We start from the raw sequence: 576716 nt of genomic DNA, 5'->3' as shown, positions 1-576716 counted from the left end.
TAATTCCCACAACCACCTTGTGAGAGTGGTTCGGCTGAGAGGTAATGACCAGGCAAAGGTCACCTAGTGGGCTTCATCACTGAGTGGGGATTTGAACCCTGGTCTCCCAGGCCCTAGTCTAACGTTCTAGTCTTTGGTGCCCTCCTAAACCTCAAGAGAAAGAAGGTGTGAACTGCCAAGTAGAGTCGTGTAAAAGATTTGTAAAGGTACCCCTGACCGTTAGGTCCAGTCGTGGACGACTCTGGGGTTGTGCCCTCATCTTGCTCTATAGGCCAAGGGAGCCGGCATTTGTCCGCAGACAGCTTCCGGGTCATGTGGCCAGCATGACTAAGCTGCTTCTGTCGAACCAGAGCAGCGCACGGAAACGCCGTTTACCTTCCCACCGGAGCGGTACCTATTTATCTACTTGCACTTTGACATGCTTTCGAATTGCTAGGTGGTCAGGAGCTGGGACCAAACAATGGGAGCTCATGCTGGCGCGGGAATTTGAACTGCTGACCTTCCAATCAGCAAGTCCTAGGCTCTGTGGTTTAGACCACAGCACCACCTGCATCCAAAGATTCATACAAAGAACAAAAAGCCCCACATTCTTCACAAAACAAAAAATCACTGGTTTCTATCAGTGTTGCAGCTGGGGCTAACCTTGGTACCAACATGTAATCCAGCTCTTCAATGATCACTCAGAGTGCAACTGATGATAAGGACAATGGAAAACAGGCCTGGTGGCAGCATCTAAACCAGCTTGACCAAGCCAGAGCCCATCCAAGCTGATGTTGGTTGCCCAAACATCCACCCATCAATCAATCCATCTTCTTCTTAAATTATGGTCAGGGCATGTGTGGCTAGGAATGCACATGGTTGCAGATGCTCATTTCATTATATTTTACTTTAAATATATATTATCCTTTCCCACAACAAAATGGAAGTCGTTCCCAAGTCAATGTGTTTAACACTGGAACAACAGAAGCAAGCCCACTTTTATTCCTCTAGTCACAACGGTGCTATGATTTAACAACATGTGCTCAAAGTATTTATCTATTTACTTCCTTCGGGGCTGGCAAACTGTTTTTTGTTTGGTGTATCTGGAATGGAGAAACAGTGGAATGGAGGAGAGGCGAGAAAAGAAGTGTCAGTTGTGTGCTTAACTAAAGTAATGCTCGAGTCTGTCTAAAACATCTCCTAAAAGCTATTAAGTTCAGGGTCTAAAATCACCTTGCCACACTAGTGGTTATTATGAGGTATAAGAGAAGAACAATCCCTTCTTACCTGTAAAAGAAGCTTCGGAGAAGTCATGGGGATGTGCATTAAATCTTTCCATACCAACCCATTCCTGGCTCCAAATCACACACCCAAGTGATTTTTCTTCTAGCTAACTCTTGTGATTCCCTATCCCTAGAAGATATCCTGCACTTGTGAGATGCAAAGGATATAACAGACCTTGCCCAACAACCTGCATGGAAGGTAACTGTGCTGTTCGGAAAGGAGGAACATTTATGGAGGACCATTTTTTGCCTCATCTAAATGGTTCCAGGCATTTCTAGTCAGCAGAGAAAGCATAAGAGAAGGCCAAGCTGTTTAAAGCAAACTGTTTTGTTTTGCACTGGAAAAAAACAAAAAATAAAGACTGCCTTTAGCTTATTCAGTCCAAAAGGAGCAGAACATAAAAGGTGGGTTTCACAAGAAATATCTAGACTAGAGGACCCCTGAGAAGCTCCAAATGTCCGACTGAAATCCTCTACGTTCCCTAGATATTTCCACCTATGCAAGAATCTCCAAATCTGCCTTGAAATTGCACTTTTTGGCGAAATTTGGTGGCAACTCTCATGTGTGCGTTACACAGCTTTGGCCCAACACAATTCGATAGTCATGGAATATCACAGCTCCTACCAGTTGCCATGGTTGCCATCTGCAGCTTTAATAAATTTCTTTAAGTGTTTGGAAAAATGCTCTAAACCGTTGTCCTGGGCACACAGCCAGCTGGAAGGATATTGTAATATACTCAACTCGCTCAGCAGGGGTTTCCCACTATATCCATTCAGCTGGCAACTTGCCCTGCTAAACAAGTCCCACTCCCCTATAGGGGCAATGTAGGTACCTCTTGCTAACAGATATAATCTCACCCCAGAGGCATAAGGTCCCTGTAGGGGGAAATGTTTAAACACTTTCTGAAAGCTGAAAGCTCTGCATCCTGGACACTGTACAAAGAAAACCTCAGCATATTTTCTTCAAAGTTAATAGCAATTGTTTGTCACAAATCAGGTCCTCCCTTAAACAGGGCACGTATTGCAGTGAGACCTGGAAAGCCGACACTCTGTGTTGTGGATGGGTATGATTGGTCAGCCACAACACCCAATTGGTAGGTCCCTCAAAGTTGGGTGCAATCTGGCTAATGGGATGCAGTCCAAACGGTTCGAGGGACCTATTTATGCCCATGCACGTGACCTACAGCTTCCTCTTTTGGCGCGTGCATTCGGAACACCCGCCCACTTCTCCCTACTTTTAGGGCTTTGCGCTTGACCTTGCTATGCCGTCGTGTTTCATTGGGACAGGGGCACAGCAGGAATTTTCCCCACTTGGCTGATTGGCCGTTGCCATTTGGCTTTCGCCTGCTGCGTAGCAAATCGTCACAACTTGTAAGGTTGCGGATAGGCTCTGGTTCAGGTGATAGGGATGGGAGAACGCTCTCGCCATCCTTATGTGAAGGGTATTCTGTTAAAGGAATCCAGGGACTCGATGGTTTGGTCAACACCTGGGAGGGGGTTGTGCCCATGCCTGAGTCCAGGGGGACATTTGGGTGGTGGAGATAGCCTGTTCCCGGCTTTCTGCTTAGTCAGGTGTTCACCCTTGGCTGACCTATGCTGGAACCCTGGGTCAGCGCTACCTGTATGGCAGGGAGCTAGTTCAACCAGAGCCTATGCAACCAGTCACTTTCTGTAATCAATAAAGTTGTGGCTTAAATTCTGCCAAAAACCAAAAATTTGAGTCAAGTGTGAATTTATTTAGGGGGGAGGTTTCTGGGTCTGAACACACAATTAAGCCCTTTGTGAAAATGTTGCAATGGACGAAATGGCAGACACGAAGGACCCACTGACGGGCCCTGCTCTCAGTGGGCCCTGATGACAGGATAAATTAGTTTGCAGTGACAGTGTACCCAACATTGTACTCAGGTCTAGCTGATCTCTTAATTTCCCATAATGCCCCAGAACGATGCTAGGTTACGGGCATTATAGGAAATGTGATGGAGGGCTCAAAGTGCTTGGACTGACTGGAGAAAAAATGAAGGTGGGCCCAGGCCAGGAACCACTAGTGGTCCCTACAGAGGCTCTGGTCCCCTAGTAGCTGCCCATGGATGCAATGAACTGATGCTGATGTCGAAATCCAGTAGCAGGAAGTCAGGTGAGGGGAAGAAAATAAGGTGAGGCTAACCTTTGAAATATTATTGTGCTGGATATTTTCTCCCAAGAATTCTGTATTAGAATTTCTCTTTTTAAGGAATGAAATATTCCCTGCATCTTAATAAAAACAGTGATAGGTGCAAGTTTTTACTTAATTGTACTCATTTGTTTTCCACTTGGTTGCAGTGGGATGGCTGGATATTTGAATGTGTCTGTGCACATTTACACACACCCTTCATGCAGAAAGAAAACTAAGACCTCAGGGAGGAATCTAGGCTGGACACTTCTCCTTGATATTCTACCATATTTTTTGCTCCATAAGACATACTTTTTTAATTGATTTGGCAACTTCCAATCACATGACGGCTGATGCTAATTCCCCCCCCCCCAAGAGTTAAATGAGATTCAGGTGAGGGTCATATGCGCAATGGCACAAAAACATGGTTACAAAGCATGGATCCACATGGATCCTCAGGATTTTTGCTCTGGGTCACCCCAAATTCACCAGCAGATCACATAGCATGTCCATGGCTACAGCCTGCACGAAAAAATCACACATCCATTGTTTCGTGGGGCCACAATGGTGCCAAAACATGGTTGCAAAGCACGGATCCACGTGGATTCTCAGGATTTTTGCATTGGGCTACCCCAAATTCACCATCAAATCACATACCATGTCTGTGGCTGCAGCATGAACCGCAAAAATCATACACCCACTGTTTCATTCAGAATATTTTTTTCTCTTGATTTCCTCCTCTAAAAACTAGATGTGCCTTATGATCAGGTGTGTCTTATGAACCCCCTGCCACTATTGCACACACAAAAGATAGTACAGTCACCTCTTTCATGGAGTCAGAAATGGTAGAGTCCAGGAAAAGCCTTACCATTTGGTCCCACCAATTCTACGTGAACAGGACGAGAGATTCTGTTTTTGTTGTTTTCTTGGTGGGGTGAAGCTTTGTGTCTTGCTTAAAAGTATGAAAGAATCTGCCGAAATGAACAAGTAAAAATTAATCATTTTATACAGATAAAGATAGAGACAAAAATAGATATGTATTTACAACAGAAAAACATGGACAATAGCTAATCACAAAGCAATTAGTTCATGCCACTCATCAGTCAGATGGCTGAAAACTTCTGTCTTGGTGTCAGAAATTCATTTCTGTAATAATAGAGCTTATTAACATGATTGGTCTGGGAACTCTTTTGTCATGCTTTGACTGCATAGTTTTACATTAATTACAGGCACATTAACTTAAAAGGAGCCAGTTAAAGTTTCAATTATTAATGATTATGCTCTCATTCATTGCCTTTGACTATCACATTGCCCCCTATGTTTCTATTTACTTAGGCAATGAAGTAATTCATTCAATTTACTTTGATGGTTTCTGTTCAGTAACCATCACATATAAACCTCTAAGCGTCATTCATGTGGTGTCTGAATTATTCATCTTGGGGGATGGAGATCTGTGGAGCTCGGTTGCCATAAGTTCAGTAGAACAAAGCAAATTGACCTTTTTGACAAAACCAAATGTAGGAAGTCCCATATCCAGCAGAAACTCCTTGTCCTTTCTTTTAAAACTCTCCATAGTTCTCCAGCATCCCATCTTATTGGTCACTATTATATCCCTGCTTGTTCAGCTCAGTTTATAAGTTTATTGTTCAAGCCAAAGACCATGACAAACTTGTAACGATAACATTAATAAACTAATACAGAACATACATCCCTAATTAAACCAACATCTATGATGTAAGAAAGAGAAGATGCCAGAGACACTAACACATCTTAAATATTGCTTGATTTCAGATTAAACCTCCAAATTACCACAACAATTTATAGCAATTTTATCTAACACATTTTCCTGGTCATTTTGTTTTGTTTTAGCCAGTGCAAGCTACCTGAGGCTGACCACAAATACAAAGTCAAATACAAAATACAAATACAAAATACAGTTGGGACGTTGTTGTAGTGACCATGCAAGACTGCAGTGGGCATCACTTGGAAATGAAGCTCAATAAAGACATTTCTTAAAGAAGCTGGTGAGTCTGGTCAGATAACCAGCTCTAAATGTTCTGTTCTCAAGAGTGGATAAGAAGGGGAAATTTTCTAGTTGGTTGCAGGTCCCTTCAGGATTGTATCCAGAACACATGATCCCTTAGGTGACACTTATTCAAGGTCAGCTTGAAATAGTTTCAGAAAATAATAATAGTCTAAAACATTTTGACAATCTGCTTTCCAGAGTTGGTTATCACCCAATTCCAAACAGCACAGCCTAGGAAAATGGTCGATTGGCATAGCAAGCAGCAATTATTTTAATATACTTTAACTGAGTGCAGTCCACTTCTACCTTAATTGTTGCCTATCCAGACTCTGTATGAATAAGAGCTGCTGGTTTTCATGAAGGCAGAGAGTTTAGTTTCCCCAAAATATTATTGTGCATGGTTTCCAAAACTTTAATGGAGTTTTAATCAGAGGCCCAGATTTCAATGCCATAGAGCAGGCTTCCTCAACCTCGGTCCTCCAGATGTTTTGAGACTACAGTTCTCAGCATCCCTGACCACTGGTCCTGCTAGCTAGGGATCATGGGAGTTGTAGGCCAAAAACATCTGGAGGGCTGAGGTTGAGGAAGCCTGCCATAGAGCAACTGAGTTAGTGGGTCTACAGCCATAATTCATCTCTTCACTAACATGTAAAGGGTCAGAGCTGCCCATATAATGTATTAATTACATCTTGACATCATTGTTTTGCAGTACCCCTGCCTGCCTTACTCCAGCTGCTGAGTCACAACAGTCCAGCATCGATTTCTAGACTAAATCTGGCAACGGACCTTCTGGATAATTTATCTGAAGCATTGTGAGTCTGTGCTCATGGGGCAATCATGTTAAAACTGTCGAAAAGTTCAGAGTATCCTTCAGTTTAGATGGGCATCTATGCGTTCCTTATCAGTTAAAAGCACTGAGCCAAAACAGCTGCTCTCCAGCACTCTCCAATCATAATATTTGGCTTTTAAGTGCACATAAAAGTAAAACAAATAAAACACTTGCGTGTTCAGACCCAGAGATCTCCCCCCTAAATAAACACACATTTGATTCAAATTTTAGTTTGGGTTTTTGGCAGAATTTAGGCCACAACTTTATTACCGGTAATTACAGAAAAGTGAGTGGTTGCATAGGCTCTGGCTCGACTAGTCACTGCAACCTTGCAGGTAGCGCTGACCCAGAGCTCTATCATAGGTCAGCCAAGGGTGAACCCCTGAGGTAGGTGAAAAGCCTGGGAACAGACTCTGTTCACTCTCCAAATGCTCCCCTGGACTCAGGCACGGGAACAACCCCCTCTCAGGGCTTGACCAAACCAAGTTGAGTCCCTGGATTCCTTTAACGGAAGACCCTTCACATAGGGATGGCGAGACCGTTCTCCCATCCCTATCACATGAACCAGTGCCAATCCGCAGCCTTACAAATTGTGACGATTTGCTACGCGGCAGGCGAAACCCAGCAACAAGGGACCTACCAGTTGGGTGTTGTGGCTGTCCAATATACCCACCCACAACTGGAAGGTCAGTCTCCAGGTATCACCGCAACACGTGCCGTCTTTTAGGGAGGACACAACATATGTTACTTGCCTGCATGTTGCAATTAACATTAACTGTCTCTAAAACTATTCAAAATTAAAAACTAATTAAAACTTAAGCAGACTGTGGAGCTCAAGGACAATCAGCCTTACTTGTCACCATCTATACATGGAAGTCTATATATTCCTGCTTGTGGCCTTTGTTTCAAAGCATCTTTAGCTCTCCAACAAAATTCCACCCAGTGTTTCTTGCTGCACAAAGTCTGTAATGTTTTCTCTCTATAGATGTCCATGTCTTTCTGTTCCTTCAAATCCCCATCAAAATCAATATTTTCAATGATGTAGGGAATCTTAAGTACATGTAACTGCACTTGCTCACATTTTCCCCTTGCTACCCTTGTCTTCCCCTTCCCTCTCTCTTTTCTCTCTCCCCAATTGTTCTACTTTAAATTGTGGTGGGCAGGAAACTGTTTACTTTTTGGGTGGTATTCACCTAAGTTTTACTCAGAACGAATCCATTGGCACTGTATTAAGTAGATAGTTTATTTATGCATAAAACAACATAGAATCCTGTATTCACATACAAAAGGCCAGACCAGACAGATCTAACAACTAGGTTCCTCAAAGGCAAATGAAGCTAATTCAAACAAAGTACAACGCTTCATTGATCACTCCAAAGGGATAAATGCTTTCAATCCCTATTTATACAATCCAAAATATCAACAAAGTAGAGAAGGTACTTTTCATCACGGCCAGATATGAATAGTGCTGAAGAGTACTAATAACAATTTAATTTCTCCCTCCTCTTTTTGAAACCTCTCTCAGCTTCCACTTTTACACCCACTTTTACTCCAAAGGGATTTATGAGCAGAAGGGACAGCTTTAAGAAGATTTGCTCACCCATTATTCAGTTATACAAGGAGTATAAAATAAACAGATATCTCTACTGAAACTGAAAAATGACTAAGATGGCAGCCATCAACTGCAAAGTAGACAGATTTGTAGTTCATCCTGGAAAAGAAAGCTGATTTAGGTTTTTTTATATTTTAATAAATGCTGAGATAAAGATTGAATCTTGGCAGTCTGCATTAAAATTATAACCTTTCTTGTCATTTCAGATTATGGCAACCTCAGTGTGCTTATAGCACCAAGGAGCAAGGTGCAAATCATTTGTTGTGTCCTGCTTACCATAAAAGTACTGTAATAGGGCAACCCAGCTAATGAGACCTTCATTTGAGAAGATACAGAAGTGGGTGAGGCATTGGTGATTCCACAGCAAGGCATCTAGAGTATGAAGAGACCTGAGTTTCCCCATATAAAAAGGAGCTCCACTAGATAGTCTTATGGCAGGGTTGAGAAATCTTAGGCCCAGGGGATACTGGCTTCCAGGTCAGAAATATTCAAAAATAGAGTCCGCAATGGATAGGATTTTTTAAAGTGTGAAATATTGAAGACACACTCAGGAACAATTCCAGCAAGAAATAAAATAGATTATTTGTTTGCAAGGTGGCTATATGCCCTATATACCTGAAGGAGCATGTCCACTCCATTAAGCTCAGACACTGAGATCCAGCAATGAGGGCCTTCTGATGGTTGCCTCACTGTGAGAAGTGAAGCTACCGAGAACCTGGCAGAGGGCCTTCTCAGTAGTGGCACCCACCCTGTGGAATGCCCTCCCATCAGATGCCAATGAGATGAGAAACTATGTAACCTTTAGAAGACATCTGAAGGCAGCCCTGTATTTTATAAAGGTAAAGGTACCCCTGACCATTAGGTCCAGTCGCGGACGACTCTGGGGTTGCGCTCTCATCTCACTCTATAGGCCAAGGGAGCTGGCGTTTGTCCGCAGACAGCTTCCGGGTTATGTGGCCAGAATGACTAAGCCGCTTCTGGCAAACCAAAGCAGAGCATGGAAACACTGATTACCTAGCCGCCGGAGTGGTACCTATTTGCGTGTTCAGACCCAGAGACCTCCCCCCTAAATAAAGTCACACTTCACTCAAATTTTAGTTTTGCTTTTTGGCAGAATTTAGGCCACAACTTTATTGATTACAGAAGGTGAGTGGTTGCATAGGTTCTGGTTCGACTAGCTCCCTGCACCCTTGCAGGCAGTGCTGACCCAGGGCACCAGCATAGGTCAGCCAAGGGTGAACACCTGGCTAGGCGAACAGCCAGGAACAGACTGTGTTCACCACCCAGATGCCCCCCTGGACTCAGGCACAGGCACAACCCCCTCTCAGGGGTTGACCAAACCATCGAGTCCCTGGATTCCTGTAACGGAATACCCTTCACATAGGGATGGCGAGACCATTCTCCCATCCCTATCACCTGAACCAATGCCTATCTGCAACCTTACAAGTTGTAACAATTTGCTACGCGGCAGGCGAAAACCCAAATGGCAACAGCCTATCAGCCAAGTGGGGAAAATTCCTGCTGTGCCCCTGTCCCAACGACAGACAACACACGGCGGCATAGCAAGGTCAATTGCAAAATGCCCTAAAAGCAGGGAGAGGTGGGTGGGTGTTCTGAATGCACAAGCTGAAAGAGGAAGCTCTAGGCATGTGCATGGGTATATATAGGTCCCTCGATCTGTTTGGACTGTGCCCCATTGGTGAGATTGAACCCAACATTGAGAGACCTACCAATCGGGTGTTGTGGCTTGTCCAATATATGCACCCACAACACAGGAGTTCAGTCTCCAGGTCTCACCACAACACGTGCCCTCTTTTAGGGAGGACACGATTTATCTACTTGCACTTTGACGTGCTTTCGAACTGCTAGGTGGGCAGGAGCTGGGACTGAACAACGGAAGCTCACCCTGCTGCGGGGATTCAAACCGCAACCTTCCGATTGGCAAGCCCAAGAGGCTCAGTGGTTTAGACCACAGTGCCACCCGCATCCCTTCTGTATTGTATAGGGAAGCTTTTTAATGTGTAATGTTTTATTATGTTTTTATTTATCTTGGAAGCTGCCCAGAGTGGCTGGGACAATCCCGTCAGATGGGTGGGGTAAAAATAATAAAATTATTATTATTAACATCCCTCGTAATTTGCCACCATTAATCATCCAGTAGATCTCTTGTTATGTTCTTATGGGGAAATAGGAAGTTACCTTATATCAAGTCAGGTCATTGGTCCATCCAGCTCAGCATTGCCTACACTGATTGGCAGTGGCTCTCTATGGTTTCTGGTGAGCGACATTCCCAGTCCTCCCTGGGGATGCCAAGGATTGAATCTGGAATCTTCTGCATTCCAAGCAAATGGCTCTACCACAAAGCCATCTTTAACACCATGTAAGTCCTACTCTGCTTCATCCAGTCTTCTAAGTATTCAAAGGCCTCCCTGCCCTTCACAGCAAGTGGAAAAATAAAAGTAAACTTTGTTTTCCTGGGGAAAACACCTCAGCATGCTTAATGGGAAAGCACAATTTAAGTGAATAGCCTATAAATGAGTGAAGCAGTTTGAGAATGACTCATACGAATGAGATGTAGGTCTTTTGTTGTAGGGACAATTAGATCATGATGTAGCACGATAACATAATGGGAAATTAATATCCGAATTTTGTGCATCCCCAAGCATTCATAGATCTTTTTATGGTTTCTTTCAACCAAACCTCTCAATATTGCCAGCAGCATACAGACAAATGAAGGCAACAGCTTCAAGGTACATAAAAAGCAAACACAGCCATGTACCACACATTTTTGGCAATGCCAACCATGTTTATTTTAAAGATTTTCAGACTATGAGTGAGAGAGGGATATTTCTTTATATTGACAAAAGATCTCCTCTCATGCTGTATCAATAAGCAAGCGCTTCCGGTAATGCTCTAAAATGATGCACCAGTACCACATATTTATTGGCTGTAAAAGTGCGTTCAAGGGATTAACTTTACAACCTTAATGGAACAATAATTCAGAAGCTTCTCCGGAGATAGAGAGAATTTGTAGCTTGAGCCAGATTAAAGGAACAGTTGATATTGAGAGCCTCTGGCAAAGTCTCAGAACAATTACAGATTGCTGAAATCTAAAAGCGTTCTTCCTGATGTTTGGAGGAAGAAATACCCCCAAAGAGCTAATTATTCATTTATGCATTAACTAATATTTCAACTATTGATAAAACCATGTAACTCTTTCTGATGGTTTTCATGTTTTAGCTCACATCAAGTTGGAGCAGATGAGAATAAGATGAGGACAAGGAATGGCAAGGCAGAGATGAGGAGGAGGTGAAAGCAAAATGTTAGACAAACTGCCTTAAAGGTAAAGGTAAAGGTATCCCTGACTGTTAGGTCCAATTGTGGACGACTCTGGGGTTGTGGCGCTCATCTCGCTCTATACGCCAAGGGAACCAGCGTTTGTCCACAGACAGCTTCCGGATCATGTGGCCAGGATGACTAAACCGCTTCTGGCGAACCAGAGCAGCGCACGGAAACGCCGTTTACCTTCCCGCTGGAGTGGTACCTATTTATCTACTTGTACTTTGTCGTGCTTTTGAACTGCTAGGCTGGCAGGAGCTGGGACCGAATAACAGGAGGTCACCCCGTCGTGGAGATTCGAACCACTGACCTTCTGATCGGGAAGCCCTAGGCTCTGTTGTTTAGACTCTATGAGTGCCCCCGATAAACAGGCAAAGATCTCATCCCTGTCCTCTTATCCCAATATCCTTTTCCCTTGGAACATCCTGCATGCAAATCGTTTGCTTTACAAAGAAGCCATGGTTCGGCCCCATCTCCTAACTATAATATTTACAGTTCCAACAAGAAAGAAAAGTGGTAGGCATCTAAGGAAACTCAAGAAGGCAGGTTACAGGGACCCACAGATTGAGATAGTCTGACATCTGGAAGTCACCTTTCATCATATGTGGTGGAAATTTAAGGTAGTAAAAGAAATTTGGGAAATTATATAAAATGAGTTGGGGGAAAAAATGTTTAAAACAACCTTTTTTTAACCCGCCCCCCAGGCCTTTCTTTTAGCAATTCTAGCTGCTGAAATCCCAATGGAGCAAATCACAATGTATGCAACCATGACTGAACAGATGCTATTGGCCCAGAGACGGAAAGAAGATAAAGTCCCTACCAGAGAAAAATGGCAGATCAAGTTGATGGATTATGCCAAAATGGCAAAAATGACTGGAAGAATCAGAAATCAGGAAGACCAAAATTTTAATAAGGAATGGGACAAATTTATAACTTATCTTAAAAACTATTGTAAACAGTTAAAATTGTTACTAGGATTGGAATAACACTTGTAGTTTAATGGTGAATTTTGGTCACAATGGAGAGGTAAAAGATTTGGATTATTGTAAAAGATGCAAGAGGAAATGTTTAACAATAGGACCCACAAAGGGGAGGAGGGAAGTCCAAGAGATTCCTTGGACTCTCTTGTTTTTATGTTGTAAATTGGATATGTGGCTGTAAAATTTTAATCTGAAATACCAAATAAATTAATATATATATATTGTTGTTTAGTCCTTTAGTCATGTCCAACTCTTCATTACCCCATGGACCAGAGCACTCCAGGCCCTCCTGTCTTCCACTGTCTTCCACTGCCTTCCACAGTTTGGTCAAACTCATGTTAGTAGCTTCGAGAACACTGTCCAACCATCTCGTCCTCTGCCATCCCCTTCTCCTTATGCCCTCCATCTGTCCCAACATCAGGGTCTTTTCCAGGGAGCCTTCTCTTTTCATGAGGTGGCCAAAGTATTGGAGCCTCAGCCTGAGCATCTGTCCTTCCAGTGAGCACTCAGGGCTGATTTCCTTCAGAATGGATAGGTTTGATCTTCTTGCAGTCCATGGGACTCTCAAGAGTCTCCTCCAGCACCATAATTCAAAAGCATAAATTCTTCAGCGATCAGCCTTCTTTATGGTCCAACTCTCACTTCCATACATCACTACTGGGAAAACCATAGCTTTAATTATACAGACTTTTTTAGGCAAGGTGGTGTCTCTGCTTTTTAAAATGCGTCTAGGTTTGTCATTGCTTTTCTACCAAGAAGCAGGCATCTTTTAATTTTGTGACTGCTGTCACTATCTGCAGTGATCATGGAACAAGAAAGTAAAATCTCTTCCTGCCTCCATTTCTTCCCCTTCTATTTGCCAGGAGGTGATGGGCCCAGTGGCCATGATCTTAGTTTTTCTGATGTTGTGCTTCAGACCATATTTTGCACTCTCCTCTTTCACCCTCATTAAAAGGTTCTTTAATTGCTCCTCACTTTCTGCCATCAAGGGTGTGTCATCTGCATATCTGAGGTTGTTGATATATATATTAATAAAAAGATATTGTCTGGCATCTGTGACTCATCATGCCTGATGCAGTATATCATGGGGAACACAGACAAACTCAGACAAGTGACCTGGAAATGTATATGGGGGTTGAGGGAAACAAAGCACAAACTGTAGTCTAGACTGTGTGAGGAAAAGTGGAGTAGGGTAAGCAAGCACCATATTGTAAAATACAGTACAGTGGTATTTCAGGTTACATATGCTTCAGGCTACATACACTTCAGGTTACAGACTCCGCTAATCCAGAAATATTGCTTCAGTTTAAGAGCTTTGATTCAGGATGAGAACAGAAATCGTGCTCTGGCGGTGGGCGGCTGCGGGAGGCCCCATTAACTAAAGTGGTGCTTCAGGTTAAGAACAGTTTCAGGTTAAGTACGGACCTCCAGAACAAATTAAGTACTTAACCCAAGGTACCACTGTATTAATAATACTGCATAAATAACACATTTAGCAGATGATTCAAGAAGAAAAATCTGAGTGGATCCAAACCTCAGCTTCTCCCAAAAGCCTGGGCAAAGAGATAAATCTTCAGCTGCAAGAATGTCAGTTCTTGACACAGCTTAGAGGGGAGCCTGTTTCGAAGGTGGGGAACAACCTCAGAGAAGGCCCCCGCACACCCACCACTGCCCATGACTGCTCCAGATGTGTCTCCTCGCGGAATGGTGGCATCTCAACTGCCACCTTAATTCACAGGAATCAACTTAATTCACAGGTAGGCTGGTACTTGAAACTGCAGCATATTGAATCACATACTGATTTGAATAAACATGTTGAATCTTGAAATATTCAGTACACTACTAATATGTTGTTGGTACACTACTAATAGGTTGGGGTTGGGGAGGATGACAGCTATCTTAGGATTGATGGCCATAGCAGAAACATAGCATGCGGCAGATGGTTGCAATGAATTTGCATATTTGTGCATACAATTAACGTAACTTATGTGAGTGAAGTTGATGAATCCCATCAAATCAACTGTTTACATTCCACCCCCTGGAAGCCGTTACATCAACTCAGGTTTGCAAATAAATTTGTGTTCTGATAATCAGATACCGAGCCTTTTCTTCCCATAGCTCAATGTTGTGAGAAGTCAGATCAAACTGAGACTGACCAAATATCCAGGCTGAAAATTGTACTTATGTATTCATATGCATTTTGAATAATTTAACTGTGATGACTAAGAATTTGAAACCAGCTTTGTATAATCTTGTAGGTCACTTACGGAAGAAAAGCAGTGGTTTTGCAAACATACTTCTGGTCACAACAAATAACAGTTTGCTGACAGATTTCTGTCACCACTGGCTGTAAGAAATCTGGTCTTCATTGATTGTAGATTACTATAAGATGTTGGGTGGAATCAATGCACCCTTAATCTGAACCCACAGGGCTCTTACATTTTTCCCTGGTTCCCAGCTCTCTCATGTGGGTGACTGAATCGGTATTATGAGTACAACTGAAGTGGGAAATATGCAGGAAATTCACATTGTAAATTATTTTTCCACTTGGATTTAGAAATGACCCTTGGTTACTTGCCGTAGTGTGTTGAAACACGTATTTGATTACACAACTTTGTATTTTGCTGAGGTAGCTTTGAAAACTTCACATCCGAACACTTTATTTCCATCTCTGTGTATTGAAAGCATCCTTTTTTCAGCTTCACCACACCAAAGTCACAAGCTTCATTAGGTTATAACAATTTTCATACAGAAATTTTCCTCCTCACAGCTGCCTGTCAATTATGTTGCAAGCGAAGCAAGAGTCACCTGAATTAGATTGTGTATGTGATTAGTATTCAGATGCTGTCTTCCACACACAAGAGAATGAATGAAAATATTGAGATTGTGTGATATTGCTGCTGCCCTTTTTTTAGAGAGAGGGAGGCGGTCAGTGTTTAAAGCAGTGGGTTTTCTTTGAGATGTGGAAATAGGTTTATTTCTTCTCAGAAGAAAAACTGATGATGGGGAAATATCATTTTAATGTAATTTTGTACAATGTAAATGCTCTGCTTATCCCACAAGAGTAGCCCAAACATGACAATAAGATAATTACTCTTCCTCAGATTGTAGCAAACTGGGTTGCATTGCAAAGTATCTGTATATTTATGTTCATTGTTCCCTCTATTTAAAAAAAACAACAACAACATTACATCATGCAGCTAGAGTTCACCTTTTCCAGGTCCAAACACTGGTTTTTAATGGTCCCCTCAAAGAAGAACAGTGTGTTATGAGTCTCTGAAATTATTATGCAGCTTGGATTTAAATACAACCCAGAGGGAAAGAAACATGCCTTATACCCCTTAGTTCCAATCCCCAACCCCCTTTTCCAACACAGGAGCAACTCAGCTGGTGGGACTTAGCTGTAACAGTAAAAAAGGTAAAAAGGTAAAGGACCCCTGGATGGTTAAGTCCAGTCAAAGGCAGCTATGGGGCTGTGGCACTCATCTTGCTTCAGGCCGAGGGAGCCGGCGTTTGTCCACAGACAGCTTTCTGGGTCATGTGGCCAGCATGACTAAACCACTTCTGGCACAACAGAACACCGTGATGGAAACCCGAGCACATGGAAATGCTGTTTACCTTCCCGCCACAGCGGTATCTATTTATCTACTTGTAATAGTGTGCTTTCAAACTGCTAGGTTGGCAGGAGCAGGGACTGAGCAACGGGAGCTCACTCTGTCATGGGGATTCGAACCGCCAACCTTCTGATTGGCAAGCTCAAGAGGCTCAGTGGTTTAGACCACAGTGCCACAGCCTCCCAGCAGGAGCATTGACCCTGTTGAGGTTGTGTGCCAGATTGGAGTGCTAAATTGACTCTGGCAGGACTTCCGGGGGCGGCGCGAAACGGCAATGGCGGTCCTCTTCAGTCTCTGAAGAGGGGCTCCGCAGAAAAGGATCGTGCGCTACGGCACAGCGACGATCCATTAAGAAAAACCACGAGCAGAGTGAGCTCGTGGCCGTGGGACTCGGCGGGCACCTGGAGCGACCCCCGAAACGAAGAAGGGACCCCGTAAGGGGCTCTGGAAGCGTAGAGGGGAAGTGGTGCTGTGGGTTCATCGCTCTTTCTGCGGGAGTGAAGCCGCACGGCTGCTGCTGATAAGCGCCAACCTTTCTTCCGTTGAATTGGATTTTAAACCACCTACTCGTGAGTAAGGATTACTCTCTTTTGGATTACAAATTCTGGAATTTGGCTGAAAGCGGGAGACGAAAAAAGGAAGTCCGTCTCTCCACATTGCTTTAAGATCAAAGGCAAAGAAACTGACAGCTGGAGCGATTTAAAGGGATTTAAAAACTGAAACCATCGTGCGCAAACGGAATTGGCAACTGAAAGGGTAAAGGCAAGTTTCTCTTATTCTTTATGGCATTGATTTAAACTGGGAACTTTCTCCTCCTTGTTGGATTACAAAAATTAAAAATACCAAGTGCCGGGCTGACAGGGGGAAACAGAATTGCTGCTGGCGGAACTGTATCTAAAGTGAAATTCGATACATTTGGGCGCTTATGGAGGATACTTTTAAAGAACTGTAGCAGGCACCTTTTGGAGAGACTTTGTGGCAACTTGTGAACGCTCTGTAAGTTTCAGAGGGAAAAGGTTTATTTCTTCCTTTCTTTAAAAAAAAGAAGAAAAGGACGGTGTTAAACTTCTTGGGACTGCAGGGACTTTAATGGTGGAGAAATTTCTCTTTCTCTTTCCTGAATTGCAATAATACTCCCTCTAGTGGAGTTCTGGACTTACAAACTGCCTGGGAACAAACTTTATTTTGACTCTCTGCGGTTTTCTTTGGTATACTGTGGGACTGTCTTTCCCATGGGAAGACTGATAATTTGACCTTGAGCCTTAGACAGGTGTGGAATGAGTGGCCCACCGAAAACAAGGGCTGCAAAAGCGAAAGCAGGGAAAGGACAATTTGTGCAAACAACTTTGACAACTCAAACACGCAGATCATCTGTTCCTGCTGTATTAGAGGAAGCTGGTCAGACTACAAAAGAGGATATGGCTGCAGGAGGAACTGAGTCTACCATACTAAAAGAGATGCTAGATCAATTTGCAATTTTAAATAAGAAAGTGGACGAGCAGACGGCAAAAATTGATTTAGCCACATCCTCCATTACAAAACTTACTGAACAAGTGACACAACACTCACAAGCAATTGGAAATCTTAAAGACACAGCATCTGAGAATCGGAAATTGGCCGAAGCTGCAAATTTGAAAGCTGACCAAGCAAATCAAAAAATTGAAGAAATAAAAGGAGAAGTAAGGCCACTTCACAAACATATTAGTGACCAGCAAGCCTATCTGTCTATGGTCGAACTGAGAAATCGGGAAAATAATTTGAGACTCCGCCTCATCCCAGAACTCGAGAAAGAAGATTTGATTGGCTATTTGACAGTGGAGTTCTCAAAATTCTGGGGTATAAAAGTTGATCAAGACTTTAAAATAACAACCGCATTTAGACTGGGAAGAGCAACAAGGAAGGACAGACCCAGGGACTGCTTGATCATTTTGAGATCTAAACAGGAGAGAGACAAGATATTAGACCTTCACTTTAAGAAATCACTTGAGATCCAAGACAAGAGAGTGGAAATTTACAAGGATATACCAAAACAACTCTTGGACCTCAGAGCTATATATACGGATCTAGCAAGACTACTGAGAGGCAACGGGATACCTTACAGGTGGGAGTATCCTCAAGGATTATCTTTTACCTATAAAGGAAAGAAAATTAAAATTAAAACAATAGAAGATAGCCAGAAGTTCCTGCACGACCACGGAGAGGATCTACAGAAGGGAATAGCAGTTCCTTGGCCACAACCACTGTCTGGAGTAGAACCATCACCTTCTGCCTCGGGTACGGAAGAAAAAGAGGACACCCCATTATAGAGCAACAACAGATTGACCCAGAATGTCTCTGCAGCTATATAGTTGGAACATCAATGGCGCAAATTCCCCGGAGAAAAGGAGAAGGATTATTCATATTTTGAAAAAAGAACATTTGGATATAATTTGTCTGCAGGAAACACATGTGACAAGACTCCAAAGGAAAGTGTTAATTAATAAAAGATTGGGCCAAGAATTTATTTCATCAGACAGAGTCAAGAAAAGAGGCGTGGTGATCTATGCAAAGGAGAATCTGTCACCAAAATTTTTGTTTAAAGATGAACACGGACGAACTTTGGCAATTGAAATACAAATTCAAGGAGAAAAAGCTTTGATATTAGGAATCTATGCACCAAATGAGGGGAAATCGGAATTTTACAAGAAACTGCATGAGACATTGCTGGACTATCTGGACTATACTAACATCATTATGATGGGAGATATGAATGGGGTGGTCTCTACCCTAATGGATAAGTCCCAGAACCAAAATTTGACTAAGGACGGCAGACTACCTAAAACTTTTTTTTGAATTGACTGACAATATGGATTTGATTGACACTTGGAGGACAAGGAACCCCCTAGGTAAGGAGGGAACATTCTTCTCTGAGGCCCACCTGTCATGGACAAGAATCGACCAGATTTGGGTAACTAGAGGGCTGGCACCTAAGATTGTAAGAGTGGAAATCTGCCCAAAGACTTGCTCCGACCATAACGCTCTGAAAATGGAATTAAGACCTACTTCAGCTGGTTCCTTCAGATGGAGAATGAATGACAACCTGTTAAGAGATCAAGAGATTGTAAAGAAGGGCCAAAAAGTTTTAAAGGACTATTTCGAGATTAACTTGAACACCTCGGTGGAAAAGAGAACAATCTGGGACGCAAGCAAAGCTGTAATGAGAGGGTTTCTGATACAGCAGAATACAATTAAGAAAAAACTCTGGAATGGAAAAAAGGACAAGATATTAGAGAAGATAAAAGATGGAGAGAAAAAATTGAGATTAGACCCAAAATCAAAAGAGACTTTGAGAGAAATTAAATTCCACCAATCAAAATATACGAAATTGATAAACCAAGAAGTGGAATGGAAAATTAAACAAATGAAACAAAGATCTTTTGAATCAGCGAATAAATGTGGAAAACTGCTAGCATGGCAGTTGAAGAAAAGACAAAAATTGAACTATGTAACCAATCTAGAGGTTGAAGGGAAAAACATTCAGAAACCAGGTAAAATTAGAAAGTGTTTCCAGAAATATTTTAAAAAACTGTATACTAAAGGGCCCGAGGAAGTGTTCGAGATGGACCAATTTTTGAAAATCAATGGCCTACCAGAACTTTCTCAGGAAAAGAGATCAACCTTGAATCATAGAATAACACCACAGGAAATTGAGGCTGCCATTCAGAACATGCAGTTGGGCAAATCTCCAGGCCCAGATGGACTTACCTCCAAGTATTATAAGACATTAAGAGACTATTTGACACAACCACTAATGGAGGTTTGTAACCAGATTATGGACGGAGGGAGAGCACCAGAAACGTGGAAAGAAGCTTTCATTACATTGATACCCAAAGTGCAAAAAAATCTAACCCGGAAGATCTGAATGACTTTCGTCCAGTAGCACTCACACCTATAATCATGAAGTGCTTTGAAAAGCTGGTACGAAATTACGTCATTGCCTGCCTACCAGAGGGACTGGACACATTCCAATTTGCTTATAAAACGAAAAGATTGACAGAGGACACTGTGGCGATTGCCCTCCATGCCGTTCTTGCACATTTGGAGCAGCGGGGGGGTTATGCCAGACTGCTTTTTTTAGATTTCAGCTCGGCATTTAATACCATTCTACCACAACGTCTGATGTCTAAACTGGAAGATCTGGGGCTTCCGTTATCACTTTGTGGGTGGATATTGGACTTTTTGTCAGACCGCCCCCAGAGGGTTCGGTTGGGCCCTTATACCTCTAGTATGCTTAGGACTAACACAGGAACACCACAAGGATGCGTACTCAGTCCGCTCCTTTATATTCTCTACACATACGATTGTGTCGCTGCTCACCCTAGTAATAGGGTTGTCAAATTTGCTGATGACACAACCGTGATTGGGCTCATCTCTGAAAGGGAGGGTGAAACGGACTATAGAGATGAGGTGGAGCGGCTGACAGAGTGGTGCAGAGCTAACAACTTGCTCATAAATACAAGGAAGACAAAGGAGCTTGTGGTGGACTTCAGGAGACAGAAGAGCAATGTCCAGCCACTTTTGATTGATGGGGTCTGTGTGGAGAGGGTAACAACGTTCAGATTTCTGGGCATTGAATTACAAGAGGATCTGTCCTGGAGTGTCAACACAAGGGGGCTTGTGAAGAAGGCGCAGCAGAGACTGTACTTTTTGAGAATTCTAAGGAAAAATCATCTTCCGCAGAAACTGCTGCTTGCCTTCTATCACTGTGCCATTGAGAGCGTGCTCACTTATGGCTTATGTGTGTGGTATGGAAGCTGTACTACCCGGGACAGGTTGGGGTTGTGCAGAGTTGTTAAGGCAGCAGAGAGCATTGTTGGCTGCCCACTCTCCACCTTAGAGCAGATTTATGCCACAAGGTGCCATAGGAAGGCATTGGACATAGTAAAAGATCCATCGCATCCTGGTCACTGTCTCTTCGAGCTCCTGCCGTCGGGACGGAGATACAGGACGGTGAAGACAAGAACGAGCCGTCTTAAGAACAGCTTCTTCCCCAGAGCGATCTCGGCCCTGAATGGGAAGCCTGGACTTTGAAAGTCATCTAATCTTCCTTGCTGTTTTATACTGTATTGTTTTAATTAGTGTTTTTATAGTTGTTTTGATTTTGTGTGGAGTGCCCTACCTGGGTGGATGGAGCAGCCAAGTAATTTCGTTGTCCCCGAGAGGGGGCAATGACAATAAAGATATTATTATTATTATTATTATTATTAAGTGGAAACTGAAAAGACTCAGCTAAAGAACTACCGTCCCATCTCACTCCTTAATGTGGATTACAAAATATTTGCAGACATTTTGGCAAATAGATTTAAAAAGGTATTGAATGAAGTAATTCATAAGGACCAGGCAGGCTTTCTCCCGGGTAGACATTTGTCTGATAATACCAGGAACATCATTGATATTTTGGAATTCTTGCAAGCTAATATTAACACTAAAGCAGTGTTAATCTTTATTGATACGGAGAAGGCCTTTGATAATATCTCCTGGAAGTTTATGAAGAAGAACTTGGAAGGGATGGGAGTGGGACGGGGGTTTGAAAATGGTTTAGAGGCAATATACTCAGAACAGAAAGCTAAGTTGATAGTGAACAATGTGGTGACAGAAGAGTTCCAAATTGAAAAAGGGACACGTCAAGGGTGCCCTCTCTCCCCCTTATTATTTATTTCTGTCCTGGAGGTGCTCTTGAATATGATCAGGAAGGACTGGCAGGTACAAGGAGTACAGGTCGGAGCGAAACAATATAAACTGAAAGCCTTTGCAGATGACTTGGTCTTGACTTTACAGGAGCCAGAATCTAGTACAAAAAGAGTTTTAGAACTGATTCAGGAATTTGGTCGGGTGGCGGGTTTTAAGTTGAACAAACAAAAAACTAAGGTATTGGGGAAAAACTTGACACCTTTAGAATCAGATGGGTTTCAGAGGGAAACGGAGTTAAATGTGGTCAAAAAAGTGAAATACCTGGGGGTTAACTTGTCTTCCAAAAATTTGAATTTATTCAAAGATAATTATGAAAAATGTTGGTCTGAAGTCAAAAAAGATTTAGAAATTTGGTCAAGACTGAAACTTTCCTTGTTGGGCCGAATAGCAGCTATAAAAATGAACGTTTTGCCTAAGATGTTGTTTCTATTTCAAACCTTACAGATCGTGGACAGAGTGGAATGTTTTGGAAAGTGGCAGAAGGATATTTCAAAGTTTGTTTGGCAGGGCAAAAAGCCCCAAATAAAGTTTAAAATACTAACTGACGCAAAAGAAAGAGGGGGGTTTGCCCTGCCAGACTTAAGGTTATATTATGAAGCTGCAGCCTTCTACTGGATGAAAGATTGGTTGTTGCTTAAGAACACTGATGTCCTAGATCTGGAAGGGTTTAACAATTCTTTAGGATGGCATGCGTATTTGTGGTATGACAAGGTTAAGACACATAAAATGTTTAAAAACCATATTGTCAGGAAAGCAATCTTTATAGCCTGGACAAAATACAAGGACTTATTAGAAAGTAAGACCCCGAGGTGGTTATCACCAGTGGAGGCCAAGGCTCGGAAAAGACCCAATATGGAGGCCGGTTGGCTGACATATGGGGAAATAATAGAAAAAAATGGAGATAACTGGAGATTACAGAGTTATGAAAAACTAAAGGATAAGGTGCAAGATTGGTTTCATTATGCCCAAATTCAGGAGGTGTTTAAGATGGATAAAAAAAAACAGGTTTCCAGGTGGAAAAATCGAAACTAGAGACAGAATTGTTAGAACCAAAGACTAGGTTATTATCAAGAATGTATAACTTGCTGCTTAAATGGAACACTCAGGATGAGACAGTTAAATCGGCCATGATAAAGTAGGCTCAAGATATTGGGTACAACATCATGTTTGAAGACTGGGAAAGGTTATGGACCACCGGTATAAAATTTACGGCATGTAATGCCCTGAAAGAAAACATTATGAAAATGATATACAGGTGGTACATGACCCCAGTCAAGCTAGCAAAGATATATCACTTGACTGACAACAGATGTTGGAAGTGTAAAGAGGCTGAAGGGACATTCTTTCACCTATGGTGGACGTGCCCTAAAGTGAAGGCCTTCTGGGAAATGATATATAATGAGTTAAAAAAGGTGTTTAAGTACACCTTCCCTAAGAAACCGGAGGCCTTCCTCTTGGGCATTGTCGGACAAAAGGTGTTAAAGAAGGATAGAACGTTTTTTATGTATGCAACCACTGCAGCAAGGATTCTCATCGCAAAATACTGGAAGACTCAAGATTTGCCCACACTGGAAGAGTGGCAAACGCAGCTGATGGACTATATGGAACTGGCCGAGATGACTGCCAGGATCCGAGACCTGGGTGAAGAAGCAATGGAGGAGGACTGGAAAAAATTCAAAGATTATTTGCAAAAGTTTTATAAATTATATGAACTATAAGAATTCGCACGAATTGGAAAGATTAGCTCCAGGAAAGAGGGCACAAGATATTGAAATTAAATAAATAAATTAATGAAAGGATTAATGTTTAAAGGTTGGAAATGTTATTATATTGGCTGTTTAAAGTAAATTGGCAATAAGTAATTTAAACTAAAATGTAAGTTTTGAAGGTTTAAAAAAAAATGCATGAAACAAGGTTATAATTTGCTGAAATTTTATTTTGTTAAGAATGCACTGCGAGGGAGATATGGGGAAGTCCGATAAATAAGCTGGAACAAGCTTGAAATAACCATTTTCTCTTTTCTTTTCTTCTTTCTTTCTGTAACTGATATTTCTTTGTATAATTTGATGAAAAATTTCTTATCTGGAAAAAAACAACAATAAAAATATTTATTAAAAAAAAATTGACTCTGGCAGTGCATCCACCACTTCCGCACCTATTCCCTTACACCTTCCAGGATGTGGCAGCAATGCTGGTGCCATGAGGCTATTCCTGCAGCTCCACCACCACCAGGCAAGCTGCTCCTGGAAAGATGGAGGGAAAGAGGGAAGTCTCTCATACACTCCAAATCTCCAGTGTGAGGCCAGTGAAACATCTGATGCCTGGGACAGAGGCCACAGTGAGCCTCCCTACGAGTGCATAAGGTGTGGGCTTGTGGTGACCTGATTGCTCACTGCATAGAGGATCAGAGATGCATAGGGTAAAAATGTAATTAAGCATAGATAAATCAGGTGATTTATATACATACCAGTCCTGAATAAGAGTGGTAGAGGTAACACCTATCTCTGTCGAATTCAAGTCATATTCTACTCGCTTTATTTTTGGCTTTTTCAAAAGGTAAAACATCCAGGAGCTATAATGGCATATTTTTCTGAAATATTGGCTCTCTTCTCTTTGTAAATTTTGTAGCACTTAATTCTGCCTGAGATACACATTTCACAGGCTACTACATCTCTCTGTCAGTGTTGTCCTTCTCTTAACACTAGTCCATAACTCTTAATTATATCTTCTTTTATTGCGCTATATAATTCCTCCTCTTCCTTGGTGTTTACACCTTCAAATATTTGCAGAATGTTATATATCCCCCTAGCTGCTGTTTAGTCATGCTATGCTTATTTAACACATGTTGCCTTTTATTGTTAATTCAGATTTTCTCCCAGCTACTTAATCATTTGTAGTTCTCTTCTGAGCAACTCCCAATTTGTCAGTATTCCTCCCAAAGTATACTGTTTAGAAACCAGCACATTTTTGGCAAAGTACTCACCTCAGACTGATATTCCTTTTATATGCAGGCTAAAGGGACGCGGGTGGTGCTGTGGGTTAAACCACAAAGCCTAGGACTTGCTGATCGGAAGGTTGGTGGTTCGAATCCCCGCGGTGGGGTGAGCTCCCATCATTCGGTCCCAGCTCCTGCCCACCTAGCATTTCGAAAGCACCCTTAAGTGCAAGTAGATAAATAGGTACTGCTTTAGAGCGGGAAGGTAAACGGCATTCCATGTGCTGCTGTGGTGCCGGTTCGCCAGAGCAGCTTTGTCACGCTGGCCACGTGACCCGGAAGTTTCTGTGGACAGCGCTGGCTCCCGGCCTCTAGAGTGAGATGAGCGCACAACCCTAGAGTCTGTCAAGACTGGCCCGTACGGGCAGGGGTACCTTTACCTTTACCTTAAAAGCAAAATAGTCCTCCTTTCTAATAGTGTACTATGAACGATTCCACATAGGTGGAGATTTGGGAAGGTCCTAATGGAGACCTCATGAATCCTCCTTAGCAGGAGCCCAAGAGCAGAGGCATACCTAGGGGCTGGTTAGGTTGGCCCCTGCCAAGGGTGCAGGCCCAGCAGGAAATGAAAATTGTGCCTCTCCACTTTGGCTCAGAATGACTAGGAGGGAAAGCAGTGAGGAGAGAGAGGGAGGGAGGCAGACAGAAGGACCAACAGTGGAGGAGGAGGAGAGGCAGAGCAGACCGAACTCTGATAAGCCACAGAGGAAGTCACTGGCAGAGCATGAAAGGAGACAAAAAACAACCTTTTGAGTGTCTGGTCCATGTTTTCTTTGGGCTTTGGGGGTACTGAGGTCCAGCTCTGAGGGCCTTCTGGCAGTTCCCTCGCTGTGAGAAGTGACGTTACAAGGAACCAGGCAGAGGGCCTTCTCAGTAGTGGCTCCCTTCCTGTGGAACATCCATCAGATGTCAAGGAGATAAAGTACTACAGTCGTACCTTAGTTGTCGAACGCTCTGGAACTCGGATGTTTTGGCTCCCGAACGCCACAAACCTGGAAGTGATTGTTCCTGTTTGCAAACGTTATTTTGGAAGAGGCTTCCACGGCTTCTGATTAGCTGCAAGAGCTTCCTGCAGCCAATCAGAAGCCACAATTTGGTTTTTGAATGTTTTGGAAGTCGAACGGACTTCCGGAATGGATTCTGTTTGACTTCCAAGGTACGACTGTACACAACTTTTAGAAGACATCTGAAGGCAGCCCTGTGTTGGGAAGTTGTTAATGTTTGACGTTTTATTATGTTTTTATATGTGTTGGAAACTGCCCAGAGTGGCTGGGACAACCCAGCCAGATGTGTGTGATATCATCATCATCATCTCCATGCTAAAGTGACTAGAAATGGGCGTGACAATGCATCTTGTTGCCAAGGCTGCAAGGGATAGGTAGGGCCTATTGCTAAGGGTACAATGGAGCCTAGGTACATCTCTGCCCAAGAAGAGAAAGAGAAGAAGCCACACACACACACACACACACACACACACACACACACACTGCCACCCCATTCCATGAACACAAGCCTACTGAGTTTTCAGCAAGCCTACCCAGACATATCAGTTAGTTAAGCACATTAGTTTTTAAAGCGTTTGGCTATTTTACCTGTGCTTTATTGATCAGATCGTATAAATACCTTAAATAAACAAACAATGCTGATTTCTTATTGCTCTACCTAGTGCCTACTCACTCAAACGGAGGCTGCACTATGGCAGTATAGAGTAACAGAATTGTAGAGTTGGGAGGAACCACGAGCATCATCTAGTCTAACCCCCTGCAATTCAGGAATCCTTTGCCCAATGCAGGACTCGAACCCATGAACTTCATCTGCTTTCTCAAGGACACTGATGGTGATCAGAATGCAATCAGTGAAATGTTGCACCTCTTTCTTTGCTTTTTCTTCTTTAGCCATATGCACTATTAAACTGCATAATTCCCAAGTACTTGAGCTCCAGTCTCCTTCTTTGTAATGATTTTGTCAAGTGTGGGAGCATTTGTTAATGTACTGATCATTGAAAATAATGTAGGCATGTTATCTTCATCTCCTGCGGTGCACTCATGAGCTCATGGCCTTGGCAGAAATGGAAAACCCATCACCAGAGCCACAAACGATGTCAAGGACAGTATAGATAAGAGTGGAAACCAGCTTTCATCATTACAACGCTCTTTTGCAATTTTTATTGTGTTTTACTGCCACTCATTCCCTGAGGGATGTGTTGGGGGTTGGGGAGAGAGAGAGAGAGAGAGAGAGAGAGAGAGAGAGAGAGAGGTGTGTAGAAAACAGTTCTATGCTCTGTAGGAAAGAAACTGAGACCTTGTAGAATGCAGCTCCCAGGTGCTTTACTACCATCACTGACCTGTCAACAATGTTCTGTAGGTGGTGCTGTGGTCTAAACCACTGAGCCTCTTGGGCTTGCCAATTAGAAGGTCGGCAGTTTGAATCCGTGCAATGGTGTGAGCTCCCATTGCTCTGTCCTAGCTCCTGCCAACCTAGCAGTTTGAAAGCATGCCAGTGCAAGTAGATAAATAGGTACCATTGCGGTGGGAAGGTAAACAGCATTTCCATGCACTCTGGCTTCCGTCATGGCGTTCTGTTGTGCCAGAAGTGGTTTAGTCATGCTGGCCACGTGACCTGGAAAGCTGTCTGTGGACAAACACCGGCTCCCTTGGCCTGAAAACAAAATGAGTGCTGCAACCCCATAGTCACCTTTGACTGGACTTAACCATCCAGGGGTCTATTACTTTTACCTTTTAGTAAAAGCCCCTTTAGCTGCCATAAAATTTGGATGGTGTTGTTTTGGATTTTAAAGATTCGTTGTGGATTGTTACTGTATTGTTGTTCTGTTATTAATTAATTTTGTATGATGCCAAGATAGCCTGTTTTCTGAGGCATCCAGCAACTATAACTAAGTAGAAAGTAACATGTTAATCTGTCATCATCTGTATGAAATCATACAATAAAGGGTCTGAGTCTACTTGTATACATAGCTCTAAATCAAACACAGAGTCAGGCATACTTATCCAATTGATAGTAATGGGCTTAATCAACATTAAGGGACGTGGGTGGTGCTGTGGTCTAAACTACTGAGCCTAGCACTTGCCGATCGGAAGGTTGGTGGTTCGAATCCCTGCGACGGGGTGAGCTCGGTCCCTGCTCCTGCCAACCTAGCAGTTCGAAAGCATGTCAAAGTGCAAGTAGATAAATAGGTACCACTCCAGCGGGAAGGTAAATGGCGTTTCTGTATGCTGCTCTGGTTCGCCAAAAGTGGCTTAGTCATGCTGACCACATGACCCGGAAGCTGTCTGTGGACAAACGCCGGCTCCCTTGGCCAGTAAAGCGAGATGAGCACCGCAACCCGAGTCATCCATGACTGGACTTAATGGTCAGGGGTCCCTTTACCTTTACCTTTACCTAAGCAATATTAACTGTTCACTTTTAATAGGGAGGAAAAGCAGCATAAGCAGGTTTTATAGCAACAAAAGTGAAAAGTTATACAAATTAAAGTTGGCTTAGGTTGCTAATGGCTGAACCCAAACCACTCGCTCGGCTTGGTCAGCTTGCAACTGTGTTGGAATCCAGTCAAGGCAATAAAGTTACAGGCACCAATTCTTATTCTTCCGGAGGAGTTAAAGGTAGAGATCCCTAAAGAAGCAATTTGAAAAGGGCATGATTTTATAATAAGTGTTCTCAAGTAACTGATTTGACTGCAAGAAAGGTTGCTCAGCAGTTCATCTGCTATAATGCAAACTTCCTCTTTCACAAGTGCCATAGCTTTGCTTTCATACAGCCTGCTTCAAAATATCTACGATTCTGATCAGCAATATCCCAACTCTTCACATTTAAAATAAATTATGGTTGTACTTGAAGCCTCGAAGGTCAAATTCCTTAATTCTGGTAAAATTTTATATTTATTATCAACCTAACATTTCTGCTGGATTTCAGGTTGTGGTTTTTTTTTACTGTGTGAGTACCGGTATGTGTTCATAGCTACACTTAGATAAATGGTTTCTGGCTTTCAGGGCTGCTCCCTGAACATGTGCTATGCAATATGTACATTCCTGCTGGACATACAGAGCACTAAACCTGGGTATTAGAAACTGCAATATGAGTCCCTGCTACATCCCCCCCCCCAGCATTTCACAATGCTATTTTTGCATATTTGTAACATATCTGTTGCGTGCTGAGGTTCCCAAAAACACCCCTACCCCAATAACTCACACATCACACAGAAATTTTGTTTAAGGTTTTTGGCATAATTTTGGCCACCGCCTTGGGGACAGAACTGACTCCCGGATTCCAGCAAAAGTCAGTGAGGGGAAACAATATTGGGGATAACTGGAGCTGTGACACAGGCCCTCAGCTTCTCCCCGCATGCTCCCAGGGGCTTACGCGGCCCAAACCCGATTCCAGGGGTTTGGACGAAAGGATGGCAAGCCCCTGAATTCCTTTAACAGAATTCCCTTGCAGCAGCAGCATTGGAGGGGCAGGCACAGCCAATCCATACCCCTCCTGCAACCAATTTTAACCAATGCCTAACCGCCAACCTTACAAGTTGTGACGATTTGCTATGCAGTAGGCAAAAACCAAATGGCACCAGCCAATCAGCCAGATGGACAAAATTCCTACCAGTCCCCTGCCCCAATGGCAGACGACCCCATGACAGGCATAGCAAGGTCAAAGCATAAGCCCAAAACAAAGGAGGGCGGGCAGGTGATCCGGTGCCCACAGCGAAAGAGAAAGCAAATCGCTGTGAGCACTGCTTAAATAATCTCTGTTCCCACCCCCAAATTGGCAACATCAATTTTACCCCAGCAACACGTGCAACCAATCCTTGCCAGACCCCAACCATCCTAAACTGCCTGGCAACTGTGGGGTGTCTTGCCTGACCCCAACCACAACACGTGCTCTCTTTTAATGAGAACACGCTTTCTCACACCTGGATCTGATCCTCTCCACTGAGCAATTCCATTTATTTGCTGCCAGTAAACCCCCCTCCCTACTTTAGATGCTTAACTTCTGGATACTGGGAGAGGGAGCATGAACCAGCATAACTCTTTGGCATGTGTGCATTGCACACAATTATTTCAAAAGGCTTCCCTTGGCAAGGTATGCCCATACCTTGGGGCAACAGCAGCTAATGGGTGGCATCAGCAAACAGGTAGGATTTCCAGAACCAGCCCAACATGGGCATCACCAAAATCATTGAGGCTGACACCACTAACCATGGCATTCATTCTTTCTTTATCAACAACAACAACAACAATAATAATAATTTATTATTTGTACCCCACCTCTGGGGAGCTGGGAAGACTGAAACCTTGGAATTGTGTTCATTCTTTTTTTTTAAAAAAAAGCACACACATTTTGATGAAAATGAAGAAGCAGACCCATAATCCAGAATGTGCTGCCAATCCAAATTAAGGTACCTTGTTGAAAGTCATCCAACTGCAATTTGCCTCTAAGAATGTTGGTTTCTCTGGGAATTAGCAACAGATGAAGGGAGTAGTTTTGGACAGGAGACTGGTACAAGCCCTTCAACACAGATCAAGAGCACATTCCAGACTGGGGATTCATGGTTTTGACTGCAAGCACCCTTAAAAAAAAAAGTGTGAGCAGGTTATTGGAACATGTGCTTATTATATTGAGTAAACTCTACCAGCAGGGTGGGGTCTGTGGGCCTCCAGATATTCCTGGACTCCTTCTTTCTTTCAACTTTAAATGAAAAGTAGAAAAACAAGCACTATAAATAAACTATAAACAATCAGATTTTTATCTCAGCGAAAGTGGAATGTATTCGTTAAAGTGAATTACTTTTGCAGCTGAAAGTAAAGATTTACAGCTATGTGACTGGGGTTAAATTATTAGTTCAAAAACTAAAAGAAATCAGACCAATTAAAGCTGTGTAACTCATAGCATTTGGCTTTAAAATATTCACAAATACAGTACAGTGTTCCTTTTTGTGTGTGAATGTTATATATAACCCAACACAAACACATGTTATCCATATTTATTTATTTGTTTGTTTGTTTGTTTGTTTGTTCGTTCGTTCATTCCTGACAAGGCCTCTATGGCCTTACCCTGCTCAGTTTCAGGTTTTTTTGGTCTACAGGCCATAAATACTAAAGGCAAAGTTATCAAGGAAACCATAGCGGGAGTGGGGGAAGAGAATATACATGCACAGAAATTATTCTTCTTCAGCGATCACTCGTAGTCGAGTAAGATTGTCTTCCATAAACATGGTTTTAACAATGAGTCTGTAAGTGACTGTGGAGGCCAATTCTGGATCCACATGTCCTTCTACAGTGGGGACATGGGTTTCCGGGTGAGAGATGATCATGGTGTGGATTTGCAAAGCGTGCCTGCCTCTTAGCATGTTTCTCCCTTGAGTCCTGAGTTCCAGTGTCTTCAAAGCCCATGACACCTTTGGTAAAGGCTGTTCTCCAATTGGAGCGCTCGCAGGCAAGTGTTTCCCAATTGTTGGTGTTTATACTACATTTTTTAAGATTTGCCTCGAGAGAGTCTTTAAACCTCCTTTGTTGACCACCAGCATTATGCTTTCACTTTTCAAGTTCAGAATAGAGTAGTTGCTTTGGGAGACGATAATCAGGCATCCACACAACATGACCAGTCCAACAAAGTTGATGTTGAAGAATCATTGCTTCGACACTGGTGATCTGTGCTTCTTCCAGTACACTGGTATTAGTTCACCTATCTTCCCAAGTGATGCACACAAATTATGTATTTTAAAATAAGAGTATAACAAAACTCATCAACAAACATAATATTTAAAAATACATACAAGTTTGTCTCAGAACTCCTCTTCCTTTTAGTAATGGTGTGCTCCTAGTTTTGCTGACTATAGCCAATGAATTTGGCTATGTTTTATCTGACAGAAAGATTGCAATCCGCCAGTAAAATTCAGACAGAATTCATCTGAGTTCCTCAATCATACAGAAAGTACTAGGGAGATGATATGGGATCTCATATCCCTGCAAAAATTATGGTATGGGAGAACACGGGCTAATGTGTCAAATGAGCTCCTTTCGTAAGGGCAACTCTTAAGTGCCAAGACAGCCTGGTAAATTAACCTTCCATAACTCCTGATAGCAAAGCATTGAACCTAGCCACTGAAAATGCTGTCCTGTATCTAGGGATATTTAACCGTGGAAAACAAAAACCATTTTCAAGAGCAGATGAATTTGGCAAGTTAAGATCTAGAGGTCTTTGTTTAATACCGACAGTTGTTTTTGCGAACCCAGGTGGAGGCACAAGATAGGGTAGTGAATAGCCAACAGTATCTATCTATAAGTCTTCCAACTTGAAACAACATTTGTTCTCTGGAAACAATAGTGTAGATTGAGCTAGACAGCCAGATCTTTATATTCACACACATCCCCAACGGCCAAGTTGGACATATGAGTGAGAGCCATCCAACTGGTAATCACCTGGCATTGCAATGCCACCACAAGACCCATATTTGATTGCATGGCTTGAATTCAAATTTTGCAGGCAAAAAAGCTGTGTGTCTCACTTTTCAAGCACCTACAATCAGTTGACTGGTGGCACTTGGGGAACACAGCCCATTGATTCTGCAGACATCACTCGTCAGCTGATTTGTAGTGCATGCAATTCCCATTCCCTCCAAGTCCCACCTTACCTGCCCCACAGCCAAAATCATATTACATTTTATCTGGGACAGATGGTCTGGGCTTGGCCTCACGGGCCAAATAGAGGGCCTGGGGTGGGGCTAATTAATTCTACGGAGCAGAACTTCCCTACTCCTAAATTAGTGGATTCACTGATATTTTTCTTATATTTATTTAGGCTATCTGTCTCCTGAGAAATTTCTGTGTGGGACAAGAAGCTACAGTTAGAACTGGATGCGGAACAACTGACTGGTTCAAAATTGGGAAATGAGTGCGACAAGGCTGTATATTGTCTCCCTGCTTATTTAACTTATATGCAGAATTCATCATGCGAAAGGCTGGGCTGGATGAATCCCAAGCCGGAATTAAGATTGCTGGAAGAAATATCAACAATCTCACATGTGCAGATGACACAACATTGATGGCAGAAAGTGAAGAAGAATTAAAGAACCTCTTAATGAGGGTGAAAGAGGAGAGCACAAAATATGGTCTGAAGCTCAACATCAAAAAAACTAAGATCATGGCCACTGGGCCCATCATCTCCTGGCAAATAGAATGGGATGAAATGGAGGCAGTGAGAGATTTTACTTTCTTGGGCTCCATGATCACTGCAGATGGTGAGAGCAGTCATGAAATTAAAAGATGCCTGCTCCTTGGGAGAAAGGCGATGGCAAACCTAGATAGCATCTTAAAAAGCAGAGACATCACCTTGCCAACAAATGTCTGTATAGTTAAAGCTATGGTTTTCCCTGTAGTGATGTATGGAAGTGAGAGCTGGACCATAAAAAAGGCTGATTGCCGAAGAACTGATGATTTTGAATTATGGTGCTGGAGGAGACTCTTGAGAGTCCCATGGAATGCAAGAAGATCAAACCTATCCATTCTGAAGGAAACCAGCCCTGAGTGTTCACTGGAAGGACAGATCCTCAGGCTGAGACTCCAATATTTTGGCCACCTCATGAGAAGAGAAGACTCCCTGGAAAAGACCCTGATGTTGGGAAAGATTGAGAGCACCAAGGAGAAGGGGACAACAGAGGACGAGATGGTTGGACAGTGTTCTCGAAGCTACTAACATGAGTTTGACCAAACTGTGGGAGGCAGTGGAAGACAGGAGGGCCTGGGTAAAATTTACCAGTCTTTACCAGGACTGTAATGTATTTGCAGGACTGACAGAAATGTAACATCTGAAACTTTCCCCCCAACTTCTTGACATGGAGCATATGTATTGATTTCCTTCTACAGAAATGCACCCAGTCTCTGAACCTGGAAAAGCTTCACTTGCTACATTTCTTCCTCTTACAAACATCATCAGCATAGGAGCCCTGCCAGTAAAAGAAGTTGGCAATGTTGTTCATAAACCGGAGCTCATTGTTAATCTGATGTTTTGCATGGCTAAATTGAAAGAGGAACAAACAATGTAAGGAGAAACAATAAACTAGAGGATTTTGAATGGATAAAAAAATGCAGCAAATGCCTTCAGGAAATGGCTTCCCAGTAAGTAGAGTGTGGAAGATTTTTGCCATTGCCAGTCTGTAAATCAGATTTTGCAATTAAAAATGTGATCTGTATAGCATAATTTGTCTTTTATCCCCCATTTCTCTAAAGCGTGTTCTCCATTTTCATTGTTATACAAATGAAGCAATGTCCCCGCAGGCAGAGCCTTTTAATTTCTAATTGTCTCTTTCTTGTTCTAACATTTTCATTTTATTGCTATGACTGGGCAATTCTCAGTAATGGAGAAAGTGAAGCAACTTTTTATATATATATTTTTTTTTTAAAAAAAAAAACTTTAACTGTCCAAACAATTTAGAAAGCTAAGGGAAATACCTCAAACAGATCGGGCATTGAACTGCTCCTAGTATGAATTCAGGGATAGCTTTCATATTCATGGAGGGTATGTGAATACCCAGGACAAAGGAAGGGACATATCACATAAAATTTGGATATATATTTAGGTGCAACTGTAGAATTATTTACTGTGATTTAAGCATAAATACAAAACACCTCATCATAGTAGGGAAGACTGTGACTAGGTGACTTACGGGTATGTTTAACCTACTGTCCGGTGCTAAATACTGATAAGTTCACCATCTGCTCTCCCTTCTTACAGTTCTGTATTTTTAAACTTGACTTGGACAAGACAGCCCTACAAACATAGGCGTGTTCTCAGCAAAATGGGACACATGGCCACCCTATACTGTGGTTAGTTGGCATGCAGGGATGTTCAGGAGAAATGCAGGTACAACATAGTTTTTTTCTAGTCTTAGATAGATAGATATGCTTTATTCAAGGTCATTCAAATGTTTCTCTTAATCAGGAAACTTGCATCAAGTTTGCTTCAAAACTTCACCTTAAGAGAAAATTTCTTCATCCCAGGTATCACTAACCATGCCCACTGTCAAAAAGTTTTCCTACTATCCCTGGAACAATTTGCAACTGAATGTGTGAGTAGCCTCCATTGAAGAGTACTGTGTATGGTGTCCTATTGTGTGATAGGATCTCCCTCCTCATGTCAGACATAGGTCTTCATTCATAAATGGAAGTCATCACCTGATGCTGCAATGATCAGGTGACAAAGGGAATGAATGAGTTGAACCTGTGTTGTTCCTTAATCATAGCCGTGGTTCAGATTTGATTTGATTCACAGCAATTATTGTAGGCCTCATGAGAATTTTTGCAGAAAATTACATTCTTAATCATCCTAATGGAACATTACAAGCCCAGAAGTCAGAATTATATCTGTATTATTCTATGGTTGTTGATTTTTTAAAGCAGGTATAGGTGGCAAATATTTTACAAAAAATAGGTAATTGATGAAACAATGTGAAACCACAGAGAGAAAATGTGGGGATTAGAATTAATTTGCATTAGAGATTGTTTACAAGACAATAAAACAAACAATAGCACCAATGAACTTCAGGTCTCCAGTTTCTGCAGTTAATTACAATTAACACTTTAGAATAAACCCATTTCAGAGTGAAGACTGTTCTTATTAGAGAACATTATTGCATCACTCCAAAATGACCATTGGGAAAATGGAGAACATGTCTCCCCTCTGTAGCAGTTAGCATAACCATCAAAAAAGGGCAGCCACACTTCCAGAAACTTATCTTGATGAATGTTTCCTCAAGCTATTCCACATTTTTGAGTTAATTTTTATGTGAGGGCTGCCTCTCATATTCTGTTATACCATCACCAAACTGAGAAACCCTCTTCACTTTTCCAAAAGTGTTCTATCGCCTCAACTGTTGGACCACCAAATCTTTGTGCATAGATGTTGCCAGAGTGGGGCCCTCCAAAACAAGAAGCTCCCCCCACTCACTGTTGGACTCCTGTCATTAGAATATACTGTCAATTTTCTTTCAAAGAAAAACTTGCCCACCAAGGAATATACTTAGCCCCTTCTGTGCTCCCCCCCCCCATTTTTTCTGTTGCCACCACTGTCTTTGTGGATTGCCCTTCTGCTCTCTAAAGCTAGTGAGCAAAGCCAAGGTTGGATCCCAGTGCAGTGATTGTTCTGCAGTGTCATCAATGGTAAGAAATACCATATAGCAGAAAGCGCCGCAGCCCCACCGGAGATAAACTATCAATCCCTGTCACTGGGATAGCTCATTCAGTAGCATATGGGACCCTTAATCTCAGGTTTAATGCCCATGCCGGGCAAAAGATTCCCATTACAGGGGGTTGCAGGACACCTTTGGCCCATTCCAGCTCTAAGATTCTCTGATTCTATGACATCCCCTCCACCACAGAGGCAAGATGATCTTATTTCTGTAGTGCAACCTCAGTTTAGATGCCACCTGTGAGTTAATTTCAGGTCATTTTTAAATCTTGTAACAAAACAAAACAAGTTCACAAATAGAATATTTTTTTAAAAAATGCATTGCATATCATACTAGGATATAACCTACCTCCGTACAAAAAGCATTCCTACCAATGTTAAGGAAGCATGCGTACTTTAATGATGTATTAACAAAATGAGATTAGAATACATTTCACTCTTTATCAGAAGAGTAACATGCACTCAAGCTGTCAAAAGCATAATTCAATTTCCCCCTCCTAAAATAGTTTCTGTTTTTAGGATTGCTTTATCACGGCATATACTTTGTGTATCTCTATAGATCTTGGTAGCCTCTGTCTGAATGACCGGATGAGTAACTCATACTCAAATGCTTATGATCATATTTTCCTCTGATAAATTTCACTTTGGAGTGGGAAGGATGAACTCCAGGGGTTTAACTCAATATTCAAATATAACTTATCTTTTTTGGATTCGTACACACACACACACACACACACGGGTGCTCCTCTGCCACACTTGAGAGCCAGTGTGATGTAGTGGTTAAGAGCGGTAGTTTCGTGTCTCCGCTCCTCCACATGCAGCTGCTGGGTGACCTTGGGCCAGTCACACTTCTGTGAAGTCTCTCAGCCCCACTCACCTCACAGAGTGTTTGTTGTGGGGGAGGAAGGGAAAGGAGAATGTTAGCCGCTTTGAGACTCCTGAAGGGGAGTGAAAGGCGGGATATCAAATCCAAACTCCTCCTCCTCTTCTCTTCTTCTTCTTCTTCTTCTTCTTCTTCTTCTTCTTCTTCTTCTTCTTCTGCCTGCATTCCTTGCCAAACCACCTACCTTCCAACCCTCGCAAAACACCCCCCCCTCAAAAAGAAGAATGGGAAGTGGGGAACCTTTCAGCAGGGGGACAATCCACTGTCCCTCAGACCTTGAATAGGGTGGGACTATATTTTGGGGGGAAATGAACAAATTCCTATGCCCCACAAATAACCCAGAGATGCATTTTTAAATAAAAGCACACATTCTGCTCATGTAAAAACACCAGGAAGGCCACACAAATATCCCAGAGATGCATTTTAAATAAAAGGACACATTCTACTCATGTAAAAACACGCTGATTCCTGGACCATCCACGGGCCGGATTTAGAAGGTGATTGGGCCGGATCCAGCCCCCGGGCCTTAGTTTGCCTACCCATGCCATAGGCCAACTTTGACAGGTACATGGTGTACCAGGTACCAACTATCAAAATCTAAACATTAGAGGTTGAATGTGGGACTACAGGAAGGTTTGCAAAAGCCCAGCCTGCACTGATCCTTTCAACCTTTGTGCAATCCTGCCCCCACTTCTCTTTTGCACCTTTGTAGTTGCAAAGGGAAAGCTGGGGGAGGGCTGCAAATGTCTTTGACCTTCTCATTTCCATCTCATGTCGCTATCACCACCAGAAGACGGAGCATGGGAAGGAGGGCACTAGTGGTTGCAGCAACAGATCATCAGGTCATCTGGCCACCATTTCTGGCCACCTTCCTCCTTCTTATGCTTCTCCTCCTGCCGGACTGGCTCTTCATCCTGGCTGGCCAACCAGCAGCAAAAGTGGTGGATCCTCAAGCTAGCTGGGGAGGAAGGAGGAACCAGTAGCAGAACCAGCTGGCTTGAGAATCTGGATCACAGAGCTAGGGGCATCCCAGGGCTGGCAGGCAAAGAAGCCAGAAAAGCTAGTGAGATACTGCAGCATGTTCTGACTGTCCTTCATGGCTCATCTGGGCACCTGTCTCTGGCCAAGCGAATTTCAGCATGATGACATTATTACATATATAGGCATGTGTAGTGGCAGATGGTATGGAGCTGTGGTGCTTACCTGACTTCCCAAGAGCTGAGTGACTGCTGCTTGCTGGGAGGTAGAGGGGAAGGAGAAAAGTGGCAGGACAGTTGATGTGGTCCAAATACACTGGCTGAGCCAATATGGCACTCCTGACGGGGCATTTTCACCACACCAACCTCCTTGCCTCTTTCCCACCTCGCCCTCTTCTGGTAAACAACTTAGCCTCAACTATTGGGAGACAGTGGCGGAGAAAGATGGGGGTGGTGGGGGCAGTTCGCCTCGGGTGTCATCCTTGGGGATGACAAAATTCCCCCTAGGCAGATCGCCGCCACAAGGATCGCCCCTGTGGGCGGATCGCCGCCGGGCCTATAAGGATGCCCATAGGGACAGGATGTGCGGTGCCCATAGGGGCGGGTGTGCCAGAGGGCCTCAGCTGCCCTACAGCTGGGGGGGGAGGCAGCAGACAGGATGGGGCCTGCGGTCCCATTGGGACAGGCAGCGTCCCTATGGGCACCACGTCACATCCCTATGGGCCTGAGAGGCTTCCTCTGCCACTGTTGGGAGGTCAGGTGAGCTCCTCCTATTCCACAGGTCTTCAGCTGCTGGACTTGTGTGTGGACTTGCCTGGTCTGAAGAAACGCTCTGTTTACAGCCGATTCAATTGTCATTTTTGTTATTTCCCTTGTGTGGAACCTTGTGGAAAGTTTCTTTTTTATCAAACTTGGCCGAGGACAGGGAAGGACTGTGCATTTTGGGCCTGCAGGGTGGCAGAACTTCCTTGATACTGATGGATGAAGTCATTGCTTACCATCTGTCCTTCTGATTAATCAGGGAACAAATTTTAAATATGAGATTAAAGCTCTATCAATTACATACACTGATTAGTGAATCAAAGCTTGTAGTCTTAAACCCATACAGCTCTACATTTTACATGTGGAAAAACAGGAAGTCTCCCTGTAATGATCAAATGAACCAGCAAATTATGATGTCTAATTAGAGACATTAGGGGATATAACAGGCTTCAAGCAATCTTATGTTTGCAAAACTGAGAAAATAATTGCTTTTTCATGGATTAACTAAGGGGGGAACCTTAAATATCCTTTCAACCAATCCGCAGGAGTTTGAATAACTTCTTCGTTTTTCACAAAGTTGTCTTGAACAAATGTGAATAGGGGACTTTAATACTTATCATATGAATTCACTTTTTCTGCGTAATACAATCGCATGCATATGTGAATTGTTCTATGAGTAAACATGATGCTTTGGGCTGCCATACATCTGGGAATTCCTGGACATGTCTACTTTTGAGGGTCCTACATGCTCATTTACAGGAAATTTGAATTTTAAAGCAAATGTCCTGGATTTGGGGTTTAAAAAAAAATTAAATGTGTGCAGTTGACTCAGGCTCATTCTGTCTCTGGCATGGGTGGTTCAAGCTCAGTGGTGGTGGCGGAGCTATTGGGCGTTTGCCCTAGAAAAGCCCAACAACTTTTTGTGTCCGCATTTTTACCATGACATTTCTCAAGCCTAAGGTTGCTAAGGATAACAGTGTGTCTTTACTGACTGGATCACAGGTTTATGAGAACTACCGTACTTTTCCGTGTATAACACCCTCCCCATGTATAAGATGCTCCCTATTTTTGGGGACTCCAATTTAAGAAAATGACCCAGAGTTGCTGAGCTTTTTTTGGGGGGTGCAGTAAATCACTAACCCAACAGTTACAATCTGCCCAATTGCAAACAATGGCAGGAAATAGCAAGCACAATTGCTGCAGCGGCAGCCAATTCCCACCATTCCTTGATGCAGCAACCAATCACACACCCATTTAACGCAGCGTCAGCCAATACAAAGCAACCCTTGCCGCAACTACCAATCACACACAACATCACCAATGACAATCTGCAGCTCATGGCTGCAACTAATCGCCCGTCACCCCTACCCACTACCTGTGTATAAGACCCGCCCTGGCCCCCCAGTTTTTAAACCTTATTTTAGAGGTTTTTTAAAAGGTCATCTTATACACGGAAAAATATGGTACTTTTTGGTCATAAATACCTTCCTTTCGGAGGAGGTGCTCAAGAGGATGAGGAGCACCACTCCAAGCACTTTGGGAAGCAACCGATTATCTAGCTCAGGCATAGGCAAACTCGGCCCTCCAGATGTTTTGGGACTACAACTCCCATCATCCCTAGCTAACAGGACCAGTGGTCAGGGATGATGGGGATTGTAATCCCAAAGGATCTGGAGGGCCGAGTTTGCCTATGCCTGATCTAGGCCCATTCCACTCTTGGTTAAGTTATGGTTATGGGACTGAATTTGCCCTCAACCTCCCATTTACTGTTCGTTTGTGTTCATCCCAATGATCCATGACAATTCCCCAGCATTCTCAGAATGTCACAAGCTGCTGTGTGGAAGTGTAAAATACACTTAACAAGAAAACATTGAAACATGCACAGTGGGATGGGAACTGTTTGTTTCCCCCAGCAATTTATTATATTTAAGTTTATATTCCCAAATAACATAAAGAATAAAAAATGAACTAGAAATAATTAAAAATTCTTGCCCAAAATAAGCTTAACACACGTTCCAATACACCTGACAATTATGGAAGCTATGCCATATTCAGAGATTTCTGAACTAATTCAGTGAACTTCACTAAACTGAACTAGTCCATTTCAAGCACAGTTGTCATTTTTAATGATGCTGTCTGAGATTTCCAAGTGAGACACTCCTTGTTATACCAGTGCATATAGATGTCCATTCTGCAGTGATCAGGGGAAACATATTTTCTGTTCTAACTCTATGCAACCACAGATGATGAAGTGTTTTAGCACTTTTTGAAAATCTGCTCCTTTTACTCAGGCCTTGGGGCCTATTAGTTTGACTTGCGCATTTCAGTCGATTTATGGATACTGCTGTATTAATTTGTTATTGTTTATGATATTGATTTTAATGGAATCATGTTTTAGCTAGCTGGGAACTGCCTTAATATAAATTTATTTATTTATTTATTTATTTATTTATTTATTGAATGGTAGGTCATATATAAATAGTTTTGGATAAATATAAATAAATAATGAACATCTCTTCATTATTGATTACTAAAGAAATCTATATCAATGGTTTAATCATAGGTCATAGCCCCAAGCTCAAAATCAAAGAGGAAAAGGCATAACTAATAGTTATGATCAATAGCAGTGCAAAGATGGAAAGCCAAAGTTTGATGGCTCCAAATGGATCTTCTCAAATATGAGTCTTCTCAATTTTGTGTCCCCTAGGCTCGGCACACTGTGTAGGGGAACCACACACACCTCCCTCAATCCGGTGCTGATTTTAGCTATTTCCTGCCTTTCGTCTGCCACAGAATCCAAGCTGACATACATGGGACTTTCAGGAAACCAGTCATCCAGGTATTTACAAGATCCAGATATTTTTATTTTCATCAAGGTGTTGGTCTCATGCTTCCAGACCATACCATGAGAAAATATTATTATATTAAAAAGGTAAGGACTCCTGACAGTTAAGTCCAGTCGTGAGTGACTCTGGGGTTGCGGCACTCATCTCGCTTTACTGGCCGAGGGAGCCAGCGTTTGTCCACAGACAGTTTTTCCGGGTCATGTGGGCAGCATGACTAAGCCACTTCTGGCAAAACCTGAGCAGCACATGGAAACACTGTTTACCTTCCCACCGGAGCGATACCTATTTATCTACTTGCACTTTGACATGCTTTTGAACTGCTAGGTTGGCAGGAGCTGGGACCGAGCAACAGGAGCTCACCCCATCACGGGGATTTGAACCGCCAACCTTCTGATTAGCAAGCCCAAGAGGCTCAGAGGTTTAAACCACAGTGCTACCTGTGTCCTATTATTATATTATATTATATTATAATTATAAATTTACAATTTATTACCTGCCCTCCTCACCAAGTTCCAGGGCAGGTTACAAGCAATATTATTATAATTGTATTATAATGCTTGTAAAAGTTTATTATTATTATTATTATTATTATTATTATTATTATTATTATTTGTTAGCTGCCCTGAGCCCAGCCTTGGCTGGGGAGGGTGGAGCATAAATAATATTATCATTATCATTATTTTAAAACAATTAAAAACAACTCTATAATTTTGAGATAAAGTGAGACCTAAAAACATACATCTCAAATGCCAAAAGCCAGGGCAAAGAAGTGTGTCTTCCACATTTTATAATGCATCAAGTCAGATGACTGCATTTTGGAGTCTCCTTGGAGGCATAACTATGGAAGCTGCTGTAATTAGCTCCCCCATTTCCAAATTTACCGTTATCCACTGTCTGAATCAAAGTCTCCCACAGCTGCTATTAACACTGTCTCCATTAAGTCTTAGAGAAATCTGGCTGGTGTCAGTGGAGGCAAAATGCAAGACACGGCTTGGACAGGATGCAGGAAGACAGTTCTTACACTTTCTGGGGAGCAGACACACGGTAAATTTTAATAACTAGAAATATTGGGCACCTCAGCTTCATATTATGGGGTCCCCCCATATGTATTTCCACAATCACCTACTTGTGCACTGAAACTTGTAAAAGGAACAAGAAGCTGGCCGTTTAATAATAATGCTGGCCATACAAGAAAGAAGATTCCACCTTACAAGAAAGAAGATTCCACCTAAACATTAGGAAGAACTTCCTGACAGTAAGAGCTGTTCAACAGTGGAATTTGCTGCCAAGGAGTGTGGTGGAGTCTCCTTCTTTGGAGGTCTTTAAGCAGAGGCTTGACAACCATATGTCAGGAGTGCTCTGATGGTGTTTCCTGCCTGGCAGGGGGTTGGACTCGATGGCCCTTGTGGTCTCTTCCAACTCTATGATTCTATGATTCTAAGTTGGAAGCAAATTTTCCCTCTTTATTAAATGCACACAACTCAGCCGGGTTTACTGTCTGTGTAGGTGCAATCACCAGCTGAACTGTAACTGTTAAACTTAGCAAAAGTTTCAAATGGACATTTCCACACTTTTGACATAAAGGTAAAAAAGGTAAAAAAAGGTATAGGTAAAGGAGCCCTGGACAGTTAAGTCCAGTCAAAGGCCACTATGGGGTTGCAGCACTCATCTCACTTCCAGGCCGAGGAAGCCACCGTTTGTCCACAGACAGCTTTCCAGGTCATGTGGCCAGCATGACTAAACCACTTCTGATGCAACGGGACACCGTGACAGAAACCAGAGTGCATAGAAATTCTGTTTACCTTCCCGCCGCAGCGGTACCCATTTATCTACTTGCACTGGCATGCTTTCGAACTGCTAGGTTGGCAGAAGCTGGGACAGAGCAATGGGAGCTCACTCCATCGTGCGGATTCAAACTGCTGACCTTCTGATTGGCAAGCCCAAGTGGCTCAGCAGTTTAGACCACAGCACCACCCACTCCCCTTGACAGTCCCAGCTACAGGCTCCTCTCAATTAAATCCCTCCCAGACTCCCAGCCACATAAGACACGCTGTAACAGCCAGGGGAGGAACTGATTTTATTGTTCTTAGAACCTGTGCTTATGTGTTCTGCTTTTACTGCAAATGCCACTTCAATGGCTTTATGCTGTGAAGAGGTCTCTAAATTTGTTTAAAAACAGCAACAACAAATTTCACCACACAGCCCGTTTTGTGAAGTGGTGGATGTGAAGATTCAAACAGTGATTGGATGAACTGCCCTGTTGTCACAGAGAGGAAGTTCAGGGCTCAAGGTTCTCTGGCTGCTATTGGTTGATCTGCACAGTTCCTAAAAAGGTAGAAGAACCTTAAGGAGGAGGAGATTGAAGAAACAGAAATTCTAGAAAGCAAAAACCAGGAACCTAAAGAGGCAAGAGTCAACGGGAAAACAGAGAAAAAGGAGTTGGATATGGGAGGCTAGGGAGGGAGAAGCACATAAATAGCTTGTATAAGCATATACAGTGGTACCTCGGGTTACATACGCTTCAGGTTACATATGCTTCAGGTTACAGACTCCGCTAACCCAGAAATAGTGCTTCAGGTTAAGAACTTTGCTTCAGGATGAGAACAGAAATCATGCTCCGGCAGTGCAGCAGCAGCAGGAGGCCCCATTAGCTAAAGTGGTGCTTCAGGTTAAGAACAATTTCAGGTTAAGTACGGACCTCCGGAATGAATTAAGTACTTAACTCGAGGTACCGCTGTATGCTGGAAACAAAACTGGCAAAAAAGCTACATCTAAATGTTTCCAGCAGTCTAGCAAAGTCGCCAATCGCCTGGTTAATTTTTTAGTAGACACTTTTTTTCTCTGGCAACACTTCAGATTACAAAACAGAATTTCTGCTTGGCTTCACAAGCTGCTAAGCAGTACAGCGTTCTGCCAGGCTTTTGAGAATAGTATATCACATCAGATAACAAATCCCAAGGTCCTGAGTTTAAATAACATCTTTCTTCCAGGCCAAATAGGTGCTTTGAAAATGATGAAAATGCCTCTCGTGTCTGTTTCCCCAGAAAGCGTTCTGCTTGTGTTCACAGACTAAGGGACATTTCACAGAGTGTAGTGGTTAGGAGCAATTTTTCTGTGGAAAGTGAAGTTTCACAAGGAACAATGAGCAGTCTAAGCCCTATTCAAGCATTCAAAGGGTTGCATGAGAGCTTGAACTGGGATGGGGAAACCGAGTGCCCATACAGTGGATGCTCCTGCTTCCCCTCCCCCACCCCAAACTTCACATGTTTTGTGAGACGGTATGAAGGGGGCTTTTAAGCACAGCCAACTGAAGTCACTTACAAGTCTCTCCATGACTGGAAACACTGTTTGGTGGTGGGTAGTCCATACCCTACAACATTTATCTGATAAAAATAGGGATGTCTAATAATAATAATAATAATAATAATAATAATAATAATAATAATTTATTATTTGTACCCCGCCCATCTGGCTGGGTTTCCCCAGCCACTCTGGGCAGCTTCCATAGAAACCAAAAAACACTAAAATATCATACATTAAAAACTTCCCTGAACAGGGCTGCCTTAAGATGTCTTCTGAATGTCAGGTAGTTGTTTATCGTTTTGACATCTGATGGGAGGGCGTTCCACAGGGTGGGCGCCACTACCGAAAAGGCCCTCTGCCTGGTTCCCTGTGGCTTTGCTTCTCACAATGAGGGAACCGCCAGAAGGCCCTCGGTGCTGGACCTCAGCGTCCGGGCAGAACGATGGGGGTGGAGACGCTCCTTCAGGTATACTGGGCTGAGGCCGTTTAGGGCTTTAAAGGTCAACACCAGCACTTTGAATTGTGCTCGGAAACATACTGGGAGCCAATGTAGGTCTTTCAAGACCGGTGTTATGTGGTTTCGGCGGCTGCCCCCAGTCACCAGTCTAGCTGCCGCATTCTGGATTAGCTGTAGTTTCCGAGTCACCTTCAAAGGTAGCCCCACGTAGAGCGCATTGCAGTAGTCCAAGCGGGAGATAACTAGAGCATGCACCACTCTGGCGAGACAGTCTGCAGGCAGGTAGGGTGTCAGCCTGCGTACCAGGTGGAGTTGGTAGACAGCTGCCCTGGATACAGAATTGACCTGTACCTCCATGGACAGCTGTGAGTCCAAAATGACTCCCAGGCTACGCACTGTTATTATTTATACCCTGTCCATCTGACTAGGTTGGCCCCGCCACTCTGGGAAGCTTTCAACATATAACAAACATAATAAAGCCACTTCCGACATCAGGAGGAGGTGGGATTGCGGGCTCATGCCCCCAGCACGCGCGCGGAGGCTGGTTTCCAGCCCCGTGCGATCAGGGGAATCCTCGGGCCGCGTCATCCCCTGAGCCAGCCAATCAGCTGGCTCAGGGGGTGTGGCTTGCCTCATTTAAGGCAACCGCGGCCCCGGGATTGCCCTCTTTGGACCACGCAGCTCTTCTGGTTTCCCACCCACCCGCCCTTTAAGGTTTTCCTTCCGACCTTGCTATGGACTTCGGTTGATCGCCGTTAAGGGGCCTGGTAGGAATTTTTTCCACTTGGCAAATTGGCGCCTACCTCGTAGCAAATCATCACAACTCCTCGGTTTGGGCAGTTAGGCATTGGTATGGGTATTGTTATGTAGATGTGCTGGGGGGGGGAGGAGTGTCATCACCTCCCCCAAATATTGAAGGGTAGCCCGGTAAAGGATTCCAGGGGGCGTTGCCTGGTCCGAAGCCTATGGAGGCCAGGGCCTAAAGCGCGCCCCCGAGCGGTGACCCCGGGGGAGTCCCTAGTTGATGTGCATCAGCAGGACTCCCCCTGCTGGTGTTAACCCTTCCCGGTTTTCAAGCAAACAGGCTGAAGCAAGATAGTCTGATAGGACCAATGCCTAAGCCAATACCACTCTTACTTGTAACCAATAAAGTTGTGGCCAGTTTTAGCCCATTAACCTTAAAAAATGTGTCCTGTGTCTTTATTCCTTCCGGGGGGAGGCGGGAACTCACCACGCAAAACATTAAACTTTTAAAACAAAGCCTTTCCTATAAAGGGCTGCATTCTGAAGGTTTTATAGCTACTTATTTCCTTGGCTCAAGGGTTGCATAACTCCATACCCCTCAACATATCTCAGATGAAAATAGGGGTGTCCTAAGGAAAAGCGGGACATTCCGGGATCAAATCAGAAACTGGAACGGCACCTGTAAATCTTGGACTGTTCCTGGGAAATAGGGACACTTGGAGGGTCTGCTAGTCTCTTAGGGCAAGTGGGGCAGAGCCACACCAAGCTCAGTCTGTCCTCAGACAGCCCCATCTACCTATCTTCTTAGATAGTCCAGGGGGGTGGCCCTGACTGTCAGCTTCTTTCTTCTTATTCTCTCTGCAGCTTTTGCAGAAATCGGCAGGCAAGAGGATGGAAACAAAACCAGTGAGTTTTCTCCATCTATCATTGGCTCCATCTACTACTCACATCCTTGCCTTCTGCCCCACCATTCTCAATGGGCAGCAACCACCACACCCTGCCTTATTATTATTATTATTATAGTGCAGGAAGAGGCGGGGTCTCTTCACCATTCCTCCTCAGTCCATTCCCTGACACCTGTGCATGCAAGGATGTTAGGAGTGCCTGCTCTTCTCTTCAGCTGAGTGCATAGGTAGGAAATTTGAATTTATCTGTACCCATAGTCAAGGAAGCCACAGAAGGTAAGAAGGGTGAAAACTGGAAGTCTTGCCAAAACAAAGAAACATACAAACAAAAAGGTGCACAGATTCTGACAAAAAATGTAAGTCAAAAAGAATGTAAGCAAAACTCTGCCACAGTATTTGGAGAGCAAAAGAACTTCAAGGCCTTCAGTTTCAAGCCAAAGGCTCACCTAGTTCAGTATTCTGTTCTCAGAATGGCCAACCACTCTGAAAGAGCAGCAGCGCTTTCCCTACTTGTTTTCCCCCATTGCTAAAAATGAACAGTACAAATGCCTTTAGATAGGTCAGAAACAGGAAACTGGTTGGATTTTCAGATTGCAGGACATTGTATGGCAGATATCTGCAGCCATGGGATAAGAGGGCTGGTCTTCTTAGTAACTGGTTGAACAACAAGGAGGAGGAACTAAACAGGCAATTCTTTCAAAGAAGAGAAATAAGAAGTGGGCCTTGTGGCATGGCTAAGTTTGTGAATTATACAAAAGTATTCATGGCATTGCTTTAAAGCGTCTGGATCTCTCCAGAGTGAGCTGGCCACAAAGTGGCAAATATGAGTCAATGTAAGGAAATGTAGTAACGCCTATTAGGGCAAAATGGACATCGAAAGAAGAGCTACACTGCTGCTGTTTTCTGCACTAGGCAAACATCTCTAGAATGGAGCAGTTCTAAAAAGAACAAATTTGATCCCCATAACTTATAATAAAGTCATTTTGTTTGTGCTGAATAATTAAACACTGCTGATGACATACTTGGTACCCAAACTCTATTGTTATTTGATGTGTCCTGTCAATATGGTATTCACCTACATTTTATAAAATACTTACTGCTGGTGCTGGTCTGCATGTGCCCATTTACCTGCTCTGTTTAATTGGTTTGTCTATAGCTGTGAGGGAATTGAACTATAAAACTGACTGCTGGTTGCCTTTGTGTGAAGGCAAATTTCCTTAAGAGGAGACACTAAAATGAAATTAATTATAACCTTTCATGTTTTACAGATATTTCTGCAATTGGTCATCCATAAAGTGTCCATTCAATCCATCCAATAATATATATTTATTTATTTATCATACTGTTCTAAATTGTTGCTTTGCTGCTCTTTACATTTCTCATTGGAAATGTTTTCCATGCTCATTGTGTAAGTTAAATTACTCTTGTTGTAAAGTAGGTTAGATATTAAATTGTCCCTCTAATGAAGTTGAGTCATGCTCCTTTGAAAGATGTGCAATACTATGAGTAACTGGCCATGCAAACTTTCTTAGTTTATTGTACACAACTGATCTGCCCAAGCCAAGATGATTAATTGGGGGCACATGAGAAAGTGTCAGTTGATTGAACAAAGTGGAAAGAGAAAAATTTTAGGTATGCCCAATGAAATTGGCTACAAATAGGTTCTGTGAAGAGACCCAAGGAGAAAGAATTCACTTTCACACAGTTCATACAGCTGTGGAATATAAAGTTATTTAGAGATGGAATTCAAAAGGAACACACAAATTCTTGGAAGATCCATTAGGTGGCCTGAAACTGCCATGTTCTGTTGCAGTACAGTTCTGTGTATGAGATGCTGGGAGCAAACTTTGAAGGATGGCCATCAATTGACAAAACCCTCTGTTTGTAGGAAGCAATCCACCAGCAGTGGGGAGATGATGCAGATGCACCCCATTAATCTTCACCCATTCTGAGCTGACAGCTCACCTCTCAGCCACTACAGCAGGTTGGGGAATGACTATGACCCTGCTGACTGCTGCAAATGCCTGCACAGACACTGCAAGGCAGTGCTACAAGCCACTGTGGCAAAAAATGAGGTAGCAAGGTGGGATGCTGCACAGGAAATAAAGACTTTGGAAGCCGTTAGAAGGGGGAGAGACTAAACATTGAATTGCCTGAGTAAAGAAAGAAGCAAGATGAAAAGTAATATGGGACTTTGTAGTGCAAGCAAGGAGAATGTGGCAAGTCAAGGAAAGAAATCATCTTGAGTCTTTATATATGGCGGATATAAATCCAAATAATTACAACCTTATCGGGAAACATACAAAATTATTGTTGAAAATACAAGTTACCCTAAGTAAAAGTGGCGAACCTAATAACAAAGTGAACTATTCAATCAAGACTAATTAATGAATTTTCAAGTGATCTGACAATATAATGAATTGGAATACAAATTGATTAATCAGAACATGGACTGAAATGAGAAATTGTAGCAATCAAATATATGAATTGACTCACTGAAGATTAAGTGAATGATATACTTGAGCTAATTAACTATCTATGAGACATGCAATGAATTATAATCTAATCAAGAAATCAACAAATTGAAATTAATCCTTCATTGCCAGTTTAGAGAAAATAGGAAAAATCTTATATATAGTGAGCATTAATGTGAATGGGGTGTCATGGAAGCCAGGTCAAGATAATGGGAGACTTAGGAAACATGGGTTCTAGAACAGCTAGATGGCAAGAAAAAGAAAATAATGAAAACTCGCATGATTACAATGGGAAAAAATAGAGATGTTTACCAGAGACATAAAATCAACGAAGGAAATGTTTCAATATGGACTCAATATAAAATAAGTTTTTTAAAAGAGTTGTGCATTATAGGAAAGATAAATTTCTGAAAGAATTCATGGTGGAGTTGAACGAAAAGAAAAGAAAACCAAAATATTCAGTGACAAATAACTGAAATGGGTAAAGGAATAGAAATAGGAGTAGAAGCACATGAAAGCTGGAGGAAAAATCAAATGGGATAAGAAAAATTCTCAGAGAAAAAAGCAAAAATGACAGAATGATTGATCAAGTTGCAACTGAACAAAGAAAGGCTTGAGGAAGCAACCAGCGGATTAAGAAAGAAAAATATGAATTTAAGAGGATTACCAAAAGAAATAGAAGGAGGTAATTTGATGGCATTACAAATAATATTCAGCTAAATTGTACTCACTGGGAAATGCTAATGTTAGTCTGTGTATATGGTCTACAGAGAGGAGTGGTGCAATGGGTCAGTGTGTTTGGCTTTTAACCAGAAGGTTGGTGGTTTGAACCCACCCAGGGATGACTGTGAGCAGGATTCATGCATTGCAGGAGGTTGTACTAGATGACCCTAGAGGTCCTTTCCAGCTGTACAGTTCAGTGATTCTACAACTATTATAAGGTATTGGCAGAAAAAAATAGACATTTTTTGGAAGGATATTTAATAATACAAGGACACTTTAGTGGAGCTGAAAATTCAAAAGGAAACAAAAGGAGTTTAAAGAGTGTTCCTCAGTGATACAGAAAACCCTTTGCTTTAAATTATAAAGAAAGCTATTTGTATAAGAATATTGCCTAAATCATGGAATGAAGTTAAGGTCATATTGATTCCTGAACCAAATAAATAGTTATCACTTTCAAGCTCATATAGACCAATATCTCCTTTCAACATATACGTTAAGATATGGTCCTCAATAATGGCCAATAGATTAAACAATAGCATAGCAAAATATGTCAATATAGATCAAATGGCTTAATAAAAAGAAGAAAGTTAGCAACAAATCTTAGAAGATTAATAATTATCACACATTTAAAAGTAAAAAGTAAACAGAAAATGCATTTGATAGAGTAGAGTTGGTAATACATGTTTGAAATATTTCTATATGAGCATAGAATTTAGCAGTTAGATAAAACTGGCAACACAGCAAATTGATCAATGTCAGAAATATATTGTTTGTCTTGGGAAACCAGGCAAGGATATCATTTACCTCCTCTACTATTTGCTCTAGCTATCAAACCATTGGCAATAGCTATGAAGGAGAATATAAATATGAAAGTGGAACAGTTACAAGAAATATTGCTGTATGCAGACAGCATAGTACTGGCAATGCCCTGTTCTGAAAAATCTAACAGGGAAGTTATAAAGAGGTTATCACACTATAGTGAGGTATCAGGCAAAAATTAAACTGATAGATCAGAATGCCTTGAGATAAATGTGAGAAATGAAATTAGCATAGCAAAATATGTCAATATAGATCAAATGGGCTTAATAAAAAGAAGAAAGATATTTGAACAAGATCTATAAAAGCAAGTAGTGGCGTAGGCATACAGAAGTAACAGCTATTGCTAATACTGTGTTTCACAAAAGTTGTATGTGAGATATAGTTGCATTATTTACTTATAAATCTATTAAGTTTTTCTATTAAAGATTACCACCCCTGTCCAGAGACTCCTAATGGCCACTTATCCCGCTCGGAGGTGGGTGGCAGTTGCAGCCCATCACGGGCTCCCCACCCTCCCATCCCAGGAGGCAAAATTCCTTTTGGCATGGCCAGTCGTTGGATCCTCCATGGCTGGCTGCACTGGATGGTGGGATAGTCCACCAAGTCTTAAAAGCCAGTTGTGCATTTTACACAGTTGACTGAAGAGCAAGGAGGAGAATAGGATGCTCTCTGAACCTAAGAATCTAAGATGAACCTGCTGTATCATGCCAATGGTCTGTCAGGTCCAACATTCTGTTCTCCCAATGGCCAATCAGATACCATGGGAAGCTTGAAAGCAGGATGCAAGCACTTTCACTATCATAAAAGAAGAAAAACCATGGGAAAGCAACTTAATTGAAGCACAAATTATTGAAGTTTCAAATGAAAAAGTACCATATTTTGGGAGGGGGATCTAAAAAGCTGAAAAAAATGCTGAAAGAAAATGAGCTTTAGAAAGTGGGTAGAAAATACCTCAAAATGACTCATGTTGAAAACAGAGTTCACACTATGGCCGCTGCATACAAACCTCTGGAAATATTATCTGTGGCAACCGTAATGTATGTTCCAGTTTCTGCACTCTAGAATCCTCTATGTGCTATGGCTCAATGGATCCAGTCATACAGAAGAAATAGCATATGAGCCAGACAGTCTTGTAGACAAGCACCTCTTCCCAATTGCAGTGTGTTTGACAACACCAACAAAAGAGTGTGGCGGTGAAGTTTTTCACCACATGCCTTGGCTTGATAGGCTCCCAGTTCTCAGCAAACACACATCCCTGCACCCTATGATACATTGTTGAAGTGTTGTAGGTAGGCTATTCCCACTGCTGCCAAAGTGTGGAAGGGAATATCAAGGGCTTGGGGAAAGGACACTGCAATCACAGTTAAAGGCACATTCACATGCAGGCACCATGATCAACACCTTATCACAGCCTATGTGTTATCACACGCCTGTCAAGCCAGCTCTCTGTGCAGTTAAGGTGGCACACATGACCTCTTGTAACAGCTGCCATAAAGGACCTCTTGTGCTTTCCCAACACAGTCTGCAAACTGAGCTGGCCGTATCAATGTTGTCCCAAACCCATTTCCTTCTTTTGAATATTCTTTGCCGACAGATATGCACATTGTTCCCCTTTTTATCTTCTTCTTCTTTGTTGATCACTCCTAGCCAAGTAAGATTGTCTTCCATATACACAGTTATAACTGTGAATCCATAAGTGACTATGGATCCACACATCCTTCCACAGAGGGGACATAGGTTTCCGTGTGGGAGTTGATCATGGTGAGGGTTTGCCAATTGTGCCTTCCTCTTAGCATGTTTCTCCCTTTGGTTCTGAGTTCAAGCGTCTTCAAAGCCCATGCCAGCTTTGGTAAAGGCTGTTCTCCAATTGGAGCACTCGCCGGCCAGTGTTTCCCAGTTGTTAGTGTTTATACTAGGAGAGAGAGAGAGAGAGAGAGAGAGAGAGAGAGAGAGAGAGATTTGCCTTGAGAGAGTCTTTAAACCTCTTTTGTTGACCACCAGCATTACACGTTCCATTTTTAAGTTCGGAATAGAGTAGTTGCTTTAGAAGACGATAATCAGGTATCCACACAATATGATCAGTCCAACAAAGTTGATCTTGAAGAATCATTACTTTGACACTGGTGATCTTTGCTTCTTCCAGTACACTGGCATTAGTTCGCCTGTTTTCCCAAGGGAAGTGTAAAAATTTTCAGAGACACCTTGGATGGAATCTTTCGAGAAGTTGGAGATGGCCTTTATAAGTGGTCCATGTTTCACAAGCATACAGTAAGGTTGGTAGTACAATGGCTTTTTATAGAGCAGTCACTACAGTGGCAATTTGGAGCTGCTAGCCTACATCCTCCAGGGAATATGGATATCCTCTGGATGGCAGTATTTTGCCTTAAAATACATTCTGCTGATTGCACTATAGGCTGTGTTAAATGGACAGAAGACAGGAAACGACACTGGTTATCAGTTTCTAATGAATAATTAATGCTGCTTGTACAGCTGCCATACAGCTGAACTTAGGATTCCTTATTCCTATAGGCAGAGTTCCAGTAGTCCAGACCTTTTTTATGGATTAGCATCTTGAATTTCTTCTTTCCCCCCTGCTGCCAGTGCAACAGTATATTCATAATCATATCTAGCCTTACAGCCATTTGGGTAAGAGGCAGGCAAGTCGCTGATAATGAACAAGCTCCAGCAATTTATGAAGCTTGATATACTTGGGCTGTGCTACCAAGAGTCATCTCATCTCACAGATCTTTCCATTTGTACAGCAGGTGCTTTGCTCTTGTTTCAGCTCCACTTTGCTCTTGGCACAGCCTTTCTAGCCTTGTTTCTTAATCCCCTTTCATAATAGGCATCAAATGATACTCGCACGCTGCACTTGTGCTAAAAACCTATTCCTAGAGGAGAAGCTTTGAGACACATAGAGGCTCGACAAAAAACACCTGCCTCCATACCTGCAGGCGGAAGCAATATCAGTTCATATCTCACTTCAGGAACCTGGGAGGCTGCTATAGATTCTGAGCAAAGTGGGAGCACAATTGGAGCTCCTGTTGCTTTAGAGAGTGTTGTTTGCTTTGCTGTTGCTCTCACAGCTGTTGATGTTGCTGCAGTACCCATATTGAATCAATTTAGCTTTGCTTTTTTCCATTTGTTTGTATGATCTGAATAGGAAAATGTAAAATGCAAAATCAGAGCATCAGAGTTTGCAAGGATCTTTCCTAAAAGTTATATAACGTTCAACCCCCTCTCCCCAAATTGTGCAAAATGGTACAGTTGGGATTCTGTGTTATATGGTTTATATTCCTTTGTAAACTAGCTCTCTAAGAAAATCTTTGAAAGATCTACAATAGGATACAGAATCTGTATAGTTTAAAAAAATACTTTGTGGAGTAATTAGAAAAGGACTACCTAACTGGGAGATTGAGAAGGCAGGGGGTGGAAACTTACTCCGTGATGGGCGGGATTCTGACACAGTATATAAACACTGCTTCTTAAGCTACCCAGCTACAATTAAAAGTTCAAGCTAAAAGCCCCGTAGGCTGTGACTGCGAGCAGGAAGAAGAATGGCCTCATCAGCATCTTGAAAGAGATGTGTTAGCATACTGACAACTGAATATACCTCCAAGAGGGGACAGGCATTTTCCTACTCCCCCCTCTTGGCTGTATACCACATTATCCAAGGAGAAAAACAATAGGCCTGGGCAGGGGAGAGCTGTGAGTGGGTGGATTTGGATGGGCTGGAGAAGCTGGAGAGAGGTTTCACTCTGTCAACTGTGTTGAGTCTAAAGCTATACCTGGGTGCAGGGGTGGTCAGGAACCTTATGGGAGGCAAGATTTGTTGCTATGAGTCCTTCCATTCTATGCTAAGGTTGTATATAACAAAACCATCTAACCTAAGGGCACCACTGTCTGGTGAATTGAAACCTGACAAAGCCCTGTGATGTCTGGAGTCTGCCAGGGTGCTGGAGTGGGCAGAGGAGGAATGGTGGAGACTGCCTCCCCATCCTGACCCTTCCAGGGAGGAGGAAGAGCAAGACAGTATATATTTACAACAGGGGGTTGAGGGAAGTAGCAGCTCAGAGGCAGATGAAGGAAAAAGCTGGGAAATCATGGGTGAGCTGGGACAACATTCAGCTGACACGTTGTCATTAGAAAGCATTCCAGACCACCATCTCCCAGAACCCAGCGAGCCTTAAAAGTAGGAGAGCAAAGAGCTCAAAGACAGAGGGCACATAGAAGAGATGATGAGCATGTCGAATAAGGAAGTGGGAGAGACAGTGGGTTGAGATTCACTCAGGACAACCCAAGAGGCTGGGTTCTATAGCCTCTCTCTGTAAAGACTGAAATAAAAAAGGACTGTAAGAAACTTTCCCTTCTCTTTATACTTTCCTGGGCAACCAGCTGGAGCGTTGACAGCATCTTGACACTGGGGTGCAACACTTGTGTCAGAAGTGGGATTGCGTTTTCCTGAGGGAGAACCGTGAGCAAGGCGTGCCTCGTTTAAAGTGAGAAATAGCAACACGTCTGGAGCAAATGAAGTTGATGTTTCTGCAGCCGAGACAGCAGGTTGAAAATGGAGCAGTTGCAAAGGAAGATTGATGGCAAGATGGATACCATGTACCAGGAACACCAGGAGCAAATGAGCAGCTCACAAGCATCTTTGAAGAGAAAAGGGAGAGTCCATTCAATGAGAAGCCCTGCCTGGTTAGATGCTACAAGGAGTGGAGATTTACCCAGAAGCAAAGCACCCAGACTGAAGGGGTGGTTGAAGAGTTCCAGGCCGGCTGGTCCAATGAAGAAACTATGGGGGGGTTTTGGGGGGGGTTAATTAATTGCCTTGGTATTTAAAGGGGAGTGCAGTATATGTAACACAAAGTACTTTATTTGTGACCACTGTTACAGTTTGCATGAAAAAGTTCCACCTGTAGCATAAGAAATATCACTACCATTACCATTAACCTCTTCAATACATTTTTTAGTTGTGTAAAAATGCCAGGAGAATGCTATACTTTGGATTACAGGATGTCCTGTCCTGAAGTAACTCTTCCTGTTTCTATCTTTAGCCTTTGGGTATTTCTTCCTCATCGATCTCTCCTTGCATCAGGTATTGAAGCTCCTAGCCTTTTAATTAAATTACTTACATCAAAATTTGCTCACTAAACTTTTGTTATTAATAAGGGAATTTGAGGAGCCAACGTCTTGCTGGGATGCTTTCACGACATTTGTATTTTTGATATACTGCCACATATCAAGATACAGCTTGCTATAGATCACACAGTGCTATATTCCTGCTGACCTGCTATGTTTTGGGCTGAAATCTGTTCTTCTGCCCAGGTAATATTAAGCTTTCCAAGTATAATTCAGGGGGGAAAGCTTCTTCACATGCTAGTGAAAATGATCGCCCTTTGGCTTGGCTTGGTTGGCATCCATCAAATTAATTGGTTTTGACTGTAGGTTTGCCAGGTCAATGATGATGTAAGTTTTTGCTGAGTTCAAGCATTAATTGCAGTTCCTTTCAGAAACTTTTCCACTGGGGTGGAAAGAAAGTACACAGGAAAGGTTGTTAGGACAAAGGTTCATTTGAAAACAACTCATCCTTTCACCGGACAAGGTCCTAATATCACTTCACTGGCATCTATGATCAGCGACTCAAGATTTAATCTCAGCAATGAACTGGGAAATTGCGCTCAGTGGGAATTGCATAATGCATTTAAATTTAAAATAACACAGAGAGTGATAGATTGCCTGTGAAGAAACCGAAAACATAAGGGTGGGTGCCAGTCTGGTGTAAATATTTTGTGATAAGGCATTTTGTTTAGAGTACAGTAGGCCTGTTCAGGATTTTTGCTCACTTGTGGATCCTCCACACAAATCCAAGCAAGCAGGCTATGGCCTGTTCTCCCCTACCCCACCATTACTAACTGCACTGCCATTTATGAGTTGGAGGACCAAGTCTAAAATGAGAAACCTCTATTCATGGGCATTTCTCATGTGATTTATAGCTCTGTGGAACTGGCAAACCCCAAGCCCAGCAAGCCAGGGCTGAGGGTGGCATATGAGGTGGGGGAGATGGAGAGGAAAGAAGAATACCAGCTTCAGGGCTGGCTTACTTTGCCTCTGAACCAGGCAGAGGAAATAGGAACACTTTGGATTTCAATAATGCCCCTGATATACCCCTGTTCAGATTTACTAGGGCTGCCTTTCAAATAATGGAGTGGAAGGGAACATTGGAACCTTGACCCTTGTTTTTTCAAAACTGATGATCAGTTGTGAACCCAATGGATAGGAAAATGGAGCCCCTGCCTCAGTGAGTGGTAATTATTTCTGTTCACACTACCTCCACAAATCCTGAATAAAAATGTCCACAACTGCATCCCTGTACTAGGAGGATGCTGTTGCCTGGTTATAGTTTCTTCTCTCCACCTGCCCCCCCTAGGAATTAGCACACTGAATAGGATGAAAGGGGGGGGAGACCTTGCTGATGCAGCTGAATGCATGTTTTCATCAAAACATCATTTTCTTTTAACATGAAATGAAAGCAGAATGGAAGATGCTATTAGCAATGCTTGGCTACCCTGCTTGTCTGTCAGTTACAGGATGCTCTATTTTATGAGAGAATCCAAGTGCCCTATTTTTTTTTTAATGCCCTTGTAATTTTCCATGTGAATTGCCTTGTTCCCCTCCCCACTCCCCTTGTGTCAGTTCTGTTGTTGTTACACACCTACACCTACACACACACACACACCATAATGCCAAAACAGGCTTCTAAGTGGTAGGGATGTACAAATGTATCACTCTCCATCCTGCACTGTGTCCATTACATGCAGCGCTGTTTCCATTCTGCTGCAGTTCAGATTCTGCAAAAAAGTTATTCAGCTCATTGTTCATAGTGTAATTAATGATGTGCTTGTTACATGATTCCACACCAATGTGGTGATGGTGGGGATATCATCAATAACATATCGTTTGTGTCCTGGGGAAAACATTATGACAGTGAATTGTTGTCAGTAAATACCCATCTTATTCTCTTGCCTGGTTTCCATTCCTGCTTGCAGAGATACACATCAACTGATGCAATTTCTAGTAGCATTTTAATTCTGACAGAATTCTCCAACATGCCTACTGAGTGGATGCTTTTTGTTTATTCAGATGTATTTAAATTGATAATTGGGGAGGGTGAGTGAGAATTAATGTTATGGGTAGGCAAAAATTGGTCACAAACCACCAAAATTTGCCCAAAGAACTGGCAATATCTCTCGTGGTTCCTTCCAATACTACAATTCTATGATCCATTCCTAAACGATTTCTCAGTTTATATTTTAACGTTTTGGTTAGATATTTTTATTGCATATTTTAAAATATTCTCTATCTAACAATGTTATACAGTTGGTTTTCATGTTTGTAAAACACTTAGAAGTCATCTGGGCATTAAGCAGTATAGAAACAGCCAAACCAACACCAGCCACACAACAGCAGTGGGAAGGCAAGTTCGTAAGGGTTCTAGCATATGTAAGGTTGCGAGCAACAAACTGCTTCTTGTGGAATGAGCCTAGAAAACCCATTAACATTATTTCTAAACAGGAATCAAAACAGAATACCACAGGGAGATGTGATTCTGTCTGTAACAGGCAGGAAATGGCATTGCCTCCACATGGGGAACACCTAAAAATATCCTGGGCAAACACTGCCTTGGTTGTGAAGATAACTGATGTGGTGTTATTGAAGCGAACGACTGTATCCAGCAAATATATGTAGAAAATAGTACTATAACTACTACTACTACCATTGCTAATACTGCTGCGTTGTTATTATTCAATTTATGAGTCGAGTAATAACAGAATATCTTTAGGTGAACTTTTTACTAGCTGGTGTTCCATTTCATATTAATATATATCTGAAAGACCATCTCATTCCCTACAGACCCTCTCAATCAGCAGAAAGAGCCTTCTTGGTAGTTCTGCCACCTTCAGAAGCTGGGTGGTGGGTGGCCTAGGAGAATGCATTGTGAAACTTCATCCCCTTACTATATAGCTTTTGTTCTTGGCTGAAGACTCTCCTCTTTACCCTGGATTTCAGTACATTTATGGGACCCACCCTATTCTTGTGATTTCAGTTTAGCTTAAACTGTTTTTAGCATTATATTTTTAAATTGTTCTGGCCCACCCTTGGATGCTAGCATGAATGGCAGGTAGGAAATATAATAATAATAATAATAATAATAATAATAATAATAATAATAATAATAATAATAATATTGTCATGGAGGGGGTCGCTTTCCTGAGTCCTCCATCCAAGCTGCTAATAACTCATACGTTGGCACTGAATGGGTTATCAGGCTTTATTAGTGTCTTCTCTGGCACCAGCTACAGACATCAAATGGCAGTCTAATTTATGGCATATTCTCTCCCCTCCTTCGGCAGGTTAGCTCAATAATTCACCTGCTCCCACTTTGGGGACTAACTGTTAACACCTGCCGGAGGGGCCCCACCCAGCAAAACTTGCTTACAGAATCACTCCTTCATGTTAATATTAATATTAATATTAATATTAATATTAATATTAATATTAATATTAATAATATAGCTAGTTTCACAGCATTCAATACACCAATGCAGGGGCACTCTAGTTACAGGGGTGAAAAACCTGCTTTTCCTCCAGATGTTGTTGACTCCTGCTATCCCCAGCTATCACAGCCACTGTTTTGTCCTCTCATAATCTAGCCAGTGTGAGTATAGAGCAGGCATAGGCAAACTCCAGCCCTCCAGATGTTTTGAGACTACAGTTCCCATCATCCCTGACCACTGGTCCTGTTAACTATGGATGATGGGAATTGTAGTTCCAAACCAACTGGAGGGTCGGAGTTTCCCAAGCCTGGTATAGAGCAAGGATGGAAACCTGTGGTCCTCCAGATACTGATGGATTGCAGCATGTTGGCTGGGGTTGGTGGAAGTTGCATTTCCCCAACCATACCCCTAGGGGATGTTGTCGACTGCCATATCCGGGGCCAGGCAGTAATTTTTACACATAGTAAATTGGCACTGGCCACTTGGTTTCTGCCTACAACATAGCAATCATCACAACTTTGTAAGGTTAGGCATTAGGTAAGCCTTAGTCTCAGCTGAAGGGGAGGTTGTAGCCTCTGCCTGCCTCTCTCTGGTTGAGGGTATCCTGTTAAAGGGACTACAAGGAGTTGCTTCTGTCTGATGCCCAGATCAGGGATATGGCCATAGAATTCCTCCAGCAGGGAGCCTTAGGGGGTACCCCTATTTGATGGGCTTCCCTGGTGTGGTTTACCCTTAGATACACTCCCAGCAGGCGGGCTGAAGTTAAATAAATGGCTTCACCCAATACCTATGCCAAAACCTCACATCTGCAACCAATAAAGTTGTGGCCAATTTGAACCGAAAACTCTATATGCTGCTGTCTGGACTGGTTATTTCATTATGTAGGAAGCGACTGGGTCATGGGGCCTTGGCATGCAAGTTGTAATTCCCCAACTCTGGCCCTGGGGGAAAGGTTTCTTCACAAACATAAGCCAGCCATCTTTCGGGGGGGGGGGGACCAACACTCCAAAGACCACCATCATGGGTGGCACATGATGCCTTTAGCATCCAAGCTATTTCATGCCCCCGCTTCAAAGTCTATGTTTTAAACCAGTCCTCATTCTCATAAACATGCTGATTTCAAAGAAAGCACCAGTTTCCTATCAGTAAATGGTTCTCTTGGAAACCTTCCAGCCATCCCTAATTCCCAGCCAAGACCTCCAGAAGATAGCTTTAAAGACTTCCCCTTTGAGCTCTCACCCTCACCCTTTAACTGCCATTAATAAAAATATTAATAGAGGGGGGGAAGCACACTAATGTCATTTTAATGGTTTGACTTTTAACTTAAGAAAGTTAGGAAATTCAAAAATAAGGCTTTCAATTAATGTTTAACTCCTAACATAAAAGCATTGATCTCTATCCTTGCAATTACAGAGGCACAGGGGGAATGGTCTGTGGACAGAGCAAAATATTAATACGAAACTTGTTTGGCTTTTGGTGGGTTTATCACAGCCTTCAAATTTAACATAATGTTTGCGCATGTTGTAAATATATGTGTTCTTGACCCAATTCTGAAAACAACCACCAGTGAAATCCTGACTGCATGAATCATTTAAAAGCTCTGCAAAATTGCTTCTCCAGAGAACTGGTTTCTATTGAAGTCTAACCACCACTCTGCTTAGTGTCTGCCTTACTTTTCGACAATATGTTGCATCATATCTGCTTGATATTTGCTCTGATTATTAACTTTATAACTCACTGTCAAGCTTCATGTTGATCTAATCCAACACTTTACTGAACAAAATATAGCCTTAAATAGATCCAAAAACATTATTAACTGTGCAAAGCTTAGACTGCAAAGAGAATTGTTGTGCAGCGCTCCAAAGTTGAGGGAGGCTAAAATGATTCGGCTTTTGGTTACCACACTTGCCTCTAAATACACCAGCAAACTCGTTTCCCATGTTCAGAGAATGACCGCTCCCCACTTAAAACGGGGGGCGCCCTTTGCGTGGACGCGCGCAGCCCTAGATCTGGAGCGGCCCCATCAGCATAAGCTTGGCTTTGCCTTCCCTCAGGTGGGATACCTGGAGGTCTCCGCCTACCTCAGTCAGTTGTCCAATCCCGCCTGGGGGAAGCGTTGCCAAGGAGACCAGGCCAGGTAGGGGAGGGATTACCTGCCCACACAATAGAGGGAGGATCTTACCTGGGAATCCTCACTTGGCTCCAGAGCTTCTCCCACCCTACCCACCCTCAGTTAATGTCTTCTTTTGCAGGTTAACTTTTCTTCATAGGTTTTGCAGGTTAACTTTTCTTCACAGGTATGCGGGCGCTGCTACATTAAAGTCGCTGTTAAAGGGCCGGAAAGGAATTTCCCTGCATTGGCAGGTTTCGCCTTTCCCATAGCAAAACGTCACAACTTTGGCGGTATCAGGCCTTGGGCGGAATCCTTTAGTCCATCTTCCTCTTTGCGGCGGTGATACCAGGGTTCCCCGTTAAAGGGGTTTCTGAAGGGAGGCTTTGACCGTACGCCGAAAGGTCGTCATTGCTCTCCCCTGCGGCGGTGGCGGCGGTGTAATGGGGGCGGCTATCTCTGCTTTAACATATGTTCTCCAGAGCCGGCCCATCCCCCACACACACACACTGGATAACCCTGATGCTCCCTAGGTCCCCGGCTGGGGACTGGGGAGGGAGAACGCCCAATGCCTGAGCCAAGGTCTACCCACATTTGAAATTTAATAAAGTTGTGGCCAATTTAATCCCATAGCACGTTGTCTTGAGTCGTTATTCCACATGACCGCTCGGGATCTGGGGACTCCGCCTGTCCACGCAATAAGCTCTACCAGTATACAAATGGTAGTGGAGTTTAGATCAAACGTTGTGCTCTGCAACTCTGATGCAGTGTCTGTCCAGTAGAACTGACCCAATACTAGCACACAAACCAAACACACGGAAGATAAGTGTGGATAACGTTAGTATTGTTTATTAGAGGAGTGACCTTGTAGAGTATTTGTACAGCATTGGAGAAAAATCAGAGTTGTTTGTACAATACCTGTTGAAGTAAGAGTAGTGAAAATGCAGCTAAGAAGCTTCAAATCCTATATCTGACTGATTTCACTGTTTAATTCTTGAATCATCCATCTTCAGGTGGATAATTAGCCATAGTTTGCCTAACTTAGTACCTATGTTTTCACAGTATCTTTTTAGCTGATTCCAGCATGGTCCAATGGGAACCAGCATTTGACACCATGACATGGAGCATAAGAGCAAAACATTCAGTCTCATCTGTGTGCTTGTTATTCCTGTGCTGCTTCTGCCTTTTGAATCATAGAATCATAGAATCATAGAATTGGAATAGACCACAAGGGTCATCGAGTCCAACCCCCTGCCAAGCAGGAAACACCATCAGAGCACTCCTCACATATGGTTGTCAAGCCTCTGCTTAAAGACCTCCAAAAAAGGAGACTCCACCACACTCCTTGGCAGCAAATTCCACTGTCGAACAGCTCTTGCTGTCAGGAAGTTCTTCCTAATGTTTAGGTGGAATCTTCTTTCTTGTAGTTTGGATCCATTGCTCCGTGTCCGCTTCTCTGGAGCAGCAGAAAACAACCTTTCTCCCTCCTCTATATGACATCCTTTTATATATTTGAACATGGCTATCATATCACCCCTTAACCTCCTCTTCTCCAGGCTAAACATGCCCAGCTCCCTTAGCCGTTCCTCATAAGGTATCGTTTCCAGGCCTTTGACCATTTTGGTTGCCCTCCTCTGGACACGTTCCAGTTTGTCAGTGTCCTTCTTGAACTGTGGTGCCCAGAACTGGACACAGTACTCCAGGTGAGGTCTGACCAGAGCAGAATACAGTGGCGCTATTACTTCCCTTGATCTAGATGCTATACTCCTATTGATGCAGCCCAGAATTGCATTGGCTTTTTTAGCTGCCGCGTCACACTGTTGGCTCATGTCAAGTTTGTGGTCAACCAAGACTCCTAGATCCTTTTCACATGTACAGCCAGGTGTCACCCATCTTGTATCTGTGCCTCTCATTTTTTTTGCCCAAGTGCAATACTTTACATTTCTCCCTGTTAATGTTCATCTTGTTTGTTTTTGCCCAGTTCTCTAATCTGTCAAGGTCGTTTTGAAGTGTGATCCTGTCCTCTGGGGTGCTAGCCACCCCTCCCAGTTTGGTGTCATCTGCAAATTTGATCAGGATGCCCTTGAGTCCATCATCCAAGTCGTTGATAAAGATGTTGAATAAGACTGGGCCCAAGACAGAACCCTGTGGCACCCCACTAGTCACTCTTCTCCAGGATGAAGAGGAACCATTGATGAGCACCCTTTGGGTTCGGTCAGTCAGCCAGTTACAAAGCCACTGAGTGGTAGCATAGTCAAGTCCACATTTTACCAGCTTCTTTACAAGAATATCATGGGGCACCTTGTGTTTTGAGATCACCTGTGTGCATAAACATAATTTTAGTTATTTGAACAACTGTTTTAAGGTTCCCATAACTTTGCTTCTATCTGCAAACAAACACCATTCGTGAAATGCATTTTCTCAGGATCCAGTAATGGTCAATAGGAAGCATCCATTATCCCACATAGTTATGGTAGCCATTTTTTTATTATGAAAATGCCCCCATCAGTGCCCAGCATGGTACCCTCTATATGTTTTGGACTACAACTCCCATCATCCCCAGCCAGCAAGGTCAATGGACAAGAATTCTGGGAGCTGAGGTCCATAACACCTAGAAGGAGCCGTGATGGAAGCCCCTGCCATAGACTATCAGACTTCGAAAATGAATTACAGGGAATAGGCTATACTGTAATTTTCTGGTCTGATACACTTAGAAGCATTAGGCATTAAACCCGCAAGAGAGGAAAAGAGTCAGAGGTTCCCCAGTGCTGCAAGTTTTCTAGGTCTTGTTCTCTGGAGCAACAGAAAACAAGTGTGTATTCCAAGAATGGATCATCTTTTTGGCTCCACAAGCCAGAATTTTATCTCATGGACCAAATCTGGCAGGGTGAGGGACACCCCCTGTGAACCATATGATGTCACAATGACTGCAACATCTATTTACTTTTTTTAAAAAAAGAAAGAAATAAGACCACACAGCTGGTACTTGCATGATTATCATCACAGCTGGTTTGCCCCTCCAACTTGCTATGGGTAGTTTGCACACACAACGAAGGTTAGCTTTATTGCTGGCACATATAAAAGAATCCTCAGCTCTTTAGAAAATCCCTCGCTTTCAGTAGTATATGTGTACGGCACAGCATGTCACAATGTTTGTACATAACCGTTGCTTCTGAGAAGTGCATGATGCCGTCCTCATTGGTTATGAATACAGAAAATGCCTGCTTTTTATTTTAATGTAGGGTGATCAAATGTCTAAACCAGCAGGAAGAGATGGTACAGAAAAATATGCAAATTAAAGATGCAAGATGAAAAATGTCAAGCATGGGACTTCACTATTATACTTGATTTAATGAAAAGCTGTGCTTGGTGAGGGCTTATAACATGCGGTAGCTCTTTCAGTATTTGCTAAACATTCCACACATAAATTGCTGTTTCCCCAAACTTTTGATTTATGATATAGGGGAGAAATCCAACATTCAGCGACACCACATTATTTAGAATAATAGCATATTTCCAAAAGAGGTAACATGGGAAATGGAGGTTCAGGAATATACACCATGGATGGGGACACCATCGTACAGAATTTGGACAATCACCTTTTTTGAAACCATGAAGATCATGGTGTTTATGTATGGCTATGTATGATCTGGTTCCATGGCAGTCAATTTCGTCTTGCAAATGGGAAGAAGCAGAAGCCTGACGATAGCCACACAGAAAAATAGGGAGTGGTTCTTAGACAGCAGCATTATTTGAGCACTTACCTTTTGAACAAAATTGACGTGAAAATAGGGAGAGCAGAGATGTGCACACTGGAAGGGCCCCTCTGCTTGACAATGTCCCCGTTGCCTTCCGCAACGTAGACAATGACTGCCTGCAGTGGGGAACCTGTTCTTTTTGTGTAGGCCAGGCATAGGCAAACTCGGCCCTCCAGATGTTTTTGGGACTACAACTCCCATCATCCCTGACCACTGGTCCTGTTAGCTAGGGATGATGGGAGTTGTAGTCCCAAAACATCTGGAGGGTCAAGTTTGCCTATGCCTGGTGTAGGCTTATCATGCCACATGGAACGCTCATTTCTTTAGGGTTCAGAGCAGAGCAAGCTCCTTGCTGCAGACACTCATCCTCCAATTCATGGAAGGAGATTAGGAAGGCAACAGGTAGGGCAAGTGCTGAGCATGCAGAAGGTCTTAGATTCAATCCCTGGCATCTCCAGGTTAGGTGGAGAAAGGCCCGCCATCTGAAACCCTGGAGAGCTACTGTCAGGGTGGACAATGTTGAGATGTAGCAAAGGTCTCACTCAGCATAAGACAGCTATCTATGTTCCTCTATTGTGTAAGCTAAGAAGTGTGAATGATCAGCTGATTATGTAGGCATTCGCTCTGCTTGTGTGCCAATGTGTTTGGGGTGATACAAAGTGGTATGAGAGTTATGCCTGTGGTATTAGGTCTAGGAAGGTGGACTGGCCCATAAAAGTAATCACTCAATGTTGCAGTGATCAAGAGATAAGCGTTCATTTCTGATATGATACAGACCTTGGACAAGGCAGTGAATAAAGAGATAGGGAAGAAGCTGGAACACTTTTCTTACATAATTTTACAGCTAGGCACCCCTAGGTGGCTCCCTAGGGCAGCACACTTGGAAACAAGCAGAACATCACATCTGCAACAGCAGCAAATGGAAGAGAAGCTCTTCTCTCAAGAATGCCTCCTCGGTGCACATACGAAGTGGAAATTAAGGCTGCCAAAACAAACCAAGGTAGCCTCTTTGTCTCCTTTTCTCTCTCACGTACAAAAAACAACCGTGCCCTTTGCAACTACCAATTAAAATCAATGGAGCCACATTATAGTTGTTGTTTAAAAGCTGGAGATTTCAGCCTGATGCTATATGGAAACAAGGAAGAATCAAGTAACAGAAAAGAATAAAACATTTGAATTGTAGGCTTCCAGTTAATGAACCATGGTACAGAGGCTAGTCATTTTTAGGCACTTCACAAACAAGTATGGTACAGGTGAGTAATCGAGCAGACAGGCACCAAGACACAAAGGATAGATTGTCAGGAATGAGAGCTTATCTGAATAATGCAGCTGCCTATGACTATGGGATGAGTGCATGAAGGTAGACTCAGGGTAGATTAATGAAGCTAAAAGATTGGAAGCCTGTTCATTCATACACATATCAACCTGTGGGTTGTTCCCAGCTAGAAGAAGCACACTCTCTCCTCTCTACTGTGTAAATAAGGGATAGCTACCCCATGCTACCCTGAACACTTGTATGGACATTAATGCAGGGGGGAGAATCATGCGGCTCATAGTTCTCTTCATCAAAAGCGAATATAAGGTCCCTTCTTGGGTGCTAGGTGGGTGGCACTGAGGTCTAAACCATTGAGCATCTTGGGCCTACAGATCAGAAGGTTAGTGGTTCGAATCCCTGCAATGGGGTAAGTTCCTGCTGCTCTGTCCCAGTTCCTGCCAACCTAGCAGTTTGAAAGCAGGCCAGTGCAAGTAGATAAATAGGTACCACTGTGGCAGGAAAGTAAACTGTGTTTCCATGCAGTCTGGTTTCCATCACAGTGTTCCATTACACCAGAAGTGGTTTAGTCATGCTGGCCACATGACCCAGAAAGCTGTCTGTGGACAAACGCCGGCTCCCTTGGCCTGAAAGTGAGATGAGTGCCGCAACCCCATAGTCACCTTTGACTAGACTGAACCAGGGGTCCTTTACCTTTTTTTTTTTACCTGCTACACCTGTGTACCTGTGATTACCTGTGATTTTCAGGGGAAAGTTTTCATCAGACTAACAGCATTTCTTAGGAGATGTTGTATGTAGATTCCCTTGGTCAGGAGTCACCAACCTTTCCTGGACCAAATTTGGAGGAAGCACTGTGGCTGCCAGTCACAAAACAACTGCCATTGTTGGCATGGCATAACACAACATGGCTTCTGGTGTGTGTGGCAAAATGCTAAATTAGAGGCAGTTCAGTCCTTGCTGCTTCTCCACTCCACCCGCCCCAGACAAATTGATACTTGCTGTGGGAAGTCAGCTATGTCCTGCTAGTTCTGATTGCAGAGGTTGCACAATATTGATACAAGCACATACATATGCAATGATCATGTTGCTATCCAATAACAATATATTATTCCCCAATACTGGAAATAATATATCAGGAATCATAGAGTTGGAAGACACCACAAGGGTCATCGAGTCCAACCCCCTGCCAAGCAGGAAACACATTCAGAGCACTCCTGACATATGGTTGCCAAGCCTCTGCTTAAAGACCGCCAAAGAAGGAGACTCCACCACACTCCTTGGCAGCAAATTCCACTGTCGAACAGCTCTTGCTGTCAGGAAGTTCTTCCTAATGTTTAGGTGGAAACTACAAGAAAGAAGATTCCACCTAAACATTAGGAAGAACTTCCTGACAGCAAGAGCTGTTCGACAGTGGAATTTGCTGCCAAGGAGTGTGGTGGAGTCTCCTTCTTTGGCGGTCTTTAAGCAGAGGCTTGGCAACCATATGTCAGGAGTGCTCTGATGGTGTTTCCTGCTTGGCAGGGGGTTGGACTCGATGGCCCTTGTGGTCTCTTCCAACTCTATGATTCTATGATTCTACTCTAGGTGGGCACACCACACTCTTTCTTGCTCCTGTTCATACACACTTCACATGTGCACAGCCACACATACATTTCTCCCTCCATCTCTGCCCAAATCACACACACACACACACACACACACACACACACACATCATAGAGTGAACCAAGTGCTTGCTGCCAGCTCCACATGGCTGGTGGGCAAGAAGCAAACCAAGAGGCCGGACCACTAAGCAAAGGGGGAAACCATCCTTGACACTTCTCCCCCACCAAACAGCCTTCAAAACCATCCAGAATGCAAGGGGTGGACTTTTTTTGCTCCAGAAAACTGCTCTGCCATTTTAAAAATAAAATCAAAAGATATCAAATTTCACCAACCTGGTGCCCATGGGCACTAGGGTGCCTATGGGAGCCATGTTAGTGATCCCTGCTCTAGGGTTTTATTGCCAGTTTGTGTCTTTTTTCCTCCTAACATGAAACTTGCAGTAAATTTGGAGATTGCGCCTCATATGAAAGACCTGACCAATATTTCAAATGCAGCCTAAAGACCTTCATTAGGGCTTGTGAAGTAGCTCAGGTGGACCGACACCCATCCTTACAAAAAACCCCAAGGTATCTCACCGAAACTCATATTAAAAACCCATTGCAGACATAATTTGAAAGGCTTATCCCCGCCTCCCCCAATCCACACACCATTAAAAAGAACAATGGCTTGATTGGCAAGAATCAGTGGCATGGCCAAAAATTCATTTTTCCTTGATGGTATCACTGATGTCTCTAAGCAAGCCTTAGCAGCACACTTGAAAAAAGAAGAAGAAAAGTCCTGCAGTGATAAAATAGCACAGCTCTTGCCCAAGATAATGACCCAGAAGAAACAGATAACGTTGCAGCAAAAGCAGACAGTGCTATTCGTTTGTCTGCTCTGCCAGTTGTAATGAAATGTGCTATTATTACCTGATTTAGGATTATGAAGAAAACTGTTCAGGTAGTTGTGCTCCACTTCTTTTGGCAAGCTTCTCAGGTACAGAAGCAGACAAGATATTTATCTTCTGCGGCTGCAGCAACCCTCTGCCCCACAAAACAAATCCCGTTTTTGTCTCGCTTCCTTCCCCCCTCCCCTTTCAAAGTCGCGCACAAAAGGAAATAGTATCTTTCCAGCGCCATTAGAGTGCAAGCATATGATTCAAGTGCCAAAGCAGAGGCCATAAATTCAAGATTCATTTAGTGTTGAAAGGACTCCTGGGGGCGGGGGAAGGGAGTGGGTGTGTTGCCTAGGATTGCCAAATTGAAGGCTGCAGAAGATAGAGGGACAAATTCACTGTTCACATAGAGCCGTTTGTACGTTGGCAAATTGAAATATGGCAGCCACATTGTAAGGGCACATGCAGAAGGTCCCAGGATCATTTCCCAGCATCCCAGAAAAGGGGTGTTAGTTGGCAGGGACTGGACCTCTGAGCTATCGAGAGAGCTGCTGCCAGTATATATAAGCTTTATATGTTCTGGCACATGGGGATCTCATTTTTTAAAATGTGTGTGTGCGCGCACACGCGCATGTGTGTAATAGTCGCTGGTATAGTATTGGTAAGCAGTCAGTTCTGCAGAAAGGGTACTGGGGGGGGAAGGGTTAAGGCAGGTGGGTGCTACCCTCTCTATCAAAACTAACAAGCAAAAAGACTGCTAGTCAATTATCTTACAACTATGCCTCTCACACACTTCTCTGGCCTTTGGAATGCTAGCCCACAGCACTGGAAGTAAAAGCTAGCTGTTATAGTGTGGGATTGAGGCTGTGTTACTGAATTGCGTAAGCTATCATCCTCTGTATACTCATCTGGAAGCAAGTCCTACGGAGACCAAGTAAAGATGGTTGGATGTAGAATCGGGTCGTAACAATGAAGAAATTTCTGCCCAGTTGTTTACAAGTTCTATGGGCTGTATATAATAATAATAATAATAATAATAATAATAATAATAATAATAATAATAATTTATTTATAGCCCACCCATCTGGCTGGGTTTCCCAGCCACTCTGGGCAGCTCCCAACAGAATATTAAACAGAATTAAACTTCAAACATAAAACACTTCCCTAAACAGGGCTACCTTCAGATGTATTCTAAAAGTCAGGTAGTTGTTTATTTCCAATTCCAAAGAACTGTAGAGTTGAAGGGACGCCAAAATCCAGGAATCTTTTTGCCCAATGTGGGGCTCAAACCTATGAACCTGAGCTTAATAGTCTCATGCTCTGCTGACAACTAAGTAGCTGTGTGCCCAGAACAAGGCTCACTCATGCAACAGCATTCCCCCCTCCCAGCCCACTCTCCTCCCCTTGCATGCCTCTTTGCGGGAATATTCAGGGATGCAGGAGAAGATATGTTGTTTAATTATATCCTTTCCAACTTGTGTTAACAAGTTCTACAATTTAGCAGAGTAACATTCCCCTTTTTAAACTTGCATAGCGGATGCGTTTGCTCAGCCTCGCTAAAGCCTCTAAAATAAGTTACCTGGTAATGTCCCCTTTAGTCCCTCATAAAAGAAATTGACACGACACAGTCTTCTATAAAAGTATAAAAGCGTTTACTCACTCACATTCTGTTCACAGATGGATCCCAGAAGGCAGACTTAAGTTACAAAAGTAATATACACCTGGAAACTATCCCATAAGGAGATAGCCCCTTTGAGAGCATCTTAGGCTAAGCAGATGTTGCTTCTTCGACAAATGTAGTCAGAGAGAGATGACTGACCAGTCCTGCTCTTTTGTTACCGGGGCAGGTGAGGTCACGCCCACCTCTAGTCACACGCAGAGGAAGTCTGTCCCAACCTAGGAGAAACAGGAAGTTCTGACTGGCTGGTCCAGACATCCCCTTTTATGTCCACTCTAGGGATGTTGTACTTGACTGCTCTTGTGTTTCACATCCCACACTCTTGCACCCACTAAATATGCTCTGGAAGTCTGGGGGAACCCCTAAAACATGTTTAGGGGATGCATGGGGAGGAGTACTGTGTTGAATTCCACACTATGTGTTTACCACGTGTCAGTGTGACCATTCTTAATACTAGTTGTTGTTGCAGTGTTCAAAACATTACCCCTCCCCCTCTCTTTCCCCCCAACCGCATGATGTCTATGACAACAGAGTCATACCAAACGTAAACTGTGAAAAAGACCCTATGAATCGAAAATAAAGCTGCCATATGTACATTTCCTGGTTTGTTTGTTTTGCCAAACAATAAAATCTATAATTAAAACATATATTTATTAAAAACAGCATTGCAGATATTTGCACTACCTTGCACAGTTAACAGAAACATGAAGCAAGACCATAAGGGTTGCTTCCAAATTATATGAATTGGGTCACTCATCATAAGATGAGCATTATGTAGTCTCTCATTCCCTGTAGCAAAAAGCCTGTGGCCTTCTAGTGGCAGACGTTTAGCACCTGTATATTTCAGAATTAAGAGAATATAAGCTTTTATCTTGGAGTTCCTTGTACAAGACTAACAAGTGATGCCGTTAAAACTCCACTAAATAATTGTTATGATTTACCAATTTTTAAATTTCTCCCTTTCTAAATAAAATAAAACATATATTTTGCTCTTCTCTTTCTGAATTGTTGTCCATATTTCTAATGACTACATTGTATCTTTTTGTATGCCCTACATCGGTCTTTAATCAAGATAACGTATGGCTAACAATGGGATTTTGATTAGCAATTAGTAAGAGCTACGCACCAAAATTCTGTTTCCCCTCTTAAGAATACTGTTTTTGATGTTCCCTTCTGTTTGCTTTCATGCATGGAAGAAGTGCATACTGTACTTTGCAATCAAGAGAACAAAAGAGAAATCAGAGAAATGTCCACCTCTGGGAGCGTGGAGATTTTATTTCTTCTTGCGCTACATATATCTCTCACTGAGGTTCTGATTGATCGTTTTTTGAACCTGAGATTGACAGTACGTAGGATGGTGGTAATCACTGGGGAGAGGAACAGAGTGTTGTTACCAGAAAGTAGCTAACCTGCACAAAAGAACTAAGCCTGTCATCATGGTTTGGTTATTGCTGCACTTAAAGGCGAAAAGAAAAATTCAGAAGTAGAGAATTGCATAAAATGATCTTCTCTATGTGCTGCCTTTTTAAATTGTGGTTTGCAGGGTCAGTTCTTCCCTGCATATGAATGGATACTCAGTTTCAGTGTTGCACTAATGCATTACTTTTGCTTCTGTAATGGAAAGATAGATTGTGGATAGGGGAGGATATTTTTTTCTCTTGCACCTGACGGCTATCCTGTTTGAGCTAGTCTACCTTATAGGTTTCCATGCCTCAGCCTCCTCCTCATGACAGGTTTAGCATCACTTAGCGAGTTTCTCTGCCACAGTGAGCAGCCACCACTGACAAGCATTTAGTTGGAGATGATATTCTGGAGAAATGGAACCTTGTTGCAAGGATGTGGCTGAGACACAGAAATTTGTGCAATCTGCTCTAACAGAAGTTAGTTTATGCAAGGAAGGACTGTGAGGACTGGTGTGCAGTAAGGACACCATTGGTCATTGATTTGGACCATGTCATCCATTAGGGTAGAAACTGATGTATGGACAGCTAGTTCTCTGGGTCTCGGTTGTTCTGCGATAAATAAATCACCTTCATTATCACTCCCTCTAATATCACACTCAGGTGGTGACTGCCAATAGCAGAAGTGCTATATACCTTGAGATTCGCAAAAATACTTACAAAAAATAACTTATGCATGCACACACACAAATTGAGCTCAATGAAGACCGAGCAATGCTCAGCATCCATGGAATGGTGGATGTCAGGTGGAAAAGTAAACCAGAAAACTGTGTGTGTGTGTGTGTGTGTGTGTGTGTGTGTGTGTGTGTGCAATGCCCCACTTGGAGGTAAGATAAGATAAAACTTTATTCACATTAGCCAATGGCTAATGGAGGTAACAGCTGGCTGGAACTCTGAAAAGAGTACTCTTATTAAGAGGGGAGGATAATGCTGTTCCAATCTGACAAAGGAGAATGTGAAGCTGTGGGTGTTACTGGAATCTGACTTTGTAAAGGTAAAGGTAAAGGGACCCCTAACCATTAGGTCCAGTCATGACCAACTCTGGGGTTGCGGCGCTCATCTCGCTTTATTGGCTGAGGGAGCCGGCGTACAGCTTCCGGGTCATGTGGCCAGCATGACTAAGCCGCTTCTGGCGAACCAGAGCAGCGCACGGAAACGCCGTTTACCTTCCCGCCGGAGCAGTACCTATTTATCTACTTGCACTTTGACGTGCTTTCGAACTGCTAGGTTGGCAGGAGCAGGGACTGAGCAATGGGAGTTCACCCCGTGGCAGGGATTCAAACCTCAAACCTTCTGATCGGCAAGTCCTAGGCTCTGTGGTTTAACCCACAGTGTGTAGTATATGAAATTTATTTATTGGTGTGCGGGGGGGGGGGGGTATCACACAAAAGTTCCAGTGTGGTTTGGGACAGGGACAGGCATCAGCTTTTAAAATTGCCCAAGAAGGGTATAACAGTGGCACCATAGCTTGACCCAAAAACATAAAGCCCAAAATTTAATTAACCCCTCTTCTTCCAATCTTTTGTCCTGCTGTCATTTTTTTTCAGTTTTGGTAGTGTTTTGAAGCACTACAAGAGAAAGATGGCCAATAAGAAGAAGGGCAAATCTACAGAATTGGCTACAAGCCTTAATGGCTAAATTATATCTGGTTTCAGAAATACAGTGGTACCTCGGATTACATGCGCTTCAGGTTACATACGCTTCAGGTTACAGACTCCGCTAACCCAGAAATATTACCTTGGGTTAAGAGCTTTGCTTCAGGATGAGAACAGAAATCGTGCTCCGGCGGCATGGCAGCAGCAGGAGGCCCCATTAGCTAAAGTGGTGCTTCAGGTTAAGAACAGTTTCAGGTTAAGAATGGACCTCCGGAACAAATTAAGTACTTAACCCAAGGTACCAGTTCTGAATGCTAGTTCCTGAAGAGCATGAGCAAAAGAGGACAGTTGTGCTCATGGCTTGCTAGTGGGCAACCCCTGGGCATCAGATAGGTCACCGTGAGAACAGTATATAGATACTGTTAGATCCACCAGAGCTCTTATGTTCTTATGGTAACTTTAGCTCAACCATTGAATATTCTAAAGTTAAAAATAATCTACAATATACATGTTGGTGTGCTGTTGCTAGCTGAGATTCTAATATTGTTCAGTCTGGGAAAGCTTGTAGACTGCTACCGTAAACCATTTTCCAACTGCTAGCAACTGCTGTAACTATAAAATTTGTGCAATTATTACTAGTTACACAAATCAATTGTCATCTACTAAGCAAAACAATCCCTGCTCAGATAAATTTATTTACTGGAAAAGTTAATTTCACCCATTGTTCACTGCCAGAAAATTATTTCCACTTTATTTAAATGGGCAGTCTTATCAGTATTATACTCATTTTGCCATGCTATAACATCACAAGTACAGAGTTGTATTTCCCTTGATTTCCTACTTATTTGACTACTATTAAACGCTGCTTCTAAAAACAAGAACAAAAAAGCTGAAGGATCTGTAATCTACTGTGCCCTTAAGCCTTAACTTTAATTGATTACTTGTGAGTGTAACAAAGAAAAGTGGTTATCTAAAGCCACTTCCGAGCTTGGGAGGAGGTAGGGTTGCGGGCTTCACGCCCATCCCACGTGCGCGGGGGCCGTTCCCAGCCCCCGTGAAATCAGGGGAATCCTCGGCCACGTCATCCTCCCAGCCAGCCAATTGGCTTCCGGGGGGGGGGGGGCATGGCCTGCTCTATTTAGGGCCGGTGCGGCCGAGGTTCCTCCTCTTTTCGCCGCACCAGCCAGCTGTGGCGGCGAGCTATTGCTCGAGTAGCGGTTAGGCATTGGTGAGGGAGGGTTAAGTGTATGTGGGGGGGGGGAGGGAGCGCCATCACCTCCCCCCACAGCAAAGGGTAGTCCGATAAAGGACTCCGGGGGGCGTTGCCCTGTCCGAAGCCTATGGAGGTGTGGGCCTAAGGCACGCCCCCAAGCGGTGACCCCGGGGGAACTCCTAGTTGACGTGCCTCAGCAGGACTCCCTCTATTGGTGGTTAACCCTTGCCGGGCTTCATGCAATTGGGCTAAAGCCAGCTAGTCGATAGGACCAATGCCTAAGCCAATACCGCTCATTTCTGTAATCAATAAAGTTGTGGCCTATTACGCCCATTAACCTTAATACCTGGTGTCCTGTGTTTTTATTTCTTCCTGGGGGGAGGCGGGAACTCGCCACGCAACTCACTCTTTCTCCATCGGTCCATCTACAGCTAGACAAATGGCACCCAATTCAGACCAAAAGTTGCACCCCACCAGTTAAACTGGATCCAGATGAACATTGCAGTGTGCAAATGGGCATTTGCAACCAGGAGTGTATCTTCACCAGCAAGACTTGTAGATCATTTTTGCTGGACTGGAGCAACTGTCAATATTGACAAGAAAACTCTGTATTATCATCTCAAATATGTGGCAGCTCACAGCATATGCAAGCTTTGCAGACAGCTCTATTCACCTCTATGAGAGACTGGTTTCCCACAGAACAGAAACTGTATTGCATCCCTGTTATCTGAGTCTCAGTTACCCACAGCTCTCATTTATCATTTCACATTAGTCTTGTCATGTCAACAGAACCTTATGTAAATAGTATTTCTTTTCATCCAAATGTATATCTTGATATACCCCAGGCAATGCAGAGAAATGAGATTGCATTGCATATTTGGATTTTATTTCTCACAACAGAGAAAACACGAGCTGCAACTGAGGAATCTGAAGCAGTAAATTTAATCACCCACTTTATTCAACATAATATTTTATATCGGGGTAAGTTATGCTAAACAGGAAAGGTGATATCTTTTATTACATCATTCCAGTAGATGAAAAGTTTTCTTTAAAAAACACACACACCCTGAAATGTTTTATGAGGCTTTGGTCCAATAGAATAAAGTGGCTTTTCCCCTGATTTTGTATAGCTCCTTGAAGAGACTGGGTCGGGGAAAACATCCTTCTTTATCCTTCCGTAAAGCTAGATTTTGGACTTGAAAAAGATAAAGACATGCAGGCCAGCATGTGGAATAAACAACTTGCTGGGGTAATAGTGGCCTGGACTCTCCCTAACCAAAATTCAAATGGGAAGACAGTCAAACTACTGGAAGAAGCAAAGATCACCACTGTCAAAGCAATGGTTCTTCAACATCAACTTTGTTGGACTGGTCATATTGCTCGGATGCCTGATTATCGTCTTCCAAAGCAACTACTCTATTCCAAACTTAAAAATGGAAAGCGTAATGCTGGTGGTCAACAAAAGAGGTTCAAAGACTCTCTCAAGGCAAATCTAAAAAAATGTAGTATAAACACGAACAATTGAGAAACACTTGCCTGCGAGCGCTCCAGTTGGAAAACAGCCTTGACCAAAGGTGTCATGAGCTTTGAAGACGCTCAAACTCAGGATTCAAGGGGAAAATGTGCTAAGAGGAAGGCACGCTTGGCAAACCCTCACCGTGATCAACTCCCACTCGGAAACCTATGTCCCCACTGTGGAAGGATGTGTGGATCCAGAATTGGCCTCCATAGTCACTTATGGACTCATTGTTAAAACTGTGTTTATGGAAGACAATCTTACTTGGCTACGAGTGATTGCCAAAGAAAAAAAAAGCAAAATGCATATTCCAGATGTGACTGTAATCTAGCCTGTATGGAAAAGGTTTGTTGCTTGCAATAGCTGCCTTTCTGGAATGCCATGTCTACAGCTGTGCAGACCAGGATCTCTGTCCTATGACAAAGGTCTCTCTGACTCTTTGTTGAACCATGGAGGTTGAGTTTTGGAGCAAATTTAAAGCAAAGTATCCCTCCCTTGTGGTGCTTTTCTTCTAGAAAAAAAGGGTGCCGGTACTGCATACCTTTGAGTGCCCACAGAAAAAAAGGACTGAAAGAAAGTATACAAATATCCATTGCATCTGTGATTTCTTTCCACATTTTAAATTCTTGGGGCATGTGCAGGTTTGCATCAAGCACAAACTAAATCTTTCATTTTGACAGACTGAAGCATTGAAGACTCCTGCCCAGCAAAGGTTGAAAGCTTATTTGTTTTTGTTTTTTGTTTGCATATTTTATATTCTGAACCTTCGAAATTTTTTTTTTTGGAATGATCTTTATTGGTTTTACAACTTTTACAAGTTTCACAGTGATAATACATATCTTATTTCTTTTAACCTTTATGCTTTTACTCTATCGAGCTTGCACTTCCCTCCCTCCTCCTTCTGGTTTCTCTCTGTTTCCTTTTATCTTTATGCACTTGTTATATTTACATTCTGTGTAAACTTAATACTATAGAATAAAAACTTCAAAATAAATTCATGTCCCCATGATGGCTAACACGCAGTGCAGTTTTTCAGGGGGTTCTCAGGGATACGCAGTACTGGCACTTTTTTTTTCCTAGAAGAAAAGCACTGCTAACATGTATGAGTAAAATACAGTGGTGCCCCGCAAGACGAATGCCTCGCAAGACAAAAAACTCGCTAGACGAAAGAGTTTTCCGTTTTTTGAGTCGTTCCGCAAGACGACTTTCCCTATGGGCTTGCTTTGCAAGACGAAACGTCTTGCGAGTTCCTGCGAGTTTGTTTCCTTTTTCTTAAAGCCGCTAAGCTGCTAAGCCGTTAATAGCCGCTAAGCCGCTAATAGCCGTGCTTTGCAAGACGAAAAAACCACAAGACGAAGAGACTCATGGAATGGATTAATTTCGTCTTGCGAGGCACCACTGTAGTTATTATTTTGTAAAAGCAAACTTAGTACAAGAAATTATAAAAAATAACACATTTGTTAAATAGACAGTACAATCAAACTGCTCTAAGTTGAAAATCCAACATTTAGCACGTTCTTACAAACAAACAAACAACCTGGGAAAACAGGATCTGGTGTCTTGTTGTTGTTGTTTAGTCTTTTAGTCATGTCCGACAATTCGTGACCCCATGGACCAGAGCACGCCAGGCACTCCTGTCTTCCACTGCCTCCCGCAGTTTGGTCAAACTCATGCTGGTAGCTTCAAGAACACTGTCCAACCATCTCGTCCTCTGTCGCCCCCTTCTCCTTGTGCCCTCTATCTTTCCCAACATCAGGGTCTTTTCCAGGGAGTCTTCTCTTCTCATGAGCTGCCAAAGTATTGGAGCTTCACGATCTTTCCTTCCAGTGAGCACTCAGGGCTGATTTCCTTCAGAATGGATAGGTTTGATCTTCGTGCAATCCATGGGACTCTCAAAAGTCTCCTCCACCACCATAATTCAAAGGCATCAATTCTCCAGCCATCAGTCCTCTTTATGGTCCAGCTCTCACTTCCATACATCACTACTGGCAAAACCATAGCTTTAACTATATGGACCTTTCTTGGCAAGGTCATGTCTCTGCTTTTTAAGATGCTGTCTAGGTTTGTCATTGCTTTTCTCCCAAGAAGCAGGTGTCTTTTAATTTCACAACTGCTGTCACCATCTGCAGTTATCATCTGGTGCCTAAAAGACAGTCAAAAGGGCAGACATACCAAGGAGGGCATTCCAAGGGCAACAAACCACCACCAAGTTTTTCATCCCAGCCACAACCTTTAGCTGGAAGGGACTTCACAGTGGAATGAGTGATGATTGCATCTAGAAGAATATATCTAGTGATTATCTCAGTGGATTGAGTAGATTAATACAGCAGAAGGCGGTCCAACAAATATTACGGGTCCTACACTGTGTAGAAGTTTAAAGGTTGATATCAGTACCTTGAATAGAGTTTATAAACTTACTGTGAGCCAGGAGAGCTGTTTTAGCACAAACAAACCTTACTCACAATTCCCCCCCCCATGTAGTTAATTCATACACATGCAGCCCAGTCCTCTGCAGGTTTACATAGAAGTAAGTCCTGTGACTTAAGTGAGCCTTGTTCCCAAATACAACTGCATACAACTGCAGCCTTAATTGTCATTCATCAAGGACTGGTTGACCCATGATTGTCACCATTTGATGTCTGAAACATCCACTGAAATCTCTGTGTGAATGGGCCATCACATTCATCCAACAGTTATCTGTGTAAGGTAACTGAATGTAGTGAAACCAAGCGATGTGAATATATGTTTGAACTAGCAATCTGACTACAGCTCTGATCCACAAACTTCTATGCTAAGCCAAAACACCCATTTATTTCATTAGGGCTTGTGCATGCAAGCAGGATTTTGAAGCCCATGATGTCTCTGTACTCTTGCATGTCAGTGAAATTGCAGTTTTTGAGTGCTCAGGAAACAGTCTTGAATACACATAACTTTACCACATTCTAACTTCTATGTCTCACTGTATTTAAACTTGCTTGCTTAAAAAGGTATTGGCAGAGTGTATACAAAATAAATAGATGTAAAAGCAATTCAGGAACTGTATCACATTTTGTTTTTCTTCCATTTTCCTTTATTACCCACTATGTGCTCCCAAATGAAATCTGCTGGTAGCCCAAAGAAATCCACCAACCGATCCTCCCTAAAATGAGTTATTTGCTTCCCTTCTGCCAGCCCCTTTTTCCTGTAGGCTTCTCTCTCCCATACCCAGTTGATTTAGAACCTGTCTGACTGAACAGACTGCAGTGTCTTGCGGAGTGCAACTATGCATTGCCGGAGTAACTTATTCTTGCAGTGATTCAATCCACCCTAAAGAGTTTGAGTTTCATAAACGACTCAACAGGCTCATTGACATCATTCTATTCAATTCACACTCTCTCTCTCTCTTAGAGTATATCTAATTGGTGCTTTGTGCTTGCATTTTGCAGACAGAACTCTTACCAGACCTGTTTCAAAACATCAGCAGATGTTTTGACCCACTTTAATGCCTTCTGAAGTGCAGTAACAAAGGTAGGTTCACCACCAAAATGAGGTGCCTGCTTAGAACAGCATTTTGTGGCTGCCTGCATCTTCTCTCATCTTATTGTTATTGTGCAGACACAAGTGTTGCTTAGGAACCCAGGGAAGTAAACAGCTAGGGGACTGGTGCTGTGCAGTGGGGGGGGGGGGAATGTTCCAAGCTATGGGTTTCAGGGTAGAGTCTGATGTGACTGAGAAAAAGGCAGTCGGTAGAGCATGAGATTCTTAATCTCAGGGGTTCAAGGCCCACATGAAGCAAAAGATTTCTGCATTGCATGGGAATGGACTAGAGGACTCCTCTAGTCCCTTCCATCTCTATAATTCCATGATCCTCTCTGGACATTCACATTTCCCTCAACCTAGTTGGCAATATGGCTATATTGAAGATAGCAGCGAAGATGATTAACTGCTTATTCACATCTTCCACCCACCAAATCACTCCACATCTAGAAAACTAGATATCAGGAAGAAGGGTCAAGGCTGGACTTTTCCTTGATTGGCTAGTTTTCTGATAGCAGAGTCACCATTACTGTCTGTATGGGGAATCCAGTAATATGAACGTCTGCATGCAATCAGAAGTGGTACAGCCCAACACAGGCTTACCATCTCAATGAAATATAGAATTGTGAAATGTTGAGGAAGAGGAGCAGCCAGTGAGGTGGGTGTTGTTGTTTACCAATGCCACATGTTGCTGCCAATCCCCAAATGCTGGTGGGTAGCTTGGCCCAGCACTGAGACCATCGGATTGGCTGCACCACTGGACCCACACCACCCTCCCCACTTCCTCATCCCTCTGCCTCTTGGTAACTGGCAGTGACATACAGGAAGTCTGGTGATTAACTCAACTCAGGGAGCAAAAAGACAAAGAAGTCAAGCAAACACGGTAAGTCACAGGACCAGGTATGTTTGTCAAGAGTACAGCAATACATTATATGTAGGGCTGCCTTTGGAGATGGTTCAGAAACTCCAGGTGGTGCAGAATTTGGTGACCAGGGCAACACAGTTTGAGCATGTAATGACTCAACTGCACCAGCAGCCAATTCTGGGCCCAATTCAAAGTGCTGGTTTTGACCTATAAAACAACTTAGGACTGCAACGTCCTTAAGTCTGCCTCTCCCCATATGAACTGACCTGGACCCTACAATCATTATCTGAGGCTGTTCTTCAGGTGCCTTCCTCAGAAGTGGTCCAACCGTGACAACACAGTTACGAGCCTTTTCTGTGGTGGCTCCCCAGTTGCGGAATGCTCTCCCCAAGAAGCCTTCCTTTCATATCTTTAGGCACCTAGTGAATACCTTTCACTTCAACCAGGCGTTTGATCCCTTTAGTGCTTATAGGACTAAGGTGTGAAACTTCCTTGCTATTTTTGCGATTGGATGCTGCAAGTTGTTTATGTATTCTTGCTATATTTATAATGTTGAAATGTGGTTTCTTGTATGTTATTATATTGTTGTTTTGCTATATTATTATGAAATTGTTACAGTGTTGTTATCTTTCTATGCAATCATAAAATTGTTTTTGTAGTGTTTGTTTTAAATGCATCCCTGTTTTTTGTTGCAAGCCACTTTGAGCATGATTCTTTGTGTGGGGAAGTGACCTGCAAATAAATGACTCTCAATCTAGATGCTGTTACATATGCCTATTTATTTCCTTACACGTTTGCTTGTCCAAACGGCATGAGGTAGCATGTCATTGCTTTCACCGCTGCCTTCAAAATAGCATTAAATCTTCTTATTTCTTGTGTGGCAAATGATGAAACAATCTAGCAATTAATGATCTAATATGTCTGCTCCCATGTGGTTAGGGAAACCAAATACAGAATCGTATTATACACAGTAGTTTTGATCAGTGCAGAACAGAACGAATGACACTGTCGGATAAGCTATTAACAAATCTGCTTTATTTTAGATTCAGGTAGGTAGCCATGTTGGTCTGACACAGTCGAAATAAAAAAAAAAAAAGTCCAGTAACACCTTATAGACCAATTAAGTTTGTTCTGGTATACGTTTTTGTGTAAATGCACACTTCTTCAGATACACTGAAGTAGAAGTCACCAGACCCTTATATATATGCTTTATTCTAATTTGCTTTCCTCTGTTGCCATGTTTACTTTCTTAATTTTCAATAAGGTATGTAGGCTTACATTTTGCTTTTTTGCTCTTTTGTTTTCATTTTACAAAAGAGCAGCAATTATTCCTGAAAAGGGAGATCATATAATATTTGTAAAGAGCAAAGGCAAGAGAAGACAGTTGAAAACTTTCTAATAAATAATTTTGTATGCAGGCTCTCTCTACGCTCAATCCATTATAGCTTGGAGCACAACAATATTGCTATCAGGTGCATCCACAGGTAATAGATGGTGCAATGACCTCCATTGGAAGCAACCTGTTAGTTAAGAGGTAGCATAAATAACTTTGCCCCAATGCTTTCTTCCCAAAAACAAAGGCATTTTGGCAGAGAGGGGATTTAGAGCAGAGAAACTGAACTCTTTCCCTACTCACTGTTACTCTGTTCCAATGACCCCCTAAGTAACTTTAGGAGTACCATATATTGAGGATCCATGTCACTGCTCAAGGTTTTCCAGTAAATCACAGAGAAGCAATAGAAGGCGTCCAATTTGAGCTCTGTGAAGTCCATTGGGCACACAGTTAATGTGGATGCAGATGCAAGATCATTTGTTTTTAAGTAAGAGAAGAAATAAATTATTTAACTGGAGACATATTTATATGTAGACTTCATTTAGTCGACTGCATTGTGAACTGCTCGTCCCTTAGCCAGAAATATATTAAATATGGTATGTACTGACTTTAAATGGATTTAAGAAATCCAGGTTCACATATTTCCTTAGTCAGGAAATTCAAAGGAAGGATATGGTCAAGCAAAGGAAGGATATGGGCTTTCTCTCTTGGACTAACCAACCTCAAAAGGTTGTTATGAGTAAAGCTGCCATTTCAAAATTGAAAGTGAAGCCAAAAACTCCTCGGGAGGTAAGTTCAGATGTGCAAATCCAGCTCATGCTGTGGAACCAGCAAGTCGCCATTATGGGAAGCTATTCTCTCCAAATGCAGTCTACTTGCACAACCCTCATATACAGAATCAATTTCCATATACAATCATGGCTGAATCAAAACAGGGTATCTTTGTGTGGTAGCTGGGGATGATGTGCCTGTTTCATGCCAACAGGCCTCATATTATCCCAATGAATGAATCAGGAATCTCTGCAGGAATTCTGAATGAAAGCAAAGGGGGGCTACTGGTTTGTTGCTTTTATTTTTATTGTGTGTTTTGTGGTTTTATATCTTTATTCTGTGAACTGCCCTGAGATCCCCGGGTATAGGGCGGTATATAAATTCAATAAATAATAATAATAATTTACAAGGCAAAAATGATTTCTCTCTATCTTTCAAACTATAGAGGAACCGTCAGCAAAAGCAGAATCAAGTCAGGGACAGGTGACATTAAACAGAGAGCCTCCAACCACCTGCAAAATGAAATGGGAACAGAAGTCAAACACAGTTTGCTTAAAACAGTGTCTGGTTTTCCTTCTTATTGGCTTTATGGGAGTTTGGGAAGGGTGACTCTTGTGTGCTATGTTTGTTACTGGTTATGCATGTATATGAACAGAAACAAGCTAAAAGCATTGGAATACAACAAGAGAAACTGGAAATTTCTCCTAAAGCTTTGGACAACATGAAGGAGGGGGGGGGGGAATCACAGTTGGCTAATAGGTAAGAAGAGTCTCCTCCATAATTTATATAAACCTAGGCTTTGAAGCTCTCCAAGGTTCAAATTAAGACATGGTGCAAATCTTCCTCTATCACTCATTGGTGCTTCAAATATTGCCACTCCAACACCCTGAACATTGTGATCCCTGGGAGATTATGTGAACTCCATCACCTTGGAGAACTTTGTTTTCCAGGCTCCCTAATACCTGAGGAAGGTCCATTACCACAACCTGGGATAGCAGGGAGGAAAGGAGTCAAGGATGACAGCTAGCTCAGATTTCATTCTGAGATGGAGAAAAATGTTTGGGGGCGGGATGCAAGCAAGTGCTATCCACGCCTGGACAAATGTGCACACCAAAAAATAAAATTACAAATTATGGTGTGCTTGTCCACGCCCATTCATTTTACACAAATACATGCACTAAACACGTGTGAACAGCATGCAGAAAACCTTTGTTCTTGTACTTTTCTGGAGCTTCCCACAGGAGAGAAGGGAGAAGCAAAAACAACAAGCAGATGCTCTCAGGAAAAGATGAAGTTGTAATCTAGCCCATGTAGCTTACAGAGTTCCATAGGCAGAACAAAACAGCACAGCCCAAAGGAACATTCCATTTAAAATATATACTGAGAAAAACATTGGAGAAAAATGAAGGAGAAGGGAGGGTGAGGAAATCTGGTTTAATTATAACTGTACAGGCAACTGAGAGGAGGAAGAAAGAGGAGAGGGGTGGGGAGGTACAGAAAAGAATATATGTCCTATGGGGTTTAGGCTTTGTGTCTGTTGGAAATACAAAGTAAGGGGTTCACTCAATAAGGTATATAGAAATAAATGAGACAGAATAAGTGTTGAAGGGAAAAACGTGACACCAAGCAGGCATTTGGGGATGGGGTGGGGCACAAGTTCTCAGCATACTGTTATTACTGAAGTGACTAAGCCACCATGCACTGTACAAAAATAGAACTCTTTGATCCTGGACCACATTTCTGGAAAGTAATTCCTGTACACAAAACAGGATTGGAGGATGCATCTTTTAAAATTAATACTGAAAGAGGGGTCTACAAAGCAAGGTGGGTTTATGGCTTTCCTTAGGAAATCAAAAGCTTATTTAACACTTTGGTATGACAACGTTTCAACAGAAATGGAGGTTTGGCATCTTAAGAGTTTCTCTGAACCGTTTAACAGATAGACACACTGTCTGTATTAGGTTATTATATGGTGATTACCCAGATCCTGGATGTACATAGCTGCTGTCAGAACTATCCCTTTTCAGAAATGTAACTTGCTGATTAAAAGCTGTTTGCCCCACATTTTATATATGTGATTAATATAACAATAGGGTACATTTATCCTAAAGGGGAAAAAAATTCAAATTTGTACAGACCCAAAATATTTTTGTTTGCAAAATATTGCAACAGAAACTCTCACAAGGCCGCTGAGAATAATGCACAGCTTAGTCTTATAAACGCTGTGTGTGTTCAGTTGAACTTATTCCCAAGTGTGTGCACTACAGGATGCCAGCCTCAGATCTATATGCCCATGTCTTTCGTTTTGCTCTGGGTGCCTGAGAACTCTCCATCAACTGAAGAATTGGAAAGGGCAATCAGATCATCTGTAGATGCAACATCCACTTTATTCCTTTTAATGAGACAAGTTCAAATGTTGCCCTACAGATGTAAAACCTTAATTAACCATGTACATAGTCTAACTGTGATACTCAGTTCTGACAATCAAGCAGCAACTTTTATTTATTTATTTATCAATCAATTTATTCATCTTAAAAAAAAAAAGCTTGAGGAGGAAAACCTATCTAATTTTAAACAAGGCCTCTGCTTTCTAAATTGGGCTGTTTCACTTTTTTTCTTTGATCTGCTGTATTATTACTTAAAGCAGGAGCCTGCCACACAAAAACAGAGAATATGAAGACACTTTTTAGCATGGAATTCAGTACGGGGGCATTTCTTTCTGTATATTGCTTAAAGTACAACAGCATTAGTTTTACAGAGGGGGGGCAACATTTTTGAAAGGAAGGTATAAATTCATTTCTGGGCTGAACCCGACCTACAAATCACACCCTATTATGTGAAGAAAGCCCTTGTACCAATTGTGTGGGACCATCTTATGCAACAGGAAGGGGGAAAGGTGCACTTTCCTACTTCACAAATCCTGGGCACTGAAAAGAGGCTCTAAGAATATCCTTCAAATTTTAAGCTGACCTGCTCTGCTCAAACTCAGCCGAATCACCACCAAAGTGAGAGGCTCTTAGTGATTAAAAGCAAGTCTGTCATTTCCTTATTTAGACTCTTCAGATGAAGTAATGTGTCTGTGGCCCCATTAGCGAAAGCACGCCCCTAGTTAAGAACAGTTTCAGGTTAAGAACGGAGCTCTGGAATGAATTAAGTTCGTAACTAGAGGTACCACTGTACCGCTATGGGATGAATACTTCTCCCCACCTTGCCTTAATAATTGTGACTGTATATCAAGCCTTGTTCCAATGAATTGTGTGTGTGTGCATGGAGGGCAGACTTCTCCTAAGCCCTTTGCTGTAATTACACAGTGGTTAATCTATTTCGTCTAAAACTTAAAGTGGAGGGGGGTTTTGCGGGGGGGGGGATGAACAGTCTAAGAGAGAGAGAGCAGCCAGGGAGATCAAGCCACACAAGCGCAAAAACCCAGCAGGATGCTTTTAACGGATGAAAAGGTCATCAGATCTGGTGCTGCTTCTGGTGTCATTTCCCGCGTTTGTCCCTTGGTGGAGTTGTCGAGTTAGATTTCTCCATGCCGTCAAAACGCTTAAACTATTCGCTACTTCTTCCCACCGCCCCGCAACACACACACACACACACACACACACACACAAGCAAATGATCGACTACCGTGTTCACACTGCATTTAACCTTTTCCTTACAGTATTATCGTAATCCACGTGACCCCTTCCGAAATCCTGCTTGGAGAATCTGATCTACCTGTGTATGTCGCCGCGGGAATGGTGGCTTTAAAAATGTCCCCCTCACCCTCCCTCCCCTCGCCGGAAAAAAAGCCCCAAACCTCGACATCTTTGCAGGTGTAAGGATGTGTGTGTGCGCGCGCGTATCCCCCCGGATCTTCTCAAATTTTAGAGCCTAATATGACTATAGTATATATATTTTTAAAAAACCTTGGGGACTCTTGTGGAGACGTCTCGCTCCATCTAGTGTAGGAGGAGAAGATGGGAAATTGCATCAGTTAGGCTGCTTACCTTGCACGCTTACTTGGGAGTATATACCATTGACTGCACCGGGGCTTACCTCTGAGTAGACATGCAGAGGCCTGGCACTGTAAATAAATCAGCCTACCATTTCCACCATCTCCGACGGAAAGGTATGTCGGCTGCAAAACTCAGGAACTACCCGATGAGGAAATATTGCCGAGGGTTGCCAGGAAGTTAAAGGAGAGGAAGAGACGAGGACACATGAACATGAGACCCATCACCTCGCCGTGGGAATCCCGCACTTAGCGTAAAATCTGGGGGCCTCAGCGAGCCCCATTGATATTCTTGGGCGTGCGAGATAGTCGCTATTCTCTGCGCTCCCCCGTTTGGATTCCTAAAGCGCCCAAGGAACAGGGACTCACACCGAGCACTGCAATGAGCGCGGAGAGCCTTTCCCAACTCAACAGGGAGGCGATCACCGCACGATCCGGAGAGAGATCGCGCGTACCCGGGTCTCCTGCCTCTCCTTTCCCCCTCCTCCCGAGATACGTAAGCCCAGGCACGTGGCGCAAAAGCAGCGCGTCCGCGGTGCCCGTTTCCCACGCCGCCTTCCCGCAATCTTGCCTGGCAGGGGAAGGAGAGGAGCGGGTGACCCGCTCTCCGACAGATGCGTCAACAACCCCGCGAGGAGCTTGCTGCGCTCCTGCGCAAGGAAGGCATTGCAGAGCGGACGGAGAGAGAGGGACAGCACGCGAAGAGCGGTCCCAGAGAAGAGAATTGGGGACAAGGAGAGAGAGAGAGAGAGAGAGAGAGAGAAAGAAAGAAAGAGAGAATATGAATGTGTGCGAAACAGATATTTGCCAAGGGGAGGAGGAGAGCGAGGTGGATGCACTGCAAGAGAGGAATTGTGGGAATCGTTCTGGGGAAGACTGGAGGCAGGGAGGGAGAGTGGAGAGGTTTCCTGGAAATAGTCTGCAAAAACGGGGATGCGCTGAAAGACTAGGAGAGGGGGGGGGTAGTGGGAATACTTGAAAGGATGGGGGAGGGGGAGCCTGCAAACGCTGGGGAGATCGCGTGCAGGGGAGGCAGTCGGCCGAAGAAAGGATGCGGAAGCTGACAAAGCTGTAGGAAAGAGCAGACGAGAGAGCCGGCGGCGGGGTGGAGAGCAGAGACAGAGAGAGAGAGAGAAAACCGTTGCAAAGCGAGCGAGGCTGCAGTTGGAAATGGAGACTCTGTTCCTTTGGACAGGGATGGAGCGCGTTCCCCGCCCATGAGACCGCAGTGTGCACCAAGCAGCGCGCCTGGCCGAAGAAAGAACCGATCCCGGTTCGCCATCGATTTCGAGGGAACTCGCGTCGCCAGCTAGCCAGCCTTCTTGCAAGCCCAGTTCCAGGGCATGTTCCAATTGCGCTTGTTCTCCCGCGTTAAGCGCCTTGCAAGTTTCTTTTAAAAAAGGGGAAAAAGAAACATAATTAAAATGCAACGCAGAATGGCTTCATTTCTACGGGTCGACTTATTTACCTGTCTGTTTTCTAAAGGAAGCCCAGGGGGGAAACGCAATGCAATGGTTTGCAATGCAATGCAATGGATTGCAATGCAACACAATGCAATGCAATGTAATTGTAGCGCACTCTCTGGCAGGGCTGCCTAGTTCTTGGGGATCGCTGCTGGCACGCCTGGAGCTCCCGCAGGGGCAAGAGTCGTCGCCGCCTCCCAAGACGGCGCGGGCGCGCCCCAGCACCGAGGAGGGGCGGAGGGGAAGGCGGAGGCAGAGAGAGAGGTTTTTGACAAAGTCAAGTTGCTTGGCAAATAAAGCGGAGATTTGGTATTAATCCCACTTAACCCGCTGAGAAGCTGCCGGAGCTGCCCGCCTCCCTCTTTCCTCCCCCTCCCTCCTCCCCCCACCCCCCTAGCACCGGGACTGCGGCGATGCGCACTGAGTCTGCGCCAAGTCGCCTCTTTTCTCGCTGATGCTGCAGATCTGACAAACCCAGGGTCTCCGGCGGGGTCCACGGAGGCGGGGCTTAGGAGGCTCGCCGGCCAACCAGCGAGGGCGCGAGCGAGCTCGAGCGCCCGCAGCTGTTGCCGCCGCGCCAGTCGCGCGCCAAAAGGAGGGGAGCCCCCTCTCGCCTCAGAGGAAGCGCGGAATCATGTCTGAGTCAGACATAGCGGCGGCGGCGGGAGCCTCCAGCCCGCCGCTGTCTCTCTTTCCAAAGCGGCTCTCCCGTTCCCCGCTCTCGCGCGCCGCACGTTCCTTCCCAGAAAACCGCCTTCATTTTGTGAGGGAGCTGAGTCACCCGCAGAAAGGAAGCCTCTTGCCGCCCTCGCCGCGCGGCGTCAAAAAGACGTGCGCGGCGGCTCCCCTCAGAAACAAGCGAGGAACAGGTTTCTCTCCTCCTGCTGCTGCCGTTGCCATTCCGCCCCCCGCGTGCCCTGGGCCCAGCCCAGATGCCTCAGGGTCTCCTCCCGCCGGAGTGGAGAGGAGGAGGAGGAGGCCGAGTAACTGAGGAAGAAAAGGCGGGAGGAGGCGCGCGAGCGGGCGGGCGGCGCCGGTCGCCCCTCCGAAAAGAGCGGAGGCCAGCAAATGCCGCGGGCGATTAAGCACGCCAAAGTCGAGAGAAGGAGAAAGGAGGCGAGGCGGCGGGTCGCCGCCAGGAGCCGAGGGGACGGAGTTGGCGCGAAAGTTGGCTCCCCTCACGACGCGGCCACATTCTGCGGTGTGTCAGAAACGAGCGCTCTCCTCACGTGGCCAACTCCGAGCTCTCTCTCTCACACACACACACGTCCCCCCCCACCGCCACTTCCACCGCAGTCTCGGCGCCTCACAGAGAAGGGAGAGATTCAATGTTCTAAATGTGAGGCTCCTAATCTCGGGAGGATCTCTGTGGGGAGAGAGGCTCGAGATCCCTCTCCCGGATCCCACCCTATTAGCCGCAGCCTTGTCATCTGCTTGCCTCTGTAATACCCCCCCCCCGCAAAAAAACACAACAACACAAATCCACACAGCGAAAAGTTTAAAGAAAAGCACCCGAAGCCGACTACTCTCAGATCCACGTGATCTCACCACGCCGCTCCTTGCCCGACCCCAAGAGCTTTCCCTTTCCACCCCCCAAGTTAGGAACGTGGGGGAGTGAAGAGCGACGCTGACAACCCAAAGAGCGAGGAGGATGCTTTTCAAGCTCCTTTAAGCACCCATGAAAGGACTGTTCTCCTAAATATGTGTCGGGAGGTGGCACGGCAAGGTCCGGTCGGGCCAGCTCGGGGGATCGAGGGATCTCGCTGCGGGAGGCCGCTTGCCCACTTGCCAGCAGCAGCAGCAACGGCAGAGGGTAAATGCTGGGCTTTTCTGGAGTGCAGCGCTCGGCGGCGGCTCCCAACTCCTCCCCATTCTCTCTCCCTCGCTCTCTCTTTCTCTGCCTGCCTCTCGCTCTCAGCCTACAGTGCACGGGCGGCTCTGCAGCAGCAGCAGCAGCAGCAGCAGAGCAGAGTCACCGAGAGAGGCTTCCCAGCAGCTTCCCAGCCACTTCGGGCAAAACTTGATGCTCCGCTGCTTTTTTTTTTTCCCCTCTCCTCCTTCCTCCCTTTCCTGGGAAGCGTCACGCTCGCCGTGTGTGTGTGTGTGTGTGTGTGTGTGTCTGTCAGAGGGAGGAAAAAGCCGAGCGAGCTTCCCTGCACCAAGCAGCCGCACTTGAGCGAGACGAGCCAGGAAAAGGGGGCTTTACAAACAAGCACAATTGCAGATCTCGCCCGGAGTGGCGGTCCAGGGAAACTACTGACTCGGATCGTCTCTCGTTTGCAACCCGGACTCTGCTTCGATTAAAATCAACCCTCCTCCAGCGCTGCATTTGGACATTTATTTTGGGATTGGTGCTTTTTTATTTTTAAGAGATCTCTCTTCTCCCCCCCCCCACCATTCCGCAGCTATGGATGTAATTCCGAATCGGCGGTGGTAATTCACGTGGGAAGAAGATCCAGTTACATCTCTTCCCTTTTCCCACCCCCTTCTGCCTCGGGTATATATCCGTGAGGGGGGAGCCTTAGAATAATCGCCTTCGGGGACACACACACACACACACAGCCAGCAGCCAACCTTTGTGCTCACCTTTGAACTGGGGAGGAAAAGGGGGATGAAGTTCAGCGCTGCTTTCGCTGCATTGGGACGGCAAGGAAGAAGCAAGGGAGCGAGCGAGAGACTGCAATCTCATTTGTGAATCGCTCTCCCTAGTGCTGCAGCCTCCGATTGCTCTAACACATGCAGTGTAAATGCAGGTAAGACGCACACGCACACCAACTGCGGATGCAAAAAAACAAACTTGGGACTGTTGTATCGTGTGTGTGTGTGTGCGTGCGCGCTCGCGAGACGGGGGGGGGGGGGAAGAGATCTATCTATGTGCATTCCCCTCCATCCTTGTTGCATTCCGGACGAACATCTCCTGCAGATTTTGTACCATGTTGCTTTGTGACCAATGACCTTGCGCAGAGTTTTGTTTTTTTAAATATACAGTATATTGAAGAAGAACTCTCCTCTCTCTAGAAGGACCTGAACATTGGAGGCGATCTCTTAAAGATGGATTTAGGCGCTATCCTGACAACCAAAGGGGATTTCTTGAGAACTGATCTGTAATACAAGGCAGAGGAAGCAATCCTCCCAAATATCTATACAGCTGTCGCATCACTGGAGACTGGGCATATTTTTTCCCCCTCTCTTTATTTTGGGGCTATTTTTACTCTTCCCCCATTCCATCTTTAGCTAAGAGGATTTGGAGGCTGCCTTGTCTTTTTCCTTTCCGCCGGACACCAGCGCTCTCTGAATGAAGCAATTTACATTCCACCCGCCCTCCCACCCCTTCGTCGGCGTGTGTATGCGGAGTGGAGGGGGGAGAGAGAAACAGAAGAGCTAATTCCACGGCGGTGGCAAACGGCTAGGAAGAGGCAGGCAGGCAAGCAGGCAGAGAGGAAAGAGTGCGAATTGAACTGGACTGGAGTAAAAAAGAAGGCGGCGGGGGAGGAGTTGGTTGCATCAAATCCCTCGCTGCTGCTGCTGCTGCTCTTGCTTTTCTTGCAAACCTTGCAAAGTGATTACAGTGCCATCGGAGGGGGTGGAGGAGAAGGAGGAGGAGGAAGAGGCGGAACTCCCCCCCTCCTTCATCCTATCTGCCGAGATGAATCTTTAAAAAAGCAAAATACACTTGCCCGGTGAACTGTGAGTACAGAGCAACTGCAAAAGGAAGGGGGGAACGAGAGGTGGGGAAGAGCCACCAGCCAACCCCAGATCCCCTCCCTCCTCCTCCCCTTCACCCTTTTTTGCGCCAGATGGGATGAGACCCGAAGTTTTCTGCAGAAGCAGGAGGATTTTATAATTGATCACCACCCTCATCACCTCCATCCTTCCCTCCACCCCCCCCACCCCCCGCCAAACGCCGAGGCATCTTCTTGTTGGCTTGCCAAGGGGGGCGTTTATTGGCACGGGTGGGCAGAGGAAGGTGGTGGTGGTGGGGTCTTTCATTGGGTGCTCAAGAAGATGTGGAAGATGCGGACGCTCCTGGGCTTTGTGCAGTGCTGCTACTGCTGCTGCTGCTTCTTGCTCTTGCTGCCGCCTCCGCTTTGGGTCAGCCTGGCGGCGGCTAAGCAAGTGCTGAGATACCGGCTGGCCGAGGAAGGACCTGCCGACATCCGCATCGGCAACGTGGCTTCGGACCTGGGCATCGTGACGGGCTCGGGCGAGGTGACGTTCAGCCTGGAGTCCGGCTCCGACTACCTGAAGATCGACAACATGACGGGCGAGTTGAGCACCACCGAGAGGCGCATCGACCGCGAGAAGCTGCCGCAGTGCCAGATGATCTTCGACGAGAACGAGTGCTTCTTGGACTTCGAGGTGTCCGTGATCGGCCCGTCGCAGAGCTGGGTGGACCTCTTCGAAGGCCGGGTCATCATCCTGGACATCAACGACAACACCCCTACCTTCCCCTCCCCCGTGCTCACCCTTACCGTCGAGGAGAACCGCCCCGTGGGCACCCTCTACCTGCTGCCCACTGCCACCGACAGGGACTTCGGGCGCAACGGCATCGAGCGCTACGAGCTGATCCAAGAGCCCGATGGGGGCCGACGGGGCGGGGGGAGTTCGGCTTCTGCCACCTCCGACAGCGCCCTCTACCCCGGGGGCGGCAAGAGGAGGCAAGAGGCCGACGGCGGGGCCCGGAGCAGCGTGTTTGAGCTGCAGGTGGCGGACACCCCCGATGGCGAGAAGCAGCCCCAGCTGATCGTCAAAGGGGCGCTGGATCGGGAGCAGCGGGACTCGTACGAGCTGACTCTGCGGGTGCGCGACGGCGGAGATCCGGCGCGCTCCTCGCAGGCCATCTTGAGAGTGCTTATCACCGACGTGAACGACAACAGCCCCCGCTTCGAGAAGAGCGTCTACGAGGCCGACCTGGCTGAGAACAGCAGCCCCGGCACCCCGATCCTGCAGCTGAGGGCGGCGGACTCCGACGTCGGGGTGAACGGCCAGATCGAGTACGTCTTCGGGGCAGCCACCGAGTCCGTGCGCCGCCTGCTGCGCCTCGACGAGTCGTCGGGCTGGCTCAGCGTGCTGCACCGCATCGACCGCGAGGAAGTGAACCAGCTCCGCTTCACCGTCATGGCCAGGGACCGCGGGCAGCCCCCCAAGACGGACAAGGCCACGGTGGTGCTCAACATCCGCGACGAGAACGACAACGTGCCCACCATCGACATCCGTAAGATCGGGCGCATCCCGCTGCGCGACGGCGTGGCCAGCGTGGCCGAAGACGTCCTGGTGGACACCCCCATCGCCCTGGTGCAAGTGTCCGACCGGGATCAGGGCGAGAACGGCGTGGTGACCTGCACCGTGGTGGGCGACGTGCCTTTCCAGCTCAAGCCGGCCAGCGAGGGTGAAGGGGAGCCCCAGAACAAGCGCAAGTATTTCCTGCACACCTCGGCGCCTCTGGACTATGAGGCCGTGCGAGACTACAACGTGGTCATCGTGGCCGTGGACTCGGGCAGCCCCAGCCTGTCCAGCAACAACTCCCTGCTGGTGCGCGTCGGGGACACCAACGACAACCCGCCCGTTTTCAGCCAGGCCGTGCTGGAGGTATCCTTCCCGGAGAACAACGCTCCCGGAGAGCGCGTGGCCACGGTGATAGCCACGGACGCCGACAGTGGCAAGAACGCCGAGATTGCCTATTCCCTGGAGCCTTCCCCGCTCTCTGCCGAGTCTCCCGGAGGCCTCTTCACCATCGACCCCGATTCCGGGGACGTGCGCGTCCAGGCCGTTTTGGATCGCGAGCAGAGGGACACCTACGAGTTCCAGGTGACGGCCCGGGACAAAGGGGTCCCGTCGCTGCAGGGCTCCACCACAGTGGTGGTGCGCGTGGCCGACCGCAACGACAACGAGCCGCGCTTCATGCAGGACGTGTTCACCTTCTATGTCAAGGAGAACCTGCAGCCCAACAGCCCAGTGGGCATGGTGACAGTGATGGACGCCGACAAGGGGCGCAACGCGCAGCTCAGCCTCTCCATACAGCCCGGGGACCAAGGGCAAGGCGCGCCGGGCATCTTCTCCATCGAGAACGACACGGGCACCATCTATTCGACGGTCTCGTTCGACCGCGAGCTGCAGACCAGCTACACCTTCAAGGTAAAGGCTGTGGACGGAGGAGAGCCGGCCCGCTCGGCCACGGCCACCGTGTCGCTCTTCGTCATGGATGAGAACGACAACGCGCCCGTGGTCACGTCTCCGGCCAACAGCTCCTACAAGGTGCTGCCGCCGTCCAGCAACGTGCGCTCCGTGGTGACCACGGTGCAGGCCAAAGACGCGGACGCTGGCCAGAACGCGGAGCTGAGCTATAGCATCGTGGGCGGCAACCCGTTCAAGCTGTTCGAGATCGACCCGTCGAGCGGCGTCGTGTCTCTGGTGGGCAAGCTGGCGCCCAAGCACTACGGCCTGCACCGCCTGGTGGTGCAGGTCAACGACAGCGGGCAGCCTCCGCAGTCCACCACGGCGCTGTTGCACGTCTTCGTCAACGAGAGCCTGGCCAACGCCACCGTCGTGGAGAGCCAAGTGGCGCGCAGCCTGCACACGCCGCTGGCGCACGACATCGCCGGCGACCCCAGCTACGAGTTAAGCAAGCAGCGCCTCAGCATCGTCGTGGGCGTGGTGGCCGGCATCATGACCGTGGTCCTGCTCATCCTGGTGGTCGTCATGGCGCGCTACTGCCGCTCCAAGGGCAAGCACGGCGGCTACGAGGCCGGCAAGAAGGACCACGAGGACTTCTTCACGCCGCAGCAGCACGACAAGGCCAAGAAGCCCAAGAAGGACAAGAAAGGCAAGAAGCAAGGCAAGCAGCCCCTCTACAGCAGCATCGTCACGGTCGAGGCTTCCAAGCCCAATGGGCAGCGCTACGACGGCGTCAACGAGAAGCTGTCCGGGGACAGCCCCAGCATGAGCCGCTACCGCTCCGTCAACGGCGGGCCCGGCAGCCCGGATCTGGCCAGGCATTACAAATCCAGCTCACCTTTGCCCACGGTGCAGCTGCACCCGCAGTCCCCCACCGCCGGGAAAAAACACCAGGCCGTCCAGGAACTGCCCCCGGCCAACACCTTCGTAGGCGCTGGGGACAACATCTCCATCGGCTCGGACCACTGCTCCGAGTACAGCTGTCAAGCCAGCAGCAAGTACAGCAAGCAGGTAAGGCGGATGGAGGCATGCAGTGGTGGGAGGGGGTGGGTGGGTGGGTGGGGAGAAGGGTGGAGGGAGCTCACCCCCTTTACACCCTTCATAGCCGTTCACAGGCACAGGCTCGCCTGCTGCTCCTCTCCCACAGGCAGTCAAGCCCCAGCCCACACCTGTTTTACAACCACTCACCGCCAGAATCTGCCTTTAGGATCAGGTGTATATTTTATGAATTAACATTTCCTCAACTAAGAATCACAGGAGCACCAATGCAAACAGAATTCCTGTTCCCAGTGTTAAGGTGCCTTTTAGTATGACGATCCACCCTGGTTGAGAGGATGACAGACAGCCTGTTTGAAAAGCCTTAAGACTAAACTGTTAATCTAGATGAAAGGGATACTTGCACTCAGACACACCTGCTATTACTCCTCCTACACTTACACACACATGCAGCCACTTCTCTAATTTACACCTGTTCTTCCCCTCCCTTTTACAGTCACGCTCACACCTACACACAACAAGCTTCCCAGTGCCTTCCCAGTACCATTAGTCTGAAATAATTAGAACTCTAAAGAACCAAAGTCACTAACACTAATGCTGATTGGAAGAATGGGCATGCATTTATGGTCAAAAATCAACTTCCTTTCTCAACTTTTACATACACCAGCCTTGAGTGGATGGGATAGTTAAAGTCAAGTGTGTTAATAGTAAACGATAATTTCAGCTAAATGATTTTCAGAGGCATAGTCAGACCTGCCATAGCCCTCCCATATTTCACAGCTGTTGAAGGCTCACCACCCATCACACAACTATCTGTCCTAAGAAAGTTTTCCCACAGCCACTATAGTGGCTCTTTCTTTCTTTCCAACACACACACACAGCCAGAAACTTAAATTTCTGCACGCACAATCCCATCTCTTGCATCTAATCCAACATACTCTTATTAAGGAATAGGAATATATGATATATATATATATATATATATATATATATATATATATATCCCAAAATATTCTGGTTCAATGATTTGGAGAGTCATTTTGGAAAATATAGTAAGGATCACTTCATACAGAACAGAGCAATTAACATGCACTGCTGAGCAAAAAAACCCACCTCCTTTTGCTATTCCTGAAATACCCTGCTTATTAGTAGGCCAAGATAATTGAAGTATGAAGAGGAAACTATTAATTTCAGTTAAATGATCATCGGACTGTGCCTTCACACTGTTTGGCAGCACACACACACTGACACACATAATGGAACGAAAGAATTAGCAATGTAGGAAGTCAGAGATGTCTCCAGCCTTCAGTTCCACTCCACCCCCTTTCCCCCTTCTCCCATTTAGTCACACATCCAACTGGCAGAGAGCCATAAATGGACACAGACACACAATTGTGCCTACCTACAATTGCATGTGCACATGTGAGCGCACACAAGGGGGATGGGGCGACACCACACAAGCACACAGAAACACATTCAAAGGCTGCAAAGCAGACAGGGCCAGCTGGAGTGCAAAGCAGCCCATCTACTTGCTGGGTCCATTAGATGCTTTTGAGAGGAATCCCTGAATGAGCATGCAGATCTGAGAATTCCACTGTAGCATCCTCTGCAAGAATGCAATGGATGCTGGAGTGTGCTTCTCAATCTGTGAAATTTAGAGTGGGAGTGGGGATCTATTGGGCTGGTGCTGCAAGTAGCTAAAAGCTCATCAACAAACACAAGAAGCCTCCACTCTGTGGCTCCCCATCCCCACCCCAAGCACCAGTTAAATAGATCAGGTACAGCCACTTGGCCTACCAACAGTGAGAAAATAATGGTATGGATGCCTCTCCGCCTTCACAAGCCGGGAGTTGCAGTCAGGTGAAGGCATTAGGCTCACTAAAATTTCCAAGTCCAGATCCTGAGAATGCTTCCATACCTTTTGTGGATGAAACCTTCTACTTTCCATGAGGAAAGCAGCACCTGTTGATACCACCCCCTTCATACAGGAATACAGGAAGCATGCCAAGATCTTGGCACTAGGAACCCTCTTTCACATATCACTACAGAGGAAGCTACTGCCCGAAAGCAAATGAGCTCTCATCATATGCAGCCCTGCATACAAGTAGATAGTAGCAAGTATCCTGTAGAAGCGAAAGTGAACCCCGTTTCCCAGCTATATTGTCACTCGATCCTCACTCACATGGGCTTGGTTAATCCCAAACAGCTTTTTTTGTTACAAGGTTTTGTTCGCACTGTGGTTACTCTTGGAGAGGAAACTGTTGCAAGCCACTAGAGGTAGACACCCAGCCAAAAACAGGCCCATTGAAGTCTGCTGTACTCTGACACTTTTAACATTGTCAAGGGCTAGGCAGTGAGAAAGAGAACAGTTTACCATTACATGATTTTCTACATAACCAGGGTGTTTTAATCTAATGGCCTCTGTAGTTGTGAGGTTGGAAAGCAACTGACACTAAACACAAATGTTAAGCACACCAATTCTAATAGGACTAATGTAATACATGCATTAAAAAGATGCAAGGAAAGAGAGAATTAACTCTTGCCGAAACACTTTTTTCATTTGTTTGGGAGGGATGCTAAAAACGATCAGGATTAAGATCTATCCCTTCTATCTCTTCCTTACAAATCCATAAGACGCTACTCTACATACAGCCCTACGTGTTCTGTGATACCTTCTAGCAAGTGGAGTTTTGAAATAGGTTACTACAAATGTGCGGCACCTGTACTTTAAGCTTAAAACTTAGATGTGATGCAAGGGACTGATTCTGAATCTGCACCCCTAAAAGAGAAGCACTGTTGAATTTCTCACACTGTGAACCATTCATAGGTATTTGAAAAACAAATTTCCGTGCCTTTGGTTGTGACCTACTGTTATAGCACTATCTATTTTGTTTTGAATTAAGGTGGTTTCTCTCTGCTTTTAGCTTGTTGGGAGGTTGTATGCAAAGCAAACCGTTTAACAGTTAGCGCTGTTAGAGCCAAGCTAGGGTAAATATTGTGTTATCTCAAGCTGCATAGCATCTTGTGTGGAATTCCATTATAGAGAAATGCATGCTGATGAATGCAAATACAGTGCTCGGTCACGAATGCAGACACCCTGGTTAGTGTGACAAAAAGAGTGTGTGTGTTTGCTATCTCATTCTTAAATGTGAAAACTTGGTTCAAAAACCAATTTGATATTGTGGGGTTTGTTAGCTTGCTTCGCTTGGACCTTTTTAATACGCAACCTGGTTTTTTGCATTATGTTGGAGACAATATGATGTATTTTGGTGGAAGCATCTTGCATGAGCTATTTGTAATTTGTGCCAAACAAAAGCAGTTTATGTGAAGAATTTTGTGTTTTCCTCCCCACCAAATACTGAGGAGTGTATAGAAAGATGTAATTCAAAAATGTACGCAGTTTTGCTTCCTACACAGAGCATTTGACCTTTATTTTGTTTTGCCACACTTCAATGTTAGTTTCTCTTAGAACATTTAACTGCAATTTGGAAATCATTGCCTGAACTTATGTTTTTCCTTACACACACACACACACACACACACACACACACTTCTACCAATGTTGAATTATGATGTAAAAGGCAATAGCCTCCCACTCTTTTAGTAGCAATGATAGTAAGATATGGAGTGGTCACTAAATTAATCAGATAGTGATTGCTAAATGGTCATCTTAAAATTATTTAAAAATTGTGAGTAACAGTATTGCTAGCTGTTAATCAGATCAGATTGTGCCAATCATTTAGTGTGTAGAAGAGTACATTGACATGCATTTTTGTGCCAAAACAATTTTGAATTGGATTTTGTTTACTCAAAACATTTTGCCAGAATATGTTTAAGATGCAGGATACTAGAGAAGGCCATTAGAGGAAAGTACGCATTTCACCTCTGAAAGCCAGAAATGGGATGGAACGCCCTTTTGAGTTCTACTTTTGCTTTCTTCTGTTGACTTTAAGAGAACCCAAAAGGGAGCTCTTTATCCAGACAGTACCGGGTGGATAGTTATTTACAGACTTTGCATATATATATATATATATATATATATATATATATATACATATATATATATCCTATTTCAAAGATTGCTTTAAAAGACAACAAGATGTTGGTACTATTGTACGCAATATTCTTGTTCCAATAACATTATTCACATTGTAGCTGTAGTTTTCATTGGGCAGATTCATAAAGGTATGTGCAACTCTTCAGCACACAGATAACTAGCTCTAAAATGCTCTGTTCTCAAGAGTGGATACCAAGGCGAAAGTATGGTGGTTCTAGTTAGTTGCAGTTCCTTCTGAATTCTATCCAGAAGAGCCTATCCCTTAGTTGACGCATTCAAAGTCAAAGTCAAAGCAGAGCTCAGTTCTGGAAAATCATAATAGTCTAAAACATCTTGACAATTAGTGCTTTCCAGAATTGGTTATCACCCAATTCTATATAACACAGAGCAGGAAAATGCCCGATTTGCATAGTAGCAATTTTGGAAATATACTTTACTGAGCGCAGTCCAATCTTGCCTTAATTGTTGGCCACCCAAATTCCATATGAAGAACAACTGCTGATATTCCTGATACAGAGTACAGCTTATGAAAAAGAAACCCATTGTTTTTAAGTTTCCAAAACTTTAATGGAGTTTCAATCAGAGCCCCAGATTTCAATGTCATAGAGCATTTGAGTCAGCAGTTTACTACCAAATATCTTGAGGGCAGGTTCGATCAGCTGCCCTCCCTTATTGTAGTAAAAGTTCTTCAATGCCCCTATAGTTTTCTGTGCTTTGACTTTCCCTGCCTCCATATGACACTTTCAATAAAAGGTTTAATTAAAGAGTACACTCAGGTATCTAAATGAACAAGTTTGTTCTATAGTCTTCGGATCCAAGCACCATCTATACCGAGGGCTGAGGCTGCTAAAAATCGCAATCTTGACCTTAGAGTAATTTATAGATTTTTTTTGTTTACTGAACAAGTGCTGAACACCTCCAAGAGATTTTTGAAGCCCAATAGGAAAGGAGAGGAGCACCAAACAATATAATAATAATAATAATAATAATAATAATAATAATAATAATAATAATAATAATAAGCCACCCATCTGACTGGGTTGCCCCAGCCACTCTGTGTGGCTTCCAGCAAATTATAAAACCACAGTAACACATCACACATTAAATAACATTGCAGTTCTGCAATATTGAGGCATAGGGGGTGAAGTAGAACACACACACACACACACACACAGTGTTGTGAAGTGCAATGCAGAATAAAAACAGCCATTGAAAGCTGACTTGATTCTCAATGACATTTTCTTATCCCCCCCCCATTTTGCATAATGAGCCTAACAGGTGGGGAGTTATATAAATAGTATGTGAACTTTGCAGTCCTCAAAGAATGCCATTTGAGCACTGGTTGATTTATCAGTCACAGCTTTTACATCTTCACAAATACTTAACCAGATGGCATTAATGTTCATCACCTTGTTGAAAAAGAATGTGTGTGTGTATGTGTTTCTAATACATCATCTATTGTCTAGGTGTATTAATCATCTCCTAAGTATGGACTTGAAGTATGGAAAAGAAAGAGACTCCTGGTTTTTTTAGCTGACACTTGTATGCTTTACTCGGCCCACAAAGTAACATTTGTTTCATATGGGTGATTATAACACTTCTTTGACTGTAGATCAAAGGGCAATCCAAGCAGTGCTTATGTTGAAGTACCATGAATGAGATACATTAATGTAATTAGAATCAGTAATTGATACTATTCAGTGACTGCAACATTGTTGTCAGGAAGTCCAGTCTCAGGTTACAGGACTGTATTACTTGGTGAAGAGAGATGACTGCATCTGTGAGATCTTTGAGTGACATCTCTCCTCCTCCTCCTCCTCCTTCAACAAACCAGCCTATAATTTGAGTAGCCCAACATACGCATCCTTCATGATCCTAAAGGCATTGTCCTCAATCCAGAGAAAGTTATTTGCACTCAAATTTTGTTTTGAAATCCGTGGGACTTTGGGATTAAACCCAGAGGAAATATCCATACCCACTGCCTTGTGGAACATCTTCAGGAGAAGAAAGGGCTAAGGATTAAACCCTACACAAATTGGTATGGAGTCTCTAAGAAAGTTGCATGCTGTCTTTTCTATGCCTCCTTTGAGCAACTCATGTAGCCAAGCTGGTGCTAAATGCTGAATGGACCACATCAGCCAGGGCAAGAGGGGAGTCTTGTCATCCGGGCAGCCCAGGACTTCCATATACAATGCCCAGGTTTGCACCCTGGAAACGTCACTAGGCAGTTTATCTTCACTCCCAGAGGTGCAGTCCATTGTCTCTCGAGACAGATGGGTGCCAACAACTGCATAAAACATTTCATCCTTCTAGGAGCAGCCAGAAGAGAGGGTGGCTGCCACATACCATGCTATATACTATATATTTGGATGCTGATGGGATAGGGCAGGATCGTGGTGTGGCGGGGGCTGTTTAAATACATTGTCAAAGTCAATTCAGCCTTCCCACCAGTTTGCCCCAACCTCACAGACCTCACCTCTCTACTACTCCCTCAGTGTCCTGATGTGCAGGAGTGCTGGTGCTCCTGAGAGGTCAGGTTTGCAACAATGCTCCTTTCAATTGGTCACCTGCATTTACACACACACACACACACACACACACACACCCCAAGCCTGTACACAGTTATAAATGATGCTTTAGAATGATTTTGCGTTTAGTAGACTTTTCTACAACAAAATGGTGCAATCCCTATGCAAATGTGTTTGATACCAGGATACCAGGCACAAACTTCATCTTATTCTCAAGGGTGCTATTATTTAAATAAGTTTAGAATGCAAAATTGCACATGCTGAGGTTTGTTTGCTTGTTTGTTTTTAAGTCAGGATTGGCAAACTTCTGCTTTTTCGCTGTAACTTCTCAGTAACGCAGAAGCCATTGTAATGCATGGAATTGCAGTGGAGGAAGTAGACAAATGTTTATGGTGTGCTTCATGAGTGAAATCATACACCTGGCTATCAAAAGGAGGTCCCTGGAAGACCATTAAGTTCAGGCTCTGAAATTACCTAGCTGTACCACTGAGAGTGTTGCCCCCTTCTCAGAGAAAAGAATCCCAGTGAGGACTTGGTTGGAGGTGATTGGCATTGTTGCTTTTTCATTTTGGTCCTTGTAAAATGCTCAACCATGTAGACTATTTGGACTCCCAAGGATCAATATAAACAGGAATTATTAAAATGTCTGACATGTAGCAGTGGTTGCAAATTTATGCAGTGTTCTTTGTATTCCCCTTTGCTTTCATAATTCAATAGGGTAATGAAATATACAAGGTGGCATTTTTTGTATAGTTCTTTCACTGCATTTATCACAAGGATTTGCAGGTGGTAACCTCCACTACTTTTGTCTGGAGAATTGACTCATTGGTTTTTTTATTTGCTTATCATCCTCACCCAATTTTCTTGCCACTATACATGCAACCAGGCTATGGTCTTAATGGTTCTTTCCCCCGCTTTCTCCCCCAAAACAGATGCCACCTTCCATTTCCTTAAAAAAGGCACAGTAAGCCTTTATGAACTGTATCATCTCTGCTTGGAGTGCATTGTTGCCTAGCTGTTTATTATCTTTTATGACTGACTCAGACACTTTTGCTATTTGGAAAACATCCTTCGTATGGAAGGAGAATGTTATCGTGTCTGTAGGGCTGCAAAGCTTCACTTCTGTAAGAATGCAATTTGCCAAAAAGAAGAAGAAGAAATAAATAGAAAATTCTTTTTAGAATCTGCTTGGTATGTTGTTTGGTTAGTTTATTCGGTTTATCATATACCAAGCTAACTCTTGCATGGCGAGGATACGGCTATCCTACATTCAAACAATGTTATTGTTTATTAAGAAAGGAAAAGAGGTCTATTCCTCCATCAATATGCATTTGGAATCTCCACTGATGTGAATAGGAGCTAATCTCAGCATTAGAAGGAGAATCAGAGTTCAAAAACAGAGCTAAACTTTCCAGGCATAGTTTTCCTTCATGCAACATATATACATATAGCTGTGTACCAAGAATAAGAACAAAAGCAATAATTGCAAGACGTTTCAAAAAATTGGTCATGGCATCTGCCTTGAATAATCTTCTCAAAAGCATTTAAAGTACTAGATTTAATTTACAATGGGACTAAAGAAGGCTTACTTTAAGGACGCAAACTTTAAGAGATTTTATGGGTGACATTGTTTGCAGAGTCACCAAAACTGAAGCCTAAGCCACTCTGGCTAGCGATGCCATTTCACATTTCGGTAGGAAGAACAATGAAGTTTGCATGTGAATTTGCAGGTTTAAAGGTGCGCTCAGTAAATATTAAATTGCAAAACAAGCCGAGTATTTAATTAGCATTTTTGAGGAGTGGCATGTTTATAACTCAATTGCAACTATAGCTTTGCTGCTAACTATGTCTTTGCCTTGCTGCTCTAAGGGACAACCCAGTCCATGCTCCATGCAGCCCTTCCGTGTGTGTGTGTGGGGGGGGATATACAAAGAGAGGAGGTTGGAAGGAGTTGTGCATACACCAGCAGCATGTGAGGGATGGAGAGGGACGGTGTTTGTTTTTATTAGTTCAGGGAAAACATGTTTAAATGGATTATTCAGAAAGATATCTAACCAGTGTACATAATAATATAATTATAAAAAATAAGCAAAACTTTAAAAATACACAAAATAATTATCAGTGAAAGAGATTATATATATAATACGTCTGGGTAAAGGTAAAGGTAAAGGTAAAGGGACCCCTGACCATTAGGTCCAGTCGTGACCGACTCTGGGGTTGTGGTGCTCATCTCGCTTTATTGGCCAAGGGAGCCGGTGTACAGCTTCCGGGTCATGTGGACAGCATGACTAAGCCACTTCTGGTGAACCAGAGCAGCACACGGAACATCGTTTACCTTCCTGCTGGAGCGGTACCTATTTATCTATTTGTACTTCATCTGGGTAGGCTTACTGAAATTAAAAATAAATAAATCATGAGGCTCCTAATCTCAGGGTCATGGGTTAGTGCCCCAGGTTGGGCACTAACCCTGCAATACAGGGAGTTGAACTAAATGACCTTCACGGTCCCTTCCAACTGTACAAATCTAGGATTCTAGGATTAGTGATGCCACACTAAAACATATCTCAATTCCCAGCAAACATGGAGTGCATGTTATCTGGCATATGTACTAACAGTGCAAGTTCCACCGACTGAAGCTGTCAAATGGGGCAAGACAATGCCTCAAATAATGTGGTGTGTAGACCAAGTGAGTTGTTAAGAAATATAGATGCTCACCTAAGGTTAACAGATTTTTTTCAGTGAATCCGGGGACACTTTTCAACTTCCTACTAAATAGATGGATTTTGTCAGGGGACTGATTTGTAAATCCAGGGACTGTCCCCGGGAAACAGGGACGTCTGGTAACCTGATGCTCACTGGGAGTCAGCCTGTGGTGAACCTTTGATGTCATCCAGTAAGACCTAACTCCATCCCACTGAAATCAATGGGGCTTAAAATAGGATAGCTTAACATTGCCTGATTTGTGCTCAAAGTCTGGGAACCGTTTTACTATACAACTATAATGAAGTTTATGTAAATTATCCATTACTAAAAATTATGCTTGACCTGAATGCTTTTTTGTAAGACTTGGTGTGCCGCCTTACTCTGCTCTCAGTACTCCTGCTGTCTGTTGACAGTTTGGCTAGTTAATTTTATGGCAGGCAGTTCTGTGACCTGAAATAAAATCTTGGCTGCTTTAAAGTTTATCTCATAAAATGTAGTGGGGTGTTATCTCACCATACAGGTTTTTTTTTTTTTTCCAAAACGAAAACAACACGTGGCTCTTTTGCATGTGATAGGTGTAAACCAGTAAAACCAAAGGACAGGGGTTTATGCTGGTATGGAATGTATACCTATGCATGTCTACCCAGACGTAAGTTCTATTGAGTTCAGTGGAACTTACACCCAGGTAACTGAGTACATAGGAATGCCATTGCAATCCACTATACATGCTTGATTGGGCGTCAGTCCCATTTAAGCAAATGGGACTTATATCTCAATAGATATGTATAGAGAATCTAATTTAGATTGAACACTTGAATTTAGTATGCACTGATGTAAGTGCCCAGTCCTTCCAGCTATACATGGCCTGCCCTGATCCATGTCCTGATCTTTTTAATCAACAACAAAAGCCTGGGGAGGGCAAGTGGAGAGGATTGCAGGGGCAGCATTGAGTAGCAACCACTCATTTTTTTACATAAAATTAAAACTTCACTGTTTTAAATGGTGTACTTGACATGCTATATTCCAGGTGATTGATTTCAGGACATTGGGTGCATGTGTACAAGCACATTAATGACTTATGTCTATTGTTTTTACACCCCCCCTTTTCTTCTTTTTAAACATATAATACTAGTGTTTTGTACTGGATTGAAGTTTCCCTGAATTCTTGAATTTATTTGCAATTTCTTCAAGGCATTCTGCTTTTTTTTGTCTGTGTTATTTTTGTGTGGGTAGCTGGATTCTAATATTCATCAGTTCCCCCCCCCATGAGCTTGAGCTTGTGATACCATCAATAGTTTCTTAGATTTTCAAATGTGTCCTGAGCCCCAGAGGTGTGGAGACTCCTGGAATAGTCTTGCACTTTAATTTCTATCAGTAGGTTTGATGGTAGTCTGCTGGTTCATTTAATAAAAATTGCATTCTTATTATGGAGCATTTTACATATTTGATGCTCCTTAGGTGTGATATTCTCTTTTCTTCTGGAGATGTATTTTATGTTTCTTTTTTATACAAGTGATATAATAATAATAATAATAATAATAATAATAATAATAATAATATATCAGTTATATAACACTCCTGAAATGTTTGAGGTGTTTTTCATGCACCATCTCAGTAATCTTTGCAAGAACCTGTGAGGTAGTTCAGAACTATAATCCTCAAATGGTAGACTTCAGGTTCAGGCTGAAGGAATCAAATATTGCTCATCCCATATAAGATGTGGTTTCAACCAGGGGGCTTTTCAGAACATACTGTTAGCAATTACATTGCACTTGCTTTCCAAAAGTTATGGGCATGGATGTCAAAATTTGACTTTGAAAGTGATGTATTGCAGAACTGTATTATGACTGCATATACCAGCCTTTCTTCTGATACCCTAATTAGCAAGCCATATATTGAATTGTGATGTGTTTTGCATTTTTCTCCCGCGTTTGGAAAACCGAATGCTGTGATGATGCAGGTGAAATTTGTGGTGAATTATACCATAAATGGATGTACTATGTTTCAATAGGGCTGTATTTATTATGAGTTTCTGCGAAACCTAGCCATAATTTGATATGTAGTGTCTATCATCAGGCTGATATATCCTTTCACATTCTTTAATAGCTGGGTGTGTAACCGTCCTAAGCCAAATTATTTAGATTTAAGAAGCACGAGGCTGTTGTTGTTGCTTATTCGTATAGTCGTGTCTGACTCTTCGTGGACCAGAGCATGCCAGGCACTCCTGACCCCATGGACCAGAGCATGCCAGGCACTCCTGTCTTCCACTGCCTCCCGCAATTTGGTCAAACTCATGCTGGTAGCTTCGAGAACACTATCCAACCATCTCACCCTCTGTTGTCCCCTTCTCCTTGTGCCCTCCATCTTTCCCAGCATCAGGTTCTTTTCCAGGGAGTCTTCTCTTCTCATGAGGTGGCCAAAGTACTGGAGTCTCAGCTTCACGATCTGTCCTTCCAGTGAGCACTCAGGGCTGATTTCCTTCAGAATGGATAGGTTTGATCTTCTTGCAGTCCATGGGACTCTCAAGAGTCTCCTCAAACACCATAATTCAAAAGCATCCAGTCTTTGGCGATCAGCCTTCTTTATGGTCCAGCTCTCACTTCCATCCATCACTACTGGGAAAAACATAGCTTTAACTATACGGACCTTTGTTGGCAAGGTGATGTCTCTGCTTTTTAAGATGCTTTTAAGCACGAGGCTACCATCCCTCATTTGATGTTTGCCTCTTACAGCACCTATTTATTATGGTTGTTGTATCCATACTGCCTGATCCCAGTAGCTATCTGGTGTGGTGATTTCCAAGGTCTACTGCTGGCCTCCGGGGACACATGTCTTTTCTATGTAGTTCTGTAATTCCGAAGATTGTGGTTTGGCATGGGACTTGATCTTGTAGCAATATAATAGCTAATGCACTGCATAATTAATGTAAGAATTGTCCCTTACTTGGAAGTAAGTTCCTGAAAAAATCAATTAGCCTTTCTTCCAAAGAACATGAAGTTTGAACTGGAATGTTCTAATACTTCCAGCTGATTTCAGTGGGAGTGAAATGCTTTGGCTTAACTGAGTTGTGCATCAATTTATAACAATGGGCCTTTCTTTTCTATGTAAAGTTAGCTTAATCCCCCCCCTCATCTTTTTTGTTATATTTCTCTCTCTTTCTCTTTTGGAAATGGGAAAATGAAAAAAAAAAAGAGAGAGAGAGAGGACAAAGCCTTTTGGAAAGTGAATATTGTCCCCTTATGATACCACATTTCAGAGAATGGAAGCATTGCATTAGAACTTGCATTTTGTAAAGATCTGAAGTGGTATCACTAAAACTAGTCTTAATTATAATCTGTTCTAGTAAAGTAATACCTAGAAAGAATAATAAAGGCTTACTATTGTATGAAATAGCACGATGTCTCTGTTCAACTGTAGGGTTACAAGAATGACTCTGATTTTAATACAAGAGTCTGAGTGGCAGCTTAATTTCTATTGACCATATAATTTCCTTAAAGGTGACTTGCAAACTCAAAATTACACAGTTCAGGTTAGTTCACTAATATGCACTGAGTGCCCCCCCCAATAAATAGCATATAAAGGACAATCAGCATTACTGTCTAGAGTCTTTATTACCTTCATCCATCTAGTCACTGTTTGTTCCTATCTTCTTCTGCCAGATTGTACTCAGATGTGCACTGCAAATCCTTGCTGTTTTCCTCAACAGAATTGTATTGTTATTCTGCATTATATTATTAGGGCACAATATTTCCTATTACCATTGACAGCTGGCAAATCTCAGATGATGCCAGCTAGAATCCAGTTCATAGCTAGAAGCCTTTGAAACCACCTATCCACCCCTAACTCCAGATAAGGCGCATAAGAACTTCCTTGCAGGTGTAAACCAAAGCCCACCATCATGTTTTCAACAGTAGCCAACTAGGCGCTTCTATATAGTTAACAGCTGTTAATCTCTGATCTAGTAACATCCTCCATTAATCTTCGTCCGTTAATGTATTTCAGTTTTTTTTAAAAGAAAACTTCAGATCTGAGGTTGTTAATATGGAAAGTATCAAATTCCACCTGAAGTTGCAAAATACATTCCAACCAATCAATCCAATGTTTTCCTCTCCAGCACACCTGTGGAGACAAATATCCAGATTCAAGATGCATTACGTTGCCTGTTTGGGAAACATGTGACTAAGCAGAATTTTATGACTAGGTTCAAGTCTCCTGGCTTGCTGTTACTGCATTTGGCAATGTCAAAGATGACTTCCCATAGTTGAAAGTGAGCATATATCCTTCAGAACCGCCCCCCCACTCCTGAAATATTCCCACCTAAATGACAATCCTATTAAGTTAGAGTGTGTGGACTTTATTACTGACTTCATGGACACAATCAGCAGAAATATTGTTGCTCAGAATCTCATTGCTTGATGTAAATCACCATGAGCACACAGACTGACCCTATTATGCTACCATGGATGTTGAAGTTAATTACTGACATGGGAACAGTGTAAATCATCTGCTATATTTATGCCCCCCCCATTTATTTGTTGCTGCTTTAAACACAAACAGAATAATTTTTGTTTCTTGCCATCTCTCTACCTTCATCCGTGGTAAGTGACACACATCTAGATTTGTGCAAAAATGTTTCTAATGCACCTAATTGGTTAAAATGACATGAGCTTTGTGTGTCTTAACAGTGAGAAATGATCCCCATCCCTCTCCTTTCTTAATCTGAGGGGGGGGGGAGGACTTGAACACTCAATTACTTTCTAATTACGTTAGAACTGCCTTACCAGGGAGAGGAAGAGAGAGAGAACTCGAATGGATTCCTTTGAAAGTATTTATTTCATTCTGAAATCATTTGTGGAAGCACGTTTGCAGGGAATAATTGCATTGGAAACTGAAAGACCTCTCTTTAACCACAGGCCACTAGATGCTCAGCCAGTGAACCTCAGCCCTGATCTTAGGTGATAACTGTCTGATAGATTTAGCCAGCTCATTCATAAGGCTTCTCTGAGGGCAGTTCACACAGCTTTGCTCCTCTTGACGGCCACTTGAAGAAAGGCTAAAGTTTGCATTGTCGCTTATGTTTACCAATAACCTGCTGCATACTAATTTCCTTTCCTTTCCACATCCCCCTCTTCCAGAGGTCTCCTAGTAGGTTAGATTTTATTCTAAACACACACACACACACACACACACACACACACACACAATATACAATAATAAAAAACCCAACCCAACCCAATGAACCAATTAATTACAATTAATAAAGAACCAGAAGTCTAATCCAACTAAATGTCAGCCCTCAATCATCTCCTAAAAAGGCATATGCCTTTATCACTTGGAAGGTGTTGACTGTCTTTCTACAGGCCTGGAGTGAGTTAGCCATGCAAGTCTTTCTTACCAAAGAGTTCCACAAGGAACATGATACAGTGGTATCTCAGTTTATGAACAGTCCTGTTTATGAGCTACAGTATTCAGTTTACGAACTCCGCAAAACCAGAAGTAGTGTTACGGTTTGTGAACTTTACCTTGGTCTATGAACGGAAGCCGGACGGTGGAAGGGCACTGGCGGTGGGAGGCCTCAGGGAAAGCACGCCTCGGTTTAAGAAAGGATTTGGTTTAAGAACGGACTTCAGGAACAGATTAAGTTCGTAAACCGAGGTACCACTGTACTACTGAAACCTACATTTACTCCTGCTGCCTATAGCGACAATGGCCTCATTATTTTCATTATTAAAATATTATTGTGCAGAGCTACAGCATCACAAAGCAACATAAAACCAAGAGCAGGGCAAAATACAAAGGTATAAATCCTGCATTAGCAAGCATGCAGAACACCTTAAGAAGCAGTTCTGTAACATCCATTGCAATTAGGATCTCTGTTAAAGGCAGCATTGAAGAATAAGGGCTTCAATGCTCACCTAAACAGCTGTACGGATGGGGAAAGGTGGAAAAAAAATAACTCCACAGTTCTGGAACCAGCAGGAAGCCTCGATGCCTTGTTCCCATCATCTAACTGGTAGGGACTTGTGATTCTTAGTATACAGGCAAGATTATAGGGCTGAAAGCAGCAGAAGTGGACCTTGCTGCCATGAGGCTACTGTTGCAGCTCTAACCTACTGGTGTGTCAAGGAGAAAGCGAGGTTAGAACTTTTGATGCTGTGCTTGCTCTGTGCATGGCATTCTTCATATGGCTGCAGATTCATTTGTGGGACTGCCCACACAAAATGGTAGTGCGCAAACACCCAAATGAGAACTGGACCCCAAAGTGGGGGCTCTGATACTTCCATCTGGTCTTGGGAAATAACCTGGTCATCTGAGCCACTGACTCAAAATTGTTGCCTTCACTTTTCAGAGCATATTTTGCTGCATGAATAATGACTCAGGTTGAACATTTAACACAGAAATCCAGCATATTTTTATAGGAACACTGTGTGCTAAATTTAGAGCATAATCTTTACTCGCCTCACATCAACCATATAGAACAACCGACCTCCTAAAATATGCCAGTAACCTTCCTCGTGAATTAATGCTTCAGAAATATAAAAGGATGGGCTAAAGATTCACTCCATCAAATGTTTCTAAATGGCTTTATGTATTTGTAAGACTTTATGATCTACTATTGATGCAAATTACCAAGGATAAAAGAAAATCCATCTGTTATCAAAGAAAAAAATAAATGAAATAAGTCCTAGGATTTGAAAGACTTAGCATTAGGAACTAGGAATTTGTACGTTGTGATGGGTTTATAGTAATTGACAGGATAAAAGACTTCTTTTTGTCATTCACAAAGTTATTTTTATTCAACCTAAATGGAAAATGACGACACTGCAATAGCCTCTCATGTAATATATATTATTTCAGTTACATTTTTTATTTTCCTTTAGAATTACTTGATTCCTAATTTGACCTGCAACATAACTGGCTTTATTAGTTTTGCTATTATTACACTTACATGTTAATAAAATTGTCTGCAGCTAAATAAACAGCATTTCATTGAAAGACATATGTATCCAATCTACAGGGTATCAGATTACTGGCACAAGAACAGATCTAAGTCTGGTGCCTTCAATCTGAAATTAATTGGACCCTGATAATGGGTTGCCTGCAGGCAATTTGTTCTCAGTATCTTGATAGAATTTCTACCCCCCCTTCTGTTAATGATAAATCAGATGGGGCTATACTATTGTGCGGTTACTACAGTGGACCTTTCTTTTTTCCAAGTGTGTGTGAAATTTCCCCCCGGGCAGCTTTAACTTCTTTCTTTAGTAACCACAGGACACACCACACTTGGCATTTTTTAAAGAAAGAAATATTATTTTCAGCAATTGTACTATATAAATATAAAGCTTGGATCCAGAGTTCCCATAAGTGGAAGAAGAAGAAGAAGAAGAAGAAGAAGAAGAAGAAGAAGAAGAGAAGTAAAAATTCTTGAACCCTGCCCATCTGAATGGGTTGCCCCTGCCACTTTGGGCAGCTTCCAACAGAATATAAAAGGACACAACAAAATATATAGCAATCCTTCTACAAGACATTCCCATGGGGGTGGGGGTGTCATTATTTTTTACTGATTCCTCCTGCCCCTGCAGCACCCTATGAACCCTGAAAATATGCTGCAAAAGGTTGGGGGACGTTTTGGAACACCGTGGGACCTCAAGGGGCCACATGGGAAAAGCGTATTGGTTCAAATGGACTCCCTCTACCTTCTCCAAGTGAATGCTCTTTTGGATTGCCGTCGTTTCTACAAGCAGAAAGATCCCTTCTGTTCCTCCAAGACCAGGACTGAACTCGACCCATAATCTTTTGCACCGATAAACAGCTGCTGAACATTTTTATGGCACTTTAAGAATACACATTGAAGCACAACCTTGTTCAACTTCAGCATAAATCTGTGAGATTTCATAGAACATGAAACCACCACATGGATGTGAGTTTAGACCATAGGTCAAAGTTAAAGTGGAGCTTACATGCAGATCTGATCAGTCTCATACACCTAAAGAAGCTATCAGTGGAATCTTCTCCTTGATTAGCATTTGCCTTTCTTTTATACTCCCTAAAGTGTTTGCAGGACATTTTCAGTCTCTTCTTTTATGGTGTCCAGCAGCCATTGCCTCTAGCACCCATTCACAAAAGCCAACATAGACTGAGTTAGTAATGAGGTTGGGTGGGGGATATTTTGCTGATATCAACCCATGCCAGGCTAGTTGTTGCTTAATCCACCTAGTTTGGCTTTTCGATTGCCACTGCTTGAGCTAGAACGCTAAAAGTCATTGGCCAAAACCCCAATCTGGGCCAAATTCAGCGTGTGGTGTTGGCACAGGACAAGCTTGGCCTGGACCGACACAGTTGTAAGTTAATAGATAATTCCACTCCACCAGCTCAACATGATGATTATATGAAAAGGCCCTTAAGATGTCCACAGTGAAACACAGCCATCTTTCAAAAGTCACACTTCTCTGAATTTTGCAGTGCAGTCATCCAACCACTGTTTACTAAAATGCACATATGGGGGGATGCATTCAAAAGAACATGCTACTGATAATAACACACAGTAATGTATTATACTGGAAATTGCCTGCAAAAACATCTACATTAATTAAAACTGCGTACAAATATAGGCCTATTAGGAAACACTTGCACTAAAATACTGAAGAATGTTCATGAAGATTTTGAAAAAGAGTAATTGCAAATTGATGCAGAAATGTGGAGAACTGAGTTTAAGAATGGGGAAAAAATGAGAAATTGAGAGTATTTAAACTGATGGATCTTTCCATCTTCAGTCCACAGTGAACTCTTGTGACTTCTTGTTCAGCTCAGCAACAGAAGTCACAGCTGTAGAAAACAAAATTCACACACACACACACACACACACTTATTTCTATTCCTCTTTTTCTTTTGCTCTTGGCCTTTTTAACGTTCTTTTACTGTGTTTTGTTTTAAATTAGATAGCAAGGCCTTTGAGGCAGGGGCCATAAATAATGTTTTCCATTCCAAGATTTTTAAAGCAAGATCTTAAAGATCTTTTTAGCAAGGAAGGCCTGTATAGTTCCTAGTAAAATCAGCTCCTGTTGCTGCCTGGGGACTGCAACTGCTATTGCAATAATTAGAATAATTCCCCAAATGAGATGCTTACACAAGTACGCATTGCCAAGTGTGTGGCATAGGTGGTTTTATACGAGATCACAGGAGGCAGAAATAAATGGCAGTAGAAGAACTAGGGGAGAACGGAAGCAATAAATCTTCAAATTCTTATGTGTTCCATGTAATATTGGGTTTGCAATCCATTATCCTTCAGTTTGATTTCAAATGTACTACAGGCCTGCAGGCAAAATTTGACAGGTTCCACTCACAAAATAAATAAACAAGCATAATGTGAAAACACGTTTTCTTATCTCTCTAGCACCTACCTCTTTAGACCTTTCTCCCAACTTATCTTCCCCTTTGGCTCTTCCATTTGCCCTCATGCCTCTTCTCTGCTTCCTTTTCTAACCCTTCTTTCCCAACCTGCCTTCATTTGGTCTACTGCCTTTTCATCTTCCTGCCTTCTGGTTTCCTAGACTCAGTAACCCTCTGTTTTGCACACTCCTCTGTCTGTCCCCTAAATCCCTAGCATCTGACCAGCACAACTAATGACAGCCAGAAAAGATCTAGAGGCCCATCTCTTGCCCTCCATCTGTGACTTTAGGGTAACCTAGCCAGCCAATCACTTCATAATACCAGGTTAGAAGAGGATCTGCATCTTCCCAGCTCCATGTAAGCAACACTTCACTTTTCCACTCAAGTGGGTGGGAAGTATTCACTGTCACAAATAATGAATAGCAAGAGCACCCAATCTACACTGCGAGGAAGTGATAAAAACACATGCTTATGAGTGTTTGAGATTTCACAGCTATTAATTTTGAACTTTTTGATTGCAGTCGTGTTCTACAAGAGTTGGTGCTGTGAGGGCACCAGGGCTCTGTAAGAAGCGAGAGATTATGACAACATGCATTTATCATTGTGCAGCTGGCTGCGCTTGGCCTAAGAGGTGCCCAAATGTATTTCCACTTCTCTTCGTTTGTAAAACCCTTAAACAATCCAAAGAATTATTAAAATGTTGTCAGACAGTGGCTCATATACTGCGCACGGACTGCTTCCTGAAGGATTCTTGCATGCATTATTAATATGAGAAATTCCATTTTATGCTCTCGAGAGCAGTACATATGTACTTTGGAGACGTGCAAATCGACAGTATATTTTGGGATGTAGCATTACATAATTTTGTTTTCATTATATGAGAGGGAAACACACATACACACTCCATAAAGTGTCTTTGTAGAAGGGGAGGCAGGTTGAATTGTCAGGGCTTTCTGCACGGTTGTTAGAGAATAACACCCTGAAGATCCCAGGCCCCTGGGAGATTAGACTGGCCTCGACCAGAGCCAGGGCCTTTTCGGCCGTGGCCCCGGCCTGGTGGAACGCTCTCTCACAAGAAACCAGGACCCTGTGGGATTTGGCATCTCTCCGCAGGGCCTGCAAGATGGAGCTGTTCCACCAGGTCTTTGGTCGGGGTTCAGTCTGATTCTTTTCTTTCTGTATAAGAACAAGCATTAAAGAGGCCTCCTAGCCCGCTCACAGGTCCTTTATAAGACCAGTGGTAGCAGTTGTCCCTGGAGGATATTAACCACTCTCAATTTTACCCATGGACTGCCATCTGTCCAGATTTTAATTTGCTCTGAACTAATTTTAAGATGTATTTTAATTAATTGATTGCCTGTTTTATGTTCTAATGTTCTTTCTATACTGTGTTAGTTTTATGATGTTAGCTGCCCTGAGCGCGGCTCCGGCTGGGGAGGGCAGGGTACAAATAATAATAATAATAATAATAATAATAATAATAATAATAATAATAATAAAAGGTACCTCTGTGGGATGTGGGTGGTGCTGTGGTCCAAACCACTGAGCCTAGGGCTTGCCGTTTGGTAGGTCAGCTGTTCGAATCCCCGAGACGAGGTGAGCTCCCGATGCTCAGTCCCTGCTCCTGTCAACCTAGCAGTTCGAAACCACATCAAAGTGCAAGTAGATTAATAGGTACCACTCTGGTGGGAAGGTAAACAGTGTTCTCGTGTGCTGCTCTGCTTTTGCTAGAAGCGGCTTAGTCATGCTGGCCACATGACCCGGAAAAACTGTGGACAAACATCGGCTCCCTCGGCCAGTAAAGCGAGATGAGCGCCGCGCCGCAAACCCCAGAGTTGTTTGTGAATGGACTTAACTGTCAGGGGTCATTTACCTTTACCTTTACCTTTACCTCTGTATGAGGCTTCAGACATGGAACTTGCCACATTTCCCTACAGTTTAAGCATGAGGATGAGATAAAGTCAAATCTCTTCATATGCAACATAATGATTTGTGGACTGTGCTGTATGGATATATATATGGAATCATACTGCTTTGCTTTCATACATAAATTAGGGACAGCACAGCACAGATTGCTTTAGTGTTTTGAGTAACCATTTAACATTTGGGAACTGAAAAGGGGTATGGAGAGAATAGGCCACACATCTAGGGTAGCAACAGATGTTGCCACAGCTGCATCACTAGCCTGCGTCGTTTGAGCAATACATCACCTTGGGTTGTGGGCTGGGTTTTCCACCCATAGCGGAATCTGGGTGGTGCACCACCTGGGTGGCAATGCCATTGTGTTATATAACATGGGTGTTGTTTATGCCACTCGGCAAGGGAGAGGAGGAAACACATTTGAAAGCTTGAAGCCACTGTTGAATAAGACCTGAATTCTGAAATCCTGACTTCCATATGTTTATGATAATCATGCAGCTGGCTGAATTCTATGTGTATTTGCAGCTAATACTCAATCCTACTTTAATACAGTAACACACAATGAAGTAAAGTGCTATTTGCTTTACTCAACGTATATACAGAACCATCTTTCCCTGCATGATGGAAAAACACTTGGACGTAGTGTTGTCTCTGTAGGGCTCAACAAAGCCTGTTTTCTCCCCAGCTTTCATTTAGCGGCTGAATGAGTAGCTTAGCCAAGAATGGAGGAAGAGATAGATTGGGGAATATGAGAGAAACACACATATCTCTCATTCCCATTCATGGTCACTGTACACTGAGCAGGAGATCAAAAAGGGGGCTCCTAACATGAACTCCGTACACAGGGAAGGATTGTGTACATACATTATAAAATTCCTTGATGGAGGAAGGTTTAAGAATCCATCCCATCAAACAATAGGAGAAATGGAACTGCATCACCTCTTCATCTCCTGTACTGAAGGACTTGTAACTTCTGGCTTCTCCTGTCCTTGGCACCTTTCCTTTCCAGATCATCATTATAAGAATCCCATGAACAAGAGCTAGTGCCTGTGTTTACTCCCCATCTCCTCTCTCCTCTCTCCCTATCCCTTTTCTTTTTGTTTCATGCTTCTTATACTGTAAGGCAGAGGATAAGAACTGTCTCACCACGAAGTGCTTCAGAAGCCTTTGTTTGGATGGAAAGTGGGCCAAGAATGCTTTAAATAAATATCATTTATTATTATTATTTATTAAATTTGTATAACACCCTTTACCTGAAGATTACAGGGAGGTTCACAATATGAGAACACAAAATACATATAAATAAGTTGCCACTCTGATCCTAAGACTTCTCTCTACCGTAGAAAACTGAACTACTTTTTTCCTTCCCTCTGGAAAACTTTACTGTTTGAGTTCTAATGTTTGTATCTATAAAAGAGAAGGGAGGAAAAAAAACACAGTTCAGCGAATTACAGATATTAAACTGTTTCATCCCCTCCCCGCCAAATTGCTAGAAGCAGAGAAGGATTTTTAATCATCCCAGTATGGTAGTTTCTAGTTATTATTTTTTTACTATCATTCTTAAATAACCAAATACTGTAATACTTGCGGAGAATTTGTGAAGGAAGAAAAATGTTTTCCTTTATCCTCTTTCCCTTTGTACCTAAAGCGATGTACACTAAAGAAAAAAAGAGAACACAGAGAGGAAAACTTTACCTGTATGATGCCTTTATTTATTTATTTATTTATTTATTTATTTATTTAAATGTATTTTCATTAAAGATTTTCTTGATTCACAAAGGTATGCACAATGTCTCCCTCGTATTTCCCCCCCATGTAATTTTTTTTTTTTTTTACAAATCGGTTTCATTTGTTGAGACATTAGGAAGACACATGCATTCAGAAAAAATGATGGTGTGTGTGTGTGTTTGTGTATAGTCACATGGATCACCGTCTAAGAAAATTTTATAAAGGCTTACAGTCCAACCTGATGCATTTTAATCCAGGAATAAGTCCTCTGAGTTTAATAATAATAATAATAATAATAATAATAATAATAATAATAATAATTTATACCCCACCATCCCCAGCCAAGACCGGGCTCAGGGCGGCCAACACCAGGTATAAAAACAATTGATTAAAATATAACTTAAAAATAAGATTAAAATACAACATTAAAATGCAGCTTCATTTCTGAGAAACTCAAACAAAAACATTTTGAGGGATGAAAACGTCAAACCTTAATTTTCTTTCAAGCAAAAATGTCAGGAGATTGTATTTATTATCATGTCTAGGCTGGTCTTGGGGTACTGGGGCTCCCAAGTCTGCCAAGGGTCCATTGGGCCTGTTTCTTTGTTTTGAGGGAGACTTAGAGGTGAACGTCCACCCTCTTTTTCTTTCACAAGTTCATGGCCACCCTACTTTCTGCATACCTCCCCCAGAACCACAAACTTCATTTTACAAAACTGGACCTCAGTATAGTTTTTCAGCATAGAGCTGTGTCGGAGCATTTAGGGAATCCAGATACCTGACTACCAAGCTGTACAGCTGTGGAGGTTATTATCAGGTCAGTTCCTGCTGGGATTTTCAGAGACTGAATTTAGTATGTATTTATTAAAAGCATTTGTGGTGTGTTTGTGTGGGAGGGGTGTAAATACCAAAATGGTTCAAAACTCATCCCATACGATAAAAACATAAAACAAGAATATAAGTCATAGCAGTACAGCATCCATAGTAATAGGCAGTCTGTGTCAATTTAATGGTCAGAAAGTCCTGGAATTCTTCAAGCCTCTCTAGCTCTAATAAATATAGTAAAGTTTGGTTACTTCTATCTAAATGTAGCTGTCTCATATTTTCTTCTCCCCAAATATAGGTTTGTCGTTTCAGAAGCAAATGGTGCAATTCCAAAAATAGTAAGCAAAGGTGTTTGTATCGACCCACTGTCTGAACACCTGTGCAATTCTCACTTTTTATGAAACACAAAAGAAGCATTGTGATGAAACTCCTGCTTCCCATGCCACAATTCTCCACAGTTTTTTTGAGTGTATACAAAGAGTCTAGGGGACACACACACACACACACACACACACTATGTCGTTTAAGGCCTCGATGAGGAGATGTAATGATTTCAGTATGTATTTTGCCTTGATTGATGTGGTTTAGAGTGCATGTGCCAAGCAACATGCTAATAGAGGCTTAATTTCATTTCTGCAGCTACCTTTTTACAGGAAAGGGTTTATTAGCCTTGGAAAATATTTTTGCAAGGCAATTTACATTCTCAGTTGTGTCACTCCGCAGCCAGTCAATCATTGGCTTAACTCTAACCATATGCACCTTAACAATACGGAGTTTTTCCATGTTGTGGTCTGGCACTAGAGAACGCATGGACTGTATGCTGAAACCAGATACATTTTTTTTAAAGACAAAAAGGCTCATATAAGTGTGCTGTAACTGTATGTTTTTGTTTGTTTTTTAAAATTACACTCTCCAATCTTGTGAGCGAGAAGAGACAGAGATACACCAATTGGATCAGGCTTGTTCAGTGAACTTTATAGCAGTGTGGGAACTTGAACCAAACTCTCCCCAGTCCATGTCCAATACTCCACAGAGTCTCCTTGTACAGTGGTACCTTGGGTTATATACGCTTCAGGTTACATACACTTCAGGTTATAGACTCCACTAGCCTAGAAATAGTACCTCAGGTTAAGAACTTTGCTTCAGGATGAGAACAGAAATCATGCTCCGGTGGCAGCAGCGGGAGGCCCCATTAGCTAAAGTGGTGATTCAGGTTAAGAACAGTTTCAGGATAAGAACGGACCTCTGGAACGTTGGTAGTGCAGCAGTGGTTGGTTGCAATCTGTTTTAACAGAGATGTCAGTAGTGTGGGTGATAGTGGCTTCAAAAGCACTGTGAACCTGCTCCAGTCTTCTCTGTGATGTGTCATCTGCCATGTTTGCTATGCTCCATGAGACTTCTCTGTATGGGTTGTATGTATGTTGGGTTTTTTCTTGGCCCTGCTCTGCTGGTGCACTCCCTACTGAATCAGCCTTTGCAACAATGTATGTTCTGTGCTGCCTTGGCTTTGGGGTTTGGTTGTGCTGGCCATGGAACCACTGCATTCTCTATCTGAAAAAAAGGCAACTGTTTTCTTTATGTTTGCTTATTCTATTAACACTAGAACTATAATTTGTGGCTTGCCTCACATTCTTTATCTATTCATTCTGCATGCATTTTACATTACCGGCCATGAATTCATGGAGACAGCTCTCAGTCTTTCTATTTCCCATCTGTAAAATGGGTACATGTCATTCAGGATGGCATGAGGCTCTTAATCTAAGTGATTGTTTTTTAAAACATGCAGTGTGTGTATGTGTGTTTGCAACTGGGCCCATTCTCTACCACTACCTGCTGTGCAAGTGCTTTCAGATATTGGTATGTGCTTGCAATCCAGTTATATGGGTTTTATGATGGGTTATATGGTGAAAACAATGCACACATTCAGTGAACTTACAGGCAGGTGTGGAAAAGAGAATTAGATGGTGCCTGTCAGCCCTGCCCTGATTCTGATGCATAGGATTCTTTCAGACTAGTGTTGTACCTGAGGTGGAGCTTGTAGGGGTAGAGAAAACATGAGCAGACGCTTGTCAGAACAGCCCCGTGACCTGGATTGTTTTAGGATGATCTGATTGTTTTAGGCCTGACATATCATGTATGGGTGGCATTGCTTGATGATGGGATGTGTGTAAGCACACACTGGACCTGTAAAGCAATCAACAAAGCATTCCCCATGGACACACTGCCCACATTCTGTTGGTCTCTGCCTAAAAGGTAAAGGTAAAGGGACCCCTGACCATTAGGTCCAGTTGTGACTGACTCTGGGGCTGCGGCGCTCATCTCGCTTTATTGGCCGAGGGAGCCGGCGTACAGCTTCCGGGTCATGTGGCCAGCATGACCAAGCCGCTTCTGGTTAACCAGAGCAACACACAGAAACACCGTTTACCTTCCCGCCAGAGCGGTACCTATTTATCTACTTGCACTTTGACGTGCTTTCGAGCTGCTAGGTTGGCAGGAGCAGGGACCGAGCAATGGGAGCTCACCCCATTGCGGTATTTGAACCACCAACCTGCTGATTGGCAAGTCCTAGGCTCTGTGGCTTAACCCACAGCGCCACCCATGTCCCTTGGTCTCTGCCTACTGAACAACTAATTTTTGACTGGCTATTGCTGACGGACTCTGGGACTCAAACCTGCCCCACAGTCCTGAGGACTGCCTGGTGCACACAGTTACTATCTGAAGAGAGTCCCAATGAGAAGTATTAGACGGTGTGCATATTCCATGCCCTCTTTCTCAGGTTACACTTACTCCCCTGCAGCTTTGATTACAACACAGTTAGCACCATTCCCCTAATATACAGTTATTGAGCAAATACCCATGGGGAGATGGAGACTAATTTCCACAACCTGTTATCTTAATTGGTATTTAGATATGCTCATGCAAGCAGGTTCTGAGGGAGGTTATGCAGCGACATTACTGTCGGGACACTTAGCCAGATTCCAGTCGGCCTAGTATCCCATGCAAAATGTTCTCATGTGCTGGCTCCTTTACGTGCACCATTAGCCCACCAATGATCTATGGCCTAGAATGGGAAGGCAAGGAGTTGTGCAAATACTGTACATGAAAGGGCAAGTGCATGGATCAGGACTCCTTGAGATGAGATGTTGAACCCTGTGGCAAGATCTGCATAGGCAAGGAATATTAATATGTTCCACATTTTATATTAAGTGACCCTAAAATCTATGATTTAGTGCTAAGCTGGACATATAGGAACGTGGTGCCCATAAAAAACAAACAAAAGAGATATCATCATGTAAGATGTTGGGCGGCATTATTTCATTCTGCCAGCTGAAGCTGACTCCACTGATGTCCCCAAACATCCATTTGGACACATTGGCATAACTCGGGGTAGGAATCAACTTGCAGGCCTTGAGCTAAATGAATTTATATAGTATTTGTGCAAGAGAGTGAGTGTGGGATCTTATTCCTCTTGGGCGACCACTTATACCTGAGTAAGATTGTCTTCCATAAACACGGTTTTAACAATAAGTCCGTAAGAGGCCAATTCTAGATCCACACGTCCTTCCACAGTGGGGACATTGGTTTCTGGGTGGGAGTTGATCACAGTGTGGATTTGCCAAGTGTACCTTCTTCTTAGCACGTTTCTCCCTTGCGTCCTGAGTTTGAGCGTCTTCAAAGCCCATGACACCTTTGGTAAAGGCTGTTCTCCAACTGGAGCGCTCGCAGGCCAGTGTTTCCCAGTTGTCCGTGTTTATACTACATTTTTAAAGATTTGCCTTGAGAGAGTCTTTAAACCTCTTTTGTTGACCACTGGTATTACGATTTCCATTTTTAAGTTTGGAATAGAGTAGTTGCTTTGGAAGACAGTCATCAGGCATCCGCACAACATGACCAGTCCAACGAAGTTGATGTTGAAGAATCATTGCTTCAACACTGGTGATCTGTATGGAAAATGAAACCCTGGACACCCACTTTTGTGGCAACCAATTTTGATCTGGCTGCAGCTGTTCTAAATGGAAGCACCCTCAGTTGCACACATGCACCCGTTGTGATATGAAGAGATAGCCCATGACTACACTGAAAGTAGGGTTCATGCTATTAAGCTGCTTCAATACATCACTGAGAAGACTGAGAACTCAAGGGTTCTATTTAAACTTTGAAACTATGTCTCTTCACTTCAGTTGTTGGAAGGTTCAGCTTGGCTCAAGATGCCATTTGGTCCCGCCAATTGCCTAAAGTTGTTACTAAATAAAGCATTGCTCACTAGCTATCAGCAGGCACAGTCTGTGTTGGGTGAAGTTCAGGAAAAAAGCTGGCATTATTAAACAAAACAAAAAAAACCCCTGAAAGTTTCTTGTTCACATCTTGAGGCTAGGGTAGAAATTCCCCCTTGCAGTAATCTAATAAAAATGCATTAAGTTTAGCGGTGGGAACTTTGGAAAGGTTTTTCTTAACCTCTTGATGTTAGGAATCCTCATTAAAATGTGCTAATGTAGATATGAAAGCTCGGAGGAGGCCCGTGTCAAGGGATAAAATACCACAGCTGTGAATAACACAGCTTGGTGCTTGTTCAAATCACAGAGAAAGTGGAGGTACTGTACATTCTTATATCTTTATAAGATATGAAAATTGTCTGAAGGCTAGCTTGTGCAATGCTTGAATACCTCAGGTACAGCTGAAGGCAACAGGCTTAATGCTTCTTCTTCTTTAATGGCCAGTATATTTGGTCCAGTGAAGAAGATGATTATGGTGTGAAGGAAACCAAGGCTTGAAATTGGAAGCTTCATTTTATTTTTGGTGGGTGGGCTTTATCCTCAGTGGCTACCCAGAACTGTCCTCGCTCAGATCCTTCTTCACATGCAGATGGGGGAAAGAGGCAGGTAATGTCAACTGTTGTGATTGACAGGCAGTTGAAGGTCACTGGATTGGCCAGGAATGGTGTAAAATCTAGGAGCTTGGCCTATACCAAACTAAACTATACTATACTATACTATACTATACTATACTATACTATACTATACTATACTATACTATACTAGTATAAACTATTTGTAATAAAGCAAGCAAATATGTCTATTTCCAGTATTAACATTAATAATATTAATTCACTTTATTTGTTGCCTAAAAGAAAATGTCTCTGGGCAACTTACTGTACATACACAACTGAAAACAACCATCAAGTTTAATAATAAAATAACAATAACCCTAAAAATATATAGCACAGAAACGATGATAACCGTAGTGGCCATAATGCCATAATTCCCTCAAGCACCTGGGAGAGAATGTGCATTCAGGACGCTTCCTGTTATCTCCACCTGACCTTGATATAACATTGACAGCAGTGCTGTTGAATATCTAACTCTATAACTATTAGCTAGACCTATCTGAATGCTTAGAACTGATTCAAGAAGCTAGGATTGGGGTTTTTTGTTGGGGTGGGGACTCTTTTCAAGTATGCATTATGACATGTTCCATAAGAGAACGTACCCCAAAGAGTTCAGCTCCATGAAAGCTTTTGTGCATTCCTAAGCTGTCCATCAAGACTCTGAAGACAGCTCTAGTGGCCTGGCAATGGCAGTGATGTGTGTGGAAATGTATTACTTCATTTTGTTACCTGCATAGAAAACATGATGTATTGATTCATTCTAAATTGTTTTGGGTCCAAGGTGTTTGGAGCCTGTAAAAGTTATGAATTAAGGTCCTTAAAATATAAGCGCTTAATATGAAAGAAATTCTCAGACAATGTAGGGACTATTAGTCGGGAACAATAAATCTTGTCAAGCCCAAGGTATTTCCATGGCTGTAAAAAATGAAGGTCACATGATAGCGCTGTTCAGGGAAAGATGTAAGACATTCACAAAGATTGATTAGGGTGTGAATTTTACACCAGTATCGTTTTGAGAATCTTATGTACTTAGGGAGCTTCCAGCCCTAACTCCATTTTGTCTTTAATGACACTAAATTACTTTGGTGCCATTTGATAATTACATTAATCTCTTCCTTTCTAAGGCTGTTTCCAATTAGATAAATTCTCCATATAGTTTGTGTATGTGCACATGTGTGCGTGAGTAGGTGTTTGTATGAAAAATGCTTTCTAAACATGAAGGTGCTCCATAAAACACTTACATTGCAATGTTTTGATTTCAGCTGATTTGTGGACTGATTTTGGATTTCCCCGTGTTAGTTAATACATTCTTGGGACATGCTGATCACATATCTAGTGCAATTTTACAAAACATCACAGAAAAATTGAGAGTATAAAGATTTTTAAAAACTGCTTTTGTAGGCAACAAAACTTTGATTAAGTTGGTCAACCAGCAGAACCTATTACTCAATTTAATTGATTAATGAAATAAAGTTTTATCAGGTTAACTGGTTGAAATGAACTGAAAGGGCACACTTATTTATACCTGAAGGAGCGTCTCCACCCCCGGTGTTCTGCCCGGACGCTGAGGTCCAGCGCCGAGGGCCTTCTGGCGGTTCCCTCATTGCCAGAAGTAAAGCTACAGGGTACCAGGCAGAGGGCCTTCTCGGTAGTGGTGCCCGCCCTGTGGAACGCCCTCCCATCAGATGTCAAAGCGATAAACAACTACCTGACATTCAGAAGACATCTTAAGGCAGCCCTGTTCAGGGAAGTTTTTAACGTTTGATATTTTAGTGTATTTTTGGTTTCTATGGAAGCCGCCCAGAGTGGCTGGGGAAACCCAGCCAGATGGGCAGGGTACAAATAAATTATTATTATTATTATTATTATTATTATTATTATTATTATTATTATTATTTTGAATCTATTCTGGGCGTGGCATTAACTGTGTATTCAATGAAGTGCTTGCTAGGCAAACCCATTGGTGGCTGGCCATAGAATCATAGAGTTGAAAGGACCCATGTGGGTTATCCAGTCCAACCCCTTGCAGTGCAAGGGGGATTCCTGTCCTAACCTTTAGGCGGTGGGAGGCATGGCCGTTTAGTACTGGGGTAGCCAAAGAAGTGGCAGACGTTATAGGCTCCAAATCCCATCAACTCCAGCCAGCATTGTCAATGGTCAAGGATGATGGGAGCTGTAGTCAGGGCCAGCCTGAAACATTTTGCCAGCAGAGGCGGACCACAAAATGATGCCCTCTCCCCACCAGGGAAGAAAAGGTAAGTGAAGATCTACAGTAGGATCTGCTGCCGCTGTGGATCCTGTCTCCTGAGGTGGTCACCTCACCTTGTGTCATGAGTGGGCTGGCCCTAGCTGTAGTCCAGTAATATTTGGAGGGCCCCATATTGGCTACCGTATCTTTGGTTTAGTGGACAATTGCTCCTGCTGACATCAGCAGCCCGTATGTCTGGCAGCACAAATATGAATTTGCCAGATTCTGGCTGGAGCAACCACAATCTCAGCTCAACCAATTATCCACCTAAACCATTTCTTTAGTCAGCCTACTAATAGTTGCTGACTGGAGCCTCATGGCATCCAAAAGTGAAGGTAGGCATTCCCTTTCCACCTTTATTGTCATTCAGCTGATGGCAGTGGTTTTGCCTGGCAAAGCTACTGCTGGCTGTTAGTAGAACACAATAATTAAACTTTTTGCCTTTTGAAACTCTGTAGATACTGATTTGTCTGGTGAGGAACCATTATTCACCTGCTGCAGAAAACCTCTATGTTTTGGATGTTTTCGTGGTATATTGCAGTGTCCATTGGGCCTCTGTTGGGACTCACTATTAGGTCCTCTTTATTGAGTAAGCTCTAGAAAAAAAATCCAGGCTCATGATCTTTCGAAATCAGGGATTATTTTATGCAAAGAAATGTGATTTTCTTAGAAGTTTGTATCGTTATAAGAATTCTTCTGCTAAAGCCAATGCAGATAAAGTCTATTATTATTATTATTATTATTATTATTATTATTATTATTATTATTATTATTATTATTACTACTACTATTACTACTATTATTATACTACCCACATTGCCGAAAGCAAGTCTGTGGCTGAGACAGTATGGGCTACACTACTGTACAACAACCTTGAAGTGTAGTTCAGTGTTGCTAACTTAGCATTAGATGGTTGGCATTGATTTTTAGGGTAATGCGGTGAAGTTGATTGCAGACACACTGCAATTAATTAAGGGCTCGGGGAGCTGAAGGGAAAGAAGTGAGGCTTTCATCACGGGGTACAAAGATGCTAGTTCCACCTGTAGATTTGGATTTGACTCATTATATTTCTGTGCTACTTTTCATTCAAATGAAGTGACTTACAAACATAAATAGCAATAGCATGGTGGAACACAACAGAACATCACAAATACAGCATAAAACAAATAGAATAAGTAAGAAATCATCAGTAAAACAATTGCAATCTATAGAACAGTGTTAACAAATCAGCAGCTAGAAAATAAGCTGTACATCACAATAAAAGCAAAAATGGTATTGTACGATGAACAAGTCAATACAGCATTTATAATCTATAAGACAGTATGAATGATATTAACAAAATAGCAAACGAAAGATAAACTAAGTGCTGTTAAGTTCACACACACTCTCTCTACTCCCTCAGGACTCCTAAGCTTTCCTTGTTCAGATAAACAGCAGGTCTACCCACTGAGACCTATAGACTTGAAATGCAAGTTTCTCAAGACTCTACCCAGGCCTCATCACTGTTCAGTCACCAGATCTACCAGAAATAGTAGACTTGTTATCTGATGCCATTTATGTTTGTTTATTTGGAGTATTTACTTTGCCCTTCCACCCCAGAGAAATTCCAGGGAACGCCCATGAATACCAGTACATACTGCTTTGCTGACAGGATCAAAACCATAACGAAGGTGGGTCTGTAGAATAATTACAACCCAAAGACTCCACCAGTGTGTGTTAATCTTAAATAATAACATTCCAGATCGCTGTGTGTAAGTGAGTCTGTTAGCTTGAATCACTTCCCTGGGGAGAGCCATCAAAAAGCTGAGAGGTACATGAAGGTTTTGGGGAACCTATGACTTTCTCACCTAGGGCAGAGCCTTCTGAATGCCCCACCCACATGACAGCAGCAGTAAGGACAAAGATGCTTGAGATGTATAAATGCACTTATGGATCTTCACCCTTCCTAAAAGCGGCTGCAGGGAGCTCTGGTTCAGATCACTCCTGCAAGGTGCTATTAACTATACAGGGGAAAGCATGCAGGCACTTTCGGTAACTGTATGTTTTCCTCGCTTTGATGATAGTAGCTGATCAGGAAGGCGTTTGTACTGGAGATATGGGATGGGGAGGAGCAGCAGTTTAACACCCCAGTGCTTCGGAGCTGAAGCTAACCTCCTTCCACTGCAGAAGAAGAAGAGATGCTTTTGTGCTTCTCTGATGTCACATCTAGTTTGGCCCTTAATGGAGAATGAAAGGCAGCTGTGACAATGAGCGTCCAGCAGACTAATCCTCTCGCTCTTCCCAGTGCCATGTTTGAAGATGCTGAGCACCGACTGCCAAAGTGGCCCATGCTGCAAATCTCCAAACAGCTACAGCTGCTCCCTTGAAGGCTGACGGACAGCTGGAAAAGACCTTGGGCGCTCACAAGAAAGAAAAGTGAGAACGCAGAACACTGGGGGCAAGGAAGACAGATGAGAGGGGAAGAACACACCTAGTATCAACCCACATGCATAACATCTTTGTAGCCACATTTCCAAAGACACCTTGTGGGCATCTTGCTAGCAGTTAACTATTTACTGCTTTGTACCTTTGAGAATTTATGTAAATATAGATTAAAGTCAACCTAGCAGTTTGAAAGCAGGTAAAAAAAAAAGCCAACCTAGCAGTTCAAAAGCACATCAAAGTGCAAGTAGATAGATAGGTACCGCTCCAGCGGGAAGGTAAACGGCATTTCCGTGCACTGCTCTGGTTCGCCAGAAGCGGCTTAGTCATGCTGGCCACATGACCCGGAAGCTGTATGTTGGCTCCCTTGGCCAATAAAGCGAGATGAGCACCGCAACCCCAGAGTCGGTCACGACTGGACCTAATGGTCAGGGGTCCCTTTACCTTTAGATAGAGTCAACCAACACAGTCCTTCTATAGCAGCAAGTAAAGTCTCTTGGTAGATATGTGAAAAATGGACTATTAATAAAATTACCAGGCATTTTAGCACTGAAAATAAAACCAAGCCCCATTCAGCAATTGATTGACACATCTGCTTGCAATTCTGTGCTGTTCACTTCCTGTATAGTTAATATTAGATTCAGTACCATCAGCCTCTGGAAAAACCTGAAGCTAGATAGAGCATGCCTGTTGATTTCTAACAATAACAGAGATTTTAGTAGATTATCTGCAGAAATAATGGGGAGTATTTTTGTGTGCAAGAAAACAAAATCTTTGTTGTTTCTTCAGGGAAAAATTGCTTGCAGCAGCAACTTATTTTCCTGAATCATTCTCATTATCAAACGTTATTTATACTTTTTGCCTTGCTGTGTGAGCTCATGATAGGACTATTTATATCGACCACATTTACTTTTATTCAAATTGATTGCACAGCCTTTTTCACTGTCTCACTTTCTTTTATTATAATAGAATATCTGCAAATCAATGGGAAGCTGTTAAATTAAAACGCTGTACCCCTAGAGGACATTTAGAGACCAAAGAAAATATTGCATTCAAAGGAAAATATTAGTCTTTGCTGTATTGCTAACGCTTGCAATCTTTAGTCTTCTGTTGGAGAGACAGCCTGAATAGTACCACTTGCTTCTGGAAATAAAAGCCACATGATGACATTAAACATCACAGAAAGCCTGGGTTTTCTCATTTGCAAAACTCTATTTTTGCATGTTTGAACTCCTGGCAAATATAATATTAATCCACAAAAATGTGGGAGTTCATTGGCATCAATAATTTCGAATGACAAACTAGGTATTGATGACAAATTGGGTTCCTTGTTATAGTTTAGGCCTCTGCAGAATATAATGAACAAATCTGAAAGAAGTCCATTAGCTGTGAATGGCACCTTGCCAGGGATTCATTGAACTCTCTGGTTTTACTGCTTGGCTGGGAGTGCAAAAATGAGCAATGGGAGTGAAGCAACTGGTAAAACAACATTGCCACAACCCAGTTAAGGCTGTAACCCTGTGCACACTTACTTGAGAGGCAGCTGGTTGAATCCAATAGGACTTACTTTAGAATGGCCATAGAATCATAGAATTGTTAGATTTGGAAGGGACCCTGAAGATCATCAAATCCAACCCCTGCAATGCAAGAATCTGCAGCTGCCCCATATGGGGATCTAACCTGCAACCTTGTCATTATCAGCACCATGCTCTAACCAACTTCGCTATTGGTGGCCATGTATAGGATTGTGCTCTAACATGAATTGGTTGGATTTAAGGAAATTCATCCCTGTTGCAGGTGGTGGTGATTCATCTGCCCGAACATTGTAATATGAATAGCTTATGTTGTAATGGGTGGAATGGCTCTCACCTAGAGGACTGTAAAATCTCACAATTGTTCCAAGAAATCCACACAGTTATGCCACACCTAGGGCTATCTTGGACTTGGTTTTGTAAATGGTTTAACACAGGGGAAGCCAGCTGGTGTATTCTTGTGGGGAGCACCTTGTTCTCCATATTAGGAAAGTATTTTGCCACACTCAGGAGTGGCTGGTGGAGAACTGCTGCAGTATTCACCTTGCCTTCTGGCAGAGATTCCACTGGAAGTAACTAGGTAAGAGATGGGCGAGGTGGCAGGCAGGTATGAGCTTTGAAGATGCACCAATGGAGCCCAATCTATTGCTTCCGCTACCTACGCTGGCTCCCAGTATGTTTCCGAGCACAATTCAAAGTGTTGGTGCTGACCTTTAAAGCCCTAAACGGCCTCAGTCCAGTATATCTGAAGGAGCGTCTCCACCCCCATCGTTCTGCCCGGACACTGAGGTCCAGCTCCGAGGGCCTTCTGGCGGTTCCCTCACTGCGAGAGGCCAAGTTACAGGGAACCAGGCAGAGGGCCTTCTTGGTAGTGGCGCCCGCCCTGTGGAACACCCTCCCATCAGATGTCAAAGCGATAAACAACTACCTGACATTCAGAAGACATCTGAAGGCAGCCCTGTTCAGGGAAGTTTTTAATATATGACATTTTAGTGTATTTTTCATCTTTGTTGGAAGCCGCCCAGAGTAATTATTACCAATGGAGCCCAATCTATTGCTTCCGCTAATGCATCTACACAGTGACAAGCACCTCCCGTCTCCCTTCTGGTAAGCCGGTGTCAGTGCACCAGATATGTGCTGTTGCCCCTCCCTACTGGTTTCTTAATAAGTAATCATAAATTAAACCAGTGCACTCTAAACGGATGGACTTCTCCGTGACAGAGCATGCGTTCTCAGGTCTAGCTGTGCCATTTCATGCGAAATTAAAACAGAGGTGTGAATGAATCAAAAGAGAGAAAGGGTGAAGGACAATTTCGGAACGCACATTCAAGCAAACTTTTCACCACCCGCTCTTCAATTCAAATCTGATAGGGCCTATAATGGAATATTTTGCAGGCTGACAGACCACTGGTTGTGGCTTACCCCTTCTTTGGCAGAAAAAACTCTCGTTGACTTCAGGTTAAAGCATTAGCTGGGAACAGAATGTTAATTAAAAACGTTGTATAATTCTAATTGGCAATAAAAGTCATAAGTCTCACGAGTCTTAGATCAGAGACAAACTACGTCTGCTAGGAGACACTGGTGGTTTGGGAAGATACGTCATAGGAAATGTTGGAAGGTCTTGAGGGAAAGAACAGTAACCAATACCACATGAGCTGAATGTTGTTGAGGGGGGTAAAAGACGTGGGTCCCTGCATTCTCAGGAGCCCTTATGTATTATGTACGTAGTAATGATCCCATTTCCTTAATTTTGTTACTAAACATTTGGCTCATCTATAGCTTTGTTTTTTTTAAAAGAAAACATTTCTTCTTTTAAATGTTTTTACGGGTAGCCTTGATGCGATGGAAAAGAGAGTTGACACATGAAAAGTACATGGAGAGCTCTATAGCATTCTTGTTCCTTTAGATGACTTTGAGGTAATCACTGTCTCTCTCAAACCTAAATTACTTCACAGAATAGATAGGCTAAGCCTATGTTTATTTCACAATTCCACTAAGTTCCTTGGAGGAAGGTTGGGGCACCATAAGTAAATCTGAAGTGTCTGGGAATACATTTAAATTACTGAGATTTCCGTTTTTGTCACCCCTCTAGAAAATGAATTCCGCTTTGGAGAATTATCTCCAAGTACAGTAAAGGTAAGTGGGACGCGGGTGGCGCTGTGGGTAAAAGCCTCAGCGCCTAGGGCTTGCCGATCGAAAGGTCGGCGGTTCGAATCCCCGCGGCGGGGTGTGCTCCCGTTGTTCGGTCCCAGCGCCTGCCAACCTAGCAGTTCGAAAGCACCCTCGGGTGCAAGTAGATAAATAGGGACCACTTACTAGCGGGAAGGTAAACGGCGTTTCCGTGTGCGGCTCTGGCTCGCCAGAGCAGCGATGTCACGCTGGCCACGTGACCCGGATGTGTCTCCGGACAGCGCTGGCCCCCGGCCTCTTGAGTGAGATGGGCGCACAACCCTAGAGTCTGTCAAGACTGGCCCGTACGGGCAGGGGTACCTTTACCTTTACCTTTACAGTAAAGGTAAAGGGACCCCTGACCATTGGGTCCAGTCATGACCGACTCTGGAGTTGCGGCACTCATCTCGCTTTATTGGCCGAGGGAGCCAGTGTACAGCTTCCGGGTTATGCAGCCAGCATGACTAAGCCGCTTCTGGCGAACCAGAGCAGTGCACGGAAACACTGTTTACCATCCCGCTGGAGTGGTACCTATTTATCTACTTGCACTTTGACGTGCTTTCGAACTGCTAGGTTGGCAGGAGCAGGGACCAAGCAACGGGAGCTCACCCCATCACGGGGATTCGAACCACCGACCTTCTGATTGGCAATTTCTAGGCTCTGTGGTTTAACCCACAGCGCCCCCCACGTCCCCCAAGTACAGTATTCTCCACTATTTCTGTGGGCATGTGGTGACCCTGGAATAATGCTAGGTCCTGGGTGTTGTGGAATATGCAAAATGGTGACCTGGCTGCTCCCATAGTTGCTGCTGCTGCTACTTTCAGCAAAACCAACAAACATTAGAAACTCAGGAATAAACTGCACTATTGCCACTATTAATGGTTAGCCCCACTTCTGATAAATTGTTGGTGAACTTCTCATGCCTCTGGAGAAATTCAGTAAAATGGTCTCCTCCCATCGCACCCCATATCTTGGCTCACAAATAGGACAGAGGATTTTGACAGGCTACCTGCTCACTGCTCTACACAAACTCCTTTTTGAGAAGGATACATTAATTTTGTTCAGCAATCAAACCACTGTGTCACTTATCTGTTTTGCTATTGCTATTCCTGAATGTTTTAATGGAAATCCACTCAATTTAGGAAGTGATGACAGAAACAAAGCTAATGTTTCATTGCTGCTACTGCTCGTATCAGGATATGGTAATATAATATATTAATGGATTCCATTAAATTCAGGTATAGAGTTGGCACAGAAGAATTGAAAACATGGCAAAGTCTTTTGCATGCGTATTTAAATAATGATTTATAAAGATTTATGTTGGTTCAGAAGCAAATTGTATAGCAGCACCTATTATATGGCGTTATGTGTTTCTGTCTGATAAATTTTGTTCATTCACACTGCTTGTTTGGGGAGCAGGAAGTCCTTGGGCGAAAGCCAGTGTTACTCATACCAAGAGAAGACCAAATGAAATCAATAAATTTAAGTAATATAAGTTCATTGATTTTAATGGGTCTACTCTGAGTATGACTAATGGTGGCTATCACCCTTAGAGTGCAAAAATGCATCTCAGCATTCTTGAATTGATTTTTAAATGGAATATTAGAAAGCTCGTTGAAGAAATTGCTTACAGAAAATACAAAATTATACTGGGGAAATTACTCTTTTGGCATTAGCTTTTTTATTAATAAGAGTAATGGATATTCTCAATTGCTCAGTTTCAGGATGTTTGGTTGGTTATGATTCCATTTTAACTGAATTAATTTGGATACCATTAACCAGGTATTGAAAAGTTCACACTGTCCATACCTTGCCTATGGCCCTTGCAAGTATAGCCTAAGAGAGGGCTGTGAACCAGGAAATCCCTAAACCAAATGGCTTTGAACAAATAATAATGGTAATCTCAGCTTCACATATAATCAGTGCTCAGAATGAAACAGTTTGGTTTGATGAAGTTCACTGAATTAGTTCGAAAATCGCTGAACTGCACCTGAAAGTAGTTCCCAAAATTGCCAAGTTCATTTTTGATAGAACAGGGGTTTCCAAACTGAGCTTCATTCAGCTAATGGGCTTTTTCAAGCATGTGGCTGGCCGTGGTGGAGCTTCAGGGGGCGGAGAGCAGGCGGGGGTGGGGCTGGCATGCGTCCCGGGGGTGTAGGCACACTGCCTATGGGGGCATGGCACCCAGTGCGGGCGGGGAGGCAGCCGCCATGGCACTGTTAGTATCTCAGCTCGCAGTCAGAGGTAACTGCCCCCCCCCGGGCAACCGACTGAAATACTTGTTGACCTTCCGATCTGCGTCTCCCGGCAGGATACAGGCAAGGTCATAAATTGGCGATCCTCCTCAGATGTGAGAAGAACACACCCTCCTCATTCTCTCCCTCCCTGCATTCCCCAGGGAGAGGAAAAGAGACAGACAGGAGTCCTATTTACATGTCTTTTATTCCTGTCATTCAGCAGTACAGAGAAACGTGTCTGTACCCTCCAGACTCCGGCAGTAGAGTCACAACTCCGCCCCTGTACTTCCAGTACAGGTCAGATGACACTCTGAGCTAACATCCGGTGCTCAGTACAGAGAATAGACTCCCCCTTTTTCCCAACAGTACAGTTCCAGACATCAACATCCTGTTTTGCATTCCAGCCACCTGCAGCTGGCTTTTGCATTGCTGCTTTTTCCTGACAGGCACCCCACTGGGATTGTGCTGCTGGGGGCAGTGCACTCCCCCCCCCACTCCTCTTCCTCCGCCAGGGGTGACTGGCCCTGTTGGAAATGGGATACTAGAAGACATGAAGCTTTCGGTCTCATCCATCTCTTTTTATCTTTGCCTTAGCCTCAGCCTGCCGTATGCAACATGGAGACAATAATAACTTGTGTGGGGAATACTGAGCTAATGCATGCAAAATGCTATACAAATGTTAAGTATCATTGTTCATTAACATTGTTCATTAGTTAGACTTGATGGAAATAAGTTGGACTTCTGCCTAACGTTTCAACATCTAATCTTATAATGTTTGTGTGCCCTCAAGGTATGCTGGAACAAAGGGGGGGGGGACGACAAGTAGCGAAAGCTGAAGTCTCTAAATGTCCCCTCATCTAAGGGGAGATTTTAAATCAGCTTTCATGTCAGCCTTATAAATAAATATATATATTTAAAAATGAGGCAAAATCCAACACAGAGTTAGCTGTTCTTAAATTATATTGAGGAAATGTTTACAAATACACACACACAAATACACACACACACACAGAGAGAGAGAGATTAGTACCATGACATGAAGAAATAAAACGAAATTGAAAGGAAATGTGATGGAGACCTGATCCAAAGTCCCATGTGTTCAAATGTCCACAGCAATAATTAAATGGCTTACAAATGGCGTGTGTTTGTTTCTTACTTCGGAAGCCTATAGGGTAGAGTCCCAAGGCTGCCAAACGGGGGATAAATGAGGTGCTACTGTACTAAGCCCAGAAGCAACAAAGGTGTTGGGAGGGGGGCAGACTGTGATATTTATTTTTTTATAGTAAGTTTCTTAACAAAAAATGCAGGCTCCATTTGAAACCATTGCTTTGTGCGTTATAAGCCTGCTCCCACCTTCCAGGGCCAATCCAAACGATTGTTCTGCAGGTGTATTCTGCAACAGGTAAAGTTGCTACCCTTGGTCAGGCAAAATAAAGGACAGGTTGGGGAAAATATTGGACAGGTGGTGTGGGAATTGTGGGGCTAAAAATTACTTTACCTGGTGCACTCTTGGTTCGCCTCCTCATGGACCCACCCTCTGCCTACACAGTTTTTAGGAGGAGGAGGATGAGCTCAAATATATGAAGAAAGGCGTCCAGTTTGAAGTTCAAACAGGGCAGGCGACACTTTCCACAAAAATAAATAAATTATTTCCCCCCAGGGACAGGTGGCAAGCCTAGCAACAGGTCACTGATGCAGTAATAGTGCATTAGCAGTGGATAGAAGGATATCTTGAGGGGCCCTCATAATTGTGATTGATGAGTATTAGAGAGATATTCAGAGTCTTAGAAGGATAATGCACTTGGTGGTGTGTGTGTGTTGTGTTGGTGGAGAAGTGATAGTGTCCCAGAGAAAATGGAAAAAATCAAGTTTTTAGTGTAGCTGTGACTGGGCAGCAGCTTGTTGTTGTTTTTAGTTGTTTAGTCGTGTCTGACTCTTCGTGACCCCATGGACCAGAGCACGCCAGGCACTCCTGTCTTCCACTGCCTCCCGCAGTTTGGTCAAACTCATGTTGGTAGCTTCGAGAACACTGTCCAACCATCTCGTCCTCTGTCATCCCCTTCTCCTTGTGCCCTCAATCTTTCCTAACATCAGGGAATTTTCCAGGGAGTCTTCTCTTCTCATGAGGTGGCCAAAGTATTGGAGCCTCAGCTTCACAATCTGTCCTTCCAGTGAGCACTCAGGGCTGATTTCCTTCAGAATGGAGAGGTTTGATCTTCTTGCAGTCCATGGGACTCTCAAGAGTCTCCTCCAGCACCATAATTCAAAAGCATCAATTCTTTGGCGATCAGCCTTCTTTATGGTCCAGCTCTCACTTCCATATATCACTACTGGGAAAACCACAGCTTTAACTAAATGGACCTTCGTTGGCAATGTGATGTCTCTGCTTTTTAAGATGCTGTCTAGGTTTGTCATTGTCCACTACCAAAGGATAAGATAGCAGCAAAGACAAGAGTTAATGCTCTTTCTAGATTACTTTCATATAAATATTTGTTGTTGTTGTTGTTGTTGTTGTTGTTGTTGTTTGTATGCAAAAATTAAAAATCAGTTACCCTAATACCCTGCTGATGCAAATGCAAATAAAACCCATTATTAGTATATCAATACTGCAGTCCAAGGAAATGAGTATTTTGATTGAGAAAGCATGGATTTCATCAGTTTTGCAAAGTGGTCCAGTACTAACATTGCTGGTGTGTGGGGGTGGACTGAGATAAAGTAGTTTTGCAGCATAGTCCAGCAGTTGTCCAGGCCTTTGGTGTGCTGAGGGATTTTTTTTGATGGGAGCAATGCATTTGGGAGTTGTTAAATTAATTGCAGCAGTGACATGGGGGTGATTAACTGCTTTCCTAGCCATGGGTGTGTGTGTGGCGGAAATAGGAGTGAGTCGATGCTTGTATAAACACTTGAATGCATATAGTCATGTCAAAATCACAAATTCCTTTTTGCTCGAGAGAGAAAGAGAGAGAGAGGGGGGGGGAGAGGTATGGTCATTTGGCCTGTGCTGATAACATTGCTGTAGTTATAATGAGTTATAAATAAGAAATAACCACAACAAATGCTCTTAGAATACACTGCTTGCTTTTAAACAATTTAATCTTGAAATTCATCCGGCTGTCTGAACCTTGGTTCCTGTAAATCTAAATCTCTTGATTCCAGCGGCACTATCTGAAATACCATGTCTGATTTTGCACCGAATATAGTATTGTCAGCCTAAGATTGGTCGATGAAAGCCCTACAATAACGTAATTGATTTACAACTCATGAAACCTGAGCACCCCCCTCCCCAGTTTAGTCTTGGCATCGGCTTTTGCAATTTTAACAGCTTATGGGACTAGCAGAAACACAAAAAGGTGAAGCCTTTTTTAGTATGGAAATACAACTACAGTATTGGAAAGCTTTACCTTTATGTGTGTCAGACATCTTATTGCATGTGTGTGGCCCCTGATTTATGTTTTATTTCTACCCCACTTGCAAAAGAAGATAGAAATTTGTGCATAACACAAACATACAAAAATTTATGCATTTTTTGGTGAGATTGGACCATGAAAGTCCTGTAGAGAATGCTGATGATCAGTTTATATGTTTTTGTATGTTGATCTGGTTGAAAGGCAGTAGATTATGCTACAGTCAAATACTCCAGTTTTCAAAAACCTTGAATTGCTGGAAACGTGTTGCACAATTTCTTTATGAGAGTTGTTTTTCCTCACATTTCTGGTATTTCCCAACTAATTATACTATGGGGAGTCTACCAATTGTCATTCCCAAAAGAATGAGCCTTACGTAGATGGACTTAATTTCTCGGTGTTTCTCTTTATTTGCTTTTAAAAAGTATAAACATATAACAAACAACAATTCAAAATCCAAATATTGAGATTACTCTGAATCTCCTGACTTTCCCCCATCGCTTCCATGGGTCCTAATGATAATATTTACAACTGCATATCAATACTTATCCAAATTTTTATCCTTTTAAATTATCCATACTTTCTGTAACTTTACAAGTGTGGTTAAAATCCCGCCAATGTTTTAACCTGCTTGCAGTGGTCTCGTAAATAAATAATAAACTTTCCCCATTCTTTTATAAAGTTCTTGTCTTCCTGATTTCTGAGCTTCCCGGTTAATTTTGCCATGCCAAATTTCCTGTTGTTTCTAATAATCAGTGCAGAACCCTGCAAAATAAGGTTTCTAAACCACATGGGGAGTCTTCACAGGTAGAGGATATTTCACATTTCAAACATCACCCTCCAAGTCTGGGAGAGCGACAGGCATAGTGAAATGACAGTGGAGCTTGACACCCTTCTCCCCACTTGTGTGTAATGTTTGCAGAAGAGCATGCCTGAAAAGGTATTTAATCAGCATAGAATCAGTTAGAAGATACTGCTTATTTTTGAATGCAGCCTGTTATTTATCTCATTCGGCTAGAGAAGGCTTCCTACTTCAGACTTCACCTTCCAACTCATGAAGAATGGCACACATAGCAATGCAGAGAGGTGGAGTTCAGTGTGCTTATTCCACCAATGCTGTATTTACATGAAATAAGAACACCTGAATAAAGACTGAGTAGCATAGAGGCAGAATCCCATTAGCTCTTGTGTACCTGGCATGGGACTCCAACACAGACTCAGAGCAAGTCGAGATGATCAAAATCCAAAGCCACCCTGTTTTTATGTTGTATTCAAGTGTGGAGACATGCACAATCAAAAGGCAGTAAAAGCGTGTGTGCACTGTCTGCAAGGATGCTTAGGATTTCACAGGAAAGGGAAGACAGGCCTAGAATCCAGGTGTAGAGTCTCTTTTCCAGAGCTAGACAACTTTAGCACCTCTGCTTCCTCTTGCGTACTAAGCCAAAGTATATGTATGCTTCACTCCTTTCTACCGAATGGAGGAAAAAACCTGAAGGGTGAGAGATTTGGGGCTTTGGAGTTCATTGCAGTGACATTGGATGACAGCAGTCCTCATGAATGTCCACAACCATTTTAAGTTGTCCTACTGTGCTGCTCCTCAAGGTGGGTGAGAAGGTAGAATTAGGAACCTGATTGCTCAGAGAAAGGACAATTTAAGGCACTGGCAAATCTGGGGTGTCTTACTTTTTTCCTCCCCCCCCCCCACATATAAAGAATTCAAGCAACTTTTAACCTCCTTTGTATTGGTCCTTATATTGGTTGCCAACTTGAATGGAGCCTTGCTATTTTTCCAGGGCGATTTCCTGCCTAGGAAATGACTTGGAATTGATTTTTCTTTTTTTTATCTTGATACGCTCCGACTCTGAAGTAATATAAAATCTTTGTCTAATAAATGTGTAGCAAGGCTTTTGTGAGCCATCAGAGTGCCGTGACATTCTAGTGTATTGATTTTTGCACAGCCGAGGTGTGACGGAGTTAGGGGTAATGGGACAGCAGAGAATTGGGATCTGAATTGTGCACCAGGACTAGCAACTGGCTTGACAGGCATTTCAAAGCAACAGTGGTAACTGTATTCTCTTGTTTCTTCTGCATAAGCTTGAGAGGAATAGATGAAATTCTTTATTACACTTCTTGATACAGGTCCACACCAAACCCTTTTGTAGCCCTAAGGGAGAATTAACTTTACTGTCCTACTGCATTTTCTCACAAGCTAACAGAGATGTATGGGACCAATTGTGAATAGTCCTCAAAGCCTTCATTATTTTCAGCCTCTACTTTCCCACTTGAAGTATGTTATCTTGCATGGAGGGAGGGAAAAGGGGCTGCATTCAGTTCCTGCTTGTGGACTTCCCAAAGGAATCTGATTGGCCACTGTAAGAACAGGGTGATGGACTAGATAGGCCATTGGCTTAGTCCAATAGGATGTTCTTATGTTTGTGTGTGTGCATGAAAAAATTGGGAGACGATTGGTCACCATTTGTTCCATCTACTTTTTCAGCTGAACCAGTCTTACGGTTCATGGTTTCCCACACAAAATAAAATCTTGATTATATGATTATTATGTGAGCAGTGGGGGGACCCGTTGGATTTCAGCCAAACTATACCTTTGCAAACTAATCATAGGTGTAGAGGATTTATGGACGTGAACCAATCTGTCTTTGTCAGCTTTCAATTTATTGTAGTATGTTCCTGACATTTTGCATGCTTGGATGCTACCCTGACCTACAAATGAAAAAAAGAAGAAAAAAAGAAATGCTTTCTATAATATAGGGTTTTCCTCCCTGTTTTCTAACAGCATAAGTATTTTGCTTAAGCAGATTTGCTACGAAATGACAGTTTTGAAAAATTGGACACAGTGGTTGCTGGAAGCATTTCAGTTCCAGGCAATCTAAATAGTGTAGAGGGGATGAAATATCACTGTGTTTTAAAGATGACAGTTTTGTCAAAGATTCTTTTTCACTCTTTGGCTTAAAACAAATTGAGTGAATCAAGTACATCTATTTAAACCATGTGTTCACTCATCGAGGAAAGCACCACCTTGCATAAGCCTTTCTGCTCAGCGCCCCAGTGATGAAGCTGACTTAATAATTGTAAGACAGAAGACCAAAGAATATACTTTTTTTTTTTGTAATTGCTAGTTCAACACAGCCTCAAATCACAACAAACTTCTGAGGGACATAGTTATGCCCTGCCTACTTGTGTAGAATATACTAAGTTTAGACTGTGTCTGCACTCCAGACTTATAAATGGAACCTGGAAAAATAAAATTTGCAGCGCATCCTTATAGCCAGCCATGCTGTTTTCTAGAATGTGATGAGCTGTAAGGTATTCAAACAGGAAGACACTCCAGTTCTCTGAGTGCCCATTCTCTCAGGCACCCCAGATTCAGCTACTAAGCATGTTTGGAGACGGGGTACTTGGTTAAAAAAAATCACCAAACACTCCTTCAAACCTCAAGAGTTGCCCTCTGTTCATATTTCCGTCTTGTTTCTCAGTGCCTTATTGCTGTCAGTACTCACTGCCTGTGCTTGCAATTAGAAGTGAAACTAGTTTTACAATCATCCCATCTCCCACAGGGAACCTGAAAGACAGTATAACTTTGTGGATTTCTAATGGAGAGATCTCAACACCCAAAGCACAGTTCCCAGGATCTGAAGGTGGAGTAAACCATGACAGTCTAATTCAAAAGTGGCTCACCATGTGGGAAGGAGCTCCTGCGCTACCTTCCTGGCAGGTGGGTTGCAGTTGCTTACCTGGAAGGTGGTGATGCTCAAGGTAGCAGGGAGGTTGGTGCGGTACAAATGAGCCAGCAAGAGTGCCATATTGGCTCTGCTGGTGCACTTGCTGCTGCCATGCCTTCCCAGTAAGCAACAGTGACCTGCAAGGAAGCTGGCAGCTCCACCCCACCTAGTGAGCTGCTCCTAGATTAATTCAGGGATGCTCAAGAGCCCAGCAACATATGGAGAGACACAGGTTCCCTACTCCTTGTTTAACTCAGTGTTTTTCAACCACTGTTCCGTGGCACACTAGTATGCCGCGAGATGTTGCCTGGTGTGCCGTGGGGAAAGTTGAAAAATCCGAAAGTTTTTTTTTAAAAAAAAAATGTCAAATTTTCGCCCACTAGGCGGGCACCGGACTGTGTCCACCCTATTTTCCATCCGTCCTGGGTGGGGATCAGATCGGATGGGATCAGATGAGAGCGGACAGGTGGTCCGCTCTCATCCGATTCCCCATAGAGAGCAGCGGGGCTCTGACATCTCCCTCTCTGCACACAGTGCGGAGACAGAGCTGTCATCTGCCGGCTCAGCAGGGATCAGCGGATCAATCCCCGCTGAGCAGAGAACGGTCCGCAACGTTCGATTCCAGCCAGAATATCAGCTTTGTGTTCAGCCAAACAGGCCCAGGTTGCGCACTGAATAAAGTATTTTATAATTTTTCATATTTCTGTTTACTTACTATTTCATAATAAAGTAATTATAAAATACTTTCTTTGTGTTTATTTGATTCCTATTCAAGAGAATTACTTTATATATAGTCAATATAGGCACAGAGTTATTTTTTTTAACATTTTCTAATGGTGGTGTGCCTCGTGATTTTTTTCATGAAACAAGTGTGCCTTTGCCCAAAAAAGGTTGAAAAACACTGGTTTAACTGACCTGGATAAGTCTGCAGTGTAGATTGAACACTCAGGACCTTTTGCCCACAGGTTTGTTTTTGCCACCATTTGAAAACAGTGGGCATGATCACACAATAGTGCTCATTAGCAGAGGCCAGGCTGCAATAATAATAATAATAATAATAATAATAATAATAATAATAATAATAATAATAGCCCACCCATCTGGCTGGGTTTCCCCAGCCACTCTGGGCGGCTCCCAACAGAATATTAAACAGAATAAAACTTCAAACATAAGCAACTTCCCTAAACAGGGCTGCCTTTAGATGTCTTCTAGGCCAACATTTGTTTGTTCACATTAGGGATGGGTAATCTATTCCAGCCTGAGGACCAGGAGCAGTGGTGGGTGAGTGGGGCTGGAAACAGGAGTGGGAAGAGCAATGGATTTGAATGGAATGGAAGAGAGCCAGTGTGGTGTAGTGGTTAAGAGCGGTGGACTTGTAATCTGGTGAACCGGGTTGGATTCCCCGCTCCTCCACATGCAGCTGCTGGGTGACCTTGGGCTAGTCACACTTCTTTGAAGTCTCTCAGCCCCACTCACCTCACAGAGTGTTTGTTGTGGGGGAGGAAGGGAAAGGAGAATGTTAGCTGCTTTGAGACTCCTTCGGGTAGTGATAAAGTGGGATATCAAATCCAAACTCTTCTTCTTTACTTTTGTGCAGTACACAAGTTTCGACACACGTTCACATATCCCTTCTGTAGCTTCCATCAATGGAAGCAAGAAGCTTCACCAGAGTTCAAAACCACATTCCAGGCAGGCAAAAACACCCTAAGAAGGGTTAAAAGAGGACATGTGATGGATGTGGCTTGGGGGGAGAGAAAGTCCTGAGGGCCAGATACAGCAGCCTGGAAGACTGCATTTGGCCTCTGAGCCAGAAGTTACCCACCCCTGGTTTGCATGCTGCCTCTCTGCTAGTTTACAATTTTAAAATGCTAAAAGCAAACACACAACACAAAATATAGAATAGCAGAGTCCTCCCAGGTTTGTGTCTATAGTAGCTATTTACATGACCTCGCTGGCACAGGATTATCTTTTGCTTTCCCTTGGGGCACTGACATATATTCAGGTTGTTTGGGAGAAAGTATGGGAAGCACAAGGAGAAGGGGACGACAGAGGATGAGATGGTTGGACAGTGTTCTCGAAGGTACTAACATGAGTTTGACCAAACTGCGGGAGGCAGTGGAAGACAGGAGTGCCTGGCGTGCTCTGGTCCATGGGGTCACAAAGAGTCGGACACGACTAAATGACTAAACAACAATGGGAAGGACTGCCAGTTAGTGGTGCATTATCACCCCCAACAAAGTGGCATGCTCTTGACAAACGTTAGGACTTCTCCATAGGTGCACTCACTCAACATTTGTAGTGGTCCTCACCAATGGTTTTTGACTCAGTTATTAATTGAGAATTGATAACAGTGTGAGATGTGGTGATGAGTTGAAAGCTGTGGTCCTACACACAATGACACTTAAATGAAATGACACTTAAATGAAATCAATTGGACTGAGAAACCATTTTAATAAAATGCTCTAGGACTTGTGCCACTGACTTCAGTAGGGGATGGATTGTGTTCCATATTGTATCAAGCTCCCTTGTGATTTTGACTCTAAAATAAGCAAGGATCCCGTAACTACATCCATATATTTTCCCTGCCTCGGTGTATTTCAACATTTAAAATAAATTGACATTTATAGGCATGCAATTAAAGCACTATACACAGTTTGGCCCAGTGCCATCATTTCAGAGTGAACAATGTCTGTTGAAAACATGGCATTTCTGTAATCATTCTTAGAATTAATTTAAAAGTAATTCTAGGTATCCAAAGTTAAAATAATTAAGACTTCTCTTTTCCTTTCTTTTTTAAATCTCACATTAAGGATCATAAAATCCATTTCCATAAACAAAATGTTTGTAGAGAATAAAAAGGCAATTATTTGCCTGCACATAAAATTCATATGATAATTCAGCAGAGTTTAATTAAACCAGTACATCACGCTATATTTATAAGACAAAGGAATATCAAATAAGTTTTTTTTCCCCTTGTTAGGGACCGTTGCATTTCTCTTTGATTAAAGACCTGAAAATGTGTGGAAGAAACTTCAGCATACTTTTCCTTCCAAGGGGGAAAAAAAGCCACCACTAAAATTGTACATCTTTATTCTTTAAATAATATATTCTGTGCTACTCTTATTCTACGGTCTCCCACAAGTCATTTCCCTTGTCCGCCTTAATGGAGTACAACTGCTCCACTGGATTCTATAAAAATAGGGGGGGGGGAGGAAATCCTTCATTCACCCAAACCACTGTTTTCCATGTTCTACACATAATAGTCACCGACTGGATTGTATGGTGTGCTGCACTGCCAACTTGGTGCTCTCAAGATATTGCTTGACTCCAACTCCCATAAGTCCCCACCAGCATGACCAGTAGTGAGGAATTATGGGAATTGTCACCCAACCACTTCTGGAGGGCTCGAGCCATGCCCACAAAGGGGCATTACACAGCAATCAAATATTGCAGTGGGAATTCAACTCTAGAGGGATTTCAAATCTAGAGGGAGACACCTTTTCTTCCTTAGGACCTGTCCAAGCACAGAGGCAAGTTTTTTTTTTTACCAGGTGCCTCTCTCTGAAAGTGGGAGTGTCGAAAATAAGCACTCAAAGCTGAGGAGCCAGGCTAAGTCAGTCCTCTTTTATCACAGCAATACCCTTGTCTGGAATCTCCTGAAGTTCCAGTTTCTCTGCGGTACAAGAACGGGCACGTAGCCAGGAGTGCCAAACACATAATTAGGCCAAGTCTCTGCCAGTGAAGCTAAGGGCAATTGTACAGAGGAAGCTCAGGAACAGAGAATTGTGGAGGATACTGGTTGAGCTCAGGGGTTCCTAGACCAGCTTCACTCTCTGATTACAAAGGTTTACAAAAGAATAGGGCATGCTTAGATGATGATTTCCAGGTTCCTTCTAAAAACAACAACTGTGGATGGGGTGTGTCTAGGTTTAGGTGGCATTCAAAAGCATGTCCTATAAAAGACCCTCAGAATCTCTCAGTGCTCTCCATACCCAATCAATAGATGATAAGTGTTGCTTTTAGATTAGGAATCAGAGGATGTTTGGACATTAACAATTTCAGCAGGCCCCATCCAAGTGAATAGAATATGATACGAGTGAGATAAGCACCCATCAGGAAAAAAAATTCTATGCCCATGAGGTGGTAGGTAATACTTTACAGTGTCTGGAAGCAATAAATGCATCATCCCCGTCTTCTTTCTGCTGCTGCTTCCTAGCGTGTTTTTAAATACATTTACAAATCATTTAGTTCCATGAATAATGCACTTCTCTGAAAAATCACTTCCCTGGCAATCTCCTGTGACCTTGAGTGTGTGCAATGAAGACCTTACATAGCAACAAATTACAGTGGCAGATACAATTCCGGGCTGGTTATAAGTTAGCCACTTAGGCTCCTTGATAAAATAGGTAAGAAAATTGACACAGCACTTCTTTATGCAATTGCATTTCAAAAAATATATACATTTGTGTCACTTTCCATTTGGCAATCTTGGCCTGTAACATCAGCTTTCTTGTTTTCACTTCAGTGGGGGCTAGGTGACGGCTTTGTATAAATCACTGTCATTTTAAGGAAACACTTAGAGTTCCAGATCATAGCAGAAAAGCAGCCGGGAATGTTTTCCGAGCACAGAAAATAGCTAGCTAGCATGCTTTTAAAGGGAGCATTGTGGATGATGTTGGCTGCAATGGCATTTAAGGACACTGTGGCTTACTGTGGACTCCCAGCTTCTCATTAGTATGGAGCAAATGTAGTTGTGCTTGCCTCCAGCACCTCATTTTCCTTTGGGATATGGTGGCAAAGTTTCATTTCCAAGCAATCCAGAGAATGCTTACAGCGCAGTCCTCTGTTGGGCTGTGCCTTGAAGACAGTTTGGAAGCTGCAGCTTTGACAGAATGTAGCATTCCCTAAAGAGAAACTGGGAGGAGGTAGCATACGGCTTCAATGTGTGGGCCAGCTGCACTGGCTACCAGCTGAGTGGTAGGCCTATTTTGTAGTGTTGGTGCTCACCTCAGAGGCCTCTGTCAAGCATGGAGAACCCTTTCTAGACTGAGACCCACAATAACTTCTGGGCAACATTCTAGGAGCCATGTTGATTGATTGATTGATTGATTGATTGATTGATATATTGCCCTACATCATAAGTTCTCTTAGGGTGGTTCACAGAATAAAATGCAGGATAAAAACAAGTAAATAAGTAAAACCAAAAAGCAAAGCAATAATCCCCCTTCCCACAGACACATTTAAAGGGCTGTGGAATATTAATCAGTCAAAGGTGTGGTTGAAGAGGAATATTTCCACCTGGTGCCTAATATACAGTGGTACCTTTGTTTAAGTACTTACGGTAATTCATTCCGGAGGTCCATACTTAACTTGGAAATGTTCTTAACCTGAAGCACCACTTTAGCTAATGGGGCCTCCTGCTGCTGCCGCACCACCGGAGCACGATTTCTGTTCTCATCCTGAACCAAAGTTCTTAACCCGAGGTACTATTTCTGGGTTAGCGGAGTCTGTAACCTGAAGCGTCTGTAACCTGAAGCGTCTGTAACCCGAGGTACCACTGTATATACAATGAAGGCACAAGGCAAACCTCCCTGGGGAGAGCATTCCACAAATGGGGAGCCACTGCAGAAGAGGCCCATTTTTTTGTTGGTGCCCTCCAGACGTCATAAGGCACATGAAAAAGGGCCCCAGGTGATAAACGCAGGACAGGACAGTTTATATGGGGAGTTTATATGGGTCCTTCAAGTATTGCAGCTCTGAGCCATTTAAGGCTTTATAGGTCAAAACCAGCACTTACAGGTCAAAACCAACCAATTGTGGGTGGGGGCAGGGCAAAGTGGGTGGAGATATGCAAAGTAGGCTGGTTTCTATGCACACTCACCACCTGCTATCCTCAATCTTGGCAACCAGTAGTCATTATCTGAGTTCAATTACCGTATTTTTCGCTCTATAACACGCACCCGACCATAACACGCACGTAGTTTTTAGAGGAGGAAAATCCGTAGGCATGCCACCCATAGGCATTGCCTCCATAACATGCACAGACATTTCCCCTTACTTTCGAGGAGGAAAAAAGTGAGTGTTATGGTGCAAAAAATACGGTATATATATATATATATTTTCTAGGCAGGCAAAGGCATTCAAGGTGTGTGTGAAACAAAGCCATGGAGGGGCATAGCCTATAGAGAGGGTGGATGGCTGAGGAGGAACTTCTAGACTGAGGAGAGCTCTGAAGACAAAACAGAGAGGCTTGGCCCCTGGGCCCGAGGTTCCCCACACCAGCCTAGGCCATTTAACCACTAGTGAAAGTAAGAGATATAAATTTCCTTACATAGAAAGATGATTGGTTCTCTAGACCATATGGGATGTTTTCTTCAAAATATACCTCACCATGTGCTGAGATCTTCTAGAGACACCTTGCTGTGTGTTTGTTCTTTCGCTGTGACATTGAATTGTTGAATCATTGACTTGTAGAGTGGCAAGGGACCCTGAGGCTCATCTAGTCCAGCCCCCTGCAGTGCAGGAATATGTGGCTGTCCCATAAAGGGATCAAACCTGCAACCTTGGTGGTCTCAGCATCCACTCAAACCAACTGAGCTATCCATGAACCACAGAGGTGTGCCATTTTAGTTGTGGCAGCTTTCCATCTGCTCTCTGTCTCTCTTCTGACATTTACCTTTCCTTGGCAGCTTAACAGTGCAATTCTATGTGTGTTTACTCAAAAGTAGGCCCTGTTTAGGACAATGACACTTTCTCCCATATAGGTGCATATAGCGTTGCAGCCTTTTAAAAAAAAATATGTTCACAAAAGTGACAGCTAATTATCATGATCCGTTTTATGCTGCTTTATTGATTTTTTTTTAATTCCTTCCTTCTGTCTTTGATATGTTTTTGCATGCGCTCGTTTTATACATGCGTAACTTTGAGCACTGCAGGTTGTAAAGAAAGCAACTGATGCAGAAATGTCATCAAATAAATAGCTAACTAGCTACAGAGCTAGCAATAAATGAAACAGAACTAGTTGGAAACATGAAATGTGTGCCCTTTACTACTGTAGTATGTGATCCTAAGCATATTGAACATGTAAGAAGTCCCACAAAATTCAGAGCAGCATTAAGAGCTAGTGTAATATTGATGAAAGTTGCTGATTCAAATCCAGTTTCACTGTAAACTCTTTGAATTGCCTTAAGCAAGCTGCTCCCTTCATCAACTTTCTCCTCCCACCCAGTAATATGAATGATAATAAGGAAACAATAATTTTAGGCTGCCACACAGAGTGGTTATTGTAAACATGTACTTTATAAGCTGAACACTTGAACACTGAGCACTTGAAACGTACCATATAAATGCTCAGCATTGTGTCTAGCAATGCCATTAAGAACCTGCAGCGTAGCAGACTAAGTTTGTGACCTTGAACTGTAAATAATAGTGCTAGAGTGGGCTGGTTCGTGCATCCTAATAATTCTCCATGTGAAGCTACTCCATGGAAGAAGCGGTGCATAAGGTGGCACAGCAACTTGGATCAGGCCTGGCTTGCTTGTGTGAAATCTCACCTTTCAAGGATGAGACAAAGCAGCTGATACGTTGCTTCCTCAATGCAGCTGCATCTGTTTGCGTTTGTTGTTTTTTTCCTGAGAATGGGCTGGAGAGGAGGATTTTAGAATGTAGGGACTAGTAATACAGTGGTACCTCGGGTTAAGTACTTAATTCGTTCCGGAGGTCCGTTCTTAACCTGAAACTGTTCTTAACCTGAAGCATCACTTTAGCTAATGGGGCCTCCCACTGCTGCCACCGCGCCACCGGAGCACGATTTCTGTTCTTATCCTGAAGCAAAGTTCTTAACCTGAAGCACTATTTCTGGGTTACCGGAGTCTGTAACCTGAAGTGTATGTAACCTGAGGTACCACTGTACTCCTGTATTACTTTTCTTGCTTATGCATGACTTTATGGACACTCTATATGAAGGATTTTAGAGAGGTTGGTGGGGACAACACACAGAGGGTGTGTGTGTGTGTGTGTGTGTGTGTGTGTGTGTGTATAGAATGAGGGGGCATTACTGGCAAGCCAAATGTCATTTCAGCTGAAGCAACACAAGCAACCTCTGCCACTGCCATTTTAGGAGGCCCTTGGGAAAACTGACTTGGCATTCTATGGTGTCAAGGTCTGACTCCTAAGTATGTCCAGAGAAGATGGGTATGGTGCATGGAAATCTCCCCTCCCCATGGACAATTCCTGACCTCTAGCCACTCTTCTCTTTGAATGCAAAACTGGCGGACTAAAATTCGAGCTGTTCCTGGCATAATCCGAAGCAGTGGAAAAGCGCATCAAAACACAAGCAGCAATCCTGTTTCACAGCATACAGAAAATGCCCTTAAAACGTTTGTCATATTATCTGCATTAAGTAATGTGGAAGGTCCGGAGAGCATGGATGAGATCATAGCACTGCTACCCACACAGGAAGGTAACATTCGAGATAGATGCATTCCAGAATTAAAAGCAAGCACATAGATTTAGACTTGAGGGAGGAAATGTGGCTCAGAACATGTTCCACCTTCCACATAGGCCAAGCTGTGAAGCATTCTTAAATAGACACAAAGGCATCGTTTAGCTGGAAACAAGAGCTCACTGCACCTGTGAAATAACTGTGCTGAATGCCAGGGCATCAGATTTATATATATATGGAGTTCTGCTATGGCCACCATAGCGATAGAGAAGGGCAGATTCTCTCCCTCCACCCTTACACACCTGTGTGTCAGAGCCCATATGCTTATAGCTCAATAGTGCCTAACCAACTCACTGATTCACCATTAAACAAAATCTCTTGTTTGCAAGGTTTATGATCTAACTGCAAAAGTATTTATGGAAATGTATTGCCAAATATCATGTGATATAAAATCTGTTGGAGGCAGGCGGAGCCTGTGGCCCGCCAGATGCTGTTTCACTATCCCCTGCCAGCATGGTCAGTGGCCAAGAATGATGGGATCTGAAGTCCAACAACATCTGGAATGCTACTGGGTCTCCATCCCTGGTATAAATATTCAGTTCTGTGGTCATCTCTTTTCACAAGGTCAGACTTGAAAGCCTGGATTTGCTATAGCCATTTCCATCTATTGGATTGAGAAGACACCCTACTGAACTGTTTCCCCTTAGGAATGTGTTCTTTAAGCCTGTTCCCATGTTGAATGTCTGGGCCTAAGAGATCTGCTGTTCCTGCAAATATTGATTCTTTCCCTCCCTTTCCTTACGTTTTGCTGACTGCAAGAATTTTAGCATGGTGTATTGCCTTCTCTCACACTCACACACACACACCTTTATATGCATTGTGTCATCATTCTGCAGTCAAAATTTTGAGCATTTTTAATAACCTGAATGAACAAAAAAGTCAATGACATTGTCATCAATTGCTCATTGACTACATACAAGGGCATCTATCATTACTACATGGCGAAATAAACCTTTGCTTTCCAGCATAGCTTCAGCCTAGATTAATTAACATTCAGTCATTATACCACCATTACCTTGCAGCTGATTGTTGTATTAATTAAAGTATTTGCTTTGAAACCTTTATGGCTGGTTCATACGCACGGGGTTACTCGAAACTTGATGAGTATATGAATTGACTGTTGAAAAGCATTGGGTCACAGGATGGACTGTCAACAGATTAAATAATGTTTAGTTGATTAAACATATGCATTTTGGTGCATGAAGCATGCTTTCAAGATGGTAGATGAAAGCCCAGCTGTCAGCTTGTTCAGAGACTTAGTAAGGGCAACAGGTCAGGCACCAGTGCAGCTTTCCATGAGTTCTGTGCCTGAAGCCTAACACAGGAAAGTGCATTTAGTCATTGATTACTGATGTGGTAGAGATGATTTTTGGCACAACAGCTGTGCAGAAGCAGTCTATATGAACAATAGAATTTTTGAATTTGATCATGCCATTGAAAGTCCACAAACATTAGCTTATTTTCTGCCAGTGTGAGGAGGGAGTGGTGCACTCTTTTGTATCTTCCTGAACGTTAGAGATATTATTTATGCCAAAATTGTATGGGAATATTTTGTATCTGGTTTTTTTCCTTGCCCCTAGAGAATCAAAATTTGTTGATGACTTTGCTGATGAAAGTTCCTATAAGCCAGCTGAACTTGCTATTTTCAAAATTCATTTATTTTAATCAGTTGATTCACATTTATCGATGGCTGTTGGTTCCTGGTTTCAGTTTGGGTCCATCATTGCCTTATTCATGGGTTTGTTTCTTCGTTGGTCACTGTCTGCCCTCAATTTAGCATTTGGCTAGTAGATTTCTAATAAGCCCTTCAAAGTTCCCCCTTTTAATCTCATGCTAAATTATAATTGGATGATTTTCCAACTGAAAATCATGGTTGTAATAAAATCCATCTGTTGCCCGTTAACAAGAAACCCTCTTTGTGGAGGAGTCTAGCTCATTTATTTTATGGCTTTCCAGTTCTCTTGAGAATGTTAAAAAATATGCACGTTGCTCAGGTTTATTGCCTTTGATATAACCAAATGATGCTTAACACCACAAGTGTGCAAACAGATTGATCTATTCTTGTTGCTGAACACATGAACTTATGAAACACCTTCAGATGCATTACAGAAATCTAGCCTATGGAGGTCTATTCCTGAAACTCTCCAAAGCTTCAGATGAAGGCAAAGCCCTACTGCTGTCCATTTCCACTACCGTGAGAGGTGGACGAATTTGCAAAAAGTACCAGCACATTGTCTTAGACCTAGGGTCAGGACTTTCAAGAGAGTTTGATCTGTATCCATAAGGGACAACCTTATGAGCTGTTGTACCTGCACTGCGTAGGTAGAGACAGGTGGACTTTATTGAGTCCCTTGATGGCCCTTTCCTCTTACATGACCCAGCTCTGGAGCACCTCTGGGAGTTACCTTCTTATTCTGGGTAGGCCATAATGCATGGGAGGCCTTGAACTGCTTAAAGAGCCCTGTGTTGCGAGATGTGAGCTTCAACCCAACCCTGGGTCACTAACCAGTGCCCCTGGTTACTGTTGCTCTTGAGGACCTGGGGGTGATGTGGGATGGTCCAGAGCTCTAATGGCATTCTGACAAGGCACTGAGGACCCTAGGAGTGGAGCCCTGCTCCACTCAAGAAGGATCTCATCCTGGAGAACATTTTCTGGCTGTGCTTCAAGGGCTGTTGATGCCTGAGGTACCCATCTGTGCTAGGAACCACCATTGGATTCTACTCCTATTCCTCTTTAGGGAAAGTTTCATTTGGTCTGACTGTTTTAACTAGAAACTTTAGGAACTGAACCACGGGCCTACATGCAAATCGTGGTCTCAGCTGCTGTGCTTCTCCTCTCGTTATGCCTTACTCACACAGTAACAGGCAGATATTCTGTGCACCTGAACATCATTTCACAGAGACGTCATACAAGCAATGTGATGCTTATGTCCAAGCAAGCATCCATAGGATCAGGTTGTATGTATCTTTTCTCATCAGCTATGGTGCTGCGATCTCAAGTACATATATGTTTGTGGTTTGTTTGGGGTGGAAATTTCTATTTTTGTAGGCACTCTTAATATTTTATTTTCTAGAGGAGATTAGCATGCATTAGCATGAATGTGTACTGTGGGGTTGGAATCAGAGCTGTCATCCTGCTCCCCATGCATTCAATTGCTTGCCAGAATAGGACTTGGTAGGCATGTCTCTCTCTTCTCAAGGTTGGAAATTATGGGAAAGTGAAGAAGAAAGACCTCCTACACATAAAGAGCTATCTGCACAGGTTCTTTTGTGTGGTCAGTTGAATGCAGGGAAAGAAAGAAAGTATTAGGCATAGATTCATGCCTGCCATCTCGCTCCCCTCCTCCAGGTTTGATAAAACACATGAAATAGGCTATAGTTATATTACCGGATGGGCTGTGTGGGTAGAGCAAATCTCAGATTACTTGATGCAGAGTGTAATCAATGCACAAGGAAGTGAGATTGCAGCAGAATGTCCCGCCCCCTGACTACTTTGCATGCAACGAACCTTGTATGCATGTGCAAACTGTACATCTGTGCAACCCGTTTTTGTTGTTGTTGTTGTTTGCAAATTCATGGAGACAAATGCAGTAAAATTGAGCCCCCAGTTTCAGAAATAGCATGCCACTTGGTGCAGCCAAGACCCTCCCTCAGAACCCTTAGTAGCATCTGGCAGAGTGGCTGTGTTCCACAACTAAAGTAGCACAGTGTGTAGGCTTCCAGATGGCTTTCCTCTGAGAACATTGCATTTCGATTAGGGAACAGGCACGACTTATTTGAGGACATTTGGACATTTTATTGAAGACCTTTGGAAAACTTTTATTGATGATTCTCTCTCTCTCCCCCATCCCTCTCTCACTCATATATACTATCACACAGGTTGCTTCTTCTTAGGGATTATTTACACCTTAAATACACTTTTAACATAATTCATAGATCACTTCCTGGACTGAATCTTTCAGGAGGGATTCAAGCACATACTGGAAATCTAGGCATGCACAGTTACAATGAATTAACATTGCACCATTGGGGGGGGGGGAGAGAATCCAGTTGTTGTTCTGCAGTTAGAAAAGTGACAGGGAAATGCATCAAAGGATGTGGGATGCATGAATGATTAATGGGAAGACATATAAACACCACACAAGCAAATCAGAATGAATTTTCATTGTTGTTTAGCCTCTAAGCAAGCAAATCAGAATGAATAATCAGTATGACTGGGCATCATCTAACCACCGCACGAGCTTTGTGGAAGCAAATCATGATGGATGTTCAATAAACAAGGTTGTCTGGAGAAGCCCATAGTTATTTCCTCAGAACTGCTGCTCTGTGAAGAGGCTGGGAGTGTATCCAACTGAGGAGTCCCCACACTTCACCTAGCTACAATTCACAGGATTCTTTGGGGAGCACATGGCACTTAAGTGGGCATAAAGCCCATCTTAGTGTAGATAAGTGAGCTGCTTTACAGTTTCTCTTGGGATGTGAGTAAATTGTGTGGATATTTTAAGGATTAGAGAACTCTACGGCATGATTGTGGACAACCTGGGAGTTGCAGCCATTTGCACGGAACAAGTGCTAGCAATTAGTAAAATACACATTCGGAAACTCTGTAACAAAACCCAGCTGTGTATCTTGCTTGCAGGAGGCAACCTGTAATGTTCATGTTTCCAAGGGGTTGAATTGTTGTTTTGCATTTTAAGCCATGCGATCAGGCAAAATAGGAAGAATCTGCAGTTCTGGTCAAGGTCAATAGATAATGGAGAGGTGCCTCTCAAGGACCCAGCTTCTCAAGGACAGCTGTGGTCCTTGGCTTGATATGCTTTGTGGGGCAGAATTTAGCTGTGGTATTATGAGACCCTTGGGGGCAAACCACATCCATTGGGTCCCCTTAGCTTCGAAGGGGGGGGAGGCATGCAAACTGAAAATTCTCATTCCTTTGGAGCTCTGACCTTGTTGGTATTCTTTGCAAAGCAAGAACAGTGGCACTATTGAAACGGGGACCCTTTGATAATTTGCTCCCAGCAATGCCTGATCCTCCTCCTCCTCCTCCTCTTCTGAAAATAAGTTTATTATTTTACATTGATTTGCATTAAGATCATATAACATACGATTTACATTAAAATCTATTCAATTCACTGACCTTTCCTTTCAACCCGACCTTGATATTGAGAACGGTATTTAAGAACACATTATCTTTCACTATGATGCAAAACTTTCTCTTTGCTTTCCATTTGTATTTTTGTAACATTTTAAAATGAACCATTAGAGATGTTTAAAGGGAATATTCTTCTTGGTCCAGCTTCCTCTTGTTGCATGAAAAAGGCTGCTTCATATGTTGTGCCAAGGTGGAACCCTACAGCATGCCTTTGCTCAGCCAATCCAGGGTCAATTGGGCTCTTGAGAAGTTATATCTAGCATTTCACTGTTCAGCTCTGTGATGCTTTAAGTAGGGACTGTGTTTGCTTCCCTAAGGGCACCCCACCCCATGCCACGTAGCAAAATGCTTTTGAATCTCCCTGGTGTATAAAACCCATTTTATTATGATGCAGGATGTGTGGGCAGGAAGAGAGGAGTTGCTGTCAGGAAGAGAAAAAATCAAAGCCCTTCTGCATCCCTGGCGCTAACCATGCACATCTCCAGATAGAGGCCAGTATACTAGAAGCATTCTATTCTCTTTTGCTGAGCTTTGGCTCATCGTGTCTTTTCTATGAGGGATCAGTAATTCCATGATAAGGTTTGTGTGCACACGGATCACATTTGCTCTGGCACAGGGTTTCCCAAACTTGGGTCTCCAGCTCTTTTCGGACTACAATTCCCATCATCCCTGACCACTGGTCTTGCTAGGGATGATGGGAGTTGTAGTCCAAAAGCAGCTGGAGACCCAAGTTTGGGAAACGCTGCTCTAGCAGCTCCATGCATTCACTTCGGGGATCACTGGCACTAATAATAATAATAATAATAATAATAATAATAATAATAATAATAATTTATTATTTATACCCCACCCACCCATGTGGCTGGGTTTCCCCAACCACTCTGGGTGGCTTTCAACAGAACACTAAAATACAATAACCTATTAAACATTAAAAGCTTCCCTAAACAGGGCTGCCTTCAGATGTCTTCTAAAAGTTTGGTAGTTATTTTTCTCTTGGACATGGGAGGGCGTTCCACAGGGTGGGTGCCACTACCAAGAAGGCCCTCTGCCTGGTTCCCTTTAACTTGGCTTCTCTCAGTGAGGGAATTGCCAGAAGGCCCTCGGCCCTGGACCTCAGTCCAGGGCAGAACAATGGAAGTAGACGTTCCTTCAGAAGCAACACCCAACCAGATTTCAAAACCCAAAGCAACTTGCCACTCCTGGGATGTAAGTAGAGACTTGGAGTGAGCGCTCACATTGTGGACTGGAGCCAGCCACAGGCCAGATGTTGAGATTGGAAACTGGTGCTACAGAGGACACATGCAGAGGCTGAAAGCAGCTGCCTCATGTCTCCTCTTCCACACCCCTCCCCACAGTGCCAAGGCTATACATGTCTACTCAGAAGCAAAACCCATTGAATTCAATGGGATTTACAGCTTAGCATGTATAAAACTGTAGCCTCTGGAACAGCGAGTAAAGCAAATTCGATATGATTGCAGTGCGAGTTTTTTAGGCGCCCAAACACTTCAGTTGTTGAAAACTTGCACGGCGGGTGGGAGAGCACTGCAACACAAGTCTTTCATATTTCACATTTTGATTTGTCAGGGACAACATATGGGTTCTTGGCTTTGCCTTACATCATCCGTAGTGTCTAGTTCTACCATAAAATGCATTGATACTTACGATGAATTTCATTTGGCCTCTTTATTCCCATGCTAGATCTCACTTACTTAGACAACTAATAATTTAGTAATCTACTGCAACATGATTCTTTTTCCCTTTCAGGACAAAAATGCTACATTTTTAAGGACTAGCTGGAAAACAAAAAAAAACCAGACGAAACCCAAGTAATGTTAAAACAGCCCAAGGAAAAAAAGAGAGACAAAACTTAGTATGTTTTTAATTAAATAAACCTGGACCAGAATTCTGTTTTCTGTTTTAAAGTGGCATCCTCAAGAAGAATTCCATGCAATGTTATGGCTATGTACAATCTAAATCTAATGGAATCTAATGATTGGATTTAAGGGGGTGGAGATGTGAATCTCTCCTAAGAAGTGAAATCCATTGTGGTAGGAATAGGTTAGCTAAACCCTGCTCACATCCCGGTAAGCAGACATATATTTTTGTATTTTTTATAGGTGGATACAGTGCAGACTACGCAATCCCCTGGCCACATTGAGGAATCGTGTAAAATGAATGTATGTGCTCGTAAGTGAAATATTTATGAATGGAGCTCCAACTCTTAGTGTATGTTGGATCATAAAAAAGACACATGACCCCTGTTCGACAATATCACCCTAAATTCGATTCCCAAGAGGCGGGGTCGCTGCAGAGCTCAAAAGACATTTAAAGCAAAAAACTCATTATTTTTTAAACTGACTTCTGATTCATTCTTATTTTTTAAAATAATAATAATAATAAAATATATATGTGCAAATGATAAAATAAATTACCTCTTGGGATTGTGGTGTTTTGGGAAGAACATTCAACCGATTCAAGAGCTCCAAAGGGATGTGAGAAAGGTTTTTGTAAGATGGAGTGACCAGCCGTGGACAAACTGCATCCCATGCCATCTTATGTAGAACTGTGAATTGGAGAGCGAGGCATCTCTCCCCCTTCATTCTGCCTCCAAGAAGACTGGAATGCTGTCAAAGAATCTCATACAATTAGTGCTTTAGTTAGTAACTGGGGAGGTGAGTTTGAAATGTGTGAAAGTAAGAAACAGCTGTGCTACATAGGTAAACAAAAAAATCCCTTAAGCATGTGCTAGATCAACAAAGAAAATGGTGTCTATACCTCAGAACAGATTCTGAGAAATCAGAATAAAGCCCATCATTTAGAAACGTTGGTTGAGAAAGTATGGACTGGACCCTCTGGGTTTGCTGAGGAAGATATTCAAAGGCAATGTATTGGGGGGGAGAAAAGACAAAACAATAACCCTGTTAATTTCCCTGTCAGTAAAATGGAAAATCAAGTATTTGTCTGCCAAAATATATGTATTTAAAAATGTGTGATTGAGAAGTCATGACTTATTTATGAAGTTAGGAAGGTTATAGCTATTGAATAATAAAAAGGCCTTTCCCCAATTGCAAAAGGAGAGGGTTTCGGTTTAATTAAAAGGGGATATGCATGATGTGGGCACCCTCTTTGCATTCCTGGTCCTTGTTAAGCTTAATATGTCATAAAATTCAAAGACTATATATATATATATATATATATTTTGTAGCCAAAAGATTAAAGATTATATTTGAGCATATATGAAAGTTAGAACTATTGGTTTGTGAGATGATGGGGGGGGGAGGCTGATTATCCTGTATTCTAATTGGCTCATTCAAATCAAACATTTCCATCATCCATGGGAGAAGCAGAGGTATTTTAAAGTATTAACTACCGTTTTGGGGGTTTTATTTTCTGGCCTTTACTCGTTGGTTACCCATAAGTCGTAAATTTACCTTATTCTGATTGCTGGTTTATATCTGATATATTTATCTGAGGTTATTACATTGCATTCATTTTTTAAAAAAATTGTATATGTATACAGTTACTTGACTTCACAATATGCCTTTTCTGATATTCAAAACCCAGTGTTAAAAATCACTCTTTTGGAGAAACTATCTTGCCAAAGTTAAGGACTTTTAAGTCCTCTTGATTTCAGTGAGAATAATTAAAAACATGCACTTAACTTTCCCACTGAAAGCTGTGAAACTTAAACATACTTAACTTTGACTTGATTGTACCTGATTGATAGATATGCATTTTTCTTCCTTTTGTATTAAGTCACACATGTTCATTGCTATTTTTTTAAAAAAGCTGGTGGTCTGTCCACTTATGGTAATCATTCTCAGGTGGTGGAATCTATGATACGGTAGAAGTTTTGACCTCTTTATTGTATTGAGAATATATTATCAAACTTCAAAGTCTGTATACTTCTACTGTATTGATTTTTCTGTCAGCAAAATCAATAAGTAAAATTAAAATTTTTGAAAATCTATTTCTTCCTTATTATTTTTTGATTTGCTTCACAGTCCTATGTACATATTTGGGTTGCTTAACCTTGAAGTCTAATTTGAGGATGCACTGATACGGAAACACATCAGGAGCTTCAGTAGTGCTGAATAAAATATACCACAGAATGTTTATACAATACAGAAGGAAAGAGAAGTGAAAGAAAAAGTCAGCTTTCTACTTCAGTGTCACATTTTGAGATCATTTCAGAATGGAGCTCCCATTAGGGATGTATATTTATTTTGGAACAAAGTGAAAAATCGAACCTAAAAATGTACATTCATTTTATTTTGCTCTAAATTAACAAATAGTAGCAATGGGTTGTGAATGATACTCCTACTTGTGACTCCCATTCATACCAATTAGGTAAAGGTAAAGGAACCGCTGACCATTAGGTCCAGTCGTGACCGACTCTGGGGTTGTGGCGCTCATCTCACTTTATTGGCCGAGGGAGCCGGCATAGAGCTTCCGGGTCATGTGGCCAACATGACTAAGCCGCTTCTGGCGAAGCAGAGCAGCACACGGAAACAGCGTTTACCTTCCCACCGGAGCGGTCCCTATTTATCTACTTGCACTTTGACGTGCTTTCAAACTGCTAGGTTGGCAGGAGCAGAGACCGAGCAATGGGAGCTCACCCCGTCACGGGGATTCAAACCGCCAACCTTCTGATCAGCAAGTCCTAGGCTCTGTGGTTTAACCCACAGCGCCACCCGCGTTCCTTCATACCAATTAGTTACCCATTTAATTACCACATGAAGTTGGTGCAGCAGCCAGAGGCGGAGCAGTGCACATGCTGTGCACCTGGTGGCAGGGCCATGGGGCAGGGCGAGCATCCCAGGGGGCAAGACGCCCATGGGGGCAGAGCGAGCTGCCCATGGGTGGTGGAGCTGTCAAAACAACGGGGGAAGGGGGGAAGGCTGCCGGCAAGGTGGTGCAGCTCCTTCCCTTCCCCCGATGGCTCGGGGTAGGCTTGGGAGTCATGGACAGGTGGTGCGCTGAATGTCACCCCCTCAGTGATGACACCTGGGGCGGACTGCCTCCTTCCTCTGCCCTGGGTAGCAACAGGAGTTGAGTTTCAGGGTTTCTCCCTCCAATGACATATATTGCACTTGATGTGCCGTTGGCTGACTTGAATGTTCTCTTTGAACATCCATTGGCTGATTGGAAGGCATTAGAACTATGATGACACATTCACACATTGCTCAGTAGTAGAGCACACGGTTTGCTTGTTGAAGGTGTCAGGTTCAGTCCCTAGGATCTGCAGTTAAATAGATGTCAGGTACCCAAGCTGGGGTGTGTGTGTGTGTGTGTGTGTGTGTGTGTGTGTGTGGCATATAAGACTGCCAAGACTGCTAATACCACATGGACCAATGCTTTGACATTCATGGGTGAACCAGCCCTTAACCTCATAAAAAAATCCAGAACTGCAGTATTAATCCAAGGTGAACATTCATGCTTCTAATCATCCTTTGGTTAATGCAGTGCTACTTTCTTTTCTGTTATCAATTATCTGTGCAGAAACAATTTCCAGCAATGGAATCTCGAGGAACCCATTGAGTGAGTGTGACTCCGCACATTCTCAGTGTTTAGCAGCTAAGTGTCTTACGAGGAATAAAACAACTTCCTTTTTGCCTCCTGCTACCACTCTAATATGGAAAGGTCAGAGAAACAGTGGGGAACCAAATGAGGGAAGATATATTTTCCACACTGTAAGACATCAACTTTCAGGCCACTGTGATTTTTACAATTTACAACAGAGAGTTCCCTTTCCCTTTAAACTGAGCTCCTTTCCTTCATGTCTCCTGCTGTTGGCTGATTGTTGGATAATGTCTGTCATCCCCCCTGTCTGATGTGAACAAGGAAAAGCTTGTTTGTAGCTTAGAATATTCTATTTTGCTTTGATTTTGTTGGCCAGAAAAAGATCATAGGTTGAGCATTCTGTTCCTTACTTATCTCAGATTCTGCCAGTTGGTGCAAGACACTTGATTCAACACACAAGCACTTCTGACTGTCTCCAGAAATCCATTTGTTTGGATAATATCACTTGAACCAAATGTTCCCAGAACCATGCAGGTAACCCAAGCAACCCTCTCACTCCAGGGTGGACTGTCATCTGTATCCTATTTGCAAGAGGCAAGGAAAATGGGGGGGGGGGGGATAGTATAAAGTGAGAAGCTTTTCATGTACCGATGTTTAATATTGTTTGAATTAATATTAAGCCAACTTGGAAAGATATGTATCTCTAAAGAAAGACAATAAATGATAATATGTTAAAACAAGATTGAAATAACTAAAATGGCACCACTGGAAAGAGGGTGCCATAAACGAGTGAGGACTGCAGCCCCAAATCCCTTTGCCTACTGTTTTAACTTCAGAATGAGGTGGTACGTAAATAGGCAAATACATGTGGGCAAAGGCACCCAGGCCCTAAGTTGTAAAGGACCTAAGAGGAAGGCACTAGCATAGAGATGGCTTACTTCTGGCACTTGGGTGTGGCTGGACTCCACTCCCATCAGCCCCTGCTGACATTATCAATAGGGGTGATGGGAGTTGTAATCTGCAATATCTAGAAGGCCATAGGATAGCCACCCCCTGCGCTATCACTTTGAACTAGAAACAGACAGGGGCGTGTCACCCCAGGTGCCATCATGGAGGGGGGTGACAAATTATCAAGGAACAATTACTGCCATACTAGGGCGGTTCATAAAAAAAAAACATTTTTTGCCTGCTCCGAAGGTCTTATCTTACTACACTAGGGATTAAATAGCTATATATGAAAATTTATGCATATCAGTTAATATCTTGACCCTCCTCCATGAAAATAGCTGCTTACTTGGCTGTCTTCCTATGTCATGAAGGCTGAAATTTCAATTCAGTGGTGCAGGGTCAAGATATTAACTGATATGCATGATATTTCAGATATAGTTATATAATCCGTAGTTTAGTAAGATAAGACCTTTGGACCAGGCATTATTATTTTTTTTAAAAAAGGTTTTTATGAACCACCCTACTGCCCTACCCTCCGCTGGGCTTCCAGAGTCCTGGAAAGTCAGCCTATGTGAAGAAAATGAGACTAGGCCAATTAGATTAGGCCTTGCCTTGCCTTCGCCCCACCCCCTGCACAGCCAGTTTTCTTGATTTTACTGCTGTTGTGTTTTTTTGTTTTTTTGCTTTGGTAAACCACTTTGCAGGTTTTTGAAAATAAATTTTATTAAATAAATAAATATAAATAAAATAACACAAGCCGAAACACAATCCATCCTGTAGATTTAAGTATCTGTCCATAGTCGCCTACTTGTTATCAGAGGCCCAGAATCCACACTCCTTTGTAAGAAAATATGAAATAACAGAAAACCATTTTTGCAGGCAAAAAATAAAAATAAAAATTCAATTGGGGTGACAAGAAATCTTCCGCACCGGGCACCACCTGACATTCCTATGCCTCTGGAAACAGAGCAGTAGTGAAACGGTTTCAGAACTCATACCAAATGTTCTTTAGAGCTGTTCCCACTTAGCAACCTAGGCAGCAGCTCTGTTCTGAACTAAATGAAGTTTAGTTGAGCTTTCAAAGACAGCCTCATGTGAAAGGCACTGCAGTACTTAAGAACTCAAAGTCAGAAGAACTTAAGTCACTGTTACCAAGCTATCACTGCCCAGCAATGGCTGAAGTTGGTGTACCAGGCCCAAACAGATGAAGACATCTAGGTACCATGGATGACACCTCTCCAGAGATAGAGATGGATGAAGTAGGACCTCCCACCCCAGGCTGTGGCTTGATCCTTTAGAGAGACTGCAGTTCCTCCCGAGAAAGGTGAACACCACATCCATTTGCCCTTCTTCAGCCCATCATCAATCCCAGGCACTTCACTGATGGAAGCAAGACACAGAGCTGGGTGTCATCAGCATGAACTTTTGCACTAGTTTCATGTAGAAGCAGGTGAAATAAGATGGAAGTACACCAGGGCCCCATAGGGTTAAATAGTGGTCTCCACATGCACATACAATTCTTCTTATGCATGTTGACTTGGAAGTAAGTCCCTCATAAGTATGTGTGTGATTGAAATAAATAAAGAGGCAGCACCATAAATGTAGGCTGGTCCATCTCCAACCCCATCATACCCAAAAAGACCCTGTTACAGGTTTTATGATTCCCACTGCCAATAGAAACGATTGTGATAGTGTGCTGTCTACCACACATTGGGTGGGCACAGTGGAAGTCTCCATGTTGGCAGAGTTCCCTGGGTGGTGGAATGCAGCAGAGTCAATTGGAGGAGGACCTCTGCCAAACCCTAACCCATGCCAACAGAACAGATACAGGATCAAGATTCTTCTGACTTTATTTATTAATTTTAAAATCACTAACTCACAATAGTTTACATCAACTTGAGATTGGGGCCACCTGCTGATTTATTTTCTGAGATAACGAAAAGGATTTTTTAATGTCTCAACTTGCTTTGTGAATCTTTAGATACACAATTGTGAAACTTCTTCCTTTGCAGGAAATAAATGTAAACTAGCTTGCTGCAGACGCGGACATAATTTTATGATATAACATTCAAATGTCTCCCTTCTATTTCTTAGGGGATAATTATTTCCAAGGTCTATGAAAAGCTGAATGCCAAAGATAGCCTGGAAAATATTAAAAAGCCCGTAAACATGACTACACTCATACTACAGGATATGATGAATGAATCAAATAAGCGTATGACATTTGCAGCTTGCCTGTGCTATTCCAGGGCTTAAAATTAAGTCATTTATTTTTGTTAGAACATATCAGAAAACATCTGAAAACCTTAATCATATTACTCCTTGACTTGCCATAGAGAGAGAGCCATAGCTCACTGGCTGAGGACATGCTTTGCATGCAAAAGGAAGCAGGTTTGGTCCTTGGTCTTTTGGGTAGCAGGGCTTAGCCTAAAACCTCGGAGCATCATCACCAGCCAAAGTAGACAATACAAGTTAGCCTCAGTAAAAGGCAACTTTGTATGTCCATGTGGCCTGCCAGAGTCAGTGTAGTGTATAGGGTTAGGAACAGCTTTATATCAAGTCATGTGTTTTATCCATCTAGCTCCCTATTGTCCAGACTGACCAGCACGCTTCCCAGGATTTCAGAAAGCTGGCTTTCCCAGTTCTACTTGGACCTGCCAGGTACACCTGGGAGCATGCAAAACAGACCAGAGGTTGCCAAAACTTTGGAGCCCATGGGCACATTTGCAAATGCGGGACACTGTTGTGAGCACTACACACAACCAAGCACACTCCACAACCTATCCCATTGACTACAATGGAATGCTTCTTTCAAGCTTAATTACAAGCTTAATTACAGAGGTGACTCTGGGTACCAGGCAGGACCTTGGTGGGTAAATGTAGGAATTAGAGCCTGGAAAACTGGTTTTAAAATCCTAACTTGGCTATGAAACTCACTGGTTGAGCTCAGCTCTTGGAATGATCTAATTCAGTTTAACACAGCATTAGTTCAAAAATATCCAATTGACATTTGAAAGTAGTTCCTATAATTGCCAGGAGAACTGTGAATTAAGTTCATTTGGAGGTAGAACTTTAAACAATTTCTAGTTCATCTTCACATTTAACCTCTTACTTAAAAAAAACCCTCTTTAGACTCTTTTGTTCTTTAATCTTAAATAGCATAATTATCAGGGGAAAATAAACAATTCACATTCCTGTGTGTTTTTATGTATTAGTCCTCTTAAATTTATATATTACTTCTGTACAGCAACTTACAACATTCTGAATGCTTACAAAAAATAATTGCCCAAGGATCATTTGGATTAAGTTGAACTGAACTGTTAGCTGAATGCAAGCCAAACTAGTTCATTTTGTAATGGAACAAACCTGAACTGCAATTAATCTCTTTTTGGACATATTGAACTAGAATCATTGCCTTTTTAAAGCTGCAGGTGACCTTGGTCCAGTTATGAAGTGTGGGATGGTACCATAAATTCTAGCCTGAACACTAGGAGTAAACACTGAAATCAAAACATAATGTTGGTAATAGTAGTGAGCAACCAGTGACACATGCCAATGGATGGCCATCAGAAGATGTGACGAAGTGGTCAGTAAGACTTGAATGAACATTGATTTGGTTGTGCATATAGATGATTTATCATGTGCATGTAGCTTTTCTGCTGCAATAGGGTGGTGTGTGTTTGTACGTATGTGTCCGTGTCCTAGAAGGAACTAACATTGAGAAACAGAGGAACCAGTAGGAGAACACTTCAATCTCCCAGGACATTCTATACAAGATCTCAAAGTAGCTGTTTTACTACAAAGGAATTTCAGAAATAGACTGGAAAGAGAAGCTGCTGAATTGCAACTCATTACCAAACTTAAAACCATGGAGAGACCTGGTCTGAACAAAGACATTGGATTCTTATCTCATTATACATGACTAAGCCATTTCTCACCTTCTCACCCCTTGCCTTTTCCTGTAAGACCTATTACAGTCGTTAAGAGTCGTCAACAGGCTCATCTCAGCTATCTGCCAATCTCCCATTCCCACCACCCTTCTGAGTAATACCCCTCCCCACCTTCTCACTATATAGAAGGATCTGGCAACTTCTGTTTCAGTGTATCTGAAGAAGTGTGCATGCACACGAAAGCTCATACCAAGAACTAACTTAGTTGGTCTTTAAGTTGCTACTGGAAGGAATTTTTTTATTTTGACTATGGCAGACCAACACGGCTGCCTATCTGTAATTGAGAAACAATTCTGTCTTCTCTCTTCCTTGGCCCTCAGATGTTGTTTTGACTACAAACCCCATGACTAATGATAGGGGCTGTCATTCAAGAACATATGGGGACCTGAGGATGAGGAATGCTGAATCAAACAAATGAAACTGATCCTTCCCTTACAGCTGTAAATATGTTCCATGAAGCTCATGAGTTGGGCTAGAGCCAAAAAATGCTGCTAAAGCTGCCCCTACTTTTTTCTGCTGCCACACAAAGGCATGGGTCTTCCCAGTCCCTTGGTAGCCATTCAATAGCAGTGGTGGTCTCTCACTGCCTTCTGCCTCCCCCCACTCATGTGTCCTGCCCCTATAATTCAGTTCAACCATGCACAAGCTTCACACCAGTGTATGTCATGGTTTGCACTGTGTATAACACCAGTCTATGTTCTGCGAGAGCTAGCATGCTCATGGATTGTCTTTGAAAAGCTTAACATTAAAAAAACCACAGTGTATATGATCCAATGATTTGGTTGTCAGTTCATTTCCACATGATAACATAATGCATGATATTCCAACATAATACATTTAAACAGTTCAACAGCCTGTGTTAAGTTACACCTCAGACATTATGAAAGAGAAGAAATATAGCATAAGTTGAAACCTAACAGTTCCAGCTTTTCAGAACACTTCTGTTTGGCATACTTAGCATATAGCATATTCTAATTTAGTATAACACATTTTAGGCTTCTTTTTCTTCTTCAGGTAGGGTATGATGGCACTGTGGGGGAAATGAAGCTTTATTTAGCATGAAGCTGCACAAGAGCTGTTGAGAGTTTGACAGAGAGCAAACTTCCCCACCGGAATACTCTGTGGACAACTTAGACTAGATTTTTGCATTAGTCACTTATCTGAGCGAGAAATGTGTGCCGTTTATTTGTACAAGACAAAACCCTTTCCCCCTGCCCTAAGGTGCCTTCTGAAGACATGTTTTGTTTACTTCAGGGTAAATTTCCCCTCTATGGATCAATGGTAAACTCTGACTATAAAGGAGATATAAGATTATATTGGCGTGAAAGAGCCCTGTGGGTTACTCATGCAAACATGTGTCATTTGCCATCTTCCCCAATGGGTTTCTCTTTACTAGGGGAAGCCAATGAATATAAACTGTAACTCATAAATCACCAAACTAAGCACACTTCACCAGCCATATATTATGGCATATATAGGACCTATGCACTATGCATTTAAATCAGCATTGTACCTCTTTAAAACACTCTTGGCTTCCCCCAAAGGATCCTGGAAACTGTAGTCCGTTAAGGGTGGGGAAAGTTGTTAGGATACCCCTTATTCCTTTCTCAGAGCTACAATTCCCAGAGTTTCCTGAGAAGAGAGATTGACTGTTAAACATCTCTGGGAATAGAGGTCTCCTAACAACTCTCAGCATACTTAAGAAACTAGAGCTCCCAGGATTCTGTGGGTGGGAAGCCATGACTGTTTAAAGTGAGATGATACTGCTTTAAAAGTATAATGAAAATAGATAATAAACATCTTCTTGGTTTTCCCACCTGGGACTACAAACACACAGGCAATCTTGGGCCTTCTGTATCACAAGACATGGCTAGTGGACCATGTTGAAGCTATTGCTGGTACAGCCCAAGAAGTGTCTCTTTCTGTGTGTAAACTGATAAAAGGGGTTAGTTTGTAAGTTGGTTTACAAAACACTTATGAACATCAACTGGTGTCTTGTTTCCCACTCCCTGTATTATTAATGGAGAAAGAATCCTTAGAATGCGCCTCAGAAACTATTGCAACGAGCAAAGACCACATGGATAGCAAGTCTGGACACAGACTAATCACAGTCAGAAAAAAAGTAACACCTTAGGGAACCTGGTACATCTGCCATATTTAACAAGCTGGTCTACTTTGCATGTGCTTGTAATAATGTGCTTGAATTCAGTCTCATTCTGAGGCCAACGTTTAACAAATACTTCCATGTCCTGTTGCCGTCAGTTCATGCTTCCATGTGCTTTTTCAAAACCATTTCACAAGAGCTGCAATCCAAACTCTTCAGATGAAAGAACAACTACTTCTTCTTTAAAAAAACCTTTATTGATGTATGTGTGTATAGAGTAGAAGTAGATGGCGGGGTGTCAGTGCTCATGTGACACCCCCCCAAAAAAAAGCAGCTGAGTTGCTGGGAAGGAAAGAGGAGGGATGAGGCAGTTGGGACCTCTGTGCAGTGTAAATGCACTGGCATTGCAACTCTGCCACTCCTTCCAGTGCACTGGCAATGTACTGATCTCCCCACTGCCTCCCATTCTCCTTTCTGGTATGCAGTGGTGACTGGGCTTTTCACCATGGTTTGAATGCAGCCATGGTAAATGCTCACCGCAGATTGCCTGATTTTGGATGTCACAGCAAGCACTGGTTGTGCGCAGCAGCAAACGGAGGAGAGGAACCTATACACAAAGGGAGAGAAGGAAGGAGTAAGGAGGGAGCACGGAAGCTTTCTGCAGGCATCTAACCTTCCAAACCAAGAAGAAAGGGAGGAGGAGGAAGCTCCCGAGCCTTTGCACTTTCCTAGCAGAGGTGATGTTTGAACTGAGCTACTGAAATAGAACAAAGATAGGTTAATTTTGAACACACGAGGCTGCTCTCTGCTGAGTCAGTTCACTGAATGCTCTATTGTCTGTTCCGGTGGCAGCAGGTTTTCCAACTTTGCTACCTGAAATCTCTTTTTTAAACCAGAGCTGCTGTGCACTGAGCCTTTCTGCATGCAAGGCAGATGCTGTACCGCTGAGCTCTGGCTCTCTCTTATAGCAAACCAGGACAACAGTTACAAATCAAGATGAGAAACACTTCTGAAGTTTAATTTATTTGATGACACAGCAAGGCACACACTGGTAGCTTCCAGGAAATCTGAAATTATTAATTAGTCATCAGATTTGAATATCGATTGCTGCTATGTTTCTGTATGCCAAATGAACTTGTAGTACTAAGGACTGAATGAATCGGTTTAGGATGTAGCTGAATATTTTATTTATGGAGTTATGCATCATGCATTGAAATCTGCAATGCGTCCCTTTGTTTACTTCATTCTTGTACAGCTATTGATGTATAGAAATATCCGGCCTACTGATTTGCAAAGCTGAGCCTGGGCTGCGATACTTCAGATAAGTTTGCCTGGTTTCTATATGGCTGACTGTTGCAATTATCACATGAAATGGCTCCTGAGTGTTCGTGACATTGAATGTTTCTCTGCAATTACAACATTGACATCTTTGGTAAGAAGACATTGCTCTCCAAAAATAGGACTTCCAAGTCTGAGAGGTTAAGCATTAATGTCCAGTTTTATGGAATGCATTACCTTAAGTGGTGCATTAGTAAGGTTGAAAATAAAATTGATAACTTTTTAAAATTGACAGAGAGTCTTATAATTGCCAACAGCTTCTTCAGCTGCTGCAAAATTGTAGCCTGGAAACATCTTCAAGTGTTACAGCAGGCTTGGCTGAATTCTGCCACTAAGCTGAATGAGACCCACCAAAACACAGAAAGATATTCTGTTTTGCTTCCTGCTAAAGGTAGCAAATGTGGAAGCAGGTCACAGGCTGGCGGGCTGCATTTGGCCTGGGACGTCACAAGCTATTCAAACCAGGAATTCAGCAATCACAACAGTAAGAATGTGGTCCTACCCTGAGATTGTGGGGCCACTGAGGATGACCATCTCCTGTATTTGTGCAGGAAATCAGCAATCCGCAAGACCCGGCCCTACCATTGGGCAGGTTCCTTAATTCAGCAGACATGGAATAGTATAGAGTGGACAGTGGTGGCAACTGAATGGTCATTCCCCCTCTGCTAGAGGTCAAAGCTGAGTTCCCTCACTTCCTAAGGTAGCTTGTTCTTCTCAGGTGAGGTTGAGAACACTGTCCTGTCACCAGGGTCGAGATTTTTTTTGGTGGGGGAGGGGGTTGATTCAGTTCACATTTAAAGGCAAGTGTGCTGTAGTCACACTTTCTGAAACAAAGCGGAAGTGAAACACAGCCATACTTTGAAATTTGCGCTTTTCCAGATTTTGTGACACAGGTCTCTAATTGACCATCATTTACAAAAAAAAAATGCATATTTTATGGAAGAGCGTGCATAAAAAATGAATATATCGGTGGAAAATAACCTACAAAATGCATTACAATAGAGGATTCCTTCCTAAATCTGCATGCCAGTCATAACAACACACAAAAATGTGTTTATTCGGAGAATTTTGCGCTAAAACGCCGATGAGTTTTCAAGAGGTTTTCCCCTTGCTCCATTTTGAAAAGTTGCTAATGAATGCAGAAATGGGGAGAACTGAATTGAAGATGGGAAAAATGAGAAGGTGAGAGAACCAAAACAGACAAATCCTTACACCAGAATTGAAGCAAGGTTGAACTGGGAGTCCAATCACTTTCTGTGGGGAATGGGGGGGGGCAATATGTTTTTTACCTTATGTCTCCTGATGGAAGGAGGAAAGCCAAAATCACTATCATTATCATTTAAAGACATAACAGGTTCCCATCCTGCTGTTTGAAGGCACTGGGACTGATTGACTGAATCAATTGTGTGCGATGCATCAGAATGACCGGGGGGCGGGCACAAACCCTAGGACAGTGAATCAGGCACAGGTGAATGGACAGCCTTTTCTGTGGGCTGGGCTCATAGGACCTTCAATTATTTGATTCATGTATTTCTTACGGAATGCTTTCTAAGGATTTTTATGATGATTAATGGAAATAGTAAAGGACAGGAAAATCCACTTCACTTCAGTTGTTGACCCGCTTGGCTGTTCTTTAAAAGCAAATTCTTCTTTTGTTGACTCTTTCTTTTTATCAAAAAGGAAAGAAAAGAATGCTTTTTAGAGTGTCGTTATTAGAACATCTATACATCTCATGTCTAAAATATGTACCTTAAAACAATGGGATAAAGAAACTGAATATTGATATTATGGGCCTCATGCTTTGAACAGCAGATCAATTTATAATGTTTTTTTTTTTTCTATAGGCAATCACTTTGAGACTCAGTTATAGCATTTGGAATTCTTTCAAGCAGATTTGGAACTGATGCAACTGGGCTTATTGCCAGTTCCTTCACTCAGCTATGATTTTATTCAAATGAGTTGTGTTGAGCTTGCAATATCCTAAGTAACTTTAGCCTATCATAATCTATTCTTAATAGGAGAAAGAAATGCCGTCCCTATGGTAACCTTCACCATCGGTCTTGGGATGTTATTACGAGACCAAGATGAAACACATACCTGAGGTTTAGCCACTGCCTCATTCATGATCTGTTTTGATCTTGGCTTAATAATACCTGATTGTTTGCAGCCATCTGTTGGCATTGCAAATCCCGTACAACCTGTGACTGTGCTAAGCCAGTTCAACAGTGGGCACCTGAATGAAGGCTGTTTTATTCCATTTTGTGCCCTTGAAAAAAGGGATTAGGCAATCTGATCTCTGTGCGGATTAGAGCAAAGGGATGAAAGTATGTCCAACTTTTGAGAGAATTGTCATAGATTATGATATAAAAGAGATCAGAGCGCTAGTGAAACGCAGGACATGGAATGCTGGAGCAAAGGTTCATCATATTTCACTGTGAAGTATCAGATCCAATTTATACATCATTGTAGGGCATGTGTGAGCTAGCTGTGTCCTGGTTCTGGGTTATGTATATTTGGGGTAATGTATATATAATGTATGGGACGTGGGTGGCGCTGTGGGTTAAACCACAGAGCCTAGGACTTGCCAATCAGAAGGTCGGAGGTTCGAATCCCCGTGACGGGGTGAACTCCCGTTGCTCGGTCCCTGCTCCTGCCCACCTAGCAGTTCAAAAGCACGTCAAAGTGCAAGTAGATAAATAGGTACCGCTCCGGTGGGAAGGTAAACGACATTTCCATGCACTGCTTTGGTTTACCAGAAGCAGCTTAGTCATGCTGGCCACATGACCCAGAATCTGTACGCTGGCTCCCTCAGCCAATAAAGCGAGATGAGTGCTGCAACCCCAGAGTCGGTCGCGACTGGACCTAATGGTCAGGGGTCCCCTTTACCCTTTTTATATATAATGTATATCACATGGCAAGATATCAAATTAGTGTTTCTTCACACCTTGCATCTTTGATTATCATTTATGGCGGCATGGACAATAAAACACTGAAATGATGATGCCGCCTCATGCTATTCAGCTACACAATACTGGGAAGGTTGAAGAGAGAACGTGGGTCAGAAATACCCATGTCTATCCTGAATCATAGACATTAGGACTTACACCAGGAACACAAGTGGCTGAGCTGGAATCTAATCTTGTGTAATGCCTCCAAATGAAGCAGCAGATAGGTCTCCAACACTGAAAGAAGCCATCTGAATCAAGAGGACCGGCAGTGGAAGCTGCAGAGATGCTGAATCTAGACTAAGTCCCTCAGGCTGACCATAAATTCTTTAAATTGGTTCCACAGAGTCAACACCCTCTGAGCCAGATTTTCCCAACGGACTGTCTAGCTGTCCCATTCCCTACTGCCTGCTCACCAATAACCTACATGACAGGGCCTGAGAGATTCCAGACCAGAGAACTGCCTTTTCAAGGCTCTCCTTTTGATGAAGGATTGATGACCCCGAGAAGAGCAGTTTGGCCCAACAAGAATATTGAAAGGTTTCTAGATCTTATCAGAGCAGCTGTCTGCTTGGAGCTACCCAAGGTCCTGCAACTCCACCCTGACTTTATTTGCTATTGACTGAGTCACTCTCAGCCAAAGCTTAGCAGGAGAATTCATAGGAGCTGAACCTCATAAGAGCACCAGTAAACCTCAGACTGAGCTTTAAAAAACAAGCCACAGCTCTCACTGAGTAGTTATCTCCACTGTCAGTGAGAGGACTCTCCTTATTTAAAGGAGAGAAGCTTGCTTTAGTCAGAATGGTGGAGAGTGCGGTGACAGTAGGGCTTTGAAGCTGTAACTCATGGTATCAGAAGAGGTCAACACAGCCCTCAGGCCAGAATGCTACTGCCACAAAGGTACTGTGAAGTACCTTTGCTAGATGACACCAACTTTATTTTGAAGCCTCACTTGTTTTAAGGCAGTCCTTTTCTGTGATAAAGTAAGATTGTTCTCCACTGTCTAGAGGGCAGAGTGAACCCTGAGAAGGAAGAAGCTGATCATTCATGTTCTAAATTAGCTGATGTGTTTAAACAGCAACAACAAAAAACCCCCAAACTTGTAATTACATTATTTTTGCTCTGAATATTAGCAGGAGAGTACTAGTCAATAGTTTGTTCTCAAACTGTGAGGCATCCCCTCTTGGGACATGGTAAGATTTAAAGGTGTGTGTGAGAGAGGAGACAGAGACAGACATACAGATGGACAGAGGGAGGGAGATCCAGGAAAAGATAAGATCTTGAAGGCGATGGCGTATTTCTTCCCCAGCATCAGCTGAGATGTTGTTTGGCTAAATGCTTCTTATCAATGAGCCCATAATGAGTTCCTACTTTTGTTTAATTGTCTTTGTATGTGGATTTAGGAGGGTGTCAAAATATCATGTTCTATTTATTGTCTAAAGCCCACATTGGGTATATACCCAACATACAGATGATCATATTCAGCAGCTGGCTATATGGAACTGCCTAGTTTAATCTGATACATAGACCCCATTTATGATGTTGGGTTGGGTGGCAGAAGGTAGTCCGTTTAGAAGAATGGAAAAGTTCACAAAAACCGTGAAATACCAAAACATACAGTTATTCTGATGACTGTTCACATCCACTGTGGAAAATTTCAGTTATAGGCCTGATCCATTATCGTTAGGAAGCATGTTGTTAACACTGAAACCAGCCACAATGATACCAACAGGTAGTACAAGAAAAGAAAATTCTTAAAATTTGCCTACCTGCCAAAGAGTTAACCAGTCTTGACATCAAGCCTTTTATTTCAAGTATTATCTTCCAGTCTTGGGACCACGCCATTAGTCTTTAGATGCTGACACCAGGTGTGAAATAGTGTATGTGCCTGTGAACCACTTTGGCATTTTCTTTATGAATTAACATTTTTTAAGTACATTAATTAATTAATTAATTAAAACTGCTTGACGGCCTTGATTGAATTACTGGGGTTTTCTGCTAATTAAATTGGAGCTGGTTTTGGAGAGCAAAATAAAACACAGAAGATGATTTAAAAGGTTGGGGACTTCAGGGTGACACACACACACAAATCTTCTACTATCACTGAACTACTCATAAGGGTAATGTGAATTAGGGTAATCAAAATTCTGAATTCACTTTATGGCTATTGATCTGTCACTATATTACACTGTCGAGGGACTGCAGTAGCTGCTTGCAAAGGACTGTCTCTTAAGCTGCAACAAAAGGAGAAAGAATTACTGGCAGGACTAATGACAGCAATGCAGATTTTCTAATCATTTATTGTCAAGGCCAACTGATGGGGTCTTCTGTAGCACAGAATCCAAATGAGGCAGCATTCAGCTCTTCTTATTATCAAGAGTAGATGGCATTGCTTGTTAGAAACTGTTGCCTGCCAGTAAGTTGACTCTACTCTTAACTTACTGTCAAGAAATAGTGACATGGCCATGAAAATATGGGACAGGAGTAATATAACATCTGCTGCTACATTCCCCCCCCCCCAAATAAAAATGAAGGAGGAAAAAATGTTTTGTTTTTTACTCCCAATGAAGGTGAATTTTCCCTGTTTCCCCTACAGCAGATTTAGGTCCCTCACAGGAAACAAGAAGAGATACAAGCTATGTCATTAATTTCAGACTCAGAATATGCATTCCGGCAGCTCGTATCATTCAGTGATAGGTGAAGAGATCTCTGCTTGCCCTGGAAATAAATCGGACCCTTTGAAGCTTCCCTTTGAATACTCAAATCTCCTCAAGGGGGAGAGGGGTTGACCATTTAGGGAGAGGGAAACCACTCCAGGAACCTGCTTCTCCCAGGGTAAACACACTTCAGGGCCAAGTCAGGAGAGCAGAACATCCCCCTCAAAGAAAGAAGAGGCCTTCAAGGCTCCCTGTTCCCCCTCCCCAGCTGTGTGAGAGGTGAAGATACATCTCTTTCTGTAGAAGATCCTGTATCCATGATCTGCAGTAGCTGCTGGCATTTTCCAGTGAAAATCACAGGGGCTATAGTTCAATTTCTGTGGTTCCTGATGGGGGCAAAAAGAATCTACCAGTACAACTTTGCTTTGCAATCAGTCAGCCAGTGGAAGGAAGAGAAACCCAGGGGACCTGTCCCAGGGACTCCTCCATGAACTGCTGACCTACCTAGTCTCCAAGGCCAGTTTGCTGTTTGCAGGAGAGGGATGGGCTAGCTCATGGGTAGGCAAACCAAGGCCCGGGGGCCAGATCTGGCCCAATCACCTTCTAAATCCAGCCTGTGGATGGTCCGGGAATCAGCGTGTTTTTACATGAGTAGAATGTGCCCTTTTATTTAAATGCATCTCTGGGTTATTTGTGGGGCCTGCCTGGTGTTTTTACATGAGTAGAATGTGTGCTTTTATTTAAAATGCACCTGTGGGATATTTGTGGGGCATAGGAATTCCTTCTTCTTCTTTTTTCTTCTTCAAAATATAGTCGTCGTCCCCCCAGGTCTGAGGGACAGTGGACTGGCCCCCTGCTGAAAAAGTTTGCTGACAAATGGGCTAGCTGGCAAGAACAGAAGTATGAAGGGCTTGAACGAACAAAATCAAGGAAGCCTCCTGCTTCTTGTGGGATGTGCTCATCATGTTTCTGTTCTTTTTGATTAAAATGGGCACTTGCAGTATGAGCACCAGTAACATTTATGATGCTCACTCCATACAAAGTGAGGGTAAGCATCATGGCGCCCGAGTTTCTCTTCAGCTCAGATCTTTAACACCTCCTTCTACCCACGCTGCTGCTATTCACATGGTGACTCCAATTGACTATCTTTTTTTTTTTTAAATTGATTTTTATTGATTTTCCAAAAAAGAAACAAAAAGAAAAAGAAAAAAGAAAAAAAAGCATATCAAAGAAAAAAAAATCCAAACACCCCGCGCGCAATATACATACATTAAAGATATTTTTCACTTAAAACTTTACATTGTCATTTCTTTGTAGACTTCCTTCAACTTGTCCGTAAATCTTTCGTAGCCATACCCCTAATCCCACATTTCTTAGTTTGTATTGTCATTGGTCTTCTTTGTTAACTTCTGTTTGCTTAAAACAATAACTCTTAATCTTTTCACAGTGCTTCTCTAAATCCCTTTAACGTCGTTTTTCCCTCACTGATACTTTCCAGGTACTCCACATACTTTCCCCAGTCCTTGATAAACTTTTGGTCTCTTTGGTATCTGATCTTTCCTGTCAGTCTGTCTAACTCTGCGTAATCTAGTAACTTTGATCTCCACTCCTCTATCGTTGGCATCTCCTGTTTTTTCCACTTCTGGGCAAGAATTATCCTTGCTGCCGTAATCGCATAGTATACAAATTTACAATCTTTCTTTTCGATGTCCTCCCCTAATAACCCTAACAGAAAGATTTCAGGCCTCTTGTTGAGCATTCATTTTGATTCATTGGTGAGGAAGTTGTTGCTTCCAGCAACTGCTATCCCATCCTTTCCAGTGCATTTTCCTGCCACTTTCCCTTTCCCCAAAAATTTCCATGGGAGGAGGCAGGGTAGTTGCAAAGGAGACCACAACTTTAGTTGTGCAATCTGAAATTTGCTGGTGTGTGATTGAATCCCATCTGAAAATAGCAACAGTTGCTCCTACTGCCCACTTAGAGATGTCTTTTAATAGGATTCAGACATTGGCCTTGTTAACAGTGTAAGTGATCCCACCTTTCACAGTGGATATACTGATTGCATACAATCTCTTCACTTAATGGGTTAATTTGTGTTCATTTTTTATAATGTCATATTGAAGCAACCGTTGAATGGAATTGCTTCATAGCCGTTGTTAGAAAGCATAATGAACTTCCAGAGACCTCTCAGAACAACCATTATTAATCACAACAGTATCATTATCATCTTCTACTTGTATTCAATAAGTACCAGTCTGTTTATGGAGGTTAAAGTATGCATACATTTTAAAACTTACTTAAGTGTCATTATGTCATTCACAGATATTTTATTGTTCTTGGCATTGTGCATTCATAGCTCTCTGCAGTCACTATTGTGAAAGATTGGGGGAGGGGATGTAAAAGGCACAGAATCTGTGTAGGACTTTCAGTAAACCTAAGTGATGAACATGGAATATGTTTGCTGAATATTTCATTTTTTGACAGGCGAAGGGAAGGGGGAAGAGAAAAACCAATTTCAACAAACATATCATTAGAGTATAATTGGATACATTATGCTGCTTCTCAGTAGTCAATGAACTACAACAAATTTTGATTTTTCCAGAGCTTGTTAAGGGCTCCTCCACCCCAGAATATAGCCTAGCAGATAGAATGTTCATTTAAATTTCCATGTGTGAATTTTATGTCTATTATAAATCCACCGAGAAACCGCTAAGTTAAAAATGAAATTTTATTTTATTTAGGGGCTTTCCATGACCCTCCTCATATACTGAAAGTGTATGTGATGGGGGGTCACAGAGCTGGTGTTGCCTCTCTGTGTGCTGCCTGCCATAATTTTGGTGACCATGTTGAAGGGTCAAAGTATGTGCCATCATTTGTGTGTAAAATTCTTCCTGCATGCAAGAATCCTTACCCTCACAGATTGATTCGTGTGTAAAGCCTCTTCAGACATCTCACCAGACAAGCATGCATGATATTGTCAGGAAGAATGATGATGTATATCAATATTTATTAAAGTCTAGGACTGCTTGTCAAACAGCACTTTTGGATGTGTGAGCCTGCTAAAGCAGGGCCATGAGGAGGTAATGTCTGAAGTTGTTGTTTAAGCAATACAAAAGCACTCCTGAATTTTGTGTTTTCGCACCTCAGCTAGAAGCGTTACTCTCTTTCATTTGTTTATACCACCATCTGTAATATGTTTTGAATTATCTGTCTTGATTTAAAGCACATACACCTCAGAGTTAAAAATGAGATAAGAACATAATGTGTGCACCTGAACTACGCAGTTGGAACCAGGAATATAGACAATGCAGCCAACTGAACAGTGCAAGACTGAATAAAATTAGGATATAGAACAAAGAAATATCTAAATATGTCTTTGCTGAGACTGAATTATATTCATGTAAACAAGTGTAAATTCGTTTGGGGAAAATGGGGGGAAATGCATATACAGTATATTGCCATAAACATAGTCTCCACCTCCTTTCCCCTAATATTCACCTTATTCCAATTGCGACATTACAGTTTGCATAGGTAGATCAGAACAAAGCTCACATGAATTTAGCATTCTGTTTCCATTGGCAAACTGCAGGCAAGAAACAACAGTGATGGTCTTCAATGCTTGCCCTCTGCTTTTTAAATATGGAGAAAATGTCCCTTTCTCCTTCATAGAGGTTTATCTGCCACCAGGGATAGCAAGGAACGCAATCAACGCATCTCCAAAGTCTTTTTCTAAAGCCATCTTAGTGACCGTCACCTTGCTGCATCCTAATGCATGTGAAAAAGCACTTCCTTTCCTGCCAATCCTCTTCTTTGGGGAACTATCAAACAAGTAAAGGTAAAGGGACCCCTGACCATTAGGTCCAGTCGTGGCCTAGGGTTGCGGCGCTCATCTCGTTTTATTGGCCGAGGGAGCCGGCATACAGCTTTCGGGTCATGTGGCCGGCATGACTAAGCCACTTCTGGCGAACCAGAGCAGCGCACGGAAACGCCGTTTACCTTCCCGCCGGAGTGGTACCTATTTATCTACTTGCACTTTGACTTCCTTTTGAACTGCTATGTTGGCAGGAATCAAACAAGTACCGGAGAGCAAGACCATGCTTATTGTGTCCCTCAAAACATCCACACATTGGCAGTTCTTTCTAATAGGTGGGCATCTAGAGTCAAGGCCAGGCAGCTTCTCATGGACCTGCTCCCCAGTCCTCACATCATTTCCAGTTCACGGGAGGAGGGTGTAGAAGTGAATGAGGCTCCTGGGTCCTTTCAAGAGAGGAAGGGAAACTTGCCTCTCTCCACACCTTTTGTAATTTTATAAACTTTCACCATGCCCCCTCCTCAAATAGTCTACAATGATAGAGCATTTGAATTATGAATAACTCAAAACCGAGGAATGTGATACTTTTAGAGTTGTTTTCCCCCCCATGGTGTCCTTTAAAAGAAGAATAAACAGAACATCCTTACACTCCTTATGATGAAGAAACATTTCTCGCTTGCAACCAACATGACAGCTCTGGCAACATAATAAATCTTTCTAACCTTCTCCTCCCCATTTAGCTATACTTGTGAGGATATTTATTTGTTCAGGGCATCTTAAGTGTAAAGTATAAACAAAAATACCAAGCAATAAAACAAGTCTGGCACTTTGTACTTTAAAATACGTGGATGTGGAAAGGATTTATGTTCTGTATCAAAGGGCTGGCCCCCTATGCCACTCTGCTTTTCCAAGAGGTCATCTTGCTCTTTCTTTCTTCAGAAGGCCAGAAATATTCACCCATTTCTAACAAAGAAGGTTGTCTGGAAAGGTGCACAGTGTGGATCTTGAATAGGAATGAGATGAGTGCCCACAATTTCCTACACTCCAAGCAGAAATCCCATTGTCAGTGGTCTGTGTTTAGCTTGCAGGCCCCAACTGCTCTGTACATATAAAGCAGTATCACAACTCTTTAAATAGTCATGGTCCAGTCCCCACCCCCAAAAGTCCTGGGAGCTGTAGTTTGCTAATGGTGCTGCGAGTTATTAACAGACCCAGTGCTATTTTTATAGAAGAAAAATAGGTGCCTGAACTCACCATGAATGCCTCCGTTGCTCTGTTATAATGGCAACAGTGCCCACCTGAGAAGTGCCAGAACTGAGTTCCGGCAAGTTCCGGCTGAGAAAAAGCCCTGACTCCTATTCCCATCAGAGAACTACAAGTTCTAGTTCCCTGGTAAACCACTCTGAGAATTGTAGCTCTCTGAGGGAAATTGTTGTTGTTTAGTTGTGTCCGATTCTTCGTGACCCCATGGACCAGAGCACGCCAGGCACTCCTGTCTTCCACTGCCTCCCACAGTTTAGTCAAACTCATGCTGGTAGATTTGAGAACACTGTCCAACCATCTTGTACTCTGTCGTCCCCTTCTCCTTGTGCCCTCCATCTTTCCCAACATCAGGGTCTTTTCCAGAGAGTCTTCTCTTCTCATGAGGTGGCCAACGTATTTGAGCCTCAGCTTCAGATCTGTCCTTCCAGTGAGCACTCAGGGCTGATTTCCTGGAGAGGTTTGATCTTCTTGCAGTCCATGGGACTCTCAAGAGTCTCCTGCAGCACCATAATTCAAAAGCATCAATTCTTCAGCGACCAGCCTTCTTTATGGTCCAGCTCTCACTTCCATACATCACTAGGGCTCCCCTAACAATTCACAGCACACATAGCAAAATGTACTTTTAATGGTTTTTGGGAAGAAACCATGGGTGTTTCAATTTATGTGAAGGCACAGCGCAGATGGGACCTATCACAGATGCTGAGGGGTATTTTTCTAACTTTCTGTAAGTAGGAACAGTAGTGGTTGGCTTGGTACGGTGGGGGTGCTCACCTGATCTCCCAACAGCTGACCTGCTGCTGCTCACTGGGGAAGGGGGGCAGGACAGCATGGTGCCAGCGTGTTTCCACTGTGCCAACCTCCCTGCTGCTTCGCCCCCCTCCTTCACAGTAAGTAGCAGCAAATCAACTGTCAGGGGGTCAGGTGAGTGCTGTTGCTCCACCATGCAGCCAGGTAGGAAGACAAGTGTCTAATATGTGCTAGTGTGGTGTAGTGGTTAAGAGCGCTAGACTCATAATCTGGTGAACCGGGTTCGCGTCTCCACTCCTCCACATGCAGCTGCTGGGTGACCTTGGGCCAGTCACACTTCTTTGAAGTCTCTCAGCCCCACTCACCTCACAGAGTGTTTGTTGTGGGGGAGGAAGGGAAAGGAGATTGTTAGCCTCTTTGAGACTCCTTAAGGTAAAGGTAAAGGGACCCTTGACCATTAGGTCCAGTCGTGGCTGACTCTGGGGTTGCAGCGCTCATCTCGCTCTATAGGCCGAGGGAACCAGTGTACAGCTTCTGGGTCATGTGGCCAGCATGACTAAGCCGCTTCTGGTGAACCAGAGAAGTGCACGGAAATGCCGTTTATCTTCCCGCCGGAGCGGTACCTATTTATCTACTTGCACTTTGATGTGCTTTCAAACTGCTAGGTTGGCAGGAGCAGGGACCAAACAATGGGAGCTCACCCCGGTGCGGGGATTCGAACCGCTGACCTTCTGATCGGCAAGCCCTAGACTCTGTGGTTTAACCCACAGCGCTACCCATGTCCCTTAGGGTAGTGAGACTCCTTAGGGTAGTGATAAAGCGGGATATCAAATCCAAACTCCTCCTCCATGGCTGCCCATCCCTTTCTACAAATCCCCACACCCAAGGCTGCATTGAATTCATTTCCCTACAGTCAGACAGGAAGTATACTTGGCAGAGGTGGGAAATGGCGTCTGGGAGAGGAGAAAAAAATGTTGAAGAAAATTGATGGTCTGGCAAAGTTTTATGTACTATTTCTCCCCACCTGCCATTTCCCCCCCACCACACATCTATGTTATCTCAGGAAATACAAGTTTGGAAATAAGTGTTTAGTCTAGTTCTGCCCCTGGTGTTTGAGGGCAGAGGAAGAGAAAATGAAGCTTGTGTGATTTTTGAGTAGCAATGGTTGGAAGAAGGAAACAAAAATGCAGAGATGAAAGGAGAATTTCCTTCTACTACAGCCATAAAAAAAGAGAGAAGTGTTCATGAATGGGAATAGAAGACTGAGAAGATGAGGAGTTTGTTTCTCACTCTTTACACTGTCATTCCCTGCCTTTGCACCATGAAAGAAAGAAAAAAGTCTCATTAACATCTAAATTGATGGTGAATGGAAGGAACCAGCTTTCTTCTTTTCACATTTCATTCTCCCCCACCTTTGTTGTTGTTGTTTCGTAATGGGGTGGGTGGGAGCATAGCATTGCTATTCATCTCTTTGTTTATCTTGAAAGGTAAAGAAAGACCCCAGGCCTTTAAAAGATATTTAAAAAATAATTAAATGGGCATTCATGTACGGTCTGCAAGCAAGCAAACCCAAAGCAGATTGTCATCTCTTGGCATGGCAGGGAGAGAAGAGAAACTGGCTTCGAAGGCTCCCTTCCCTTGGATGAGGCAAAGTGGCAGGTTTTTTTGTGTGACATGTGTCTCTGAGGTTTACAGTGGCCCCTCTGTTTGAACACCTTACAATCAAACTCCATGTGCCCGGGAGGAGAGTGTTCAGCGCGAGAGAGCAACTCTCTGTACAGTGCGCTACCCTGGCAACCTGATAGATTTCCAGCAGACATCTGTGTGGGAGCTAATACTGTTCTTATGCAGCACTAACTCCTTTCTGGAGAGAGTGGATTGTGTTGAGCTATTTGACAATAGACTTGCGGCTTGCAGCTGGCTCCACGGCAGCAGGAGGAAGATGGGGACTGAGACTCTTCCGGCAAGATTCTTTTCTTCTTCTTTTTTTCTGATGTAGAGGTCTGCAGGCGCAGATATGGTTGGTTAGGTTCAAATTCTCATGTGAAATCCAGTGGCCTCACCCTTAGGGATAGCCCAACATATTTCACTGCCCAAGGCAGAAAATCCTCGTGCTCCCTGCTGCATATATATATATATAGAGAGAGAGAGAGAGAGAGTGTGTAAAACTGCTAATTGCTCTCAATTTGTTGCCTTTTCATTGTGCCCACATCTGTCACCCTAACAGCAGGACTGGCCTTGCTTGCACCACCCGCTATGACTTCTGTTTCACAGTTTTTCTGAACTTTAAATTGTTGCGGAATACTCTGGGACCTGTTGGTGAAGGGTGGGTCATTAATAATAATAACAATTAATAATGCCAAAATATGAAACACAAAATGATTCAGCAAATGCAACCATAAAATAAACACCCTATTGCTGCAGTAAATTTAAGATTCCTGTAGGCTGTTCTTTACCAAATACCACAATTTAATAACTGGCAACATGCTGTCTGTCTGCGTGGGGTTTTTTTTCCCAGTTGTTTGTTTTCTTTTTGTGAATCAAGGAAGGCGTTCCTTGTTACATTATAGGTTAGGAACAGTGTCGCAACCATATTGTTCCTTCACTTTTTTTTTTTTAAGGGGACAGGGAGAAACAAATATTGTAGAACTGCAATTTCGATCCCATTCCATCATTGTTCAGTGCCATAGCTGCTGAAGAGAATTCTTAGCAACAAGCTATAAATAGATTATTATTATTTTTTAAATGTGAGAGTCATGTGTATATGAAAGCAGATCAAGCGAGCCAGCTTGAGGGTGCAAAAGGGACAAAGTCTTGTCCTGTTGTCTGAGGTGTTCCAAAAATTGGCTTGCCAACCTTTAAGCCAGCCTCTGTAGCTTCTCCTTGGGCAGTGGCAATTGCTCTGTAGTAAACAGCAAGTGATAATGTTTAATGTAGGCTTCTTCAATATGATGCCCTCTATATGTTGTTGGTCGTCAGGTCCTATCATCCCTGACCATTGGCCATGTTTTCTGGAGCTGGTGGGAGTTTTAGTCCAACAATATCTGAAGGGCACCGGATTGGGGAAGGCTGATTTAGCTCTATAGCATGAAATTTGTTGTTGACTCGTTTCTGCAGATCAAATGCCTAATACATGCTTGGGACTGGCTGGCCTCTTCTTATGTTTTCCTGGCCTTTTGGGAACTACATATATGGTTTTCCTATCAGCTGTGACATTAAACCAGACTCTTTAGCAATTGAAAAAAGATGAGACTATTTCTCTGTATGTCCCTAAGTGATTGCAGAGTACTGGCCCTGCAATATTCAGTGGGCCTATATGACACACTGCTGGGAAGTTGCTATAGAAACTGATAAGCCCACTTCACATTAGACAAGGACTATAGCAGGAGCAGAAGATGTGTTTAATGGAGTTTCTGTGGGAATAATGAGTGTCAGAATAGCAACTGGTTATGTGTGAAGTTGGAGCACTGGATCTTACCGGAGAACTTGGCTAAACTGAGACTTCAAAGAAAACTTGAAGCTGTTGCTGGTCATAGGAGGCTTTTGGGGGGAAAGAGATTGAATTATGATTCCCCTTCTCCAATTTTAGCCAAATTGTGGCCTGTAGGCTTTCTAGAAGCAGAAGCAGAAATCTAAGGTGGAATCTAAACAAATAACTTATTCTTCTTCGTCTGCTTCTTCTGTGATCACTTGTAGTCAAGTAAGATTGTCTTCCATGAATATAGCCTTAACAGTGTGTCCCTAGGTGACTGTGGAGGCCAATTCTGGATCCTCACGTCCTTCCACAGTGGAAACATGGAATTCTGGGTGGGAGTTGATCACAGTGAGGATTTGCCAAATGTAGTCCCTTGTAATTCCAACTCTGATGGGTGCTTTAAGGCAATGGGAACTTCTTTGGAGTGTACAAGATGGAATCTGTTGGGATGATTCATGGATTTTTTGCCAACTGCCCCCCCCCCCCGCCCCGGGCAGGGATCTTGTATCTTTTGCCAACTGCATGAATAATTTAGCTACTGAATATCTTCCTTACCATTCCTTGATTCGTCAAATTGTGATTGGGGGAGAAGTTACATGCAAGAAAAGGATACATTCCTTCAGCACAGTCTTAATCCAACCATTTCTCTGTACTGCAGCTGATTTTTACTTTGAGGGAGGGAGAGAGGGGAAATCTATATTAGCACTGCCAACACTGATTGGCAGCTGCTCTCCAGGATTTCAGGTAGGTGTCTCTTCCAACCCTACTTGGAGATGCTGAGTTTTGAAACTGGGCCTTCTGATTTTCAGGCAGACACATTACCACTGAGTTATGGCCTGTCCCACAGAGCGGCCGGCAAAACTGGCACCTGGTTAGCATTGTGAATACACTTTAAAAGTAAGTTTGGAGGATGGGAGAAGAGAAAGAGTAGTGGGAAACAGGGGGAAGGAGAAGCAACAGCAGTGGCAACAGAGCCACCCACCTCAGGTGGTGAAATGTCCAGCGTTGGACTCAACACAGTTTGCTTATCAAAAAGGTTTGCCATTTTTAACGAGAGAGGGTGCTTGTCCCTGTTTCTGTGGGAACATGGAAGCAATTGGATCTTCTTCCCAAAAAGGACATCTTAAGCTGGAACAGGCTTTCTCAAATTTGGGTCATGAGGTTTTTATCAGACTACAACTTCCAGAATCCCTAGCTAGTAGGACCAGTGGTCAGGGATGATGGGAACTGTAGTCTGATGGCCTTCTGGCTGTTCCCTCACTGCGAAAACTGAAACTACAGGGAACCAGGCAGAGGGCTTTCTTGGTCATGGCACCCACCCTGTGGAACGCTCTCCCATCAGATGTCAAGGAAATGAACAACTATCTGACTTTTAGAAGACATCTGAAGGCAGCCCCTAGGGAAGTTTCTAATGTTTGATGTTTTAGCACTTTTGGTATTTTTTTATTAATATTCTGTTGGGAGCTGCTCAGAGTGGTTGGGGAAATGAGATGGGCGATGAGAATCATCTAGTCCATGCTTCCTCAAACTTGGCCCCCCAGATGTTTTGAGACTATAATTCCCATCATCCCTGACCACTGGTCCTGCTAGCCAGGGATCATGGGAGTTGTAGGCCAAAAACATCTGGAGGGCCGAGTTTGAGGAAGCCTGATCTAGTCCAACGTCCTACAATGCAGGAAGATGCAGCTGTCCCAAATTGAACCTGTGACCTTGGTGTTTTCAGCACCCGCTCTAACCAACTGATCTATCCAGGAATGAAGCTTATGATATACCTAATACACGTGTGTGAGTTGGCGAGCCATAACTCAACCAAAACAACTCATTCAAAAACCCCAAGGCAGTACAACAGAATCATAGGAAGAGTTTATCCCATTCTTTTCTACTTTGTGACCATCTTGCATAATCCCAAGCAGAGAGCAGCTTCTGTTAGCGGAAGAATCCCCAACGCGATGTTCCTGTACTTGAAATTAACTTTGTAAGTGGGAAAGGTGCCGGCATCTGTCCGAGAAGCGTTATCTCTTTCTTTGTGGAGCCAGTGGAGCTTTGACAGTGTGCCCAGTCAGAACCTCTTTTCAGAGAGCTCTCTCCCCTGGCTTCACCAAGGGACAGATCTTTAAAGGAATCTGGCTGGCTTCCACTTGGCTCATCTCCTCTGTTATTTTCAATGAATGGAAAGTGCAGAACCCAGTCTTCAGCGGTACTTGCTGCATAAATTAAGCTTGTTTAGAGTTCGTCCCCCTTCCTCCCTTTTCAGACAATGGCTGAGCACAGGGAATAATTACCAGGCTTGAAGGGGATTGCCTCAATTGAGCAATAGAAAAGGCAGGGTCAGTGGTGGGGTGGAGGTTTGCGGGTTTTGGGGGGAAAGGCAGGGTCAATGGTAAGGTTCTGGCTCGCAGGTTTGGGAGCACTGTACGGATACAAAGAAGCAGAGGAGGGGATCCAAAAAGATCTGAATGTTTCTCTTGTCGCTGCTGCACTCTCCTGCTACTCTGCCGGGAAGAAAATGTTGAAAGGCAGGACTTGGGACTCTCATGGCTCCTCTCCCGGGGCAGGCCTTGGAGTCCAATTGCTCCCAAATGAATCAAGAGGCTTTTGCTTGGCTAAGAGAGTCTCCCAAGCTACAGATTCCGATCCCAAGGGTGTTTTTTTAAAACAAACAAACAAACAAACAAACAAACCTGCATTGCCTGAATGTTGAAAATAAGAATATATGGAGGCTTCCATCTGCTTCGCTAATGATACATTTTTAAAAACAGGATGGTTTACAGCAGGGCTGGGGAACTTGCTTTCCGCCTGAGGGCTACAATCCCTTCTGGGCAATTATCTAAGGGTTACGCGCTCGAGGCAAAAGTGGATGAAACAACAAATGTAAATTTTGCCTTTGAACAGGGGGCTGGTTTCTTACAACACACACACACGAGAGAGAGCGTGTGCGAGCGAGAGAGCGCTCTGCATCTGTCATGCAGGCAAGCTTTATCAGAGTTCAAGGGCACATTCAAGCCATCGGAAAATGCATGTGGCGTAAATTGGGGGCAGTGAGGGGTGTGGCCTTGGGGCAGTTGTGAGGGGCAGGCAGAGAAGACTGGATGGGCACATTTGGGGCCTGTGCCTGAGGTTCTCTGTGCCTGACTTAGAGGGTGTCTGGATGACTAAGAATTCATTTTCAAACGTTCTTCCAAGAGTTTTAGATGCACAGACTGGGATACCTCAGTTGGTGGAGCATGAGACTCTTAATCTAAGTGGCTCAAGATTTTGCATCGCAGGGGGCTGCATTGTAGTGGTCCCTTCCAACTCTTCAATTCTGTGATTCTGTGTCACCTCAGTAATCGTTACAACAGCTTTGTATCAGTTATACTGTATTTTTCCCTCTATAACATGCACCTGACCATAACACGCACATCGTTTTTAGAGGAGGAAAACAAGGGAAAAAACATTCTGAATGAAACAGTGGATGTATCATTTTTGTGCTTCATGCTGTGGCCACAGACATGTGATCTGGTGGTGAATTTGGGGTGACCCAATGCAAAGATCCTGAGGATCCATGTGGATCCATGCTTTGTAACCACGTTTTTGCACCATTGCAGCCCCAGGCAACAGTGGGTGCGTGATTTGGGGGGGGGGGCAGGCTGTAGCCATGGACATGCTATGTGCTCTGATGGTGAATTTGGGGTGACCCAATGCAAAGATCCTGAGGATCCATGTGGATCCATGCTTTGTAACCACATTTTAAGTGGGGAGGGCAGGAAAAACACAGAAGGGACAAGGAGCACGAGAGGGGTGTGCAGAGAAGCAGCTGGCTAAGAATGCAGGAGAGGGGTATAACGGGGGGAGGGAGGAAAGGAAGGCAAAAGTTTTCCCCCACCCAAGCCAGCCAGCTCGCATGCTCTCTCTCTCTCTCCCACCTGCATGTTTTCAGCAGCACCGGAGCACAGAGAGGAAGGAACGACACTCTGCTTTCCCCTCTGCTTGCCTGGAGGGGAGGGGCTTTCCTTGCTCTTTGTTCTGTTTGAGCAAACACAGCAACGAAACAGAAAAGGGTGGGCAGTAAGACCTTGAGGCAGAATGCAGGAAAGCAGCAGCTTCCTCTTTTCAGGTTTCTCTTCTCCGTGACTGCGCAATTTGATTTTTGCCTGATTTTTTGGCTCCAGGGACCACACATTCGCTCAATAACATGCACAGACATTTCCCCTTCCTTTTTAGGAGAAAAAATTTGCGTGTTATAGAGAGAAAAATACGGTAATAACAAAGTTTTCACTACTTTTTGCTGTGGTATGTACTGGTGACTAAGCTACAATTTGATGTACACTTTCCTGGGAGTAAGCCTGACAATACTTAATTTGACTTCCTTCTGAATAGATGTCAGGGATCGTGCTGAGGAGGGCTGCACTGAGGAGAAATGGTGGGAGCCTCCCCCTCCCTGTGCTCCTGAGCAGGAGCCTGAACCTTCCCAGGAGCAAGAGGACAGTATAGATTTGGAACAGTGGTTCACAGAGGGACATAGTTCAGAAGACAAAAGTTGGGAAGAACTGGGTGGTGAACAGCTAGGAGAAGAAGAACTGGGAGAGGGAGAGTTAACAGACTCACTTTTGCTGGAAAGTGTACATCCGCTTAGCCCAAGGTCAAGAAGAGCAGATAAGGTGGCAGCACAGAAAGCACAGTGGTTGCGAGATCAGGTTGCAAGACGCGGAAGTGACGTGGGTGACTGCGGGGGAGAGTGGGTGTAAACCTTAATAGGGAGCACCTTCATTCCTAGGAATGGCTTCTTTGTTCTCTCGCTGTGATCATTAAAATCTCTAACTGGTAAGAGACTCTTTTTGCTTTGTTCTGTTTATCTACTACAAAGGGGTGGTGGTGGAGGAAGCCAAGTCCCTGAAGCCTGACAGCAGACATGTATATAGGGTTGTTCTATAAGGAGCCCAAGAACCAGTTGATCAATGATTAATGTAATACATGGAAAGAAGAAACATGTGAACCAGCAGCTAATCATCATCATCAACTGACATAAATACATACAATCTTTTGTTGCTTGTTCATGTAATGGAGACATCAGGGAAATGGATGTAGGGAAATTGACAAGTGTGACGCAATCACAATTATATATTCTCAAAAGAACTGAATGCTAATCAGATAGTGTTTGTGTGAGAGAGTTATCTGACTGAAACAAACAAACCAAAGTATTATTTAATGTTCTTTCTGGGAATTCAGTGTCTAAATCAGGGCTTGTCAACCTGGTCCCTACCACCCACTAGTGGGCGTTTCAGGATTCTAAGTGGGCGGTAGGGGGTTCTACGGCAAAAGCTGAATCCTCCTTCCATCGAGCACTGGTAAGGAAGTTTTACCATCAAGAAAGATGCATTAGTGGGCGGTAGGTATAAAAAGTTGACTACCCCTGGTCTAAATTAATGAGCAAAGGACATGAGCAAAGTATTTTCTCTTGTTGCCCCCCTCTTACAGCACTACAAAAGAGTTATATTCATAAAAGTTATGCAGCAAAATATTTTGCGGTGTTTGCTTCAGAGATAAATGCAGCCACTCAATAGCAAATGAAAGGCTGCTACATTTTTAAGTCAGAAAATCAACTCGTTCATCATGGGTGCAGTTCACTGTGATAAACCAATTTCATCATTTTGCTTTCATATTCTCTTCTGGTTTTTAATGATGCCTTACAGCTTTTCTGCTTTGATATACAATGCTAATATTCTGTACCCCAAAACACAAAAACACGTCCTACTGAAAACAATGGATTTATTTCCAAGGGAATTTGATTAACTTGGCCCTGGCAGAGTTAAGCATATTATAGTTACTATTTTATCTATTTACCAAATTTTATATACTATTTGATTGCAGTAAAACTTCCAAGTAGTTTTCCAGGAATGTTAAAATTATTAATGGGAAAAAGCTGAAACAATTGAAAGCATGCAAAGGAAATTAAAATTAACAATAAAGGAAAGCATTTGTTAAAAATAGGGCTATTGTCACTTTTTTAGCCCAACTTGGGCCATTTTAAGGATAGAACAGGGTCGTTTATGCTCTTCTGAGCTGTTTGAAGGAAGGATAGGATATGCATACGAAAAAAATATTTCTTCTGAGTTATGCTTAGCATCGGAATGAAATAAATAGACATAAAAAGAGCTTAACTTGGTAGGGGCATCAGCACTCACGGGGCACAGGAACTATTAACTTTTATGAATAACTAAAATACATGAGAGCCTGGATAGCTCCGTTGGTTGGCGCGTGGTGCTGATAACACCAAGGTTGCAGGTTTGATCCCTGAATGGGACAGCTGCATATTCTTGCATTTCAGGGGGTTGGACTAGATGACCCTCAGGGCCCCTTCCAACTATGCTAGCGTTTTAGTGGGAAAATGCATTTAGGTTGGATATGGAGGGTGTGCATTGGTTGCTGTAGATGCCAATCCTACGTCTTGATTTTTCTCCCTCCCCCTGCACCCATCCCTGGTGATTTCTAGTAGTACATAGTGTGTGGTGTGGCAGGATCATGCTCATTGTGCTTCCATCCTTGTAGCAGGTAAAGAGGAGCAGGATGGATAAACTTGGAGGGAGATAACCATTGCATATACGGCTCATGTAAGCCTGACTGAAGATAATGTATGCTAAGCACTTGCGACACTCTATGCAAGTCAATTGTTGCATGACCTCTTCAATCTGTACCAAGGACTTGCATAAGATAGTTTTTTGCTCATTTGCTTGCCACTCTGCCCTTTCTGTGTTTTCCCATAGATCTTCCACTTAACGTGTAACAATTCAGCTTTTTCTGTGAATCAGCTGCCTTTCCCAATCTCTTAATCAAAACAACCCTTTTAGAAACTGGAAGCAAATAGTACCTCTTTCTTTATGGATTTCCAGTTGACGTTCTTATTTCTCTACACTCTGGTCTCCGGAAGCTTAACTTGTCCCAACTGTTTCATTCATTTCATACCATATCATATCATATCCAAAACCATCTGAAATTTGCCTTGTTTCTTAGTTCACTTTGTCCCTGCACACCGTGGTCTCACACTGCTGATCTGCAGTTTGCCTTGAAATAGCTAGGTAAAGGTAAAGGTAAAGGGACCCCTGACCATTAGGTCCAGTCGTGACCGACTCTGGGGTTGCAGCGCTCATCTTGCTTTATTGGCTGAGGGAGCCGGCATACAGCTTCCGGGTCATGTGGCCAGCATGACTAAGCCGCTTCTGGCGAACCAGAGCAGCACACAGAAATGCCATTTACCTTCCCGCTGGAGCGGTACCTATTTATCTACTTGCACTTTGACATGCTTTCAAACTGTTAGGTTGGCAGGAGCAGGGACTGAGCAACGGGAGCTCACCCCGTCGCAGGTATTTGAACCGCCAACCTTCTGATCAGCAAGTCCTATGCTCTGTGGTTTGACCCACAGTGCCACATTTGGGATCACAAAAGGGGGAAATTTGGGATATTTGGCAGTATGAATTTCATACTGAGAAGGGCGTAAATCTCACTCCCCCAGATCTTCCTCTCTTTTTTTGCTGATTGCCACCTACAATTTCCCACAATGCTTCTGGAACAATGCTGCACCATGCTGCCACGCTCTTCCAAGGGAAACCCTGGGGTAGAAGTGTGATGGAGAATCAGTGCTTACAGGGTTAACAACTCAGAATCCATCGCCCTGCCTGCTAGGTGGACTCCATCACAAGAAGTGGCAGTGGAGAGTTGCTGGGGGGAACGACAGTGAATTTTGCACCCAATCCTTGAAACATATTTCAACGCCCTCTCAGAAGAGTGAAAACGGGAGGGGGGCACTTTCCCCGTCATCTTTTGTTGCAGGCCTCCTATAGAAATCTGGACTGAACTTTTGTGTTTCTCTGAATTTTGCAACCAGGTCTCCCCACAAGTAATGGCTACAGATCTGGAAGCTCTAGGTGGCACAGAATGCAGTGGCTAGATGGTTGATGGGGTAGGTAGCCCACAACACATAATGTGTTTGCTAAAACATCTGCACTAGCCAGGTTCCATGTCCTTGTATGAATATACAAAGCCTTGAACAACTTGGGTCCAAGGGACTATCTGAGTCATACTCTAGCTTGATTACTGGGATCACCCAGAGGAGCACTGCTAGTTGTTCTGAGTGCTACAGAGGCCCAACTCTGCTCCCCTAAGAGTCAGGCATTTAGTGCTGCTACTCCCATGTTGTGGAGCAATGATCAGAAAGCACCCTCACTTCTGATTTCCAGGCATCTCTTGAAGATCTTTTATGTTGGAGAGCCTATGTAACTAGGCATAATTTGCCAGTGGTGTGATTGTATACATATGTGCGGGGGTGGGGGTGGGAAAGCAAGTCACATACTTCTAGGGGCAGGTAATTTTCTTTGTGCACTTGTATTGCATTTGTATCTTATGCCAACAGGCTGTGTATAAAAGGCTGCCAATACAGTGCTCTCCAGATGTTAATGGACTTCAGCTCACATCAGGCCCAGCTAGCATACGTAATGATCAGGGAGGATGGGAGTTGTAGTCCGTCCTATCTGAAGGACACAAGTGCTTCATATACAGTCCGTGAGGAAGTAGGCACCCTACTTAGAGATACAGAACCTACTAACGTTAAAGAGGCATATAGCATAATAGTACAGGCCGATGGCATCAAGGAATGAAATTTTGGGGGAGAGAAGAGACAAGCTCAGAAAAGCTTCAATCGCAGCGCTGCCAATGCACAGACTCTGAAAGAAGAAAAAAGGGAGAAGCATTGCACTGATTCTTATCTGTTGCACAGCTCACATTGGCAGGGACTCTTTAATGGATCTATATTTGCACCAGATGCCTGCCTGCGGAGCTGATTAATGGTCAGGTTTGTTTCCATTGTCTGACTCTTTAGACTAAAGTCCTTTTATGGCAAGAACATGCAAGGCAGAAGCCTGTTAAAATAGCACCGGTTGGGCTAATATTATTAGAAGTCTGACTACATGTGTTTCGCTGCCGTAAAAGAATGAGGCTGGTTTTGGTGAGAGCTTCTTGGCAGGTCTGAACAGAGAATGCCTCATTCTTTTTGCAACCAAAGATAGCAAAGTCTTAAATGACTTAGTGGCGCTAGATCCTATCTTAGACTCTGCCTTCCTTGTGCTTATTTTATTCCAGTCCCTAACTTCTCCCCTGCACTGAATAAAGGACAAAGAGGATAGCAGCCCCTGTGTGTGGATATTGTAGGTTTTATTATTAGGAGTTAGGAGGCATATGGAGTCAAAGAGCAATAGGGTGTTTAACTCTTTCCCTGACTATCATTTCCTCACATCAAATACCCCCTAAGAGAAAGGGTGCTGCTGGCTGCATAAGGAGCTTACAGATGAGCTGAGATTTAAGAAAGGTATATATAAGAAATGGAAGAAATGGGAAATCAGAAGGGAAGAGTATACACGAGAAGACAACAGTTGCAGGGAGAAGGTCAGGTGGTGGGCCAGAGCTCAGAATGCAGCTTGCAAGACAGGTTAAAAAAATGATTCTTTGGATATGTTTGAAGCAAGAGAAAGAAGAAGCAAGTAGTAGGTCCTTTGCATGGAAAAGACGGAAGAATGCTATTGGGTGACAGAGAGACGGCAAAACTGCTCAGCACCTGCTTGGCCTCTGTCTTCACCCAAAAGTAAAGCAGTACTTAACCTGGTGATAACAGAATAAACAATATAAGGATGGAGCTGCCACCCAAGATAGGGAAAGAGGTGGTAAGGAAACACTTAGCTACATTAAATGAACAAATCTGCACCCAAGACCGCTAAAGGAGCATGTGGATGTAATCTCAGAGCCCTGTTTATAATCTTTGAGAAATCTTGGAGAACAGGTGATGCCCCTGCAGACTGGAGGTGGGCAAATGTTGTCCCTATCTTCCAAAGTGTGTGTGTGTGGGGGGGAGAAGACCCAGCTACCTACCAGCTGGTTAGCTTGACATCAATACCAGGAAATGTCCTAGAACTGTGGCCAGTTCTGGGCTTCACAGTTTAAGAAGGTTATTGATGAGCTGGAAGGTGTGCAGAGGAGAGCCATGATAAAGGAGACATCAGGAAGAACTTTCTTGTAGTAAGAGCTGTTTAACAGGAGAATGGACTCCCTCAAAACATTGTAGGCTCTCCTTCCTTGGAGGTTTTTAAGCAGAGGTTGGATGGCCATGAGTCATGGATACGTTAGTTGAGATACCTGTATTCCAGGTGGTTGGATGAGAATGCCCTAGAGCAGTGTTTCCCAACCAGTGTTCCGCGGCACACGAGTGTGCCGTGAGACGTTGCCTCGTGTGCCGCGAGATGCCTGGAGGGAGGCGGGCGAGTCGGGCGAGGAGAGGCTGCGCCTCCTGCTGCTGCCTGGCGCTCCTCCTCGCAGCCGGCAGCGCTGCCTGGGCGCCTCCGCGCGACTCTGCCTCGCTGGGTTTGGTCTCCCAGCAGAGACGGGTCACACGCGCCCCTCCCTCCCTCCCTCAGCCTGCGCGGAGGGAGAGCCAGAGAGAGGCATCGCTCCTGCGCGGCGGGAGAGGGAGCAGCCGGAGCGATGCCCCAAACGAAGGCATGGGACCGGAGGGGAAATCCTCTCCGAGGAGGATTGAGCGCAGCTGAGAGAAGCCTTTCGAGGAGCTGCCGTGTCCCCTGGAAACCCCCTTCCCAGCTCTGCCTGCCTGCCTGCCTGCCCAAAGCTTGGAGGTTCCCCGGCAAGGGGGAGGGAAAAAACTTTCACTTTTGTGCGTCCCTCCCGGCGTGACGCTGCGCACTGACGTCACGGGGCGGGGCTTTAATGGTGGTGTGCCGCGAGATTTTTTTTCAGTAAACAGGTGTGCCGTTGCCCAAAAACGTTTGGGAAACACTGCCCTAGAGATCCCTTTCAACTCTGCAATTACACAATTCTCTGATTGTATAAGTCGGTTGATGATGCTGGACCAGAACATCCAGAGGCAGTGCTAGATCATGGAATATGCCCAAGATATTACCTGAGCTTCACTACAATTTATTTCCCTTGGTTGTTAACTGACAGTAAGTCAGAGTCCCCTGGTTCAGATGTCAGGGGGATCAGAGGTTTGATACAAGCTAGATTCTTCATGCCAAAGTTTGTATGCAACAGGAGGGAGGAGATGAATGGTTCAAAGGATAAGTGCTCAGTTCTGACACTCAAGACCTTTCTGCACTTACCACTATGCCACTAGTTTCTGTATTGTTTTTCAGTTTTTGTGTGTCAAGCTGACACATGGTGTCGTTATTCAGCTAACAATCTGAAATATTGTACAAAAAAAACCAAACTGATTTTTATTCTACTGCCAAAAAAAGAATCCAACTTTATGAGAAAAAACAACAACTGGAATGGATCCTCAATATTTTTATTTGTGCGGCATGTGTACAAACGTTATCCTGGTTTCTGTGTGAAGGTGGTTGGGGTTAAGGGGCTTGGTTTGGGAGATGATTCTTTCATACCACTTCTGTCTGATTTGTGCACGCTGTCAATGTGTGAGCTCCGTTCAGAGGAGAAATATGGCAGAATAGAGGAAATGGCACCGAGTCAAAGCACTGCCCATGGCAGTGATCATTAGCTGCAGACAAAAATTCATCGCAATAGCCAGGTTTGCCATAGCTCAGGCAGATGAATAGTTCTAATCTCCTACACTCAAACAAGATTAGAATTCCAAAATACTAGGAATTAAATACCAAAAAGAAAAGAATGAAAGAAAGAAACCCATGAAAGACTACCACTCTGTGCATGCTCATATTTATTGGCTGGAGTCAAGCACGACTCTCACTCTCTGCTTCTGCCTGCTTCCATCCCAGCTCTCACACACTCCACTAGGCCTTTGTCTTGCCCATCCATTTCCCCTCTGGCACAACCCACTTCCTTTGTTATACTAAGGTAGAGGTAAAAGGTAAAGGACCCCTAGACTGTTAAGTCTAGTTAAAGTTGACTATGGGGTTGCAGTGGTCATATCGCTTTCAGGCTGAGGAAGCTGGCGTTTGTCCACAGACAGTTTCCAGGTCATGTGGCCAGCATGACTAAACTACTTCTGGTGCAACGGGACACCGTGATGGAAACCAAAGCATATGGAAACACTGTTTACCTTCCCAACGCAGTGGTACCTATTTATCTACTTGCACTGGCATGCTTTCATACTGCTAGGTTGGCAGGAGCTGTGGTCTAAACCACTAAGCCTCTTGGGCTTGCCGATCAGAATGTCGGTAATTTGAATCTCCCGTTATACTAAGGACTATGCTTAGGTCCATGTAACTTAGCAAGAAGCTGGCCTGGCTCCTTCAAGCAACTGAATCATCCACTGGATTTTAACCATTGCTGGATCCAGGACCGCAAGAATTACAAGGGACTTGAACACCATGTAGGCTAACCCACCACACTCAAGACGTTGTAATAGGAATGGATGAAAACCATGTATATGGGTGAAAGGAAAGGGGTATATTTAGGGACACCAGCAAAATCTATACCTACACTTAGCCGGTGTGTTACATCCTCCATTGTGATCCTGGATAGCATTTCATGATGAAGCTAAATCTAGAGTGAAGTGTGATGTACAAAGAAAGAATGGCAGTGATTAAAGCATGGTTAGAAGCTGATTTATATAGAGGGAGAGCCTATCCCATTATGCAGGAACTTTTTGGGGACTTTAGTGCTGCATTTTAATAAACTCTAGCACCAGCTTAATAGCAAGAACATTTTCTAATGTCTTAAGCAGAGAAAATGCACATAATAATTCTCTAATTGTCCTAAGTTTAAGTAAACCTTTGGAAGAAAAGAAAAAAACAAGCCCCCACAGAAAATGCATTAATGAAACATAAAGGTTAATACAGCGCAAATGGTGCAGGCAAGCTGTAAGTGTTGTGAAAAACCACTTGGCATTCATAAATCTCCCCTCCATTTCAAGTAACGAAAAGTAAACATTTAAAATGGCTGGGGTGGGATTACTTTCTGGTTTGCCCTCGGGGTGCAGAGCGCTGAAGTGTGAACAGGGAAAGGCACCCCATAGCAAAGTCCTTGGTCTATTAAACGGAATTTGATAACGAAAGATAAAGAAGGAATCTTTGACCCAGATGAGGAATATAAAATGCTTCATGTTTAAGGAAGGAGAGGAACTTCGAATATGATTTTGAGGATTTGTGAACTGCAATAATGGATATGCAGATTGAGAACAAAAGAGCCATAAGCTACAATGCTAATGGGGTAGTTCTTGGTTTTGAGGAAATCATGATCCAGTCGAATTACCAAGAGGGATTCAGCAAGGAGAAAATGGAATACTTAATTTTAACATGTGCAGGGAGAGGAAAAAATACCCAGTACTTTGTCAAGCCTACATTAATTTTCCAGTGGTTTTGCTTGCCTATGAATATGAGAGGGGGGCAATCTTCCTACTGCACAGATTCCTCTTTGCTCTTCATTCAGTTACCATCTTCTGTGGTTCATTTTACCCTGCACCGCATGTGGGATCACGCACACGTGTGAGACTGGGACACAATGAAACACAATGGCCTTTTATCTGCTCTACATTTCTCCTAAAAGGAAATAGAAAAGATGCTGTTTTCCGATTTATTGTATCCTTCGGCTGATCAAGTAACACTTACAAGATTGTCACCTGAGTACAGAAACCTTCCCCCCCACCCCCGCCATCTTCATAACAGTAGAGTTGATTTGTCCCTCAGTTTTGAGTATAAGAAACCATGTGAAGGTGGATTCGTAATCTCCAACAAGCACAGATGAGGCATTTTCTTGTTATAGTGTGCAACAAAGGGGCAAACTACACATTCTGAAGAGTTCCATATAATTTCCTCCCTTTGTTCATGTGTGGGGATGAAAAACAGATGCTGGCGGCTGCAAGTGAGAATGACGTTTTCCCTCTCTCTAAATTACCTGCTTTAAACAGCTTTCCTCTCTCATACATGGGAGGCATGCAGACCTCTATAGGTTTTATGCCAGCAAAGGCTTCCAACAAAGAATCTCGAGAACTGTGGTTTTCTGGTCACAGAGCTACAACTCTCATCACTCTTAACAAACTACTGTACAGTTCCCAGGTTTGTTTGAGGGAAGTTACGTACTTTGAATGTGCTCTAAATGCATGATGTGAATGGGACCAGAGAGAGAGAATTAGAGAGAGCTTTGTGTTTAACCTGTTTCCTTGTGAATTTGTGTATTTTCTTTACGGATACTGAATAGCCTCAGACACGAGTTTATTCACCCCTGTTTGCAGGAACAAAAGCACTCCTGTTGTAGGAACAGAATAGTAAACTGTGGTTTTTCTTTCCCTTAGTCCATGGCTAAATGCCATTGGGTCATGTTTAAGAGGGAGACGGAACATTTCAGTCATGGCTTTGCTTCTGCTGCATTGTGCAGGAACTAAGAAGACAAATGACACAAGCACATGAATTGGAAACAAAGCAAACACTTACCTGAATGAATCTACTCTTAGCTTCTTTCTTGGCCTTCTATTGTGACTCCTTTTGAACCTCCAATTGTATGCCACCCAACACTTGTACCCAGAGCATTGTGGTGGCGGACAGCCCTCACCCCATAGCAAACAAAGAAGGAACAGGGTCAGAGACCTGTCCTGTTCTTTCAGAGGGCTTTCTTGAGATACAAAGAAAAAAATTGAGTTTCATATTTTTAAACCATATTCCATGTTGCTTCCCAAGATGACAGATACTGAATTGCAGCTGGAAGAATCTTCTGTAACTCTAACCCTATTAACAAGGTCTACGAGTAATATTTGTTAATATTGTCAGGTGAATCTAAGCTGTCTTGAATTTGAAGTAAGTCTCATTGATTTCATTTGCAACTGTGACAGCACAATCCTATCATTCCTATGCATGTTTACACCCATGTAAAGCCTATTTTGTTCAGTGGGGTTTTCTGCTAGGTAGTTGCAACTAGGATTGCAGCTAAGTAAGCTTAGGGTTGTACACTGTATCTCTCTTAATGGCTTCCTGCTTCTTTGTTCTGAAAAATTCCAGGCATAGATAGGAAAACACTAGCTTTAGAGCGTCATTTTTTGCACGCCACTAAGATCTAAGTGCGAAGGGTAGGAGAAGAATTGTGCATAGACACAAAGCATTCGAAACCCTACTTGGTTCAAATGAAGCTTTTTCTTCTTTTGAAGAATCTCTGCATTCTGTGTCCTCTGGGATCAATGTGACAGCTTCTTCATTCCAACGTACAAATTCTGTAAAGCAGCTTGCGGATGCTGCTTGATTGCTTCTTTACCTCTCAATGTGTGGAAAGCTAATAATATTAAAAAGCTATTAATATTGTCATATTTGGGTATTACTATTGATCCAATCCTTTGCATAGTTGGAAGCAAATTGTGTTGTCGGCCTATTTTCAAGGAAGGGGGTTGTGTGTGTGTGTGTGTGTGTGTGTGTGTGTGTGTGTGTGAGAGAGAGAGAGAGAGAGAGAGAGAGAGAGAGAGAATATGTCACCTTTCAGTTCCATTATTCTCACAAAACTAGGGGCTAGGGGGGGATAAAGCTCTTGTAGAAGTGGCTTGAAATATGTTTGACAGCAAGTGTGGTGTTACTGGAAGGAATGCTTCACATTCAACCTTGAAGCTCATTAGGTGATCATGGATCTAACCTACTTAATGAGGTAGCCCAATTGCATAATATCATCAGGAAAAGGTGATCAGAATAGGTTTCTAGTCACTAACATGCTGGCAGGGAGGAAAGGAATAACCTTCTTGGGTTAGCACTACATGTTGTTTTAGTGTGTGTGTGTTTTCCAGTAGTGCAAGGGGGTCTTTGCAGGGGAGACTTGGTGGATAGAAGGGAAGTACTGAATCCTTTCCTTGCCTTCTTCCTCAGCTGAGGGCTGACAGGCCATAGTGCCCCCTAGCTGTGACCAGATAAGGTCCACCAGAAGCAGTCCATCCTGCCTAATATTTGGCCAACCCCACCTGTCATTTGAAAGTTTATGAACTAGCAGATGGGCTGGTTGATCAGTGCCCAATGCCTACGTCAAAACTATTGTCTATCATCAAAGAAGTTGCAGCCTAATTTAATCCAAAACTTGACTCCCTGGTCTTTATTCTCCTCCTGCTCCCCACCCACAGATTCACTGTGCCTTGGGTCTGCAGTTCTTCCCTGCAATTTCCCTTCATTTTCATTATAATGCAAGCATGGATTTGAAAAACCATAGTTCTGCACTTAGTGCCCTTGAATACTTTGGTTTCATCAGCAAAGTGAGATAATGAGACTAAACCTGAGAGCACTGGAAGGTTTCAGATTATTTTAACTTCATTTTACCTTTTTGAAAAAGAATTGTTCATGTCTATTGCACAGTTCTAACCTTCATTCAGCAACTAGACACACATTTTATGGGATTAAAAATAAACAACCAGCAGTTAAACACACACACATACACACACAAATCTATACAGTATTAATCTAATTATACCCTAAATTATCATAACACAACACCCTCAGCCCCTTAATGACAGGAGCACATGATCTGCAGATGAATCATTTAATTTATGCCTAGTTTTTTTAAAAAATGACAAAGAATTCTATTTTTACTTTTGTCTATTTCAATTTCCCTTTAACAATGCGATGCAATGTGTATAACCTTAGAACCATCTGTGCTTAATTAATCATCTACTCCACCCCAACACTATCATAATTGTTTGAGACAGTTCCCAAAATAAATTGCCGAATTAATTCTTCAGCTAATATATTTTACATCAAAATTGCTAATAGCGTCAAAAACCCTCAGCTATGATGTGCCATGTAGATTTGGAGACCTGGGCTGTTCCTCTTGCTGCACGTATCTTTCATTAAGACACATTTAAGGTCACCATTTTAGAGTTGGGCTTTGTTGAGCAGGACTGTGCTGCTCAGAATTTTAATGACTTGGGCGACAAATGTATTTTAATTGTGCTTCTACCACCTGAAGACTGAGAATATGGATTATTTGCATATCCTTGTCGTCTCTTCCTTATCCCTACCCAACATTCTGCCTTTTTGGCTGCACTTGGGTAGGAAATAAAGGCAAACGAGGGTGGGGTGATGAAGTAAAAGGGGTCTGTTGAGTTTTCTATATTAATAGTTAAAATGATGTTCTCCATAAAATTCGCCTCCCACGCCTACTCTTCTGCCAGCTAGATCACTAAGGCAAATACAGAATAAAGCAACATCAGTGTTTGAGGGACTAATCTTACATATCACAGCATGGTGACAATAGAGATGTTCACCGATTTTCTTTGGTTAGCATTACAGTGGTACCTCAGGTTACATACGCTTCAGGTTACAGACTCCGCTAACCCAGAAATAGTGCTTCAAGTTAAGAACTTTGCTTCAGGATGAGAACAAAAATTGTGCTTCGGCGGCGCAGCGGAGGCAGGAGGCCCCATTAGCTAAAGTGGTGCTTCAGGTTAAGAATAGTTTCAGGTTAAGTACAGACCTCTGGAACGAATTAAGTACTTAACCTGAGGTACCACTGTATTAAGTGAAACAACCTGCTTGGCACTTCCTACGTGAACTAGAACACTGCTATCTTTTGGGTTTTGTATGTGTGCAAAAAAGGGTAAAATGCATACCCAGAATAGGAATCTTTCTGGCCTCCTGCACGGTGATGGCAGAATGGGTTTATGAATGAACCTATGAAAACTGAGACAGACTGAGAAATAGACTGATTCATAGATGAAACGCTTATAGACTCCCTGTCTCCCTGTTTGTCATTCTGCAAATGCTCTTCTAATAAAGTGCATTTTCAGCATAAAAGCTTTAGTTTTGAAACGGCTCAATAACCAGGACTAGCTTATAGCTAATTACTTAAAATTGGACTTAATGTGGGTAAAAAGAACCATGAGGAAGCTGTTATTAGGTGGATGTGCATGACTTTGCGGGGTGAGATTGGTGGGGGAAAATTCTTCCTGCTCATTCTTAATGCAGTTCCTGTACCATGCGCCCCCCCCCACCTCAGTGCTTATATAATGAATCTTTTATAGCCAATGATTTCCATTAATGGTCATACAGCAATCTGGAGTTGCCTTGTATGTTGTAATGGTCTTGTTCTTATAGGAAGGGTAGGATGAATTTATTTTATTTTATTTTTTAAAAAAACCCTGCAGTGCCAAGGGACATCCCACTGTGATAATTGCTGCATACTGATATAACAGGAAGAGAAACCACCAGCAAGATGAAAAGTGTGTCCCCGAGGCATCATTTTGGAAGCCTGCAAACTGTTCCTCAATGTTCAGGCTTCATTAATTGGTAAATTAAGAAACAGATAAACTGATGATTTAAACAAAAATAACATCAAAGGACTCCATCAGATGTTGATAAGAGGGGCTGATATTTCAAAAACGTTGGGGTTCTGGAGAGAGAATGCGTAATCAGCTTGGCGGATCTGCTTCATGAATTCAGCATGCTGTCTGAACCTGGAATGGAGGCATAGTCTCTAGCGACGGGTCTGGACTGTGCCCTGGCTTCACTGTCGCCCTGATTCAAAGCATTTCAGTTCAAGGAGTGAGGCAAGGCTAGAGAACCCCCGTGGCTCTGCAGATGGTATTGGACCCCAAACTCCTGTCTCCCCCAGTCATTGGCATGTTGTCTGTGGCTGAAGAGAGTCCAATAACATGCGGCGAGTCAAATGTTCCACAGACCTGGGCTAAGAGAACATAAGGCCATTTTTAAAAGAATTGATCGATGGTAATGGAAGCGGAGGGACGCGGGTGGCGCTGTGGGTTAAAGCCTCAGCGCCTAGGGCTTGCCGATCGAAAGGTCGGCGGTTCGAATCCCCGTGGCGGGGTGCGCTCCCACTGCTCGGTCCCAGCGCCTGCCAACCTAGCAGTTCGAAAGCACCCCCGGGTGCAAGTAGATAAATAGGGACCGCTTACCAGCGGGAAGGTAAACGGCGTTCCGTGTACTGCGCTGGCTCGCCAGATGCAGCTTTGTCACGCTGGCCACGTGACCCGGAAGTGTCTCCGGACAGCGCTGGCCCCCGGCCTATAGATGTGAGATGGGCGCACAAACCCCAGAGTCTGTCAAGACTGGCCCGTTCGGGCAGGGGTACCTTTACCTTTACCTTTACCTTTACCTTAATGGAAGCGGAATGCAGAGGAGCATAGCTCTGGGACTTTTCTCAGAGGCAGGAGTCATCTGCCAGGGTAACTGATGGGCATGCCTCGCTCTGGCAAGGGAATGGGGTGACAGCAAGGCTTTCAAGTTTATTTGTGACAGATTAGCATTCCTTATTCATTCCTCAAGTGGAGTCTGGGTGCTTTCCTTTTTTATGGGGTCCCCACTTCCTGCTAGCATTCCAGAACAGGATTGCCATATGTCTGGAAATTCCCAGACCTATCTGGAATACTGTAGTTAGTAGCAGTGTCTGGGCGGAAATCCACAAAAACTGTCCGGGGAAATCTGGACGTATGGCAACCCATGTCAGCAGTGTCGTTTTCACTGAATTTCCATAAAAAGAGCTCAAAAGCATTGAAATATGGCAACCCTATCTAAAAGGTAAGAGCTTTTTGCAGGCAGGGCTGGCATCCTATAAGGACACTGCTATGTCATGCTATACTTACCACTGAGTTGGAGATAGACTGAACAGCTCTTAAGATTTGAACATGTCATTTACAGTAGCTATGCTCACATCCTGTCTCCTGGTGCTTGAAACAGCAAGAAGACTAAGCAACGGCTGAAATACATGCATGGAACCTACATTTAGTCTCTTTTTAAATTAGTATTTTTTGATGTTGTGTTAAGTATTGATTTAGTTTGATTTCAAAATGCATCCTTTTGTTGCAACCCATCCTGGGGCTTTATGGTTAAGGGTGGGTAATCCTGTGCATAATTATTTTATTAATTTAATCAACCTCCTGATCCATATAGTGGGGTGGCAGAATACCCCGGGGACCCTTTAAAACTACCCAAGACAAAAAGCAAGTCTATAGTCAGAGCAGAAATTTTCACTTTTCTCTAATGTCCAAGTTTAGTTGTCAAGTCTCAACCACTGAGCCTCTTGGGCTTGCCGATCAGATGGTCGGCGATTCAAATCCCCGTGATGGGGTGAGTTCCCATAGCTCTGTCCCAGCTCTTGCCAACCTAGCAGTATGAAAGCATGCCAGTGCAAGTAGATAAATAAGTACCAATGCGACGGGAAGGTAAATAGCATTTCTGTGCACTCTGGTTTCCATCATGGTGTACCGTTGTGCCAGAAACAGTTTAGTCATGCTGGCCACATGACCCGTAAAGCTGTCTGTGGACAAACACCGGCTCCTTCGGCCTGAAAGCGAGATGAATGGTGCAACCCCACAGGCACCTTTGACTAGACTTAACCGTCCGGGGTCCTTTACGTTTTTAACCTTTACCTTCGCTAAGCACTGTTTTAGCTGCTGCTGCTGCAGAGGCAAGAGTCTGTGGCATGCTTAATGTGCATGCTGAATGAAAAAAGAGAGACAGAGACTATGTTATAAAGCAATTTGCATTGCCATGCAGTATTAAGCAGTGGTAATTTTGTTTTTCGGTGTGACGTGTCATTTGAGCGAGCTTGCTTTTAAATCTTGTTTTGTGTTCTCCGAGATAATGGGAATTGCACTGCCTGTCTTGAGCAGAGGCTTTGCATTCCTCGGGGGTGCTTTTTGCCATGCTGCAAAAGCTATTTCTCTCTTTACACACGCTCACACAAGCAGGCTTTCAGAGACGCGTCTTGCCTCAAAGCCTGCCACCTTTTCATGTTGCTCGGAGCAAATGTTCTAAACTATAACAGTTGCGGCTTCCAATGGCTGCATATCAAAAAGGTGCACACCTGTGCCACTTAAATGGAGCCAGCTGCAGCCGTGTGGTGTAGGCTTTCTCTGACCCCCCCTTTTCCACTCTGGACCATCTCCCAGTCTCTGAAAGAGATGTGTTGACCGTTGCTTTGTCAGTAGTAACCTAATCCTTTTACATGCATTGTAAATTGTCCATATTTACAAGGGACAGGCTATCCTGGATTTTTCTGGTCCCTGATAAATCACTGTTTCTATTTTGTCTATGTTTTCCCTTGGAGGTTTCTCCCCCCCCCCAAAAAAAAAGCCTTTTAGAAACATCGTTGATGTGAGTTGTTGGTTGGCTTCCTCTAGCCCTGTCCTTTCCCAAGGTCTCTCGAAACTGATTGACTGAGAAACATAGGCACCTACAACCGCCTCCAGACACTCACACAGGACCTTCACTGCCTTCACTGGTTCTGATTTGAAAGAGAGGTAGAGCTGGGTATCATCCGCATACTGATGAACACCCAGCCCAAACCCCCTGATGATCTCTCCCAGCGGCTGTATTTAGATGTTGAAAAGCATGGGGGAGAGCCCAGGGGTCTGAACACTCATCCCCCCTCCCACTTTCTGAACACAGCCCAGGAGGAAGGAGCGGAACCACTATATAACAGTGCCCCCAGCTCCCAGCCCCTCTAGACTGTCCAGAAGGATGTTATGGTTGATGGTGTCAAAAGCCGCTGAGAGATCCAGCAGAACTAGGAAACAGCTCTCACCTTTGTCCCTAGCCCGTCGGAGATCACCAACCAGTGCAAAGTATGCAAGGGTGTCTTTGCCTTCATTCAAAGATCTCTGGGCAACACACATGGGGCCAACTCTCTTTCTACTCTCAGTGACCTTATGAGGCAGGTAAAGCTGAATATTTGACATTGGCCCAGTGAGCTTTATGGTTTAGTCAGGACAGCAACTTGAATCTCCCTTATCTAAGGCTGGCAGTCCATCCACTGGCTTTCTCTGTGCTTTGCTGGGGTAAATAGCAGAGTTGCAAACAGTATCCTGTGATGACAGATCCTCCTTCAGCATTCAGAGAAGCGCATGTTGCTTGGCGCTCAGCAATTGCGTTGCGCATCAAAACACCCTTGTGCCACCTGCCTGGCAGCTGCCAGATGGACAGAACAGCCTTTTAATACGATGGCTGGAGCTCACATGGCAAATGCTTCTAAACCCTCTGAGGGAAGCAGGAATAAGTTTGCCATAGGAAAGCTATTTCCAGCACCATCCCTGCGGTGCCTGTGATGTGTGCTCTGGCCCTTATTTGAACACAGATAAATAAATGCAACAGGGGGCAGCCTCCAGGGTCCATTAGTTACTAGCAAAATGGCCATCAAATGATAGAGAATCTGATGCAAATGTGGACGCAAGGTGAATGGAGAGACAAGTGCAAGCCTCAAATTCCCTTCCCAGCTGCATTTGTCATGTGGTCTTTCCCTTTGATACCTGCTTCCTCTCTGCCTCTCCCATCCCTTGGGACCCTCATTTCTGTTTTTGCAGCTCCTGCACTGCCATTCACTTATGTTTCGAGACGGCAATTGTACTTGCTGTTGCTCTCACCTGTATGGCCAGGCTGATTCGTTATCTTTTCATTACTGGCTTGTTAAATATGGTGATCTTTATGGTGCATGGGCTCCCAGTGGAGTACAGGGTCAGGTTTAAGGTGCTGGTTTTGACTGCTAAAGCCCTTCATGGCCTGGGACCCTCGTACCTACAGGACTGCCTCTCCCGGTATGCCCCACGGAGGACCTTAAGGTCCATGTATAGCAACACCCTAGAGCTCCCGGGCCCTAAAGAAGTTAGATTAGCCTCAACCAGAGCCAGGGCCTTTTCAACACTGGCTCCAGCCTGGTGGAACGCTCTGTCTCCTGAGACCAAGGCCCTGTGGGATCTGATCTCTTTCCACAGGGCCTGTAAGACAGAATTGTTCCACCTGGCCTTTGGCTCAGAATCAGTTTGATTCCCTCCCCCTCTTTCTTTTTCCTTTCTCCTAGGAAGAGATTGCTCCCTAATTGTTTTAATGTTTAATTGTCTTAATTCTTTTAAATTGTATTTTAATCAACTTGTTTTTATTCTTGGTTGTTAGCCGCCCTGAGCCCGGTCTTGGATGGGGAGGGCGGGGTATAAATATATTATTATTATTATTATTATTATTATTATTATTATTATTATTATTATTATTATTATTATTGCATGGCTAGCAACCAAGGGCCAAACAGGAGTGAAGATAGGCCTGTTGATACCAATTGATGAGGATCACAAGTGTTTAGAATTTGTATTTCACTCAGGTTCTGCTTTTGAGCTTCCTGTAGGCATGTGGTTGGCCGTTGTGGGAATAGGATGCTAGACTAGATCAGCCACTGGCCTGATCCAGCATTTCTTATGATCTTATGATAGTGGGAATTAGTATAATGCCTAATCTCTTGAAGGCACTGGTGGATGACTGAAGATCTTTTGGTCCTCAGTTTTGCACAGAAGCAGACAACTGCAAAAGGAAACCACATTACAAAATTCAACACCAGGTATATTTGGCAGCAGTCGGAAAAATGTATGCAAGATAATTTCATTTCTTTTACAGCATGCTAATAAGGGCATGCCAGTAACTTAGCCTATATTGTTGTGATTCCTTAGGTTTGCACAAAATCAGAAAACCACACAAACAGATTTACAGTTGCCTGGCTATGTGCTTTTGCACACTTCTGGAGTGGATTTGTTTTTTAAAAGCAAGGTGCGCAAGCAGCTGTTTTCTCACATGACCTATTGGCATGTGATTGGCATAGTCTACAAATGTGAAGGCAGAGACAAGCACAGAAGGGAATGCCTTTGCTAGGAATGGGAAAGACCAACTCTGAATGTATGTGGGTGTGGACCACTCTAATCTAACTCAAACGTGAAAAATGTGGAGAAAGAGCTATATAATGATCAAATGTAGATGAGCCCTTGGATATATAACACAAATGCAATGTCATTGCCAAATGCATATGTTCCATAAGTGAGGAAACGTTTTAATTGTCATTGAGACTGATTACTGGGGTCAGATTTTATGGCAAAATGCCCTTCCAGATGGCAGACCACTAATATATAGTGTGCTTTTCAGGAATACAAATAAATAAATAAATAAATAAAATAAAATAAAAGGGCCATACCTGTTTTACAGCAGAAGTGAAAAGCAAAGCCATCTGCCTTCTCCATGGAGCTTCCAGCCTGATGTTTGATGACAATAGGGAGAGAATGGAAACAAGTGTTTGATAGGAGAGGCACAAGTAATAAAGAATGAACAAGGTATTGCCTTCCTGAAAATTATTTGCATTGAGGAAATGAACACAATTTATGGGAGGGCAACTGCAGCCTGTGCCTCTGTTATGTATTTCATTCATGAATTGCTTCCTATGAAGCATCTCAAAGTGATTTCCCAATACAGCAAATACATCTATATTCATCAAGCTTCAAAACAAGGAGAAATGGTTGCTTTAAAAGGATCTTTGGTGAACTCACCCACATCCCTTCAGGCACTTGATAACCTTGCTAGATGTGGAATGCTCTACTCTTGAAGTTTTTCCACCCACAGTATTCATGTTCTCATTTCCTTCACTCTGGTGTTTCTGTCCATTGGTATTTTTCATAGCTTGACATATGGAAGTAATGGTTATATTAGCTGCAGTCTATCTGCTGAGCTAGCTGTTTAATGTTTCTTCCCCCTTAGTGAGCACATCATCACCAGTAATTCTCTGCAGCTTTCCTGTTAGAATGTCCTTTGGTGCCTCAGCAGGAGCTGTCATCTAAAATTAACCATTTCTGCAAGGTCTATCCTTACTTGTGCAAATTTATTAGAATCCATTATGCTACCCTTTTGCTAATAGCAGATTACAACTAAGATAACCAGGACAATTGTTTCAACTTTGTGTACAATATCTGCTGGGTGCAAGTAAGGCTTCTTATTTCCTTCTGGGACACAGGTGGCGCTCTGGTCTAAACCACTGAGTTTCTTGAGCTTGCCGATCAGAAGGTCGGCGGTTCGAATCCCCGCAACGGGGTCAGCTCCCGTTGCTCTGTCCCAGCTCCTGCCAACCTAGCAGTTCGAAAGCATGACAGTTCAACTAGATAAATAGGTACCAATGCAGCGGGAAGGTAAATAGCATTTCCGTGTGCTCTGGTTTCTGTCATGGTGTTCTGTTGCACCAGAAGCGGTTTAGTCCTGCTTGCCACATGACCCGGAAAGCTGTCTGTGGACAAACACCGGCTCCCTCAGCCTGAAACTGAGATGAGCGCCGCAACCCCATAGTCACCTTTGACTAGATGCAACCATTCAGGGCTCCTTTACCTTTACCTTTTTTTACCTCTACCTTGAACTTTCTTCAAAAAGCTTAGTGTGGCAGGCCCAGCCCTGCTGTTAGGCAGAGTGAGGTAATTGCCTCAGGTGGTTGATGCAGATTGAACAGTGGAATATCCCCTCCAGCCATTTCTCCTGAACTCTCTGACCATTGTCCTCTGCAGATCAGAAACATAAGGCCTGTCATTCAGCTCCCAAATTAGCCCACTTTTCTCAGGTACAGTGGAGAGATGCTGTCCCAGTTTATGATGCTGAAGACGCAACTGCCAGTACAGTATCTGCACAAGGAATGGGCATGGGATGCCATCTTCTCCTTAAGCTTAGGCAGCAAAATGTATTGTGCTGACCCCGCAGAGTGGCTTATATCATGCAGCTACTTGCGCTGATTTGATCCCTGCAGTGACGGATTTACATATAAGCTAAACAAGCTATAGCTTAGGGGCCCCCAAAAAAAAATTAAAGGGAAAAAAACCCTGGATACTTCTTCTTAATTGCATTTCAGTTCAACAATTACTTTGATACAATACATGTTTTGTTATGTGCAAATGGCTGAGGTACCTATTAGGTCCATAAATTACCATATAGCATATATTCAACACACAAGAAAAGTGACAATTTGTTGTTGGCAAAGGACAGCTGGACATATAATGGACCCCATTACCTTCAGTGGCTTACGGCCTCATCAAGCCTAAATCCAGCCCTGGATCCCTATAAATGAATAGCTCAGGCCCTGACCGTCAAAGAACCTGACAAAAGAAGGTTCGTTCTTAATGACTTGAGAGTCCTGTGAATGGACAATTTACCTTCCATTGTGGGGTCTGAAATCCAAACTATGCATGATATCAAATGCATCATATTTAGTTCCATAAAAGCTTTTTAAAAAGGAAAGTAGCAGGTGCAGGGATGGTGATAAGGCTAGGGGCCACAATCTGCTGGGAGTGGGAATTTGCCTCTCTGTGGTGGTGCCATGTCAATGGAAATATCCTTCTTGGTACAAATAGCAGATCCAGGATGGAGTGGAGGGACTCATGAGGACAGCTTCACAGCAAGGAGGGGCAGGGTTAAGAACTCCCCCCCTCCAGCATTCTGTGGTCCTGATCTACATTGCCCCCCCCCACTGCTGCACACACAGACATTGCACCTGCTTATAGCATTCATAATTATAAGTGATTAGCCCTGTGACAAACATTTGGCAGGTGGTTTTTTTGTTGCAGTTTGAAATGTGTGTGTGTGTGTGTGCTGAGGGGGAGTTGACTGTGAGAAGAGAAATTTAGCTTGGAGGCCTTAGCTGGGGTTAGCAAGGAACTGGTGCACTGCTTTGGGGTGTGGCTGCACAAGTTGCCTCTGCTGCTTATGTTTTTAGGAGTCTGCTTTCTGCCAGTAAGCTTGGGGGGTGCATTTGCAAGTAAAGCAAATATTTCAAAGCGCTGCCATCTGAAGGAAATCCAGCATGGTAGCACTTCCCCGAGAATTTCTCACTGCTTAGCGGAAGTGGAAACCATGTAACCAAGTTGTTTTCTGAATGGTTTAGTTAGAAGGTTGGTGGGCTTGCTAAATTTCTGCCACAGAACTGAAACATGTACCTTTATTGCATATTGTTTGAGGAAATCTCTTTTGGGGCAGAGTCTACAAGACAGCTCGTACTATTTATGTAGCGACATACACATCTGTATGTCGTAGAACTTCCCACTGTTTTTATTTATTTTTCAAGCCACATTCTTCGTGTGAAAAATGACTGTGTCAGTATAGCTAGCTTTCTTTGTGCAGGGAGTCTTTTTCTCATGGGGAAGAATTCAAGAGTGCAGGATTCTGATGACTGAGGAAACTAGTTGTAATGTGTAACATCTCTCTTGAGGCAGTGGTGAAAGGAGCATGCAACAAGCTGATGTAAGAACCAGACAATATAAAACACTGTGTTATAGTGAGGTATCAAAACCCCATACTTTTCTGTTGCTGTTTTTTTAAAATATATATTTTATCTGTATACATCCAAGATTCATCATATTTTGTCTTTGACTTTACTTTGCCCCATTCAAAATCCCTTTCACCACTTTGGGTTAATATTTTTGGGATGGCTGCCTTTGCTCATAAGTTCCACTGGGCATATCTTAAATTCTTCTTCTGCATCTTTACCAATACGCAGAGGAGAAAACTAGCTGAGAATGAAGGAGGGAAAGGAAAACAAGATCAGAATTCTGAAGCCTCAGAGAATATTGACGGACTGTTGAGCCATTACAGCTGAAAAGACTGTGAGATCTCTTGACATCATATCTATTTTGTCAAACACGTATTAAATTCAAGAAGTATCTCCTGGATCATGGAAGGAATGAGTGGTTTGTGGCATCAGCGCCAACCCCTTCAGGATATATCCAGAGAATCCAACCTGATTTAATGTGAACTACAAAAACCTTTTCTCTATGCTCCTTTTTAGTTTTCTGCTGGCTAACAAACCTTTCGATTTCCCTCCCTTCTTCTTTCTTCTGTAAATTTTTGTAGTTGACATTGTAACTGAACTTAGAAAAGAAAACTACTGTCAGATGTTCTCTCCAAGTGCCTTGGGCCTAGTAAGTCCAGAATAAGGCATGTGTGCTTTTATTTCATTTCATTTTATGTTATTACCATGAGGCTATTTTCTTTCACAGCATATAATGAGTGGAATTTGCCATACACACAAAGACAGCAAAAATATATGTGTAAGAAGAGTTTCAGGAGGGTGTAATCCTCCGTAATCCTGTAGATTTCAGTGTAGCATTGCAATGTCATGCTGGTCAATTAAATGACTTGACTAATGCTATCGGCTGACTGCATACTTAGCTACAGTGTCTCAGTAGGGCCAAGTAATGGGGTGGGAGGAACTTGTACTCCTCTCTCAACATCTTGCAAGTGTTAGTTTCACTCTCACAAGAGGCAGAGATGGCCACCAATTTAGATGGCTTTAAAAGAGGCTTATACTAATTCATGGATACCAGTGGCTACTAAAGTAAAAAGGTAAAGAACCCCTGGACAGTTAAGTCTGGTTGCAGCACTCATCTCGCTTTCAGGCCAAGGGAGCTGGCATTTGTCCACAAACAGCTTTCCGGGTCATGTGGCCCGCATGACTAAACCGCTTCTGGTGCAACGGAACATCGTGATTGTGGCGTTTGCCTTCCTAGGTGTGTGACATCATACTGGGTTCATAAGGAAAGGGTTAACTAATTGTAAAATGACTAACCAATGGGAACCCAAGGGGCAGAGTTAACTGTGTATGAGGTTTAAGCACAGAGGTTTTTTCTGGGGGGAGAGTTAGAGTTAGAGTGGTTGAGAAGACAGCCTGGAGTTAGACGAGAGAGGGAAGAAAAGTCTGTGGGTTGGGCTAGTCTGGTGTGAGAGAGTGAGAGAATTTGTTAAGAGGAGTCAGTCAAACAGTTGAGATAATCAGTCATAAGGTATTTAGAAAGGTATAGGTCAGTAAAGAAACTAAAGTTAAGATGCTGACAGGAATATTATCTGAGAAACCATAAGCTTGCTAATGTTTGTAAAATAAACTTGTTTATTTGGTTTACTTTTAATAACTGTTTGGACTCAGTGTTTTACCCGAGAGTAATGGGTTGGTGGCAGCAGGGAAGCGAGCACAGTGGTGACACAGGGATCAATAGACCATTAAACGTCCGGGGAACCTGTGTGATCGCCACAGTGATGGAAACCAGAGTGCATGGAAACACCGTCTACCTTCCCACCGCAGCGGTACCTATTTATCTACTTGCACTGGCATGCTTTTGAACTGCTAGGTTGGCAAAAGCTGGGACAGAGCAACAGGAGCTCACCCCGTTGTGTGGATTCAAACCGCCAACCTTCTGATCAGCAAGCCCAAGAGACTCAGTGGTTTAGACCACAGCGCCACCTGCATGGCTACTAACCATGATTTCTATGTTCTACCTCTGTCAGAGGCAATATGCTTCTGAATGCTCGTTGCTCCATTCTTTTAATTTTATTAAGGATTTTCTTGTTTTACAGAAGTAAGTGTAATGCCTCGTATTTTTTCCATGTAACATTTTTACAAATCCGTTTCATTTGTTGAGACATTAGGGGGAGAAGGGAAAACAGGGGGGAGGGAGGGAAGATGGGTGGGGGTGGGGTCAGGTGGCGATGTTTCTATTATGCTTAATGTATGTAGGCTTTGGTGTCAGCGTTGCTTGTGCTGTTCACTTGGTGGTGAGAGAGGTTGGTGTTGGCCTAGGGTGTGGTTGTTCATTTGTGGTTAGCTATGGTGATCTTTGTTTTCGTGTGTGAGCGGGGTGGGTAGGTGTTTTGGATCAGGTTAGCCATATTGATTTGTATGCTGTTGGTGGATTATTGTCATTGTCTTGTTGGGCTGTGTATGTGATAAAGGGGAGCCATACCGGGGTAAAGGCATCTTCTTCTGTTCAAATATACAAAAGGATGTCATATAGAGGAGGGAGAAAGGTTGTTTTCTGCTGCTCCAGAGAAGCGGACACGGAGCAATGGATCCAAACTACAAGAAAGAAGATTCCACCTAAACATTAGGAAGAACTTCCTGACAGCAAGAGCTGTTCGACAGTGGAATTTGCTGCCAAGGAGTGTGGTGGAGTCTCCTACTTTGGAGGTCTTTAAGCAGAGGCTTGACAACCATATGTCAGGAGTGCTCTGATGGTGTTTCCTGCTTGGCAGGGGGTTGGACTCGATGGCCCTTGTGGTCTCTTCCAACTTTATGATTCTATCATTCTGTTTATCCCCGTGTCAGTTTCAGTTTATTGGTTAATTTTTCTAGTAGGGCTGTTTCCCATACTATTTGGTACCATTGGTCCATGCTTACTCCTGACAGGTCTCTCCAGTGTCAGGTTATGGTGTTGAATGCTCGTTGTTGAGAATCAAAAATGGACAGAGTTTCCCACAAACATCTGGTTGGTCACTGTGACAATAGGATGCTGGAGTAGATGGACCATTGGCCTGATGCAGCAGGATCTTTTATGTTCACTCGTGAACATGACCCTACCATTTTAGTCTCTCTGGACAAATACCGTATTTTTTGCCCCATAGGACGCACCTAATTTTTTTGGGGGGGGAATAAAGAAAAAAAATTCCCTCCCCAGGCACGGGGCAGGCGCGGGGGAAGCCCGAGCTTCCCCCGACCCCAGCCCCCAGAACAGCCTGCTATCTGCAAGCCTAGGGAGCTGCGCCGGTCTCCCCAGGCTTGCGGAGAGGTGCGCGAAGCCCGGGGGCGCTCTTCAGTGCGCACCAGGCTTCGGAATGCAGGCAGCTCTGCGCTACCCTCCGGAGCCCCGCGTGGCTTCGCGCCGGGATCCGGAGGGTGGCGCGGAGCTGCAGGAAGCCCTGGAGCGCAGGCAGCTCCGCGCCACCCTCCGGAGCCCCGCGTGGCTTCGCGCCGGGATCGGGAGGGTGGCGCAGAGATGCAAGAAGCCCTGGAGCCCAGGCAGCTCCCCGCCACCCTCTGGAGCCCCGTGCGGCTTTGCGCCGGGATCCGGAGGGTGGCGCAGAGCTGCAGGAAGCCTGGGAAAGCCTGCATTCACCCCATAGGATGCACACACATTTCCCCTTCATTTTTGGAGGGGAAAAAGTGTGCCCTATAGGGCGAAAAATACGGTAGTTCCTTTCTCAATTAAGCTGCATGTTTCAGATTCCCCCAGTGTTCATGTGGGGCATCTGCATGCACCTTGAAAAAGCAACCATAACCCTTAGGGTCAATTTCCATGCCAGTGGGGAGGATCAATAAGCTTTCCTATGGCTTGGCATGATGCATTCTGAAGCTTCTGGGAGGTGACAGAACTTGGAAGTAATCTCAAACAGAACTTGAAACATGGTTTCATTTAACATTGCCTCTCATCACAATTCTAATAAGTTAATGTTTTGACTACTTGCCTGATTGACAATATTTGAGCTGACATTGTTTAAATTACAGTGGGCCCACCACTTTCGTGTAGTTTACTCATGTAGTTATGACCTTAAAGAGGACATCCTATGAATGAATGAAGAGTAGGGGAAACCCACCGTAGAGTTTTTAAAGCCCTCTATCTTGCTTACCTGGCTCTGGGAAGGTCGTACAAGGTCCCTGTATGATTATTTCCTTTTTGTTGCTAGTCCAATACATTTATACCTCCCTGCATCTACTCCAAAACAAATAGAGTGGGGATCAAAGTCAATTGTTACAATTGTATACCCTTTGAAGAAAGAAAGCAACATATGCTTGAAGAAAGAGAATATTCAATTCTGTTTCTAGTGGCTAGCAGAACAGGCAGCAAATTCTGTTCAAAGCAAAATTATAGCGACAATTGAGGGGAATAAACCTGGATGCAAGCTTAACAGTTTTGAGACTTGAGATTTCCCAGAGAGCTTTAGGGACATCAGCACTACGGTAACTCTAATGCCTATTAGTAAGAAAATCTCGGGATGCGGGTGGTGCTGTGGGTTAAACCACAGAACCTAGGACTTGCCGATCAGAAGGTCAGCGGTTCGAATCCCCGCGACGGGGTGAGCTCCAGTTGCTCGGTCCCTGCTCCTGCCAACCTAGCAGTTTGAAAGCACGTCAAAGTACAAGTAGATAAATAGGTACCACTCCAGCGGGAAGGTAAACAGCGTTTCCGTGCGCTGCTCTGGTTCACCAAAAGCGGCTTAGTCATGCTGCCCACATGACCCGGAAGTTGTATGCCTGCTCCCTTGGCCAATAAAGCGAGATGAGCGCCGCAACCGCAGAGTCAGCCACGACTGGACCTAATGGTCAGGGGTCCCTTTACCTTTACTTTTTAAGAAAGTCTCACTGAAACAATTTAACACATTTAAATTATGATTTCTCCCCCACGCTCTTAAATGCTTCTCAGATGGCAGGATTTTTTGTTCTGGGGGAGCGACCTGAACAATATCACCACATTGTGAAGGGTCTTCTCCCATCTCACTGCAGGGATGAAAGGAAACTCTTGAAACTGTTCCTTCCAGCCTTTCTATATAATTCTCCGAGCTAGAATGCATCTCTCTCTCTCACCAGAATGCACAAGAGCTTATGTACTCAACTGAAGATACCTCCAAGGTGAAAAATAAATAAGATAGAATCAGGGATAGGAATGATCTGGGATATTTGTCCACTTCTGCAGAGCTATAGGTCCATGACATCCCTAGGCTCTGTGTTCAGGGCTTTATTTGAGCCAGGGCCTAGGCTGTAATTTCATGCACACTTGGGAGTAATTCCCATTGAACCTAGTGAGGTTTTCTTCTTGGTAAACACGCCTTGGGTTAGACTGCATGTTTTGGAACCTATTTCAAATGTCTAGGGGCATATTTTGATGATCCCAGGGATATGAAAAATAACCTTGTGTTGGGAAGATGAATCTCTGAACATGGGAGAAGTATGTTGAGATCAGCACCCACACTCTGGATTGGAGGGAAAGGTTTTCAGAAAACACAATTTTTAGGGAGCTCTTGCGTTAAGATTAACCATTTTTGTCAATCCTTCAGTGGCGTAGCGTGGGTTGTCAGCACCCGGGGCAAGGCAAGTAATTTGCGCCCCCTAACCCCTAACCTGCCTCCGCTGCCAGCTTCTTCTTGCTGCTGCCTGGTCTGGTCTGGTGTGGTTCTCTCCCGCACTCAGCGCTGCGCTGGGCGGCCGCTGCACTGTCCCTCCCCCAGATAGTCCCTCGCGCTCTCTCCGCACTGCACGCCTGGCACCCACCCCCTCCACAGTGGGCGGCGACCTGGCGGCTCGGATCGGATTCGCACAGCCACCACTGCAGTGAGAGAGAGTGAGTGAGCCAGGTAGGGGCAGAGAGTTGCGAGTGCAAGTGCGCCCCCCCCCCCGATGTTGCGCCCGGTGCGGCTGGCCCCCCCTGCACCCCCCACGCTACGCCACTGCAATCCTTCAGCCTATATCAATGCAACTCCCCCATAGAAGTGCAGCAATGGAACCGATAGCCCATTTGCAAAAGCAAAGCAGGGGCCGGTATGGTTTTAAATTGGATGGGGGAAACAGACAATTGGGTGCCAGAATACCTCCCTTGTTCTCTTAGAATGGCAATGGTGTCCACCAGAGAGGTGAGTCCTGCTATCAGCCAGTATGGCCAATGGTCAGCTTGATGGAAGCTGTATTCCTGCAGCATCTGAAGGGTTTGGGGAAGGTTGGTGCAGTACATAACTTGTAAAATGCCTGCCATTTTGAGATATAGTGGAGGATGGTCTTGCATATTGCAAGGAGCATTTGGGTGGGTGCAATGCCTCCTTCTGCCTTTTTTCCAGGACTCCTGACAGAGAGGAGTGTCAGCAAGGCTCAGATGAAAGCAGAGCCATTTGGCAAATCAGTCCTGACAAGTTACTAGTCCACAAACAGTTTTACTGGCCCTCATTTTCTGCATGGAACCATGATAATGACCTGACACATCGGCCTAGAAGGAACTTTGGGTGGGAACTGAATCCAGTGTCCTAGAGGAAATTTTTGTGTATGTATTTTATCAAATTTTGTGACATGATGGCCATTAAAAGTGCCCCGAGTCTCTAGCTATAAATGAGAGAGAAGTATAAATCATGATTAAATTGCATTTATTTTAATGCAACGTTGAGTGTCCCAGACACAGATAGGATAATCCAATTTCCCAACTTTTTTTGGTCACAGACTTTTTTCCTTAAACACTTAGCAAAGGAAAACCAGTGAAATAATTAATGATCCTTGGGTATGTGCAGTACTTCAAAGTGTGCCTTATTTACAGTATTCTGTTGTGGTTTGAGGACCCGATCCCCCCCAAAGTGGAATGAATACACAAGGACATGTGATATAAGGTTAATGGGGAAGAAAAAGCCACAACTTTATTGATTACAGCAAGTGAAAAGGTATTGGCTTAGGCATTGGATTACATCAGCTGACTCCACCCCCTCAGAGAGGGGTGAGACTGAAACAAGGGGGGTTTATTCACCAGTAGCTGGAGCCCGCGACGGGTCGACGAAGAGTGAGGCTGAGGAGGGGCTGGCGCCGCAGTATTAAGGCTGCTGTACACGCCCCTCGGAGGCACCTGGTTGGGTGCCTGCCGATGGGCGTGGGCGCCAGCAGGTGAGTGGGAGGCAGGGGGCTAACGCCCCCTGCTAGAGGCGGGGCTCGGGCTCCCGCCCACAACCACTCCCCTCTCTTCAGGAGGAGAGTCTTTACAGTTGTTTGAACAGTCAAGTTATTGGGCTAATAAATAATGTCCTGCCTCTCAGAATCCATCCCACTTTTAGGCAGATTTTTTTTGTGTGTGTTTGTGTGTGTGTCTGAATGGCAAACATTCACCCCTCCGAATAAAACAATACTGTGTTCTGTAAATATATCTTTGAAAATGGTTCAAAATTAAAACCAGCCAAAATGGAATGTGCGATTCCCTTTTGCATCTACTGCCTCTTAAAGGGTTTCATTTCAGCCCATCCGCTTGTGCAGAGTCAGAATTCTATTAAATTATTCTTACCCTGGAGAAACATTATGCTTTATAATTCATTTTGTTTTATTTAACGTTTTTGTATTCTGAGCAGAAGCCCATGTTCCACTCGAACAGTTTTGCAACTATACATAATTTTACCCACCAAGAAGCTGCTGGTGTAGGCATAAGCTCCTGATGCAAAAGCTATCTGGCTTGATGGGGGTGAAGAATGTTAGAGCTTAATGTGAGAGTTGCCACTGACATTCTGCCTAAACTGAAATTCAAAGTGAATTTGGGGACTCGTCTCTGTGAGAAAATACAGTGAATACCCTTGCTAGAGCAGGTCCAGTATATCTGAAGGAGCGTCTCCACCCCCATCGTTCTACCTCGACACTGAGGTCCAGCGCCGAGGGCCTTCTGGCAGTTCCCTCAATGCGAGAAGTCAAGTTGCAGGGAACCAGGCAGAGGGCCTTCTCAGTAGTGGCACCCGCCCTGTGGAACGCCCTCCCACCAGATGTCAAAGAGAACAACAACTCCCAGACTTTTAGAAGACATCTGAAGGCAGCCCTGTTTAGGGACGCTTTTAAGGTTTGATGCATTACTGTATTTTAATATTTTTTTGGAAACCGCCCAGAGTGGCTGGAGAAGCCCAGCCAGATGGGTGGGGTATAAATAATAAATTATTATAAATTGTTATTATTACAGAGCCCTTGCACCTCATTCCCAAAGCCCAGCACCTCATTTACCCAGCTCTGAGGCACAAGAGCTGAAGGGGATGTCAAATTTTGGCCTTGCACAGGGTGCCATAGTACCAAAGTCCACCCCTGGCTCCATCAGCTCCAGCCAGCATATCCTGTGATCAGGGACCATAGAAGGTGTATTCCAGTAACATCCAAAGTCCACAAATGCCCCATACTTGGCCCAAACCATGCTTGTATGATTCTATCTTGTCATGAAGTGGCAAGACAATGGGGAGGAGGATTCCAGGTAGGAGTATAGGATGCAGAAGGGCAAGCTGGGAACGGAGAAGGAGATGTTGGTGTAGGAAATACTCACAGGGTGATGGAGGATGATGAGGGGATGGGGGGGGGGGAGAGTCAGTACACAGGACCCATCACCAGAGCCAGAGAAGCCCCTGTCTCTCCAAACACAGCAGGCTCTAATGTGTGGGGAGCATCAGGCAGGGCACTCCAGCAGGCTGAGGCAGGCAGGGGCCCCAAGTCCAGCTCCCTAGCTGGCCAGGTGGGGCTCGCTAGCTCTGGGAGGAGGAGTGTGATTTCTTAGGTAGAGTAGGGTTAGAACAGGTGAGGTTCACCTCCCTCATCAAGCCCAGATGTTGCAATCAGCCTGCAAAGGGCACAGAGTTGAGGTGCTGTGTCTACTCAACTGCCCATGTTTATGGACCTCAGCTTGGGTTCTCCTGAATCTCTGTGGAACTGTGTTTTGGTTTGGACATGTGGATTGATCCTGGACAGGGACTTGACCATACTGACTCACTGCCAAGTAGGCCCGGGATTCAGGACATCTCTAGAAACCATGCGTTTGTTTTACCTAGGGAGAGACAAATTGGTCAGTTTCTGATCTGTGCCACTTTTGCATGCACCCCATTTCTATTATAATCTGTAGATTTTTTAAAAAAAGAAAATTAAAATATGCACAAAACCCCACATTTAAATATGTTTTAAATGCATGTTTTCTCAAATGTGTTTGTAAATATATTCAGTCTAAAAAGCCACACTTGTAAACACATTTTGCTCTGGTTTTTGAGCCAAGAGCTGAACTATGACAACTGAAAAGTGTAAAAACTTACATGTGGCACAGTATGTCATCATCCACAAGTCCAGGGTGGAAGGATAAGGTCAGTTTAAATAATAATAATAATAATAATAATAATAATAATAATAATAATAATAATAATTTATTTATACCCCGCCCATCTGGCTGGGCTTCCCCAGCCACTCTGGGCGGCTTCCAAAAAAATATTAAAATACATCAAACATTAAAAGCTTCCCTGAACAGGGCTGCCTTCAGATGTCTTCTAAAAGTCTGGTAGTTGTTGTTCTCTTTGACATCTGGTGGGAGGGCGTTCCACGGGGGGGGGGGCACTATCGAGAAGGCCCTCTGCCTGGTTCCCTGTAACTTGGCTTCCCGCAATGAGGGAACTGCCAGAAGGCCCTCGGAGCTGGACCTCAGTGTCTGGGTAGAACGATGGGGGTGAAGATGATGGGGGTGGAGTTTGTAAGGGAATTCACAATGATCAAACTCTGCTAGCACCCTCATTTGACTGCTCGTCACTGTGGATCCCTCTGACTTAAAACTGCCAATCAAATGTTAACCAAGCGACATCTAAAGCAATTTCGGGGGCTGCCCCTTGAAAGCTAAGGGTTTCAAAAGGAGTTTCAGTAACTGTAGAATCATTTCACAAGACTGCACGGTCTTGGTCACACTCATGTGTCTATTTTAAGGAGCTCCCAAAATGTGGTCTCTAAACTGCTCTTTACATTTGGGCGATTCTTCTCCTTGTGTGATGATGGGTACAGTAGGGAGTGTTGTAGCTATCTCTGCCTTTTCCATTGCATCTCTATCATTGGTTTTTTGGCCTGTATGTTCTGGAGTAAAAATGTCCACAGCAGGGTACTTGCTGGATTTATGAGGGTTGCATGTAATGAGCTGGTAAATTCGAGAACACTGTCCAACCATCTTGTCCTCTGCCATCCCCTTCTCCTTGTGCCTTCCATCTTTCCCAACATCAGGGTCTTTTCCAGGGAGTCTTCTCTTCTCATGAGGTGGCCAAAGTATTGGAGCCTCAGCTTCAGGATCTGTCCTTCCAGTGAGCACTCAGGGCTGATTTCCTTCAGAATGGATAGGTTTGATCTTCTTGCAGTCCATGGGACTCTCAAGAGTCTCCTCCAGCACCATAATTCAAAAGCATCAATTCTTCGGTGATCAGCCTTCTTTACGGTCCAGCTCTCACTTCCATACATCACTACTGGGAAAACCATAGCTTTAACTATACGGACCTTTGTTGGCAAGGTGATGTCTCTGCTTTTTAAGATGCTGTCTAGGTTGAAGCTACCAGCATGAGTTTGACTAAACTGCAGGAGGCAGTGGAAGACAGAAGTGCCTGGCGTGCTCTGGTCCATAGGGTCACGAAGAGTCGGACACGACTAAACAACTAAACAACAACATGTGATGAGCATTCATGAGTACCACAGGCTCCCCATATATTTATCCTCTAATGTGCGGCAGGTCAGGACACGAGGAGGTGATGAAAGGGGTGGATTTAATCAGTGAATACCTTTCACAATTGTAAATATATAGGGGGGAGCAATGGTGGGATTGGACACCCAAATAGGGCTTCTTTTTAGACCAAAATAGATGTCCCTTGCCATTGCTCTAAATCACCACCTTTGGGGAAAGGACATGACTCAGTGGCAGAAAATCTACTTTTCATGCTTAAGGCTCTAATTTCAATCTCCAGCATCTCAAGAAACCACTCTGTTGGGTGTTGGGCTTTGAATGCTAACCTTGGTATAATTCTAACACTATATACATATGAGCCAAATTCCTTTAGATTCTGATGGGGCAGGAAGAGGGCTTGTAAGCTTCAAGGACCTTTACAGAAGGGAGCCCAGTATTTGTTTATTTTTGCAAGCACTCAGTTGGCTTTCCACAAATGTCAGTGGAGGCGAAAGATCCCAGTGTCACGGGATAAAGATAGGTTTTTCCTCAGGGTGGTAATGTGCTTACATTCGGTGGTATAGATGTGAATAAGAGGCATTTTCTGGGAGAAAGTAAAGCACACTATTAGTATATTGGCTAAACCTGCTAATGCTCCTGGTGCCTATTGTAGCTAGTTTAATTTGTGCCCGTAGATTTAAATAGGAGTTACTGTGAATTGAGCCTGCTCCTGTAATTGCTTACCAGTTAACTTAATCAGAAGAAGATATGTTGGAATGCAACTAATACAATCCTGTTGAGACTGAAGTTGAGGTTTGCCTATTAGCTAGCTGAGGACCGATTCCAGCACTTTGGGTAATAACACGGTGTGACTTTTTATATGTGGCAATTATAAAAAGTCATTGCTGGCTGATTATGTGTTAACTTGAGAATTCCAGCTGATAGTTTCTTTGCTATAAAACTGCATCTCTGCATTAGCAGTAGATATTTACCTTTATATAGTAGATGATGATTTGCTTCCCTTGTTGCTGTTAGTTTCTAAACCTTGAAAATCCCCATTCCCCTGGAATTTTAGTTTATTGTGTATTAAAAGTTTAAAATGTTGTGATTCAATGAGATCACTAAAGAAATAAGTTGATTTACATTGTTAGAATGAGTATATTTGTGGGAAGAACAAGTGTAAATGGGGTTGTCTTTAAAGGTGACCCAGAAATTTGAATGATGCTTTATTTAATTATTGTTGTTGTTGTTGTTATTACCTGTTTTTATGGGAATAAATTATTATTATTATGTTTTGAATTTTAAGGAACACACCGTGATGCAGTGGTCAAAGAGCTCCATTGCAACTGGCAAGTCTTGCTTGTGGTTGAAGGAAATTATATTAGCAGTATTTTCTATGCTCAGTGGTGGGGAGGTGTTGATGGGATGGTACCATAGGCTTTCTCTTTGTTGCTTCTTGCTCTTTCACAAATTCTATTTAATGGAATAGCAAATGTTCGAAAGACTTTGTGGGCATCCCTCCTTGACCCAGCCTTTTCCAGTCCATGGCATTATATCACCATCAGCCTCATTTGTTCTTGTGCAGACAGCAGCAGTCCATCTTGCTCAGGCAAAGAGGTCGTCAGAGAGGTTTGCAGAGCAGAAAGAGAAATCCCTCTCTCACTTTCCCCCTACACACCCCAAAATATGCAGAAGAAGCTGAGGCAAGTTAATGTGGAGGATTTGAGGGTGGGTGAAGTATGAGTCTTGGAGAAACAGGTTTGCAGTCAGCCGGCTCTTCAAATCAGGACACTTTGCTTGCTGCTGAGTGTGCAGTACTGTTTTTTGACCTAGGGGCAGCTCCTTCAAGCCTGCAGTTTTATTTTTTATTTTTTGCAGCTTATTTTTTTTTAGATTTTTCCAAAGTTTCACAAACTGATTTCACATCAAATAATTATGGTACTATATTTCATATATTGACTTCCCATCCTCCCAGCCGCAGTGTTTATAATCAAACCATTTTCTACTACTATATTATATATCAGACTCTTATCAATTACAAAAAGCCCCCTCTAGTACAATTATTTTATCAGTTGTTTTCTGCTGGTCCAATCTCAAACTCTGCCCATGGTTTCATTCATCCATAATACTTATTTAAATACTTCAAAAAGGCCCCCCAGTATTCTATTAAAAAGTTCATCGTAAGTATGCAGTTTTCAATTGCCCACATAACACCCACAAATTGTAAAAGTTGACCTTCCAGGAAAGAAAAAAAACTCTTCAGGTATCCTCCTGAGGTTTGGCAGGCTTAATCTGCTCAGAGAGAGAAAATATGCTTTTATAATTCAACAAAATCGGGAATATTCCCCCCCCCCCGGAAGTTAAATGGTTCCTCATACAAACAAACAAACTCAGTTTGTCTAGCACAAAACCTCCTTGATCTATTTGTCTGTAATTTGGCAGGCTTTTTCCACTCTAAAGGGGCTACTGTGACTGCACATTCCATCCTATCTACCGGTTTGTCATGACTACTTCATGCCATCGGAACAGAGTCCTACTGCGAAGACTGTGTGTTGGTCAGCGTGCACTGATCTAGACACATAAAACAAATTCACGCACAGGCATCTTCCAAAAACCCAACCCAAACCCCAAAAGTCCCATGGCGATCGGCAAATGGTAACGGGGGCAGGATCGTGAAATCTGGAAGCCCCTAGTCATGAACCGGCACATGGGCAGTGAATACAGAGTCATTCATTCTGACTCAAGGAACAAGGCAGTGGAGCAGCTCCACAGCTGTATCCATGACTGAGCAGCCCTTTTTAGGATCCACTCTGCTCACCCCGAAAAGGGGGAGGGGCTAGAAAAGGTGCCCTAAACATAGTCTGCCTTTTCCCCTGACTGGATTACCACGCCCAGTGGGGTCACCACCTACCGGTCATAAACGCAAGGGGGAAACATGCTAAGAGGAAGGCACGCTTGGCAAATCCACACCATGGTCAACTCCCGCCCCGAAACCAATGTCCCCACTGTGGAAGGACATGTGGATCCAGAATTGGCCTCCACAGTCACTTAGACTCATTGTTAAAATCGTGTTTATGGAAGACAATCTTACTTGGCTACGAGTGATCGCCAAAGGAGAATACATTATATCCACTTCTCTCAGAACCAAACAAAAGTTACAGCTTTTTTAAAAAAAATCCCAATAGTGAATGGTAAAAAAGGGAAAGGACCCCTGACCATTAGGTCCAGTCGCAGATGACTCTGGGGTTGCGGCGCTTACCTTGCTTTACTGGCTAAGGGAGCTGACGCTTGTCCACAGACAGTTTTTCTGGGTCATGTGGCCAGCATGACTAAGCCGCTTCTGGCAAACCAGAGCAGTGCACGGAAATGCCATTTACCTTCCTGCTGGAGTGGTACCTATTTATCTATTTGCACTTTGACGTGCTTTCGAACTGCTAGGTTGGCAGGAGCTGGGACTGAGCAACGAAAGTTCACCCCATTGAATAGAGGGGACTCAAATCACCGACCTTCCGATATGCAAGCCCTAGTCTCAGTGGTCTAGACCACAGCTCCACCCGTGTACATAGAGTGAATGGTAGTGAAGAAATGAAACCTTGGTTCTTCTGAAGTGGATTTGGAGACCAAGTCAGATCAAGAAGCTTCTGAAGCACTTGGAATAGTCATTTTTCTAAAGTATTGTACTGGGATCTTCACCAAATTTTACGGTTTGTGCATGTTCCTGAAATCAGCCAAAGCAGACACTTAAGCTCCCACCCCCTCTGAAACTATGTAAATTCATAATTTGAGTTGCAATTTATCAAGTATCTGGCAAAGGTTCAGAAACATGGCAAATCTGTTGGGATTTCAACATCCTTTCTATATAGCTTACGGGGATAAGTGTGATCAGCCACGTTGTTGCTGGCTTGCATCAAGTCTAGACTTTAAGATGTGTTTGCTTGAGCTACAGAGTGATAAAGTCAAGCTAATTAATCTGTCCAGTTTTCATTGTCTTTGAATAAGAATGGCAAGTGCCTTGTTTTTCTGTTTGCCAGTGTGGTGTAGTGGTTAAGAGCGGTAGTCACGTAATCTGGGTAACCGGGTTCGCGTCTCCGCTCCTCCACCTGCAGCTGCTGGGTGACCTTGGGCCAGTCACACTTCTGTGAAGTCTCTCAGCCCCACTCACCTCACAGAGTGTTTGTTGTGGGGGAGGAAGGGAAAGGAGATTGTTAGCCGCTTTGAGACTCCTTAAAGGGAGTGAAAGGCGGGATATCAAATCCAAACTCTTCTTCTTCTTCTTCTTCTTCTTGCTTCAATAATAGGGAAAATAAGGTTCTTTTCTAGTTGACTGTGGCTGATATTCTGTGGATATAGCAGGTCTGCCTGCCTCAATAGGAAATGCTTGGTTTTTTGACACAAATATAAGATTTATAAAACTCTTCTATTTCATTGCACATGAAAGGCATAGGATGGAGAAGAAAAAGACTCCATCTTATTTGTTAAAATGAATCTTTGATCATAAAATCTTCTGTTTCATTTCCAAATTGGGGGAAATGAGCAACGGCATGATAAAGATGAACAGAAAATCTGAAGAATATGACGGCATCAAAGGATATCATGCATTCATCTTGATTACATAGGCCTTAGAAATAATTGAAATACTGCTGCTACCAGGGACTTCCTGCAGTGTGGACTAATGCCCTTAAAGCTTCTCACTAAGGACAACAGAGGTACCTTTTGTCTAAAAGCAGATGTGCATGCTGGGAGCAAGAACCCCATCTAAAAGAGGCTCTTTTTTTAAAGAAACGAGATTGAAGTACTCCCATTATATTTTTGAAAAGCTAGAACTGTACAGCACGTTTTTTTAAAAAGTCACACTAACGCTTTGATTTTAAAGGAAGTGTGTGTGCAATAATAATATGTACAATATGGAACACTGGGATGTATCCAGCAAAGGGCATCGATTTGCAGAATGGAAGTCCAGCTCCCTATCCCAGAGGGTTCTGGGATTTCCACAGCCCTCCAGCAAATATTTGAGGTGTGATTGGGAGCGGGAATTCTGCTTGTGCAACAGAAGTCCAGCCACGAATAGGAATGCTTCATTGGCTACAACCCATTGCACTGAATATTTTATTTTCCCTTTGTTGAACAAGCGATTTGATTATTTGAGTGGGTTAAGAAATGGAAGTTCAGTCTACACTCATTCATCAAACAACTCAGAGGGATACAGAGTTATTAAGCCTCCTCAATACGATTTAAAGAGGCCAGTGCTATTTGTTGGCCTTTGAAACTGTGTATTTCAGTTAGTGGCATTTTTCCCGGAAATGTGACACTTTTAATTTAATTAGTAGTTTTCTTTCCCGCCTCCAGCCCTTGGGATAGGATGGGACTTGGAGGACACAATGTATTTTGATAATTAAGAGATCTTAGAAAACAAGGCTTAGACTTCAACCCTTTGCACGCTTACCTGGGCTTGGCAGTAAGCTTAACTGAACTCAGGTGAGGCTTACTTCTGATGCACAGAAGATGGAGCTGTTAAATACTGTAGCCATTTTCTCCTTACTGAGCATAAGAAAAGCCTTGCTAGATTGGACCATACATCTAATCTAAAATTCTCCTTTCTGCAGGGGCAAAACTATTAGCTCTGGAAACAAAACAAAAAAAGGCAAAAAAAGAGAAGGAAATTGTACTCCTTGTTAGTAGGCATCAGTCGCAGGTATTCAAAGCTATACAGCCTCTGAGAATGATTTAGCCGTAATTGTTAATACCTGTTGATAAGTCTACCTCAACTGATTTGGTTGAAGCTATCTAAGGAAGTGGCTAAGCTATCACCATATCTCGGAGCGTTGAAACCCCAAAGTAACCATATGTTGTGTAGTTGTGCACTTCCCTTTTCTTCCTGCATCTACTGAACAATCCATTTCATTGGATCTAAGATTAGTTAGATCAGGTTATTTCTAAGACTTTCACTTTTTTAAAGGAAGCCATCTCCTCTTTTCCAGTTCCCTTGACTCTGCTCATTAACCATGCTGGCATCCTTCTGAACTTGTCCCTAACTTTCCTAATCTATGCAATGTGTTCTAAATGAGCTCCTGTTATTGTGGTTTTAAGTAACCTCAAAGTATTCAGAAGAGATTTGACCCTCTTGACTGTCCCTTTCAACTAGCTTTTAATTAAATTCTCTTCTGAAATTAAGTGTTGACCATGCTGGATTTTTCTGGGCAGCTTTCCAGTTACTTAAAGATGAATTTGATAGCACTGTTTTGGCACTCTATTAGCTGTAGCTGAGCGATTCAGGAGCAGCTGCATAATGTGTGAGATCCTGGAAACCACTCAGAATTAAGTCAAGGCTTGCCTCCCTCTCGTTGGCTCCACAACCCACTCTTCAAAGGCACTGTCATTTATCATCTCTAGAAAATGTGTCTTTGTCATAACCTGAATGTATATGACTTCCCCAGTGAATATGACTGTAATTGAAGTTGCCCATAATGACAACACTTTCGTCGTATGGCTGTTGGGCTGATTTCTTTCTCTGATCAGAACCACAGATCAAGAGAGCTGAAAATTTTCATAAATCTGCCCATTGAAATGACATTACAGAAAGTTCTGCAGATCTTTTTAATGTACAAATAAAAGGTACTTCAGCACACAAGATATATGGATGCAATGTCTACTCTTATAATAAATAACTTCAACCTTAATATATTTGTAATACTGTGTGCATGGTTTGTTTTTAATCCAACAAAGACTGAATATCTAATCTGTCTATGTGTCTGTCTGTCTATCTCTCTCTCTCTCTATCTATGTATCTATCATCATCTATATCTATCTATCATCTATCTATCTATCATCTATCTATCTATCTATCTATCTATCTATCTATCATCTATCTATCTATCTATCTCTCTATCATCTATCACCATCAGAGTTTTTGTCAGGAGCTAATGGGCACCAGATGCAGGAAATCTTACTGTACCAGAGCAGGATTGGGTCTGGTTCATGCTTGGATCTGTGAACTATAACTATGCTAGGTATAGGACAGAATTTTATTTGGTTTGCATTTTAATGTGAATCTACCTAGTTTTCATTTCCCAGACCAATATTCAAACCAAATACAGCTGTCTTTCAAGAGGCATCCCTCTCTGAATTTTGCAATGCATTCCTATCTAGTAAAATGCATTATATTTTGGGGGAGTTGCTTGTGAGAATGTATATGGAATTGGGCATGCGAAAGTGCATATGAACCAACTTTATTAGAAGTGGCAAACGGATGCAGAAGTGGGACAAACTGGACAAAATTGACTTTGATAGCTTTGGGGATCACTAATGTCTACTGCTCTGAATCTTATAATAGGGAGGGGAAATATGGACTAGCAATATAATTACATTGGCTGCTTGGTAGTCAATCCATATCGAATCTGCGTAAGAGATTGTTCTTCTTAGGTTTTCTAGTTTATTAGACGTTCTTCTTTCTGACAAATACAACAGAACCACCCCAATGCACTCTTCTTTAGTATTTCTATATGTATGCTGTTTGTTTTTTTCTGTTGCAAGCCTTTGACATGCTTGTTTACATCTACATTATCTTTAACTTTCAAGCATTGCAGCTTTTCCCATCTTGGGCTAGAAACTTCTGGTAATAGCATATAAATACCAGTATTTGAGTGTGCACGTGCAAACGATTTGAGTAGAATAATATCATCTACACATTATGCACCTAACTTGGTAAATAAAAGGTTTGTATCATAATTCCCAAACCATGTGCTGTGTGTGAGAACTACGAGTGTTCTGTAGAAGAAAATATTTATTTGGCCACAAGGTGCCTATCTGTGCTCTTACTTCAACTAAGTTTACTCTTAGTCAGTGATAGTGACCTTTTAATTCAGAAAAAGGGTACCAAAATTCAAGGACATGCTATGTGAAAGACCACAATCCTAACTCCATTTACATGTGCAATTCAGTTCAATATGACTTCTGAACAGACATATTTAGGATAGTACTACTGACCTTTAATGTGCCTGAAAAATTCCTGAAAAGAGCAAGCTTCTGCAGATCCTCTAGAGAACACCGAGGAGAACTACAGGCGGGTTCCCTCGATGTGGCTTCCTCTTCGGGTGGTGTACCCTTACTGACTTCCTGCAAAAGGGGGCAGGAGACCGATATAGCCCTTTGCCAATGCCTAAGCCAATACCGCTCACATTTCTGTAATCAATAAAGTTGTGGCCTAAAATTTTGCCCAATAACCTTAAACCAAAATTCTATGTCAGTGTGAATTTTATTCTAACGAGGGGCTGGTTTTGGGGCCTTGCCACACAACCACCTGACCTTGCTATGTCACTATAGTCAAGTGGGCATAGGTTACGCACAGAAGTGAGATTTTGTGTTAGAGGTGTTTAGAGAGCTAGGGAGATACAGGACATTTGTGTGTGTGTGTGTGTGTGTGTGTGTAGAAGCCTGTTGCCATGGAGGGTTTGAGATTATAAATTTATCCAGTCCCCTGCGTTCCAGGATCTTGCATATATCAATATTGCTTTTTTCTACTTTCCTTGAGTGTGGGGGAGCAGATATGCAACAGGTGGTCCTAAAGGACAGAAAAATGTAGAATCTGGTATTCAAGGAACTAGGAGAAACAATACCTATAAATGTAGCAATTTGCCCACATGATTTTTATTGCAAGCTACTCACTTTCAAAAGCAATTAAAAGGCCCGAAGGTTATTGTTTTAAAACTCTTCAATCTAGACCAACAAACCCATGATCTCAGCATCGTGTATAATGCCTTCAAAGGGTGAAGACGGTAAACTTACAGTACAGAGAGAGAACAAGAGAGATTCACTCTTTTCGTTCTTCCTTAAGATGATATATTTATTGTATTTCTGCTGTGTACATAGTGAACTAAAGAATTATTAAATAGCTTTTCAGTTCAAAGGAGTAAAATGCCAATAATTTCAGCAACTGCACACTTATAAAGCCTGAAGCTCAAAAATGGTGCTTTGTGCTTAGCTGTGAAACAGAATTGAAAAGGCAGAATTAAAATAAAAAAATCACTGATGGAATAGTAATTGGCTGCCAGTTGAGAGACAATAATTGTAAATTCCATCAAAGTAAGAGCTATAAAATTAAGAAACCTGGTCAAATATCATTAAGTCATGGTTCAGGACTTTTTTAAAATAAAAATAAAAAGTTAACTCAGCACTATGATGATGTGCTTTGAAAATAGATGACCTGTGAGCCAAATCTAGCCCCCAAAATCTTATGCGGCCCAGCAAATTTTAGGCAAGGTATGCTAAAATGCTCGATTTCACCCATAAGGAAAATTTAAAGTGTGTCCAAATGTTAAGGCACTTATTCTATGTAGTCATTTTACCTCTCAATTTATATACAGGGCACATTAAATGTTAAACTTACCTGTTATGTCTGAGGTCATAACTTTGGCCCTTAATATCCCTTAAAAAAACAAACCCAACAGTTCAAATTTGCAAGTTATTTGTCATGTGATGTCTCCAAACCCTGTTGGAGTAGAAAAAGTTTGACACCCCACCCCCCTTAATAGCAGGTGTTGACACTCTCTCAATCAAGAGCTTGACTTCTCTTAGATAGAGACAGGGAAAATGTTCTTCTGAAGAAAGTGTTGTGAGCCATCTATAATGGAAGCCTTATAACAGGTATGGCCAAACTTGGCCCTCCAGCTGTTTTGGAACTACAATTCCCATCACCCCAACCACTGGTCCTTAACTAGGGATGGTGGGAGTTCTAGTTCCAAAACATCTAGAGGGCAAGGTTTGGCCATGCCTGCCTTATAAGAAGCTGCCACAGGAGCGGGACTGTGAATATCATGGGAGGGGTGTTTCTTGGACCAAGGTGAAACAGTGAAACTCCCTTCTGACTTTTGCTATTGGCTGCTGCATGGTGTTTATGGTGGAATCTACACACATATAAAAAAACACTGTGAAAATGTTTTTTTTTTAAAAAAAAAGTTTTGAAAAATATATTGAATTTGCTATAGCTCACCATCGCCACCTAGCCTCACATTTGTTTATTGCACTTTACAACACTCTTGAAATGTTTTATTTGCAGCAGGATAGTTGAGTTCTATGTAATCTTGTTATATTTATAGTTCTGAATTTTTTGGGGGGTATATTTGCTATTGTGTTGCTTTGTCGTGTTGTTAGGGAATTCTTTTTGCACGGTTTGGTTTTGAAACACATTGTTTTCTTTGTTGTAAGCAACTTTGAGCAGGATTGGGGAAAGTGGCAAACAAGCAAAATGGCTGAACGAGTGATAGCTCCAATATACACCTTGTCATAAAGTAGAGGTGGAAAGAAACAGGGTAGTTCTCAAACCTGCTGTTTCCACACAATGGCCAGGAAAGAATGGTAGTGCAAGGAAGGTTTGGTCAAGGAAGGTTTGCTCAGAAATTCAAGTTACAGATAGGTAGCCGTGTTGGTCTGCCATAGTCAAAATAAAAAAAAATCCTTCCAGTAGCACCTTAAAGACCAACTAAGTTAGTTCTTGGTATGAGCTTTCGTGTGCATGCAGGTATCTGAAGAAGTGTGCATGCACACAAAAGCTCATACCAAGAACTAACTTAGTTGGTCTTTAAGGTGCTACTGGAAGGAATTTTTTTATCAGAAATTCAAATTACTCTCCCCCTGACAGTCCCCAATGGCATATTTGCATAGAGAAAAAATTGTGTGACACAGGGCAGCCACAGATTTGTGGTCAAACTTCTGGGACATTGGTAGAGCTCTGGTCAAGAGATTTTCTTCTGCTGCACAAGTGCAGCTATTTTTATGGAAGGTCTGAACAACATGTTACATTTTCTACATTAATGTAACCTCATGGAGGGTCAAAGTTAATCATGTAGCAAAAGTTTTGAATGTTGAAAATGGCCTTTGCGCTACAACCTCTGAAGTATCTTTCATGATGAGACTGAATACAGTGAACATTTAAATTGGGAGGGGAACAGGGAGGAATAAATTTTATGAAAGCGTGCCATATGGTTATGAATTTAGGTCTTATTATGATGGTTATTTACAGGGTGTATCAATAGTGGATGCATCAGCCTTTATTTATTTTTTTCCATTCCACTATTAGATTGTTTTTTTCCCTGAAATTACAGTGAAAGAGCTTTTTGCTGTTGTTTTGTCTCCTTTAATGAGATGCACATATAGACCAATCAATAAAACAGAGCTTGGAACCAATTGCCTGTCCTAAAAAGACTACTTCTATTGGAGAGGGACAAAATTAGAAACACTCTGGTGTGATGAGTTTGCTGAATTCCTCAGCACTCTGGATATTGCCCCATCTCTTTTTGAGAAGTCTCTGATATTTTGGTGATACTCTTTTCTGAAATCTAATTACGAACTAAGGAAATTAAGAAAAACCAGCACAATGCCTGGAAATACAGTTTCTACTTTTTTTTAGAAGAAGAAGCGAATGCAAGAACTTGGCTTCCCAGGTCCTAGAGATGTAATAATTCCAGGTATGATTTTTGACTCCCAAGTATGCTTATGACTTTGAAACAGGTGAAGTACAAGAAACAGAATAATCTGATTCCCCCCCCCCCAAGAGTGTTTCCTGTCCCCTTTTACTCAAGACATGGTTTGAAGGATACTCTATATTTTTTCTTTTAGGGAAAAAAAAATCTGTCTGCTCTGGGTGGCCTTTGGGAATTCTGGAAGAACACATTTTTTTATATACAAATTGAATCAGTAGAGCACATAAGTTACCACTCCAGCCAAGGGAAAGGAAAATTGTATTGGCATGCTCATGGTGCACAAACCCAATGTCTATAGCCTTCAGTCATAAATCCATGGGTAGTGACACCCAGTAGGGTCACTTCAATTGAACACACGAGTTCAAAAGGTACTTCCAAGTGTCACCTTTTTTTAACTCTAAAATCTCTGCGGGGTTTATGTTTGAAGGTAGGTTAGAGTCACATACAGCTTTCTGGGACAGCAGAAATGCCTGAAGGACATTATGCAGACTGATGCTGCTTCTCCCTTGAAACATCTTTTGGCTTGTAGCTGCAGTGGTTTAGCTTGTATGTCTTTTATTTTCCGTGGGGAGGCTGCTGCAAACAGCTTCCATGTGAGTTCTAACATCAAGGATGGCTTGCCACTTACTTTTGTACCCTTCTGGGGCAGGACTCCTCCCTATCAACAGATGCATCCCAGAATGCCAAAAGGTTTCACACATTGGTGAGGAACCACATAAAGCACTCTAGATATCATAGCATTTGGCACTGATAATTTGCCACATGGAAACGGTTGTGGCAAGTCTATCATGTAGATTTGCTGTGGAACAGGAAGGGGATCTTCTTGAACCTGAGAACCCTTGTTGCCATATGTAAATGTAAATTGCAACCGTCCAACCTCTCAGAATGAAGCGGACCTGAAAATTATTTTAGCATGAATGCATCTATTTCCCCATGATGGGAAACAGGAGAAACGGGATCTGATATGTTTGCAAAGAGAGCAGAAGAAACCTTGATAATGATCTCAGAGTTTTATCATGGCCTTTGACATCATCAAGAGCCAGCATACTGTATTTGTTAAATTGTAGGACTACAACTTGGGAGACCACTGCTCAGCTCACTGTCTCTCAGCCTAACCTGTTTTATGAGAATAAGGAGGGGACAACCAAGTATGCTGTCTGGAGTGTCTTGGAGGAAAAATGGGGTATAAACATAATAAATAAATGAATAATAAATCGTTGCTGCTCGCAAGTTATGAGAAAATTTGCCAGGTTCTGGCCTGTTGTGAGCTTAGAAGACTCATAATGTTCCCTTTAAGAAACAGGTGAGCATTATGAGACCCCAGCATTCATCTCTGGTTCACTTTGAAATGTCAGCTGGAGAAGAATATACGGCTTAAACCCATTCCAGCTTCTATGCCCACCAAATGAATTTTTGTGGTCAGGAGTGATCCCACCTGGGTTTCTGTTGGCCAAAGGATTTTTCTGCAGCCAAGGATCATTTGAGACTTGAGAGAATCTATGAACTCAGTTGCTTGCAAATGTTTGAGTTGCTTCTGATTGATGGAGGAAAACCTACCATGCCACAGGGAACTGTCTTGCCCTAAGGAATCCCCTAAGGGATGCAGGGATCTTCCTTCACCAGCAGTTTTTAAGGGTTTGGCCTCTTGTCCTGTTCCTTCTCCCTTCCTATGACTGCTTGCAATAGAGAAGGGAAGATTTGAGGCAACATGGAGTATGCACAGAATTGAAGCGGGTTTGTGGGGTTATTAAGGATTTTGGATTTGTTTAGAAATCAGTCGAGCTGTTTCCCATTAGGAAAGAAGTTCAGCTCATTCCAGTTTGAGTAGGCTGCTGCCTGCCTCTTAAAGATCCTAGACGTTCTTGCCTCAAATACTTAGAAAAAGCAGTAGGCAATGGTTTTTGCTGACATCTCAGACTCTTTGTTCATCTTTGTCAGCCTGTGTTACAGGAAAGTCTTCCAGACTGCTGTAATTATAATGCAGTCTATGATGGCTGTGTGCTACACAGGATCCTTGATAGGACTATGGAAACACAGAGTGGTAAGAGACCTTCATACTTATCAGAATTCTGTTGTAGCAGTTTTCATTGGATCATCCTCATTTCTATACCTCATTTCTATGTATATTTCATTATACATAGATGATGATGATGATCTCTTAAAGCACAGTGACTAAGAATGTAAGTGCTCAGCAAAGCAGGAAATTCCTGGTTTAAATCTCATAGTGACCTTAGGCAACCATTACTCCTTTCAACTCCTACCCTGTCTTCAATATGGTGGTAATAAAAACAGTCTAACTTATAGCACTATTGTAAAGATTGTTGATAAAATATATGTGAAAAGCTTAAATATGTATTGCACACATGCTGATATTATATAGATCCATAGCAAGTTTTAATTTGATGCATTTTTTTAAGAAAGAAAAAGAAAGATTCACAACTCAGAATACTACATTTTGTGTTGCATTGAAAACACCTTAGTACATTTGCAGCTATCAGCTATTCCATGAAATTTATGCTGATGTGCTGTGAAAATTTATCTGAAGAATTTGCATGATCCTTACAAATGCATTCTAAATGGTAATAAAGAAACCATGGCTCACATGTTTAGAGGACTTGAGCATGTCCACAAATGTAGAAATTATTACAAAGGTTATTCAACATGAGAAATATGTGGTGCTGTGCCAAAACCTCAAAAAGAAACTTCCATTTCTCTTTCATTCTCAGGGATGTTAAGCTTACCTTATTATTGACAGCTGGCTGAGGATGGTCTCTGGTTTTCTTTCCAGTAAATATTTATGCAGTACTTTTCAGCCTCCCTGGATGCTCATACTCCAAGATCAGAAAAAGTGCATGTGAGGAGTTATCATATGATGTCTTCTCCTGGCCTTGCTTTAAAACTAGCAATAATCTCACCAGTGGTCTGCATCCTGCAGCCTTCCTGGATGCCCGTGTTTCAAAAAAGCCCAGGTACCCAGGAAGGCTGCAGGATGCAAACCACTGGTGAGTAAAGGAAGGCCTTTCATAAAAACACTTCAGCTGCCTCAAAAGGAAGGTAGGTATGTGTGGGAAACTCAGCACCCAACCTATGGGAAATTCACCAGAGAATACTTCCTTTTGATAATTTCCAAATATAATTTCTTTAATAAATTGATGAAGAGTGGTTTAAAAAGTAGAAATTGTGGGAGAAATAAAGGTTGTGTAAATATAACTATGAGGTCAGTCAAGAAATGCTCTCAGCCAATGTCCATATCTTGTAAATCTGTGTCCAGGGCAGCTGTCTACCAGCTCTATTTGGAATGCAGGCTGAGACCCTATCTGCCTGCGGACTCTCTCGCCAGAGTGGTGCATGCTCTAGTTATCTCCCACTTGGACTACTGCAATGCGCTCTACGTGGGGCTACATTTGAAGGTGACTTAGAAACTGCAGTTAATCCAGAATGTGGCAGCTAGACTGGTGACTGGGAGTGGCTGCCGAGACCATATAACACTGACCCTGAGAGACTTGCATTGGCTCCCAGTACATTTCCGAGCACAATTCAAAGTGTTGGTGCTGACCTTTAAAGCCCCAAACGGCCTCGGCCCAGTATACCTGAAGGAGCATCTCCACCCCCATCATTCAGCCCAGACACTGAGGTGCAGCTCTGAGGGCCTTCTGGCGGTTCCCTCACTGCAAGAAGTGAGACTACAGGGAACCAGGCGGGGGGGCTTCTTGGTAGTGGCACCTGCCCTATGGAATGCCCTTCCATCAGATGTCAAGCCAATAAGCAACTATCTTACTTTTAAAAGACATCTGAAGGCAGCCCTGTTTACGGAAGTTTTTAATGTTTAATGCTGTATTGTGTTTTTAATATTTGGTTGGGAGCCGCCCAGAGTGGCTGGGTATAAATAAATATAATAATGATGATGATGATGATGATGATGATGATGATGTCTGGGAATGCCTGGCCACAATTTTGGACAGGGACTCTCTGAACAGAGATCATCCTCTTGTGAGATGGAGGAGAGTCTTTCTTGGATGGTCAGTTTTGCCACTCTACAAGCTATATCCTACTCAGAATGGGGATAAGTGGGATTTCTGTGACTTTTTACCACCAATTCTCCCTGAGCTACAATTGACATGTGTATACGTACCTGAATTCCCCTCATTTTCTGAGTAAGAATTCCTACTGTGCCTTTCAAAATATTTTACCGTTGCTTTTGTTCCTATGACAAGGGTCAGGATATTAAAAGCATGTTAGATAACAGAGTCTTGGGACAGGTGCTCAGACTCCTGATATGACCTCATGATACAAGGAGGAATAACCACATTAGTTCAGGGCTTTCTTGTCTGAACCATTTCAGGATGTGTCTGAAAGCTCGAATGCATCTTCCAGCAACAACAGCACTCGGGACACAAGCGATCAGGCCTGTCAGCAGTTCCATTTATAACCCCCTCTGTCCTTCACACTCTGTTAAAAGCCACTCTTGAATTGATTATTATTTTTTAGGTGCTTTAATGGTAGCTGCTGCATACCAGTTGCTGCATGCAACTTAAAAAAAATATTAATACTTAATATACCGGGGTGATAAGTGAGCAGCACTTTGAATTCCACAGAATGGAAAGGCACTATCCTTTAAGATATTAATAAACCTCTGTAAACAGCTGTACATTAAGAAAGCTCCAGAGAGGTCAAAAGAAGCAAAAGGATGGAGTGGGGAGTTAAGGCAGCTTTATAACAATGGCTTTTTGTTCACATCATGCTTCTGAGTCAACATTTGTATTTGTATTTCAGTCTCTGGAGGAACCTCATGTGTGCACAAGCAGTCTCTCTCTCTCTCTCTCTCTCTCTCTCTCTCTCTCACTTTCATATTGATAGAATACATCCATTTCTGAGGCTATTGAGTAGAATTCTGAATTGTTTTAAGTTTTTCAGCATGCATCTGAATGTGATCATACATGATCATACATGAATTCACATCATTTGAGCTCCTTTTCGGACATTTGACGTTGGTATGTGACTCATCCTAATATGGAGGGTTGAATTCCTCCAGAGATGCCCTTCTCTCCATCCCACAAACATCTAAAATGTGTTTGGGGTAGATTCCAGAAAGAGGGGTCTCCTCAGTGGCTGCTCCAAGACTTTGACATTCTCATTCTACCCTTCTGCTAACCTTTGATTTGGGCAGGCCTCATCTGTTTCGTTTTTCCACTGTTTGTTTTCAACTGGCTTTTCAGCTGGCTTTTGTCTTACCCAGTGTTGTTTTTCTAGAAAAGGAGGTGGCAGAACTCACCATGAAAAACCTCATTCTCTTAGGGTGGTGATGTCACCAACCTGAGAGACGCCAGAAGTGAGTTCTAGCTGGGAAAAGGGCATGGTTTTACCAGCGTAGCTAGCTGCTTGAGTGCCTGGTGCAGAGGCATGTCCTTCAGCCGGTGGCAGGGCGTTCCACACCCATGGGGGCAGGGCGAGCTGTCCATGGGGACGGGTTGAGCCTCTCCAACGCTTGGAGCCTCTCTGCTGCCTCCCCCTCAGCTGTAGGGCTGCTGAGGGAGAGACAGTAGGCAGACACAAGTCCCACACTGCCTTTTCAGGCAGGGTGGAACTTGCAGGCACCTAAGCCACCACGTCACTCCCAAAAAGTTTTGTGAGCCCAATTTTATGTTTATTTCTAAAACTCATTTTGTCACCCCCCCCCTCAGTGATGACACCTGGGGTGGACTGCACCCCCACCCCCTTCCTCCACCACTGGGTTTTACCATGTACAGTGGTACCTCGGGTTACAAACGCTTCAGGTTACAGACTCCGTCAAACCCGGAAGTAGTACCTCAGGTTAAGAACTCTACTTCAGATGAGAACAGAAATTGTGTGGCGGCAGCAACAGGAGGCCCCATTAGCTAAAGTGGTACCTCAGGTTAGAACAGTTTCAGGTTAAGAACGGACCTCCAGAATGAATTAAGTTCTTAACCAGAGGTACCACTGTATACTGTTTCATTGATTCCCCTGAGCAGCTCTTAAAATGTATATGCTATGATTTGCCCTTATACGATCATTTTATTCTGTACTTTTGTGACACTAGTGGCCTTGAGCATCAAATGTAGAAAGGCAAGATACAAATTTGGTAGATGGGTAAAGTACGGTCCTGCCCACCGTGTACCCCTCACCCTTCATGTATTGGTCTGGGAAAGGATTTAGACTAAACAGAAGGTAGGTAGAACATACCATTGAAACAAGCTGCTTGAGGGTGCACCAAACTGTCTCAGACAATGGCTTGACCTTGACAGCTGGATGGCTAGCCATCAGGGATGTTGCTGTAGTGGACTCAGATGGGCGGGTTCTAATGCTGCGATTTTAAACAGTTAGAGATTTACATAGTGAAAGATCCAGTGCCGTAGCGTGGGTTGTCAGCACCCGGGGCAAGGCAAGTAATTTGCGCCCCCTAGCCCATGGATTTGCGCCCCCTAACCCTAACCCCCAGATGTTGTGCCCGGTGTGGCCGCCCCCGCCTGCACCCCCCATGCTACGCCACTGGAAAGATCTAAGGAGCAAGAAAGAAATCAAAAGGCATATATTCTTGGCTTTTGTTGTAACACGAATCAGTGTCTGAAAGAATGTGATGCATTCCAGAGGACCAGTTTGAGAAGTAAAGCATAGCCAATGCCTCACTTTATAAAAGAGTCTGCCATCAGGTTCAAGTACACAAATGCTGCTTTCTTCATACCACATTTGCTTTGAGAATACCTTGGCATCCCTTGATGGCCACAATTTGACTCAAAGGCCTCTAGTTCCCAACTCTTAGTTGATGATGTTGAAAGAGCCAGATATGTGTCATGAAGTAAACTATAATTGTTCTCATTTCTTTGAAATGGGACAGTTTCAAAGCTTCTCCCTAACAACATTTCAAGAAAAATTGGAATCATTCCTATAATAATAAATCTACTCTTACTCCTAAATTAGGGGAGGGGAAAAAATGAATGTTTCAAGTATTTGCAAGAAAGAATGTAGGTGTTTGTTGGATTTCAAAAACCATCTGTGGCTGGTTATCACCATAAAGAAGTTCCAAGAATTAGGGCAGAGTTCAAATGTTTCCCTTTAGCTAAATATGGGCTGATCTACCTTCAAGGAATGTGCATTTTCCGTTGATATATAGTGAAGCAACTTTCATCTATAATTTGGTATAATAGCTGCCAACCTGGCATATACAGTTATAAACCTGAGGACTCTAGAGAAAAAGTGAGCTCCACAATGAAGACTGCACACAAAGTCCTCTGAGTTTGGTGAGTTGTGTGTTAACTGGAAAAGGAGAGTAATAGGTTAATTGGCAAGGGCTTCATTAGGGGGTGAAAATGTAACCTCACAGAGCCGTTTTCTTAAAAGGACAGTGACCATACTGCACATGCTGTGCTATTTAGCGTAATGAGGTGAAGGCTCTATGGGACCAAAAGGCAACTTATAAGCTGTAAAAAATAAGGAAATGAAGGGAAGCCCTTTTTGACATGTAGGGGCAGATGTATGTGGGGGGTGGGGAGTTATATTGGAGGCAGCCCTGAAGTGGGGTAGCCACTTAACATGAAACAAATCCATCTCTATCACTTGTGAGTCTTGGCTTTAATTAACATTTCAAGATGAAAGGCCATGTGATTATAACAATTCATTTCAGATGTTCTGCATTGTTGTGGCAAGCCCATTTTAAAAAAGAGAGAAGCTGTTCGGATGTGCTGACAACAGCAGGTTTCCTTTTAAGTCTGGGGTTTGTAATTCACATAATTTGACATACGCCGCGAAAAGCTGAATAATGGTAAATGTTTGCGAATCATCCCAACCATTTTGACCTTCCGTGAATATGTAGGAAGGAGTCATTATTTTGGTTAGGCTGCCTGGGCACATGGCAGCAATGCGGCAGAACAATTTCAGCTCCCTAATTTGATCAGCCTGTCTTGGTCGAAGTGCAGCATAAATCAAAGTGTATTGCAGTGATAAGGCTTTCCACTGGTATTGGATTTGCCACGATCAGGTGAAAACTGCCAAGTAGGAAGCATCCTTCTCTCTCCTATTTTTTGGATGAGTTGCCCTTTAACTCTTTTTCTTCAAACATGGAATTCAAAGGGTGGTATTACAAACATGTTTCCTAGCCAACAAAGCAGTTAAAAACAGAAGCCAACACCTTCCTCCCTCAGGAGGAAAACCCATTATGTTCTACAGTCCCTTTAATAATCAGTTGTGGAACGGGGTTTTCTGGATCATGTTTCATCTCCAACTCCATCTGTAATCTTGTAGTGATGCTGGCACCAAATGGGACCCTGTGAATTCAGCCTAGGGTTGTTTTTATGCAGGCAAAACTCAGTTTCTGGTTAAACTGATTTAGGAAGCTGTCTCACACACAAAATTCTCCGGAGTCTATGGCTTCTGGTTAATGTGCTTGTAGCGTTGCACCACAGTGGTTCTGACCTATGTCCAGATGGCAGTTTTCCATAGCATGTAAATGGTAGTGCCTGGGCTCTTTTGAGGCGCTTCCTCCTGGGGCAGCCCCACTTTCATGATGGGAAACCGGCCAACTACCCTGCAGATCCCATGAAAGGCCTGAGAGAAGCAATAGTTGGAGAAGATGGCTGAGAGAAGATACGTGAAAGGACCCGGAGACTGAGGAAGAGGGGGAAAGGAGAGGAGTGGTTCAGATGGAGAAGGGTAAAGATAGAGGTCTGAAGGAACCCTTTCAGATGTTGTTGGACTTCAGCTCCCATCAGTCCCAATCAGACTGGTGAATGATAAGGGATGGTGGGAGTTGTAGTCCAACAAATACCCCGTCCCTGTTCTGAAGGAAGATGTGAATGGGAGCAAATAATGGACACAGAGGGAGGGACAGAGGACTACAAAGAGAAGCATGTAAACTCAGTCACAGAGAAAGGTTGATCTGCAATAGATTTTTAGTTCAATTTGCTTTATCCCAAATCAGAACCAGTCTGTTTCTGGTCTGTGCCACTTTTTGTATGTCCTTCAGCTACCTTGCTCCTAGAATTTCCTAGAACTGTGTATACAGAGATTCATGTGGATAGACAGAGTCTTTTGAAAAATTAGCTGCATCAGAATGGACAAAGTGTGAAATCACGTGATGGCAATGTACAAAGTGATCAATACTGAATCAGTAAAGAAATGTGTAGCATTTTAACAAAAAACGTGAGTGTGACAAGGCCTCAAACCAGGACTCCTTAGTGTTCTGAGACCTCCATCAGCTGGAGCTTTGAGAGGGATATTTATTTGTCTGTCCCATGTTGGTCCAAGGACACTGGACTTTCTCTCCACAGAGCCTGGAGTGACACCTGTGCCATCAAGTTTGATGGCTGATCCACAGACACCTCAGGTGATCATGAGAGGCCTGAAGAGAAATCTCCACAGCTTTAAATTCCATTACCTTGAAGAAGCCAATGTCTGCAAGAAGAAAACACTGCCCTTTAACCAGGCAGAAGGCAGCACCTGGGGAGTGGGTGGGTGAAACCTCCAGTCAGTGATGGCCTAACCCTGCTATAAAACTCAGCCAACTGCTTCAGGACCTTGCTGAGACACCCTGGCTATCTGCCCACAGCTTCAGAAGCACTATCTGTGGTTCTGACCATGTAACTTGATCTCCTTCCAAGCTGCTGATATTTTCTTTGCCTTGCCTTGCCCGGCCTCACTATCAATCTCCATCCCTTCAACTATCACCTCCCATCAGTTGTGCACACCCCATGGACCACAACAAGGAGAACTGCTACAGGGTTGTACTTTGCTCAGGCCTCAGCTGCAAGTTGAGATCAGGGCAATCTCTCTGGCTGTAAGAATGCTGGAAAATGACCCATAGGTCTTCCACAGCAACAGTGGGTAAAGCAAATGACTCTAGTATAGTTTTAATTGCTTTTAGTTCCCCAAAGAAGCTGAACTCTCAGTCTGTAATGTTGAGATTATGATGATAAATGTGGTTATGTATCACGGTGAGCCTTGGTGATAGGCACCTTCAAAGTCTTAATCTTGTTGCCTTTCTAGTTAAGCTTGAAAGCAGGTAATTTATTACCCGCTGATTTTCACTTGAATAGGTCAGAATCAAGAAAGTCCAGAATCTTTTTCTTCACAACTATGAAGACATTGAGACAGATTAAATCTACACTGGGCTGTAATTGGCTAGACAGCCACTGCCATCTGTCAGTGTCAGCAATGTTAGGGATACAGTTAGAACACCATTCTGTCTGAATAGTGTGACACCTAATTTTACTTAAGGAACCGGCCAAAATTTAACCTATCCTTATGCAATTGCTTTGGAGACAAAAGCTGGGAGTAGAAATTGGTTACTTGGACTGATGTTGTATAGATGGACTTCGCAGGAAAATGGAAACTGTTATGAGAGTGACTGGCCATTATGCTATCACATCTCCCCCAAGGTGAACACAGTGTAGCAAAGCCCAGTTAAAAGGTTCAAGTTTGCTCCTGCACCAATAATGTTTCTGCAAGATCTCATATGGGTTTTAATTTTCAATCAAATTGGTTGTAGTTCAGCTGAGTTTGTGTGTCCGTCTCTTTATTCAGCCAACGAGTCTCAAAGACCCTCAGGGCTTCTAACGCTGACTTCTTATTTGATGTAAATATTATGATTCTCCAAAAGTTCATAGTTGGGGCCCAAGTTCAATGAGTTTCGGTGGCACTCCAATGCAGGATTTCAGTTCATTGTTAGCTCTGCATGGCATTAAGCTGACTGTAGCATGCCTCCCTTATTTGTTCTAACAATGGTTCTTTACTCTTGTCTGTACTTCCTTTTATGTGTAAAAGGAACACACACACACACACACACACACACACACACACACAAACTGACATTGTGTTAAGTAATTCCCACTGAGATCAATGAGGCTTGCTTCCAAGTAGTGTGTGTTTGTGTGTTTGGATTTGTTTTGAAGTCCTTAAACAGATGAATACTTTAATTAGAAGAGAGAGACAGACTTATCTTTCCATGGGAAGTGAAATATTTGGCAGAGAACATCCACGTGGGTGTGTCCTAGAGGCAGCGTTGCTAAAGCACTCGCCGGAATTCTTCCATCACCCGCCCTCGGGTTAAAAGCAAACAAAAAACTTCTGAAGATGTAACTGCAATAAAGGAGAAAATACAGGCTGGTCCCCAGTATATAATTACACCTTGGATCTCTTGTTTGGTGCCACCTCCAGACTCAAGATCTAAAACAAGGGAAACAAAGCCTGATAAGTAGCACAGCTTCCTTTTGAGAGACTGGCACGACTTAAATAGGGTGTGGGATTGTCTCTTTATGTTCATAGAAAAGGGTGTGGGGTGAGCCCAAAGAGTGAAGACAACTGTTTTCAGACAACCCTCTTCCAGACATGCTAAAACAGGTGTAGGCAGAAGGGTTTTTTTCTTCTTCTTTATAAGGCCTCTTAAGAGTTTGGAGCTTTAAGAAAATATATTAGACACGGCCATGCCTTTAAAGAAAAATCTTTACAAATTAGTCTATTGTTCCCATTTGTGATTTCAACATTTCCCACACCCCTGTATGTTGGGTCCTCCATCGTGAAGGGCACATGTTGTGGTGAGATCACCAGAAACTGCCTCACTGTTGTGGGGTGGGACTGTTTGTTTTTTTATTTTTTATTAAGGATTTTCTTGTTTTACAGAAGTGTAGTGCCTCGTTTTTGGTTTGTTTTTTTCATGTAACATTTTTACAAATCCATTTCATTTGTTGAGGCATTAGGGGGAGAAGAAAAAAGAAAGAGAGAAGAAAAGGGGGGTGGAGAGAGGGAAGATGGATGGGGGTGGGGTCGGGTGGCGGTGTTTCTATTATGTTTAATGTGTGTAGAGTTTGGTGTCAGCATTGTTTGTGATGGTCGCAACACCCCATTGGTTGCCCCTCTGTTGCTGGGGCAGAAATTTGGTCAGTTGGGTTGGCTGCTGAAGGGCTACTTAAGCTACTGCACGTCACTGGAGAGTTTTACTTTATTGCGATCACCCGCCCTCTTCTCCCTATATTTAGGGTTGTTCTTATGGCCTTGCTATGCCTGTCTAGGGGTCGTCTGTTTTGGAGCAGGGGCCCGGTAGGAATTTTGACATTTGGCTGATTAGCTGGTGCATCTTGGTTTTTTGGCCACTGTGTAGCAAATCATCACAACTTTGTAAGGTTGGTGGTTAGGCATTTGGTTCAATGTTTTGGGGAGGAGACATGGTTGGCTGTACCTGCCCCTCCACTGCTGCTGTTAGGGAATTCCATTAAAGGAATCCAGGGGCTTGCCTTGCTTTTGTCCGAACCCTGTCCAGGGGCTAGGGCCATGCCAGAGCCCCTGGGAGCATCTGGGGTGAGCTGTGAGATCGAAGGAGTCCTCGCTCCCCCAGAATGCTTTACCTTACTGACATATGGTGGTGCCCAAGTGTCAGTCCTGTTCCTGCCACCGTGCAGGTTCAGGTAGTCTGGAACCAATGCCTAAGCAACCACCCACATGCTGTAATCAATAAAGTTGTGGCCAAAATTTAATGCCAAAAACCTTAAACTAAAATCTGTGTCTATTGTGTCTTCATTTGGGGGTGGTTTTGAGGGTCTTCACACGCAAACAACTGCTGATGTACCGGGTTGGATCTTTCCATTAACTATAGAAGGGCCTTCTCACGGCATCTCAGGTAATGCTCAGGTTAGATTTTCCTAACAAATAAGGCTTTTTCTTCCAGAATGGAACTGGGATTTTTCTTCATGATGGATGGGTGTATACAGAATTCATTCATAGTTGATTTGGACAGAGATCAGATTTGAACCATTTGCAGACTTCAGTGTTTCCTATTTTTGCTTGTGTATTGAACATTCTCTCTCTCTCTCTCTCTCTCTCTCTCTCTCTCTCTCTCTCACACACACACACACACACACACACACAGAGAGAGAGAGAGAGAGAGAGAGAGAGATTTTGGGGGCTTTATTTTAATCAATGGAGCCCCTGGCTAACAAGCACAAAAGCTCTTATTTGTGTCTGAGGAAGTCAGCAATCGGAGATGCATCTCGGATATTTATAAACTAATGTTCACAGTGAGAGCGTCTGTGTGTGAATTAAAATGAGGATTAGCTTTCCATGTTTTTAAATAACCACAAAATGCTTTGAGATAACAGTTAACTGAGTTTGTTTTTTTAACTCACTGGATGAATTTTGTGCAAAATTGAGTAGGCGGAAGAAACAGGAATAAGGGAGGGGACCCCCACCCTATTACACGCATACACTGATTCTTAACTAGTTTAGATTTGGATTTTATTCGTAAAGTACAAGTTCATGACAGTAGAAACCTCAGACTGTCAAATGCCCTTCAAAAAACCCCAGCTAATGCCAAATACTTTGATATCCTGGGAGTACATCTGGTTTATTTACTGCAAAAACAGCTAGGCTTCGAAATTGGCTGCTTCCGAAAGCCGTGGGCAGTAAACACACCACAGGACATAAACGTCAAGAAAAGAAAGTTCAAGCTGGCTATTCAGATAACGAGAGAGTGCTCTCCATTTAGGAGATAACCATATCATAAGCAAAATACAACTGTGGTTTATGCACTAAGTAGTAGCATGTTACCATGCAGCTTTGCAGTATTCCAGGGCTTTTTCCTTGGTTTTCACTGTTTGTTTATCTAGAAAATGCATAGACTACTGAACATTAGCAAATATCATAGTGGTGTTCAACAATAAAAAAATACAATAAATTAGATGGATAAAATCAGATTTCTCAAAGAAATCTGATGCTATCTGTGAGTCAACTCATCCTTTCGGAAAATCATTTAGAAATAGAAGATTTTTGTTTTAGGACCTGGCAAGATATACATAACATTTTGCTAGTATAAACCAAGTCTCATATTTTTAAGTAGAATTTATAGCACTTGACACCTCCTGATCTCCCTCCCTCTCTTTCTCTCTGACTCAACTTTCTTTGAATTATTTGTATCAGATAAATACAGTTTCCCCCAGTCCCAATATGGGTTTACTGAACATCTCAATTTAATTTAATTTTAATCTAGAAAAGGTAGCTTCATACGCAATATCCTACCGACAAAGAGATTATATTTTTCTTACATTTATTAGTTCTCTGGGTGGTGAGCAATTCAAACAATATAAGATACAATCCAATGAAACACCAAACAGCAGAAAACCCCTACCAAGGTATGGGGAACATATGAGAAAGTAAGTTCCCTTCTAACAGTCAGGTAAGTTCCCTTCTGGGCCTAATCCACATGGAGTGACTTTACCAGCAGCAAGAGGTCTAGTAAAGCTGAAAATGGGGCAAGTTCCACCCACGTCTGGTTTCTGTGGGCGCATGGGGCAGAATTCTCCCATGGGTGTTTGGGGAGAAGGAGAAGAGAAATGCCTTTCTAAGGTTTCCTCGACCAGAGTTCATGGCCAGTTTTTCTCTGTGAGCTTCCAGCCCATTCACCCTTGAATTACAGCCTTCACTGAGCATCTCAGTTGATGGTTGATGGAGCCAGAAAACATTGTTTTTCTCTCTCAACAAGATTGGCCCTTACTTGGGGACTTTTTGCATTTCCCTCAGCAAAACGTATAGCTTCCTATTGTTAAGCAGAATAACCTGGTTTGTATAGTGGTGGATCAATATAGTGAAGGGGGCCTTCCATAAAGGGCTTGAGGGCAGGATTGACCTTTATTGGCTCCAAGATCAGGTCAGGTCTCTGCCCTTCTGGAATCCTCACCTTCATCACGCTGTGAGACCTTGCCAGTTCGGCTTGCAAAACAACAGGGTTCAGCACTGGGTGACTCCCTTGGAATGGGTTTGGTGTGATCCAATGCCAGTGGTATACCCTCCAACGTTCTGCTGATGAAAATTGGGAGACATGTCTTTCTGTGCCACGCGCTCTCAAAAGTCAGCAGACTCGTGCAAGTGTGCAGCACTATAAGAAGTCTGTTTGCAAGCACTGTCTCAACCTCTTCCCTAAGCTCAGAGGTGGTGGCGCTGGAGAGGGGGACCAGAACATTCCAGGATCCAATCAGGGCATTTGATGGGTATGCAAGTAGATCCCATTCAACTAGCATGGAGTGAGTGGAATGACGAACTGATCCTGGCCGTGCCATTCCAACCTGAAACTTGCCTACTTCAGTCAATAAAAAATTGACTGGTTTTATCCCAACACCCATTTCGTGGCTGGTCATTTGCTGCTTTTGTGGGTCTTGGAATGTACTTACCTGGGCAATACAATAAGAACAGAGAGCCATAACACACCCCCATAGAGCTAAGCCACAATGGAATGCAAATATTAAGGTAAAACTGATTTTAAACTGATTTGTAAAAACATGATTCCTACTCTTGGCATAGGGAGAGCTTTGCAAACTATGTGCAGGAAATGTTGTGGATTTCTGTTTAGATGCCACTACTTGTAGGGTTGTCATATGCCCAGAATTTCCTGGACATACCTGGAATACTGCAGTCGGAAGCAATGTCTGGCAGAAATTGGCAAAATGTCCAGAAAGCTCAACTTTTGTGTCCAGATTTTCACTTGCTGAAATATGGCAACCCTACTACCAGTGCATTAGATCAATATGAAGTATGCTGTCCCAAGAACTGGTATATGTGACTATCTTCCCTTAAAGGTAAAGGTAAAGGTAAAGGACCCCTGACAGTTAAGTCCGATCGCAGACGACTCTGGGGTTGCGGAGCTCATCTCGCTTTACAGGCCGAGGGAGCCAGCGTTTGTCCGCAGACAGTTTTTCTGGGTCATGTGGCCAGCATGACTAAGCTGCTTCTGGCGAAACCAGAGCAGTGCACAGAAATGCCACTTACCTTCCCGCTGGAGCGGTACCTATTTATCTACTTGCACTTTGATGTGCTTTCAAACTGCTAGGTTGGCAGGAGCTGGGACAGAGCAACAGGAGCTCACCCCATAGCGGGCGGATTCAAACCACCGACCTTCTGATCGGCAAGCCCTAGGCTCTGTGGTTTAGACCACAGCGCCACCCGCTTCCCTTGTACTGCTTACTTGTACTGCTTACTGCCAAAATAAGCTTCTAAACCTACTTGTGGCTTACCCAGGTGAAAGAAACCCATGAGCCCCACATGGCAGCCCAACAGGGGCTTAAAATATCTCCTGTGTTTTCTGTCAGTTTTGTACTGTAAAAAACCCAACTGTATGTTTGCTTATGCTCTAAGTCTGGTGTCAGCGGGTTGCAGGTTGTTCACAACTGATGTGAAGCTCATACATGAAAATATGTGTGGCCCTGAAAAGTTAGGCAAATTTGAGTCTTATAGCTCCACTCTGCCAATATCCACACCTCTGAAATTCTTGTCTCTCATAATATTCCTGGCTGGCAACAAGATTTCCCATTAACAGGAAGAGGTAATGAGTAGGTTAAATGTCGTAAGTCCCCAAATGCACTTTAATGCAACCATAAATAAGAATGTGTTGCAAAATAGCATAATAGATGGTAGTAAAATACAACATAATAATAATGTACACAGTATGAAATAGAATTACTATTGAACAGCATTTAATGTGATTTCTTCACATTCCTCAATGCCTAGCAGTGCTGCAGCAATTATCTGTGTTTGCCTGTCAGCAGGTACCCCAGGAAGAATTCTTGTCCATTGAATCTTTTCTTTTTGACTACTTTGCTGAGATGACTCTTCCTGGACCATAGGAAAAGAGCTGTAGCTCAGTGGCAGAACATCTGTTCAACCCATAGCATCTCTGGGTAGGATTGGGAATGTTCCCAATATGAAAAACTAGACAGTCATTGCAAGATTCTAACTAGCGTGTCAATATCTGAGCCCTTTGGGTGTATATAGAAGAGCATGCCTTCATCACACAAACAATGCAACATGGCCTTCGTATTAAAAACCAAATTGGCCCAACACCTGGACAGAAATCAGATGCAGTACAAGCAAGGATGGGGGCAAGTGTGGGTTTGCACTTCTGGAATGGCCCAAAACACCTGGAGAGAATGTAGCTAGTGATCCTATAGAAGTTTGTGCAAACAAGTCACACCGAATTTCATTTTAGACAAAATTCTGGATTGGCCATATGCAAATCTCTCTTCACGGCTCTCAGCATAGCACCTACATCTTTGCTTTTGCCCTTCTTAGTGTGCAACTCCGAAGATCATTGTGCATGAACTATTCACAGGTTCAGGATTTCGTTGGAAATTCAGTCCCTACTGAATTAAGAGTTCTGTGTGGCCATGCTCATCTCCTTTCAATTCATCAAACCAGCTGTGCTTTGGAGATTCCTGGGTGAAGGCCTGGATTCATGGAACCATTTAGGCTTTTAAGTATTTCTGATACTTAAAAGCCTAACAGCTGTCTCAAGAAAACGGAGGATAGCTTTTGCCCCCAATCAAGCCTGCGAACAGCAGTCACCCTCCATTTACTGTCTAGTAATGAACTTTTCGGGACGCGGGTGGCGCTGTGGGCTAAAGCCTCAGCGCCTAGGGCTTGCCGATCGAAAGGTTGGCGGTTCGAATCCCCGCGGCGGGGTGCGCTCCCGCTGCTCGGTCCCAGCGCCTGCCAACCTAGCAGTTCGAAAGCACCCCCGGGGGCAAGTAGATAAATAGGTACCGCTTACCAGCGGGAAGGTAAACGGCGTTCCGTGTGCGGCTCTGGCTCGCCAGAGAAGCGTTGTCACGCTGGCCACGTGACCCGGAAGTGTCTCCGGACAGCGCTGGCCCCCGGCCAATAAATGTGAGATGGGCGCACAAACCCCAGAGTCTGGCAAGACTGGCCCGTTTGGGCAGGGGTACCTTTACCTTTACCTTTAATGAACTTTTCACTGTTCTTTTTGACATGCAGCATTCCAGAATTTGCTTTAAAATACATATTTTTACTTGGATTTTTGTATATAAGCTGCTGGTGAAATCCACTGAAAGAAACATGCGGAGCCAGTGTATGAACTGATTTTATGACTGAATATTACTACAACAGCAGGTTTTTGCAGATCTGGATTGCGTGTGTGATTTTGTGTTGTATTTTTTATTGTCACAATCTGAAATGCAAATGTGTAAATAAAGTGGTATGCAGTATGTTTATCATTCTGAGGTTTTGAACATAGGAGCTGTTGGTAGAATTGAGGGTGTTTTTACGAATATAATCCACTTTATCACATTTTTGGCAATGTTGTCTAAAGATGGTAGATTTGGGGGTATTTATAAAGAATCCATGAATAAGACAAACAATAAAATTGTACATAAACAAAAGCCCAGAAACAGATGGGCCCGTACTACTGCCTATGGTGGTTTATTTTTAAATTCTTGCTTTTTCCTGATGGGAAGAAAATAGCACTTTAAATTAAATATACTCTCATTTTGTTCTGTATTCTATTTTCCCTCTCTCTCTTGCTCTCTCCTTCCCTCTCCCTCTCTTTTGCTGTTAGGCCTATCATAACCTTTATCTTAGCTTTTTCATGAGCGGCATTAGGCCAATAGTTTCTTCAACCCACTAATCCCTTTAGCTTGAGAACCAACAGTTGTTTTACAGCTTACATCCTCTCTGACAGTTGCCTTTCTAGCAGATGCTACAAAGAAAGCATAAAAGAGTACATTGTTATATAGACTGGAGATAAGGATCGCTTTGTTTTGCTTTCCACCAAAGAACTGAAGGTGAAATGAGAGAGCCATTACATTCTAGGATATGCATTTCATGGTCCACTAGTGTCAGAAAGGTCTTTCAGATTTTTGGAGTGCTTTAGAAATCTGGATGACCAGAATCTGAACCAGAATGACCAAGAGTTTCACAGGTAACCATTACTCCACCATTATTACTACCCCAATGTCTTTTGAAAGGGGTGGTTGGTCCTGGAGTATGCTTCAAGGGTAGGAACCAAAATAGTTCTGGAATTTCCTTGCACTGGAATAGCCAGAGCATGAAAATGCATTCTCTAATCACCTTTGAAAATAGGAGAGTTCCCCATGCTCATCTAAGCATGCTATCGGTCATCATATCTACTGCTGGGGGGAAAATTATTTGTCCAATTTTTAAAGCAGACCTTCAAAGTAGTAGTGATGTGGTGGTGGGGTGGCGACTTCTACAGATCTGGTCAATATGAATGCCAGGCAGAACAAGAACTGCTACTAAGTGGAGTGGGAATCCAAGTTAAATTGGGAAGGGGATAGAGAACTGGGAAAGTTGGAATGCTCAATGAAAAGAGGAGAGTTGGAGAGTAGGGTCCTCATGGAACAGATGAAGAGTGATGGGAGCTTTCCACCCCTCCTCTACATTTAAAAAGTCACACACTTTATATGGTATACAATAATGATGCTGCCACTATAGATTTCTGTCTTTATCTATAATTGGCATACAGCTGCAGAATAACAAACTGATGTTAATCCCCTCCCCTTTTGTTCCTCCTACCAAAACAATCTTTTCCATCAACTGTTGATAGCCTTGGACGTCCATATCCACAGAACAAAATTGCCTCAGGAGATGGACCGAAATGGGAGTCCTTTCTATAATATAACATTTTTTGCCAGCTGTATGGAAGGGTGAGGTGGAGAAATGACTGCTGGGAGGAAGGAGAGAGAGAGAGAGAGAGAGAGAGAGAGAGAGAGAGAGAGAGAGAGAGAGAGACCCCTGGTTTATCTGCCCCATAGATGTAGGTCATCTTCCCTAGCTGCAGTAGAACATGTCTCTCCTGTCTCTACAGCCACATCAGGTGCTGAAACTCTCCAGTGGTTTGACTTTACTCCTGATGGAGAACTCTTCCATTGTCTCTCAGGACAGATGGATGCCAAGAACAAAATTAGACTTGTAAGGCTTTTGAAATGTACTATATTTCCAGAGCAAGGCTATGTAGGCTATGAAAAATTTAAACAGATAATGATCTCTCCCTTCCTATTTTACTGTTGGCTACCTATTAATACTGTGTGAGACACTAATAGTTAAAGTGAAGGATGCTGAGAAGATTAATGGAGGCCAAATTGATGTGAAGATCACCTGGTTGCAAGGGTGCCCACATGTATAAAATGTTGGGTGGGCAGGTAAGCCTCACCCCACATAATTGATTATGAGATGCAGCACATGCACAACGTTTGAATGGCAATGCCTATCAACTTTGGAGGGGACACTCAAATATTTTAATGGGTGTGTGTGACGGAACCTCAACCCCTAGGATTTGGCTCCTGTGCCTGATTGAAACATCTCTTCTGAGCCAACATTCATCCTTGTTGTACTCAACAGATACAGCTTTGTTGACTTCCATCTTGTTGTATGCCATAGCATGAAAGGAGGGAGAGACCAGGTTGGATGGTGGCAAACTGCCCTTGCCTTTGGGTTGGCAGGTTTTTGGTGAGTGCACTTTTGGCCAGACATGTGCACTTTGGGAAATGTTGGACAGCAGGGCCAGGATGTCCATGTCCAAGGCTGCTTTAGAGGGGAATATTTTGGTTCCACTCCTTCTATTTTGAGCTAGAGAGTACCCCTATGAACATGCCCAAGGGATTGAAAGGATGCAATCTTACCAGACCCATCCATAATCCACTTGACTGTACTTTCGTAATTTGATTGCAGATTTTCTATTTATATAGATAACAAATACAACAATTTCTATCAAATATTATGCCTCAAAAGTCTTCTTTATAGGTATACAGGCAACAGGGCCTTTTGGGTGTTAGTACCCAACCTGTGAGATGCCATCCATCTGAAGACTAGGTTTTTTTAGGTACTAGTTTAAACTTTTTTGTGGATGGTGAGGATTGGCAAGCTTTTAAAATTTAACAATCTCCTTGTTTTATGGTCAGCTGCTTTTAAAGTGCTATATTTTTAGTGCTGCTGTTTTAAAAGTGTTTTTTTTTAAAAATATAGATTAGACCATGGGGCAATGAACTCATTGTCAACCACCCATTAACATTGACAGGCAGAGTCTTTCCCAGTGCTTTCTGTACTAAACATTCCCATCCCCTTTGTGTAAATCTCCTTGAATATCTTCCCAGAAAAGTAGGAGGAGAAGGAGGGTAGTGATGGTCCTGTTTCTGATAAAATTCAGTAAAACATTCCTGCTAGAAGACATTCAGGAAGACAGTCAGAATATAAGGTCCTACCCAGGGTTGTTTGAAGGCCCCAACTCAAAATTATTAAATAAAAGTTAAGGAGAATATACACTGGATATTATCCAGCTGAAACTAAGCATTTTTAAAACATCCGACTGATTTCAGTGATAGAGTTAAGTATGTGCATGAAACAAAATGGTCAAAAATGTACTTTAGTTACTGCTTTAGATAAGTACTGCCCCCACAAATATGAGGTATCAAAGTGGAATCAAATTATATGTGTAATGTATGCTTTTGGCACAGACCCCTGTCTGGCAAGCAGGAAAAAGGCCATTTTTGTGATTGCCTGCAATGCTAGAGGGATCAGGTCAGTGTTAATTCTGCACATTTATAATGCTGTCACCACCCAGATGTTTACATATGCTCTTGCTCCAATTTTCAAGAAGATAAATAACAGATGGAAATCTGCACATTATCCCATTTCTTTGGAGTATTGAGAGTCGTAAAGGATTGCTGCTGTTCCCTGAATAATTGTAAGCATGCGTATATTAACCTTCTTTCTTTGAACATCTCAAAGGCATTCGCTACATTGATGAATCAAGTACAAGGACTATGGAGCGAAGTGAGCAAGCCGTATATCTAAATTGCAGATACAGTTTGAAGGTAGTCAGTACTGTAGTACTTTGAAAATGAAGGACACACAGGTTATGCTAGGATAAGAATGATACTAGGGTATGAATGAAACATCTGAAAAATCCTACAATATGAAAATGACATTTATTTTCATGAATAACCATCCAAATGTGACCTTTTTTTGGGGGGGGGGGTCAAAATATATGTAAAACCAGTGTTATTTCTTGACCCAAGCAAATTCGTAGTGATAGTAATTAAGGAGGTTAGGTTCAAGCCCAGTCTTATTTTGTAGCAGTATACCTGAAGGAGCGTCTCCATGCCCATCATTCAGCCTGGACACTGAGGTCCTCCTCCGACAGTCTTCTGCTGGTTCCCTCACTGAGAGAAGTGAAGTTACAGGGAACCAGGCAGAGGGCCTTCTTGGTAGTAGTGCCTGCCCTGTGAAAGGCCCTCCCTTCAGATGTCAAGGAGATAGAATTACATAAGTTTTAGAAGACATCTAAAGGCAGCCCTGTATTGGGAAGTTTTTAATGTTTGGTGTTTTTATTATGTTTTTTAGATACGCTGTAAGTCATCCAGAGTGTCTGGGGAAACCCAGCCAGATGGGCAGGGTATAAACAATAATAAAATTATTATTATATTATTATATTATTATTTAAGCAGCTGTACAAAGCCTGCTTGTTATGTTTCTTTCTCTCTCGCTCCTTGTTTCAATCATTCTCAAAGGGGGGGAAAATACCCCATTCCACACATTCTATTTTGATAGCAGAAGAAAGCTCACATGCACATTTTTGTAGAAAACTTAAAACTGATAACTGGACCAACTGGTTCTACATGCCAGATGGATTAGTGGCGGCAACAGAAGCAGCCATGTGGGAGATTTCATTGACATCTGAATCTTGCATTATGGAATTCCTGATGGCAAGTTGATATTGTAATGTTTTTAAATTATTTTAGAGGGCATTGACCAGAAACTTTAACTGAAGCCAGCTGGCCTCCTAAAACCATACATTGTTTTGTTATCTTAGAGGTCAAAACTCAACATTATTTGCAACAATAGGATATTGCAAGAATTCCTTGCTAGATCAGACGAAGGTCCAGTATTTTGTCTGCTGACAATGGTTAACCATTAAGCTGGCAGTGAAGCTTCTTATCTTTCTTACTGTTTTTGTTTGTGGCATCTTATATACAAATGAATGCCACTAAATGGAGCTGCCTTTTAGCCATTCATAGACACATCATCCATGAATCTTGTGTGTGTGTGTGTTTGTATACACATTTGTTGTTGTTGTTTAGTCGTTTAGTCGTGTCTGACTCTTCGTGACCCCATGGACCAGAGCACGTCAGGCACTCCTGTCTTCCACTGCCTCCCACAGTTTGGTCAGACTCATGTTTGTAGCTTCGAGAACACTGTGCAACCATCTCATCCTCTGTCGTCCCCTTCTCCTTGGTGCTCTCAATCTTTCCCAACATCAGGGTCTTTACCAGGGAGTCTTGGCGGTCAATATCACACCTTGTGGTAGTGATCAAAGTGCAGTCGGTGTCTTAACTTTGATCAAGTCACACAATTTGATTTATTGAAGGGGAAGAGAATCATGGGTCTATAGTTGTTATCCACCAAACAGACTTTGTGCTCGTTGTGCAACATCAGTTTATTAAGGTTGAATCTTTGTCATATTGTTGAAATACCTGTGTAGAGATAGCTGATGTTAGTCACTCCAGGTCTGAATGATCTGACCTCTCAGTGCATGGGAGGTCTACAGTTCACATGCTACTGTAATTCTGAACTTTTGAAATTCAAGGCAAACCTACAAGTGAAAGGAAGTACCTGAAAACCAAAGTCAGGATCTAGAGGGCACTACAGTGTAAGTCCACTAAATGGGATCCATCTTTCCACCTTCTCAACAGTATAAGTAAAGGACACTCCATGTTCAGTCGCCCAAATCTCCTCATCATTTTTGTGTCTGCCTAAGCTGGACCATGAAGAAGGCTGATCGCCGAAGAATTGATGCTTTTGAATTATGGTGCTGGAGGAGACTCTTGAGAGTCCCATGGACTGAAAGAAGATCAAACCTATCCATTCTGAAGGAAATCAGCCCTGAGTGCTCACTGGAAGGACAGATCTTGAAGCTGAGGCTCCAATACTTTGGCCACCTCATGAGAAGAGAAGGCTCTCTGGAAAAGACCCTGATGTTGGAAAAGATTGAGGGTACAAGGAGAAGGGGACGACAGAGGGTGAGATGGTTGGACAGTGTTCTCGAAGCGACTAACATGAGTTTGACCAAAGTGCGGGAGGCAGTGGAAGACAGGAGTGCCTGGCATGCTCTGGTCCATGGGGTCACGAAGAGTCGGACACGACTAAACGACTAAATAACAACAACAAAGCCTACAATAGATAACACGGTTTGAACTATCTCAGAAAGCCATTCACCTGTGTATTTCCGGTTACTCTGATTGGTCAACGTATCCATTTTCCTCATTTACAATCTGTTCTATGAAAAAAATAAAAGCAGAAGACACTTGAAAGTATAAAAGCAGAAGACACTTGAAAGTATTTGCCCATTTAGAGAAACACCACCACTAAACCACTAAACAACTAAACAACAAAAAAGCACCTGATTACTATTGTAATAATGGTTTGGCCTATTAGTCATATGAATTGCGTGTCCTCTCAAAATGCCCGTAATATCTTTTGGTTTTTCATTGGGTGGAATATCCCTGCAATTCTTTAGCATTGGAAATTCATTGGAAATGGTGGACATGGCAATGGCTCTCACATTCGTGGGTTTCCTCTTAAAGAAGATTCCGAATCACTGTTTTATCATACTAATATTTAATGGCTGGGGTGCTTGGAATTAAGGTTATACTGAAACGCATCCTGTGAAGCATAAACACTATGATGTTGATTGTGATCTTCCTTCAGTGTGGCCCAGTTTGCATGTAACAATCAGCCAAACCATGACTTAGTGTAACCCAGGTATGTCCAATCTGGTCAATCCAATGGGTCAATCTGGTCAATCCAATGGGTAGATCACTGCCAGTTTTTTGGGTTTTTTTAATAGTGAGAGTAGATCACTACAAGAGTAGGTCTCTTGATAGTTGGGCATGCCTGGTGTAACCAATCAAACAGGTGCTCTTGGAGAGGGAATTTTGGTTCCTATGTCCTTCCTTGATTGCTCCGCTGAGCTTAAGCCATGGTTTGAATTACTGCATCATGCAAACCCAAGCTAATAGTTAGTTATATCCCCAAAAAGCCGTGAGCTATAAGCAAGATTTTTTTATGGCTCATTGTTTTTCTGGGAGACCTAAACCCTGAGCCGAGGTTCAAATGCAATGCTAAACCAAGCTATGGATTCGTGTGAAGCAATGCAGCACAGAACAGCTGGCGAGCGGCAAATCAGCTGCAATCTCTTCTCCAGGAATCTGCTTGTTCACACTAAGACATTGTTTGACTTAGAATTACATGCAAATGAGAACATAGTGACTAAAGCAAAATCTGGAGATTCTGCCTCTCTCCCTGCCCACCCACCCCAAAACAGTAATTCTTTAAGGGAATGAAAAATCAAAATAGAACAAAATGAAAAGAATTAATGGAATTTCTCTGGGCAGTTCAGCAAATCCCTATTTTGTACAAAAGCCTACTCTAGCAAAATCTTTCTCTTTTGTTGAGTTTTCAAATGATTTACAAATATCTTATGTGAACTCTATATAACCTTTTAATCTTGTGTGCTAATTTAATTAAAAACTACCAAACATGACAAATTTCAGATGACTTCTCATGGGGATAAATTAAGTCTTTGTTCACGACAATGAGTATGAGGTCACTGAATCTCACTGTGAAAACATTGATCCTCCTGGAAAAAAACATATTTGTGAGTTGTACAAATTAGATATAACCTGATCTGCCATGTAGAAAGAATGCAAGTCAATCACAAGAGACATGAGTTGGTTTGCCTCTTGCTCTAGTAAAGCCAATAAATTGCTGGCTTTTTTTCTCCCTGCAACCTTGAAATTTACCAGCCAGGACTGTCACAATAGCATCAAGGGATGCACATTAAAGTTTACGAACTTGTGTTAAAAGTTTTTTGGATCTGTTCATGAGCAAAGTTGATAATGTGTTTATAGCTAAATATGTCTATAAACATTTGATTGACAGTGATGGTTGTTGGAAGACTTTATGATCATGAAGCGATTAATCTTTGAACTATAATGTGAATTTCATCCTTCAACAGATGCATAAAACAAAGTGCTTCATAAATCAAGTGTTGGATAGTTATATGAAGCAGAATATCGTATTCTTGCCTCCCCTTTCTTGCCTTATTTTTAAGGAGTTTAAGCTTAAAGGAGCACATATTCCAACCCGCCAAACATACACACATTCGTCAAACCTTTTTGTAAGAAAGTAGCAGAACGTCTTAGTTGTGCTTCAGATGTGTATCATTTGGCACTGCCCAGTGATGTGAAAAGATTTAGCCTACTGCTTGTGTCCCTGACTCTCACCTGTCCTTGCTGAATCCATGTAGGTTGATCTTAGAAGGTGATTAACACCTACCTTCAGAATTCCTTCACCCTTGAAAGACACAGTTGTGAGGCTATTACAGTGGTACCTCGGGTTAAGAACTTAATTTGTTCTGGAGGTCCATCCTAACCTGAAACTGTTCTTAACCTGTGGTACCACTTTAGCCAGTGTTTTCCAACCTTGGGCCTCCAGCTGTTTTTGAACTACAATTCCCATCATCCCTGACCACTGGTCTTGCTAGCTAGGGATGATGGGAGTTGTAGTCCAAAAACAGCTGGAGGCCCAAGGTTGGGAAACACTGACTTTAGCTAATGGGGCCTCCCGCTGCCGCCCACCACCGCCACGCAATTTCTGTTCTCATCCTGAAGCAGATTTCTTAACCTGAGGTACTATTTCTGAGTTAGTGGAGTCTGTAACCTGAAGCGTCTGTAAGCCAAGGTACCACTGTACATTAAAAAGTGGGGAGTGGTTCCTATGGGTGTCTTGTCTTCAATATAATATTGAACAACATGATGGAAGTTCCAGTTTCTTTTGCTTAATGGTGGTTAAAGTTGTGTTGAATTTTTTTTTTTAAGCGTTCATTGAATGGGGACAAACTGAAATCCTCTTAAAAAATCATTGAGGGCTGATGGTGGAATACATTTCTCTACTCTCCACTCTCAGAAAGTCTGCTTTCCTTATTTCATTTTATGAAGTGGTCAACGGCTTTCCATTTTTTGGTTGTTTTTCTTGGAAAGCTCAGTGTAGCTCCTTCTGCAACTTTCTGCCACTTATGGTTCCTGGAATGTCTTTGGATATTGCATCACATCCTGTTGCTCCCAAGGTATTCCGGAAAGTGTGGCTGGCAGGAACTTGCATTCCATGGTTTTTCAGGTGGGAAGTGGCATGAAATTCTCCCAAAGGCTTCCTACCTGGCAAAACCCCGTAACTTAACCAGAACTCCCCTGCTGAAAAGTCTGGTAAAATTTTTCCCCTCCCCAGAAAGCAGCACAAAATTTCTAAGGTGGCAATGGGGGGGGGGGTTGGCCCAGGGGGCGGGTTACAGACGCTTCAGGTTACAGACTCCGCTAACCCAGAAATAGTACCTCGGGTTAAGAACTTTGCCCCAGAATGAGAACAAAAATTGTGTGGTGGTGGCGCGGCGGCAGCGGGAGGCCCCATTAGCTAAAGTGGTACCTCAGGTTAAGAATGGACATTCAGAACGAATTAAGTTCTTAACCCAAGGTACCACTCTATCTAATTACCAGTCTGCCTTCAGACCTGTGTTTTGGCAAGAAACATCAGAGATGTGTTACAGAGACATAGGACTGGTCCACCCATGAGGCAAGGGGAGGTGACCACCTCAGGCGGCAGGATCCATAGGGGCAGCAGGGTCCATAGGGGACACATCACCTGTTGCTGCTCACACAGTGACTTCAATATCTGCGGCACACTCCATGGAGGTCAGGTCTGCCGCCACCTCTGCAGCTCCCCCTGCCCCAATGTTGCCTCTACAGTGGCCTCTCAGTGAGTAGGAGGGGCTTCTGGTCTCCTCCCACCTTTAGGGTGGAATTGATGAGGGCTGCCCTTTGGGGTCTTCTGGGTTCTTCTGCACCTGCCCCCTGTGATTTGGAGCAGGCCCCTTCCTCTGCACCATGACAGCCATTGATTCCCACTTCAACCTTTGGGCAAGATTGATTTAATTCCCTGCTTGTTCCTGAGGTAGATCTTCACCGCACACCCTGTTTCTGATATAGATCTTCACTCACCCCTTCTTCTCCAATGGGAGGGGGGCGGGTGCCATTTTGTGGTTTACCTTAGGTGCCAAAATGTCTTGGGCTGGTCCTATAGAGACGTGCATGTCCAGCATTTTAATGTTTTGTCTCTATGGTCACATCAGCAAAGATACTTTTCATGGTGATTTCATACTTTGGTTTTCAATCTGTGCAATAAAACAGGAAGCAGAAATAAATTACTTACTAAAAACTAATTTACTGAACAGTTAAAGAGTTCAGTGGCTTAGATTGGCTGTTAATATCGGCACATAAATCTGTACATAAATATAGTAATTTGACTTCTTGAAACCTGATGAAATTATAAGACTTTTTAAGATCTAAATTTATTACTCTCTTGGATCACAAGACTTGTGGTTTTTGTTTTTGTTTTCATTGCTGGATTTGACCAGTTCTTGTAGTATTTCTGTCTCACATCTCTGAGAAACATCCTGGTTAAATTGTGGGACTAGCTGTCAAGAGACAAAATCAATCAGAGCTTATATTTCCTTACATCTCATTCATTTTGGTTGGTTTTCTGTGTGCAATTGCACATGTTCAGTATATTTATGAAAACCGGATTTGCAAAAACAGAGTAGTTTATCCCTGTTACCTTGCATGGTATGGTCTTCATATTGTTGTGACAATGTGGGGCAAAATTACTGACTCAATCTGTATTATTTCCTGAATTAGTTTAATTAAAATAAATACTGTTCCATCATACATTTCATAAATACATATAGTTTGTATAACTAAACAAGAGGAACCATATCTATAGAAATGTGAATATAATGTGAAATGAATAGAAGTATAATTATAGGGTGCTAAAATAAAGTGAGACATTCTATGGTTAGATGTTGCTTGTTTGATATGCTGTTCTAGAATATAGCTATTATTTTGTCCACATCTATTCCAGAAAGACCCTTATGCCTACAAAAGACTGCTGGTGGTACCCTATACTTTTGAATGCTATAATTTTGAACCTAGGAATGGGTTTTGAATCCACAAGTAGATAAAACTATATCATATAGACCCTGACCTTTGATCATACTGGCTGGAGTTTATGAGTTTTGAAATTGAGCAAGATCTGGAGGGACCTCAGGTTCCCCACTATCCCCCCCCCCCCGCCGAAAGTCACAGAATCATAGAATTGGAAGGGACCACATGGATAATCTAGTTCAACCTCCTGTGGTGCCCAATGTGGTGCTCAAACCATGACTCTGAGATTAAGAGTCTCATGCTCTACCGACTGAACTATCTCCAGTATAGCTCTTATTCCAATGTTACATACATTTATGTTTTCTCTCCCATCATGGTCTCTAACTGGTTACAGATTTCTAGAACCCTTTAGAGCAGTGTTTCCCAACCTTTTTTGGGCAAAGGCACACTTGTTTCATGAAAAAAATCTCGAGGCACACCACCATTACAGCCCCGTGACGTCAGCGCGCAGCGTCACGCCGGGAGGGACATGAATTGCTAGCAAATTACATAATCACCTCCTTGAGGGCTGGCTCATCTTCTCCGAAGCAGAACCCCATTAATTAACAGCACAGACTCACACCATAGCCAAGACGAGGGGGGAAAACCTCAGTCATGCACAGTCATGCACATGTGGGGGCTAAATGAGGACGAAGACCGGGCAGAGAGCAGGGTTCAAATCACCCCACCTGGCCAGGACAATCCCTGGGTGCTCCCTTGGGCCACTCGCCTGACCCACCTCGCAGGGCTGTTGTTGCGAGGATAACACGGGGAGAACCACGCGCGCCCCCGGGAGCTCCTTGGAGGAGAAAGCGGGCGATGAATGCAATGCATGAAATATCTGAGAGGCGACCAGGTTTTGCAGGTGAGGGGGCCCCGCCAGCCTCCGCTTCCAACACCCGGCGCAACGACGCCGAAGTTTCCCCCCGGGCTCGGCTCGGGGAGCAGCGCTGCTCCCCCCGGCTCCCCTTCGCCCTCCCGACTCTCTCTGCCGCCCACTGGGGACCCCCCTCACCTGCCAAGTCCGGAGCGCCGGTGGAAGTTGCATGCATGCATGCAGGGCGCCGCGTTGCCATTGCATTGCACTGCACTCCATGCAATGCCTGCACGCATGCATTGCCTTGCACGCCCGCCAAGGGGTCTCCCCGCGGTCCGATGCGTCCCCTCCGGCGCGGATGCAGCATTGCAAAAATAACCCCCCCCGACGCAGCCCTACCTGGGGGGCAGCCTCCGCCTCCGCCGCTCCGCCTCCGCGGGGATCCCCGGGCTCCATCCTGCCGCCCAATCTCCGCGGGGGTGCAGGCAGGCTGCGCGGGGTCTGCGCGGAAGAGCCCCTGCCCGCCCGGCCGCCGCCGCTGCGCTCATTCCATGGCCGGGAGAAGAGCGCTTCAAACAAAACGCCCGGCCTGCCAGGCCACGCTGGGAAACGTAGTTTGCACACCCCGCATGGGCGCGGAGCCCAAGGGCGAGGGGACTACGGATCCCGGCAGCCCCCGCGCCGGGGACGGAGGGGGAGAGGCCGGGTGCAGGGATGGAGGGACGGGTGGGCGAGCGAGTGAGTGAGTGGCAGCCGCCAAGCCTTGGCCGAGAGCCAGGAAGGGCCTCCCCGGAGGAGGAGGAGGAGGGAGGCGCAGAGAGGGAGGGAGGGAGGGAACCCCAGGGGTCATCTAGTGACGGCGCCCCAATCGAAAATTTGACTTAAAAAAAAATCTTTCAAATTTTTTAATTTTTCTCACGGCACACCAGGCAACATCTCGCGGCACACTAGTGTGCCGCGGAACAGTGGTTGGGAAACACTGCTTTAGAGAAAACTGAAAGGGACCTTCAGATGTACAGTGGGCACTCCTGCAATATATAAACTTTGAATTCACCATGCCCAGATAATTTTAAAACTGCATAAAAATAACAATAATGTAAAATATTAAATTATTATTTAATGTGTGTGGGTTTTTTTAAAAATCCAGACATAGAGCCCTTAAATAAATACTCTTACAGGCCTCCCCCCCCCCTTTTTAGCTATCTATCATGACTCTTGTGGCAGTACAGTCATACCTCATGTTACATCCACTTCATGTTACATTCTGTCAAGTTACGTCCCACAGCGACCCGTAAGTACCGTAAAGGGTTACTTCCAGGTTTCACCGCTCGCGCATGCGCAGAAGCGGCAAATCACAACCCGCACGTGCGCAGACGCGCCACTGCGGGTTGCATTCTTTTCATGTTGCGAACAGGCCTCCGGAACCGATCCCATTCGCAACCAGAGGTACCAGTGTAATTTGTCATTCAGTGTCCCACAACTGTTTTAAAGTTATTCACCAGAGTGACATTGAATAGAACATAAAGCTACTCAATTTCGCTGTCCTACCCTGCTGAAGGTTAAAATGAATGCAATTATAAGGCAGCAAAGGTCCTCACTCCTCCCCCGTTGTTTGCACTGTTCTCTATCCACGAGTGCTGTAGTTGGGACAGCTGCCCCACTAGTGTTAAGAGAGAACGTGCTCCCATTGCTCTTTGAATATGGTCATACCAGACGTGCCAGCTTCTCAGCGTGGTTGAGGGGGCCTGGCGCGATGTCATGAGGAGCCACAGGGTGGATCCGAATGCCCTCTGAACACTGAGGGGGGCCTGGCCCCCTCAAAAATATACAGTATGGTGTGGCCCAAAGTGCTTCTGCTCCTATGAGCCAGCGCCTATGGGTCATACATACACAGCCACTGCCAACACAATATGATTTTTTAAAAATGCTAAATTATCTTCCCCGGACAATCTTTATTAAGCCATTATTTCTTTTACTGCTGTTGCTGCTTACCCAATCACAGATGCTCAAGAAGTAAACGAAGATGTTTTGACACAATCACAATGTGTCTCCCAGCACCGATCAATGTCAAAAAAGGCTTCTGACTGTGATGTAAACACAGGGGCTTAGACTTCTGTTTAGGATAGATCTCTGGAGGGGGTGATAAGAGCAGCAGCAACCAATCACACAATTTCAAGGTATTTCTTGAAAGCATAGGGAATTCTGTTCTGTGTGTGTGTGTGTGTGTGTGCATGCATGAGACAAAAACATGTCATTATCCTTTCCTTTGTAACTATTCTTAATTGCTGGCAGCTTGTTGAATGACTAACAAACAAAATATTAATGAACAATCACTACCCACTCGAGCAGAAAAGCAGCCCACACAACTCCTGTATGTACCTACAGGTTTCACATTTTGACTATTCTCAGATCCCATTTATTATGTTCCATGTATAATTGACAAATTAAACTGCCATTATTTTTGTTTCAATGAGAGGAGTGCTTTAAAATCTGTTGAGTGGATGTGATCCTGGTCAAACAATCTCTAATTTCCGCACCATACTGGCTCTCGGTAATTGATGTGCATACATAGGAAACAACAGCTGAAGTTCAAGCACTGGAGATTTGGAGATTTAGTAGTGAGAAAACCCTTTATTTATTATGATGGGAAGCATACAGCATTGGAGCAGTTGGCACTGGGGGCGGCAATACTCTTTTGTAGAGTAATCTGTGACTGCCTTCATGGCGTTCCACCCAAACTTTGTCTAATGCAAAAATCTGAAGTGAATTTCAAATGTTGGACACGTCAAAGGAAATTTCTGGAAACAGAGGTATGATAGTCCTAGTGAAATTCCCTCAGTACCGGTATTCATTATGCATCCTTAGGCAGGAGGGTTTCCAGATAATCTGAGAGTCAGAATACATTATATTTCACTAGAAAAAAAAAGAGACAAAAGAAGCCCACTTTGAAAAACCAGAGTCGTGAAAAGCAATTGCAAGATCTGAGTTGGGTTACTGCAAAGAGGGCTAATGAAGCTTTTCTATTATCGTTCAAACAGCAGGCAATTTAGAGCTACTGTGTGAGCCCTCCAAGGCTAGATTTCTTTCAGTAGCTGACCAAGAAAATGCTGGCAATGATTCTTCTGTGAATTACTTAGATCTCAAACACACTTACCCATCCAGCCTTTTTGCAGCAAAGGCCAAGATGAACATGGTTGTGAACTGTATTGGATTTTTGAACAAGTTAGTAATAATGATTGTGTGAAGATTGAGGAAGTGGCTCAAAGGGACAGAACCATAAATAATATAAAGGCACCAGGAGGTACAGTGATTTTATAAACCATTCATAACGAGGTGGCTCCAATTAGTCTACTTCCTCTTCTGGTTTTTGCTTTAGATACAGGAGTTATACTAGGGTGATTATACTGTTTGAAACCAGACTTTCCAGAAAAATGTTCAACAGCGCTATAACCTTCTTAGCCTTTTTCCGGAGTTCTGCAGTGGATTAACATGGGGGGGAGGGGGGAGATGGCCCCACCAATTGCCATTCCTCTCATCCTCCAGGAGTTTAAGCTCAAACTAGTGAAGCGGGAGGTTGTCAAGTGATAAACTTTGTTGGGGAATTGAATTCATATGATAAAGGAACTAATCCAGGGACACAGGGCCTAACTGAAATAACAAACAAGATTGTATTATTTGGTGTGTAGCACCTTGTTCAGAATCTCATTCATCATAGACCACCTCTTTCTATATAAGCATCCATGTATTTTAAGGCTCTTTCAACAGCCTGCTCAGTCTTATTTTTGCAATAGAAGCTGTGGAGAGCTGGCCTTGATTGCTGGCTAGAAATCTGAACTATGAATCAGGAAATCCCATGTTGAAAATTCACCTCTGACATAAGCCCACAAAAGTGGCATTGGGCAAGCCTATATTCTCTATCTCAGCAGATTCCCTGGCTTGTCCTACATGGTTATTGTAAGCAGGACATTCTTTCAGGAGGAAATCAGTTTTGGCACCTCTCAGGTGGGTGCCATTGGCATTCAACGAAAACAAGGGAAATGTTCATGGTGAGTTCTGGCACTCCTTTTTCTAGTATGACAGCACTGATGACAAGAACTGGACAATGCTAATATATGTGAATTACATTGGAGATATAAAAGCAATATAACAAGCAACTTATTTAACAGGCTTTTCATTGTTATGGCCCAGAGTTTTGAGATGCACTATATACTGATGTTCAAAATGATATAGGTTTCTCAGAAAGTTGAATATGGCAGGTATTTTAAATGGCATTTCAGGGCACCTGTTTTTAGTTTTCCTACTGTGGATCACTTCTCTGAGCTATTTTAACATGCTTCTTGGATTTACGTTTACTGTTGTGATGTATGTTAGTCACCCAGGATTATCACTAGGAAATTTTGGGTGCATAGCACTATTATGTGCCAGACATGGTTGCATAAAAGCCCTAATTCATCAGGAGGGAATGTGAGGAAGGTTGGAATGGATCAGGGACAACAGGGTGATTGCTACTGGCTAGAATTCCCCTGGTCTGGCTAGCAATCCATCCCCTCACTTCACATTCTCTTGTTCTCCAGCCAGAACAAGGGCTGGTATTGGAGAGTTTGGTGCATTGTGTGTTAAATGTTGGCATTCACTTGCCTTATTGCTTCAGCAGGTTTGTTGCTGCAAAATAATTCAGAGCTGCTCTCATAGCATTCTCTGCTGATTTTCCATTTCAGCAGCAAAGGGGGTCAGAATTGCTTAGTTTCATGGGTTTAGTTACATCAGGTGCCTTCAGCCCACTCTCAGAACATTGTGGACGAAGACACAGATTAGTTCTTCTAGAAAGGTGAAGTCACTATCATCTACAGTATCTACATGTATTTTTTCATTCTCTCATTATTTGGTCAAACAGTTTTTTGTAGTTGTGAAGTGCCTGATTAGAGAAACTTCAGTTGGATCAAAGAAATGCAAATTATGGATAAACATAGTTTATCACCATACCTTTAATTTTCTCTCCAAAAAATTAAACTAAAAATAAATAAAAAATGCCTGTCTCCAGACAATGATTATAACCACCTTACTGAGTCATCCATGTTTTTTTGTTTCCAATAATGAATGCCTCTATTATCTTATGATTTAAACTTTTAAGTTGACATACATATTTCAGTTCCAACAGCAGGATTTACTAGCAATTACATTTGACCATAACCAGAACTGCAGAAGTTGTTATCTGTGGTAGTTCAGATAGCAAATATATTAACACTGAGGTCTGTTTCTTTAATCGTGACCTTACTCTATGAGGCATGAGAAATTTATAACGCATTAGACTGAGGAGCTCTGCTCCTTCGAAAAGATGTGCAATGCAGAGTTCAAATTTTCCCGATCTGCAATCACTCTGGGGCTGTAATAAAAGCTGCAAAATAGCAATTAACATGCACATCATTCACTGGGAAAGGCTTTTGCTGGTATTAACGTCCTACTCATTTAAATTCTGAGGAACAGCTTTAGTCAGTTGAACATTATGTGTGTTAATTTTGGGTCAAATAATTCCTTAGACCGGCAAGGGAGAAGAGGGAACCCCAATATGCTTTTAGTGGAGGGGGGTGGGCAGATATACTCTGAGAGCTGCTAAATTCAGAGAAGAAATGATATCAATCATTGCAGGTCAGTGTTACTGCTCTCCCCATGTCGTAGCTAATCGTTCCTACCTGGCTTGGTATTCCTTTTATTAGAAGAGAGAATAGATAAGTTTCACCTGTTTGGACAGTAAAATGCATGACTTGACCCAAATATTCAGAAGAATAAAGACCTGGCTTTAAATAACATCTGGGCTCCTTTGTTCTCTTTGATAGCTCTCTCTTGCCAACTATGCTGTGAAGGAGAGCTGGATTGAGGTTTGCTAGGGCACTTGGCTGTTCTTCAAAGTAGGTCAGCCTGGCTGGGAAGAGATCCTGGTTTTGGTTCATCATAGCCCTCTGGTGTTTTCTACTAGCAGAACTCCATATTTTTTTTAACAGTCCCGTAAATGAACAAATGGAAGAAATGTATTGGCATCTCAACACTCCACCTCCCTCGCTCTCCAAATGAAAGTGGTGATTTATATTGGATGCACAAATGCTCCCCATCCCCTATTACCTGCAGACCATCTGGAGAGCTGACACTGGGATCAATTGACATCTTAAGATGGCAATTATTAGCTAATGTTAATGCTGTGTAAATTTATATAGGCAAAGGGATGATTAATTACATCCCGCGTTTTCTGCTCACTAGGTCCGCTGGGTGGCTTATAAGAATAAAATCTATTGTTGTAAAATTAAATATTTAAAATACAGTAAAGTTTACCAATGTGAACAGAACGGCCAGCATTGGGGGGGGGGGACAAAGTTCTGTTATGACCCCACAAAGCCCTCTGGAAACAGACAGGGCAATTTCTACAGGCTTCCAGAGGATCCAACTGCACATTTTTGGAACACTGCTGCAAAAATGCCCCGCTCCAGTATAATACAGACATTTTTAAGGAGACTACAAGCAAAGCAAAATTTAAATTCAACCAACCACGTTCAAAAGGGCAAAGGGGGGAGGGGGAGATGTGAGAGGGAGCTCTTTCTTTCCATCTTCTTTCCTCATTCTCAGGTCTCAGCTCATTCCTTCTTGGCACACTCCTTAAGCTTAGTATTAACTACTGTGCATCTGTGTGCCACTGCTGACCAGGAGTAATTACATCAGCCCTGCCCAATTTATGACCTACCCAGCTGAAGAGAGCACACCATCCATGCGCCATGGCCTCTGTGGTGTTGCTTCCAGGAAGGAAGCAACGCCAGGTAATTTAGACTGCATTCAGCTTGGTAGGTCACTCACTGTGTCCACCCTGCCTTGCTCAGCTGTTCTAGCAGCAAGAGGGCAACCATGGAAGTGCTGGAGAATATATCTTGCAATCTCAGTAATGTATCTTGCTTTGTCAATGTACATCAAGTTTACAGTACAGTGGTACCTTGGGTTAAGTACTTAATTCGTTCCTGAGGTCCGTTCTTAACCTGAAACTGTTCTTAACTTGAAGCACCACTTTAGCTAATGGGGTCTCCTGCTGCCGCTGTGCCGTCGGAGCACGATTTTTGTTCTTATTCTGAAGCAAAGTTCTTAACCTGAGGTACTATTTCTGGGTTAGTGGAGTCCGTAACCGGAAGTATATGTAACCTGAAGTGTATGTAACCCGAGGTACCACTGTAAGTAGTTTTAGTCTGCAGTAATCCTGTTGTTACAACCAATTATGTGATATCATTTGGTATTATTATTATTTTTAAAAAATAGAACAAGTGACTAAGCCTTCTGTCATCCACATTTGTCTGTGTGCATGCTCCCTGCCTCCAAGACCAGATGCTTGAGAAGATGTCTCTATCTACTCCCAGCTTTTCTTAGCAGTGTCGGGCAGTGCTTTTTCCTGGGGGGGCACAGGGGTACGCACACCCCTAAACATTTTGTGAATCTAAGTTTGGCCTCATTGAGGGGCAGTATTTCAAAATGAGTAGGAAAATGAAACTACCCTTAAACATTTTCTTTTAGAAAAAAAGCACTGCTGTTGGGCACTCATAACACTTCCCTTAATCCAACTCACACATGTTGCAAGATGTGAAACACTACACTCCAGGTCCTGAAAGCCCCATTTATACTGATATGAAGGTGCTTTTCTGTACTAAGTTTGCATACCACTGCAATATGAGTATGAGTATTGGAATTGCATGGAGTAGCGCAATTGGGTGACACTTTTCCTACTCAGTTACCACCCACTGGGGAGGGAAAGGGGAGAAAAGGAGGTTGAAAGAAGGGCCACATTACTGGTCTGGCCAATGAGTGTCTGGTATCCATATGTGCACAGAAGTTATGTGGAATCTTCTGCATAAGCAACTAGCTCAATTCCTGCTAACATTATATATGAGTAAAACGGAAATGTCCTTAGAAAGGACCAGTGGCGTAGCGTGGGTTGTCAGCACCCGGGGCAAGGCAAGTAATTTGCGCCCCCGAACCCCTAACCTGCCGTCGCTGCCAGCTTCTTTTTGCTGCTGCCTGGTCTGGTCTGGTGTGGTTCTCTCCCACGCTCAGCACTGCGCTGGGTGGCCGCTGCACTGTCCCTCCCCCAGATAGTCCCTCTCTCTCTCTCTCTGCACCACACGCCTGGCACCCACCCCCTCCACAGTGGGCGACGACCCGGCGGCTCGGATCGGATTCGCACAGCCAGCACTGCAGTGAGAGAGAGAGAGTGAGTGAGCCAGGTAGGGGCAGAGAGCTGAGAGTGCGAGCGCACCCCCCGCCAGATGTTGCGCCAGGTGCGGCTGCCCCCCCCGCACCCCCATGCTACGCCACTGGAAAGGACAAGTGCCTCTTCTCCAGGGGCAGCTCCGCTTCCATATCACGAAACCTGCTCAGAAAACGTACCCCACAGTCATGTTCCCCAGCTGTGTTGGTCATAGAATCATAGAATTGTAGAGTTGGAGGGTACACCAAACCCCTGCAATGCAGAAAACTCAGCTAAAGCATCCGTTACAGGTGACCATCCAACATCTGCTTAAAAACCTCCAAGGAAGGAGAATCCACAACCCCCTGAGGGACTGTTCCGCTACTGAACAGCTCTTACTGTCAGAAAGTTTTTTCTGTATGTTTAGTTGGAATCTCCTGTCTTGTAACTTAAGCCATTGGTTTGAGTCCTACCCTCCGTACAGCTTAGCCTGAAGTTTACATGAATGGGATCAGCATCCCTGGAATCAAATGTGTTTCTGGGCTGTTACCCACCCTGAGATCTGTGGATGAAGGCCGGTATACTAACTAACTAACTAACTAACCAACCAACCAACCAACCAACCAACCAACCAACCAACCAAATGAATGAATAAGTCCCCCCCCCCCAAAAAAAAATCAGAACTATTTAAATTACCCTATAGGTATTCGGCACACACACCCATCTCCTGGTAGAATTTTTTTTTAAATAATATCCATTTCATTGGCCAAGTCATCAGCTTCTGCACTACACACTTAGCTTGCATTCTTTGTCTTCCTTTTAGAGACTTGGAAAATTAATTTCCCCTTGCTACTTCCTTATCTGGTATACTCTCTTGTTTGTACCGGTGGAAGGGAACTGCAGCAATCAGTGACTGAGACTGCAGATTTTTCAAGTCATTCTCACATTCTGGATTGATTGTGGCTGTTCAGTGCCGTGGGTCACATTGTGTCATATACTACCGTTCTTGATCACTCTTCTGTCAAGCCAAGACGCCAATCTAATATCTTTGTATCTCCCCAGAGCATGTGCTTAATATCAGGTTATGTTTTATTTGTGTTGTTGAAAGTTCCACTTAATGGTGTCACACACTCTAATGTGCCCAGCTGTGACTTAAAAACTGAGCAACAACATTGGGGCAAGCCTTTGTTTCCCTCCAACTATCTTATTTCGATCAGGGCAGCTACAGCTTTTACAATAAGAAGAAATCTCACCTTCCTACTGTTCAAATTATTAGCACTTCTGTTTGTTTGTTTGTTTGTTTGTTTGTTAGAGAATACATTACAGCACATTCATTCAACGTGTCCTGTGTAGTCTTTTGCAATGGATCTATGGGAAATATTTGTTTCCCTCTCTTGTGTGACTCGTAATGAGAAATGAGAAGGGGGGAGCATTCTTCAGATATATAAATGTAATAACATTTTGGGTGTTACTTTGCTTTGCTTTACTCGGTGCAGACGCTTTGCAATTTAATAGACCTAACTTATATAAATTGTATTAAATAAAATAAAATAAATATCACTTGATTGTTAGAAAACCTCTACACAGTTTACAAAAAAAATCAACTAAAAGATTAACATTATTGATAAAAACAGTTAAAGACTGGTGTCATGTTCATTAATTTTTGAGTACTCAGAAATTCTGTTATTCATTAATACTCTGAGTAACACTTAGTTGACTTCCACACTTTGGTTAGCTTGGCTTATTTAATGATTGCAAGGCCTGGCACCCACAAACTTGTAACATTGCATTATCCCTTTTGACATTCTGTCACTTTGTTATCGCTTCATTCTTCCTGAAATAATTGCTTCTTTTTCAGCCCACCTATCTTCTCTTAGCTCCTGGTTCCCTGGCCACATTTTGTTTGGTCTTCTGGCTCTGCTACCCTCAGTTCCTCAAATGTCTCCCAATATCTTTAGTGGGCCAATGAAGAGATGCAGTTAGGAAATATTTGATTCCGATCTTCTTAGTTTTACAGGGGAACCTCTGGCAATGTGTATTATGAAAATGTGGGCAGCAGCCAGCCCTGGTGCATTTTGGGGGTCCCATTGTCTGTCTTCTGTGTGGGTCCCACTGGGTTTATTTACCCTTTATCTTTTGCTGCCCCCTTTACCAGAATACCCCATGTATGACCCTCTCTCTTCAAACCTTACCTCAAGTTCCATCTCTTGTGTGAAGGCATTGACTTAACCTCTGCTACTCCTTTCCCAGTTGAAGAAAATGTCATGCCATACGTTTAAAGTGCTCTTATATCACTTTAATAGCCACAGAGAATCTTAGGAACTGTAGTTAGCTAAGAGGGCTTGGAATTGTACATCTGTAAGGCCAGGAGTCAACAGTTTGTTGACTCTTGAAGTGGTATGAAAGTGTGCTTTAAATGTATGCTCTGGATTTTACCCTGGTTGCATCCATCCCTTGCTTCCCTTGGTTGTTGTCTTGCTTCAACCCTCCCATCAAACCATAGATGGAAAGTAATCAGGACTAGTGACTCTCTTGCCTCTCCCCATCTTCTTCTGCAAAGTGCCATGTCCACGAAAAGAACAGTAATCCAGTTGACTTCCCCCGTCCCTTCTCCCTTTCCCCTTGAAACTGAGTTGCTCTCTGGTTCATATTATCTCTGGGCCATGTTTTGGATTGTTATTAGCAACTCAAGATGACCTGGGGGAATAATATGCCTGCATGTATATATTTTTTCCAAAACAAAAATATCTTCTCTCCACTGTAATCAAGTCAGTCAGCAGGTCAGCTTACATGGAAATAAAATGAAGAGATAAATGTAGCAGCAGCCGTGTCAGAGCACTAGAAATAGCTTGTGAGTCCTGACAATGTAAAGAGAGTAACAAAGCTTCATGGAATTTACTTGTTCCGAACTTTTTTTTTTAATGTGAATTACGTAACTATGCTGAGAGTTTTCTTTTCCATGAATTAGCCAGGCATAAAAAGCAATTCATAGTCTTTCTCCTTCTTTGGAAGTGTTATACCTCCAGTGGGATGTGAGAATTTTCTGTTTGAGCAGCAGGAGCCACACCTCATTTCTTTCTCCATGGGGCTGGAGCACCACTGAGACCTTCCACCATATTCAAACTGATTTAATTAGAAATGGGAGGCATGTTGATATTGATTCATTCAAAGCTCAGTAGCAAATCAACATTACGCCCTCTGAAAAGGAGGGGGCAAGATTGCCGTTGCCTTTTTTCATCACACATTGGAAGGAGCATGGTCCAACAATCATGGTCCAACAAGCGGGAAAGGTAAAGGTAAAGGGACCCCTGACCATTAGGTCCAGTTGTGATGGACTCTGGGGTTGCGGCGCTCATCTCGCTTTATTGGCCGAGCAACAGGAGCTCACCCCGTCGCGGGGATTCGAACCGTCAACCTTCTGATCAGCAAGGCCTAGGCTCTGTGGTTTAACCCACAGTGCCACCTGGCATATTAACAAACTTGGCTGTTCTTTGGTTGCATAGAGTGCTATGCAATCTAAGTGTGTATAAAGCCCTAGATGACTTGGGACTAGGCAAGTCAGAGAATCCCTGAAAAAAATATTCATACATGCCATAAAATTCCTTTGCAAAGTGGTACAGTCAAACCTCATGTTGAAAGGCTGCTGGCAGTAAGTTCTACCTCTAATGTGGGTAGACATGATTTATGAATGAGACCATGCTCAATATGGATGTGCAAAGACCTTTCTTTGTGTGCTTCCTTTCACGGGCCTGGATGGCAACTGCTGCGCATCCTTAATAATGCTGTGGTTTTTGTACCCCAGTGAGATTTATGTGAATATACAATATATCTGCTCATCAAACTGAGATATACATCCCAAATACTACTATGGTGTGTGTGTGTGTGTGTGTGTGTGTGTGAACAATCGTTTAAAAATAAGCCAGAAGCAGGAAATGATGCCAGAGAAACAGAGATGTAAAATAAGAATAATAGGTGTAAGTCCTACTGAACTGATTGTGTTGTATGTAAAACACTGATTTTTCCACATTAGGAACTGGAGTATACCACTGTGCTATGAGAGGAGGCTGGCACATGTACAGTGGTACCTTGGGTTACAAACACCTCAGGTTACAGACTCCGCTAACCTGGAAGTAGTACCTTGGGTTAAGAACTTTATCTCAGGATTAGAACAGAAATCATGCGCTGGTGGCAGCGGGAGGCCCTATTAGCTAAAGTGGTACCTCAGGTTAAGAACGGTTTCAGCTTAAGAACAGACCTCTGGAATGAATTAAGTTCGTAACCAGAGATACCACTGTACTGAAAAAATGTTAGTTATTATGCTGCTGCCTTCATCTCAAAGCAACATGCCCCTCAAACCCTAACACTGACCATCTTTTTGCTGATGTACAGTCTTGACATTCTGAGGAAGGGTTTGTTGCTTGCATTGCGGGTTAAACCACAGAGCCTAGGACTTGCCGATAAGAAGGTCGGCGGTTCGAATCCCCGCGACGGGGTGAGCTCCCGTTGCTCAGTCCTTGCTCCTGCCAACCTAGCAGTTCGAAAGCACGGCAAAGTGCAAGTAGATAAATAGGTACCGCTCTGGCGGGAAGGTAAATGGCGTTTCCGTGTGCTACTCTGGTTCGCCAGAAGCGGCTTTGTCATGCTGGCCACATGACCTGGAAGCTGTACGCCGGCTCCCTCAGCCATTAAAGCAAGATGAGCGCCACAACCCCAGAGTCGGCCACGACTGGACCTAATGGTCAGGGGTCCCTTTACCTTTACTGCTTGGTTTTACTTATATGCTGCTTTCCCACAATGAGCTGTGCCCCAAATAGCTTACAGCAAACATTCAAAATAGAGAAGGAAGGGAATCATGGCCTGCTGGGATTTTCTGATGCAGTCTGTGCTAGAGCCAATGACTGTGAAGGGAAATCCCTGAAGCATTACTATTGGTCAGGCTGACAGGACTGAAGGAAGTATGAGACTTCAGAAGGTACTATTGATTTTGCTTTCTGAAGACCTCTTCATTATTCTGGAAGGTGATAAAAAACACACCCATAACAACAACAAAAACATATGATACTTTTTCAGGGTACAGTGAGGTGTGGCCCCAATTTTAGTCATGGATAAAATGCCATCCGGAAAGTCTCTGAATAGAATGAGGCACATTCATGGGGGGATGGTCAACTCAATGGAATCTGCATATTCATAAGCAGCATACTGTGATTATTTATCTATTTAACTTGTTAGCTGGTTAACACAAACTGAAAAAGTCTCTAAGCAACTTACAGAAATTGATGATGCTAGGGGCAAACAGGCAGAGAGAAGTAGGACATAGAGTCACAGAATTGTAGGTGATGGCTTCATGGAGGGTTTGTTGTTTCTGTCTGTTGTGTATTTTTGCTTGCTGGATCTGTTGGGAGTTGGTGTCCAATGACATCTGGAGCTCCAGGGATTTCTCACCTCTGCCTTAAAATCATCTAGTTGGCTCTTGCTGATAACAGAATGCAAGGCCACATGGACCCTTGGCCTGAACCACTTCAAAACATAAATTTCAGCCACCAATTTCATTCATGGCAGTTAACTGCTCATATGAGCAGTGAAATGTGTGTGAGGAAGTCAAGGGTTTCAGGCAGGGCAACACACACTCCTCCTGAAAAATATGAATAAATCTGCTGCCAGGGTTTGTGAGCTTCCTGTTCACACACTTGACATCCCTTGTGCAAAATAATATCACTGTGGAAGAGGAAGAAAACGAACACTGAGTTCTTTCCCTCAGTTTCTCTTCAGAGTCCACAAAATGCTGACAGGATTCATTGCCAGGATTTTCGCACCATCCCTACCCTTCCCATTTCCAGGAATGCCCTTGGGTGTCAGAGTTCACTGAATGCACTTTTAACAGCATCAGCTATTTGAATTTTGAAATAACACAAGTCTGTAATTATAAGAACCAATGGGTGCTCAATCCGAGTGGAAACGTGTGGTGTCGATTGTGGCGGCCGTAGTTTGAAGCCTTTATTAAGTCAGCTGGCAAAGCATCCAATCTCTCAGCATTAAATTTTATGGCAAAGGAGTGGAGTGACTGAACTGTTTTCTTTTCTCTCCCCCCTTCTGTTATATATCACTTACGTGGTCTAGTTCTCAAAACCACAGCCATTGATCTTTAAAAGGTGTGTGTGTGTGTGTGTGTGTGTGTTTTAGTGTTACTGGTAGCCACACTATACTGTAACATTTATGGGCTCTATAAAATCTTACATCGTTTTGGTCTTTCCTCAGAAGAGCTTTATGCCAGACAGCATGAAAGTTTCATGCTAAACTCGTCTGTGGCCAAAGTCATCCCGAAGAATTCTGCACCTGAGCTGCTTTAATATAGGACAACCTGCAGCTTTACAGAGACCTTCCTCTGTAGCTGCCCTTTCAGGTGGAGACAGATGTGCAATTTTAAATTGTGGTAGGATTGAACACACACATCTTGCATTCCAAGGCATTTGTTTTCAGCACAGAGGAGGGATTCCAAAATGGCTCCCGTCACGGCATGCACAGTGACCCACCATAAGCTCGTGATTCTCCCCAAATATAACCCAAGTGCCAAAAATGCTGATTGCCAGGCAGCACTCAGCTGTGTACTTCACCTAAGGTCGTAAGAAACTCACTTTTGGCTCACAGCATTCATTTTGGTCCCTAACAGAGGAGTCCTAATTCAGCAAAGGTTTGGGGGTGAGCCCCACAGGTGAAAATACATGTCTAGGAATTCACCCGCCACACACTCTCCTTTTCTGGCAGCCATTGCAGCCCCCATGGGGATGCAGCTAAAAATGGTATCCCCTTGGTTATCAACATCACCAGGTATCTGAAGAAGTGTGCATGCACACGAAAGCTCATACCAATAACAAACTTAGTTGGTCTCTAAGGTGCTACTGGAAGGAATTTTTTTTTCTTCCTCATAATGTCTAGAAATCCTCAATCACTTTGTGAGTTCCTCCATCTCAGTTACTGTCAGCCAACAAAGAGGAGCAGGGTTAGGGAAAGTTGCAATATGTTGACCATGAGTAATGATGGGTATTGTCTGAGGAGTTGCACATCTACTGACAGTTATCCATGTGGCTGGTTTCATTGCATGCATGTTCATTACTTGACTGCAATATCAAGTGACGACATGCCTGGGGGGACGGGGGGCGGGTCCTCACAGATCTAACCCCACACACTGAACTTTCATTCCCTTCCCCTCATCACTTTTAACGTAGCGCTTTTCACACAAAGTTTGCACACTCAGCCACTAACTTTCGACTGCTTAACACTCAAGTGTAGAGGAAACCCAAGTTCCCGCCAATTACCCTTGGCACATCCAACACACACTCTGAGAACAGCTGGTGTATTCAGTAACTTCTAAAATGTCTGCAAGGTAGGGTACAGCCACCTTTACACGCCCCAGGGACATTCAAAGCACTCAGCCTTCCAGAAGTCCACTGAAGCTTCATAGTTATCATGGCACCAGTTACAAAGTGTAGTTGTTGAACCAGCATTTAGGTATGGGGGAGTCTACTGTGTTTTGCCTGATTTTTAAATATTATTATTATTATTATTTGCTTGGTTAAGAATGGCTTTCTCGGAGACCCTACCTTTAGGCATAGGCAACCTTTGGCCCTCCAGATGTTTTGGACTACAATTCCCATCATCCCTGACCACTGGTCCTGTTAGCTAGGAAACATGGGAGTTGTAAGCCAAAACATGTGGAGGGCCAAAGGTTGCCTATGCCTAAAGCTAGGGTCTCCGAGAAAGCCATTCTTAACCAAGAAAAAAACATCTGTAGGACTGAAGGTTGCCTATGCCTGCTCTAAAATGTCTGCAGGTAGGGTACATGCCCCAGGGACATTCAAAGCACTCAGCCTACCAGAAGTTCACTGAAGCTTCATAGTTATCATGGCACCAGTTACAAAGTGTAGTTGTTGAACCAGCATTTAGGTATGGGGGAGTCTACTGTGTTTTGCCTGATGTTTTTTGTTTTGCTTGGTTAAGAATGGCTTTCTCGGAGACCCTACCTTTCAAGTGACATTCAGAATCTTTTCTTTTGCAGCCATTTCGTAGAGTGACGTTTTCAGTTGTGAGTCAGCCTCAGGACCCACATCAAGGGTCATTGCAGAGTTGCTATGACAGCGGTCTGGAGGAGTCAGAAACACCAAGCAGTAAGAGTTCTTCAGGGCCGCGGCTGGGTGCCCTTCCACTCCCAGAGGACAACTACGAAAGGACTACGCCGGATGGCAGTGTTGGTGAGGCAGAGCATATGGAAAATGGTAGGGGCATACACAACACCCCCACACACATACTCGATTTACACTAGCGAGTTCAACATGAAGTAGATTTGTCAAGAGGTCAGTGGGAGGAATCATCATCATCATAATGCAAAGGTGATGAAGCATACATTTAGGGCTGGATCCATCCAAATTTTAGGCACTTTTAAGACCCATTTCAATGGGATGATATGTAAACATCGGCACTGAACCTTTAATGGAAATCACTGGGACGTGAATGTGCTTAAGTTTTGATTGGATCATGCTCTTAATATTGACCCGACAAGGTTGATTAAGATGGGGGAGGGGAGAGAAACATGCAAATATAAAGCATATTTAAACAGTATTAATGACACAGTTAAATAAATACATCTAAAAATATCAGCACATAGCCGATGAAACCTATTTAAATTCTTATTTTTTAAAAAAATAATATGTAGACATAATCTCTTTTTAGTTGTGCGCCTTTTATTATTATCCAGGAACTGTATATGTTCAGCATTAGCTAGTAGAAAATAGAAATTCAACTTTCCTTTTAGATTGTTGTCTCTTCCCTGCTTGCATGCACAGGGTTTTCAAAACATAGTGTATGTTGCTTACTTCCTATATTCTGCTCATAGCAAGGGGCGGAGGTTGCAGCATCGGGAGGTGGGAATTGTAAGAAAGGCTGCGATACAAAGGAGTGTGTGTGCTTGTGTGTGTGTGTGGCCATATATTGTTGTCCACTATGGAAGGCAAAGTACCAAAAACATCAACTCTTCCATGGCAGACAATATAGAATCTTCAGCTCCATTTCTGTGCTTACTCACCGGATAATAGCTGGTGGCTGGAGATAGCAATGAGAGCAACTTGCTTAGTCTCCCTTTTGTATCAGAATTTTTGATTTCCATTTTTTCCATAATGGTATTCTGTAATCCCAAATTCCAACAGAGGGACAGATTATTAAAAGAAGAAAAAGTTGTGTGGGTTTATTGTTACCAAGGGTAAAAAAAAAATAAAAAAATTCAATGTGTTTGCAGCAATGTATTTAGTTTCCACACTACTAAATGACTTCAGTATTTCCCCCCAGAATGTTTCATTATTGGTGTGTAGTACGAAGAAAATAGCAATATAATAGCAACAGTTCCCAGTTATTTTTTTCAGTGTGTCTTGAATAGGTCTTAACAATCCATTGCCCCATGCTTTTATTTGCCTAGATCTGAAATCTTTTGAAGTCAATTATATTGATTTCATAGTTATACCCACAGAGTAGGTTATTGAATGCCAGAGTACAAGCTAATAGTACCATGTGAAACAATGCATGTCTAGATGACATTTGTATAGATGTAAGAGCATGAGTGGAATGGTGTATCGGACTTGTTTGGAACCATATATAGAATCACTGATTCCGTCAAAGTATTTGTTTTACTTTCCTTTGGAGATTTTATATCAGCAAATAATTAATTGTTCTCATGGTTTTGTTCCCTTTAAAATAGAAATATCAACACAACAAAAGCAGAACATTTTCTGTGATTCAGGGGGAGGTTTTTCCCATTATACTTCTGAAAAAAAGTATAATAATAATATATATAAGTATAAGCATTAGGGGCACCTCATAACTTTGTAGGTTCTGACTGTGCCATTTTTTTACAAAGAGTCAAGCACCGAGGTGCCATTTTTTTAAAGGACGGAACAAAGATGATTTTGTTGTGGTGCTAAAGATAAACAGCCATGTTTGAAGGCCTCCAATTAAATTGAAAATTAAATTTGTATTTCAAGAACATTGGTTGCAGTTACTTTTTCACCGCACAAATATGTAGGAAATCAGGAGCGAAAAAAATGGTTTATACCAAGTCACACCATTGGAACATACAGCCCATTGAGGTCAACATTGCCTCACAGTGGCTTGCCAGAATTTAAGTTAGGAAACATTTCCAGCCATATCTGAAGATGCCAGGAATTGAACCTGGGATTGTTTGCATTTAAAGAAATATGTTTCCACTGAGCTGTGTCCCTTCCCCAAGATCCTCTTCTTCTTTCTTTTTATCTCTCATAGCTTTTCTTTTCTTTTTTTTAAGTAAGAGTTTAGTGCATTGGGCTGTAGTCTAGTCTTGACCTTGCTTCTGACAGGTCACCATATAATCAGAAGAATCTTTATTTGCATCAGCCACTAGCCATGGCAATAAAAAAAAATGTACTGAAGAGAGAGGTAAAAGCTTAACTATAGAAAATACATTTTGGGGGTTTACATGAATAATAAAATAATAGATTTTATTCTAATTGCTCCCGCTAAAACCCTTGCAGTTTTTGCTGTTGCTTGATCATCTTGTTCTGCAAAAAGAAAGGACACAGGAGCAATGGTTGAGTGACCTGGCATGGACAATAATAGAAGGGTAATGACCTCACTCCTCAAATCTTTATAAAGAGTGCAAGCCAGAAGCACACAAGCCACTGCCATCTCCACAGGGACAAAACCATTTTTCCAGTGGAGTTTTTTGAAATCGACCCTCGAGTACAGCCAAAGGCAGCATATTCAATCTTGCAAAAGGGAAAGCGCGCCTGCATTTTGGAACTGTTAAATTTTGCAAATAGGGTGCCAAAGTGTCAAAATGACTGGGTGGAAAACAATCATACCACAGACAGAATTTCCTTGGTCTGACAAGAGACAAGTAATGCAGTGGTCACAAGGGCCAGAGACCAGTGAAGGGATTCTGAATGAGATGGAATTCAGATACTGGATCAGGCAGGCAGGAACTGATGGCCAGAGCAGAAGATGTAGTCACGGAGCAGCTGGAAGCCAGATATGGGTCTAGTGTCATGTGATGTGATCAATTGCTCAGTTTTATTGACTGGCATAAAACAAAGGTCTGGGGTGGTGCGCTCCACCCGCACACCTCTTCCTCCGTCAGTGCCTAGAATAGGTGTCATTGTCTATAGAATCTGGCTGATATCTTAGAATGCTGGTGGCCCAGGAGTTAAGGCACCAAAGGCACTGGAGGCCTTGGCTTGAAACTTCCTTTCTGTGTCTTATACTTACTTGCATGCTCAGGTGGAAATATGTCCTGCTGAACTCCTTGAGAGTTGCTTCTGGTAAGTGCGCACAGAATTGCAGCCTTAATTGTTGCAGCAATGGTGACTAAGTGTGGCGAACTAGTGAACTAGACACAGATATACATGAACTCAGTGCATAATCATATTTGCTCTGAAATACACGGAAGAGGTGTTGATTCCTGCTCTCCTTAGATGTTACCACCAGTAGAGCTTGTGACTGCACCTGGCTGGTTTTTAAGGCTTTGGGCTATGAGATTAATTGGTTTGCAAAGTCACAGCCTAGGACCCTCGTACCTACGGGAACGCCTCTCCCAGTATGCCCCACGGAGAGCCTCAAGGTCCATAAATAACAACACCCTAGTGGTCCCGGGCCCTAAGAAAGTTAGATTAGCTTCAACCAGAGCCAGGGCCTTTTCAACTCTGGCTCCGGCCTGGTGGAACGCTCTGCCTCATGAGACCAGGGCCCTGCAGGATCTAATTTCTTTCTGCAGGGCCTGTAAGACAGAGCTGGTCTGCCTGGCCTTTGGCTTGGAGCCAATTTGATTCCCTCCCTCTCTTTCTTTTTTCTTTTCCTTCTCCTCCTGCGAGGAGGCTACATTTTAATATCCTAATGTTTCAATATCTTAATGTTGTTTTTAAGTTGTATTCATTCAATTTGTTTTTATTATTGCTTGTTAGCCACCCTGAGCCCGGCCTTGGCTGGGGAGGGCAGGGTATAAATAAAAGTTGTTGTTGTTGCAAAGTTTAATGTTAAACCCAAACCAAGCAAAGAGGTAGTGCTAGAACTATTGCTTCAAGGCCCTCTGTCTGGTTCCCTGTAGCCTCACTTCTCGCAATGAGGGAACCGCCAGAAGGCCCTCGGTGCTAGATCTCAGTGTCCGGGCTGAATGATGGGGGTGGAGACGCTCCTTCAGGCATACAGGACCGAGGCCGTTTAGGGCTTTAAAGGTCAGCACCAACACTTTGAATCGTGCTCAGAAACGTACTGGGAGCCAATGCAGATCTCTCAGAACCGGTGTTATGTGGTCCCGGCGGCCACTCCCAGTCACCAGTCTAGCTGCCGCATTCTGGATTAATTGCAGTTTCCGGGTCACCTTCAAAGGTAGCCCCACGTAGAGCGCGTTGCAGTAGTCCAAGCGTGAGATAACCAGAGCATGCACCACTCTGGCAAGACAGTTCGCAGGCAGGTAGGGTCTTAGCCTGCGTACCAGGTGGAGCTGGTAGACAGCTGCCCTGGACACAGAGTTAACCTGTGCCTCCATGGAGAGCTGTGAGTCCAAAATGACTCCCAGGCTGCGCACCTGGTCCTTCAGGGGCACAGTTACCCCATTCAGGTAGTTAGAGGCAGTCTAGGAGCTGATCAGTTGTGTGATCAACCTCAGCTGCTAAAGAATCTTCTGTTATACACAAGTGGCCCAGGGCCATAGAAAGGTAGCATGAAGATATCCCAAACAAAATTAGCTTGATGTCTAATTTAGCCTCCACTTCAGCACTTTCTGGATGAAAGCATTATATATATATATACATACATGCTATCAGTACTCAAATACATCTTCTCTTTCTTATGGTTTGACTCTTTGTTTCAAATTGCTAGGCAATGAATAAATTAATATGTAGCAGCTTTCCGTTTTGGTAAACAGCTCGAGGTACATGTTTATGTATTTCATTTGCGTCATTGCAGAGGCCGTTTTGTTTCATTTTTTTAAACAGAAGCAATATTCATGTAGGAAAGTGCCATGTGTGAAATGGCATAAAGTGTTTGGATTAGGAGGGTTTAAAAAATATAAAATAAAATAAATCTCACAATTCAACAAGTCTTTCCCACCCATACAGTCAATATGTATCCACATAACAGTGCACACCCAAGCCCCGTTCATCTTGATGGATGCTTTCCTTAATGGAGATGGAGACACATCTCCTCATTGGGATCACTAGTGATGCACAGCTGAAGTGAGGGCAAGAGGAGATTCCCTTGTAGGTATGAAAGATTAACTTGAGCCCTCCAGAAAGTGGGTGACATTGTGATGAAAACTATGCCATACCAAACGGTTCTTCTGCTGTCACTGTCTAGACTTGACTTTTCAGTAGCGGCATGTCATCTGCCTCCAGTAATTTTTGTTGGCACTCGCCTGTAGGTAATGACAGAACAAGAGGCAATGCACTTTTGCTAGTCTGTAAATGTTACATTTGACATTTGAGGGAGGTCCACCCCCCCCAATTTCCCCCCACGCTTCAATTCCAGCTTTTAACCCTGCCCCACCAGCTTCTGGAGTAGATCTGTACTGCATAGTTTCATCTCTTGTATTTAATGGATTATTCTGACATCAAAAGCATGGGATCTGAAACTTGTCAGCCATTCATTTGTCCCATTTAATTGGAGCCTAGGTGATCTGTAACTGCTCTGGGGTAGCATCTTGCATGACTCGCTTTTAATCAGGGACTGCGCTGAATGTTTCATTCAGCTTTCCTACCTTCTCCCCCGTGGGATCTATCTTGCTTTTCTTTTTCTTTTCTTAAGACCCTGTCTGCACTCCTAATAGTTATGACTTCGGATAGTCACAGCTTTCCTTCAACCACTGTTCCATGGCTTTTTCTTAATGATTGATATGGATGCATTTAAACTAGATTTTAGATCATTTCCCTTGCAATAAGCTAAAGCTCTCTCATTCCCCCACTGCATTTTCAATGCAAGCTGTGCATGAGATTGAAAACAAGTTCCTTTTTCCATGTCAGTAAGGGGGGGTCCTTGAGCTCCTTAAAATAGGGATGTCATTATCACAAAGCTGGTTCACAGTGTACTCACCAGATGCATTTCATGAGGACTCCAATGTCCAGACCCACTAAACCCTTGCAAGAAAACACAATTGGACGTTAGCCTGGGCCATTGAAATGGAAGTTGCCATGAACACCAAAAAGCACAACATCTAGAAAAATTCAGATTTTTAAAAGTGTTTCTTTTCTTCAAATTTTTGCATGCATGCTACATTAGAGACTTGAGCCAACAAAGAAACTGATTGTAGGTTTATGGCACTTTTTTGAAGTGCGTGGGAACTTCACAAGTGCTCTACTGTGCTCAGGCTCAACTCCCATTCTTTCAAAGGTGTTTGTGCATGAGAACATCTTGCTAGATTGTATCCATTGCTTCTGTATAACTTCAGGAACATCACAGCTAGGGAGCAGGGGAAAATGTATCATCTCATCATGAATGTGCAGTAGTCTGACCAGACCTGGTTATTCCCAAATTTTTAAGATTTAATAGTAACTTCTTTATATCTCTCCTATCCTCTGACGTCTCTCTGCCTTCTATATAGGAATCTCATTCTATATATTCAGCAGAATCTAGTGGCTCAGCCATCTTGGGACTGCACAGAATACATGTGGAATAATACTTCTTACTTTCACACACATTTAAGAAAAACCTTCCTGCAGAAAGAACACTTTAGGGAGAAGGCTTGCTTGGAATATTTCTCCTCTAGCTTTCCATGGGTCTTCAAGTAATGAAGTCCAACATTTATTGGACAATGGTAAAGTCCCAGGACACCTGTACAATGTGAATCTTCTGTTTTTGTTTTTTTAAATAAAATATTTATTAAAACTTTTTGAAATATAACAGTAAAAATGAAAAAGAAAAAAGAAAAATACAAAATAAAAACAGTTAAAAACATACATTTTTTCTTTTACTTATTTTCTTTTAGCTTATTTCCCGGACCTCCTCATACCTCCCTTTTTTGTATTTTGTATTATTGGTTCAGCAAATCCTTACCATTTAGATTTTAACCCATTTATAACCTTTTTTTTCATATTCTCTTAAATCATTACAGCTGGAAACCCCTTAGTTGCTATCCAACATCATTCTATCATTCATTAATTTTACAATATTTCTGTAGATAGTCTTTAAATTTCTTCCAGTCTTCTTCCACTGACTCTTCTCCCTGGTCTCGGATTCTGCCAGTCGTTTCCGCCAGTTCAATATAGTCAATCACCTTCATCTGCCATTCTTCCAAAGTGGGTAGATCTTGTGTCTTCCAATACTTTGCAATAAGTATTCTTGCTGCTGTTGTGGCATACATAAAGAAAGTCCTGTCCTTCTTTGGCACCAGTTGGCCGATGTGAATCTTCTGAATGCACAAACCCCTTGCTTGTTTGGTCTTGTTCAATGAGTGCACCTAAGATTAGCCATTACTTTTAACATAAACATGTGCACTTTTAAACACTACCATATGCATGAGGAAGAAGATGTTTAAATGATGTGTAGTGATACCTGTCCCATGATACTATGCTTATTGTTCCTTTAAATTGTCCAACATCATTGGGTAAATATTATTTATATCACACAATAGGAGTCATAGGGCGGCACCTCCATCTAAAATTAGTCATGAACATACCCTCCAACAGTCCTCTGATGAATCTTGTGATGTCCTATTCAGTAACACAACAACAACAATTTTATTATTGACACCCGCCCATCTGACTGGGTTGCCCCAGCCACTCTGGGCTGGTCTAACATATATTAAAAAACATAATAAAACATAAAAAACTTCAACTGCCTTCTAAAAGTTTTATAGTTACTTATCTCCTTTTCTCCAGGGTAGCATAACTCCATACCCTCCAACCTTTCTCCAATGACAATAGGGACGTCCTACAGAAAAGCGGCACATTCTGGGGTCGAATCAGAAACCAGGACAGCTTCTGTAAGTCTGGGACTGTCCCTGGAAAATAGGGTCTGTATGAAGACCACCGCCTTTAATAAAAAGCCAGTGCTATTAATATGTATTAAGTCCTCTTGTATGTTTATGTACGTATCTTTGTTATTAGTGTTAATCTTCCACCTTGAGGTATAGGAATTTGGGTATCTGGGACAAGGAGGTTATGTGCAGAATGAGCATGAGAGCATACAGTGTGAAGTGATACAGTTTTTCTACTGTTTTAGAGGTGTTTCTGCCCCTTTAAGATTCTGAAGATCTTAAATCTGCATTTTAAAGCCTCTGCATCCTACTAGCTGTGGCATGCCAAACAACTACTTTTACAAGCTTGCTAATGCTGCGTGTAGCAGGACTTGTAGATCTTGTTGTGACTCATGTTATAGTTACATTGGAGTGTAAATTCCAGCACAGCAGTTCAGAGTACAGATGGGAAATGTGCCTTCTTATAATTGTTGTACTAATTATGACTAGTCGAGACTGAGGCCCCACTTTGTTAGGTGTTATGCAAACTTAACCAAACACCAGATTTGCACATCTAAGTTATTTTGTTTTATTTTTGGGAAATGCTTGGTGGTGACACGTGCTGTATAATTTTAGCCCATTTTCTTTTCGTCTTACAAATGATCTCTTAAAAATAGCCTTGTTATTCTGAGGGGGCTAGTTTTTGTGACCATGCTTGGTTTGGTAGGATTTAATTTCTGAACCATCTAGGGACTCCACTAGCTGAGATTTTAGCTGCAAAAGACTAGCATAAGGATTGCTGGGCTGGATCAAATGAAAAGACCAGCATTCAGCGTCCAGACAGATGACTTCAGAAGTTCACAACAAGGCATGAAGATGAAAATTGAACGGAGCTGATAATTGGAGGTAATTGATAATCAGAGATCTACTGCCTCTGAAGCTGGATGTTCAATTTAGCTATTGGATAGATTTGTCCTCCTTAAAATTTGGCTTTCCTAGGTGTCCAATGAGGTTATGCTGAAGGAAGAAAAAATGTAATACAAACAGAAGAACTGGATAACAAAAGGGAGATTGTATCGCTATGCAGATAGCAAATGACAGTTCTCTCCCAAAGTCTGGACAAGATAACTTTGTTGCCTCCCCATAAGAGTACTGCTGAAGCCAATTGCTTTCACAGTCACCGAGAGGTGAGACTCAAATATACTTAAATTATCTCAAAGGTGTCCAATTTGTGACTAGTGCTGCAGTGACTAGAGTCAGCAAGCTACTCCTCTGCAGCTTGTTACAATTTGTATTGTATTGTTACAATTCGTATTTCCACTTGTGCCTTGATTTCAGAGCCCCTTGTATGCTTCAAGAAGCATATTAGGACACTTATGCATACTAGGCTGCCCCTTGCCTTCCCTGGAATGGAATAGTTGCAAACCTTCAGGGAGATCTCCCTTCCGTTGATGTGAGTGTTTCTTGGATCTGCACAATGGAGCAAAACCGCTGGGTGGGTCTGCACACTGTTTAGGTTGTTGTAACTCCTGCACAAATACCTTTTGATTGCTATTTGTGTAAATCAAACATATTTGGATGTGCTGCAGAGGGAAATACATATCGAAAGAGTATTTTAAAGTTCAAACATTCTTTCAGGGAGTTGGCACTCTATACCTAAATATTTGTGCAATTGCAATCCATTCTTTATCACAGTTCCCTTGATTGAGTATATGTTAGGCAGACCTCACCTTTATGAGCTGGGCAGCTGTCCAAGGCTTGTGGCTTTTGTCCTCAATAAATTGTTAAATGGAACATGCCAGAGGTGGTGCAAAAGTTCATCTGTTCTGTGTGAGTTCTGTTTCAAGTCTTTACATGCATGTTGGAAATTCCAGGAAAACCAGTCCTAAAGGCTTTTTTTTTGTGTGTGTGTCTGCATCTTTGGGGTTAACTTGATAGAAGGGATGAAGTAAAAGGGGGGGCTATTGTGAGGGCAGTGAAGTATCCTGCTCGATAATTAAATAAGTTTTAGCATAGATTTCCCCCCCAAGATTCACAAGCTTAGCCGTTAGGACTCTGTTCTAATTTAGAGGGAGTTATGGCTATAAATCCCTTTTGAAAAGAGATTAGGTAACCCTTGGTTTCAGAGAGAAGAATGAGTAATTTGGAGGAGGAAAAGCCAAAGGAAATTGAAGCTATGAGCTTGAATTAACTCTGAAAGTTAATTCTGGCATTCCAGGCGAACGGGTAATTAGAGGTGTGCTTGACCAAACAGTTGGACATTTTGCTTAAAAGGAAATTAAAATAAAGGATGCATGACACCCGCAAAAGACAAAAGGCAGGCTTTAAATATGATTAAGGTACAAGGAACGATACGCCTGTTTTGAAATGGAGTGTGTGCACCCAGAGGTCTAAAAGCAGGGAAGGAGAACCAGTAGCCCTCCACAGTGGCTGTGTTGTTGTTCTTCTGGCTTCCCAATAGGGTGCTTTACTCTCATTTACCGGAAGGGCCAAGGTGCTTGGTGTGGCTTGCAGTGGCAGAAGTGTTGGATTAACTCTGGTGCCATGAATTTGTGGGATGTAACATAAGCAATCAAGTACAACACTTCCTGTTTGCCCAGAGTGGACATGTAAGGGAGTGTTACTCCAGCCAGGAGGGCTTCCTGTCACATCTGGTCTGGAACTTCCTCCACCTGCGTGTGACCAGGTAGATGGGCGTGACCCTGGGAGACCCCATAAAAAGGCCGGTCACGCAGCCTTCCTCCTCCTCCTCCTCCTCTTCCTCTTCCTCTTCTTCTTCTTCTGAAGATGATGATGTATTTTGCTGTCTGCTGGCTCTCAGCCAGCAGCACAAGGGGTTCATTCCCATATGGGATGAACTCAAACTGCCTTCTGTAACTACAAGCTTAAGCCTGCCTTTGGGGATCCAGCTGTGAACTGGATGTGAGTAAACTTCATATTACTTTTAAAAGGGGATTGTTGTGTCTTTATTCTTTTTAGGAGGGACTTATCAGGAACAAAACCCAATCTGGACAAAGCCAGATTGGATTGCTTAAGTAAAGAGATTCAAACGAATCTACCAGCTAGCTTCCTGCTATATACTGGGGAATGTGAGCGAGGAAGGATAATATTTAATCAATATATCCTCTCCTAGAATCCACAACATTCCCCCTTCCCTGTTCCTTTCAGTAAGTGGCAGTGAAGCACAGTGTTGGGAAGCCAGGAGACTTCAATGGAAGAGAAATTCTGGTGCGGGATTTCCTCCTTCCATTCCTTTGGCTCCCCTGGCGTAAGAAGTGAAAGGATGTATTCTTGTTAAGTGCTGAAACTACACATAAACCCTGCTCTACACCATTTATCTATTTATATTTGCTCATTTGAGAAGGATAATTACAGAAGCAGATTACTGAACACTTCAACATGGGTGGGACCAAGCCTCGTTGTTAATTTCTTATTTTGATAGTTGCTGGTTCTTTACAAATGTGCCCATGCTTGGGGTTTTTCCCCCCCTACTAGCTTGTCTTAACCTGCTTTTCCTTTCTTTCTTTCTGCTGTATCTATGGAACAAATCAACCCTAAAGAGCCCTGCAGGGGCACTTGTCCTTTTACTGAGAAATCTGTATTATTGCATCAGCACAGGAAGTGAAATCAAAGTGAATCATATCTAAAATTACATGTAAACAAGGCATAAGACAAGCTTGTATCTAAAGATTCTCCCCCTTTTTGCCACGTAATGGATGATTTGCTTTCTTAATCAAATGATTCCTTCATTTGTACTGTATTTTGGTTTGGTTTTTGTTTATTTGCAAACTGCAAGCAATGCTATAAAAGACCACTGCCATCCACAGAGGAAAAAAACATTAAGCAGTTTCTTTGCAAACAGATTTGCTGAAAACCTGTAAAGTACACAAAACTTGTATTGCTCTTTCTCCTGGAATTATCTCTCCAAAAGCTCTGGCCATATCATCGTAGATTGCATTAGAGAAGGTTAATTGGTTTTACTCTTGAGGGTGGCTCCCCCCCCCCTCTGTCAGCACATATAAGCACTGTGCGAAGGATGCTGTGGCCCTTTTGTAGTCCAAGGGAAATTACATTTATATGCTCATGAATTACTAACACAATGTTTGCGTCTTTAAAAATATAATCAAACCCAAGCTAGTTTTTCACAGCGTGGGTGGCAATTCCCCCCCCCCATCATTACAACATTGTTACTATAGAAGTGCATACCTGGTTACATTTCCCCTGATTCACATTCTCATTGTGCTACCTAGAAAGTAGTTTGAATGGCAGATCACTTGAGAGATTATTTCTATCAGTGGTGGTTTATCCTCTGTGCTGGTGGTCTTCCCAACACAGCTGCAGCTTCTCAGTTTGAGACCAGGGTTCATGTTATAGTGTGACATTCCACCAAAAGCAGCAATTCCAGGAATGTAGTTAAGTGCTTAGCAAATGTGGTGGCTTTTAGATAATTCCTTTTGCCTTGTTCCTCTGTCAGGATGGGTGGGTTGCGGGACCTAACAAGCACCTAAACTTTATTGCATGCAAAAGCCTCTCAGCTGCCTTTGGAGAGGAAAAAAGAGGGATATTTGGGGGGAAATAGGCTACCCTCCCAAGCCAGACACCATAATTGAAATCTCTAGATCTATCTACATTCCAGATATGTGACCTTGACCAGCGCTTGGATTAACTGATGTATGAGTGAACCCATCTGAGACTCAGTATAGGCAAAAATCCTGCATCTACCCACAACCCATGGAAGACCTATGACTTATTGAGACTTTCTGAATGTGCTGATTCTTCGAGCAGAGCTCTGCTTCTCCCTAACTCTTTGTAGCTCTTTGTGGTGTGGCAGCTAAGCCAAAGTGTGTCTCCCATACCTGGGATCTTGTTTAAGTGCTCTCCTCCTGAACCACGATCTATATCTGACATTTCACACTGACCTGAACGGGCTGAGAAGAAATAAAACTGCCGTCTCCTCCCCAGAAGCAAGCTTGTGTGCTTGTACTAAAGTATGACTTGCTTTAGCTGTTCATGTGAATACACCCATCGAGAGGCAGGGCCTAGAAAGACTAAATAGTCTATACAGCTAGGACATTTTCACAAACCCATGCTCCTTCTTGGTCCAATGTACATGATGTGCATTACTAATATAGATCACTTCCACAACACACTTTTATAGCTTTCTCCAAAGAATCTTAGGAACTGTCATTTCTTAAGAGTATCTGGGAATTATAGCTCTGTGAAGGAAAATGACCGTTCCTAGAATTCATTGAGGGGAGCCATGATGGTTAAAGTGCTTTAAATGTGCATTGTGTGACCAGGCAGCGACAGCCCCAGCCCCCAGGGATCATAAGAAAGGAATAAAGACTCTGACAATGTTTTATGGAATTAAAATTAGGCCACAACTTTATTAAACTTCCGAATGTAGGAAGACCTTGGCTTAGGCCTTGGGCGAGTACCCATCCCATCCCCCCAGCCGGGGGAACTGGGGCTCATCAGGGTAAATGGGATATGGGGGTGCACTGCGAGATGTAATTGTACCCAGGCAGCCCAGCCCATATCCCCGCACACAGGGTAGTTTACTGACAATCTTTTGGTGTGTGGCCAGTGACACCCATTATATAACCCCTTTTAAGAGGGGACCCTGGAATTGATGCCACAGGAGGGTGAGTCACTACTTCACACACGCACACACCACATTATAAGGAAGAAAAGACTAAAGGATTCCACCCAAGGCCATAAACCACCCGAGTTGTGACGAATTGCTACGGGGAAGACAAAACCTGCCAATACAGGAAAATTTCTTCCCAGTCCTTCAACAGCAACCAGTCAAAGACCACAGCAGCGCCCGCTAAACAGGAAGAAAAATTTAACCTGCAAACAAGAAACATTAAACTAAGGGAGGGTAGGGAGGGTGAATCTCCTAAACCAACTGCCTGGATACTGTCAGGTCCACCCCCTATATATAATTGGGACTGGCCCCACATCCCAGCAATGAAACTTGACAGCTGAGGCTGGGCGTGAACCTCCCAATAATAACACTGAGAGGCAGGCCAGCCCATTTGCCATTAAGCTCCCTGGGAACTGTAGCACCACGCACAATCCCAGAAAGGTCACCCACAATGTAAAGTGTGAGTGCTCATTAGATGTATGGTATGGTTGGGAGTTACTTGTCTGTTACTTCATATATGTATAGGTACCTGGTGGTGTTTCTCTAAATGGGCAAATACTTTCAAGTGCTTCTGCTTTTATTTTTTTCATAGAACAGATTGTAAATGAGGAAAATGGATAAGTTGACCAATCAGAGTAACCAGAAATACATAGGTGAATGGCTTTCTGAGATAGTTCAAACCATGTTATCTATTGTAGGCTTTGTTGTTGTTATTTAGTCGTTTAGTCGTGTCCGACTCTTTGTGACCCCATGGACCATAGCATGCCAGGCACTCCTGTCTTCCACTGCCTCCCGTACTTTGGTCTCACTCATGCTGGTAGTTTTGAGAACACTATCCAACCATCTCGTCCTCTGTCATCCCCTTCTCCTTGTGCCCTCCATCTTTCCCAACATCAGGGTCTTTTCCAGTGAGTCGTCTCTTCTCATGAGGTGGCCAAAGTATTGGAGCCTCAGCTTCACGATCTGTCCTTCCAGTGAGCGCTCAGGGCTGATTTCCTTAAGAATGGAGAGGTTTGATCTTCTTGCAGTCCATGGGACTCTCAAGAGTCTCCTCCAGCACCATAATTCAAAAGCATCAATTCTTCAGCGATCAGCCTTCTTTATGGTTCAGCTCTCACTTCCATACATCACTACTGGGAAAACCATAGCTTTTACTATACGGACCTTTATTGGCAAGGTGATGTCTCTGCTTTTTAAGATGCTGTCTATGTATGCCATTGCTTTTCTCCCAAGAAGCAGGCGTATTTTAATTTCGTGTAGGCTAGTTGCAAAATAAATAAATAGACTCGTAGCCAGTTTCATCATTGCTCCTTGTCAGTTTGCTGTAGACATTTAGGAGGTTCTTTGCGTTACCATGAATGTGGATGCGGAAACTGTACTCACAAGATTAATCTCTCTATTACGGAGAAGATAAATAGTAAGAGAATGGAATCCGTACTCGATCAGAAGTGACCGGAAGTAATTAGTCTCTGTTAATGCTGTATGTAGCCAGCATGAAATCAACTTGTGAAACTCTTAACACTGCAAAGAGGATAATTCAGAAGCAGGTGTCCAGAGGAAGGATGAGGAAATGATTGTAAACACCAAAGTTTGAAGGTATATAACTGGGCATTATTGCTATCAGTGCTGGTGCCAAGCTATTTTGAGCCCTAGGGAAGGCTAACAGCTTGCACACATGTGCAAACACACACATTGCTAACTTCAATTTTCAAAAGCATATGTCTTGTAGAAAAAACAACAAGCACGAAACTTGAAACTGTTCAATTTATTTTAAATTGCAAGAATAAGTAATACAAGAATCTTTGATTGTCTTTCTCAAATACAAAATAAAAATGTTTTGGCACACAAATAATCTTGTGAATCGTGCTGCTAAAATGTAAGTCTGCTTTTCCCTTTGCATATTTTGCCACCCATTCCTTCAGGTCAAATGCTGATGCTTGGGCATGTTCAATTGATATAGTTGCCAAGTCAACTAGTCTCTTTTGCAAGACTGTTAAGTTTTTATAAGTTTGAGCTTTGAGAAACGGTGTTCAAAATATAAAATAAAAGTAAAATATTACCAGAAATTTATCAGATATAATACCCTAGTTGGTCCCTAGATGGTCCCTGGTTGCTATCTATGAGTTCTCAGTTGCTGACTCCAGTTCTAAAGGTAAAGGGTAAAGGGACCCCTGACCATTAGGTCCAGCCGTGGCCGACTCTGGGGTTGCAGCGCTCATCTCACTTTATTGGCCAAGGGAGCCAGCATACAGCTTCCAGGTCATGTGGCCAGCATGACTAAGCCGCTTCTGGCGAACCAGAGCAGCACACAGAAACGCTGTTTACCTTCCTGCTGGAGCGGTACCTGTTTATCTACTTGCACTTTGACGTGCTTTCGAACTGCTAGGTTGGCAGGAGCAGGGACCAAGCAACGGGAGCTCACCCCGTCACGGGGATTTGAACCGCCAACCTTCTGATCGGCAAGTCCTAGGCTCTGTGGTTTAACCCACAGCACCACCCACATCCTGACTCCAGTCCTATGTAGTCCTAAATTAACCTGAAAATCAGAAACTGATATTAGACCCAATCTAGTCAACAATGAGCACATTTAAGTCCCATTGATTTTAACAGGAGACTTTACCACATGATTCTGGACTATATTGGCCTTCACCAGCCTGCTTCCTGCCAGATGTTTTTTGAACTGCAACTCCTATGGTCACCCTGGCAGGGCCTGGCAGGAATTGTAGTCCAGAACATCTGGAAGACATCTTGTTGGCAAAGGCTGGTCTGTATCATTCCTGTTATTAAAATTGAGTGATTTAAAATGTTTCCACGCTGACTTGCTAACCACACATTGGCAAGACAACCTGTACCAGATGAAAGCACAATAGCAGTACACACCCAACATCAGTTGATAAATCACAGATTTCAAAGTAGCAGGTCCAGCCACCCACATATGATAACAAACAAGAACTGTAAAGGCAATTATACCGACTATCTCCCCATCAGAGGTTTGGGCAATGGGATTTACCTGCCAGTTGAAAGATGTATATCTCCCTTGGAGAGGAGCTTGCTTCATTATTATACTATTTTTGTTGTCACCGTGCTGTGATATCGATGTAGCACTTACTTCATAGGCCAAAAATTGAGATTCTTACCACACAAAAAGTCTGAATATGGTTCTGCTCCCCATTTTATCTTCACAACGACACTGTAAAGGGTTAGCCTGAGAAATGGTGGCTGACCCATAGTCACCCAGTGGAGATCCAATCCCGGTCTCCCAGGTCACAGTCCAGCACTCCAACCATTATGCTACACTGGCATTTTGGCCCCAAGTAAAGACCCTGGCATTTGTAGTACTCTCATGTACTGGACTGGACGCAGGTGGCGCTGTGGGTTAAGCCACAGAGCCTAGGACTTGCCGATCAGAAAGCCGGCGGTTCAAATCCCCACAACGGGATGAGCTCCCATTGCTCAGTCCCTGCTCCTGCCAACCTAGCAGTTTGAAATCACGTCAAAGTGCAAGTAGATAAATAGGTACTGCTCCAGTGGGAAGGTAAACGGCATTTCCGTGTGCTGCTCTGGTTCGCCGGAAGCGGCTTAGTCATGCTACATGACCCGGAAGCTGTATGCCAGCTCCCTCGGCCAATAAAGTGAGATGAGCGCTGCAACCCCAGAGTCGGCCACGACTGGACCTAATGGTCAGGGGTCCCTTTACCTTTACCATGTACTGGGCTGGAGAGTGACTTGCAGTCCAGTTTTAGCTGCTTCTATTGATTCTCCCCTTTTCTTTTCTTTTTGCCTATGTTTATGAATGATAACGTATGGTTAAAATGGGATGGTTGTCATTGTTGTTTTAAATGTGATTATTCATTCATTTATTTATTTGGGTAGTCTGTCTTCAATAACTGCAAGCTCTCAGGTCAAAGAAAAATGACATTTCCATGTGCTGCTCTGGTTTTGCCAGAAGCGGCTTAGTCATGCTGGCCACATGACCCGGAAAAACTGTCTGCGGACAAATGTCGGCTCCCTTGGCCAGTAAAGCCAGATGAGCGCTGCAACCTCAGAGTTGTTTGCGATTGGACTTAACTGTCAGGGGTCCTTTACCTTTTTTACCAAAGACTTCTTGTTTCTTCCCAATACATTATGCTTCCTACTCTGTTCAAAGTTTCTTTACCTACACAGGATGAAATGATAGGTGTAGCATCTTTATTTCTCCCTGTATTTCTGAACACAAGCCCATGAAGGCATCCATGAAACATGGCTCTACAAGACCATGACTTTGTTCCACAGGAGGGCCACCTAAAGTATGGGGTTATACTCAGGCCAGATTTAGGTTTGATGAGGCCCTAAGCTGCTGAAGGTAATGGGGCCCTTTATATGTCCAGCTGTCCTTTGTCAACAACAAATTGTCACTGTTTTTGTGTGGAATATATGTTAAATGGTAATTTATGGACCTAAAGGTATCTAAAGCCATTGCTGGTTACCCCCTCCCACACATGCAGGGGCTAGCCTCCCCCCCCCCCGCGAGAACAGGGAATCCCCGGGCGTGCCTTCTACCCTGCCCGCCAATCGGCGGACTGGGGAGGCGGGGCCTAGCCTATTTAAGGCCAGGCACGCCCAGGGACCGCCGTCTTTCCCCTTTTCAGCTGAGCGGTTTCGTTGCTGCTCGAGCGGTTAGGCATTGGCAGGGGTTAATTGTTATGCAAATGAATGGGGGGAAGGAAGCGCCATCACCTTCCCCCAATGAAAAGGGTAGTCCGTTAGAGGACTCCGGGGGGTGTTGCCTTGTCCGAAACCTAGGGAGGTAAGGGTCTCTGGCACGCCCCCAAGCGGTGACACCCGTGGGATCCTAGTTGGCGTACTTCAGCAGGACTCCCCTGGCTAATGGTCAGCCCTTCCCGGTCTCCATGCTGGGTAGTCGATAGGACCCAATGCCTAAGGCCAATACCTTTCAATTCTGTAATCAATAAAGTTGTGGCCTTTTTATGCCCGTTAACCTTAAATAATGTGTCCAGGGTCTTCATTTCACATGGGAGAGGGGACTTGCCACGCAACTCTCAGTTCTTCGAGTTGGTTAAAAGGTATGTTTTTGCTTTTGCCCTAGAGACCTAAGCTGCATTTGGTTTTTGGTGCAGTGGGCATTTTCCGGACATGTCGAGGCCTGTCTTCCTAATCACATCTGTGACTAGTCACAATAGGGATTTCCATTAATTGTGTTCAAGTTTAGTAAATAGGTCACAAGCCTACTTATGCACTGCTTTGAAATTGCCCCTGCCTGTATATATTTCAAAAGCATCCACAAATAGTATCAGCCTTCCCTCCACCCTCACCCTCGAGTATTTTGCTTCTGGTTGTGGCATCTGAGCACCCAAGCAGGCTTTATTAAGACTCTGGCAATTAAGATTGTTGTCAACAAAGTCCTACCATACAGCACAGACATTATGTAGTGATAAGGTTTTAACAGCGTCCCTGAAACTAGGCACAGATAAATCTGCCAATTTTGGTTGCTGCCAGTTTTTTTGTTTTTCTAATTCTCCAAAGTTCAGTTCTCCCCATTTCCACATCCCTTTGTGATCTTTGAGTGTGTGTGTGTCTTGCACATTTTCCCATGCACTTCACAATATATACAATTTTGTAACCCATTTTGCCTAACAACATTTTTGCAAGCGGTTCCTAATGTGATGCATTTCTGTATGTTCTTTTCACAATATAATTTACTGCCTTATGAACATTTCTGAGCCCACCTTGACCTCAAATATGTATTTTCATCCTTTATTTTTTTGCTTGAATAACTGTACTTCAAAATTCAGAAAGTGTGTATTTTGAAGGATAGTTGTATTTCATGTTCCATATTGGTATAGGAAGTGGGAATTTTGTTGGTTCTCTCTAAATTGCCCCCCCCCCAATAAAAACCCCTCATTGAACCTTAGCACAGCTGTTCAGAATGTTTTAGGATTTGTTAGCATGTAGGAAGATCTGGTTCCCCCTTTTAGCTTTTCCAAACCTGGAACTAGCGATCCTTGGGGAATTTGATCTTTGAAATTCCAACATGAACTGATAGAACTACACCACTTAAATTACTACATGGATCAGAACTTAGTTATCCACTGACTTTCACACTTCTAGCACCTCAAGTTTTGAAAGATTAACAGTGAAACCATATACATGTCTGTTGTGATGGAATTGTTATTGTGTATTTTAATTTTTAGATGGATTGTATAATTGTATAGTTGTAAACTGCTAAAAAGAGATTTTGGCATAAAAGCTGTATATAAATTAATTTAATAATCTCCAGAACTTTGCTATTTTGTGCATTTGGTATTGGAAATACACTTTCCCTTAGCATTTGCCTGATGAAATACGCATAGGATTTAAATGTTAATTTAGTATAAACAATGCATTACAATGCAATCTTAATCATGTCTACATGGAAGCAAGTCTTATTCAATTTAATAAGGTTTACCCTTAGAATAAATGGGGTTAGGATTGCTGCCTTTATTTATTTTTGTTATTAAAAAAAGTCACTGGTTTGTTAATTATCTGGATCCTCATGACTTTTAGTTCAGTAGAGAAATAGAAGCCATGGGGCATGTGTGTTTACTTAAATTGTCCCTAGAATCTTGAATTTCAGCAAACACACACACACACACACACATAAAAACAGGGATTGTCTGCAATGCAATACTGATGGAGTCATGCATGTTTGTGTGTGTCAATTTACTAAGAAAAATTTCCTACAAGATGTGTGTCACTGAGATTTACAAATGGCTCAGTTTCACTGCAGGCATAATTTTTCCCCCCAGCAAGCTTGTAGGGGCCTGTACTCCAAGATAAGATACACTCCATCTACCACACAAATTTCCTAGTACTATGTGACAGCCACACACACCTCTTGTCTGTCATCCATGGCCACTGGTGTTGTTTGTACCCAGTTCTTTTGGAAATTCCTGTTTTAATTTTGTGTCCTTGGCTTTCTTTACAAGCATGTTGATTTCAGTTACCCTTGTGCATGCATATTATGACACACACAAGTTTGTGAAAAGGAAAAGAGATATTGTATACCACTCGATTGTAAAGCGACCAACCGCCTAAGTGGTTTATATTATACTTGCCCTAGATATTTGCCGCACTGTTTTCTGAGGTTCTAAATGCAGGGATGGGAAGGGGGCTGTAGGACGTGAGGATTTGGGGATGCTTCTAGAGCGACAAAGGAACAGCTTTGACACAACCTCACCTTGCCTGTGCTTGCTCTCCACCCCGCTCCCTTGTTTTCAGCTGGGGGAAGCTTAAAGCATCTCTGTTTTCACAGTTTGTGAGCACAGCAGGTGGTCTGGTTTCCTATAAGTTAAAAGCAGAAGACACGCACACAGACAGAGAGAGAGGTTTATGCCACATAGAATGTGTGGGTTTGTGTATGCATGTTATAGTGACTGCAATACCAAGCAGGTTTAACTGAACATACTGAATATTTATCTATTATGAAGCTATGTCGGAATTTACAATCGGTGTTGGTTGGTTGGTTTATTTACTATACAGTGGTGCCTTGGTTCCCGAACAGCGTGGCTCCCAAACAAATCAGCTCCCGAACATCGCAAACCCAGAAGCAAGTGTTCTGGTTTGTGAACGTTTTTTGGAAGCTGAACGTTTGTTTCGACTGTCGGCATTGTTTTCGTGGCCAATCAGCCAGTCAGAAGCCGCGCCTTCGTTTGCGAATGTTTTGGAAGTCAAACAGACTTCCAGAATGAATTGAGTTCGGGAACCAAGGTACCACTGTATTTTCATCCTCTTTTTCACACAATTTTTGTCTCCCAAAGCTCACATGAATATTTTTTTTTAAAAAAAATGAGAGAGATGGGGAAACACGGGCCACCAGTTTTACAACCTAAAACAACAAGACACATGAGGGAAAAGAAGGGGAGAAAAAGGTAGCGGGAGGAGATCAGTTATTCATGGCTAAAACAGTGTGTGTGTGTGTGTGTGTGTGTGTGTGTTTAGTGACCACAAGAGTTAGTAGCATTTGCAAATGTGCCCACAATCCCAAAGCAGGTTGGCAACGCCTCCCACTTTAAATTTCTGGAGTTTCTCTGTTGGGCAGCACAGATGGGCTTCTTCCTTTCATAGGCTAATTCTGTCTGGTTTCCCAATGAGCAGAGTGATGCATTGATTTCCAGGCCAAAAATAAGGTTTTCTGTGTGGGGAAAACAGAATTAATTTTAGCAATAGGAGAAAATGATGTTTTAATTAAAATGGTAAGCAACCCATTAATCAATGATTAATCAGCATCTCAGGTAGCAGAATATTAATCTTTCCTAAGGAACACTATGGCATAATGCTGACACAACTATAAATATGTGGCGTTCTCTTTGGAATTCAGCTACAGTTTCTGATTATTCAGAGCCCTGCCTTAGTTAAGAGAGAAGGAAGAACAAAACCGTATTGGGAGCAGCGGATGCTCTTTCTAGTGAGGAAATGCAGAAAAGTTTAACATAAGGGCCAGATAAGATGCACTCATAAGTCTGCAATGATTAAGCAGTCCACTTGCACCCCATTGCACAGATAATATTCAGCACACCTTCCTCTCTAGTTGTTTGATGCATACCGACTCTTTAGTTTATACAGCCCTCATCTAGCCAGGTGGGCAAGAAACAGCTTCCCTCTGGGATATAATGAGAGACAAGACAAAAGTACTGGATTGGGTTTTTTTAAATAAATGCATGCAGGTCCATCACTTATTGGCCGTGTTTGCATGCAATGGTATGTCAAACCATGGCTTAGCACTAACAAGAAAATATCTGGATTCCTCAAGAAAGTCACAACCACTATCTTCTGGTCCTGCTTGTTGTTGCTGCTGTTTAGTCGTTTAGTCGTGTCCAACTCTTCGTGACCCCATGGACCAGAGCATGCCAGGCACTCCTGTCTTCCACTGCCTCCCGCACTTTGGTCAGACTCATGCTGGTAGCTTCAAGAACACTGTCCAACCATCTCGTTCCTCTGTCGTCCCCTTCTCCTTGTGCCCTCCATCTTTCCCAACATCAGGGTCTTTTCCAGGGAGTCTTCTCTTCTCATGAGGTGGCCAAAGTATTGGAATCTCAGCTTCAGCATCTGTCCTTCCAGTGAGCACTCAGGGCTGATTTCCTTCAGAATGGATAGGTTTGATCTTCTTGCAGTCCATGGGACTCTCAAGAGACTCCTCCAATAATTCAAAATAATTCAATAATTCACGGCCATAATTCAAAAGCATCAATTCTTCGGTGATCAGCTTTCTTTATGGTCCAGCTCTCACTTCCATACATCACTACTGGTCTGGTCCTGCTACTTGGGACTAAACCATAGTTTGCAGGATGATGAAGAGTGGTGGGAGGCACCAGACCAATAACCCCCCCCCCAAGGGATGACACAGAAGATTAAGACTTAGACCCAGGACAATGGTGGGGGGAAACTGAGGACAGGTCCAAGGAGGGGACAAGCTGGGAGGTGGAAGAAGCTGGAGGCTTGAGTGAACACAGGGAGTCAGAAGAAGGAAGCCATTCAAAGACAGGATGGGGTGCTGAGGGTCTTAGTTTGAGCACAGACTTTGACAGAGAGCAGCCAGGCACTGCCTCAGTTTCACAGCAGTGGGCAAGTCCATCTACAGCAAGCTGTCCTCCTCCATTCCACATCAAGATCATGAGTCTTGCATGTTGGTGAGCAATGGGCCAGACAGGCCCAGAGGAGCCAGTGTGGTGTAGTGGTTAAGAGCAGTAGTCTCGTAATCTGGGAAACCGGGTTCGCGTCTCCGCTCCTCCACATGCAGCTGCTGGGTGACCTTGGGCCAGTCACACTTCTTTGAAGTCTCTCAGCCCCACTCACCTCACAGAGTGTTTGTTGTGGGGGAGGAAGGGAAAGGAGAATGTTAGCCGCTTTGAGACTCCTTAAAGGGAGTGAAAGGCGGGATATCAAATCCAAACTCTTCTTCTTCTTCTACTACTTCTGCTTGGGAGAGGAGTCCAGAAGCAGAAGGCTAGAGAAGGAAGGAGGGCCAGTAATGTCTTCAACTAGAGCACTTGAGCCTAGGTGAACTCAGCTGTGTTTTCTGTTTCTGAATTAAAAAGCTGACTTCATACTGAGTCTCTGCATTCTGACCTGTGGATGATCCAGTCTGCCTGATAACCCTGACACTCACAAAACCCATCTGCCAATTGGAAAGTAAAGTAAGCACCATCCACATGTACTTTTGCTTCACATTTCTAGGCACTTTAAAGCTCTCTGTCTGAGAGCTTCTTCCTCTTTTGCCCCACTGTCTTCCCTGAGAAAACCCATTCTTTAGCACCTTACCTTTCTCGCCCTGATCTGGCCACAATGATTCATGTGACAGTGACCTCCAGGCTTGATTATTGTAACTCGCTCTACGTGGGGCTGCCCTTGAAGCTGACCCAGAAACTCCAGCGGGTGCAGAATGCTGCGGCGAGGCTCCTTACAGGGTCCTTGCCGTGGGATCACATTTATCCAGTGCTTTACCAGCTGCACTGGCTCCCGGTGGAGTACAGGGTCAATTTTGACCTTTGCTGGTTTTGACCTTTAAAGCCCTATGTGGCCTAGGACCCTTGTACCTACAGGACCCCCTCTCCTGGTATGCCCTGCAGAGGACCTTAAGGTCCACAAATAACAACACTTTGGAGGCCCCAAGCTTCAAGGTGGTTAGATTGGCCTCAACTAGGGCCAGGGCCTTTTCAGTACTGGCCCCGACTTGGTGGAACGCTCTGTCACAAGAGACTAGGGCCCTGAGGGACTTGACATCTTTCCGCAGGACCTGCAAGACGGAGCTGTTCCGCCTGGCCTTTGGTTTGGACTCAGTCTGACCCTTATGTTCCCCTCCCCTTACGGTTTGGTTTATGGGCTACTATTAAAATGAGGCTGCATTTGTGGGGCAAAATGTAAGTGTGGATGAGCCCTAAGTGCAACAAACAAACAAACAAACAAACAAACAAACAAACAAACCCCACAGCCTATTCATATGAATGCCCCTTTTTATTATTTCCTCTTTGCTAATTTTCAAATACTTTTTTTAATACATATAAAATGGCAAATAAAAAGGCACGGTACTTGTCTAGAAGCAGTCGGTTAAGCTGCACTTAAGAAAATAAGCTTATGCTTGTATTCAGAAGCAGCTGAGATGTAGCTGAGATGGTTTAACAAGATGGCTTGATTGTTTTGTGCTGTGTAATTAATGCTTTGTTGTGCAAGGAAACAGAAGTAATGTGGTTGAGCCAGAGATGACTCATACTTCCAAGCGTGTTTGCAATATATGTTGGATTGGATTCAGAGCTCCCCTGAGTAGACCTCTGCTCATGGGATAACGGAGGAAAGAGAAAGCATTGGATAATTTCTTCCCTTCTTGGTGAAGCCTTATTTGCCCTCTGAGAAAACTGTCCTACACTATTAGGGGACTGTCTGGAATAGTTTAAGAGGTGGTGCCAGGGGTCTGCAGAGGTGAGGAAGAATCACACTGCCTCTTCCTTCTGTGTATGTCATTCCTTTCTGCTAATGAAAGGAGCCCTTCTGTTCATGGAACAGCTGCTGTAGATCCAACCTAGTGTGTATTTTACAACTTCTAAATGTGTGGGATCTAACTTTGCAAGTTCTGAGATGGAAAACTTTATCCATGTGATATGTTCTTTCAGTGATGCATTTCATTTTACCCGGAAAGCTAAAAGTTTGCATTACAATACAGGTGTAGGCATGTGAGTATAAGTGCAATAAATAAATAAATAAATAATCCAACTCCCATTGTAGGAATTCCAGAAATGTCTACATATATATCAGCATCACTATAGGTACACCTTTTTAATTTTTTAAAAAATAGCAATATGAAATAAGGAAGAAACTCTGGTAGAGAATTATGACAGCAGTATAATTAACTACAGTCTTAAACAAAAAAGAAAACAAAAGGGCATTAATTGTAATGTGCTATTCATTTTGTTGTACATTCAATGTAGTGTCAAGTTAGGGGTCAGCAACCTTTTTCAGCTGGTCCACCGTCCCTCAGACCATGTGGACTATATTTGGGGGGTGGCGAATGAATGAATTCCTATGCCCCACAAATAACCCAGAGATGCATTTTAAATAAACGGATACATTCTACTCACGTAAACGGATACACTGATTCCTGGACCATCCATGGGCCGGATTTAGAAGGTGATTGGGCTGCATTTGGCCCCTGGGCCTTAGGTTGCCCACCCCTGTGTAGCCATCTCACCAGTGGAAAGATTTCTGCTTCTGCAACAGAACATTTTGGTCTCTCCTGCTAAACAGCTTCCCAAGTTTGTTTTCAATGCCCCAGAGTAGATTTGCAGAGGGCATGGAGTGTATGAGAGTGGAGAAAGTCCCATCGCACAAGTGGAAATCTTTGCACTGATGGGATGGTCACTTAGTGGTGAACTGGATAAACGTTAGCTGAGTGGAGCACTTTGTTAAATGAGTGGAGGTTCGCATTTCTGAGCACCTCTCAGATAACCTGCAATCTCTGCATCTGAAAAGTGTTTCATATTCTTCCCTGTTCACATCACGCCTTCCACTGGAGACAGACAAGAATCTGGTGGAAACACTTGTGATTAGCTCTGCCCATACGGTTCCAATATTACATGTATACCACAACTGCATGGGATCACACCGCAGGGAAGTTGCCCTCGTGCTGATGCAGGTATGTATTTTGAAACATCTTAGCCAATGCATGTTTGTTTGTAGTCCTTGAGAACAGCACTTTGTCTCTTTTGAAGGTACACTTTTTATGTTGAAGACATCTGGTAAACAACTACAGTGGTGCCCTGCAAGACGAATGCCTCGCAAGACGGAAAACTCGCTAGACGAAAGAGTTTTCCGTTTTGGAGGTGCTTCGCAAAACAAATTTCCTATGGGCTTGCTTCGCAAGACGACAATGTCGTCTTGCGAGTTCCTGCTGGGTTCCCCCCCCGCTTTTTCTAAGGCGCTAAAAGCCGCTAATAGCACTTTTTCTAAGCCGCTAAAAGCCGCTAATAGTTGTCCCCGAGAGGGGGCAATGACAATAAAGATATTATTATTATTATTATTATTATTATTATTATTATTATTATTGCTAATCCTCTAATCCGTCAATGGGCTTCCTTCGCAAGAGGAAAAAACCGCTAGACGAAGAGAATCACAGAACGGATTCTTTTCGTCTTGCGAGGCACCACTGTATTTAATGAAGTGGTGGCTTTTTTATTTTTAGGAAAAAAGAGAAATTCCCACCTTTTTACTTCGATCGAAGAGTGTCCTTTTCTTCACACATTATGTGAGAAAGTAGGCTAAATGAGCTAATCCATTTTGAACTGTGCCTTTCAAACCAGCAAGTACCCAGTCTCTCCTTTTCACTCTTAAACAAAGGAGATAGTCGTTGTAGTTGACAAAACGGAGCGCTCCCTCTGTAGCCTTATGTCAAGAATTTTTTGCTGTTAATGTTCATCATCAGCACAGTTGGCTTTAAAGTGCTTCAGACAGTGAATGAAATGCATGCATCAATTAGAAGTGTGTGTTTTTCTGTGCATCTACATACCCATATATATTCAGGTGTCTATTCCTGGGTGAATAGTTGAGGCTCTTATTTCATGATGATGGGCCATCAGACAGCTTCTTAATCTAACCAGGGTACAATAAGAAAGAAGTAACAAATTCTGCCAGAGCAGCAGATGATTCTCTGGACTGCCATAAAGCATGTTTTGTTTTGTTTTTTTCTCTAGGCTGTATAAATGATATAAAATCCTAAACTTTAAACACTTGGAAATGTGGCAGATTATTATATCACTCAGTATTCTCTTTCCACCAGAAGAAAAGCAAGCCTCTCAGCAAAAATCCGTCCTTAGCCATGCAATATATTTTCAAGATCTTGCAGTTTTGTTCCTGTTGGGGTGAGAGATATGTATGCTCATCTCCTTAGACACCCCAGTTTTGAAAGCTGCGGTCACAGGTTACTTTGTGCTGATTCAGATGTGTTAATGTTCTGTTCCACACATCATTTGATGGTGTTGGTAATGATGGCTGTGCAGAAATCTGCAACCGCTACTTTATCTGTATATGTTTTGGGATAATACATCATTGTCGTCATTCAGTACTCTTCCACTCCTAACTTCTGATGTGCTGCATGTACAAGGATATATAATTTCAAATTTTCTGATTTAGATCTAAATCAGACTGGCAATACAAAATAAAAGAATACGTTGAACTGGTGGGATTATCAGCAAGGCTAAGAGATGTTACTGATGAAAAAATTGTCAGAGAGTCAGACATAGATAGAATTTACATAAAAGAGCATTGTCAAAAACATCAATCAGCTGGCAGGTTTTGAATGAACTTCTGTGGGAAACTAGACTAATTTTACAAAATAAAATTTATAGTAAGTTAAATAACATGGAGGAAAAAAAAGTTAGGGTACATATTTAAGGAATCTAAACCGGAAACACAATGGGAAGATCGGAGGTCATGTCAGATTTTATCACAAATTTATGTACTAAACAAGTATCAGTGAAAGAATGAATGATTGTTTATTGTTTTTTCATTTTCATTTTGTTTTCAACATTTACAAAGTTTTTAATCAATAAAGCATTAAAAAAATTCTAATTTTCTAATGCAAACTATGCAGAACATTCTCAAAAAGATAGATATCAGAACCCACTTCCCAACATTATTTCACAGTCTGGGTCTGGCTTGGTTGGCTTCATGCTTGGACAGTGTTAAGAAGTGGGGGGAAATGGCTTATTTCACAAGACGCTGTAAATTCTCTAGGTAAAAGGAATGGATTTAGCCCCACTCCAATGGCAACCTTGTGTGTGTGTGTGTCATTATGTTTTTTTCCTATCTAAGGAAATGGCTTCCATCAGTTCCCAAGAAGGAATATGAAATGCACCAAGATTTTGGTGCAGCAGAAACTATCCAGATCAGTCACACTGTGTAGCCTAGCAACCTCTGACAGGATTTCCGATTTTTGTAGACGATTGTTGAAGAGGTCAGTGTGCCTCCAATGCTCCCACACAGAAACCAGAAACAGCAGCCTTTCTCCTTGCCCCATCTCAGATGCAATGTCAGCTGGGCATGCCTGGAAGCACTTTTAACCTCCTGAGGCCCTGGAGGCTAATACTCAGTCTGAGTAACAGAGAAAGTCCAGGGCTAGGAAAGGAGGCCTGCTGTTTCCTTCACTCTGCTTGAAGCAATGGCCACGATGATGAAAGTGAGGATTTGGAGTGGAGAAAGGAAGTAGAGCTGAGGAAAATATCAGAATTCTCAATTCCTTGCACTTCCCCTCCTGTGTCAAACTGCTAGACCTTTGGGTAGCAAGCTTAATAAGTGCTGTGGATCACTTCACCAGCCCTTCCCAAAATCTAGCGTAATGCAGCAGTAGGAAATCATTTGTCTTGAGTGTGTGGTTCATTTTTTTTTTAATAAAAAATATATATAGCTCATATTAAGTTCCCTAAGACTAGAGGTAAAAAAACCCAAAAAACCTTTTGAGTTAACAATGTAGAAATAATTGGTAATGACTTGCAATGTCAGAAGAATATTACTTCTGCCCTTTGGTTTTGAGGCTTAACAGGTTTGGCAGCAAACTTTCTTCTACATTCTGTTGCAATGACATACTATCTGCACATCTCTGTTAGCTGCAAAACAAAGGAGAAATGAAGACAAAGAAAGAAACATTTCAGCATTTAATTGCCAAGACGTTGTTTTGTTTTCGTACAGTTGCTAGGAAATAAAAGATCCATTCTTGTGACAAGCATAGTCACAAAATAAGCACGGCAATTTGCCTTTAAATGACAGATTTGGTGAAAGTTTCTGCAGAGATGTACAAATAAACAACCCATGTGATGTTGTTGGATGCGTAAAGCATGGCCATCATTACAAAGCTTAAGGGCTCGTTCCGCGAAAATCCTTGGATTTTTGCATTCCTCTGCTTGCTGTTGTTGTTTTGCTAGTTGACTTCCACTGAGACATCTCCATCTAGCCCAATACTATCTCGTGCAAATGGAAGCAGCTCTCCAAGGCTACCTGAGATAGTTTTTGCTGCAAATCATGGAGATTGAACCTTGAACCACTTTACATATAAGGCATCCCGACTTGCACTGAGCTATGCTGCCTTCACATTTGTTATGTTAACAGTGTGCCTCAGTGAAATCGCAGTCTGATAGCACAATCCTATGCATGTCCATGCTTAAGTAATTCCTGCTGCATTCAGTCCTGTTTTGGCCCTGTGGCTTTGCATGCAAAAAGTCAAAGGTAGGTTCCTGGTGTCTTCAGGTAAGGCTGGTGTCGCAGGAACCCCCCCCCCATCATTCAGTTTGTACAAACTTCACTCACACTCACACACTACATACGCTACGCTTCTGTTATAAATTCATATAAAATCAACCATACATCGGATTTGCACTGTTCCACTTTTATTTTACTCCATGAAGGAAGGACTACAAAATGGGGAAGGTTTGATACAGGGCAGCCATAATCCCTTCAGCATACCAGCACATACACAGAAGCCCTGCCCAGTTGCTATGCCAACCCTGATGGTCCTAGACAGAAGACCATCAAGATCACAAAGAACTTGCATATTGGAATGGATTCAGCACGGACTGGAACAAAGGACAATAATCAGCTCTTCGCTTTGGGGCAGGAAACTGCAAACTCCCCTCTGTCACCTGGAAAGTACACATGGGGAGGGGGAAAGAGGGAACCAGCCAGGTGACAGGACACTCAGGTTACCACCACAACTCCTCCCTCAACCCCTCCTTTCTGTGATGTAAGTGTGATGTATCTGAGGGGTGGTCTTAGGTTACACCGCTTCTGTGATGTATGTATGATGTTTCTGGGGGTGGTCTTGATCTACAGGGTGGCAATTTCAAAAGTCTTTATAAGGCCTTGCACACCATTTTTCTGGGTCCCTCCTCTCTCCTGCAAGTGAGGGGAGCACCCTGTTGCAACAGTTCAATAAATGCCAAGCCTACAGGCTTCTGTTTTGCTCCAAGTAATCCTGGTTGGTGTCTTTGTTTTTGTCCAAGGGAGCCCTCGGATTTTTCCGTTAACACTGGGAAAGGACTCGTGCCTGAAACCCTGAATCACTTTCAGCCATTTACGATAATGCAGAGCTAGATGGGTGGATAATCTGACTAACTATAAAGCAGCAACTGTGTATAGGGTTATATAATAGTGTATTGGATTGCAGCCTCATTTCTGAAGCTGGTTGGACTGATCTAGAATGACAATCCTTTGATCTATGTTTCCTTCTCCTTTGCATACACATTTTAAAATAAGAAGTCTCCTCCTTTACATTAAAGGTGGGGTCTAATTAGTCCTCCTGAATTTACAGCAGCTTCCCTTATTAGAAGCCAGGAGGCTTAGTTTGAACGACACAAATCTCTGGAGAGTGTAATTGTGCTTAATGGCCCTCAGTTTGCATGTCAGTAAATTGCACCGTGCACAGCCTCAGCACATTCTGAAGCTATCACATCCTCAGCATGTCACAGGCAGCCCAAAGACTGAAAACCCAAACGGCTGCCAAGATGGCCAAAAAAACTATTAAAAAGGCCATAAAGGAGCAGCAGCCAAGCAGAGACGGATTGGGCTGCAGAAGGGTGCCAAATGCCGTCACTGGCAACACTCTGCTGCAGCATCTCCTGTCAGACTCTAAATGCGCCCTGATGCCCGAGCAAATAAATTTTCCGAAGCATCCATAGGAAACAAAAGCACGGAAGAAAACAAACAAGTGTGGTGCAGTGATACTATGTGGATAATGAACAGGTCTTGGAGTACCCAACAACGTAACAGGCCAAGGAGCAATCAGAAAGACAGCTGAGGGATGGAAAGGGCATGCATGCTGAGAACTACAACTAGATGGACATGTGTAAATCAATTTCACTGGTTGACTTAATCAACTTTAGCTGAAGTTGATTAAGTTGGATTGATTTCTATGAGCAAGGACACGATTTAATTGATAGGGCTGAGAGTTAAGGACACTCAAAGTTTTAGAGTTGTTGTTTTTTGAAGCTTTCTTGATTGTTCTGTTACAGCAGTAACAGGAAACGGGAAATCAAATTAAGGGCTTACACAGAAGTGATGCTGAAATGGGCTAGGAGTTAAGCAGCCATTTGGCTCCCAACATATAACAGCACTGCGAGTACTATGGAAGCTTCCTCATGAGTGAGTTGCAACCGGAAGCTGAGAGCAGCTGGGTTCCAATGTCTGGGTGTCGTACAGAAGGCTGTATGTTGTGTCACCAGCTAGCCTGTCTATCCTGGTGGTGGGACATTGAGAAGAGTTCTTTTCCCAGTCCAGATCTAAGAACATGGGACAGCTGATACAGTGTGAAGACATTTCATGTTGCTAAAGCCACCAGGGACTTGAGTGGCAAAGCTGGAACAACTGCAGACCTGCTCTTCCTGAGGGAATTCAACCACATCCAGAACACGGGTAGTATTGCCCACTCCCAGACCTGAGAATCAGCTGGTGAAAGGGCCTCTTTCTTGTCAGGATCCAGTCTCTCAGTTTATTGGGCTGTTTTACTAGACCTCTTAAATACATGCTCTGGAGTCTCTGGAAAGGGATCTGAGTGGCCGTGTCCCCTAGTTTAGAGTACAGCTGTCTATTAGATGGAGGCTTCTATTTGAAGGGGAAATTAGGTAGCTTTGAAATTGCCCACCAACACCAGGGCAACATACTGATAACAGAATGAACAAGAACACAGGTCATCTAGCTATGGTACTTTGGCATGTTGTATTGTATTTCTCTGCAATTCAATTTTGCATCTCAACACAGAAATTAGCACATGCAGATTTTAGGAAATATTTTCTATTATTTTGGAGTCAGGTTTCCTTATTTTTTTATGTTGCCTAAGTGGTCACCCTGAAAGGGACCGATAAATGGGAATTATTCTACACCCTAGATGGGAATTATTCTACGCCCTAGAGCCTTAGAGATTTGCAAATAGTATTAGTGCTTCAGAAGCAGGGCTCTAACCAATAGGATATTAACTTGCATAGAAGCTTTCAGGGGGTTTATAACTTTTGGAGATCTCCCCTCTGCCATCAAAGTTTTTGAGTGATTTCAGGCTTTTCAAGAAACTACAAATCCAAAGGCTGAGCCAAGCATATATTTGTTTTAAAGCTGGGGAAGGGGGAACCAACACCTTTTTCAGTTCCTGCGAAATTGTTCAGAAGCATAGCAAATGTGGTGCAATGTGGTGATATCAGTCAGTTGTCTGCACATTGTGAATGTGTCTGTTGTCATGAGCAGGCACTCATGTTTGCTAGCTGAGTCATTTCCACCAAGACAGTGTACGTTTGCCGGGGAGGGTGGGAGTGCTTGGAATTCCGCTGATAAAATACAATATGTGTCTGCAAAGCTTTTTCTTTGCCCAGTGATTACTCCAGTTGGGACTCCTTAATACCTTTTTACTTCTTTATGCTCCTGCTTATAATAAATGGGTACTAAAGGCTTCTACTTCCTCCCTATGACACCTGATTATCTTGCCAGAGAGACACGAACCTGGTTGGAGTTCGGAATTCAACTCTGTCTGGAATTGTAAGAAAGCAAAACTTCTGCTGATGCAAAAATAATCAGATTGCTATGCCACCAAATGACTCACCACTTCCTCTGGTGTTGTGCCTAAATCTAGTCCGTTCAGACTAAGATGCTTGAATATACAGCCATATATTGACTAAGGTGTGCAGCTTGAAACTGGCTGAGATTTAGCCTTGCTCATGTAAAAATGGCCAAGACTTGGGTTTCTTCTGAAGAAAACCTTTTTAAATGGCAAAGCTGAGGTGCTGATTTGAAGATAGTGTCTGTCTTTGTTCCTGGGAATGTTACATTCTTACAGATTTTTTAAGACAACAACAACAACAACACACACACAGTGCAGTGCAGTGCACAAGTTATGACCCACCAGATGCAATTCACGAATCTTAGCATGGCAGGAGAGCTGTCATGTACTGAACAGGTGATGTGAGCTTCCTGCAAAGATAAGATAATGTATCAAACCAAATGGTATGGTAGAATCTTTGGTCAGAGAGTCAAGTTGAGGTCATTTTCCTGAAGGCTAGCTGGAGACTAGTGTTCCAAAGGTGGATGTAGACAGCTGGAGAGAATGTATTTTTCCTATTCTTCCCTGCCTTCAAGTATGTTTAGCTGCTGTTGTTTTTTGAGAGGGAGAGGGAGTGAGGGTGTACTGGCATAGCTAGGGGGCTGATTTAGACCATCCCTAACATCTGACAGCCCAAGATTCAGAGAGGCAGGTGATTTATGTGTACAGTACTGTACTTGTTTTGTTTTCTCCTCTGCATCCCCACTGTTATTCTCCAGTGTGGGAAACTCAGAACGAAATAGAGTCCTGTCTGCATCTTTAGGCTGTGAGATGCAGGGCAGAGCTCACACAGTAATAATTCTAGAAAGGCAAAATTGCCAAGGATTTCCCGCTTCTCTGCTATGAGTCTAGGGAAGCCTGGTCAGTCTTACCAATTGTCAGTGTTACCGACTGCCTCCAAATTGGCCAGCGAGGGGCATAGTTTGTCAGTTTCGCCAATACTTTTTAAAATATTACTGTGCGCTCCAGCTTGATCTTTACACATTCCCTTTAAATAAAATAAAATAAATAAATAAATAAATAGCCCCAGCTGTATTTCCACTTGCTGCCAACTTTGCAAACACCATTCTGGCTTTGCTGGAACCTCTCGAACATCTGACCAACAGCCAGAGTTTGGGAGTGGCTGATGAAAGACATTTTAAGATCCCTCTCTGGCTTTTCCACGAAGTTGAAAGAATTTGCCCTGTTCTCAACCAAAATTCAGTGGCACAGAACCTATCCTATGGTTCTGTCTCTGCCTCTCTCTTTCTCCCAAAACAAAAACCCTACAGCAGCACAAGGAATCAGGGCTTTGACCAGTTTTAGCCAGGGATGGTTTGGAGACCCCTCAATGAAATTTACAAGTTCAAAAAATTCACTTCATCTGGCTTTAGCCAAATCATTCATACACACACACACACACACACACACACACACACCAGTCACTGCTAGTACGGCTTGTGTTGGGGATACTTGCCAGAACCTTATACTGGTACATTGTTTCCTTTTTATTCCTCCCTCTTAACATTTCAGATTTTTCACAATTTGCTTGATAAATAGTATTTGGCACTGCTTTAATAAATCACGCAAACACAAAATGGTCAGACGGAGAGATTTTCTGCCATTGGAATGGATTTGCCATTTATAATGCTTTCTCGCCAGCTTGCATGGTAATGGCTGTAAAAATTAAGGAGCTCTAACTACATTGTTATCTTCTGTATTTATTTCCCATCCCTGAAATCTATGGGTGTAGGGGGAGCAGGGAAATAGGACCTGTCAACCAAAGCGGCTTTGAGGCAGCATTAACTTAGACAACCTGCACTTACTCAGCAGTTCACCCTAGGTCTCTCTGACCTTGGCAGACTTGCAGCGGTCATACTTTTTTTTAATGCTTGAACTATTCTTGAGCAATTTCTCCAGCATATTAGGCACAAACATGCTTTCCTTCAACATTAGACATGCATGTCTTGTCTTTGGTGCCTGCTTCTGTTTCTTTGCCAAACATTCATTTTGACTTACAGCAAAGAACATTCCATTTTCTATTAATGTTCTGAGCAGCCTCCATATTATCTTGTGGTAATGATGGACTACAAGATCACGATCAGCATGAGAGCTTTTCTTTTGTGTGTGTGTTTTATTTTACGCTCTTCTTTTTCAAGTACCTAACTCAGGATCTGGTGCCCATTGCAGAGCGTGGCAGGGCACCTCACTCTACTGTACACCGAGTTAAATTTCAGCTTTAATCAGTGGATTTCATTCTTCACAATACTATATATGGGAAATAAATGGAGTTCTGCTTTATTTCACAAAAAACAAACAAAAAACAACTAGAAAAGGAAGAAAAAAATACAATGTCAACTGTGAAAGCATGAAGGACAATATGTAGAGCACATGTAGCCTTCCAGATAATGTAGGACTACAACTCCCATCATCCCTGACTATAGGCCATGCTGGTTGGGCCTGATGGGAGTTGTAGTCCAACAACATCTGGAGGCATCTCTGTGTGTGTGTGATAAAGTAAAAAATGGATAACTGACAAACAAGCCAGCCTCCCCCCATTTCTTTTTTCATTTTACCAAAATAACCCCACACAAGATAAACAGAAAAGAAATTTAAAAATAATAAAAACCTGATATAGTGTTTCTAAATACATAATAGCATGGGTATAGGCAATATTTCTGTCCTTTGGCTATTTATACATTTACACACTGTTATAAGGTTCACCTCCCTCTCTAACTCCAACTAAATTGATTAATCGTATTCCATACTTTTGTTGTTACTCAGTTCTTCCATTTCTACTCCTCTGAGCTGAACTAAAGATACCAGGAATAGCTAGACTGATGGCCTCTCCTCTTGCCAAAGCAGTAACTGACTGGTGTGGTTGTAAACAAGCATTGCATACAGAGCAGCAAGTAATAATGATATTTTTGTTATTTATACCCTGTCCATCTGACTGGGTTGCCCCAGCCACTCTGGGTGGCTTCCAACATATATAAAACATAATAAAACATTAAACATTAAAAACTTTCCTATGCAGGACATGTCTTCAGTTAACTTCTTAAGGTTGTATACTTACTTATCTCCTTGGCTCGGGGGGGGGGGTCACATAACTCCATATCCTCCAACATTTCTCTGATGAAAATAGGGTGTCCTAAGGAAAAGCGGGACATTCCAGGATTAATTCAGAAACCAGGGTGGCTTCTGCAAATCTGGGACTGTCCCTGGAAAATAGGAGGGTCTCAGAGCCACTTCAAGGAAATTGTATATCCACGTTTGTGGATAATGTCCTGAATGTGGCGTCAAAACAGGTAGGAAGGCAACAGTAGCCCCCAAAATAAAGGTTGTACGTACCTAACAGTAGCCTCAGAATGGCAGCCACAAACTTCAGATAGATCGGTTTGCCTTCAGATTCTCTGCTCACATTTATCTTTCTAAGTATTTAAGTGCAGAGTCCTCTTCCAAGCCTAGGTTCTCAAAGGCCAGCCTTGATAAGCCTGCCTGGATGATGACAGAGAGTGTCTGCCATCACCTGCTAATCACAGCCACCTGTTCTTAACAGTCAGTAAAAGCTTGGTCTCCATGAGAGTTCTTCCCTGTTAATCATAATGCATTATTTGGCCATCTGTTATAGCTGCCAGAAAGGCAGCAATCCCATTGGTAGCCATTATTAACAGATTTCACACACTGTATTTTACTTGCTTGCTGACAATCTCTACCCAATCCTGAGTCCCAAAAGGGCAGCGAGAGAAAACAAACCTTTATCTCGGCAGCTACTCAGAAAAAGCCTGTTGGCTTGCACAACAAGATTGTGTCCCGGCCCTCGCTAGGAATGAAGGAGAAATTCAATTTTGTTTGCATTTTAGTGAGAAGCTACCTAATTCACACTTCATACACCAATCTTCTTTTTCTTTGGAGATCACTCGTAGCTGAGTAAGATTGTCTTCCATAAACACAGTTTTAACGATGAGTCCATAAGTGAGTGTGGAGGCCAATTCTGGATCCACATGTCGTTCCACAGTGGGGACGTTGGTTTCCGGGCAGGAGTTGATCACGGTGTGGTTTTGCCAAGCGTGCCTTCCTCTTAGCAAGTTTCTCCCTTGCATTCTGAGTTCGAGTGTCTTCAAAGCCCATGACACCTTTAGTAAAGGCTGTTCCCCAACTGGAGCACTTGCAGGCCAGTGTTTTCCAGTTGTCAGTGTTTATACTCCTTTTTTTAGATTTGCCTTGAGACAGTGTTTAAACCTCTTTTGCTGACCATCAGCATTACGCTTTCCATTTTTAAGTTCGGAATAGAGTAGTTGCTTTGGAAGACGATCATCAGGCATCCGCACAATATGACCAGTCCAACGAAGTTGACGTTGAAGAATCATTGCTTCAACACTGGTGATCTTTGCTTCTTCCAGTACACTGATATTAGTTCGCCTGTCTTCCCAAGTGATGTGTAAAATTTTTTGGAGACACCGTTGATGGAATCTTTAGAGGAGTTGGAGATGGCGTTTATAAGTGGTCCATGTATCACAAGCATATAGTAAGGTTGGTAGTACAATAGCTTTGTAAACAAGCATTTCAACAGAAAAATAAATTTAAAACTTCATGGAGGCATCCTCGGTCAAACCACTGGCACCTCTTAGACTATGTTATTGCCGTGGACCAATATATCAATCATAACACAGCTGTCCTTTGGACTTTGTGCTTCTCCAAATTTTGCAGTGCAGTTCTGCAGCCAACCAGCTTAGCGGAGAGTCATCCAAAATAATGATCTTGACCAAGTTACACCCATTAATTCAGTGGGTCTGCTCTGGGTAAAAAGTTAGTTGAATTCCACCCCATATGTACAGAAATGTATATTTGAAGAAAATGTTTGTGAGAACATAAATTTCAGGGGGTGGGACAAAAATACAGAAATGCATTATATTAGAGGAGGACTGCTTGCAAGAAGTTCTGTGTTAGTCAAAACTGCTTACCCATATGTGCATGTTAAAATAAATTTGCACTAAAATGCTAACGATTTCCAGGAGGATTAATTGCTGAGGAAATGTGGATGAATGAATTTAAGACTGGAATAATGAGAAATGGAGGGAACTCAAATTGGCAGATGGATCCATCCCTAGTCTTCACTGAGGTGTTTGGTGCTGGTCTGAGGAAACCAGTCTAGGGTACTTCTAGACAATTTGTTTATAAAACATTCAATCTGTTTTGTTTCGGGGAAATTGGATGACATTGTGTCAAAGTCCATGCTTTTAAGTGCATTTTCTCATTGATCTCCTTAAAGGGGGAGATGAGTTTGTTGCACAAGACTGAGCAACCTGAATTTGCTACCATGTGATTGAATCCCAGCCCAAGACAGTGACAGTCTGGAAGCACCGCTAGTGTGTTTTGTGAGTTGAAGAGTGGGTTGCAGAGGGGCGAAACCAAAACCAAAAGGGAAAAGAAACAAAACCTCACAAAAATGAGTTTCGTGTTTGGGAACCAAGCAAATCCTACACCTTTACAAAGTGGTAGAGTCTTCTTTCCTTCTTTGGTGAAGAGGGCAGCTATCTTTTCCACCGAAGAACGCGCCTCCAGTAATGACGCTGTATTGTTACATTGCATAATTCTTAGGTTCATTTTGAGCCAGAAAGGTGGCTTGGCTATTGTGAACAGCCGGTCCACTTATTGAAGCAGTGTCAGTGTTTGAGCTGTTGTTGTTGCTATTTTGATGAAGTGAAAGAAAAGCAAACCCTTGGCCACCTTGCAGTTGTAAGACCACCAAGACCACCAACCACCACAAACAGTAGAATTTGCCCTTACTGTATATCCTGCCTAAGTTTTCACAGGGTACAAGTGGAGGGAGATATTCAGCCCAAGTTTCATTTAAACCAGGGATAGTGCCCTTCAGATGTAGCTGGACTTTCAACTCCCATCAGCTGGTATAGCCAATGGACAGGGAAGATGGGTATTATAGTCTAATAACATTCTGAAGCCACAGGTTTTCTACCCTTGGTTGAAACATTTGCCCGCTCTGTGCCAGGACCAGTGTGACTCAAAGCTCGCCATACAATAAGTAAATAAATGAATAAAATTGTTCATGCCCATAAAAAACAAAAACAGAGCAAAAGCTAGCATGTCAGGGGCAAGCCTTGGATTGCTCAGATCTATACCGAGCTCAGAGAGTATGCAAATGTATTTAAATGTATTCAATTAGTTAATTGAATAATCAGTTAAAGGCAGATGCCTATCAACCGTAAGGTCTTGAACTGGTTGACAGCCCTAAATAAATGTCAATGCATGTGAAAGAGGAAAACAAAACCACACAGGCATATCAGCTTCTGCTTAAAAAAAAGGGGGCTTGTGCTGACTTTACAATGGAACAGAAATATATTAAACTGTTCTGTGTGGGGAGAGAAGGGGAACACATGCTGTTGATTCACTGTGAAACATATTTTACAGGTCTAAAGGCGTTTAGTTTTTTTAACCCACCTACATGAAACAATAGGAATGGGGCGTGTGTAGAAATGAATTATCAGTGGCATGTCTATGGCTGTGGGGGGGAGTCCTTTGATGCACCAAGGTCTGTGCTTGCCAGATGGGCAGGAAAACACAGGCAGATTTGTAGTGCGGACCACCCATTGCCACTGTACAAACAGCAAGACTTATGGGAAGTCCCTTGCCTTTTCCTTCCCCCCTGTTTATTCTACCGTTGAGGTGTAAGATGAAGAAACCGGCATGCTGTATAACACTTCGTTGTGTTTTGTTTCAAATACACAAATACAGATTTTTGGTTCACATTAATGAATTTCTTTCCTGGTGATTAAAAGAAAATCACATTGTGTGTGTGTGTGTGTGTGTGTGTGTGTGTGTAAATCTACTTGTGTCTATGTAGAAAATGCAGGTAGTTTTGCCTTAGCTAGTAATGAATGATATAGAAATAAATACCGTACAAGGATCCATCATATATAAGCAAATATATATATATATATATATGCAGGTTTTGGTGTCTTCGGGTGTCTTCCCGTGTAAGAGTCGGGGTGTCTGTGCGACGTTTCGACGAGGTCTCACTCGTCATCTTCAGGCTGGTGCTTTCGGCTTCTTGTTACTGGAACAGAGCAGAGTCTGGTGTTTGAGTTCCTATAAATACTGTTGAGGGGTGTGGTGTATAGCCTCCAACGTTCTGGGCAGAGAGGAAGTTCCTAGATTAGTGTGCCTTTTCTTCTTTTGTTCTTTAATTACTTGAGGGATATCTTGGGTGATTTCATGAGTGATATTCTGAATATCACTGGGTGGGTCATTAAGTGTAGATTAGTTGCTAAAGCTTTCGTGTCTTGACCTCTTGAGCTTGTGAAGAGTTTTTCTGAGAAGATGGCTGTGCTGCATTTAGTTGTGCTCTGGCTTGGCTTCGTGTATAGGGGCGAGCTATGGTTTTGTGTCTTGTACCAGCCAGATCTGTGTACAAAAAAGAAGAAAAAACTTCCTCTCTTTTCCAACACATGAAAGAAACAGGACATGAAATTAATTTTGCAGATTCCAAATTGCTCTTTAACATGGAACATCACCACAAGAGAATAATCATGGAAGCCATCGAGATAGAGAAACACCCTCACAACATGAACAAGCGTGACGACACGTCCCGCCTGCCAGACATCTGGAAATTAGCCCTCCCCACAAAAACCGACACCAGAACCAGAGGCACACAGAACGCCGTCACCAATCAACCACACCAGACCCAAACCCAGACCCTCTCCACAGACATATTACAGACTCCATCCAGTAGCCAAACTATAGTGGCACCTCCGGATGCTGCACCCCCCTGCAATCCCTACACAGATCTGGCTGGTACAAGACACAAAACCATAGCTCGCCCCTATACACGAAGCCAAGCCAGAGCACAACTAAATGCAGCACAGCCATCTTCTCAGAAAAACTCTTCACAAGCTCAAGAGGTCAAGACACGAAAGCTTTAGCAACTAATCTACACTTAATGACCCACCCAGTGATATTCAGAATATCACTCATGAAATCACCCAAGATATCCCTCAAGTAATTAAAGAACAAAAGAAGAAAAGGCACACTAATCTAGGAACTTCCTCTCTGCCCAGAACGTTGGAGGCTATACACCACACCCCTCAACAGTATTTATAGGAACTCAAACACCAGACTCTGCTCTGTTCCAGTAACAAGAAGCCGAAAGCACCAGCCTGAAGATGACGAGTGAGACCTCGTCGAAACGTCGCACAGACACCCCGACTCTTACACGGGAAGACACCCGAAGACACCAAAACCTGCATATATATATATATATATATATATATATATATATATATATATATATAATGTAAAAAAAATATGGCATCTATCTAATTTGTTTACACCTTGTATAATATGGAATAAGAATAAAATTGCAAACCTATGCATGCTTACCTGGGGGAAAGATCCATTTAACGTGGTGGGACTTACATCTGAATAAACATGTATTGAATCATGCTGTTCTCTCAATGAGGCTGATGGGGGCTTAGCCCCAGGTAAAGTGTGCATAGCACTGCAACCTTAGTTACAAATCATTATTATGGAGCTGTTCTAAATAATGCTCAGCTATCATGCCAGCAGTTCAGGAACCTTGTATATTTCACATCTGAAATTAATGGTACTCCCGTGGTCCCTCCTGTTTATGACTGAGTAGTCCTTTTCACTTCAGCATTATGTTGTACAATATAACGAGTGTTTAGACATCCCACTAATAAGGATAGACTAGTTATGAAACACTTGGCGATGCTCAGAAAGAAACAAAATATTTAGTTAGGGGAAAGCAAACGAACATCAGTCTCCTGGTCTTTATTTATTATTACTGTTTTTAAAAAAGTTTTTCCCCCAGAAATTGTATATATCTGGATTAAAGGTAGTGTTTAAAAGCCAACCTAAGCATTTAGAGAAACCACACAAGTTCTATCTCATACCGTTTTACCTCAGATTATAGTTAGAAGATCACTTGTATGAATACAGGTAGCTGCATGGTTCTTCTTTCTCACACGTATGTACATAGGAAACTCAGGGGAAAAGATTAAGCAGGACACTTGCTTTCTTTCATACTAACTTTGTATGTGTTGGAAGTTTTTAACATGATGGAAGCATCAGCTTCACAACCCGACCTCTGAAGTGACACAATTTCAACTTTCTGAAGCATGGTGTTTGTTCTGTTTGCTTGCATTTGTTGATTATCCTACAATGTCCCTTGTTCTGATATTAAGAGAGCCTGTTTCATATCATTAAACTTTGATTTTATTTTATTTTTTTATATTAAAATTATAGTGGTCTAACCTCTCCTACCTTGGCCATCACTCCACTGAAATTATATCCTAGATTATAAAAGCACATCTATAAAACTTCGGCAGGAAATGCCTTGCCAACTATTTCTGGAAAGTCACTACAGAAAAAAGTCCCACCAGCTCCCTTGTTTATTGTCAAATCTGCTTTTGCATAGTTCTAATCCATTGATTCTTAACATATGATTTTTTGGGGGAGGAAGGGGGGTATTGGGTTGTTGTTTTTATTTTGATTACATATTTTGTGGTTTTATATTTTGATTTTGTTCAGTGAACTGCCTGAGACCTCCGGGTGTAGGGCGGTATATAAATTCAATTAAATAAATAATACTAACAATAATATCCTCAAAGAAGTGGAATGGTTATTTCTTCTTTGTTCTTTAATTCCACCAGGAAATCTCTTTTGCCTTCCCACAATTTGAACAGTTTATCAATATCATCTTGCAGGGTTGTCACTTAGATTTTCTGCTTCAGGTTTTCTTACAAGGTTACCCTCGGATTTTATGCTTGTGGAAGGCAGCAATGGGTTGAGGCATGCTTGTTGAGAAGTCTATGGATGTGGTTATGGCATAGGGCCAATTTATACAACTTTTCTGAGTGCTGTATATATAAAAAATCTTTATTGCGGTCCAAAGACCTAAAGAACAATTTCAGAACAAAATACAGTTAAGACAGCCAACCACAAAAGAGAGAGAGAAACCAAGGCGGTTATTTTGTTTTGTCTTGAGCTTGATGATTTTTGTTTCCTTTGACTTCCGAAAGAAACTTTGCCACGACCAGTGTAATATCATTAGACCTGTCACCCAAAATATATTTAATATGGTAGGCTTTAGATTTTCTCAGATTTGCCAGTAGGGGTTTGATCACTTGGTCCCTTGCTTGCTCATACTGTCCACAATGCAGTAAGATATATCCTGCAATACCAGATGTGATTTGGTCTGTAAACAGGATCTGGGGATAGAGTCAAAAGCAGATTTCAGATCCATAAAGGCCACAAATAGTTTTCCCTTTAGAGGCCTGGTGTACTTCTCAGCTAGGAGGGACAGCATTAGGCAGTGATCTGATGTTGAGTGATTCTCACGAAAAGTGGCCTGAGCTTCAGATATTATATTATTGTCATTTAGAAAAGTTGTCAGTTTGATACAGAGAAAACGGGCATATAGCTTTCCTATTACAGAAAGCAAACTGATTGGCCTATAATTAGAAGGCACGTTTGGCTGACGTTTCTTGAAAATTGGGACAACTATTGCATGTTTCCAGCTAGTTGGTACTTTGCCCGAGTTGCTAACTACTGAAAAAAGTGCCTTTAATAGAGGAGCCCACCAATGCTGGTTTGATGTAATCAACTCAGCTGGGATGAAGTCATTTCCTGGGGCCTTGCCATTCTTCAGATTCCCAATTAATGTGTAGGCTTCTTCCAATGCCTGTATATGTTGCTAGCAGTTTTGTGCAGTTATGATGGGTTGCAGATGATTACAATAGAATTTTTTTTTAAAAAAACAAACAAACCCCAAACCCATCTCCCACATTATACTACTACCAGTTCATAGACTAATGGGCACCAACCCGCAAGGCAATAATAAGGCAATAATAAGGCAATAACATGGTCATATATGGATGGTAATGTACATTAGAGCAGCATTATCAAAGCATATACAGTGGTACCTCAGGTTAAGTACTTAATTCGTTCCGGAGGTCCATTCCTAACCTGAAACTGTTCTTAACCTGAAGTACCACTTTAGCTAATGGGGCCTCCTGCTGCCGCCGTGCCGCCAGAGCACAATTTCTGTTCTCATCCTGAAGCAAAGTTCTTAACCTGAAGCACTATTTCTGGGTTAGCGGAGTCTGTAACCTGAAGCGTATGTAACCTGAAGTGTATGTAACCTGAGGTACCACTGTACCCGAACTTGTGACTCACTTGAACTTGCCTGCCGGTTCTCTAGAACAAGATCATCATGTTCATCTTTGGAGTTGTGCAAAAGTCAGCTGAACTCCGGCTATGGAGCTGAGCTAATAATGAGATGACCTTTGCGATAAAGTTCAAGGAAAACAAGAACTGGGTGTTCTGAATTATATAGGCTCCTCTTGGATCTTAACGGAATGCTGCATATAATGATATTTTATGTCAGCGTTCTATTAGGGATATCCTATTAGGGATTAGAACATCTGCAAGTCTCATAAGGAGAACTGTATTCTTGATTTCGACCACCTATGAAGTCTAAAATATTTACAATGTACAGTACTATGATACTCATGATGGCTCAGAAGTGTTTTATTTATTTGCTTATTTAAAAGTTTCATCCCACCTGTTTCTCCAGGGAGACTCCAGGTGGTTGATGAGCAGAAATAAAAGCAGGATAAAGCAAATACAACCCCTACCCCAAGGCAACACATTATGAATAATAATATCCAACCAGTTTAATTTATACCAACAGTGCAAAAGCAACAGAACGGAGGCAGCAAAACCACACAATTATCTAAAGGGGTTATTGAAGTACAGTGGGAATGTATGAATCCAATGGTTGCAACTCCATATACTTTCATGTCTCTACAGGTGCAATGTTTTTAAACAAGACTCAGTTCACCTGCTAGGCTACGATTTGTGCTGTATGTGCATGTATGAACCAGCTGATCAAATAGTTTATGAAGGAGTTTGGTGGTTCCAAGAGGCAGGGGTGTGTGAATCTGTCCATTTTGTGCTGGTCCCGAGGGTTAACCGTGTGGCGAGGTCCGAGTCCAGTCCGAGATCGAGGGTGCGGTATGGAGGCTGTCCGTCAAAGCTGTAGCTGGGTCCAAGGCAGGGAGTCGGGTGAGATCAGGAACTCTGGCAGAAGAGCAATACAGGGTGCAGGCAGGAACAGGCTACCAACAATGTTGCTCCCGCAACCTGGGACTGGGGCTGACTGGCTTTTATCTCCTCTGAGGCATAGGGAGGCCCCGGTCCACAGGTGACTCGCCTCTCCTGGCCTGGAGGCGAGCACTCATCCTGCGGGAGCTTAGTTCCTTCTGCCTCTCTGCCCTGAGCCTCTGCAGCTCAGGAGAGGCTGGAGGGTTACCGGACCCAGAGGCAACCTCAGCTTCCCCTGACGGGGCTGAGAGTGGAGCACCTGCAGGCAATGGGTCCTCCATCACCTCAGGAGCCAGAGCAGACTCAGCTGATGCCTGCACCTGAGGACCCAGCACAAGTGAGGACCCTTCAGGCTCATGCCCCAGCCCCGGCTCAGCTGGTTCTGGAGGCGGGGACTCCTGTGCAGGCTGGGATCCCTCAGGTTCAGCCTCCAAGTCTGAATCCCAGGCCATCACACATTTCATGTTCTCTTAGGTTCTCATTTTTCAAATCTTAAATTCCGTTCGCTACATCAGTTTGTGAACATTCACCAGCACCAGACATTCCATGGACACACACATTTTGTATCCAACTTTTCCTAATGCGCACATTTTTGCAAAGCTATTTCCCTAAAGAATTTCAACAACGGATGCATTTTTATTCATCCTTTACCCAGCTTGTGTTTTTTTGTACACGTTACCTGGCTTGAGAACTGCATTGCAAAATTCAGATTATTTCAGCAAGTATGAATTGGGGGGGGGGGGGGAGTCACTTTTAAATACAACCTGAACTGAATTTCCCCAGCATCCCTAACTGGAGGACAGCTGCTGAAGGGAAAGGGCCATATCTCGGTGAAAGTCTCATCTCTGAAATATTGGAGAGCCACTGCCAGTCAATATGGTAGGCCATATTGAGTTTGGAGAATAAACTAATGGTCAGACTTGGTATAAGGCAGTTTCCTACCTTCCTAAGCCTGCAAAAAAATAATAATACATGCATATCCTGTGGATGTGGTCCAGAGTTCCATCCTAGACAAATTTTATTCCCCTTGATATCTGAAAAAGGCCATTTCATACTTTGCACGGCAGCAAACCTAGGCTTCTTTGTTTGTTTTTATTACTAAAATTTGTCCTGTACATTAGCAGTCCCCAGGGCTTTCATAGCAGCTCATCGAGAAAGGAAAGAAAGAAAAGGGGAAAAAAACCACAATACATAAAGGTAAAGGTAAAGGGACCCCTGACCATTAGGTCCAGTCGTGACCAACTCTGGGGTTGCAGCGCTCATCTCGCTTTATTGGCCGAGGGAGCCGGTGTACAGCTTCCGGGTCATGTGGCCAGCATGACTAAGCTGCTTCTGGCGAACCAGAGCAGCGCACGGAAATGCCGTTTACCTTCCTGCCGGAGCAGTACCTATTTATCTACTTGCACTTTGACGTGCTTTCAAACTGCTAGGTTGGCAGGAGCAGGGACTGAGCAACGGGAGCTCACCCCGTCATGGGGATTCGAACCACCAACCTTCTGATCGGCAAGTCCTAGGCTCTGTGATTTAAGCCACAGCGCCACCCGCGTCCTTCCCCACAATACATGTCCCAGCATAAAATCAAAAGAATAAGGACAGCCCATAGAGAACTGCATTCTGCTTAAACACAGAACAGCCTTATATTGAAGCAGTCTTATTTCAAATAATGTGGTTTTTTAAAATATCTATCTTTATCTGTCTGTCTATCTATCTATCTATCTATCTATCTATCTATCTATCTATCTATCTATCATCATCTCCTGGGATCAATGTCCTAGAAATTGACTGAATTCATGACCCCTCTTGAGCAAGAGAGTGGATACAAATGTCAGATTTACAGTGCTCTATTGTTTAATGGGTAGGTCTGTCAGTGGACTGAAAGGAGAGCAAAAGCAGACATGGCAGACACAAGTTCAGCTCTATTGTCAACCATGAAGCCCCCAGCTGGCTTTGGATAAAAATCCCTCTCCAAGTCTAACTTATTTGGCAGTGTAAACACTCCTCTTGAGGGTGGCTTGTCTGGCCCCAACACTTTGTTCTTTGCAGCATCTGGCCCAAACATGGGTTTCCAGGAGGCTTTTAATTACGGTGGTGCCTCACAAGACGAAAAGAATCCGTTCTGTGAGTCTCTTCGTCTAGCGGTTTTTTCGTCTTGCGAAGCAAGCCCATTGATGGATTAGCGCTATTAGCACTATTAGCGCTATTAGCGGCTTTTAGCGGCTTTTAGCGGCTTATTGGCTTAGCAGGTAAGTGGCTTAGCGGCTTAGAAAAAGGGGGGAAGGGAAAAAACCCGCAGGAACTCGCAAGACATTTTCGTCTTGCGAAGCAAGCCCATTGGAGATTCGTTTTGCGAAGCACCTCCAAAATGGAAAACTCTTTCGTCTAGCGAGTTTTCCGTCTTGCGAGGCATTCGTCTTGCGGGCACCACTGTAATTGTTTTCTTGCTTTGCAATTTTAGTACTTTATGTTTCTTATTTACCATAGAATTGTCGAGTTGGAAGGTCATTTAGTCCTATCTACTGCAATGCAGGAATCCTACCCAAAGCTGTCCCTGGGTGGCCTCAAACAACCAACATTTTGGTTAACAGCCAGATGCACTGACCCATTGTATCACTTGTTTGTGTGTCGTTTTGTAAAATACATGTTTCAATATTGTACATATGATTATATTGTGTCAGAGTGTTAATCAGTTCAGCTGCTAGGGAACACATAACACTGGTCCTAGAGAGCTTGCTATTACAGTAAGACCAAGGTTTTAGTGCTTATGTATAGACCTCTGAACAACTTATGACCCAGTTATTGGATGGAAAGTCTCTGCTGAAATTATCTGCCTGGGCTTTAGGGTCTGTTCCATCTCTGAACAAAGTCCAAGGTGCTTTGAATTGGGACGAGGCCTTCTTGATACTGGGGCATTCTCTTCTCCTTGAGGTAAGGATGACACTGACATTGTTTCTGGCTTCTGGCACCAGCTAAAGGTTCATGTCTTCCTTACAGAAATTAGTGGGCTTTGATACACTGAGTCACTTGGTTTAATGCAGAGAATGGGTCATGGGTTACCAGCGTCATGCACCCAGTGCTGGATTTACGTATAAGCTAAACAAGCTATAGCTTAGGGCCCCACTCTCTTGGGGGGCCCCAACAAAATTAAAGGGGGAAAAACTGGGTGTACATTTCCAGAATGAAAGATAAAAAAACAAATAAAATAAAATCTACATGCAGCCATAGTGTTTTGCATTGTGTAGGCTCCTATGATGTAAGTATTGGGCCCCACCTGCTAGCCTGCTCCCTAAAATATCACTGGTTTGCTCATTTCTATATATTGGGTGCCTACATTCTGCATGGACTGGTTGCATGGCAACATATCCAAATGGCTTTAGATACCTACTAGGTCCATAAACTGCCATATAACATATATTCAACAGAAAAAAACAGTGACAATTTGTGGTTGACAAAGGACAGCTAGACCTATAAAGGGCCCCTTTACCTTCAGTAGCTTAGGGCCTCATCAAACTTAAATCCACCCCTGTATGCACCTAGGTACAATAACAACCTTGAGGTCTTCTCTTGGTACCCATGAAGCTTAGTTTATATGTGCTTTTCAAGGCTCAGATTAATTCTGTTTCATCTGACCTTTACCAAGTTCCATTTGAAAAGAGAAGTGTGTGCATGTGTGTACTTTTTCTCTTTTTGTTTCGTGTGTGTGCTGATCTGGGATGAGAGTGGAAAGAAGTGACCAGAGGTGTGTCGTTTGCACAAAACTCACTCAAAAATCTGGGTGTGCCTATGGACCTAGAGAGGCTGGCAACCCTTGGAACAGATTAACCCATTGTAAAGTTTTTCTACTTTTAATATGCTTTTTTTAAAAATCAAAATGAATAAAATAAAATTTAAATAAAATAAACCACGAGCTTTTTTTTCCCCTGTGAAAAAAGGCAGCTAATAAATTTTATTAATAAGAAAATAAATAAATCACAAAATGTTCTGATAAACAGTTTTAAAAATTACAACATGATTTTACATGGAGGAGTACAGCAGATTTGTAACCACACCACCAAACTGCTTAATATTATAATGAAGCTAAAATGGATCAGGCTTGCCTTTCTGACTCTCTGTTCCATCTTTGTTATGGAGTAGAACATCAGTTTCCTACTGGAAATTCTGGGCCTGGCAATCCTAGTCACCAGTAGGGAACTATGCTTTGTCTCCCCCCCCCTGTGACCCCACAGCAAATTTCTGGGTAGAGAAGGAGGGAGGCAGTAGAGCATCTCACAGGATCAACGTGAACTTGCTTCTCTGACTAGGGTTGTACTGCCCTCAATCTGATTCACATGCAGTTGAGCAAGGGTTAATGTTTTGCAAGCACCCCTGCTTGAATGTTCATGACACCTATATCGATAATTTTCTTATATGACAACTTTATTTGAATAAAACTTCAATATTTGAAGTATTGGGTGTTGGCCAGGTTACACCTTACATAGTTATCAATATCTCCTTCAGTATTTTAGGTCAGTTAATCTGGGTCTTATCTTGTTCAGGGACTTGAGCAGCACAAACAGCCTCCTCCACAACACAAAATTCAAAATTTCCACATGAGGATATTGAACCCCTTCTCTGATGCATTGACTTTAGCATACACAAATGATTTTCACCAAACCAGGAAGGACAAGACTTGTGCAATTCCGTTGAACTTTGGAGAGCATCACTGCTAACTAAAAGGAAAACAAACATAACTGATAGCATATTTTGACCCCAAACAGTTGAGAATTGACTTGCAAGGAGACATCTTTTAGCTGCTGAATTGTGACCATTTATTATCTGATGATGGTTATTTCCTAATTCAGCTAGATAACAATACTTACCATGTAGATTCTTAAGTGCCAAATTTGAGGTGGTTGGGACAAATTACCTTGATTTTCTTTTATTAGAATGTTCACACTTTATAATAGTATAACACTGTGTGATGCCTTAACTATGCAAGTGCCCTCACACCTATATAATTAAGAAAGTTAGCAATCAATGGCTTGCTGAGTTATTGTTAGCTTCTGGGCTAGAGATATTACAGATCTTTTAAAGTATTTGGTCACAGCCAGCTTTTTGGAAGTAAAAATAGAGGAGTGGACATTTTATCTCCATAATCATGATAAGAGGATATTTATTGGTTAAAATTTCAATAACAGAAAATGCCAATGAGGTCAAAAGGCATATTCTCTTGCTGGTGTGATATCAGGCTGAATATCTGCTAGTATCAAAAGGAAGCCTTCATAAATCATGCTGTGATTTTGTCATTCTCATGACAACTATTGTACATATTGATTTGAAAGAGGTGAGGATTCTTGGACTTGCCGAGTGGAAGGTCGGCGGTTCGAATCCCTGTGACCGGATGAGCTCCCGTTGCTCTGTCCTAGCTCCTGCAAACCATAATAATAATAATAATAATAATAATAATAATAATAATAATAATAATTTTCTTTATATCCCGCCCTCCCCAGCCGAAGCCGGGCTCAGGGCGGCTAACAACAATAAAACAGTACAAAGTGTGTTCTCCCTAACAGAGAGCACGTGTTGCGGTTGGGAAGAACAGGCCACCCTGCAGTGACTAGGCAAATTTTGTAAGGAACCCAAGCCTTTAAGTGGTTAAATTGGGTTGCTGGGGAGTTTTGAATTGTGGCCACTTTGGGGGAGGGGTCAGAGTCCTTAAATACAGGGGCCAGACGATGGACGTTCTCTTGGCCATTTTGCATCGGATCACCCGCCCTTCCGCCCTTTTATAGGGTGGTTTTTTGTTTTGCTCGCTTGACCTTGCTATGCCTGTCATGGGGTCGTCCGCCTTGGTGCGGGGGCCTAGTAGGAATTTTGCCATCTGGCTGATTGGCTGGTGCCATTTGGTTTTTGCCTACTACGTAGCAAATCGTCACAACTTGTAAGGTTGGCGGTTAGGCACTGGTTAAATTGGTGCTTGGAGGGGTAAGTGCCTATCCCTCCAAATGATGCGAAGGGAATTCCGTTAAAGGAATCCAGGGGCTTGCCATACAATTTGTCCTTGTCCCCGGAGTCGGACCTGCGGCCGTGCAAGCCCCACCGGAACATGAGAGTGAGAAGTGAGGGACTGTTGCCCAGTTTCAGATTTCTCACCCAATACTTGTTTCCCACGCTGGCTTCCGTTGGTGTCCGGAAGGGCCACCTCTGTCCTTGAGGGCAAGGACAGATAGTCATAACCAATGCCTAAGCAACCACTCACATTTTTTTGTATTTAAATAAAGTTGTGGCCAAAAATTATGCCAAAAACCTTAAACAAAATTCACGTGTGAAGTGTGAATTTTTTGGTGGGTGGCACTGTGGGACTCAACACGCAACAGTACAACACAACACCTAGCCATTTGAAAGCATGCCAGTGCAAATAGATAAATAGGTACTGCTGTGGCGGGAAGTTAAATGGCATTTCTGTGTGCTCTGGCTTCAGTCATGGCGTTCCATTGTGCCAGAAGTGATTTAGTCATGCTGGCCACATGACCCAGAAAGCTGTCTGTGGACAAATACCCGCTCACTCGGCCTAAAACCGAGATGAGTGCTACAACCCCATAGTCACCTTGGACTGGACTTAACCATCCAGGGGTCCCTTTACCTTCTTTACCACTACATTCTGGGGTGTACATGTATATATGGGTGTGTTTTTTAATGCTTCCTCATGTATAAAGGTCCCTGTCTTATAGGAAATATATGGCAGAGGGATATGCTAAATGTTTTCCCCCGATATGCTACTTTACTACTTGTATGCAGTTTAAACTGAGAAACCATTCAAGAGTATATTCTCCATCCCATTCCTGCAGCCTGAAGTTGTACGGTCTATAATCAAGCCACCTTGTTTTGATAATCTGTGGTTCAGCTCTGCGTCCTTTTAAAATTTGCTTATGAAAAATAACAAAGTGGGATGGGACGAGCTTTGTATATCAACTGCATACCTTTCAGATGCATATTTTCAGTGTGGGTGTATTTGTTTGGAACGAATGAAAAGTTGAATTGGGGCCGCTTCAGTTTGATGTTGCTTGGTTCCCAAGTGGAAACGTTGAAGAACAAATACTTGTTGAATGGATCAGCAGCAGTGAGGGAGTGGTCAATGGGAAGTAGCAGTTTCACCTTTTCACTGGATGGAACAGGGCAAGATGGCGGCAAGGCCAAGGTTGTGTTGGCATCCTGTAGGTTGTGGCAACTGTCTGAGTTAAAAGCGATGTTGCTAAGAATGTGGATTGGCAAAGAAGTGTGCTTGCTGGATAGTTTGGGGAGTTACAGATCAGAGGTAAAGTGGCTTACTTATGTGAGGGACTGCTATTTCAGCATGATGCATGTTGACCGATAAACCATACTTTAGCTTACCTATGGTTAAAGCGATGTGTGAATGAGGCCTGTGTGTGTTGCAGCCAAGAATCTCTGCAACATGAATAGCCACACCACTTACAATGTTATAGTGAAAGAAAATCAGTTGTGTTTTTAAGCAGTGGGCTCAGTTGTTGTGCTAGTTGACTACCTTCACTGAATTCACAACACACCATTAATAGACCTTTTGGTTGCACCCTGGAGACTAGCATTTGATTCTTGCTTCTGTGCTGGAATATCAATAGCTTTTGTGCTCTCTACAATTGCTCAGAAATGGGGTTTCCTAGAGAAATTCTTTCTGTGTGTGGGTGGAACATCAAATGGAAGGAATCCAGGTAGACTTGCACCATTGATCTTCCTCAGGGCAAAAAAAGCAGTCTCCATTAAGCACTGCTAAAAAAGAAAGAAATGAAATAACAAAAGCAATTCCAAACCTACATTCCCCACCCCCACTCCCGCCGCCGCCACCATGCTCACTACATTGAAAGAACTAGCCTCAAAACTATGTGGGTTTTCATAAGCACAAATTGCGTTCTCTAACTTTTAACATTCGTTTATGATTTGCACTCCTATTGCCTGCTCATTATTTGCGTTCAGAAACAAAATGTAACATGATCGAGTCAAACACTAACTGAGTGCTATTTACTATTACGGTCACTCTGGCCCTAATCCAACATTGTAATTACTACACCACAAATTAACTAACTAACTAACTAACTAACTAACTAACTAACTAACTAATGTATTATTACTATTCTCTTAACCTTGCAGATTACAGTCCATATATTATTATTTTTTATCAGGTCAGTGTGGCAAAATTAAATGACTATCAAAAGAGGATATGTAGTGCTGATTTTCTAGTCTAATTATTTTGAAGATATAAAAGCACTTGTTTGCTTGTTTCTTTTTTTAAGGTAGTGAATGGCAGAAGGACCCAGGAGAAAAACTCTTTTTGCTTTCAGTCTGCTGTCCTCCTCTTGAAACGTTCTCATTCCCCCCCTTTCCCCAAAACTGGGCCCAAATTTCTGTGAACTATGAAAAGTTTCACAATGTATTAGCTGCACTATATCGAATGGATTTGAGTTCAGTGCAGTGTAGGCTGCACTCAATATAAAGAAATCTTATCCACAATATGGACAGAGCTCTTGAAAATATATGCAGTGGGTCTACGTACAAAGAACAATCTTTAAAAATATTGTGTTCTCTCTCTCTCTCTCTCTCTCTCTCTCTCTCTCTCCCTCTCCCTCTCCCCCCCCATGTGTGTGTGTGTGTTAACACATGTGAGTGTACATGCACACACACACACACACACAGATAGCACAACAATTATAACTATTCTTCATATGGCCGTGACACACAAACAGGTATTTCACACTGTTGATCATCTATAGCAATGGAAGACATTTCATTTTAAATACAGAAATGATTTAATAAAATAGAGTATTCATAATCTGCCTTCCTTCCATGCAGAACTGTACCAAAAATGACATTTTGAAATATTTTAATTGCATATTCAAAAGTGCTGGTGGATATGCCAGAGCTTTAATTGGTTTTAGGATCTTCTTCATGCGGCTTCATTTATCAAGCAGGATAGGTCTGTTATAAATACCTCTAATAGCATTGTATTTTAATTTGTCCACACCATAATACAAAATGCTGCAGAACTACACCATATCATTGGAATATGAAGAATGCTATGCGGGGAAAAGGAAGCACCCACCCACCCTCTATTTTCAGCACTGCTGAAGCTGCTAAAACATTTTTTTTAAATAAAAAAAAAATCCAAGCTTAAAATTTCTTTAGTCCAATTTATTCTTCCACATGCTTCTGAAAATAAATACAGTCTATAACCTGTAGCTTTTTTCTCTTATAAGTGAGCTCGTGTGTCAATGAAATTGGCAGCATTAGCTGGGGGCCCCTCCCTCCCCACACATTGCAAAAATAGGAGCTATTTTGCACTGCTTTCTTTGCCACCCAAACTATATATAGGTAGACAAGAATGTGGAAAAAAACCCACTTTTAAAAAATGATTTTCCACTAATGATTCTGAAATTGATTAAAAGATAAAATAAGGGTGAGTGTTTTGCATATCTACTCCTGTTTCCTTTAGGTGTCTCATCTGTAAGGAAATGCAAAATCCTTAGGACAGAGTGCTACATGATATGTGGAGACATATAGTGATGGTGGAGGACTTTATTAAAAGGGCTGCCATACATCATCGTCTTCTTTGGCGATCACTCGTAGCTGAGTACGATTGTCTTCCATGAACATGGTCTTAACAGTGTGATTGTAGAGGCCAATTCTGGATCCATACATCCTTCCACAGTGGGGACATAGGTTTCTGGACAGGTGTTGATCATGGTGAGGGTTTCCCAAACATGCCTTAACGCATTTCTCCCTTACATCCTGAGTTCAAACGTCTTCAAAGCCCATGACACCTTGGGTAAAGTTGTTCTCCTTTACCAGTGTTTCCCAGTTGTCGGTGTTTATCCTACACTTGCCTTGAGAGAGTCTTTAAACCTCTTTTGTTGACAACCAACATTGCGCTTTCCATTTTTAAGTTTGGAATAGAGTAGTTGCTTTGGAAGACGATCATCAGGCATCCAAACAACATGACCAGTCCAACGAAGTTGATGTTGAAGAATCACTGCTTCAACACTGCTGATCTTTGGTTCTTCTAGTACACTGGCATTAGTTTGCCTGTCTTTCAAAGTGGAGACACTGTTGATGGAATCTTTCGAGGAGTTGGATATGGTGTTTATAAGTGGTCCATGTTTCACAGTAATATTGTTTATACATTTTGGTTTCCCTGCAAATGTCCTGGTCCTCAAACACTTGGTACATATGTACTGGGATTTCAAAGGTGGAATTGGCGTCCAGGGGGATTTATGAAAGGCACGTTTTTTATTATTTTTTTGCGTTTTGGGACAATTTTCATGGTGTCCTGGTTTTTACTTTTTGAAATATGGCAGCACTAACATTATGCTCTTAATCACATATGTGGTAGATTTCTTGCTCTCTGGATTTGGAGGATGCCTTAAAACAACAAACCACATAGATTAGGGATGCTGATGTTGATCTGAAGGCACAGTTTGGCATGCTGGTTCAAACAGGATGTTGGGCACATGAATGACCAGAGATTTGGGTCTACTCTTTTCTCAAATGTGTAATATTCTTCTTGAGCCTTTCCACATAAGTTGACTCCACCCTTTCCCCTCCCCAGAAGACAGGTAGTGTGAACAAGGTCAATTATCTTTGAAAGATATGAATACAAATCTAAATTTACAATAAATATACCTCCTTAGATCTAGAATTTCCTTCACAAATGGAAAGGCTCCTCCTATTCCTTTTGATCAATCAAAGGCTTGTGGATATGAGAGTCTTCTTCATCTGAATCCTACTCAGTGCTGCATTTGGTTTTTTTCAGCCCCATGTGGCATCCTACACAATCATAGTATACTAGTGTGGTGTAGTGGTTAACAGCGATGGACTCGTAATCTGGTGAACCGGGTTCGCTTCCCCGCTCCTCCACATACAGCTGTTGGGTGACCTTGGGCTAGTCACACTTCTCTGAAGTCTTTCAGCCTCACTCACCTCACAGAGTGTTTGTTGTGGGGGAGGAAGGGAAAGGAAATTGTTAGCCACTTTGAGACTCCTTAAGGTAGTGATAAAGCGGGATATCAAATCCAAACTCTTCTTCAAACTCTTCTAGTATACTATTGTGTAGTTAGTCTTTAGTGGCGGTGCACATTTTATGGGGAATAAAGATCATGTAGGTAAGGGTAAAGAGGCTGATAGCATACATCAGTTGGGGATGCAGGCCATGTGGCAATCTGCCAACATATTTGCAAGACTGTGTGAATAGACTTATCTATTACAGGCAAAATGCCAACTGCTCATCCAAATTTGTGCCCAAATGGATGGCCCTTTTTAATGGTTTGCACCAGCTTGCTTGCCTTATAAACTCTGCTTCTTCAAACAATTAACAAGGAACAACATAATTTACCAGCAACGTTGAATTGCTCTCATCATAACATGACGTAGCACCACATGCCCTTGCTTTTCTATGGAGATCAGTCTGTCAGGAGGAACTGGAAAGTTTGTTGGAAAGTTTGCATACTTATACATGTTGGTCCAATAATATATTGCATTCCCTTTCGTGCTTGATAAAAAGTATGAAAGGTTTTCCTTTGTTGGTTTGTTTTGAAGTTTAGAAAAGATATTTGATGCCCAGGGGAAACTAAAAGTGCCCTGGGTTTTGTTTTTTAAACTTCTGGGTGGTTAGATGAAAACATCTGGGCCTGCTAGTGAGGGGATGAAGGTGGAGCGCCATGACTCTCCCAGCTTCCCAACATAGAGGTCCACTGGTGTTTATTGAGAGGAAGAGGGGAGGGGAAGGGGCAGGAGCCTGGCAGAGCCAATCTGACGATTCTGACACAATTCACTATCATACCCTCCAGGTGTCCCTATTTTCCAGGGACAGTCCTGGAATTGCAAAAACCATGCTTCTGATTTGATCCTCAAATGTCCCTCTTCCCCCTTCCAGTGCCACTGCCACAACCAATGCCACTGAACTTGGTGGGAAGGATGAGCCAGTGCTGAGTGACTGCAGTGGCAGCAGTGGTGGCTGTGAGGAAGCATCCCATTGGCCTGTTCATGGCTGTTGTTATCGGCTTCCTCCTTTGGGCAGCTCATAGTGGCTGCTGGAGAGCAGGAGAGGCTGCCTTGCATGATATACCGGCCCTGAGGTACAAGCAGAGGGCAGGGCCATCCCGGGTGTGAAGAAAGGGGCAGGAAAGTAGAGCACAAAGAGTCTTGATTAAGTGTGTGTGTGTGTGTGTGTGTGTGTGTGTGTGTGTGGTGCATCCGCATCCAATCTTGCCCCTTTCTAAAATTTCTTTATTGGTGTGTGTTTTTCTTTTTGTAAATCTACGGAAGAATAAAATAAAATAAATACAGGGTGTGCATGTGCTGTGGTATAGTGATAGTAGAAATGCTCTGCGGTGGTGGTGATGGGGGACAAAAATAGGGGGGTCAGTTTGAAAGAGTGAGAAATGCCCCTATTTTCATCTAAGGAATCTTGGAGAGTATGCAGTATGTTGCACTGCGCCAAGCTCCTTGCAATTCTACCCTTCCCTCTCCTTCTCTGTGCATGCCAGGAGAACAATGGTACCACTTCCAGGCTACCACACTGGCAATTACTGGCTACTGAGTAAATCCATGTCAGCCATTTTGTGGGGGCCTTGGTGTGCTCATGTAGTTGACACTGTCTGCAACTCATGTGCTGATCTTCAGTGGTTTGTTTGACTGGTGGCCATTCAAAGTAGGAGTTCCATTCCCACTTCACACTCGGTACTCATCTCAATACTCATGTAAAAATGTGTGGCGTCAAGTGTCTCAGACAGACCTTTTCTGCAGTACTGTGCTTAAATCTGCCCTCCATTTTCTTCTGAGATTTGCATCTTCCTCAGGGTGCTTTCAGATACCTTTCGAATTTATGTATAATGTTGGTGGGTGTTGGATTGAACTTACGTTTACCGTTGCAAGGAGGTCACAGGCCTGTGAGTGTTTTTCTTCCCGTTAAACATTCTCCCAGCACTGGAAAAATGTTTAATGGCTAGAAACAAAACTCTCTTCCTAATCTCAAGGAGGAGTTCTTGAGAGAGGAATTAATGCCTTCCTCTTGGTTTTAACCGAAGCGTGTAAAACTGTGTCTGTGTGACATGGCTAAGAGATTGCTGCACTTTCTGATTTTGTTTTTAAGGAAGTTCTACCATTTTCCTTGTGTGTGTTTTTCTGCACCGACAAGGAAACTGCTAGGTGCTATGTCATGGGGTTTTCAGGAAGCGTGAGAATGCAGAAAAGCTGTAAAGTACAACCCACTGCAGATATGATTTGCAGAATTAAAGCAGGGACACACACACATCCATATCCACACACACATCCACATCCCTTGGCCACCTCAGAAATAAGTAAGGCACAATAAACACCCTGCACCCACACATGAGGATTTCCTCAACATTTTCTTTGCCCTTTGATAATTTCTGAATGCAATTTTTTTCTCATTAATTTATAGAGAATGGCGAAAAAATGCAAAATATTTTTTTCCCCCACACATCATTAATTCTCTTAGAGTACTTTTGAAGCAAAATATTTTCTTTTTCTGGTCACGCTGACATAATTGGAGATTTGATAGAGTTGACTCAGGGTGCTTGCGGAATTCAGTTTTTGTGAATTCTGATATGACCTGACCTGAACCACATCTTCTTGGAGTAATGCGCAGAATGGAATGTAGCTATCTATTGCATCTGAATGTGGTGATGTGCTGCTCAGCTCAAAGACGTATCCAAATGTGTTTTAAATTGGGTGTATTTTTTTAGAGACAACACATGCAAAAATACATATTTATATATGTATTTAAATGCAAGTGTTCATGGGTTGTTAATATAAAAGCAGGACAGACATGCAGGTGTTATGAACTGGAAACAGACAGATGCATCTATCCCTAGAATTGTGCTGTCTGAACAAGCAAATGTTTGTGTGTATTGTGTGTGCACGTGTGTGTGTTTGTGTGATACACTCAGTGGCGTAGCGTGGGGGGTGCAGGGGGGCCGGCCGCACCGGGCGCAACATCTGGGGTTAGGGCAAATCCACGGGTTAGGGGGCGCAAATCCACGGGTTAGGGGGCGCAAATCCACGGGTTAGGGGGCGCAAATTACTTGCCTTGCCCCGGGTGCTGACAACCCACGTTACGCCACTGGATACACTATATGTATCCTTCTGGTATAGTTTTTATGGAATAATCTTTTTAGAAAGCACTTTGTTTTACAGGTTATGTAAAAATAAAAAATAAAAAGTAAGCACCACTATTTACTTGTAGAAGATCAAGTTCCCTAACACAAATAAGTACCTCCTGCATAAAGGAATATATTCTGGGTATGCATAGAAGGGGAAGACCAGAAATCATTGTAAAGTTTTATTTTATTTTTATTCCAGACTTCTCCCCTCAGACAATTAAACACAAACCAGTAAGAGCAAAATCCACTGGGAAGTTCCCCTGTGTAAGCCTTATTGAATTAAAGGAGGGCTTCGTGAAAGAACTTTTTAATTCTCTTGTAGGACAGCAGTATTCTTGTCCGTCATTTCGATGGGCGTTACACAGGTGAACATTGCAAAGGATTGTGACCTAAAGTCATCTTAGTGACTGTGTTTTGTTCAAACTCACATAGCATTCGTAGCATGTAAGCATACAGCATTCTCAGTACGCAAAGTGACACTGTGTGTATATTTATATAAATATATGACATTAGTGGAGATATCCATGTTTATTTTCTGTGATGCTTAACGCAAGTATAAATTTAAACACTCAGCTGTGAGCTAGAGCTGAAGCAGTTCTCTTAGAGAAAGGGAGACCTAACATTTTCCATATGCACTGTCATGTTCCATCCCTCTTCTAATATTCATGTGTCATTAACATTCAATGTTGAATGAATCTAGGCCTGGTATGAGAAAAAGTATGATGGAAAACCTACCAATTACTTGAATATATTTATCATATCTGGTGCTTAATGAACCTGGGCCATCTTCTATCTAATTCGCAAAGCTAATATCCTATATCTTGCTTTTTGCATTAATATCATTTCTGACATGGAAATTTCCATCTTCAGCTACAAGTGTAAATTTGGAGTCAATTGTTCAAAAAAGATGTGGCTGGTTCATGCATTTACCTGGGTGGGTACCCATGCCCTAGGGAAATTGTGATAAGAGATGTTATACCCAAAAATCCTTGCCTGCTTCTTTCAAAAAGAAGAAAAAGAGAAATGCAGTAATCACAAAAACTGAGCCTCTGTTCATACGAATGCTCAAATGTATCATGTTATTACTTATGTGTGGTGTGGCCATCGGGTGTTGACCCATATGAGTGTGTGAACCAGCTTGTAGTCTTTGGAAATGCTATCCTTTCGTCAAATGATTAAAAGACTGGGAATGGAAGACCTCAGTTTACACCCACCGTACACACAGCTTGTCTAATGCAATGGTGATTATAATGCATGCAAATTTACACTGCTAAAATGCCTTGCCTTGTGGAGAGAGTGAAACTGGATGTTTGTAAAATAACAGGGCTGGCTCAAGACATTTTGGCACCTGAGGCAAATCACAAAAAAGCATGCCAGGGAAAAAGGGGTGAGTGAAGAGCTACATCAGGAACAAGGAGGAAATAAAACAAGGGAACAAGGGTGGGAGGAGACTGGCAGTGCCTCCTATTGGCCAAGAGGCTGTTGCAGAGGCAGCATGGAGGCACAAATGTGACAAGAGATCTAGCTTCCAAGAATCATGCTGTAGTTATTGCTGCTACTGGGGTAGTGATTGTAATGCATTCATTGGAGACTGGATCTGCTGCCCCTTTGTATCCTACCACCTGAGGTGGTCGTCTCACCTTGCCTGATGGGTGGACTGACCCTGTAAAGTAATGTTTACAAAACAATGATTTCCTGAACAGTTTTGGAATTTCTTTCTCCTCCCTACTATATATATATTTTAGAATAATCTTTGTCGGCAGCCAAAAATCTGCTGACACTACAGTCTCATCAAAGAGGAGAAATTTGTACCCGTGTTTGCAAGTGTCTATTACTGAGTGAGCAATGGGCCAGTGGAATTTTGCATGCGCTTTTGCCCGACATACCAAATGTGACTTCCAAATTCATGATACGTGCCAGAATCTTCCAGTTCCCAAGGGTAAAGTTTGCATGTTTCCAATGGACATAAGGGAATGTATATATGAAAGTATGTTCATATGCCAGTTTAGATATCACTTGGCAAGCAGTGTTACCAGCATGCGAATGGGTGTAAAGTCCTATCTCTGCACAGCAAACCTGATGTGCACACTTAATGTGCCTTTGTTGTGTTCTCAGTTTTGACTTTCTTTACTGGAGCTTGCTATTTTCTCTATATTATATGGCTTTTGTTACTTAATCTGATATATTTTTTTCACGGTTGCTGAATCATAAAATGATAGTGAAGGTTGTTTGTCATCTTATGCTTGGTCATAGCAGGATGGGACCTAATAAGCTGACACTTTGATTATCGGAGCTGGTGTTGGCTGATTATTAGACCAATTAAAATAAATATGGCATCTCAATACTAGTGAAAATTGGAGGTTGTTTAGACAGATTTTCTTGACTGTATAACACAGGCAGATTATTTATCGGTTGAGGAAACAATCTAAAACAGGCTTCCTCAGCCAAGAAATATAAATGCTTTGCTATGAACAATACCACTATTATTGAATAACTTTTCATAGGATATGAGGTTGGTGATTAATAATATCCATTTTATTTGCTTGTTTTACCCTATGTATGCATACATTCAAGGCAACGGCCAGTGGTTAATTTTAATTTGTAATTAATCTCACCTGCCAATCAATCAGTCCTATTATACTAAGTAATTAGACATCTAGGTCCCACTAAAAATAACTTAGAATTAAGTCTCTCTTTCAGAAATATATATATATTGAATGAAACATTTAGGCATCTGCCTAAAATAAATTATATTATAAACCGGTTCCAACATCTTTGATATATAAGCTCCATAGAATATGGAAGTGGCCACCAAGACAAATGCAGCCAATGAAATGGTTGAAAATCCATCAGTTTGTTCTCATAGCAAACTGCACTGTGGCAGAATTCCTATTCATTTCAGTGGATCTTGCATGATGGATTGTGTCCTTTGTGGCAGCAGCTTTCTAGAAGTGATAAGTAGAGTAGGAAACTTTTGTTGTGAGCCAGCCTATCATCATTCTTTCCAAACACCCACATAAGCATAAATGCAGGTCCTGTTTACCCAACACTGTGTTTTCCCTGGAAATTGTCTGTTAGGCAAGCATTCACATACTGAGTTGATGATTTCCACTGATTCCAATTGGGAGATTTCTAATGCATCCCTGACCCCAAAGTTTTCACTACAAAAGACCAACCCTACTGGAAAACCCATTAGAAAAAGGTTATATGGTTTGTCTGATCATTCTTCCTCCCTCCCTCTGTTTCTCAGCCGATCAGCAAAAGGCAAACAAAGAAGTTTTAAAAAAATGTTCTCTTTTTGGATATCTGAATCTGTGGTCTGGGTACTAATTCCTCGTGTTCAGATAAGTGAATTTCTCCAGAGAAATTTCTGCTTCTGTAAAGGAGGATGTGTGTGTATGTGCAGAAGTAGCATTTTCTAGATTGTTCCAAACCCACACAGACATCCCCACCTTTCTAGATAATTCTAGTCTATTTCTCACTAAAAAACACTTTAATCTTGGTTGTTGGTTTAATTTAATCATAGTTTCCAACCTCCAGACCCACCGTAGGCACTATTTCAGTGTCTTAATTATAATTGCATGACTGTTCTGTTTTATATACACAAGAGAATAGATCTCTAGCACTGGCATAATTCATTTTGCAGTTTCACCTGGAGTGTCTTCATAGTCTCTCAGTGTGTGTGTGTGATTGCTAGCAAAAAATAATGTTTGTATGTTAGCTGTACAGTTCACACAAACTGGAGAAGTAGTTGGGCGTGTTAAGCCTTGAAGACATTTTGCATCCTATTTAATAACAGAAAATGACACCGATCCAGAGAAAGACATGCACTACTATTTGCACAGTACGAAACAGTCCAATTCCACAGGAATTGGGCATTCATATTCATAGGTACAGTCATACCTTGGAAGTCAAACGGAATCCGTTCCGGAAGTCCATTAGACTTCCAATATGTTTGGACACCAAAGCATGGCTTCTGATTGGCTGCAGGAAGCTCCTGCAGCCAATTGGAAGTTGCGGAAGCCTCGTTGAACGTTTGACTTCAAAAATAGTTCACAAACCGGAACAGTCACTTCTGGGTTTGCAGCGTTTGGGAGCCAAAACGTTCAGGAACTAAGCTGTTTGAAATCCAAGGTATGACTGTACTATATTGCCAGACTGATGAAAATGTGCATCTTGATTTAAACTCAAAAGATGGGACTCAGATTGGATATACTATTTATTTGTTTTTTTATATATATTTTGCTGCTGAGAAGCCAGTCCAGGCATTAAGGGGTAAAGAAATCTTCAAATAAATGAATGAATAACTCGTCCCCTAACGCAGGCATTAAAAAAAAAAAAAGACAATGAAAAACAAAATTATAAGGCTCAATCCAATAAATACTAAAATCCAGCCTATGAGATCCAATACAACTATAATTTTCTGCACATCTGAATGTCCGTCTCCGTCCATCGTAGGCATCAAACTCTTGGTCCAGTGCTGTCTTCATCAAGTGGATCCTTGTTGGTCAGCTGGGGAAATTGTCGAATCAAGGCTAAGTTCTGTGCACACTTAATTAGGAACAAACCACAATCAACAAACTGGGGCTCATTTCCAAATAAATATGCATTCAATTGGACTGCATGATTACAACAGTCCCCCCTCCCATTTCGCAAATTGCCCCCATCAGTTTTCTTCAACTTTTTAATTTTTTCTCTTTTTATTTTCATTTGTATTTTACGCTTGAAACAATAACATTTCAAATAAAAGAAATACACAATTGTTATTGACTCCCCTTCCCTCAACTTTTTAATTTTTTTAAAATTCAAAATGCAGCAATTCAGACAAATAATAGCCAAATTTGGTGTCTGGAAAGGAGTAGAAGGATATATTTTCAGACCTCATCCACAATACAAGCTTCTAACAGTATTCCCAACAGATGCTATTTAAGATCAGAGAAACAGCAGTGTTATTATCTAGATTTATTTGCAGAGGCAAGTAACTTATTGTCTCAACTTATTGCTAACTCTTAAATCTCAGTAAATATATGTTTTCCCGTATTGGGCTGTTTCAGATGTAATGCTAAACCAGGCATGGGGAACCGTTGGCCCTTCAGATGTTACTACAACTCCCATCAGCTGCAGTAAACATGACTAATGAAGATGGATGATTGGAATTGTGGTTCAGCAACATCTGAAGCATGAGATTCCCTGTACACGTAAGCCATGGTTTGGCATTAAGAGAATGAGCCTAGACAAGAATGGGGGAGGGGTTCACACACCCCTCCTCCCCCTCTTTAGGTGCAGTTGTGAACAGCTTAGGGGGGCAGCTTTCACTTTCATTTTAGATTAACTGCTGCTTGCCATTCCATCTGAACCAAGAAAAACGGTAGTTAATCTGAATTATGGTTTGTTGAAACAAGCCAGCTTCAAGCTATTGTTGGAAATAAGCTGGCTTGTTTCAAGAAACCATGGGTAACTTTAACCTCATTTTAAGGTTTGGACAGAGCACTAAATTGTGGTTCATCTAAAATGGAAGTGGAAGCGTCCAATCTTCTCACAGTGACAAGAGGAGTGTGCAAACCCAAGGCTCCATGAAACTTTTTGTCATAACATTATACTATGATTTAGCACAGGGGTAGACAAAATGGTAGCCAGCATTCCTGACAATAAGATAATGCTATATAGGGATGAAGGGAATTGGTGTTCCAATGTCATCCCAAAGGTACCCACATAGCTGTCAACTTTTCCATTTTCTTGCGAGGAATCCTATTTGGAATAAGGGGATTTCCCTTTAAAAAGGGGAAACTTTGACAGCTATGGGTACCCATGGCTTAGAATTATGTTGGAACTGGGCTAATGACAATATTGATGGTCTGCATTAAGCTTGAACTTTAATGTGGCTGTTTTTCAGCTGTCCATTTCCCCTTTAATTCTCTGAATTAATTGAATTGTAGAATTGGGAGGGACCCTGCAATGCAGGGAAATGCAGCTGTCCCATACAGGGATCGAACCTGCAACCTTGGTGTTATCAGTACCATGTTATTTGCTACCAAAAAAACAACAACACACACCACCATTTCCAAATCACATGCAACTAAATTTGCTTCAAGGTACCCTCTATTTTCAGGTGGAATTCAATCACATACCAGCAATCTCAGGTTGTGAAATTATAGCTGATTGGAACAGACTTTTTGCAATAGGGGAACAGGCAGAGAAACACCCTGGAAAGTGTGGGATAACACTTGCTTGATGCTTGATCACCTATCCCCTTACAACAAATCAGAATGAATCCTCATTAAATAGCCAACCTTGTCAGATATCTCTGCAAACGAATCAGGTCCCTATACGCTAGGGGTTTGGAGCAAGCAGTAACACTGTTGAAGCTGTGTGTGCTTTTCAAGGGAGAAATAGTGAGTTAGCTGAGAGCCTGGTGATCTGAGAAGGTCCATGGTTGAGACCCCTGCAGCTTTCCTGTAAAGCAGATAAATCCAAGAGAGATAAATTTTATCGATGGGTTGCCTGATCTACCGAACAGAGATTTCATTATGTCTCTTACACTCTCTGCCCATCATAGTATTGTTGACATATAATCCTTGTGATATCTATAAGTGTGGGATGATTGGTTACGGTGAGTTTACCACATGCTTGGTCTTCACAGCTGGTGCTCATGACACCAATCAATATATGGTCTTAAGAGGGATCCTGGACCTTTGTCTGTGGGGTGACATGGGGAAGTTCAGTAGGTAGAGAAGCACTTAAATCCATGGCAAGGCTGTACTGCTGGACGGGCTTGTCTCCTTTCTACCATACAGCTATTAAAGGCCTAGGAGCATCCTTCAGGGCCAAGTGTTGGAAACTAGGGAAAATTCTGCACAGCCTGTCTTTCTCATCATGAGGCAAGAAATGTTTTTCTTTTGCCTTTCAGTATATTTTTGACAAATATTTGGAATTTCTAAAGTACAATGGAAGTGCAACAGAAATTCTCTGCAGAGAAAAAACTAATGTAACAGTGAGAAATACTGTAGATTAGTTATATTTAGTTGTTTTGTCATTCCCCCGCCCCCTTGCAGGAATCACAATTCCATCAGACTTACTTGCACTATTCTTGTAATAAAAGATGGAAATTGGTATTTTAATGCCATTGTAGCTTGTAAGGCTGAAAGAAGTAGTACGAGTGTTTCAAAATACAGATGTTTGGGATGGGCTTGAGAAGAGAATGTTAATCTGGTGGCACCCCAGTTTTTGAAGCTGATTAAATCTTCACTAATTACAAGGATCTGAGCTAGTGTAATTCTCTGCATTTGTCCCAGCCTTGATTTTCTCTGAATAGCAATTTGTGTGTGCTTAATTAGAAAGCTTGTGACCAGGAGGGTCAGAGTTTGGAGGGCATTAAGTGGGGAGCCTTAAGGGACGCGGGTGGCTCTGTGGGTTAAACCACAGAGCATAGGACTTGCCAATCAGAAGGTCGGTGGTTCGAATCCCTGTGACGGGGTGAGCTCCCGTTGCTCGGTCCCTGTTCCTGCCAACCTAGCAGTTCGAAAGCACGTCAAAGTGCAAGTAGATAAATAGGTACCGCTCCGGCGGGAAGGTAAATGGCGTTTCCGTGTGCTGCTCTGGTTCGCCAGAAGGCGCTCAGTCATGCTGGCCACATGACCCGGAAGCTGTACGCCAGCTCCCTCGGCCAATAAAGCGAGATGAGTGCTGCAACCCCAGAGTCGGTCACGACTGGACTTAATGGTCAGGGGTCCCTTTACCTTTAAGGTGTGACCCAAAAAAAGTGCCAAGCTTGCTGGAGAATTCGTAGAACCCATGTGCAAGTTAAGCATGTCTGGAAGTGGTCCAGAGTCTTAGAACATTTTTGGAACATAGAAAACTGCCTTGCACTGAGTGAGACCATTGAGCCTTCTAGCTCAGCATTATCCACATAGCACACTCTGGAGATGCCAAGGTCTGACCATGGGACTTCCTGTGTGGAAAGCAGATGCTGTAAGGCTGAACTATGACCCTCATTTTGAAACATTGTGAGACCTAAAGTTTATGGTGGAGTCTAGAAAGCTTTCAAGAGCAGCTTCATCACAGAACAGCAGGACAAGGTGTTGGCCAACATCATCTCTGTGTGCTTTCCTGGAGTCTTTCAGCCCATCTCAGAAGTGTTGTACTGTAGTTGCTAACAGGCAAGTTACTTCCTTGCACAGTTCCAGACAATAAAAACAGCCAGGAAACAGCAGATCCTGAACAGGTGCAGCAACATCCTGGTATTATTTCATAGTTTGATTGGTACTGGCTGTTTGGTTAATCAGATTTCAAAGGTCGCAGACACTATTAATGGCACATCTTTTCACCTGTTCAAATGCTGAATGGGCCTATATTTGAACATAAAAACAGATGGGGAAACAATGAAATCACAGCTAAATTTGGCTAGAAATAGCAGTGTTGTGTCTAGTAGTTGAACACTGGAGTGTGAAACTCTTACAAATGAAGGCGTGTAATTTCCCCCTCCTCTCTCCTGAAAAATTGCAGATTATAAATGGCACATTGCAACAGTATTTCCTAAACCCCTAGAATAATCATGATTCAGTCAGCCTTCTCCATACCAAAAACCACGCCGGGCATTCACAAAACCATTTTATACATACAAAAGAATTTGCACATGCCAGCACACAGGACTTGTGTGGTAAAATCGTTGGTGAACTAGCCATGAGTGGTTTTTAGAATTGTCCCAAGAAGCTTCATACATCTTTGGAAATAGCATATTTAAAGTAAATGTGAGAAGCAGAATGAACGTATATTTAATAAAACTCATCCAGTATCATAGTTTTGAATCCATAGGTACCCTTCCACAAACTAGGACAGTCAAACCTTGGTTCCCAAACAGCTCTGTTTTGGAATGTTTTGGCTCCCAAATGCTGAAAACCCAGAAGTAAATACTCCAGTTTTCAAACGTTTTTCGGAAGCCGAACATCCGACGCAGCTTCCGCTTGAGTGCAGGAAGCTCTTGCAACCGATCAGAAGCTGCGCCTCAGTTGTGGAACATTTTGGAAGCCAAACGGACTTCTGGAATGGATTATGTTCAACAACCAAGGTTTGATTGTATCACTTTCAACAGTATTGTAAACAGTAGACAATGTGATGCCCTCCTCATGTTGCATTCACAACTCCTACCAACCCTCTGGAATGGCCAAAGGTCAGGGATTATGTAGTCCAGTAACATTTGAAGGGAACCATGTTGCCTATCCCTGTGATAGACATTTGCACAAGGAACACAAAACTAAATCCAAATATTTCTTTTACTTGTCCTGGAGCTCACAAAAGTTTACCTACTGGAAAACCATACTGGCCCCTGTGCAAGCGTTTACAAAAGAGTACCAGCCACTATTTTCCTTCTTTTCGTTATCCTTTGGACGCAAGTGATTGTTTGTAACAGTAATAGTTACCTTCAATATTGTTATAATTAGATTGTTATCCCTCTCCCTTCTGAGATCTCTCATGGTTTACATACTTATAAGATCCTCAAAGCTTAAGATTTTTTAGCATTTAAAGTCTCAATCCCACAGTTCTACCTGCTGAGAGTTGGAAAATAGTGCCACTGATATGCTTTTCCTACAGCTCTTTGGCCTTTTAATCTCCATGGGACCTCAAACAAAGTAAAATTAGTGATGGCAGCTGAACTGACCCGTGCTGCAAACTCAGCATTGTAAACAACAAGAAGTCATTATCCAGTAAGTTGCCAGATATGGTAAGCGTCACCAGTCTGTGCAATCTGGCCATTTATTTTGGGGAAACCATTACCCAAGACCTTTCCAATCAAGTGCTTTGAAGAGCAAGGAATGCATTGTTGCTACTCATTTAAATCGGTTGTTTTCTCCTGAGTAATTGCTCCCATTACTAGCATATAAATTTTTCTCAATCTCAAATCCACTTCAATAAGTTTATGGGGAAATTGAGTTCTCCCCACTAACTTGTTAATGTGGTTCAGAATATTAGGCGTGCATGTTTTCATGCAAATACACATGGTGTAAACACATCATTTACATATAACGTGGTCGGACATAGAGAAATACCTAAAACAAATTTGAAAGCTTTTGGATGCAAAATTGGGTATGCACCTTAGTCCTTAAACCCAATTAAATAAATATATGTTCTTCTATTTGCAGGAAATTAAATATGGTGGATTATATAAAATATAGTTTTGGATTAATTTTCATGTTTTCATTGATTTCATTTCATTTTCATTTATTTTTAAACTTCCTGCTCTCTTAACGGATGTAGTGCTGGCAAAACACTTTGAAGATTGAAGCCCAAATATTTGCCTCTTAAGACAAAACATCAAATTAATATTTTAATGAATATTTCTCTAACAATTAATGCAGGGAATGATAATTAAAAGCACATTGAGATAGCAATTATTTTCACACCATTATTGTAGAGTTGTAACGTGGCAAGGGGAAAGAGTTAATGACACACTGGTGCTCTTGAAACATCTAATTTGAGACTCTAATTCTGGGGCTGTGTTTCTGATAATGCGGTATTAAGACAGTATCAGAATCCTGAAGACCTTACACAGTCATTAATCTGTGTACACAAATGCTGACAAAGTGATATACAGACCGGGCGCTGTGCGGCTAACATCAAATATAAACACTGATATAAAATCAAACAATAATTAAATCACCTCTTAAAAACAAGTCAGGATAAAATTAAAATCTGAATTAGATGGCTTTCCGCAGGATTTGGGTTGGGAACAGTAAATGCTCATCAGGCCCAACTGTGTACATTGATCTTATATGGGCCTGTGGGAATGCTTGGAGGCCTCTTTCATGCTAATTCTTATACAAAAAGAGAAGGGGAGTCAGGCTGAGCCCTGACCAAAGGCCTGGCAGAGGAAACATGTCAAATCCTGCAGGGCCCTGATCTCTTGTGGAAGCGTTCCACCAGGCTTGGTCCAGAAATGCAATAAAAAGTCACATTGTCCATTGTAGATTGTTTAAAGGCTAATCATTTGTCCTTAGTTCACCTGATAAGATGTCTGAGATATATTCTGCATCACAGATGCCAATGCTTTATGCAGTAGCATGGGTCCCTTTGTGAGGCAATCACTTAAGAATGCCAACATTAGCAGCGGCAGTTGTGTGGTCTGCTTTAGATTAAATTAGGTAAGTGAGATGGCTGCAGGGAGTTTAGCTTTCTAGCTTGAATATGAAACCCATTCACAGCCTTTCGCATTCTTTGGCTTACACAAATGAAGTATGTTAGCAGCCACATCAGATAGATTCAAATGAAGGAGAAAGCCATGGTGATGGTGTGTGTAGTGTGTGTAGTGTGCTGTGTGTAGTGTAGTGTGGTAGTGTGGTGGAGTCTCCTTCTTTGGAGGTCTTTAAGCAGAGGCTTGACAACCATATGTCAGGAGTGCTCTGATGGTGTTTCCTGCTTGGCAGGGGGTTGGACTCGATGGCCCTTGTGGTCTCTTCCAACTCTATGATTCTATGATGTAATGCACACTGTTGTTGTTGTTGTTGTTGTTGTTGTTGTTGGTCTTAAAAATAAAACAACAATCAAAGAAAGAGAGCCAGTGTGGAGTGAATCTAAATAAATAAATCTAAATAAATAAATAAATAAAGCTGCAAATCAGTGGGTCACAATTTAAATAGTCCTGCCATGAAGATTAAAGTTAAGCAGAAAATGGTAGGAGATGTATCTGTTAGGTGTGTGGGTTTGCTAGATTTGATGCATGGAAGACTTTTCATCACTGCAAGATCCTTGTGAGCATATGCTCTTAAATTAGACCAATATCAATTCCAAGTGATATCTGTCAGGCATTTCCTCCTCAACTCTAGCATTATTTAGAAAGTGAGCAAAGACAGATAATGTGGTAGTTTCAATGCTTGTCAGTTGTTCCAAGACTAGAGGCAATTTTCTTTTTTTCTGCTTTATGCCGTTTTAAGCAGTATATTTTTTGCCCCTGACTATAAAGCATAAGGGAAGAGGATACTGTGTTCTGTTTATTCACTTTCCATTTTCTTTTCATTATTCAGAGCAATGGCTTTTTTTGGTACTCTAGGAGATAATTACTAATTGTTATTTCATAGAGAAGGTGGAACCTGGAAGGAAGGAAAGTCCAAACTTTAAGTATTCCATAAACAGAGGAAAGAAAGCAAGAAAGCAAAAATACATTTATGATTGGAGGAATAGGGAAAGAGTAGAATAAATAATTGCCATTCTGGAAATACACTGAACTGCACAGAATGGCTTTGATGGTGTATACACTCCCCATTTACTCTGTATCCAGTGTGCTCATAGCACTGGTTTGTGAAGTTTTGTACACTCAACGTTCACCACATGCCATAGCTATCCTGTAATTACCCTGCCATTTCTTATGAAATACTGTGTTTTGTTGTATTTTCCCCAGCCAATATATGAATTTAGAAAGAGAACCGCCTAGCTGGATTTTAAGCCAGTAATGTGTATACAATCTTTATATTCATTTGGGAAATGCATCTCTTTTGGCAGGTTTTTGGAAGAGGGGTGGGGGAACAATTGTTAGAATTGATTATCTAGAGCTGGATAGGTATGGAAGGAAGGGAAAATTTAATGCTACCTTTAGATTTATATAATTGCTTTTATTATATCTGGCATGTGTTTTATAGTATTGTTTAAGACCTTTATCGATGTCAACTTCCCTAGGGTCTTATTGGCGTAGGGAGATATATAAGTCTGATGAATGGAGAACTTGGGAATAATTTCATACACTTGCAGGGATGTCCCAATACATTTTTGATAGCTGTGACAAAACACACGAGTAGTGACTCTAAGTAACAGATAATATTTAGGAGCCATGCGCATATTCCACCATCACCTTTACAGAGACAGGGAATTTTCTCGAAGTCCATCATCTATGTATACGTCAAAGCCAGTCTCCAAGGCTATGCAGAGAGGTATTCTTAATGGCACCGTTTCAGTTTTGCCATTCCCTTGCCCTGGGAGCTCTCTAGATGCCAAACTCACATGGCTTCCAGAAGTAAATGAGCACATTAGTATTCATCTGGCTTTTGGTGGAGAGGGGCCTGGCAGAATAAGGGAGGATAGTTATGAAGCTCTGAGGTTATAAGTCCAATTAAATAAATCACCAGATAGGCAACAGATTCTGCTTTTTGAGCAATCTCATGATATGTTCTGCCCTGTTCTATTAGAAGACGTGACAGATTGCTATTAGAAATCACCCATTATCTTTAATCCAAAGAGGAGATGGCCGTAGGTCAGTGGTAGAGCATCTGTTTGTGTGCAGAAAGGCATCTCCAGGTTGGACTAGGAGAACCCCCTGTCTGAAATCCAGGGGAGTCATTGCCAATCAGTACAGGTAATACTGACCCAGATGGACCATTGGTCTGATTCCTAGAAGAGGGAGATATCAGCAGACTCTGTAGATTTCTTTTGTAATAACCTGTTCTCTTGGATGCCTCAAAGGCTTGCCTATATTGGCTCAAACCAGACAGGTACCTAATGACATTTAATTACAGAAAGTTGCCAGTGCAAATCAAAGAAATAAAATAAAATAAAATAAGAAAAAAAATGTATTAAGGTACGTTTCTCACGTAAGTGTCTAACTTTTTAAGATTTGCTATTAGAATCATTACACCGCAGTGAAAATTGCTAGTTTAAGAGCTAGCGCAGAAGGAAGGCAAGGGTGAAGCAGGAGAAATATTCAATCTCTCGCCAATACAGGCCATTATGTTGCCTTAAGGGAGAGATGGCGGCTACGTGCCTGGATTGCAAGGCAATAAAACTCTCAGACGCACCTAGGGGAAGAAACTCATGGTCTGGAGGCAGTGAGACCAGACAGTTTAGAGAAGAGAATAAAGCAGGTCCCTGACTCAACTGAATATTTTATGATTAATTCTTTTGACTCAAACTTGCCTGGAGAAGCTGAATTCACGCTGCCCATGTTGTGAAATATATGCAGCAGTTTAAGACATATCTTGGGGATTTATTTTAATATCAATGGGTTGCAAAATGGTTTTGAACTAGTTTTCACTTTGGACCCCTTTTTTGGACGCATCTTGTTTGGTCTCTAAAGATGCAAATTGTTGCAAGGGCTTTAGGAAGAAAATGCGGCTAATATTGGCCTTTGGGCCAGTCTTCCATGTGCACAGACTGATCCTGTCTCAAAATGTGCTGTCACAGTTTGGGGTTTCAGCCAGACAGGAACTAATGAGGAAGGAAATGGAGGTCTGTTGAAATGAAAGTGACAGCTGGAGCCAGCCTCGTGAATGTAATAGCTGAAACTAGGAACACATATGAGGAGACCTAGAGACAAGTTGGAAGCCAACACCTTTTTCATCCCATTGACTTCTGATAGCACAGAATTAGGAGATCCTGAAAACCATTCAGATGTATCATAGCAGTGAAATATTGAGAGGAGACAAAGGACCATCTGCCCACCAGCAACTGTTAATCACCACCTATGTGGGATCTCTATGTGGGATCTCAGAAAAAATGTCCACAAGCACAAATGTCCACTAGAATGTGAAACAGACCACACAATGCCAGCTATCTTGTCAGATGTTCCTTTAAATAAGCACTGGTGCTGGTTGTTGCTCAGTGGCAACTAGTTAATGGGCTGTAATGAGGGGCCTTAACAGAAACATAGAAGACATTTGGATGTAGCCAGTGACATAGACAGGAACTCTGAGTTTTTCTAGTTTGGTGGCAAGGAGGAGGGGGGAAAACATTTCCCACTTTGGGAGAACATGATGGCTTCACTGTCAGAAGCAATATGCTTCTAACTACCAGTTTCTGGATATCATAGGTGAGTGATGGTGTCTTCACACTTAGATCCTTCTTGTGGGCTTCCATCGTGCATCTGGTAGGCCACTCTGAGAACAGAAAGCTGAAATAGATGGTCCTTTGGCCTGATCCTGCAGCTCTTCCCTTGTGCATACAGGTAAATCCAGATTAAATGGTTGGATAGGAAAACAGATTGGCATTTTGATAGCAGTGGCAGCATGCGAACATTGCCGACAACAACAATCTTGCAGGAACACCATCCCAACAATAAGAAGCACCCTATATCTCTAGAATCCCAGATAATTTCTCATATATAAGTCACCTCCACTAATGTGGGGGTTATGTTCCAGGCCCTGGTCACATAAGTGAAATTGTGTAAAGTGGAGAGCACTCTCTGAACACTCTTTAAATTCCCTCTCTGCCACTCTCTCTTCAATCCATACAAAAAATGTTGCATCGATAAATATGCAGAAGTATAATTCAAGTTCTGGGACTGGCAGGAAGCAGGAGGATATATGGGAAAGTGGCTGCTGCACTACCCTGGACATCAGCTGTTAGGCAGGGAGGCTGAGCAGCCTAAAGAAATCCTTGCTGTGCCTTTGGTCTTTTGGGGACTTCCTTTCCCCTCACTGATGTTCTTTATGGGCTCCAAGGAAGGTCTCCTTGCAAACCACAAGGACTCTCCAACTCTCTTGCAGCATTTTCAGTTTTGAATTGAATTCTTTATTTCCCAGTGCTGCTCATGTACGCGGCCATGCGCAAGTCGATCGTGTGCAAGTGGAGCAATGCCTGTAGTTGTAATTCCATAATGTTCAATGCCCTATATTGGGTCTAGCAATATTTGTAATTATCACCAAATGCCTTCCAGCCTGTAAATTCAGTATTCCCTCAATGTGTAAGCAAAAAAACCCAAATGCATCAATTTCAGCAGTTGCCCCCTGGAGCTCTAGCTGGATCTGTGCTGTATTCCTGCTTGTTCCGATGCTCTGTCTCAGAGATCCAAAGTGGATTTGCGTATATTGAAACAGTAATTTTAAAGTCTCACCCAGGCGCAGAGGCTTTTGTATTTATCCTCTGCGGAGGGGATAAATGCTTGAATGTGTTAGTATTACAATACAGCACTTTTGTTTGCATGGGGGATGACAATAAGCTCTGAAGAAACTGCACAGAACAGAAGCAGCATTTCTAGCTGGCGTGAAATAAAGTTATGCTCTGCGATACAGAACTGGGGTGGATATATATTAGCTTCGATTCTCCCCTCCCTTTCCTTTCTCTTTTCCACAGATCTTAGCTTCTGCTGCTTCTTTTGATACATTATAGATAGAGTCTAAGTCTTTGGCAGACTTAGCAACCGGTGGGGTTTGCCCTGTGGAGGCAAGAATCTGAACACCTGTGCCGGCAATGTGAGAGCACTAGAATATCCCTTTAGGTTATTTCCTTTCCCTGGGGAATGAGCTTGACTTGCATTTCACACCAAAAAGACTATTCCCATTCCTAGGTTTCTTTCATAGGCAAGAATTCATCTTGTGCTGTGGTAGCAGTCAATCTTGCTATCTAGAGCACTGAAGCTGTGTGTCCAAAGCATATCGAACAACAATATTAACAATTGCACTAAGGTATCTTGCTCGCTCTCTGTTTTCTATCAAAAGCCTAAATGCATCTAATGTTCATCAGCATGTAAGAATTTAGCTGCTGGTAGAGAGTGTTTTTCGTTGCCTTGGGTGGAATGTTGCAGGTGCTGCAAATCTCAGTTTGTGACTTACAGGCAAAAAGCTGTTGCAGGATGGAAGTTGTGTCAGTTCCCACTGTGGTAAGGAGACCTGAGGACTTTTGCGTCTGGCAGACATTAAAGGTTTCTCACGGTTACTAGACAGCATATTCTGTCATGACCACCCTTTTCAACCATCCAGTTATTCATATAGGCCAAAGCTCATCTCAAAACTCAGGGTTTAGGGAAGTTTTGGGCCTCAGATTGCCCTAATTCTGCTAGTCTCAACAAGACTCTCTTAGTTGCCTTTGAAATTCCTCAGACAGTTTGCCTGTGTAGGGATCTCCAAATCTGTCGCAACATTTCACTTTAGCAACATGGTAGCGATTGGTGGATGAGCGGACTATCCTCCCCCTCAATAAATTATGCTGGTCTGGTTACATATTCTCAAAATTCCTCCAACATATTACCCAAGAAAGAAACTCCGAATTTATTCAGAATTTTCTTTGGATGTAATATTGGGTGGTAGCTCTACCTCATTTCAGTACCAGAGTTCGTGTGAAATAAAAAAAGAACATACATTGGCCATCTTCAGTAATGTTTTTGTGTGTTAAATTGTAGGGGGAAGCTTGAATTCACAGAGCAAATCCCTCCAAACAGTGTTTTCACCCCATGTGTGGATGTGGAGGCAGCAGGAATGGCTTTTGTCATCTCTCCATCCCTCCATTTGGAATAATGCCTGAACAGGGTTTTTCCCCCCCTTTATTTATTTCTTCTGCAGGAACTATTGTCCTGGTATGTTAATTATGTGCAGCACAGGTAAATTCATTGCTCCTTCCAAACCTGATTTGGATTGAACAGAATCTGCTAAACCTTATAAATCTGGTTAGAGGGTTGGCAGGAAATCTTCTAGCGGAGAGAGTAATGAAATCCTCTCTTAGAAAGAGCGGTCCATTCTTGAACTACAGCTACGGAATTCACAAGGGAAGAAGGGAGGGGCTGGATGCAAGACAAAGTAGCCGACAAAGGGACTATAGGGAGGCCGCCGAAGAAGTAATCATTAAGATAGCTCTTGGATTCATTTGGGGAGGGGGTGGGGGTGGGAGTCCATTTGAGACCGAACCTCAGGTGCAGGTCCAGGCTTTCATTAAAATTTCATGTATGATTTTGAAGGCTTTCGACAGTTTTTCTTCCTCTTGATATTTAACCGTTTTTCCAAGTGTGTATTTTTAGAGCTACTTCATATAACTCTAACTGTATTTCTCAAACACAACACATTGCTGTCAGCTTTTCTTTGCTGGGGTGGGAAGGATGTGCAATTTGAGCCATCATTTCCAAGTGTGCATTCAGACTGGCGATTTTGTTATGTTTGTGAAGATGCTGATGTTGCATCCAGAAAGCAACTTCCTTTTTGGTCGTTTTACCTCTAGACCAGATTTAGGAGAGAAGGTGACTCACAGAAGAGATATCTGAATTCCAGCTGCTTCTGCCTACCATTTCTGCTTTGAACATGGCTGCCTACGCCTATTCTGCTGTCCTATGTACTAGTAGCGGCCAACTTGGAGAATGGAACACACTTTGCATTGCTTCTGGGTGCTGGTCAGAAACACTAGTAAGCCTAGTTGATATGAGCATCACTATCCCTGGATACTTATCAGTGCTTGATTGTCAGCTATGAATGATCTCTCTATGTATACTTAAGTATGTGTGCATGTGTGTGCAACCCAGTCAACATATCCATGTCATAAGAACAGCCCATCTGCATAAGGCACTCTAGTTATGTTTCCAACAATAGTCAGCCGTTGGTTCCCAGGAAGTAAACAAGCAGGCCAGGTGGGCAAAATATTTTCCAATGCAAATGGCATGTTGTAGCTTCCATTGGACTACTATAACATGCTCTGCTTGTAGATACCTCTGAAGAGTCCTTGGAAACTTCGGATTGTTGATTGGGGCAGCTTATAAGGAGTGTGGGATCCCTTGGTTACAACAGCTTCATTGTCTAGCTGTAAGCTTCCAGGCACAATTCACAGAGCTGGTTATGACCCATAAAACAGCTTCTCAGAAGGACCACCATCTCTCTTATGAAACTGCATGGGTTTTAATATCTTCAGAAGATGTTTACCCTCTATCCCACTAATGTGTCTGGTGGGAACCCGAGAGAGGGCCTTTTCTGTGGCTGCCACTGGGTTCTGGCATTCCATTCCTGGGAGTGGGGAGGCCCTTCTCTGGCAGTCATCTGAGACAAATAAAGGCAATTTCTTATTTAGAAAGGACCGTTTAGCTGATATGTTTTACCTGATGTTGCTGTTGCTTGCCTCCTAACTATTCTCCTAATTGATATTCCTCAACTGGAATATATATTCTTCCCCTGGACTAGAGCTGACTCACATTAGTTGTTTTATTGATCTGTTTTCTACCTGTTTCTTTTATATACTGTTTTGTATTTTGAAGGGCTGTTCTATATCGTATTTCCCTTACTTAGTTGTTAGCTGACTTGGCTACCATTGTGTGGAAAAGCAGCATATCGATGCTGGGGGTACGCAGGGGTCTGCATACCCCTAAACATTTTGTGAATCTTTGTACTTTTGTCCATTTACTGTATTTCCCCCGATTTGAATGATAAAATGGTGGTGTTCTTGAGTCAAAATGAGAGTACCCTTTTTAAGAAAAAAAAGCACTGGATGTAAATCTATGAATTTGTCCACCCCGTCACACTTATTTTGAAGCCCTCTCCTAATAATCCCTAGCATAGAACATGCCAGGGATAACTAAATAATATTGGGTAAAGTAATCATGTTATCAACAACATGCATGTGTGAATTAAGCATGAATGACTGGCGACTGAACTGACTCCACTGAAAAATATATGGCTTGGGGGGGGGGGAATCTATTAAATTGACATTCATTTTCCCCATCTGCCACTGGATTCAAGATGATTCACAATATAGGAGGATATGAAAAAATATATAATCAGTGCTTTTTCCCTTAAAAGTACTCTCATTTTCCTACTCATATTGAAATACTGCCCTTCAATGAGGTCAAACTTAGATTCACAAAATGTTTAGGAGTATGCATACCCCTGCATCCCCTCCCCGAAAAAAAAGCATAGTATATAATTAACGGCTAGCACATACTAATCATCACTTGATGTTGTGGTCCTCAACTGATAAATGTGTATGACTGAATCAGCCCACATCTTGTGCTTAAAACCTCCCCTGGCCATCTGAAAACATCTTTAGAAATCTATGTGCCTCCTAACCAGTTCTATACTATTTAGATCTATTTTGGAGCTGTGTGCATTTCCTTAAGATATGAGTTTTGCTTGTGTGATTTTTTTTTTAAAAAAAATGTTGTTGCTGTTTTAAACATCTCTATCGTTACTTGGGGCTTTTTATGGGAATTCTGTTTCCCTTTCTTCACTTCTTTCTCATATAAGAGTTGCTTCTCCTCTCAGGCAGCAGCACTGTTCTACCATCTCTGACCTTATTAACAGATCATATATTGCTCCCTGCAGTAATTTTCCATAAACAAACTGATAAATATATATCTGCAGAGGAAAACCCCAATTGGAGCTCTTTCATACACTTGCCTGTAGTCAAATTCACAAGCTATAAAGTGTGTGAATTTTGCATGATGTTTTTTTTCTCTCAACACTCTCCTTAAATTCATTTTATTTCCATTCCCTCTCTCTTTCTCTTTAAATATTTTATTACGTAATATGAAATCATACCATATCATTCCCACCTAGAATTACATATACATAACAATAAGAAAAGCACCACAATCATAGCATGGGAAAAGTTTGGCAATGAATGTGAACACTTCTATACTTCTGGTTCCTGAAGTCAATAAATAATGAAATTTCCCCATAATCTTTTTAACCTGAACATACATGTACAAGAACCATAATCTAACACATCACTGTATATCAGCATATCATACTTTCTGCATACAGTACTTTAGATGCTCCATTCATTTTTTGCCATTCTTAACTAAACACATTTTTGCAAACTAATTCTCTCTTTGTTTCTTTTTACACGAGCTCACATATCATTTTTTTTGAAATAACTTTTGATATTAAACTTATTTATTGCTATAACCTGTATTTGGTTGCCTAATGCTTGATTGGTTGATATTAAGTTTAATTTATCTCCTATACTTTCGTTGACAAATCAATTCACCCCCCCCAAAAAAAAAACACCCTTGGATGTTATTGCAGTTCTACATATTTGCATTCGTACGACAAAATGATGGCATGAGCCACAAGAGAACTGGATGTTGTCATTTTATTATGACAAGATCTGCAGCTCTGGCCTGGTTCACCCATAACACTAAACCATGGTTTAGTTAACCATAGTAAAAGTTGCTCGCCCATACCCAGTCCTATTGCTTAACTATACTTCATTAACGGTAGTTAATGGGCATGCTCTAACCACAGTTTGTGGTTTGTTTATAAACTATAACTAATATTGCTGATACTTTCGGGATAGAAGGCCACAGAGAATGCAACACTGAGATAAACTCAGGTGTGATGTAACAAACTATGGTTAAAGTGATTGTGATAATCTGAGATGCTATAGTTTAACCAAGGCTTATAAACTAATTTTAACTATGGTTCACATTAACTGTGGCTTAGTGTGACATGCAAATGAGACTACTATATGCAGAGCTTTTGCTTTTAACTCTGGAGCCACCTAGAAACCCAACATTGTTTGCAGATATTTGATCTAATATGCCCCCTTTGTTGGGGGTAGATGTGGGGGTTCCCATTACCATGAAAGGTGTCACCAAGTGTTCATCAAATTCCTGCCTAATACAGTGGTACCTCAGGTTACAGACACTTCAGGTTACAGACTCCGCTAACCCAGAAATAGTACCTCGGGTTAAGAACTTTCCTTCAGGATGAGAACAGAAATCACACAGAGGAGGCGCAGTGGCAGTGGGAGGTCCCATTAGCGAAAGTGGCACCTCAGGTTAAGAACAGTTTCAGGTTAAGAACGGACCACCAGAACAAATTAGGTTCTTAACCCGAGGTACCACTATACTGCATTTCTCTGGAATGCTTGGGGTTTTGGTTGGTCTTCATTTTTAAGTCACTCGACGTGATTCACACTTCCCACACTAAAACATGGGTCAGAAAGCAATTATACTTTGTTTTTAACATTTCTCCAAATTTTGCAATATAGCTCTCAGCTCACAAAAAAGTAAAAATGTATATAAAAATACTCTAGGTTAAATTGTGTAAAAAATGCATATTTTAAGGGTAAGCATGTATAGTTTAAAATAAAATGCATACAGGGATGATTCATATTTTAATTGTTTTAACAAATTCACACTGGTGTTGAAACAGGATGGAATAGACTTACAAACGCATGCAAAATAGATAGAACTGGAAACAGATTGATCTGTCAATCCCTTGTCTTTCTCCACACAGCCTTATCAATTATGACAAATTGAATGCCTATTTAAAATGTGTCCCCCAGCACTAATTACTAATAAAAAAAAATCAAGCCAAGGTCAGTGGGGGTTAGGTGAAAACGTGATGCAATGTGTTTGCCAGACAAACCGCTTTTCAGCCCAGATGTGACAAATTAATCTTACACTGTGGCTTAAACAGAGGGTAGGTGGGTGTCACAAATGGGAAAGAGGCCAACCATTGACTTAAATAGCTACCTAGATCCAGCTTCTTGCCATTGTTGGCCTAGCCCCATAGCATGTGTCTGTAGCACATCCAGTGGTGGAGCATATGCCCGTGCTGGCCAGGGTGGGCACATTCCTGAGGGGCGCGGAGGGTGCCCTCCCAGGTGCGGGATAGCCACCACACACTTGCCGATCCTGGTTCTGCTGCTATAACCAATCAAACATCTTGTTTGTGCCATTCTGAACAAAATATGCACGAACTATTCATTTGTTCTTTTCAAATCCTACTAGTGAACATCTTGAGTTGCATTTTAAAGCATTTTATTCTGATTTGTGTACTTACGTTTGATATTTTGCAACGTTGTAGTGATGCTTGGTTTGCAGTTTGCATTGTCCATTACTGTTTTATGCTGTTGCTTTTATGTTGACGGCCTGTGGCTTATGCAAGCAATAAGTGCAACTCAGTAGAAAATCTAACAGTTGTTAACAAGCTGTTTGTTCGGCAGGCACCTTTTGTAATGCTTGCGGTACACTGTGGTCTGGGGCAAATATACCGGATGCTCTGTGGTGGAGGTAATGGGGAGATGATCCTGTCTTTTGAACAGTGGTTGCGTTTAGGCGATTCATGCCCCCACAGCATTCCCCAATAAGAATTAGCACAATTTACAATATCAAGTCCCAATTATAATTGTGAACTAGAGAGATTCCTAGTATGTCAAAGGTATGTGCCTGTTCAGGCTCAGTTACTGAGTTTCCATATAGATGTTGCCTGCATAATGCAAATGTTAACTCAGGAAACATTTTTTTAGTAAGGTTATGCTAGTTTGTCATTGGTTGTGTTAATAACTGCCTGGTGAGCATGTGCCACTGTGGTTAATTGCTTGTGCAAATGTATGCAGACCTTGGGCTTCAACATTATTAAAATGAGACCCAAAATAACTAATTTGTGAGAACAACGGGGGAAGTATGTAATCTAACTGACATACTGTCTGTTCGAACATAGCTCCAATCCTCTGATGACTCTGTGGCAATTTATAAAAGAATATAGGCCTTGCCTATTGCTGCTTTCTTGAGAAAGAAAAGAAGTGCTGTGTGTGCATTTAATTGTAGAGTTTCCAGTTTTGATTGCCATGTAGGAAAAAGAAATCCCTTTAAAAGCTTTTCGTACATGCTCCTTTGCTGCTATCAGAAATCCCTCTAAGCCAGCCTCCCTTAATCTAGTCCCTTCCAGGTGTTACGCCAGCTCTCATCATTCCTCACCATGTCCATTTCAATGCCTTCCAATCAGGTTTCAGGCAGCACCGTGGGACTGAAACTGCCTTGGTCGCCCTGGTCGATGATCTCTAGTGGGCTAGAGACAGGGGTGAAAGCTGGTTCCTGGTTCTGCTGCATGTCTCAGCTGCTTTTGATACCATCAGCCATGGTATTATTCTGGACCATCTAGGGTAATTGGTAGCTGGGTAGCTGTTATGCAGTGGTTCCTTTTCTTCGTCCTAGGCAGGGCCGAGGAAGTGGTGTTGGGAGATAGTGTTCAGACTCCTGGTCCCTCACTTGTGGGGTGCCTTGGAGCTCCATCCTCTCTTCCATGCTTTTTAACATCTTCATTAATCTGCTGGGATAGATCATCAGGGGTTTGGCCTGGGTGTTCACCAATATGTGGATGATACCCAGCTCTACCTCTCATTTAAATCAGAACCAATGAGGGCAACTAACATCCTGTGTGGGTGTCTGGAGGTGGTTGGAGGATGGATGGTGGTCAGTAGATTGTGGTTGAATCCTGTTAAGACAGAAGTACTGTTTCTGGGGGATAGGGAGTGCGCAGGTGTGGAGGAATCCCTAGTCCTGAATGGGGCAACTGTGCCCCTGAAGGACCAGGTGCACAGCTTGGGAGTCATTTTGGATTCGCAGCTGTCCGTGGAGGTTCAGGTTAATACTGTGTCCAGGGTGGCCATCTACCAGCTCCTTCTGGTACACCAGCTGAGACCTTACCAGCCTACACAATGTCTTGCCATAGTGGTACATGCTCTGTTTATCTTCCACTTGGACTACTGCAATGCTACTGCTGGCATCCATTATTAGGTAAATGGAATACTCTAGGTTCCAATGGTTGAAATGCTCCATTTCCAGAACATTTCTGATACTCAGGATGTCTTGAGCGTATAGCAAATTTCGACTTTGAAAGTTACTTATTTGAAGAGTACAATTTTGGGGGAGAAAAATGTAACACAGAGGCACACCCCTTCACACTGTTCAGATACGCTGGGTGGTTTAAAAAGAAAATTAATATGAGACACAGGGGAGGGCAATTTTCATTGGAAACACTTCCCCACCACATTTCCAATGAGAATTGTGCACCTACGCTGCTTTTAGGCTTCTTTTCTAGAAGGAACAATGTGGAGGGGGAGTTTCATTATGATCACAGCTAGGGGAAAGAAAGGAATGCACTTTTTTTCCCTGCACCACTGTCCTAATGAAAATCTCCCCCTGTCTTCACCCTGCAGGTAGGTTTTAAAACTCCTGATGTCCTTTCTAATTATGGGAATCCTTAGCATTCTGTCTAGTTTGGCCCTTTGACTACACTGATTGCAGATTCCGGGTTGTTGTTTTTTTAATGTCTTGCCCCCATTTAGACGGAGAGCTGCACAAAGTTTCCCATTTCCATACTCTGTGTTTATTAACTCACAATGTCTTGAATTATGCGTGCCAAGTTTCAGCCTTGTGGGTGGTATGATACTGTTTGTGACTTTCCAGTTCTAAGGAAGAAGATTACAAGTATTTTCACATTTTTCTAGCAATCAAACTGTCTTTGAGTATGTGTTTACCAAATTTTAGGCCTCTGGGTCACATGGAAGTCTCAAAACAATTTTCATACCTGAGTGAGTGAGTCAGTCAGTTTCAAAGGAGTGAGATGTATAAGCCCGATATTTTCTTATCACACATGTTAATGTTATCTCCTGTCCGGTTTCCAAAGCACTAATTTTGAAATTCACTACTGCTAAATTCTGTTGTCTCTCTTCAGTTCCTTTTTTTTCTGGTTATAAAATGAGAGCAATGTAAGTGTTCTACAAGCTCGTTAAAACTGAAATAACGGTTTACGAGAACATGGCCTCAGTAACTTTTTGTCCTTTCTGAGTCTGGCTTAATACATCAATCTCTCTCATAGGTCTGGCTGCTTGGGGGATCTGTGCAGGCGGTATTCCATCAGCTACCACCATCAGCTACCATTGACAGGTTTAAAATCCCATATGTCATTGAACAGTGAGAGCTAGGCAGAAATGTATTCCTGTTTGTTTCCCAGCAGAGGGATGGGAATCCCACTTTGCAATGGAATGAAGCATTTGTTGTTCTGGCAGATCATACACACAAAAAGTGTAGAGTAAAATCCCAGCCACAGGACTTATACTGGCTAAATTTTGAAGGCTGCAATGCTATGGACACTTATCTAGGGATATGTCATACTGAATGGGGAGGGAGATGATGATGATGATGATGATGATGATGATGGTAATAATAATAATGGTTGTCATATGTCCAGAATTTCTCACACATAGGTGGGATGTGGCAGTTGGAAACAGTGTCTGGGCAGAAATTGCTGAAAAATCTGGACCCATGTCGGGAAGTGTAGACAACTTTGCCCAAAAAACTTTTGTGTCTGGATTTTCACTTTTTGAAATATGGCAACCCATAATACTATGCTGCCCATCTGGTTGCCCCAGCCACTCTGGGTGGCTTCCCAACACATTAAAACATCAAACATTTAAAACTTCCCAATACAGGACTGTCAGGTAGTTGTTTATTTCCTTGAAATCTGATGGGAGGGTGTTCCACAGGATGGGTACAACTCCTGAGAAGGCCCTCTGCCTGGTTCCTTGTAACCACACCTCTTATATTGAGGGAACCACCAGAAGGCCCTCAGAGCCAGACCTCAGTGTCTGGGCTGAACAATGGGAGTGGAGACATTCCTTCAGGTATGCAGGAACAAAGCCGCTTAGGGCTTTAAAGGTCAGCACCATTTTGAAAAAGTGTGGGAACCTTTTATATTATATTTGCCGAAACAAAGAAAGAATATTGACCTGATGGTAGGGTTTTTTTTAAAAAAAACATTATGGATAGGGGATAGATAATGTAATAAAAGGAAAAAAATATGTTATTTGTAGAAAATAGCAGAATATATTAATGAGGTTAATAAATCAGAAATGGAAGTCGAGGGAAGTCCAAAAGGATGGAGGGAGAGATGTTTTATGTAAGCTGCATGTTATATTTGTAATGAGAGAAAAGAAAATTATAAAAATTTAAAATAAAAAAAGGTCAGCACCAACACTTTGAACTGTGCTCTGTGATTCTGGATTGGGGAATAGAGACCTCAGTTTTGTCCCTGCTGCCCAATCTGCATGCTGTGCTTTTTTTAACTTTTAGAATTATTTTGTGTTTGTGTTTTAATGGGCGTGTGAGCTGCCTTCAAAGGGCAGGTGGCTGGATTTATATATTGGATACCAGTTTGGGAGCTCCAAACCTATTAATAAAAATACCAGTATTTGAATGCACCCATCAGTCCTCATATTGTGAACAGCCGCACCCTTACCAGTATATTACAGATGTGTTGGCAGGAGTGGGGGGGGTATTTAAATTCTTGTTTTTTTGACATTAGTAATGTAAATGGATTTGCAAAAGCACAAGACTGCACAGGTTAGAATTTGTTGGGAAGAGCACATGTTACTGCAATGTAGCTAACAGGAATGGAGTTGACTGTTTCAAATATGTCTCCAAGTACTCTGAGTGAGGGGTTTATAGCTCTCTGCATTCATAATGCACAGCCTGGGGTCTCTCAGAGAGGTGTCCTGGCACATCCAAAGAGGGAGAGCAGATTACATTCTTCACATTTCAGCAGCTTAAAACAAAACCTCCGGCATTTCCAGGCATCATAAAAAAGACGCAGTCACAACTAAAAAAAAAAAAAATGCAGGTCACCTTGGAAAGATTCTCTAATATCCTTCAAGACTTTGCAGGAAAGAGGGAGGGAAAATGAAAGGGGGGATTAATATCTATAAAGAAACATTCCGCGGATGCCAGCATAAAATCATTTATTCAGCTACAAAATGTAAGTGTGGAACAGAACATTACTTTAAGTTGATGTCTTGACTTTAGAAAGATTCGAGTCAGTGCAAATATGTGTGCATGGATATGGCATTGTCTCCTCTACTGTCAAAGATTAAGTTATAAGCTCCATGGGACTGGGCCTAACTTTTTTGATTGCGTTGCTCTATAAAGCAATACAGTATTGTTATATAGGCTATATATAGCAATACCATAGTGCTGTATACAGCAATGGGACAACAACAGCAGCAGCAAATAGTTCATTCTGCACTGAGTTTGCAATTTAATTTTTGGCAGTGGAGGGAGATGAGAAAAGGAGATAGCAGAGTAACAGGAACTGAACAAATACAAATGTAGCTATATGTCCTGTAGACACACACAGATGTGTACATAAGCCTAAATTCACATATAGGAAATGCTAAACCTTTGATAGTGATGATGGAGTGCACATTAGATGAAGTATGCTTTATTCCTAAAACAACAATAAATAACATTTTTTTTCTGTTTATCATCCTTCCTTTGAACAGCTCATAGGGCATATGTGAAGGTTGTCCTATTTTTATCTTTAAACTATATGTTTTAGGGGCCAGAGTCTGTGTGTGCAAGTCACCCATAAATCCTTGAAATGGTAAAACTTAGAATGAATCAAGGTTTGATTAAACTGAGCCAAACATGAAAAGACCTGAATTTAGTCTATGCTCGTGAGCTATGCCAGCTCAGCCAAGCTATCTGGGTAGAGATCATTGGAAGAACAAAAGAGACCAGTCATTAAGCCATCAAGGAAGCCATCAAGAGGTCAAAGACAGGGGGGGGTAGGATTTCAGGGAGGGTGCTGTAAGAGAATGGGAAACAAGTACAGTGGTACCTCGGGTTACAAACTTAATTCATTCTGGAAGGTCCGTTATTAACCCGAAACCGTTCTTAACCTGAGGTGCGCTTTCACTAATGGGGCCTCCTGCTGCCGCTGTGCCACCGGCACACAATTTCCGTTCTCATCCTGGGGCAAAGTTCTCTACCCGAGGTGCTACTTCCAGGTTAGCGGAGTTTGTAACCTGAAGTGTTTGCAACCCGAAGCATTTGTAACCCGAGGTACCACTGTATCATTTCTGCATACAGTTTTGCAAGTGAGAGGAAAGGGGGTCTGAGCAGTGTGAGGGCTGGTTGGGGCAAGCTGTAACAAGACACAGAGAGCATGGCTGATTTCTCCATTTGGAGACCCAAGCTTGCTCCGTTGACACGCTCTTGGGGTCCAATGCTGGGATTCTCCACCATCCAGAGGAGTTGTGGGTGAGAGCTAAAAGCTAGAATCAGACTGCAGGTTGGGCAGCTGAGAGACAGAGCCATTTCTGCTGATATCCAAGGCCCTGGCTATGGGAAAAGCAAGATGTGAGACCCTCTTGTTGTAGGCTCAGGTTGTATATAAGTGTAAATAAACCATATTACAAAAAGACACCCGTCTCTGCTGTGCCTCATTGTCTAAAAAGTGAATGAAGGCTCTGAATAAAGCATCCGCAACCTCTTGAATCTCACACTGTTTGTGGAGACTGAGGTGACATTTTACAATTCTGATCTGTGAGATTAGGTTTGGAGATAATGAACTCAGTTTCATAGCTAAACATGGATTTGAACCCTGCTTCCGCACTTTGCACAATTCACCATGTAGCCTCTGGAAACCAGACTCCCAGTGCTATGACTTCTACTTCCAGTGGAGAATACATTCCTAATTAGAAAGACTATATCTGTGATATATCAGTTATAACAACTTCAATTCAGTAGGATGTCTTGCAGAGAAATGACTAAATCTTGAAAGACTCAGGCTAGGAATCATCTGGTCTTTCGCAGGGAACAATCTGGGGGGGGGGGAGAATCAAAATCAAATTAGCTCTCAGAAAATTGTTCCGGTGTTTGAAAACAAGAATCTGAAGCAAACAAAAAAACAAACGGAAATCTGTTGTTTCCTGAAATCTGTTTTCCATTAACTTTCTACCTTGCACAACTCAATTTCCCCAAAGAGCTGGAAATAGTCACAAGAATTAGATCAAGGCTATGGAAGCAAAAAGGAACATGCTATTCCCTCACAGCAATGCTCCTTAGTGTGAGTTGCTTTGCTGACTGAAGCATTTCTACAAAACTGAATGGAACAGCCTGATTGTTCTTTCAGGGTATTTTCATGCATTCCCACCTCAACAATTCTGTAGCCTGACAGGGTGGGCATTATTAAAATGTTTATAGAGAGATCTTCATGCATGTTTCTTCGGTCATGTTTCCAAGAGATGTGGCTTATCTTGGCTCATTATGGGCCAGCTATACAAGAATAGTTTTCTTCTTCTTCTTCTTCTTCTTCTTCTTCTTCTTCTTCTTCTTCTTGACACTGGATTTTTGCTGACTTCAAGGAGGTTGTCTTCAGTCTCCATTCTTGAGGGAAGTTAGCTTGTAAACCTGTAGCCTGTCAAGCAAAATTTGGCCAGTGTTTTTCACTCATGTACAGCATTTGGGGCTCTCAGCAAGCCTTTGTTGAACCAATACAAAATTGCTTTTCAATCATTTGCTCCTCTGTGGGCCTAATGTGTACCCCTTTGAACTCTTGCAGTATGAATTAAAGCAAAAGGGATAGAGAGTAAAATAAACTGACCTGTGTGCATGACATGGCCTGTATACCTGAAGGAGCGTGTCCACTCCTGTATTCATCCCGAACACTGAGATCTAGCTCTAAGGCCTTCTGGCAGTTCCCTCACTAAGAGAAGTGAGGTTGCAGGGAACCAGGCAGAGGGCCTTCTCGGTAGTGGCGCCCGCCCTGTGGAATGCCCTCCCATCAGATGTCAAGGAAATAAGTAACTATACAAACTATAGAAGACATCTGAAGGTAGCCCTGTATAGAAGTGTTAAATGTTAAATGTTTTATTATGTTTTTATATATGTTGGAAGCCACTCAGAATGGCTGTGGCAACCCAGTCAGATGGATGGGGTACAAATAATAACATTTGTTGTTGTTGTTGTTGTTGTTGTTTAATCAGCCTGCCAGGATTTACTGGCAGAAGAAGGGGACACTTTGACCATGGTCCCCGCAAACCTGCAGCTAGCCCTGTGATAAAGCTGGTTGACAATATCCACTGGTCATAAGCAGGATTTGGCTTTGTGTATCCCAAGGACACTGCTGCCAGGGATCTGTTCTGTCAGGACAACTACGTACGTACGCATCCCATGATGAATTCTGTCATTTAGCTTGAATGGCCTTTGTGAGCGCAGAACTGGTCAGTGTCAGGCTTGCTGAGATGACCTGGAAAGAAACTTGTGGAAAAGCATGGAAAACATCAAATCCAAGAGATGCAAACAATCTTCCATTTAATTGTTCAATCCCCCTTTGTTTTCCTTTGCGTGTGTGTTTTTTTTTTAGTCTAAACATATATTTTCCTGGATGGGCACCAAGTGCATAAAACTTGAGCCTTAATGCATTTTGAATGTTTGGGGACCTGGAAAGTTCCTTCCAGTTTCATATCAAATAACTATTTTTTGCTCTCATCGATTCAAATATCAATTACCCTGTTTTCACAACCTTTTTTGTGGTAAATATAATAAAGCAAATTGTTGTGGCTGCCTCTCAAGAGGTCACACACAATCAATAGACGGTGATAGAAAAATGTTAATGGCACCAACTGCTGCTGATCAGTGCTGTGTTAATGCTGACGACTTCCAAATGACATTTGAGGACTAAGTTGGTATTCAGTGGTTCTGGGTATATGTGTGGACGCTACCATTATGGGGCAGGTTTCTCTGCGAAGTCTCTAATTGCATATAGACAAGAAACCTACATAACTCTGATCCACCAAACTAAATGCAGTCTGCCTTTGGCTCCACAAATCTTCTAGTTATAAAGCTTGCCTGGGACTGGGAATTGGGGCTGGGACTGGAGCTGTCAAGCACTGGTCAGGCCAGACAAGACGTACCTGAATAATCCAGCACTCCAGAAAGGAAGTGAGCAGGGGAAAACTTTGGTCATATGGTGCCCTGAGTGAGCACAAAATTTGGCACCCTCTGCCCAAAATATCTCATATTTCCACAATGATTCCTTTTGATACAGTTTTTTTATGGCTCCTCAATAGGCACCCATATAAATAATCTCTATGATGAGATGAATTCCAGTTGCTCTGTCCCAGCTCCTGTCAACCTAGCAGTTTGAAAGCATGTCAGTGCAAGTAGATAAATAGGTACCACTGAGGAGGGAAGGTAAACAGTGTTTCTGTGCGCTCTGGTTTCCATCACAGTGTTCCGTTGCATGAGAAGCAGTTTAGTCCTGCTGTCCACATGACCCAGAAAGCTGTCTGTGGACAAACACCATCTCCCTTGGCCTGAAAGCGAGATGAGCTCTGCAGCCCCATAGTTGCCTTTGACTGGACTTAACTGTATAGGTATTCTCATTCTTAGTAGTAGTAGTAGTAGTAGTAGTAGTAGTAGTAGTATTTTGTGCCCTCTCAGCTCAGCACCCTGTCTTGAGGGAAAAGCCTTCTACCTGGTCCCTCCTGAATGTACTGCTGGGGACATTGGGACAAACAGGAGTGCCTCTGAGGGTGACATACAGGAGATAGCATAATCTTAAAGGGCTATAAAGGTCACCACCAGCACTTTGACTTGTGCCCAGTAACAAATTGTAAAAGAGTGTAGCTTTTTCTCTAATATATATTTCCTGTGTATGGCCCCTGTTAACAATCTGGCTACCATATTCTGGGCCCTTTGTGATTTCTGAGGACTCTTCAAATGCAGCCCTGTGTAGAATTCCTTCTACTAATCCAGACATGATGAAACTGAGGCATGTATCATCTTGGCCAGATCTGTAGTCTCTAGGAATGGGTATAGTTGGCACACCAGTTTCCTAGTCACAACTGACACATCTAGGGTCAAATCCAAGTCCATATGATACCCACCCAACTTGAATGTTATGTTTTCTAGGGGATGTTGCTGTACATGTATACATATCATGGACCATAATATTACAGGATGATATTCTACAACTATCTCCACCTGTCAAGTGGAAAGTAGAGTTTTTCTACACATGATGGGCATGTGTCATGCATGTTTTAGCTGAGATTCCTGCTTTGCAATGAGTTGAACTAGATAGCCCTTGGAGTCTTTTCCAACTCTACAATTCTGTGATTCTGTGATTCTAAGTGTGAACAAATCTCAGGACTGGTGAAAGCTCGTTTGAGGTTTCAGAGTGCAAACACATTTTCTTTTGTTTTCTAACCCTCTTTTTCTGCTCTGGGAAATCTTGTGTTCACAAATACTCATTTGAAAATACACTTTGCATAAGCTGCAGATGTGGACCATGTGTTTGGCGTTGGTGGAATTTTAGAGTGTGAGCCAAGAGCAGGGGAGAGTATTGTATTCCTTGGTAGTGGGATAGAGGTTTCGCTCATATTATCTCAAATTCTAGCATATGCTGTTTATGGGCAAACTATCCTTGTTAAAGCATTGTTCTCTATAGCTCCCTAAGTTGTACTATAGAAATGTAAGTTGTTTCACACACATGGAATTCAAACATCTGGTGCATGTAATGAAATTCTGTGTTCTTTTGAGGAGGCGGGGAATCATCAAAGGGCATGCTTCAAACACAAACAATAATCCAACTATTTACTGGCATCTTTTTAAAAGTTTTATTATTTATTAGCGCCTCATCAGGGTATATAGTGTTTTATGGTGATATAACACAAACAGTCATAGCCCCAAGGACCCTACAAACTGTATCTTCAGGGAGGTGCCAGTCAACTTCAAGCAGAATTAAGGACTAAGAACCCAGCATCTTATGAGGATCTGCTGCTTATTGTATGTGCCAACTATATTTTTCTACAACTAGATGACACCCTCAAGGTTGGCACGTAAGAGGGGTCCATACCATCTTTAGTTTCATTGTAACAAGGGTAGTAAATGCAGATGCCGAGATCATAAAAATGGCTGGATAGACTCCTGTATGAACACTGACTAGGCATTGGCAAAAAGAGAACTATGACGATGATTTTCAGGGCAGGTTATCTGGAATTATCCCTGTTAGAAGATCTTTAAGTACTGGATCTGACTGGATGTTCAAAAGTCATCTAGGATAATGCATGGAAAGCATGGTGTTGATAACATTGGCTCTCTTCCACTACAACGTCTAATGTTGTGTCCTTGACCATTCCACTCCCAACCTTCTAAGTTGAGTGGGAATGTTGAAAGGGGGCATTTTGAAGCTTTACAATGATGAGGAACCCTGTGTTGTCAAGGTTGCTTAACTGTGAGATTTCTAAATGTGTTCAGCTGAACATCATTAGATGTTAAGCTTCAGGCCTTTCTGTTTAATATGGGAAAGTTGGAAGTAGAGTGGGCAAGGTGTGAATTTCCACCCTCTCTGGATGGTTTATGCCCTCATGCGTTCAGTCTGAAGAGGTCTACTGTACTTGAGTGAAACTGTATGCACAGGGAAGCGCTCAACTTTATACCTTCAACTGAACATGCCAAAGTTGGGATGTGACCACTAATGGTAGCACTGTTCTGCCCTCTGTGCATTCAATGACCACATAAAGGGGTATTCACATGTTACATTCAACAAGTGCACAATCTGTATATCTGTATAATCTGTATACACAGATAGTTGCACTGTACGTTTGTGCTGTTGTTTGTGTGCAACATTCAGTGTGTATTCAGTATATGTACCTGTGTACACAATAGCTGAGATGTACAAATGAACAACTGTACATTATTGCATGCAAACACTTGTACATGTGTAGGATCTGCTTGTGGCTGTGTCCAGTGTATCATGTGAGCAAGCCTACAGAGAGAAACAAATGAACAGGATACATAGCATGCCGTGATACAGGGAATCCTGCAGTAAAATCACTTGGAACTCTTGGTTTTATGCTAGGTGTATTTGTGTTGTTTGGATTTTTTTTCTTTAGGAGAAAAAGACTGCGGTAGAAAATTTGCATTTGTAAAGTTTCTTATTCTCAGTTTAAATAGCTTTAATGTCACTAATGAAAAGGTTACAATTATGCATCAGGGACCACTTAGTAAAATAATTGCGGCTTTAACATTTTACTTATACTTCCCAGAAAACCTTCCTTTCAAGTTATATTTTATTTGGTCTTAAAATGAATCCACACTAAATAGGCATGTTTATATAACTTTGGTCAAAGTGACCTGGAAGTAATTGTGCATTATTCAGTTCTAGCAGTGATTTCATATCTGCTGTTTATGCACTTAAAAGTTATAAAAGTACGGTATACAACCTACGGGTATACTTAGCACAGACAGATCCTTGTTTTGCAAGTATGTATTTTTTATGATTTGTGATTAGGTGCAATTCAGGGAGACCTCTACTTGTGCATAGGGGGTCAGAGTGACCATTTCAAGCCATCCCACCCCAGCCCCCCAGCATACATATCTGTATCAGAGGCAGCTCCAGACCTTTCTACAGTTTGGGACCATCGTGCAGGCATGTCTCACCCTTATGTAAGGGGGGGGGAGCTTTGAAAGCAGAGCTCACTGGGTTACCTTCTGGAATTGGGCTCTAACTTTTAGTACTTAAGTAACCAGTAAGAAGGTTGGCGGTTCGAATCCCCATGATGGGGTGAGCTCCTGTTGCTTGGTCCCTGCTCCTGCCCACCTAGGAGTTCGAAAGCATGTCAAAGTGCAAGTAGATAAATAGGCACCACTCTGGCGGGAAGCTTAATGGCATTTCTGTGTGCTGCTCTGGTTCGCCAGAAGTGGCTTAGTCATGCTGGCCACATGACCCGGAAGCTGTACGCCGGCTCCCTCAGCCAATGAAGCAAGATGAGCACCGCAACCCCGGAGTCGGCCACGACTGGACCTAATGGGCAGGGGTCCCTTTACCTTTACCTTTTTAACCAGTAAGACATAAATATTATCAAGACTTACCAGGTTAGACTCATGGATATGGGAGTCCTGCCTTGATGCGTAATGTTAGGAAATACTGGCCTTTGGGAGACCATGTGTGAAATGGAAATTTGGTGTAGTAATATATAGAAGTATAGTAATATAGAAGTCTATCCTATAGTAGATTTATATCTCATGTGGTTGAAGCTGCATCTAGTCTTTACTAAATCAGTACAGTTCAAGACTTTTACCCATAAGACCAGAAGCACATTTTGTCTTAAAGCAAGAATACAGTGCATTGTATGGCAAAGCGTGTTCTCCTTCATGGTTGCGGTGGGGGCCGCCAGGACACTCCAAAGTTGGGGGCAGGCTAATTGTTTGTTGGCCACTGATGCGATTGGGGCTTCCCTTGTTGTTGGGAAGAAGTTAATGTTGCCATTTGTTGATTGACAGCCAGAAATGCTAAAACTCCTTGCATGAGGCTAGGGCTTCCTCTTTTCGACCGTGCATCGGATTGCCCATCCCCCTTCCCTAGAATTAGGGTTGTTCGCTTTGACCATGCTATGCCTGTCATGGGGTTGCCTGCTCTTGGGGCAGGGGCCTGGTAGGAATTTTGTCCATCTGGCTGATAGGCTGGGGCCATTTGGTTTTTGCCTACTGCGTAGCAAATCATCACAACTTGTAAGGTTGCGGTTAGGCATTGGTTTATGGTTTGGTTGGTTGAGGGGAAGTGGTTGAGTGCCTGCCCTTGGTAGGTTGAGTGCCTGCCCCTCTAATGCTGCTGCTGCAAGGGATTCCGTTAAAGGAATTGGGGGCTAACTATTGCTTGTCCACCCTGTCAAGGGGCCTCGGGCCATAGCAATGAGCTCCTGGTTGCATTTGGGGTGAGGGCAGGTTCCCTGCTCCGCGTAACCACCAAGTGTATTCCCCTTTTCGGATTTTCGCATCGTGTGGAATGTCAGTCTGTCCCCCATGGTGGGGGCAGATAGTCGCAACCAATGCCTAAGCAACCACTCACAAATTTGTATTTCAATAAAGTTGTGGCCAAAATTATGCCAAAAATCTTAAACAAAAAATTCTTTGTGATGTGTGAGCTATTGGGGTGGCCCTGGGGACCTCGACACGCAACTGAAATTCCTCCATCATTGTGAAAGTCTGATGTTATAGGGACCGTCCCTAGATGGTCTGGTAATGGATCCAGGAAAGAATCAAGGATGTCATCAGCAAACCTTGGACAAATGTGACTTGTAATTGACCTTTCATACCTTGTCACTAGTTATCTAACAAAATGACAAACCCTTCAAGTGTCCCTATTTTCCAGTGACAGTCCCAGATTTACATAAGCTTTCCCAGTTTCTGATGTGATCCCTGCTTTTCCTTAGGACCTCCCTATTTTCATCAGAGAATGTTGCTGAGTATGGACTAGGATGTCCCTATTGGGAAATGTTGGAGGGTATGGAATAGAATGTCCCTATTTTAATCAGGGAAATGTTGGAGGGTATGAAATAGAAAACTACTGGTTGTATCTGTACAACCACTCACTAGCTGGCAAGCAACCATGCATGAAACTGGCACATTGAAATGCAGGACCACTGAGAGGACTTCCCCTGTTAAGAAACCTCATGCACGACTGACAAACTACATACTATCATCCGACTGCATTCATGCATAGATGCACATGAACAGCTGTCAACATGTACAAAGGCAAGCTTCTGTGCAGCAATTGTAGCCATTCTGATTATCATTCTGGACCTGCTACTGTTAGTTTAAATCCGTTGCAGCTGGGAACAGGGCTAGCTCCCCCCTGCTGTTCAGAAAATAAGAGCTGTTGGTTCATCACAATACATGGAATTTTAACTGTGACCAGCACAGTGAGAAAAACGGTTGTCCTTTCTACATATATTCTAGAAGGGTAACTATGTTAGTATGCTGCAGCTAAAGTAACCAACATTCTTGTGGACTTTTGAAGGCAAAGGATGTATATGTGCATGTGCATGAGGTGCTCTGACATAGGGACTGATGGGGAAAGGGTGCAAACAGTGGGTCCAAAAGACCATGAAAAGGAAGAGCTGCGATGCTATAAGATCAGGCTAGGCTGTTAAGGAGCCCAAGGCACAGAGGACAATTCCCCTCCTTCATTTTATAGTTTTGGTGAAACCATAGTTTGACATTTCCCATAAACAAACAAACTAAAAAGGTAAAGGGACCCCTGACCATTAGGTCCAGTCATGGCTGACTCTGGGGTTGCGGCGCTCTTCTCGCTTTATTGGCCAAGGGAGCCGGCGTACAGCTTCCGGGTCATGTGGCCAGCATGACTAAGCAGCTTCTGGCGAACCAGAGCAGTGCATGGAAATGCCATTTACCTTCCCACCGGAGTGGTACCTATTTATCTACTTGCACTTTGATGTGCTTTTGAACTGCTAGGTTGGCAGGAGAAGGGACTGAGCAACAGGAGCTCACCCCGTCGCGGGGATTCGAACCGCCAACCTTCTGATCGGCAAGTCCTAGGTTCTGTGGTTTAACCCGCAGTGCCACCCACGTCCCAAACAAACAAACTATGGTTTAGCATTTACCCTACACACCAGACTTGGTTTGATCCTGGTTTGGAGAGCAAATCCAAACCATAGTGTGTTGCTTTGGATGAAATAACAAACTCTAGTTTGCCTCAAGTCAGGAAAGCAGGGAGGGGATGTGTGAGCCAGATGCTTCTTCACTATTTCTTCATGTAGTGCCAACACATGGTTTGGGGCTATGTCTGGACCAGAAGAGATTGCTTTTTCCTTTTGTGCAGAGGCACTTGGAGTTTATTGTGCTGCAGTAGAGTGTTCCAGCTGGACTTTGCCCCCTATACTTTAACTTCCTTAGCCTAATGGATAATCCAGCCAATTGCACATAGTTGGATATGTATCCTGAGAGCTGGAAAGAAATTTTACATTTCTAGAATTAAGCCTCAAGGATTAGAACAGATGTACAACAGTTGCAACAAACAAATAAATACAAAACAAAGTCCTGTGTTGCCTGCTAATGATTAAACCAGAAAGGAATTATAAGAGATGACTGAGTGGATCTCAGTTTAAAGGCATTTTATTTGGAGTGGTTTGTTCTTTTAAGGGCTGTGAAAAGTCAACAGAATATAATTTTTCACAAAGTGCTTCACTCTCCACACACTGTATTTTTGTAGGTGGTTTTGTAACACATTGTATCTTTGAAGAAAGGTTATTTATAATTATGATGACCCAATCCAGCCTCCTGAATGATATTATCTGCCTTCTGAGTGGTCAAGCCCACAGAAAGGAATTGTATCTAGTAGACTAAAGAGCACTGAATGTTACTACGTAACTCGCCCGCAGTCCCCCAAAGGAAGGAGAGGTCGGGTCCAGTCTTTCAGTGCTCAGTCCTCTCCACTGTGTCCCCTTATCCCTAAGTAAAAGTCATTGTTTACCAGATTGTTAAATCAAGAAGCTTCCATTAACTTACTCATGAGCTGTGCATGCTTTGATCCCGATGTCTCATGCATTGGCTTGGAAGATGCATACTTCTGTGTGGGGTAAGAGTGGGTTGTTTTGCTTTTCTGGCAGCAGTCCACAACCTCCTACTCTGACCATTAAATTCATTGGCCTATGTTGGAGTATTTATTTGGCACAAGTACTTCCTGCCATTAGGAGTTATTAATAGACAGACTATATGGAGGAGTTTTTCTGCTGCCCATTAAATGTATTTATATCATTACTTAGCTTCCTCCATTGGGTTCCCACACTGGGCATCAGTCTCAGGCATTATGAATAGCATCTGGAAAATGTGGAGGGTGGAAATGTTTCCGCCTCTGCTGCTGGGTAGGGTTTCTTGTGTGTACATGTTTCTGCATGTGTCAAACAAGGACTACCATAATTAAACGATTGCAATGTGTGAACTTCAGATGTTTCATTAAATTTGTGTTCCTCCACATGCACGAATCTGCATGAATCTTAAAATTTTGCAAGAATCTGAAAATAAAAATTAAAAAAAATTCCAGAGCTGTATGTTTTCTTCTTCCATCTCATCCTCCTAATTGACAGGATGATTATCAGTGGAAAGCCATTTGCTCTAGTCCTTGGCCACATATTTGCAATGGAGTCAACGGGTCATAGTAATTTGGTTCTACTCAGAGTAAACCCACTCTTAAGTTAGTTTTATCCAATTTTTGGTGATTATTAAATTTCTCTACTGCCCTTCATTTGAGAATCACAGGGCAGTTTACAATTAACTTCCATGGGTGTACTATGAGTAGGACTAGGGTTGAATTGTGGTAGAGTAGGCCAGAGAGACCGATCTTCAAACTTCTACTCAGCCATAGAAAGAGGTCCAAATATATAGGTTCCCAATAGCAATCTAAAAATTAAGCCTGACCACTAGAATTTCTGAAGAAGGTAAGAGGCAATGTCTTCCTTTTTCCCAGGGTAGTGCAGAGAGGATTGCGACTTGCAAAAGATGCAAGAGTTAAATTTGTGCATTCTAAAAGTTCTGTGAAATCCATTGGGTCTGTATTGTTTGTTTACATATTGTTGTTTTGACCATCGTGGTCGTATCAAACACAGAAAACAAATAATAGATAAACTAATACAATATTTAAAACACAACATCAACAACAACAAAAAACTACCTTTACAACAACAGTGCGTCTGTAATATTCTGGAGTGAGGGATGATTCTTTGTGTTTTGGTGCTGCAGCAGAATAATTCCAGGTAATACATGGCCCCGAGCATAGTCTTTCTGAGTGTATTTCTTGGTGTACTTATGAGGGTTAAAGAGGATTCTCAGCTATTCTCTCTCTAGCCGGCCAATTCTCTATGTGATTCCATGAATCTTTGACCCTCCCTGAAGCAACTGAACACTGTTGAAAGTAGGCAGGCCCAAACAGCTATAGCAGTGCACTGCAGTGTTTCAGGCAAAATATTTCATCCTCATTTGTTGCTGAGCTCAGAGTGCAGGCAGAACATTATGGAAGCACTAGAAAGCATGTAATCTGTTTTCACTGCTGTGTTTGAATGAGAGCATTCTGCAAATTTAGGGATGGACCAGGGCCGGATTTTGGTTTGACGCGAGGCCCTAAGCTACTGGGGCCCTTTATATGTCCAGCTGTCCTTTGTCAACAGCAAATTGTCACTGGTTTTTGTTGCTGAATATATGCTATATGACAATTTATGGACCTAATAGGTATCTAAAGCCATTTGCACATAACAAAATATGTATTTTATCAAAGTAATTGTTGAACTGAAATACAATTAAGAAGAAGTATATTAATAGGTAAAGGTAAAGGGACCCCTGACCATTAGGTCCAGTCGTGACCGACTCTGGGGTTGCGGTGCTCATCTCGCTTTATTGGCCGAGGGAGCCGGCGTACAGCTTCCAGGCCATGTGGCCAGCATGACTAAGCCGCTTCTGGCAAACCAGAGCAGCTAACGGAAATACCATTTACCTTCCTGTCGAAGGGGTACCTATTTATCTACTTGCACTTTAATGTGCTTTCAAACTGCTAGGTTGGCAGGAGCAGGAACTGAGCGACGGGAGCAATAGTGAAATATAATTAAGAAGAAGTATATTAATAGTGAGATGATTATTAAGCTCTAACTTAAAATTTTGGAAATGTACATCCTGGTTTTTTCCCTTTTAATTGTTTTTTGGGGGCCCCAAGAGAGTGGGGCCTTAAGCTATAGCTTGCTTAGCTTATACATAAATCCGGCACTGGGATGGACTTTGACAGTGACAGCTGGGGTCTACTCGGGTCTACCAGCTTACAGTAGATGGGACCTATTGCCTCCAATGGCAGGCAGATCCATCTCATTCCAGTTTTGTCCTCAGACTCCTCTCTGCTGAGTTCTACAAATGCAACAATGAAGCTGAGGAGGTAAGAGAGCAGGCCAGTGGTGACTTTCTGAGGACAGATTCAGGTTGGTGGGACCCAATCACCCTAATGGACCAGTCTCTATAGATACTGTAAATCTCTTGGCCCCAGGGCACAATCCAACTGATCAATTAAACTTTTACCTTATTATGTAGCTCATTGATTTCTCTCATGCAATGAAAGGATTCCTTGTGGGGAAAGACAGAGGTCTTTTTACCAATTATTTGACACAATGCTTGTGCATGCAGACTTTCCATATATGAAAACATGGGGCAGCAAAGCAGGCAACTCCATAGAACTATTGGGTTGGATTTCATTCCCTATGCAGCATGGCCAGCAAAAGAACTTCCGTCAGGGCTCTCCCATTGTGTACTACAGGGTAAAGCAAAACTGCAAGGTTTCAGTACAGTATGGTGGGAGTTTATTCAATTTACCTTGGATCAAACTATGTAAATCTCTTTGCCAAAAATAGCCAGATCTGTACGTCATAGATCAAGCACACAGACTTTGAGTGATTGCCTTACTCCTTCTTTGTTATCTCCAAAGCTGAGTCACAACCATGCCACTCTTAAAAAAAGGTGAAATGACATTTCTAAATATATAACAATATTGCATTAAGTACTCACCTACACCAATGTTGCAGGAGATAAGTTTGATTATATTCTCTCTCTCTCTTCCATTTTGCATCCTTATCTTGAAAATTAATTTTAAAAAATAATGTCTTGCAGCTAGTAGGCACTTCTAAAACACCTATTTATTGAGTATTCACCTTTATTTGTTTGCAGGTTAATTAGGTGATTTTTTTGACCATTTAATGTACACTCAATTCTCTTTTGCTTGTGGGGGAGTTAGATGATGTTGCATCAAGGGACATTTTACAGTGCATTTTCCTATCACTTTCCATATCAGAAAAGGTCTGATCTTTGGGGGCAAGTGGGTTTGTGGCGCAAGACCTCCGAATCAACTATAACTGCACACCGAATTTGCTGATGATTGAATTCCACGGAAGAATCTGGCTCTGGTGTTCCTGCAAAATGCCTGAGTAAATGGGAATAAATCACTTAAGGACACAGGTGGATGGGGAAGCCTCTTCTAGGGATACTGGAATTAAAGAACATCTGACTGTACAGGTGAAAAATAAAACCCACTTTACAGAAGTGATGTAGTGGGTGGAGCCATTGTTGCTTGCACACCAGCCCTTGCTCAGTAATGTCCTTTAAACGGACTAGTAATCATCACCCATACACTCATACAGCTGAATGCCCAGCAAATTCTCAATCTCCAATTTAAAGTTATGACCAAATGGGAAGTGCCCTTCCATCTGACTTCCTGGTTAACATCCAGAGTTTATTTCAAGTCACCAACAAGGCAATTGCAACAATAGATTTTGCTTTCTAAATCGATAGGACCAAGCTCCAGTGTTTCTGAGGCCGTATCTGCTCTGTTTTGCTCAAGTTCTACTCGAGAGCTGGCATTGTCCAGTTGGCAATCTGCTGAGGCAGAAATACTCCACAAAGCAGATTAACAGATGTAGATCACTGAGCACACAAGTTTAATAAAGTGTAAATATTTGGCGTACTTTCTATATAGCCGAAGCTTTATCATTGCCATTATATTAGGGGTGGGTGTGTGCGCATTGCAAATCATGCTGGATCCATATGTAGGAAGCAGTTGATAGTTGCTTTGTTTGGCTTTATGTAACAGTGGATTCTATTTTAATGCCTAAGCTGTTTTCAAAATACTGAGAACCAACATTCAGTCCTGTTTGTGGCATTGCTTGCTGCTGCTTCAATTTCATGATCAAAAAGAAAACACTATAGCTCCTAAGCCTTGACAATTAGATCCCAGATTTATGTAGTAATTGTGCTTTCTCTGACAACATGTGTACCAAATTCCAGCTCTCGAGGTGGCACCAAACAGCCTTAATGAATTGTGGGATAGAATTTGTGTTCCCAGTTTAGATAAAGGGCACATTTTGAGTCTTTTTGAATAATCACTGAGTTTTGCAGTGGGCAGTGCAGAAATACCATCACATTTTTGTTGTCTCGTGGCTGGGGGAATCAGCCTTACTATATATAGGTAAAGGTAAAGGTACCCCTGCCCTTACGGGCCAGTCTTGACAGACTCTAGGGTTGTGCGCTCATCTCACTCTAGAGGCCGGGAGCCAGCGCTGTCCGCAGACACTTCCGGGTCACGTGGCCAGTGTGACAAGCTGCATCTGGCGAGCCAGCGCAGCACACGGAACGCCGTTTACCTTCCCACTGGTAAGCGGCCCCTATTTATCTACTTGCACCCGGGGCTGCTTTCGAACTGCTAGGTTGGCAGGCACTGGGACCAAACGATGGGAGCGCACTCCAGCGCGGGGATTCGAACCGCCGACCATGCGATCAGCAAGTCCTAGGCGCTGAGGTTTTACCCACAGCGCCACCCGCGTCCCTCTTACTATATATAAAGGTAAAGGTAAAGGTACCCCTGCCCGAACGGGCCAGTCTTGACAGACTCTGGGGTTTGTGCGCCCATCTCACATCTATTGGCCGGGGGCCAGCGCTGTCCGCAGACACTTCCGGGTCACGTGGCCAGCGTGACAACGCTGCTCTGGCGAGCCAGAGCCGCACACGGAATGCCGTTTACCTTCCCGCTGGTAAGCGGTACCTATTTATCTACTTGCCCCCGGGGGTGCTTTCGAACTGCTAGGTGGGCAGGCGCTGGGACCGAGCAGCGGGAGCGCACCCCGCCGCGGGGATTCGAACCGCCGACCTTTCGATCGGCAAGCCCTAGGCGCTGAGGCTTTAGCCCACAGCGCCACCCGCGTCCCTCTTACTATATATAGAATGTAATAAAATATCCCTTTCTTTTTTGTTTTTATTAATCTAATCAATGTGCAACATTTCCTTATTCATGAGAGATTACTGCATTGTTTTTTTTACTTTCCTCCGGGGTATCTATTCCCCCTCCCCTTGAAATTACTTGCTCAAATTGTACTCAAGGGGAACTCAAAAGTGTCAGAATGGCTGCTGCTGTTCAGATTTCATTTTGAAACGATTCCGCCAAGAGGAGAGAATAAGTCAGTCAGCACTATTTCTGTTCCTCTGCTGTGAGGCTCTAGGATGTTGTTTTGATGCAACTCGAGAGCTGCTTGTGCAATGCCAGAGTCGGACTGCTCCGAGGCTCTGCTTTAGAAGAGAGAGATAGAGGACCTCAAAACGGTCTAATCAGCAGCATCCCTTGCACAACACCAGCCTTGTCTTTTATGTATTTCACAAGAATTACAAAACACCGTCTCGCCAGTATAGCAGAAAGCATCCCAAAGCATTAGTATCTCAGCCATTTCTGTTGTTCCTGAGGTAGAGCAGATGACTTGATCAATAACACAGAACGGCTCCTTGAAGCAACATCGAAAAACAAAAAGTTATGTGAACATACATAGCTGTCTTCACTCTGAGTCACCTAGGCAGAGAACTTTCCCAGCTCTTCCACCTTATATATTGAAATGTCAAGACTCAGGATTGAAGCAACAATGTCCTACATGCAAAACAATTGTTTTCTCAACATTTATCTTCTGTACCATGAAAATAAAAAAACGCACATTATTTAAAAAAAAATATGCAACGCCTGTAAGATAATTCCCTTTCTCTATAGCTAGGAACGCAGAGAACTGCATTATACTGCTGAGACAGACCATTGTCTGCTAACTCAGTATTGTCTATAGCACAGGACAGGACACATATCTGGGTGCACCCTTACTTTGAATTAATCTCACTTTGAATTAATCTCACGGCCATTATTTCCCCAAATCCTTATGGTGGCTCACTCCACACAACCATTTTAATCCCTGTGGTCATGTTGAGCGTTTTGTAATAAGCACATTTTTATTTTAACGGCAATTCAGCCTCTATGTTACCAATAGATGAACTACAGGGGTCAGATTATCCCTGCCTAGGAACAACTGTATCTGGTAAAGCAGAAGAAGCTGGTGAAAGCCAAAGAGGTCACTGACAAAGATGTACCCAGGAACAGACACACTCCTAATATGTTCTCATCATGGCATAGTGCATAGGGCCATCACAGAAGCACAGACTTAAATCTTCAAATCTTTCAACAGACACTAATTTGGAATATAGGCAGCTGGGAAAGAGTAATTGGAAAATAGGAAGCATTGAAACAATGATACTTAAACATTTCCCCATTTGAGTGATTTGTTTGCAATCCTGAATAGATGGATTAAACATGTCTGTTCATCACTCATTGAAAGTCACCACTTGATGTTATGGTTATGTATGAATGAGCTGTGACAGATTAATATCCTCAAAGTGAACTTCCATTTCGCCCAATGTCATCTCTCACACAATACTTTTCATTGAGGATAATTAACAGTGAGAGTCATCAAATGCCAATTAAGCAAGTGACAAGAAATCGAGTGGTATAAGTGCATGGGTAAACCACACCTTGTGTACACTTTGCAACTTCAATATCTTCCCAATATGCTGTGGCTCTGTTGGCTTAATTCAAAAGGATAGATTTACATGACCTCAATTTTATTTTTTACCTTCTTTAAGTAACATGGTTAAGAAGCTTTGCAACCTCTTTGTAGTTGTGTGCAGGAGTGTGCAGTGTTCTAAAGGACTTGGTTTTGACCTGGTTGGGATCTCATTGATGTGACTATTTTGTACTAAGGATCACTGCTTCCAAATGTGATTACTTTGTGTATAATTTACCAGGGCTTTTTTTTCAGCCGGAACTCACCAAAACTCAGTTCTGGCACCTTCCAGGTGGGCACCTTTGCCACTATAAGAGAACAAGGGAGGCTTTCATGGTGAGTTCTGGCAACACTTTTTCTATTAAAAAAAATAAATAGCACTAGTGGTTACCACAATTTGTTCAATCGCAATAACTGAAACAAGAGGTGAAAAAAGCTGTCATAAAGGTAATGCTTATGGTGGCCATATGTCCAACCCAACTGAAGGTGGAAATTCATAGAATTATGTCTCTACTCAAGTTTAGCTGGGTCACCCAACTCTGCCATTAGAGTAACAACTTCTACAAGCAATGAGAGAGGCACGAAGCGTGTGATACCTGCTTGTCATAGTCACTGTGTGAGTTCAGCACGTACTCAATATCCTGATCCTGTAGTGAATTTATTTTAGCACATTTATAAATGGTTGAAAATGCTGAATTTTGTAGGCAATAGAGAATGTGTTTCAGTGAAATAAGATAAATAGTAATTATCTAAAAATAACTCCAAGGCATGGAAGTGTATAGGGCATTATGTATTCTTGTAATGTGTGCCATATGTTACCTGATTAAGGCCTCCCAAGGCAACAGCTTTCTTGATAGTTATGATACAAACTGCAGGTAGATGTGAAATGACCTGATTTCTGTTCACTGCGAAGGGAATTACTGCCAAAGGCAGTTGTCACAGGTCAGAGACATCCCTGGTGTAAGCCTTATAAGTAACAGCCAAGATGCTCTGCCAATGATACTAGCATTGCCCCTAAAATAGGAAGGGTGTGTGTGTGTGTGTTTTCATTCATTCAACCTTGCTTTCCCTCTAAAGTTTTAAAAATAAAACAAGGATTTTGAATAACTCCAAGATGAATTTTGAACAGGTGAAAAGAATCAGAGAGATGTGTACATCTTCCTGAATTCTTGGTTCAGCTGGTGAACTCCTAGTGAGAGAGGGTGTCCTCCCCTCCTGGAGATTCTTCTTGTTGGTGGGTGCTTTTTATACACTTGTTAAAATTTCTATTATACCAAAAGTCTGGAATCTATTACTGAAGTCTCTAGTCCCTTTTCTGGTTTCTGCTTCAGTAATTCGCACCTGTTTTCTGCGATGATTTTCTTTTGTGCTGAATTTTGTATTTCAGTTGGGGGGGTAGTGGACGAATCTGTGACCAGGTGACTTTGTGCGCCTCCACAGCCTGCAGCCTGCTTAGACTGGTGTGGCTGCTCTCCTTGCTTTCTCTTGTTGTGAGTCTTTATATTTAAACCATTCTTGGCTGGCCTTCCATTGGACAAAATGAAGCAACTGCCTCAGGTGGAAGATACTGGGGGCAGCAGCTCCCTTGTTGTTCCTCTTAAGGCCTCTTGGTCTTTCTACTCTGATGGAGGAGATGTACATAACATATTCTGCATCTCTCCCACATGCTAACCTCTTGCCTCAGATGTGATAGATGATATGACCCTATCTCCAGGGTTGAATTAAGATTCAGCTTCTAGACTGGCTTCTGTAGGTGGAAGGGGAAGCAGTGCTATGTATGTTGCCCTTGACTTCAGGTGGCAAAAAGACTTGGACTTGCCTGGACAAGATAGTCCCTCAGATAGATGACTCTTTCAAATAGGGGGATCAATGCGTACATGGTGGAGCCTCATGGTGGTGGGAGTAAACTTTAGATACAACCAGAAGTTTTTGCATACCTATTTGTAAAGGTTGGCACTGCAGGAATGACTTTGTCACCAGGCAAGGAATCAAATGGGACTACAGGATCATTCTGAGCCACAACTGATGAGAATGCTGTTATATGTCTATATCCCCTCTTTGATTAAAGATCCAAAATATTAATTAACTCTCTGTGAAGCAGCTTTTTTTCATAATTAGGCATCCCAGAGGACTAATGCTGAGAGAGAGATTGTAAATGTTACATTTTTTTTTATACCATGCAAATATTAACTGCAAATGAATATTCTGTGCTAGTATTATCATGTCGAACAGCAGCAGTACACATGTAATTTCATATTCTGTAGTCAATACTGATTAGTCATTCAACTTTAGTTATGCGCTGCATTCTGTAACAAGTCTTACACTGAAGGCCTTCTGGGATTTGCCCATTTCCCCTCTTTTCGTTACAAGAAACAAACCTATTCCTCCATTGTTTTTCTTCTGTGCACAACCATTTTGCACTTCCAAGTTCCATATTTTTTTATGCATGCATGTTTCTGACAATTTGGGGACAATAATTACCAATGATGTAACATAACAAATATAGGTGTCAACTTTTAAACGTTTTCAGTGTGGGTGAGAAATACCAAGGAGCTCTTTTTATTCCTATATCAACAGTGGAACTGATTTGTCAATAAATCTCTCCTTAAAGATACATGACTATGTAGCAGATATTTTTGCATATATGAAAAAGTTGGCATCAACTTTCCATATTTGTTGCAGATTAATCTGTTTAAGAAAGAACTGGGGTCATATTATATAATATATGTTGACACCATCTTTGTGTAAAATGATTACATGATGAAGGATTTTGCCTTTTGAAAATGAAAACTTCCTGTTTTCTATCAAGTTGTCAGCTAATCCAAAAATTGGCTTGGAGAATATTTGATCCAAAAGTCTGCACCTAGGATTGTGAAAGTGTTCGTCAACAGGGTTCAGAGTATTATGGGATAGCTCAGTTGGCAGAGCATGGGACTCTTAATCTCAGGATTGTGAGTTCAAGCCCCACGTTGGGCAAAAGATTCCTGCATTGCATGGGATTGGACTAGATGACCCTGCTGGTCCCTTCTAGCTTTACAAGTCTTTGATTCTAGGTTATTATTTCTTACTAGTAAAATGCCGCTATATTTTGGGGGATTTATACAGAGTATCTGCAGGTTGTTGCTCAGGTCTTCTTTAGTTCATTTATTATTGATTTTTCCAGACCTTATTTGCATGGCAGCATTTGTGTATTTATCTAATGTGGCGTATGTTGGGTTTCAACTTCAGATTCTAATTTTTTTTCCCAATCTTAAATCCAGTTTTCCTCAATTACACATTGTTTTGTTAAAGCGTTCGTGAAAACTCATCAGCATATTAATGCAAATTTGGCTTATATGCATATTTTTTTGCATACAATTTGCCCCAATTATAAAGCATTGCTGTACATTATTATGTACTGAAATATATGCATTTTTATGCATACCTTATTCTAGTACATTCATTTTTGTAAACGTTACTTGGCAGCAGAGCCACACTACAAAATTTGTTGTTGTTTTTTTAAAAGATTTTTATTGAACACATTACAAAATTTGGAGTAGCGTGAATTTTGAAAGATGGCTGCGTTCAGAAAGTGTAAATCATGTAGGTTTGCTTTTAAATGTGAACTAAATTGAATTTAGGTATGCAAAATGGTGTGAGCCGAGGGTGAGGAGAGTAGTAGCAGAAAATCTAATGAAAGACCAGGGCTAGTTCTAGGTTTTGGGGGCAATCATAGGCTACCCCATTATAGTTTTCTCCAGGAAACTCTCTGCCCTTCCTTGTACACACATTTTTCCTTCGCCTTTCTCTCTCCCTCCCCCCCCCCAAATTGTGACCCCCTTCCACACACAGCTCCCTCAACACAGCTCATTTCCATATGAACCTCTCTCTACCCCCACCCCTGCTGCCAATCGGGGCTTAAGAATGTGTGCCAGCTGCAGCCCAATCTAGAAAAGTCAGATCTAGCTTGGGTTACCCATTTGAGATCCAGATTAGAATATTTCATTGCAGTGTTTGGAACTGCCCTTAAGAATAGCTGGGATGCTTCAACTGGTGCAGAGCATAGCTACTGAAACCTTGGTAGGGGAAAGTGGTTAGAACTTTTGCCAGCAATACTGTATGAGTTGCACTGGACACTGGTTATTTCTGGACTCCTTCTAATGCCCTGGCATATAAAGCCATAAATGGTTACCTGAAGAACTGGTAAATCTGCCATGTCTGAAGGCCCCCCTTTTTTTGTATGACAACCAGCGTATGCCAACCAGATCAATGAGGCTAGCAGGCACAATAGACGGTGCCTTTTCAGTGATGGCCCCAGTTATGGAACTCTCTTCTGACTGTGGTGTGTCTGACTTTGCTAAATATTTACTGATTTCTGCTGCTCCCCACCCCCACCCCCAAATAACATGTTCTTATTAGTATGGACCAAAATAAGAGAAATTGTGCCACAATGTGTGCCTTTTGAAAGCCTTTCTGCATTGCGTTCTTTTCCTCCCAGGCCTCAACTGAAGTCAAACAGCGGTGGACTTAGGTCTGCACTGGGTGCTGAGCCTAGGGGGTGCCACAGGGCACCACAACTATGATGTAGTGAATTGAGCAGAACAGAAGGCGAGAGTGGAGGAGGCACCAAATGTTTGCCTCACACAGAGCACTGCTGAAATTTGAAAGACCCAAATCCATCTCTGCCTTAGACCTGCAGGCCACATTGTGCCCAAATACAGTGGTACCTCAGGTTACAGACACCTTGGGTTGCAGATGCTTCAGGTTACAAACTCCGCTAACCCGGAAGTAGTACCTCAGGATGAGAACAGAAATCGCGCAGCGGCGGGGCGGAGGCAGCAAGAGGCCCCATTAGCTAAAGTGGTACCTCAGGTTAAGAAAAGTTTCAGGTTAAGAATGGACCTCTGAAATGAATTAAGTACTTAACCTGAGGTACCATTGTATGGCCTTATGGAACACTTTTGAGTTCCTGAAGGTGAGCTTCTTGCATTTTCCCATTCCTGTAAGCATGACTCTTTTGCCCTGGATTAACAAACTCCGTGCATTGATAAGTGGACAAAGAAAACTGTCAGTTAGTTGTGAGCAGGGGAGTGAACTTTGTAGTATAACGAAACAAAACCATGTATTTGTTTTTCTTGTGTATTCCCCCCCCCCCCTTATTATCCTGGTGCATTTGTCTTTTGGCTGGGGATTTCTATTTTTCATTGTTCCTCGGTTGTCAAAAGCTGCTGCCTTGTGGCCTAAAGCCAATGATCATCTCTGTATCAGAACCCAGCAGGAGATGATGAATGGTGAAAGAATGCAGCAGAGAAGACCAAAACACAGCCACTCACCCCCTCCACTAGTTCTCTGCATATGCAAAGGATGGCAGTGTGTTGACTGTGTGTATGCTGCCTGTTTATAAATGAGTTAATGAATGGCTCTTGCTACACTGTTTTTGTGACTGTGCCAGCACTACAGATTCCTCGGATGTGGCTCTTGCACAAACATCATTGTCAACATGGCTTACTTAATGCGGCCTGGAGAATTGCATTAGCACAGTAGCTTTTATATATATTCGGGTGTCCTTGAATATTCTGAGAAACTTGAATATCAGATTGGAGACGTGAAATTTCTGTCTTCAATATCCGCACACTGTGAAGAGGCTTGTCTTGATATTGAAGCTACTTTGGCACAGCCCTCCCTTCTAAGGCACTTTTCTAATAGGAATTGATGGAGGAATTGTCTCTTTTTAGAGACAATGGAAGAGTGCGCCTTTGGGAGTGAAGTCAAATCGTTGTAGAGTTACAGCGCCTGCTGTGGCTGTAGAAACAGACACAGGAAATAGTTTTGTTGCAGTTGGGGCAGATGAAGGCATCCAGTTGTGCTGCTGCAGATGGTGTTTGTACTATTATTTGTCCACGCAGTATCCTACTTAATAAATGTTTTTGTTTAGAAGGGACACGGAGAAAAGTGTGAATTTATGAACCTCAAGGATAAGCTTGTATAGGATAAGGGAAGGCAACTGAAATCTGTATCTCAGATATTTGATTCCTGGGTTTGTTTCCTTCCAGAAAGAAGGATCTTGAGTGTGTGTGTGTGTGTGTGTGTGTAATTTCCCTCTTTCTTTCTTTTTTGCAATACTATATGGATCTATTCTCTTCATTCCAAATAGAATAAATTCTAGAATTGCAATGATTATGACATAACATCCAAAATAACTGTGATCAAACAATGAATATAAGACTTTATTTAGTTGACTGTGTGACATCTGGCCCTGTATTTCCATAGACATTTTTCTTCTTCTTCTGAATGCCGGAGCAAATATTCGGGACGTGTGTAAATGGGGATATGCAACTTTCTCAAAAATAGGTCCAAATGATATTTTTATGCAAATACTAGGGGCAGCATTACCCACAATTGTGCATCATGTTCCTTGTTTAAAACAGTGTTTCCCAACCTTTTTTGGGCAAAGGCACACTTGTTTCATGAAAAAAATCTCGAGGCACACCACCATTACAGCCCCGTGACGTCAGCGCGCAGCGTCACGCCGGGAGGGACATGAATTGCTAGCAAATTACATAATCACCTCCTTGAGGGCTGGCTCATCTTCTCCGAAGGCAGAACCCCATTAATTAACAGCACAGACTCACACCATAGCCAAGACGAGGGGGGGAAACCTCAGTCATGCACAGTCATGCACATGTGGGGGCTAAATGAGGACGAAGACCGGGCAGAGAGCAGGGTTCAAATCACCCCACCTGGCCAGGACAATCCCTGGGTGCTCCCTTGGGCCACTCGCCTGACCCACCTCGCAGGGCTGTTGTTGCGAGGATAACACAGGGAGAACCACACGCGCCCCCGGGAGCTCCTTGGAGGAGAAAGTGGGCGATGAATGCAATGCACGAAATATATGAGAGGCGACCAGATTTTGCAGGTGAGGGGCCCCCGCCAGCCTCCGCTTCCAACACCCAGCGCAACGACGCCGAAGTTTTCCCCCGGGCTCAGCTCGAGGAGCAGCGCTGCTCCCCCCCGGCTCCCCTTCGCCCTCCCGGCTCTCTCTGCCACCCACTGGGGACCCCCCTCACCTGCCAAGTCCGGAGCGCCGGTGGAAGTTGCATGCATGCATGCAGGGCGCCGCGTTGCCATTGCATTGCACTGCACTCCATGCAATGCCTGCACGCATGCATTTCCTTGCACGCCCGCCAAGGGGTCTCCCCGCGGTCCGATGCGTCCCCTCCGGCGCGGATGCAGCATTGCAAAAATAAAAACCCCCGACACAGCCCTACCTGGGGGGCAGCCTCCGCCTCCGCGGGGATCCCCGGGCTCCATCCTGCCGCCCGATCTCCGCGGGGGCGCAGGCAGGCTGCGCGGGGTCTGCGCGGGGTCTGCGCGGAAGAGCCCCTGCCCGCCCGGCCGCCGCCGCTGCGCTCATTCCATGGCCGGGAGAAGAGCGCTTCAAACAAAACGCCCGGCCCACCAGGCCATGCTGGGAAACGTAGTTCGCGCACCCCGCGCCGAGAGCCAGGAAGGGCCTCCCCGGAGGAGGAGGAGGGAGGCGCAGAGCGGGAGGGACGGAGGGAACCCCAGGGGTCATCTAGTGACAGCGCCCCAATCGAAAATTTGACTTTAAAAAAAAAATCTTTCAATTTTTTTAATTTTTCCCACGGCACACCAGGCAACAGCTCGCGGCACACTAGTGTGCCGCGGAACAGTGGTTGGGAAACACTGGTTTAAAAGCATAGGCAGTGGTGCAGATCTGCACATCTCATGCACAATTGACTTAATCATGCTCTGGAATAACAAACATTAATTTAAAATGCTAAAAAGGGACGGGGAAATGCAACAGACAGCAGTATCCTTTTATTTCTAAAATGTGGGGGGGGGGTTTGGTGTTGTTTTTTGCTTTGTTTTTTACAGTTTCAAACTGAAGTCGATATATCAGCCATTCCTCTGTTCTTCAACTGGTGCAGCACTAAATATCCAAGGCACATGGCCCTATTTGTATACATGAATGTGCAATTAAAATAGTGATACTACAAGAGGAGGCATTTCAAAAACCCAGGACAATGCTACACTTAAAAGATAATTTCTTTAGCTCCTCTTTGGTATAACAATTGTTATTTTAGGCAAAACTGAAATCATACCACCGGATGTAGAGAATATTAAAGCAGAGGGGAGAGTTCTGTTAAATTCCTTCCCATGCTTGCTACACTGTCTACCCCACCTACAATGCACAAGGTTCAATTGGCTAGGGAGTGTGGGTGCATACTGGTGCTGTCACCAACATTTGTGTGTGTGTGTTGTCCTTGTACCTCTTTTCAAGGATATGCTATAGGGTCTCCTCCATAATTTTTGTAGATTCCATCCCACTCAGATGGACTCTCCGAGTGGTGTGGGATTCCAGGGGTTTCAGGCTCTTACTCAGGGTTTATGCTTCCTTTTGGAAATGAGGCACAGCAGAGACTATGGTGTCTTTATGATATACGGTTTATTTACACATATATACAACCTGAGTCTATGATGAAGGGATCCACTTAATCAGCACCCCAAGAGGTGCTTCCTTTTCCCAAGCTGCAGTCTTGGATTCAAACAGACCTCAATCGTTGCTCTCAAACGTTGCTCTGCCTCTTCTGCTTCCTCTCCCCCCCCCTCCATCACATAACCACTTCCTAACCCAAGTTTCTAACTCACATTACTTCTCACGCTCTACTCCAAAATCTTACTTTATATGTTGAAGGAGGGGCCCAACTCATTTGCCATCTCACAGAAAGCTCCTTTGATCATCTGCTTTCTTAATTGTTCACCCCCATGCAAACACCTCCTATAGAAATCCAGCCTGGATTGATTAACTTTTGACACTTGTTGATTTGTCTAGTACAGATTTGTCTAGTACAGTGGTACCTTGGGTTACAAACACCTTGGGTTACAAATGCTTCAGGTTACAAACTCCGCTAACCCGGAAGTAGTACCTCAGGTTACAAACTTTGCCCCAGGATGAGAACGGAAATCACACGCCAGCGGCGCAGCAGCAGCGGGAGGCCCTGTTAGCAAAAGCGTGCCTCAGGTTAAGAACGGTTTTGGGTTAAGAATGGACCTCTAGAACCCAAGGTACCACTGTACACAATTTAATACACACAGATCTTGTACCCAGAGTTTTAACACCCCAAGGCCTGAATAAATTCTAACACTTACAGGTTCCAGGAATTTAGAAGTGTTTAGCACCTACTAACACACAACAATATAATTTCCATATAATCAGAAGGATCAGTAAGATACCTGACTGTGGGGAGGGTTCTAACACCATGCAACTGAATATATGTAAAATCTACCTTTAGAAAGCTGGAATGTCATAAAGTGAGGCTGGCACACACAGGGATGTTGGGGGTACCCTATGCCCCCTACTCAGTTTGAGCTCTGACACATTATTTTGAATGCCCAACATTGGCTAGTTATATGAAACCCTTCCTGGTGGATCTACATTCTTGGATGCCCATGACTTTAAAAAGGTAAAGGGACCCCTGACCATTAGGTCCAGTCGTGGGCAACTCTGGGGTTGCGGAGCTCATCTCACTTTATTGGCCGAGGGAGCCGGCGTACAGCTTCTGGGTCATGTGGTGAACCAGAGCAGCGCACGGAAACGACTTTAGCTAAAGGTAATTATGCTAGAAATGGCTTTGAAATGTAGCTGAATGGAATGTTAACAACATTTTCTTTTCTGGGCTTCTGTTTTCTGTATCCATGCATGTTCATGTGCCTGTGTGAGAGAGATACTAACTTGATATATAATTACACTTAAGCACGATTATTTTAAGTCAGCCTCCCCAAATATATGCACTGGTGTCTGGCCCCAGTACTATTTTGACATGTAGTAAATGAAACACTAACCCCAAACACTTCCTTTCAAACTCCATGCAGTACAGAGCAGTGGGCGTAGGTGAAAAATAGCAAGGCGCTCATTAAAATGTGGAACTCTGGAAGTAGGAGCTTAAATATTTAATACAAATGCAGTGGCAAAGGCAGGAGAAACATCACCAGGTAGCTAACAAGTTCTAGTTAATGTGTGTTTGCGCGGATGTGCGGGTGTGCATGGATGTACACACACACACACACACACACAAATATATAAAGTCTCTAAATTAAGGTTATGCAGATCAGAATGTCTAACTTTGCAGAAAAAAGTGGAATGTTATCATTTGAATTACACAAGCCAGCACTCCTGCAAAGGAATTATTTGGATGATGTTTACTCCAGTATGGCGCAAAATTGTGGGAGGCTCAAACAGATGCACAGAAAATTGAGCAAAATTTCTCTGTCACCTGCATTGCCATCTCTCCATGGTTGGCTCCAAAGCTGAATAGCCTCTTGGGGATTTAATGTACTTTCAAAGCTGTCTCTTCCTGGAACAGCTAATTAGAGAAGATGGCACAAGCGTGGGCTTTTGTTGCAGGCAGTAGTTCTTTCATCACCTGCTTCAGCGGGTCAATCTGTACATTGATTATTTCCATTGAAATAGATGGAACTGCTACTCTAGAGCAAAGAGTTTCAATGATGACAGCTCAGAAGATTCTGACACCCACAGATCCTGTGCCTTTCATAGCCTTCCCCTGTTCTGAACTCTACCTCATCCTGGAAGATTATGTGTTTCTTTGCTCCAGGATCAAGTCATAGCTAACATTCATCAACAAAGAAATTGGGTGCAATTGGAAACCACTTAAAAACTAATTGTGTTCATTGTGGTTGCAGCATTAAATGCAACGCTACAAAGAACATGGTGCTTCTGCCAAATATGACAGCTCTGGCCCACATCCTTCCTTTCCTTGTTTATGATCATCAAGATGCCTTATACCAAATCAGAACACGGATTAATCTAGCTTAGCATTGCCTGACTATATTTGTTTTTGTTCTTATTTTTAAAATTTGTTTACCGCCCTTCATCTGTAGATCTCAGGACGCTATTCACAGCAAGATAAAAATACAGAATATAAATAAGAACAAAATAAATGCAAACCAGCAAACCACAAACACATTTAAAAGGGTATAGGATGTTAATCAGCCAAAGGCCTGGTTGAAGCAGAATGTTTTCGCCTTAGTGCCTAAAGTAGTAAAGGTAAAGGGACCCCTGACCATTGGGTCCAGTCGTGGCCGACTCTGGGGTTGCGGTGCTCATCTCGCTTTATTGGCGAAGGGAGCCGGCGTACAGCTTCTGGGTCATGTGGCCAGCATGACTAAGCCGCTTCTGGTGAACCAGAGCAGCGCACGGAAACGCCGTTTACCTTTCCGCCGGAGCGGTACCTATTTATCTACTTGCACTTTGACATGCTTTCGAACTGCTAGGTTGGCAGGAGCTGGGACCGAGCAACGGGAGCTCACCCCGTCACGGGGATTCGAACCACCGACCTTCAGATCGGTAAGTCCTAGGCTCTGTGGTTTAACCCACAGCAGGGTTGCCATATTTCAGAAAGTGAATCTCCAATAGACATGAAGCTTTTGAGCTCTTTTTAAAAGGGAATTTGGCAAACCAACACTTCTAACATGCGCTGCCATATGCCTCCCTGGTGAGAACATTCCACAAATGGGGGAGCCACTGCAGAAAAGGCCTGTTCTCATATTCGAAACCTCCGGACCTCTCATGGAGAAGGAACATGACAAAGGGCCTGAGATGATGATTTCAGGGTCTGGATAGGTCCATATGGAGAGAAGCAGTCCTTCAGGTGATAAAAATAACAATTTTATTACTTATACCCCACCCATCTGGCAGGGTTGCCCCAGCTACTCTGGGTGGCTATTGCAGCCCTGAGCTGTTTAAGGCTTTATAGGTCAAAACCAGCACTTTGAATTGGGTCCGGAAACTATTTTGCAGCCAGTGCAATCAGGCCAGGATTGGCATTATAGGCTCAGACCGTCTTGCCCCAGTGAGCAACCTGGGTGCCAACATCTGCAGCAGCTGAAGTTTCTGAATCGTCTTCAGAGGCAAACCCACATATAACACATTGCAGTAATCTAACCTAGAAGTTCTGGGAGCACATTTAGCCATCTGGGCCTCAAGCAACAGAGAAGTACCCCCAAGCAATGTATGGGCTCCTTCAGAGGGTGTGTAACCCCATCAAGAGCAGGCAACCTTCTATCTGTCCGGTCTAGGGAACCACCCACTAACAGTGCCTCGGTCTTTGCTGGATTGAGCTTCAGTATGTTGGCTCTCATCCAGTCCATTACCAAGGCAAGACAGCAGTCCAGTATATTCACTGAGACCATGGACTTTCAGCAGTTCTCCATGGTTTCAGAGAGAGGTGTTTTCCAGCTCCCTGTTCTGCATGAGGACCAAAGCTTGAGTTCTACCTCTGAGTGCCTTTTCTCATGTCCAGACATCAGTACAATGAGAGTTTTCTGCCTTGCTTCCATGAGGCTTGGTGCATATTGCAGTGATGTTCAGAGGACACAAACTACACCAAATTAAACTTTACAATGTGGAGTGGGGGTGGGAATCGACATTGGGCTGCCACTTTGGCCAGAAGCCTTGTTTGCAGGTCCTAAGAGGTGGCGGCCAACTCAAACACATAGTTTGTTGTAGAGGTATGGAAAAAATGCAGGGTTTTCCTGTGCTCCTAATTGGAGATATAACAGAAAGCAATCAAAGCCACTCAACTTCTTAATGGCAACTCTGACAGGTTATTTAAAATGATGAACTATGAGAATTCTCTTTACTGCAGAAATACATGCTGTTCCTATTTCCCCCCCCCCTTGCCCCTCTTGGGGGAAAAAGAAGAAGGAGAGGGAGAGCTTCTTAGAGTGGGTTACCTGCTGATGCTGATCTCACCTTTGTGACTATCTTTATATTAAATTTTTAGCTGCAACTGCTGCTGTAATTTCACACTTTAATGAGTTCCTTGGTACTGTACTTTTTTAATAACGAGCACTGCTGGGTATGTGCAATTTAACAGGAGTGGCTGGTTCTGTGGCTCCAGTTAGCAAGGGTCAAGCTACAGTTTGCCAAACATAAACTTGTGTTTTCCCCTAATAGTTTTTAGCTATACTGGGTTTTTTTTTGTCTTTCTTAGTTGTTTCTCCAGACTGTGCCGTGATACAAACCTTGTCAGCAGCACGAATGCAATAATTGCCTTTCTTGATCATGCCAAGGGAACATTTAATCCAGCATGCTCATGAGGTAACCATGAAGCTGGCGACTTTCCTTCCCTAATTGTTTTGCTTTAGCAGATGGTGTTCACTGATACACTGCCTCTGGTCTTGGAGGTTCCATTTGTTTACCATAGTAGGGATGGGGGGGTGAATTTGGTTTGGTTCACATTTAAATGGAAACCTACCTGATCCATGCTTTTTGAAACAACACAAGGACTGAAAAACAGCCCACCTTCAAAATCCGCATTCCTCTGAATTTTGCAATACAGGCCTCCCGGCCAGAAATATTTCTGAAATTGCATATACTAAGATAAATGTACAAATGAAAATAGCGTACAACATGTGTTATATTAAGGGGAACTGATCTGCATAAATGTATTAGGCAAAATTGCATAGGGAAAAGGGGTATGCCTTAAATTTGCATTAAAGTGCTGGTTTTCATGAAGATTTCCACCCAGACACACGCACACTAACCGGTTAGGAAATGTAGAGAAATGATCTGAACTGGAAAACTGAGAAACTGAGAGAAATCAACTTTGAAATAGAAACCTGTCTCCTCTCCCCACAAAAAAATGCCACTGAAAGCAGCCTCCCCATGGCAATTCATTTCCCCTTGTGGAATAATGTTAGGAAGTACTTCCAAAAATGGCTTGGGACCATGAGTCTCTGTGCTAGGGAGGCACTGAGTATTTGAATTGGGGCCTTTGTGTCTCTCTTCACAACTCACCCCTTTCCCAGCCACACACTGTATCCTCAGACCGCAGAACACAATCCTTGACCTTTTTGACCAGGCTGGAATGTATCCTTGAACTCTGACAATGTCGTTGGCTTCCTTGGTTGGAGGATAGAGAGGGGCACATGTTTGTGTGTGAACTAGCTTACTATATCATGCTTACATTTGTTGCTCCATCCACTTTCCCCTGGCCCCACCCACCACTGGCATACCCAGAGTGTGCCACTGCAGGCTGAAAAGAGTTCTCTGATGCTGGTATATACCATCAGTTTATGGTTTAGAAATTTGTTTGTCCTTTTTCTTGATGTTTCTGGCTGGGCTCTGCTTGTGATGACTTGTCTTGCCACTAGACGATGCCCAACACCATCTGATTTATAGATACCTAGCCTGTTAGCCCGTTTGACTTGCTCGACTGGCTATGTGAAGATTATTCATTAGCCACCTCTCTCAGTGCCTTACATTCTCCAAACAATGTCTAACATCAAAGAAGGTGAAGGCACCCAGCACTATCACTTCCTTCCACAGATTAGGGTATTAAGGGCTGTTCTCAGCCATCAAAGAGCTGAATAAGAGACAGAGAAGGGGAAACAAACAGAGGCAGGAAGGGTAACCATGTCAGTTCACTATCTCCTTGAAATACAAATATCTTCTGGATAGATTGCCCATACATGGCTGTAGAATTTTCCATGGAGAGGTTGGATGGCCAACTGTCATGGATGCTTTAGTTGAGATTCCCACATTGCAGGAGGTTAGAGTAGATGAGTCTCAGGGTCCCTTTCAATTCTACAGTTTTATGATTCTAGCAGAGTCACCACCACATGCTTACTGATTTTTTCCACAGGCCATGCTGGGCATGTAAAGCAAGCCGTTCCATGTTGTAGTCAGCCTGGCTTTACCCCTATGTCTTCCTGTAGTGTGTTTTCTATTTCTTCAGAGTAAATATTAATTAAAATAGAAACTGCTAATGCAGTTCATTGCATGGGTGGGGTGGCTGAAAGATGGGGGGGGGGAAATCTGGTCCTTGATTCTTCTACAGGCTTCACTGTCTCAGGAGCCCAGTTAGCAAAAATTGTGTCTGACATCCACTCTGTGCAAGACCATGGAAATCAATTTTTCAGAGCTTGCTCCATGCAGAGGCCAGATTAATTTTTAGCTGAATTGATTCTTAAAATGCTACAGTGGGCTTAATTTGACATTTTGCACAGATGATTGGTGCATCCAAATTTCAAAAGTTTTAAGTGGCGCATGGTATTTTGTGTGTGTGGGGGGGGAAAGGGTGTGCTCAATTTAAGCACTTCAGATTGGATCCCATTAATATGTTCACGACAGTGTATATAGACACACTCCTAGTTTGCTCTCTTCAAGGCTTTCCTGGATGGTGTATGTTTGCTGGGTGTAAGAAATATGAGGCTATCAGTATAAGAACTAGTGCTAGATTTTGAGGGGAAACTCGCTGGTGTAGACATCACTAAGACAGGAATGCAAACATGCTGGGAATGTGAGCTTGGGAGAGCACATCTTTGTTTGAGACTGTCCTTCCATGTAATGCCCAAAATCTTCCTGACACAGTGGATTTAGAAGGCATTAAGGTGTTGCTCCTGGCAGTTGTAAGTCACCCATGACTCACTTCCATTAAGTAGCATAGTCAACATGCAAGGCCAGTAGACCTTCATCTTGGTCTTGGACATTAGCATCCCATTCTCCCATACGCTTTTGGAGAGGTGGGCCATTGCCGTTGTTGGCTCGCCAACACACTTGTCTGGCTCAGCTTTGATGTGTGGTGTGCTGGCAACAGTTTGACTTCACTCCCAAAGGCACACTCCTCCATTATCTGAGATGGATGAATGTCAACCAACCAACCGACAGCAGCAAGTAAGGATTTTAGGCAGAATGAACACAGGGAGAACAAACTTGGTACGGTGTACTGGATGAGGCTTATGGGAGTTGTAGTCCAAAACCAGACTGGTTAAGTATGTAAAAGCTTGGTACAGTCTGTAAGATGCTGTGGCCATTACAAAAATGTTTTCCTAGTAAAATCTCTGGCATTTGCCTTTAGTGGCCAGTGTCACAAGAAGTATAACAGGCAAAATCACAGTTCTCCAAATTTTGCAGTGCAGTTCTTGCCTCAAAAAAAATGCAAAAGATTTGGACACATTTAAAGAAAATACATTTGAAATGGCTGCTGAGTGATACTGATGACTCTGTGACTTATAAGGTGGCTCTTTATGCCCTGGCAGCTAGGAAGATTAGGAAGAAAGAACTGGATGGGCAATTTGCAAGTTGCAAAGGGGACTCTGAGATCTAATTTGCACATTTTATTTGAGAATTACTTTTTATTCTGTGTAATAAGAAATTCTGGTGGATTTGACCATGGTTTGACTGAATATGTAGCAAGCGCTGTTTCCCTCCCTTCCTTCTTTGGATGTTGCCATGGCCTTTGGCTAGTGCAATAGAAAATAAAGGGGGGGGGCATTCAAAAATTGAAATGTCGAGATGCATAAAAGATCTTCTAAATAATGTGTGTATGTAATTATGTATACATTCACAATGTATTCCATGGTCCCACATTGCTCCATCTGGTGTGATGCTGTCACGGGTTACTAAATCACTTCAACCAATTGAATCAGACAGCAGCGTGGGTAAATCAGGCAGGATCTGACACGGACTGCAAAGTAGGTAGCATGTCAGGGATGGCATCCAAACCTCTGCTGCATATACAAGATCATCTGTGTGCTAAATGTGTGAAATGCTGGTTTGTTGCAGCAGGTTTTGCAGGCAAGAGCCGATTTCATTATGCGCAATTTGTGTACAGATACAGTGCCGGATTCAGAAGGACTCCCAACACAGCCAACAAAGTGATGGGAGTCTTTGCCACAATGTGTGTGTGTGTGTGTGTGTGTGTGTGTGTGATGGCAAGATTCAGCAGGTGTTTTCTTTTGCTAGTGTTTTTGTGCCTCTCCCTCTTCATTTAGACTTTGCTTATTTGGAGCTATTGAAAGAGCACACTCTGTTTTTAGCATGTCGAAATCCAGTCACTACTAATTACTCTGGTTGCCATTTTCTAACCTGACAAGTGCAAAATCAAACCCGTCTCTTGAGTGCTGTAGGCTGTTCAACAAGCCCTTAAGAAGGAGAACCCAAAGTTTGACAAAGGAAGCATGCATGTCTAAAGTAAGCACTGCTTTGCAACTTGGCTGTAAACAAGTGGCAGCCAGCCTATTAGTGTCACAGTATTTTATTTTATTTTTACGGATTATTTTGCATTTTTTAAAAAATCCATTTCTCTCATTTTCAGTTGAGAAGATGTTTTCCAATGCCTCTCCAAAAAAAACCAAACCAAAAAAAAACAAACCCAAACCAAACAAGTGTTTCAAACATTTTCACTTTATAATTGCTCATGTTTAAAACACGTTTGTGATACTAAGAAGTTGAGAGGAGGAGGGATGTTAGCAATTATGACGCATCTTCCAATGTGTTTGATCATTAAAATCTCTTAGGGGAGATATTGCAAAAAAAGAAAGAATTGTAAGGGGGAGGCAATAAAGAGGCAGAGACCAACAGCTGAGATGAAAAAGGCCTCAAGTTTAATAAAGCAACATAGCATAAACAGCAAACTATTAAGAATGGGATGGAGGAGGAGGTTATATTATTACTCTTTCAGCTATGTTGCCCAAGGGAGGTTGGCATCAATAGGCAGCTGAGATGCACAGCGCAGCTTACCTAGGATCTGAACCTAGACATATTACTCATAATTCTTGTGATGAGATGTAGGTAGGAGGTGACAAGGTGCCCCATGATATTCTTGTAAAGAAGCTGGTAAAATGCGGACTTGACTATGCTACCACTCAGTGGATTTGTAACTGGCTGACTGACCGAACCCAAAGGGTGCTCATCAATGGTTCCTCTTCATCCTGGAGAAGAGTGACTAGTGGGGTGCCACAGGGTTCTGTCTTGGGCCCGGTCTTATTCAACATCTTTATCAACGACTTGGATGATGGACTCAAGGGCATCCTGATCAAATTTGCAGATGACACCAAACTGGGAGGGGTGGCTAACACCCCAGAGGACAGGATCACACTTCAAAACGACCTTGACAGATTAGAGAACTGGGCCAAAACAAACAAGATGAACTTTAACAGGGAGAAATGTAAAGTATTGCACTTGGGCAAAAAAAAATGAGAGGCACAAATACAAGATGGGTGACACCTGGCTTGAGAGCAGTACATGTGAAAGGCTCTCTGGGTTTTGGCAGCTCTTTAGCAAGACACACTCACTGAGCCCCTCTTCCCTGAGTAGACTTACTCTTGCTGCGGTCACTGGCTGGAATATAGCCAACCATGCCAAAGTAAGAGTCACAACCATTGCTCCACCCATCTTTCCTCCTAGGAAGGATCCCCACAAGAGAATATGGACCTTGGATTGAGAAAAATTATCCCAACCCTACATTGCACCTTCCCTGTGTGTTGTCTCCCACCTCAGCCAAGAAGGCCCTTTTGAGCACCTTTCCATGCCTCCCCACAGTCAAATTATTTTGCCGCATCCATACAGATCCTTTTGCCAAACTTTGTGATGAAAGAGCTTGGGGGGAAATCTAGGATGTATTTCTGGAAGGTCGTGAGTTCCAATGTTTTGAGTTCTACTTTGGTAAACATGTCTGTTATAGTGGAACCTCAAAATCCAAGGTAGGCAGTTTTCATAAGAATCCTAACAGAACACCGCGATGGGATGGAGGCAGATTTAAAAAGTTTTTAGAAGGTGTCGGCTGATGCTAATATTTGTGAGGAAATAAACCTTTCCCTCTGCAGTTTTGGCCTCATGTGCTTGTATGTTGCTATCCTGATTGCCAGATCAACATTACTACATCCTGACAGGGGCTAGACATTCAGCTGTTTGTGGATGCCGTGTGTGTGAAAGTTGTGGCAGATGAAAGGGAATACAGTTTTCTGAGGCGAATACAATGGAAAATCTCATTGTATGCAGCCAAACTGCCTTCCCTCAGTAGCCTAACGTCAGTTTACCAGTTCAGCAGTGTGAGCACAGGCCTACAATTGTGGCACTGCCAGCCGGATTGCCTCTACCAGAGTTGTTGTCCTTGTCCTCTGTTGAGGAAGAGTAGCTGTTCCAGGTATGGGTAAAACGTGTAGTTACATATTCTCTTGCTAATCAGAAGGAGATTATCTTATGAAGTACAACTGCATTCCAGGAAAGGTACATTTCTGCATCTTCAGGTCAGTCAAGGTGAACCACCACTCCCTTACCTTTCTGGCTTATGTTGGACTCCCCTTGAGAGCAAGGGGGTTTACAGCACCCAGTCATGTCCTCCTTTTCCTGAGAGGAAGGCTCACTCAAGCACTGTACACTTTATGGCTGTTCTCCAAGGTCAACATTCCTTCCACCACCAAAGGGATGTGGTGGGAACATCTAAGAGAGCTTCATTACAGCTGCAAAGTCTGCAAGAGGAACTGAATCTCTATACACCTGGGAAAGTTGGATACTGTAAGCAACATTATAACTGGGCTTGTCATCCAAGATTAGGAGACTGCCTGGCTGCACTAGACCCACTTCCAGTAGTTAAAACAATGTACAGAGATTTATTCTGCTCCGAGGGCATCCTGGGATGGGGATGGGGAACATCTGGCCTTCTAGATATTGCGGCTTTATTCATCATTGACTGTTGGCCATACTGTCGCCATCTGGTGGCCACAGGTTCTCGACCTCTCATCTCAGTCCTGTTGTTGTTGTTGTTGTTTAGTCGTTTAGTCATGTCTGACTCTTCAGACACGAGCACGCCAGGCACTTCTGTCTTCCACTGTCTCCCGCAGTTTGGTCAGACTCATGTTTGTAGCTTCGAGAACCCTGTCCAACCATCTCGTACTCTGCCGTTCCCTTCTCCTTGTGCTGATCTTTCCCAACATCAGGGTCTTTTCCAGGGAGTCTTCTCATCTCATGAGGTGGCCAAAGTATTGGAGCCTCAGCTTCACAATCTGTCCTTCCAGTGAGCACTCAGGGCTAATTTCCTTAAGAATGGATGTGTTTGATCTTCTTGCAGTCCATGGGACTCTCAAGAGTCTCCTCCAGCACCATAATTCAAAAGCATCAATTTTTCGGCAATCAGCCTTCTTTATGGTCCAGCTCTCACTTCCATACATCACTACTGGCATCTCAGTCCTAGTGTCTAGCAATACTACTACTTTGAGACAGGCTTAGGGTTCTGGTCTAGGTCCATTCTGGAGTCCATGTTTAATTTTATGTGTGTTCAAACTATTAATCCATTTGCTCTGGATAATTTCTGGAGGAGAGTTAGGTGGTGTTTCACCAAGCCCTAGTTATCTTACATGGCAATGTAAACACACATTTGATTTTTCAATACTTCTATCCTCAAACGTACTATGTTCATGATCACTGTCTTTTTTATTTTTAGTGTTTAATTGCAAAGGAATAAAACCTTCAGGTATAAAAACTGAATAGCTGTGGTGTATTTTTTTTTATTAGCATATTGTGGAATATCTGCAGTCCGTAATAAGGCTGCCCAGAGTGTAGCATTCACATAAGCTCTGTTCTTGTTGAAGGGAATTGGGGATTGTGCTCAAAAGTAATGATCCTTGTGGTTGTTCATGTAATAACTTTTCATAAGTTTTATATATATATATATAATCTCCTGTTATAGAAGTCTTACTGGAAATCAGCAGTAAACTCTGAACATCTTGGGTGAAATCGGCATATCTGCTAGGGAGATTAAAAATATCAATTGTCCTCTTTTGCAGATTTAATTTCTGCAAGGCACTGATTTAGTTATTTTTTTATTTATTTACTACAAATATTTAATAATGATTCTTAGTCTTGACTGCTAATTGTAAAGGCTTTTTAAAAAATGACAACAACACACACATACACACATAATGGATCAGTCAATAAAAGATTCATATTCATTGTATATTGTTAATTTCCATGAATATATCTCCGCTGTATCTCAGCTCTCTCGCAGAAAGTGTAGCAAGGCTCCAACCCCCTTGGTGAGAATGGGATTGTGGGTATACTATTCATTTGGTATGTTCACTTGGTATGCCTTTCTTTCTTTTTTAATCCAATTTCTGCATTTTCAATTAGTTGTGTTGACATGGTACTCTTCCTTTCCAGATCAAGATTGACAGGTTTAAAACTCACACATGGAACTTTAAAACGTCCCTTTAAAGAAATGGCTTTATTTGGCTGTTTTCCTGTCATAGTTTAGTGGTAGAGTTGTGTTTTTAAGCCATTACTTCAAACTATTTTCCTTTGGCTTTGGGGGCTCTTAGCAAGATCAAGCTGTTTTGGGGGCTAACAACACTTTGTGATGGCTGTTTCTTCTGAGTGGGAACAAAAACCAATATGTACACAGCATATGAGAATATTGAAAATCAATTTCAAATAACACCAATGCAGAAAACTGTCAGTTATGGAACTCAAGGTAGCATATACAGGATTCTCATGTGGACATTGCTCAGAGAACAGAAATTTCCTTACATTTGGCAGTGCTGCTGCACATGTTCCTTCCTACTGTTCCCTTCGACCACAGAACAAATAGTTATTTCTGACAACTTATAAATATTGTACATACGTTTTACTAAATGAGTGTGAGTTCCGTAGTAGGGCACTACATTGGAGTCTCCTGGTTTCAAACCACAGCAGGTTCAGGAATTGCCAGCTCATTTTGCCTTTAAACAAATTATCGGCTGAACTTGGTGGTTCCTGCTCTGGAAAAAAAAATCCAATTAATTTGAAGGAAAGCAATAAGTCAATTAAAATTTGTCAGTTGGCAGGGACTTGTGAGATGATGTGCATATGTTCTACTGGGGAATACTGGACTATATTGATGCAGGTTTTTAGTTTAGTTGTGTTGCGGATGCTGTCTGATTCTCACACGTTTTTGTTAAGTAAATTCTAAAGGGTAGTTAAAGCCAGTGATGGTTTTCCGAAAGAAAACCTTGGAAAATTCTCTGGTGCTCTAGAGAGGGATCTAATGTAGTATTTTTAGAAGTTAGTCAGAGAACAGCGGTACCCCAGATCCTTGGGTGCCAGATTTCCCCCTCTAGATTCTTGAGGTTTAATCAGAACTGTCAGGCTGAGCTTGTTTTTCCACCATGTACAAGAAAAAAAGGCCCTACAGGTAACCAAGGGCAAGGTGGCCAGGGCAACGTGGGCATGTTGTCACTCAGGGAAATTGTCACCCTTTAAAACTAGGCTTGCAATAGTGCGTAGAATGGGAGGAGCTGCTTAGCAAGGGGTTTTCCAGGAGGGAGAAGCATGAAATACCGTATTTTCCGTCCTATAGGGCGCACCAGCCCATAGTAGGACGCACCTCATTTTTTGGGGGGGGAAATGAAAACAAAATTATTCCCCCCCCCCCGCCCTGGCTGCCGCTCCAAGCCTTGTGCTCACCTGCCCGAAGCACGGGGCACCCTCCGGAGGGCTCCCCGTGCTTCGGGCGACAGGCTGCCGCCCCAAGCCTCGCGCACCCGGCGGGACCTCCTGCCGGGCGCGCGAGGCTTGTAGACACTCACGGGGGGTGCAGGCTGCTGTCCGCAAGCCTTCTGAGCCCGCAGGAACTCCCACCCAGCTTGCAAGGCTTGCGGATAGCTTCCTGAAGCCTGGAGAGTGAGAGGGGTCGGTGCGCACCGATGCCTCTCGCTCTCCAGGCTTCAGCGAAAGCCTGCATTCGCCCCATAGGACACACACACATTTCCCCTTCATTTTTGGAGGGGGAAAAGTGTGTCCTATGGGGCGAAAAATACAGTAGTTCAAACTCCATGTTGGGACTTAGGTCAGAACCATCTTGGTGGGCTGGCTGAAGGGAGGCTGGGACAGAGACACAGAATCTGTCTAGGAATCTGATGCAGCAGTGCTATGGGAACAAGTGCCTTTTGAGATGTGAACACTAAGTTATGCACTTCCTCCGTGTGTGCAATAAAACCTATTTCTTAAAGAGTGAGTGCCTGGAAGCCCCTGGAATCTTCCTACTGCTCAGCAGTGATTGAGAGTGGTGCACGGCCTTTCGAATAGTATGTTTAGTTTGCTTGTGCTTAATATATAGAGGTAAAATAGAAGCTGTCAAAGCTTTCCTAATATCTACTTGCAATTGGCATCCGTTGTTTGTTACTAGTGAATTTTTGAAATGGAAAATTTTCTGTGGAAAAACAAAGCACTGATTGCAACCAAACCACAACAGGCTGCTTGCGACTTCTAAAAGACTAACAATGTTATTATAACATAAGCTTCCTCCAGTCCTCATATATCACTGCTGATTAATATTAAAACACAAGCAAATATACGTCAAAGATCCTCATCACAATCTCATATATCTAGTTTGGCCTTAGATTATCAGATTTGGTGTAGTTTGTGTGTGCGTGTTGGATTTTGGCTGAAATCCTCTGTGCATTTGTCTAGGAGTAAGCACCACTGAACACAGTGGAACTGATTTCTTTTTAAAGGTATAAGATTCATTGTTAAGCTGCATATATGCTTCATTACATCTCTCTCTCTCTCTCTCTCTCTCTCTCTCTCTGTGTGTGTGTGTGTGCGCGTGCGTGCCTGCACACGTAATATCCACAACTTGCTCTTGTCTCTAAACTTGAAGAGGTGATGATGGCAACATTATGGGCTGAATTTTGCCCAGTGTCAGCAGTCACTTGTATGCAAGTATTTGTATATTTCCAAAATACAAATTTTGGGCATGTGTTAGGAGTGAGGGATGCTTGAGAAAATTTGCGATTCAATAATTAAAAGCCACGATTCACTGTTGGGAGGAAATACCATTTTGATATATTTGTTTTCATTCCCTGTTATGGTCACACACACAAACCAAAGTAGCCTGCTCAAATACATGTGTGCCTGTGATGCTAAGATGAACAAATTAAAAGATACCATGATAGATTAAAATTGGCCCATACCAATTACTCAACAAAAGTTGTAGCAGTTCAATTCATTCCTTAATGCTTGCAGCTCATTAAAAAAAAAATAGTATATGGAGAGATGCACACAAAGACATTTTGAAACATGGACCTGTGATCCCTGCCATGGGGTGACCCATTTTATAAAATGTATTCCATTATTTAGTTAGGTCCATTCATTTCAGTGGATCTACTCAGTCGTCTATTATTTTCATAGGGTCTACTCTGCATAGATCTAACATCAAATTACACACTTTCTTCTTTCTTCTTTCTTTTCAACGCAACAAAAAACACCTGAATTTGGGCTGCTGTGTGGCTATTTTAATATTAGCACCTCTAAATAGTAATAATGAATTTATTACTGCTCTTTGGGCATAGTGCCATGAAGAATCCTTCCAAGTCAGTAAACTTCAAGACTAATTTGCTCTGATTATCAGGGGGAATTACTTTGTCAGACTTTCTTGCTCACTTATGCAAGGACAGACCTGTTAGTTCCAACTCATTTACTTTATGTGGGATGAAAGGTGAATGCAACAAAAGTGGCCAAGGAAGCCTCAAGCTTTCTTTCTTTCTTTCTTTCTTTCTTTCTTTCTTTCTTTCTTTCTTTCTTTTACATGAAGCACTAGATGTTAGTTGCGCGTGCCGTCAGCAGGATAAAATGCCACAGCTATGCTCTTAAAAGATGTCAGATTGCTTACTCCATCAAGTAAGGCCATTCCTTCAGGCCCATCAAGGAAATGGATGGAGCCAAGTGTACGTTGAGCTTCCCAGTCAAAGGATGCAGCGGAAAAATCCCATCAGAAACCTGTCCTCCTTACGGAGAGTTTTCTAATGCAATGAGACAGGGCGCACATTAGTAGATGGGGAAAGATGGTGACGATCCCATGAAGGATGATCTGCGCATGGTAATAGCTTTTCTGCATGCTCATCTTCCTGGAAAGGGAATAAGGATTGTTTGTCTCCAGCCCCCTTGGGCTGCAAGATTCATGCTTGCTCTGCTCTACAAAAAAACAGCAGAATGCAATGAAAGACTCCTGTCTTTGTAGCGTGCCTGCTACCAACCTTCACACTCCTTCCAGCAGGCAATGAATATGAATCAGGGGCTGGCCGAAACCCAGTGTATAGCAACAAACTCGCAAGTAAGGTGGGGTGAATTGTTGAGCCCAACAATTAAGCATTTCTACATACAGGGCTGTGGGTGGTGCTGTGGGTTAAACCGCAGAGCCTAGGACTTGCCGATCAGAAGGTTGGCGGTTCGAATCCCCGCAACAGGGTGAGCTCCGATTGCTCGGTCCCTGCTTCTGCCAACCTAGCAGTTCGAAAGCATGTCAAGTGCAAGTAGGTAAATAGGTACTGCTGCAGCGGGAAGGTAAACAGTGTTTCCATGCACTGCTCTGGTTTGCCAGAAGCGGCTTAGTCATGCTGGCCACATGACCCGGAAGCTGTACGCCGGCTCCCTCGGCCAATAAAGCAAGATGAGCGCTGCAACCCCAGAGTCGGCTACGACTTCACCTTTACCTTTTACTTTACATGCAGGGCAGGCTCCCAGTATTGTAGATACAAATGCTTCCCTCTCCAGGTCTGTCATCAGCCCTTGCACCTCACAAATTGAGATGTACCTGATCTGGGGTCCTGTGAGGGCTGACTGGGAATTTTTTTAAAAAAAAGAAATCAAGGGCATTGCTGCTGAAATGCCACCTTTTCATTCCTTAGTCCACTCCTGCTGCTCAACACTCTACCGTTGTTCAGCCCAGCAGGGAAACACAGGATTAACGAGGACTGGAGATGGGGCAGAGGTTTTGCTGGCTGCTGTGATCCTATCAACAGAAGTTGGTCCCATGGTTCCAACTCTCTCTTCCCCAAACAGCGTCATAGAACATCTGAAAGGAATTTACCGTGTTAGGCTGCAGGCACAGAGCCAACAAAAGGCTTCCTGGTGCAATCCTGCCAATCTTACTGCCCTTATTAAGCCTTGCAGCAACTCTTAGCTGATATTTTCATATAGCCCCTTGATGACATGCCCTGTTATTTCAAACTGAAAAGAAGGCACCACAGTCCCAAACATCTGCAAAGCGCCAAATTGGCTGCAGTATCTGCCAGACCAGTCATGCTTCTGTGAATCATTTGCTTTGCGCCACTAAGATGTGTCCAGAGCATTAAGCATACTCAATATGGGCAGATCAACTAAATCAGAAGGTTTAGAAGGATTCTAGCGGAAGCCACAGAATCACGTGTAGGTGAAATGTAGGTGAAAGTTTTATTTTTATTTTATGAACCTTCAGATTTGGGGTGGTGGTGGAAAAAATGTTCACTATGGGACTGTGTTTCTTGAAATAGGAGATTAAGGGAAGAATGAGATGCATGGTGTAGAAACTTTGTACCCATTGATACTATCCTTAATGGACAATAGCCAGATGGCAGCTCATGAACCAGTGTTCATCTTTCACAAATAGATGATTGAATTAGTGCTAAAGTTTCCTAAATGACTAGAGAATGAAGATTCTGAGGTAAATCAAACAGGAGACAGGTTTTCATTTGTTCTGTAGCACACACAAACACACTACTTCTCACTGCCATTACAGTGCTCAAACCAAACCCAATCACCATTATGAGGTGATTATTGTCTTGTTTCTCTCTTCTGGATTATATTCCTCATTAAAAACAAAAATTGAGCCAAGAAGTCATATTCACATAAGCAATATTATTACTGCATGTTCTTTCCCAAAATATCTTTTGTGCTTTTCCAGTTATAAATTTGTGTTAGGAGAGGGATAATGATTAAACTAAAGCCTTCCTCGTGATCAAAAGAAATGTCAAGACTTTGGCTTGGGTCCTGTGGGTGCAATTCTAACCTCGTTTGCCTAGGTGTAAGCCCCATTAAATTCATTAGGACTTGCGTCTGAGTAGACAGGGTTCAGATTGTGCTGCAAGATGTTCCCTGATTTTAGGATCCAAGCCAAATGAAGTTTATGGAAGGAAAATTTCCTGTCTTCTCCCCACCTCGGCAGCCCCTTGTGTTCCTCGGACATGTCCTTTTGGGTTGAGGGGTTAGCTGGCCCTCCTGAACAATATGGGGTGGGGTGAAGAGTTCTAGGGATGGACATATATGCACATTTTGGTTTCTCTAGCAATCTCCCCACCAACCATTGAAAATATGTTGGCATTTTGGCAACGATCTGTTCTTCATTGTAGCCTGTATTTTGTCATCACAACGGAGTATGACAGAATGTTATGTGTTTGGGACAGTCAGAAAGTTGAGAGGTGACTTTATATTGATGTAAATTGGGAGGTGTCAGAGGAACCAACCCCCAGGGCAGGTTGCCAGGAACAGATGAGACAAGGAAAAGTCCTTACCATCTGCTCTTTATTCAATATTGTGACTACATTATTACATGAGCACTGTTCCACAGCATTTGATATTTTCATTTACCTACATTCATTTGAAATGAGATGGGTTTATGAAGCAATTCTATATCCTCCCACCACGCTGATGAAGAATTCTACCAAACAGTAGTCAATATCCGGAATCACTCTTCAGTGTTGGACATCATATTTTCTGAATGCACAAAGCTTCACAGCTTATCTTTCATCGTACAAAGCCTGGTACCTCGCTTCACTTAAAGATTTTCAGAGACTTTGGGACTAAAGATTTCATTTTGTACTTGTTATGGTTTGAAGGAATTCTATAAAGATTGTCTATTGCATATGTACATGGTCATCGTGTTGCCTAGACATTGCTGACTTTGTTCAGTATTCACAAAGAGAAGCTTGGGAATGCAGCCTCTCAGAATAATGGCATCGTCCCGAGTAAATCTCAACCCCACTTTCCTCCCACTTCCTCATTCGTTGTTATCATCACCTCCTCTATGGTTGTAGCTTAGGGACATCTGTCTCCAAGCATCTTTGCTCTCCTACTTTTAAGGCTCGCCAGGTTCTGGGAGATGCTGGGTCTGGAATGCTTTCTAGTGATAAAGTGTCAGCCAACTGCTCCGGCTCTGCCTCCTCCTCTCCCATTATTTCCCAACTTTTCCCCACATCTTCCTCTGAGCTGTGACCTCCCTCAGACCCCTGTTGTAATTCTTATCTTTCTTCTACTTCTCTGGAAGGGTCAGGCTGGGGAGGCAGTCTCCACCATTCCTCCTCTGCCTAGTCCCTGACAGGAGTTGACTTTAAATTGATGTATTCCTTCATTGAAATGGGTTGGGCTACATGACCCCCAGAGTCCCTCTACATTTTTATGCTTCTACATATATGTGGATGGATTATTTAATTATCTACTGTGTTGCTATCTATTTTACGGTATGGGATTCTGACTGCTGAGAAAATGGAAATATGCTTTCTCTCTTCTTCATCTGCATTAGTGCCTTTAATTTGCAAGAATAATTGCATAGTTTACATTCCATTTGTACATCTGTCATCGCTTTGATTTCATCTCTTTGCATCAGGTGGTGTAAAAATTAAACGTAGCCAAGTTCCTTTGAGAGTTATCCGTCTTGTAAGGGTTTTTGTTTTGTTTTGTTTTGTTCTCGTCTTGCTTTCTCTCTCTCTTCCACACACACACACACACAAACACACACACACACACACACACACAAACAAACAAACGCACACGTCTTGTAAATTGTTTCAAAGCTTTTCCTGTTTATTAGATGTCATCTATTGTGTCACAGTCTTTTACTTTTAGATGTTTCAATTATGCAGGAACAAGGTGCATTTGCTCTGCATTTTTCGCAGGAACCTGGTTTCCATTTGCCACCTCAGCTTTGCATAACAGTCACCTATTTTTAACTTCAAAACACCCCGCACCCCATGAATTGTTATAATGCAGCTCCTTGATTCTAGCATTCCAGATTTTACTTAAGCCACAGGATAATAGGGTCAGGTGTGTGTGTGTGTGTGTGTGTGTGTGTGTGTGTGTGTGAGAGAGAGAGAGAGAGAGAGAGAGAGAGAGAGAGAGAGAGAGAATTTATGGCCTTTGGAGATACATTGGTGCACAGCAGTATATTTTTAAATTTAATTATTTATGAGCTCTATTTTATTGGAGAAGTGTATCTATTTTCAGGAAATCTTCCATTTGCCATATATATATAGTCAGTGGCCTTTTATTTTTAACTGGCATCCTGCAGCCAAAGATTTCACCTGATATTTTGAACCCGTCACTGAAATCCGGTCCTTGCCATTTCCCTCCTGTCCTGAATCATTTGCATCTGCGTTCCTGTTTTTTATCCACACAGCCCCTTCTATCTCCAGGCTCTGGTTTATCTGGTTTATCTGGTTTTCCCCTCCAGCTTCCCATACCTCTGTAGCTTATTGACTACCATCTCCTTCCTCCTTCATTGCTAACCATTATAATTATTACAGATAGGTAGCTGTGTTGGTCTGCCATAGTCAAAATAAAAAAATTCCTTCCAGTAGCACCTTAAAGACCAACTAAGTTAGTTCTTGGTATGAGCTTTCGTGTGCATGCACACTTCTTCAGATATATCCCTTTTGTGTATCTGAAGAAGTGTGCATGCACACGAAAGCTGATACCAAGAACTAACTTAGTTGGTCTTTAAGGTGCTACTGGAAGGAATTTTTTCATTATAATTATTATTTATCATAACCATTTTATGCCACCTTCCCTCCAAGGAATTCAAGGTGGTCACATGGTTATCAGCCTCCCTATTCTATTCCAGAATGTTCAGCAGGGTCCACAAAGGCAGTGTAGCTGGTGTATCATCTAAAGGAGATGGGGGGGGGGGTTGGTACCATTGAGACCGGGGTCTAAGATTACATAACTACACCACCTGAATACATTTGTTATCCATTGTACAATCTGTTCCAGTTTGGGATATGAACACCCTACATGCAGGAATAAAAATAGCAGAAGAGTGTGGTTTATAGATTTGATATCTAGAGGGCTCTGCCGTGGAAGAAGGAGCAAGCTTGTTTTTCCTTGCTCCAGAGAGTAGGACCCAAACCAATGAATTCAAGTTACAAGGAAGAAGATTTCGAATAAACTTCAGGAAGAGCTTTCTGACAGTCAGAGCTGTTCAACAGTGGAACAGTCTCCCTCAGATGGTGGTGAACTCTCCTCCATTGGAACTTTCAAAGTGGTTGGGTGGCCATCTGTCATGGATGCTTTAGTTGAGATTGCAGGGGCTTGGACCAAATGACCATCAGAGTCCATTCCAACCCTACAGTTCTATGATTCTCTGGAAATGATTATTATTATTTTGCTAGAAACCTTCTCTGAAATAATACTTGATATATAAGGCTCCTCAGAACTTTGTTTTGGGAAACTTTGAATAATAATTAGTTGTTCTGTGTGGTGCCGTTAGCCCTGTTCATATTTCACACATGCAGCTGCAAATATGTGCTTCTGCTTTCATCCCAACATCGTCTGACTTTTGGATATTCAGGGCAGAATCCTGGAAAGGGAACTCACACAAAAGGTGGTGTTGCTTTCTGCAGACCTCTGCACTTAGCACACGAGGGATGGTTTTGGTGCTGGGGCAGAACTGCAACTTCAAGCAGAAAGCCAGAAGCATTCCCTCACTTCTTCTTCTGCACATGATTCACCCACCCCTGGGTACATGTGTGAATGGGATTACAGCCGTACCATGGAAGCTGAACGCCTTGCGACTCAAACATTTTGACTCCCAAGCACCGCAAACCCAGAAGTGAGTGTTCCAGTTTGCAAATGTTCTTTGAAGCAGAAAGTCAGACACAGCTTCCGTGGCTTCCGATTGCGTGCAGGAAGCTCCTGCAGCCAATTGGAAGCCATGCCTTGGTTATCGAACATTTTGGAAGTTGGACGGACTTCCGGCACGGATTCCGTTCAGCTTTCAAGCTACAGCTGTATTGTTAAGTGTCACAAGTAGCAGATCAGTAATGACATCTCTTGAATTTGGTTAGGGATTTCTGAACATGGGTTTGTATCCACTGAAGACATGTAGAGTAGACCCATTGAAGCGGATTAGTCAATACTTCTGCTTTCAATACCCTAAGATTAAGGGCTCATCCAGACTCCTGCTTGCCCCAGGGAAAATCCAATCTTTACTACTGAATCAGAGCAAACTTCAGTGGAGTTTTCTGCAGGTTGATGTTTGCTCAGATTCATCGCTAAAGGCCGTGTTTTCCTGGGGAAAGTGGTGTGGCAAATAGAACGCTGCCTGGGCCCATTTCTAGAAAGCAAGAGAGAAACAAGAAAGTGTTTGAACCCATGCTTTTGAAGCACAGGACAAGCAAAAGTGTGGACAAGCTCTTAGTCTTATGCAATACAAAGTGACTAATCAATAAAGGTAAAGGTAAAGGTACCCCTGCCCGAACGGGCCAGTCTTGACAGACTCTGGGGTTTGTGCGCCCATCTCACATCTATAGTGAGGTCATTCTAATTTCTCATTTACATGAGCCAGTTTTCCTCTAAAACTTTGTTCCAGTATTTGCTTGTATTTGGTTCAGCCTCTTCTAGCCTGACCTCTTTTTTCCTGAAGACATTGAACGAGCATTATTTTTTCATGATGGTTTCAACAGGGTTTAATATAAATTATCTATAAAAAATTCAGGAAGGGTCATTTCAAGTTTTGCCAGTTCCTGATGATTTACAGACATTTGACCATTCATGCTGGCTGGCGATATTTATCTGCTGCCCTTAAACTGCAGTTTGAATGTCATGCACAAACTGTAGTTTTAACAAACCAAGAAGTATCCTCTGAAGCCAAGCATGTGGGAGGAGGGAGGGGAGAGAATCAAATGCTCAAATTCATTGCTCGTTCCTCATCCAGGAACATAACATCAACCCATGGCAGTGCCTGTGATGGAAGTACTTTGAATTGAGCTTCAAAGCAAAATGATAAGGATCCCTTTTGGTATAAATGAACTCATAGTGTTTTTACAAATGCACACGTATCACAAGAGCATTTTTTTGCCAATAATCTTCATCATATGCCACCGAATGGTCTCCATTCCACACCACCCTGTAATGCAATGTTATAACCTTTCTATTTTTAAAACTCTATTCCAGCAGTTCATATTATGGGCTTCAATTTTGTATTCTGCCTCCTCCGTCTACTATATGCTATACTGTTGCTGTGCTTGTTTTGATTTACTTGCTCTGGGTTACGACCCTTTTCATTAGAGCTGACTGCTTAATTAAGTTTCCAATTGTTTTTGCTCTGCCTCCGCTGCCCTAGCTCTCCAAATGAAATAACAAAAGTGCAGCTATCATACTCTGGTAGTTGTCTTATCAATTATATTTTCCTCTTACCATTTGTTTCACTCTTTTTTTTTTCATTAGCTGTGCACTTTACAAGATGTTAATTTTCAGACACTTTGGAGATGCTAGACATTAATTCACATTGATCACGCACTCACAGGATTCTGTTTATATGGGAGCAGCAACCAACCTCAAATCTCTCCACAGGCACTCTCAGCTAGGGACCGGTAAATCTGTCAATTTTGGTTTCTCATTTTTCCAGTTTTCAATTTATTCCGCTGAATTTCCTCATCTATTTGCAGTTCATTAAAAAAGTCCTCATGAAAATGTAACAGCATTTAGTGCAAGTTTTCTCTAATGTGTACACTTTTGCAATGCAATTGCCCCTAAAACAATGGATTTAGCTGTGTTATTGTTAGTAATGAGTGCATTTTTATTAACATTTTACCCCGGTATATGCATTTCTTTTTTCATATTACTTGACTGGATAACTGTATTGCAAAATTCAGCTACGTACAAATTTCAGTGAGTAATTACTTTTCAGTTCTCATATTGTTTTGGAGACTTAGGTAGGTGGGCACTTAAATACAAACCAAATCAGATTTCTAGTAGGTTCATCATAAAGCGTGGACAGGAAGCCTGTTACCTTCTAGAAGTTATTGGACTACAACTTTCATTGTCTTGACCATTTTCCATGCTCATTGAGGCCAATGGCATCTGGAGTTCATCATTGTCTGTGGAGTTGCATGTCCCTCACCTAAATACCCCCACTGATTAAACTGAAGCCTCTGAAATTCTACTGTCCCAAGCAGCCACCTGAATTGAATTGAACTGGGCCAGTATGAAGTCTGAAGTGGAATGACCCAGCATTTTCCTTATTAAATTCCTGACTCCTCGTGACTTGTCAGTCCAAACCTGATTAGATTGAAAGATCTCTTGGCAGAAAGCATGCCATTTTGCAGCTCTGTTCCGTGCTTACCCCACAGTCGATGATATATAAGGTTAAACAGAAGTCATAGTATAGAAGAACCTTTAACAGATAAAGTCAAGTTTCAAATTGCTACCTGCCAATCGTGAGGTTAAACCTACACTGGGTCAACTGCTTATCCCACTGTTTTCCCTGAAACTGACTATAGAGCAAGAAGACAGAAAATACCTGTATCTAATAACGTGTCGCCAATAGAATAGCAATTAAATTAAGGAGAAAAGGTGTTGGAGAACCTTTCTGAAATACAGTATGCATGTTGTAATTTATAAATAGATCAATTTCTAATCTACCATTTGCTATTTAACCAAAACAACAACAACTGAAAGCCTAGGCTCTAGGAACTCCATTATACCAAATGAGCCATCTCTAATGGGCTTTTTGTATTTACATTATTGCAAAGAAAAGACCTGAAGTTTCAGAACTTGACTTCACAGTTACAGGCAAAATAAGTCTCTCTCTCTTTATAGGTATGAGCATGCCTGATTTTGTAGCTGCAGAATTTTGTAAAAGCTTAGAGCTACAGTGGTTCAAACTAGGATTCTATGACATCTGGGAAAATTTCTTAGTCCCATCAAAATGCCTTTGAATTCCTTGTATGTTTTGCATGAGATGAGTTCCCCAAAATTCAAAAAGGCAAAAACCTGTGAAGCCTAGACATGTTACTGAGAGATGATAGATAGATAGATGATAGATAGATATAAAACCATTGTCTACCTTTGATATTCCTTTGATAGGAATTAACCCCTAAATTCACCTCCAATTTAAAATTTTGGAACCATTTCTATTACTTTGCACATCAGTTTTGGTTATGCTCTCAGATGTTCTGGTTGACAACTGAACTTTTCTAACACTGTCCTTTCATCTGAGGCAAAATTTGTTGGAGCAAAAACAGGCTACATAAAGGACATAATGGACTTTGCCATGGGTGCAATGGCGGGGGCAGGGGCAGGGGGCTGGTCCCCCCGGGTGCCATCTCTGAGGGAACAACAAGAAGGCACCCCATGGGGGACTCACCCTGCCACCCCTGGGCACGGTGGTGCGAGCCGCTGTCATCACACCGCCACAGCCACATGCGGTACATAGTGACACACACACATGCGCACCTGGTGGTTTTCCCCGCCCTTGACATCCCGCACTGGGTGGCAGTTCTCCTTCCTTCAGCCCTGCGTGGGTGTTGAAGGCTGACAGATATTTTAAGGTACACAGTGTAATGACAGCATGTGGGACATCAACTCTTTCTAGCTGCAGCTTCAGATTCCAGCATGTAATCTATGCTGAAATGTTAGTAACCAAGTCAATAACTATATTTTAGGCCCCATTTTAATGGCACTGCTGTGAGGTGATGATAACAACAACAATCACAGCTGCAGAAGCCTTTTCCACATGTAAGAGCATATGTTTGTGCATGCGGGGGAAATTTGTTGCATACAAAGAGCACATTTGTGCAAGGAATTCTCTACCCGGCCAACGCAGGCACCCAGTAGCACAGACTTTGGAGCTGAGCCCAAATCACTCATTACCCTTGACCCATGCTGAATTAGGTCAGTCAACAAATTAGGTCAGGCATTTTAATGTATTCTGGTGTTCAGGACTCATTTCAGAATGCAGGCTGAAAGCAGTAGTATTAAAATGCCTCAAAATAAAATAGATGCGTAATAACTCTGTGGTTGCTTATGGCTGCAGGTTCCATTTATAATTGTTTTGCAGTGAACTGCTTGGAAACGATTTATTTATTTTATTTTATTTTTTCATAGCTGGTCTAGAAGTGGCATTCCTTTTGGTTTACTTGCCATCCCCTTCATGTGCAGCGGTACCTCTGGTTGCGAACAGGATCCATTCCGGAGCCCCGTTCGCAACCTGAGCAGAACGCAACCCGCATCTGCGCATGTGCGGGTCGCAATTCACCACTTCTATGCATGCGCATGACATTCTTTTGGGTGTCTGCGCATGCGCGAGTGGTGAAACCCAGAAGTAACCCGTTCTGGTACTTCCAGGTCGCCGCAGGACGCAACCTGAAAGATTTAACCCGAAGCACCTTTAACCCAAGGTATGACTGTATTGTCTGTTAGAACTCAGGGTCATCCTGTTAACCATTTCCCCAAGCCTGCCAGTGACCATTCAATCAGAAGTGGAGGGAACTTTTCATCTGACAGCCCCAAGTCATACAGTGAGATTTGCTTGACCAGGCATGGGAAATTCACCATGGACATGCCAGTCCCCATAGCAAATATAAGTTCCACACCAGCTCTCAGCTGTCCTGCTGGCAGCTGAAGTCCTGAACAGTTGAGGTTATATTCCTTACATCAAAAGCAGGCTGAATTGGGGTCCTGGTATGAGTAGCAAGGTTTCTTGGTATGCCTGGGCAGAAACCTTTTGTTCTTCCTCCCTCCAGAGAGGGCCTGTACTGCAAGAATGACTTGTGGTACACTTGACAAAACTGAGTGGCTACCACCAGCCTTCAGTGACTCAGAAATGAAAACAGGTCCTTCCTTCCTGTGTCCCTAGCCTACTAGAGCTTTTTTATTATTTAAAAAAATGTAGTTGTCATGTTATGAGCTGCACTGCCAATGAAAATCAATAAAAGCAATTTCCATCTACATTTATGATCTCCTCCTCACTGGGTTCCCCCTTATCATTTTCTGGAGCTATTTTATCAAAATGTCACTGAGCCTGAACGGAATGTTAGTTTTTTGTTGTTGATTGCTTTCTTTCCCGTACAAATACAGGGGAAATCAAGTGTTCTTTGTTCAGTTTTAACACAAATAAGTTTAGCAGGATGGTTTCAGTATGTGCTGGATAGAATGGGATATTCTCTGATCCCCACCCCTTTTGTTTCCATCAGCAGGGCTTTCCCTTCCCAGGCCCAAATCATAGCTTGCTGAGCTCTAAGGTCAAAGGGGACAGATACAAACCATGAAAAGCCAGGGGGGAATGTTTTAAATTCTGTTTTGGATTCTCTGCAGAGAATGTGTGGAGAGCATTTGTAGCTAAAATTCACAGCTATACTATACCTGCATTTGAAAAAAAAAAACCATGTTCTCCTTCATGTTCACCGTGTTGCGGTGGGGTCTGACAGGCCACTCCTCTGTTGCTGGGTGAGTTAGTATGGATGACCATCCACAGTGATTGGACAGTTGGATTACTGGGCAAATTTTGGTGTTGCCATTTAGGGGGACGGACCAAAGGTTATAAAATCAAGTCACGCAACACTAACTGAGCTCTTTTGCTGCGTGCATCAATCACCCACCCACCCTCCCTAATCTAGAGCTATTGTGTTGACCTTGCTATGCCTGTCATGGGGTCGTCTGCTTTTGGGGCAGGGGCCTGGTAGGAATTTTGTCCATTTGGCTGATTGGCTGGTGTCATTTGGTTTTTGCCTACTGCGTAGCAAATCGTCACAACACAGCTGTTAGGCATTGGTTAAAAAATTGGTTGGTGGAGGGGTAAGGATTGGTGGGGCCTGTCCCTCTAATGCTGCTGCTGCAAGGGAATTCCATTAAAGGAATCCAGGGGCTTGCCATTCTTTCGTCCGTACCCCTGAATGGGGCTTGGGGCTGCACAAGCCCCTGGGAGCATTCATGGAGGGGGTGAGGGTCTTGTGCCTGGCTCCATGCTCTCCCCAATATTGTTTTCCCTTACTGGCTTTCGCTGGAATCCGGAAGTCAGTTCTGTCCCTGGGTGTGGGGACAGATAGTCATAACCAATGCCTAAACAACCACTCACATTTATGTATTTTAATAAAGTTGTGGCCAAAATTATACGAAAAACCTTAAACAAAAATTATGTGTGAATTGTGAATTATTTAGGGGGGCTTGGGGGACCTCAACACGCAAAAACAATGATGGACTTCAATATTTGATATTTGCCTGGTGATTTCCTGCCCCAGTGTTTTATATTAGTATTTGGCAGTGTTGATTGCTCACATGCAATATAAGCTATCACAGTTGTTTTTGGCTATTTACCTTTATAGAACAGTTTTATATTTGCCAGGGTCGTTCTGCATTTCTTGCATCTAGCCTGTGCCCTCAGGCTAGATCGCCAGTATCATTACCAGCTTTGAAGAAAGATTCAAGTACCAGCCTAGCTGGGGAGTGGGAATGCACCACTGTATCATTTTTTAAAGGCAGCAAGATGACGAGTATTAATCACTAAATTATCGCCCGAGTGTTCCTTTATTTGAGGTGCCCCTCATAAGCTAGCCAGAAGATAGCTTCCAAACCAATGTTTGACAATGGCTGGCATACAACAGCATTTTAGGTAGTATTGGATAGTTGGCATGATATTCAAAATGTACCATTATAAAGGACAGCAAGCCTGCAACTTAAATGCATTTGACGTGCACATTCGGCTTTATGCGCATGGCAAAACTGCAATATGCTACTGTGAGAGATGTCTATGCTTTTGAATGGAGAATATGATGCACGGTTAAGCATATTACAGATAGTATGTATACATTGCATAGCAATTATTAAGAAATGCATTCTGAAAGTCACATGGCTGTTTCTGCAGATAGGTTTCCTGTCCAATGGCTGCCAATGTGAAGGAATGTGGATATACCAGGTGAAATTAATTTACCAGTGTGAAACAAAGCCTTTGAGCACAGGGAAAATAAACTCCTGGAACACAGAAGTATTCTTTCCACCACAGTAGTAAAGATCATTTCCTGATCCTCCGCTATTCATCATTCATCATACAGCTTTCAGTATCCAACAATGAAATCTGTTTTCCTGCTGATTGCTTCCTCCATTCTTTTAATGTTCTTTTAATGTGTAGGCTGTTGCAGCATTTTGAGTTGGAGAAACACAGACACATAAAAGATTCTTCCTATTGCCGCCGCCATCTACCCAGAAGAATTTGTATCATTTCATGTTAATCCAAGGCAAGGTTGGGAGAGCTAGGCCATCTCAAGTTAGACTTGATCTGAAAAGAGCCACGTTTAAATTTTTCACCGTTGCTAAAAAATTCCTTTCTGTGCTTGAGATTTATTTGGCAGTCAACCCAAAAAGTTAATCTGTGCTCATCTTCATGAAGCCAACATTGTTGTCATGATACAATTACATAATGACTTTGTGGCCTGCAGGTACATGGAGTGCCATTGACCCACACAATTCTTGTGCTGATGTAGCTCATTATTTGTTTCCTCTTCACTTTTTGGTAGTACAGTGGTACCTCAGGTTAAGAACTTAATTTGTTCTGGAGGTTCGTTCTTAACCTGAAACTGTTCTTAACCTGAGGCACCACTTTAGCTAATGGGGCCTCTTGCTGCCACCGCCACACAATTTCTGTTCTCATCCTGAAGCAAAGTTCTTAACCCGAGGTACTATTTCTGGGTTAATGGAGTCTGTAACCCGAAGCATCTGTAACCCGAGGTACCACTGTATAGATCCATGTGATAACATTTGATGATATAACCTAGTACTGTGCCTTGTCAGGTTTCCTGCAACTTGCTTTATTCGCTGTAAAGAAAAAATACACTATTTCAAAAATACTTGCCATATTTGATCTTTGTACTGAAAAATATCTTTTCAAGGGGGGTGGGGAGAACCTCACAGTATAAAACAGTACCCCCTTATTTATTTATTTGAAAAGCTTTTTTTGTCAAAGTATAGACAGTGCTTTATTCAGTACAATAGTTCCCATAATGCACAAGGCTTTTCACTCTCCACTGACATAACATGCCCTTTCTCCATGCGGTGTCAGCAGCGGCTGAATAACCAAATGCATTGTGGGAAGCGCTGCAATGAATTATGTCCCAAACATATTGGAATGCAATATTGGTTTTCTATTATGGGTGCTCTGATTCGTCACAGTTTTCTCACAAATTGGGTCGTTTTCCTGCGTTAAAAATAAAATCAAATCAAACATAACAGACATTTGGTGCATCACAAAGCTGTGCCTAGTTCTGAATGGGCTCATATACAGTACTTTGCGAACCCAATATTTCCATGCGGCTTTTATTGGCTGTTTTGAATCAAAGTCCCCACCTGGTTTTATGATAGGCGCAATTGAATATTCTGCAGGATCCCTCTATTTCCATTCAGAAGCTGGAAAGTTTGTGAAGAAAGCTATGCTTTGCCGATGGATGAAGCTATGTATAAATTGTGACTAAGGGAACATACAGCACAGGCAGCAGTATTTATACAAGAAAAGAAAACAGGTGTGCCCCAAAAAGGGGGTATCTTTTCTTTGCAGTGCTTCAATTGTGAATAATGGGAACTGTAATCCACAACATTCAGAGGCTACTGTGTTGTCTCTTCTTTGTGTAAATCATATGTGCATGGTATAGTATCTGTGGCTGTGCATCTTGCTCCCCATACAGAAGTAGAAGCAGCAACATTGGTCTACAGTTTGGTTAAGAATCACATCTGTCATTGGGTTAATTTTGCAAGAGTTTGCACAGCTAAGCTGCTATGCATTTTCCCCTTCCCTCGTTTGTTTTTTTTTTTTTGTTTAGCTTTTTTTGCTTGTTTTGTAGCTCCAGTTATATATGCAACCACTTGTAAACAACTCTATAAATATATGAACAGTAACAACAACTGACCCTGTGTTCTGTTTGGGGCATGACCCTAATCTCCCTGCCCCAGTGCATTTTTGGCTGAATGTATCCTTTACAAGGGCAAACATTCTCTGCCCACGATCTATTCAGACTCTGGTTCCCAATATTGTTGAGCATTCATTTTGGCTAGCAGGATGAATTATTGATTAGCTGCAACAACAAAATCACTCTGTAATGTAACATTTGAGGCATTTTCATTTAAATAGAGTTGCCTTAAATATTTAGACAGGCACCTGACGATGAATGCTTTTTTCAAACAATTATGGAATGTTCATAGTGCTCATTGATTCACCGAGATCCAATATTCACAAAGCCTTTCTCTTTAAATTACAAGTCACTGCAGATGTTCTGCTCCATTAGCAGAAGGGAATTGTTTGAGGTTCCCGGCGATGTTTTCAAGGGCGTTCTGTGTGCTCTGTAAGGCTCGAAGTTATACGGATGTAGCACCTGGGATTGAGGTTTTAAGATGTGTACATAGTTGACGGGGAATTAAATTGTCGTCTAAATGAGTCGGCTACATTGGCTGGTACCTTTAGAGAAAAGGAGAGAGAGAGGAAAAACCTGCCTCATGCTTTTGCCTGTCAAAGACGGATATTTTGGAAAATGACATAAAGAAAGAAGGCGGGCCTACATCAAGTGATTCATGCAGTGGTGTGATTCTGCTGTGTTATTGAATGCTGTAACAGAGAAATAGTGTAGCACAGAGGAGATTGATTGAAGTGGCATAAGGCCAGAGCAGGGAATTGTTGAGAGGGAGTCAAGCTTGTCCTCTGTAGCTAAATACTTACGGGCTTATAGAAGCCTTGAATCCTCCCTTTAGAGCAGGGGTGGTGAACCTGGGTGCTTCAGAACCCCATTTTGTGCTCTGAGCCCCCAAACCCATCCCCATGGAAATAAAGACACAGTGGAGACAGAATTTAGTTTAAATGTTAATGGGCAAATTTTGGCCACAACTTTATTAAATACACAAATGTGACTGGTATTGACTTAGGCATTGATATCAAAACTATAACTGGCTCCTGCCCCACCCTGCAGGAAGCCTGGAAGGGTAAACAACCAGCAGGGGGATCTCCATCAGTGTATATTGACTAGTGCTCACCCCTGGGGTTCCCGGGGGTCCTGGCATGGCCCTAGCCCCTCTCCCGGCCTCGGACAAGATCCAGACCCCCGGATTCCTTTAACGGAATACCCTACTGAAGGGACAAGTGATGGCCGCACCTCCCCTCCCCTCCCCACATTCCCCTAAATCAATGCCTAACTGCCAAACCTTACAAAGTTGTGATGATTGCTAAGAGGTAGGCAAAAACCAAGTGGCCACAGCCAATCTGCCACATTGGACAAAATTCCTACCCGGCCCATGTTCCAAAACAGGCAACCAACCGAAGTACAAGTGGCCACAGCCAATCTGCCACATTGGACAAAATTCCTACCCGGCCCCTGTTCCAAAACAGGTGACCAACCGAAGTACAAAGCAAGGCCAAACACGACCTAATTAAAGGGTAGGTGGTCGGGTGTTTGGCAGCACGAAGCAAAAGTAGGTCCCTCCATCGCTTCCAAATAAATACCCCCCAACCTTGCCACACTGCCACTTGGCTAAAGGCCATTGGCATAACTGTGGCACCACTGACTTGGAGCGGGGCAAGCCCCGCCGACAAGCCAGTTGGGGAAGAGTTCCAGGGCCGAGCACAACATGGACCTTCTGTTAGGAGGATCCAATTTACCACAAATCCCATCTTCCCTGACCACTAGCCATGCTGACTAAAGCTGATAGGAGTTGAACAACATTTATTTCTTTTCTGTACTTCTGCATCCTCCTTTATCCATCAGGATTCTTGGGTGGCTCAGGTGGCTTGCATTATTCACATTTAAGCAACAACTTTTGGACAGGCATTGGTTCCTTACCCCTGCTTGAAAGCTAATGCCATAGACTAACTGTCACCATCTAGAAGTCAGGAAAAGGCTTGGGCTCCCCTGGGTCCTAGAATTCTTTCTCATCCCCAGACTTTGGACGGTGGTCACTATTTCCCAGACTAGTAAAGGTAAAGGAACCCTAGACAGTTAAGTCCAGTCAAAGGCGACTATGGGGTTGTGGTGCTCATCTTGCTTTCAGGCCAAGGCAGCTGGCATTTGTCTGCAGACAGCTTTCCGGGTTATGTGGCCAGCATAACTACACACCTTCTGGTGCAATGGAACACCATGATGGAAACCAGAGCACACAGACACACCGTTTACCTTCCCGCCAGAGCAGTACCTATTTATCTACTTGCACTGGCATGCTTTTGAACTGCTAGGTTGGCAGGATCTGGGACAGAGCAATGGGAGCTCACTCCATCGTAGGGATTCGAACCGCTGACCTTCCAATTGGCAAATCCAAGAGGGACAGTAGTTTAGACCACAGCACCACTAATAGCCATTTGTCAGCTGCCCCTTCAGGGAGAACAGCTCACGAGAAACACCTACAACAACACTGTTAATGGCCTTGAAGTGAATATGACTTAAATTAGAAGCGTTCAATTATTTGTAAAAGTAATTCAAATGGATGCTAAGACTCTGGGCCGAAGCACACTTTCTAGGAAGTAGTCCAGTAGAATGAACACAATTTTTGCGAACTGTTCAACACGAGTCAGAGGTTATTTAATATTTAACAGAATGTGACGGTATTTTCAATGGAGCAAGTTTCAAAAAATACAGCTGACTTTCAATCTGCCTTCATCTTTGAAGCAGAGAGTTGCTTCTATCAAATCATGAGTAGCAGCAATATTTCCCTCTTTGCCCTGAAATATTTGCAAAGGCAAATTGATAAATGGATTGTGACATGAGTAAGGTAATTCAGAGCCTATTCACAGGTGGGAAGATACTGGAGATGGTTTGCATTAATTCATATGAAATGGCCCGATCACCAAGTCCTACCCTTGGTCCTTTTAGCCAGTCCTGGCAGTGACTTTCTGTTATGGCCTCTGTCAGAGGTATTTGCATCTCTACCGCCAGAGAGCCTTCACACCATAGTGGCAAACACAAGCAGCTTGGATACTAAATTCCTTATCCAACAGCACCTTTAGATTTTTGCTGAATTTGACAGCAAGCCATCAGTTTCACTTATCTATTATGAAGCAGCTTGACTAAGACAATCAAAAGGGTTTATGCAATCAGACTTTTGCATTGCTTGGACTTGGGATACTATGAGCGAAGTTTTTTTAATTCTTAAAATCCCTATAAATGGGGGCAAGGGGAAGGACAGGGGGCTATCAAAGCACAGCACAACAGGGGCTTACAACGCCCATTCCTGACAGATGCAAGATACCACCAATGACAAAAGCTGGTGCAACGGCAGTAATTCATAAGTCCCTTTGCTCTTTGAAGCATCAGTAATTGAGGTTGAGTAGGGTAGCAATGTCAGAGGGCAATTGACGGCCTCAGGACCTTATGGTTCACATCATGGCTTCAAGTAAAAGTAGCAAGGTCTTTTGACCTTACACATCTGAGTATTGTGAATAGTCTGTGGCCCTTCAGATGTTCAGCCCCAGTCATCATGACCATTGGTCAGGGCTGATGAGAGTTGTAGTCCAATAACATCTGGAGGCCCATCAGTTAACCACACCTGTATCAGAGCTATTGAAAAACAGCCCACTGCAAGTGAATGTAAGTATCACGCCTAGAAAATGTTGGCCAATTCATTGGGTTATGTGGCATTAAAGAATATGCTCAGCTTCCAAATATTCTATTTATTTCAGTTGTCACACAATGTAGTTCACTGAAGGTTGGAACTAGCCCAATCTTGTTCTCATTTTTTTTCCATTATACTTTCTTGGTTCTAAGCCGTTTCATTTTTTAATCTTATGCTGACGGGAAAAAAGGCAATTGCCTTTGTTTGTGTTTCTGAATTGAAGAGTGTTCCAATACTAGGTATCAAAGGATACTTATTGTATTAATCTTTTTCAATTCCACAAAGAATACATTTATTTTCTTTTTCTCCGGAGAACACGATCATTCTCTTGAATGCTGAATATACTGAAGGCAGCAGCTTATTCCTCTGATGGTGGCACATATAAATAAAGAGCTGCTTTTATGAACCCAGCCCAACACCATGATTCATTTAAACTGGCAACCATAATCTTTCTTTTGTAAATCTCAGACATTATTGTCTTAAACAGTTTACGCGAAGGAACGTGTAGTACATGGGGCTAACTGCACATTAACACTCACACAGCAAACAGATTTAAGAGCCCTAGTGCTGTTTGATGTTTGGTGGTTTTTTTTTTTAAAAAAAGAAAAGCTAAGTTGACTGGTGGGGAAGGTGGAGGTCTAGTTCAGAGGAAGGGAAGAACACTAAACCCTTCTTCTGCCTACCATTTTTCTACTCCACATTGGCCCCTCATGCCCTTCTCCCCTCAGCCTTTCAAAAACATACTCCTTTTTCAGTATGGGGTAGAAAATCAACTGGTAGGGAATGGTTTCAGTGACACCTACGTCTGACTTGTGTCTTGACTATAAGCAGATTTTTTTCTGAAGCAACTTTTTCATTAAAAAACAAAAACACAACAAAACAGTAAGTACATGTGTGGGGCTCACTAAATAACATGCTAATAATAATAATAATAATAATAATAATAATAATAATAATAATAATAATAATTTATTTGTACCCCGCCCATCTGGCTGCGTTTCCCCAGCCACTCTGGGCAACTTCCAACAAAGATTAAAAATACATTAAAATGTCACACATTAAAAACTTCAGATATAGGTATTTTGTGATTAAAATATGTATTTAAACATATTTTTCTATACTTAAAAAACATAAATCAATCACAGATGACTCTAGAAACGGGATGGAATGGATTTTTGAGGAAAACTGTCATGGAGCAGAAATGCACTCATGCATCTAGCCATACTCGGGGACAATTACTAGGCTGTCCAATTGACGTTACAAAACTCTTTATAGAATCTGCAGCTTCAGAAGCACATTGTTTCATGCTTCTCATATCCTGAACAGAGATAGGAACAGCTACTTTAAAATGAGTCAGACTTTTGGTTCCTCAAGTCCTTATTGCTATCTATTCTGACCAGAGGTGGCCCTCTTAGGTCTTAGGCCAAACTCTTTCCTGCCTTCCTATCCGAGTGTTTTCAAAACACAGGTGACGGGGAACTTTGCATGAGAAGTGTGCTAGAACTCAAAACGAAGGAGGAAGGCACGTTTGGCAAACCCTCTCTATGACCAATTCCTGCCTGGAAACCCATGTCCTGACTGTGCAAGGACGTGTAGGTCCAGAATTGGCCTCCACAATCACCTAGGGACACACTATTAAGACTGTGTTAATGTAAGAGAATCTTACTTGGCTATGAGTGATCTCCAAAGAAGAAGAGGAAGGTCTACCACTGAACTATGGCATCTCAGCATTTATTATTTATTTTGTTTCTGTTTTTTAAATACCACTAGACCCCTTTAGGTAGGATTTGAACCTCTCTCACGTGCACAGGAACCAAGTCCTAGGTGCTGCGGTCCCCTCAGCCCCTCAATAAAACATTTTAGGGGGCCAGGCATCCCCAAAGGTGATGGACATTGCCATTCAAATGGTGTGCACGCACTGTGTGATGTGATTGATCATGCAGAGCAGATCTTACCTGGGGACCCCCAATATCTTATTCAAGTTAGCACCCCTGTTTGCCTGTAACATTTAGACAAGCTTACCCATCTAATTGTGCCATTACATTATCTCCTCTTCCAGTAATGGCCAAACTTGGCCCTCCAGCTGTTTTGGGACTACAACTCCCATCATCCCTAGCTAACAGGAACAGTGGTCAGGGATGCTGGGAATTGAAGTCCCAAAACAGCTGGAGGGCCAAGTTTGGCCATCACTGTCCTATTCCATCCTACTTCACATCCTGGGCTGCCATTGAGGGTACAGAGAAATGAATGACGTTTGGCGGTACCGTGACTTGGGAAAATGCTCATAAACGTCAGTACAACCTGACCAGGTGAAATGGCCAGCTTCACATGGTTGTTACTGGGGGAATAGATGAAGGCAGTCATAACAGGGGGCCTAAATTTTGCAGCAAGGCTTTTCAATGTGTTGTGCCTCGCAGGGGATGGGGGCATTATGCCTCTTCTTCAAGGAAGTACCAAAATGTCTCGAGGCTGCTTGGAACTTCTTTGTCCTGTATTCCAGCGATGCCAACGAGAGATTAATCCATCGTGACTCTTTGAATTTGCTACTAATCTTCCTTTCTCCCTTCATTTATATTCATGTTTTCCCAGACACTGTGTTTACTCTTTCGTACCTTCAGGTTTTTCCAACAATTATACATGACACCAATGTAATTCTCTCCTATAAACTATTTTATCAACATCTATTAATTTCTGTCTGGCTCGTTGTTCCCCTCCGATCCCAGCTGAAAGTGGGAGGTGGGGGCGGGGTAGAGATTTGCACATCTTGGCCAATGTATAATGCAGTGGGCATATACCGATGCTGACAACTGTTTGAACAAAGTACCTGTGTGTTTGATTGTTCTGTTGTCTCTTCAATCACACAAGTCCATGCTGTTTATTTCTTTGATGAGCTCCGTATCCTCGCATTTCTGTGTCACCCCTCTTCATTTCCCTCTGTTGTTCGGTGTTCTGTTTATCAAAGTGAGTCACTGTCTGTCCCCCCTTGCTAAGTTAACCGTTGCGCTCAGGCAGGGTTTATTTTTATTTTTAATTTTTTTAATTAAAAGAAACGTTTAAAAAAGCTCTGGTAATTACCAGTGTACTATTGTCAACTTTGCTTACTAATTAACTCCAACATAGATGGAAGAAGTACCAAAGGTGAAAAATCAAATAGTGTGGCAGACAGATTTTTTTAAAAAATAAAAATCAACAGCAGTGAGAGCCTTTCTTAAACATGCTTTCAAGTGGTTTGAAGAGTATTTTCTCCTACTGTCCATATTTATCTGAAATGGAACATATCTCATAATACCTAGACAATCTCTTTCCTCCCCTCCCCCCGCTCTGTTATGTGCCTCTGTGCACAAGCAGAGTTTTCTTCATCTCCTCCTGAGCCTCATCATCATCAACCTTTTATTTGACCGTCAGTCAGAAAAAAGTACATTTGTCAATACACAGTTAAAAGCTCCGGGAAGATTTTAGAACTTAGCCAACACTAAAATGGGCTAAACAGATAGACCCATATAAATACAGTCAATTATAGTCTTGTGACGCTTAAAAGCTAAAAAAAGAAATTTGGCCACCAAGGAAGGTATAGCTCTAGTGCCGTTATTCAGCAAGTGTAAAACCTGGTTTTCTCCGGACAGGACGCTAGATTGACATAGGAGTGGGTCTATAAAGTTTTGTCTAAGCTCTGCATAAGAAGGGCAAGTCAAGAGGATGTGTTCGGTGGACTCAACCACACCCATGGCACAATGACAGGTTCTCTGGGCATATGGTACTCCCCTGTACCTTCCCCACAATATCGCAGAGTCAAGGACATTTAATCTAGCTGCTGTAAGAAGTATACGGTATTCCACATAGTGAATTTCTGCAAGGTAGGGGGCTGGTATGGTCCGATAAATCTGGTCCCCTAGGAACATCCCTGGTTTTGCCTGGGCTATGTCCTCTTGTCTGGCAATGTCACTCAGTCTCCGGGAGATCACAGCTCTAGCTTGATTGTATGTCATAGACTCTAAGTAAAGGTGAGACAATCCGCAGGATTGAACCTCGTTAGTGACTTCCCTTTCCCACGATGATTGGAAATCGTCCCTCAATATCAAGGGGGCAATACCCACTGGTTTAAAACAAAGCTTGAGCCATAGCCAGAGCTTCCTCCTGAGCCTTTAGAACAGGTAATGCTTTCTTTGGTGTGTGTTTTTTTTAAATGAGGTAAATGTATCATGAGTGCTGGTAAAAAAATTAATAATGATACTAATAATAATAATGATGATTTATACCCCGCCCATCTGACTGGGTTTCCCCAGCCACTCTGGGCAGCTCCCAACAGAATATTAAAAATAGAATCAAACATTAAAAACTTCTCTAAAGAGGGCTGCCTTCAGCTGTCTTCTAAAAGTCAGATAGTTGTTCATTTCCTTGACATCTGATGGGAGGGCGTTCCACAGGGAAGGCACCACAACCGAGAAGGCCCTCTGCCTGGTTCCCTGTAGCTTCACTTCTTGCAGTGAGGGAACCTCCAGATAACCATCGAAGCAGGACCTCAGTGTCCTGGCAGAGCAATGGGGTGGGAGACGCTCCTTCAGGTATACTGGGCCAAGGCCGTTTAGGGCTTTAAAGGTCAGCACCAACAATTTGAATTGTGCCCAGAAGCATAACTGGGAGCCAATGATGCCATGGACAGCAAGAAACAGAGGTGATTGGACTATTTTTGGTTTGTTTATTATTTAGTTATTGCATTTGTATACCATCCTTCATCCGTAGACCACAGGGTGGTTCTCAACGTACATAGGAAAAGCAGTAACGAAAACAAACCAACACCGTCTCTTCCACAAACATCCCACAATGCATTTAAAAGGATGCTGCATGTGTGTATGCATACACACACTGGGCTTCAGGGTACTGCTGGTCATAGAAATCAATTGACACCAGGCAAAGAGAGTATCCAGCAAGATGGAGAAAGATTAGGGGTTTTAAAGTACTCAGGAGTGTCTCTATTCTCATCTTTTAAAATGTTGATGGGCATGGCATGGCCTTGGTCTGAATTCTTGAATATGGTGGCATTTCTTAAAGACAGAAGATGCTATTTATTTAATCTGTCGCGATTGGATTTTTTTAAAAAAGGAAATCTGTGGCATCTTTTGTTAAACCCAATTTAAAGTGATGCTCTTGTGTTACTGATTTCCCTGTGTTGCAGGTTCCCTTGATGCGTGTTAAATTACATTAATTAACCTTGTGTCCCAGATATCAGTTGTTAACCTCTTGTGGGAAAATTATTCCTCAAAAGGGATTATTTTTGTACTTCAATTTGCTCTTCACTTTGCCAGCATAAGCACAGGCCCCAGATTAGCATGGATTTTGTCATAATTTCTGAAACTAGAAAGAATGTTCCTATTTCTTTAAATATCCTTTCCCCTTGATAACTTGGTGACCAGGCTATGTTTTTTACTTTGGGGGCGGGGGTTTTATTGTTTCATCTAGTATTGTCAGTTTTAAAATTTCATTCTTTTACAGTGGTGCCTTGCAAGACGAATGCCTCGCAAGACGAAAAACGCGCAAGACGAAAGAGTTTTCCGTTTTTTGAGTCGTTCCGCAAGACAAATTTCCCTATGGGCTTGCTTCGCAAGACGAAACGTCTTGCGAGTTCTTGCGAGTTTGTTTCCTTTTTCTTAAAGCCGCTAAGCCGCTAATAGCCGTGCTTCGCAAGATGAAAAAACCGCAAGACGAAGAGACTCGTGGAACGGATTAATTTCGTCTTGCGAGGCACCACTGTATAAAATATATATTGTACTTGTTATCCTTGCATTATCTTTTTGTAAGGTGAAAGAGACTGTTCTGCTATTAAGCAGTACGCAAATGTTTTTGTTTGTTTTCTTCTTTTGATATTTTTGTAATACTCATTTTTGTCTTCCACAAGGTTGGTAGCTTGGTTTTCAGTTTAGCTTGAATGCGTCTGAACATGCAAAGTTCATTTTGCCCATGCAAAGAAAAGTGAGCGTTTTTCTTTTTAAAATACCTAAGGATAAGGTTCTCCAGTCATGTCTTACTTTTGAAGGCAATTTTGGCTGGAAGGCTCAGTATTCATTGAACAACACACGTTTCCCAGCATGAGGGTGCAGTGATGGGGACCATTCCACCTTTCATACTGCTGAGAAAGTTTCCTCTGTTGTGGAGGAAAAGTGAGGAAGGTGGAAAGCATAATGTCTAGAACGCCAGCCAGTGTGGTGTAGTGGTTAAGAGCGGTAGTCTTGTAATCTGGAGAACCGGGTTCGCGTCTCTGCTCCTCCACATGCAGCTGCTGGGTGACCTTGGGCCAGTCACACTTCTCTGAAGTCTCTCAGCCCCACTCACCTCACAGAGTGTTTGTTGTGGGGGAGGAAGGGAAAGGAGAATGTTAGCCGCTTTGAGGCTCCTTCGGGTAGTGATAAAGCGGGATATCAAATCCAAACTCCTCCTCCTCCTCCTCCTCTTCTTCTTCTTCTTCTTCTTCTTCTTCTTCTTCTTCTTCTTCTCATCACCATGTTCAAAACACTGAGTAACCTTCAGGTTAATACTGGTCATATTCAGCCAGGGAGTTTACCCAATACTTGTGTCTTCATGCCTGAAGAGGCCTACTTTCTTCAATCAAGGTGTGCAATGCTTTAGCATTTTGTGTTACAAGTATTAAATATTGTTCAGTTTGAAGCAACTGGAAGCATAGGAACTGACTCCTTTAGAAATGAAACATTGTCCAGGCCTATGTGTGATGAATATAGGGGTTACTCGTGCGTAAGTTGCCGCCACTCCTGGCTAAGTTGGCTTGTTAAACCTTTTCTGTCTGGACAGCCCTTCACTTCGTGGCTGCCTCAGTCGCTAGCAGAATACGTCAGTGGGCGTCTCTTAAACCTTTTCCAGCATAAAAACTGTTTGACGCCAAGTCTCCTCCTACTCTCCCTGCGCGGAAGTCTTCTGCGCAGAGAGGGTGTGGGTAGCGGAGGACCCGTGCTCTCCCCGCTGGTGTCCAGCGAAGAGTCCTGGAGCCCTCTCGCCAATTCCCCCATTGGCCCCCCTTTATCCCTGGTGTTGCACTGATTTCCTTCCCCCGCTGATGAGCTACCTCTCTCCCTGCTGGGTCCCTCTCCAGCATCACTTGAGAGCCTTCCCTCCTCCTCTGACTCCAATGTCAGTTCCCTGACACTATGGAAATAATATTCAGACTTTTACTGGTAGAACTTTCTTCAAAACAGAATTAAAATATCAAAAGAAATATCCATACAATATCTTGTGCTACCCAGCACAGGCATTTTACAAAATATGAAAGAACCCAAACAGAGCTATAAGCAAAGGTTTCTCTCCAGGCTGTTTGTTCTTCCTTCAGGAGAGCCATTTACTTACATTGTTCTCCCTGCAGTGTTCAGAGAGAGGTAGCTGCAACAGCAATGAACAATGGAAGGTGGTCAGCCTTGCCAGGACTTTGTAGAACACCATTCACTTATATACATATACACACCCTTGACAATCCTCACTTCACATTCTATATCAACATCTGCTTGGTGAAAGTATAGATATACACTGGTCTCATATGAATCACACAATGCGCTAACAGCATATGTGTCTAATTAGAAAAATCAAGGTTACATAAGCAGCGCTGGAGAAAAGGTATCCTGTGGTGTTAATACAATCATGTCAAGTGTTGATACAATTCATTACTTGCTATTACCATATTGCTTCAAATATATGCATCCATGATGGATGAAGGAGGGCAGTGAAATAGTAAGGGCCTCAAAGAGCCCGTAGCCCAAATGCAGCAATAGGACTCTTCCAGTGGATGGAAGATGCTCTGAAGAGCGTCTGTAGAAAAGGCTCTACTAATATAGGAACCTTTATAGAGCAGTTATTCAACTAGCCTTTTTTTTAAGGTAGACAGGCACAGGTTTGGGAAAGGGTTAATGAAAAAGGTGCCTAGCATTTATGTAGCATATGTCAACTGCTCAAACTACTCTATATACATGGTTTCAGGGTGAAACTCAGTGGCACACTAAATGTGAGGCTCTGCCAAAAATGGCCACCACACATCTACTTGACTTGTTCCACCAACTTCATGTGGTGATGTTGGAACATACTGTGTTTCCCCATCTCTACAGCACAACATTGCTGTGAAAAGGGGCAGGGAAATGTGTAATTTCATGACACCCCAGCATCTTGATAGGTGGCAGCTGAATGTGTCAAGTGCAGTTTGAGGCAAGGTGATTTGAAAGTTGCAGCTATACTTTCAGTTCTGTCATGGCACATTTGAGGCATCACAGAACGTTGTCATCACAGGATGTGCAGACCATCATTGTGCTGGCAGGAGCTCGTAGTTCCACAAAACCTAAAACCTGCATTTTTTTCTGCTTCAAACCATGGTTTCCAAGCCTGTTTCGGAGTGCAAGGTCACATGTTTGGACATAATGGCAAACCATAGTTTTCTCTAAGAACTAACTGAATCCAAACATGCCAGGGTTGGGAAAGGTTGGGTGTGTCACTCAAGGCTGACCCACATCACACTAAACCCTGGACCTTCCATTACATTATATTCCAAGCTCAGTAATGGGAGGGGACGAGGTGCTATTTTACCCCTCTCAGTGAGCACAAGCACCAACTAGGACAGGGCAAACATTTCACCTTCAAGTGGAAACCCTTTCCATATCAAATTCTCTATGCCTGACATTTCTGCCATGGAACCTCTGAATACTGCCAAGGTTTCTGGGATGACAACTAGGGGGTATTTGCTCTTCTCTAGGAGCTGTCTGCTCTTCCCTCTGTTGGTTTCTGTTTCCCTCACTGAGCAGCAGCTGCAAGTCATGGGACTATGTTTTCATTCCACAGTTCAGTTACTGTTGGATTCCCACGGGAAAGGGAGACTGGATGTGACGTTCACTGGTTTCCTGTTTCTTTGTTCTTTCGTTTCTTTGGAGTTGCTCTCTGCTCTCACAGAGGCAAGATGTATATTTGTGTGTTCTCGGTATAGCTTAGAAATAAAGCATAGCAATGTAGCACCATACCTGCTCCATCCTTTTGTTGGTGGACACTGGAATTTTACTCTGCTGGGCTCAAGGCAAGATGAGCCATATCAGCTCAAGGGCCGGAGCTGAATAAAACTGACACCCTCGCCACCATCCCCTTTGAACAAAGATGTGCCCTAGAATGTACCAACACACCCACACCCAACAAACCCCAGGATTATATTCTAAAATAACGACAAAAAACAATAATAATAAATTATTTTTTATATCATGCCCATCTGGCTGGGTTTCCCCAGCCACTCTGGGTGGCTCCCAACAGAATATTATTATTAATAATAATAAAGTGATAAAACATCAAACATAAAAAAACTTACTTAAACAGGGCTGCCTTCAGATGTCTTCTAAAAGTCAGATAATTGTTTATTTCCTTGACATCTGATGGGAGGGCATTCCACAGGGCAGGCACCACTACTGAGAAGGAGTGGTGGGCAAGCTGTCTTATAGGCAAGCATGTCTACCATTGGATTCCTTTTGTGGTCACAGTGCCACCCTGCCTGTGCAGGAACTATAGCTTAAGTGTGATGAGCAAATGCAAACAGACAACGATCTGGATTAGAAATGGCCACGACTTTATTGATTCCCGATATAGGTGGATTTTGGCTCAGGCACTGGGTGAGGGAGGGCTGAAACTTTAAATAAGGTCAGGCCGAAGATTATGGCTTCTCCAAGATGCCAATCTACTGAGGTGGGCATCCTCAGGCCACCAATGGAAGCTCTATGTCTCATGCTTGGCTTCTGGATAGAGACTTCCACCTAGACTTCCACCCCACCTAATGGGGTACCCAGAATAAGCCGCTTGTCTAGGTCCAGGTGATGCATCAATTCACCCCAAACCTTTGTGACTAGGATTCCACCCAATGCCTTGACTGCCACTAGCAGGCCCTGGTTGGCTGATTCAAACAACAACAAATTGCGGGCAATCTCTCCCTGCAATGTGGCCAGCCTAAGATTTTCAACAGCTGGCTAGCCCATGTATCCTGGCTGCTGGGGAAGCGATCGATCCACGAGAGGCTGTAACCGCTACCCGCTTAGAATATGGTAAAAAGCCATTGATGACACATTGAGGAGAAAGTGTGTTCTGAGTGCTGTGGAAAGGGAAAGACAGAGTGAGGTACTTCACACATGCATTGTTCATAGATGACACAGCAGATGACTGCAATATCTGGTGAATCATGCGACAGGCAGAACTTCATGTTGCAGATACAATACAGTGGTACCTTGGTTTTCGAATTCAATCCATTCCACGAGTCTGTTCGACTCCCAAAATGGTTTGAAAACCAAGGTGCGGCTTCCAATTGACTGCAGGAGCTTCCTGCTCTCAGTTGGAAGCCGCTGAAGCCACATTGGATGTTCAGCTTCCAAAAAATGTTTGCAAACCAGAACACTCCTGGGTTTGCAGTGTTTGGGAGCTGATTTGTTTGGGAGCCAAGCCGTTCGACTACCAAGGTACCACTGTATTGCTTTGCATTACCACAAAAACAATGCTGGTCAATGGAGTTAGTTCACATTTCCACCTGTCAGCATTAATGGACTTCAGGATCATATGACTGTGATGGTGCACAATCCAGTTGAGTTTCATTTTTGCTTCAGTCTGATATCTTTCCCAAGGCAGCAGAGGAGGAAAAAATGAACATTGCCTTATATGTAATTGTTTGAAGTATTAGTCTTCAACATGCTAATATGTATACATAGGAGATTTTCTAGAGAAGCCACTCTCGTTTTGAGACATGGGGGAAGGGGGGGTGACTCCAAGAATGGTAAAAAAAAGAAAGAGTGAAAGCAGGGAAGAGTAAAAGACAAACATAACTAGTTTGCAAGTGAGCCAAATTTTAGAGGATTATGTTCTTAATCTTGACATTCAAAGAAGACATCCTGTGATGCTGTAAATGTTCCAACAGGATTAAGCAGAGAGACTGCAGAGACACTAAGAGCACTCCAACCTTTCTCCAATATGCTCATTTTTCAGGGGCAGAGAATTGTGAAAGGAGCTTCGTGTTAGATTTGGCTCTCACGAGCCAAGTTTATTGTGTCAAAGTTTAATTTGCATCCTTTATACAACACCAATAAGGCTATTCTGGTTTGTTTTTTCTTACTTCCCCTCTCTTCTCCTAGCAGTTTGTCCAGTGAAGATGATAAATGGTGAATTTAGATGCCAAAATAATGTGTCTCCAAAGAAATCGCAAGTAGGTCACCAACGCACACAACATAAAGCAAGAAGTAGCGGGCTCAAATTTGAAACATCCAAAGCAGCTAACAAATTGTACTTTGGTTTTGTTTTAACATAAAACATATCAAAACATGCACTGAGAGCTGTGACACATCAGGAGAAACTGTATCCAGACTTCAGTTGAAGTTAGAGAAACAGCAATGTTAAAACAAAAAATCTCCCAGCGATACAATATTAGCTTGTCAGGGGAGGAGAAACAAACCCTAGCTATCTCTCAGACATCTGTCTGGACAGGCAATTCTTATGTGGGAGAGCTTTTAAATATGACACCCCTCCCCTGCAGTCTGAAATGGTACAGTCCAGGATCTACTGCACCGCGTAGTTCTCCAGATCCTGTATTTCAGCTGCAGGACTGTCATTCACAACATTCAATAATGCAATGTATGTTCATAAGGAGTCCCTCTTTTTAAAAAAGAGACTGCTTATACATAAAGGTCTTCTGAAAGACTTAAGCAGGACAATGTATTTACACACACACACACACACACACACACACACACACACACACACACATCATGTGTAACACAGACATGAAACTGCTGTCCAGCCAGATTGTTAATATCATTGAACATTCATCTTGCCAGGTGGGTAGACAAAGTTGTTTCTCAAGCAGTTAACTTTATCTGCAGTTTGTTAAATTGGAAGGCAAAGATAAAAGGTCAGCCAACTGTCTCATGTCTACATTCAGTTTGTCTGTTCCACGAAATGAAATGCTCTGATACAGGATTCTGGGGTATTTAAAATGCCTAGCAAATTAAGTGGACGGCATTTCTTGCTGTTGCTGTGATGTCTTCCATGTTTTAATTATGAGTGTGGAGGCAGGGTTTTGATTATATCATTATGAGAGAGAGAGAGGGAGAGGGAGAGAGGAAAGTGATATGAAATATGGTTGCACACATACCTGCACTTGAGTCTGCATGTATGTTTTTCCCCTCCTATATCCACTTTGGTTTTTGCCCTGTCTGCAGTCCCCAATCTCTTTCCCCTGAAGGAATGCAGATTTTGGGGTGGGGGTGCAAAGGGGTTGGGGAAGACTATCTACCCCTGATATAATATATCTAGTATTTCATTTGGGTGAGATATGTGACTTACAAGGGATGGGTGAAAAATCTGGTTCCGTTTGCATTCAAAGGCAAGTCTATTGAAGCTGTGAGAATGGGAGCACAGCCAGACTTTGAAATTTGCTATTCTCCAAATTTTGTGACGCAGTTCCCCAACCAAACATAGTTTCTAAACGTACATCTATTAAGATGAAGCGTGCATAAAAATGAACATGTTTGGTGGGAAAGCATATATACAGTGGTACTTCTGGTTATGTACTTAATTCATTCCAGAGGTCTGTACTTAACCTGAAAATGTTCTTAACTTGAAGCACCACTTTAGCTAATGGGGCTCCCGCTGCCGCTGCGCCACCGCCACACAATTTCTGTTCTCATCCTGAAGCAAAGTTCTTAACCCGAGGTGCTATTCCTGGGTTAGTGGAGTCTGTAACCTGAAGTGTATGTAACCCGAGGTACCACTGTATTGGGGGAGGGGGAATTGCTTGCAAAAATGATTGCATTAGTCAGAACCGCATACAAAAATGGGCTTATTAGGAGAAAGTCACACTAAAATTGCAATGAATTTCTATGAGGTTGCTGCAGTACACTGGAGAGCTGAATTTAAAAATGGGAAACAAAGAGGCCAAAAATTGGCGCATCCTTTGAGACCTGATGTGAACAACTATACCTTTAAAGGACATTCAAAGCACATTCTTTCCCTCAAAGAATTCTGGGTACTATATTTTACCCCTCACAGAATTTCAATACATTCTGGATTTGCCTTTTTAAAAAATATATACATTAGGGAAGTGGTTCCCAAAAATATATTCTATTCATCCTTGGGCCACCTTGTGGCTGAAACTGGGAATTGTGTTAGTTGTTTAATGATGGCATAATCCATCCCCAATCCACTCTGGAAATAATTTTGGGAACAGAAATGTGTTTTTATTTTCAAACACCCCACAGATATCTTTCAAATAGCCCAGCTGTGATTGCTTGTAGCAAAGTCAAATGACCTGCTACAAGCTGCCTACCCAGCTTCATAAGTTATGGAAAAGAGGCTGACACTGAATTTTTTCAAACACACTTCTGCCGCAGAAACCTCTGATCTAGGATAGAGATTTGGTTCCTTGCTTGTGGTGTGCTACCTCTAATTTTGAGATACAATCCCAAATAGTGTGTGTAAGGGGGCAGCAAGGGAGGGGGGGTAAGCTTGCAAATCACTGATTTCACAGAACTCGATGCCCCTACTTTAAGCCTGCAACTGATCCTAGTCAAATTGGTTTGACTAGGGCTGCACTGAGTAGCTTCTCCTCCTCTTTTAGGATGCAAACTTCAGAAGAGAGCAGGGCGCCTTCAGCCATACGGGCCTCCACACAATCCATAGCTGTCAACTTACAGATTTGAAAATAAGGGACCAGCAGCCTCGAAAATAAGGCATCAGCAGCCAAAATAAGGGATTTTCAGGGCACAGCTATGTTCAGCTTCTGAGCCCCTCCCAGCCAAAGGCAGAAACCCCAGCCAGCACCCAAACAAAGCCTCAAGCAGTGGTTCCCACAGCGCAGCAAGCTGGCAAAGGGGCTGCAGGAAGGAAGACCACTGTCTCCTCTCCGCTGTGAAGCACTGAGCAAAGGCGAGTCCCCAGGCAACGCGGCCGATTTGATCAGCACAAGGCATGCAAGCTCCACCCCCCAGTTGTTCTTAGACTCCTTATTGGGTGAGCTACGCAGCCAAGCAACACAGTTGGAGCCTCCCTCCTCCCTGGCTGGCAGGGAGGGAGGGAGGGAGAGGAGCTGCTTCCTTTGAAACCCGGGATATTTAAGGGACATCATCAATAAGGGACTGCAGCAGGACATGGCGCTAGGATAAGGGACTTTCCCGCCAAATAAGGGACAGTTGACAGCTATGCCACAATCCAGGGTCCAGTGTGGCTGTACGGCTGCTGTGAGAATAGATAGCTCTTTGGTCTGATCCAGTAACCCAGCTCTGACAGAGATAATAGGCTTAATTCAACATTCTTGCACCACTACCAATACTCATGAGCAAAAGCCCCTTTATTCATTCATCAAACCACCACAAATCATCAGCGGGATAATTGGGCCTTTCCTCTTGATTTACAATCATATTATATTTGAGAGCACACTTTCCCAATAATATACTGTAGTAAGGTTGTAACCACCCCCACCCCCGTTCCGTGAAATTATTCTTTTGCCACCTACAAATCTTCTTATCACAAGCGAATCCACAACCAATGTCCATACAATGCATTTTTACAGAGATGAGTGAACTGTACAATTAAATGCATCTAAGAGCAGGTATCTGAATCTTGCTGAATTCTCTGGCCACACAAACTGCTGTATTTTCCATCCCCTGAAAATCTGAAATGGCATTTTTAACCCCCTCCCACCTCAAATGGAACAAAGCACAGAAGGAACGCACTGCCAGTGCTTTAGTTTATTCTTCTAAGGCTGCTCTGTGTCCTTAGCATAGGCATAATGATCTCCGCAATTGCCACTTCCTGTCAATCTCTAGAGACAACTTTCCATAGTTCTCTCATTAGAAACACAACCTAAGGTAGTTGAGCACTCCGCCATCTCCAGGGACGCACTCCTGAGAGGTGTCCCCCTCCTTTTTCAAGGATGATAAAGGAAATGAAATATGGCTGAAAATCCCCTTCTGCCACAAAGTTTCAATGAGCAGGTTCTGAAGTACAGGCAAAGCTGAGGAGGCCAGTGCTTCCTTTCTGACACTACTGAAGGGAAACATAACTAAAACACATCCTGCTTTGTGTGAATGCTTTGACATCCCTGTGTTCATCAGCTGATGATGGGGTAATCAAGTATTGATTTTCATGTGTCCATGAACAATTAAAGATTCACCACCTAATTTTTATCCCTAGTTATGTGACCACTGAGCCAAGGAGATAAGTAACTGTACAACCTTTAGAAGACATCCAAAGGCAGCCCTGTATAGGGAAGCTTTTAAATGTTTTATTATGTTTTTATATATGTTAGGAGCTGCCCAGAGTAGCTGGGGCAACACAGTCAAATGGGTGGTGTGTGGGTGTGTGTGTGTGTGTGTGTGTGTGTGTGTCTATCTATCTATTCTGGAATAAGTCATCCCAATTTTCACCAGAGAAATTTTGGAGTGTATGTACTTTAGAATAAAGGATGGAGGTTATTGACATGTGTGAAACAGGCCTGAGAAACCTGCCATCTGTATTATGCTTAAAACCTCCCCCCCCCCATGGGGATGGAAATAGGGGGGGAATGGAAGGCATTTCCCTGTTAAATACTTACATGTTCATCACAAAAAATCAAGGCTAATGTAAAAATGTATGTGTTTGCATGTTGACAAACACCTCATGCATAGACCATGCTAACAATCATTTGCTAACAATTTGGGTAGGCATATTCTTCCAGTGAAGAGGTAGCTATTCTGAGGCATTGGCTGCTCCTCAGCTGTTAAATGCAAGGAAATGCCAAACATAGAATGTGTACATTGTTCTGCCTCCCTAGTGCATCAACATATAGAAACTACATGCCAGGAAAAAGTGATTTTGTGGGTTGGCATTAAAGTATTTGTTTATAAGCAGCATTTGTGCTTAGGCAAAAGTGACTGCATGCATCGTAGGTTAAGAGCTGCAGTAAAAAAAACCACCAATAGGACAGGCCAAAGACGATCAGTTGAACTGGTTTCTGAGCATGCATCTTCTTGCTCTCCATCTTCACACATGCAAGGTGCAAATGGCAGACCAGAGTGAAGACTTCTGCACTGCAGTCTGCCGCCCCAGCTCCGCCCAGCAACTTGCTCCTGATTGGGCTGGGTTAAGCTGCTATCCCACCTTGCTCAGCGGCTGGGGATGGATCTAATGGCTGACCATGAAAATAGTATTTTACACACACACACACACACACACACACACACACCGGGGAGACTGGGAGCCCACAACGGGCCACAACTGCCACTTACCCCAGGTCCGGGTAAGCAGCTATTCTAGAAAGCTTGTATCCATATGTGAAGACAAATGATGAAGTGTTGAGGCTTCTACTGAAAACACTTGTTAAGTAGCAAGTTGTTTTTCAGTTTAAAAGGGGCTAGCCTCTTCAGCGGAGTAGCTTCTTCTGACTGCAGCAGACCCTTCAAAGAACCTTCAGTCTGCCACTGTGGTTCTCCCCCAAGTATGTACAACACTTTCTAGAACGGCAGCTAAATTGAAGCATTACGTTTGTATATTATGTCCCAAACTTGCTTAGTGTCAGAACACTTTCTAAGCATTCCACAATTTAGCCAATTAATCTACCCAATTTAAAGGACTCATTCACGCATGCCTCTTCGCTTGATAACTTCAATACCCAGTGACATCTGTCATATGTAAAAGAGCCAACCCATGAATCTAAAATCATGGATAGGACCCATGGGAGCAGTCAGGATTTATGTGGTCGGAGGGCAGGAAACCCACCTGTCACAGTCCTCTGTCTAGCTCTGTCTACCAGATTCAGAATGAAATGTCTGAACAACGGTTGTTTTAAATTATTATATTTTGACCCCAAGTGCTCAGAAAAATCTGTCAAAATCTTTCTACAATTTCTACTTTTAGTTAAGTATTTTTATTTATTTACTTGATTTAGTGGGGCAGCCCCACCCCCCGGTTATGCCCATGATAGGACTCCTGTATTGTATCTCATCACCATAGTGAAAAATAATGCCTTTTTGGTAATGCCAGTTCACAAAGCCAGAACAGGGTCTAGTTGCCAGATTCAATAACACACTCCATCTTCAACTTCCAGATAGGGAATTACCTATGGAAAGAACATAGTAATATTCTAAGTGCCTCTTCAACAGAACCAGCGCTTTAAGCACGAGCAGCTCATGGGTATATTAATTTCAGAATATCAAACGAAATAAAATGGTCCAGCAAACCTTTAAACAAAAGTAAATCACTTCCTTACAGCCTGCTAGGATTCATTTGTTTTGAAGCCTTGACTTGATTTTAAGACACCATCCATTTGTTCCCTGGGATATCATCCCTTCAAGATTGTAGAGCTAATACAGCCATCTTATCAAAGATGGATTCCGTATAGTCACTGTGGAACGCTGCATCAAATAAGGGGAGATTGCAGATCAGAAAATCCAGCCCTGCTGGTAAGAATATCTTTTACCACTGTGTCACCTTTTCTGGCCATTTTGCTTTGCTATCTTGCTGTGCAGCAATATCACCTGGAGATAGCACTTTATAAAATTATGAATGCTGTCATGAGAATGAGAATGCTTTTCTCTCAGAAGACTGGAGCTGGTAGTTCCACAAAGAACTTGATCTGCAGTGTTCCAGAAGTGTGCCAGCCTGTTCAAGGAAAAATAACTACAATTTGTATGGTATCTTAGAGCTGGGGTCGGTAAACTTTTCCGCCACACATGCCCGCAGCTCTTTCCCCGCTGGCTTTCGGAGCCATGGCGGGAGGGAGGAGGCATCTGCGGCTTTCTATTGGCTGCAGGAGCTTCCTGCAGCCAATAGGAAGCCTTGGCTGCGTCCCGGAAGCCAGTCCCCATGTGGAGCAACTGGCGTGGTGCGTCGGTTTAGCTCTGAGCAGAGACTGACTGAGCGGCCGGCAAGGGCTGGGGGCTGATTTAACGACCCCCTTGGGCTTATCTGGCCCGCAGACCGTAGTTTGCTGACCCCTGTCTTAAAGAATGACAAATCTATTCCAGCATAAGATTCCATGGGCCAGAGTTCACTCCACCAAATGTATGAATGATTTGCTTAAATGGGTAGCTGTATATAATCTGGGTACAGAGAAAAGATATACATACCTATAAACAAAGGGAGTCAAAAGAGCTAAGGGATGTGATGAACAGGGATTAGCAATAGTCATACTTTGGTTTTCAAATGCCTTGTGAGTCAAATGTTTTGGATCCCAAATGCCACAAACCCAGAAGTGAGTGTTCCGGTTTCAAACATTTTTGGAAGCCAAACGTCTGACAGGGCTTCCGTGGCTTCCGATTGAGTGCCAGTTGGAAGTCGTACCTTGGTTTTCTGACATTTTCAGAAGTCGAACGGACTTCCAGAATGGATTCCATTCGAGAACCGAGGTACGACTGTACCATATTAGTAATAGAATAAAAGATCCAATAAGTGTGTGCTGGTTTGATTCATTCCCAGGTATGGGCCACTGATTATATGTCTTGCCACAGCAAAATTAGTACAGTGGTACCTCAGGTTACATACACTTCAGGTTACATACGCTTCAGGTTACAGACTCCACTAACCCAGAAATAATACCTAGGGTTAAGAACTTTGCTTCAGGATGAGAACAGAAATCACATGGCGGCTGCGCGGCAGCAGCAGGAGGCCCCATTAGCTAAAGTGGTGCTTCAGGTTAAGAACAGTTTCAGGTTAAGAACAGACCTCCGGAATGAATTAAGTACATAACCAAAGGTACCACTGTAATGTGAATCAACACCCCAAAAGGGACACTCTTTCTTTTCAGGGAGCTAGCGACTCCTTTATTGAAGCCAGGTTTCAAAGTGACAGATTCCACCTCTGAAGCCTTCTGCTGCAGTCTCTGAAACTTCTTTTGTTAAAGCGCGGAAACTTAAGGTTAGGAACTCCTGGTGAATTTGTTCTTGAACAAAGGTTGATTCATGATAACCCTAAGCAGTTCCACCCAGCACTGCTTATGATACCTGCTAGTTTTATATTGATCCTGGCATGCAAAATATTGCTGAGTGCACCTTCCAGGCTTCAGCACCATGCTGAATCCACATTATTTTGGGATTAATGTGTGATAAGGTGTTGGCGCAGATAATCCCTGCAAGAACAGGGGCTAATCAAAAAGCTGTGTCTCGTCGTGACCATGGATGTTTTTCTCTTAAGCATAAATCCCTTAATTGGTCTTTAATGCTTATTTGCATCAGTTCCATTTTGGGTTGTCAAAATAGTGAAAGAATTTGTCTCATCAGAAATGCAGCTACTCTTCTCCTCCTCTCCATGCGGCAGCAGTGCAGAATACATTTCCCATTAATTTGGGGGCAAGTGGAAAATTGGTGTATAATTGCCAGAGAAAAAATAGCCGGTTACCACATAATGATTTCTCTGCACTGCTTGTTATCAGGGGCATTTGCAATGGTAAAATTAATTTTACTTACTATAGCTCTTCTTGCGGTAATAAATCAGACTCTTAAGTCACCATACACTTCTGCAAATGGTTACAGATGAGCATCTGAAAGACACATAATTATGGTCGTCTCCCCAGATGTTTTAGCATTGATGATCAGGTAGCACTAATTCCTTTCTGCATGCCTAATTCTCATTTGTATGAAAATCCAGATAGAAATGAAAGTAATGTATTAGCTGTATTGGAGAAAATGTTAAGTCAATTATACTCCTGCAAGATTTATAAGAACTAAAGTGAGTATAAATTTGAATTGTCAAAGGAAATTTTACATGCATTAACCACTCAGTAAAATCCATCATATGTATTTAATTATGTACTGAGTTTTGAACTGCCATCTCCAAGGCAGAAGAAGAAGAGTTTCCTTAAACTACTACTGTTCATAGACATTGTTTTGAATTATACATGTAAAAGATTCTGTGTTTTTCAAAAGCTGAAACCTTTCAGAACAGCCTACAGCCTTCTTTCTCCCTCTCCCTCCCTCTCTCTGTGTATTCTCATATCATTTGCGAGAGGACTCTCTCATCTGTGTTTGGTGAAACAGAATATGAGAAGCAGAAATCAGTAGCACAATGGTATTGTGACCAAAAATGTAGATATGGATGAAAGAAATGCATACATTGCTATAGAGAATCGGTAACAGTCATAGAGAAACCTAGAAACAACAAAGACAGCTCCGCAATACGGTCCGCAATATGTTTCTGTAATGAAAAAGTTATCCCAAGTTTTATTCAAAAGCATTAAACCATTTCCTTTGATAAAGTATTTCTCTGAAATGTGTTGGGAACTGTATCTATTGTATAACTGTGGTTGTTTTCTAAATTCACTGCGGGAAAATGCAATCTGAATACGATGTAACCTTCCCTTTGGGGCCATGCAGAGGATGTGAGTTGCAAAGTCCACATTTTTAACGCAGAAAGTCAATTCCGGGCTTGTTCAGCAAAAGGATCTTGGGACATGGGTTCATGAAATAATTCTGCCTCACTATGTAGAGCAGTGGTTCCCAAACTTTCCCCCCTCTGGGCCACACTTTCAGAATAAAAATTCGCTAGTGCCACACCAGATTCTTTATTGATAAGAAACTCATTGGAAAGCAACAAGAAACAACACCTAGCAGTGCTTGATTCATAACATAGAACACGGCTACTTTATAATATGATCATGGGGCTTCCAGAAAGTATAAAACAATGCAGCTGCATAAGAACTTGAAGGAACGGCTAAGGGAGCTGGGCATGTTTAGCCTGGAGAAGAGGAGGTTAAGGGGTGATATGATAGCCATGTTCAAATATATAAAAGGATGTCAGATAGAGGAGGGAGAAAGGTTGTTTTCTGCTGCTCCAGAGAAGCGGACACGGAGCAATGGATCCAAACTACAAGAAAGAAGATTCCACCTAAACATTAGGAAGAACTTCCTGACAGTAAGAGCTGTTCGACAGTGGAATTTGCTGCCAAGGAGTGTGGTGGAGTCTCCTTCTTTGGAGGTCTTTAAGCAGAGGCTTGACAACCATATGTCAGGAGTGCTCTGATGGTGTTTCCTGCTTGGCAGGGGGTTGGACTCGATGGCCCTTGTGGTCTCTTCCAACTCTATGATTCTATGATTCCCAAAATATAATATTGATTGTCCTTGAATCTTCCAGCCACACTTGCCATCCTCTCCTGTCACACCCTTTGAGAACTCTTGATCTAGAGGCTAGTGATGAAATTCAGTATTCTACATTCAAACTTGGTCAGGATTTCAGAATTGAAACCTGTTAGAATCTTTGACTTTTCCAAGTTTCACTTTTGAAACTTGACTTCAATGCATCTTTTTTTAAAAATAAAAATCTTCTCCCTCCCCATACAGATGATTTCTGTGCAGCTGTGGGTCTTAGGTGAGGTTTTCCATCCTGGGGAAACACATAGCTTTGGTATGTGTGTGCATTTTGTCCTCCTGATTTGAGTCAACAATGCCCAGTTACAGAGTGTTCTGACTATCTTCTTTTTCCTGTGCAGATTAAACAATAACCACAGGGAGCTGAACACATGGGAAATGAGCTAGCATTAAACAACTGCAGCACTCAGAACCTGTTTACTATTTTTTATTATTATTATTATTAGGTGGGAGTAAACAATTGCTGGATCAAAAAGAACTGGATCTAAAATAAAAGAGAGACCTGGTCTGAACAAAGACATTGGATTCTTATCTCATTATACATGACTAAGCCATTTCTCGCCTTCTCACCCCTGGCCTTTTCCTGTAAGACCTATTACAGTCGTTAAGAGTCGTCAACAGGCTCATCTCAGCTATCTGCCAATCTCCCATTCCCACCACCCTTCTGAGTAATACCCCTCCCCACCTTCTCACTATATAGAAGGGTCTGGCAACTTCTGTTTCAGTGTATCTGAAGAAGTGTGCATGCACACGAAAGCTCATACCAAGAACTAACTTAGTTGGTCTTTAAGGTGCTACTGGAAGGAAATTTTTTTATTTTGACTATGGCAGACCAACACGGCTACCTATCTGTAACTGGATCTAAAATGGAAGGCTTGCATGTGTATGTGAACACTTTCCTACCCCATAAAAAAGCACACCCCTTTTCTGGCATTTTATTTGGGAGGGGGTGGATGGGGTTTGTACTATGTAGACTCTGACTGGGACAGGCTTGCTTTAAACAAGGGCAAGGGTGAAATTCAGCTGGTGGTTGCAACCCCAAAGCCCTATATTCACACGCATACCCAATATCTTTCAGTGTGGATATTCTCTTCCATCCACGTAAAACAGATAGTCATGTTCTGTGATTTAATTTGCAGCATTTCTGCGCCTAATAACATTTTTGTTCAAAATGCTGAGCTCTGAGTTTCTGAAGGGCAGCCATGGTCTACATGCAAACTCCAGGTAAACAATATCTGAATAACAGGCAGGAACACACATATTAGGAGCTTCCAGAAGTGTGTTTGTTGTGGCTGCTCTGTTTGCTGCTGCTTGAGCAGTTAAGGTGAAGCAGACTGATTGATTAGTGCCAGTTGATAGGGGAAAGGTATGCCAACATAGAGAAATACAGAAAAAAAGTTCTGTCAAAGAAAGGTGTGTTTGGAGGTTGGGAGAGGCCATTGTTGAGAGAGTGTGAAGCCTTTGAATATCCTACCCTTTCTTGTAAGAAATTTAGTTCGCAAATAGCAATAGCAGATTGTTAATTTGACAGGATGCTGATTGGATGTGCATGTTCTGCTTTATATTTCCACATGACAAGCTAAGATTAAGTAGAACTGATGGTATTTTTAAAAAATGGGTTAAATGCATTCTGAATTTAGACCTGTCAACATTTCTGTATCTGGAAATATATTGAGAGGAACAATAGTAATAATTATCACCTGCGGTAGCAGTTGCTTGGTTGTCTGAATAGGGAGAGAATGAGTTTTGAGACTAGAATACAGCCTCTAGCCACTATCATCCTTGCAAAAAAATTTCAGTCTAATTAAGGGAAAAGAAATGTTTAACAGACAACTAAGGATGGAAACGTCATTTAATGGTGTGTCCCCATGCCACATTATTTCACCAGGAAATGGCATTTCTGAATGACTTTGCCTTTAAGAAGACAAACCTTTAGCTGCCTGGAAATGATTGGAGGCCAATGGTTCAAGCACATCATATTAACTTGTGGTAAAAAGGGTGGCCGGGAGATGAAAAGGAAATAAAAGAAAATTGGGTTCAATGGTCTACACGCCTAACTGGGAGAAGGTCTTGAAAGGAGCATGCTTTCAAGTAGATGTGCACAAAATGGTCCTATTTGAAATACAAAATTCTGTTTGGTGGTGCCTAGTGTATTTGAATAAGGGCTAGTGTATTTGAATATAAGGGCTAGTGTATTTGAATATTGTCCAGAGAGCTTGCAATGTGAAGAACCTTAACTATTCTTCCATATAACCAGAGAACAAAACAAGAAGCTCTGCTTAGTAGAGCATTTCCTTTCCCACTTCGGTATGCCCTTGTTCACCAGGAACTTTAGTATGTATTTTGTGGTCAAAACGTTTACAATGAATTGATGCATCATAGAAACATAGAGTTGGACGGTACCACAAGGGCCATCTGCTCCAACCCCCTGCAATGTGGGAATCATTTTGTCCAATGTAAGGCTTGAACCGACAACCAGGAGATTAAGTCTCATGCTCTACTGACTGAGCATACTGTCGGAACTGTGGGATGAAAAGCCAACTGGCTTGGCCCCAGCCGGAGCGTCTCCCTTCTCAGCCTTGCCGCTGCGGAGATCCATCAGTCATCCTCCTCCGCCGTACGTCCGTGACTCATGCTGCTCTGCATGCAAGAGCACACCTTACTCAGCAGAGTAAACACACAACAGATCAGGCTTGAAGCGTGGATACTATACTAAACTACGCCTTTATGATACATAAATCAGGACAAAGAAAAACATGGCCTCTCTCCTTGTCGTTCTTCTCAGAGAGAGAGAGAAAACAAAAGCAATATAGAGCGGGACTCCAGCAATCTGTGCTGGAATGTAAATGGACATGTAACAATCCCACATATCTACAGCAAGGGTGGAATGAAATTCCCAGCACATATTTGGTTACATACTTTCTGTTCTTTCTGACGTGTCCCCAGACTGTTTGAAGATGCCATAATTGGGGTTCCCCTATTATTTTCAGTACTACCAGCTGGCAACATTTCCAGCACCCCAACCTGCATCGACTAGCTGGGCCAGAAGCAGCCTGCTAGAATGGCTCAGAATTCAGGTGTCCCTGGCTCTCATCCTCTGAATCAGATATGGTCTTTGTGCAAGCTTAAAGTAGACTGCAGAAAACACTAGGTCTTCTCTTCTGTGTGCCATTCCAGAGTTTTGGATGACTGACACGCATCTATTCTGATTTCTCTCCCAAAATGTGGAGAATAACCTATTTATCCCTTTCATTTTTAAATCTAATATTCTTTGGCCATTTCCCAGAGCAGTAGCCATGTCAGTCTGTTGCATCAAGATCAGCAAAGAGTCTTGTGGTACCTTAAAACCAACAAAGTAATTTATTATGGCATATGTTTTTGTGGCCTGGGATCCATTTCATCTGATGCAAGAAATGATACAATATAACATCTGATGAAATAGGCTCTAGGTTCTAGAAGCTGATGCCATAATAAATTTGCTTAAAGTGCCACAAGATTCTTGGTTATTCTTTGCTTAGCGCATTCATGCCTTTCATGGCTAGCTGAGTAATGGGATGAATATAGAATATACTCATAGAATATATGAATATAGAAATGACATAAGACATTTTTTTGGATACATGATTGAAGCATGTCTGAATTTAATGTACCTCTGTAAATTTAAACAGACACTTAACACTTCTGTCGAAATCAATGGGACTTAAATGTGCTTATTTTTGGCAGGCTCATGCCCATATATTTTTATGATATGCTGAAATGGGCAGTTCTAGAAATCCCCAATGAAACCCCCAAATAAACTGAGATATCTCCATTATATGTTCAGAATTACTTTTGGATTTTGGATTTGTGTTTGACCAGGCATATGCAGCTGTGTAGAAGTTTCCAAAGTCTGAAACAGCACAAAGGAGACTTCTGATCTCCTAATATGGCAATGGAAAGTCTAATATTCTCTTGGAATAGAAATGATTAAATTGTTCAACTGAGGTCATAATTCCTAACTTTCTCATTTGACTTTGAAGTTAAGCAAGTGTTGGGTTACAATGGCTCTTGAACTTTTCACTTAAAGCAGTGTGAGGAGTGCCAGTTGGCTCTGTTTAACCGTGTTTATTGTGGAGATGGCTATGGCTCCAGTCCACAGCTCATTACTTTAAAATATGATTTTACTTTAAAAAGAGAGAGAGAGTTCAGAGTTACTGGAACAGCTCTGAAGTAAGTGGGGCCAGAATACAGCCAGTGTATTCCAGGGATAACCCAAGAATGTTGATACCTGAGCTGACATTTATCGAGTGTGCACTTTAAGTTTAAAATGTCTTAGTAACTCCTCATATAAAATAATTCTTTACAGTTTTAATCAGAGTCTAGACAGAATTTGGAACGTGAAACAGAATGTTTCTGATTTATGGCATATATATATATATATTAAAGAATTGTTTTTGTTTCAGCTTTCTATTGACCTTGAAAGTCAGCCTGCATCTATGGCAAAATAGCCTAGAGTTGGTAATAAGAATCATATATGACATACCTTGATATAATCAACTTTCAATTTTGCTAAATATCACTTTCAGTTTTGCTAAATAGATTATTATGCATGCATCTGAAAACTTGGGCGGGATGTTGAACATCTTGTACAATGGAAGAAGACCAGATATGTCTTAACCTGTGGTGTATGTGGTCAGTTCATGCTGGGATATTTTTTTTTGGGGGGGGATATCTTTACCACAGTCATCCTTATGTTAATTCTCCTGATAGTTGTCACCTAAGACCTTTAAGGTGCATCCTAGATTAGAGAACATTTACTTAATCCTATGGAATTCAATGAGAGCAAGTGAGAACTGAGCTAAACCTCTCCATACCGCTCCCTTCTCATGCGCGTAATCTTACCCTGGGTTGCTTTTATTGGTATAATGCTGGAATGTGATTTTATTTTAGGATTTTAAAAGCATGGCAAAGTGCCTGGCATGCTCTGGTCCATGGGGTCACGAAGAGTTGGACACGACTAAACGACTAAACAACAACAAAAGGGGAAATCTATTAGGAGGCATTTTGAGACAAATGGGGAACTACTGAATGCAACTTTTGAACAGAATGTCTTTTTATTTTTATTTTTCGCCTTATCAAAAACCCTGTATAAAGCAGGAGTGAATGTTGCAAATAACGTTAGGCACATTTGATTTGTTTACTCAATAAGTTGTCTGCACATAAGATTGCACGCAGTAAGTCCCCATCACAGGGTCCTTGTATTTGGGTGGGAGAGTCAGCAGTGTCACACAGCTCTTTGGGTCCAACCTCTCATTGTCCATCTTTACCCGATATAAGGATGCAGGTGGCGCTGTGGTCTAAACCACTGTGCCTCTTGGGCTTGATGATCAGAAGGTCGGTGGTTCAAATCCCTGTGATGGGGTGAGCTCTCGTTGCTCTGTCCCAGTTCCTGCCAAGCTAGTAGTGGTGAAAGCACACCAGTGCAAGTAGATAAATAGGTACCGTTGGGGCGGGAAGGTAAACAGCATTTCCATGCACTCTGGTTTCTGTCACGGTGTCCCATTGCACCAGAAGTGGTTTAGTCATGACCCAGAAAGCTGTCTGCAAACAAACATTGGCTTGCTCGGCTGCAACCCCCTAGTCGCCTTTGACTGGACTTAACCATCCAGGGGTCCTTTACCTTTTACCTGACATGTGTAGACCTCTGTGAGAGATGAAATCCTGCAGTGACTAATCCTAATCACAAGGAAATATCTGTGTAGTGTTTCGCTTCTCAGATGCCCACACTGAACACATAGATCTTGGAGGCAGGGCAGGAGAGCCCCACATCCTCGCTGTTCTTTAAATGGGGTGGAGCTCCTGTGAATGGGGCTACCATCTCATCAACACATGTAGGTTAGAGAGAGCCCTGTCTCTATAATCCCAAAGAAGAGTCATTCTCCCAGCCTCTGTGTGCACTTAAGAACCTGAGGTTACAATATTGCAACCTCAGCCAACTAGGGCCTTCCAATAATTTGCTCTTCTTTGGAAAGGGTTGGCTTTGAGGATTGCTCCCTGCAGAAATGATTACATCCACCACAATTATGACTGTAGTTTTGCAGGCAGATGGCTAAGTTAAACACTTGACCTGTTTGCAAGCCTTTGAACGCCTCTGGGTATTCAATTTTCATTGATTTGGCCTTGTCCCAACTTTCTCTCACACAGAAAAAGACTTATACCAGTGAATTGCTAATATAAATAAAGTCAAAGAAATGCTTAAAATGTATTGAGGGGAGAGGTAGGTGAGCAAGGTAGCTGAAAATTAATCAAAGTTAGGCGGGATTTCATATCACGATAAATAAGTCAGATGTGGAACAAAGACTGAACCCTTTAAGATTAAAAATGTGTTATGACTCTGACAAATTTACGAAGCCAACTTTAGTCAAGTTCATAGACAGATGCCTGGCATTTGAAATTTGGCAAAAAGTGTGTTTTGTTTTGTAGCTGAAGAGTTCCATGAGCTAAATATCTCTCTTACTTTAGCAAAGGAAAACTCCTGTATATTCTCTCTCGAATGACTGGAAGGGTTAATAGGAAGCAGGAAATGAAAAGGAGGGTGTTGCTTTTTGTTTCTTTGTTTTAACAATATATCTTTGCTTTTACCTTGTATGTTTATCTTGTGAGCTGTCCTGAGATCTTACGACGAAGGGCGGTATATAAGTCAAACAAAGAAACAAGACCGAAAAAGCCCAGCCCAAATTTTGATGAGCAGGACTGAGGTGACAGCCATGCTCACAGCTTATGCTGACTTTGATCCTAAAAGCCACCTCTACTGCCTGTCTGTTTTCCTCACTTGAGTCTCCAAAATATACTTTGGGACAAGGTGATACAGTTGTGAAGGCATCAGATACAAACAGATGCTGGTGGAGCATCTTCGCCGATCAGGAAAGTTTCCCAGACTCTCCAGTGGAAAACTGGACACAGCATGCTTCAGTCCTGTCTCCTCCTGTGTTGAAACAATATGTACAGCATGAGTTTCCCACTGGAGATTCAGGAACTTCCAATCCCCAGTACTGGTAGGAAGGATGGGGGCACATCCACCCTGTCTGCTTCCACCTTGGTCAACGCAAGTTTGGGCCTTGGAAGAGGAAAATGGCATGTGGCAAAAAAAGTGTTGTGAGCCCCGTGTGCCTTTGCAGGCATTCTGTGAGAACATTGCAAGTCCTGATCCCTTTCTGAAGAGGTAGGGAATCTCAGCTCATAGGCCAAAGCCTCCAGCCCTCTTTATTTAGTCCTTGAGACCATCACCACCCCATCATGTCCCTCCTTGGGTGTTTTTGGCTGGCTGAAACGTGTCTTCTTTTTCTGCATCAGAGGTGAGGAAGCTGTGGTCCTCTAGATGTTTGTTGGACTCCAACTCCCATCATCCCTGACAATTAGGCCCTGATGACTGGGAGCTGGAGTCCAGTAGTATCTACAGGTCCACTCAGATGCTGCACCCCATAAGATTGCCTATAAAAATATGTGGCCCTGGGGCTGCAAAGAGGTCCTCATCCTTGTCTTTTCAGATGCACAGTTCATGCTCCCCTAACTAGTCCCGTAATCTCCTGGCGTGCTCTGGTCCATGGGGTCACAAATAGTCGGACACGACTAAACAACTAAACAACAGCAGCAATCTCCAAACTGTTCACAAGGCTCCTTCAAGACTTTGGCATCTCCATACTTGTTTCCATTATAAGTTTTGTGGTGAAAATCATAGTGTGCTTCCAGATACACTGTTTGCATTTTTTTAAATGCATGTCACTGAACTGGCTAGTCTCTCTCTCTCTCTCTCTCTCTCTCTCTCTCTCTCTCTCTCTCTCGTGTGTGTTTATAAGTGACTGACAGTCCTGTTTGCTCACAGCTAGCATGTCTTGGAAAAAAAATATGCAAGGGCTTCATCTTTGCAATTATGGAAAGTAGCAAACTTGAAATGCGTCTCGAAACAAGTGTCGAGCCTGGGTGATCAAGCTGACAGATCCATAATCAGTTGTCATCTTGAATTTATGTTAAAAGACTTTATTTAAGGAGTTTGAATATTTTGGTGGGAGCTGATGACACTGGACTTCATATTATTAATCTGGAATGAACAAGGTGATAGTAAGCTAAATTGCGCCTGCTAAGCAGGGGAGTTGTTCATTAATGCATGCTGAATTAACCAAAAAGCTATAGCAGTAATTCAGTTGGACAACTTTTAAATGGGACTTAGAGAGTTAAGAGACTGAGACCACAAAATGGATTAGATTCCTATGAATTACGGCTGAATACCTGAAAACCTGTGTTTGAAAGGGGAGGTAATTCATCCAGTTTCTGTGTTTTTTATTAGTGCCTCAAAGCAGTGGTTACTCTGCCCAGACCCAGGTCAAATCCTGGCAATTTGGTCCACAGTATGAGTTTAGTTTTTGACACAGATTGAGATAAGACGACCCTGAGTAGATATTTAAAAAACAAAACACAGTTCAGGGTACATGATCAACAAATCAGGATTTAATTTTCTTGGACAAGACTTATGATTACATTGTGATGCTTGTCAGTAAAGGGGGATAAACAGTCAGGTTTGAAAAGAGCTGTTTGATTAAATTTGGTATGTGGCATCCTCCCTAATAGCCCAAAACCTTTTGGCCCATTCCTGTGCCGGTGGGGGGCGGGGAGTATATGTCTGTTGTGCATATAATTTTATGCATATGGAAATTCTGTTTATCTAGGGTTGTCACTCCAATTTTCACTACAGTAAAATGAGATCAGGATTTAGGGGTTTCCTTATTAGAAACTGAGGAAAACCAAAATAATCGTTAGAAAAGCTTGCTAAAAAATACAACCCCCCCTCCAGACAAAACTTAGGTTAACCAATGCTTAAACTGCCAACGTTGTGACAATTGCTGCAAGGTAGGCAAAACCCTCAGGCCATAGCCAATTTGCCCAATAGGCAAATTCCTACCCAGCCCTTCTAATACAGTGGCCATCGCAGCCAAAGCAAGGCCAATTTATTATTTTAAAAATGAAAAATTAAAGAAGTGGGGGGGGGGGTTGATCTGATGAAGAACAGCTGGGTGCTGGGGGCTGGCACAGGCTATTTAAATCCCCCAGGCATGGACCAGGGCGGAAGCCTGATTGTTTCCTCTGGCATGCCCCCAGAGTGTCATTGGCTAATTTGGCAGGCTGACACGGTGCCAGATTTCTAACTGGGAGCGCAAGCTCTAGCTCGCCCTCTGGCAAGACAAGCCCCTGGCATTCCAGGGGGGAGGTGCTGGCCGTCCCGCAAAACTGCCGCACCCCTAAAAAAGGGAGAGGGGGGGGTAAGTGGACTTCCATTACATGCTTCTGCATTTTTCGTCAAAAAGTATAAGATTCCCTTTCACCTCTTACTTGCCCCATTGTTCTATCCTTGTGTCCTTAACTTTGTATATCAGCCCTGTGAATAATCAAAAGGATTTGTTTTATGACTCAGTCTACCCAACACATAAAAATCCAGATTTACCCGATTTAAAAGGAATGTTTTCTGCCTTATTATTCTCAGTTACTGATGTCATACATATTTAAGGTTGGAATATGGAAATATGGTTTGGTTGCTAATAGGAAGCAAAACAATGGGTAAGTGATATTTCTGCCCAAATTTTGGAAAGTGGGAAGTGTGTGTGTGTGTGTGTGTGTGTGTGTGTGTGTGAGAGAGAGAGAGAGAGAGAGAGAGAGAGAGAGAGAGGTTTCAAAAGGACAATTCACAGAAAGGCCTTAGTTCTTCTTCTTTACCCCTATTCACTCTATGCACTCTGATGACATTCATTAGTCTTCAATAAGCATTAAATTGTTATGTGGGAAGTAGTTTAGTTGGTGTGGTTGCTTTCTTATGCCTCATAATAGCTACTAATGTTAACAGTATAGGCAAGTCTCTACTTGAAGCCAAGTGAGAGGATCATAGGTTCAGAGATTTTTGTGCCGGAAACCTCTTTGATTTTTGAGAATCAGATGGAATTGGAGTTGGAACAGCCAAGAGCCTTTAATTGATAATAAAGAGTACTAGGGCGGATGTGGGAGCAAGGGCTGGGTGGTTTCCTGGGTTGCAGGTTATTTTCAGTTTTGTCTTCCCTTGCTTGCTTATGTTTGTAACATATACTGGTTGATCATATTGAGTAAAGGGGCCTGCTTAATCTTCCCTGGAATAAGACAAAGACCCCCAATTTCAGACCCCCACCCCAAGTGTGCCTGTTTTCCAGGGACAGTCCCGGATTTACAAAAGGTTTCTGAATTGATCCCAGAATGTCCCACTTTTCCTTAGGATGTCCCTATTTTCATTGGATAAATATTGGAAGGTACGGTAGGGCACCTCTATTTTCATCAGAGAAATGTTGGAGGGTGTGGAGTTATGTGACCCCAAAAACAAGGAGGTAACTATGCAACCTCTATAAGACATCTGCAAAGGGAAGTTTTTAAATGTTTAATGTTGTATTCTATGTTTATATATGTTGGAAGCTGCCCAGAGTGGCTTCGGCAACCCTGTCAGATGGGTGGGATGTTGTTGTTGTTGTTGTTGTGGAATAGGATGCGCCTATTTTCACCGTATAAATGTTGGAGGATATGTGATTACAAAGAACCATTCACATGATTGTAGGTACGACCCACAGCTGTCATTCTAAACCAATCAAAATCAGCTGCTCAGAGCAACCCTCATCATAATATCATGTGATTACAGATAATCATTTTTCAGTGTCTTTCTTTATTAAGACTTTTGACTGTAAATTTATCCCAAAGTCCTCTTTTATCTATGTACAAAATAATTCAAGATGAAGCACAGTTGCCCTGCCTAGCCTATTCTCTTTTCATGCATGCAACAGTCGCCATGGATTTTATCAGTTTGTTCTTTTCAGAATTCTGGGGTGAACATCTGCTACATAATATATGTAAAGGCAACTTGTTCTATACTGTAAAAGGTAGGCACAGGCCTTTTCAGTTTAGCTAGGCTTAAAAGTTTAGCCGTAGGCTCAAAAGAACATGGAACTATCAACATGATACAGTTTTATGAAACTATTATTTTCTCCAGCAGATCTATGCCACAAGTTGGCCATTCTTGGTTTAGAGCAGTAATTATTGCACGAGTAAAACAAACGACTTGACCAGAAATAGATTTGTTCTTGAGGAACAACTGCATGAAATCTGGGACACATGGAGGGCATACCCTCACATTGCTAAACGTTAGCCTTGAGAATAGTTTGTATGTTCATTTTGAGCAAATTGCAATCACCTGATACACATTTCAAGATGCCCTAGATTCCAGTGTGGTTCCAGTAGGGAAGAACCTTCTAATTAAAAACCTTGATTAACATGGAACTGTAAAGTAACATTTTGGATCACCTTGACTACCTGGAAAATCTTGTGGAAGTGACCCTAACGAAAACTTATTGGGATACTGTTATTTCTATGTGGGGGATTTGCATAACTGTCTCCAAATTAGCTCAGTGTATGGCACTTTGACAATAAAGCAGAATAATTTACAGGAGGGCAGCAATTATACTATTTTGAATAATAGTCAGGTTTATTATCTGCAGTAGCTATTTAAAACACTACATAAATCACATTTCAGTTCCTTAGATCTTACTTTGATTTAAACACTGGCTTCTCTTTAAATTTCACTTTAATGTTTCCTTTCAAAGAATTTTTTTAAAATCTTAATAAGTAGGCTTCTCATAAGTATAAATACTGGCTTTATGTTCATATTAACTACCGTTTGTTCTTTAATAAAATGTTTAATTGGCAAAACAGTTTTGGTCATAAGGGATGTGTGCAGCGTATAATTTGAAGGGACTCTCTGTGTGTGAAATATTCTTGTACCAGCTTCTCCTTTTACTTTTCCTGCATGAAATGACAGTGGACATGGTGTGAAAATCTAGCAGAGTCTTTAATCCCAGATGATTGTCCGATTAGGGCTGCATTCAGACAGCACTTTATTCTGTTGTGATGACTTTTCCTTACCTGATCCTTCCCATGTTTTATGTGATCTTTCACATGATGCAAAAGCCGCTTCTAAAAACTAGAAGAATCTAATGGAAGTTTACCATATTATTTGCTTCCACAAAAGAAAAGAAAATCTATTTGCAGCCCAGAAAACTGTGTGAATTTTGTGTGGTAATTTCACGTGATGAAATCTGGGGCACGGTTCCAGCTAGTAGTGCTCTCCCACCACAACTTGGCAGTATGTGGATCTTTAGCAGAACAGTTCCATAAAGCAGCAAGTTATACGACAGCAAGTGGTTTGTCAGGGCTGAATGTGAACAATCCCATTATTTCTCAGAATCAAAACTTTCTTCATGCTTCCAGTAAATTTTAAAGTTAGGGTGACATTTCCCCTTCCCCAACTTCTCAAAAATACTATCTTCAGAACAATGTGATGTGGTCTCACTCCCAAGGCATTCCAGGAAACTGAGGAGAGACCCTTTCATCACCATGAATGGAAAACCGTCGACCACCTCATGAGGTTATATGAGTGAAGCAGGAATCCATTGCCTTTTGGGGTGGGGAAGTGTGCTATTTCCCCCTCCCCCTTCCAATGGTTTTCCAGGAAGGTTTCGTTCTAGCGATGAATGGTTGAAAAAAATTCAAAATATGACGCACAGCTGCAGTAAATTTACCCATGAGGATATCCGTTTTCAAGCAATGAAATCTATTTGCTTTGTTCTCCCATCTCACAGGTTTTGTGCTGCTCTGTGATTGAACGTACTGAAAATGTGTAAAAAGGAAGCAAAGGAAATAAAACTATTCTGTAACAGTGACTTGAAACTGATTCAGCATAGCCCAGACCACTAACAATTTCACTGGTGCTGGTACTGACTTGACTTGAATAGTACAGTCATAGCTCAGGTTGCGTGTTTTCATCTTGTGTCCCACGGCAACCCAGAAGTACCGGAAGGGGTTACTTCCGGGTTTCACCACTCGTGCATGCGCAGAAGCACCAAATCATGCCACGCACATGCACAGACGCGGCACTTCTGGATGTGAATGCTTCGAGTTGCGGATGTGCCTCCGGGACGGATAACGTCAGCAACTCGAGCTTCCACTGTTCTAGAATGTTCCTCTGCAACAACATAGATAAATGTGACTTGCTTTATATGCTAGTGGAATATTGATTTTATAGCAATTGCAATGCTTGTCAGGTTTTTTTTAATGCTGTTGTGTGCCGCTTTGAGCTCAACATTTGTTGCTGGACTCACCTGAGAGGTGCCAGAAGAGTACTCACCTGAGAGGTGCCAGAACAAAGTTCTGGCAAGTTCCCATTGAAAAAAAAAGCCCTGGTGCTAAGTAAATGCACATTCCCACCTGTTCAGTTAGGACTGTTGTTGTTGTTTAGTTGTTTAGTCATGTCCGACTCTTCGTGACCCCCATGGACCAGAGCACGCCAGGCACCCCTGTCTTCCACTGCCTCCTGCAGTTTGGTCAAACTCATGCTGGTAGCTTCAAAGACACTATCCAACCATCTCGTCCTCTGTCGTCCCCTTCTCCTTGTGCCCTCCATCTTTCCCAACATCAGGGTCTTTTCCAGGGAATCTTCTCTTCTCATGAGGTGGCCAAAGTACTGGAGCCTCAGCTTCATGATCTGTCCTTCCAGTGAGCACTCAGGGATGATTTCCTTAAGAATGGAGAGGTTTGATCTTCTTGCAGTCCATGGGACTCTCAAGAGTCTCCTCCAGCACCATAATTCAAAAGCATCAATTCTTCAGCAATCAGCCTTCTTTATGGCCCAGCTCTCACTTCCATACATCACTACTGGGAAAACCATAGTTTTTACTATACGGACCTTTGTTGGCAAGGTGATGTCTCCTCTTTTTAAGATGCTGTCTAGGTTTGTCATTGCTTTTCTTCCAAGAAGCAGGTGCCTCAGTTAGGACTAGCCTCTGTTTAATGTGTGAATGATTCCCAGATCAGACTCATGGAACTGATGTGGTGTTTCATTGATTTTATTCCAATCATCTCCTGGCATGAATCTCAACTAAAGAAGAAACTGAACCTCCTGGGTGATGAAGTAACTCATTTGTTATTTTAGAAATGCTAATGAAGTCCAAATTGACAAGATTTCTGAACTCTCTGACTTGGTGATTTAATGTGTTCCATCAAAGCTGCGCCTTAGGTGTGTTCCACTTTGTCCAGGAAGACTGATTGGGTCAGTCCTGTGCAAATGACAAAAGCGACAAGTTGTTGCAGAGTTAAGTGTGCTTAAGACCATTGATCTGGGTATCAGAAAGCTTAAGTCTGTGTTGGATTCTGGCCAAAGTGCCTTGCGCTAAAATAAATAAATTGGTTGTTGGTTCTGTGACGAGAGGAGGCTTCGGGAGCTAAATAAAGCCTCCCCGGTAAGATAGCACGTAATTTTTTTTTGCAAAGCATGTGAATGGCAGAGCATAGTTGGAAAGACTCCCCACAATTAATATAATAATATCAGTAAAAGCTTGTGCATTTACACAGTGAGATAAAAGCCTTATTTATTTATTACCTTTAAAACCCACTTTTCATCCAGGGAACTCACTGTGTTTTAAATAGGTTTCCCTACCCTGCTCATGGTGAGCTCCATGTCTGAATAGGACTTTGAGCTTGGATCCTACTCCAGCACTCAAGGACCACTACATTAAATTGGCCCGCATTGTGACTTTTCAGAGCATTCCTATTCTCTAGCCCTTTATGCATGCTGAAAACTGTATTATAAAACCCTCTGGTAACACAGCGTAGGAAGATGCAGTTAGAAGTGACAATTTCTAGTTCAAAGTGGATTTCCCCCCAAAATTTCTTTATTTTTCTACATTGCCACCATATATGGTACACTGAGCCTGTTTGGTCTCCACATCTCCAACAATTGCTTTTGGCTCCTTTATACATTTACCACCGGTGTTGCATTTTTAAGAAGTTTTCCTTTATGGCATAGCATGTGTTAAATTTCCAATTTTTCTTCCATAGATTTCCCCATTGGGACATTGTTACAGCGTACCCAAAGTCTTGAGACCACTTTATCATAGCTGATGTAACTTCTTCCTCCTCGACTTCCCAGTTGAGGAGGAGGAGGTGATAGGCTTTAGAGAGAGTTTTACTTTTTGCATTTATTACGTCGGATTCAAATCTCGAGGTTTCCTTGGCGAACCCTTTTTGTTTATCTATTTTGAATCTGTTGAGTATTTGGTAATATTGGAACCAATCTGTAATGACACCTCTTAATTCCTCAAAACTCTTAAGTTTCAATTGGTTCTCTTCTTCTTTTAAAAGTGTTTTATAGGTAGGCCAATTTTCCAATCCACTTTGAACTAGAAAAAATGTTAAGAATCTCATTTACTAGGAAACCAGAGGCATATCTGTTGGGCATCACTGATTCAGATATCCCTTAAAAATGCAGAGAACTTTATTTGTATGCAACAGTGGCAGCGAGAGTCCTTATAGCTACAAGGTGACATAATTCCTTCTAGACAAGAGTGGATTCAAAAATTGACTGAATATGCTGGATTAGACAATCTATTGGGGTAAAATAAACCGAGAACTGAATTTGTATCAAAATGGGAGGCCTTCAGAACGTATCTTAAACAAAATTATACCATGTTAAGATCTGTAGCAGCTTCTGAGTGATCCCAGCAGTTTTTAGCAATTGCTTATGTAAACATAAATATTTATAAATTGGGAAAATGTTAACACAAAAATAGTATTTTGGTATGGCAGTAAAGATATGTAAAAAGAATTAAGGAATCAATGGGAGGTCGGCTATAAAAGGAAGAAAAAGGAAGGAAGGAAGGAAGGAAGGAAGGAAGGAAGGAGGAGGAGGAGGAGGAGAAGAAGAAGAAGAAGAAGAAGAAGAAGAAGAAGAAGAAGAAGAAGAAGAAGAAGCAGCAGCAGCAGCGACAATTTCTAAAGCTGTTGAGCATGTCTGGAATGTTGTTTAGCTTCTTACATAGGACTCTTCGGATTTTGGCTTCAGTTTTAGATTGGCAGTGCAATGATTAATGCAGTGATAAACATTTTTTTTAAAAAAAGTATAAATCTGTTTTGAAATTACAGACTTTAAATGCATAAAAAATATTATTTTGATAATAAAGGGGATTTGAGATAAGCTGTTCTTAAGGTGCTTGAGAGCAGCATCTACGCTGCAAAAAGAAAAGAAAAATGCTAACAGAACAAGTAATCATTCTTCTCCAGAACACTTGAAATATATTTTTATCTATTGAATTTTTGAACAGATGGCAGTCTAAAATACAAATCCATAGCATTTTTATTCTGTTGGAACTTAATTGGTACAGTTTCTCCCCAGTGTTGTCTCTGAAACTTTTAAGTCTCCTTTGAAGCATATTGTCAGCTGTGAAGTGAGATATTATATTTCAATAATCTCTTTGCATCCAGGGTTCAATATTTTATAGCAGAAAGGCTCTTCTTCCAGCAAGTGACCTTAAATGCAGAGGCATAAATATGCGCTTAGATTTAATTTTTGAAGCTTAGTTGACCCAGTCTTCTATCATAATTTAGCAATAATTTGACCAGTCAACCGGATTTGGCTGATATTAACTAGAAAGAGATTACGGATGTGTACTCAATACAATAAATCTCAGACTAAAGGATTATATGAGAAGGCACTGAAATGGATCAGAGTTGTTGTTGCAGCAGTCTTGATGGATGATTGAGAAATATATGACCAGGGAATCGTAGCCGTGTTTTCTCAGAACTCAGTCCCACTGTAATCAATGGGACTTACATCCAGTCAGGTATATATGCCGTGCCCAAACACTCTGTGTGTGGTCATTCTGACAGCTGAATGGAAAATAAGGGAGTAAATGACTTTGCATGCAGGCAACCTAATTTAAGCCTAAAGAGTCCAATTTATTTCCAAATTTGCTGATCATCCCTTGAATGGCACATGCTGTTATAATGTCCATGTTGCCACAAAACTCTGTTGGCTTTGCCTCAACAGAGCTAGGTGTACAGAGCTGGCAAAATCACAAAGTACATATTTCCAGCCATACCTGGAGTTGCTGGGAACTAAAACTGTGGCAGGGGAGGAGAGATGGAACCAGCTGCTTCCTTTTAATTTTTGCCTGATCTCTGATACTTTGTGCATTCCATTTTAATTTTAATTTTGGAAAACTGGTTTTCTTGGTTCAAATTGTTAATTGGCTTTGATTGATGGGAGTGATTTGGTTTCATTATCTGCAGGTACTTTATTACTATCTTGTAAAACAGTATGTGAAACGTATTTTTAATTTTTGTTAATTTCTAAAGGGTTTCTTTATATTAAGAAAAGTTACTGGAAAGCAATGTGATTGCTGTTGTATATTTTGTCATTTTTGTGGGATTTCCATGGGATGCCTAGGCATTACAAGTTAAAAATGAAACATAATGAAATGAGCTGTTCACTGTCTTCTTCTCTCCCTCTCTTGGTTTTTTTATATTTATAATTCTGGCTTAACAAAAGCTGCTCATCATGACTTTATTTGTCATGAGAAGCAGTGATTCATTTTTGCATGTCGGTGCTGACCTCTTTCCTTCCCTGCCTTGTCTGCCCCTGCTCTTGATGGCTAGAAAAAGCCACAGAAAGGGAAAAAGAAACATCATAACATACTCCTGTTGCTGTGCAAAACAATGTGTAATAGTCGTTGCTCATTCAGCTGTGATGCATAGATGAAAATTTGGTAGGCCACAGTAGGGAGATAGCTTTGCACAGGGAAATGTTTTGTGAAATTACATCTAACCTCAGGTGTCTCAAGTTTGTGTGGCAAAGGGTGAAAGCAAATAAGGAATGCATTTTTTTTTTAAAAAAAGAAAGACATGGTTTAAAAGCTTTCAAGTCACTATGTATATCATTAAACAGGGACAAAATTAATTTTTTACATATATACACATGGATATGATGTGTTGCACCTTTGGACTGGTGTTTCTAGTGCAAAGTGAAGTCTCCTCTCCCCTCAAGCACCCTGACAGTTTTCAGGGTCTCAGTATTTTACACATGCAAGTAGCTCTGAAAAGAGGGCATCTCCAAATCCATTCTATGGTTTGATGTTCTGATTCCCAAGAATAAAAGAAATAACATCTCATGTGTACTTTCAATAAGGTGGCAGAACATATATCAGTCCTATAGTAATATGGAATCTGAATGTTAAAGCAGTTGCTTCATTAAAACACACACACAATTAGTGCAACATTTTATCTAAGTTCAGTCAGCAATGTATATATTCTGTGGGATGCATGAACTTCTGACAATACTTCTGTGCAACATATGGTCTCCTTTTACAAAAGGTAAATTGCTAGCCACTGACATTTTTTTCATTTTATTTTTTAGAATGGAAAGGAAAATCAAAGTAAACACAACTTTTAAGTATTCAGAAAGGTAAAAGTATAAAGCTAAAGGGATGCGTGTGGCGCTGTGGTCTAAACCACAGAGCCTAGGGCTTGCCAATCGGAAGGTCAGCAGTTCGAATCTCCGCAACAGGGTGAGCTCCTGTTGCTCAGTCCCAGCTCCTGCCAACCTAGCAGTTTGAAAGCATGTCACAATCAAGTAGATAAATAGGTAACGCTCCGGTGGGCAGGTAAACAGCATTTCCGTGCACTGCTCTGGTTCACCAGAAGCGGCTTAGTCACGCTGGCCACATGACCCGGAAGCTGTCTGCAGACAAACACCGGCTCCCTCAGCCAGTAAAGTGAGATGAGCACAGCAACCCCAGAGTCATCTGGGACTGGACTTAATGGTCAGGTGTCCCTTTACCTTTACACAACTAAAAAAAGATCAATAAAATGATGAGTTGCTCAGACCAGTGGAAGCCCTACCCCTAGAATATATTGTCTCCAAGTTGTGTGAAATTCCAGGAGTCCCAGACGCTTACCCAGGGTTCACGTTTCCTTGGGGATGAGGGATAGCAGAGACTGTGGTGTCTTTATGATATGTGGTTTATTTACACATACACGCATCCTGAGCCTACTATGGCACCAAGCCTTGAATTCAAGCAGAAATCAAGAATGGCTACCTCTCTCTCTGGCTTCCCAGCCTGTAGCTTCACTCCCAACTTCTACCTCACATAGCTCAGTTCTCCACTCTGGCTTTTGTCTTTCTAACTACCAGCGAGTCACGGCAGGGTGGCCACCCGTTTGCTGTCAGGCACGGAGTTGCTTCCTTTGTTATAGCTAGCCTAGCTATTCCAGGAATTTTAATCTTTGCCTAGATTTTAAGACTTGTTGGACCCAGGAATTAGAAGAGGCTCAGCATACAGCCAACTGCCCCCTTGCCCCCGCGACTGATAATATATACATAATTTCCCCACCATAAATGCCTTTTTTCAAGATTGCTTCATTTCCCCTCCTTATAACTCTCAGCCCCAATCAGCCACACAGAACAGCACAGAAAAGTTTGTTTGTTTTTCCCTCTCTTGTACTTACTTATTTAACATTTAGGTTCAGCTGAAATGTGTAGCTGAAACATCTGTGGCTGGGTAGACAAATTGCAGCAATTGTCTAAGGAGTGCTAAGCATAGGTCCAGGAGAGGGTTAATTGGTAGCAAATGGAACATAAGTTCCAATACTTGGCTTTCTGGTCAATGAAAGTGACAGTAGGAGACAACTGGAGGTTTGACAAGGGCCCTAAAACAGGGGCAGGAGATGGTTTCCCAGAGAGCGGCTACGATTGCATCTTGGATCTGTGCTTGCCATGATGTATCCTAGAAGTAATAATTTAGCTTCTGGGATGCAGGTCTGTGAGACACATAATTTATACATGACTAGGCGAGATTTTGAAGTAAAAGCCCCATAAACATGAAACACTTTAAAAGAAAAAGGGGAAAAAGAATCTGACACAAAGACATACAGCCTGTTTACATGAAGTCAAGTTAAGTGCCCATTGGCCTCACATGATCTATGAGCTGCTAGGCTGCAGCACTTTGGAATGCAGCTGGGGGAAATCGTATCTGTCAGTTACTACATGTATGGAAACAGCAATGCATTGCAGATGCAAAATTAGCACAAAAGAGAAAAAGCATGGCCAGGACTTTTCTCCTTGAGCGCATAGTTGTATATTTGTATGGACGCAAGTGGCACTGTGGTCTAAACCACTGAGGATCTTGGGCTTGACAATCAGAAGGTTGGTGGTTCAAATCCCCACAATGGAGCGAGCTCCCGTTGTTCAGTCCCAGCTCCTGCCAACCTAGCAGTTCGAAAACCCATCCAAGTGCAAGTAGATAAATAGGTACCAATGCAGCGGGAAGGTGAATGGCATTTCCGTGCGCTCTGGTTTCCATCATGGTGTTCCATTGTGCCAGAAGCGGTATAGTCCTGCTGGTCACATGACCTGGAAAACTGTCTGTGGACAAATGCCGGCTCCCTCGGCCTGAAAGCACGATGAGCGCTGCAACTCCATAGTTGCCTTTGACTATTAACCACCCAGGGGTCCTTATTACCTTTACCTTGTATATTTGTATGTAGTTGCTCAAGATGGTGCCCTCCAAATGTTGTGGACTAAAACTCACATTATCTCTGAACATGGTCCATGCTGGCTGGGCCTTATGGGAGTTGCAGTCCAAAAATCTAGAGGACATTAGGTTAGGAAAAGCTACTATCATATTTTTCAGATATATTGGAGCGCTCATAAAGTTTGATCCCTCTCTGATCCTCAGCTTGAAGTGTCCATGTCCAGGAACAGATAAATCACCTGATGCTACTTGACTGTTTATGTTTATGCACAATGCTTCCCACCCAAGCTTACAAGTGAAATGCCAATCACTAGATCAGCTTTGCAAGAGTATCTGTGTGTTCTGACACCGCTTGCCCTGCCTTTGGGGAATCTTTCCTAATTTGGTTTGCAATATAAGCAATTTGTCGATCTCATCTAGGTGTCATGAATGGTTGGGGGCACAAAATAATAATAATTAAATAATAAGAACTACAATGTTATGATGCTGAAGTCTAGACTTTTCCAGATGTGCATTCACGTGTGCAAAGGGTTACTTCTCTTCCACATGTCTTGTGCCTAAGAACCAGATGGGCTTCACAGCCTTGATTTCAAGAAGCAACAAAAAGATTCTTTGTTAAAATGTCAGAAGCAAGAAGGGGAAATTTTGTTCGCAGGAAGTAGGAAGTGATTCACATTCAAAAATTACATTTCTTTGATCTTGAGCCATTTATTTCAGCCTTTGGTGCATTTTCCCCCAAGCGCATCAATGGAATCATGAGAGATGCCCCTGCTGACAAATCCTTAAGTTGCATCATTATTAATTTATCTATTTTAGTATTTTCAATAAAAGGAACCTTATAGGGGTCAAAAAAAAAATTCCACACATTTTCTTCTTAAGTCTACTTGAGATCCAACCAGATTTGCTGCCATAAAAATCATCAGTTTATCAGATCTATTTCATACTCTTGAAATACAGTTCTCCAAACAAGCTAAATATCTAATAGCCTGTTTCTGAACTCAGTTGATCTGTGTGTGCATAACTGAGAGCAGAAATTTGACAGATGGACAGGACAGAAGCCTTGCATAATTACAACTGCAGGAGGGGGTTAAGTTGACTGCTAACCCTCCATAAAGTATGCCTCTCTTGCCTCGGTTGTCAAGGGCTTGTTAAGTGGAAAATTGACTTGGGGTTAATGTTGGCTTTGTTCACATGGCAGTTTATTCCGTTTTCATGACTTTCCCCTAACTGCTATGTTCCACATTATATTCCTCATTTCTGGAACTTTAACAGAATATGGTGCTCATTTCCATGTTATGTGCTTCCAGAAAAAAAACAAAGTTCTGTTTGCAAATAATGGGGAAATTGAGTGCTAAACATGCTCCATATTCCACTACAGTTTTGCAATATTCCACTATAGCTCTGGAAGTAGTTTTTACATCGTGTAAAAGCTCCAATATAATGCGGATATTAACAGTTAGGGAAACAACATGGGAATGGAATAAACTGCTATATGAATGGAGCCATAGTTAGACATAGCCACCCCTCAGAGTGGTAACTGCAAGTTTCTAAATTGTGCAGGGAACCTCCACAAGGAGAGGAGAGTCCCCACTTCTGGTCTTTTGCCATTAAACTCATGAAGGGCTTTACATGGACTGAAAGATTGCATGCATACCAGGCAAAGTTTAGCAGTATGATTCCATTCATTTGCATAGTGGCTTATACCTAAGTATGCTGAATGTCCAATTAGGGCTAAACTGCATTTATGAAGGGAGGTCGCTGCCATTTCCACCACCACAGGGAATCATACATCCCATTCATACTTCTTTGGGCTTTTGTGAATCAATGTATTTTTTAAAAAATAATTTTTTTTTGAGGAACATCTACTCAAGGTCTAAAAGGCATGGTTTTTCTATGACCCCAAAAGGTTCTGCACCAGACTTCCACTGATTTTTTTTTTTTTTTTTTTACTAAAGCAAAACAATGTAGGTGAATTTGGAGGTGCCAAAACATTTGAGGAACTGTGAGGACACAAAGGGGGCTGAGAAGAGGATTTTGATGTGAATATTTGGGAGCAGATTCATTCCAGGCGTAGTACGTGCCCAGCCTAAAATGCCTTCTAATTCATGAATAAATTACCTCTAACATGACTTTTCATTTCATTGAATAGTTGTGCAACCTCTGAAACCTGACGATAAACTTCAAGTTTCTCGCTCAGACTAAATCCCGTTGTGTATTTCTCAGATGCACAGGTATATCATGGGCAGATAATTAAGCCCCTTTTTTAAAAAAAAAGAAAAAACTCGGCAGGATTTCACATAACTAAATGAAGCATCTTAACATGGCATGAAGGCTAAATAAATCCCTGAGGTTATTGCTACTTTTCATTCAGCAAAGCAACTTTTTCTTGACAGTTACTTAAAAAGACAAGAAGTCTCAAGATATTTGTCTTCCCTCTTCAAGTATCGCATACAGTTCCTCTTGCGCTGTGCATTATTTAGAGGATCGTTAGCATGCAGGGCATGGAGAGGTTTCTTAACTTTCTCCCCAATTTGAAGGGAATTTAAGACACATTAACAAGGATTTCACTGCCTTTGTGATTCTTTGCTCATGGCCATTTGAACTAAGCTACTATTTGCCTTGGAACAAGAAGGTGTTGCGAATCTTTGTGTCCAGTCCCATCCGAGAGAAGTGATGAAAAACTTACTGCTTTGAGGGATGCCTCATTTTTTTATAATAGAAAGCTGAAATCCTTATGGACATGTTGGGGGAACAACACTTGGTTGAGATAACCTTGCTGCCATGTTTCCAGACTCCTCCTGTTATGTTTTTACCCAAACTAAAATGTTAATGGCTAGTTCCCCTCAGATTCCAGAAGTGGTGATGTATTATTTGTTTTACACAAAATTATTTTCAGCAAAGGCTTTCTTGAGCCGAGAGGAAGGGTGATGTTTTTGCAGATTTTATTTATAAACTGAACCAAACTGACCTGGTTTGCAGCAGAAACTGTTAAATGCTGATGAGACATTTTTGAAAACTCCTCTGGCGCCTCAGTGTCTGCTTTTTGATTGATTCTTTTCAGGTTTTCCAACTGTTATATGTATAGGATTGTGTTGTGGTCCAGTGACTGTGGAGAAAAGCAGCTGTGGTTCATTTCTGGGAAGAAAAAAGGGAAAGAAAATGCAAGGCCTTATCTCTAATTAGAAGACACATAATCTTACATGTGTGAACTACCCTGGGATATTGTGGTCTTGTTCAGATAAGCATGCACAGCTGTTTCTCAGTTATTGATGACTTGCCAGTAGAATGTGTGAACTGACTCAACTGAGAAACCTTACATGTGAGTTGATACAAAAGTATTTATGAGATTAAATCTGTGATTGGCTATTCATACACGCAAGACATCACTTGATGCTGCAGATAATATTTTTGTGTGCTGCTTTGGGGCTTCCAAGGCATTGGTTGTAGTTGTTGTAGTTGTTGTTGTTATTTACTGCTGGTGGTATTTGTTGTTGGGATATTTTATGGTGATCTTCTTGCTGCTGTAGGAATAAAGATAATTCTATGACTTTTTTTATTTAATACACAATCAGTTTTAATTTAACTTAAGTCATTTTATTTGTAATTGTGTATTTTCTATTTGTTCTACACACATTGTGGTAAGTTGCCGTAAGACCATTTTTTCTTGGTATATGGCCATAAAGTAGTTGTTGTTGTTAATGCCAATATAAGTATTTACTAATATTATTAACCAATACTTTTATAAGCCAATATCACATTTCCTTAAGTTTGCAGACTAATTCAAATGAGCTACTACAAATAAGCAGTCTTTATTTGACAGATGTTTCTAGGAACCTCAAATAACTCTCATCTGCAAGATGAACGGCTTAGCCTGGTGTCTTCAATTCCTAGCCATTTGGGTCTGCAGCTGGCCAAGGTTCAGATCACTTTCAACCACAGCTTGACTAATATAGCATTATAGCAGCTGCGAGAGCTTGGGTAGGATGTCACCTAAACCACAACTTCTTTCCTGTTGGGGTGGTCCTAATGACTACAGTGATTAGGAATTCATCTCCAGGAAGCCACCCACCTTCCCAGCTAGATCTTCTGTTCTTCCATTTGAGAGCAAAGTCAAAGATAGCTGTTCCAAAGTCTCAAAATGGCTGAGGTGTCTGTTACAGGCAACAGATAAAAATGCAGAATTGGAGGTGCAGGGTGGTCTTTGAAGTGCAGATTTTGACTTTGCTTTTGGGGTAATTACATAATTTTTCTTTAAAAAAAACCCAACACTTTGATTTCCCACTTAAAATCTATATGAAATAGCTAAAAACAGCTAAACATTATGTTCCAGCCTACCCCAAAGTTGCTACTTTGTCTTTTAAATCCAATTTTATTTACGTTTCTTTCTTTAAAACATTTCTTTATCAAATCAGATTTCAGGCTGGGGGTATAACAGTACAGAACACAGTATAGGTAACTCATAATTTAGACACATTTAACTTGTGTGCATTCAGCTTTATGAGTTTGGCAACATTTTTTTAAAAAAAAACAACACAAAACAAAACCCTCAAAAGTAGGTGGGAAGGGGGCATGCATCCAATAATTTTTTTTTCAATCCCCCCCTTGCGATTGAACCCAATGTGTTTTGATCATATGTGTTTGTTTTTACGCACTATCCCAGAATGTCATCCCAGCATAAATTGAGAGTTTTCTGTACTATAAAACCTCTGTCATTAACCACCATATGCTTAGAAGTTAGATTACACCTGGGCAATAAAACATTCATGGACAATGATATTGTTGTTACTTTTACTTCGCCAAACCTTTATTAGGCATCACAAATATAGGCCATCATAAAACATCCATATATAAAATTTTAAAATGTATACAAATAAACAGCCATGTAAAAATATGTAATGAGGATTTTCATTGGAGTTTCTTCCCGCCATTCACCACTCTGAGAGATAATATTGATAAAAACTCAGCCATCCTTTGCAGTTACTTCTATGTTAATATCAGACAGATAGAATCTGATATTTTCATTGTGCCATGATTGCACATGCTTGTGTAGCTGGTTGTACAACGGGCAGTAGAAAAGAATGTGTTCTACTCTATCTGGCACATTCAAAAAACATCCACAATGTCTATCATTTCTGGGGATGTTTAAATATTTGCTCTTGACAAAGCTGAGGGGAAAACATTCAGTTGGGCTAACATAAATTTTGAAATTTATGTTACCTGTTGTATTTAAACCATAAAATTTGTGGGAGCAAATTTTATTTACAGCTGTTTTGTTTTTCAATGTCTCTTAATCTGATTTGAATATTACAATAAATATATTGCTCATAACTTCTAAATGATATTGTTGCTAATGCTATGCATCTCTGCAAACCTGACTGTCTAGCACCTTGTTTTAGGCTAAAACATATATTTAAAGCTCATGCAAGTAATCCTGGGAACTAAAGTTTACTCCTCGCAGAGCTATAATTTGCAGCACCCTGAACAAGCTACAATTCCCAGGATTCTTTGCGAGAAGCCATGTGTTTTAAATGTATGATCTTAAACTGCTTTCCTAGTTTAAGGTAGATATACCGTATATGTTGGAAGTTAGATGCATTTGAAGAGGCTATGATTTCCTACCTAGAAGAGAACCTCCAATACCCCTTTCCTTTAAGAATTTCAGAGAATAGTGTCATTTCATGAAGAAATGAGTTTCTGATATAATCTGTTATAGCACCAGTCCACATCTTCGTCTCTCACTAATGCAATACTTAGCAGACAAGAAGCAAAGGCGCTATGCATTATAGGCATAGGGTCAGTAATGAATTGGAGCATAAAAAGTGACCAAATCCTAATACAATGGCCACACCCACAGCATAGATTTAAAGCTAGGATGGCATAACAATCCCTGTTCCCAGGGAACTCTGGGAATTCCACCTTGTGGGGGGGAGTAGAAATAAGAGCTTCTTACCAATTCTCAGCACCCTTAACAAACTACACCTTGTGGGGGGGGGAGTAGAAATAAGAGCTTCTTACCAATTCTCAGCACCCTTAACAAACCTCAGTTCCCAGATTTTATTGTGGGAAACCATGGCGGTTAAAGTGGTATAACAGTATTTTAAATGTATGCTCACCTCTGTCATGGAAACTCTACTCAATATTGATCCAGAGCAGATTCCAATGTATAGTTAGCAAAGTAAAAACTTAAGCACATTGCAGGATTCCCCAAAAATCGACCAGAGGCAACTGTATTTCACCAAGCAGAGCTTTACTGCTACTGAAGGCAAATGAGCATCATGGTCACGGATCCCATACATTCAGGATTGGCACTGTCCATAAGAAATCCAGTTGCAGCAGACTTAACTTAAACTGACACTAACTTATAATAAGTCTAAACCTTAACACTAAGCATACTATGTGCAGAACACCACACCAGAAGGAAGAGAGGTAGAAAGAGAAAGTGAAACCCAGACTTCTTCTGGCCTTACTTTTATAGTCAGCATGACCTTGACAGAAGAGATAAGAGAACCAGTTTAAGCCAGCTGTACTCAGCTTCTCTGAAGGCGTAACTCAAGCATACATGAACCTTCTGCTTGTTTCTTTCACACGGAGAAGCTTCCAGAACCCTCTTGAATTAAGTAGAATAGGAAAGATCTATACACACCATCAGATCAATGCTTTCTGCACTAAGAAATGCAAGCTGACAACCTCAATCCTATGCAAAAGTCAGAGCTTGATGGGCCTACTCTTAAGAAACTAGGTATCCAATTGTAGCATCACTCAGCTACATGTATGCTTATGAACACATTTCCATAAACATTCTTACTGCTGGATGGTCATTTTGTTACTTATTGTATTTCCTCGCAGACCAAGGGAATTTGTTTGGTCCTCAAGATCACAGAAGGTGTTTGGCTAGTAGGCTTAGTTGATCAGCAAAGTATACTCTTTGAACACATAAATACTAAAACTTATTCTTACATTGTTTTAAGGCTCCCAGTGGGTTGTTGCTATTTTACTAAGGGCATAGCTAACATATATGAGGAAGCATTCTGTATTCATTTGCTAATTAGCCAGGCAGCTTTATGATCAGTTTAACAGAGCCTAGCTGGAAGCCAAGAGCGAATGTACTTTGCTTTCCTTCAACAGTGTTCATAAGCCAGAATTTTACGACAGATAAAAGTGTAATTCTTCCTTTAACTGCCCAACAGCAGGTTAATGGCTAAAGACTCCAGTTGAGCTCATTAATTAAGCTACGAATGGAAATAATTTTCAATCAAATGTCAAGGAGATGAATGAAGACTTGGGGCAGTTTTGTACACTAGAAGAGCAATAAGGCCAGAAAGGGCATAGGACCTCCCCAAAGTTAGTAAGGAGTGGGGGGGGGGACCCAGTCCAATTTCTTTGTTTTACAAGTATGGAATTGGGGAAATGTGAGGAGAGCTAGGAAAGGCATTAGACATCAGAAGCTCATTCAGCAACTGGGGTGGCTAAATGAACAAGTAGCATCTCCAAACTCAGCTGGAGTGTAACACTCACGATTAAATCCCCACATTGGGCCCTGAGGCCACAGCTCTTAACATTTCTTCTACTCTTTTGTTTCAGTTCTCCCTTTGACTAGGTTATTTGTTTGATTCATGCATGGATGGCAAGATTCATGGGGTTTTCAAATCCCGTTATAACTGGACTTTTCAACGTTGTGCCCGTTGGGAGGCTCATTTAAACCTGATTGCTGTTTTGAAGTGCCATTTGAGCAAGGTAGACAACGTGAGCCAAAGCCTCATTATGGTTATTTATTGCAGAATAAAACAGCTGCTTTTAAATGACATCCTCTGATTCACACAGTGGACTAGAGAGGGCTTAAGCATAGCTCCCAGAAGAAAAGCTTGCCATTTTAGTTGCCAGCAAATTTGACATCAGGTGGAAATATGAAGGTTCCTCCTTCACACAAACATCTGAAGAACTCCAAGGGAAGCTAAAAGATTACTCAAAACAAAGCAAATCTTTATTGTTATGGTCAATGGCCAGCATTAAAGAAACAAGCTAAGAAGCAAATAGAACACATTATTCAGGTGGGTAAAATAGGGTATTAAAAAAAAGGAATAAAAGGAAATAAAGGAAATAAAAGTAACTGCGAGTGAAGTGAAATGGGCGTCAACATTTTTAAAAAGCTGATGCCATGTCACAAACACCAAAGCAGAAAATTACAAAATGTCTGTGGTCAGTTCATGGTGGGTTTTTGCTTTGTGCAACACAGTAGCTGGCCAAACTTAGAGAGATTGATGCACAATATGAAACATAGCTGCTCCTAAGAAATAATTACACCTGATCCTACCTTTCCTTCATTCTGCTTCCTATAGCTTTCAGGGATGCATACCCTAATAGCCTTACCTTACATATGACATCAGGTGTTGGGCAAATGGGCACAGTGGTGTCCAAACTTTTTTCAAAGAGGGCCAGATTTGAAGAAGTGAAGGGCCGTGGGGGCGGACCAAAGTGCGGGCCAAAGTTTTTGACCTTTTTTAGGATTGAAGTTGTTGAACTTTTTACCCCAAAGTTATTGAGCTTTTTTTGGATTGAAGTTGTTGAAGTTGATAAGGTTTGGGGGGGATTTTACCCTGTGGGCTGGATATTCCCCAACTGTTTTGCCTTAGATTTTGCCACCTGCCCTTAAATGGCATCCACAATCTGTTCAATGGTAGGGCCCATCCCAGGTAATGTTAAGTGTTAGGAGAGAGCTGGGATGACCTTGTAAATGCCCTTGAGACTGTCCTCCTTTCCCCCATATGTCTGCCTCCCTGTGTAATCCTATGTAAATAGCCTTTTATCTGAGCTTCTGATTAACTAAAGGTTTTGGACATTCTCTTGGCTGTTCAGATAAAAAGCCTGTGTGACATTTGCCTCCCACCTCCCTTTCCACACAGACACAATTCCAGGTCCTTTTCTATTTCCAATCTGTTTTCTTACATTTTTAAGCAGAAGCCCAGTGCTTTTGACTGCCATGCAATTTGTACATATCCGGTAGCAGATTTGTGTTTGACTTTATTCAGCGAGACTGTGTTAGAGCTGGCATGCGCTATCTCTACCGTATTCGATAATGCCACATTCAGAATGACAGCGGTCCAAGCCTTGGGGCAGGAAATGCTTCTTGAGATATGTTCAGTTGCCGTTTAACGATGTTTTGCCTGAGGTGATAGGAAAGAAGTCGCCAATGCTTTCAAACATGTCTTTAGCTTTCAAACATGTCTTTAGCATTTTAATAGCGTCTTGACTTGTCAGAATAATGCCACAGTGCTAACTGGGTGCTGTGCACTACATTGCTGCAATTAAGAAACATGGATTTCCAGGAACATCATGATAGCTTGAACACCTTAATTTGTCCATTCCTTGTAGCATGGCCTGAGCTACAGAGATTTTAAGGGTGCCATTGTGCTTTTCAACACAGCTTGACATCCATACTTCCATTTACTGTGCAGGACCAAAGTTCTTTGCTTGTGACTGAAGCTCTGTTCAAAGTCAAATACTTCCCCAAGCAGGGAAAGTCAAACACAGGCATAGGCAAACTTGGCCCTCCGGATGAATTGTGACTACAACTCCCACCATATCTAGCTAACAGGACCAGTGGTCAGGGATGATGGGAGTTGTAGTCTCAAAATATCTGGAGGGTCAAGTTTGCCTATGCCTGGTCAAACACATGGTGGGATGAGAGTTTGCCTTACCCCTGACATGGTGTAATTTGCAAAACAAGTGCTTCACGTGGAGGTCTATTTATTAATAGAAACAGAAATACTTTATGGTCACTGTACCACTTGTTTACAGTGAGATTAAAAGAAAAACAATCTCTCAGTCCTTGTTACACTCTGTGTGCTGTCGTCACTTTGGGGAAAAAAGAGAGAGCAGGAAGATGGTGTGAATCAGGCTGTCTCTCACAAGGACCTTCATGTGAAACATAGCTATCACATGTTATGCTTGGTGTGCAGTAGGAGAAGGCATTGTCAAATCTCTACTCCATCACACAAAGACTGTTGCCTGCTTGGGGTCTGGAATACCTGCAGACTAATATCAATGGAGGCCCTTTGAGAACACTGGAGAGCATCTCATATGATGGTATGTTTAATAATGGAAGATGAAGCAAAAACTTGCCATGGTTTTTTTCCAGTAAACTGAGATAGAGGAATTTGTTTGATGTGCTTCTTGTGGCAGACTGATCCCACCCAGTGCTCCCAGACTTGCTTGCCAATCAGATTCAGCTCTCAGTCAGGTTATGCACATCTCTGAATTTCATGATGTAGTTTTGGTGTGGAAAAGGTGCACACAAAAGTACCTTAATTTTTGTTTATAAGATGATTTTTTTTTGCTTAAAAAATGTACCGGTACGGTAGTCAAAAATTGGGGGTTGTCTTATACATGGATGGTGAATGCCTGGACTTGGGCTCTTGAAACATGGCAACCCTAACTTTGGCCAACTTCCCTCAACAAAGCTCAACAACTTTGGGTGACCTCCCCACAAAAAGCTCAGAGTTGTTCTGTCTGATGTTTAAAATATTGATTTCTTAATTTTAGGTTTAAAAAAATTGGGGTAGTCTTATACATGTGAAAATACGGTACAAAATATGTGAGAAAATGCATCAAAAGGTGTGTCTTCTGTGTTAAAAGTGCAGGCGGAAAAGTATATGATATAAATGCAGACTTTTGGTGTGTTCTTTCAAGTATTCTGCATAAAATGGGAAGAAATATACCTGTGACTGAATGCTGGTGGAACTGAAACAGGATAGTGTAAGACTGCTCATTTCAACCAAGATAAGACAAAAATAGACACAGTGGTTTTTCTGTAAAAGAATAAGAGAAATTAAACCAAGAAGACCTGTAATTCTGATGTGTGATGCAGAGACATTACTGCTCTGGGGAAGCCAGGGGATAGAGGTGAAAGTGATTCTAAGGGCTGGAAGGTATTGATGGGCACTGTGACTCAGGGGAAGCTAGTGGAAATATGTGCCATGGCAACAGTAAACACACCTGGGATAGGAAATGGATTATTTGACAGGCTCAAATGCTGAGGGAAGGAATATATAAAAGGAACTGCCGTGGAGCTACAAATAGCTTTGGGGAGAGGAAAGGCCCCCTAAGGGGAGCTGGGAACCAAGGGGGTGTTATAGATCTGTCTTCTCTTGGAGGTCTTTGCTGTGAGTTTGTGTCCTTTTGTCTTTTTCTTTCGCTTGCATACCACCCCACGTGAGAGCACTCTAGGTTGACAAAGCCAGCCGTGAAGAAAGTGGGCTTCTGCAGGCACTGTGTGGTGGGGGTATGGCAACAATGAAATGTGTGACGTGGGATCCATGTGTGAACTAATTCCCCCCCCCCATTACCAATTAGCCAATATTCCTAATTTCATTTCAGTGTGTGCTAAGCTTGTGTGGTGTAAAATTCCTCTATCTGCTGGCTGAGATGCTCTTGGGCAGGCTTCCTCAACCTCGGCCCTCCAGATGTTTTTGGCCTACAATTCCCATGATCCCTAGCTAGCAGGACCAGTGGTCAGGGATGATGGGAACTGTAGTCTCAAAACATCTGGAGGGACAAGGTTGAGGAAGCCTGCTCTTGGGAATAATATTGGGGAACCACAGAGCTACTGTGGATTTCATCACTTATGCCAAGGCTGCCCTGAGAGGACTTCATTGCCTCCATTAACATCATGGGGCTGTCTCAGTAAATCACTAGTCCAACCAAAAGGGCAGAGCATCCTTATCATTTGAACTTTGCAATGGAGCAAGGAGTGGAAGGTCTGTGTTTTTATATGGGGCAGGGGACAAGGGTAGGAATAATTCCACGGTCAGACCATTTCTTGGTAAGGTTTGATCTTACAATTACTTTTTCCTCCTATATGCGTGTCAGACCAACAAGATGGCATGCTCCCAGCGATTTATAGAATCTGATAGATTCCTGAATGTTCTGGGAGATTTTCTGGGCAGAAAAGCTGGGTGACCTATTGGTGGTCACTATAGAATGGTGGAATAAGATGGAGCCATCATCCCAGTCACCCCTAAGTGCCTTCTTTGAGGCCATGGAGCCCATGCTGCCTCATGGTTTTCAGTGGAATTGAAGACCATAAAGCAAAACACATGATGGCTGGAATACAAATGACATAAATCTCACCACTTAGATGACCAAGCATGTGCTAAACATGTACTAGAATACATGTACTAGTACCTGTTGTATAGCACTAAAGTTGACAGTGAAGTTATACTTTTTTGCTGCTGTTGCACCCTTGAGCTATTCAGCAGAAGGGAATGTGGGTTGTCAACAACTTCCCTTGTAAATTGGATTTTGAAGCCCTAAGATGCCTGATGTGACAAATTTGCTAGGTACTTAGAGAAGAAAACCACTTGTTTCTGTTATGTAAATAAATGTGCAATAACTCTTCTCCACATAATAATTTCCCTACTTGGAGAACATGGATAATTTTATAATTATTTTTTGAGCTGGTGCATGCAGAAATTGTCACAGCTCTCTCTCTCTCTCTCTCTCTCTCTCTCTCTCTCTCTCTGTATGTGTATGTGTGTTTCAGGCAGGTTACCATTGTGCAGGGGTGCCTATGCATAATTATTAAAGCACTGAGCAAAAAGTGATTGCATCAAGATTCCTTTTGGGAAGTGTTTTAATCAGTGCACATATGCACTTCTGCATATTGGCAAAGGGTTGGGGGGGATGTGAATTGAAAACTGCTGCACAGTGGCCTGAACAAAATCTGGAAATGAAAATGAGAGAGAGAGAGAGAGAGAGAGAGAGAGAAAGAAAGAAAGAAAGAAAGAAAGAAAGAAAGAAAGAAAGAAAGAAAGAAATGCATCAGTGCCACTCTGCAAACAAGTAGAGCTAATTCAGAACCCAGCAATCTGGGACAATTCTGTATAGTGACAATTTTGTACATATTCCCTTTTTATTTCTCCTTTATTTAAATTTCTAATGCATACAATAGTGAGGGATTAGGAAGGCCAGCAACATTACCACAATGAACATATTCTCATACAATTTTTATTTGTTTGTTTATGACTACACAGCGAAGTTGGGAAAATTGTGATGTTAAGTGGTTGGTGTTGTTGCAATATAGCTTTTAGGTCCATAAATCGTTGTATTCTTTGGTTCTTCTTCATATATATATATATATATATATGCTTTCGTAGATTTTCACGGGTATAGGAATGCAGGTTTTGGTGTCTTCGGGTGTCTTCCCGTGTAAGAGTCGGGGTGTCTGTGCGACGTTTCGACGAGGTCTCACTCGTCATCTTCAGGCTGGTGTTTTCGGCTTCTTGTTACTTCTCACTTGATGACGAGTGAGACCTCGTCGAAACGTCGCACAGACACCCCGACTCTTACACGGGAAGACACCCGAAGACACCAAAACCTGCATATATATATATATATATATATATATGCAGGTTTTGGTGTCTTCGGGTGTCTTCCCGTGTAAGAGTCGGGGTGTCTGGGCGACGTTTCGACGAGGTCTCACTCGTCATCTTCAGGCTGGTGCTTTCGGCTTCTTGTTACTGGAACAGGCTCTGTTCCAGTAACAAGAAGCCGAAAGCACCAGCCTGAAGATGACGAGTGAGACCTCGTCGAAACGTCGCCCAGACACCCCGACTCTTACACGGGAAGACACCCGAAGACACCAAAACCTGCATTCCTGTACCCGTGAAAATCTACGAAAGCAAATATATATATATATATATATATATATATATATATTTATTCAGCGACTTAGTTCTAGGTTAATATGAACTTTACAATCTCCTCACTATGTTAGGAGCCTTGCTTTAGTGATAACAAGCAATCATTCTAGCCCTAAAGCTAAAGCCATCCCAAAATTGCATAAACATGTGCGTGCATATAAACAACCATGTTCATTTGCATGCTGCTATGCAAAGCAATCAAGAGAAACAGAAAAGAAATAGTATCAGCAAGCTCACATAATTGCGATTCAGCAAAGTGGTGGGACCGGGTGGGGGAGAGACATGGCTGTATTCCCATCTGGCTCACTGGTGCGAAAATACAGCCTAAAGGATTTGGTCTTACCTCCCTTACATTGTCTGAGAAATGATAATTTCCCCTAAATTTCACAATTATTTTCTCTCTCTCATTAATTAAAAATAAAACTTACCAAGTGGAGTATTCAACAATGGTGCAATGTTTTCCATATGAATTCATGAAGATCTGATTTGCTGTGGCAGTTGGCGAAGCATAATGCTTTCTACTTTGGAAGACAAAGTCAGAGGTCCTTTTCCCAATACTGTAACCAGAGATTATTTTTAACTGCAGATGCCAGAGATTAGATTAGAAAAGATTGGGGGGATATATTCAATTGAAAGTGGACAAGCTATGGCCTTACAGCCATGTGCAGACCTTCCAAGTGTCCCTGTTTTCAAGGGACAATCCCAGATTTAGAGAAGCTGTCCCAGTTTCTGATTTGATCCCAGAATGTTTTGTATGTGACAAAAGGGGTGCCTGAAAGAGAGAGAGAGAGAGAGAGAGAGAGCGCAAAACTTTTAGGTCTGGTCCTGTCCACTACTAGCATGTGGTCCCTGTCAGATAACCCCTGAGGTAATGAGGCCTTTGACCACAAAAATGGCTAGCCATGCATTGTAGTAAACAAAGGGGTAGCCCCAAACAAAATTTCCTTTTTTTCCTCCACCGTCACAACTCTCTTTTTATTACATTTTCTATATATGGCTAACCTTTGCCCCATCAGAGAATGGTGGACTCCAGCCAGGAGAGCCAATTGTCATGGATGATGGTAGTTATAGTCCAACAACATCTGGAGGATCAAAGGCTACTCACTCCTAACATGTATAATATTAAAAAGTAACAATAACAACATACAGTGGTACCTTGGTTTACAACCATAATCCTTACCAGAGATCTGTTTGTAAACCAAAACAGGTTGTAACCCAAGGCACTATTTCACCAATGGGGGCTCCAAAAAAAAAATTGTTCGTAATCCCCCAAAAATGGGTTATAATCCCCCCCAAATTTTGCAAACCGGAACACGCACTTCTGGGTTTGGCGTGTTTGTAATCCAAAACATATGCAAACCAGACTGCTTGCAAACCAAGCTACCACTGTATTGCAAAGTAGATCCTTTATAACATTTGATCTTGTGCCTTAACTATTATTTCTGATCATTGTCAAATATTCCTTACATAAATGGGTTTCATATGTTTTTATTTCTACCCACTGCTTGTGCAGTCAGTGGGCTGCTGAAATCTGGTTGACCCATCACTCATGTACGCAATGAGTGGGAATCATGTATCCATGAAATTGTACTAGCTGAAAAATTAACATCATATATTCATCTGTTCAGGAGGTTAACAAAGAGAGACAATCTGCCAAGCCTTGCTGATCTAACCATTTACTATGCTGCCAGATGCTGATTTTCATATTTATTTATTTACATGCTATCAGCATCCTTGCGGCTGCAAGCATGAAGAGGACCATTTATTTACAGAAAGTGTGATTTTGATTATCTAGAAATAAAGAGAGAAATCTGGTTGAGTCCATACACTTGGGGCTAAAAGGTTTTTAACTGAGGCACATTTGGAATAAAATTGCCTTTATTTTGCAACTTCTCCAATACAAGGGTGAGAAGCTATTATTGATACGATATAATTTCTCAGGTGTGTTGTGGCACCTATACACAAATTTAAAAGAAGACTCTCTGATTGTTTTCAGAATAGATTTATGTGGAAGTTTAGCCCTTACAGAGTTCCTTTTATCATCTGATGAAATTATCTCAAGAACTGATTCCCATGTCAGTTTTTAAACTGTATGAGAAATAATTCCCTTTGATTGAGCCATTGTTTGAAGACAACTGTTCTCAGATACATATAATTGGTGTTCTTAAGGATCCGTGTTTGTTAAGCAACTTTACTTGAAGTCTCTGTAACGAATTAGAGTGCTCATTTCCTTAAATTTCTAATATTTTATTCTTTGTGTCATTGCTCTAAAGAAAAACGTCCTTCCACCTTCCATGTCTTTTACTTCCCACCTGCAAATTGTAATTTGGATTACTAAAAATAGATGGTCCTCTCTTCACAATGTTCTTCTCTGAACAAGGTTCTTGAGTGGGCAGTCTCTATCTCTCAGCTCTCTCCAAGGTCAATTTTCTAGATCCATTCCAATCCTGGTGCCTTGGTTGCCATATATAATGACCTGTTTGGAGAGAGACAGGGGGAGTGTGACACTGCTGCTTCTCCTTGATCTCTCATTGGCTTTCAATACTATCGAGCATGGTTTCCTCCTGGAGTAGCTGTCTGAATGGGTGGCAGTGCTTTGCAGTAGTTTCAGTCTTAGTTGGATGGCTGCCTCCAGAGAATCTTGCCTAGGGGGGTGCTGTTTTCTATAATTTCTATTTTTTGCTTAATCGTTTTACATTTATTTGGGGGGATTGGAGAATTAGGAGGAGAAGTGGTAGACAGCTTGTGTTGTATGCTTCAACAGATTCCTTATGAACTATTTCTCTCCATTCACTCGTGGAAAGATGAAGCAGATTAATCTGAGCAGCAGGGCAGGTTAATCTGAGCCATGTGCAATTCCGGAGTATTTTCAGAAAATATGTGTGGATCTGCTTCCAACAAATCCCTCCCCTAGTTTAAATTCAGATTAAATTGGGGATTTTTTGGTTTTGATTCCTACTTTTCAGGGGGTTGGACTAGATGATCCTTTGGGTCTCTTCCAACTCTACAATTCTTTTATTGTTATGTTATCTTGAATGCTGAAAGGAGGAAAATGCTGCTGCTGTTCTTTTTGGCTTGGTTTTTTTATGAGTTTTTCAGAGAATTTCTGAAATGAAAAGTTTGGGTTCTGTGCCTGTCCTGATATCACACTGGTAGACTCTGCGTCCTTCCTCAAATGTGGAAGATATATTTCCCCTAATCTCAGATGTCCCCCTGTGCAATGCTATCCCATGGAAGACACATATAATGCCTTCATTATCAGTGTTTACATGCCTGGCAATACTTTTTCGTTCAATCTGTGTTTGGTTAACTAAGATGACTTCTCCATCTTTTAGTGGGGTGGAGTAGGGTTTGTCCTTTTTATCCTGCTATTAGATGAGCATTTTCGGTATTTTGTATTGGACATTGTTTTACTTTTTTGTAGTTGTTTTTTAATGTATGCATTTTGTATTGTTAAATATAATAATAATAATAATAATAATAATAATAATAATAATAATAATTTATTTATTTATACCCCGCCCATCTGGTTGGGTTTCCCCAGCCACTTTGGGTGGCTTCCAACAAAATATTAAAATACAATAGTCTATTAAACATTAAAAGCTTCCCTAAACAGGGCTGTCTTCAGATGTCTTCTAAAAGTCTGGTAGTTGTTTTTCTCTTTGACATCTGGTGGGAGAGCATTCCACAGAGCAGGTGCCACTACCGAGAAGGCCCTCTGCTTGGTTCCCTGTAACTTGGCTTCCTGCAGCTAGGGAACCTCCAGAAGGCCCTCGGCACTGGACTTTGAAATGATAGATAGATGATAGATAGATAGATAGATAGATAGATAGATACCGTATTTTTCGCTCTATAACACGCACCCGACCATAACACGCACGTAGTTTTTAGAGGAGGAAAATCCGTAGGCATGCCACCCGTAGGCATTTCCTCCATAACACGCACAGACATTTCCCCTTACTTTCTAGGAGGAAAAAAGTGAGTGTTATGGTGCAAAAAATACGGTAGATAGATAGATAGATGATAGATAGATAGATAGATAGATAGATAGATAGATGATAGATAGATAGATAGATAGATAGATACCGTATTTTTCGCTCTATAACACGCACCCGGCCATAACACGCACGTCGTTTTTAGAGGAGGAAAATCCGTAGGCATGCCACCCGTAGGCATTTCCTCCATAACACGCACAGACATTTCCCCTTACTTTCTAGGAGGAAAAAAGTGAGTGTTATGGTGCAAAAAATATGGTAGATAGATAGATAGATGATAGATAGATAGATAGATAGATAGATAGATAGATAGATGATAGGTAGATAGATATAGTGTGTAAAGTGACTAAAAGATTAAGATAATGATGATCTTCAACATCCAAAGGTGTATGGGGCACTTAACCACATCAGACAACTTTTCCAAACACACATTGTGGCTCTTAAGCAGGGATTCTCTATATTGTTAAGTGTAGCTGCCGTTATCTCCTACACAGACACAACTAACCCAATTTGTGTTGACTTGAAAGTAGGGCCAAACTACATGGAAGCATTTGGAAAAGAGCAGGCTAAACACTGCAAGAAAAATTATTAGCTAATTGCTTGTCAAATTTCCTGGTGTGTTTTGCACATCCGTCTTGTTCTTCGGGGGAAATTATTCAGCCTCTAATCATTAACAGGTTACTGAACAGGTGAAACTAGCACTCTGACATAAAGAAGAGGCTCTCTGCAGGTTTCTCTATCAAGTTAGTCAACGCATAAAGTTATTCAAGTCACGGTGATTCATGCATTGGTACTCTCAAGAAGATCTGATTATTGTAATGTGTTCTATGCGGGGCTATACTTGGTCCTGCTCCAGAGCATGCAGCTGGTGCAAAGCTCTGTGGCTAAACTGTTCATGGGGACAGACTTATCACCAGCACATAACTCCAGTGCTCAAAAGCTTTTACTGGCTGCCCAGATTCAAGGTGCTTGTATGACCCAGATCCTTAACAACTTGGGCACAGGATACCTCAAGGTCCACTTGATCCCTTATAAAAAAATTCCTTCCAGTAGCACCTTAAAGACCAACTAAGTTAGTTCTTGGTATGAGCTTTCGTGTGCATGCACACTTCTTCAGATACACTGAAACAGAAGTTGCCAGACCCTTCTATATAGTGAGAAGGTGGGGAGGGGTATTACTCAGAAGGGTGGTGGGAATAGGAGATAGGCAGATAGCTGAGATGAGCCTGTTGACGACTCTTAACGACTGTAATAGGTCTTACAGGAAAAGGCAAGGGGTGAAAAGGTGAGAAATGACTTAGTCATGTATAATGGGATAAGAATCCAATGTCTTTGTTCAAACCAGGTCTCTCCATGGTTTTAAGTTTGGTAATGAGTTGCAATTCAGCAGCTTCTCTTTCCAGTCTATTTCTGAAATTCCTTTGTAGTAAAACAGCTACTTTGAGATCTTGTATAGAATGTCCTGGGAGATTGAAGTGTTCTCCTACTGGTTTCTCTGTTTTGTGATTCTTGAAGTCAGATTTATGTATCTGTAACTTGATCCCTTATAACCCTGCTTGATCACTGAGGTCTTGGGGGGCATCACTGTTAGTGGTTCTCCATGGAGCAAATGCATGTAAGCCCAATTTTATGAAACTTCCTTCTAGATGAGGTCAGACAGGCCACCTCACTTTGAACCTCCAGGGCTTCCTGTAGACCAGACATAGGCAAACTCGCCCCTGCAGATGTTTTGGAACTACAGCTCCCATCATCCCTGACCACTGGCCCTGTTAGCTAGGGATGATGGGAGTTGTAGTCCCAAAACATTTGGAGGGGCGAGTTTGCCTATGCCTGCTGTAGACTCTCTGTTGTTGTTGTTGTTGTTGTTGTTATTATTATTATTATTATTATTATTATTATTATTATTATTATTTGGCAGGCTTTTTAAAGGAATTCTGATTTTATAGTTTCAACATAGTCTTATTGTACTGAATCTCCTGTACACTGTTTAGAAACACCTGTAATTAAGCAGTATATACATTCTAGAAATAATAATTAAAAGAACAGTTTCTTTATAATATGACAGCTTAAATGCCATGCAAGGTGATTTGTCTGGAAGCAGCTTTTCTGGAGCCTGAATTATACTTGAGCACTGTTATATATCTGATGGAAAGATTGCAAAAGAGGATATGAAATTGAAAAGGGGGTGAACACTAGTCCATAATGAGTTAAGAGATTTGGTCTATGATTTACATAATACATCACTGCCCCCTTTGCTTCATCTCTTCTGCTTGTGTAAGGATGTAGTAAATTTTCAAGCAGTGTTAATGAATAGGGTAGCCCTCTACTGTTGCATCTCAAGCAACAGTGAATAATAGGCTGGCCCTGGAAAGGGATTTATGATGTACCAGGAATCAGATCCCAACCCCCTTAGGGAGTTAAGGTGTTCAAATTTCCTTTAATTTAGTCTTTTGCTTTATGTTGAATATTTCTGACATTTTGTACTTATGCATGTCATCAGCAAATTTTGTTCCTGTGCCTCTGTGCCAGAAATGTCTAAGGTTTTGCAGGAATTCTGTTAATTAGTAGCTTACTAAGGCCTATAATGAGGCAACCACTCTGGAAACATGATATAGTACAATACCTCTGTCCAAAAGTGGTTCTAGAGTCAAAGGCCAATAGTGTTTTTTCTTCTACTTTTTCTTTTTGGTGGTGGTGGTGGGGTCTCTTAAGATTTTCAGTGATAAAAGATAAAGTTCAGTACATAGTTATTTCTGCAAATCAAATGGGTTTGAGAAGCCTACCTCTCACATGTGCCTTTGAGGAAATTCTATGCAAATCCTCATAGATGGGAGAATTTCTGTGCAATATGAGGAAATACAAGTTGCCCAGCTCAGTTTCTGAACTGTGTTTTCATTAGCATACCCAACCACCTCAGAGGTGTTTTAAAGGTTAAAACAGAGCAGTCTTGAAAGAAAGAATACCAAATTGGAACAAGCAAACATATACTACTGGGTTCTGCCAATTTAGTGCTAAGGTATCCTCTGCACCAGCATGTATGAAAGGTATTTATTTGAGTTTTAAGGTCAGCAACAAATATTGGAATGTTAATCTTTCTTGACGATTTACTGACTGCTGACAGGCATAGTGACACATCTTGTCCAATTAAGCTTGTCAGCTAGCAGTGTGGTCTCCAATGAAGTGTCTAAGTTTGGAAATGATTTCTCTATTAGACCAAAACAAAACAAAGGGCATGCATAAGAATGAGACTGGAAAAAAGCTACTTTTGTTTAAGATAATCATCACTTTTGAAACATACACTATTTCAGTGCTATTGAATTATGCAAAATACACTTTTGGCTCATATAAAATGTGCAGTTTCCAGGTATTGTAATGTGGGTGGCCTGGGGAAGGCCCTCTGCTCTTAATCACATAGAATATTCTGATTTTGTTGAAACTGAAGTCCAAACTCTTGTTAGTTTTCACTGTGTCTGGATAGTACAGTAGTTAGAAGCAAGACACACTGTACAACAGTGGCGACTTTCATTCCTTCAATTAGAACTGGTAATCAGAAGGGGGATATTTAATTACCTAGAAGATGAAACTGGTTTGGATGGGTAGATTGCATGAAATCTAATCCTAAGCATCATTAAGAATTCAAAATTGAATTAGGAACGTGAACAATGGAAAGCGTATTGCATTAATTTAAGGGTGAACATGTCTGTACAAGCTCCATGGTATGTCATTGTATTGGTTATTCAGAAGGGGACCTCAGTGCTACAACACACTTAAATACAAACTTGCTTGCATTGTGCTTGAATCATCTTACCTCTTCCTCAAGGATGCCCTCTTAAAAATATTCTGACATCTTCATAGTTTGTACTGCATTCAGTGTGAACCTAAGTGAAGGCTGCAGTAAATTCTAATGCTTATGGTTAAATTCAAGTTGGTAAGTGGTCCTGCATGAGTGGACCTATTAATGAAACTTAGAGCTGATCTGTACATTGCACAGAATATGATGATAGGTTTCTGGAGTTTAGCACTTCAAACTGCAGAAGGGGGGAGGAGGCAATCTTTTTCAACCCTGGCCCACATAAAATCCTCTCATTTGGAATTAGCTAGCACTTGTGTGTGTGAGAGAGAGAGAGAGTGAGTGAGTGAGTGAGTGAGTGAGATGGTCCTATCTCTGATGGATTAGTGCTTTCTAAGCAAAGGAGCATTTTTTATTTTATGTTTTTTAATGGCACAACCACCTTCATTCTGAAGAATTCCAGAATTCAATCACGGTCTCTCTACATAATGAACAGAACGGATGTAAACAACAACAAAAAAATGGGAAAGGATTTAGAGATGGCCATGAATGAGCACGATGTAGACTGAGAGTAATATTGGCACCTAGTTTGGAACCCAGGTCCAGACACCTCACACCAATCACTTGATTTCATAATCATGGAGATTCAGTCTTTCCTACTTATCTTTATCTGTACCATATGGCTGGGAACAATTACAAGTGGTTGCTAGGGCAACCTAGGCTTCCAGAGGAGCACCTTTCAATCTTGGAACCAAGAAATTGGTTAGATCTCAAGCACTGTAGTGATGTAGCTAACATGCCACAAACTGGCATTTGTTGTTTCTCCCTGGCTTACCTTTCCTCTAGGTTTTCTCTATAACAGCTTTTGCACCATTAGTTTCAGGCCGTTTCACCTCCAGAGCTTCTTAGCACTGCTCAGAATTCCGTCTCTCTATCATGCCTTTTTGATCTACTAGTTAGATCACACACTTAGGTTATTTTGCTGGTTCAGGACCTAAATATAGATGAGGTGGAACCTGAAAGACAACCGTGATATTTTGAGATGATGTATTATAGCTGCGAAGAGAACTTCAGCCCCAAAGGATAGCTTTGAACTTACTATCTGACAGTTTTGCTTGAATGGCTTTGGGGAAAGAGGGGAGCAGAAGAGAGCAGTTATGGCTTCAAAAGTGGGGGAATCGACCTAACATTTGTCAAAAGAAAAGGAAAGAAAGAAGTGTCAAAGTAACCAACCACAGGTGGACTTAAGCCACAGATGTCCTCAGAGCAGAGTTGGCTCATGTTAGAAATCTATAGCCTTCTCTGAGTCCTGGTAGTCTTCTATGATCCTTGTCTTAGCAATGTCCTCCTCCCACTATAACTGATCTGTACCCTTTCCCATCTCTATAACAACAGGGGTGAAGGACCTGTAGGCTGGGGGCCACATGTGGCCCTCCAGGCCTCTCTGTCTGCCCCTCAGGATTCTCCCAAAGCTACACACAGTCCTGAACCACATCCCTCACCAGCTTACACCCTCTTCAAGTCTTGTTTGTCTTGGAAGGAGGAGATACGAGTATGGGTTGGTGTAGAAACTAGTTCAAACATAACATTCACATTTATTGCTCAGCTCACTTTTGCTTCTACCCCCTGTAATGTGCATACTAGTAACTCAATACCTGTCACATGGAGCCTTTGAGAGGATCTGCTATGACCTAGGAGGACAGCTCTTGGAAAGCCAACTCCAAGGAGTGGCCTGGCTGGAGACACTATGACCTACAACTCACATGTGGCCCCTGGAATGCTGCTGGGAAGAGAAGGTGGCCTTTGTGCTAAAGAAGATTCCCCACACCTTGCCTCTTCTCACTAGCAGTTTGTAAGCTGGCAAATTCAGCTTACAAACGCTGCCCATCATTCCAAAAGAAGGGAAGAAAGGGTGAGATTTGGGCCAGGCTACAGAGAAGCCCGAGAATGTTCACAAAACTCTTCTGCATGCACACAGTATGTGTGTGTGTGTGTGCGCACACGCATACATACAAGTGTGCATGTATAGCTCAGTTGGTTAGATGTGCTGCTGGTAACACCAAGGTTGCAGCTTTGATCCCCATATGGGATGACTGCGTATTCCTGCATCCAGGGTCCCTACCAATGCTACAACTCTATGATTCTATGTGTATGCATGGATTTACTGCTAGCTTCTTCTGCTGGTACTTTCTCCCTCCAAATGGAATACAGCGGAACCTCTATTTACGGATGTAATCAGTTCCGGAGGTCCGTCCATAAGTCGATCCAGGTTGCCAGTAAAAGTGCCATTCTGTGCAAGTGCAGACGGCAGCAGCCGCTTCTGAGCGTGCTTGAATCTCAGCAAACCTGGTATTTACTTCCAGGTTTAACACGGTCGCAACTTGGATTGGGTCCAGGTAGAGGCGGTCGTAAATAGAGGTTCTACTGTACTACCCCAGAGGTTCTCCTGACCTTCAGGGACAGCTATTCAAGAGGCACAGGAGGTTAAAGATTGAAAGGACAGCTGAAAAGCTCCCCACATGCACATGTGTGGTCCTTCGAATTCTGACCTTGCAATATTAGCTTAAGATGTGGAATTGCTGGGAGTTCTCCCAGGAGTGAGTGACTTTAAAAAGATTTCTCCTGGTGGTACTATTGCCAGTAATAAGCAACCACAATCAACCAGGCTTTCTAAATGGTCATCAGTTGAAAATGAATTATAGACTCCATCACCAAGCTTATTAAGAGGCGGAGTAATGGCAGGGATGTGTTTTGCCTTGTTCTCAAAAAATCACTAAGAGGATTTGCCTGCTTAAAAATCAAAGAGCATCATGTGTGCCTGAGTAATAAATTATTATCCCTGCTTCTTACCTTTGGGGAGTCTGAAAGTAATTCCAGGTTTACTATGATGAACAGCAGTGCTTTCCTGTTATGTTCTTGGCATACTGTATACCACTCCCTAGCCACAGCGGTTTAAGACTAGAAGGGCTGACAAATGTCAATATATCTGTTATCCATCACTGAGGAAGAAGAACAAAGCTGTCAGTGTCTAGCAAAAAATCTGAATTCAAAAGCCCTTGGAAAGCCAAACTTCCAAAAGAAAAGGAAAAAGATGAAGCAGCAGCAGGAACTTAAAGTACTGTCAAGCCACAAGTATAGATGAATGAACCTAGAGTCTGAGCTAATGTCTCTCTTTCTCCCATTTCTCCAATAAAAATAGGGATGTCCTATTCAACAACAATATTAATATTGCCCATCTGACTGGGTCGCCCCAGCCACTCTGAGTGGCTCCCGACATATATAAAAACATAATAAAACATTAAACATTTTAAAAACTTCCTTATGCAGGACTGCCTTCAGATGGCTCAGGGGTCAGATAACTCCATACCCTCCAACATTTCTCTGATGAAAATAGGGATGTCCTAAGGAAAAGTGAGACATTCTGGGATCGAATCAGAAACTGGGATGGCTTCTGTAAATCCAGGACTGTCTCTGGAAAATAGGAACACTTGGAGGGTGTGCTCTTTGTATATGCTAGCAGTGCGGACCTCAGAGCCAGAGACTAAATGTCCCTTCCCTATAAGGCCCTCAGCTGTCCCTCTCCCTAGACTAGCGATGGCCAAACTTGGCCCTCCAGCTGTTTTGGGACTACAACTCCCATCATCCCTAGCTAACAGGATCAGTGGTCATGGATGATGGGAATTATAGTCCCAAAACAGCTGGAGTGCCAAGTTTGGCCATCACTGCCCTAGACCATCTTATCTCTGCAGGCTACACACAATACTGGTCCAGGTCTTTGACTGTTTTATCTATGCTGGAATATGTCCTTGAAAAGATAAAGGGTGGAGGTGTATGTATTTTTGTTTTGGTGTGTGTGTGTGAACATGAGTAGAAGCGCCTGACATTTTGTGTGTGACATCGCTCAGCACACTTTTGCATTGGGTCCTCTCCATCCTAAACTTTCTTCGCCCTGAAAAAAGTTTCCCACCCCCAGCATAGGAGAGTGATAGTTAATAACACTAAAAAAAGAGGTACCATATTTTTTGCTCCATAAGACACACCTGACCATAAGACACACCTAGTTTTTAGAGGAGGAAAGGGGGAAAGCTCCGTTTTTTTGAGGATCAGCTCAAAGTCGTTGAGCTTACTTTGCAAAGGGGAAAAAAACCTGTTTTTATGGGGTTCAACTCACAGTTCTGCAGCTTCTTTAGGAAAAGAAAGGGAGCCATTTCTACAGTTTCCAGACAGATAATCTGATCACTCCACACATTCACTCCATAAGAACCACAGACATTTCCCCTTACTTTTTAGGAGGAAAAAAGTGCGTCTTATGGAGTGAAAAATAGGTACATTGCCACCAAAAAAGGAAAATGGAAACAGGAAAAGCATGATCATAGAGCTGATTATAGTCCTGGTGAACAGAGTCTTATAGTAGTATGTCACTGAGCAGAAGATAAAAGGCAGTCGGCCAAAACACACCCACTTCCATGCCATAAAATGGAGTGCTGACATGTTCCATTGCCATACCCATCACTTGATCTGTACCTGTTACTTGCTTCAGAACTGGTAGTTAAGATGGAGTGAGATTCATACTCTTGCAGGGACCCAATTTCTACTCTGCTGTGTGAAAGTGACTTGAGTACCGAGTAATGAGTTTGTTTTTTAAAAAACCTTGATGTCCTTTTTTGCTTAGTTTATTGTAATGCAATAATAGCTGTGCATATGTGTGGATAGGCCCCAGCTGCCTTAGGCTCAGTCCTCAGATCCAGATCTTTGGATGGTTTGGGGGAGAAACGTTCTACTTCCTGACCAAAGCTGATGCTCCCTTTGCTCAGTTTCCATGCTGCTATCCACTGCTGTGATCAGAGCTTGCCCTTTAAACATGATTATCGTATTATTCGCTCCATAAGACACACTCGTTTCCTCCTAAAAAGTAAAGGGAAATGTGTGTGCATCTTATGGAGCGAATGGCACTGCACAGAGATGGAGAGCTGCACAGCGCCCCTTCAGTGAAGTGGGAGGAGAAACAGAGCCCCTTCGTTTCTCCTCCCGCTTCACTGGAGAGGCGCTGCACAGAGGAGAGATTTTTTTTTCCCTTTTTTCCTCCTCTAAAAACTAGGTGCGTCTTATGGTTGGGTGCATCTTATAGAGCAAAAAATACGGTACACTAATCCAGTTGGGAAACTGGTTATACTGAAAGAGGCCCCAGACTATTCACCCGTTGCTGGGTTGAGAACCTCACATACAACTGATCCAGGGGAGCGGGTGGCGCTGTGGTCTAAACCACTGAGTCTCTTGGGCTTGCCAATCGGAAGGTCGGCTGTTCGAATCCACACGATGGGGTGAGCTCCTGTTGCTCTGTCTCAGCTCCTGCCAACCTAGCAGTTCAAAAGCACTCCAGTAGAAGTAGATAAATAGGTACCACTGTGACTGGAAGGTAAACAGTGTTTCTGTGTGCTCTGGCTTCTGTCACGGTGTTCTGTTGCACCAGAAGCGGTTTAGTCATGCTGGCCACATGATCCAGAAAGCTGTCTGTGGACAAATGCCAGCTCCCTTGGCCTGAAAGCCAGATGAGCGCCGCAACCCCATAGTTGCCTTTGACTGGGCTTAACCATCCAGGGGTCCTTTACCTTTTACCTTTACAATTAATGCAGCTGTGTTCAATTGAACCCCGCTAGAGAGGGTAGGTGACTCTGCTGATGGGTATGCACATTGCTACCCAGGATCACTACTTCTATGCACACAACCATGTTGCATCAAACTGGAGCTGATTAAGGGCCCATGTGAATTTGATTCCTGCATTGCAGGGGGTGTTCCTGTCAACTCTACATTTCTGTGACTTTATGCACAATGCTGTTATCAGTTGCTGTCCAAGTACTGAAGGATGCCGTGAACCTGCGCCCACATCTATTCTTATTTGGCCCACTAGATAGGCTTCACTGTTATCTGCACAAATATCTAGTTTCCTACCCATGTGACCAAAGAAATGCAATTAACAGAGAATAAAGTGTTTCCTTTAATGAAACAGAAGGGCAGCTAAAATGAAACACATTAAAATTCAGAAGAAAGATTGGAAGCCGAGTGCAACAACATATATTTTGTATGTTACCGTGTGTGTGTGTGTGTGTGTGTGTGTTAATCTAACGTCTAAATTAGCATTCAGTTGCAATTAGGACTGTTACCTGATTAAAGAAATCCTGATCAATTTAGTGCATTTAAATAGAGATAGATTTGCATATGAATAAGATACTATTGCTTTTAGATTGTCCATATCATGAAAGGAATAATTTTAGAAGGGACATTCTGTCCTGTATGAGATGAAAGTGGTTGTGTAGGTACACACACGCACACACACACTTTTTTTTAAGAGTGTGGATGGAAAGAACAATCAGAACAGGGGAAACGAGGCAGTGTCCAGTGAATCTCTTGCCCCTTCCGCTTCTGCACAGACTCTAAATCTGCTCCGCAGGATGGGGCAATCCGTTAAACAGATTTAGCTGCCCCCTTTCCTCTGAGGAGCCCTCAGCTAAATTAACTGAAAGATGTGTAGGTATATCGTCAGATCAAGAGTCAATCTCATAAAATGACATAACACTCACAAAACACTTTCCAATCATGTAACACTCCTACAGTCAGATGCTACATAAACACATAGAGGGGTTTGTTGTTGTTGTTTTTTGCAAATGCAAATCATCGTCATCGCTTAGAGCTGTTGTTTGTGTGCTCCTAACCATTTCTTATTGCTCTCTCTATTTTTAACGCACCATACGCAAACAGTTTGGAATCTTGTAAAGACTTGTGCGCATTTAATTGTATAGACAGTTGAATGGCTGTTACCATTTACATCGGACTGGCCTACATTGATCTTGTTCTTGAACAATTAGTTCCACATAGTCTACCATTCTGTTCTACAATATCACCTTGAATTGAATTGATATTCAGTGTCAATATCTCTAGGGTGGTGGATGCATCCCTCACTTTAACTAAGACTGAGGGATTAATCCATTGCTCAGGAGAGTGCCACAGATGTGGATTAAGTCCAATCTGGGAGAAGATGCTTAAAAATTGTTCAAAACGGCCACCAGTCTTTGCAAGATAAAAGTCATATATTTTAATGATTCAAAGGAAGGTTTTGCATTGTGATATTTGTCCAATTAATGAAGTTATTTGGCTGTTTTCTCTCATTTTGTTTAAGCCAGGCATGTCCAAAGTCCATTTCGGGTCCAGCCCCCCAGTCGATTTAATCTGGACCCTCTGGCAGTATGTCCTGTGGTAAAATCCTAAAAAACCTCAACCACTTTGGGGGAAATTTCTACAACTTTGAGGTAAAATTGTATTTTAAAAAAGCTTAACAACTTTGGTTGGCCCTCATGCATACTCAATTCATCAAATCTGGCCCTCTTTGGAAAAAAATTGGGCGCCCCTGGTTTAAGCCATTTATAAATGTCAGGTGGCTGCAGAAAAAGATAGAGATGCAAAAAAATCCAGTTGCCCAGTCATACTGGCACCTGAACTTTGACCCTGGATTCTAGTTCAACCCTCCTTAGTTCTTAATTAAAACTACATAGCCCTATATTTACCACATGGGTGGCAGCATGCAGAGAAAAGAGAATTGGCTCTTTGCTTCCCATATGTTATCCTCCCCAAGATTACCTCCTCACTGACCCATGGAAATTAGGCTTAAGAAAAAGGTGAATGATACCTTTAAAAATGTCTCATACTCATATTGACTAGGATTCCAGTCTCTTCAGGCAGAATCTGGCCCAGCGGCTAGAGGTTTTCCATTCCTAAGAAAACTATTGTCCATAACTACATGGGTGCCAGGCATACACTGAGGTCCCTGTGAACTGGAGATTCCCTGTGTGCAACCTGAATTCCGAAATGTCCCCAATTTGAAGAGAATACTATAGCCTCCTGGTTGGTCCAAGTTCCGTGAGCACATCTTAACACTCTGTGTGCATTGGAACCACTGAATTTCATTCTTTTTTAAAATCAAAATTGGACATGCACCAAAAATGGAAGAGAAAATGAGAGTGCCATCTCAGTCAGAACATCCACAGAGCTTTGAAAGAATCGGAATGAATTTTGATGAGACGCCCAAAATTGCTGAGGAAAGTCTCACACATCCCTGGGTTATTAGATTGTCCCCAAGTTGAAATGGTAGACAAATGTAGAGGTTCCTCCTCAGCGAAGCATCTGATGAACTCCAATGAAAGTCAAACAAGTCATCCTAACACTAGCAGTATATCTCAAGGGGATATTTGTAGATACCTGCACTGTATTTTATTTAAGGAAACAAATTGACAATGCAAAACCAACTCCTAAAAAATATTTTCATTCCTGGCTGGCACTTGAGAACCAAAACTTAAAGCTTCCCTTCTTGTTCTTTGTTTACAGATTCAAGACCTTTACCAGATGTAGCCCTGACTGGGAAGTGCACTCGGGAATGTGATGAATACGGCCATTCAGACTCGTGCTGGATGCCTGTCCGCACTTCACCCGAAAGGAAGCAGAAGAGCCAGCCAAAACTCTCCACTTTCATGCCTGTTGATGAACGGGGCAGTCAAGAGAAGCTGGCCAATGGAGAAGCCTCCCTGATGGGTGACCGCAACAGAAACCTCCTTAATAAAAAGTTGACCTCATCCTATGAGACCTTCAGTGCAGCTAGTTTCAGCAAAAGTGAGGAAGCCAACCCAGAGGATATTCCCCTCACACAGACAGGGGAATACAAGCCATCTCCTGTCAACACTTTAACTAGAAGAGAAGTTTACCTTTAGGCGACAAAGAAGCAACAATACGGTTCTCTCATGTATTGGAAGGGGATAAAAGGCAAAAAAACAAAACCTATGAATCAAAATGATTTTAACTCAAAAATAAAGGAAAGTCCATTGAAAATGAGGGGGCTACCAAAGAGACAAGAGCTTGGCCTGCCACTTCTGCCTCCATGCCAGGCATTTGCGTATCCTGTCTGCCTGACTATACTGTACAATGTAGAAACCATTGTTGTTCCTGCATGCCTAATTCCCTGCTCACCAATCTTTATTTTCCTAAATTTATGGTTGTAAATTCCTTTCAAGGTAACAAGTCTGAAATTGAAAAGAACTACAGGAACTGTTGTCCCTCATCCCTTCCCTGCCCCCTACTGCTGAAGCATTGCTTAAGCCACTCTGGTTATCATTTGGTGGTTATCTGGCTTGTTTGCAAGTCGAGGGGTGTGTGAGAGAATTATTACATACGTATAATTTCCCCAGGATACCATCTGAATATTGCTGGTTTCCATCAGAGAGATATGCCTCCAGAAACCATTCAAAATTAAACATATGAAGGGATGGTTTTTCTTTTTCTTTGAAAGAAGCACTTTTTGAAGATCTCGGCTTTAATCCTGTTGTGTGGCTGGAGAGAGCAGAAAACATATTCAGTCTGAGATTATAATCCCAAATATGACATGTTTCCCTATAGTCATGAACTGTTCAGTTTTATCCATAACTACTATCTCTGCCTGTGCTTTCACACTCTCTGACATTATCCTCTTCCTCTTTCTCCTCCTCTCTTTCTGTGGCATTTTAAACTTCAGCATAAACAAAATGATGGTGGTATATCATGGCGTCCTAAGGATAAACTGCTATACTGGTGTCATTTTTACAAGACCGGCATTTAGCTTGGATGACCACAGTAACTAAAAGGCCAAAGAAAAAACTGTGGATCCAGAGAATTGCTCATCGGTCTTGGGCTTAGGAAATCTGACACAGACGCACACAAACACGTAAGCGTATTTTCCACACACATTTTGCACAGCAATCTATGCTGCAACCCAGATGACGTAGCCGTTTCAAAATGGATTTTAGCTGAATCCCCAGAGGAACTGGTCACACGAGCTAGCTGGTGACAGCATGGCACATCATAAGCTACATATAGTAAAAAGATGCTCCCGTTCCAGGGTTCGCTCCTTAGAAGGTTTCATATCCATTCAGGATGAGCTCCAAAAACACGTTGAGAGGGAAGTCTGAAAAAAAAGAGCAAAAACAAAGGCAGTGGGAAGGAAGAACATGCTTCAAGTCAAGTATGGCATCATCTTTGTTGAGAGTGGATGCTAAACCTTCGATTATCAGTGTTCCAGGTTAATCATTTGCTCTTGGCAAAGGTATTATGCAGGTTTTCTTAATACACAAGTGCATTTAAGCTGAGTCCTGTGCAATATAAAACCAATGTTGAGACTCAAGGCGACTGGTAGTCTTGAGTGATGTCACCACCGACATGCTCTGTGCAAAAACAAGTTTTGCTTGTGACAAACTTCAAAAAATAAATTAATCCAAACCTGATCGTGATGGTGCAGAGCTCTGGGCTGTGACAGTTCTCATAGTTTGCACTATATATAAAGTGGATAGGAAAATGGACCAGATATATTTTGTGCAATAAGGAGTTACAGAGTGTGTAGAATCTGAACTAGTTCTGTATTGATAATGTTGTAGTAATAAAGAATGGCTGAGCTTGGACATTCGAATCAAACTGACAATCGGTCAATGCAGTGGGGACAGCTTGAGAAGGGGTGCAAAGACAGAAACTAGCCCCTCTGGTTGTTTAACTTGGCATTAAAGCATGACTAGATGGTTCTAATAGATTGTAGTGACAAGATAGCTTGGGTAGTTTATTGATTTAAAAAAAATGACATAGAGTATAATATTAAACAGTCTGAAATGTGAGCTGAACAACTGGTACAAACTCATCACAACTTTTGTCTTTTCAACTTTCTATAGCAAAGTGCCCTTTTTATTGTACATCTTCCTTACTTTTTTGTATCTTATTTTGAAATTAGTTTTTTTGTGTAGCAGTTACAAATGGGCACATATTATAAAGGGGGGGAATTAAAAAGAGGTTAGGAGTGATTGATCATTCTAATGCATAGTTGCTTTTTAAAGAGAAAATTCAGAGATGCAAATTTGACTTCGTTAGAAGACTGATTAAATCGGTTACTGCATTGTATAACCTTTCAGTATCTGCCAAGGATAAAAGGCTTCTCATTTACATTGAAACTTACACATTTCTTGCAGGTTTCAACAGAAAATGCAATCATATCACCTCACTGGTCAAGAGAACTATTTTTAAAAATAAAACCCTTATATATTGAATATCCGCTTGAGAACCATTAGATAAGGCAGATCTAAACAAACTATCTTTCTTTTTAACTTTTCTGGAAAGCCAATACAGATCAGAGAAGGCTTTCAGGATTAACTGGATCAGAAATCACTCCCCATTTTGTGCGCTAAATACAAGTGAATCTTGTGATTGAGGAAATTGCCTTTTTATTCATAGAGCTAAGAAGGGCACAAAGGGATAACAAAAAATACAGTGTACTTGTATGTATTTGCAGTAATTCTAGTAAAACCTAGCCATCAAACCATAGTCAATTGCTTCTTATGACCCAGCATGAGACACAAATATATTTTTGTGGTTTTTTCCCCATTTGAAATTAGTTAAATCTGGTGACACTCCATATATAGAGTGCTTTTGTAAAAAATAATAATAATAATAAAATGAAAGTGAAAATTTTTAGAGTGAATGCAAAATATGCAACTGTGCCTTTTATACCTGTTGTTATGGTAAACATGGTGGTTGGGGTTGGACACTAAAAATTTATGGGCTATTCCCACATTTTTTGAACCTGTATATTTAACCATGTTTATTTTCTGAGAAATAAAAGATGATATATTTAAAAAATGCCTTCTACCAAACTCAGATAATGGACCAGTCTTAAATATAATTCATTATTAAAAACAAGAATGTGCTTTTGGAATAGGACGTTTGTTAACTGAGAGGAAAAAAGTACTATATTTGTCTCAGTAGCAAGATGTTATGAGTCTGTTTGGTAGAAAACTGTTGATTTATTGCTTTTTGGAGAAAAAAAATCCTTTTAGCAGTTTTTTTTGTTTGTTTTCATTTCATGAGACGACTCCTATTGTTTGCTTTTTAATTTCACGAGAAGCTCAAAGAAACTGTGCATGTCTTTTACATTGGACACATTTAGAGATTGACGCATCACTTATATAACTTTATACGAATTAGAAAATGTCGTATTAACTTCAGTCTAAACTCTAATGCTCATTCCAACCTCCAGTTATGCTAATATTTAGTCAATCTAATTTCTGACTGGCCTGCTGCCTGAGTTTCAGAAAACAAGGTAGATGCTATTTTTCTGTGGGGGAAGAACTCAAAGGAGAGATTGAAGGTGCTTGGCTGAAAGACTACCCTGGGGAGTTGTCACATAGAAAACAAAACAAAACACAAAGATGTAGGAAAATGAAGTGAGGGGGCAAAACGAAGCTACCATAAATGCAGCCATCACTAAAAGACTTTTACGGCATTGGAAGAGTTGAAGAATATAACAGTTTTGCTTATATTCCATCACTGATAAAAGATCCACTGTTTCCTTAATCGCTGAAAGAAAGGAGATGGACAATGGTAGAGACAAACTTCATCCCAACATTAATGTTGAGCTGTTGCCTGAAGAGCATAGTATAAGGAAGAAGGAATCATTTTTCAGCTACCTGGGGTACACTTTCAGACATTTCTTGTCCTGAATTTCGAAGCACTTACATTCAGTGTGGTTACGATCTGTTTGTAATATTAATCATTGACTATTGTTCTGCAACTTGGATGTTGATAGTGAAGCAGAGAACAACTTATCATTGTTTATTATGAGTCACTATGCACGCAACTATGCTAAAAAAAAAAGAAACATGGCAAAAATGTATTCAATGCTAGTCCACCTCTATTTATGAAAGATTTTGCATAATTTAATTTGCTTTTGTACAGTTTTATGTAAATAAATTGCTTGTCATTTTTGTCTCTGCAAATTAAAATATAACATGTTCAAATGGTCACCCATTTGTGTGCTTTCTACGGAAGAAAATGCATTCATGTGTAAAGACAGGAATATGGAAAAGGTGGTGCTATTGTGGATTAACTGCTTATAGATAATCTTATATGTCGTCATCATCAGAGAACAAACTCTAATTATATGTGATTATTAGATAAACCAGTTGCACACATATAAGGTTACAATGTGTGTTATCACCCAATAAGAAATGCATCTCAATCTTATTCCATCCCTCCATCCTATCCCGAATAATGTGGTCATATTGAAATTGTTCATCAATGAACTTCCTAGGCTTTTAAGCCTAGAGTAATCTATTAAGAACAAAGTAGTTCTTCCCCTGCTTCCATCAATCAAGATTCACTGTTCTCTGAGCATGGCTGGCAAGTGACCTTATTCAGTTTCCTCACTTTGACTTAGGGGATCATAAACATGATTATGAGGATGCACCAAAGCTTGTTACATGGATGATTTTCCCTTCTCACTTCACTTCTGACAATGCCCATTGCACCTGTCTTCACTCATGCAACGCTTCACCATCACTGTTTTTTTCATATGCCAACTGCAGATGTGGCGACACTCCTGCCCTCCAACACACTCTGAAAAACTGTGTACAAAAGTATTTTCTGTGGGAGAAAGAGCTTCACTCTTCCTCGGAGTGAATCGTGTCTTTATATAGCACCTTAGAACAACAAAAACAGCAGCATACCCTCCAACATTTCTCCAATGAAAATAGGGATGTTCCATTCCATAACAACAATTTTACTATTTATACCCCATACATTTTACTGTGGTGCCCCAGCCACTCTGGGCAGCTTCCAACATATATAAAAACATAATGAAACATTTTTTTTTTAAAAAAAAAAAAAACCTTCCCTATCCTTTCAGATTGCTTGGGGGTCAGATAACTCCATACCCTCCAACCTTTCTCCACTGGAAATAGGGCCATCCTAAGGAAAAGTGGGACATCCTGGGATCAAATCAGAAACTGGGACAGCATCTCTAAATCAGGGATGTCCCTATAAAATAGGGACACTTGGAGGGTATGCCAACAACAATTTACCGTATTTTTCGCTCTATAAGATGCACCAGACCACAAGACGCACCTAGTTTTTGGATGAGGAAATCAGGAAAAAAAATATTCTGAATCTCAGAAGCCAGAACAGCAAAAGGGATCGCTGCGCAGTGAAAGCAGCAATCCCTCTTGCTGTTCTGGCTTCTGGGATAGCTGCGCAGCCTGCATTCACTCCATAAGACGCACACACATTCCCCCTTACTTTTTAGAAGGGAAAAAGTGAGTCTTATGGAGCAAAAAATACGGTATTCATTATATCCCACCCATCTGACTGGGTTGCCACAGTCACTCTAGGAAGCTTCCAACATAATATAAAAGCACAACTGAACATCAAGCATTCAAAACTTCCTGACACAGGGCTGCCTTCAGATGTCTTTGGAAAGTCGTATCATTGTTTATGTCTGTCACCACAACCCTAAGGTTAAGACTCTCATGCTCTAACAACTGAGCTGTACTTCAGACTTGGGCCCTTGAGATTTGCATTGTGTACCTGCTTGCCAAATTAGAAGTCCAGCAACAAGAAGTGGGGGGGGGGGAAGCAAGCCATTTTCCCAAAAAACATTTCTTGGTCAAAACCCTTTCCAGTAGACCCTTTCTGCCACCATGTTGTGGGTTGCAGCAATCTATTCGCCGCTAGGAGATGGAAGACTGCATTTTCTTGCCACAGCGCAGTTGGTTTCAGTATTTTAATAAATTACGGTAAATAAAACAAGACAAACCTCTCTAAGCAGTTTGCAGAAAATGATGTTCATAAGAAAATACAGATAAAATCAATCAGACATGAAAACATGTAGACATAGTAATGTTATCATAACATAAATAAAATTAAATCTGTTGATCTTATCTATTAAATCCATATACCACCCTTCTTTCCAAAGGAATGTTGTCTTACACACACACACACACACACACACTGAAAAAACAATGGGTGTTTTTTTAACAGGCATTAAAAACAGTATGAAGGTGTTAACTGCTGCCAAACTAAATGACCAATTCCTTTGAAGTGCAGAATGAACATTGCATGGCACTTGTAAAAGCGCCAGTTCTGCAGACTGAAACAGTTGGGTGGATGCAAATGGAGATGCAAAAGGCGATCCTTCAAGTAAACTAGCCCCAAGCTGCTGAAGGCTTTTAACACCTTGAATTTGGCACTGGGGAAGATCATTGAACAAGAGTGGAATATGCTGACAGGGTCTCACTTTTGTCAGTATTTGTGCTGTGCATTCTGCACTAACTGCAGTTTCCAGACCAAGTACAAGGGAAGCCCCGCAGTGCATTGTGGGAATAGAACATTGAAATTACCAATAACTGAACTACTATGGCAGATCATGAAAGTGCTCCTATTTTCCAGGGACAGTCCCAGATTTACAGAAGCCGTCCCAGTTTCTGATTTGATCCCAGAATGTCCTGCTTTTCCTTAGGATGTCCCTGTTGTCCTTGGAGAAATGCTCGAGAATATGGAATAGGATGTCCTTACTTACATTGGTTCAGGCGTTTGCTGTGGCCAAGCTATCCTGTTCCAGAATAGGCAGGAGAATGGGGCAGCGGTACTGAACTTATTTAATACTCTTCCCCTAAAAATTAATACAAGATTCTATAATGGTTGCTGTTTATATAACATGGATATAAGACAGCCACCCTAACCTACTGTTTCCATGAAAGAAACAATCATTCTTATATGCCTTCTTCACAGCTCTGGGAGGGCTCTGACAGGGTCCTAAAAATAAACAACATAGCCGAAGGCTTAGCTCTTTTTAAAAAACTTAACAAGTATTTTCTGAGATTATTACTTTTAAACTTTTTCAGAAATTTTCAAAAATATACGTTTCAAAATCTTGCTAAAATTTGAACTGATGCTCGATTTCTCGTCAGCTCCAAATAAGCAAGATGTAGAGGTCCTTTTATTAGATCAGAGCAAAAGCTCAGAACTTCAGAGATGCCTGCAGGGGTCTGAAATGGCCAATGTTAAAATAGCTGTGATCCAGCAAGTTGCCTGCACAGCTGGGTCCCACTGTTGGGTACGGAAGACAAAGCACACAAAAGGAAAGCCAATCCATAGCCTTCAGCAGAGAAGACCCTCCTGCCCCCTCATGGTGCTGAGTTACTGAAACCTTAATCGCTAGAGGGAATAAGATTAATTAGCACATCAGAGAAGCAGAGATAATTCCAGATGTGCAGATATGTTTCTGAGAAATATCATCATCATCAAACCTTTTCTTGGCATCACATGCAAGCATCCAAGAAATATGTTCCGGGTGCATGTCAGTGACAGAAAAAGAGACCTTCATTTATTTCCCCTAAAAATCAGGCTACATGGGATACTCTGCAAGTACAGTGGTGCCCCGCAAGACGAACGCCTCGCAAGACGAAAAACCCGCTAGACGAAAGGGTTTTCCGTTTTTCGATGCGCTTCGCAAGACGAATTTCCCTATGGGCTTGCTTCGCAAGATGAAAACGTCTTGCAAGTCTTGCGATTTTTTTCGCTCCCCCCCCTTTTTCTAAGCCGCTAAGCCGCTAATAGCCTTTTAGCCACTAAGCCGCTAAGCCTTTAATAGCCGCTAAACCGCTAATAGCGCTAATCCGCTAAGATGCTAATAGGGTTGCTTCGCAAGACGATAAAACCGCTAGACAAAGAGACTCGCGGAACGGATTATTTTCGTCTTGCAGGGCACCACTGTAGTTTTCTTTCAAGTGGAGAAATAATTATGAGATGCTGCAACTTTGAGCAGGAGATTGGGAGCGGATTTGCATAATCCTGTCTCTTCTTTCCATTTTTGCACCCAAAATACAGCTGCTTTCCCCACTCCTTGAGAAGGGAGGGAGGGAGGGAGGGAGGGAGGGAGGGAGGGAGAGAGAGAGAGAGAGAGAGAGAGAGATCCTCATATTTTAGTAGGAAAGCAGATTGGAGGATTGTGGGGAGGAAATGGGAGATAAGTTAAATACTCCTTTCCTCTGCTGCCGCTCTGTTCAAGGGTGTAATCTCTAGAGCAGGGTGGTCCAACTCTTCATACAAAATGGGGCATGATAGTACTTTGACCCAGAACCTGCAGGCCGCACACTGCCTTGTTGATGCCCCTTGCCCAGCCCTCATGCTGCCTTCCTAAAAGCAGATAAACAAGTTACAGGGCATGGGAAGAAGGCATGAGGCTCTGGCAGGCTCCTAGAGCCCTCCCAGCTTCTTTCCCAAAGCTGGGAAAGCACTAACTAGGCTTTGGGAAGGAAGCCGGAGACCTCTAGAACTGTCCCAGAGCCCTCACAGAGCTGTGAAGAAGACATAGAAAAATGAATGTTGGATAAGAAAGTGAAAAATCAAGGTATTCACAAGTCACCTCTGTGACAAAAAAACATGGAAACAGTAGATTATGGTGTATGTCTTATATCCATGTTATATAAACAGCAACGATTCTGAAATATTGTATTAATTTACAGCTAATCCACCTGCTTTGCAGGTGGGGCTAAACACTGAAACTAGGGGCAATAATTTGCTGATATGTAATAAGCTATTTTCTTTTATATTTTTCAACTCTTAATTCTAATAATAACCACTCTTTTAACTAGAAAAGTGAAATCCTCTGCATGTTTTAACAACAACCTGCTCTGCTGGTGTTGCAGATCTGAAAGTTTTATTTCTGATAAACAATCTCTGGAAACTTTATTTTAAGCTGCAATGTGCAAACCTCCACATGTTTAACTAAATGTAAAATTATCAAAGTAACTCTTCAGGCTTATCAGAACATCCTATTTGCCCATAAATTCTAGCATTGGTTCATTTTAAACAAGAGTTGTTGTTGTTGTTGTTTAGTCGTTTAGTCGTGTCTGACTCTTCGTGACCCCATGGACCAGAGCACACCAGTTTAGTCAAACTCATGCTGGTAGCTTCAAGAACACCATCCAACCATCTCATTCTCTGTCGTCCCCTTCTCCTTGTGCCCTCCATCTTTCCCAACATCAGGGTCTTTTCCAGGGAGTCTTCTCTTCTCATGAGGTGGCCAAAGTATTGGAGCCTCAGCTTCACGATCTGTCCTTCCAGTGAGCGCTCAGGGCTGATTTCCTTCAGAATGGAGAGGTTTGATCTTCTTGCAGTCCATGGGACTCTCAAGAGTCTCCTCCAGCACCATAATTCAAATTAAACAAGAGTTAATCTATTGCAAATGCCAGTTCCATCTATTTCTAGGCAAAAATAAAATGCATGACTCACCACATCATTTCTCTTGCTGACTTGTGTGATGCCCCATGATGATGGAGACTTGGTACCCATCTGTCCCCATGCTTGAATCCGCATAGGTATCTTCCAGACATCAAACTTGTTTTTTGTTCCCTGTCACTGCTAATGTGTGCCAAGCTGTCTATGAACAAAAACATGTAGAGAAAAGAGAGAGTCATTGCTGAGATCAGTGGCCACTGCCCCATTGTTCCCTACAAGTTCCCTACAAGTTGCAGATAAGTTAGAATGGGACTAAAGGATCACAAAAAAGTTGTAAGTAAATGCAAGAAACTGACTCAGTTCAAACATAACTCTCTAAGCCATGAGACACACACACACACACACACACACACACACAAACAAACAACCAACCACCTAATAACACTGTGTAGAATGTGTTACTGTTTACTGCTTACAAAGAAGATGCCTTAACTTAGTCTGTGGGTGAATTTTCTAGTACATGGGGTCTTGACCTTAGAATTTCCCTGCTCGTTGAAAAAAAGGAGATACCAATTAGGACGATCAATTGTATTTGTTAGTTGCTTTTCTTACAAAGGTAATTCAATGTGACCTACATAAGAACCCATTAAAACAACAATAAAATTGTAAAAACCCAATTCAAAATGAACAGATGAAAAACACTGTTATATGAAAAGGCAAAACAAGTCCCAAAGTACTCAAGTACTCAAAGATGCCGTAATGTCCTTCAAACTAAGGGCCAAGAGCCCAGGAAAAAAGAAAAGTATTTGCTTCGTGCCTAATATCTGGCATGCCTTCCTGGGGAGCAAATTCCAGAAGAGGGAGCACATGAAGAAGAGCCTCAGCGAACGATTGCAAGGTCTGGTTTTGTTCATGTGAGAGAAGGCAATCGATCCGTCAGGTACTGGAGTTCTGTGCCACCTAAGGATCTATAGGTCAAAACCAGCACTTTGAACTCATCCCAGAAACTGACTAGTAGCTAGTGAAGCCATGCCAGAACTGACTGAATTACACAAACCATTCTGGGGAGATGTCTGTAATGTGGATATATAATGCTGTGCTTTAATGTGCTGAAGCACTCTGCACACAACACAGCCGTTGTGGCTTCAACTATGGAAGGTAGGCCATTTCGGTTATCATTGCAGCATTATACCTGCTTTTTAATTGCATGACCAGGCCGCGACAGCCCCAGCCCCCAGGGATCGTAAGAAAGGAATAAAGACTCTGACAATGTGTTATGGAATTAAATTAGGCCACAACTTTATTAAACTTCCAAATGTAGGAAGACCTTGGCTTAGGCCTTGGGCATGTACCCCTCCCAGCCCCCCAGCCAGGGGGAACTGGGGCACACCAGGGTAAATGGGATATGGGGGTACACTGTGAGATGTAATTGTAGCAGGCAGCCCAGCCCATATCCCCACACACAGGGTAGTTCACTGACAGCCTTTCGGTGTATGGCCAGTGACACCCATTAGATAATCCCTTTTAAGAGGGGACCCTGGAATTGACGCCACAGGGGTGTGAGTCACCACTTCACAACCCCCTCCCCATTTATAGGGAAGAAAAGACTAAAGGATTCCACCCAAGGCCATAAGCACCAAAGTTGCAAGGAATTGCTACAGGGAAGACAAAACCTGCCAATGCAGGACAATTTCTTCCCGGTCCTTCAGTAGCAACCAGTCAAAGACCACATAGCGCCCACTAAACAGAAAGAAAAATAACCTGCAAACAAGAAAACATTAAACTAAGGGAGGGTAGGGAGGGTGAATCTCCTGAGCCGACTACCTGGCTACTGTCAGCTCCACCCCTATATATAATTGGGACTGGCCCCACCTCCCAGCAATGAAACTTGACTACTGAGGCTAGGCGTGAACCTCCAAATAATAGAACTGAGAGGCAGGCCAGCCCATTTGCCATTAAGCTCCCTGGGAACTGTAGCACCACGAACGATCCCAGAAAGGGCACCCACAATGTAAAGTGTGAGTGCTCACTATTATGTTCCTAGTTTGCCCAATGGTTCAAAGACAGCATTAGACATGCAGTGTGGTTCTTTGTTATTATACCTATGTTATCCTGGAATGCAGCCCAGAGTTCACACAAAAAGATTTCACATACAAGCACAAGCAGCTGCGCTGCAAGCGGACACATGCCACAAACCATCACACAGAGTGGAAGTTTGTATACCCCACCATTTCAAGCAGCTGATCTCCTGCCATTTACTGTCTTCCACTGATTTTGTTTCCTGACTCCAGTAGTGACTGTCTTTCTGCTGGGTGGCAGGCTTCACCGGGGAGACTTCAATCTGTCAAACAGACATCTGTTGCCATCCTTGCCCTTAGTTACATAAGTTAATAGGCATTTTGAAATCCCCTAACATCAGGTGTAAGAAAACGGATTGGACCAACTTGGCAACCGCTTTGAACTTTTTGACATAACCTGAAATAGCCTAAAGAAGAAATGCATCCTTTGTGTTTGATGAGCACACACGCAAATTGTTTACAGAAACAGAATCGTTTGTCCTTCAGTGTAAAATGTTTTCTCTCCTCTCATCCTCAGCCATTCATCATCAGGAGTCCTGAATGTTTGCCAGATTAATTGGGAATCAGGTAGAGTTTCCATGCTGTGTTTCCCAATGAAAGGACAAATTATCTTGATTTTATGATCAATAGATATTTCAGGCTTTATAATGAAAGAAGGCTTTCAGGGTGTGGGAGCCAGACGCTTTACTCTAAAGACTCACTGCTCTTCTCTGGTATTAGCATAAGTGACATAGCGTCATCAATGAACCTAGTGATCAATAACCCCAGAAAGAAACTTGCCCTGAGGTGCTTTCTATCCAAGGCCCCACCTACGTTGTGCATTTAAAACACAATTATGCCAATTTATTAGTCATAGAAAATAATTTAGGAATCTATAGTTTACTGAGAAATTTTGGGAGATGCCACTATTTCTGTTATGTACTGAGTTGAATAGGATCCAAACTGCAGCAGTCTGATTGGTCCTAGAACAATAGGATTCAAAATGCAGCAGTCTGATTGGTCCTAGAACAATAGGATTCAGAATGCAGCAGTCTGATTGGTCCTAGAACAATGCAGCAGTATGATTGGTTGGCAGGAACCACCCAATCCTGCTCCAGATAGAAGTGAATCCACAACCTGATTGGCTTACAGTAGAATTCCGGAATTAGCCAATCATGTGCAGCCCATTGTGTAAATAATGTATATAAAGCAGATACTGTGAGGGGACATTCATTCATTCCTCCTCACCACTATGAGCTGAATAAAGAGCATGAAATCACTTTGCGACTCTGAGTATATTTCACTTTCCCTCACAGACCTACACTTTCCAGAGATTCCTGGGAAGAGGGACCAATTGTTAAACCACTCTGGGAATTGTAACTCTGAGAGGAAAACAAGGGCCTACTAACAGCATTCAGCACCCTTACCAAACTACAGTTTCCAGGATTCTTTGGGGCAAGCCATGATTTTTTAAAGTGGTATAATTCTGCCTTAAATATATACTGTAGTACAGATTGGGGCTAGTGAAAGTATAGGTAGCAAATGGGAGAGGAAAAAGTGATTTTTTTAAAAAGCAAAGGGGGGGGTGACGATTTTAAGAGGTTAACACGGAACAATTGTGAGCACTGAATCTGAAATGGGTCTTTCTTTCACCTCTTCTGATCCAACCCAGCTCTGGCAGATGGATGTTGGTTTCAGCACACACCTATAATGTATTAACACATCTCTTTCGAGATTGTACTTTCTCTGAACAATTATTTTTGAGTGTTATCATTCCCCCCTTGAGGGCTGAGATCTAGATTGTTTGTGAGAAGTCTTAAACGGAATATAACCCTCCTGTGTGGTGCTTCAGTGAACTTAGCACAAACCCTTCAGGTTTTACCTGCTCTGTGGCATTGCTTTAATGAGCAACTTCAATCAAGTGCTTATGTTTGCTTTGTACTAAGTGGGGTGCGGGACGACTGACCTTATTTGTGTTTATTCTGTCTTTTATCTCCACGCTCTTCTAAGACTTGTTTACCTGACTACATCGAGAGGAATGATTAAAATGAGATGAAATGAATTTCCCACACCACAGGGAGTGGTGGGAAATAAGGCAGAAAGGAAGCCTGCTATCACCTCGACTTCATTTTGACTCCGCAGCTTACTGAAATATGTAAATCACAGGCCGTTAACATGAGTGGCCTAAGCCAAAGTAATTTGTGTGTTTTTATAAAATGGAGTCTCTTGTGGAAGTGCAGAGAACATTGTTAATGGTTCATAAACGTGCCGACTTCCCAGATTGCAATAATAAACTCCACAAAACGCAAACCCAAGCAACAAATCTTTGCATTTATCTTATCCTAGCGCATTATGCTAAGTTCCAAATGGCCTCCTCGTATCGGGCAGAAGGTGCTCTCCGCGCTGAGAGAAAGCTTTCTCATAAAGGCTTGGAATTTATGATTCTAGTAACCCAGGAAACTGTTATACTCCAAAAGGGTTGGCGTCTCAGATAAGTACGCCTATGCCAAAGTAAAAAAATACTAAAGCAAAGCCAAACTTCTCTTCTTTTTGCAAGCTGCTATCTAGTACCTAGCAAATCCACGCAGCCCTGTTTATGGAAGCTTTTAATGTTTGATGCATTATTGTATTTTAATATTGTGTTGGAAGCTGCCCAGAGTGGCTGGGGAAACCCAGCCAGATGGGCGGGGTATAAATAAATTATTATTATTATTATTATTATTATTATTATTATTATTATTATTATTATTATTATTATTATTATTATCATCCAGCAGGCATAATCCCCATCCAGCTGGGCACTTTGCACATTGGGAAGGTGAATTTCATTTTAGTCAACATTTCAATGGCTTTGCATACTCTGGGTTGACTTTGGCTGACTATTGTATCCATGCCAAAAACTGATTGGGATCTGTTCCACATTGCTTAACTTACATTTACCAAACTTTAAAATAATAATAATAATAATAATAATAATAATAATAATAATAATAATAATAATAAATGCATTCTTTTAACAAATGTCTCAAAGTTTTCTCCCCATAGCCAAAATTATTTGAAAGGAAACATTTAATTAGTTTTTAAAAACAGAATAGAGCATATAACGTCATTTAAATGTTATATTCAAATGAATTCACTCGGAAATAATTTTTATTGTAATACTTGTATATATTTTAAGACATAACAACTCAGTAGCATAGTACTGTTACATTGTTGAAATGTAAAGAAAAATAGTGGAGGCACAGAAAACTGTTAATATGTTAATTTTACCATGCCTAAAAAGTAATATATTTATGTGCATTATGTATGTATGCATGCATGCATGCTTTCTAGGCATAGTCTTCTGGGGGAAATAGTTAACCACAACTTTGAAACGGCACAATTTGACTATGATTGCATTACATTATTAGGTTCCTAGGTAATTTAAGGAAACAATACTTCTTTTTTTTAGAAATGAGAAAAATTATGTGGGGAATGATAGATGGGGGGGATTTTTTTGGGGGGGGCATCCATCCCACATCACTGGCAATGATGTGCTGAACACCCACTGAGAAATATTACTGAGATTTTTTTTAGAAAAAAACTTCTCCCAAAATTCCCACAGTAATTTTCACTTGAGAAGAACTCTTCATATTTGTCTTGAATGTGGCAGTAGATAAAATGTGGTCCCAACAACCCAAATTTGAGGTGGGTCGGGTGAAACTCGTATCGTGGTAGTGCTTTTTTTATATAACGAATAAGCAAAGAAAAAAGAGAAAAATGTTTCACATCATTCAGTAATACAGTCAGAGCTAAATAATAAATTGGCGCAAAGGGACATGGAAATTAAGATGTGTAGGCAAGGGAGGAAAGCTGTCTTTTAGAATGAAATTTAATGAGTTGGAGAGTCAACAAGGCAGAAAGATGCATGAGGGATGTTATACAGGGAAAACTGTTGGCAAGAGATGTAGGGATGGAAATTCTTCTCAGAAGCAATCTTGGGTTACTCATGGGGTGAACTGAGAAGGTGGATTCTGCTTCATAAGGAGCAGCAAAAATGATCACGGGAACATTGCTATCCTTGTGTGAAGTGAAATCTCTACTGGGTGAATTTAATGTCAGATTATTTCATGCAGTTATGAGAGACTGGGGATGTGGGTGGTGCTGTGGGTTAAACCACAGAGCCTAGGACTTGCCGATCAGAAGGTCACAGTTCGAATCCCCGCAATGGGGTGAGCTTCCGTTGCTCAGTCCCTGCTCTTGCCAACCTAGCAGTTCGAAAGCACGTCAAAGTGCAAGTAGATAAATAGGTACCACTCCAGCAGGAAGGTAAACGGCGTTTCCGTGCACTGCTCTGGTTTGCCTGAAGCGGCTTAGTCATGCTGGCCACATGACCCAGAAGCTGTACGCCGGCTCCCTCGGCCAATAAAGCGAGATGAGCGCTGCAACCCCAGAGTCGGTCACGACTGGACCTAATGGTCAGGGGTCCCTTTACCTTTATGATAGACTAGGGCCAGATATTTGGCTGGTTATTGCAAATCAGTGTGTGGATCTTACTGTCACCTCTCCAAAGCCAAAGATAATAAACCCCAGTCCGGCTTAAACCTGGTTTGGTTCTCCCTATCAGAGGCAGGCATGAGCTGCTGGATTTAGCTTTAGGCTTCAATCCTACACATGGTTTCCTTGGAGGAAATGCTTTTGGATTGCATCTACACAATGCAAACTCTGAGTTAGTCATCTCCGTTTGTTCCAATGGCTCTGCTCTTAGTATGACTAAGCTTAGATGCAATCGTATGATCTTAATGCAGGCTTCCTCAAACTCGGCCCTCCTACAACTCCCATGATCCCTAGCTAGCAGGACCACTGGTCAGGGATGATGGGAATTGTAGTCTCAAAACATCTGAGGGCCGAGTCTGAGGAAGCCTGTCTTAATGTGACTAACCTCTGGGATGGCACTGTCATACTAGTTATTTTCACTGAAATCGGTGTGCCTTAAGTCATGACCAATTTGTCCCATGGATTTAAGTCCATGGTACTTAGTCCATGGTTAATAACCAACTTCATGCTCTTCCCTGTTAAAGCTCTCTTATTTCCCCTCATTCTTCTTGGCCATACCATCTTTTAGCATTTATTTCCTGCACCACCCCATTTCCCTTGGCCCTTAAGCTTTTCCTTTCTTAAGGAACAATCTCCTCCTTTTGACCTTCTGCCTGGCCCCTGTAGATGTAGAGCAGCTTAGCCCATAGCAGCCAGAGGTCCCTACCACAAAATCTCTTTGCTGCTGAATTCCAAGGCAGATTGCCAAAAACCAATTTATTCCTAATCCAGCATCTTCCTGCTGGTTCTTCTAATAATGTGAATCAACTGGATAATTTGCATGACGTAGTCAGGTTGCTGAGTTTAGGTGCTCTTTTCAGGCCCCTTTAGTTCTAGCCAGTGCTATTTTTCTAGAAATATGGTATGCCCCGCGGAGGACCTTAAGGTCCACAAATGACATTTTGGAGGTCCCAGATCGCAAGGTGGTAAGATTGGTCTCAACTAGGGCCAGGGCCTTTTCAGTACTGCCCCTGACTTGGTGGAACGCTCTGTCACAAGAGACTAGGGCCCTGAGGGACTTGACATCTTTCCACAGGACCTGCAAGACAGAGCTGTTCCACCTGGCCTTTGGTTTGGACTCGGTCTGACCCTTATGTTTCCCTCCCCTTATGGTCTTGATTTATCAGCTATTTTAAAATGAGGCTGCATTTTAACCTGTATTTTAAATTGCATTTTAACCTGATTGCTATGGCCGATGGCTGACACAAATAAAGAACATAAAAAGGTAAAGGTAAAGGACCCCTGACAGTTAAGTCCAGTCATGAATGACTCTGGGGGTCCGGCGCTCATCTCGTTTTAAAGGCCAAGGGACCCGACGTTTGTCCACTCCGCAGACAGTTTTTCCGGGTCATGTGGTCACCCCCTCCCACATGACTTAGCTGCTCCTGGCATAACGGAACACCGAAACCAGAGCAGCACATGGAAACGCTCTTTACCTTCCCGCTGGAGTGGTACCTATTTATCTACTTCCACTTTTTGGGGTGCTTTCGAATTGCAAGGTTGGCAGGAGCAGGGACAGAGCAATAGGAGCTCACCCTGTTGCGGGGATTCGAACCGTTGACCTCCAGGTAGGCAAACCTGAGAGGCTCAGTGGTTTAGACCACAGCGCCACCCGCATCCCACAGCTCTAAAAAAAAAAAAGAAAAAGCTTCCGGTTGTGAGCGACGCCATCGCAAGCGGGGATTGCTTCCAGGCGGAGAATCCCGGGTTTTTCGGAGGATTAAGGGGGTCTTTGGGCGCAGTGACCCCCCGAAGTAGTGTCTGGAGGGTGTACAGACACTCAGGCTCCCGCGGAGAGCCAAAACGCAGACCACCCGGCCGCCAGGTAACTCCACGGAGCGAAGAGAGCGGCGGGGAGGAGAAGCGGGCTAAGGGGAAGCCATAGCTAACTCCGGAAAACGAAGCCCCGAGCTTGCCGGGGGAGCTCACAATTCTCGAAACTAAGGAACCCGGGCTTAAAACAATTCCAGGACAAACCAGGGGAATTAAGGAAAGCACCGGTGGATTATATTTATCTACGAGACTAGCACTATCTCCAATCAATTTGTACGCATTGGGGAAGCAAAGTTGCCGAAAGTGAAAGTGTGTCGCCGCTAGCGGCTACAGTTTCTTTCCCCCCTCAAAGCTGCTACAAACTATCTGATACAAACTAACTCTTTGATTGAGAAAGAAGAACTTAAGCTAAAAGGGGGGAACGGAGGGTCAAGAGCTGAATTCTAAGGTCCTTTTTGGAATTCTGAAAGAGGAAGCTGAAAAGAATAATTGCAACTCCTTTTTTTTTCTTCTCAACAAAAAGGCTGCGTAATAGAGGAAGTGCTTTTGACTCCATTATACGGTCAGTTTTTCGGGCTATTTCCGCTCCTGTCCTTGCCTTGCTCTGCAAAAATCTTCGTTTGGGTGCCTCTTATGTAACCCATCTGGATTTAATTCAAAGTACTGGTCTCTAAATGGCATCAGAGAATTGAGGAACTGAACAGGCAGCTGAAACCCTCATCTTCACTATACCACGGTTTTTTTCCTCCCCCCCCCTTTTTTTGGTAGTCTACCCAGTTAACCTGAGGAATCCAGGACACCCAGTGGCCAGAAGAGTAACTACAGCTAGGTTATATTTTTCTTTTCAATCAGTCTCATTCATCATATGTGTTTTATCTGACTCCTTTGTTTAAAGACTGAACTGGACTGAATAATTTTACAACCACTCTATAAATTTTACAAGGAATAGCCCAACTGGGGTAGAAGGTTATTATATATATATACATATCTTTATTTATTTATTTTTTTTCCTTTTTGTTTTTGCTCCCTCAGTTTTGGACTGGGGAAAGAGGACTTGAATTTTGAATCTGGAATCCTCTTTTTTTTCTTTTCTTTCCTTCTTATTATTTACATATACCCATTTGAAATTCTTTGCGGCATAACTGGACTATAATTGGGAAACTACGATATCTAAAGGGACTAGCCTAATTTGTGGCAAGAAGATTTTTTGTTCCTGCTCCGCTCTCTTTCTCTGCTTTCTTCGCCCCCTCTTTTCTCCCTCTTCCCCTTCTCTCTGTGAAACTTTTTGGACGCAATTAGTACTTCATTTGTTATCTGTGCTCCATTTGACTCCCCGGTTGGGAGTCCGAAACTGAACCAGGTTTTACAACTACTTTAAAAGAACTTATACGGACTCTCCAATTGGGGGCAGAGGACTGGTTCTGTCCTGCTTCCTTCTGCGACTGGAACTTTGAACTTTGAACTTCTGTATTCCTCTCTATATGGGGTTATACCCTCCCGTGGTATAACCGGAGTATAAATTTTCTCCCTCCCCTCTCCCCTTCTTTCCCCCCTCCCCTCCTTGAAGCTTCCCAGACGAAATCAATTACCCTTCCCCGATTTGGGGGAGGAATCTGGCAACCTTTGGTAAAAAGGTTAATACCGATTCTTCTAACTTAAATTTAGAGGAATTTGGGACTGGGAACTATATTACGAAGGTTGTAAGTGAATAAGGTGGGAACTGACATAAAATTGAATAATACTAGGGGGTGCTAACCGCCGTTAACGGCTATACTGGAAGGATGTCTCACGTGCCTAAGAAGGGTGGAGAGGGCGGGACACCAGGAGATAGGAGGGGATCTAAACCAGATGCAGATTTCAAGACAGAAATTTTGAAAATGTTTGCTGAAATTAGACAGAGTGAAAAGAATATGGAGGATAAATTGGAGCATGTGAATACAAGAATAGAACAGGTGGATACGAGAATTGGGAAAATGGACCAAAAGATAGAGGAAACTGTAAAAGAGCTAAGAGGTCAAATTAAAGATATTTCCAAAAGAACACAATCTCTGGAAGAAGGAATGAAAAAAACAAGAGCAGAAATGAAGGAAGTGAAACGGGAGGAAGAAAAACTAAAAGTAGGATTATCGGAAGTCAATAAAACACAAGAAGAATTATGGGACGCAATCGCGATGAATGAATTGAGGCAACGGGAGGTGAATCTTAGGTTGAGAGCAGTCCCTGAAATACAAGGTGAAAACATCAGAGAGAAACTGATAATAGAAATAGCACGATGGTTGGCAATACAAAAAGAAGAAGTAGAAAGATCGGTTCAAAATGCATTCAGAATAAGAGCAAGAACAACTAGAATAAAAAAAACGCCGGGAGATTGTCTGATTACCTTTAAAGACAAAGATATGAGAAGCCTAATTCTACAAAAAAATAGAGAAAAAAGGCTAAATATTGATGGGAATTACATAATCATTTTCAAAGATATTCCAGTAAGACTGTTGAAACGAAGAGACCCATATAAGCCATTGGTCCAAATTCTCAAGAAAAACAAGATTGAATTCAAATGGGAGTTCCCTCAAGGGATCTCATTTATCTACAAAAGCAAGAAACATAGACTTATCAACCCGGAGGAAACAAGTAAATTTCAGAGGCGATATAAGGAGTTGATGGTGGAGGAGGAAGAAGAAAGAGGAGCAGTAGGAGGAGTCGATCCACTGGAGAGGAGGTATTGGGCGGAAAAGGAAAGGGAAGACAGAGAACCGGAGGAGGAGGAGGAGGAGGAAGAGGAGGAGGAGGGAGAGGAACAGGAAGAAGCCGGACTATAATCAATTAGATAAATCAATTAGATAAACCAATTAGATAAATAACTTAATTTGGAAAAAGATGGCGCTAAAATTGTGGAATTGGAATATTAACGGAATGAACGATAAGAAAAAAAACGAAACAAAATTGAACAATGCCTAAAAAAGAAAAATCTTGATATTATCTGCCTCCAAGAAACACACGTGGCAAGAAAGCACAGGAAAATTTTGATTAATAATAGATTAGGAAACGAATTTGTGTCCTCTGATAAAGGAAAAAAGAGAGGGGTTGTATTATATGTAAAAAAGAACATTGAGGCGCAACAAATTTTCAAAGATGAAGAAGGTAGAATAATTGTAATACAGATTAAATGGCAAGGAGAAAAAATAATAATTGTTGGGATATATGCACCTAATGGGAATAAAACTGATTTTTATAAAAACTTGGAAGAGAAATTGTTTGAATACATGGACCAAAAAATGATACTTATGGGGGATATGAATGGGGTGGTCTCGTTGGAAATCAATAGATTTAGAGAAAAAGACGTAAGTAGAGAAGGAAAATTGCCTAAGACTTTCTTTACTATGATAAAAAACTTTAACTTAATTGATATATGGAGACTTCGGCATCCGTTGGAGAAGCAATTTACGTTTTATTCGGAACCAAACAAGTCTTTATCAAGAATTGATCAAATCTGGGTTTCCAATGAGCTAACTCCAAGAATTCGACAGATTGAGATACAACCAAAAACAATATCAGACCACAGCCCAATAAAAATGGAGGTTAAAGGATATGAAGAAAGATCATTCAGATGGCGACTTAATGATTGTCTCTTAGCTGATCAGAAGCTTGTTCAGGAGGCTAAGAAAAAATTGACAGACTACTTTACAGATAACATGAATAAAGGCACAAAAACGAGCATAGTTTGGGATGCAAGCAAAGCAGTTATAAGAGGATTCTTTATTCAACAGAATGCGATTAAGAATAAGAACAGGGAGAAAGGGAAGAAGGAGATCTTAAAACAAATAATGGATAATGAAGTAAAATTAATTAAGAACCCAAACAGCTCAAAAATAAAAGAGAATATTAAAGTCCTGCAGGCACAATTTGCAATGATTATTAACAAAGAGGTGGAATGGAACATCAAAAGGCTTCGACAGAAAAACTTTGAATTTGCTAATAAATCCGGCAAATGGCTTGCATGGCAAATTAAGAAAAGGAAAGAACAAAACACAATTAATAAAATTATCTTAGAGGGAGAAGAAGTTGAGAATCCCAAAGCCATTAGGAAAGGATTTTTGGATTTCTATAAACATTTATATAACAACAGAGAAAAGAATAATACGAAGAAAATAGAAAGATTTTTAAAGGAAAAAGGTGTGAAAAAGATCCCGACAGATAAGAAAGACCGACTGAACGCCCCAATAGTAAATGAGGAAATAATAGAAATAATAAAAGAACTGAAGAAAGGGAAGGCACCAGGACCAGATGGTCTAACATCTAGCTACTACAAAGAACTGAGGCATGCCCTAATAGTACCAATAAAGGAAGTCATGAATAACATACTACAACAACAGGATATCCCCGGAACGTGGAGAGAGGCCTTTATTACACTCATTCCAAAGCAAGACTCTGATCTGACACAAGTAAAGAATTATAGGCCAATATCTCTGTTGAACACAGACTACAAGATTTTTGCTGGAATATTAGCAAAGAGATTAAAGAAGATATTGCAAGAAATAATACATGTAGATCAGGCAGGCTTCCTTCCGGGCAGGCAGATGAGAGACAATGTTAGGAACATAATTAATATTTTGGAATATCTGTCTGTAAGGACTGAGAAGCAAGCCTTATTAATGTTTGTGGACGCAGAGAAGGCTTTCGATAATGTATCGTGGGAATTTATGTTAAAAAATTTAGAAATGATGGAAGTGGGGAATGAATTTTACAACGGAATAAGGGCAATTTATTCGGAACAAAGAGCTAAATTGATTGTGAATAATGTATATACAGAAGAGTTCAAGATATCGAAAGGTACCAGACAGGGGTGTCCTCTTTCGCCGTTACTATTTATAACAGTCCTGGAAGTCCTTCTGGGTTCAGTAAGGAACAACGATAAAATAAAGGGGGTTACAGTAGGCAAAAATGAATACAAGATCAAAGCCTTTGCGGATGACATAGTAATAACGATTGAAGAACCAAAAAACAGCTTAAATGAGGTATTGAAGGAAATAGAAGAGTTTGGTAAAGTGGCTGGATTCATTCTAAATAAGAAAAAAACAAAATTAATGGCTAAGAATACTGATCTGACGTTAGTGGATGAGCTGCAACGAGAATTAGGAATTGATGTGGCCAAAAAAGTAAAGTATCTGGGAATATGGTTGACCCCCAAAAATATTGATTTATATCAGAATAATTATACTCAGGTGTGGAACGGAATAAAGAAAGATTTAGAAACCTGGGGTAGAATGAAACTGTCCTTCTGGGGCAGAATATCAGCGGTCAAAATGTGTGTGCTCCCAAAGATGATATTTCTGTTCCAGATGATCCCTATAATCAGGGGAATAAGTGTATTTAAAGAGTGGCAAAGAACGCTCTCGAGATATATCTGGCAGGGCAAGAAGCCAAGGATACAATTTAAGCTGTTGACAGACGCCAAAGAAAGAGGCGGTTTTGCCCTGCCAGATTTAAAACTCTATTACGAGGCGTCCTGTCTTTGCTGGCTAAAGGAGTGGATAAAATTAAATAATAATAAATTGTTAGATCTAGAGGGCCATGATAATAGATCGGGATGGCACGCCTATTTATGGCGGGAGAAGAAGAAGATCCACCAAAGTTTCACTAATCATGTTATCAGGGGCTCTATAATAGAGGTTTGGGACAGGTACAAAAATATTCTGGAATTTAAAACTCCGCATTGGTTGTCTCCACTAGAGGTAATGTCGATAAAAAAAACGAATATGAGACCAAATTGGATAACTTATGGCGAATTGGTAGTGAAAGAGGGGGAGAAATGGAAATTTAAGCCATATGAACAAGTGAAGGATCAGGTCTATGATTGGTTACACTATTTCCAGGCAAATGCAATGTTTAACAAGGATTTAAAAGAAAGGGGATATATGGAAAAAGCGTCTAAATTTCAATTAGATATAATTGACAATGATGTTAAGATAATTTCGAAAATGTACAAAATACTTTTAGAATGGCAAACAAAGGACGAGGAAATCAAGTCGGTCATGATTAAGTGGGCCAGAGATCTTGGTCACAGCATACAACTAGAGGACTGGGAAAAGGTATGGAACGAAAATATGAAATTCACTGCATGTACAGCACTGAAGGAAAATATAATGAAGATGGTGTACAGGTGGTATATCACACCGGCAAAATTGTCAAAAATGTATAAGACATGTAACAAGTGCTGGAAATGCAAAGAAAAAGAGGGATCTCTCTTTCATATGTGGTGGGATTGTAGGAAGGTGAGGGGTTTCTGGGAATCGATTTATTGTGAATTGAAAAAGATCTTTAAATATTCGTTTGTTAAAAAGCCAGAGTCCTTCCTACTAGGTATAACAGGAAGAGAGATAAAAAGACGGGACTATAAATTGTTCCAATATGCTGCGACAGCGGCAAGAATACTGATGGCCCAGAGGTGGAGACAGGAGGAAATGCCGACTCTGAGCGACTGGAGGATGAAACTTATAGATTACGCGGAATTAGACAAATTGACTGGAAGAATAAGATATCAAAAAGATCAAAAATTCACCGAGGACTGGGGGAAGTTTGCGGCATATCTGGAAACTATATGTGATCAACAAACAACGCTAGTGGGGTTCAAAGAGACTTTGTAATATGGTAAGGAATATTGCAAGATAGGAATAGAGAGGTGTATACTAATGGTAAACTAGCAATACTATATAGGAAAATGCGAGGAAATAAGAACAATGGATGATTGTGGGAGGTGCTGGTGGAGGCTCAAAAAGTGTAAATATGTAATTATGTTGTAACCAATATAAGTAAATGAAAAACTGAATAAAAATTTAACTGCAAAAAAAAGGAAAACCTGTTTCTCAATAGCTACAGAGAAAATAACTGTGTTGATTTAAATAAAGTCTATGTGTTGTTTCCAAAAAGAAAAAAGAAAAAAAAAAGAAAAAAGCTATGCATTCACTTGTGCAGCATAATAAGTCAATATTCAGCCAAACAAATGTGTTTAATGTGTGCCTTTCATTTTTGAGGCTTGCACCTCCAACCTTATAACAGTTACTCACCAAAGTGGATATGTGATATTCATGTAGGAGAGCCGAAGAATGGATCAGTCCCAAGCTTGGCAGGGATACTGAATCTTCTTAAGTCAATCATGCCTCGTGTGAGGTAGCTCATATGTATGGCCTACAATAGATGCAGAGAAATCACTGTTTGGCTATGCAGAACCACTAGCTATTTTTTGGCTTGGTTCTGTGTCATTTCAGAGTTCTCTGTGAACACAAACAGAAATAGGAAGTTGTAAGAATTACAGTTGTCAGCAGCAAAGCTGGTTTGAGTTCAGTCGCACAGAAACTTTTTCATGCACTGAGGAATTCCTGGATGTTGAGCTTAGAGCGTCTATAGATACTTGAATGAGTTGGGCCTCCCACCACCCCATAATCCTCTATTTAAAACAGACTGACTTTGGTAAGCATTTTAATTAGAGCTTCCAACAGTATTCTCTGAGCACAATCAAGGCACCCCCTCCCACATCCTTGAGGGGAGGGGGACCAAGGTTTCCCTCTCTGTGTTGCTTTGAAGAAAGCGATTCCTTGTTAATAGGATTCAATTTGGAAGAGATTAGCATCTTTCAGAAGAATCTACACTACATGCTAGTCACACATCAAGCAGAAATCAAAGACTAATTCTCCTTTTCCCTTCCACCTTTTATATGGCTCTGGCAAATAGGTATCACTAGAATATATATATATATATATATATATATATATATATATATATATATATATATATATGCAGGTTTTGGTGTCTTCGGGTGTCTTCCCGTGTAAGAGTCGGGGTGTCTGGGCGACGTTTCGACGAGGTCTCACTCATCATCTTCAGGCTGGTGCTTTCGGCTTCTTGTTACTGGAACAGAGCAGAATCTGGTGTTTGAGTTTCTATAAATACTGTTGAGGGGTGTGGTGTATAGCCTCCAACGTTCTGGGCAGAGAGGAAGTTCCTAGATTAGTGTGCCTTTTCTTCTTTTGTTCCTTAATTACTTGAGGGATATCTTGAGTGATTTCATGTGTGATATTCTGAATACCACTGGGTGGGTCATTAAGTGTAGATTAGTTGCTAAAGCTTTCGTGTCTTGACCTCTTGAGCTTGTGAAGAGTTTTTCTGAGAAGATGGCTGTGCTGCATTTAGTTGTGCTCTGGCTTGGCTTCGTGTATAGGGGCGAGCTGTGATTTTGTGCCTTGTGCCAGCCAGATCTGTGTAGGGATTGCAGGGGGGTGCAGCATCCGGAGGTGCCACTATAGTTTGGCTACTGGATGGAGTCTGTAATAATAACAGGGTTACGAAGCTAATCCAAAAAGAAACACCCCCCAAAAACCAAGACACAGAAGAAAACAATGGCATGGCCCTCCTCCCTTATATCAAGGGCACTACAGACAAAATTAGCAAAATCCTCCATAAACACAATATCAAAACAGCCTTCTGCACCAACCAAAAAATAGCCAATATCCTCAGAAACCCAAAAGACAAAATCCAGCTGGAAAACCAAGGGGTCTATGAAATACCCTGCAAAGTCTGCCCAGCCACGTACATTGGACAAACAAACAGACGAATAAATGCACGTATCGCAGAACACAAGAATGCCGTCAAAAAAGAAGAAAAAACTTCCTCTCTTTTCCAACACATGAAAGAAACAGGACACGAAATTAATTTTGCAGATTCCAAATTGCTCTGTAACATGGAACATCACCACAAGAGAATAATCATGGAAGCCATCGAGATAGAGAAACACCCTCACAACATGAACAAGCGTGACGACACGTCCCGCCTGCCAGACATCTGGAAATTAGCCCTCCCCACAAAAACCGACACCAGAACCAGAGGCACACAGAACGCCGTCACCAATCAACCACACCAGACCCAAACCCAGACCCTCTCCACAGACATATTACAGACTCCATCCAGTAGCCAAACTATAGTGGCACCTCCGGATGCTGCACCCCCCTGCAATCCCTACACAGATCTGGCTGGCACAAGGCACAAAATCACAGCTCGCCCCTATACACGAAGCCAAGCCAGAGCACAACTAAATGCAGCACAGCCATCTTCTCAGAAAAACTCTTCACAAGCTCAAGAGGTCAAGACACGAAAGCTTTAGCAACTAATCTACACTTAATGACCCACCCAGTGGTATTCAGAATATCACACATGAAATCACTCAAGATATCCCTCAAGTAATTAAGGAACAAAAGAAGAAAAGGCACACTAATCTAGGAACTTCCTCTCTGCCCAGAACGTTGGAGGCTATACACCACACCCCTCAACAGTATTTATAGAAACTCAAACACCAGATTCTGCTCTGTTCCAGTAACAAGAAGCCGAAAGCACCAGCCTGAAGATGATGAGTGAGACCTCGTCGAAACGTCGCCCAGACACCCCGACTCTTACACGGGAAGACACCCGAAGACACCAAAACCTGCATTCCTGTACCCGTGAAAATCTACGAAAGCAAATATATATATATATATATATATATATATATATATATATATATGTGTGTGTGTGTGTGTGTGTGTGTGTGTAATATTTATAAATAGGTGGGCTCTTAATCAGGCACTTTGGCACACAGATGGTTTTAGAATTTTATTCAGAGGCCCAGTGTAGAAATATAAGATGTACCACATGACTCATGCTTCACTCTAGCTTAGCCAAAGAGATGCTTCTGGTCATGATCCCTTACCAGAGGGCACTCCATTGTCTCTTGAGAGAGATGGATGTCAACAAGAAGTCTACAGTGGCCTCACAAGTCACCACACTTCTCCACCTCTTGTTTTCTGTGTTACTTGTGTTCTTGGCATAAGAGCCCATTGATTCACACACAGCTTTATGGCACCTCATAAAAAAATTCTGGTTTACAAAGAATCACCTCATTTAGCTCTTTTATTAGTTGTCTTGGGAAGGCCACATGTAAGTGTGAGAGAGAGTGTGGATAGCTAGATAACTAGTTACAAAAGTTGGGTGCCACCCCCACTCTCTGCCAAGCGATAGCAAGGTCCCAGGGGGTTCCAGGCACTCGCCCTGGAGTGCCTGTGTTTCTTTGGAGAATTGAGGCACAGTGGAGACTGTCATAGCTTTAAGAAATATGGTTCATTCACCTATTTACACATTCCGTCTGCATGGAGGGAGCCCAGATCTTACAGCATGGTCATTACAAGACGGGCTTCTCCCCTAAAGCAGTGCAGCCCTGGAGTCCAAGGCATCTCTCCCAGCAGGCCTGCACCCAGCCTGCCCAAGATGGATCTTAGTATTTCTTCTGACTATGGGCTTGCGGCGCTCATCTCACTCTCAGGCCAAGGGAGTGGGCATTTGTCCACAGACAGCTTTCTGGGTCATGTGGCCAGCATGACTAAACCGCTTCTGGTGCAGTGGAACGCCATAGTGCACACAAATGCCGTTTACCTTCCTGCCATAGCGGTACCTATTTATCTACTTACCTAGCTTTCAAACTCCTAGGTTGGCAGGAGCTGGGACAGAGCAATGGGAGTTCACCCTGTCACACAGATTCGAACTGCCGACCTTCTGATCGGCAAGCCCAAGAGGCTCAGTGATTTAGACCACAGTCTTGCTTCCATCTTCTTCCCACCTCAAGACTCTCTTTTCCTGTCACCTCCTACCCAGTTGCCCTGGCAACCCTCCAAACCCCCAGCCTCTGTTTACACCTCAGGGCAAGGGGGAAGGACAGTTCTTTTGCATTGTCAATAGCTCTCAATGGCACTGCGTTGTTTCTCAATGGCCCTAGCTTGTCCAGGTTGTTTTACATAGGCTAGCTCAGGAATTCCTCTGCCTCTCGTATTTCTCCCTTCACATCCCAAATAATCAAAACCCTACCATTTATTACTTTCTGGGTGGTTTTTTTTTTTTGGGGGGGGGGGGGTCCACCGAAACCTATAACAATATGTTTGTGTGTGTATGTCTTGGGTGTGATAATGACTTCTTCCTGAATCCTGGAAAAGCACTCTCAGTCAAGGAAGATTACATAGACCAATGGTCTGACGCAGCATAAGGTTATATGTTGACTGACATTAGCGTGCTGGAGGCCAAACCCTGCCTGAGAGTTTAGATGCTCCAAGAAGCCTCTGAAATCCAGTACCTTATTACGAGTGGCATGATGTATAATTTATAATAGTGTTATTTATTAATGTGCACAGTTTGGGCGCCCCGGCGTGTTATCAAGAGTTGTGTTATCCCAGCGGAGGGAAGAAAGCAATCTCTTTGACAAATGTTGACAGCTCCTTCTCTTGAACTCAAACAGGGGCTTCCTTGTTTGGTACTTGCCATTCTCTCTCCTCCTTTTAAAAGTCACTCCAGAGCTATTTACCCTTTTGCTCTCAACAGCACTTAAAGACTTTAAAAAGCACTTCCTGTGGCGAAGAAACAACAGTGGTCAGTGCCAGATTAACACAGCGAGGAACGGACAGGCACATGGCAGTAATAACTCTTAAGTCTTGTGTTCCTTGTTTTCCTCCCATAGAGAGACAGAAATACACAGCTGCCCAGAAGCAGTGGCATCAATTTAGTTCAAAGGAAGTAAGTGCAGCCAAATTTAACACTAGTTCTGAGGCACGTTAACAGCTTCTGACATCTATTGCATTCAAATGTGTTTAGTGGCTTTTCAAAAGACAGGGAGGTTTTTTTTCTTCATCTCCCTTTGCCAGCCCACAGTATGCAATTTTACCTATGGATAGCACCGGCTGCTTGAAAAGCTTCCCTTGGCTGGTTCCAAATTGTTGGATCTATACTCCTTTGTCATGACTCCTCGTTTGCAGGTGGCTCCAAAACTGAAGGCCATTCCACTTAGTGACATTTTTTTTTGGGGGGGGGGAGAAGAAGTTTCTGTATTTAATGAATAGAAAAAAATCAATGCTAGATTCAAATCTGTCTGGAAGCAGCATCCTTTGTACTCTGGAAACCCCTTCCCTAAATCAACAACTTTCCTCAGTTCATTCATCCTTTCATCATCACCATAATTTATTCATACCCCGCCCATCTGGCTGGGTTTCCCCAGCCACTCTGGGCAGCTCCCAACAGAATATTAAAAACATGATAAAACATCAAACATTAAAAACTTCCCTAAACAGTGTTGCCTTCAGATGTCTTCTAAAAGTCACATAGTTGTTTATTTCCTTGACATTTGATGGAAGGACATTCAACAGAGCTATGTTTCTTCATATGTTTCAGGTTCAACCTCCTCCCCAGCATTACAGAGAGATGCTGAGACCACTGAGTGATGCATACTAAGCCCCTCTTCGTTTATAAAACAAAACAAGTTTAATATTTTTCAAGCGGAAATGCATAGTGTAGCAGGCAATGGATGGGCTCCGAGAGAATTTCTGCTCAGGCAGGTGCATTTTGTGACCTGTGAGCGATGGGATAAATCCAGGCCAAATCTTTATTGACCTCATCAGGCAGGGTAAGGGTTGGCAAGGCACTGGGCTCCAGGATCAATTCACCATTCCACAAGCCCCACGTTGATGGAATCTGTGCACCAGGTTTGGACTGACCCAAATGCATTCCATGGGAGACAGCCAGTGTTGAACCTTGCCATGGTGCAAGCCAAACAAGCATGGTCTCACTGGGTGACCAGGGTGCAGATTCCAACCAAGCAGATACCCCAATCCAACCTTGGGGTACCGTGGTCATCCCCCCTCAGGCTCCTTATTGGGGGGGGGTGTTATACTATGTTGATCCTGCTCAATGCCATTTCCACCCTCATACCAAACATTATTCTGCCTAACAAAGGAAGGTCATAATTCCATTTAGGGAAAGTAAAAAGAAAAAGAAAAAACCCAACCAAGTGCCAATCAGGTAGAGAGAGAGAAATTACTTTCCAGCCCTGTCAACCAGCAATCCAAATTTGCTCACTGAACCTGAGGTGGTGGAAGTTGCATGGCGAGTTCCCGCCTCCCCCTCAGAAATAAAGACACGAGACACAAGAATTTGAGTTAATGGGTCAAATTAGGCCACAACTTTATTGATTGCAGGAATGGAGCGGTATTGGCTTAGGCATTGGTCCTATCAACTAACCGGCTTCAGCCCACTTGCTTGAAGACTGGTAAGGGTTAACCACCAGTAGGGGGAGTTCCGCTGATGCACATCAACTAGGAGCTCCCCTGGGGTCACCGCTTGGGGGCATGCCATGGGCCCACAACTCCATAGAGTTAGGACAAGGCCACGCCCCCGGAATCCTTTACTGGACTACCCTTTGTTTTGGGGGAAGGTGATGGCGCTTCCTCCCTCTTTCATCTGCATAACAATACCCCTACCAATGCCTAACCACCCATACCAGGCGTTGTGACGGTTTGCTACGAGGTAGGCGAAAACCAAGTGGCTGGCGCCAATCTGCCAATTGGAAAAATTCCTACCAGGCCCCTCGACGGCGACCAACCACAGTCCATAGCAACGTCAGAGAGCGTAACCTAACGGGTGGGAGGGAAGGGAAAATATTATCAGCTGAGGCGCGGGAAAGAGGGAAATCCTCGGCCGCGCCAGCCCTAAATAGAGCGGGCCCCACCTCCTGGGCCAGCCGATTGGCTGGCCGGGGGGATGACGCGTCTGAGGATTCCCCTGGTATCGCTGGGGCTGAAAGGCAGCCCCCGCGTTTGTGGGGAGGGGCGTGAAGCCCGCAACCTCACCTCCTCCCTAGCTCGGAAGTGGCTTTCTCAAGAAAAAATGGCTGTGAGCTTAGATAGGCTTTCCCCTCCCATTTGAAGTGCATAGGCGCCAACTCCCTAGGGCTCTGGGTGCCCAAGCACCCAAAAAATTCCCTTTGAAGGGGCCAGGCACCCACACATTTTGGTGCCAGGGCCATGCACGATTGCAGGGCCAAGCTGGCTTTCCTGTTACAGGGGCTCATGGGGCAGCTTTTTCCCATGAGCCTATCACAGAGACAAGATACTTGACCAGTATTTTGCTGCAATCTATGGGCCACGGGGTCACAGGCAAAGCTTCTCGAAATGCAAACTGGAAAGATAGAGCATAGTCACCCCAAACTTTTCATTCCTCTTAGGATGTGGAGAAAAGGGATGGGGAAGAAGGTGAAAAAGGAACACTTCTTTGAAAGTCCTGCTCAGGTAGTCTTGAAAGTGTTTGAGAGAAGACCCCTCTCCCCTCCAAAAAAGGGGGCACAATGGCTGCATTCACATGCTAACCTTAGCTAAAAATAATGGATCAGTAAACCAGAATATTTTTCAGCTTGCAACCCCTTGCAGTCACAATTCATGTGAGCAGCTGAACAAGCTAGGATTCAGCTCTTACCATAGGATGATATCCTGACTTGTTTAGAAGCTCTTAACCTTAGTTTCTGGAGCCACACATAAGAGGAAACTGTGGTTAAGAGCTCAATCATGATTTGTTATGTCACTCATGCTAAAGGATTGAGGCATGTATCCAGACACAACTTGTGCATAGCCTTTCGTATCTAACCAGGATTTTTGGCTTAGCATTGCATGTTGAGTGGGCTGGAAATTGTAGCTCCCTTTACAAACTACAGTTCCCAGAATAGAATTAGAATAGAATTTATTATTTATACCCCACCCATCTGGCTGGGTTTCCCCAGTCATTCTGGGTGGCTCCCAACAAAGTATTAAAATACAGTGGTCTGTTAAACATTAAAAGCTTCCCTAAAAAGGGCTGCCTTCAGATGTCTTCTAAAAGTCTGGTAGTTGTTCTTCTCTTTGACATCTTGTGGGAGGGCGTTCCACAAGGTGCGTGCCACTACTGAGAAGGCCCTCTGCCTGGTTCCCTGTAATTTGGCTTCTTGCAGGGAGGGAACCGCCAGAAGGCCCTTGGCACCGGACTTCAGTGTCTGGGTAGAACAATGGGGGTGGAGACACTCCTTCAGGTATACTGGGGCTGTTTGGGGCTTTAAAGGTCAGCACCAACACTTTGAACTGTGGTTGGAAACGTACTGGGAGCCAGTGTAGTTCTTTCAAGACCGGTGTTATGTGGTCTTGGTGGCCGCTCCCAGTTTACTTACCAAGCAAAACTAAATTATATTTAAAAATATATTTTGATTTCCCAAGTCATGTTATATTAATTTGGCGCTCCTCATTTTTGGATTTTGAAAGTTGAAAAATGCAGCACACAGCAGTTCTCCAGGGTTTGAGATGGTCATCTGCAGGGAAGAACCCTGCTCGTAGAAAGCTCCTTGCTTGTGAGCTTCCATGCAGTCATAACCCACAATTGCTCTTGTGACGTACTGAAATGGATGTTGATGCTGAAGCAGCTGGCTTCTCTCCTGAAGATAACCATGACGACACAGGGATGTCTGTTGGCAGGACTATATAGCATGCCTGACATAGGGAACAGTGCTCCATTTCATAATAATAATAACAGAATGCCCCATATCCATGAGCAATACTTGAAGGGGACTTCACATGAACAAGAAACAGAGCCCAGGATAAGATTATGGGAATGAAGAAGTGGGAGCATTCAGGAAGAAGCAGGCTCATTTTGAAGCCTTATTGGAGTTCACCGATTGGGTCTGCATTGCTCCCGGACAGGAGGAAGGAAGTCAAATGACACCGAGGGTTGGTTCAGAGAAAGAGTTCTTTATTTCTGCTCTCCGGAACAGTAGAAAGGCACTTGCGTGGCCAGTCCACAGCAAGTCCAAAGAAATGAGAGATTACATGCAGTATATATATCCTCCAGGCACCCTCTCCCCCTTCCCCAGGAATCCAGCCACGTTTGTACACGCAGGTTGACATCACATATGTTTCTGCTCCGGCACTCTTGACCATAAAAGGGTATTCCTTCCTATACTTCTGACCATAAAAGGATCTTCCTGTTCCTACTCTTATCTTGGAGCAAGAGGTCACCATCTCCAAGAACACCCTCTGGCGCTGTTCCCAGACTAGGTCTGTGCGCCTTTGTGGTCAGGATATAAGATAAGGCACGGACGTGTCTTCCCTGTTCTACTGGAATTGCCAAGGTCATCCTTGCTGTCACTGATAAAGGAGAGAGTGTGTTTATACAGCTGTGTTCTTGTTATGCATTTGCTCAACAGCTCAAGTGGATGCATTTTAGAGTGCTCTCTTGGAGAAAGAAGAAAAGGAGGGTTTTGAGTCAGTTTTAAAATGACTGCACAGAAACCCATTCCTTCAATTTCTTGGTAGCTGAGGTCACCAAGGGGCAGAACCAGAATTAGTAGGATGAATCTAAGGTGCAGTCTGATATAAATGAATGGCTGCCATTAATTCCTGTGGGGACATTACAGTGGTACCTTGGTTTACAGCCATAATCCGTTCCAGAGGTCTGTTTGTAAACCAAAACAGGTTGTAACCCAAGGGGGCCTCCCCCCAAAAAATATTATTCATAATCCCCCCCCAAAAAAAATATGGGTTGTAATCCAAAAAAAGTTGCAAAATGGGACACACACTTCCGGGTTTGACGTGTTAGTAATCCAAAACGTATGCAAACCAAGACGTATGCAAAACAAGGTACCACTGTATTTAGTTTTAACTTAATATTGCTGAAGAAAGCAAGAGTGTCAGGAGAAAGGGGTGTGTGATCTTCCCCAGAATGCTACTTTGGTCTGGCTAAACCAGACCAGATACCAGTTTAGTATATGGATCACCAGTGCGATTTTTCTAGAAAAAGAAGTGCCAAAACTCACTCTCAAAATGGCAATGGCACCCACCTGACTTCCAGCAAGTTCTGGCTGCCAAAAAAAAAAAAAAAAAAAGTCCTAGAGACCGCAGACATAAGCTGTCGTGATGTCCTCCCCCAGCGTCCTTGCCAGCATCTAGGCGGCTTCTCATAATGGTAGGCATTTGGAAGATAATTTCAGGGAAGATTAATATGTAGCTTCCAGGCAAGCTTCGGCAAAGGCAGATCTGAATTTAGGCATTAAGTACTGCCCAACCCACATTTGGAGGCAGTGCTGGGCAGAATTAAGTGCCATCTTGAAAATGTGATTATTCAAATGTTGTGGAATGCTACAAGTCCTCACCAGCACGTTAAATTCCCAGTAGACTTTTCTGGTGGCATTCAGTGGAAATAGTGGACAGAATAAGAGCAGTATGTAGATAATGACTCTAGTGTGATTTCTTCTAGAAAGCAGCAGGCTGCAAGTACTGGAGCAAGCAGGATTTTTTTGAAAGAACTGCTGATGTGCAGTAAACCTTTTCAAGTCAGGAGCCAGCTCTTCAATCCGAATGCTTGTTGGCAAACTGCTGAATTGCAGGAGATTTTCAGCTTATTATAGGAGCCGGTTTTGACACCATTGCCCAGGCCGCTGCAGCCCATTCTCTGAAGAATCAGCACTCTCCAGATCCATAATGGCAGCAAAAAGCGGAGAGCTCTTTAAATTTGTTCCACTCCTCGCAATCTACCATTCAGTTTTACCTCTCAGGCATGACAAAAACACTAGCCAAGCACATGAATATGACATTCAGATAAACTACGAGACAGTTTTGGAATGCAGAACACATAATTGGAACAAATCAGAGCTGACTCCAGGGGGTGGGAAGGTTCAGCATTTGCCAAAGTCTCCAAAATCAGCAAAGGGCCCGTGAAAAGACATCTATTTTCAGCTTGCATGGAACACCCGAAAAAGGACAGGGATTGTATATGAGAAGTTTGACAGTACTCGTCACACCAATCGCTGGTTATGAGGGCTGAGTATGAGACGTCTTGAAATCCCAGTTTAAATACAGAAATAAAACCTTGAATGTTCATGGCACAAGTGACTTTCAGGGCTAACCTAAGGCTATCCCCCCCCCCATCCTTCACGTCTGTTTTTGGTAGCCTGTAAGACAGTATTTATCAGGTGCAGCAAATACATTGGAGTTAAAATCTAGCCTCTTATGGGCAGTGTTTTTTTCCTGGAGGTATGCATACCCCCTAAATATTTTGCGACTCTAACGGGAGAAGAAACTTAAAATTTTAAAATTTTAAGTTTCTTTTCTAGCACAGTGAATCATCAGTTCCGTTGCTACTCCCAATGGCAGCCTCATTTCCTGTCATGGTGTTTCCTCAGTCTCAGATGGAAGCGAGCGTTTAATATGTGAAGTAGGAGTTGGAATCTAGCACGATGATTAGTCAGTTTTGTTGTTACCACTTCCGATAGAGGCTTCCTTTCCTTTCCTGGTGATTTCCTTGAGTCAAAATGAGAGTACCCCTAAACATTTTTTTTAGGGGGGGAAAGCACTGCTTATGAGACACCATGGTATCACTGATGTGTTTCAGACAGAAGGTTAAATGTGTGTAATATGTGGGGAAAGGACCAGTCTTCAGCCTCTACAAACAAGTGAAATCTAAAAAATTTCCTTTGCATTATTTACAGGTTTCTTCTATATCTTTACAGTTGTTTGGTACCTGTCCTGTCAATGATGCACCCAGAAATTATTTGATACAATAGTTCTCCTATAAGATTAACACCAGGCCTATTTGACCTTCCCAGGGTGATGCATATATGTTTGCTTGGATGTTGAATTTAAATACAACAATGCAGGTTTTGGTGTCTTCGGGTGTCTTCCCGTGTAAGAGTCGGGGTGTCTGTGCGACGTTTCGACGAGGTCTCACTCGTCATCTTCAGGCTGGTGCTTTCGGCTTCTTGTTACTGGAACAGAGCAGAGTCTGGTGTTTGAGTTCCTATAAATACTGTTGAGGGGTGTGGTGTATAGCCTCCAACGTTCTGGGCAGAGAGGAAGTTCCTAGATTAGTGTGCCTTTTCTTCTTTTGTTCCTTAATTACTTGAGGGATATCTTGGGTGATTTCATGAGTGATATTCTGAATACCACTGGGTGGGTCATTAAGTGTAGATTAGTTGCTAAAGCTTTTGTGTCTTGACCTCTTGAGCTTGTGAAGAGTTTTTCTGAGAAGATGGCTGTGCTGCATTTAGTTGTGCTCTGGCTTGGCTTCGTGTATAGGGGCGAGCTGTGGTTTTGTGCCTTGTGCCAGCCAGATCTGTGTAGGGATTGCAGGGGGGTGCAGCATCCGGAGGTGCCACTATAGTTTGGCTACTGGATGGAGTCTGTAATATGTCTGTGGAGAGGGTCTGGGTTTGGGTCTGGTGTGGTTGATTGGTGACGGCGTTCTGTGTGCCTCTGGTTCTGGTGTCGGTTTTTGTGGGGAGGGCTAATTTCCAGATGTCTGGCAGGCGGGACGTGTCGTCACGCTTGTTCATGTTGTGAGGGTGTTTCTCTATCTCGATGGCTTCCATGATTATTCTCTTGTGGTGATGTTCCATGTTAAAGAGCAATTTGGAATCTGCAAAATTAATTTCGTGTCCTGTTTCTTTCATGTGTTGGAAAAGAGAGGAAGTTTTTTCTTCTTTTTTGACGGCATTCTTGTGTTCTGCGATACGTGCATTTATTCGTCTGTTTGTTTGTCCAATGTACGTGGCTGGGCAGACTTTGCAGGGTATTTCATAGACCCCTTGGTTTTCCAGCTGGATTTTGTCTTTTGGGTTTCTGAGGATATTGGCTATTTTTTGGTTGGTGCAGAAGGCTGTTTTGATATTGTGTTTATGGAGGATTTTGCTGATTTTGTCTGTAGTGCCCTTGATATAAGGAAGGAGGGCCATGCCATTGTTTTCTTCTGTGTCTTGGTTTTTGGGGGGTGTTTCTTTTTGGATTAGCTTCGTAACCCTGTTTTTCTGGTATCCATTGGCGATTAACACATTTGAGAGATTCTGTAACTCAGTTGTCAAGTGGTCTTTGTCAGCCAGGCGTTTGGTTCTGGAGATGAGAGTCTTGGCTACGGAGTTTATTTGTGCAGGGTGGTGGTGTGATTGTGCATGTAAGTAGCGGTTGGTGTGTGTTTTTTTCCGGTAGATAGTGTGTCCTAGGGAGCCATCAGGTTTTTTGTAGATTAGGACGTCAAGAAAGGGGAGTTGGTTGTTGTCTTCTATTTCCATAGTGAATTGTATTTTGGGGTGTAGGCTGTTGAGATGTGTGAGGAAGCTATCTAGTTTTTCTTTCCCGTGTGGCCAAATTACAAAGGTGTCGTCAACATATCTGAGCCAAAGTTTGGGTTTGTGTTCTGACTTGTCTAAAGCATTGGTTTCAAAGTGTTCCATGTACAAATTTGCGATGACCGGTGAGAGGGGTGATCCCATAGGTGCTCCTTCTATCTGTTTGTATCTTTGTCCATTGTGGATGAAGTACGTGTTGGTTAGGCAGTGGTTGGTCAGGTCCAGGATGTATTTGGGGGGGTTGTATTTGTTTTGAATGGCTGTCAAGGCTTCATTAATGGGCACTTGAGTGAAGAGAGATACAACATCGAAGCTCACAAGTAGGTCATCGGGATGTAGGTATTGTTTCTTTATTGTTTCTATGAACTGGAAGGAGTTAGTAACGTGTGAAGCGATGGATTCTGCATAGGGCTGAAGTTGCTTAGCGAGAAATTTAGCGAGATTTTGTAGAGGTGAGCCTATGGAGCTGACTATTGGTCTGAGTGGTGTTCCTTCTTTGTGTATCTTGGGGAGACCGTAGAGTTTGGGGCATCTGGATGATTTTTCTCTGGGGATGATTCTTAGCTGGATTTCTTCACTGATAGGAGAGGCTTTTATTTTGGATTTGGTGGTTTTTTCCAGATAGGTGGTGGGATCTGTTTTTATAGGTTGGTAGGTAGGGTCTTGGAGTAGATTTGATAGTTTTGCTTGGTAGTCCGATGTGTTCATCACAACAGTGGCGTTGCCTTTGTCTGCTGGGAGAATGATTATGTTGTTGTCTTTCCTCAGGTTGGTGAGTGCTTTCTGTTCTTCTTTGTGTAAATTGCTTCTGGGTGGTTTGCTGGAGCAGAGGATGTTGGTGACTTCAAGTCTGATTTTATTGGCTTCATCTGGGTCGATTTTGGTCAGGCTAGCTTCGACTCCGCATATGATGTTTTCCGTGGGGATGCGTCTCGGGGCGACTGCAAAGTTGAAACCTTTGGAGAGTACTTTGGTTTCAGTTGGGGTGAGGATCCTGTCTGATATGTTATGTACTGTTTGTTTCATGGGTTGTTGTGGAGGGTGGCTGGGCTTCTGGCGTTTCTCTAGTTTGTAGAGTTTGTTGGTGTGTCTGTCTGTCTTATGTGAGGTCTCAGTTTCAGCTCTCCAGACGGCTAGTTGTTTGCATTTGTCCCAGAGTGCAGGGTGGATTTTGTTACATAGTTTGAGGTGAAGAGTGAGCAGATCTTTGTTGGTTTGGTTTAGTAGGTATCTTTTCTTATGTATTTCGTTTCTGATTAGGGATAGTTCAGTTCGTTTCAGGATCCTTTCGGTAGCTGGGGTTTTAGAGTGGAATACAATTCACTATGGAAATAGAAGACAACAACCAACTCCCCTTTCTTGACGTCCTAATCTACAAAAAACCTGATGGCTCCCTAGGACACACTATCTACCGGAAAAAAACACACACCAACCGCTACTTACATGCACAATCACACCACCACCCTGCACAAATAAACTCCGTAGCCAAGACTCTCATCTCCAGAACCAAACGCCTGGCTGACAAAGACCACTTGACAACTGAGTTACAGAATCTCTCAAATGTGTTAATCGCCAATGGATACCAGAAAAACAGGGTTACGAAGCTAATCCAAAAAGAAACACCCCCCAAAAACCAAGACACAGAAGAAAACAATGGCATGGCCCTCCTTCCTTATATCAAGGGCACTACAGACAAAATCAGCAAAATCCTCCATAAACACAATATCAAAACAGCCTTCTGCACCAACCAAAAAATAGCCAATATCCTCAGAAACCCAAAAGACAAAATCCAGCTGGAAAACCAAGGGGTCTATGAAATACCCTGCAAAGTCTGCCCAGCCACGTACATTGGACAAACAAACAGACGAATAAATGCACGTATCGCAGAACACAAGAATGCCGTCAAAAAAGAAGAAAAAACTTCCTCTCTTTTCCAACACATGAAAGAAACAGGACACGAAATTAATTTTGCAGATTCCAAATTGCTCTTTAACATGGAACATCACCACAAGAGAATAATCATGGAAGCCATCGAGATAGAGAAACACCCTCACAACATGAACAAGCGTGACGACACGTCCCGCCTGCCAGACATCTGGAAATTAGCCCTCCCCACAAAAACCGACACCAGAACCAGAGGCACACAGAACGCCGTCACCAATCAACCACACCAGACCCAAACCCAGACCCTCTCCACAGACATATTACAGACTCCATCCAGTAGCCAAACTATAGTGGCACCTCCGGATGCTGCACCCCCCTGCAATCCCTACACAGATCTGGCTGGCACAAGGCACAAAACCACAGCTCGCCCCTATACACGAAGCCAAGCCAGAGCACAACTAAATGCAGCACAGCCATCTTCTCAGAAAAACTCTTCACAAGCTCATGAGGTCAAGACACAAAAGCTTTAGCAACTAATCTACACTTAATGACCCACCCAGTGGTATTCAGAATATCACTCATGAAATCACCCAAGATATCCCTCAAGTAATTAAGGAACAAAAGAAGAAAAGGCACACTAATCTAGGAACTTCCTCTCTGCCCAGAACGTTGGAGGCTATACACCACACCCCTCAACAGTATTTATAGGAACTCAAACACCAGACTCTGCTCTGTTCCAGTAACAAGAAGCCGAAAGCACCAGCCTGAAGATGACGAGTGAGACCTCGTCGAAACGTCGCACAGACACCCCGACTCTTACACGGGAAGACACCCGAAGACACCAAAACCTGCATTCCTGTACCCGTGAAAATCTACGAAAGTAAATACAACAATGCTTATACATTATTGAAGGTTTGCTTCTACAAACCTGAAGCACAGGAATACATTCACTGGCTTTGCAAATGGACACAAATTAAATGGATTTGTGGATGCTATACACATGCAGTCATTTTCTAGTGATAATAATAATCATAAATCTGTTATTAAAGCAAATTGAAGCCACTAATGGAATCATGGAGGGAGATCTGTAGTTTTGTCTAAAAATCCACCCTTTTGAAAATGAATCTTCATGTGTCTTTATTTTTTTATTTTTTTATTTTTTTGCATGGAGCAAGCAGTAGTGTGCTAATCATTCCAATTGACTTGGTCCGTCATATATTTAGAGCACATAAATGAATATTGATTTTATTATTACCACATGAACAGCAGCATCAGCACTTTGTGAGCCTTTAGATTTGAGGGTTTGGAACTTGACCAGTATGGCAGCTCTAAACAAAGTGTTCGGCAACCAACACGAAGCAGAGAAAGGTGTTGCAGATGGCGGGTCTGCTAAATGTGCATGGGATCATATTTCTGCTGTGTGTAGTCTTAGCTGGATGAAGACACTGCATTTGCAAAAACTGTGACACACACACAGAGAGAGAGAGAGAGAGAGAGAGAGTTCTGTAGCCTGTTTGTGCATTTACAGCCTTAAAAAGGGGGGGGGCTAGAATATGCTGAATAGCATTTTGGTGGGGAACTTTCCTCATGCATCTTCTTCCCTGCCAATCATTTAATTTGTTGGGATTCCAGATTTTTCTTAAAGGTCTGTGCGTGCATAGTCCAGCTGCTCTATGCGCACTTTGTTGGCTTAAGGTTCATATATTTTCACAGTCCATGTATACAGTTTAAATCAGGCATTGTTGTTGTTGTTTAGTCGTTTAGTCGTGTCCAACTCTTCGTAACCCCATGGACCAGAGCACGCCAGGCACTTCTGCCTTCCACTGCCTCCCACAGTTTGGTCAAACTCATGCTGGTAGCTTCGAGAACACTATCCAACCATCTCATCCTCTATCAACCCCTTCTCCTTGTGCCCTTCATCTTTCCCAGCATCAGGGTTTTTTCCAGGGAGTCTTCTCTTCTCTTGGCCAAAGTATTGGAGCTTCAGCTTCAGCATGTGTCCTTCCAGTGAGCACTCAGAGCTGATTTCCTTAAGAATGGATAGGTTTGATCTTCTTGCAGTCCATGGGACTCTCAAGAGTCTCCTCCAGCAGCATAATTCAAAAGCATCAATTCTTCGGTGATCAGCCTTCTTTATGGTCCAGCTCTCACTTCCATACATCACTACTACATACATCACTAATTGTCTTTTTGGGGTAGAATCTCTTCGATAAAGATGAGCGTCCTTCCGAAGATGTTATTTTTGTTTCAGACTATCCCCATAGTAAAGGGGGTAGCAATCTTTACAGAGTGGCAAAGAGTGATTTCAAGGTATATATGGCAGGGCAAGAAGCTGAGAATAAAATTTAAGTTATTAACGGATGCGAAGGAAAGGGGAGGCTTCGCCCTGCCAGATTTGAAACTATACTATGAAGCAGCCGGTCTCTGTTGGTTGAAAGAATGGATAAAATTAGAAAAATAAGGAGTTATTAGATTTGGAAGGTTTCGATAACAGATTTGGATGGTACGCGTATCTATGGTGTGAGAAGAAGAAAATTCACAAAGGTTTTGGGCACCACATATTCCGGAGTTCATTAATATGGGATAGTTATAAAAACCTATTAGAACTAAGAGTTCCACACTGGTTGTCTCTGTTAGAGGTTATGAGCGTAAAGAAAATAAATATGAGAGGTAAATGGATTACATATGGTGAATTGTTAATTAAAGAAGGAGGAAAATGGAAACTAAAACCATATGAACAAGTTAGAGAACATGTTTATGATTGGTTGCATTATTTTCAGGTTAATGAAATGTTTAAAAAAGATTTCAAACAAAGTGGTTATGCAGAAAAAGACTCAAAGTTTCATATAGATATAATAAATAACAATGGTAAAAAATTTTCAAAGATGTATAAGATATTGTTGGAATAGCAAACGAAAGACGAAGAAGTTAAATCGGTAATGATACAATGGGCCATAGATTTTGGTTATAACATACAATTTGATGATTGGGAAAAACTATGGAAGGAAAATTTAAGATTCACTGCTTGTACAGCGTTAAAGGAAAATGTTATGAAAATGTTCTATAGATGGTACATCACACCGGTAAAATTAGCAAAAATGTATAAGACATGTAATAAGTGTTGGAAGTCTAAAGAAAAAGAAGGAACGTTTTATCATATGTGGTGGGATTGTAAGAAAGTGAAGGGTTTCTGGGAGATGATATATAATGAAATGAAAAAGATGTTAAAATACACATTTGTAAAGAAACCAGAGGCCTTTCTTTTAGGGATTACAGGAAAGGAAATAAGAAGAAAGGACCACAAACTGTTCCAATACGCAGTTACAGCAGCAAGAATTTTACTGGCCCAGAAATGGAAACAAGAAGAAATACCGACGATAGAAGAATGGAGAATGAAACTGACAGACTATGCAGAACTGGATAAATTAACTGGGAAAATCAGATATCATCGAGACCAAAAGTTCATCAAGGATTGGGGAAAATTCATAGAATATCTGGAAAGCATATGTGATGTGCAAACAACGCTAGTGAGGTTCAAAGAAGCACTGTGAAAGTTGAGATATATTGTTAAAAGAAATAGTGAATGGGAGGGAAAACTAACGGCAATATAAAACAGGAGAAATGCGTAATTGCGAGGTAAATACGGATGATTGTCAGAGAAGCTGAAGGAAGTCAAAATAGAGTCAAATTTGTGAAAATTTGGATAAAATTCTATATTTGTGTTGAAAATTAATAAAAAATATTTTTTTTAAAAAAAAATCTTCGGCAATCAGCTTTCTTTATGGTCCAACTTTCACTTCCATACTGGGAAAACCATAGCTTATACTATACGGACCTTTGTTGCTAACGTGCTGTCTCTACTTTTTAAGATGCTGTCTAGGTTTGTCATTGCTTTTCTCCCAAGAAGCAGGCGTCTTAATTTCGTGGCTGCTGTCACCATCTGCAGTGATCATGGAGCCCAAGAAAGTAAAATCTCTCACTGCCTCCATTTCTTCCCCTTCTATTTGCCAGGAGGTGATGGGACCAGTGGCCATGATCTTCGGTTTTTTTGATGTTGAGCTTCAGACCATATTTTGCGCTCTCCTCTTTCACCCTCAATAAAAGGTTCTTTAATTCCTCCTCACTTTCTGCCATCAAGGTTGTGTCATCTGCATATCTGAGGTTGTTGATATTTCTTCCGGCAATCTTAATTCCGGCTAGGGATTCATCCAGCCCAGCCTTTCACATAAGTTAAATAATCAGGCATGGGGGACTCCAACTCCCATCAGCTCCAAACAGCATGGAGAAAGGGCAGGGATGATGGGAGCCGCAGTCCAACAACATTCGGAGGACCACTACTTAGACATTGTTGCTTTAAAGCACTGCAACTAACCCTCAATTTATTTGCTAGCAGGCTTGGCCTGTGAATTCCTACACACAAGCAGCATACATTATTTAGCAAATCTGGAACCCGGTTGCATTCTCTCCGAATCCAGCGACAAGACTGCTCTCCCAACTCCTGTGAAAGATGGTTACAGAAACACATTGCTTTTATGGTTTCTGTACTCAGAGGCTGCTTTCAAATTTCCTTCAAGGTCAGCTAGCACAGCAGGCTGATGCACGACTCTGAACGGTTTCCCTCTGTTGCCCTATGCATAGGCCTTGCTCGAAATAGCGTGTTCAGCTTGGTTGGCTGTGTTTGCATGGTGTCTGCAGGGCAGACTCCTCACCTTATCAGATAACCTTGAGGTAGAACACGGTCTCTCAGCCTGAGTGACTCAGCTGTACAGTGGGTGATGGTGACACACTCTGAGCATCTGACAGGAGCAGTCCTGCTTTCTAGGTCCCTACAGGGAACTATATTCAAGCGCAACTCTCACCCAAACACATCCCCAACAAAGGTCACCGTTTTTCCTTTCTGCACTCGCAGCTGAGCCCCTTCAGAACCCTTCATCACCATTAATATGATTGTTATTTAGCATTTGCGTTGCACTTGCAAGTGTTTAAAGTGTGTCACATGTAGTCTCTTCCTGGAATCCTTACAGAAATCTTGAAAGGGAGATAGTAGAATTGCCCTGCATATTACAGGTGCTGAGACTAGGGCTAAGATCACAGTGAAAGCACTAGTCAAAGCACACCATACATTTACAGCACTATTCTACCACTAACAGCCATGGAGGATCCTGGGAATGCTTTCCGAGCACAATTCAAAGTGTTGGTGCTGACCTCTAAAGCCCTAAACAGCCTCAGTCCAGTATACCTGAAGGAGCGTCTCCACCCCCATCGTTCTGCCCAGACACTGAGGTCCAGCGCCGAGGGCCTTCTGGCAGTTCCCTCACTGCGAGAAGCCAAGTTACAGGGAACCAGGCAGAGGGCCTTCTCAGCAGTGGCACCTGCCCTGTGGAACGCCCTCCCACCAGATGTCAAAGAGAAGAACAACTACCAGACTTTTAGAAGACATCTGAAGGCAGCCCTATTTAGGGAAGCTTTTAATGTTTAATAGACTATTTTATTTTAATATTTTGTTGGAAGCTGCCCGGAGTGGCTGGGGAAACCCAGCCAGATGGGTGGGGTATAAATAAATTATTATTATTGTTATTGTTATTGTTATTGTTATTGTAAAATTGGAAAGAAATCATTAAAAAATGATTGCCAAGTGTTTGCAGTTATATTATATATTAGTTTTATTTATTATTTAGCATTACCTGACATTTTCAGAAGGTGATATTCAAGTTCTTTGGTTTTACAAGAGTGCTTTAAGTGCTTTTCATTCAAAAGCACAGATTGTTGTCCGGTCACAAATATAACAACAGATTTGAATTCCTCAAACACAAAAAATGTGTTTTAAGACTCCTCACTGAAGAAATTTGCACCCCCTAAAAAGACATACCTTACTGCAGTAAGTCAGTGTAGATAATACTAAGCTATGTGAACTGATGGTCTGACTCAGACTGTTCTGTTCCAAAAGCATTGAGATCAACCCGTGTGATGAAGAGGACTCTAGAGTGTCTGAGAACCGGCTTTTCAATTATCTATCTATTGCTCAGCTTGCAGGTGTCATCACTCACAAGCATAACAAGTAATAAAATAAATGGCGTCCTTGACTTAGCTATGCAGATAAAGAGCATAGCAGACAGCGGCTGGTTTGGTTCTCAGTTGCTCTCACAAAGCAACTGAACCCTGCTCAGTTGGAGATTTCCTCCTATCTGGTGGCTATATGCTAATGAAGGTCCTTTTTGCAGTCAATCTCACCTCTGGGTGCAAAAAGGCTGTGGGGTGTGAGGTGGTTTGTGGCAGGAAACTGAAGGGGGAGGGCTCATTTATATGGGAGCATGTTCTGGATTGGGGTGGCTTTTCCTTCAAAATAGAAGGGTTCCATTTAAGCATGAGGATGCTTTAATTAAGAGTCCTGTACTGCAGGGGGTTGGACTAGATGGCCTCTGGGGTCCCTTCCAACTCTACAATCTTATGATTCTATGATCTATATCTAAACAACATATTGCCTATATAACTACACTGACCTGCTGGGGAGCACCACTTAGACCAGTGGCTCTCCTGTGGCCCTCCAGATGTTTTGGACTACAGTTCCCATCATCCCTGACCACTGGTCCTGTTAGCTATGGATCATGGGAGTTGTAGGCCAAAACATCTGGAGGGCCACAGGTTAGGGATGCCTGACTTAGACATATGTTCAGGTGAGCAGCCACATTTTAGACAATGCTTCCATCTCCCCACCATCTTCATACCTGAAAAGGGACATTCTGTGAAATATTGTATTTATTATTAGCAAGCGATTCTGTTGGAATCTTGGGTTGTTGGTTTTTTTAAAAAAAGAAAACATGAGTAAGAGAAGATTGCTCACATAGTGCAGATCCACTGTTGAATGGAAGGGATAGTGGGTGGGAAAGGAATACATACGCCTGCATGCAATAGAGCCCTGAGCCCTTACGTAGATGCGATTTGCCGTTTGAGCTCCTGATTGTTAATGCTTGTTTCCTCTGCAGTGCCTAGCTAGTAGCTCCATTTAAATCTCTGCCTCATTATGCAGTGTCACTGCGGTAATTATATTTTGTGCTCTATTTTACACAAAAGCACACAGTTCTTGCTGATGCCTTCTGTCCTTGAAGAGGCTTCAGGTGGTGAAAAAGCTTTGGAGAAAACAACACTCCCACAATCCACACTGTTTTAGTCTTCTAATTGCTGTGATATAATTATGCCACACAGAAACATCATTAAATCAATAGTCAGGATCAAATGTTACTCTCAATGATGTTATTATTAACTGATCATTAGTCATTTTTTTTAATCAGCGGCAATGTATTTGGCATGATACAAAGCCCAAGGTGTTGAGACCCACCTGCACTGAAATACCCCCCTTCTGTGTTGCTTTTATCTTTATATTATTACCAGTCAGTTGCAACACTCTGGCACTTGCACTGCAAATTCTAATCCAGATACCTCTCGATTGGTTATTTGGCAAACACATACACATGCCAGTTAAAGAACCAATGGAGAGTTAATTTAAACAATGGATCTTGCCAAAAAACGAGCAGAAATTGAACACAATTGCAGATTCTTCCATTGACTGTTTCATAAGGAGGTACAAGGCTCAAATGAAGATTCTTCCAATGTCCATTTGCATCATCCTTGACCTAAGTAGCCTATCTGCTCCTGTTTAGTTTAGTTACCCTAGTTAAAATATAAATAAGCTGGAGAAATTGCACCACTTGCATACGGGAGTGCTTTGAATCATGAAAAGCATTGCTGACCGGCCTAGACCTTGGCCAATTTATGTTGTAGATAATAATAATGCATAGGAAGTTACAGCAGAGGTTGAACTGACCCAAACATATGCAACCTCTTCATGAGAACTACTAATATAATAAGAATAACCTTGATAGTATTAAGGTTATTATTAAGGATATTATTCAGGATAAGGGCATTATTAAAGCATGTCTGGCTGAATGAAGAGTCAATGAAAAGGGCAAAGGCACCTTCAAGGAACGCTCATCACCACTTCAGCGGGATCTTCTAGTACAGTAGTTTCCAAGCTAGTTTCTTCTCCCACTGAACCTTTTCCTTTCTACATACAGTAAATTTTCTGCTGAGGAACCCCTGCTAGGAATGGATGAATCTGTCAATTGCTGTTTCTCACCGTCGTTCCTTTTCAAATCTTAAATGCTGTTCATCACGTTTTCTCATTAGTTTGCGGTTTTCTAGCAAACAAAGTTCTCTCCAAAATCTATCATGGTTTTAATGTGAATTTCTCCTAAATTAAACATCTTAATATGCACATTTTTGGAAACATTTCCCCCCTAACCAAATGCATTCTAGATACAGTCATACCTCGGGTTGCGAACGCTGTGGATTTCACATTTTGGGGTTGCAGACCACGCCAAACCCGGAAGTACTGGAACAAGTTACTTCCAGGTTTCGGCACTCACGCATGTGCAGAAGCACAAAACGATGTCACGCGCATGCGCAGAAGTGCCAAATCGCACCACGTGCGTGTGCAGACACGTCGCTGAGGATTGTGAATGCTGTGGGTTGCTAACGTGCCTCCCGCATGGATCACATTCACAACCCAAGGTATGACTGTATTAATTGTTGCTTGGGGTGAATCAAACTGTTGGAGACTTACAGCATCTGCTGTGGATGTAGAGACTGATACAGAAAAGGTAAATGAAGGTGTCTGGTTGTGCTGCTGCAACAGTGTTAATGTTGCCAGCCTTCATGTCACATTGCATACATCTTTGTAATGCAGAGTTAGTCTGCCAATGGCCCTGGTGGCCGAAGCCAGCTCCCCATACAGCACGTCCTTGGGGATTGGATGAGTGCTGTGAAAATGAAAGACATACTTCTGATCATTGTTATACAAATACAGACCCATTGTGTCAATGATCTCTGGATTGCCTCACTAGAATTTTGAGAACATGAAGTAGGCCATCTCTCCCCCCCCCCCCCCGGGGCTCTGCCATGTAGAATTCCCTTCCCAGTGGCGTAGCGTGGGTTGTCAGCACCCGGTGCAAGGCAAGTAATTTGCGCCCCCTAACCCGTGGATTTGCGCCCCCTAACCCTAACCCCCAGATGTTGCGACCGGCCCCCCCTGCACCCCCCATGCTACGCCACTGTCCCTTCCACATGAATTTTCATCATCTACTACACAACTCATTTGTGTCTTCTTCCACTTTCAGGTTAAAATGTTTTAAGGCTTCACAAAGAAATGTTACCCAGACTACTTTTAACTGACTTTTGCTGCTACTTGGTTTATTTGTGTGTGGGTTGGTGGGTGAGGTTTATGTATTGCTTTCTAATAATGGGAATATATATATTATTGTTCATGTTGTTAGAAGTGACTGGCTGCTTACAAAAAAGCTAGCATATGTTCAAAAATGAACATATTGCATAACGATAGCTGAGTTATCATCTCAGTCCAACACATGAGTGTGAATGTTTTGCTTCAGATGCATTGCATGCTTAGGAGTTTCACCTGTTTTGTGTGCTGAAATTTGTTCACACACATCCAGTGCTGAAGTGTTTAAATGTGGTGAAATCAATTTTATCGGCAAGAGTCCCACCTGAATGCCTTGTCTGATGTGCATCTGCCACATGCAAAATTAAAAGATAAGTAACATGATTACAATCAGATTAGTGTGCGTAGGCAACTAAATGAGACTGCCGGGTTCTCTGAGTGAAAACGTGCACTTCCTAGGGAGACCATTTTACATCAAATTAGTCTAAAATGAGTTTTCAGTCAAATGGAAGACAGTGAGTGACTGGCATAGCCAACCCTTCTGAGTCAATGGAAGTCTTTTCTTGCAAAGTATTGAAGAATCGTTTCCTGTCAGAACTTTGCACCCCTTCGCTGCAAACTGACTGAGTCACTCCTGGAGACAGATTAGTACAGAGAAAATAGCCTTTTATAAAGATGAACAAAAGATATTTAAAGAAATGAAACCAGGGTGAGGTTCTTTTACTTCCATCAGTAATTTGTCTGTCCAGGAAGGAAGCAGTCATGGCATAGTGTCGCATAGCTCCAGGTACTTGCATTTCTTTGTTAAGGTGAGGTTTGCAGACTAGACAAGGGTATGACTGCAACAACTCCTAGTGTTGAGCTAAGGTCAGTCACCCAATTACTCAAAAGTATTATTCCTCTGTGAAACAAACTTTCTTTCTTTGTTGTCATTCTCAGTGTGCCTTCAAATTTCAGTACATGGCCAACTATTTAGACATGTAAAAAGGATGCTTAACAGGGCCATTAACTTAACAAACAGACAGGTTTAATCATTTCAGATTCCCAAATTCCAGGTATAAAACTGTAGGCTTGGAGGGTAGTCAAAGACATCATCCATACAAACTGCCCAATCATATGACATGTCTGTACAAGAAAGCCCAGACACAGATTGGGTTTACAGGAAGGATAAACACCTGGAAGGCTGCAGAATGTAGACAAACTGAGAAACAATTTGTAAAATTAAAGGGCACTCACAAAACCCCATGACACAAGTCCAAAACTAAGGTACGACAAAACCTCTGCATTACACCCATTAGAATTTCACCAAAATACTAGCCCTTTTGATAATTTTAATATGTATTTTTTTCTTCCTACCTAATTGATGGGAAATGATCAGTGGTGGGAGTGAATATCCCCCCCCCCTGCATAGCACTAACAGTTCCAGTTCACTAACCATGAAGCCTACCCCAGCCTAAGTGGGTGAAATTGGTGTAGAAAGGTTATCCGTGTCTGAAATTTGTGGTATAACAGGCGTCGTCGTTGCTAGTCTTCTTAAGAGAGACATTTGCAGACATATATAGATCTATGAGAGTTCACCATTTCAGCTCTCCCATCTGTAAGCCAAAATCCAGGCATGTAGGAATGAGCAGTTAAGATGTTGAAAAGAATGCTTCTTCCCAAACCTCTTTTACTGGTTGTTTTGGGGGCAGGGGGAGAGGACAAAAGGAGTAATGGTTTGAAGAACTCCTTGACTCTGCCTTGACTCACACTGGGGTAAGTCATTGTTGTTGGCCTTCCAACTCAGGCACAATTTAAAACATGGCATCAATTTAAACAATAGTCACAGAGCCTAGGACTTGCCGATCAGAAGGTCGGCGGTTCAAATCCCCGTGACGGGGTGAGCTCCCATTGCTCGGTCCCTGTTCCTGCCAACTAAGCAGTTTGAAAGCATGTCAAACTGCAAGTAGATAAATAGGTACCGCTCCGGCAGGAAGGTAAACGGCATTTCCATGTGCTGCTCTGGTTCGCCAGAAGCGGCTTAGTCCTGCTGGCCACATGACCCAGAAGCTATATGCTGGCCAATAAAATGAGATGAGACCACAACCCCAGAGTCGGTCACGACTGGATCTAATGGTCAGGGGTCCCTTTACTTTATTGTCCAGGGTTTCTTCTTGTGTGGTTGTTCCTGCTCTGAGAGGGAGAGCACCACACAGTGGAGGGAAGCTGGAACCAACTTTGCTTCTGTGCTGTATCAGAAGTATGGCTGGAGCCTCCAAGAGCTTGCCAATGTGGACAAGAAAGGTTCTTCAGAATAAAGCACTAAATAAATCAGGGATGGAGAATCTCTGGCTCTCCGTTTGTCATCAGACCCCACATCCTATAAGCCCCAGCTATTGTGGCCAATTACATTGGGAAATGGGTGCTGAAGGAGCCCTCCAGCAACTGAAGGGTCACAGTTTCCCTATCCCTGATAAAAATAGATGCAATATAATATGCTCACAAGATATGATTTTCAGACTACCATGTTTTACACATCAAAATGATACCAGCTCTCAACGAGGCATCATAAGGAGAGCGTGTTTTAACCTGACACTCTCCACATTAGAATTTGAGTGCTTATAGGTTGACGTTATTGTATATATTTATACAATAATGGAAGAAGCAAGAGAAGAGGAAAAGCAGGGAGTAAGTAGACTGAAACAAAAGCGAAGAATGCATCAGGCAGGTCAGATTACACAAGGCCTCTGTCTAGAAAAGGCAGCTCTGATGTACAGAATGTTGCCTGTCCCAGCTCGCCGTCATCTGCAGACCTGGCCCTTGAATGTGGCTACGATGAGTCAGCAAGGGCTGCACAAAGAGAGAACTGTTCAGACTCTAAGAGATTAGTGCCTCTTTGAATTCCTTTTATGCGGCTACATTGAGCAGTTAATGTTTCCCCAAATAAGGGTTGTGCGGCCTGAAACACATCAGGCCTTTAGATTACTTAAATGGATGAATAAACTGCCTGAGCACCGTCAAGTCTCCTTAGCGTCCGGTCAGGGTGGCATGGCACCGCTTCACCCTCTTTTGTGACAGTGTGAGAATGCCCCACATTCCTCGGTGCATTGGAGACTCATGCTCTTTCAGTTGGGCATCTGGAAAGGCTGGAGGCAATGTGAAAGAGCGCTACACTGCTTCCGACTATGCCAGGTGCCCTAGGTCAGGGGCTGGCAAACTTCAGGCTTGTCAGATGTGCTTTGCTTTGTTTTTCCCCACAAGAACCCCATGATCTAAGAACAAGAGCCAGGTGCAAAGGACGTACAGTTAGAACGAAAGAACAGAGTGCGCCTCTGAGCACATTCTGAACAGAGGGTATTTGTTTTTAATATGAGAGCTAAATGGAGCCCACAGTCTTTTCATACAAAAGTCCATTTCCTGGATTTTTCATTGAAGGTCCATTCTTTACTTCAGCAGCTTAATTCAGATGTAAAAATGAGTTTTGTTGTTACTATGGTTAAGTAATTAGGAGACAAAACCTTTGCCAATCTACTGCAAATCACCTCAAAATCTACCTTTTGCTCAGTCCTGCTCTAAGAGTTGTTCTGAACACTGCTAGCAATCTTCAGCTATGAAAAGAAATTTCTGGGACAACAGAACTTGGGGTACATGGGAAGGTCAGAAGAAACGTAAGTCATTCCTTCACTGTTTCTATCCTGTCTTTCAGGATTCAAATTCTTCCAAGGTGGCATGCTGGTGGTGCAGTAAATTTCACAAAACGACAACATAACAGATAATTTCGAAGCATAAAATGTGACCGTGATCCAGTCGGTGGTGGACAGGGGACAGAGCCAGTGTGGTGTAATGGTTAGAGTGTCAGACTAGGACCTGGGAGAGCAGGGTTCAAATCCCCACTTGGTCATGAAGCTCACTGGGTGACTTGGGCCAGTCACCATTTCGTAGCTTAACCTCTTAGGGATGTTGTGAGGATGAAATGGGGAGAAGTAACGCCTGCTTCTTGGGAGAAAAGCGATGGCAAACCTAGACAGCATCTTAAAAAGCAGAGACATCACCTTGCCAACAAAGGTCCGTATAGTTCAATCTATGGTTTCCCCAGTAGTGATGTATGGAAGTGAGAGCTGGATCATAAAGAAGGCTGATCGCCGAAGAATTGATGCTTTTGAATTATGGTGCTGGAGGAGACTCTTGAGAGTCCCATGGACTGCAAGAAGATCAAACCTATCCATTCTGAAGGAAATCAATCCTGAGTGCTCACTGGAAGGACAGATCGTGAAGCTGAGGCTCCAATACTTTGGCCAACTCATGAGAAGAGAAGACTCCCTGGAAAAGACCCCGATGTTGGGGAAGATTGAGGGCACAAGGAGAAGGGGATGACAGAGGAGGAGATGGTTGGACAGTGTTCTCGAAGCTACCAGCATGAGTTTGACTAAACTGCGGGAGGCAGTGGAAGACAGGAGTGCCTGGCATGCTCTGGTCCATGGGGTCACGAAGGGTCGGACACGAATAAATGACTAAACAACAACAACAACAAAGCCATGTATGCCACCTTGAGACCATTGAAAGATGAAGGTGGTATATAAATGTTATAATTAAAATATCTGTTGCTGGTCTTTGCTTTCCTCCTTCCCTTGGAATCTTTCCCACATGGACAGTTAATGGTGGAAAGAGAATGGAAAAGTCCAACTGGAGAAGGCTTCGAGGAGATCTTTCTCTGACTCTCTTTCTTATAAGAATAGCCCCCTGGATCAGAGCAGTGTCCCATTTAATTCTGCATGCTATTCTTATAATGTGAAGTGCACAAGCAGGGCTGGAGCACAACAAAATTCTCCCCACCTGTGACTTCTAGCAAATCTGTGGGGATGTTTCAAAGCTGATGATAGACATGCATAAAACTTCACGCACCACAAACAATACAAATTGAGCTAAGAAGAAAGTCAAAAGGACCCATGTGCCACATAATGCAAAGAGGGGCTATTTAGGTAGAAACAGGCATGCAGAGGGTGCAGAGGCATGCAGATAGAAGTAATAAAAATGCATACAAACCTAAACAAGAGGACAATAAACAAATGACATTAATATACAAAATTGTACATTTCCAGCTGTGAAACAGAGTTCTTGTTAGCTTAATTTGTTATTCATTTATAAATCAGTAGAAATTTTATTTTCATGTTACTTATACTTAAAAAAATAGCCATTCGTGCAGTTAGCTATCTAGGTTCTGGATAACATCACACAAGATTTGGTGAATTTCTCAAAGTCACCTGTTTCGAATAGATTTCAGTGTTGTTGTTGTTGTTGTTGTTGTTGTTGTTGTTTAGTCGTTTAGTCGTGTCCGACTCTTCGTGACCCCATGGACCAGAGCACGCCAGGCACTTCAGACTATGGAAATACAACTGCTAAATGGTACATAATGATGTTAAGTATAATTGTTTAACTACATACTGAAATGGAAAATGACTCTGTATGTGTTTGAATGTGTACTGCTGAAGACTTAACCTGAAAATTCCATAGGGCTATGTTGCAGCTAAGAAGGGCTCACTAAGCAACTCAATGGGTTGATAATTAACTATTGGTGTTCTCTTTTCTCTCACATGATGTTTAACTTTAGATCATGTGAGAAGGGCTTTCCATTGCAAATCACCATATTGGGGAGTTCTCTGAGTTGTTCTCTGGAAGCCATAGAGGACAAAGGATGAAAACAGCACCAGCCTAGTGAAGGCTGTGTGTGGAAAGACAGACCTATGATTTTAGGTCTGTCTGGTGTTATTTCAAGTATGTAAGAAGATGAAACCTGTGCTGAACATGCACATGATATTATACAACTATTTAGATGTATCACTATTGTTTTGTGTCTCTTTTTGGAAGAAGTTCTGTTAGTAAAGCTTTTGAAACATATTTATGGATCTGGACAATTTTTATTTCATGTGCAGTCAGTTTTTATGCATTCCATTGCTTCATACTGTGCAATATTAATATCTGCAATAAATGATGACATATCTTTTTTTGATAATATATTGTCTAAAGCAGGCATGCCTTGGGCCTGGGGGCAAAATATATTTCTGGTCTCACCAGGCCACATCCATTCCCACTTGCACCCTCTCTTCCCAGCCCAGCTTCATTTACTTTGTTTATTCGTTTGCAGTAAGTTCATTTACTTCATTTAGTCTTCCTTTGCCAATCCTGAACATGTGGAAGAGAATATTTTTAGCAGAGATTGCCTATAGAACTTTTATCCATTAAGCTCAAGGAAGAGGATGATACAATCAATACAGTAGCACACTTGTTGTAGCCTTCAGTCTTAAAAGCACTTCAGGCCAGGTCAAGCCAGGCAATTGCCCGAAAACTACAAAACAAATACGTCTTTCATCTTCCTCCTCATTCTGTTTGAAGTCACGACACTAAGGGAACACATGTCCATTGCTGGATGTAGCCTAAACTGTTCCACTGAGGAATGAAGCCATTAATCTCTTTCAGAAATACATCATAAAGTGGAAAAGGGAGAGAGCTAACATCTGGTGTGTTCCTCTACTTGTTTAGATGGTAGGGAAGTAACCAGAAGCATGACTCCAGAGGCCAGTTGCTGAAGATTAGAGGTGTGTAGATCCTTGTGAAACTGCTATCCGTGTCTTATTCAAACTTTTTTGGCTTCCACAAATTTGAAATACATGGCTATTTCTGCAGAATTTGTACAATCACTCACCATTTTAGGTGAACTCTGATAGCCATTCTGCTGAAGACATATAAGTTGGTAATCAACTAAGTTTTTTCTCTGAGAAGACCCATTCAAAATAATGAACACAACTAGGTTGGGTCCATTAATTTAAATGGATCTGCTCTGAGTAAAACTTAGTTGAATGCCACCCACAGTATTGTAATGTCAGAATGGGGATTCCTTTTTCTCAGGATTCCTCTGGTCTTTCTCTGTCATGCTGGTGGAGAAAGATATTCTGAAGACTATGCCCTTCTGGCCTGCTAGGGCCAGGGTGGAGGGATCTTTTCCCCCTTTCCCCTCTCCTATTATTGTGCTGGAATAGGAGGGAATTAATTGTATCGCCTCTACTGCTATCAGAATTGCAACATGCAACAAAGGGATATATCTCTTTCTCCCCCTAGTCATAACTCCAAAAAAATGCAGCTTAGTGAAAATGTTCCTGAGGAAGAAGGGGATAAACCTTTCTTCCAACCATGCAGTTAATTGAAGAAATTCAAGTAGCGTAACTGTGTGCTGTGCATTCAGGGTAACCCATTGGCTCTGAGGCAGAAGGAAGGGAGCACAAGGTAAGGCTAGATAGCAGCTAGACTCATCCTGGCACTTCTGTGCTCTAGGCACACCAGAGATTTGCTAGCCACAAGTCTTCTAGTATGTAAATAATTTGACATTACCAAGATGCTATGTCACCAGCCGCTTGGAGGATTTTCTGGCCACTTCACAAACAGAAGAAATGCAACACGTACACAAGTGGAACGAAGAGGGGGTAGCCAACTGCTTTTGTTACGCTTCCCCACTTTGATTCCCACACATGCGGTTGGAATGAAAGGAGGCCCTTAAGCGCCAAAGCAAATTGTAAACATCACAAAGCAGCCATTATTATAACTGTACCTTGTTTTGTCATATTCCATTTTTGTTTTCTCTAGTTCAAGGGGATCATTAATTCTGGGAGCGAAGTACAGGCTCCATGGATGCTGTCTGCCTGCATTTAGCAAACAACCTATTATTACTTACCAAGTCGTCTGTTACCCAGAAGCATTTTACCTTAGATTTACCCATATTCAAGGGTAAATAATGTCACCCAGGTGGTTTTAAAGAGATTTCCAAAATGAAGGAATATATTCTACTATGATAATAATCAGATATATTTTCTGTATTCCCCCCCCCACACACAGCCAAATACTCACCAAGGTTGGCTGTAACCAGCAGCCTTTAAACTTTTGTTTGTTTCAAATTTTTGCTCCCGCAAGAGAAAAATCAGCATCAAAACCTCACATGTTATGCTTTTAGAAATCACATTGTCCACCCCAAATTTTAATCTCTTTGTAAAAACTTCACTTTTGTGAGCTTGTGGTGAACCCTGGAAAAGAAAGAAGCTCATCAAGGCAAAGTTAATGCAAAATGTGATAGGAGTGAAGCTAGAACGTTTCTTCAAAGTTGGCTTTTATTTAGACCTCATGAGTTTCAAGGCCTCACATCTTTATTTGCATAGATTGCTAAGTAAATCTTCTATCTCTTCAGACACTCATTACGCATTTGTCAAAATCCCTTCTAAGCCTCTAAGAGCATCCACATAAGCAACGCAGTTTTACTTAGAAAGTGCAGTTTTCTTCCTGACACTCCCCTTTCTTCTATTCACCTTGTTTTCAGATTGCAATTATGCTTGAAATCACAGCTCAGTTTTAGAAATCTGCATTGGCAGATGCTGAAACACCACATTGTAAAGTCCTATCTAGAACATAGCACTTTACACCTATGCATGCTTCCTCATGTAAAACAAACTAAATCCTGGATCATGGAAAACTAGGATGTCAAGGATGAATGGGATTTGTAGCAATTTCTCCCACACATGGTAGTTTTCTACATGCAGTGTTTTCTCTTTTTCTTCAAAAGGAGAAGATGAAGAAAATGAATTAAAACATTCCAGCATGATCCTTATCAGGGATGTCAACAGGATTTATTGGCCATGGTACACTGTATGTAAATTGGGGCCCCTGTGCCTCCCCCCTCCCCTGTAATATATCGACAAGAACTGCTGTACATATATTAACTTAACCTAGCCTACCTCTCAGGGCTCTTGCAAATATAAAAGGAGGGTGGGGAAGAAAATGTAAACAACCAAATAATAAAATCATAGGATCATAAAGCAGTACAGTTAAAGAACTCTCATGCCGGCACCCAAATTTTGGCAACTAGTCGTGCAGAACTCTTGCGTGCCATAAGGGTGCACAGGAACACCTCAGGCAGCCTAGTTCCTTGTGTGACGTATGCACCTTGCTTCCTTCAAGTGTATCTCTTGGAAGCTACAGTCCTTCCCTGGAAGGAGGTATGTGACTGAAACCAATGGCACATAATTAGCAGATTAATCATTGCTAGGCTCAAGGCTGTGAAAGCTAGCCTTTGCTTCTCATAGGCTTGCCAGCTCTTCAATCACCTCTGTAGCTATGTCTTTAATAGCAATTTGATGTGCAGATCATAGAGTTGGAAGGGTCCCCAAGGGTCATCTAGTCCAACGCCCTGCAATGCAGGAATTTCAGCTAAAGCATCCATGACAGATGGCCATCCAACCTCTGCTTCAAAACATCCAAGGAAGGAGAGTCCATCACTTCCCAAGGCAGTTGGTTCCACTGTCGTACAGCTCTTACTGTCAGAAGGTTTTTCCTGATGTTTAGTCGGAATCTCCTCTCTTGTAACTTGAAGCCATTGGTTCAAGTCCAGAGCAGGAGAAAACAAGCTTGTTGCCTCGTCCATGTGACAGCTGTTGAGATATTTTAAGAGAGCTATCATATCCCCTCTCAGTCTCCTCTTTTCCAGGCTAAATACGTGGTATGCTGTGCATAATTCATGGAGGATGTCTATCAATGGTTTGTAGCCAAAATCCCAATGCTCTGCCTCCATAGTATTCGGTATGCTTGAAACAATAGGAGAGGAGACTGCTATGGTCTATGTGTGTGGTTTGGGAGCTGCACAGCCAGGGGGAAAAAAATGTTATCCAGGGTTGTAAAGACTGCAGAGAGAATAATTGGGTGCACTCTTCCCACCTTAGATCAAATCTATGCTGCCAGGTGCCATAAGAAAGCAGCAGAGATAGTGCAGGATAGTACACACCCCGGAAATGATCTCTTTCAGCTTCTGCCTTCTGGAAGAAGGTATAGGGTTATAAAGGCCAGGACTAACCGACTGAGAAACAGTTTCTACGCAAATGCAATTCTGGTTCTAAACACAGCATAAGGGGTCTCTATAGTACAGTGTATTTTTTAGTATAGCGTATTTTATAGTATAAGGTAAAGGTAAAGGGACCCCTGACCATTAGGTCCAGTCGCGACCGACTCTGGGGTTGTGGCGCTCATCTCGCTTTATTGGCCGAGGGAGCCAGCGTAGAGCTTCCAGGTCATGTGACCAGCATGACTAAGCCACTTCTGGTGAACCAGAGAAGCATGGAAATGCTGTTTACCTTCCTGCCAGAGCAGTACCTATTTATCTACTTGCACTTTGAGGTGCTTTCAAACTGCTAGGTTGGCAGGAGCAGGGACTGAGCAACAGGAGCCCACCCTGTTGCGGGGATTCAAACCGCCGACCTTCTGATCAGCAAGTCCTAGGCTCTGTGGTTTAACCCACAGCGCCACCCACGTCCCTCCATTTTATAGTATAGTATAGTATAGTATAGTATAGTATAGTATAGTATAGTATAGTATAGTATAGTATAGTGTATTTTAAAATGGGGTTTCAGAGTTTTTAGGGGGTTATGAATGTTTTATGTAGTTTTTCAATTTCATTCTTCTGTATGGCACAATGACAATAAAGATGTTGTATATCGTATATGGTGCTCATGTCCTTTTTGTAGGCTTCTCAGAGGCATCTGATTGGTCACTGTGAGAAAGAGATGCTGGGCTAGACAGGACATTGGGCTTAGGGTTGCATGTGATGCCATTCACAGACCATGTAAAGGAAAATCAGCTTCCTTGGTTTAACTGCAACGTTTCATATTCCTGATATTTGCAGGCAGAGTAAAAGCACCTAGCCATTTGAGAAAGAAATAAATTTAATAGAAGCAGTTACATTGTAGGAAATTATAAGTAAAGTTCATTCTTAAACCTGAAACAGCCTTTATGGCAGAAAATAAGTTATGGGCCTCTAACAGTGAAGCCACCAAGCTTTAGCCCTCATTGAGTATTTGTTGAGTGTTTGCTAATAAAAACACAATTTTCATTTCCATCATGCCTCGGCTTTAATTTATATCTATGAAGTTCAGAGAATAAGTTGTCATAGGAACCCAAATACCAGGAGTCGTTGCGGAGGATTTATATTATACACTACCACATATAGAGAATGCCTGAATTCTCAGTTGTTATAGACAGGGTTTAAATTGAGGGTTTAAAAAATCCAGACTCCGTCAGGTTGCCCTTCCACCTGATCCTCACCTTGAACATTAAACGCTGCTTTATGTTGAGTCAGACAAATGGTCCATCTTGGTCGCTGCTGTCCACGCTTATTGACAGGATTTCTCCGGGGTTTCAGATAGGCTAGGATCTGTTTGCAACAGTACTTGCCTAGCCTGGCTGTCCGGAGTGGATAATCCTCTCTTCCTCCAGCAGCATGAAAGGCAATAAGAACAAGCAAGTTCGTATTTATGGTTTTTATTTGGTCACCTGGATGCGAGACAAAGAATCCATGTCTCCACGCAAAGGAGATGTTGCCTACTCTAAGCCCCTCCTCTTCCAACCCCAGCAACACCCTGAGTACCTATGGGAAGTCCCAGAATCCACACACTTCTGAATTCTCTGTTCTTGAATGTGAAGGGATCAACAGGCCTTTGGGCTAGGAAGTTCTCCCAGACTCTCTAGGGAGGTCTCAGCTGGCTGCTCTCTCACTTCCTCCTCCTCCACGATCTCGTAACTAGGCAACTCCTCATTCAGCTGTAATTCAACTCTGTCTCCTTCTCCTCTTGAAACTGCTGGAGGCAAGGTGGGTGAACCTTCCCACTCACCTTCCTCTTCTGAGAGTAGCCGAGCAGACCGAGGGGACACTTCCCAGCCTTCCTGTTCAGCCCAGTCCCTGACACTGGCACTGTCAATGACAGTGGAACATTGCCACCATGGTTATAGAAGACAAGGCTATCAATGGCTACCAATCATGGTGGCTATGTTCTACCTCTCTTCTCAGAAGTATTATACTTCTGAATACCAGATGCTGGGAATCACAGGTGGGCTGAATGCTGTTGTACTCATTTCCAGATTGCTGGCTTCCCACAGGCCACTGTGAAAACAGGATGCTGAATGTTCTTACATTTGCATCCAATGATGACACTATCATTTTTATAGGCTGGATTTAGAGGTCCACTTACCCCAATTTTCCATGAAAAACTAAAGCAATCTCTTTTTTATTTCTGCCAATTATTTTTTATTCACCCCCCTCAATTTATAACACATCAATGCCAAATTAAAACTAATTTAATACATTTTTTCCAAAAACTGGCTTCCCATTCTCTTTCTCAGATATTTCCATTTTTCGCATTTTACATGCTGCATATTTTACAGATTTGTTTTACAGATCTCTAATTAACACCCACTGTTTTTTAGCAAATTGCTCACCCTTCACCTGTCCCTTTACCAACTCCTGCATATAGATAAAAAATATATATATCAAATAACAACAAGTGGGGCTATAGTAATTTAAATCTTTTATTCTTCTTCCCAACTTGTGTTGGAAAAAATGATCTTTTTTATTTCATTTGTCTAGGGAAGAGACCAAAAGGAAACTTTCAAGAAACATGTTTTTAAAAACTACAAGGGTTTAGTTGCAATCACCAAGAAGATGCCCATTTTAGATGTAACCGCAAAGATAAAACAGTATAAAATATCCTAACTAACTGCTTTAAAGGAAACGGCAACAGATCATTGGAACCAAGGCCAGCATTTGGAGTTCAGATAAATAAAGTTATTAGGTTTTAGGCAGTGAGTTAATTAAATTAAAGTTCACTAGCCTCTTACCAGAATGGGCTTCTCTGAATTAATTAAAAATGCTTCCTGATGGTTAAGTATAAACAAATGTGGTTTAGCTGCAACCCTTGCATGAATTCTAAGGCAAAAGAGGAGGGAAAAAGCCATTATTTCCACTAATGGAATGTAGATCAGTTCTGCTTTAAACTTCACAGCTTCTAGTTTAAAGCTCATTCTGGCTATAAGCATGGAGCCACCTTTGCTAAAACTATATAGAATTATTACAATTACATTATAGCAGCCATCACTGATGGAACAGGTTTTAGGGATAGCTGATAGGGCTGGCTCAATAATGAGGCAAAAGGTGAAAATTGTCTCAGACAACAGGAACAGAAAATTCCTGCCTCTGGTCCCAACTCATTTCATTATTATTTTGGCCAACCACCCATCAAGGTGGTTCTCAGTGTGTGTGCTGAGAGGGCCTGCACATCACTTAAATGAATAGGGGAGAGCTTGCACTATGTATGTACAGTGGTACCTCAGGTTAAGAACTTAATTCGTTCTGGAGGTCTGTTCTTAACCTAAGGTAACCTAAGCCTCCTGCTGCTGCCACCGTACCGCCACTGTGAGATTTCTGTTCTCATCCTGAAGCAAAGTTCTAAATCTGAGGTACTATTTCTGGGTTAGCGGAGTCTGTAACCTGAAGTGTCTGTAACCTGAAGCATCTGTTACCCGAGGTACCACTGTAATAAGCTCTCACATTGAAATCGGTGAGGATGCAAATATTCAGATTCAGCCGGATTATTCCCTAGCCGTATCTCTCTGCCTTCCCGAAATTATCAAGGACAAATAATAAACTCCAAAGGTTAATCATCTGCCAATTCATTCCTTGAAAACAAACGAAGAAAGGCTGTGTTAGCGAATTTTCCTTGGTGTGTTACACAGTTAAATATATGTGTGCCTGTCATCTGATTCTTTCAAGTGCACCAGCCAGGCAGTCTCAAAGGAAACCATGCTGTGTATATATATAAACTACCCCCAGAGGGAGGGCATAAATGCTGTTTAAGATATTGCATTGCTGGACTGCAGCCAGCAATGCAATTCTCCTGGACTTACATTTTTGGATGATTCATCAGTTCTTGACTTAATCTGTGGTTTGGGGCTTTGGTAAGCTTGTCCTCTACCCTACCCTGAACCTGTGAAGAGGAGGGATCTTTTAAAAATAAACGAACAGAAGCATCCTTCCTTAGACATTTTCAGGCTGCAGTTTGCTGACAGCGAGAGTTTATATGCTGGGTGTTCAATGCCTGTAATGAAGTACAATCTGAAAAGAAAGCAAATATTGCAATCTTATTCTAACCCACTCTCCTTTTTATTTTATTTTTACTCAGCGATACTAGCATGTTCTAACCCCCCCCCCACTCCCCAATAAATAAATAAATCAACAGCAAAGTGAAAACACTTTTTTCCTTCCTTTGAAATTGCTCAGATATTTCCCTTCTGGAGAAACACCCACTTTTCCCATGTCTCTTCCACACCCGCCCACGGGAAATATTTGCTAGTCTTAGCTAAATTCCTTGAAATTCCTTGGCTGCTTCAGCTGAAGAGGGGCACCCTAAGTTCTCTTCCACTTTAGGCAAATGTACGTGACAGCTCTTATTTATGTGATCTGATTTATTGTGAACAATGGGAAGGGGAGTAATCTAAAACCCAGCACCAATCTATAATATTGCTAAGGAAGGTGGCCCCTAGAACCAATTTAAAGCAATTATGTTTGGAGGGAACAGAAGCCCTAGCTGTAAAGAGAATTTATTAAAGCATTTGAGATGTATGCCCTCAGTCTTTAAGATGGTTAATGTCTCTACCTCTCCTTTTTTTCCATTCTGCTCCCTTGGTGCATTGCAATAATGATTTGTCCTTATTTATGTGCCTACCCACTGTCTCTGAAGCCAAGCAATAGCCACAAATCAAATCACATCTTCTCTTTCTGTGTCACATATATACCGGACTGCTCAAGCACTAGTCTAAACAGATCTGGCTTTGCCAAAGATTTGTCAGCAATACTTTCTCTTCCTGGTCTATAAATGGACCCATTAATGATGCAACATAATCGAATTAGAGCACTCGGTCTTTTGCACCATATTCTCTTTTTCAAAAAAGGGGGGGGGGGGAGAAACGGCCCGAGTAAACCAACCTTAACAGCATGTTAAGTCTTAATGCAGAAAGAAATCGGTTGAATCTATCTGTCATACATTTTGCCGGAGAACAGGATTAAAGTAGATTGGCAGCATTTAGTATAGGAAAGGAGAAGATGGGGGAAAACGAATCACACTGAGAACTATGCAGCAATTGGCACAACAGATCTAAAACGAGGGTTCCTCTCATAATACCAAAATGCATGTAATCCCTTTGGCGTCAAGCCATTTGGTATGTTCTGGTGTGGCCAAAATGCAGCTACACTTGTGATGGAAATGTTGGTCTTTGTCACCCAATCAGAACCCTGCCATAAGGAAAGATCTCAACTGGGTGGGAATGACTCAGCTGTTTGGTCAGTGCCATTGGTTGATATGTTCGAATACATGCTGCAGGTATATGGTGCATTTCAGGAGAACAAGTTTAAACAAAGGAATAATAATAATAATAATAATAATAATAATAATAATACAGTAGTACCTCAGTTTAGGGATGCGGGTGGCGCTGTGGGTTAAAGCCTCAGCGCCTAGGGCTTGCCGATCGAAAGGTCGGTGGTTCGAATCCCCGCGGCGGGGTGCGCTCCCGCTGCTCGGTCCCAGCGCCTGCCAACCTAGCAGTTCGAAAGCATCCCCGGGTGCAAGTAGATAAATAGGGACCGCTTACCAGCGGGAAGGTAAACGGCGTTCCATGTGCGGCTCTGGCTCGCCAGATGCAGCTTGTCACGCTGGCCACGTGACCCGGAAGTGTCTCCGGACAGCGCTGGCCCCCGGCCTATAGATGTGAGATGGGCGGACTTCCGGGGTTGGCGCGATCTGGGAATGGCGGATTCCCTCCGAGCTCCGGAGGGAATCGGCTCAGCGGGGGACGGGTCTTTGCCGTGCCGGCGACACGGGGACCCTTAAAACCGCAGGCGTGGAAGCCTGCGGACTGAAGACTCGGTGGGTGCCTTAAGCGCCCCCCTGATTCGCGAAGAGCCTTTTTAAAGGCTGCGGAGGGGATACGGGGGGTGGCGTGGCACTGAGAGTCCATCGCTACCTCCGCTGAGCGAAGCCGCGAGCCATGACCGGAGAGCGCTGACTTCCTTCCTCGAAATTCGGCTGAAAAAATAACCCGTGAGTAGATTGGAATTGGACTTTAAGAATTTCCTATTTGAATTTGAGACGACCGGGGGGTGTGCTAAAAGGAAGTCCGCACCCCCCCTTGCAGACGAGCTAAAGCAACGACATAAGAACTAAGCTGGAGAGCCTACCCTGCAAAGGGTGAGTTTATAAAAAAAAGACAGTAACTTCCAAGATTGGGCAAAAAATAAGCAATTTTGTGCAGGAGAGTGGAGTTTTGGAGGTTTCTTCTTTAGTAAACAACCCTCCCCCCCCGGGCCCGGGAGCGTCCTATTTTGGAGCCTCTAAGCATAGAATCTGACAGCTGTCAAAGCTGTCAAATATACAGTCTACAGAAAAAAACTGCTACGTAAGATCCCTCTGGAATAAAAGCTGTTACAATTGAACTTAAATTGTTGGAAACTAAGTAATAAAAATAAGAAAGAGGACTGTTGGAGAAAACAACGTTAAGTAATCAGATTCCCTCTAGGGGGAATTCTGTGGAATTACAATGGCTGTGGATGGAAAGATACTGGCGGAAGTCGAGAGGATGTTCTATTTGGTGGGAATTTTACAAGAGCATATTTCGGAAATGAGTAAACATATGATGACCTTGACTCCTGAAAGAAACAGTTCTGCTGACTGCAAGGAGGATTGGAATGAGAAAGAACCCACAGCTGAACCTGAAATGATAATTAAAGAAAAGGAGACAAAACAAGAGAAAGAGAAAGTAAAGCTGGGAAATACTAACCAGAATCTGACATCTGTGGAATACAAGCAAGGAGACTATTGGATTAAATCTACTACAAATCTACAAAAGATGCAAAAGACGAAAGTGAAGGCCCTGGAAGCTTATGGAATGCAAGAATTTAAAATAAAGAAATACAATTGGGGCCTCCACATCGACTTTGACTCTGATTATGATTTGAAAGATCCATGCCTTGTGGAAATTCTTCAGCAGTTGTACTTAAGAGACTATGGATGGATTGTGATAGAACTTTTTCAAGATTTGATGACCGACATAAAGGACTACCAACAAGACCGGCGGAGAGGGACTGAAAGAGACTTGAGAGCCTCGGACGTGTGGGACCCAGGCTAAGAACTGATACTTTGGACATATATTGAGAAGGGACGCAAATCGGGGATGGGAGGGAGGGAAGGATGTAACTTTTAACAACACTCAGGACAATGGAAATTAATCAATATGACCAATATTAAAGACAAAACGGGAAATCGATGGAAGGGAACTGAGGTCCAACTTAGAACAACTGTTTTTCTTTTTTAAAAGGGCTATTATTGAGAAGGCTAGGATTTTGAGAAATGACAATTTGCTGATACAACTTTGGGAATAGGGATGCAAGGGAGGGGGTGGGGGGAAGTCAGAGACCAGGGTTATGAAAATAAGTCTTTTTTGAAACTTTATATCTTTTGTTTTTTGTTTTTGTGTCTTTTTTGTCTGTTTATTTCTCTGTTTGTTTGTCTATAAAAAATGTGAAAACCCAATAAATTTTTTTTTTAAAAAAAAAAAAAAGATGTGAGATGGGCACACAAACCCCAGAGTCTGTCAAGACTGGCCCGTTCGGGCAGGGGTACCTTTACCTTTACCTAGTACCTCAGTTTAAGAACTTAATTCATTTTGGAGGTCTGTTCTTAACCTGAAACTGTTCTTAACCTGAGGTACCACTTTAGCTAATGGGTCCTGCCACCACCGCCGTGCTGCCACCGCACAATTTCTGTTCTCATCTTGAAGCAAAGTTCTTAACCCAATGTACTATTTCTGGGTTAGTGGAGTCTATAACCTGAAGCGCATGTAACCTGAGGTACCACTGTAATAATAATAATAATTATTATTATTATTATTATTATTATTATTATTATTATTTATACCCTGCCCATCCGGCTGGGTTTCCCCAGACACTCTGGGCGGCTTCCAACTGAATATTAAAAACAATACAGCATCAGACATTAAAAACTTCCCTAAAGAGGGCTGCCTTCAGATGTCTTCTAAAAGTCAGATAGTTGTTTATTTCATTGACTTCTGATGGGAGGGCGTTCCACAGGGCGGGCGCCACTACCAAGAAGGCCCTCTGCCTGGTTCCCTGTAACCTCACATCTCGCAGTGAGGTAACTGCCAGAAGGATCTCAGAGCTGTACCTCAGTTTCCGGGCTGAACGATGGGGATGGAGACGTTCCTTCAGGTATAACTGGGCTGAGGCTGTTTAGGGCATTAAAGGTCTGCACCAACACTTTGAATTGTGCTCGGAAACGTACCGGGAGTATAGTGAAGCCGAATATAGTGAACAGCAGAATGATAAAATTTAAACTGATGGATAAATAGAAAGTATAAATTAGGAGCAGTCTTGAATTTAAGCACCAAACAAAAGAATGCTACTTGTGTTAGCAGTAATACTTCCAGCATAGAAGTATGGAAGGTGCCTAAAGAAGCCAGGGTGGCTATCTAAAGAACTTTTAACTGAATTAAGATTAAAAAAGGATGTGTACAAAAAATGGAAAAGGGGGGAAACCACCAAAGAGGAATTCAAACAAATAGCCAGCACGTGTAGACACAAAGTCAGAAAAGCTAAAGCACAGAATGAACTCAGGCTTGCTAGAGAGGTTAAAAGCAACAAAAAAGGCTTTTATGGGTATGTTCGTAGCAAAAGGAAGAACAAAGAAACAGTGGGGTCACTCAGAGGAGAAGATGGTGAAATGCAAACAGGGGACACAGAAAGGGCTGAACTCCTCAATGCCTTCTTTGCCTCAGTCTTCTCCGATAAAGAAAACAATGCCCGACCTGAAGAATTTGGAGCAAATGATTCAGCAAAGGAAACACAGCCCAGAATAACTAAGGAGATAGTACAAGAATATTTGGCTAGTTTAGATGTATTCAAGTCTCCAGGGCCAGATGAACTGCATCCAAGAGTATTAAAAGAACTGGCAGATGTGATCTCAGAACCACTGGCAGTCATCTTTGAGAATTCCTGGAGAACAGGCGAAGTCCCGGCAGACTGGAGGAGGGCAAATGTTGTCCCTATTTTCAAAAAGGGGAAAAGAGAGGACCCAAATAATTACCGCCCAGTCAGTCTGACATCAATACCAGGGAAGATTCTGGAACAGATCATTAAGCAAACAGTCTGTGAGCACCTAGAAAGGAATGCTGTGATCACCAATAGTCAGCATGGATTTCTGAAAAATAAGTCATGTCAGACTAACCTGATCTCGTTTTTTGACAGAATTACAAGCCTGGTAGATGAAGGGAACGCAGTGGATGTAGCCTACCTTGATTTCAGCAAGGCATTTGACAAGGTGCCCCATGATATTCTTGTAAAGAAGCTGGTAAAATGCGGTCTTGACTATGCTACCACTCAGTGGATTTGTAACTGGCTGACTGCCCGAACCCAAAGGGTGCTCATCAATGGTTCCTCTTCATCCTGGAGAAGAGTGACTAGTGGGGTGCCACAGGGTTCTGTCTTGGGCCCGGTCTTATTCAACATCTTTATCAACGACTTGGATGATGGACTCAAGGGCATCCTGATCAAATTTGCAGATGACACCAAACTGGGAGGGGTGGCTAACACCCCAGAGGACAGGATCACACTTCAAAACGACCTTGACAGATTAGAGAACTGGGCCAAAACAAACAAGATGAATTTTAACAGGGAGAAATGTAAAGTATTGCACTTGGGCAAAAAAAATGAGAGGCACAAATACAAGATGGGTGACACCTGGCTTGAGAGCAGTACATGTGAAAAGGATCTAGGAGTCTTGGTTGACCACAAACTTGACATGAGCCAACAGTGTGACGCGGCAGCTAAAAAAGCCAATGCAATTCTGGGCTGCATCAATAGGAGTATAGCATCTAGATCAAGGGAAGTAATAGTGCCACTGTATTCTGCTCTGGTCAGACCACACCTGGAGTACTGTGTCCAGTTCTGGGCACCACAATTCAAGAAGGACACTGACAAACTGGAACGTGTCCAGAGGAGGGCAACCAAAATGGTCAAAGGCCTGGAAACGATGCCTTATGAGGAACGGCTAAGGGAGCTGGGCATGTTTAGCCTGGAGAAGAGGAGGTTAAGGGGTGATATGATAGCCATGTTCAAATATATAAAAGGATGTCACATAGAGGAGGGAGAAAGGTTGTTTTCTGCTGCTCCAGAGAAGCGGACACGGAGCAATGGATCCAAACTACAAGAAAGAAGATTCCACCTAAACATTCGGAAGAACTTCCTGACAGTAAGAGCTGTTCGACAGTGGAATTTGCTGCCAAGGAGTGTGGTGGAGTCTCCTACTTTGGAGGTCTTTAAGCAGAGGCTTGACAACCATATGTCAGGAGTGCTCTGATGGTGTTTCCTGCTTGGCAGGGGGTTGGACTCGATGGCCCTTGTGGTCTCTTCCAACTCTATGATTCTATGATTCTATGATTCTATAGTCTTGTCTTAGAGAGACCAAGCATTTAGAAGATATTCCGGCATAAAGCAGGAAAAGGTCCAGCCATTGCTATGACAGAGCTAGCTTGTTTCTTTAAGCAAACGAAGGCTAAGGAAGCTGTGTTTCTTCCCATGAGAAACCGACCACCTTCCTATCTAGAGCACAGATGTGGAAGGAAGGAACCCTGGTATGGAAGGAAGGGTAAGCAGGAAACGGGTTGGGGGAGATAAAAACAGAGAAATCATCAGTTGATTTTCAGAGTCACTCAGGAGTAGTACAAACCAAGACAGGCACACTGGGACCTGTTTTTTTATTATTATTATTTCTACACGTTGGTGATTTCTACAACGCTGATGAAAGAAAATGAACTGGAGACAAATTAAGACAAGAAGTTGTTTCAAAAGCACATAATGGGAAAACCGCCACACCCCACAAGGAAATGAATCTTTGGGGAAAAATAGAGTCATGCAGACATCATGCAGCATAAAGGAAGTATTGTTTACAAGTGTGAAGTCAGTAAGTGCGTCATTAGTGGCACTTGGGTTTTTTCATTCACATTGTTTTTTGAGGCAAGGAATTGTTCTGAGCTTGGATAGCTGTCTTTTGATTGCACTGAAGCGTGGGCACAAGCCAGCCAAATGTAAGGCCTCCTTTTTAAAAATAAAAAGTCCCTGTGTCACTGAATTTTCAGTTCATGAACTACTTTAGCTATCTTATTTCTTGGCCACTCTCCCCAAAGACTCTTTCCTCCCCTCTTTTGACATTTCTGACCATAAGCATAGCAAGGTTTCTTCAGAGGCATCTCTTCCACTTTTCATCCTTCTAATTTCAAATCCATTGAAATCCACCCTCCTCATTTACCTGCTTCTCCCTCCATCTCAACATGGTAGCTCCAAAATTTCATTTCCATTTGGAAGCATGGGAGGGTTTTTACATGACCTACTCTGCACTGTGATTTCGTTTTGTCTGCAACTTAAAACAAACCTATCTAAGTTTATAGAATTGTAGAGTTGGAAGGTGGTGGTCATCCAGCCCATCTCCTGCAATGCAGGAATCTCAGCTATAATAAATAATAATAATAATAATAAACCTTTATTGTCACTACACCACCTGTGTGCAGTGAAATTAAATGACCCCCCCCCATACACTCAGTTTTGTTCACACTCTGTGTGCTTGTCGGAAATCAATTGCACCACTTTTTTTTTTTCATTCAGCAGCCCAACAGCCCACGGATAAAAACTGTTCTTTAACCTGTTGGTGCTCCTGACTATACTTCTGTATCTCCTGCCTGAGGGTAGGAGATTAAAGACGTGCTGGCCGGGTGTGAGTCGTTCCTAAGAATTTTCCTCGGTCTCCTGCGATGTCATCTAGCAAACTGAGGGGACAGCCCATGATATCATGTGCTGTATTCACCACCCTCTGTTGGTGGCAGATGGTGATCCAAAATCTGCTTCAGAACCTCCAAGGAAGGCCTTTCAAGAGAAGACCATTCCACTGTCAAACAGCTCTTACTCTCAGGAATTTTTTCCTGATGTGCAGTCAGAATTTCCTTTCTTGTGTCTTGAAGCCATTGGTTTGAATCCTACCTTCCAGAGCAGGAAGAAACAATCTTGTTCCCTCTTCCATCTGGCAGCCCTTGAGTTAACTCTCAGTCTCTTTTCCAGGTTAAACATACCCAGCTCCTTCAACCATTCCTCATAATCAACGGTTCCTCATAAGCTGCTCTTCCTGTAGTAATATATAGATCAGAACACAGTTATTTTTTTAGCTGTTATGCTGTCCTCTGGTCAGTGAATGAATGAATGAATGAATGAATGAATGAATGAATGAATAAATTTATTACGGTCATAGACCAGAAGAAAGGGGGGAAAAAAAACATAAAAGGCAGCAATAATTTACAAGGGAATGGTGGTGTCAGTTAAAAATTGTAAAATTATACATAAAAACAATGCACATATACACACACACCCACACACACACACATATACATACTCATATATGCACTACAGTATATGCATGGGCTTAAAAAAGGGGGGGCTTATCCAGGGGTCAGATCTTTTACTTTTTTACAGCTAATGCCCTCCGCTTGATCGCGGCCGCAGAAAACTTGGCCACTTTCAATGTTACTTCTGGGTTTTTGTCTCCTAGTAGGATTTTCAGCCGCTGAGATTCAGATCGACCTGGAAATTTCTGAACGATAGGGGAGATAAACAGTAACCTGATATCCCCGTAAAGGTCGCAGTGTAACAGCACATGTGAAGCCATTTCCACCTCCTTCAGACCACATGGGCAAACTCGTTCAGCATAGGGTGTGCCCTCGTATCTGCCCTTTAGTAAGGCAGATGGCAATACATCAAATCTAGTAAGGGTAAACGCCCGCCTGTATTTTGCGATTTGTAGGTCCATCAAATATGGGGTTAGGTTAAACCCTTTTCCATAATCTTGGATAGCTGGATATTTATCTATCTTGCTCATATGGTCCTGAAGCTCTACATCTCCTATTCGCTGGTTCACCATCATTTTAGCCTTTTCAAAGCCTGAGGCTATAAGTTCTTGTGAGGAAAGCCCCAGGCCCCTCAGTTTTTCATAGAGCGACAATCTCCATTTAGACTGGAACGGGTCTAGTAGAGTCAATGGAGCCACTCCCACTGGGAAAAATATGAGTTTTAGCCAGAAATGAATCTTCAGGATCCATATCTTGGCATTAATAGGGAGTTGGCCAACCTCCAGCCTAACGGCAGTGTTAGAGACACAGGTAGGTAACCCTAGTAGGGAACGATAAAATTTAGTTTGTACAGATTCCAGGGACTTGAGTTTTTGACAATTAAATATCTGGGTGCCATAGGTCAATTGCGGAAGTATTTTTGCAACAAAGACCTGGGAGGCAGCGGGAACATATTGACCTCCTTTTCTATAAAAGAATCTTATGATAGCTCTGGAAGATCTTTGCGCATTTACAATGGAATTCTTAATCTGATGGCACCAAGATCCCTTCTCATCGAAAATTATTCCAAGATATCTAAAAGATGTTACTTGCTCAATAGGTTGGTTATTAATTTTCCATTTATGTCGGAGTTTTCTCTTGGAGAACACCATAATTTTTGATTTGGTGTAGTTTATTATTAGGTGTTCAGCTTCGCAATACTCTGTAAGAGCTCGTAAAAGTTTTCTTAGACCCACACAAGAGAAGGAAATAAGGGCCGCATCATCCGCGTACAAAAGGACCGGGATTGGTGTATTATTTAGATTTGGGGAGTGAGTACTTGCTTCCTCCATCTTTCCGACTAAGGAGTTTATATAGAAGTTAAAAAGAATAGGGGCAAGAACACAGCCTTGCTTAACACCATGGGAACTTTGGATTTCCTTTGATAGGTTCCCATAACGGTCACATCTAACACGGATCCGAGTATTTTCATGTAGTCTACGGATAAGAAGCAAAAGACGTCTATCGATGTTTGTGACATTTAGTTTTTCCCAAAGTCTGTGCCGGGGTATCGAGTCGAAGGCTGATTTGAAATCTATAAAGGCTACATAGAGAGAGCCTCCTTTCTTTGAGGTGTATTTCTCCACTAGATGTTGCAATACCAGTCCTTGGTCTAGAGTTGATCTATGTGCCCTGAAGCCAGCCTGGGCTTCCTTTAGGATGTGCTCCTGTTCTAGCCAGTCCGCAAACTTTTCACGTAAGTGAGTTGCATAAAGTTTGCTGATGATGCTTAAGAGACTGATTGGTCTGTAATTGGCTGGATCAAGTTTACAGCCTTTCTTGAATATGGGAACGATGATTGCCAATCCCCAGTCCTCTGGTATTATTGCTGTTTGATCTATGCTGGTGAAAAGGGTGGCAAGGACTGGGGCCCACCAGTCAATATTGGCTTTGAGAAGTTCAGGAGAGATGTTATCTGCTCCCGGGGCTTTTCTGTATTTGAGTGCCTGAATAAGCCTCCTAATCTCCGCAACCGACACCGGAGGCCACTCATCATCTGCCGCACACTGTATTAGTGGCTGTGTCAGAGGCAGAGCTGAATATGAAGATTGAAAAAATGCCTCCCAAGTCCCTGCAGGTATAGTATACTCCACTTCTGAGGAAGTAGGTCGCACTCCATTTGCTACCAGTCTCCAGAAGGTGGCCGAATCTCTCTCTCTGGATGCATCTATTAGGCATTTCCATTCTCTTTTCTGTGCCAGGAGTTTTTTGTTTTTGATCAAAATTTTATAATTCCGTTTATCTTCAAACCAGCCCGTGGGGAGTTGGGGTAAATTGGCAGATCTATAATTCTTGTATTTTTTCAGTAAATTTCGCTTCATATCCTGACATTCTTGATCGAACCAGGGTTTGGAGTTTTTATATACTGAGGATTGTCTACTTGGCCTGTTCCTTTTTTCCTTCAGGGGATCTTGAAGGAGTAAAATTAGCTCCTGAAATAAATTTATCTTTAATTCATGGCTTGAGGAAGTTATGAGGTTTTCTCTCTTAATGAGGAATTCCTTTGAGCATAGCCTACTTGAAATTTCCTTATGCAGTTCATCTGTCCATCTAATGCGCGAATATCTGAGCTCCAAAGCTGTAGGGCTCGAATGCTCGATTTTTTCAGCGCAGGATAAATCCTTTCCCGCAGCCACAAGTGCACTTAATGGCAGATGATCACTGTCTAAGCGCTCCTCCACTTTGCATTCCAGAACTTTGCTTTGAAGATCATACGACACAATTATATAATCAATTGTGGAGGCGCCATTGTTAGATATAAATGTGAATTCTCCGACCTTCTCCCCCTCTGTGCGGCCATTTAATATAACCAGGTCCAACTTATTGACCAAGTGTAGTAGGCATAAGCCGGCATAATTGCAGCCTTTATCCTTTGAGATTCTAGCTGGTATTGGGTGGGTTTCCTCTATAATGGGGGCTGTTTCGTGGAAATGGGCACACAAAGCCTCATCAGATTGTCCAGTTCTGGCATTTAGGTCACCTGCCACCACTACAGAGGCATCAGGAAATTGATTTAGTAGTTTGTCAAGATACTGTTCTAATTGAGCCCAAGTATTTCTTATCAGTCTTTTCTCTCTTTGTGGAGGTAGGTATACATTAATCAACAGCCAGCTTTGGGTTCTCCACTGTACTTGCACAGCTGTGGCCAGATGGTCTAGTGGGTCTAGTTTTTTAAATGTGGCCCTTAGCCTTGTTGAGATTAAGGTAACTAACCCACCTTTAACTCGCCCCCCTCTAGTACTTGAAAGACCTGGGAGGGAGAATGCAGAAAAACCATTTAACTCCACTTCACTTGTGCTCCAGGTCTCCTGGAGGAAAGCAATGTCATGTCTCTGGATATATTTAGCAAAGGATTGGTCAGAACACCTCTTTTGCCAACCTGCAATATTCCAAGTTAGCAAGGCAAGGTTGCACGTTGTCTTGCCAACAGTTGATCTTAGTCAATTTGCCTTTGAAAGATTTTTTGGGCCTATCTTTTTGTCTGTTAGTTGGATTTCATTCATTTTGGCAATGTCCATAGATGTATTATCGCCCAGGTACTCAATGGAATCAGTTGAAGGGTGCAGCGTGCTAACGTTAGTGATCAGTACTCCTTTTTTTGGCGAGTCTACCTTGAGGTGTTCTATTTGACTGGTGCCAAGTTCATCCTCATCCAGGTACCTCATGCTGGTCCAGGAGCGCGTTGTGGTTGTCACAGGGATGGTTTCCTTCTTAGATGGTAGGTTGTTGCTGACCCTTACGCACTGTGTTGGATCTGTTGTTGTCAGGTTTATCTCTGCAGCTGCAGAGGTAATATAAGGGTAGTCTTTCGTGGTTGCCATAGGGATGGTTTCCTTCTTAGGTGGTAGATTGTTGCTGTCCCTTACGCACTGTGTTGGATCTGTTGTTAACAGGTTTATCTCCGCAATTGTAGAGGTATTATAAAAGTAGTCTTTCATGAGGTCTGTCTTAACTTTTTCAGAGAGGTTCTCTTTCTTCAATTGGTCCGTTGCCGGTTCTTTCTCTCTTACTTTTTCCTGAGCATTCATCTCTGTTAACTTATTTCTAAGGGTCTCCAATCTTCTCAAAATCTCAGATTGGGCAAAGAAAGGCAACAATCCAAACTGATTTATTAATGCCTTTTCTTCTGGATAGAAGTTATCCATCCCCTCATTAGGCAATCTCATCTCCTGTCTTAGTTTCAAGGGCCCTTGCTCAGTATGTTCCAGTTTGTCTTTTGAGTGTCTGGTCAGTGATATGGCCACAACTTCCCTGTCAGTTTTGACTCCTGACTTACCCTAGGCATTGGGGTTGTGTCACCTACCTGTTCTCTCTCCAGCTGAATTGCCACCACATAATGTGACAGGGAGGGGCAAGAGGAGGAATTTGGATTTGATATCCCGCTTTAGTGCTACCCTAAGGAGTTTCAAAGCGGTTAACAATCTCCTTTCCCTTCCTCCCCCCGACAGACTTCAGAGAAGTGTGATTAGCCCAAGGCCACCCAGCAGCTACATATGGAGGAGCAAGGCGGTGGTGAGGTTGACATGGAGCAAATACACCCATAAAAGAACCAGATTGGCTCCACCAGCATATTTACACTGTGCCAACTTTGCCACCCCTTCCTCTCTCCATCATGGCATGCCGCAGCCTCCACCTTTCCACCGCTGAAATGGCCTATGTATACATGTGGACCTATGTAAACTGATATTAAGGCTAAGCAAATGTCTCGTTGGCCCTTCATAGGCTGGTTCATACTCCTCAAATAAACCCATTGCTCAGTCCCAGCTCCTCCCAACCTAGCAGTTCAAAAGCACGTCAAAGCGCAAGTAGATAAATAGGAACCACTCTGGCGGGAAGGTAAACGACGTTTCCATGCGCTGCTCAGGTTTCGCCAGAAGCAGCTTAGTCATGCTGGCCCCATGACCCGGAAGCTGTACGCTGGCTCCCTTGGCCAATAAAGCGAGATGAGCACTACAACCCCAGAGTTGGTCATGACTAGACCTAATGGTCAGTGGTCCCTTTACCTTTAAGGAGTTTCAAAGTGGCTAACAATCTCCTTATCCTTCCTCCCCCCCGACAGACTTCAGAGAAGTGTGACTAGCCCAAGGTCACCCAGCAGCTACATGTGGAGGAGCAAAACGGTGGTGAGGTTGGCATGGAGCAAATACACCCGTAAAAGAACCAGATTGGCTCCACCAGCATATTTACACTGTGACGACTTTGCCACCCCATCCTCTTTTCATCATGGCATGCCATGACCTCCACCACTGAAATGGCCTATGTATACATGTGAACCTATGTAAACTGATATTAAGGCTAAGAGAATGTCTCATTGGCCCTTCATAGGCTGGTTCATACTCCTCAAATAAACTCATGAAACAGCCAAAATAGAACTGTTCCCCACAAAGTAATCCCAAGGAATTCTAAATATTTTACTCAAGAGTAGTAAGAATTCTGAGGACAACTAGGAGAATTTTGACCGGCTTGTGATATTCCTCAAAATATTTCCACACCTCACTCTGCCCATCAGATGCATCCTAATTAGAACAGAGAGTTCCCCTCAGTCAAAAATCAGCAAGAAGGGTGAGGGCCGCTAAGCGAATAGTTAGTAGGTTTAGCCACATTTCTTGGGGAGGGGAGGTTTCACATAATTAAATCAAGTTGTTTTTCAGCTATGAGGAAGGAAAGCAAAACAAGCAGCTAACTACATGGAGCAAACTGTACAATTTTGTCGTTCAAAAGACCCAGTTAGGTATTTAGAAAAGAAAGGGGGAGGGGGAAGCAAGCAGACTTTCTCAGAGGCTCCTAGGTGTGGGTTCATGCATTTAGTGCCCCCCATATCTGAACGCTTTCCTCATTTACTCTGTCAGAGCTGGTCCTGCAACAGTCTGTAAATTGGAGTGTAGTAACAGTCAGTTTGTTTTTGTTTTGTTTTTCACTTCAGAAATTTTAACCAAATGCTTAATCCGACAATTGGCTGTGCTTATTATTAAGCAATTCAAACACATTCAAAAGCATTTAATATCTCAATAGGTAGTTACAGCAGGGTTTGTTGTCCTGTTGGTGGTAAGGGGAACTGCTTCTCGTGGTTTTTTTGTCCATTTATATCCACGTGCAGTAGAGTCGAGGTGGACCTGTTCCCTCACTCAGTGATGTAACTTGCAGAAATCATGAAACATGAAGAAATGCATTTTTTTAAAGGCATCCCCCAGTATCTCTCCATAATACAGTGGTACCTCAGGTTAAATACTTAATTCGTTCTGGAGGTCCGTACTTAACCTGAAACTGTTCTTAACCTGAAGCACCACTTTAGCTAATGGGGCCTCCTGCTGCCACCGCGCCACCGGAGCACGATTTCTGTTCTCATCCTGAATCAAAGTTCTTAACCTGAAGCACTATTTCTGGGTTAGCGGAGTCTGTAACCTGAAGCGTGTGTAACCTGAAGTACCACTGTATAGAAGAGGTGTTGAGCTATCAGAAAATGGCCACCCACTCAGTTTGTTGGTGTCTAAAGGTATGGGACATTTTTGTCCTGCAGCAAGGAGTACATGGAATTCTTCAGCATTTTGAGGGAGACAGACAAGAAAACTCTCAGAAAACTCTCTTCTAAGATATTTCAGCTCATTTAATCCTGAGTGAAAGCCAGTAAATTCATATTAATCCTGAGTGAAGCTCAGTGAGCTCATGGGCAAAGACAGGAAGACTGGTAGGAGAATGGGGCAAGTCATTGCTTCCCTCAGCAATACCAACATATTCTGTGTTGGCTCCAAATTTGCTCCCAAAAATTCCCTACCCTTTCCCAACACTTTGATGTCCAACAATTTACCACTCAGAAAATGATTGTCTGAGATATTTCATTTTAGTTCTTTTACCACCCCAGAATTGGTATCCAAAAATTGGGAATGGCCCTGGTAAATATGGACAGTTTACAACTACATCCAGTTGACCGCTGCTCTCACTAGAACTCTCGTTTCTCCACAGAGGAAGCACGCAGGTGCTTTCTAGGAAGAATAATGTGCTGTACATTGGGCAAACAAGCTGTAATCCTTATTTCAAATGGCTGTCTCAGAAAGGTCTCATTTGAGTAATTTCATTGCCACCACAGGGGGGCTTTTGTTTACGATGTACCCCACTGTGTGGTAAGCATCAGTGGCAGCAGTCCCTGAAGAGAAATCAGAATTCTGAATAGAAGCTACAGACACCTGCGGAAGTGCTTATTGTTCTGATTAAGGAAGA

At 42.6% G+C, this 576716-nt stretch overlaps 1 protein-coding gene and 2 long non-coding RNA genes across 8 annotated transcripts; 1 reads left to right on the top strand and 2 right to left on the bottom strand.

The window, feature by feature from the left end:
* Positions 1 to 92062: 92062 nt before the first annotated feature.
* PCDH7 (protocadherin 7) lies at positions 92063 to 500446 on the top strand. 6 transcript variants are annotated; one of them, XM_082238063.1, is made up of 3 exons: positions 92063 to 95394; positions 278592 to 278700; positions 497987 to 500446. In XM_082238063.1, exons 1-3 carry the CDS (start codon positions 92215 to 92217, stop codon positions 498364 to 498366), a joined length of 3669 nt encoding a protein of 1222 aa, XP_082094189.1. In that variant the 5' UTR covers positions 92063 to 92214; the 3' UTR covers positions 498367 to 500446. The 6 variants fall into 6 exon arrangements, with proteins under 6 accessions (XP_082094189.1, XP_082094188.1, XP_082094187.1 ...); XM_082238062.1 differs by having other exon boundaries at positions 278592 to 278784; XM_082238061.1 differs by having other exon boundaries at positions 278592 to 278808.
* On the bottom strand, positions 471057 to 472270 carry LOC309540971. The gene is made up of 2 exons (XR_014223591.1): positions 472198 to 472270; positions 471057 to 471263 (listed from the first exon to the last, which is right to left on the bottom strand). It is a non-coding gene; the product is annotated as an uncharacterized lncRNA (long non-coding RNA).
* Positions 476865 to 492780, bottom strand: LOC309540979. Its single transcript, XR_014223599.1, has 3 exons — positions 492461 to 492780; positions 478844 to 478933; positions 476865 to 477289 (listed from the first exon to the last, which is right to left on the bottom strand). It is a non-coding gene; the product is annotated as an uncharacterized lncRNA (long non-coding RNA).
* Positions 500447 to 576716: the final 76270 nt, after the last annotated feature.

The sequence above is a fragment of the Podarcis vaucheri genome (genome assembly GCF_965113315.1).
Source record: "Podarcis vaucheri genome assembly, chromosome: 9".
Taxonomy (NCBI): domain Eukaryota; kingdom Metazoa; phylum Chordata; class Lepidosauria; order Squamata; family Lacertidae; genus Podarcis; species Podarcis vaucheri.
The sequence above is the reverse complement of the archived record's forward strand: the minus strand, read 5'-3'. Positions and strand labels throughout refer to the sequence as shown.

Coding starts and splice junctions, on each gene's coding strand:
- PCDH7 (XM_082238061.1), top strand. CDS start 92,215: ATGTGGAAGATGCGGACGCTCCTGGGCTTTGTGCAGTGCTGCTACTGC. Junction 95,395..278,591: donor GCAGCAAGTACAGCAAGCAG/GTAAGGCGGATG, acceptor TTTCTTTTGCAG/CCATTTCGTAGAGTGACGTT. Junction 278,809..497,986: donor GGCAGAGCATATGGAAAATG/GTAGGGGCATAC, acceptor CTTTGTTTACAG/ATTCAAGACCTTTACCAGAT.